This window comes from Jatropha curcas, chromosome 11 (genome assembly GCF_041381405.1).
Source record: "Jatropha curcas cultivar XTBG-Jc1 chromosome 11, XTBG_Jcur_1.0, whole genome shotgun sequence".
NCBI lineage: Eukaryota > Viridiplantae > Streptophyta > Magnoliopsida > Malpighiales > Euphorbiaceae > Jatropha > Jatropha curcas.
In genome coordinates, this window is record NC_143161.1 from 4,028,393 (window position 1) to 4,553,013 (window position 524,621).

The window sequence follows — 524,621 nt, forward strand, 5'->3', positions numbered from 1 at the left end:
ATTATATTGTTTGGGTAGACTATTTTTAAGTCTTATAATATAATTGTGATTATATGTGTAATCATCATTATTTAAATTGATATAATATTCATTACATCAAAAAATCTATATAAAATCTATTACATTCCTCAAAGTCCATATCCATTCTCAACCACTACCACACCACCACCGCACCACCACTACACCACCGCCACCATGCTACCAATGCAATCACCCCCACCACTCCATTACCACCACTACTGCAATCACCACCACCACCACATCATTATTAATTATTCTTTTGTATTGTTATAGGGATATGAATTCACTAAAAAGATTAGTATACCATAATTTTATGTTGTAATTTAATTTATTCAGGGAAAATATATAAAATTGTAATTGTGTAAAAAATAATAATTTTCAATGACTTTAACATTTATTTTTTTTATATTCCATTTTTCCGGCTTAATTTTTTTAATTTTCTACTCCAAATACTTTATATGTCTAAATAGTCTTTAATAGCTTTGATATAATGAATAACCTTTGATTTAAATATTTCTTTTTTTTTTTTGTTAATAATAATATGGTGGTAGTGATGGTGATGGTGATGGTGATAGAGTTGTAATTGTAGCAGTGGTGGAGGTGGAGTGATGTTGGTGGCAGTGGTGATAGCGGTGGTATTCTAATTATATTATATGTTTACAAACAAACATAAAAATTGAATGGTTATTATATTCCATAAATTTTTTCAGTTACATTACCAAACATGGTAATGGAATGTTTTACACTTTTCATTGCATTTGTTTGGTAATGAAATCTTAATTACATTCCATATCATGACACTTTTAATCGCATTACATCTTTAATTATATTACATTGCATTATATTAAACCAAACATAGCTTACCGCCTATATATTAAGTTTATGAATGGAAACAAAGTGGACTTCCATGGACATCCTACCCGTTTGAATTCATTTATTTATAATATTTATGAATTTAAAATTTATTTTAATTTTTTTACAATTTTGTAGTGACGAAATATCCTAAATGGTTAGCCAATATAGTTTCTATCCCGAAATCAGTAAGTTTCTATTTGATAATACAGTGAAATCGGTTGTATGTACATATAGAAAGAGTGAATTTTTAATGGTAACGTTCAAAAAAATTTCTAAGTTATTCATTAGGGACTTGTTTAACATCCTTCATAAACCGTTCAATTTGGCATTAAATTTTAGTTATTATTTCCAACTAATTTATTGACTTCTGAACTATCATTTTTTCAATGACTTTGAAAACTAACTCAACACCATTTTGACAAAAAAAAATAGTAACAAATCCTTTGATTTGATTGATTTTATACACTAAATAGAGTCAAAATTTTAATCATTAGCAATTGATATCAGGATCATTTTTGAAGCATTTTCATATTAATTGTTGATTTGTATTATATTTAAATTATATTAAACTTATAAAAATGAGAAAAATTTCTTTTTCAATTTAATAATTTTATGTGATTATTTTATTTATAATTATTTAAAATAATTTAATTGCTCAATATGAATAAATTAAATTTTAGACTTAATAGCCAAAACTTGCAAAAGAAGTTCGAAATGTGTTTAATTAGCCTAAAAAACATATACATATATATGATCATACATAATAATTTTTTTAATTTCTTTCTTTATTCAATTTCTTTTTTATACACTAGAAAACTTAATTTGCATCAATTTGATTCAGTAGTTGTGTTTGTCCAACTAAAACATTATCTTCCTTATATCAAGAGTTATTTTTAGTACCAACATATTGGTCCACCAATAATTTAGGAAATATAAAAAAAATATTATTGCATAATTTTCATACAATTATAATAAATAATTTTTAAGGATGAGACTATTAATAATTTTTATCTATTAATAAATTTTAGTTATGTTAAAAAAAAAAACAGTGATATAAATTTTACAGCCTCATGTAATCATTTTGCAAGTCCAGTTTTGGCATAGTTGTCAATCATGAAGAAACTGAATAAAAGATGCGCCTAACAAGACAATACAAATGAGTGAACAAAAGTCCTTTCACTTGATCGATTTATACACAATAGAGTCAAAATTTCAATCAATAGCAATCGATATCATTTTGAAGCATTTACCTATTTGAACGAGTATGAACAGCCTAAGAGTCAACACCAACAGCAAAGCAATAAGGAAGAATCGAGAAGCTGCCGCCCTAATCAAAAGCAAGAACCCTAAAACAAAACACAACACTTCCTATTTATATTAAACCCATACATCATACCCATTTCACTTAATCCAAATCCATGTTACAAACCCATTAACCCAAACCCATTAATCCATATTGTACAGCTGTAATTTTAATTCTGTTACAATAGACAGTATACAATACAGTAGGCCCTAGAGTAAGCAAATACAGCACCCTTGTAAATATAAATAGAACCCATTGTACCAGCTCTACGTAATTGAGAAGAGATATATAGTTTCTTCACTCTGTTTGTTTTCTGTTCATGGTATCAGAGCCTCCTCTGATATTTGAAGTTTTAGAGCTTTCTTCAAGCTTCCTTTCCTGAAATTAATGGCAGAAACTCATGATCAAAACAATGAAAACACAATTGTACAATCAGAGACTTACAAAGTTTCTGCATCTGAGAATTCAGCTTCAAATCTCATCAATATTTCCTTGAATGGCCGGAATTTCTTATCATGGAGCAGATCCATGACCATAGCCTTGAAGGCCAGGGACAAATATGAATTTGTCACTGGTGAAGAACAGGAACCTGCAGCTGGATCTCCATTGAGAAAGAGATGGCAGAGGATCGACAATCTGGTAACATCTTGGATCTTGAACTCTATTTCTAAAGATCTAGTTGAAGCATTTTTGTATTATACCAGTTCCAAGGAACTTTGGAATGAATTAACTACCAGGTATGGTGACTCTAATGGACCTATGATTTACCAAATAAGGAAAGATATTTCAATAACTGTGCAAGGTAACCAAACAGTAGCAAATTACTACACTAAATTGAAAAAACTCTGGGATGAGTTGGCTTGTTTAAGGCCCATCCCCAAATGCACATGTGGAATTGCAGAAAGGTGTACCTGTGGAGTTGTGAGAGCAGCCTCTGATCTAGATAGAGAGGAGAAACTTATGCAATTCCTCTTAGGACTGAATGATACATATGATAATGTTAAAAATCAAATTCTGCTTATGGATCCATTTCCAAACATGAGCAAGGCCTATTCAATGGTACTAAGTGTTGAAAAACAGAGGGAGGTGAATACTGCGATCTATGACTCAAGTGAGAATAGCAGTGCAATGTATGTGCAAAAATCAAACTACAATAGTAGAAATACAAGTAATAGCTCCAGATTTAAAGCTGACAAGCACTGTGATCACTGTAATGGAACTGGCCACACTAGAGAGACTTGTTTTAAACTGACTGGTTATCCAGACTGGTTTATTGAACTCAAAAAGAAAAAGAAAGCTCAAGCACATTTTGGACAAGCAGAAGATGAACAATCAATTATTAAATCAGGAGACAATGAGAATGATGTATCCAGAATGGTGAGAATGGAGGTCCAGCGTGCAATCAAGGGCAAGATGCAGTATGATGATAAGGCAGGGGATACACCTGTAGCTAATGCAGTCAGTTTTGCAGGTATTGTTTCTCATTTTCATTATAATGTGCATGATAAGTATGATTTAGTTCCATGGATTGTTGACACTGGTGCAACTGATCATATGACATACATGCACCATCTGTTTCATACATTAACCAAATTACCTAAACCAAGAACAGTGACTCTACCTGACAACTCCACTAGAACTATAACACATATTGGCAAAGTCATAATGCATGACAGATTGATATTAAAGGATGTGTTATATATACCAACATTCAAATGCAATCTATTATCTGCATCAGCCCTTGCAAAGAACAATGCACTATCGGTGAAAACACTACCTAACCACTGTTTGTTACAGGATTTGCAGACTGATGAAGTAGTAGCCATTGGCAAGTTGTTTGGAGGTTTATATTTCCTTGATAAGAAGTGTTTTGTACCCATTTCTACTACTAAAGCTTTACACACTTGTACCAAACATGATGATCATTTGAAACTATTATGGCACCTTAGATTGGGTCATATTTCTATGGCTAGACAAAATCATGTAATAAATTCAGATACAAACAGTGGTTCTTTTGAATGTAATGTTTGCCCCCTTGCAAAGCAACAAAGATTGCCATTTTCTCCAAGTTGCAGTATTGCTAAAGGCATGTTTGATTTAGTACATATTGACCTATGGGGACCCTATCCTATCATTTCTTTGACTGGTGCTAGATACATGATTACTATAGTGGATGACTATAGCAGATACACATGGGCCTACATGTTACCCAATAAACAACAAGTCCACTCAATTCTTGACCATTTTATTAACCTAATAGACACCCAGTTTCATACCAAAATCAAAAAAATAAGGACTGATAATGGCACTGAATTTGTAAATCATGTAGTAAAGTCATTGTTCCTTTCTAAAGGAATTATACATCAACTATCTTGCCCTTATTCTCCACAGCAAAATGGAAGAGTGGAGAGAAAACACAAAGAAATTTTGAACATTGGAAGAGCCCTCCTATTTCAGGCTAAGTTTCCTAAGAATTTTTGGTCTGAAGTTCTCCTATCTGCTGTTTACCTCACAAATAGAGTGCCATCTGCACTCTTAGAATGGTTAAGCCCTTTTGAAAAACTGCACCAAATACAACCAGACCTTAAACACTTAAGAGTTATTGGCTGCTTGTGTTTTGCAACCAATACCAACCCACACAAAGATAAGTTTGACCCTAGAGCTAAACCATGTGTATTATTGGGTTATGGGGCTCAACAGAAAGGTTACAAGTTATATGACATGCATTCTAAGCAGATTTTCTACTCCAGGGATGTTGTATTCAAGGAAATTGTTTATCCTTTCCATCACAACACACCTTTTGAGTCATGTACTTTTAAGATACTGGACTGTTTAGATGACACCAACCCGGAAATTCCAGACCACACAAACACTATACCTGACTCAATAATACAAGCAACACATGAAAACATGATTACTCTTGACCAAACAAGCCAACAGTTTCCCACAGCTGCTGAACCATACATACAGAATAACCAGACTGAACCTCCTCAAACTTCACTACCAGAACAACCAATTCAACCACTTAGAAGAAGCATAAGAACTTCAAGACCACCAACTTGGATGACAGATTATATAACTGATTGTGCTACTTCCAATTACACATGTGCTGATTCAATTTCCACAAATCCCTTACCCAACTCACCCTATTCACATGCATATGCATCTTTTACATCTAATGTCAACAAAATCCATGAACCTTTATCATATAATCATGCTATTTCTGATGAAAATTGGGTACAAGCAATGCAAACTGAACTCAAAGCTTTAGAAGACAATGGTACTTGGATCTTAACTGAGTTACCCAAAGGGAAGAGGGCCATCGGATGCAAGTGGGTCTACCGAGTCAAATACAAACAAGATGGGACCATAGACAGGTATAAGGCTCGCCTGGTTGCTAAAGGGTACAATCAAAAACTGGGCATTGATTACAATGACAGTTTTTCCCCTATTGCTAAAATGGTAACTGTGAGAATCCTGTTTGCTCTAGTAGCTAAATACCAATGGACTCTTCACCAACTTGACATTAACAATGCCTACTTACATGGCTATATTGATGAGGACATCTACATGCAACCTCCAGCTGGCTATTCTAAAGCTTCTACAGGCCAAGTGTGCAAATTGACTAAGTCACTTTATGGACTTAAGCAGGCTGGCAGAATGTGGAACTAGGAATTGACAAATACGTTGATCCAGTATGGTTTTCAACAGTCAGTGAATGACCACTGCCTATTCACGAAAGGGGCAGATACTGACTTTCTAGTGCTTATTGTCTATGTGGATGACATCTTAATTGCAGGGCCTAACATTCAACTTATCCGCAATATTAAGGAGTTTCTACACTCTAAGTTTACCATTAAGGACCTCGGTGATGCACGATTTTTCTTGGGAATTGAAATCCTACGGTCCACTGATGGCATCTACTTATCTCAGCAAAAATTTATTCAAGACATGCTGTTAGATGCAAACATACAGCACACAAAACATGCATCCACGCCAATGGTACAAGGTCAAAAACTTCAAGCAACTATGGGCCCATTACTCACAGAACCAGATTGTTACAGACGGTTAGTGGGGAGATTGCTTTACCTGAGCTTCACTCGACCAGACATTACTTACTCAGTCCAGCAGTTGTCTCAACACATGCAACATCCTTGTCAGGGTCACATGACTGCTGTCTTTCATCTTCTCCGCTACTTAGCTTCCTCAACAAATCTAAAACTGTTCTTCCCCACTTCATCTCCGCTTGATCTTCAGGCATACTGTGATGCTGATTGGGGGGCTTGCCCTGACACTCGACGGTCCCTCACAGGATATTGTATTTTCATGGGCTCCTCGATCGTGTCATGGAAAACAAAAAAACAACAGGAAGTCAGTCGTTCCTCTGCTGAAGCAGAATACAGGGCCATGGCTAATACAGTGTGCGAAATACTTTGGATTGACAAAATATTAATAGATCTGCAGGTAAAAATCAAAAAACCAGTACCTTTATTCTGCGACAACCAAGCGGCACTGCATATTGCCGCCAACCCTGTCTATCACGAGCGCACCAAACATATTGACATCGACTGCCATCTCACTCGACACTACATTCAAACGGGCCTTATCGACCCAAAGCATCTCCCTTCAGAGTCACAACTCGCTGATTTCTTCACCAAACTCTTACCCATCTCCAGATTTCGGTTGATGACTGTCAAGTTGGGCTTGGTTTTGTTTCCCCCGCTCCAACTTGAGGGGGGCGTGAACGAGTATGAACAGCCTAAGGGTCAACACCAATAGCAAAGCAATAAGGAAGAATCGAGAAGCTGCCACCCTAATCAAAAGCAAGAACCCTAAAACAAAACACAACACTTCCTATTTATATTAAACCCATACATCATACCCATTTCACTTAATCCAAATCCATGTTATAAACCCATTAACCCAAACCCATTAATCCATATTGTACAGCTATAATTTTAATTCTGTTACAATAGACAGTATACAATACAGTAGGCCCTAGAGTAAGCAAATACAGCACCCTTGTAAATATAAATAGAACCCATTGTACCAGCTCTACATAATTGAGAAGAGATATACAGTTTCTTCACTCTGTTTGTTTTCTGTTCACTATTGATTGTTAAATCTTATTTCTTTACAATTAATTTCCATAAATTTATAACTAACCGATTAGTTAAAGCTGAATGACTCATTTTAAAAACGATAGCAAAGCTTTAAGTTTCATAAACTATGTAAGTTAACCTTGCCGTTTCTGACCGCTGCATGTCTTGTCTGCAGTGGGTCCTTTTTATCCTTTTAATTGTTTTTTCTTTATTTTATTTAATTTTCAAATATGTGATTATTTGGAATAATATTTAAATTTAGTCTTTCATCTATATGTAATAATTTAATGCCCCTTTATGTTTTGATTTATTAAATTTCTCTCATTTCACGAAGTTATTCTTTGTTATTGTAGAATTTTATATAGGTCTTTTATTTCTTTGACAATTCAAAATATAAGATTAATTATTGGTTATTTATGATATGAGACTTCATATCTTCAAATTTTAATAAATTTTTTTTATTAATGAAACCTGGCTGTGAAGCATGTTGCTATATTAATTTGATTTATTAAACTCCGGTATCAATAGTAACAAGTTTTTTAGAAAATAAAATTTGGACAATATTACCGAAAAAATTTTTTAGTCCTATTTGAAAATCAACCAATTTTTATCCGAAAAATTAATCTGTTTTACTAAGATCATCTTCGATCAGAAGCTTTCAATTTTTTATATTTGCTACTTATTGGTATGAAAATATTATGATTTACCTAATTTATAATCATATTATAAAAAATTTCATCAATGATAAAATTTCATCAACGCACCACTCTCACCAAAAATGTTGATGCGGATCTTACCAAATCATAAATTCCATTATATTATTGAAATATACTTATCTAAACCATATGTTTATCTGTTATTTATATATTTAATTAATAATTTATCATTATTTAAAAACATTATCATCATTAGATTTGTTAAATATAACATAAAGATTTTAATTTTTATATTTATATTTTCCTTATTCTTATAAGAATATTATGATTTACTTGATTAATATTCATATGAATTGTCAAGTTTTATAAAAATAGTTTCATCCGCCATAAATTTCTTTTATATATATATATATATATATATATATATATATATATATATATATATATACACGCACTAAAGAATAAGGGCTACAAATAATGATATCTCACTAAAAAAAGTTTTTTAAAACTTATTAATTTTTTTAATTTAGCTTGCTAACTTCTGAAAAAAAAAACATCTTTTTAATTATGGAGCTAGCTAGAAAATATATATATATATTTTTTTTTTTTTTTTGTTTTTGAAATGGAAAATATTTTCAATGTTATTATAAAATGTTAATATTATATCCATTGTAAATTTCACATGCGCCATCTGCTACTAACATAGTTGTTTTTAATGAGCACTCAACATATAATAATTACATATATGTATAAAAAATAAAGGAAGGGCAGGAATTAGTTCACTTAATATATAATTTAACATTTGAATAAAAATATTAGTTAGATTAGTATTTTTAATTTAATATATTCAAATTATATTTATTTAAATATTTTAATATATAAAATTATATTTAATAAATATATTTAATTTGGTATTAAATTTTAATTATTATTTTCTGTTAAGCCGTGAATATATTGATTTCTTGAACTATCATTTTTTCAAAGACCTTGAAAACTTGATTTAACACCGTTTTGAAAAAAAAAAAAAAAAAGTAGTGAAGTCCTTTCACTTGATCGATTTATACACAAAAGAGTCAAAATTTCAATCAATAGCAATCGATATCATTTTGAAGCATTTTCCTATTGATTGTTAAATTTTATTTTTTTACAATTAATTTCCATAAGTTTAGTTAAAGCTGAATGACTCATTTTAAAAATAATAGCAAAGCTTTAAGTTTCATAAACGATGTATGGAACGTCTTGTCGGCAGTGGGTCCTTTTTATCCTTTTAATTGTTTTTTCTTTATTTTATTTAATTTACAAATATGTGATTATTTGGAATAATATTTAATTTTAGTCTTTCATATATATATGTAATAATTTAATGCCTTTATGTTTTGATTTATTAAATTTCTCTCATTTCACGAAGTTATTCTTTGTTATTGAGAAATTTTATAAAATTGATCATTGGTTGTTTATGATCTGAGACTTCATATCTTTAAGTTTGAATAAATTTCTTTTATTAATGAAACCTGGTTGTGAAGCATGTTGTTATATTAATTTGATTTATTAAACTCGGATATCAATTGTAACAAGTTTTCTAGAAAATAAAGTTCAGACAATATTACCGAAAAAATTTTTTTAGTCCTTCTATTTGAAAATCGACCAATTTTTATCCGAAAAATTAATCTGCTTTGCTAAGATCACCTTCTATCGGAAGCTTTCAATTTTTTATATTTACTTCTTATTGGTATGAAAATATTATGATTTACCTAATTTATAATCATATTAAAAAAAATTTCATCAACGCACCACTCTCACCAAAAATGTTGATGCGGATCTTACCAAATCATAAATTCCATTATATTATTGAAATATACTTATCTAAACCATATGTTTATCTGTTATTTATATATTTAATTAATAATTTATCATTATTTAAAAACATTATCATCATTAGATTTGTTAAATATAACATAAAGATTTTAATTTTTATATTTATATTTTCTTTATTTGTATAAGAATATTATGATTTACTTGATTGATTAATATTCATATGAATTGTCAAGTTTTATAAAAAATAGTTTCATCCGCCATAAATTTCTTTTATATATATATATATATACACGCGCGCGCACCAAAGAGTTAGTGACTCCGCAGTTGTAGGATTTACCTATATTTAGTCGTGTACTAACGTAGACAAAATAATTCTGTAAGCCATATTAGAATGTGATGTATCGTAAACTAGGCCCGAACTATAGAATGCTGTAGAAGATAAACTTGGGCCGAGAAATAATAGAATATTGAAATTTATACCGAGATAATAGATTCTAGTGTTTCAGGCTTACTACGGGCCTCGGGGGCCTTAAGCTTACCTGGGCTCTAGTGCCGGTCCGGCCCATGGAGTCGGGTCGTGATAAAAATAATTTTTAATTATTAAATAATTGTTATACTTTACGCGTTTAGCGTAAGGACAGATAATTATACAATCAACGTCAACATTTATTTAATTACATCAATCAATCAATCACACGACACTTCCTCTTAAAAAATAAATTATATGACATTTACATCAATAAATACTATATAGTATAAAAATTATTTAAAAATTTCCCTCTTTAATTATTTAAACTGTTCAACTACTCCTAATACAATATTCAAAGTTGATTGCATCTACAACATTATCTCAAATAAAAATAAAATAAAATATAGAATCAATTATTTGTTTTTAGAACCAACTTCCAACACATTCGCGTTTCTCTATAGGAAAAAAAGTTCAATTTGGTCTTTCAATTATACTTTCTATTATAATTTGTCAAGTGTGATCTCGTATTCTTTTTGTATTTTATTTATTTGAGACACTTATATGTTTATAATTAAAGTTGTTTTAGTTTTATTATTTATTTATTTATTTATATATCTATTCAGACCTACGTCATGCAGCCATGCTGCCCCTGACTCTTGCCCATTATAAAAGCACGTCAAGGCCAAAGCATTTCCTTCATCTTCCGATCCATCTCTCATTGATAAGTTGCTTGTTTTGCAAATTTGAAAAAAAAAATGGCTCTTACCGGTAAGCTCGAAGCAGATGTGGAAATCAAAGCTTCTGCGGACAAGTTTCATGATGTGTTTGGGTCTAGACCCCATCACGTAAAACATGCTACTCCTCACAACATACAAGGTTGTGAATTACATGATGGTGAATTTGGAAAAGAAGGGAGTGTTGTCTTCTGGAATTATGTTCATGGTAAGGTTCCACCCTTTTTTTATCTTAAATATATTATGGAGATTTGAACTCTTAACATTAAGGTTTTGAATTATTAAGTCAAGATAATTTTGAAGTTCTGTGACTTTTTTTTTTTAATTTTCCCTTAAAATTCAAACAGATGGAGTTTCTAAAGTTGCGAAAGAGATTGTTGAAAAGATAGACGATGTGAACTTGTCTACCACCTTCACAGTCATTGAAGGAGATTTACTGAAGGAGTATAAGAATTTCAAAATCACCGTTAAAGCTACACCGAAGGGTACTGGAAGTGTAGCGCACTGGACACTGGAGTATGAGAAGCTGAATAAAGATATTCCAGACCCACACTCTCTAGTTAAATTTTTGCTTGATGTCTCCAAAGATATTGATGCCCATCTTACCAAAGCATGAACTCCCAGCCTTATCCATCAATAAACTGTTTGCTTGCTATTTATACGTGTGATTAAGCCTACAGTGCAATATGAAATAAATAAAGGAAAAAAAGGTTCTGGATTTTATTAATCCTTAGATCCTTCGATATATATATATATATATGTAAACTTTTATTGTATGTGGTTTTTATTGATGTACTAATAGATGTGAGTTTTATTAAGGATGTCTTTGTGTTGTGCCTGAGCTTATTTAGAGATTTTTGGCTCATAGCATATATATGTATATATCATTGAAAAGCTTGACGCACCAGGCTATTTAGCAAGGAACTTGGAATCACTGAGACCACCTGGTCATTAATGGGATCATAATCTCACACATTTTTTTATCACTAACAGGTTCATGTTCAAATTGCCAATACTGACGTAGCTGGCCAACGTTAAATAAGCTCAAATTATTTCAGCTATTGGTTTATTTTAATAATAGCCATCTGATTATTAATCGTAGATTGCCTTTCAGTTATAAAGAAATATAGATAACATGTTCTGTAGATCACACTGAATGGAGCATAAGCATCGAACTATTGCATACCATTTAGGGGAAGAGAGGAATATGGATGGATGAAGCGCAGAGACAGGGAAAGTGATGGGAGGACAAGACTAGGTTTTGAATGAAACAATTTTTTTAAAAAAATGGCAAATGGAAAGGGCTATAAATCTAGCAAGTATTATTTTCATTTTTTTTCCGAACAGTCAGAAATCTCTCGCCACAACCAAAAACTTACTTTCAATTAGTTTGATTTATGGGTATGGTAATAAATTATAGGTAAGCCTTTCTCGAAGTAACACCATCCAATAAAAAAATATCATAAGTTGCTTTCAACCCCAACAAAGTGGTGTAACTAATCTTCTGGACGATTACGATTGCTTTTTTTTTTTTTTTTTTTTGTACAAATTTTTGAAGTAGAAGGTACAATTATTTATTAGGTAATTTCTTTTCTAATGAACCCCAAGTCTTTATTATTATTATTATTATTATTTCACAAAATATACACTAGTATGTTAATATAACTAGGAATTAGAGAGTACGAAAAAAAAATGTGTTGCACCAAATAACAATTAAACGATACAAAATTAGTAAAGCTTTATTTACTTTACCTTTCTCTCAAACATAAAAAAGGATATATTGACCTTATATTTTACCATACCTACTTTAATTCAATAATCCTTTTTTTATACATGGAAGGTTCAATGGAATCGGAATAATATCATGGGCTACACAGCAGAGATAATCTTCCCCCTTTGGATGATATTCATCAAATTCGTGATAACTTTTATGGTAGAGAGGACTTAAAATCGATCACTACATCTTTTATGAGAGGTAGGAAGATCAATTACAACACATCTAATTGGATAATTCAATAATCCTTTCCCTTAACTAAGTTTATCCATCTATCTAAAACGTTATCTCAAATGACAAATAATAATAAGTTGCTTTCAATCCCAACATAATGTATGTAACCGATCTTCAGGGCAATTAATTAAGATTACCTACTTTTCTACCTACCGTAGAACTAATTATTGGACAATCTTAGGGTCCATGCCCTTGAAATCTCCTAATCCTAATCCTCTTCTGATTCTATTCGAATAATAATATTTGATCCTACAATATAATTAGGTCTTATATGTAAATTACGGTTAAATTTCTGGTAAAATATTTATATTCTATCACTGGCTAAGTATGCTAATATAAGTAGGAGTTAGAAAATAGGAGAAAAAAATGCCTTATACCAATAACAAACAATACAAGATTAGTGAATCTTTTTTTTTTAACTTATCTTATTTTATTTTACTGTATCATATTTTAACTTATCTTACCTTAATTTAATAATCTTTCTCCCCTCATCCAAAGAAAGTAAAATGTCATCCAAAGAAAGTAAAATATTATCCTAAATGCAAAAATCTAAGAGCTTGTTTGATTGGATGTAAAATAAGGAAAGGTGTAAAATAATAAGTGAAAGTTTTTTGGGATTTGCAAAATACCTTGTTTGGGAAGGAGGTAAAAGAAGGAATGAATGTAAAATATCTTTATTTTAGGTCCTCCAATTTACTCTCTAAAATGAGAGAAAAATAAAAACAATAAAGGTATAACTAAGTAAAATAAATTTATTTTACTCCCACTTTTTATTTTCCCTTCAAACCAAATAAAGAGTGTAAAATGAGGAGGTAAAATGAATAATAATATTTTACTCTCTCATTTTACATGCTCCCTCATTTTACATTTTCCCTCTATCCAAACAAAGCATAAAGTATAATCTTTGTACCAAACAGTTGTTCACTTTTTATCTAAAGTACAATTAATAATTGAAAAATCTAAAGTACAACTAATTATTGAAAAATCTTGACTGAATCTATTATTATTATTATTATTATTATTATTATTTGCACAAAAATCTTCTATAATCTCTGCTTGTAAATTCTGTCCATTTAAATTTAATCTAATAAATCCTAACAATTATAATAATGGACCTTGGTACCACAATCCATCATAATGCCTCTTAAACAAATATTTTTTTTTCAAGAAATGAAATTAAAAATAAAAAATATAAGGAAAACAAAAGAAAAATAGAGATTTCATTTAAAGTCGAAAGGTAAAAACTTTTATACAAATAGACAAAATATATGGATAAATAAATACTAAATAAATAAACTAAAATAAGTTATCAAAATAGTAAATTTTCATAAAACTTTTTTGAGTGAATTTATATAATTCAGTTTTTATTATTTATTCTGATTTTATTACTATTATTTATAATTAATTGTTTTGCTTATTTTAATTATTATCAATTATTATATTTTTAATATTTAATTATTTTAATATTAGGTTCTATTTGGTGGATCAATCATTTCGTCAAGGAACATTTTGTAATATCTTTATTTTCTTTTCCAATTTCAAATTAGAATTCTATATTTCTAATATTCAAATTATATATATACTATTTAAATTATATTTTTATTTCTATATTATTACTATATCATGTTTATATTATATTATATTTATATGTTTATTTTTTTATATTTTTTTCTATATCACGTGTTTATTGCAATTTATGTGTACCATGTATGTTTTCGTATGCCAAGTCAAGGAGGATTGAGAACCACTAGACTAGTAGTTGTCTGATTTTCAAATTAATTTTGTTTCTTATAAGGTTAAATAACTATAATTAGTCCAGCAAATCAAGACATAGCTCGGTAGAAAATGTATTTACGACCTGACTATACCTCTAGGTTCAAATAAATTAATTTAGATGATACTTGTTTAATGCTGAATAATTTTTAACATAAACATTTTATTCACAATAGTTTGTATCAAAATTAAATTTGAATAATTGTTGAATTATTTTATTTAAATTATATTCTAAAAAATAATATAACAATATATTTTAATAAATATTTTAAAAAATTATAATATCCTCTTTAAAAATAAATTGGTTTATGTTAGTTCTAACACCTATTTTATTATAAAATTTTGAATTATTTCATTATTATTGGGTGCGGGATTTATCTCCCAAAATATAAAATTAATATAGTCTAGCTGGAGTGGTACCCATACTATGGATTACATTTCAATTTTAATTTTAATATGATGAAAAGCACGTCCAGCTAAGAAGTTTAAAAAAACAATTAAAAAATTAAAAGTATTAAAAAGACATTCCAGACCCAAACTCTATGCTTCAATTTGTGATTGGTGTCACCAAAGATGTTGATGCCCATCTTACCAAAGCTTAAACTCCATCATCCATCAATAGAACTGTCTTATATATGTGTGTGTGTGTGTATGTTGAAATAAAGAAGGATAGGGATTAATATTAATTCCTATTTCCTTTCGTGCCCAATAGACTTTTTTTGCATGTGGTTTTGCTTAATCTATTAATGGATGTGAGTTCTGTTAAGGATTTCTCCATTTTGTGCCTGAGTTGATTAAGGGCCTGCTTGGCATGAGATTTTTGGCTACTGGCATATTTTAGAATTAAAATTATATATATATATGTACACACACATTAGATGCGATCAAGCAAATAATGAACTAATCAAATATATCCTTCTCGCTCCATAATACATCATTTCTATGCTTCCATGTAGTCCATAGAGTCATGCGGAGATTCTGGATATCGTCCAACGAGTTGACATGAAAAACATTGAATAGTAAGTTAATTATCTATTATGAATTTAATTCGAATGTGAATTTAATGTTGTTGCGTACTATCCATCAAAATTTATTATATAATTCAAAATTATTTATATAATAAAATGTTTAAAGTAAAAATTTAAGGCTATGTTTGATATGATGTAATCAAACATGTAATGAAATATGAGTTGATTATATTGTTTGGGTAAGCTATTTTTAAGTCTTATAATATAATTGTGATTATACGTGTAATCTTCATTATTTAAATTGATGTAATATTCATTACTTCAAAAAATCTACATAAAATCTATTACATTCCTCAAAGTCCATATCCATTCTCAACCACCACCACACCACTCCACTACCACCACCACCACCATTACACCACTGCCACCACCACTACACTACCGCCACCATTCTACCACTGCAATCACCATCCCCACCACTCCATTACCACCACTATTGCAACTGCCACCACGATATCATTATTAATTATTCTTTTGTATTGTTATAGGGATAGGAACTCACTAAAAATATCAATATACCATAATTTTATATTGTAATTTAATTTATTAAGCGAAAATATATAAAATTGTAATTGTGTAAAAAAAATTAATTTTCAATGACTTTAACTTTTATTTTTTTATATTCCATTTTTCCGGCTTAATTTTTTTTAATTTTCTACTCCAAATAGTTTATATGTCTAAATAGTCTTTAATAGCTTTGATACAATGAATAACTTTTGATTTAAATATTTCTTTTTTTGTTAATAATAATATGGTGGTTGTCCATGCTCTACTTAATCATACTCTTAATAATTCTGAGCTAGGAGTTTTGCTTTCTAATTGTAGAAACATTTTAGATTTTCGTGTTGATATTTCTGTGCAATTGGTTCGTAGGCAAGCAACTTTGGCAGCTCATACTCTAGCTAGAGCTTCCATTGCTCATTTTTGCTTTCAGGTTAGGAATGATATTCCCGTATATTTGTTGGACTATTATTAAGTTAATGAAGCTTTTGGTTTCTTAAAAAAAAAATAATAATAATATGGTGGTAGTGATGGTAATGGTGATAATAGTGGTGATGGTGATGGTAATGGTGAAGTGATGGTGATGGTGGTAGAGTTGTAGTTGTAGCGGTGGTGGAGGTGGAGTGATGTTGGTGGCGGTGGTGATGGTGGTGATATTTTAATTACATTACATGTTTATGAACAAACATAAAAATTGAATGGTGATTACATTTCATAAATTTTTTTAGTTACATTACACTTTTCATTGCATTCGTTTGGTAATTAAATTTTAATTACATTCCATATCATGACACTTTTAATCACATTAGATCTTTGATTATATTACATTGTATTAAACCAAACATAGCTTACCGCTTATATATTAAGTTTATGAATGGAAACAAAGCGGACATCCTAGCAGTTTGAATTCATTTATTTATAATATTTATGAATTTAAAATTTATTTTAATTTTTTTATAATTTTGTAGTGACGAAATATCCCAAATGATTAGCCAATATAGTTTCTGTTCCGAAAATCAGTAAGTTTCTATTTGATAATATAGTGAAATCGGTTGTATGTACATATAGAAAGAGTGAATTTTTAAGGGTACCCTACTTGATTTAGATATTAGTTGAATGGGTATATAACTGAGTACGAACATTAAAAGATGGATATAGATATAGATTTGAGTATCGAAAGCAGATCTAAGTGGGATGGTGTAAATTCTGCAAAGTACGTGTCCCATCTTTATCCCTAACTTATAAAGAAGAAAAAGAATTCTGAACGGTGCCATAGAGTGTGTATATGTATATATATGAAATTTGTATAATTAAATAAACAAGTAATGATACTTTTTTGATAAAACAAACAAGTATGACTGATTACTGTTCAATTTCTAGTGTAAGAAATCTTACCGTTATTTATAATATCTATAAATAACGCATATAAAGCAAAATTATTTGCAGAGTTTTGAACATGCAGAAGCATGACGAGCATGCAAGGATGATTAGAAAATAGGTAAAGGAAGAAGATGGGATCAGGATTCAGGAGGGATCTAGAATATACACGTCACTTCTTTTTCTATATATATCACTTCTTTTTCTATATATATCACCAACACAACGTCAGATGGCCTTTGATAAAGAAAGGAGCGGATAGTGTAGCGTCACACTTTAATTAATTTCTTATTGGCAGTTGGATTCATTATTAAGAAACTGAATAGTAACAAATCCTTTGATTTGATTGATTTATACACTTAATAGAGTCAAAATTTTAATCATTAGCAATTGATATCAGGATCATTTTTGAAGCATTTTCATATTAATTGTTGATTTGTATTATATTTAAATTATATTAAACTTATAAAAATGAGAAAAATTTCTTTTTCAATTTAATAATTTTATGTGATTATTTTATTTATAATTATTTAAAATAATTTAATTGCTCAATATGAATAAATTAAATTTTAGACTTAATAGCCAAAACTTGCAAAAGAAGTTCGAAATGTGTTTAATTAGCCTAAAAAACATATACATATATATGATCATACATAATAATTTTTTTAATTTCTTTCTTTATTCAATTTCTTTTTTATACACGAGAAAACTTAATTTGCATCAATTTGATTCAGTAGTTGTGTTTGTCCAACTAAAACATTATCTTCCTTATATCAAGAGTTATTTTTAGTACCAACATATTGGTCCACCAATAATTTAGGAAATATAAAAAAAATATTATTGCATAATTTTCATACAATTATAATAAATAATTTTTAAGGATGAGACTATTAATAATTTTTATCTATTAATAAATTTTAGTTATGATAAAAAAAAAAAAAGAACAGTGATATAAATTTTACAGCCTCATGTAATCATTTTGCAAGTCCAGTTTTGGCATAGTTGTCAATTTGAGTGATATCTAGGAATTTGTCCACTCCACTTGCCAGAAGAAACCTGAAAAAAAGATTCAACAAACAATGGTAAAGCAAGGCAAAAGTGCAGAAAAATTAAATAGTTGTATTATGGTAGAAGAGCAAAACGAATACTTGTCTCTAAGAAGTTTTGCCATAAAATGGCATCCTCCAACCACCATTGATTGCATATTTACCGCAATGTTCGGATTATGAATGCTCTGCCTCAGGTGTACCCATCCGTATTCTCCATTTTCTTTGTTTGATACTTTAGCCCTGTTTTGGCAACAATATCGAATAATTTTTAATGACAAAACAATTTACAAACACAAATTCCCACTACTTGTCGTTTTTGTTTTGTTGGCGGGTTTTCTACAGCTTATTGGCAATGGATCCAAGTGCAAAAGCAAGTATTTGTTAATTTGGGCTTTGCTTTAACGTATTAGGTTGTTGGATCTATCTTAACATTAGTTACGTACTGGGCCTTTAAATCAAATTTATTTCCACCAACGAGAACGACAGGTCGGCCCAAAGTGGTAGTGTCGTCAACGTAGAAGTCGTACCTGTACATATAAGCATCAACAGCTGCTGGAGTGTCGTTTGAGTCAACAAGGCAGCCATCGCTTACCCAACAGTCTCCACAGGCGTCCAATTCCCATCCTTCCAGTTTTCCTTCCTATGTACCAAATTTATGTCTTAAATTACGGAACAAAAAGGAAAAGCTACCTATCCATATGTTTACATATGGATGTTTGTGTACCTCAATGTAGCTTCGAAATTTCTCAATTGCCTCAATTGCTCTTGCCTTGGCATGTCTTGGCTCAGAAATTACGTTCATTCTTAGCTGTACAGATTCTAAAGGTTCTTCCAGATCTTCTATGAGAATACCTATTCCTTCATCTGATCCTCCTAGTTTCATACGTACCATTTCAATAATGATCTTTACCACCATGTAAGCTCCTGAAAAAATAGAAGAAAAAGAATTTTCTTTAAGAGCAAATTAATTAGTAATAAGATGCAAATTAAAGACTTGTTACTTACTTACCATCATCCAAGAAATAATTCTCTTTAAGGGCACCATGTCCAGATGTTTCCATCATGAGATGGGTTTCAATACCTTCTTTATTAAGCTGAACTCCTTTATCAATCACATTTCTGTAACCAACACGGTATAAGCAATGTTGCCCTCCTCTATCAGTAATAAATCTTGAAAGTGCCATGCTGGTTCGAGCATCGGTAACTATTGTAGTACCAGGACGTTCTTTTAAGACAATAGCAGACATAAGTGCAATGAGCTTGTCGCCATTGATAGGGTTGCCTTTGTTATCAACAACGCCACTGCGGTCTACGTCTGTGTCGAAAACGATACCAAGATCGGCTGAATTTTCTAAAACGGCGGCTCTGGTAAGGGCCATGGCAGTTTTGTCCTCAGGATTGGGAATGTGATTGGGGAACATTCCATCTGGGTTTAAGTGTAGGGAACCAAAGGTGTCTGCTCCGAGTTTGTCTAGTACATCCCATGTAAAGAAACCTCCTGATCCATTTCCAGCATTTACAATTATCTGCAGATTAATTAGAACCATGCATGGTTGACATTTTAACGTGTATCATATATTAGAAATTTTTAAAAAATAACATATGTATAAATATATTAGTTTAATTAAGTGTAATATTAGTTAAAAAGATTTTTCCCATTATTTTTTTTTTTACAAATTAAGAAATTTAAATATCTTACAAGATATCTAAATAAAATATCTAGTTTTTTTTTTCGTAAATTAATTAAGCTTCATTGAGATTTAAACTTCCAATTTCATATCCCAAAAAAAAAATTAGTACTACTATGACACTCATCAATTAGCAAAAATACTAATTTCTGAACTACTAATTAATTTAATGATTTAAACAAAAAGAATAATATTTGAAATACGCATTACCCAATAATAAGGTGGATGTCAGAATTGTTTTTTTGTCATTTTTGTCATTTTTGGAATTAATGCAATTAAGTGCAAGTATACATATAGGACAACATGAGAACCAAATGGGTTAACAAGCACCACTTATTTGCAACTAGCTGCCAAAATTCCCATCTAGCTATAGATTGAATTTCTGAGGATAATGTAAATATGGAAATATATGCATGTAATAGTTAAAAATGAACCTGAAATCCTTCGAGAGGAGTATCGTAGTGCAAGGGATGGTTCACTCTCTCTTTGATGATTTCTCGTAGATGCTTGGCATAAGTGCTCATGAAATCAACTCTTGTTGGTGGAGTGCTAAGCATTGTCGATACTTTTGCAAGCCTATTTGCATATTTACGCGCTGCTTTGTCACATATCTCCTCCACCTCGGTCGAGGTCAGCCCTCCTCTTTTTGTGAAAAATTTTAGACCATTTCGAGTGTAGGGCAGGTGTGACGCCGTCATCTGAAAATTAAACGCCATTTTCATATATAACAAATCCATCTTATCTGAGTAACATAGAAATGAGTGAATCTTTGTGTTGTATCATACCATTATGGAAGCATCATAGGCAAATGGAGGAAGCAATGTACTCATGAAACAAGCTGGAGTAGTAGCTAGTCCCATATCAAACGCTATACAACCTGCACGAGAAAGGCCAGCAAAAACAGCAACACTCAAAGAAGTTCCTGATACTCTAGGATCTCTACCAAGTGAGACTCTAACATCTTCAACGACACGCTGTTTTTCCTTTTCCAAGCCATGAATAACCCACTCGCCAAAACTTTCTCCAATGGCTTCAACTGCTGGAGGAGTAAGATCCACTGTCCTACCCTTCTCGCCTTCCAACGCTACGCCACGAACATCAGACCCATTTTGAAGCCTTCTTATCCTATCCATTTCTTCATCAACAATAACTTCATTGTATTTTGTAGTACTAGAAGATTTTACACGTGTCATTTTAGTTGAAGGGTTTGAAAATGGAAATTTCAGATTTTTTTGGAATGGTTTTATTGTAGGTGTTGATGATGAAGATGAAAAGCTTTTTCTTGGGTTATTGCTGTGCAGAGATATTGATGATGTCGAAGTGGAAGCCATGGATTCTCAGCTTAATCACCTTGGTTCTCCTAGTTAAGTTGCTAGTTTGAAAGTTTTTGAAGAGAAGATATTTGTTTTCCAAAGAAATTGTCAATTTGAGAAGATAAGGTACTAGGATTAAGCAAATAAATGATAACCCTACAATTCACAGAGCTAGCAGAAAACAAAATATCTATTATACAAACTTCCAAATGACTGTAGATTTTCCTTTTTGTCCTTGTTTTTGCATTCATAAGATGCAGTTGATATTTCTGCTTCTGTATGTATGCGAGATGAACAAGGGATACTCTATGTTTCTTGTATGGTTCTAAAATTCAAAATTACAATTAAAGATCGCTCGAAAATGATAGCTAATTGTATTGTTGCTCTCCTAAAAAAATCCCCCAATAACTGGGCTAGCAACGCCACAAAGCAATGAAACTAAATTTGTAAGGTAAATTGAGGCCCATTCTGAGCCCCAACATTTTCGAAGCCCAAGTTTCTTCAAACTGCGTACTGCAGTGGTTGAATATGTAATGGTTTCCAAAATACAAACATACATTTTTAGATTCAGCCTGATATATAAACAGAAGTTTCAAAAAGAGAGAAATTGCCTCCAGTAATCTCATTGTTACACTACACTGGAGCATAAATAGCTACGAACCTCTCCCTGTTTATTAAGTACAATAGAGAATACTCGACTCATTTCACGCAGGATTATGAAGCCTGAATTTAAACATGTCAAATATGTTTAGCTGAGACGTTCAATTTCCAATCCCTTGCAACCTGGAACATGAATCCACTCAAGTTGCACTTCCACTTCACCTGACTCTACATTTCTCAATCTAAGAGGCATATTTTGGATGATTTTTCCGTTGTTCCAAACCATATGACTCTCATCGGCAAGGCAGTTGGTCCTATTTGGCTGAACTCTAGATACCACACAGCCATTTGGAAGGTTTTCCAAGCCCATCTTAAGAATTTTTATGTATGGTTTGATGTCAATCTCAGCATCACCTATTTTGTCATCTGCAGTGAATTTGTCTTTGTCAAAAACTGTCTGCAAAGGAATACCAAAATCAAATCAAATAAAGGGTTGTCATGTATAGGGAAATAATTAGAATTTCAAGCCTCTTGATTCAAGAAAACCACTTACTAATCTTATTGGAACATCGACATCTGTGACGGAAAGAGTTAGTTCTTCATTCCATTCAGGATTGCAGTTGTTTTTCACCACTCCAGTCTTCAATGTCTGCTCAGTTAAAATGGCAACAGGAGAGGGAGGGAAAAGAAATGGACAAATCAGACTACTGAATCAATATTTTGATTAGCTCAGAAATTGATAAAAAAAAAAAAATTGAATTACACTAACTAAAGTTTACCTTTAAACAGTTCTATTAAAATTAAATGCCTTTTCTTGAACTAATTCATCATTTATGATACAATCTTGAAATATGCACATCTTATAAGAAATATCCAGTTATTTTAATATTTAATTCTTTTGTCTTCTTTTAATTAAGCTACTTTTGACTTATTAAATAGATTTATCCCTCCCAACTACCATCAAAATAAGCAGTTCAATCATTAATAAAATTATGGCAACAACAAAACTAACAAAATATGTCAATATTGAATATTAATTTCACCGGCACAATAGATTCCCAATTTATATATCAATAGATTATCAGGAGAGCGTTACAGGAACTAACAAAAGACGCAAAATTTCGTATACATATAAAGCAAACGAACAGATTAAAATGATTGAATATTCTAGAGTGGATAGAATAATCTGACAGAATCAAAAGAAAGAAAATGAAAATTTGAAAAAAAAAAAAAAAAAAAAAAAGGATTGTGAAAGAAGGAAGATACGTGGGGTTCCATGGTGACGACGACATAAGGATCGCTGCCACCAACATCACGATCCACAAGGTTTCTGCCTCTTAGGATACGAATTCTGAGAAGACCAAGAATGTCCTCCATTCTCAAAAACAGATTGGGAAAATACGTTTCGATGTGCCAACGAGTGTTTCCAAAACTATTACTTATATATTTGTGTAATTTTTTTTATTTCATCAGATAAGCGAAAAAAGAAAAGGAAATGAAAGAAGAAACACGTGGGAAGCGAAAGATTGGCACGTGGAATCTATGAAATTTGGGTGCATTGCAACGCGTTCATTGTTTGATAACGAAAATGTGGTCGCCGTAGTGTGCGCTCCGCCCTCTGTTATAATTCGGATCCAAATATTAAACCAGACAGGTCCGACTTGAGATTGAAACATGGACAAAGCCTTTTGGGCCAACCACAATTCATCCAAGCAATAAGCCCATTTGGAAGTTCAGGCTAGTGTACTAAGAAATGGCTTTGTTTGTTTGCAATTTTAGTGTCTAATCCTACAATAATTAATCATTAATTACCCATGATTAACAATTAACTAGAAATTGCCAATTGGAATCGAACCCTATATTTTATTTTAGATGCAAAGGATTGCAAATTCAAGTAATTTCCATTAATGGAGAAAATTTTCCATGTCTTCCTAGCTCTGCGACGAAAAAAATATCATGAAGAAATATCTCTGCTGTAGTTTATGGATACCAAACAGTGATCCTTTGAAAAGATAAAATACAAAAACTAAAAAGATGACATTTCTTTAGAGAAGAAACAAAATTTGATAGAACAGAAAATTGTCTAACCTCCACAAGTGTCAACATCTTTACCTTGCGTTAGAAATATAGATAGAGAGATTTAAAATTAAGAAATTAAAAATTCTTTTTCCATGAAAAATTTTATCGAGCGATAAATCAAGCGTTCAACTTTTAATAATATGAAAATAAAAGATATTAAATTTAAATCATCTTTATTATAAAGTTTAAAGCTCTCCTTTCTTTTACCAAAAAAAAAAAAAATTAAAGACTTAATTTGTTTAATGAATGATTTTTTTTTCTAGTATTAATGAATAGATTCTTGAAATTACATATTATAAACTTAACATATTAAAAATTGGTTACTCTTCATTTAAATAAATTCAAATTTTCAACTTAAAAAAAAAATCAAAATTTTTGCCTCCTAACTGCTTCTGCAGGAATCTTTAATAAACGCAGTAGTCCAAAGGCAAAAAAATAAATAATAATAAAATAAAAAATGTAGATTAGGATCCATAGGTTTGGGCCAATGTGGACCAAATGACAGGTCAGGTTTTTTATCCTAATTGTACGGTTTTTTATAATTACATCTCATTTTTTAAAATAATAAATTACAAAATTAGAGAGAAATAAATGTTTTGAAAAAACTAACGGAAGAAAAGGTGGCCACATGTCGCATTTTGGATTCGGTAATTGCCAGATAATATGATAAATCCAAATTATTAAAAGAGAAAAACCGTACGTATCGTCCCTTTAAGCCAATGTAATGTGTACTTATCTATCACCACCTTTCATATTCAAAGATGATGGAAGAGAGACCACACAATTCATTGATTCTGTTTTAGATCCGCCATCATCAATCGCAGTCATGGTTGGCCCTCCCACAACATTTATAATTATTAATTATATCATTATATTAATGTATATAAAATATCTATGTAGTATATGTGTATTATTTTCCTTTTTTATTTAAAAAAAATTATTTTGATCATCAATTGAGTTAATATTTCTAATTAAGATGATATTTATCTCTTTTTTTTTTTAACATAAAATAAAGATTAATGATGGTACTCTTCTACATCTAAATATTCCCTCCTCATTTTATATATTATTATTGAATAATAAATATCAATAATTTAAATGATTGCCTGAATGTGAACACTGCACATATGCACATGCTTATTAAAATTCTTGTTACCGCAAAGTCAAACGAAGGACACAGATGTATTGACATTATTATAGAAGGTAGACCAGAGAGTAGGCAAGAGTTTGTCATTTAACCAAAGATTAAGAGAATATGCTCTTCCATCATCTTTCTGGGTTTTGACTGGACGAGCTTCGTGAGACTAGTAATTATTATTATTATTATAGTCTAATTATAGATTAGTCCAAAATATAAAACTTCCTATTAATATTTAGTTTTATCCCACCGCTTGCAGTACACTGATGACTTAAACCTAATCTCCCTCTCATCCGTGTAATATCACTTTAATGTCGCAAAGAAAAGTAAACGAGGAGTTAAAAACAGTTTTTGGTTGATTCATTTCAAGCAGGCTTATGAGACAAAGACTGAAATAGTTAAATTATTTTAATAACACAAAGGAGACCGAAAAAAAAAAAAATTCCAATTTTATACAGTTAGCTTGCATTTTCCTTTCACATTCGTCATTAATTATACAGTAACGTTAGGCATGAATTTAAAAAAGTATTTTTAAAATAAAATTAAATTCTTCAAATTTCATCATTAATTTAAAATGATTAGTTTTGAGAAAATCTCTCTTTTAAACTGGTAGAACTAAAGCCTTAATAAAAATTTTTAAAGTGAGTTACCAATTTGATTGTTGTTCAGCCCGCAGTATTATTTAGGCCATCAGATTTCCTAATGAATTGAAAAAATAATTATATATATATATATATATATATATATATATATATATATATATAATTAAGTATTACAAAATTTTAATTTTTATATTTACTAAATTTATTTTTAATGAATATATCTAATAATGAGACATTTAAAAAAATTTTATATTTCATTTATTAAATATTTAATTCTTTTAAGATATAGATAAAAAAATATTTTTTTATTAATATTATTTTTTCTTTATGTTTGTATGATATGATTCTGTATATTTTTAAAAAATAAATTTTCAAATATAATATATATAATTTAATATTTTATTTAGGAGAGAGATAAAAAAAAAGAAAAATATATATTATTTTTGTTAATATTTTTGTTCTTTATATTTGTCATATTTGATTAGATATGTTTTTTAAAAAGTAAATTTTCAAATAGAATTTACATAATTAAACATGAAATGGTAAACAATTGAAATTTTAATTTTAAAAAATATATATAATATTTTATTGATATATTTATATATCTACATAGATTGAAATTTTTTTTGTTAAGTGAGTTTTGAAAGAGGTTTATTCTTAATAATAATTTTTTATTTTTTTTCATTATTGAATAACTTGTAACTACTATAATTTTAATTTAGTAAGCGATTTATATCTCCCTTGAAATAAATAGATGGCCTATTAATGGTTAAGTATTTTTAATTTTCTTGATATTTTTTTCTCTTATGTCTTAATTCTATTTGACTTTAAAAAAAATAGTATTTAAGAAACAGGAAAAAAAAAACTATAACTATATATTTTTATTTTGGTCACTTTTGGGGTTTCAAGAATCTCTATGTATGTACATATATTCTTTTATCTGATATACTGGGTAAATAATGTTGTCATTATGGTCAAAGTGATTTTCATTATCAATTCAAATCATCTTTTCATTTATTTTCTTTGACCTGACAGTAAAAATAATTTATTATTATTATTCATTATAATTTTACTTAGATATTGACTTGAGGTTGAGAGCAAAGGGTTGGAGATTGAGTAAGAACTTGATTTTATTTTTGAGCGGGTTTAAAAATCTGCATTTATAAATTATGAACTAAAAGATTATGTCTAATGATTAGATTGAACTTTATTCTAATATCATTTCATTATATAAAAATAGTATTAAGTACAAAATAAATAACATTGCAAGTAATTTGTACGGCAAAATACAATTCAAATTAACCACTTGTAATTATTTTAATCTAAAAAAGACTTATATATATATAATGAGAATATAACGAGTATAATCAATGTGCAACGCACGTCATACAAAAGACAAGTAAATATTAAAAGGAAAAAAAATAATTTCATGCTTCTTTTTCTTTTAAAAAAAATACGAGAAAATTCATCAAAATATGTACTTTACATCTGGAATTTTCCATTTAAATCTTACTTGAGAGCTATTTTTTTTTTTTCCAATTTTGAAATACTCCAATTAAACAAATAAATTAAGTTATTCCTAACTTGACTAATTCAATTAATCTTTCAACTTGAACCTTAAAAAAAAAAAATGTCGGGTCTCTCAAACAGTGTTTATAATAAAATTATTAAAAGAAGTGCATACTTATGCACTTAACCAACCAACCATCAAATTCGTATATATCATATTACCAATTGATAATATATATATATATATATATATATATATATATATATAAATTGGTGGGTCTCTCAAGTGCATGTACTATATATATCATACTCCCAGTTGAATTTCAAAACATGTCTATATAAATGTATAAGATTGTATTGCACTCCAATCCAAGGGTGAATATGAACAATACAATGAAGACCATTGATTTGAACAAAATGTAAATTATTAATTCAAAAATGCTTATTCTTTACATTGTAGACCATTGAACATGCATAGGATATTTTCCATATAATAAAAAACATTACCCGTATGGGAATCTTACATTAGTCATAAATTGTTCTTGTTTAAGTAAAATCAAAAGGTCCTCTTTGTTCTACACCATAGATTTAGAACCAAATCCAATAATTGGAAGGACAAGAATTTAGAATTTGCCTATTTGGTCTCAAAAATATGCCTAATTAACTATAATTCATCATTGCATATAATAATTTTGTGATTAAAAGCATAATATATAATTTCATACACTCATGCTTATTAAAATTGCCCTTAATAGTTGTTATTTGTTTTAATAATTTGAGAGGTTATTCTGTTTTTGGTAATTAGTCTTAGTTTTAGTAAGAAAATATGAAATATGGTTTTGTTAGTTCTGTTCAAAAAAAAAAAATTACATAATTAGCAGAATTACAAAAAGAAACTAATAGTCATGAATTAAAATCCTGATTAAATAACAACTAAGGAAAATTTTAAGCCAATATAAAATTGAAAAGGATGATTTAAAAAATTAAAAATAGAAAAGAAAGGCTCTAAAATTTAATAAAAAGGTTCTAAAATTTTGTTATATATAATTATAAAAAAAACAAAGCTGTCAAAGCAATTTCCTAGAAAACAGTGGCGAAAAAGTAAAACGTGATAAAAAAAAAATGGCCGGTTCAAGTGTTAAACCGGGGCAGGTTCGAAGAAAAGGAAAATTACTGAAAAGGACTTAAAAACGCTCAAAAGCAACGTGTTTCCTTCCTAAATAGAGATAGAGAAGGAAACTGGAAGGCATATACCCGGTTAAGGTCGGCGCAAAATACCAGAACACGCTAACAATTTCTGTTTTCTTTTTTAATTATAAATAAGAAACCTTCAACAACCAATTTAACCACACAAACAACAAACCCTAACCCTAGCCCCACCTGCTTCAAACTCCTCTCCTCCATATAAATAATCCAGAACCCATCACACAATCATACAAATTTCCTCTCCGGCTCCCAACAATTTCGTTTCTCTCCTCTGTTTTGAAAATTTCTTGCCGGAGAGCTGATTTCTTGCTCCGGATTTTTGTTTAGAAATAGAAATAGATCAACAAAAGAAAACAGGATCTTTTAATTATCGTTGTGAATGGTGGAAATCTTAAGCAGTAGTAATTACATGCTCTCCCTTTGCAAATCAAGGGCGGGCGTTGTCTCTGCTGCCTCTGCTTTTGCTTTCGGATCTTGCAAGGAAGGCTGGTACTATCGCTGCCTCGGCGTCGACCCCTGAATCATCTAATTTCAATCTCGGAAATCTCAAATTTATTTTGTTTTTTCGAAAAAGAAAAGAAGCCAATTCTCTGTTTTTGCCTAATATTTCTTTTATTTGTTCAATTTGCAATTAAGAAACAAAAGAGTTCTCTTTAGATTTTGATAAACACGCAAAACAATGTTGCTTTACAAGCCCAAGAAGAATCAGCCTGCGAAGGGTAACAGGTTCTTGATTAGCGTGACTGTTTTGGGGAGTGCTGGGCCGATCCGATTTGTGGTAAATGAAAGGGAGATTGTTGCTGTTATTATTGATACCGCGTTGAAGTCTTATGCTCGTGAGGGTCGCCTTCCTGTTCTTGGCTCTGATCTAAACGATTTCTTCCTTTATTGCCCCAATGCTGGTTCTGGTGGTAAGCCTCTTTCCCTTTCTCTTTTTCATTTTTTATTTCTCATGATTTATTAATTTGTTGGAGAAGTCGAGAATTCTAATTTCTAAGAAAAAATGAGGCTTTTTAGGTTCATTTGATTTGGCTCGTTTTTGGATTATGAGAGCAAAATTTTTATTATTTTCCATGGCAGAAAAGAATTTTGGGAGTAAAGAAAGCCTGCTGGGTATATATGGATTTTGAATTTAATTGGAAATTTTCTTGTTTAATAATTATTTAATGTAGCAATTCTTTTAACGTGGATGCTTAATTTCGATTTCAGCTCTGAGCCCATGGGAGACAATTGGATCGTTAGGGTCTCGAAATTTTATGCTATGCAAGAAACCACAGCAGCAGGTGAAGGCAGCTGAAGATCCAAGACCAAATGCAGCAATTACTCGAAAAGGGAGTGGGAGTTGGAAGTCATGGATTAATAAGTCTCTCAATCTTAAAATATCGTCTCATTAGATTGAATGATTTCATTCAGTTTCAAGAAATGGAAACTTTCCTTTAATTTTTCATTATCAATTTCCAAGTAACAGATGTTTTGTTACTTTGTTCTCTGTTGCTTCTGTTTTTTTTTGTTTTTTCCTATTAATTCCCAGATTGAAATATTCAATCTTGGTTATTGTTTCTTTTATTATGTTCTGTTTGACTCATCATGAACTTAAATGTACTTTTTGAGTTTTTGCTTTGAGAATAAAATAGACATTTATTTTTTATGTCTAATTAATCTCTTCTGCTGCTTGTTTTATTCTGCCATTTGTGTTCTCCTATTTGTGTTGAGGAAATTATTAATTATTATTTTTGTTTTTATTTTGTTTGCTTGAAATAAGAAGGTTCACCCGTTTGCTTTCTGCCCATATCTTATAAGTTGGGCAGGTAAGCGGTAGTTAGTATTTTGAAGTGTTTTGTGGAGTCTGTAGCATTCAAATGATGTTTTGAAATTGAAAGCAAGCTGCGTGGTTTCTTGCTCTGATGAAATTGCATTATATGCAAAATGAAATGGTTTTAGACTTTTATTTTTGCTTTTTGACTATGATGCTCATGCTTGTATGCTTTTGCCCTTCACCAAACTTTTCCTGCAGAATCTAGACTTTTCCTTTTGGTGCTGTTTTTAAGTCCAAATTGAATTAAAATTACAACCCAGCTAGCTTGCTGTCTGCTATATGGAATTTGTTCTTACAAAGATGGAAGCTTCCAACTAATTCCAAACGGGCGATATAAATTCTTCCTTTTCATTTATGCTGTAATTGGTAGGCTTTTTCAGGTTCAGGATGCTTAATTGTTACCGTTCTTTTTGCTTGGTTGTCAAATTATAGCTGTATTTTGGACTTATGATGTTTGCATTAATACTTGTGATATCGATTAATTATAGAATTAGAAGGATAATAATACCTGTTTACAGCAATTATAATTAATTAATTACAGAACAAAACCTGCCTCGTTTGATTTGAGACATTGATAATATCTCCCCACCGCACCGATACTTATTTCCGACATAATAAATAAATAAAATAAATTGATCTATCAAAGTTGGACTCTGGGATGGTATTCTTGCAAATTATAGGTAATCTGTCTGTTTTATTTTGAAGGGAAAAGAAAATGTTTTGTCTATTATAGTACGACAGTATTGCACGGAACTTATCCGATAGGTCCTTTTCACTTTCTCCTTTCCGCAAATTCCATAGCAATTTTTGCTTTCACATTTGGCCTTCACTGTCGAGATTTTAAGATTCAAATATCGTAAAGTTTTTCGGATTCAAATATCATATCTTTGGATACGTTTAGGGTTGATCAAAGTCTAGTTTTAAAGAAAAATTGAATCATATTCAAAACAAAAGAAAATAATAATTCTTCTATCTCATCAAAATAGGTTCATTTTTCTTTTTCATTATAATATTGTATTTTACTTCTATAACAATTGACAAAGGAAATACGTTGTATAGAATTTCCACGAGTTATCATAAAAAAAAAAAAAGCTTACCCAAATGGTTGGTTAAGATTGATAGCTTATATAAAGATAAAAATTTCTTAATTAATTTATTTAAATAATTTAAGTCAAAAGGTTGAATTGGTAATTAAAATAAATTACTAAGAATTGGTAATTGCAAAAGAATATATGTGGAAAATGGTTATAAGTGACGTGTGGTAGTTAAGAGGAAGATATTATAAATCAAACAAAATGGATTTTGTATAATCAAAGATGCAACTTTCTTTGATGTCATTATTAAATTTCCTTTGTTTAAGCCAATCCCCCAATATTTTTATTTCGACTTGTGTTAATTTTAAGGTTTTATTTTAATTTGCTTTCACCACGATGGCTAGTGGTCCATGATGGGTATCGCTAAAGGCCATGTTCTATACTTTCTGCATTTAATAGAAAGGACAACAACTAAAATCGGTGGAGTATGATTGAAAATAATAAAATTACAATAAATTTTAAACCCTAGACCTAAATTAGTATTACTCTAAACCCTAAAACTTCAAAACCTGAAAATAATAAAATTACAATAAATCTTAAACCCTAGACCTAAATTAGTATTACTCTAAACCCTAAAACTTCAAAACCTAAATCCAAAACTATAAAGGAACTCTAAAATCTAAATATTTAAACTAAGTTTAGAATTTTTCTAAAGTAAATAAGAATAACCATACACTATGTACAATTGCATTATCACTTTTGTTATAAAAAATAATAATAATAAAAAAAAAAAGTTCCACTTTTTTCGAAAATGAATCCAAAGCTTTAATGGGCTAAAGGCTAAGATAAGCCTTATCCATTTGACGCGTTCATAAAGGGCCAGAGATTAGTATTGGGCTTCTTTATTATCAAAACGCAGTTCTTTCCCGCCGTTTGTCTCGACGCCGAAATAAAAAAAAAACTATGGGCTTCAGTCTATTCGACACTGACAATGTCTAAAGTACACCAACACAGTGTTTCTTGGTTCATTTTTCACGTTTGTTTTGAATAATTAAATTCTAATCAGCTCTATCCAATAGAAGAAACTTTCTAATTATTATATCTCTTAAAAGAAAATATCGAATAAAGTCAAGGGAGGCATACATGTATACATATATATATATATATATATATATATATATATATATATATATATAATCTCACAGCGGAGAAGCAAAACTGTGTCAAACTCACGAGTCTTATGACCCACTTCTTAAAATTCCACAAAGAATGTTTATGTTTGTGCTGTCAAAGCTCAGCCCACTATGCACAAATCAGTAACTTCTTAACAAATTTTACTTTGACTCTACTGTCTACCTCTCACTTATTAATTTTTGGATTCCATTCAGGTTAAACCTTTCCAATTTGTAATCAAGATTTCACTGGTTAATTTTGACTTGCTCAAACTTTATTTATCTCAATCCACATTTGATACAATGGTTTAACTAAAAAGAATCAAGAATTTAAATTTGACTTGGCTTTTCTTTACATTAATCTAATAAACAATATTATGGACCACTTTCCACTCATTTTTAATCTTATTCTTTTTTCCCACCCCTTTTTCAAACTTTTTCTTTCTTTTTAAGAGGTGGAACAAGGCAAAAAAATAAAAAATAAAAAATAAAAAATAAAAAGTAAAAGCAATAGGGCATGTGTGAGCTTCTGAAATGGGATGTCATCTCCAAAGATTAGTGAAGTTGGGGAAAGTCAGCAGTAAACAGTTTGTAAACCCACATGCAATTGTGCAAGTTGGAGTTAAAAAATCTCTCTCTATGTGTATATATATATATATATATATTTTTAGACCTCATTATTGTTGGTTGTGAACATCTAAATTATAATACAAAAATATATAAAAGGGTCCAATCCATTATCCATATAGACTAATATGGCCATGGTGCTTCCTTTCATTCACCGAGTCACCCACTGGTCTGTATACACTAAATGAATGCCTCCTCCTGTGCTGACAAATCCTCAGAAATCTCTTTTCTTGTGATTTTCATGTTTTTCCTAAATAATGGGACAATAGGACACGGCACCTCTTTATTTATTCATTTTTATATATTCAGTAGATAAGAAGAAAATGAAACACTATTCTTTTTACCATTCATTAATTTCAATTAATGCTTTTAGCTTTCCATTTTATCCTAATCTCCTTTCAATCTCATCTAAAGCAAAAGTTGTTGAAATTTACTGACACGAAGAGACAGTGTTGTTGATGTAGAGATCCACCAAATTAGTGGTCAGATTTGATTTAGATGTTGACAAAGCAACACTAAGGTAATTTTGTGTGGGATTAATTATTATCAACTCTTTAAAAACCAATGAAAAGTTCAAAAATTGCTTTATTATATACAAAAAATACTATTATTTTAAGAAATACATAATTGTAAAAGTTCATAAGACTCCTTTGACCTGATGAGCCTCCTTTTACCAATTACTCTTACAATTATTTATACCTAGTACACTTATGGAGAGTCATCAACTGAAGACCAGAGAGTTCTCTGCCAGATTTAAACCATGTGGAAAAGAGATTTTTTTTTTTTTTTTTTTTTTTTTTTTTTGGGGTTTTCTTCGAGTATGTATTGTGTTAATTATAAGAACCCTAACCTTGGATTCCCTATTTTAATTAAGGTCTTAAAGCAAAGTTAACTGAAATGATCTGTGAATAGAAGTGATGATAAGAAAAGTGAAGAAATTGAAAGAAAGGAAGGAGAAGACATTATAGATTCACAGGAAAGGAAGGGACTTTAGCAATGGATAGACGAGAGACTTTTTAGACTTTGATGATTGTGCCTTTCCTTTTCTGACATATAAAAAAGATGGAGGAATCTGTCTTTGTAGTTTTCTGGAATTTGTAGTAGAAGAACAGTAGTAGCAGTAGTAGTTATAGAGTTCTACCTTGAATAAATGCCCACTCATCATTACCTTTCTCATATGTCTTGTCCTAACTGTAATTCGAAACATGCATCTTTGTATCAAGCAAATTTATATATTTTGTTATTTGGAGTAAAGTTCTAATTTTATTTGTTTAGGTTAAGCTCTTAACTAATATTATTTATACATCAAAATAGGATAATGTTTCATTGATTTTTCTTACATATGGTGAACAAAAGCTCAAAAAGAAAAAAGAAAAAGTGACACAATTATGGCTAAAAGCTACTCCATGAACATCATGATCCAACCACTGCAATAACCCTAGAGAAGGAAGATGCAAATGATGAACATCCAATTTGACGAGAAAAAGCCCATTCCGAGGCACTTTTCACATATAAAATTACATGTCGTTTTAATTAAATTTACCACGCTCGGTGGTGAATTTATTCATACACCAAATTAATCCTGAACGGATTCAGACAATATAACTAGCGGAAGGTGATGTGTAAAAATAATAATTTAATGAAGAAAAAAAATTAAATATAACAAACCAAAAAGCAACCCTAAAATCAATCCACAGAGGATTTTTTTGAAAAGTTATTACTATTTATCTTTTTTTTTAATGGATAATAAAATTTAAATTAAAAAAAAAAGTAATTTTGACTGATTTTAGTGCATTAACGATCAAATATACTAAAAGCGTTGGTATGTTTCAATCATTTTGGGTAAATCTTAAATGTGAAGAGCAGATTATGCTTGCAAAATCAAAACCAATAGATTTTGTAGTTGATGAAAAGGAGTTTTATCTTTTTATTAGTTATTAGCACCAATATATTTTATATATAAATACACAGCCCTGAAAAATACAAAATAAAAAATGAAAAATAAAAATACCCAATTAAAAAAAAAAAAAAAAAAAAACGAAAGAGGTAATTTACCTAAACAAAAGGAAAGTGAAAATGTAAAACAGTTAAAAGAGGATGACAACAAGAGAGGTAGAGGGAACACAAAAGTGAAGAGACACACTTAAGAGACTGGTGGGTCTCAATTTTTTACCCACGTCAGTACAATCCCCACCCCTACGATTTGGTGAGGTTGAAATAGAGTTGACTTGACTCACTCGCCCGAGTTCACAACCCAGCGAGTTACTGCTTATTTGTTGACGACCCGCCATGCCGATGTTGCAATGAGTGGCCGAGTATGCCAACCCAGCGTCAAACACCCATTATTCTCTTCCACTCTATACCCATCTCCGCCGGCAAATAAGGCCAGTAACATGCTTGCTTGCTTAAACGCATTGGACCCGAGATGAACCGGCACAAACCCTGATGAGCCCAACCGAGTTCGCCACTGAGTTAATGTCTCGTGTCTCTCAACTCGGTCTGCCCCTTCACATGCCACAACATTGCAAATTTGTTTACCTAAGTACACCTCAGACATCACCTTATCTTGAGTACTCGCCGATCCTTCTAACGAGTCAAACAGAGTCGAGTAATAATGCAATGACTCAGTAAATCGGTCTAAGAAAACCGGACCATTATGGTTCGCTTCTTGTTCAACAATAGTAACAATCTCCGGTTTCATCTGTTTCACTACTGAAAGAACTTTCTCAATGGCGCCTGGTCTGGCTAACAATTTATGTAACTCGAAGACTGAGTTAACCGCGAGAGACTCAAACTCATTGGGCCTAAGTTCAAGCATAGACGCGTCGAGATCTGCTAAACTATTAGCTACGAATCCTCTATATTCAAACTCAACATGAATCGTCTCCGCTAACTGAGCCAATTTCCACCCTACTTCTTGAAGGTGATCGGAATCATCATGCGAAGGAGGTCCAATTCCGGTTAACCGGAAAGCTGGCGGGCCACCAGGTCTAAGAGCAAGAGCTTGTAATAAAGCAGGCCATTGCATACCTTCATTCATGGAGAAATCGATGACATGGACTCGCTTTTTCCCTTCAAAAGCTTCAAGGATTGCTTGATTTGCAGTGAAATGAGCGAATTTGAGATATGGGCAAGTTTCGTAGAAGTGCATCTGAAGAATATCGGATAAGGAATGGTCTACTGGACTTGGTGGGTAGAGTCTATAGATTCTTCGAGCCAAGGCCTCGGCGAAGTAGGTGGCCACCTTACGCATCGCTCCGGCTTGAGAAGCAGCCAAGAAACCGATTTGCTTTACTAAAGCTTCGGCTAGAGTTAGGTTATTATCTTGAACAGCTTCTGCACAAGCCATTAGAAGATGAACGAGTCGGATTCCGTTTTCTTGCGAGTCCACTAGGACCACTGGACGAGTTGACTCAGTTGACACACCAAAAGAAACAGAGCCAGAACCAGAAACGGAAACGCCACTAATAGTAGAAGAAGATGAAGATGTTGCAGCTGCTGCTGCCGGTGGTGGTGGTGGTAGTGGTGGGTAAGTGGGTTTCAAGCGTTTGGGATCTCGAGGAGAAGAAGAAGAGGAATCGATTTGATGAGATCGAGCAAAAACAGCCTTACCAGGAATAGCTTTAAGATCGTAATCAGAAGAAGATTCTTCAAAAGCCATTACTCCACTGGCATGCTTGTTTGATTTCTGTTGTTCGGCAAAATCGATAGAGGTGACAGTGGAAGATTCAGGAGCAGCAAAAAATGAATCATTTAAAGAAGGTTGTGGATCGAAATTAGGATTAGGATTAAGCTCAGATAACATACTTTCAAGCCATGTAGATATATCAGAAGGATTATAATGAACAGTTTCAGAAGAAAGATGAGAAAGTCCATCTTCCTGTACATTACACATAACTTCTTCAAGTTGTTCAAGCTTTTGAGCTACTTCTGCCATGTCGGATGACCTTACCTTATAACCCAAAACAGCTAAAAGCTCATCCATTCCACCATCACCTTGTGCTTCGTCTTCCCATATCTTGCTTTTACAACTAGTATCAGGCGCCGCCGATGTAGCCGCCATGGAAGAATAGGCAGTAGAAGAACTGCCGGCAGATGTTGGGTCTAACCGAAGATGCTGATTTGAGTGCTCCCGTTTCATGATTAGATCTTGTTTTCCCTTTGTTCTTGGTACTCTCTCTGTGTTTGTATGGTGGGTAGGTCGGTATGTGGTGGTGCTCAAAAAACAAAGGGAGCTGTGAATGGGTGAGGAGGGAGAGGGAAGAATCTGGACATTGGGGATTGGGGGTTTTGCTTGGTTTTTCACCAGTACTAGCACTTCATACCAGGCAAAAATAAATTAAAAAATTACTAACAAATACTACATTTTAAAAAATAAATAAATAAATAAAGGCTCGTGATGGGGCGCAAGCTCCAATGGACCATCAGGCTAACAACAACAGCAACAGCTCAAACAGATAAGATAGACGAAACTAAATAATTACTACATGCATTATTATTATTATGTTGCTACTAATCTAATATTTACAGGTTAACTTAGGATGTTAAGATAGAAAATGTTGATTTTTAAACGGTAGTTAAAGGATTATTTCATTGCCTAAATGGGTAATGTTGAGGTGTTCCAACTCAAAAAAAATCTCAATTTAAACAATTCAATCCAGTGTGGAAGCACGATAATATTACGATTAAGGATGTTTTACAGAAAATGAGAAATGAAAAAAATAATTCAGTTCGAATCGGTCCAGCTAACTAAACTGGATGAATCTAGTTGGAAGTCGAGGTTACAGAAGAAAATATTGTCCAATGTCTCAGTAATGTAAACATAAAATATAACCAAAGTGGAAGTGAGAAAGGTATTTAGCAAGTTGAAACTTCATATTTCGTTGTAGAAAATATTAGGTAAAAAGGACGCAAAGGGCGGCTCGTGCCTGTATAGAAAGATAGTTAGGTGGTAAAGACACTTCATTTAATAAATAATAATGTCACTATTTATGGAAAAAACTATTTGCAGGTTTTAAATTATGGTTCTTACCCTTGTTTCGTAGGTTTACTGCCATGTTCTAAGAATGCCAATATTACAGCTTCCATTAATACGGCCTTTTCAATTCATTGCATTGCTTATATTTATATATCTTCTCTTCATTTTCAGATGAAAAACTGTCCCCAACTGCCATTTTTGTGTTTTGCTTTGCCTTTTGCTATAGTACTATAAATTACACTCACTGCTTTCTAGGGTTTTGGTTTAGGTCTGCCCTCTAGACTTCCAACCCATTTAAATGAGGCCTCAACTCGTGTACTTCACTAAAACTTTTAGAGCTTTCCACTCAAATGACTCAACAATATTTAAATTTGCAGTTAATATTTAATTTTTAATAATGCAATTGAATAGTATATTCATTATTAAATATATTTATTTGATCACTTATAATTTGTTTCATAATATTGACAGTACGACAACTGTCCAATAATGAAAGTATCATAGGCAAATCACTTACCAAACATAATTAATACATTATTTATTTTCAAAAAAAAAATTGTATAAAACAAGCAGTAATATTTTCTTTTATGATTTACTTTCAAGACTTGGGCTTTCTTTTCCAAAATAATTTACCTAAAAAATATTCTATATATTTTTTAATTTATCAGTCAATCAACATAAATATTTTGCTAATAAAAAAATTTACAATTGTTGTTTGAAAAATATTCTACCTTCAATTATGTTATTAGGATGAAAATAAAAAAAAAAAAAAAGATTACTCGTTATCTAATTAGATTAACTACCTGTCTAGAGAAAGCATTTGACGACGGCTTTTATTACTACTCCGTTATACCAAACGGGTATTGGTAAACGATCAGGATAAGCGCGTGCCAATGGAGCGTGAGAAACACGCCCTTAATGATTAAACATCAAATGTCAGGATTGCCCCACACAAAGCAGACCATTTGATTCGAGCGGCCCCGCAGTCAACATCCAAATCCTCTTCTCCTCTCACGTAAAAATTATTTACTGGACGGACTACAATTATAAAAGCCGAAATTTGCCCGTACTAACTAGTAACTTAACGGAGTTAGTAACTATATTTTGAAAATTTCTCCTTTTTATTTTATATTTAGCCGGTCCACTTCTTTTTTAGCCATAGCCAACATCGCAACTTTGAGTAATTTAAAATACATAAAATAATTATTTTATCTGACTCTTATTTCTAAAAAATTATTATTATTTTATTTATTTTTTCTTATGATAAGCAATTAAATTAATAAAACTGAATTATATCATAAGTGAATTTTTATCGGTAAATTTGAGTTTAAAATTTGAGATTATCCCTAATGAAATGATTTTTTTTAAAAAAATTATTTTTATTTTTATCTTTCACCATTTCATTACTGTTAGAAACTTTAATTATAGTTCGTAATTTGAATTGATAAAACTAATAGATGATTATAGTGAGGAAAGGGAAATTTAGTTTGTAACTTTTCTGTCATCCTAAAATTTTTAAACACATGATATATGATAGTTAGCACGTGAACCCAAAGAATATTTACTTTAGAAAAATAAAAAAAAAAAACTGACACGCTCGCACCACGTGATACCTACATGCTTACGAGGGTCCCGTCCCCTTCGCACTTGCCCCTTCAAGGTGGCATCTGAATTCATACCAGTATCTCGGGCCCACAACCCATGTGATTGTTACACGTTTTTAGATTCCAGTTAATGTTGGGCCCCACAGTTAACTTCCTAGATTGGAGGCCGTTCGTTCGTTTCTTCCTTCCTTTTCCCCGTCTTCTCTCCGGTGGGTTAAAGCTTCGGTTTCTCTCCAGTGGGTTGACCCGGCGTCCACAATGGCTAATATTGAATTTCATAGACCGTTAAACGTATGGGGGTTAAAAAAAAAAAAAATTATATGTAGTTTTTTTGAAGCATATATGTATCGTTTATAATTAAGTTAAAAAAAAAAATAATCTAAAAAAAATTGTTTGACCTGCTCTTGGCCTTAGAAGAAAATTGAAGTTGCATGTTCCGAAAATAAATATTTTGGTGCTGAATTATTACAATAAATGACAAAGTACTTGCAGTCTAAAATAAATAAGTAGTAATAGAGAGTAGACATGGACATGGTGAATTGTGTTTGGATTTTCCTGTTGTTGGCTATGGCGATTTTGGTTATATGATTACAAGAAGATTACTTTGACTCAGGTTTATGTTTATGGTGCGTCCAATTAATCACTTGACAAATAATCTTTTCAATAAAATTAATTATTTTAATAACTATTAGTTGTTTTAATAGTGTTTATTGGAGTAGATTTTTATAAAACGCTAAAAGTTACGTGTGTTAACATTTTATAAAAATTATCTTAATTTCTAAAAACTAATTCAAATGTTATGTTACTGAACACTATAAATAATAGCGTTTCTGTTGCCGAACACCGTGAAAGTGTAACTATTTTTATAACAATAATTAAAGTGTTAATTGGTTTCTTGTCCTCAAATCTTAAAAATTTTCAATTGAGTGATTGATTATTCTTTTTATATCAAATTATTTTTAATGGGATTAAAATAAAATTGGTTTCAACTAATACAGCTAATTAGTAAAAACGAGAATGAGAATCCGTATAACAAAGGCTAATCATTTGTACTGTCAAGGTCTGCCGGTTGGCAACCATCGCCTCACAACCTACCCTTTCCCTCTGTGGCATATAATTTGCAGTTTGATCAATCCAGCTAGTTCGCTATAAATGTAATATATGTTTCCAGCACATTATTATCTATCATGCTGTGTTTATTTTATTTATTTTCACCACTATGCTGTTATCCAGTAATTAAACAAATCACTATATTAAGTAAATTTTTTTTGTTTACTTTTGTTACTTGTCCATGTTAAAAAATAATACTAACAGAAAAATTTTATAGGCCAATCCGGAGCGAATAACGTGGTCAAATTTATTTAACTGTTAAACAGTCGCAGACAATAATTTAATATATGTATATTTATATATATTTGTAGAAAATAATTTGATGAAAGCCACTTTGCATAAATAAAGATTTTAATTTGGAGTTGCAGGAAGACCTGCGCCGGCAAGAAAGGAATTGACAAGCTAATCTAAATAATTAATTCTTCAAACTAGTTAACAAGGAATCATTTAGTGAAAGATATTCTTAAAGCATAATCAAAATAATTAATTATCTAATATTTGCGTATCTATTTTATTATATGGTAGGTGTACAATTTATTATTTATTTTAAATTTTATATCATAGCTGACATGCATGGTTGAGTAACAGCTAGTTAGCATTTGTAATTGGTTCCACTGGAATATCTCAAAGTATCTTATCTTTTTCATTTCTTTTCTCAAATCATCATAATATAAAATTAAAAAAAAAATCCAAAATTGACATAAAAATGTCTGATTAGCTCTATAATTTAGGCATTGATGGCTACAATTAGGTGGTGATTAACCTATGTTACTAATAAAATTCAATAATGATTATAAACTTAATTAATAATAATAATACATTCTCAAAAAATAATTATTATTTTTCAAGAAAATTTAGGTTAAATAATTTACGAAGGAAAATGGACAAGTTAGTGACAGACATACCCTTCCTTCTAATTCCATGTTTTCTTCATTTCCATTGAGTGCTAAAGCTTTATTGTTGTATTCATGTCACTGTAAGTGAAAATGGTGTCAAATCAAACTTTCCCAAAACTGGCAAAAGAGAGAAGCCTGAAAGGACCATCAAATTCCATTTCATGCTTCTTCACTTCTTTCTTCCTTTTTTTTTTCCAAAAAAAGTTTAATTAATTAATATAAATATAAATAATGTATATAACATGATATAGTGTTAGACCACCCAACGTGGTGGGTCTATGCTTTTACTTATAATGGAAATCGGTGGTTTTACACTCTTCAATTCACGCTTTAAAGGCTTTTTTTTTTTTTTTTTATAAACACTAATGAAGAAAATTTTTATAACGTTGAATTCTTTTAATTAATTAAATTAAAAGTAAATTTAATTTGAATTTTCTAGAATCTATTTCAATTCAGTTTCAATTTAAACGAGACCAATGATCCCATCTAGGGATTAACCATACGTATGCTTATTTTTATTAAACTCAGATTTAAATTTAATTTAATTTAATTAGACAGATCTAAAACAGCGACTCTCCCTCCATCTGTTAAAACCGTAAACACGTTGCATACACGCGCGACTACGAGGGCGTGTTGTGATTTTCAGACTGACAGCCTGGCTGTAATTGGAAAGCGGCGTTTAAAAATCAAGGAAGTGGAAGGGACCCGCCCAACAAGTGCAATCACAGCAAATTGCTGGGGAGTACAATTCACGCGCTATCTCATATTACTATACCATTATTATCAAATTTCAATGCATGGTCCACTTTCTTTTCTTTTTTTTTTTATATACTCGATAAACGAAAGAAAGCCACGTGGTAAAATTATAGGAGGTAATAACACAGTAACGTGATGAGTCAACCAGATAGAGGCAGATGGAAAGGGACATGGTGTTGGTTGTAAGTTAGAGATATTTATCAACACAAACAAATGTAAGCCAGCCGTTTCTCCACTTAAGCTATGGAGCTCATTTTGTGACCAAGTGGTTGGTTTTCAGTTATCTACTAATCTGACGGGACCATGTTTACTCCTCAAGCTATAACCAACTGATCATTTTTACTCTTTTTCCTTTTTTTTTTTTTTTTATTCATTCATATTTCAAAATCATATTTTGCCAAATACTTCTCTATATATATATTCATTATCGTTGGCCAACACCAAGTATTTTATAAAAAAACAACAAAAATACACGCATAAGACGGTGATAAAATAATATTTTTTTTAAAATTACACAATTTTGATAAAATATACTAACTCAAGTCTCTCGATGTGAAATCTTAAATGATGGATCTTTACACTTAAAAAATTACAGCCCACATAAGGGCCCATTGGGACCAATGGTAAGTATCGGTAAGATAGGAAATTCAGTTTTAATGATGAAATGAAAGGAGATGGTCAGCTTCTATATAAATCATATTAATGAACTCTTCTCTTCCTTTTCTTATGCTTCAAGACTTTTGACCAAATGCCTCTTTCTATTTCTTAAATCCTAGTAGGTGAAAAAGTGAACTGAGGAATACCTCTTCAATATCTGATGTTTTAAATTTATTGGGTATTCTTATTATATTTTATAAAGTCATACCCTATCCATTAACCTCGAGAATTGCTACAGTTCATATAATTTCTCAAGTTAGTAGAATTATTCGTATATAAGAGTACGCAATTTTCCATTTCTAATTGACACGTTGAGATAGTTGTCTTAGAGATCTATTTACCGATTGATTGGATAAATAAAATTGTTTGACTTTCAGTTTGAATTGGTTATTATACTATTTAGTTTTGGATTTGGATGTCATAAATACATATTTAAATAAATCAAACCCAACTAAGTCAGTTGGGTTAACTAAATCCTCACCCGTATAGTTTCGAGTAGGCGAAACGAGCATCCTTAACGGATAAGCTAGAATTGAAGAACAATGGATAACCCGTCACGCAAAGTTCAAGGCAATGGATTCTGACCGGTACAAAGTAACGTTTTTTGATAATGAATATCCAATAAGGGGCCAAAATGGGTCAAAAAGACACTAAAATTCCTAAATTCGTCCCATGTGCAGTATGTCCCTAATCATTTTGTAGTTTCAGCAATCACTTCGACACCAAAAAATAAAGAAGAAAAAAAGTTTAAATAACCTTTGCTTGGCTGTGTAGGCAAAAAGAGATAAGGAAAATGGCCCCCCCACCCCATTTAGGGGCAGGGGTTTCTGTTATTGAAGTAGATTTTGCCCAGAGGAAGGGGCAAGAATAGTGCCCCCACAAGGATCTCTTTTAGTAACAAGATTTTGCTTGTCCAATTAAAATCATCACCCACATGCCTGTGCATGTGATTTTGGACCCTTTAACTTGTCCATGGTCAATGTAACAGTTATAAGTTGTTAATATATTATTTTTAATGCTTTTGCCTCACATGCTAAAAAGTTATTAAAGAAACGAGTATTTTATCTTCTCATGTGCATGAAATTTTTTTTTTTCTTTTCTTTTCTTTCCCGACCCAAGCTTTTCCGTACCATATTAAATATGTTCTTCAACCCGACTAATACAAATACTATCTGATGAAAAATAAATTCATTTATTAACTGAGCCGACACTTATAATTTAAATATAACCATTGAATAGGTATCTTCATTCAATCTTTTAACATAAGACCTCATCAAGGTCTAAGGAATTCTACATGTAATGAATGGATCTTAGCTCAGCTTTTGTTGAAGGGAATCTTTCTGAAAGAATTTCTAATTTGTGAAAAAATACAAGAATAAAAAATCTTTAAATGTCAAAATTTTATTTGAACCTTTCGATGCACTGATTGTTGGACTTCTTCGAGCTGAGATGCCAATGCCATATTCTTTTATTTCCATTGACAAAGAACAATTAAAGAAACCATGCGGCTAGTTGCTTAGGCACTAACTGACATTACCTATTTAAGTATAAATTCTCAGATCAGATCTTATCTCAGGAGGATTATCAAACGCTGATAAGGTTTTTCCACTATCAATCATTGAATTCTTGATATAAATGCCAGTATATCTGTGATGCGAAGGGAAAAGAGAGATGAAAAGGCTATATTGAAGACATGTTCGGCAAGCATTTAAGGTTGTGTTTAGTGTTTTTACTCTAGTTAAAACTTCCTCTGTTATTTATATTGTACCATGGCATAGCATTTGAGAGTAGATTATGAAACATTATCCTTTAATGTTTAGCTAACAGCTAGTAAACAACTAATAGTTAATAGAACTAATAAATACTAAAACAACTAATATTGCCAAACATGACCTAAATTGGAAACGAAAAATATTGAGTTACTATGTAATGAGTTAATTATTAATCTAAATGCAAAAAGAGTTCCTCCTCAAACTGATTAATTGCATCCAGCACAGGAAGAAATGAAAACTTTCGAACACCAGATAACCCATGAACATACAGTTGAAATCAACTTAGCTTAACTAGATGAAACAAGTATTTTGCAACTATTTTTGAAGGAAAAAAGAATGTAAGGTGTGTGGAATACAGAAAATTTGCAAAATGAAAAGTCAAGACGCCTACAATGGGACTTCAGGATTCATCAATCAAAGAATGTAACTTCTTTCGAAAATTAGGAACTTTGTCTGCCTCAACAGCCATGACCAAACCCCTTAATTGGTAATTTCTTAGCTGCAATAGCAATCAAACCAAAGAAACATTAACAACCGGCTACAGAAGCCAGCAGTGGCATGAATAAAGGTACAGGCGAGCCATAATGAAAAACGCGTGAATGCTTATTGCCAAACCAAACGGCACCAAACAAAAAAAAAAAAAATCATCTCAGCGGACAAAAGAATAAAGGGGGGAAAAAAGAAAGAAAGAGCAGAGCTGCAACAAGGAAATAATATAAGTCCATCATTAGCAATGTACGAAAGCTCTTAAACTCATTGATTTCAACAATAACTATATCAGCGATATTCAATTTGAAACTAGCTAGTTAACGACTTGACCAAAATAGCTCTATTAGGATAGAGCAATAGTACTTACCTCATGAGTTGTTACATTCTCCGAGTGCAAAGGAAAATAGAAAGACCACTTGCAGAGCTGAAAGTTATTTGGAAACAACCAGTGCATGAGAAAGAAGCAACAGCAGCATCTTGCATTATGCTGATGTTAAAAGAATCTGTACCTTGTGAAAAATTTCATCTTCAGGCTTAACATATATCAGTGGTTCCTCGTTGTGACTGTTTTGCCCCCTTTTGTGGTCTGCATTCTTGTGCTGTGGTTTCAAATCCACCCATGAAATATACTTATACTCATATATATATATATGTGTGTGTGTGTGTGCGTGTGTAGAGGGGGAAAGAGAGAGAGAGAGAGAGAGAGAACATTACTTCAACGATAGATCCTAAAAGAGCACAAAGTAAAAGTACAAACAACAGCAGGAGATTCTATAAAATGGTTTACCTTGTAAATTCTACTAACTATGAAATAGGACTTGAAGCAGAAAGCTTTCCTCAGCTCCTCAGTTGGCTTCAACAACAATGAAACAGTAAAATTTAGTAAGCAGACAAAGTGAAGTACAGCAAAGTGAAGAAAGATATTTAGCTCACCCATTCCATACAACATTCTCATCTAACCTCATCTTCTGTAGCCCATAAGATTTCGTCAAAGAGGGCATCATAAAGAGGTGGCAAAAGTTGGGGAGGAAGATTGAAAACACGTTGAGAGACCAACAGACCAACATCATGTGCTTGCTCTTCCAAAAACAATCTTAAATCATCCATTACATTCTTGTCCTGGCATACTTTGGTTAGGAACTCCTTGACCTCTTTAATACATTTGTGATCCTGGTAGGAACCAGCACATAATTCAGTAGCCAGCACAAACGAAATGTCATAGATCTGAAGAACTGTCAAGTACAATCAATGGTTAACAGCAAACTGAGAATAAACAGACAACTATCATTCAAAAAAAGACTTGTTTGAAAAGGTGATTATCTACATGCTCTTAAATGACAGGTTCAAAAAGCTAGGTAGATAAGTCATGAGCAGGGTTTGTTATCTTTCGCAGATATGTTGTCATACACATAGCATGTGTATGTAGAAGTTATTTTTTAACCATGCACATAAAGTTGATTCAGACTTCTTGAGAAAGTCCACCGCTAAATTATTTAGCCCAATTAAGTTCAAGGCAGAATCATGGCACTGAAAAATTTTTGTTACATAGAGACTGCGAGTCAGATACTTGGCTGTAAGAGCTTGTACTCAGATCACATTTAAGCAGGGAATCTAAAGTGTAAACCATTCCCATCCTACCAGACTGCCTAACAGGATGAGCCACAATGTAATTGCAGAAAATTAGCCATCGGAACCATACAAGACTCAAAAGAGAGAGAGAGAGAGAGAGAGACTTCATACTTCAAAAATCATCGCAAAAGGAAGGAAAACATATTGAAAGTATAAATCAGTTACCTTATATCTTCCCAAGTTAAGGGCAGTAACAACAGAAAACAGCCCATTATCTTCATCATCCTCCAATTTAACAACAGTCCCCACTGTAGTCTGTCCTAATATCAAGTCTGCAAAACCACTCAAATCCCATTGTTCATTATCAAGGTAATTTTGCAGCAAGATCTTCACACCATGAAAATCATCAGGTTTCGGATCAAAGAAAGCAAAATCTGCTTGGATAACTCCCTTCAAAAGGTACACATTGAAACACATAAAAATAGATATTAAAATGCACCAAAAAAAAAAAAGGCCAGTGGTAATTGAGATCTTGTTGCCATGACTTACTTCAAAATCTTCTTCCTCAGAAGATTCAGACTGTTCGTGCTTCTCTTCCAACTTGTGATTAACAAATTCATCATCTAGACACAACATCAAACCATATGAACCAGAAAGCACAAGTGGAGAGGATCTCATTTCATATTCATGTATACTTAGATAACAATACCAGGTATTCGGGGGGAAGATTTGTGTAGTTTCATGTTGAGCTTCCGACGCTTGATTATTGAAGCTGAGGTAAGATTAGCAACTGAACGTGCAAATGGGGAGAAGGTCACAGGCGGAACCATCGTTGATCGGCTGGACCTTGTTGCTTTCCGTGGCATTGTTACTCTCCAGAAATTAAAATTAAATGGGAAAATGCTAAGAATCAATCAGCCTGAGATTATACTTGATTCGCAAAACAAAATGTATCCATTTTTATGTCAATGAGATAACAGATTAACACCACATGCTAATTGTCACAACCCATTTCCGTGGCCAGACCGGCACTAGGGCCCAGGTAGGCATAAGGCCACCGAGTCCCGTAGTAAGTTGAAACATTGTTTATCAATCAATAAACCCAATAGATATATCTCAAGAAGACAAGCCCAATAAAAAAAAATTCAACTAGATGGTTCAATCTAATAACAACAATTCAAACCGTTTCAAAGGCCCTAATTCAAATACAAATTTACATATTCATATATAACAAGTGACTTAATAATCCTACAACTGCGGAGTTCAAATGACATCTAAGATAGAATTGATTCTCATACAACCAGCAACATAATCAAAACAATTACTGAAAATAAAGATTACATTGTTTTTTGCGCTGTGTTGAAAATCCAAGTTTATGTAACCCATATTCTACTCACTAAGCTTGTTCATTTTCTATCAAAAATCAAATATACAATACTATTTCTCTTGCACTAAGCAAAAGTTGAACGCAAATGGCTAAGCTAGCTGATGCCATCACTATAGAACCTTGGATTTTTTTTATTAAAATACATACTTAACGAGTTGCTTAATACATCTCCCCATTTAAGAACTTGATTACAACTCTATATACTCATATTAAAACCTAAAATTCAAGTGATTAACAAAGCTACCTGCTGTCATAACAAAATAATTTTCATTCTTATTCCATCTTGATCATTAAAACCTTTATATTAAAAATAAATTATGAAAAACATAGCTCTACCACCAACTATGGACTTAACTCAACAAATATATATATATATAAATTTCTCTAGTTAGAAGCTGTCACAATTAATTCATACCCATTTTAAATTTACCTAATCATACCAAAATGCTCACCAAAATGTGTTTTGATTATAGCTAGGAAGAAAATTAATTTAATCTTCTAAAATGTTTGTATAAACAGTAGTTTCTAGGGATTGTTTCTACACTAACATGGTGATGCATCAAATCCTTTAACTATACTCAAAGAATTCATGAGCAATATACTGAAAAGGGGTCAAAAATCTAATTTACCTAGCTATTGAATGTGTCGGAAACTGAATATTTCCGGTTAAAATGACCGGAAATAGCTCCAATATTCAAAACCAGTTCTGTCGGAGTTAGCTTGGCCGGAGGCGAAGGCAATAGAGGATCAAGAGGTGTCAGCGGTGAGACAAGGGCGGCGTGAAGGAGGTCTGGTCGGGCTTGGTCTCAGGCGATCGGAAAACGAAAAGGGAAGGGGAAGGGGGCTGTGGTGCTATCGGGGAGAGAGGAGAGAAAATTTTGTTAGGACAAAATAGTCATTTTTCAGATTTCTAGAGAATCCCTATAGGTCAACAGTTGGTTTGGTTCAAATCAGGCTTGATTTGGTCCAAATCATGGGTTTTACATGGTTGTTGTGTTTTTTCAATTGGTTTTCTAATGGGTTTAATTTAGTTTGTAGGTTTGGTTTAGCTATTTAAAATGAATTTAGATATTATTTATTAAATAAATTTCATAAGGTATTAATTTATTTATCTTAGATATAATAATGTTCTTTATTACCATTGGTTTAAAATTTGAGAAATTAATTATTTGGTCCCTGAGATTTGATGAAATTATTTAAATAGTCCTGACATTTGAAAAGAATATTCGTTCTGGAGGTTTAATTCTGTCATCTTAAAGTAGTCCCTCCGGTTGCTTTTGCGGGCTCTTGCTGTTAAAATAACTCAAAACGTAAGAGAGAGGTGAGATGAGTTTTTTGAAATGACAAAAGTTGCCCTTCGCAACTCTATTTCTCCTACTTTCCTTTCTTCTTTTTTTTCTTCTTCCATTGATTTTTTTCCCATTTTTCATATTTTAATGATTTTGTATTCTCACTGAGAGGAGCCTTTTTCTTGCCTACTCTTCTTCTTCTTCCTTTTTTTTTTTTCTTTTTCTTTTATTTTGTGTTTTTGATGATCGGGTACCCATCAGGCCGCCGCCCACAATATGTTTTACCAACATTATTCGCCTCCGTTTTATCTGCAAACCCTACTCCTCTAGGCTCTTAACTAATTTCCCCACCAGCATGTATTTTGAGATATTGAGATGAGTGTTCTCTCTGTTAAGAATCCCACGTCAATTAAATACCAAATCCACAAAGGGCATATAAGGGTGCTAAGTTAGCTAGCTAATCGGTTAGTACTAATCTTTTAACAATGGTTGGCCCAAGCCCAAGTAAGCTCATATCATATATTTTCATCTCATGGATTCTAACCTCTCACCCAGTCCACCTCTACCCTTTCAACTTCTAATATAGAGCAGGTCCGGCCCGATCCAATTATTCCTCAGTTTACCGGTGTTGCCGCTGCGTTTCAATTCAGGCTCTCGTCTAGATGTCCAGTCCCTAGTGAGGCCCATCCAATTTCATGGGCAAAAAGCCCAGTTCAATTTCAAAGGGAGAATTTCAAGTTTCAAGTGTCAACTGAAAGTCCAGTCTCACATCAACTAAATACCAAATCACAAAGGGCATATAAGGGTGCCCTTTCAACTTCTAATATAGAGCAGGTCCGGCCCGATCCAATTATTCCTCAGTTTACCGGTGTTGCCGCTGCGTTTCAATTCAGGCTCTCGTCTAGATGTCCAGTCCCTAGTGAGGCCCATCCAATTTCATGGGCAAAAAGCCCAGTTCAATTTCAAAGGGAGAATTTCAAGTTTCAAGTGTCAACTGAAAGTCCAGTCTCACATCAACTAAATACCAAATCACAAAGGGCATATAAGGGTGCCCTTTCAACTTCTAATATAGAGCAGGTCCGGCCCGATCCAATTATTCCTCAGTTTACCGGTGTTGCCGCTGCGTTTCAATTCAGGCTCTCGTCTAGATGTCCAGTCCCTAGTGAGGCCCATCCAATTTCATGGGCAAAAAGCCCAGTTCAATTTCAAAGGGAGAATTTCAAGTTTCAAGTGTCAACTGAAAGTCCAGTCTCACATCAACTAAATACCAAATCACAAAGGGCATATAAGGGTGCCCTTTCAACTTCTAATATAGAGCAGGTCCGGCCCGATCCAATTATTCCTCAGTTTACCGGTGTTGCCGCTACGTTTCAATTCAGGCTCTCGTCTAGATGTCCAGTCCCTAGTGAGGCCCATCCAATTTCATGGGCAAAAAGCCCAGTTCAATTTCAAAGGGAGAATTTCAAGTTTCAAGTGTCAACTGAAAGTCCAGTCTCACATCAACTAAATACCAAATCACAAAGGGCATATAAGGGTGCTGTGTTAAGAATCTCACATCAACTAAATATCAAATCCACAAAGAACATATAAGGGTGCTAAGTTAGTATTAATCTTTTAACAATGGTCGGGCCAAACTCAAGTAAGCCTATATCATATATTTTCATCTCATGGTTCTAACCTTTCACCAAGCCCACCTCTAACCTCTCACCCAGCCCACCTCTAACATTTCTACTTCTAATGCTCTCTTCTCTCTCTCTCTCTCTCTCTCTCTCTCTTCTTTTTGGTGTTTCAGGTGGGGGTGTGGGGATTGTTAAGGAAGGAAGAGTGCTTGCGGAGGTTATTGGGATAGATGCTCAAGCAAGATCCTTCAAAATGGAAATATACCCATGCTCTAGTTTCCTGTTTGGGTATCTTGATATGTATAGAGAGATTGCCCTGGTTATAGATTTTCCAACGAAACAAATTTTTTTATAATTTTTATCACCACAAGTTGTTTTATAATTTTTATTGAACTGTCTAGGCGTGTGATTGTGCAAGAAAAAAAAAAAAAAGATGAAAAAACTTTTGGAGCTTTGCTTACTGAAAAATTAGCTTTTTTGGAGGAGACAAGAGAGGGGCTATGGAGGAGAGGGAGAGCCGTGACTTTCATCTTGTCCAAAGGTATTTTTGTCATTTCATTAAGAGTTAACGGTAAAAAAAATTATAAAAACCACAAATCACAATAGACATAAGCTCACACAAAATGATCATAACAGAAAAAAGCACGCATCTTTGCTGTTGAAATCAAACAAACTCCATTTTAAAAGAATATTAAGGTACACACAAAAAATGAATGAAACTTACCGGTCGAATTCGAGAAGAAGAGTGTCGAATAGACAGTAAGAAATGTTGAATTATGATGAAGGTGAAGGTTTGTGGAATTCGGGCAGTAATTCAATTAGGGTTTAGTCAGAGGTTCTTCTGTAATGGACTATCATATCCACTGAAAAGAGGAGCCCATTGGTGTGGACTACACATTTTCAGTAGTCCAGCCCAATTAAGCCCAAATCTTGTTTTGTTTAAATTTGTAAAACAAATGGGTCGCTTTCGATCAAAAGCCACGTGGAACATGCAATGCAATGAGCGATCTAAAACCAACCACATTGCAGAGATTTTTATTGTGAAGTTTGACTGAAGATCAGATGCCCAAATCATAAAAATTGTGAATTATTAAAGATCCAAAATAAATTGTTTTTATCCAACTGCACGTGAATATCTACTACCAGTTTAATTATATGGAAAAATAATTAAAATATTATTAATTTGTTGAAAAAATCAACATATCTACCTTTTGTCTTTAAAAAAAAAAGAAAAAGAAAAAAATCAACATATCTCTCTCGCTCTGTGTATTATATATTATGAAGATATATCCCAATTTCACCCTTCTAGAATTTTTCCTATAATTCAATTTATTAAAAAAATTGCAAAAAATATGGGAATAAAAATCTATTTTATTTGTTTTTTATTTTCTTCATTTATTTTCTATATTAAAATTAAAAATAAAGAGAAAATTTTGGAATCAGCTGCAATAACCCACGGGTTTCCATGGTTGGATTTGTTATGACTCTGTGTGGCTGCTCGTACAAATCATTAGTATGTGGCGATGTTGCCATTAATATTTTGTCCTTGTTTTGTTGCTAAAGTTTTGATCCGTTCCCACCAATCTACTGCTTTTTTATTAACAGTCTTTTCTTTTTTGTTTGCTTGTTTAATTTTTCTTCTTTAATTTCATTTTAAAATAACAACAAAATAAATTTTAAATATCATAATTGAATTTTTCTTTGTTTGTGAAAGAAAAAATAATTTTATCAATGGAAAGAAGTTATATTTTCAGATTGGAAAATTTTATACTGATTTTTTTAAAAATTTGTACTATTTTCGTCTCATAATTAACATATACTCTCTCTGTCTCATTTTGTTTACTTGTTATTCTTTTTTTTGAATGTCCTAAAATTTTTGCAATTATTTTCCTCATAATAATTTTTATAATTGTTTATTAAATGATGGATTTTTATTGATATCTTAATAAGTTATTAAGGATAAAGAAAGGCAAAGTAACTTTTCTCAACTAAAATTTTAATATGCGTGTTTTGTCAAATAATGAAAACAAAATGGGATGGAGAGAATATTTTATTTTTTACTTATCTCAAATTATAATCTTATTTTATTTTTAAAAATAAAATAAATTTTTAAATATCATATCAAAATTAAAAAGAAAAATACAAAATATGTTATACTATAAGTCTAAGGCCCGTTTGGTTCAATGGTTCGTACCAGCTATTAGCTGATAGCGGTTGCTAGTAGTTAATCGTAGTTAGCTGATTATTATTCGTGTTTAGTAAAATATTGATAATGATTGCTGTTAAGATGTAAAATTGCTATTAAGGGCATCATTGTTTTTATGATACACATATATGTGTGTGTGCGCGCGTGAATATATTATTTTTATTTTAATCTATTATATTAATAAAATAATAATTAAGAATTTTAAAAATAATATTTTAAAGAAAATATTTTTAAATAACTATAAATACAATGATCATAAAAAATATTAAATTGAAAAAAAATATTAGCAACTATTTTTATGAAGTTAATGAAATCCATAACATTATAAATTCGAATTAGCTAATAAGTGATATGATAAAAATCTAAAACGTAGTGGAACCTCTGCGTTATGAGCTACTCATTAAAAAACTTACCAAAATAATAATAACATAGCTATTGAGTAAAAAAAACAGCTACCAACTACATAAATCAGTCGAATCAAGTCCCTAAATATCTAAATACAGTTAATCATAGCTTAAAAATAATAAATTACTATAAAATAAGAAAAACTTAATTCTATGCAAAATAATAGACCAAAAAGTAAAAGACAAATTATTATAGTATATATGAATTCTCCAACTAAACGATAAAAATGTTACTTGCGGTAGGATTTGGATCTTCCCTTAATATATATATATATATATATATATATGATTATATTTTAAATATAATTAAAAGATTCAAAATAAAAATTTGAAATATCCATTAGAATACAAAGCATAGGATTATATCATCTCCTCAACAAATCATTTGATGCGTATCAAAACATAGTGTAGCGGTAAATTTATATACAATTTGGCATTAATTTCGCTTTTTCATATTGGCAAAACTTGGGTGTTAGGAGATGAATCATGGGTCATTCTTGTTGGAATAAAATTGGCCATATTGTTCTAAGCAATAATTTGATTGTTGTGAATATGATTCATAGCTAGATAGACATTTCCGTCTCAATCATATCTCTAGATGAGTTAATTTTAATAATGATTGGCTTGCTACTTATGCTTTTTATTTGCCGTTAGATTTATATTTTGTATATTTCTTTTCAAATATATCCATATTTTTTTCTATTAAAATATAAAAAGGATGTAAACCATATTTATAAAATAAGAATATTATCAATAAAAACAACAATCAAAGAAAAATGAAGTTGTATTTGGCAAAGAAATAAAATAATAGATTAGCACGTTTCATAAAATCATCATAGATTTATTAAGATGTGTTTTTGTCTATATTATTTAACTCATAATAAAATAAAAAATAGTTATTTAATAAAACAGAAAATTTTGAAATTGAATGTTAATTGGCTAAATTTATTGACACCCACTACTAACTGAGAATTAAACATAATTGGATTGGATGATCTAATCTTACACGTTTTTCAAAAATCCTACCATTGTTAGAGAGAGCTTATCCAAGATCACAAATCCATTTTTGAAAATGTATTGTCAGCCCAACATCACACCCATGCCAACAAACTTCTGGCAATCCCGTAATTTCGCACTCTGTTTGAGGTCAAAATTGAACGAAGTCAACTCCTTATAAATCTCTTCTCAGGCCTCAAAGTTTACTTTCCTACTCCAGTTTCTCTCTCTCCTTGGAAATCGAGAGAAACAACAAAGGCTGAAATCAAATCAAAATCTAAAAATCCAAACTCCGAAAAAAAAAAAAATGGAGTCTTATGAATCGAATATTAACATTGAAGACACCCAAATCACCAATAGCAACACAGATCACGGCTGGCAAAAAGTCATCTACCCGAAACGGCAGCGTAAGCAGAAGCCTGTAGATTCTGCTGCTGCCGTTAACGGCGGTAAAATCAATGGAATCGTCGCCCCTAACGAAAAATCTAACGTGTTCCGGTCCTTGGAGCAGCAATCTGAAGAGCGACGCCGAAGACTGTTGGAGTCTCAGAAAGCTGCAAATGCCGTTGTGATCGAGGCTCCTGTTAGATCGAAGCACCGATCTGACGAGGACGACGAAGATGAGGATGATAGCGATGATGCAGCAGGTTCCAAAGGAAATGAGAAGGTGGAAGAGAAGAAGGTGAAGCAGAAGAAGCCGAAGAAACCGAAGGTGACTGTGGCAGAAGCTGCCGCAAAGATTGATGCGGCGGATCTCGCTGCTTTTCTCGCCGATATATCGGTCAGTAACATAATTTAATTCTTAATTTTCGTATGATGGACTTGGAAAGAATTGGAATTGAGAAATAACGTGTTTATGGATTGTGATCTGTTTAGGTATCGTACGAGGGCAAGCAGGACATACAGCTCAAGAGGTTTGCGGATTATTTCGGGAGAGCATTTTCCGCCGTAAGTTCGTCACAATTTCCATGGGTGAAGATGTTTAGGGAGAACACAGTGGCGAAAATGACAGATGTAAGTGACAGAGATTCATGTTTTGACTTTATGCAAATGTCCTTTTTAGATTCGAAAGCACTAGGTAAAAATTTTGGGAATTTGTGATATTTTACTACAAGAAATTTGAAAACTTTTGTTTGATTACATTAAAATTATGGAGTGTTTGGCAAATGGGATTCATTCTTTCTTTTCTTCAAGTCTGTTCTATGTTTCTTTGTCGAGTCTTTGCCTCTGGAAAGAGGAAAACAATGTTCTTTGCCTGTAGGCATCTACCTTTATTATGTGTGTGATTCTTGCATTATATAAGCTTCTGATGACATCCATATCGTGATATGATGTTATTCATGGGTTAAGAATTTCACAATTCCTACATAACATTTTGCATAGTTATGCTCCGATGATGAATTTGATTTCCTGCTAGTATCTATTTAATTGGTAAAATGATATTATTTTTGTAATTGAATATCAAGAATTTTATTCCCCTGTCTTTTGATAATCATTTTTGTTCATATGACAAAGCCGCTGTTCCAAGAATTGATTTCATGTTATTTTATGTTAAGCTTTCCTTGGATATCATGTTATCTATTGTTAATATTTTGCTATTGCTTGCTAGTTGAATTGTTTAACTTTTTCTTTTGCAATTTTAATGAACTAACTGGCTAATATATTTTCTGACAGATCCCCCTGTCTCACGTTTCTGATGCTGTTTATAAAACATCAGCAGACTGGCTTAACCAACGGTCCATTGACGCACTTGGTTCATTTGTATTATGGTCTTTAGATAGCATCCTTGCAGACTTGGCAAGTCAGCAAACTGGTTCGAAGGCTGCTAAAAAGGGCGTGCAACAAGCATCGTCAAAATCCCAGGTAATTTGTTGAGAGGATAGTTCCTTCCCTCCCTCCCTCCCTCCCTCTAAATTTCCTTTTTTCTTATGCCTATGTGACCATTATTTTGTTGGATTACAGTATTGAGTTTTGGTTGGTTTAAGTGAATCAATTTCCTTTCATGGTTTTATTTTGGTTGGTTTACACATTGGATAGTGATAATATAACACAATACAGGCACTAATACGAGTCTCCTTCTGAGAGAGGACATCAATCAATAGTTTAATGCTTTTGCATTTTCTGTATTTTACATTGAGTTTATTATTTTAGTTTAGTTGTGATTTGTATGTAGTAAACAGGAGCTTTTGTTATCTCCCACCAAGAAGTAAGTCTATGAGCAGACATCCAAAGATATTTTAATGGAAAGGAATTATGGCATATAGGGTTGATGGAATTATTAATTTATCAAATGATTTTAAAATTCCCCTTACAAAATTTTTTTTTACAGAAAATATTTCAATGTTTTTTATATACTTTGCTTTGCATTGATATTGATCTGACCAGAGCAGATATTTGAGACATAGGATTTATATATCCAACCCCAACTAGTTTGGGATCAAGGCTTGGTTGTTGTTGTTGGGGTTCTTTGAATTATTTCTATTGTGTTGGGTTTGTCAAATGTAGATTTGAATATCAATAAAGCAGATTATTGACATTTAAGCCATGATGTTGTCCTTGATAGAATTATATCAGTCTAGAATAGAATGATCGCTTGATGCTTGCACTCTCCTAGGCCAGAAAGACCACTTCACACTTGATCATGTTCCATTTTAAGATAAAGTTTCAACATTCAAAAATCCAGCTTGATCAATTTTGGGGGCATAATTTCTTAATGATATTCAAAGAAGGGAAACTAACAAACTGTGACATCACTGAGCATTTCTTGGAAAATGAAAAGCTCATGACTGGATTCAGGATTCACTGTCAAGACTTTCCCTTGTAATATCGGTACCCCTTTGTTTATCTCTTCCTTGTTCCCCCTGATTATTCGAATTTGCTTGCATGCTAGATATTTGATTTCTCGCTGAATTCTGCTTTTGCTTCTTACTTGTAATATCTTGGTCCAATAATCTCTCTCTCTTTTTTCTTTTTCCTGGAGTTATGTACTTTTATTTTGAGCATATATTTCTTTTATATCATATCATCATATGGATAGTAGATGCTTGAATCTGTGATCATTTATGTAGAGTCTTTACTCTTTTGTTGACGCATTAGTAAAATGACAGGTTGCCATATTTGTGGTCCTAGCCATGGTGTTGCGACGAAAGCCTGATGCTTTAGTTAATGTATTGCCAACATTGAGGGAAAGTTCAAAGTATCAAGGACAAGACAAGCTTCCTGTTGTTGCATGGATGATAGCCCAGGTAACTGAATGACAATAAAGAGTCAGCAACTTGGAGAATCAATTCTCATATCTACTTCTTTTTATTTTTTTATTTTTTTTTAAATTATATTTATGCTTAAATATGTAAACTTTGTTCATAGGTCTCTCAAGGAGACTTGGCTGTAGGGTTGTACTCATGGGCACATAACCTTTTGTCAATTGTGAGCGGCAAAAGTTCTAATCCACAGTCGAGGGACATAATTTTGCAGTTAGTAGAAAAGTATGCTAGCTTTGTTGTTTTTCTTACCTTCTTTCTCTTTTTTCCTTTGCTTTCAACGCTTCAACCTTTTTGAAATGTTTAATTTTTTGTTTGGTTTGCAGAATTTTGTCTTCCCCGAAGGCTCGGACAATCCTAATAAGTGGTGCTGTTAGAAAAGGGGAGCGCTTGGTCCCACCTTCTGCACTTGAGATATTACTGCAAGTAACCTTTCCTGCATCTTCAGCTAGAGTAAAGGTGGCCATTGTTTGGGCATTTGCTGTACTTGTACTAAGATATAATGTAGATTCATTGATCTTACTTTCCATTTCATTTTGTGTTTCATACAGGCCACTGAGAGGTTTGAGGCTGTATACCCCATCCTAAGAGAGGTGGCTCTGGCTGGCTCCACTGGAAGCAAAGCAATGAAACAAGTATCATTGCAGATACTAAGCTTTGCTGTTAAAGCAGCAGGAGAAAGTATGGGCTCTGATTGATTGTTTTTCCAGTTCTGTATTTTTTTTCCCAGCTCTGTCGGGAAAACAATAGTTCTTAAAACTGAGTGATCTATAAACTGTTTTTAACAGGCAATCCCAACTTATCTAAGGAAGCTGCTGGCATTTGTATCTGGTGTTTGACTCAGAATCCTGAATGCTACAAGCATTGGGTGAGCTGTTCTAGTTCTTTATTCTTGTCTTGTGCTTTTTGTTCATAGAATATAGGTTATATATATATATATATATATATATATATATATGTATATAATTTCATAGCTTCATTTTGTCAATGTACTTACTCTGGTATAAACTGGGTCAACAGGATAAGATTTACCAGGAGAATCCACAAGCTAGCATTGCTATTCTTAAAAAACTTTCGGATGAGTGGAAGGATCTCTCTGTGAAACTGGCTCCTTATGAGCCTCTGCGGGAAACTCTCAAAAATTTTAGGCAGAAGGTAGTCCCTAATTCTGTATCACGTTTTTCATATAATTTGGTGACTGTAAAAACAATAGACTCGGTACATAAGTATAAAAAGTTCATGAATAGCATTTACATAAATAGGAGAAATGAATTTCTAATCCTTGGTTCTGTATTTTGCATATAATAGAATGAGAAAGCAATGGAAAGCGGAGAAGATGCTTATCATGCACTCTTCAAGGATGCGGACAAGTACTGCAAGTTGATATTGGGAAAACTATCTCGTGGCCATCGTTGCACAAAAGGTATAGCCTTTGCTGTCATTGCATTGGCTGTTGGTGCTGCTTTCTTCTCCCCCAATTTGGAGTCATTGGATTTGAAGAAGCTGGCTGTAACAGTCAACTCCCAAATCTCTCAATTCTCCCAATTCTCTTTCTGAGTTGGGGGATGTGCGTTCCTATGGATACTGGCGACTCATGATGCAAAGCATCAACTTGTTTTTCGAACGCTAGGTTTCTTCAGTTTTGTACGTTTGATTCTGACTAAGAGAAAGGGAGAAATTTTCAGCATGACATTTAGTATCTTGTTTCATCAGTTTCACATACAGTATGAGAAACATAGGTTATGACATTTTCGATAGAAGCATGCAGTGTCCAGGGAAAAAAAAATAAGGGTGAGGAATACTATATTATATGTGAATTATTTATATTTTCCAAGGGTATCAAGAATAGTTTGATTTGATTTTTTTTTTTGTGGTGTGAGGGTCTTTTAATCAAATTCAGCAACTCATGTAAATGAATATATTTGAAAATATTTAAGATCAATCATCTAATCAAATAGACAAGCAGCTGTCGAAGATGGGGCATAAGGCTGAAACAAGCCGAGCTCGAGCCTTTTTTTTTTTTTTTTGTCGTCCCTCTTTTAAATAGCCAAGAGTTTTGTTCAACAACTGAAAATGTGCAATATCCTTATCAATGGATGGAAGGATTATAGACTGTACAAAATAAGATGACATTATAAATTATATAACATAAGATAATCTTCTTTTTTTCGCTGTAAAACCGAAAAAAGCTTCTATTATAGTAACAGAGAGACTTTAACCCAAGATCAAATAAAGAATAAACAATAACAGTTGATCACTTGACAGACAAGAATTTCAGTTGATCCTTATATTGTTTACAGTTTACCAAACAGTCCATTATAGCAAGCTTTTTTGTATCACAAATTAACAGAAATTACCTTAACAAAATGAAAGATTTATCAAAACAAAGTTCCAGTCCTATCATTGTTATTAGGTATATGAATATCATAGAAGGAATTGTCAATCATAATCTTCAGGTGTGGCATAAGGGTACTTGCTATAATCATTTTTAATTTCTGAAGGATTTTCTGGTGTAGACCATGGGTACTTCATTGATGGATCCCTTGGAAATTTCCTGAAGTTCAAAAATGGTGCCCACAGTAATATCCTGCACAGTGGAAAAAAAAAAAAAAAAGAAAGATCAACCATCTTTGAATCAAAGAATGAAGAATCTCATCTGATATCATCAGTTTTTCTTTTTAGTGGAATCAGATTTAGACAGCCAGAATACTGGAATAACATAAAAAAAAAAAAAAAAGAATCCAGAGCAGACTCACCCTGGAAAGAAAAGGAAGATACACATGAACTGCAAGTACATTTCAAGGAGCTTTCTTCTGTACCATCTTACCCGAAGCCAGTTCATGATGATAGGCTGCCATTTATTTACCATCATATAGTTTATATTAAAATTCAAGATCAAATAGTTTAAAAAAAAAAAAAAAGGAAGCTAAGAACTTCATGATCGAAACCACTCACTGGCATAACTATGAAATACCCAAATGCAACAATTGCTAATTGTATCAAAACCCATATCAAATCCTCCTCATTATTCACTCCAGTAACTGCCAATGCTGGCTGCTCAATCTGATGGAAATACTCACGATATTCAATCTCTACATATTGGGATCTATTATCAAAGAAAGAGAGAATGTAAAAATGAAGCAGAAAAATCCATTTCTTACTGTGGCAAAAAATGCACCAACTTGAACTGCCAAACTGAACTTCTTCACACCATTGTAGTCTTCATGGTTTTTGCTGATGCTTGTAATTTTCTGTTATAAACAAGAAAGATTGTGGAATTAAAATACTACAACAAATTGAAAAAAAGAAATTAAAATTAACCTTATCTGTGACTGGTTTGAATTTAGATGTAATAATATAGAGAGGGGATTTTCTGCAGTGAGGAGATAGAGAAGGCAAAGCCTTTGGGATTTGGAAGGTGAAAGAGCAGCTCATGGTAGACTCTATCATTTGGCTCCCAGAGGTAGGGGGAAGAAATTGGAAGTAAATAGGAACTCCAAATATCAGTACATTCAAGGCCACAAAAAAGTTTATTTTAGGATTATGATCTTGTAATAAGAGAGTGGTATGTCGTTTGCCTGTCATTGGACCATCCCTCTCAGAACAGGTATAATTTTCTTTCTTTTTTTTTTATTTTTTATTTATTAATAGGACAACGATATACTATCTTATATTAATTTAATGCATTTCATAAATCTTAATTTAAATATTTTTAGGGGTTGACTTAAATTAAGCCAATTAGTAGGATGTTAATTAGCATACACTAATTAAATGATTATTATTAATAAAGAAAATTTTATGAATAACTGGTGTAATTTAGTTTTAATTAATTATTATATGAAAACCTTTATGAATAAGAATTTATATAAAAAAATTTAAGAAAACTCTTACGCATAAGAGATATAAAAATTACATTAGTAATTATACTCATCATATTCATACATCATATATAAAAAAAATCTTACTTTTTATATAATAAAAATTTAAAATAATTTCTACCGTAAAAAATTAAAAGTATTCTTACTTAAAAAAAAGTTACAAATTATATGATAAAAGCAATGTCACACATTTTAAATTATAATTAGGAAACTCTAATCATTCTTATGAATTTTTCCTTTATTCATCTTAAAAAAGAGAGATTTCCTTTCCATTTTAATTTATTGATAGAATAGAGACTAAATTCCAAAAATCTTTCCAGAAAGGTCTTTTTGGTCCACCGACTCCCTTCATATTTTAAAGCAAACAATTTAAAAAAAAAAGAAAAAAAATGCAAGAACATAAGGAGAAAACGCTGTTTTCTATTTTCTGTTTTTCAAAGAAAATAGTTTTCTTAGAAAATGGAAACTAAAAAATAAAAATTGAAAATTGAAAAATACATTCACTTGATAATAATAAAAAATTATATTTTAATTTAACTTCATAAACATTATTCATAATTTCTATAATATAAAATAAATTTAAAAATTTTTTATGTAAAAATTTTTGAACTTTTATTATTGATTATTTATAAGAATAATATCATTTTCTATCATTTTATAATTTTTTTTAAAAAATAAAGGATATAATGTATTTGGAATAATAAAATTAATTATTTATTAAAGCATAATATAAAATTTTATTTTATTTAAATATTTTTATTTTTTCAAATGAAAATATTTTATAGAAAAAATTGTTTATAAATATAATAATTTTAATTATGAAAATATCATTTTTTAAAGGTGAAAAACACGTCTTTTATTATTATAAAGGAAAATTTTGAAAAACAATTTAAAAGCTATTTTGTAAATCTTAATTAAATTTTAAAAAACTGTTTTCTAATTTATAAAACTGACCGATTTGAAGATAAAATTTTATTTTTAAATTTTCAAAGAAAACTGTTCTAGAAAACCTGTAATTTTCTACGACTAAATATACCTTAAGATTTTGTTTTAGAGGAAAAAGAAAATTTTACATTTCTGTTGCGGGAAACTACCAGATTACCCTCCTCGGACGAGCCCGCTTCCCAAAAACCCCAATCCAGCAGCAAATCCTTTTCTGGCATCTCAAAATATATGTTTGAATGATCATATTTTCAGTGCCTTATTCAAGAAATGATGGCCACAACAATCCCAACTCACTTCAAACTCAAGCCTCCTTATCTCCAACAGACTCCTTTGAACACCTACACGGAAGTCACTCCAACAGTTAGAGCCACAAAACTCAAACGAAGAAAATCCTCAATCTCTTCTTATACTACTACCCGTTTTCATATTACTTCTAATAATGCCGCTTTTAAGCTCAAACCTTTCTCTTTCCGTTCAGTGCTTGCAAGGGTCTGCAGTGATGGTGGTAGTGGTGCCACTCCACAACAAGAGCAAAGTGTAATTCGCAAACTGCTTCCTTTTTGAGAGTTTTTGCTATTGGAAATTCATTTCTGATTAGTGGGTTCATTAAACTAATTCGCTGTCATAATATATTGACGGTATTTACTAATGGGTTAAATGGTGATTATACCTGACTTCTTTCCTGTGTCAAATGGCGATTTTGATTTTTTGTGGAATTTGTAGGCATGGATATTTTTATTGGAATATCATTTTCATGTTAAATTTAGGGGAAGAATCAATTTTAATTTTCTTATTTTCAGTGGAATGTTGCAAATAGCTAAAATAAACTCAGGGAGCTATTGTCAGAGCTGCCCTGGAAGTGATATAGTGATCCTAACACAAAAAGGAACCTTTGATCTGTATTTTATTCTAGGAATTGGAATTCTTTTTTGATCTTTGTTGAAATTTGTGTTCTTGATGCAATGCTAATACTTTACTTGTTGGTTAATTTTTGATCCTTTTTCATTGTGAAGACAATGAATTTTATTTAAGATACATAATGGTATACTTCTTTTCTGTAATGCCAGAAAATTGAGGAAAGAAACCATAGTTCATCTAGTTTTGGCGACAGCTATGTAGCCTTGTTTGTTCGGATGCTTGGGCTAGACAATGATCCACTTGATAGAGAGCAAGCAATAGTGGCACTATGGAAATATTCTCTAGGAGGAAGGAAATGCATCGATAACATCATGCAATTTCAGGGGTGTGTCAATCTTACAATAAATCTTCTTAATTCAGGATCCAGCTCTACATGTGAAGCAGCAGCTGGCCTTTTGCGATCAATATCTTCAGTTAATGTATACAGAGATGTGGTAGCGGAGAGCGGAGCAATAGAGGAGATAACTGGTTTGCTCAGTCAACCTTCCTTGGCATCTGAGGTATAAGAAGTTATCATTTCAAATTTTCTTCACATGATTTGTTTGAAACAATGAAATAAAGATGAACTTTTTTTCTGCAGGTAAAGGAGCAAAGTATATGCACTTTGTGGAACTTGTCTGCAGATGAGAAACTCAGAGTGAAAATTGCAAATAGTGATATCCTGCCTTTACTCATTAAGTCGCTGGAGGATGAGGACATAAGATTGAAGGAAGCAGCAGGAGGGGTTTTGGCAAATTTGGCTCTGACCCACTCTAACCATAATACTATGGTTGAAGCTGGTGTCATTCCCAAGTTGGTAAGAATTCCTGTATGATAGGTATAAAACTAGGTAAATGGATAATTTAGAGAATGACTGAAGGGAGTAGACAAGAGCAGATTTGATTATATTACTGTGTGTTTTCAAGAGTGTCAATGTACATATTTATAAAAGAAATGAGGTAGCCCTTGTTTGAGCCCGAGCAGAAGACGTGGCTTTTAATGACTGAGCGAGTATCTTGGATCATTAACATTTCTTTGACCGATGTTTTACGAAGGATATGTAATGCTTGGTATAAATATTATAGCGTATTTACAAATATGCCCTTAATACATTTATTAGTCTGTCACTGTATATTCTAATTTGGACAGGATTATGACCTATTTAACACTCCACCTCATGAAAGAAAAGTGTGGATATAAAATTCTCCAGTAATATGAAAGTCCAGACCTCCTATCGCTGAAGTAATCGAGCTCGAGAATTAAGCTATTTCTTTTACCAAGAGGTTTCTGATATATTTCTTGAAGAGTTAACGTGGGCTAGTAAGAGACTAGGACATATTAGCTTATGCTGTAGTTGTCGAAGGAGCTTCTCCTTTCTCATTCTTCAACATCCATTTCTAAGAAAGTAGTGTGCTCCTAGTTGGCAATATCCATATGCATGGAAGTTGTTTCGAGTCATGTAATTCGGGCATGTTTCTTATTGCCTGTGACTGGTCGAACACTAATCCCCAACCGCCAAAGAAAGATGTTCCAGCATTCCATCATGGTACTTTAGGATTTCCTCAAGAAAAGTTTTCATGATACCACATTTTGCATAATGAATTCCTTATTTTCTGCGAGTCCTGACTAATTATTTCCCAAATGCTACCTTTTGAGAATTGTATCGTAGAACAAGTATATTTTTGTTGTTAGCATTATAATAACATTAATAACATTCTATAGTGGATAATTACAGTTCACATTTGCCATTTCTAGTGGTTTCCCAGTTTGGAAGAAATCATGTCCATATGAAATTATGTGTAACATATCAATTTTAACAAGACATCCTGTTGCTTCGCTCTTTATTTGATGCTTGCTTGCCACATTCTTAAGGGCCTAATCTCCATAAACCATGCTGTAGGCAATATTCTTAAAAGCTGATATTGAAGATGAGCTCAAGGTCATTAGGAAAGAAGCAAGAAATGCCCTTGTGGAACTTGCTAAGAATGAATACTTTAGAATCCTTGTCATAGAAGAAGGTCTGGTTCCTGTCCCGCTGATTGGTGCTGCTGCCTATAGGTCATTTAGTCCAGCTTTGCATTCTTGGCCTAGTTTACCTGATGGTACAGAGATTGAACGGACTTCTACGGGCCGTTCAAGGTTTGGTGCTTCAGAATTGCTCCTTGGATTAAATATTGATGACAATAATGCAAACATAGAGGAAGCAAAGGTTAAAGCAATAATTGGACGGTCAAAGCAACAATTTCTTGCTCGTTCTGGGGCTATTGAAGTGGAAGATGCGAAACCATCTGAAACTGAAAAGCCTACTGATCGTCAATTTACGCTTCTCCCATGGATGGACGGTGTGGCCAGATTAGTTTTAATTCTTGAACTTGAAGATGAATCAGCCATATGTAGAGCTGCAAATGCAATTGCTGATGCATCTATTAATGAACATATGCGGAATTCATTCAAGGAAGCTGGGGCAATTAAGCATTTAGTTCGGCTCTTAAATCATAAGAATGACGCTATCAGATTTGCTGTCATTGGTGCTTTGGAGAGTTTGTCTGCCAGGTACTCTTGTTATTTCCCTTGCTCCAAATCTCTTTGTATCTAGTTCTGCTGCTAGATCATCGTTAATTGGTCCATGACATAATCTTCATGATGCATATAAACTATTAATTTTTTGGATAGGTTTGAATACAGTTGTAAATAAAATGTGACTGGCTGCTTTAGGAATACAAAATATGGCGAGATTTTTAACTGTCATATCAATATGCTTCTAACTGCTATTTAAATATGCATTAAGTCATGTCACTTGATGTGTGTGTGCATGTGTGTACAAATGTACATGAATGCAATTTGTCCATGTCCATTCATTCATACATATGTGCTAGTTGGAGAAGAATGTTCAATGGATTTGGAACCTTTAGTGTGTGTCATACATGCTGCTCATTTTTAAGTTGTAACGGAAGCATGATTGTGCTACACTGTAGTGTTTCAGTCTTAGGTATAGATGCTAAACCAAACTAGAACTAAAACTGGTCAGCAGTCTGAATTGCTGGAGCATCTGCTTTGGTATCAGAGTTGATGCTATTGCTTGTAATGGGAAAATTTCTGACTACAAATATCAGACTTCTGGGGAACAGGCCTAGAAATTTTATTTGGTTTTTCGCGGAGCTCATTCAACACTTACTTGAACTATTCAATTCTGTTATTTGGACCACATATCGAACGAGGATTAGATGATACTAGAGGCATTATATGGCACAAATCCTAAAACTCACGTTCAATTTTTAGCCTATAATGTTGACCATTTTAAGATTAAGTCTTTAACTTCTCTTATAATTTTTTGATGCAGCAATTGTGTTCGTCAGATAATTGAAGCTGAAGATGTTATGTCTCACTTGGTTTACATCTTTAAGAACTCAGAGACCTCTGAAATTATGATGGAAAAGGTTGTTATATTTATTGTATTTTTTTTTTTTTTTTTGTTTTTTTCTTTCCCTCAAATTTTATTTACGATGATCTGATTGGAATTTAATTATGAGAAAATGCTGTCGTGCAGACCTTGAATTTGCTAGAGCGAATATTAGAACCTAGCAAAGAAATGAAATCAAAGGTAAGTCAGTTGTTTGTTTCAGCATATTATTTCAGTTTATATTTTTCCTGAGTCTTACCAGGTACAGTGATGCATTCCAGTTTTATAATGTACCAATAAACGGATCTACAAGGGAGTTAGATGCAGTCAACGGCCTGGATGCTTCTTGTGGATTAACTACAAAAACAGATACCAGGTAGTCTTCTTTTATTTACGTTTTTTTTTTCCCTGTTAACATATTTATTGTTTCTTTGCAAAGATTGTTCTATTCAGATGGTTAACAGTGCTTCACACAATACTTCTTGTTTGATAGGATAATGGTGTCGTGGTCCTTGCATAACTATATTCTTGAAGCTTGCTTCTAAGAGTGATTACTATTCACATTCCTTGTAAATGGAGAATAACAGCCATTTGTTGGAGCTTGTATAAAAATAAAAACACACTTCAATTATCTATATCCATCTGTTCATAATAGTAATGATAAAAATTGCCAAAGTAGTATACATTATGGGCCATCCTTGGATAAATGCCAACTTATGGGAAGGTTTTGATTTCTAGGAGTAATTTACAGTTAATTCATAGGACAAGCCACAATTTGTGTTTAGTGATCCATTATATTTAGAACTCTTATGATAAATCAACATGGTAAACTTGCATTGACCTTCTGCACAACTTGTAACTACTGTAGAAAAGATGTTCTGGACTCCTCCGTCATTAGTCGCCTTGTTGAGATGCTGAAGCACTCATCCTCAAATTTACAAAGAAAAGCAGCTGCTATCCTCGAGTACGTGGCAATGATTGATGGAAGTATGGATGCAATCATCTCAGAAAATATTGAATCTGGTCTGGATGCTGTTTTCCAACAAAAAGTGTTGAGTGGTACAGCCCATGATTCTCTTATGACTTCAATTTTATAAATTTTGTATGTTATTTCGTGTAAGCCAAATCTTTTAATGTGTCTTCTACTGTGCATTTATTGTTTGACAGAAATAGATTCTGAGATTGAAAATGAGCAGCCAGAAGTATATGCCCTTCAGGTTGAAGAAGCTGGTCTTGCAATATCCGCAGCATCCCGGTTACTCACAAAGCTTCTCGATTCAGATCAGTTTTGTCGCACTATAAACTCCACCCATTTCACTAAATTGCTACGTAAAACGCTTAAGTCAAACATTCCTCTTCATTACAAGGATTGGGTTGCTGCTTGCCTGGTGAAACTAAGCTCTAAACATGGTCCTAGCAGCCTAGAATTTGAGAATCCGATCAACATGGAAGTAACACTTTATGAAACCATCCCGAGATTAATAGAGCAGATAAGTTCTACCTTCTCTGCAGAAGTACAGGAAGCTGCAGTTATAGAACTCAACAGAATAATTTCCAAGGGAGTGGTAGATGCTACTCAAGCTGTTGCTTCTGCCGGTGGGATATTTCCATTAGTGAAGCTAATAGAAACAGGAAATGAGAGGGCCGTTGAAGCGTCAATGTCTATCCTGTATAATCTGAGCATGGATGTTGAGAATCATTCAACAATTGTAGCTGCCGGGGCAGTGCCAGCTTTGAGAAAAATTATTCTATCACAAAGGCCACAATGGAACAGAGCCTTGCATTTGCTAAGGAATTTGCCTACATAATGAGACAATGCACAGACGATTTGCTGATTGTGTATATTTACTTGAACCATGATCAATTTTGGTCCCTTTTGTACAACTACATCGAAATTTAGTGGTAATACTTATAACAGAAACATTATACACGTTTAAGTCTGATTGGTTTTGTCGTATTATATTTGCAATTATAATGTCATTTTGAAAGGATAGATATTTTCCAGTAGGAGATATTTTTTTTCCGAAAATTAACAGTGCTTGATAAAATATTAAAGGCTGTATCTTTCCATCTCTGATAGAACCAAAATACACACTATGGCTTGCTTATCCTGCCATTGCACAACCAAAACACTGGTTTTTGCCTGTCTTCACAATCCCACCAATTGTAACGACTCTCCACCTCCAAAACCCAACACCACCAATCCTAATAAGCCTCCAATTCCCATAACTAAAAGGAAAACCAGACCCAGAATCAGACAGCGCCAAAGCAAACTCCAGCAGCAGCTCAATCTTATCCGGATTGAACGTGCCGTTGGCGCCGGCAGTTATCGCGACTCTGACCCTACGTTTGTTCCTCTTACTTTCTTAAACTCTTCTTTCTTTTTTAGAAAACGTTACGGACGACGTAGTCTTTAGCATTGGGTATTTGGGATTCAGCGCTTTGACCTTTTGTTGATAATAATTAGGGGATCGGAGGAGAGGGACAGAGACTCTATTTTTAAGGGTCTGTTGCCAAATTCTGCTGGTGCATTGGAAAGTCCAGTGGAGAAGAAGCTGCGTGAAACTGGAGAGTGGATTGTTGATAAGTCTGAGGGAGAATTTCGTTCTTCTGGTACTTCAATTTGCTTCTTTCATTTATCTTTGTGTGTGGGTAGGCAGTTAGATAGATTATGCTTTTTGTTTATTGCACTATTAGAAAATTGACAATATTATGAAATTAATTGTATTTGTTTTTAATAATAGTTTTAAATAGCATTCTTCACTGAAATTGAGTGCTGTTACTTTCTGTTGCTTCAAATTTGGAATATTAACCTTTGTGCTGTGACATTCCTTTTTGATGGAAAGAAAGAGCCAGTGAAATTTGATATTGAATATCCAATTTGGGTTCTTGATTCAAACTTTAAATAGCGGTTCACAATGAGATTCAGCTGTTAGGAAATTGCTATTTTACTTGTGTGACATTGGCTTGATGCTTTAGAACCACCCTCTTGAACATTTATCAGGTGATTGTTTTGAGCTTTAGGAGTTGTAGCAGTGGTAATATCAGGTGGGAGTTGTTGCATCATTGAACAAGTATAGCATTCCATGTGTTTAGGGTGATGCTGAAAGTAAATGGACATTGTCACCTGGTTTTGTTCTCATTCCTTTTGCTAGTTAGAGCACCTCTGAACATATGTATATTCTGAACTGCATCACTCTGACTTATCTAATCACCTTTTTGTGGTAAGGTCATCGAATTTTCTTTTTAATTTTTGGACCCTTGCATTCCTTTTGAATCATCATAGAGTTTTAGCAATATTGGTCCTCAGTTTTTACAGTCTGTTGATTTGATTGAAGTAAATTGTGTAGATATTACATGTGCGAATGTAAAATTGATACACATATAGTTTGTGTTTTAAGTAAAGCTTGAATCACAATGACAGTTTTCAAAGATATTTTGTTGCTCACTTCCTTGCTGACCTCTGTTCTGTATGCCAAGGGTAATGTGTATGAAACCCAAAATCAAGCTTCTCGAAAGTTGATCTAAATTGAGCTTTTACCAGCAAGTATTGCAATTTAATATTATGTAACTGTAATCAGGCTTTGCCATTTTATATTGCTGTTTTTAATTTGCAGCTCTACCTCTCGTGCTGGTCTAATGTTGGTTCTTGCTATCATTTTTTCAGGTAAAAAAATTTTGATGTTTTTCTTTCAGTGGGTTCTGCCAATTTACATTTTCATGTTCCTAGTGACTTCTGGAGTCATAAGGCTACCCTTCAGCACGCCTCTACTTGATGATTTGCTCATGTAAAAACATCTGCTAACATCTAAACTCAAATTGTAATTTCCACGGTCGAAGCTAGCAAACTGTAATAGGCCATCCAACAGCATCTCCATCCCTTAACGTGATTCGGCTGAGAAAAACAGCAGAGTGGTATCTCAGGTAAGCAGGTGTGTCAATTGCCAAATTCTGTTATCAAAAAGATGTTTAAGTTTGGATAGTTGACCTAATCATGTAAAATGCTTCAGGTCAATTCTATATGTACCTTTACATTTATATATTGCTGGAAACCACATTTCAAAATTTTGTTGTATCATCTACCTTCTTCCTTGCAGTCTGAATCTTGGAAAATAGACTTGTTTTTCAAGCAAAAAATTTCAATTTTCACACACATGGCTTGCCATATTTGACATTTGACTTATATAATACTATAATGTGGTCATTAGTTCTAACTCCTCAACCGTCCTTTCCTCCACATGTGGCTGAGGAGCAGCCTTGATTTATCAGCTGCCCACATAAAATCTATATATATATATTTATTATTATTTTCATTCAATATTTGGTGTGTTAGTGGTCTAATGGCAAGGGAATAGTGTAATTCTCTTTCTGTGTGGAGTCATTTTTGTTCAACCAGCCATTTGCTGTTGGATTTTGCAAGTTACTTATAAAAGTTAAAATTGAATAAAATGATGTCTATTTATTTGCTTTACTTCTTTCCTTTTCTTCTTTGAATTTCTCGACTTATGGTCAAAAGCTTGTTATTTATAGATAGCAAAATATTGAATTAAGGTTTTAAATTATCTATAATTAATGAAAAATAATTTTTATGTGAAAAAGGCAGAATTGGCATGGTAGCCAGCTAGATATTATCATATTAGATTTCTTTTTTTTCATTAATAAAACTTTCTTGGCTGGAATCACAGGCTCTGTTGCCAACAACTCTTCTTTTGATTTCTCTTCTTTTGATCAAATTATTTTTTTTAAACATACAGAATTTAATGGAATTATATATTTAATTGAATTAATTTTTGCATTAATCTCATCTAAATAAATGGAAATAGAAATCAAATTAACTCACCCCAATTTTGGTCGACATGTGGCATTTGCCTATTTTAACTATAAAATTTTAACTAAATTAACCTTAACATTTGTTTTCAAATTCTAAATACTGGAACAATGTTTTTATTTTTCAATTTGATTAATACGGCTGGATTCATTTTTAATTAAATTATAATTGATAATTGATTCATCAAACTAAATTGATTGATTTAACTTAACTAGTCGATTTAGTCAAATTGATCCATTTAACTAGATTGATGGAACCATTTACTCACTCTAATTATCAAATTATCAGCTAGACATTAAAATTTATAACTTTGATCATCCTAGAATATGAATCTTCGCATATTAGTTAAACAAAAAAAGAAAGAAAAGGAACTTCAAGAATTCCTATTCATCTATTATCTATATATTCAGACTTTGCATTACCAAAATTTATAAGAACCGTGAGATTTCATATTATACGTTTTCAAAAACTATAGTTATTTATTTATTTTTACTAAAATTTCTATAGAAATTTGATTAATTTATAAATTTCCAATGAAAAATATCATTTACATGTTTTTAACACCATAAAATACATTAATAATATCACCAAGTACGAATATCACAAACAAACAACAAAATTGAATTACTTTTTATTGTATAATCATAATTTTTTTTTTTTTGTTTAATGACAGAGAGTCAACGTGGCAGCATAGTAGGACAGAAACTATAGATGAGATACTGAGACCGCAGTACAACCCGAAAAAAAAAAATACAAAAAAAAAAAAATGATGACGCACCAAAATGTGGGGGCCACCAAACGCCAACCATGTCACGAAAACCTCAACTAAAAGAGAAGCATCTTAGTTGGACCAAAAATTATTAAACAAAACTAAAAATAATAAAAATAAAACCCAAAAAAAAAAAAAAAAGGATCTCTGCAGACTTCTCCTCCTTCGTTGATCAATTCAATACACAAAATCACTCTCTCCCTCTCTCTTCCCAATAAACGGACTTACAGAGAAAGAGGGTGGCGACGCCTAAGCAACACGTAGTACCATAGATACACAGAGAGAGAGAGACACGAAATCATTTTTTGTTCGTGGAGATAGAGAAGCCGATCTGATCGCTTTTATTGAAAAACAGAGAGAAAAAATCTATCTATAATATATAAAAGAATGGGAACGCTTCAGACTTGGAGAAAAGCCTATGGCGCTCTCAAAGACTCCACCAAAGTCGGCCTTGCTCATGTCAATAGCGACTATGCGGTACTTTACACTATTTTTAGATACAAATATCTCCTCCTCTTCTATATATTTATCGTTTTTTTCCCCCCTCTTATCTGTGGATTCGATTTTTTGGGGTTCTATTAATAGGAATTGGACGTGGCAATAGTCAAAGCAACCAACCATGTCGAGTGTCCACCCAAAGAAAGGCACCTTAGAAGTGAGTTGTTGTTTTCTTTGATTTGATGGGTAGATCCAATTTTGCTTAACTCCCGTTGGGTTTCTTTTGTTTTAGGGAAAGATTTGTTCTCAGAGAATTTTGATTGTTTTTACAGAAATCTTGGTTGCCACGTCAGCAATTAGGCCTCGTGCCGATGTTGCTTATTGCATTCATGCTCTTTCCCGCCGATTGGCGAAGACCCATAATTGGACGGTACTTATTTGATCCATTCTCAGTTTTTATTTCATTGTTTCTTTGTTCTCTTCCATGTTATTGGATTGATTTGTGGTGCTTTTGCTTTTCTCTACGTTTGTGTTTGTGGATGGATTGTGGATTGCTTATGCGAATGTGGGGTGGGGGTCGATTGCAGAATCGGTTTCTGATTGATTTTGTTGATTACTAGACAGCAGTTAATTTGTTTAAAAACTATATACCACTTTTTGTATAATATGAATATAAGGGTCATTTACACTTGTGAATTAAGCCTTGACTGTGCTGCTTAGGTACTCAATAAAATGTGCAGTAAGCCAGTAACCACTTTTTGCTTGTACCAGAAATATAGGAACACATAAAAGCTTCAACTCAAAACCTTGTTGTATAAAGCTAGAGAATTATTGCTCTTTGTTCAGCATTTATACTGTATCAAAGATGTGATGTTTGTAGGACCAACAATAAACAGGAATTGATTATTTAACATTTTCCATCATCAAGGTGCATTTTTTCTCTTAATTCACATCATCATGTTTATATCATGATTAGGCCGTGCTTTTATTTTAACAGGTTGCATTGAAAACACTGATTGTCATCCATAGATTATTAAGAGAGGGTGATCCTACTTTCAGAGAAGAACTACTGAATTTCTCACAGAGAGGACATATCCTTCAACTTTCCAATTTCAAGGACGATTCAAGTCCAATAGGTAGTTTATAATTGTTATCATTTCCTTTACCAACCCCCGTCAATAAGCCTCTTAGCTTCTATTTGAGCCTCATTGCTTTTCTGTTTTAAGTTAAATAATTGAAAGTATTTCATTATTTTCTTTTGTTATACCGCTGTTTTCTTGTTTTTGTAGCTTGGGATTGCTCAGCCTGGGTACGTACATATGCTTTATTTTTGGAGGAACGACTTGAATGCTTTAGAATTCTGAAGTATGACATTGAAGCTGAGCGCCTTCCAAGACCTGTCCAAGGGCAGGATAAGGTACTCCTCCTAATTCATGATTCTTAACTTCTTCATGGAATGGGAAAATTGCAAGGAAATAGTAGGCCAAGTGGATTAACATTGTGAAACTCAATATAGAACTTAAATCACTATGACATAAATTAACCCAAGAGGCGCACCATCTTTTTGTCAGAACAGTCATGTAATTGAATGACGACAACAACTTTGTACATTGGAAGTGCATATCTAATCTTTTTAACTCAAACCTTTCTCAATTTGTGGTTTATTATGATTGAATCCTGTGATTTTAGCAAATCAATTCATGAGAGACTAAGACTGCTCATATACAATATTTATTTTGTGATTCATATAGAAGAGAATAAGAGACACTATTTCACTAGTTCAATCTGGTAGATCATCGATTGTTTGCAAATATTTTGGCTGTAAATGTGCTGTTTTCTTTTGTTTGTGGCATAGCACCTCCAAATTTAGTTATGTAGTCATTCGGTGAGAAGCGAGGACAGAATCTAGTTTCTGCGGTATGTGTATAAGTTACAAGAAGGATGATAAATAGGGCCATTCCAAATAGTTTGTTTAAGTTTGCCTATACTGGCTTGCTTTCTAATATATTTTCCTATAAATGCCTCATAATATTTCTAGGAAGTTCATATATTAAAACTTGTTGTTTTTTTCTGTATTTGGTAGCTGTGATTTGTTTTGGGATATTGTTCATTTAATTATTATCTGAAAGGAAAAGCCTGGCAAGAGGTATTAAAGCTGTCAGTGAATTTGCTGTTCGGGCTATTATTTGGCTATTTTGGCATACTAGTTTGTAAATGAGTTTCATTTTGTGGAACCATTTTATGTTATATGTCATTTTTCTCTTTATGCAGGGCTACAGCAGAACGAGGGATTTGGAAAGTGAAGAACTGTTGGAACAGTTGCCTGCATTGCAGCAGCTGCTGTATCGTCTTGTTGGTTGCCGGGTATCTTTCTATGAAATTTGTTTACTCTACTTTATTGCTCATAATGCTTTGGTATATGGAAAATAATTTGTTGTAAATTTATCATTGCAGCCTGAAGGTGCAGCTGTTGGCAACTATGTTATACAGTATGCTCTAGCACTGGTATTTTGCTCTCCATGCTATAATTCTGACTTGTAGAGAACCTTCTTTTTTTATTGTTATTTTTATTTTTATTTTTTATTTTTTATTTTTGTAATAATTGAGCTTTCCCAGTATTTTGTTTGTTGATAAATTTGTCATGTTTGAGGTGTTTGATTTTCCACATGGTATCTTAAAATATCATGGTGATTGACTTAACAATAAGCCTTAATGTCAAGTTAGTTCTTTAGGGCCAGCTATATAGATTGTGTACCTACTGTCCACTTGAGCTACGTGTTTGGGGAGATTTAAAGAAAAATATCATGGTAATGATGGGGAAAACATTGCTCAAAATTCAATGTCGTTGCATTCAAATACAAGAAATTCATTGTAAAAATGTCCTGTATTTATCAGTCACATTTTCATTTTAATAGGAGAAAGGTTGAAAGTCAACTAAAGAGCAAAGGGTGGAGGAGTGACAACCTATTCATGGATTAAGGCAAATTATACATGAGAATGATTTGAGAGTTTAGAGAAGCAATTCCTCTCCCTTAAAACTTTTCAGATGAGAAAAGTTTGCAAAATTAGCTCCTCTTCATCACTTAGTTCCTGCTTTACTGCATCCAATTCATCTCATATTGTTCAACTGTGGCAATTATAATATGAAAAATCACAGTTTGGGCACTTGGTCCAGGTCCTATTCTTTGCTAAGTGATGGAATAAGAAGTAGACATAACCCCGAACTTGTTACTTCCTAGTCCAAATTTCAGTGGATACATGTGTATCAGGCAATTTAAGTAAATGGTTGGGGGAGAAGAGGGTGTTATTGCAATTGAAGAAGACATAGGTGGAGCTGGAATTTGTGCTTTCTGTTCATGCATTTGACAATTGATAAAATTGGTGGTTTATGCAATTTTCAGGTATTGAAAGAGAGCTTTAAAATCTACTGTGCTATTAATGATGGAATTATCAATCTTGTGGATAAGGTAATTTGGTTTTATGGTTTAATCATTATGCAAAGTTGCCCTGTTTTTTATTGGATTGCTACTTTTGCTGTCTTTTGTTTTAATCTTTTCTATATCTTCGCAGTTTTTTGAGATGCCAAGACATGAAGCTGTGACAGCCCTTGATGTCTACAAACGAGCTGGCCAGCAGGTCATGTTATGAATTGAATTTCACATGTCAGCTACTTGTTTTATGTTTTTGACCAACATCTGTTTTGTGCTTATGTCTTTTAGGATGTTTATATTGTAGTGGAGATCATGAACTGAGGGTTTGGTTTTTTTATATTGATGGTTTTTTTTTTCTTTTTGCAGGCTGTTAGCCTTTCTGACTTCTATGAAGTTTGCAAAGGATTGGAACTCGCAAGGAACTTCAATTTTCCTGTTTTAAGAGAAGTATTTGATGCTATGACATGGATCTGATTTATCCTTTGTTTTAAATTTTCTTATTCTGGCAGTCAGCTTAATTGTATAATTATTTCTCACTTGTAGCCACCACAATCCTTTCTGACAACCATGGAAGAATATATAAGAGAGGCACCCAGAGTTGTTTCCGTTCCTAACGAGCCATTGGTCAGTTCAATTTCTATTATGTCTGGATCAATATATATTTTTGCAGCAGCAAAAATTTCCTTAAGGTTTATTTTGCCTCGCGAAGAAATCACTTCTAAACAATAATGCTTTAGGACTCATATGTGATTCTTTCAAGCAGCTTCAATTAACATATAGACCAGAAGACGGCCCTTCTGAAGCCGAAGAGACCAATTTACCCAGTGATGAACCTGAACCAGCACCTAAAGATGATGTTGCCATCTCCAATGTTGAGATTGCTCCTCCCACTCCTCCTACACCTCCTCAAAACAAGATGGACACTGGAGACTTACTGGTAATCTCACAATTGTTAGCTGACTTGTGTTGGCTGGTGGTTCCTGTGAACTCATCCTTTTCTTTTTTTCCTCTCTACTGAATCTTGATGGTGTTAGGGACTCGATTATGCTGCCCCTGATGCATCAGCAATTGAAGAAAGTAATGCATTGGCTCTGGCTATAATTCCAACTGAACAGAGTAATCTCATGTTCCTTATTTCCTTTTCTGATGTCCATCATTTGAGCTACTACTTCTTTGCACTCTGTTTTCTTGCTATTCTAACCTGGTACATTTGACTCTTATTTTGCAGATGCTGCACCAACATTCAATTCTGGTGCTGGTCAAGCTAAGGATTTTGATCCTACTGGATGGGAACTTGCCTTGGTTACCACTCCAAGCACCAACATTTCTTCAGTTAATGAGAGGCAACTGGTAGGCCCTTCTCTTAGAATTTTTATATCCTGTTGTATTATTTTGCCTCAGGCTGTTGTGTGCAGTCAATATTACCAACAATTTAAAGTGTCAGCCTTTCCTCCTTTTTGGTTAGCCAGCATAGAATGTAAAACACAAATTTTTGACAAATAATTCTTTGTTGCTGATGAATGTCAGGCTGGTGGATTAGACTCACTCACGCTGAACAGTCTGTATGACGATGCTGCATATAGAGCTGCCCAGCAGCCTGTTTATGGGGCACCAGCTCCAAATCCATTCGAGGTACAAGATCCATTTGCAATGTCAAACGGCATTGCTCCTTCTGCTGGAGTTCAAATGGCTGCAATGGCTCAACAAGCCTCCAATCCCTTCGGTCCATACCAACCTGCCTATCCACAGCCGCAGCAGCAACATTTGCTGATGGGCCCTACAAATCCTTTTGGTGATACAGGGTTTGGGACATTTCCCGTGAATACTGTCGCTCATCCTCATGTTAATAATAATCCATTTGGAAGCACAGGCCTTTTGTAAACCGAAACAAACCATTCAAAATTTGTAATGTAGCTGATGCAGTTGCTTTTTGTGCATTGAAAATGAGCGAGGCATTGTGGGTTTAGGTCCAAGACTCACGAGAAGATTGATGGTTTGCGGCATGAATCATATGTTTGCCTGGGTTGTAGAAGTTAACAGGTGAATAGTGTATTATGGATAATTAGTTGATACGTACGGATTATAATAATTGTAATTGATTTTTGAAGAATCTCTCCATGTGCAGGTGTTTTACATGAGTACAGTTATGTTTATTTCGTTTGTTCTTTGATGTCCCAATTTCTTGGGACGAGATCATATATTTTTTATTAGCTATTGGGATTGGGAATGGCAGGGGTCGATTCTGTAATGTCTGAACATGTCTCTAAGAAATTTCTCTTCCCAGCCACCTCGAGTTGTGGGTTCGAGTGAAGTATTAATTCATCCAATTGTTAGTGTCAATATTTTAAATTGCATGAAAATTGGAAAAAAAATATATTAAAAGAAAAAAATTGTAATTAATTACATTGCAGTGGGACTAAGAAATATTTACACTGGGTAAAAATTAACAATTTCACCTGATGAGGGATCTAATCTGAAGTATTGTAATTCTCTTAGTCTCTCCAATGGCTAGGATTCCATAAGAAAATCACCTGGTTAAAGTGACTGATGGAATTTAAATTATTGAAAGGAATATTACAATAGGAATCTTGATAAACTGATATTGCCATGAAATTTCCCATGTCTTTTGTTGTTATTATCTTTTTTTCCTCTTCTGTTACACTTGTTTATGTTTCTTTAAGCACTCGGTGAATGTCTTATTCTGAAATATTATTCTACGGTCTTCTTGAGCTACACATAACTAAAGCATTTAGGGCAGAACAACCTTTCTAAAAAGCTAATTACTTTCATTTTTTGTTTTTATTTATTGGACTCTCTTTTTTCCTCGTTTGGATTGGATACCTAATATCCCTTTGAATTTATATGCATAATTTGGTAGGTTCACCATTAGGTATAGTTGTTGACTAACATAAAACAGGGAGTTCCAATGCATTAAATGGGGCATCTCCCTTGTTGTGAATTTTAATTTAGGTTTTTTACTCTTTCATCGTCTTTTTCCGAGTCTAAATTGATTGCCGATGCCATGTGTTAAACGGTTAAGAGGCGCAATATATGTGCGAACTTAACTATAAATAAAGTAAAATGAAAAAAAAATTATATAACCGATCCTAATTAGTTTGAAATTAAGGTGCTGTATAATCAAAAATCTAAAATTCACCTAATGGCAAAATAACAGAACGAAGAATTGCAAAAGCTGAAAAATTGACCGACTTAAAATCATTACTTTTACTAGACATGCAATCTAAATAGAAAGATTGCTTGCCTTTAAAGTTTACAACTAGTGGGGTGTTGTTAATCTCCATTTTTTTGGGCAGCTTTGCTCTGCACATGAATTGTCCTTTTAGTACAAATAGCCATGCCCTTATGATAATTTCACAAACACGTGCATCTTAGTTGCAAAATCTCCCAGAACCAAGACCCATGAGAGCATGTCTTATTATCATTATTATGTGGTTTAAAAGATTACAACCAAACACTATTTATTTATTTCTACTCAAACGGAGGGAGAAAGCTCAAACCTTTTACACCTTGGTGTGAAAAAGCTTAGGCCCAAGAGTAACAATGTAGACATATTTATGGAACTGGAACAATCTTGAAGCCAAGAGTCCAACATGCAATTTAAAAACAATTAGATATTTTATTTTCATAAAGAAACATAAATTCTTCCCAGAGTCATTGTTCCTGTACATGGATCCTATCAAGTATCAATGGAGATATGAAAAGAAAAGTAGAAAACAAACAATCCAACTTTCTGAATCAATAAGGGGGAAGAGAGAAGAAGAAAGATGGAATTTTTAAAGCTAAAGAGAGGGAAGAAAAAAAGCAAAAGAAGAGTGAGGGAAGAAGATTAAAAATAGGAGGCAATAAATAAAGCAAAAGAAATGTCCCACAACCCTTCAAACGCTCTCAAATCATCATCATTACAATTGCAACCCTCCACATTGGACTTCAATTCTCCTTTTCTCATTTCTTTAATCCCCTGTTTTTTTATCACATATTCACAGCTGTTTTTCATATATATATATATATATATATATATACCCTAAGCAATATGAATCCTAACGCATCTATATGTATACATATTCAGTACTGAGGATAACTGTATAAAAGTTTCGGATCTTGAAAAAACCTATGCTTGCATTTGCATAGCTTTCTTTTTCTTTAGTGGATATTATAAGCTTAAAGGAAAAAAAAAAAAAAAAACAATGTTATGTTTCAACAAGAAAAGAGAGAGAGAGAAAGAGAAATAAAGCCTTGTAGAACGGAAAGCGCCATAGCAGGCTTAGCCTTTCAATGGGTGAAATTATTAGCTAAATGCTGTCTTGGACCCTAAAAATTCCGACAGTACCATTAATTCCTTTGTGATACTCATAATTGATTTCTGTCCAATAATATTTATTTAATTGATTAATGAATTATATAATCTTATCATCAACATAAGATTACATTGTAATTAAACTCCATGTATACAATTATTTAGTATAGGCATCAATCTGATGTCTTGCCAATGAATTCTACTTGTGATAGTTTAGTTGGAGATTGGGTTTATTCTTTGTTTTATTCATAGAGTTCTTAATCACAGTCGTAAATGAAGAAAATATTTTCCTTTCTGGCGATTTTCTTTTTGTATATTTTTTTTTACTAGTAATTTTTGTTGACTAATCAATATTTTTTTTTTTTGTTTGATCAATAATGTTATGAAAATTTCAACCTTTAATTAAACAAAATAAGTTGTTCACCTTAAAATCCCTAATTTGAAGTAGAAGAAAGTGTTTTTTTTTAAACAAAAACCCAATATTGAGGAAAAAGAATACAAAAGGCATAAAGAAATACATATGGCCTAAGTTCTAAGGACAATGAGCCACCAATAATTAAGGTACCCCACAATAGGTTTTATTAGAAGGGATTGGCAATTGGTATAGCTTAGGCTTTTAGTTTTGGATCAAATGTCCTAACTTGTCTAACGTCCCACATGCTAGCGTACCCTACTTTTTTATTTTGCATATAAAATAATTTGAAGACCCTTAAATTAGGGGTAGTTTAGTGATTTGAGCATTAAACATTATTTGGTTTAGTTAGACTATTATTATTATGTAGATTAAATGAAAATTAAATTCCATTCACGTTGAGTATTTGTAATAAATTTAAATTGCAGGACTACTCGGACTATAAAATTATGTCTTGAAAATGTAAATCCAAAATAATCAAAAAAATCACTCGACAATAATTATTTATAGAACATATGAATATTCGTGTTTAAAATGCGAATCTATGATCACTAATATATTACATGTGAATCTATGTTAATTTTAAAAAATTTTCCTTTTTTAGAAAAAAACATAAAGTTGAATCATGAAAAATAAAAATAAATAAATAAAAATTGTGTATATATGTTACATAAAATCACCAATTTTTCATTAAAAAAATAAGAATTTCTATATACTGAAACTTAAGAATTTTTTCTTATTATTTTTTGCTGTTTTATTTGATTAGAAACGAGAAACCATTGTGTAAAATTCAAATTTTGCACGTAATTTAAATATCAAAATTAAGTGTTATTTTGCTTATCGTACATAGAATCTCAAAATAGGAAAATAATTATGGTTGTTGTACTAGCTATTTTATACATTCACATAAAAATAAAAATAAAAAAAAATCTCCACCTTCACATTTCTACTTTCATATCATATGTATTGATTTTAGAAAATTAGGTCAAACTAAATCATAGCAAATACAATCTTAATTGTTAAAATCCTCATTCTCAATTGATGTTATTAACAAATTCTTTGAAGCTATGTTATTATTATTATTTTTCTCATCAAGACCGAATTGCAACTTCTGGAGTCCAATTATTATTATTTTTTTATAAAAAAGGATCACCTGAAAAATATTTTTCCTTCACGGGTTTTACATCCCTTGACAATGGTTTTTTTAAAAAAAAAAAAAAAAATAATTATGGAAGCAATAGTAGATTGGAACACTTCAACAATCACCGATGCTTATCTCAACTTACATGCCTATAGCAAAAAATAGTAATACTATGTACTTTTTCTTGTGGCCTACTGGCCTTAAACCTAGTTAAAAACATTTAATTATTTTTTTTATACTTTACACCAGATATTTAGACTTATGTCTGTTTAATCATTCACAAATCTAACTAATTCATCGTCGCTCTCAGATGTAAAGAGACTGGTATAAGGAATTCAATCCATAACTTTAGTCATAATGACCAATCTCACGATTAGCTTTGTGCTTGTTGAGCTAAAGGAAAGTAAGGATAAATGGGTATCATTGGAAATGGAAAATAGGTCACTTACAGTATTATTATTGTAGTACAAAATTAAGCAACACACAAATTATGTACTCTCCTGTTTTGTGATTTGTTGGAAGATACCTTCAGAACCAAGCCATCCCTGTTAAATTGGACAGTATGGGTCCCTCCTTTTATCAATCAATAAAATAATGGTCGGCTGCCGTAATTTTTTCTTTTATTTTTTATTATTAATTATTATCATCATATTTGCTTAATGTGGTGTTGTTTTGTTGGGACATAGAATTTGAAGAATGAATGAGCCACGTAAGCTTAGACCTCGGAAAATATTGTGGGCCAATTATATGTCAATTCCAAGTTAATTATGCAATTTTTTTATAATTAACATGACGGACGATTATTTATTTATTTATTTTTAAAAAGAAGAAACCGAAATTCAATGTTTCAAATAATGCCCTTACACCCATTTAGATTTTAATGCGAGTCTTGTGGGAATTAGATCATTATTGTCTTTCTTTTTTTTTTTTTTTTTTTTTGGTCAAAAATTGAAAGTTAATTAAAGGTATAAAAGGGGGAAGAAGACAGCCTCGATCAAACCTTTAATCAAGATTTAACTTTAAAGTCTATCGAGGAAAGTTAATTTATCTTTTTTTTTATTAATTTTTTTTCATCCACAAAATATATCAAATTATAATGTTTTATATACTATGATAAAAATGTAAAGATATAAAAAATAAAAAATTATATACCTTTATTGTGTAGCATATAATATTCTATCGGCATATTAAGTCTCCTAATGTACAAGAAAAAAATTTAAAAAACAAAAAAAAACTTAATCACTGAAATGCAATACAAAAGTGAAGTTAAAAAAAAAAATCTTTAATTTTTTGAGCTGGCAACCATGAAATTTCAATTTTAAAATATCAATCAAATAAATAAGAGAGGGAAGGGAACATAATCATCTTTTAATTAGCGGTTAACTTAGGATTGAGATCTGCAGAGTTAATTTGATTAAAGCAAAAGTGATTTAGAGGGGCATAGCACAAAAAGTTAGATTCCGCCCTTAAAATTAGAATTTTTCTTTCTTTTTGTTTATGATTTTAATGCTATTGCTGGGTGGTTTTTATAAAATCATTTAGTATTTTATTTTTTTGGAACATTTGTTATTTAAAATCAAAACTGTGTAGTAATTATTAATTTTAAGTCATTGGATAATCTTATCTACATATCATTTTAAAATCTTAATTAAATTAAAATTCAAAATACAAGAAAAATCTCGATATCAAACTAATTTGATTAACTAAATGAATCATTTGTTTTCATTCTACGTATCTACGTCAGCTCCTCCCCTTAAGTAATTTCAAATGATTCTAGAGTTATTAAAAATATTATTCAAGAAATAATTTTCAACTAAGTCAAATTTTGGATAAAAAAAAAACTATCATTATGTTGGATTTATTAACATTAATAATATATCAAATATCTAAATTTTAATATATGTTAATAAGTACAAATTTGTAATTTTATAATTAATAGTAAAAGCAATTGCTTGGTATGATAGTTATGATGACTATTCAGTAAACTTAAAAGCAAAGGGTTGGCTAATGGCTATGGCCTACGGGGTCGGCGTGTGGCGGTGCCGTCGCGCAGCTTCTACCCACCATATTACCCAACTACACCAAACTATCGGAAACACAAGTTTTTCTTATTTTGTCAACAAAGATAGCCTAATATGAAATCATCCAATCCAAAACGGTCATTGCACAATTTATATTGCTTCTTCAAACTTTATATTTAACCAGAACTGGTTTAATTACTGTTTAGGGTTTTGTTTTTAAATAAAAATATTTTTACTTTTAGTATTTATCTAATCCTCACGGTTGAATCTATAACGGTACGAAGTAAATTTTATTTATAAGATTTTGAATTTGAAGTACTTAACATGATATTATTATATTATATAATAACAGCATAATGAGAGTTTGTGCATGTGGATGCAATCAATCACTCTATCTTTCATTTTTTTTTTTCTTTTGTATTTTTCTAATTATATATTTTATGCATTATATGATGAAATGCAATCTAATCTTTATTTCAATTATTGCTACCATAGTGAAATAAATTTTAACTAAAATGGAAGTTCTAAATTTATGTTGTATTTTTATTCATTGGAAGATTATCGAAAAAATGTTATGAATTACACAATTAATGAAAATTCTTATGGCCGAAAAATTTTAAATTCAAAACCTGTCGCTTTCGCTTTAATTAAAAATGCCATCAAACTTAACATTAAAGTACTAACAATTGCAGAAATTTTTGCAAATTTTACATTAGAAAGAAAGGATAGATAAGAAAAAAAAAAGGAAAAGGAGAAGAAGAAGAATGACCGAGAAAAGGAATAAAAAACAAAATAGAATTTCATAAAAGAACAAAAGGCCTCATGAGGAAAGAGGGAAACAGAGTTGCATAATGAAATAGAGCATCTGGCATACTTAATTGGGCCCCACACTTTACTTTGAGAGTGGTCCACCAACTTAATTGGTATGGTTTGTGGGTCACTCCATTTTGTTGCCCAAAGAGAAAACCAGACTTGAGAGGTCGCCATGCCCTTAAAGATGAAACTTGAGAAAGTGTTTAACTTGTTTTCCTTTTTAATATATATAATTCTTTTGTCAAAATAAAGATTTTTTTTTTTGACTGGAATTAAAGAATTACTCTCTATAACATAGAGAGATCGATCTATAAATATCACGTAGTGCAATATATTATGCATACGATTTTATGCAGTATAAAACATAAAATGGCAACAAACTAACATTTGCTAAGAAAATAAATCTGTCCGTCTCTACAGTATGATCAATGTTAATTGGTTACTTGATTCTGTCAAAAGCATGATATGATAATTAAGAGGAAAAAAAAATATATATATATATAATTTTTGGTCCCAAAAGACATTCTTTAATTTTCATTGACTCAATTATATTAAAAAAAAAAAAATCCCCATCTCCATTTAACATGTAAGTCTCGTTTGGCTGTCATTCCTATTCAAATAACCTTTTCAAGTCCAATAAACAAGTCACTTCTCCTTCTTCCATCTACTGCTTCTATTCTTCTTCACGCTCCCTCCCTCTCTCTCTCTCTCTCTCTCTCTCTCTCTCTCATTGAAAACATTTCTTCACCTTCTCATCTATTAACACTCTGTTCCTGACATTCTTCTATCTCTGCTTCCCTGTTCTCTCTCTCATATTGAGTAAAGTTAATACTTTCTTTTGATATTTTCTCGTAAACACACTCTGTCTTTCTTTCCCTGTAAATAGCAACCATCCATGGCTGCCAACAAGTTTGCCACCATGCTACATAGAAAAACCAACAAACTTACTCTTATTTTAGTATATGCAATGCTTGAATGGATTTTGATCGTTCTTCTTCTCCTAAATTCTCTGTTTTCTTATTTGATAATCAAGTTCGCTGATTATTTTGGACTTAAAAGGCCCTGTCTTTGGTGTTCTAGGCTTGATCACTTATTTGAGCCAGCTAAGTTTCAAAATTCTTATAGATCTCTTGTTTGTGAAGATCATGCCACAGAAATTTCGAAATTGGGTTATTGTTCAAATCATCGAAAACTAGCTGAATCGCAAGTTATGTGTGAGGATTGCTCTTCCTCTAATCATGGCGAATTATCCACCAAGTTTGCTTTTTTTCCATGGATGAAGAAACTTGGAGTGATCCAAGATTGTTCTAGTGGTGATAAGGTAAGTGAAAATCATGAGGCTATTTCCAAGTGTTCTTGTTGTGGTGTTAGCTTGGAAGAAAAACAAGGAGATAATTATGTGATTAAGTCTTTCTGGAGAGATTCAGATAATACCCAGAAAGGAATTTTTATTTTGGAAGAGGAATTTGATGATAAAATTGATGAAGAAGAAAAAAAATCAGGGTTTGTTTGTGATCGATGTGGGTTAGAACAGGGGATTGATGAAAACAGAGAAAAACAGGGGATTGATAAAAACAGTGGAGTAGAGGATGAAAACAGAGAGAAAAAGACAGAGGAGAATTTTTCATGTTTTGTTTCTAGTTTTGATTGTAAGGAAATGGTTTCTGATGAAAGCGAATCATTCGTAGAAAAAGAGCAAGAATCAGTCAACAAGGATGATTTAAATGTGTCAGTGGAATACCCCTCTATTAATCAGGCACCGATGGTTCAAGAAGGTTGCGATAAAGATATTTCTGGTGAAAATATGCAACCTCAGCATTTAGAGTTCTACATTGATCAAGAAGATTTCGATTTGATTCCAATTGGTTTGATGGGTTCTAGTCCGACGGAGAAGCAAAAAGAAGAGGAGGAAAATTGTGGCAATGAGGATTTTGTTTTGGAGTTTGATAAGCATGTGGGGACACAATATCATTTGGTTGTGGAAGAAAGGACCAGTTTTGATGAGAAAGTGCCATTGCTTCCCATTCAGGAGAGTGAGGAGGAAAATATGGTTGACTCATGGGAGTTTAACGAAAATGAGAGTTCCTTAGGAGTACAAGCTGACTTTGAACTGGTGAAAGAGGACTTAGAACTAGTTGGCAATGCTCAACCGCCACGAACCCCTAATGGCAATGGTTATGATGTTCAAGAACGTTTAGAGATAGCAGGAGAAGAAATGGAATCAGATAACAGTCAAGGTGATTGTTTGATTTAATTTGAGCTAACTTTTCGCAGTGCTTCTTTTTGAAATTTCGATATATAATCTTTAATTACTTTTGTTGGTATGTGTAGTGTCTGAAGAAGGACTTCAAATGCAAGGTGATGATATTGAAGCAGATGTATCAATAGGGACAGAGATTCCTGATCATGAACCTGTTGAGGATTTTCAAACACAAGAAAGTTTTCCTTCATGTTTGTGCGTACCAGAAAACACTTCAAATAGCAATGCTGATTATTGTGCCTATGATGATCACGGTGAGCCTTAATTTCTCATACACCATTCTTTTTACTGACTGTAAATGCATATGGAATTTTGAATTGATGAGTTAAAATGAATTAATTCATTGCATTAGGTTCTAAGCAAGATGAAGATGATGTAGTAGAACTTAGGACCATAAATGTTGAGACAAGCGAACCAGTGATAAACACTCATTTGTCATTGTGTTCAGAAAGCAATGATATCGAGGAAGATAAGATTCCTGATACGCCAACTTCTGTTGATAGTCTCCATCATTTGCACAAGAAACTGCTACTTCTTGAAAGAAGAGAATCTGGGACAGAAGAGTCTTTAGATGGAAGTGTTATCAGTGATATAGAAGCAAGCGACGGAGTTTTGACTGTTGAGAAGTTGAAGTCAGCCTTGAGAGCTGAAAGAAAGGCTTTAAATGCTTTGTATGCAGAATTAGAAGAAGAGAGAAGTGCTTCTGCAGTGGCTGCTAACCAGACAATGGCAATGATAAACAGGCTTCAAGAAGAAAAGGCTGCAATGCAGATGGAAGCTCTGCAATATCAGAGAATGATGGAAGAGCAATCAGAGTATGATCAGGAAGCTGTGCAGCTTTTGAATGAACTTATGGTAAAGAGGGAGAAAGAGAAGGCAGAGTTAGAAAAAGAGCTGGAAGTGTATCGAAAGAAGGTACAAGATTACGAGGCAAAAGAGAAATTGATGATGTTGAAAAGAAGGAAAGAAAGTAGCACAAGGAGCGGAACTTCTTCGGCTTCTTGTAGCAATGCTGAGGATAGTGATGGATTATCTGTTGATTTGAACCATGAAGTGAAAGAAGAAGATGGTTTTGATAACCATCAAGAAAGTAGTAACCAGAACACCCCTGTTGACGAAGTTCTTTATTTGGAATTGGCTAATTTTGAAGAGGAGAGGTTATCCATTCTGGAGCAACTCAAGGTTTTGGAGGAGAAGCTTTTTACACTTAGTGATGAAGAAGAAGAGCATTTCGAAGACATAAAACCAATTGAGTATTTTTATGAAGAGAATGGCAATGGCTACAATGAGAATTTGGATCATAGCAGTGAAGTAAATGGAGTTGCAAATGGTCATTACAAGGAAATGAATGGAAAACTTCATCAAGAAAGAAAAATAATTGGTACAAAGCCAAAGAAACTTCTTCCACTTTTTGATGCCATTGATGCAGAAACTGAAGATGGGATGTTAAATGGGCATGCAGAAGTAGTTGATTCTGTTGCTTTGCTGAAATCAATCAATAAATTCAACATAGAAAACAAGAAACTTTCAATTGAGGAGGAAGTGGATCATGTCTATGAAAGGCTACAAGCACTTGAGGCAGATAGAGAGTTTCTTAAGCATAGTATAACCTCTTTGAGGAAAGGAGATAAAGGGATAGAGCTTCTGCAAGAAATTTTACATCATCTTCGCGATCTGAGAAATGTGGAGCTTCGCGTAAGGAACATGGGGGATGGTGCTCTATAATGACAATGTGCTCAAACATGTCAAAGAACATAACAGGTAATTAATTTGTTGTGCCTTCAGTTTATAATCCTAGTCTATATTGTTAAACCAAAACTACATTTATTGATCCAATTTATGTTTGGTTAATGCAGATTTCATTATGGAAGATGATTCAAACAGCTGCAAAATTGTAGCTGGAACAGCACTGGCTTTGTTGTTTAAATGATACAAAGACCAAATGCAAATGCAATTGCCAAATATTTTCAGCCAAAATATTTCATATGGGGAAGTCTCTTGATGGAGAGGGAGGCTTCTGCTACGGTCTGTTGGGTGGTCTTGGTGGAATTCAAGATATGAAAGTCTGCCTATTTTTCAATTTTGTTTTTTCTTTAACTTTCTTCTCTTTGTCCAAGTAAGCCCAGATTTTTGGTGGGTTAAGTTGAGTCAGCTTGCCATCATCTTTTTGAGGGAAAGGAAGATGGTGAGTGTATGTGTGTGTAGGCTAGTGAAAAGAAGCCAAGCTGTCATTTGTATGTTGTGAGGAAGAGCCTGGCTTGCAAAGCTGGAGAGCCCCAATCAAGATTCCAGTGCCAGGTACATAGAAGCATTAGTTTATTTAGACAATTAGGATTATTAGAACACTCTTTTTGTTCTTTTTTTTTTTTCTCTTTCTTTTTCTTAAAACACTTATGAGAAGGCAAAAGAAAGGGTAAGTAACCCTTCTTTTTCTTTCTCATCTTTGCATCATTTCTTAATTTGGTGGATTGTTTATTATTTGAGGGGGGGCAAGGTTGAGTTACTTGTATACTACATGTATCCACTTGTAAAGTACATAAAAAAAAGTGAGTGTTTGTTAATTTTATTTTGTAGTTGCCTTTGTATATATATATAAAATTAAATTTTTTAAAAAGAAAACCGATAATGTAATAAGAAGGAACATTGCTTTCTCATTTAATGTTGCTTTAAGCATAAAATAACTGTTGGTAGGTAGGTACAAACCAACAAACTTAACAGCCTACTAATTACTAAAAACAAAAAGACTTGCAAATTATACTTTAGGGGGGAGCTGCAGCTGGTCTGAGCTGCCTCATAATTTGTTAATGTAAACTTTATAAATTCCTACCTCCTTTTTAAATGATTCATGTGCTAGGATTGGAATAACAAGAGTACAACACATCGCGTGTATATATAATTCTATTTCTTCTTTTTTATTTATAAAAAGTTCGCTGAAATTTAAACTTGCAATTTCATAATATCCGGTATATAATCAAAATTTCTTTATATAATGGCAATTAGATTACTCTAGAGTTAAAAATTTTAAATATAATCATCACCATTGAAAATATTTTATCTAAATATTATTCTTCTGAACGTGAAAATAAAATTGTATACGTCGAGAAAATTATGTGAGGTGCAATTACATTCGCAAATCACATGCATGTATCAATGCTTAACAACAAAGCAGCAAAGGATTTTCTTCTTCTTCTTCTTCTTTTTCTCAATATCCATCAATGGCTGTAAGAGTTGCATTTATAATTTATATCTCATTTCTAATATTGCATCCCAACTCTAGATTATGAAAATCATGTTCTTTTTTTATATATAAAAAGTTAAAAACAAATATTAAAGCTTTGCACCTAACTACCTATCTACATTATTGAAAGCTATTGGTTTCTCCATGTTTAAGTTTGATGCTATTAACATGTTTAGCTCTTAGAAGCATAAAGATTTACTCCTTACTAAAAGAGATAGTAAGTTGGAATGTCAATATATGATGTCAGAATTAAATTAAAATAAATTGTTATAAAACCTTATTAATATTAATTAATTTCGGTAATTAACCCACTAAACACCTAATGATAATATTCTCTCCACGTGGTGCATTACATTCTGAAATGCAGCCTTTCCTTCTTTTTTCTTTCAGAAAAAAAGATGGGGATATTGAAATTATCTGTGTGAGCAAATATTGGTTACCAACTTTCGGCGGAGCTCGAAAAGATTGATTAATTAAAATGAATGAAGGTTTGATGGGTTTCATTATGGTTTTGTAAGAATTTATGATCCTAACATGTCCCATGTTACCCAACTTTCAATTGCGTATTAAGACCAAATTAACTCAAACTAGTTGGAATGTCAAAAGATTAATGAGTAATTTAGATTCTTAATTCTAGTTACGTAGTTCATTTCCAATTCTTGGACTTGTTCTCTGAGTGAGACAGGCTTTACCTGCCACATATTTAACCATTCAACACCAGGATAAATTATGTCTGTAATATCATGAGTTAACCAAGGAAGAACACCATTGCGACAACTATCAAAAGCATGAAATTTCATTCCAATACAGAAGAAGTGAAACTCGCGACCCAATCTGCACTTACAGTTACAAGTACGCAGTTTTAGATAAATTTCAAAAATTGAAAAAGAATTTTGAAAATTGACGCAGAACAGAAATTTTGATTTTGATTTTGAACAGGAGGTTGTTCAAAGAAAGGGATACACAAACCTATAAAATGGTAGAAAGGTGCTAATATTTTGATTTTGAATACTAATCCATGTATGGAAAATGATGGATCTATCAGCATCATATAAGCCCGCCAGGCTGTTTCCTGTAAATTGCAATGCCGCGTTAAATGAGCTTTTTTCTATAATAAATTTAAATATTAAATACTATAATTATATTATTTATGTATAAATTAAATTTTCTGTAAAAAATAAAATTGGTACAAGTATATTTTGCATTAATATGTTAAATGTACTAGTCTTTTTAGTATGTAAATACATAATTCTATATTAAAATATTAAATATAATTTTTATATGTAGAACTATTTGTTTTAATTTTAACATACAATAAAAAATTGCATACTCTTGATATAAAAATTTGCAAACATAAATATAATTTTTATTTTAAAAAAAACAGCTATTAACATTGACATCCCTTTTAAATTTCTATGGTTCAAAACAAAAACTAGAAACTGTACTATACGCATTTACATTTTCTATTGACACATCGTTTTCCTCTTTTTGGTGTCTGGGCTCCATGATCAAGCTTCTTATTGTACAAATGCATAGCAATAGCATTGACAATTCCATGCCCTCTTGAACTTTGAGTCAAATGGACTTGTAATACATAATGGATAATATTAACTGCACCCGTGAATAATATTTGAAATTTATTATTTTACACTTATTTAATATATTTTTTTATTAACAAAATATAATAGTCAAACTACTTGTTATTAATTAAATATTAATATAAATAACATTAATATATTAATATTTAATCTTTCAATAAAACTTTATATTTTGAAAGACAACATAAACCGTATTTACAAATCACAAAGACGACCAATAAAACTCTATTTAATTAAGTGTTTGAATAGAAAGAATTTTCTATAAAATGTTTTTATAGGCAATTGGAATTCATAGTCTACTACAAGTTAATAATTCTCTTAATATGAACAGTAAACAAAATTTCAAAATCAATTCTTATGGAATTTTTTTTTTTTTTACTTTGAGAAGAAAATATATATTCAAAATTAATTGCAAAAAAAGAATGTCAAATAAGAATTTCCAACCAATAATAATTACTCAATAACAAGTTCCATCAAATTTCCGTAAAAAAAAAAAAAAAAAAAAAGGTTCCATCAACTATGAAGTTTCCTCTAACATTTTAGCTGGGACCATCTTGTAATTTCACAAATATGTACTATCAATTTTCAGAGGTCAAGCAAAATAATATATGGGGATATATATTTTCTAATAATATATTAGGCCCGGTTAAAAATTTCAAATCAATATAAATGATATATGGAGGACATGACCTCTCTTCTAAAAATTAAACATATAACAAAACAATTATAACTAAAAATAATAATTATTCATTGATTTAATAAGAAATCCTAAAAAATATTAAAAGCTAAACTTGAAAAAATTAATAGATCCGACTAGATAAATTTCCTGAATCTTTTATACATGATCTAATCATCCATGAATTAGTTATTTATGATGAATACAAAGGATGTGAAAATCACTAAGTCTAGTGAAGCAACAAATCGCACTACTAGACTCTAAAAGACAAAAATCATCGTATAGTTTAAAAAAAAAATCCACAAATGTCCAAATATACAAAATAAACGCAAACCAAATATTCCATAAAATAGAGAGATCATAAACTTCATACAAGATGGAGATAAACCATAAAAAAATAATAAAAATATAAATAACATAAGTCTATACTCAATAGACATAAATTTTTGTAATTTATTTAATAAAAAATATAAAATTGGCAACAAAATCAGAAATTAATGGGAGGGGTTGTCACAGGAATGAGTCTCTATATCTATATGTTAGATTTCTGTGTTCAAACGGAGAAAAAAAAGAAGAAAATTTTTATGAAGAAAGAGGATCTACGAGAATATATATATATATATATATAGTGCTGATATAAAAAATTAATACATATTTCCTACTACCAACTTTAGAATATTTCAAGTTTTCGAAAGAAGCTTTGACTATGCCATTGAATTGTTTAAGTTAAAATTAGACTCAGTTCACAATTGTGCTGGAGCTTTCAATTTATAAAAAAAGTTACAAATTAAACAAATTTAAGTTTGATTTATGAAAAATTTTAATTGGTATTTTTTTGAGTGAAAAATTTTAATTAATAAAATCATTAAAATAATTATTTAATGTTTAAATATTTATTTTTATTGTAAAGGATGAAAAATGTAATTCCTTGCTACTCCTTTTTTTCTTATCTTTTTAAATGTATTTTGTGGAAAAATGGCAAAAACGATTACTTATACTAATATTTTAACCGCACGCCACACCAAAACAAGCCTTTTTTTTTTATTTGATTTTCAATTTTGACATTTCTTTTTTAAAATCGATAACATAAAATCCCGGTTTGGCAGTCGGAGGTCAACACGTTCGTTTTCGTACAGAGTACAGATATGACATGCGTTTTTTCTCATTACGAACACAAACAAGAAAACCTCTAATCAAAAGCGTCTAAGAAGAACAAATCACAAGAATTTTTATTCAATTCCCACCAAATCCCTGGAACTCAAAGTTTCCCAGAAATCAAAATAAAAAATTTCACTCATATTTTCTGTTACTTTCCCATGGGCCTAGTTTTCATTGGAACTTGAAAACTATGACAAAGTCGAAGAAGTTCTTTCAGAATCTGATAAAGCCTTTCAAGTTTGGTTCAGGCAAAGGTAACTAGAGAAACACAGTTCCTTTTCTTTTTTATTTTTCTTTTGTTGTGATCTACTGCATAATTGACTAAATTTATGATTTTTATGCATGTTCTTTCTTGATGTATGTTTTTGATATAACCAGAAGGCCAAGCTGAAGAGGACTTGGACAAGATTGCTGCTCAGGAACAGAAGCAGTTTGCATATGATACCTTAGCTTTTGCCACCAAAGATTTTCACCCAACTCACAAGCTTGGTGAAGGGGGATTTGGACCTGTCTATAGGGTAAACATCTCTCTTTAATTGGGTGAATTGATGAAATTCTGTTTGCTTACTTTGAGATTTGGTGTATAGAATTGAACAAGATTTTATGAGTTTTTGGGGTTTTGTTTTCAAGAATTGATGGTTTTTTATTGGTATTGTTTATCAAATGTATGGAAATAATTGATGATTCTGTTTTCAACATCGTTGTTTATTTCTTTCCTTTTTTTTTTTTTTCCCAATCAATAGAATTTAACAATGTTTCATGGTTTTCGGATGTAGTGTCCTTGGCATTTTTATGAATATGTTTAAATATGTATAAAATAAAATAAAAAAGAAAAATGGCATAGATATTTTCTAACAAAAAAGTTGTAAAAAAAATTTCTCCTTTGCTTTATTCCTGAATCTCGAAGATGCCAATGTTGATATATAAAATTTCTTGGTAACCAAAAAAGGGAAGAAGAACTTCTTCTAACTTGTGGAATGTTTTAAATAGGGAAGGTTAGATGATGGGAGAGAGATTGCAGTTAAGAAGTTGTCCCATAGCTCAAATCAAGGGAAGAAAGAGTTCACGAATGAGGCTAAGCTCTTGGCACGTGTCCAACACAGGAATGTTGTAAATTTGTTAGGTTATTGCACTCATGGAACAGAGAAGCTACTGGTATATGAATATGTCGCTAATGAGAGCCTTGACAAGTTCCTCTTCAGTAAGTAGCAGAGCCTTATCTCTTTATTCATGTTCGTGATCCTTATATTACTAATGTGGATTAACTGAATGAAGTTCCATCAAATAGCATCAATATGTTTAAGTTCCAAGTTCATTCATATATTTATTTGTATTTTTGCTAATCTTTTAACTTAATTAAGGAGTTGGGTGTTTCTTGTTTGCCCCCAAAATCAGGACAATCCGCCAGTCCATTAGTCTTTGCACATAATTTTTATTTTCAAATGCTTTCGTTTAGGCTCATGATAATAACCATGTAACACTTGGATTTTTCCCAATGTGTAGTATCAAGGTTTTTAAATTTTTTTTTGTCTGGTATTCTAGAACTGTTGAATATCAGAGAGTGTTCATTTCTTGTTTTAACTTGTGACCAAGTTTGTTTTATTGTTTTAGAGGTTGTTTCAAGTGCCATATCATTCATTTCGCTAATCAATTTGATTGATTAACCTGTCTGGACTGAAATGATGGAAATTTTTTCTTTATTGTCTACCTTATTTTTAGCGAATTTCTGCAAATGCTACTTTGAGAATATATTGCTTGGCTTAGTTGAGTAAACAAATTATACCAACAAGCATGAATGATCAATTGAAATGAATTATTTGGAGACAATCACCTAACTTGGAGGTGGCTGCAGATAATTGATATTAATAGATTTAAAATTGATTTATAATTGTATACATATCCTCAAAACTCTTGACATTTAACCTAATACGAAAAATAAAGAAAATAAAGGAGGGGCAGCTGTGTAATGAACAGATGTTATCAGTTGTGCATTCTGTTTCTAAATAATTAAAAAAAAAAAAAAACTTAAAATGATGCTTGCTTTGCTTTGATGAAATAATAGAAAACTTATATATTGAGAGACACATGCCACCAAATTTTGGCACATTTCTGATCTAAATTGGTAACAAGATTGGCAATAGAGAGGCGAGCTGATAAGTATCTTGGAATATACAAAAATTCCACATTTAGTTGTAGCTTTTTTTAACTTACTTCTATATGATGTTTGCTTGAGATTTTCCTTTTATAATGTTTATTTGAGATTAACTTACTTCTAAAAGTAATGAAATATTTTCCCTACATTCCTTTACAATCCGCTTGAGAGAGTCAACTTATGAGGTCATGACTAATATTTCTCTTTGAATTTGTATGCCTCATGCTCCAAGCAACCCAGTAGTCAGAAGTTCACCTCTTTTTTTTTACAGATTCTAACACAGTTTTGGAGGCTGAGAATGGAAGAAAGTTCTCCCAACTGCTCTAGGTTTCAACCTATCTCTAACCACTATGTTGATATACTGAAGTTTAAAGGACTTATGAGATGTTCATGACACCTGTCTATTTGTTTATGTTTTAAGTTTGCATTCTAGTTGTCTCTACAAAATGGTTACAGTGATGATTCTGATGCAGAATCCAATAAAAGGGAGCAACTTGATTGGAAGCAGAGACATGATATAATAACAGGCATTGCACGGGGATTGCTTTACCTTCACGAGGATTCACACAATTGCATCATCCACCGGGACATCAAAGCTAGTAATATCTTGCTTGATGATAAGTGGATTCCTAAGATTGCTGATTTTGGCATGGCCCGCCTCTTCCCCGAAGATCAAACACATGTACACACCCGAGTGGCTGGTACAAAGTATGTTTTCAACCAGTACTCTACCATAAATTTTTTGTTTCTCTAGAACTACAGTATGATACGATCCAAGTACTTGGTAAAAAGTTGGAAAGTCAATATAACACATGTCCTTATAATTTGTAACAGTGGGTACATGGCCCCAGAGTATGTCATGCATGGGCATTTATCAAAGAAGGCAGATGTATTTAGCTTTGGGGTTGTGGTTCTGGAGCTCGTCAGTGGCCAGAGGAATTCAACATTTAATCAATCACTTGATGCTCAAAATCTACTTGATTGGGTAAGACTGATTAAATATGCTTTGATTAGAGATCATTTCTGATATTTTGTTTGCCTTATTTTTTTGGTTCTTGTATTTTGTTTACCTACTTTAATGACAAAGGAAAAGCTTTTGCTGTGGTCCAATCAAATTTCGGTTTGTAGACGTATTGACTTATATAGTTATCTTAGGCCCTTGTTTTGAGAGAGAGAGAGAGAGAGAGATTTGCCTATTCATATGAAACTGGTAAAAGGAAATTAATCATCAGAATCTGCATGCTTCAGCTAGTCAGAAGTAGTATTCAAAAAGAAAAAGTCAAAATCAAATCAAGAAAGTCAAAAATGGGAGATGATGGAAGTCATGAAACACTCTTTTCAAATAAAATATATATATATATAGATATATAGTAAATAATGGATAATTGAAAGAGAGATAATTTCTTGTATGCTAACTCCATGATGCCGTACAATGTGGTGGAAGGTATGTAGGAAAGTGTTGATTTAAATGGCACAAGATCGAAGTCCTTGTTCTTAGAAATGGGTATCAAAGACAATCTAATGTGTTATAGAGACATGGACAGCTTACAAATTTATGTATCTTTTGGATTCTACTAGTACTTTGTAGAGCTCCTTTATAAGTGTACATATTGCTGTTTTTGGTGCATTGGCCTGGCCCTACACTTGGGTTTTAAAAATGATTTTATTGCTGGTGCAGGCATATAAGCTCCATAAAAAAGATAGAAGTCTGGAGATTATGGATCCTACATTAGCATCATCAGCAGTTGCTGAACAAGTAAAACTGTGCATTCATATAGGGCTACTATGCACACAAAGTGATCCAAATTTACGGCCAGACATGCGACGCGTAGTCATCCTGTTGTCAAAGAAACCTGGCAGCCTAGAAGAACCGACTAGGCCTGGAGTGCCTGGTTCCAGATATAGAAGATCTCGGAGACCACCTGGAATGTCTTCGACTGCTGGAACATCTGGTGATTTTGATTCACGGACGTATGATTCAAGCTCAAATGCCAATACTGCTACAGCATCTACTACAACTCATACTAGCCCAAGATTAGATCCTCATGGGAAACGTCCCATGGAAAGCTGAGCTTAATTCAGTAGACATTTTTTACTGTTCTTTGTATGATATAGGTGTATTAAATTTATTATTGTAGTGTGTAAATGTTTAATTGGAAATTAGTGAATATGTACAAGATGCTCTTGAACCTCTCTTCTTCTTGGAAGTTATTGATAGGGGAAATGCAATCACAAATTTTGGCTTTAATGTCTAATTTCTCAGGTTTGCATAACTAATTTGTAGTTAAGATCGAACATTTCAATTGCACAGCAAACAATTAGAATAGCTAGAATACAAATTAAAAAAAAAAAGAAAGACAAAAATTGGATTTGAAATCTGTTATGGGCTCTGTTATGTTAAATTTGACAATTTCTGACATCTTTTTTTTTATTTAGATGATATTTTCAGAAAATTAAAATAGTATATTATTTTATTGCAAGAATTATTTTTTTAATTTTTGTGAAAAATTAAGAAATATTAAATCTAATGGAACGGACAGAGTAATTCTTTGAAAATTACAAACACTTCAACTTTAGAACTTTAGGATTTGAACAGATAAATTTTATTTTCAATTAGGTTCATTTAATGAAATTTATTGTTAAAATACTTTGAAATCATGGTAAGAAATCTGAAATTATTTCTACTCATTTCCCATTCTTTTTTAAGAAGCATGAATTCCCTGTAAGCAACCTGCACAGTAGGATGAGTAATTAAAATTCAAAAATTGATATCTTGTTCACAATTTTATGTTGGCTTTATTAATTGAATTTTATTTAAATTTACAATTTTTAATTACGAATTAATAATATCAGTAACCGAAAGTGCATGGATTCTTCACTATTAGTGCGATTATGGTTTCACATACAAAACGACAATCTGACCAACAACACCTTCGATTCCCTCAGGTTCTCTACCTAGGCAACACGTACAATGTAAAAGCAGAGAAACATTTCTCTCTCGAGCAACTCGGTCTTAAAGCGGACCCCACTTTCCGCACTTGGATGCTGATCACTGTCTTAAAATATAAAAAATTTTCGGATAACTCAATCTCACGTGATAGTCATGCCGTGTCAGTGCCCTATTGGCCGATTCTCAGTTATCAATCTTTTCCTCGACCCAATTAGAATTTGCAACGTATGAAAGCGCGCAGGCTATAACATCACACCCAATAAAAGCCAAAAAAAATGTTTTTGAAACGCTCGTGATAAGGCAAAGAATTCAAAAACCGGGACAACATCGTAAATTAGCATTTCAAATATTAAAATCCCGAAGCAAGTTCTTATCCACGTCATCAATCCGTGTGCTTTGGTTAGTAGAAAACATCAACCATTAGATCCTCACCCGAAATTACAATCCCCTAACCGTTGGATCCTTCTTCAACTTCTCAACCTCGTCTCCTTTTGCTTTTCGATCCGATCCTCGAGAAAAACCTGCCCTTTTAAATCCTCCCCTTTACTACCACTCTTCTCTCCATTCAAAACAGTTCGCTACCTTATACTGTCTTTCACTTTCCCTCATTTTGTTGAAAAAATTTTCAAACTTTCATGGCTACCACCGAAGAATTTTCTAATTCACAACCTCCGCCTTTTCATCCTCCTGCTTCAGTCCTTCAAGAACAACAGCAAACCCAACCACAACAGCCACAGCAACAGTCCTCCACTATTCCTCAGTATCCTGAGGTATTATTTTACTCACCATGACAATGTCTTTTTATTTTCTTGTTTAATTCCATTTAATTTTGTGTTTAGGGTTTAATAAAACTTAAATTTCTTTGTTTTTTAGCTAATTATGCAAGCGATCGAGGCTTTGAACGACAAGAACGGCTCCAACAAGTCAGCGATTTCGAAACAAATCGAGACTATTTACCCCGATCTACCGGCTGCGCACACTACGCTGCTTTCTCACCACCTGAACAAGATGAAGCAAAGCGGCCAGCTCGTTATGGTAAAAAACAACTACATGAAGCCTGACCCAAACGCTCCACCTAAGAGAGGTCGCGGCCGCCCACCTAAGCCTAAAGTGCCACTCCCTCCTGGAACCGTAATATCACCACCCAGACCACGTGGTCGCCCACCGAAGCCAAGAGACCCATTTGCTCCAGTAGCTTCACCTAAGAAGAAAAGCCCCACGGGTAGTGGAAGGCCACGTGGACGTCCACCTAAGAAGGCTAAGCCGGCAGGTGCTCCAGCTCCGGTTACGGTTTCTCCATCTCAGGCAAAAGGTGTCAAAAGAGGAAGAGGTAGACCGCCAAAGGTTAAGCCGGCAGTAGCTCCTCTCGCCGGCTGATGGGACGGAATTTAGACAGAGACAAGAAGAAAGAGTTTTTCTTTTTTTATTATTCTTTATAATTTTTTAGGTGTGTTAGTTCTCTCTACTAATTGATGTTTTAGCTTTTAGCTGTTTTTCTTTTTCTTTTATTTTTTCCCCTTAATCAATGTTGTTAGTTTAATATGTGGTGGTGAAGAGAAAGAGAGAGAGAGGGAAAGAAAGAAAGAAAGTGTTGTAACGTTGTGTTAGAGAGAGGGTTTAGTGTAACTGTAATTTGCATGTAAATTGAGCAGCTCCTGTGTAGGCTTTATCCCCTCCTTTAGTCATATCTCTCTTTGATAATCCAAAAGAAAAAGAATGATTCTAATCACTTTCATTTATTTGTTTTTTTTTTCTGTATTTGCTTTTTCTTTTCCTCCATGTTACTTGTCTCTCACACTCCAAAAATGAAAATGGGTATCTTTGTTTATAGATTTTGTCTTTATTTTTGATAATAAATAGAAGATGGGTTTGTTGAAAATAATATTGTCAAGGTGGCATTAGTCATTACTCATTAGATTAGGCTTTTTCTTTACAGAAATAATTGTGTAGCATATGCCCAACATGTTACCTTTTGGATAGCATGCTTAATTTCACATGGCTTGGCTTTTAAATAATTTTTGCTTAGACAGAATCTAAAATCTTCTTGATGAGGTTATTTTTGAAAATTTTGGGCGGGTTTTGACTAATTTTTAGAAGTGACAATGGTCCTCTTGTTGGTGGCAGAATCTCTTTTCCCATATTCATGCAAGTGGTGCAGAGTGCAGGCGGGCAGGGCTTTGACCATCCTCCTTGTTCATTTTGTTGCTTCCTTCAAATTTGGTTTTGGTTCTTCATGCTCAGGATTTCGACTATTGCTCCTTAACTGTTATTTTTCTGTACTTGATGTCACATAATGGTACAGATTGTAGTAAATTGAAAAAATAATAATAATAACATGGAGTAGTAATTTAAAACTAAGGCAGCATTGTTATTTTTATCTTGGAAAAAATACACTATAAAATTGTATAATGACGCCATAGAAATTATATTCTCAGGGATTTTGGTATATTCGATCGTAATGATTATAGTCATATACTATCACCCTGTAAGATGCAAAAAGTCGGATACTTACACTCCCGTGTCTTATAATTTTGGCAATTTTCCTTTAGGATATTTAACAATTCGCATTCAATCTATTTTATTCCTATATTTATTTTGTTTCTTTTCTCACTACAATCTTTGCATTTTTCTTATTTTTGGTCTCATTACTTGTTATATATTTTGTTTTATTAAACATATTATAGATTAATCTGAACTAAGACTTGATATATATAATATTTAATTTGATTATTTTTATACTTAAGAGAAGGCTAAGTTGTGGATTTTTTTCTTATAGATATCATTTAAAAAAAAAAAATCATTAATAATGAATATAAATTGAGTACATCATAATAATATTTCTATAGAAATAAGAAATAGAAATATAGAAAACGAGAAAATTTCAAACCAGAAGATGCCAATTCAATATTTATAAAAAAATTTATGCTTTAGAATTATATGTATATATAGATTAGTACTAGGAAAACTTCACAACGTTAAAAAAATTGATTAAATCAATAACCCCAATTCTAGAAAAAAAAAAAAAGATTAACCAACTAAATTATCCTTTAATTAACATTCAATTTATTAAGATAAAATTTAATAAAAATATTTAGACAGTAAAGTCAGAACAAAATAATTGATACTTACTAAGTTTTAAAATACTATTATTGTCCTCTTTTAATAAAATTGTCATTTAATTAATATATCATTTTTGGTACTTTCGAGAAATAAATTATTATTAAATATATATTAATCAAACACTTAAATTACCTATTTATTTGATCTATAAATTGAAAAATACATTTTAATTAAATGAAAAGTTAAAATTAAATACCTAAACCGATTACTTAATCTCTGTTGACTGCAGGTGGGTGCAAAGAGTAAAATAAACTAACCCCCGATTACTTAATCTCAGTGCATTCAAATAATGACCTCCATTATGCAGATGTTCATTTACTTGTCGTTCGCCGAACTCAACTGAGCAAGATTATTTGTCCTACAAATGGACTTGTCAAGTGATTCCAAACGACAGGTTTTTGTTAACTGAAAACGACTTATCACCGGCGACAAAAGCCAATGGGCTGGATTCAGGGAGCATGATCCAAAGTCACAACAAGCCGCACATAATTTTCTCTTTCTTTATTTTTTTTTCCTATTTTGAATTTTTCCAGAAAAGAAAAAACAAAAAACCGTGGGAACCGTTCTCCTCTCTCTGTCAATCCGCCAAGAAGCCATGTGGCTCCAAATCATACGTAAGGCTTTAAATCTACTCTATCGAATCGCACAATCCTCGATATATCCTCTCGCTCTCTCTCTGTTTCGTTGGAATCTGACTCACACACTCCGCTTTTAACCATTGAAGCACACGTATCCAAGTGAGCCAGCACTCTCTAAACCAACTTCTTTCCCCTTTTTATCCTCTATATAGTTCACATCACTAACCTCTCTCGCTCTGTATGTCACAAGCACTTTGTTTACTCCGATTTTGATTGTAGGCACTGAGAAATGGTAGTGTTCAAGGTTTCGCGAGTGGAGACTACGCCTTTCGATGGCCAGAAACCGGGAACTTCTGGTCTTCGTAAGAAGGTTTTGATCCTTTTATTAATCGAATCGATGATCTAATTACTGTTGGATTCCTCTCCATTTAGTTTCTTTTTTGTTTTTTTAGAATCAGATCTATTATGATCAATCATTTGCCTCTGGCTTGATGATGTTTGTGAAAATAATCTAGATGATAATAGATCTCTGCTTCTGTTACAATCCTTTTGGTTTGATTTCTTATCGGTTTATTAGTAGTTTAGATCAGTGATGCTCTGTGATAATTATTGATTACTATTATTATTTGGCTGAATTGTTGAATCTTATGATCTCATTTTTCTTGTAATTTTATGTTCAACCAGCCTTGTTCCTTTATGTGTAATTTTAGCTGGTACTACCTAAGCAAGATTATGATCCAGCTCAATCTTTCTTTTTCTTATTTCATTTTGTATCTAAATAAATTTACCTAGTGATACTCATTATACCATTTTTGATTAAACTCTTTCGATTGATGGATTTATGTTAAAAGTGATCTTCCACATAGATTCATTTCACTGCATGCTCTATAGAGAGTGTCATGGAGCTTAAGACTGACTCCATAATTTGTTTGAAGATTAATTTCTTATTTCTTTTGTTAGATCTGGTGAATGCATAATGCCTGCACTAGGCCAAATGGAATATTACGTATGGCATTCCGTCATTTTCGTATACACCATCAAGTTTTTTTGTCTATTGTTATTGCAATGTTATTAAACATTAACAAACATAAGGGTGGCAATATGTCAATTATAGCATCCGTAATAGTGTTATAACTAACTGGAAAAAATCAATCCACGCTATATCCATTTCTCACCTATTTGAACCAGAGTTTATGGGTTGGTTATATTTTGCCAACTCTAGATAAACATCATGAGGTCAGACAAGGATGCTAGGATATGTAGTATCTGTTTTATAAGAATGTATTCTTGTTGGCTAGTTTCATCTGCAACAGTTGCTATTCCTTCTTTAATATGCTGACTGGTTCTCTCAGGTGAAAGTGTTCGTGCAACCTAATTACTTGCACAATTTTGTTCAGGCAACATTTAATGCCTTGACTGCTGAAAAAGTCAGAGGTGGGTTCAATAATTTATCTTATTGCTTAATGCTTCCTTGTAGAAAATAATAATTAAGAGGTAGATTTAAATCATTTGTGATAAGTCTTATTTTCCATTCTTTATGCTTGTGCATTTGGATTTTCTACAGTTTGATATAGAATTTTCTTTCTTTGGTTCAAGCCATTTTTGACTTTCTGCTGTGAAATCAACCACAAAAGCAGCATTTGATTGCTGTGATATGTTTAAATTAAAACAGTTCCATTGTTACGTGGGTGATGTTGGAAAATTTATTTCTGTTTTTTTTTTTAAACCTTATGCAGCGAGTGCTTTGGTTAGCTTTTTATGTGCTTTGCGTTTTTATTTTTCTTTGATAAGCAGGTGCTACACTTGTTGTTTCTGGTGATGGCCGCTACTTCTCAAAGGATGCCATTCAGGTATCTCTCTCTCTGACTTTCTCTTGTTTTGTTAATTCCTAGCAGGACCTAGTAATTCTATATTTTAAATAGAATCCCACAGCCAAAGGATATGGCATGTGAAAAGTTTTCTTTCAGTGCTTATATGAATACCATTCAAAAATCAAAAGGCATATTCTATTGTAATTTAGCCTGCAAGTCAGAATTTGTGGTTCATGAATGCTCAAGGTCCAATCTTTTTGTGTAAATTGACGTAAAATAAAAGAACCACTTGTTATACATGGCACTATGTATCTTGTTTAACTTACATGTATGCCTCCACTATTGAGTGTGTGCTTATCCTTTCCTTTTTTTTTTTCTTTTTTTTTTTTTTAAATTTTAGGAATTTTAAGTGGCACTAAATAACTCATGGTCTCTTGACCTGTAACTTCTTTGGTTGAGTCCCATATCCAACTCCTATGTCTGTCTGCTCTATATTCTATCTCCTAATGTCTTGATAGTGAGTTTGTTTTGTTCCTGGCTGGATTGAGTTTGTTATGACCTCAAAACTTATGGAAGCTTGTTGCATTGCTTCCCGATAAGAAATTCTTGTGTCTTCTCTCTCCCTTCTCTTCTTGGATATTTATTTAGTTACTTTCGTTTATTGCTTGGATTATTGTGGATGAAAGGACTTCTTTAATGTTCTTAATGTTGTATTTATATAAATATTTCTTCTTCAAGATTCCCTAATTACATAATCGTATGCTCTAAAATTTTATTTTGTTGAAATGCCAGATTATTATCAAGATGTCAGCTGCAAATGGAGTAAGGCGTGTTTGGGTTGGTCAAAATGGATTACTTTCAACTCCTGCTGTGTCAGCTGTAATTCGTGAAAGAGTCGGAGTAGATGTAAGTTGTTTTGCATTGCAAGCTAGTTCTTAATTCTTCAATAATAGTTGTACTGACAAGTATTATGGTTTTTACCTCTGAACTTTAATGTCAGGGATCCAAAGCAACTGGAGCATTTATATTGACTGCAAGTCACAATCCAGGTGGTCCACATGAGGTATGGCATAACATTTGCTGCTTCTTGTTTGGGATTATGTTCATAAGTGCTGCCTCATTTTACATCTTGGTTTCCTCATGAAATGGAAAGGGACACAATTCCTTCCTAAAGTGGAACTGCAGGAATTCAATATCAATGGTTGTTTTTATTTCCCATCTTAGATAATAGCGAAGCCATAGGATTTGTCCTCTGAAATCATTATGAAATAAGCGGGGGAATCATCTAGGGAGATCATAAAATCTTTACCTTTTTCTTGTTCATTTTAATTGCAGGATTTTGGAATCAAATATAACATGGAAAATGGTGGACCTGCTCCCGAGGGAATCACGGATAAGATTTATGAGAATACAAAGACAATCAAAGAGTACCTAATTGCTGATCTACCTAATGTATATCCTGCATTATATGCCCCTTTTCTTTCATTTCCCCTTAGTACTTCAATTGGACCATTAAAATTATGATTTTTTAAAATATGTTTGTATTTCATTACTCTCTTTATTTTCCAGGTTGATATTTCTGCAATTGGCGTGAGTAATTTTAGTGGGCCTGAGGGACCATTTGATGTTGAGGTTTTTGACTCAGCAAGCGACTATGTGAAATTGATGAAGTAAGCTGCTCAGTGTGACCTCCATGCTATGACGTGTTTATGTGAAGCCTTGACTTTGTTCAATTTGGTCCAAAATTAACTTTTGGATTAATTTTTGGAGGACATAAACTTTGAGTATATGATTAAATTACCCCATTTTTTTGCAAAAATCAAATAAATAAAGCATTAAGTTTTCTACTTTTAAAAATACAATTTTTTTTTTTTTTTGTAAAATTAGAGGTTTGAGAAAAACTAAAAGATTTGAAGATTGAGAAGGGTTCGCTTTTAGTACTGTGTTTCTCTCCATCTTCGACGATGGGATTGAATTTATTTTCTATTTTTATTTAAATATTTTTATTATTTTAAAAATATTTTAAGATATAAAATTTTATTTTATTTTATTTTTACCAAAAATGGTTTGAATCGATCATAAACTCAAACTTTATGTTCTAAAGGGATCCAGAAATTAATTTTGGACTAAATTGGACATGTAGTGAAAGTTTAAGGGCCAAATTGAGCATTTTTTCATTAGATGGCAAATATTCTTATCCTGCTGTGTCTTAAATAATTTTCCCTTTTGCTTTAAGATGTATGCTGAAGGGTAATCATTGTTTACTTGTTCAACAAAATACCACCAGTTTGAGGATTCTCTGGTCTTATCTTTTAAAATTTTGTGATATAACTTGTCATTGTGCTTTTCAACTGTTTAATACTCCTTAAACAATTGCCAGGTCTATATTTGATTTCGAGTCCATAAGGAAGCTGCTTTCATCTCCGAAATTCACATTTTGGTATGTAGGTGACTTCTTCTGGTAGCTTATGTGAAAAACAATACTTTGTCTATGATAATATACTGATATTCATTTGATGATTTCTGTTGCGCCATTGTGGAAGTTATGATGCATTACATGGAGTTGCTGGGGCTTATGCAAAACGTATTTTCGTGGAGGAGCTTGGTGCACAAGGGAGTTCATTGTTGAACTGCGTACCCAAGGTTTTGCTAATTTTGTGATGATTTGCTAATACTGTCAACGAGCTCTCTTTTGCATTATAAGGATCTATTTTTTCTGGCTGGTTCTGCTTGATTAATGCAAACAGGAGGATTTTGGAGGAGGTCATCCAGATCCCAACCTTACTTATGCAAAAGAGTTGGTTGCTCGGATGGGATTGGGTAAATCAAACTCTGAGGTTGAACCGCCAGAATTTGGTGCTGCTGCTGATGGTGATGCAGATCGTAACATGATCCTTGGTAAAAGGTAGCCCCTCTTGTTTGTAAGTGACAAAATTTGTTGTCACGGGAATGCCTAAACCTCATATTCCTACTTGTGTTAATTTTTTAGGTTCTTTGTCACTCCTTCGGATTCTGTTGCAATTATTGCTGCCAATGCAGTTGAAGCGATTCCTTATTTCTCTGCTGGACTAAAGGGGGTTGCCAGGTACTGCATTATGCCACTTAGCTTCATTTATCATATTGGTTGTTCATTTGCTCCTTGTTGGATCCAATCGTATGCAGCCTAGTAGTTTTCTCTTTAGGTTTAATGGCAAAAACTTTTTATGTAAAGCACTAAGAGAAGAATATCTAGCATAACATTCTCAAGCAGGCTAGCTTTCAATTATCTGTGAGTCTTGCCAGCTGTGCATATAAACCTGCTTAAATTGCTTGCTTGAGTTCTTTTATTGCTTTGTTCCTGTAACTTATGTATAGGAATCCATAAAGTTATGATTTTATCTTAGTTTATTGTTGTGTTAGGTAATCAGGCTAAAAATATTTTCACTGTGTTTTGACATGATTCTGATAAATAACCTCTCCCATCTCACCCCCCCTGTCCACCCTCTTATCTTTTCTTCCAAAGTTTTAGAAGGAAATTCTCTTTTGTACATGTAGGAGCATGCCAACATCAGCTGCCCTCGACGTTGTGGCCAAACATCTGAATTTGAAATTTTTTGAGGTATTATTTTGCACATATCTTTTCTGATTTTTCTCTGCTGATGGTATTCCTAGACATGTAATTTGGTTATTTAATGTTCAACGCCAGGTTCCCACTGGCTGGAAGTTTTTTGGCAACTTGATGGATGCAGGACTGTGTTCAGTTTGTGGGGAAGAAAGTTTTGGAACTGGTTAGTGCTACTTCTGTTTGTACAGTAAAATTCCGTATTCTCGTAGCTTTTAGCAAATTCTAAAACATTATTTTTTGTTAATGACTTGTTAACAGGCTCAGACCATATACGTGAGAAAGATGGAATTTGGGCAGTTCTGGCTTGGCTATCTATACTTGCTCACAAAAATAAGGAAAACCTCAATGGCGGAAAGCTTGTGACCGTTGAAGATATTGTTCGCAACCATTGGGCTTTCTATGGCCGCCACTATTATACTCGATATGACTATGAGGTATTATTGTTTTTTACTTTTTCTTTTTTTCCTTTTGTTTTTACATTTTTGTTATTCAACTTCTAGCTGCTGTGGATCTTGGATTGTCATTTAACGGGCTAAAATTTCTTGAAGAATGTTGATGCAAGTGCAGCAAAGGAACTAATGGCGCACTTGGTTAATCTGCAATCTTCCCTTGGTGAAGTTAACAAGTACGTCTTACATGCTACTTCAGAACCTTTTTCTGCATCAAACAAAGTTTCTTCACCCTTCCTTTGAAGGAATAGCATATTTGTGACTCAATCCCCTTGAAATTATATTAGTTTGTTGTTCGGCTTTTAAATGCACAATGCATCCTTTATACTTTGGTTTTGTTCATTCAATAGTGTTGTTAGCTATGGTGGCTAAGCTGAAGGTTTTCAGTTTTCTGGAGTTTGGCTCGACCCCTAAAATGAGACACTGTCATCTGTTGTAAATCTGTGGTTTCTGGACTGCTTCAGCTGCATTTATTCTAATGATTGCATTTGCATCAAACAATCAATTTCTCAAAATACATAAAAAGAGTTTTGAGCATGATAAGTGATGATTCTGAACCAATCCGTATGCATTTCGATTTTATGACAGTTGTTAAGCTTTGGAATAGGTAGCTCATTTGCAATTATGATGCCGACTTATTTTTTTTGATTGGATTTTTGTGCTTGTGTAGAATTATTATCAATATAATATATTGTAATTATCTAATTGCGATATCATAAAAGCCCTTTCTTGCAGTTTATGCCTCTGATTAATATATTGTATTTTTACTTATAAACAGGATTGTGAAGGGGGTAAGGTCAGATGTGTCAAATGTTGTCCACGCTGATGAATTTGAATATAAAGACCCTGTTGATGGTTCAATCTCAAGTCACCAGGGTATTCGATATTTGTTTGAGGATGGTTCTCGATTGGTAAGCTGACTCTCGTTGTTGTGAATAATTTCAGGCATTTTTTTTTTTTTTGAAATTAGGTGTGAGATAAATGAAGCTTTGTTGATTGAATTTAACTTTTAGATTTATGACTGCCAAACATTAATGACTATATTGGATACTTTTTTAGTTGTGTAAGGAAGTAAATATTATACTTTAAAGGTCTGAATTTCAGTTGATTTCATGTTTTATTATTATTATTTTTAAAGCAAAATAGAACAGCATGAATTACGGATTTCCTCTCTAACATACATGCAGGTTTTCCGTCTCTCGGGAACTGGCTCAGAAGGTGCAACCATCCGTCTCTACATTGAGCAGTATGAGAAGGATCCATCAAAAACAGGAAGAGATTCTCAGGAAGCACTTGCTCCTCTTGTAAGCTGAAAAAAAGAAAAAAAAAAAAAAAAAGAATCTGATATAAATAATTTATAATTCCATCTCATAAAATTGGCTAATTTTTATGCCTGTCTTTGTAGGTGGACGTTGCCCTCAAACTTTCTAAGATGCAGGAATTCACAGGTCGATCTGCACCAACTGTTATTACATAGATAGATAATGCTACATGCAAGAGTGAAATTTTCTCTTAAATATTAAAATTTATCTCCTAGATGAGTTGATCTCTGCTGTGATATTTTGGAACTTCATAAGAAACTTTGACTGCTTATGTATCTTTGGCTTATTTATACTTGGAATATGCGGCCTTAAGGGCACAAGAGTATGTGCCAGAAAACAAGCCGATCTAAATTTTTGACGTGCAAAATAATATAAAATACCTCATTACTTGGCGTTTAGTGCCATTCATATGATCTTAGTGTTATTTCAATTGGATATATTTATTTTGAGTTCTCTGGTAAATATAATCTTGTCGGTTGACAGGCAGCTTCAGGACAATTAAATGTATATTTTTTCAGGGCAGTTGGCTATTATATGTTCCAGCAAACTGCAATCCTTGCGATACCTTCTAGAAGGGAAAAACGCAGTGTCAGCTATTTATCAAACTTTTTATTATTCTTTAAACTTGAATAATCTTATTCGTAAAAGAGTTACTGATTCAGATTTAATAGTCGATGCTTTCTTCTGCTGTTTCTTTGTTTTTTGTTAATATACTGGGTTTCATCTATGCAGTCAACCTCACATTGACTGGTCAATTTTGGATTGGGAAAAATTGTGTTTTTTTTTTTGGTCAATATTAAGGTGCTGCGCGTAATTTTGGAGTCAAACTCGTATGCTTGAAGCTTAATTGAAGGTCAACCGGTCGGAGAAAGCAACGTTTCCTCCGTTGCATGTCCATTTCAAAATTTTTCACATGCACTGTTTATGACTAGAGCTAGAGCCCTTATATCTAGACTACGTGATTTTGGAAAAGTCTTCCGTCTTTTAATTTATATTTTCATCATCATCCATATCCTAATGTATGAATCACTATCTGAAACACATTAAATAATTAATTAATCAACAATAAAGGCATACAAATATTATTTTATTTTTGAATGTTCAATAATACGAAAGATTTCTTTTTAGGGCATGCGCTTGCTTGCATTATCGAGACATTAAACATGTCTATGCTTGGCAGACCCAAGGTTCAAAGTCGGGGGAAAAAAATTAAATAAAAATTAGGGTGGATAAAATCATAAAAGAAAAATATTTCTGTCCCATTTATGATTTTATCATGCAGATGTCATGTTAGGAACTTAGGATAAGAATTAACTAGTGGTAGATGATTACGTTTATCAGTTTTTGGGTATCAAAGCAAGAGGCTCCTATCCATTTCCTAAACACTAAGTTCCAAAAATATTTCTGTTTTTTTAAAAAACACAAATATTTTATTGATAAAAAAAACTAAATTATTCTCAAGGTAACATTTTCCGGAATAAAAAAATTATTGTAATAAAAGAAAAAAATTTATAAACTCATATTAATTTACCAAAACAGTTGCCAGGCATTACCAATCACGGAAAAAATTACAGTTCAAAATTCTAAATTATTCTGTATCAATACATAAACTATTTCCTACCTGTAGATTTCAATTCTTTAATAAGGACCATTAGATTACAATAGAAACAATAACTTGTCACCGGCCAAACAGTTAATTACTGTGTATCTTTTTTACCTCTTCAGTAACTCTTCAGAATTCTATTCACTCAAGATTCTAGCATCAACTCTTCAGAACTCTACTCACACAAAAAAACTCTATCATGGGTTATCGTTTAGAATGCAGTAATACAAGTTTTAACCAAGTATGAATATAACCAAGAAATCCCAACGTAAAAACTAGAAATCCATATGAACAAACTGTAAAATATGCTTTCAATTAGCCATGAACCAGGAAAAAATTATTAGCAAAACCAATAACCATATTCCAAAACCAAAAACTTATATTATAAACCGTAAAAGATCATAATTTTCATAAAAATTGCAAAGTGGATTATCATTTTCATTCACCATTAAAACTAAATTAAAAATAAAAAAAAACAACAAAAACAACGTACCATGGCAGCAACTGAAATTGATAAATAGATCTTTATCAATCAAGAAGATGATTCAATTTACTTCATTTTTAGGTGCCTTGATGTTTACCTCTCTTCTTTTGGAATTGCAAAAGCTAGGTAAATTAAGAAGGAACAAGACGAAATAGAAAAATGACAAGATATATAGCTCTGTAGAAAAATAAAAATAAAAATGATAAACTAAATTAATAAGTTAACCGGTTAAAGAAATCTATTGTAATAAGTTTCTTTAACACGTGTAAACTGATCATAACTTCTCTAATCACAAATTCTGTATAACAGTAAAAGCCTCTCACAAACACTGGTTACAGGTTACCGCTAATCACAATTGCGAATTATTGGCAATTTATTATTTTTATATATTTTCTCAGATTTCATAATAAATATTTAAAGTAAGAAATTTTTATAATTCAAAATATTTTTAGATTTATAGGTAAAAATTTAATTTTTTTAACTAATTTTCAATATTGCATCTGGATAATAAAAAGCAAATTATTTAAAAATATATTTTTTAAAAATAAATTACTTGTCAAAAATAAATGCAGCCTAATTTTATTGATGCATAAGCCTTGAGTGCTTACTGGTAGGCCATAGTGTCAAAGACTCGAGTCTTCATTTGAAGATTTTAATTTAAATTAATACTGGAAGAGATAATTTTAAATATCATTTTTAATTGATGAAGTATTGTAAGTAACAATCAAATATACAGACATGTAAATTTGAAGAGATAGCTGAGTGACAAAGAACACCTGAAGTGATGGAGCGATTCATGAGTTTATGAGTTTGAACCATTTTTAACGCAAAATTTTTTATTGGAGTTTATGAATTCGAATCCTTTTTAACGCAAAATTTCCACATATGAATAGGAAATAATGGGTTTACATGGACGTGAAATGGATACCAACTGTATATATAGAATAGGAAATAATGGATTTATATGGACATGAAATGGACACCAACTGTATATCTCTAGGTTTTAAAAAAATAAAAATAAATACAACATGCAATTTGTAAAAACTTATATTCTTTCAATTTAAAAAACTTGTAAAAACATATACAAGGAGAAAATATGATCTGAAATGAAACAACACTAATTACTAGTATTATCATAAATCTATAAATTGTTACAACTTGCATGCAAAATATCTATAAACAACATAAAATACATGACTATTTCACAAACTTTTTGAAGTCACCATCTCATTATAGTTCAACAAATTAAGACAAATCCAAACCTCTACTTTTCTTTTCCTGCCTTCCTTTACGAGTAATCACATATTACAAACCAGAATCAAAAGGAACTCCAGTTGCCGGAATCCAAGAATCTCCAGCCAAAAAGTTCCCCACCGTAAACTTTCCGGCATCGGTCACTTTTGTAATAACATGATATCCAGGCCACTTAACTCTATCTCCTGTACTTGCTCCACTCCCACTATTCATATACTCAGCATAATAAAGGGTGCTCAAAGCAAAATTACCACTCCATGGTAACCAACCAGCAGGATCAATTAACCCATCTAAATTACTCTTCAAAATTACCGTTCTTGAATATTCCTGCCATGGCCGACCGAGATAACTCTTGAACGAACCCTGAACTGGTCTAAGATCAGAAGCAGCCGTTACACGTGAGTTATGGATAATTATGCCTGTGTTTTCATTTGGATCTGTTCTTGCTTGAGCTGTGACAGTGTTTTTTTGGCCACTCATTGGTTTTCTAACGTAAATGTTACAGTTTTGAAAAACGACAACAGCGTTGCCAAAAATGAAGTCTACTGTACCGTATATGTCACAGTCGCGATAGAATTGTCGTTGAGAGTATACATACAAGGTGTCTTGATATCCCTTGAAGCTGCAACTGTAGAAAACTGAGAAATCGGAACCTGACCGGAGAGCCACCGCTTGGTGTTTTTGTGGGCCAGCTGTGTTCTCGAATGTTATATCTTTTGCAATAAATCCCTCGCCGGAGACAGCTGCATAGATCATCGACACATATATAAACATGTCTGTGTGAGTAATTATTATATAACTTGGTAATTAATTAAGAAATCTTGGGGGGTGTGAAAGAAGAAAAAATAATTCAATATTGTTCATGGGAATAATTGACTTAGATTGAATTAAGTAATCCTTAATGATGTGGTAATTAATATGTGTAATAGTATTGTGATTGACTGAGATATCCATGTCCTCTTCTATTGTAGGGTTTTGAGTGAGACCCGTAAAAAAGAATATGTGCACTTCCTCTAAATTTAAGTCGGTGACTATATGTCTTAACAAATAAGGAGCTTTTTTAATCTATTCATTTTTTTTAAAATATTTACAAGCGTATGCAAATCTTATCCATGTCTTTATATATATTACATATGCATGTCTATGTCCGAAAGAAATTAGTTTTAAATTAATTATAAGATTGAAAAAAAAAAAATTAACTTACCAAAAGTGGCAGAACGAAAAGTAGTAGAGCCATCTTGATTATTCTTGTTACCAGTAACAATGGTAGCATCAATCCCATCTCCAATTAACATTAAGTTGTTCATTGAGTTCTTGATCTCCACATACTCTTTATAAACACCCTTCTTCACGTATATAACGAATCTCTTATTTCCACTCCTTCTCGTAGCCGATGCGGCCACAGCTTCTCCGATGGTTTTATAATTACCTGATCCATCTTGTGCTACCACAATATCAGCTTCAGGGGATGACTGGAGAAGTTTCCGGTCAGTCACCGAAACCCACCAAGGGAATTCATCATCATGCAATAATTTCCTGCCACCGCCACCGCTACTGCCAGGGTGAACTGTTTTACTGTTATATAAGGGAGATATATAATAGTTTTCCTTATTAATAGCAAGTGAATTGCTAAGTAACTTTGAGAAGTTACTTAACATATCTGGCAACAATAAAGACTCTAAATAATTAGAAGTTAAATTGAATTCAGTAAACCCATTTTGGCATGTTTGGAGATTGGTATTTGCTGCACTTAACCAAGTTTGAGAGTCTACTGGATTATTATTATTACTACTAGAAACGAATAATGATCTGTTGAGGTGATCTATTGTATCCTCATAAAGCTCTACACAGTCTGCCCTTGCCAATTTAGCTTTTTCATCAAATGAATCATTCATTTCCAAAGATAAGATCATTTGATGAGCTTTAATGGCATGGTTCATAGTCACTAGAAGGGATTGATCGCGAAATGTGAACGGTGTTTGATCTTTTTCAGTTTCTAGGATATTCGTGTTCATGAAATGGTTACATATTTCAGGATATGGGGTTTGGCTACATGAAGCTATCGTGGCACCGTCGATAAACCCTAATGAATAAAATAAAAAAGAAAGGTAGAAAATGGCTTGAACAATCTTATTCTTATCCATGGAGGAAAAGAAACTACAAAGGCTTGTTAGAGAATGGAATTTCAGTTTCTTTCTAGTTTGAAATCATAGAGAGAGGGTTGTGTATTTATAGGCCACAAATTGGAAGGTATAGATTTTGTGAGTTGGTAGAATTATAATACAGACGTATATTTATTTGAACGCCTTATAATTAGGGTTTTTGCTTTTCTTTTTCTTTTTCTTTTTTCCTTTCGTTTTTTCTCAAAAACGTGTTGGGGTTGGGGCCATGCCCGATGCTTACGTGAAAAAAGAATCTTCTAGATTTGATCCTTGTTGTACTCCTAAAAAGTATTTTGAATTAGTCACAAAAATTGTCTAAGTCAATAAATAGTTCTGCTTCCATTTTATAAAGTTAGAATTTAATTTTTGAGATTTTTTTTTAATTTATAAATTTCTTTACTCAGATTTATGAACAATAATCCCAACTAAACCTTAATATTAAATTAGTAGAACCCGTTATTCCATATTCAGAGATATCATCTCATAATTAAACATGTTGAAAGTTTTTATTTAAATATTATTCTTAATCTGAATATGAAAATATATTATGCATAAACCTTATAATTAAATTTCAAAATATTATTCAACAATTAGATTCTGCTTAAAATTTCAACATAAAATACTAAGATTCATATTAAATACTTTTTAAAAACTAATAATTATGATAATATGAAACAATCCTTGATATATTAATAACAATTAATTACTAATTATCTTTTAATAATCAAATAGAATGACGTTGTTGTTGGGTTTAACCGAAGAGTAAAGGAGAAGTAAATGGCTATTTTCTTTTTGTTTTATTAAAGGATGCTTGCGGGTTTATTACGTCATTTAATTAATTAATTAATGGCATTTTCACAGTTTTCTTTATTAAGGAAAATGGGAAAAAAAATACAAAAAATATCGTACAAATTGACTTATTTTAACTTTCCAAGTCGTCTGAATATTCTGTACAAAAGTCTTGACTTTTGAATAGTAGTCAGCTATAAAAGTAATCATTTCAAGTGGCTGAAAGTTAACTACCCGTACTTTGACTTAATCGAGCTAACAATCATTATTATCAATGATAATTATCATCACCCTGCTTTCTCTTATTACTGATCCAAAATTAAATCTTTTTAAATAAAAAGAATTTACAAGAAAAAAAATAAATAATAAAATTTATATCTTTTAGTGTGGAAGATTTTATGACCTAAAATCACATGTATCAGTGTTACTGATTGCATTAATTGGGAGTAGATGAAACTTGTTAAAATCTAAATTAGTTAAGCTATTATATATATATATATATATATGCAACTTTCCAAGTGGAAAGGAAATGAAAGGAAAGCAAAGGAAAGGAAATTACTCGTGAAAGATTTAGCCCATTGATTATGAAAGGATTTGCCCTTTTCGTAAGTTTAGGTGTAGAAAAGAAAAGCAATGGCCTTGATCATCTTTCTCCAACCCTTAATTCTGTATTACAAAGCCACGTTGCTTTATCTCAACAATTAAGGCAAACCCCACCCATTTCCTCACAAGTGTAAGGTACTAATTAAGGTAATCAGCTTATATTATATACACACATGTATGCACATTAATTCGATAATAAATTTTTTTATTTACTAAAGTTTTATTTTTTGAAATTTGATTAAAAAAAAATTGCTCATCTATAAAATTTAACTAATTTGATAATTTGATGTGATGGAATTGATTGCGATATAATATGTAGAGATTAAAATATATTACAAACTTTATCATTAAATCAAAAAATTTAAAATTTTATCATTAAATAAAAAAATTTGTTGCAATTAACTAATTGCCTTTTAATTTTTCCCTTTATGTTTTTACATCCTTCAAAAGTACCTTTGTGGCCTCATATATGTATACGGGTAATATGTAACCTACTTATCAGGTTTTCCCTGTATAATATACAACACAAAAGCTAAAAAGAGAGTGGCAGGGAGTACCAACAATGTTACTAAATAATGCATTATTTCCTACTTGAAAATGATCAAGCTTGCTGGAAACCTAATTGACATTTATTTTGAGGGGACGTTTTCCTAATAGACTTTAATTAATGGTAGATTTAACGGCGGCACACCAAGGCATAGCCTAGTGACAAGTGTATATATAGTCTGACAATAGATCCAGATTCGAATCCTCTCTTCTAATACTCAAAAAAAAAAAAAAATGGTAGATTGAATGGTCAGCAATATTAAACAATTCAGCAAGAAATTAAATCAGTTTAGTAGTAGATGTTGCAGTTATGTGTACACAATTGTTTATGATTGGGATGAAAGTAACATGACTAATTTTGTAAGAGATTCCATGGCTTGCTTGGACCTTACCACGTATTTTTGTTTCTTTCCATTTTGAATATTTTATTTAAGTTGCAAATCATGTGTTAGCATAAATATATATATATTTTTTTAATTTATTAAGAGGTTTAATGGACCGTAATAACATTATATGATATACAATATGAATAGTCCTCCCCTTAGCTCAATAATTAATACTAAAAGTTGATTAATAATTGTTTTTAGAAACTAATTACACTAATTGTTTTCGTACCTATCATAATCAAGTATATCAACTATCATCGTATATTCTTCAAATGGCAGGGGACCTTATTGTCAATATATTTTCTATATTATGTATTGTTATAGTCTATTTTTCATAAATGGAAATGATTTTTGGATCTTAAAAGAAGTTTCAAATTTGTTTAAGCTTCTAATATTAAATATTTACAAAGATTTTATTTTTTTTGTGGAGAAAGAAAAAATAAACATTGTCTACTTGCATTAAAAAGTATGTGGACCACTCATAGCTTGTGTTGTTGTTTTCCTTTCCTTAATGGCAGAAAGTTTAAGACAAAAATTTGTCTGAAACGAAGTTTAACTGTGTGACTGTTTTGTTTCGAAATATAAGATGTTTTGACTATATTTGAAAGAGTAATAAATAATATATTTTTTTAAAAATTTTATCTTATTTATATTAAATATAATAATTATTTTTATAAATTATATTAGTTTTGAAATAAAAAATAATTTAATTAAATTATTTTTAATTTTTATTATAATTTAAAAAAATTAATTATTTTCTTAATTTTTGTCAAAAATTTTAAATTGGTTACAGTTGGGATGACAGGAAAAGAAGATTATCATAAGATAGATAGCTGGACCTTATAATAATCTATATGATGTGATATTAATTTTAGACTTGTACCTAAAGCTTAATTAGCTTAGAAGCTAGAGTCTTGACTACAGTACGTGTGGATAAGAGGATATGACTTTCCACAATTTTTTCTTTAAAAAAAAAAAAAAAAAAAATCAAGATCACATCACCTCCATTTGTTTGATTGCTCAATAAACTCTTACGTTTATGTAAATTAAATAAATATTAAATCAGTCCACACAGAACGTATAGTAAAATTAATTATAATTATAGTCACACAATTAATCAAGTTGACGTTAATTTACATGAATTTAATATCAATTATAAGGGATTCACGTCCAAAATCAAAATTATTACTTCCAATCCATAATTAAGGTGATTGCACATAAAGTAGATTTTGTGCTTAAGCAATTAATTAATTAATTAATTAATTAATTAATTATATGTTGCAGCATCTAATTAATGTAATTATTCTATTTAAGAATAATGCTCAATTTACCCTCTTGAATTTAAAGTTAATACTGAAATATATAATTTGTCTAAAATCTATATAATTGTAACTTCAACTTTGCATCAAATAATCAAAAATTTCAATTTTATTTTTAAAAATAAAATGAAACGAAAAATTTAATATGTTTAACTAATAAAATTTATCAGTTAAAATATTAAATAGTTTTTGTTAATCCAAAACATTAAAATTATTTTATTTTATTTTATCATTTTGATCATTTGGTGCAAAATTAATATGATAATTATATAAAAAGTTGTCATTTTTGGATAAATTATATATTACCTTACGACACAAAATAAGCATTATTTCTTCTATGCACGGTATGGTTTGGTGGCTTGAAGCAATATGATTTGTTATTGTTATCAGAGGTTTTTTTTTTTTTTTTTTTCTTTTTTTCAAATTATTGTATTTTTGTCGCTTAATGTGTGTATGTTTTTGATTCCTTAGAAAGCTCCTTTGACAAGTCTATATATATAAGAAGAATATAATTAGAAAGCTCCTTTGACAAGTCTATATATATAAAAAGAATATAATTAAAATTCGTAAATTATAGTATTTAGTTTAAGTTATAGCATAGTCAAGATTCGACTCTCAAGCATCTCCAATTTCCTATCGATAGCCATGTAACTTATCTATCGTTTGCTTTCATCTTTTAAAAACCAAAAAGATTATGGCGTATGAGTAACTATTCAACCTGTTGGGGATTGAGTTCCGCATAATAAAATAACTAAAAAAAGCTTATTTTTTAAAAAATTCTTAAATTCCTTGTTTGATATTTAACATAAATAATTTATTTTTGAATGTTTAACTAAGAGAGAAAAAAAAAAAGTCATGACTAGATGAAGGTACCTCAAGTCTTCCATACCATTCCAATCTTATTTTGTCTATGGAATAATACAGATAATGTCAATATTAATAATGTATTTCTTTTTCCATTAAGGCTTTAATAGTGATGGGCCTGTATATATCCCCCCAATAGAAAATGATGGGCCATATGTATGTGTATGGATAGGTTCCTTAAGTGTCTATCTGCTCAGTGCTTTGCTATTTCACAAAATTGACAATTTGTTTCATATAATTATATTTATATGACATCCAAAAATCCTTACACATCTGTAGAATTTTTTATTTGAAATCACAAACTAATAGCCACGTGGACTTTATTTTAATTATATTTATATGACATCCAAAAATCCTTACACATCTGTAGAATTTTTATTTGAAATCACAAACTAATAGCCACGTGGACTTTATTTTATTTTTTCTACACATACATATTTTCACATTCAGACTTAATATTCTAATAAAATTATACTCAAAAAAGTTACATTTTCTGAACTTAATACACAAAAAAAGTTTTGTGTTAGGAAAAAACAAATTTGGCGTCGCCCGGATTCGAACCGGAGACCTTCAGTGTGTTAGACTGACGTGATAACCAACTACACCACGACACCATTGTTGCCCTTCTTTCACTTGCGATTCTAGTTATTGACTTTGTGAATCCCTTCCCGTAGCGAATGACCCCAGTTTGGTTTCGGAGAAAACTAAGGCGAAAGAAATTCACTTTGCTTCTAAACATTTCCAACGTTCAAAGATGAAGCTTGTTGATTCCAAGCTGCGGTTCAGTTGAGCTTCAAGTTTCCTTCTTCTGGAAATGAATATTTGAGAATTTAAGGTTTGGATTTTCTTAATTTTGATATTCTAACTTTTCTCAGCAACGAAGCACAGTTTTGGAGAAATTTTTTTGCATGCTCTGCTTTCCCGTTCCCATATGTAAAAAAAGGTTCTCTTCTTCTTCTTTTTTTTTTTTTTTTTTTTTTTTTTTTGAAGAATTTTCTCTTCTTATTTATAGATGTCATTTTCCATCGGATGACCACCGATAGTTGTAATTTCTACCTTGAAAAGCGTAGCCGTCCAATGCACATCTCTTGCAATTTTCTTCTTGTTTTAATTTCTATTTTAATTCTGGAAGTTCATTTTGGCATGTATTGCAGAGAGAGAGAGAGAGAGAGGAATTAAGGGAAAAAAAAGGAATAAATTGAATGTTTTTTTCCCTAATTAAAAGTCAAGGTATTTTTGTTCATTAGCCCAAGCTAAAATATTGTTTTAATCTTTGCTCTTTGCTTCCAATATCTGGTTGCTTGCCGGAATTTGAATCTGGACCATTGCTATTGATAAAGCTAGGATATTCTTGAAGTTGTTCGTAAGCAACAATGCAGTTAATTATTTGGGGCTTTGCCCGCGGCAGTGATGTGAGGTTGATATTTTCATGCCTAATCAAGGCAACTTATTTTACTAGGGATTGCTTGGATGTTTCTACTTTCTAGTATGACTATTTTCAGTTCAATACAAATAATAAAATTTTTCAATACAAATAATAAAATTTTTGTATGAATTTAACAACTTTCTTTAAATTTCTGTTATTATTTTGCTTTTAATTTCGGGAAGTGATTCCTTTTTTAGTGAAATGTAGCATTTTTGGCTTGTTTTGTGGCCATAAATTGCAGTTGGTAAAAAAAAAAAAAAAAAAAGAGCTTCTTTGAACTTGTAGCTAATAGTGAAGGTTTGTTTTGTCTCTGAATTGAAAATGAGCGCAAAACTTAGTTTCAGCCCTCAAATTTAATTTCTTTTTGCAATCCTCTACTTGCACTGTTCTGCTATGTATGGATTGAATGAATTAGCTTTTGGTATTGTTACAACTCAAATGTATTTTTGTAATTGTAGATTAATGTTCAATGCACTTCGGAAACTAGAAGAAAGACCAGTGCAATGAGAGTGTGATATGTTTTATATATAATTTGTGAAGTTGAACCCAATCCAATCCAAGGTATCTTTCACATTACCAAAAAAAATAAAAAAATAAAAATGACAAATAGCATGAAAACATCTCCAGGCAATCCACCCAACAACCACCAAATTCTCATCCTCAAGTATGCAATATCCTCTAGACTCCTTCTCTTAGCTCTTATCATCTTCTGGTGCATTCTTGTCCATCCTTACGACACTTCCTCTCCCCTGAACCCTACTTGCCTCTCCTCAAACTCCCTCAACCATCACCACCACCATCACAACGTTTTATGGCCACAAATAGGCTCTGCAATTGAAGACAGTATTGTGTGGGATAGTGTCTATTTTGTTCGAATTGCTGAATGTGGTTATGAGTATGAGCAGTCCTACGCCTTCTTGCCTCTGCTTCCCATTTGTATTCTCATTTTGTCCCATACAGGTTCCTTTTTCTCCCAAGATTTCTATGCCTCTTGTATCACAAGTTCAATTGCTTGTTATTGTTTTTTGATTGTGAAATTTATTATTTCAGTTTTCGCACCAATGGTTCCTCTCATTGGACTCAGGGCTGTATTGGCATTGGCTGGATATGTAGTTAATAATGTTGCATTTGTGCTTGCAGCAGTTTATCTTTACCGGTAAGATGTTGATTCATTCTTGTTGCAGCTTTTAGAACTTATATGTATGTACAGTGCAGTGGATGCTTAATCAATAACCTAAATTATAAGAAAGTTAACTATGAATTATTCATTTGGTGTGCAACAGTAAGAATCCTAAACAATTTTTGGTCTCAACATTGCAAAGGATTAACAAATTTTCTTGACAAATAGGATGAGAATTTTCATAATTTGTTTTCAGTGTTTCCTGCCATAAATATGGTTGGCCTTGCCATTTTCAATTTTCCATGGTTTTAGATTTTATTAGATTGATAAACAATACCGATACCTATATAGATTATAATAATTCCTCAAATAAAAGAATTCAATTACTTCAATTCTCTAGTCTGTGAAATCGCTATGCTCACGCTTCTCTTAGTGCAGAATTGCTTATTGTTGTTCTTGCCTTTGTTGATCATACAGGCTTTCAGTAATTATTTTGAAGGACCCAGAAGCAGCACTAAAGGCTTCAATTTTATTTTGCTTCAATCCAGCTTCCATATTTTATTCATCAATGTAATTTTCATTCGTCCATTAATTGCAAAAGCATTTCTAAAATTGAATTAGGCTGAGTGGGCTATCTGTTTCTGTGGTTGCAGATATTCAGAGAGTTTATATTCCCTATTTTCGCTGGGGGGGTTGTACCACTTACTATCTGGTGCAAAGAATATTGCTGTTCTTTGGTTTGCTCTCTCTGGTTGTGCAAGGTCTAATGGGGTGCTTAATGCTGGTTATTTCTGTTTTCAGACTATGAATCAAGTTTATCATGATATCTTCCTGAAAAAACGTCCTCTTGTAAATTTCTGTTTTCCTTCATTGAAGTGTTAATTTATGTTCAACTGGTTCTGTTTGTTTATATGGCAAAATATCGGTTGATTAAGTCTTTATCTTTAGCATATGATACGTATCATGTTCTATGTACAATGCAGTTATAAATCACTTAAACACTACTTTTTCACGTTTTGCATATATCACTTGTTTGTTAAATTTTCATTTTTCTTGTTGTTTGCAAATATAGTGCTTGCAAATATTATGTTGAATATGCATTGATACATATGCTAAGATGATATCCATAGTAATTTCTTGTTTTTATGGTAGTTGGCAGTGAAGGATATTGTCATTGGAGCATTGCGTTGTGCTTGTATTTTCCTTCCATTTATTACTTTTCAAGCATATGGCTACTACAATATTTGTCATGGACGTTTCCTGGACGAGACAAGGCCTTGGTGCAAATCCAAAATTCCTTTATTATACAATTATATTCAAAGTCACTATTGGTATGTTCATCTTGCAATATGTATGATCGTTTCCTATCCCTATATTTGCCTTGTCTTTTATAGCCATACTAACGTCTTTGTAACTTGCTAAAATCAAGTGCACTAGATTTATTTTGGTACCTTACCTTCAGCAACTTGAATGATTTTGAATTCCTAATGAATCTAGCCTTTTTTTTAATAATGTTATGATGATTTTGTTAATATTCAGAAGATTTATGCTTGAGTTGTTTTATCCATTTATTGTTGTTGATTTTCCATTTCTGGTTTTAGTGTTTTAGGATTTTATTTACTTAATTTTGCAATTTGTGCATGGTATGCCTGTGGTTCAGTGGCTCATTAATATTTTCGAATCCATTTGCTATTTTTACATTAATGGGCTCTTTTATCCCAGGGGGGTAGGTTTCTTGAGATATTTTCAGTTGAAACAGTTGCCAAACTTTCTGCTAGCTTCCCCTATATTGTCTCTGTCATTTTTCTCCATTCTCCATTATGTGAGGTCCCAACCTGAGATTTTTTTCTCACTGGGTTTTCGAGCTCCTACCGGGGAAAAGAGTTCTACAGCTCCATTTTCTTCTCAGGATACAACTCCAATAACAAACATTACCAAGTCAAAGGAGGAACTGTCTACTAAAGTACAAGGTACAAACTGAAACTTGTAAATGATTGTTTGATCAAGCTTAAACATATTTATTCATGTAACAATAAATGCAAAAGTTCCTGTTAAAAAACAAGGGTATTTGGATTACTACAATTTTTGGGGATAGTTATATTGACATAATAGTCATTGATCAATCAAAATTCATGATTTCCACTTACATGTTTAGGTGCATGTATGTATATATGCTTGCTTGGTCTTTGCATGCATATGTGCATAGATAGGTTATCAATATTGAATTCAATTTTGTGATTGTATCCATGTTATCCTGTGCATTGTCTTCCTGATGAAATTATCATGGTGTTTGTGGATTAATTTAAATGTTCATATATACATCAATTTCCAAAAAATTATTGTGCTTCTTACAGAAAATCAAAATCTTAGACAAAGGAGCCAATCAAGCAAAGGGGACGATAATCCTACCCTCCCTGAACATGATTTATTACAAAAGCCAGGATGCTTCCATATGTTTATCATCCCATGTATCTTGCACTTGGGATTCATGGCAGCCACAGCATTTCTTGTCATGCATGTTCAGGTTAGACTCATATTTATTTGTCATTGGAATAATATTTCTCAACATGTGGAACAATAACAAATTACCTAATTGAAAAGCATTAAAATTTTAGCATTATCGGAATTTTGTTACTAGTTTCAGTTTGAGGTCTTTTGTAGGTAAAGATAGTTAAGGACTATTGATTCAAGTTATCCATCAATCATGCTGTTATAAATCTACTGGCATTGGGAGCTTATGCTAGTTTATTTCAAAGCTACTAAAGCAAGGATTAAACTTCTGGAAATTAATTTAGTCTTTGCTTGCCATGCCTTTTATTGGCGAAACATGTACAAATTTTTCACTTCATTTAATTTTAATTATTCTTGATAATTTACAGGTTGCTACACGTTTCTTGTCTGCCAGTCCACCACTCTATTGGTTTGCATCATGTATCACAACGTCTCAAGGTTCTGGCAAGAAATGGGGGTACATGATATGGGCATATTCTACAGCTTACATCCTTGTCGGTAGTTTGCTATTTTCAAACTTCTACCCTTTCACTTGAGCAAGAAGAGAGTTAGTTTCTCCCGGTTCTTTGACACACCATCTATAGAGCGAATTGATTATGTGGGTAAAAGCAACGGAAGCACAGCTACAATGCTTTCTAGTTGGATAGAGATGACTGTAACCTTGCTAGTAGACTGGGGTGAAGTACATAATTTACTAAATAGAACATTTTTTTTTTACCAAATGCGCGAAGCATCCTGCTATTAGTGGGCTCTGGCTAGAACAGCTTACATTAGAAATTTAGTTGCATTATAAATTATTGTATTCTTGTCAACCATCTTTATGCCAATTTTTCAGATTACAGTACTTTTCTTCATTTCACTTTCACACTAGTTTATAACTCTAATATACCTTTTGGCTTTACGCTCTTCCAAAGTGCATTTTTTGGAATCAAACTTTGTTTTCATCCTTAAATGGATTGAAATTTTTATTAGTAGCAGTGAAAAGGTCAAATTTTGTTTGACGTGTAAGTATGATTTGAGGCAGAAGAGAACAACAATTTGAGGCAGAAGGGAACAACAAAATCCCAAACCATTGCAATATTTGTCGCAGATTAACTACCCTGGGACCCAGCCAGAAATATAAAATTTGGAATAAAATAAAATTAAAAAGGGTTGCATTGCAGCTCGTGAACCCTAAGGTTCTGGAATATTAGGCATCGAATAGAAGTCTCACATGTCTTCTTCCTCCAGTGGCTAGCCATATATTTGGAACTTCTTCCTCTTCTTCCAGACTTTTCATTTCACGGGCTTGCATAAATCCAAAACTACTTATAGCCAACAAAATTTCTTGCCCAACCAACGCATATGGCTCTCATTTCACATGAGCAAGCCACAGAAAAATACATTCTTTTTATTATATGTATTCGCCAGCTAAACGCATGAATAATATTTGCTTTGCATATTTTATATCTAACCGTACGTATAATGAGATTATATTCTACTGCCTAAAGGACAAAACTCGTATTCTCCTACCATGAATTTTGACCGGTATATATTGCTATCGCACTCACTGTTAACCAGGCCATTATTGATAATACCACTCAATTATTGATAATTGCACTGCAAAATCAAAATGGTTAGGCTCTTTTCTATTTTTAGTGAGTCTGTCTATCATAATTAACCACAATTCTTATGGTTATTGCATGCCTTCTCCAACCTTTTTCTATCCATAATTAACTCTAATCGCCATACATTTATACACATTTCTTTATTTTATATTATACTCTTTGTCCAAAATTATGTGTCGCTTTGATAAAAATTAAAGAATATTAATTAATTTTTTTCAATTTTATTCTTCTATCTATATATACTAAAAAAAATAATTATTGTCTACAATTTTTTAAAATACATCTTTTCTTATTGCCTCTCTCTTTCTATCTCTTAATTTTAGTGGTTGATCAATAGATAGAAGAATTATTGAGATTGGCCCTATTAATCTCACCTTCACATAATTGTGACTCCTACTTTGATGAACTCAAATAATTTGAAATTGATTGACAGACACTAAAAAAGTTTATTCCATTGCTCATAATATGGAGCCACAATTCATAATCAGAGACAATATATAACGGAATTAGGGATGGTTAGCAGTGGCCATTGCAGCCTAGATTTGAAATTTTATTAAAATTTACTTCTATAAAATTATAGAAAATTTTATACTTTACAGTAAATTTTTTTTTTTTTAATTTTCGTCCTCCTAAATTGGTTCCAGTGCGGGCTAGAGGGCTAAAGCAAAGTTTTTGAAATAGGAGGAAGTAGAACTTAATATAATACCATTTTTAAGTACTTAATGCAAACAATCCAATACAGGTCAATTTATTTAAATATTTTTGAATAAATTATTTAATAAATTCTAATTCAGTCTTATTAAACTTCACTTCAATATCATAACTTCAATCCTACTTGAAGCTAAATTAAATTAAAAATATAATGGGGGGCATGTTAGGGAATTTTAAAAAGTTAATCAGAAAGTCTACGGACGTTAACTCTGAGTTTAAAGTCATCAAATTCTGTTACAACTCCTTTCAACTGAAAACGCAAAAAAAAAAAAAAAAAAAAAAAAAAAAAAAACAACAACAACAATGCACTGAAAACCATCCAGCCTGAAACCTGCAAGAATTCCCTGAATACTGTACCTTGGCCTGAAACTTGTAAGGTCAAGGTTCTGAAGTTACTATTGTTAGAAAAATTTCATTTGGGCACAGAAACAGATGTGCCAAACAGAGAGAAAAAAAAAAAGAAAAGAAAACAACTCCCTCCTTTTTCTTATAACTTATAACAGAAAGGAAAGAAAGAAGAAACTGACGCACAGTAGAAAACAACTGCAAAATCGATTAGAGAAACAAAAAGCTCATATATAAACACAAACACTCACTTTAACAGTCAACACCAAATTAAACATCTCTATGATTACCTTTAATTCCTACTATATACATCAAGGCAATCCTTTAGCTGCATAACTGTTAACCAAAGCAAGCGCATTACTCGTAAACTTCTTCACATCCGCCGCACGATCACACACCTCCGATTTCAGCGGCCCGTCCGCCACATCGTCAAATCCGTCCGTGCACGTCTCCTCGTCCGTTAACGCCGCGCTCATCCACGTCTGCACGTTGCTCATTTGGAATCGGAATGCCTCATCAGAAGAGCCTGCAGCTCCTAGCTGCCGCATCTGTTTAAGCGAACCACGGATCTCTTCTACAGCGTCGCCGAAATTGGACAAGCAGTCGTGGAGTGCGGCGGCTGCGCGGTGGTCGGAGCCGTAGTCGGCTTGGCGGGAGAGGTTGGAAACGAAGGAGGACATGTGCCGGGCTCTCGATAGGCTAACGCCTATTGCGACGCGAGCTAGGCGGCCGGGGCTTTGCTGGACTGCGCTGGAGTAACGGGAGAGAGAAGAGTAGCAGACTTCAGGATACAATGTTGCGCCGCAGCTTGTACGGATGTAATCTGCGCTGTTGGATCGGTCGTCTAGAGAAGCGACGGTGAGGACTAATTGGAGGTGGAAGGTGGCGAAGAAGATTGAGAAGAGTAGAGGCCGTTGCGTTTTTGCATTCATTTTGCTGGTCTTTTGCTGTCGTTTTTGCCTCTCTGGGATTTGGTGTGGGAGACAGGCTGATGTCTATTTAAGCGCTTGATTAGGCTCGGTTTGCTGCCATGCAATTACTCATATACCCTTTCCTTTAATTAGATTTTAACTATAAAAATTGTTAGTGGAGGCTTGTAAACTCCGACATGGGGAATATGGATGGACCCTTCCAATCTCTTCTTGCCTTGTTATTATTATTTTTTTTTTTCAAAAAGAAGATTAAGATTTTTTTTTTATTTATTTATACATGGGATAAATGTGTTGTTGTTCAAGCGATTCTAATGAGGTACTCTCCACTTTTTTTTTATTGAAGTTCTTTCTAAAAAATATTTTTAAATAATTTAAATATTGATAAATTATTTTTAAAGAAAAAAAAATGAAAACACAACTAAAACTCCAGCGCACATTCATTTTCCCTAAATTTTTTTAAATCCGTTGCATTTTCCTTTTGAATCCCTTTTAGCTTTCTTTTTCTCTTTTCCCTTTTTGGTCAGTGTTGTATGCTTTATTAAACAAATAATTGTAGGTTTGGCTTTTATTGAAGAAATGGTAGTGATGATTGAGGGCGCTTAATTAATTAATTAATCAACATAATCTCTTTTGCGTGAAATATAAAATGTTAATTGTAGAAGGGCAACATCGTCATGCAAAAAAATGGGCTTTTTAATTTTTTAATTTTTTTTTTTTTTCAGATAGTTCAATTGCACAGGAGTATTTTGGTAATTAAATAATAGGCAATTTTCGAATATTTTAAAGGCAAGAAATCGCCAAAGCAGTGAGAATGAGAGAAAACAAAGGCCTTTAGCTTTTGAAAATGCGGCTGTTGTGTGTACTATAATATAATCGATTAATGCATGTAAGCAACAATGAATACATACCCACTACAATGTATGCGCATTATCTACAGCACATAGATTTTTTGGTATATGAACTTTTTTAAGGTTGTTTGGTTCATGTACGAAATAAATTATTTTTTCCATTTCATAATTTTTATCCTATTTCTTTCATCCATATCAAATTATTTTTTTCATTTCATCTATAGAAATAAATAATATTTAAAATTTATTAATTTTACTCTTATTGAATATACTCTTTTATTAATAAATATAATAGTGAAATTAATATATTAGAATTTAATTAAATCTTGATATAAGACCAAATTAAAATATCAACTTTTAATATTATAAGAAAACTCTATTTTAATCAAATAATTAATTATTATTTCATTAATTTAAATAATAATCAGTACATATAAGTAGTTTAAATTTACATTAAAGACTTTAGAATATTAATAATAACAATACAAATATTAAATCCATAAACTTTTTTTTGAAAGGTAATCTATAAAATGTTATTTAAATTTTTAAAAAATAATATAATAAAATTATACATTCTGCACGTTTAATAATGATTAAGAGAAGTTACGTACAATGACTTTGTTTAGATTAAAAATGACGAGCAAAAATAGGACGGCCAGAAAATAAAGATTTAATTGAAGGAACACCAATTAGAAATTAAATTGGTGTGGTTGGCCGGTTTACAAAGCTTATACATGTCATTAATGGGGCACTAAAATAGCGGGTGAAGCGTATGAACTTCAACTTTGAATATTATAGGCAGTTTGGGTGGTTAGAAAGTGGGGAACTGGGGACCCTTTGCCCTTTTTCCTCCACTACGTAGTGTGAAGTGAAGCGTGCTACTGTTTTTTCAGGTTGGGGTTTAAGCAGATGCAGGTTGGAGGGTCCCATTTCTCTCCATTTTTACTCTTTTTGCTTTGGATTTTCTTTCTTCTTGCTATTCATTTTCTATCTCTGAATTTCAATCCTTCGGGTGTGCTTGTGGGTTGTTGTATTGTATGAGCTTTTTTTTGTTTTTTTGGTGGATTTGCATGCTTTTAATATCAATATCAAGAGATGGTCAAAACTAGTCACTTTTTGGATGATCTTAGGCATATGTACAATTCAAACTTTAATATCTTACATTTTTTACTAATTAAGAATTTTTCATTTACTAAAAAAAAAGATTTTAATATTTAGATGATTTTTTTTTTATATGAATTTCATGTAATATTAAAATCTTAAAATATACATGACATAAGGAACAATATCATGATAATTTTAACAGAACATGTTAACTCATATATTTCATATACGCACACTCCATAAACGATGTAAGATTCTAAAGGACCAACCTCCACGTGCACTAATACTAAAAGATCACAACATATATATAAGTGTACATTTTTTTTAAGAAAACACTTAACACACACATGGAATAGGGAAAATTAAGACACCCCCTATGGCTCTACGTACTCAAAACTATAAGAAATGTAAGCAACGAAACTAAGTATATGCATTTTCTCTTAATTAGTCTTTTTTTCATTCTTCAATATAAATAATCAAACAATCGTTCGTTCAGGAGATTTATAAAGGTAATAGTACTATATATAAACTATTAATGCAGGATATATATAACAAAAAAAAAAAAAAATTCGAGGCAGGAATTGGAGACAACTTCATATTAGCCAACGTATAAAAGCAAAAGCTGAGTTTCAACATTCAGCGGAGAAAAAAGAAAAGCCAAAAGATTGAGAACACGTAAAAAGAGCAACATCAAAGCTGAATTTAGACTTTGAATGTACAGTGAAGAGATAAAAAAAACTACGTACTTGTGATGGTTATCTTTTGACTTCCTTTCGTTAGCACATGAACGAATAAGTGAAAGAAAATTACAGTGCAATTATATGCATGTTTTCGTTGGTAGCTAGCTCTGGAAAGAAAAAACAAACACAAGTAAAAAAGTAGATTCACGTACTCATCGGCGCAATTGACTCCAAAATCCAGGGGCCAGCCATAAACGACAATGATGCATGTAAAGAATTAGGAAACATATAATCTTTGTTCTTTCAAGTAAATCTTTTGGATATATAATTAACTTTCAAGTGGCTGTGATTAAGTTTCCAAAAGGGACAACAGTAAATATACTTACTTCAATCATTGCACCAACAGAAGAAATTTTTTTTGCAATTAAATTTAATTTATCAAGGGGTAATAAATATAAAGACTGCTCATCAATTAGATTTTCATGTCAGGTAGGTAAAGCTGTCTGTTCTTCTTTCTTTATGCAAAGGAAGATTAGATGCCCCCACCACAAAATTAACAAACGAACATCATTATCAAAAGAAAAGAAAGCGATTTCGACTCCGTGAATCAGGGCAAAAATTCATGGGTATGTGTCATTTGAAGATGGGTTGTACAGTGAGCAGGTTTTGAAAATTTAGGGTTTGTTTAGATTTGTTTTGGGGATTTGACTAAACTTTGAATTATGATACAGTTCAGAGAGTTGGATCTCTGGTCTTAAAACCAATTTTAATATCAAAAATTGGCGAACAAAAAAAACGACTCCATTTGGTCTAATGTTACATGTGAATGAAAGAAACGTTTCAAACAGTAATATACACTCCCTATTTGGAGGGATCATGTTCAAATGCTAGGAACATCTATTACACATGTTCCTTTAATTTGATTATCTTTTATGATATTGTAAGCTTTTGAACATACTAATTGTATCCCATATTTTAAAAGTGAATTTTGTATTTTTAGAGTTTTATAACTTTCACTCCACTCAACCAATTACGTAAAATGAGTGTGTAATGTGCATGCCCATGCTTTATGTTGTTCGTCATTGACTAGTCGATACGCTAATTTCTCATTTCAAGCTAACTAGAATGCTAAATTTCCTCGTTAATGAATGAGGAAAAACTTTCCCTGTTGAACACAACCAAGGAAGAAACTTTTCCACTTCAAAAAGAACAGTAAAGATAAGAAAATGAAACAAACAAGGTCAATTGGACTATCCCACTTCCTTCTATGTCCAGTGGGTTCAAGAATCTGGTACTAGGCCCTCCCTTTATCTTTGTGACTGCATTTTTGCGGGCTCCATTTCGCAGCCATAGTTCACACTTTTAAGTAAGCAGAGCCCCTTCTCACTGATTCTTCAAGTCTTGAATGTAAAATAAGCCCAAGAAGGGTCTCATCACTCTGATGAGTAGTTCTTAGCCCAGACTCAAGTTTCTTTTATTGAATTGTAAAGGAATCAAGTGGCTCGTGAATCGCTGGAGACTCAATTCAAAAAACTCATATGATAAGTATAATAGTGTAAGTTCAAGAACTTGTTGAATTAATTAGGAGGCCAAATTTAAATTCGAGTTTGAACCTATAAATGAATCATTTTTTTTCAACTATAGATATTACATTATAATAAGAGAAGCTCAAAGTTGAGTGTTATTTTTATCGAACTGAATTCATTCTTAATAAAACTCGACTCGGCTCACTTCATAGATATATTCTCACCCTCTCTATTGGCCTATATTTGCTATTCGTTATATTTAAAGAATAGCCAAACTATATACATATACACGTACACAATACTATATTGTATTATGATAAATAAAACGTCATCATCTCGTACAATATAGGATACAAAATTATACTGACAAGCGGCAAGTACAGTACAGGGTTGATTCCTCCCAGGAACACAAGGCTCAAGAAATTGCCATCCCCAATAATATTGGGTTTCAGCGCTAAAATGAATTTTAGTTTAGCAATAATATGTTAATTATCTACTCCAATATTGTGATGGTTTGAGTTTTTAAATATATGGATAAGTGCAAGAAATTCATTCATGTACTTAACTTTTAACTTTTAAATATAAAATTATATTTATTAAATACTTTAATTTATAAAGTTAAATCCATTAAATATTTATTTATAGTTAAAAGATATATATATATATATATATGTATAATTCACACTGAATATATTCTGTCTCATCTTGTAAAATGATGGGAGAAGAGAAGAGTACTTCATGTTCTATACCACATATGGTATGGGCTCCAACTAAATTTCAATTTTTAAGGAAGGGGTTAGACTCACGAGATACAGAGACAGAGAGCAACTACTTCAACTTGAACCGAGTACTAAGAAATGGCCAGAGAATGAGCAACTCAAACTAGTCCAACCACATTTTGTCTTTTAATGCTTAATCATATCTCCAGTTTCATACACATCTGTATAGCCTTTTTCTCATCTATATCCATTGTTATCCAAAAGTCGACTCACTGCGTCGGGTATAAATAATGCAAGATCCATGTAATAGAGGCCACTCTCACCGTGTAATAATTTTTATATTCAAAATTTAAATTTAAAACATTTAGTTAAAAGAGAAGGAATATCAATAATTTTGTTTCAATCAATATTAATAGTCAATTATTTATTAACACGTGAAATGTGTGCAATTTATAGTATAAAAAGTAGGTTTTTTTAATTTGTATACCTATTTCCACTTAAACGGAACAAGAATTAAGTTTGAATTCTTACATAAAAAAATTGAAATGTTAATTTTATTGGTAATTCTAACTTTAACATCCATACTGAAACATAAAATTTTGAGAATTTAATTTCATATAAATCCTAAAACTCCTAGAGTTCAAATATCAAATTCTCTTCAGTAAATAGTAGTGCAAAGGACATATTTACCTATTTATCCTTTTCTTAAAATGGCAATATTCATAGAACATAAATATGAAAAGAAAATATAAATATGGGCCATTGCAATTCACAAATATGTTGAAGCAATAGCAAGTGGGCCAATTATTTGAAATGCATTAAATATTATATTATTTTCCCAATAATGAAGAGAGATCCAATATTTTGACAAGGTACAACATTATTATATGTCTCTTAGCATATGTATTGAACAATTTTTTGTGCAACTAAAACCCAATCATAAACCAAATTGCTTCATGCCCATCCACAACAATATGCAACCTTGGGGGTTCGATTGTTGTCCACAACAATAGGGACCACGTACCCTAACTCCTGCACTTTCACTTATCTCCCTTCTTCTTTTGGCTTTGCCTTTTGCTTCTAACACTAACACAATCAGTTACTTTGGGGACAAGGAGAAAGTGTTAATAAGGAAACTATTAATCACATCTTCTTGGGAAAATATATATTACTAAGGTGTTGTAGAAATAGCCCAAAAATCTCTTAACCTCTGATTAACACTCAAACAAATGCATTTAGCGTTTATTCAATAAAATTAATTATTTTTGCGGTTGTTAGTTATTTTTTAACGTTTGAATAACTAATAGCTGTTTAAGTATTTTTTTATAAATTATTAAAAGTTAAACGTTACAAAAATTAATATTTTATAAAACATTACCTTAACCTTTAAAAGTTGGTTCAAACATTATATTACTGAACACTAACAAATAATGTTTAGCGTTTCAACCAGTTATTTGAAAAGCCGTTGTTGAACACAATATTACAGTAAGTTATTCATTAGACTTTAATATCACCGGAACTATAAAATGTAGATCTCGACTAGCTTAAATTGAAATAGTAGTAGAAGAATTTCAGTAAGTTATTTTTATCAATTTATTGGAAATTATATACTTGTTAGCTAGATTTATCAAATCACAATCTAGTGGAATTCGTTTCCCTTCACAGATTATTTTTTGTTCCCATAAAGAAAAAAAAAAAAGATTTTATTTCTAACTTTGTAATAACTTTCTAACTAACCAAAGAGGAGCTCACATGTCGTCCAGTTCCAAGTCCCAACACCTCCAAAATAGTCAACATATCTGACGCTTTAGAATCATTACCATTTCCACCATCATCGTTATCCCATCTAACAAGATGCAACGAGATGTATGTTACAAGGACCCACCTTCCCATGTATCCACGTGTCTATCATTAATAGATCGGTGGAACATATATCAAACCGTTGTTTTGTTATTCCATAACCCTGTGAATGTGATTCCACCGGCTCTCTTAAATGGGTTTTATTCGGATTGCCCAAACCGGTCAAAACCCGAATTGACCCGGTCAAGCATATTTTGCATAGGAATCCGCATTGCAACCAGTCATGTCCATCCACGTGTTTTAGTTTCATTGGTCCATCCTCTGGAATCCAATGACGCTTTTCTCTCGGGCCGATTATCCACGTTATAAAATCCACGACAGGTCGCTACCTTCTTTGCTCCATCCACAGCAGAAGGAAATGGCGCGAAAATCCCACATTTACTTGGGACTTTCTCCTGCATTTCGCGTCGCTTCTCTTCTCTTGCTCCTCTTTGTCAGTCCAATCTCTTGCGGCGCACACGATTACCACGACGCTCTCCGCAAGAGCATTCTCTTCTTCGAAGGCCAGCGGTCCGGCAAGCTTCCTCCAGATCAACGGGTTAAATGGCGCCGCGATTCAGCCTTGCACGACGGAGCCTCCGTTGGGGTAGTCTTCACTCAAAATTCTCAAACTCATTTTTAACATTATAAAAATTTGTTGTTTTCTTGATAATGACAATGGCATTGCAGTTTTCATGTCTTTATTATTATTATTATTGTTGTTGTTGCAGAGGGATTTAACGGGAGGATATTACGACGCCGGAGACAACATTAAGTTCGGGTTTCCAATGGCATTTACTACGACTCTACTTTCATGGAGCATTATTGACTTCGGGAGGAACATGGGGCCTGAGCTGAAGAACGCCATTAAGGCTGTGAAATGGGCTACTGATTATCTGTTAAAAGTAACGGCAGTACCCGGCGTTGTTTATGTTCAGGTAGGTGACCCCTACTCTGATCACAACTGCTGGGAAAGGCCGGAAGACATGGATACGCTCCGAACAGCGTATAAGATCGACGTGTCCCACCCAGGGTCCGACGTGGCTGGCGAAACAGCCGCTGCATTGGCCGCTGCTTCCATTGTGTTTCGATCACGTGACCCCGCGTACTCGAGATTACTTCTCGATCGAGCCGTTAAGGTACGTCGCTGTCACACTGAATGGTTGCCCTTTTTGGTTCCCTGTCCTTCCTGGTAGAGATGGATAAATAAGTTTTATAAATTTATGATATGATATAGTACATTTTCATCTGTGCAAATCACGGTTAAAAATGGAACGTTTGTGCATTTTACCACGGTTCTTTTGATTTAACTTTAAGGAATTGAATTTCTTTTCTGTCAACGTCATGTTCAATTTTCCCCCTTGAGGCCTCACGTCTGTTTGTTCTGAACTTAGAACATTAAAGTGAAGTTAGACGACAAAGAATTTAAGAAAATTAATGCGAAGAAGAATTTGTCTTAAATTGGGGTGTGGGGCTACGGGGGTAGTGTATACTAAATCATGATAATGATAATTAGTGAGCAAGAATTCCAAAACAGCATTACTTGTACTGGGTGTACCTGGTAGAGTTGGTGGCTGTGTCTCCCCTTACTTTTCTATATTATACAATAATTATTTATTGACTAGATATACCTATGGAAATTTTCTTGAATTTATTTAGAGTCAAAAAAAATTTTGGCTGAACCAAAATGGCAAAATTTGTACCTATGAAAACGGTCGTTTATAAATTATAATTATGTGGTGGTAGTGTAGTTCAGCTGTAGTAACGGTAATTATGTACTAGACATTAGATACAATCATGAAATAAAATATCGCGAGAAATTGACCGTTGGTGTGTAAAACGGTAACATTACAGGTGTTCGAGTTCGCTGATACACACCGGGGTGCGTACAGCGGTAGTCTACATCGAGCGGTTTGCCCTTTTTACTGCGACGTTAACGGTTACCAGGTAAGGACGCCGCTAAATCTCAGCCATTGGATGAGCATATTTTATATTATAATACCAAGAAGGAAGGAAAACTGAGTAGTTTTTAAATTTGTTTGGAAAAATAGGATGAATTGCTTTGGGGAGCAGCATGGCTACACAAGGCTTCACGCAGGCGCCAATACAGAGAGTATATAGTGAAAAACGAGGTGGTTCTGCATGCTGGAGATACCATTAATGAGTTTGGTTGGGATAACAAGCATGCTGGCATTAACATTCTCATTTCCAAGGTAAATAAAATATTTTATTTTATTTTAATTTAATTTACTACATGTCTCGTCTTAGTAGTATAGTTGTTGTTCCTCTTGTCATTTGGTTTTTGTAAGCTTATATGTTGTGGGGACTAGTGTTCTTTCTTTTGTTAATTATCGTGAAATTTGTAAAGTAGGAAAATGTATGTGTGTGTGTCACGTGGTGAGGAATAAGTAGAGAACATGATTAATTTTTAGATTTTAGTTAAAGCCTAGATTAATGGGAAATGGGTTTGCGAAAAACTTGAAATTTTTGCTTGATGATTGCACATGATTAGCTTAGAATTTGGCTTTATTTATAATCATGTGAATGAAACCTAGCTAGCTAATCTGGACATTCCTTATAATTGAAATTTAAAAAAAAATAATAAAATAAAATAAATTCGGGTCTCCGTAGAGTTGTATTGTCTCTTCAATTCAGAACCAAGTCGCCAACCCCAAAAAAAAAAAAAAAAAAAAAAAAAAAGTCTACACTTCCTTCATTTTCAGATCTGACATATTGATAAAACTGGCTGCATGTCATGTGCTTAAAGGCTGAGGCTTGTGTTCTTTCTTCCTATCCCATAACTTCTGCCACTCTCGTCCTTTCCATGTTTAACTTTTCCTCAAAGCGACTCTGACTTCTCGATATCTGCTTTTTCAGTTTTCACTTCTGGCTCAAAATCCTTATTTTACACAAATTTATTATTTAAGAGCAAATATTCATTGAAACTAACACATCAGACAAACCTAATAATGCTTTTTATATTGATCCTTTTAACTTACTTGTTATTTACAGGAAGTGTTGATGGGAAAAGCAAACTACTTCGAGTCTTTCAGGCAAAATGCAGATGGCTTCATTTGTTCTTTACTGCCTGGAATTTCTCATCCTCAAGTTCAATATTCTCCGGGTATTTATATTTATATCAACTAATTAATCATTTTTAATAAATAAAGAAATCAATTTGACAGCTAAATCACAAGACTGATAATCCGTTAGCTTTCCAGAGAAAAAGCATATCATTATTGTAGAGAAGCACGTGACGAGCTGGTTTTTGTCAACTATGTTACAGTCGTGGAATTATTGATTGTGCTTCTTTTAAAAACAAAAAAAAAGAAAAAGAAATGTGCTTTCAGCCATTTTTGATAGTTAGATTTGATAAAACAGGTGTGCTAGTGTTTTCCATTAATAATATAACCTTACTTATCGTTGAAGGTGGGCTGATCTTCAAGGCTGGAGGGAGTAACATGCAACATGTTACGTCATTATCTTTCCTGCTTTTGGCTTATTCTAATTATCTAAGCCATGCCAATAAGGTCGTGCCATGTGGAGAGATCACTGCCTCTCCTGCCCTTCTCAAGCAATTGGCTAAACGTCAGGTAACGATAATATTTCCCATTTCCTTTTTCTTCACGTGACTGGGGCTGGGAGGGGATTCGATTTGGAATGATTGGAATATTAAAAATGTTTTTTTTTTTTTTTTGCGGGTCCTACCAGGTGGACTACATTCTTGGAGATAATCCACTTAGAATGTCGTACATGGTAGGGTATGGTGAACGTTACCCACAGCGGATCCACCACAGAGCCAGCTCTTTACCATCGGTTCAGGCCCACCCGGCCCGTATAGGATGCAAAGCAGGGTCTCGATATTTCTTAAGCCCAAATCCCAACCCAAACGTGCTTGTTGGAGCGGTAGTGGGTGGGCCCAATGTGTCGGATGCATTTCCAGATTCAAGACCGTATTTTCAAGAGTCTGAGCCCACAACTTACATCAATGCTCCTTTGGTGGGCCTACTTGCTTTCTTTTCAGCCCACTCCTAATGTAGTTCTGTTTTCAAGAATGTAATATCAAAATATATAATCGTAATATATAATGTAAAGAGGGAATTTTAGTGGTGTGCAAAATGGTCACCCTGCTACTACTACTATTAGTGCTGCCTATTTCCTGTTATTGTCAAAAGATTCGAATTGTTGGTAATGAAGAAAAGAAAGTTCCTTTTTTATCCCAATATTTTCGGCTTTTTATTGTGAATTGCAATAATTGAATGGTCTACCTGTATGATACCTCAATTGAATGGCTGATTGCAAAGGAAAATATCAAAGTAATCGGGCCTCATTGGGCCTCATGTGACATTTATTTTTTTTACTTTTAGATAATGGGCCGCAGCCCTTGAATTAGCAAGGTAATGGTGGATTAGAGATGCTAAAATTTAGCTGTTTATGCCTTTTTCAATGCCTACACCTAATAATAATATATTAGTACATCCATATATCCATACGCCAACTCATATAAACAATATCTTTTTACTAAAAATAATAAATTGTATATAGTTTTTCTTTGATGACAATTAGTTATTGGTTTGGTATATAATTGAACCGTACGGTTAATGTATGCAATACTATCCTCGTAAAATAATTTATTACAATGTATTTTTGAAATCTCAAACTGTATAAACTTCTTATCAACAAATTTCTTGAGTTATTTTTAATTAGATAACATCGTTGTCTCTAAACAAAACGGGAGAATCTTCCCTTCTCCAAAAAAAATATAATAGAGAACAACAAATAACAAAGCTTTACAAGTACATGCAATATTCGTTGTTTCACATAAAGATGGAAAGTTCATGTTTTTGAATAAAAGGTAAATTAAAATCTTCCAATGGTTGATAATAACAGGGATAAATTTGATAGCTGGAAGTAATTTTAACGACTCATAGGTTTGAAAAAAAAAAAAAAAAAAAAAAGAAGCTGTCTTCTATTTTCAGAAAATAAAATACTAAAACCATCAAATTATAACAAACAGCCCGTAAGGTTTTTTCAGAGCGTACATGGTGGCTTCATGCATGCTTATGTATTAAGTTGTACTTCCTTACACTTCTTCTATATATATATAAAAAAAAATTGTACTATTTCATCAACCTATCTTAATTGCATTGATTTTTCTATCAATCCTATAATCTTATGTCCATGCACCCACCAAATGAAGGCTCTAAAGAAAACCAATCAAACTCATCGTCTCCGACCACCGGTGATCCGGTGAATCCTCAGTATCCCCTCCATCAAAGCCACCAAGGACGTGAAGGACCTTGGTCCTCAGGCCTCTTCGACTGCCGTTCCGATGTCAAAAATTGTACGCTAATTAATTAGCTTCTGGACATTCTTTTATCAGTTTATGCATTATATAGCAAGTTAACATATTTTGCTTGAATGAGCATTTCAGGTTGCATAACATGTTGGTGCCCCTGCATCACTTTTGGACAGATCGCTGAAATTGTAGACAAAGGAACAATAGGTAATTATTATATTAGTTAAGCATATATTAATTAGATAATTAGTTATACTACATGAGATAATTACATTTTGTGAACTGTTTCAGGTTGTAAAACGAGTGGAGCAATCTACTGCGTTGTTTCCTGCCTTATTGGGTCTGTTCATTCTTGTATCTATCGAACGAAACTAAGGCATCAGTTTATGTTAGAAGAGAAGCCTTGTAATGATTGTTTGGTACATTATTTTTGCGAGAGTTGTGCCCTTTGTCAAGAATACAGAGAGCTCCAAAGCCGTGGATTTGATATGTCTATTGGTCAGTATTTTTCATTTTTAACTTCAACTACTGTGGGAGAAACAGTAGATGATAGAACTTCATATATTAGCTTAATAATTAATTATTTCTTTATTTTAATTAGGAAGAAATTACTATTAAAAAGAAGAGAAATTCTAGAGTTAATTTACATTTTCCAAGATTAAATTATTTTTTCTTTTTGGTTATTCCTTTTTGAAAATGGATAGGATGGCATGAAAATGTGCAGAGACAAAATCGGAGAGAGGCAATGGCAGCACATATTCCACCGGCGTTTGAAGGAGGGATGAACCGATAAAATTAATCATGTGGTTAAGAAGCCATCAGGACCATGTTTGTTTGATGGAGTGGTGAATCCTTATCACGATTACTATCACATTCAAAGTTGTTATTGTTCTTTATTATTATTATTATTTTAATTTGTTTGCTCATAGTTAATTGGTCTTTCGTTAACTTTTGAATAAATGTGATATCTATACGTGTGTCACGTAATAAATAAAACCATATTGGAAAATTTTCCAAATATTCTTAAATAATTGACAAGTAACATTTTTAGTGTAAGTGGTATTATTGCCTGTAAAATCTCAAAATAATGGCTTAGACTTTATGTTGATTTTAAAACAAATTGAATTTCTCATCATTTATTTACTGAATTTAATTTCTTTAGATATATTATCTCTATATAATAATTGTCACATTTGAAATTTCACATCCCTTGAAAAAACTATTAAATTTATCTAAGTTACGATAAATTATTGAATAAATTGAATATATTACCCTTAATTTTAATACTAATTCTCTAAAAAAACCATTAAACTGGAGTAATAATTATTAGTCATATATAAAGTGTAAATATGAAAAAATAGGTTTATTACTCCTTAAAACTACAAATGTGATAAATATTTTGAAACAAACTATTTTCTCAAATGTGACAAGTATTATGGAACGGATGTAGTAATTTATTATTAATAATAAAAGAGAATTAATACTCTATTTTGTTAAGTTTTGCGGTTTTTAAATTTTTTTATAAGAATTAAAAAAATGATTGAATCACATTAAAAATTACCCTTTACTTACTTAATTCTCATTTAATTGAAATAAAAATTAGTATAGATTTTTATGTAGACAATTATTACTTTGATTTTCTAAAAATGTCAATTAAATTGAAACAAATAAAAAATTATCAAATTTTAATGGAGAGGGGAGTAACATGTTAAGTAACCATTCATATATTCTTTAATGATAATGAATAAATTAATTATTTTATAGATTTTAATGTTATAGGCAATTTTTTAAGTTAATGTAAAAATAAATTGAATTTATAATTGTTTATTTACTGAATTAAATTATATTAAATATAATTGATTTATTATAATATTAGATCATTAATAACATTTTAAATGATAATTTTTATAATTTGAATGATATAAATAAATTACTTATTAATTAATGAATTTTTAATGATATGAATAGTTATTTTTATATTAATTTTAAAGTAAATCAAATTGATAAAGTTTACTCATAAGTTTTCATTGTACTTTTTTTTTTCTTCTATCTCTATAAATGCCATCATTTGTAACCTAACACACTTCAACATCTACTTATTTATCTTATACTATATATGGGATTATTAGTTCTTATACACTAAAGTTAGATATTAGTTATTAAAATTAAATATGGAGAAGCAATTGTTGAAAGTACTTTAGTTGCATATGAATCTAGTCCTTAGTTGATTTTTTTTTTTTTTTTTTTTTTTTTTGAGAAAGAAAGTGAAAATCCTTAGCACACCCTAAATTAATCATAATTGTTAGTAGTAACAATAATAAATTTGTGGAATAATTATGTCAATGACATGAAGTTTTTGATTTTCACTATTTTAAGTATTTAAATGGAAAAGATTTATAATCCCGTCTCTAAAAAATTTAGAAATTACAATCAAGTGCACAATGCTAATGCCACTCACCCGTCAGTTGGTGCAAATAATAAATTCATATTACCAACACCGACAAACAGTAATGGGTTTTTCAATTTTGGGTTGGGCTTCCCCCGCCCAATTACTAATGGGTTGGACTTCAGTTATTACTTCAGCCCAATAAAAACTAAACCAAAGCCGTGGATTTAATTTTAATACTTAATAGTGAGGAGGAAAGATACATATATTTACAAATCAACTCCAATCACCTATTCCATCTCTTGAGATGAGACTCTAAACCTCAATTGCTATTAAAATTGTTGATCTAACAGTGACCGATTGATTTAAATAGAAATTACTCAAGTTTCTTAAACAAAAAGTCGAGTTTACGTGTGTGTGTGAGTATATATATATATATATAAGTTTTAATTTCCAATTCAATAGTAATTAAAACTCAAGATTGGATTTTTTTATTTATTTATGAATTCCCTTCAGATAATTGTTTATGTCACAACAGTTGTAATTGTTCAAGTTATAAAATAGGTAGTTGGCCTGATTTCAAATAATATAATTTCCTTCCTTGACTTACATTAACGGGTCGCTTTTAGATTTAGATGGCCTGACACGTGCATTTCCCATTTTTATATTTTCATAAACAGTCATAATAGGCAAGAATTTTCCTGTAACCTGCACTCAGGCCTTATTTTGCCCGGTATCATCCCGTGGTTGGTACGCCCGTTGTATTACTATAGGAGAATTATGTACTTAGTCATAAGTTCGAATTTCAATTTTTAAAAATTAATTAAATAATGTTCTTTTACTTATATTATTATTATTATTATTGTTATTCAGTTATACAGTCTTTCCATTAAGATTTTGTTATTTTCCGGTTATTCAACTAGGAAAGTCAATATAATACTAAATTTTTATTTTACTAACCTATTTATAAATACTAAATATTAATATAGAAAATATTAATTATTATACTGAATGTATATCCATTCATCACGTACGTGTGTTTATGTACACACACTTGGTCAATAGTTGATTTTATTTTAAAAATATCACTCTTTATTATTACTTTTTTTTTTTCTGATTCACTCTTTATTATTATTATTTTATCTATTGCCTTTTTTATGCCAACCACTTATTTCCATGTATTGGGACTTATTAAGTTAATGAAATAAAAATCTTTTTCCGTACAGATTAAGTCATGCCGGCTTTCTTCTCTAAAAAACAAAAAAAAAAAAAAAAATATCATGCCGGCTGCTTGGTTACGACTAAACTTCGCACATGTACTTGTATAGCCCTTTAGACCACAAAACAATTCATTGCTTATATTTCTGCTGCCTTTCTTCATTGCATAGAATTTTCGATCCATCACCAATATCAATTAGTAAGCAGCATGTCCATAAACCCACCAAATCAGGACTCCTACGACAAGGTACGGGCCACCGGTGTTCCGGTGAATCCTCAACCTCCCCTCCATCAACACCACCATGCACTTGAAGGAGGCTGGTCCTCAGGCCTTTGTGGTTGCTGCTCCGACGTCAAAAATTGTAAGTGACCTTTGAATCCTTTTTTAAAATCCATGGAACGTGTACGAGACGCGCTAGATTTTTATGCATGATGGACGATGATATTTTGGTTGTGGATATTCATATTGCAGGCTGTATAACATTCTGGTGCCCCTGCATCACTTTCGGACAGATTGCTGAAATTGTAGACAAGGGAGCAACATGTAATTAATTAATTGAGCATGATTAATTTGATAATTAATTATAACTGTATGTGATTATTAATTCTTGTTTAATTGTTCTTGATCAGCCTGTGCAACTAGTGGAGCTCTCTATGGGCTACTTGCATGTTTTACTGGTTGTGCCTGCATTTATTCTTGCTTCTACAGATCTAAACTAAGAAAGCAATATATGCTACAAGAGAGGCCTTGTAATGATTGTCTGGTTCATTGTTGCTGCGAGACTTGTGCCCTTTGTCAAGAATACAGAGAGCTCCAAAGCCGCGGATTCGACATGTCTATCGGTGAGTTTTACATTATATAACTGTTAATTCAATCATGGATATATATTCTTTTTTCCTTTTCATTCATATTTTCATAATTTTTTACCTGTAATCTTGGATAGGGTGGCATGAAAATGCACAGAGAATGGCTGCAACTCCGGCTACGGCACCGGTGTTCGACGGAGTCATGAATCGATAGAATTGATTATCTACTTCCATTCGTGGTTAATCATATGTTAATTATAGTGTGAATAGTATAACTTAAGGCTCAAAATCATGTTTGTCATGGGAATCCTTATCACGATTGTGAATTTGTGATCATTTTCAACGTCGTCACTGTTTTTTAATTTGTCTTTTTTTTTTTTTTTTGCTCATATAGTCAAGTCGTTGTTTATTAAGTTTTGTTTTCATGAGTTTTATCTTCTATATATCAATAATGAGTTTGATGAAATTCAAAAAATAACTACAAGGGAGAGTGAAATTTCAAATGTGAATAGAAAAAAATAGTATAAAAAAAATAAAATGACCTATTAATACATAAGTTAAATTATGGGAAAATTATTATTTAGTCCCTGAGGTTTTACATAATTATTTAGGTAGTCCTCGACATTTATATATATATATATATATATAACATCTCTGAGGTTTGCCATCGTCATATTAATTGGTCCTTCCGTAAAAAAAATATACTTTTTCCATTAATTTTGAGAAAAAAAGACGAAATTATCCTTTGAAAAAATAATTATTTCGTCCCCGAGGTTTGCCATAATTATTAAGTAGTCCCCGACATTTATACAAATATTTATAACGTCCATGAGATTTACTTCCGTCATATTAATTGGTCATTCCATAAAAAAAATATACTTTTTCCATTAATTTTGAGAAAAAAAGACGAAATTATCCTTTGAAAAAATAATTATTTCGTCCCCGAGGTTTGCCATAATTATTAAGTAGTCCCCGACATTTATACAAATATTTATAACGTCCATGAGATTTACTTCCGTCATATTAATTGGTCATTCCATAAAAAAAATACACTTGTTCCGTTAATTTTGAGCGAAAAAGACGAAATTATCCTTTATAAGTTTTTATTGACATTATTATTAATCTATTTGCTCTAAAATACCTCAAACTTACATTTTCACCATCTCCCTCAACCCAATGCGGTCTTCATTACCACCACCGTGTCTCTGTCAAGTATCATCTCCATAACCAGATCACTAACAAAAACTAAAAGGCAAAATAATTATTTCGTCGCTGAGGTTTGCCATAATTATTTAAGTAGTCCAAAAAACAATCTTTTTGCTGTTAATTTTTAATAGAATGATTAAACTAACCTAAATCCTCTAATCAAGGAGAGAGAGATAAATGGATGAAGGGTGATGATGGCTTGATTGAGTTTGGATGTTGAGTTTTAGTTTTGGTGGTGATCTGATTACGGAGATGATAGTTTTCATTGACACGGTGGTGGCAATGAAGACCGCGTTGAGTTGAGGAAGATGGTGAAAATGTGAGTTTGAGGTATTTTAGAGGAAATGGATTAATAATAATGTCAATGAAAACTTATAAAGGATAATTTCGTCTTTTTCACTCAAAATTAACGGAAAAAGTGTATTTTTTTTTATGAAAGGACTAATTAATATGACGGAAGTAAACGTCAGGGACGTTATAAAATTTGTATAAATGTCGGGGACTACTTAATAATTATGACAAATCTCAGGGACGAAATAATTATTTTTCCAAAAGATAATTTCGTCTTTTCTTCTCAAAATTAAAAGAAAAAGTGTATTTTTTTGACGGAATGACCAATTAATAGGACGGTGGCAAACCTTAGGGACGTTATATATATATAAATGTGAGGACTACCTAAATAATTATATAAAACCTCAGAGACTAAATAATAATTTTCCCTCAAATTATTGATATTATAAACCAAATAAAAAGATTTTACTACTTTCAGAAAATTACATCCTCCCCGCCTATTTATCCAAACCAGACAAGATCCTAAAGAAGGATGATTCCTATTAATTAGTCTATTAATGGTGATAGCAACATAATGATGAAGATGGGGTTCCAAAATTTTAATTACATAACCCCACCATCTTTTTTCTTTTTTGTCCTGAAGAATAATTGCATCATCTCCATTTAAAAGATCTATTTAGCCTACGATATTATTATACAACAAAAAGAAAATTCAATCCCACCATTAAAAAAATCTTAAAAAGTCTAGTCTCTCTTGTCCTGGAAACCTACTTACACGTTACAACCACAGTTACTTGTTATATCTCCGCCCAAACTTTATCAATGCCAACTACTTAGAAAGGATTGATATTTTAATTCAATCATTTTGTCAATTTTCATCTACTATGAATATAATTTAAATTAAAGTTTAATGAGTATCTTTTAATTAAACTTGTTTTCTTATCTTTTACATAATTAAAAAATGGATAATTACAAATTTAATGTCTCAATTTTTTGAAAATTTTTTATTTTAGCGTTTTACAGAAAATGTTTGTAATCAGGTGTTTAAATCCAAAAAAAAATTTTAATCAGGTGTTTTCGACTTACGTGACAAGTCGGATATATAAGTAAGACGGAGAGCGTGCTAAGTTGGATTTTTTAAACTCAAACCCATTAAAATCAAGAACAAATCAAGAATTATATGGTTTAGAGTTGAATCAAACTTGAAGTGAACCAAACCATGGTATATAATCATCATTTAGGGTTTCAAGAGAGGACCAAATCTCTCTTTTCCTCTCTGTTTCACGATTGCAGTGTCGTCACCTTCCCATTCCACTTTCTTCCCGGCGACATCAGTGTGGTGCTGTGATTTCTAGACGAACCACCTCTCATGAAAGAAGGGAAGAGATCGTTCTTTCTTATTGAGAGAGACCCGATCGAAACACCCATTGCCAATGAAAATTTTAAAAAATTGAGACACTAAATTTATAATTAATCATAAAATTGAAAAAAAATGTTAAACACGTAAATTTAGTTTCGTACTTTCCACAAAAAATTTAATGACATTTTCAACTTTCATTTTATCTATTAAAAATTTAAGTCTACAAAATTATAATTATTAAATATTTTAATTTATAGCTAATCAGGTGGTAATTTGATTGATATTCTTATTTATATGAAGAGTGAGAGATCTCGAATTCGAGTTATCTCGATTAGTATTTTCATTAATTTGATGAGTCAAGGAAAAAACTACTCATATTATATAGTTGACAGTATTATTTTCACTCATTAAAGCTTCCAATGAATTAAAAAAAATTAATTTATAAAATAATTTTATTCAACAATAAAATTATTCGATAATCAAAAGGATTGCTCATATTTTTTGACATTCAATAACAAATTAAAAGGAAAAACAAAAAGAAAAGGATATCTTTAAAGTATATGGTTTGGCGAATTTAAGTATATGTAAGCTGTCACTTCAAGGTAGTTTCTTGGCTACTTACACGCTCTGGCGCTAGCCGTATTGACTGGTGAAGTCTACTGACTCTTTCAACTTCAACCCTCTCAAGTCTCAACCTCATCACTTCTTTTATTATCGTCTAACTTCCAATTATTCTTAAATTAAATTTTGCAGTTTTCTCTCTCGCACAATTCCAACTGAACATTTCCTCTTTCGAATCTAATTTTAACCGATCTATCCATCATGTACCCAACAAATCCATCTTCTTACGACAAATATTCCGGTACAACTTCCGTGTTTAGTCAGGATGCGACTACGACTGGGATTCCGGTGAGCACGACGTCCAACTCGTACTATAGTAGTGATATTTCTCTTGAATCTAAGAACAAGGAACCGTGGTCCTCGGGGCTTTGTGACTGCTTCTCCGACTGGCGAAACTGTAAGTTAAAGAACTTTCAGAAAGTAGTTGGCTGCTTGCTTGTTTCTAAGGTGGCGCGTTTTTCGCACGCGCTAGTTATTAGAGCGTGGGAATGGATGATTTTTGGAAATTCATGTCATGTTCTAAATTATTTGTTGGTCGGTTTTACAGGCTGTATAACATTTTGGTGCCCATGTGTTACTTTCGGACAAATTGCTGAGATTGTCGACAAAGGATCATCAGGTAAGTAATTAATTACAACTAATGTTTGTATCTTTAATTAATTAAACTTATTAATTACTTAGCTTGAGTAATTGATTTTTTTTTTTTTTTTTTGAGATAATCTTTTAGTAGTTATGAGGTGTTGATGGTGCAGCTTGTGGTGTGAATGGAGCACTATACACCTTAATTGCATGTGTGACTGGTTTCGCCTGTTGCTACTCATGCTTCTATAGAGGAAAACTGAGGCAGCAACACGCATTGAAGGAGAGCCCTTGTGGGGATTGTTTGGTTCATTGCTGCTGCGAATATTGTGCCTTATGCCAAGAATATCGTGAGCTTAAAACCCGTGGATATGACTTGTCTATAGGTAAAAAGATTTGGACTTTCTTTATGGGTATTATTTCAACTATTATGGGTTCTTCTAAATTTGATAGGGTTCTTATAATTAATTATATATTTTGGGTCTTTGTTGTAGGATGGCATGGCAATGTGGAGAGGAAGAACCGGAGCCTGGAGATGGCTTCAGTGCCACCGAAGGTCGAAGAAGGCATGAGTAGATAGAGTGGGAGATCTCAGGTCTCTGGTCGTACTTGTCAAACCGTAGTAAATCTTAGTTTGGTTTATATTATAAATCCGAATCATAAATGCATGTAACTTTTTTTTTTTTACCGTTATTTAAGATTTGGCTAGAGTTCAAAGTCAAACTTACCAACACATAGCCTTGAGTGGAAATAACATTGATCAAGATATAAATATATAGATCTAAAGGCATTCTTAAATGTGTGGAACTAGATTCCAGGTGCTGTATTAGTGTTTTGTTTATTCAGTGGAAACTAATGCTATGTTTAAATATATTCATTGTTGTTAGTGCAACTAATAGTTTTTGGAGCAAATAGAACAATAATCCAACATTAGCAGGATAAAAACTTCTTGGTTTCCCAGGGTCACAACCATCTCTGTACAGAATTTGATTCCTCTATATACAGTTGCGCGTAGAAGGTAAAATGTGATTAACTTTAATCAAATAAAAGATATATAATATTACAACAAATCCAAATTTCATTCCGTTATGACCAACCAAACATGTTGGCATTACCAGAGGATTGCTTGGAATTCTGAATCTTGGTGAAAAATTAAAGTTTGCCATTGAATTAATCTCACTCTGGATAAAAATCAAGGTCCTTGGGAGGACCTTTTCGAAGTTTATCTTGTAGATCCAATTGCTTTGGCACGACAAGTTCAGTTCCCTCCCCTGACATGCAAAAATATCTCTCTAATACCATCTGCAACGAGAAAAATGCCAGTAAACAATATAAGAAAACAGAAAATTGAGATAGTTTCTAGCGAGGACAATATTTTGCATACAGCAGTATCCTTCTCATACGAAGACGTAAAATAATTTCATTCCATACCACAGCTGCATAGGCATCAACGCTCTTTTGCCGAGCACTCTTGCGAAGGCCCCTGAAATAGTTCACACAATTATCTATCCATCAACGTTATTTGCCTCCATGCAACTGCATATTATCTGACTGATAAGCAGAAAACTTTTATGCATTGTCTGTAATATGGCATCTTCAGATAATGCAACCACCTCTACTAACTAGTATTTTGCCAGGGGAAGGAAAACCATTGCTTAATTGCAAAAAATCATGAGCACTCAAATTCCTATTCCACTATTTTGCATTTCAATCCCCAAAATCAATTTATCAATTACATCAACTCTTCTATTCCAGCTGTTCTTTTATCGCAGTACCTCAAACTTAAAGAATCAGACATGACGAATAGGATATCAAAAGAATTTCTTCATCTTCTGTATATATGATGGAGATGCCAAACTGTTCATCAAAATATGTCACTCCAAATGCCATGAAGTATGTTTAGGAGGAAAAACTCGCGGCATGCAAATCAAAAGAATTCACATAATTCAAGTGGTTCAGGGATAGAGATGATTAGGCAAGATAACACCAAATTTAATTTATAAATTAGTTTGTGACCACCAATTACTCAAATCCAAAAGTATGAATAAAACAAAATGTTTCTGATCGATAATTACATGTCAATCATACGGTAAGTGGCTTCCATCGATGTCCCATGTTCATCCTGCAGATACACTCTCCAGCCCCTAAATTTCATAAACTGAAATCAATACCCATATGCAGAAACAAAAAGGTGGATACTCTAAAATCATCAAAAGCAATAAATCAAGAATAAAGGAAACCAATAGACTGAATAAATATGTTTTTCACAAACTAAATTCTTAAAAATACACAAATATAAGCAATGGGATTTTAATACTTACAAATGAAGGATAGAGCATATAAATAGACATCAAAATGCTACCCCAGTTTGAAAAGCTAAATTTCATAAGCATTCAATTCAAAAATTCTATTTTGTCAAATCTCATGTTTGGAAATGGGTTTGATATTGCAAGAATTAGATTTAATTGGACTAGGCTCATTGTCAAACCACACAAATATCATCATAGTATATATCCAAGTCTCCTAAAGTTAAATACTATTGGTTTTACGATAATAAAGAAAATAACCTAAATAGAATTCATTATATATTAACATGGTGTTTGAAACAATTCTTGCATGAGTTTTTCCCAACTGTGCGTTAAAGTTCACCTTTCAGCTGCTCGAACAGCAAGCCTTCCAGCAACACAACGAACTTTGTTGGATTGGGGGGTTTCTTTTCCATCTGAAGACTTAGGAAGCCCAATTATAAATTCATCTGCCTCCTACGAAGTCTCATTCATCATATAAAAAAAAAAAATTTAAAACAAACATATTAAAGTTAGTGTTTTTATTGTTTTTATTATGTATTATTAGCGAGAAATTTATACCTCATCCTCTGCAATTTCAAGAAGCCGGAGCTCAAGCTTTTGTCCTCGCAACTCCAAAACCTAAAACAGCTAAAGCAAAATTAAAATTTCAATTTTAATCCAATCAAAAATAAAATAAAGCAAATTGATTACCGTTAGAGGACGAAAGGAGAAGCCTTTGCTGAGGGCAAGGCCAGTGCGAGACAATCCCAAGTCTATACCTAGACTGAAACCGCCTCTCCACAGCGAATCGCTCTTCCGGCGAAGGGCATTTGGGGGAATTTCTTGTATGGACAACAGTGCCCTTAACCTAAAGCCGTGTTTGTAGGTTTGAGGTAATGGTAGTCGAAGAGAAGAAGGGACATTACTGACCCTTGGAAGAGAATTGATGCTTGAAGTGAACAACTCTGTTAATTGAAGGAAAGGGTTTTGTAGTGAACACATTTACGAGGAGTCGAGGACTGAGAGACTGTGCGAGTCTCAGCTTCACTGTTCCACGAAGAAGCCACGTCTTGTTGTCGATGATTATGGGCCTGAAATTGCGATCCGGAACGCGCCGTTTTTTTTATTGCGCTGAAAATGCCGAGCTTCAACGAAAATAACTCGCTAGACTTTTATAATGATGGAAAAATTATAAATTTCTCTTCATATTATATTAAAATTAATTACTCTAGACGTTTATAATTTGAAAATATATTATTTTATTTTTAAATTTTTTATTATTATACCATATTGTTCTTCCGTAAAAAATTTAACTTCTTTCATTAAAGAGCTTATAAAAAGATATAAATATCCTTAATCCCCATTAAATTTATATTTTCTGCCAAGTGAGAGTGATTTCCGATAAAGTTATGAAAGATTTTTGTTCCAACTGAGATGGGTTTAGTGAAATCATATTGTTGAAGAAGACAACAAAAAGGAATTCGATTCAACATTTTAATGTAATAAACTCTGTTATATTAGATTTATTCTAGTAGTGTGTCTTGGATGTATTTCCCTTTGCTAGCACCTACAATGAAAAGCACCTGGACTCCTGAGTCCTGATGAGTGATGAGTCCTAAGCTTCATTGGTCCAACTACCAAGTGGCCCTTGAAAACCAGTTGTCCTATAAGATTCCCTCTTTGTCAGGGCAGGAAGGGGACATTGAAGACCAGTCCAACCATATATAAATTCCACATTTTCCTCTTTTTTTCCCGCAATTGCCGTTTGTTTATCTTAACAATGGTAGGGCCCCTCACTAAGGATGGCTATTGAATAAGTGAGTGCTTAAAAATCTACATTTTGTTTTCTTCATCCTTCCAAAATTTAAAAGCCCCTAACACATAAAATTATCTCTAAACTTTAAAATGGCATGATGGGCTCAAAAATTATTATTAAAAATTACAGAATTAATAATTGAACCTAGGAAAGTTTCAGGACATCACCTTACCACTAGATCAGACCGCTAGAGCAGAGGATGATTTGCTTATTTAACTTGCAACTTAAGAATAGAGGACTCCAACATGTTCCTCAAAAAGCTTTTGTCTAAGTGACTAACAAATCAATCAAAGAAGAAATCCCGTAAAACTATAAAAAATGACATCACAGTCACAGTCGACGAGTGCGAAACAAACACTTTAATTTCTACAGTCAATAATAGAAATGGAAGCATGAAAGGCATCAACTCCTCCAGTCTTTCACTAATACACACATATTGGGTTCGGTTTTGGTCGGCTGCAGAGTTCCCGCTAATCAAAGTAAATATAGTTGATTGTCCCCTCCATGCTTAGCCCAACAACGTCCTCGTCGATGCCCAAAACATAAAAGCTCGAAAAAGAAAAGAAAAAGAGACGCATCTATAACCATAACCACAACCATAACCATTACCAACCTATACATTATTGCACGTCCAATAAACTTTCCTCTTTTTTCTCTTCTCTCTCTCTCTCTCTCTCCGCCCTTTTTCTTACATCCCTTTTGCTTTTGTCTTGTCTCTCTTTGTTTCTTTTTTCTCTTCTCGGTGGCTTTTCCTCAAACATTTGTTTTGCATTTCCACTAACCACTGCATCTAGCTGTTTTGTCCTCAAAATAAAGAATTTTTTTATGATTTTAGTTGTTTGAGTGATGAAACGATAAGGGAGAAGAATCTCGGGTACGATGGAGGGGGCAGAGTTGGAACTGGAGAGGAGAAGTCGGTTCTTAAGCAGTTTAATAGAGAAAAAGAAAGCCAAAGAGCAGCAAGAACAATATGATCGACTCAATGTTCGTGTTAGAGCTTCTGATATGCCCATTCCTTTGCAAACACGAGCTTTTAGATGTGCTCGTAACCAGCTCGACTCCATGCCTGGAAAACTTGATAGCAAACGCCTTGCGCTTGCACTTAAGAAGGTTTGAATTTTGGTTTTGTTAAATTTGTCAATCCTGTTTTTTCTGGGTGTTGATCTTTGTTTGATAGTGCAAGCTTAAACGGGTCTGCTTTATTATGGTAATTCTGTTTTTTTAACGCTTGAAATAAAAGTGTCCTCTTTTTTTTTTTTTTTTTTTTTTTTTTTTTTTTTTTCCTGAGACGAATTCTTCTTGAAAATGTTTGTTGGAAATTAACTTCCTGTCTTGGTGAATAGTCTGTGGTTTTGCAATTATATGAAATTTTTTTGAATGCATAAAGTGAAGGATTCTTGTGAATGTGTGCATAGAGGCGGTCCAATTGCGTGTCAGTATTGTGTTTTTTTCTGTTTCCATAATGGGATTGAATATCATTAGTAATGAATGATGACAGTACAAAGCACATGGTAAATTTTAAATACTTGTGGTCCTGTTAACTGTAATTGTTCTGAACTTTTTCTGTAAAACTTTAATTGCTTATTTTGAGTTTGAAAGTGGAATGAACCAAATTGTTCACAGGCGTGAAACTGAAAAGTGAACGAACAGCTTTCGTGTTGTATCCTTTGCCCCTTTTCTAGTCTGAGATTAATAACGCTAATGAATAATTGTTTTGCAAATCACAAGATTAAATAACTTATACTGAATTGCCTACTATTATTGAATTAGCATCACACTTTTTTTTCCCTTTGACAATTGTATTCCATTTTTATTTTCAGGCAAGTCTGAATTAACTTGATAGTATCACCTAGTAATTTGTGTTGAAATTGCATCTCTAATTCTGTATTAGGGTAAAATATAGTATGATCTAGGTTTCTGTAGAATGCCACAAATAATGGTGGTCAATTAATTAGAGAAAGCTTTCTAGTCAAAATAGTAAAACAATAACTGGGATGATTTCAAGTTAGTCATGTTCAGAATCATATGCTTGACAGGATATCCAATACCAGCCTGCTTGCCTAGTGAAATGGATTGCTGGTTTGCTTCATGTTTGGATGAGGTCTTAAATATGTTCATGTTACGATGGCAAAGGAAAAGGAAAACAAATAGGATCTATCATCTTTTTGAAAAATAGCATTGTTTCTAGCATGTGACTGTGAGACTCTGCGACTCTCTTGATAATCCATTAAACATAGCAATACTATCTTTTTAATTATCAGGTATCAATTTCACTTTATTTGTCGAGTAATTGACAGCTTGTTATTGTATGAAGATAGAACCAAACCAGGTGACTGTGGAATCAATGTCACCATGGGTTTTACAAAAGTATCTGTAGTTTACTTGATCAGATTGGTGTAATCTGGCCCTGGCCACGATAGTTCATTCCAGCAAAAACAGACTCAAAATTGAGTGTTTTGACTTATATATATATATATATATATATATATTTGCAAATGATTGCGGATGGAATTCGACTGTGTGTGGTAGTTTGAGCGAATGTTAACTTGGATGGTACTTTCTAAAGATAACGTGAAGGTGCAAAGTGACATTTTTTCAAATGGCAAGGTGAAACTATGGACTCAATGGGTTAAGATTTTTTTTTTTCCTTGTGTGTGTGTGTGTGTGTGTGTGTGTGTGTGTAATATAAACCGTATAGAATTTTATTGCATGCTCTTTTAAAAAAGCATTCCTTTTAATGTTGATATGTCAATACAAGAGAAAAATTTCTTCCAATTGTTGCCAAATAACTTTTTAGGATTTTTTTTTTCCCAGCTTGATTGTATGGATTTTGTTGACAGGACTTTTCATTTAATATGAATAATCCAATTTTCCTTTTTTTTGTTCTGTAATCCTCCAGGAATTTGACTCTGCATATGGTCCAGCTTGGCATTGCATAGTGGGAACTAGCTTTGGTTCATATGTTACTCATTCGATAGGAGGCTTCTTGTATTTTTCAATTGACAAGGTTTACATCCTGCTTTTTAAGACTGCTGTTGAGCCTTTAGAACAATGATGGTTTGCAAATTTGAGTTCCACACTCAGTCTATGTTGTTATTTATATCATAAAGTTTCCTCCTTTCCTTTTCTTGTATTTTAAATTACTGAGTGTAATATTAAAAATTTTCTTCCACCCACTAGACAACACTCTTTTTATCTTCCTAGAATGAAAAATGCTTTTTTTTTTTTCCTTGATTAATTCTAGCATCGCATTCCATCAGTTACACGTAGCTTATACGGCCAAATATGAATGTGTATTATATTTGCCAGTTCTCATATTTTGGATTTTCTAATTATTAGTAAATTAGACTTGCCTTTTTACTGAGCAAGAAGGAACATCTTTATTCGGGTGACTGCCAAACCGGATAGCCTCATCGACATTTTCATTCTCTGGCAAGCGACTCTACATTCACTTACATTTTCAATTATTTATGTATGCAACAACTTTAACCATTTGTTTAATCATGACTATGAATAGCTTCTAGTTAATATTTAAATGTCAATGATTTGATGTTTTTATTGTAATTTATGAGGAGTAATAACAATACATAATTTTCATGCCTTCATTTGCTTTGCAAGTAAGAAAAAGTGAAGGCTTTGACTCTTATCCTCTAGCCGACTTGCGATGTGGCTCTTGTTGGTCCATACACAGAAACTGTCTCCTTTCACAATCCTTTTGCCCCTCTCTCTCTTCCCCTTCTACTGAATCTTTATTTTTATTGTTTTTTCTGCAAGTCGTTTTTGGAAGCAATCCACTTGGCAAATCCAGTACCATTACTGCGTAGCTTGAGGATATGGAGATTGCCATTACTGAGTCTATGCAGACTCTGTCAATCCAACCTTCTCTTGAATCTGGTCCCAGTTCCAGAAAGGAGCATATAAACCCAGAAACTGAGCCAGAGCCACCACACGAGGCTCTGTTCCTCGTCTTGGCTTACCTTCCTGTGTTTGAGCTTCTTAATATGAGTGAAGTTTGCATGTCATTTAGGGATGCAGTGAACAGGGATGTATTGACATGGCTGGATATTATCATTGATAGGCCTTTGAGCTCATGGTTATCTAATGAGATTCTGATGAAAATTACTTCAAAGGCAAATTGTAGATTGAGAACTTTAGTTCTCAGGAATTGTGCAAAAATAACAGATGATGGACTTCAAAGGATCATAGAGAAAAATCCTTTTATCAGCAAGGTATGCTTATGGAAATCCTTAATTTTATATTCCTGCACTCCTTCATTATTGAGATTTTAATTTTAGCTGGATAGATTATATCAATTGAAGAAGCAAATTAATGAGGCTAAGGTGGAGTCTCAAGGATGAACATGAAGCTTACTTCCCTCTAGTCCACAGTATAGTAGAGTCTCAAGGGTCCGTATGCAAATGCAAACAAAATCCTCATTATCTTGTTTCGTTTTTATTTTGTATTGATTCAGCTCCACCTACCAGCATGTACTGGCTTAACCCCTGAGGGAATTATCAGAGCTGTGAAGACGCTGACCCAAAATCAAAACAACTTAAACAGTCTGCAGATACACAATATCCACAACTTAAAGAAAGAACATATTGAAGCCCTTCGCTCCTATCTTCAAATCAATCCATTACAGAGAAAACCGCAGCTTATTTTCTATCATCACTATAGAACTTCTTCACCATCAAGAATTAGGAAAATTGATCGCATACTTGATGTGGATATATGTCCAAAGTGCAATGAGATTACAATGGTTTTTGACTGCTCAAGGAAAATATGCTGGCAGAAGAGAGACAGGCTGCTTACAGATTGCAGGGGATGCAACTTCTGCATTCCTAGGTGTGAAGAGTGTGGAGGATGTGTAGATACTCGGGAACTAGAGGAGACTGCATGTGGAGACATATTGTGTTCAAACTGTTGGCTTCATCTTCCAAAATGTAATTATTGCAACAAACCATATTGTAAGAGAGATGCCAATAAGCAGTTCAATTCACCAGGTTGTACTACTGGGTTCATTTGTGAAGCATGCCATGTGAGTTATCAGACAGTCAAGCTTGACTTATGTTTCTGTTGAATATATACGAGCAATAATGTGTAGTACATTTTTGTTTCAGTTACAAATCAACGTGGTTACTTGTTTCAGATGTTTTAGCCTAGCGGTCTTGTATTTACTTCGTTTTGCAAAAAGGGTTCAAGTTTTAACAGCCCCTTCCCTTCACACATTTCCATTTTCCAATGTACAAAATGAACAGAGAAAAATCCAGTTTATAAATTTCAAACCTTCCAAAAAAGTGAACATTGAAAATGAAACATAAATTCGAACGCCTCAATGCGCTCTGCAGAATTCTATACTAAAGTCACTGCATACTGTTTGTGCAGGAAACAATAGTAGCCGGAAGAAACAATTTCATCAAAATTGTGCAGCCTAAAAAAATCGTCATACTAGCGAATAGAATGAAGGTGTTCCAAATACAGTTTAAAGAATACATCCATATCACCCTAATGAGATAGTTACAACAAAACTCCCAAGCAAATAATCCTTTTGGCTGGTTTGTACAAAATCAAATGACCATCTCATGTTAGAACATGGGAACTACTTCATGGCTCTATGCTCAATCAACCACATCACCCCTTAACTCCTACACTGGAGAACCAAAATTGGGCATGCTGTAAGTTGTCCAGGAGAATTGAAACCGAGTTTTTTTTACAAACTTTGGGCTTCCAAGAATTCAATACAACACAAATGAGAAGTTTTACAAGAAAACTGCACTCATTAGCAAAGCAGCCATAATCACAGGGATTGTAAAAGAACTTGCACTATAGAGATATAGTGGAGGGCTGTCAGAACTCGTTGAATTGGATGATGGGGCAAGCGATGTGGTATTTGTAAAAGTGCCATTTCTTCCAGCACTACACTCAAAATACAAGCAGAGTTTAAAATTGAGGAAAAAATAATATTGAGATAGAGAATGACAAGAAATTTTTGTGAAGTACTAATTACAGAAGAATATGTTAAATCAATTTAAAGCTTTGATTCCTACCTTCCAGGAAATATACAGGAACCATGACCTGCATCAGTAAAACAATATTAGTGATTCTACAAACAGCAAGTAAAGTCAACAAACAATAAGTAATATGTACTGGAAACTTTTTCTGCTTGCGGTTTTATGAAATGGAAAAATAAAAAATATCCGTCTAGCAGACAGGTTCTCCAGAATCTCTAAAAAAATCAAACTGTTAGGCAACAAGACCAAACTCTCTAGAACATTATTATTTTGTAGTTGCACAAAAGCTACCAACTCTATAGACCATTTTGAAAAGGAGTTCCCCCACATTCACGATGAGTCACTGATGGTCAGATTCTCTCCAGTGTCTTTCCTTAGGTTTCTAGATGCTTTTCTGCTAGAACACTTTTTAGCTGCCAACAACTCAGCCTATTGAAGCTCATAAATTAATTACCAAAGCTGCTATATAATTGCTAAATATTTTACTGTTATTGTGTTCTTTTTTTTTTTTAACCCAATTCTTTCTCGCTGGGAATACAGATTCTTACTTGGGTCAGTGGTAGTAATGGTTGCCACGCCTTTAAAGTCGCAGGTCCCTGGAGACTTGGCCATCCGCTGAAAATAAGCATTGAAAGCATATGTTGAATGTGCAACCACATTGTCTGGCTCATTACATGGTTGACCTTGCAATAAAATAGAGCAATCAACTCTTCCTGGTCCACAAGCCCAATCTAGTGCTGCCTGTAACATCTTTGGGTCAGCACCTTCCTTCGCAACACAAAAGGTCTGGTTTGTAGTGTCATTTGCCAACACAGTACCAGCACCTGTCAAGTGCAAGATGTAAACTGGCACGCCATTGGAATCAAAGAGTCCCCAGTTCTTCTCAGAAACTGGTCCAGGTCTTATATCCTCATTATAAAGCTCATAAATATAAGTACTAACTGCAATCCCAGGATGTTTGGGAGTGCCAGTATTATTAAGGACATGCCTTATTAAGTTACTGTTATAAGTGTTTGCATTTTCAACTGTTGCATCTGGCTCAGAGGAGTCGCCTTTAGAAGGCCAACCAGACTCAGTCACAACAATGGGAACATTGGTGAAATTTATGTAGGACATTGCAAAATATGCTGCATCAACTATAGCATCAAAGACGTTAGTATAATGGAGAAGTGTATTAGCATCCACGGCTTCCTTATTAGGAGGGAGGGGACGGAAAAGAGCATAGTCTAAAGGAATCACACCATTTGATTGCATGTAATCATAATATGGATATACATTCAGCATAAAGTATGACCCAGTCGATTGCAAAAATTTGATCAAGGGAACCATGACTGGGTCCCATGTACGGTTAAAGAAAGCTTGAGAAGGGGGAAACGAGTCAAGGATGATGGAAGAAGAGTGTGGAGTAGAGACTTTGATTTGGTCATCAAGATTAGATGCAACAAGGGCAGAGTGGATGAACTTTAGGGCAGAGAGAAGGACTGGGGCAGCATTTGGAAGAGTAGTTAGAACTTCAGATCCAACTGCTATGCCTGTGATGTTGGTAGCAGGAACATGGGCTATTACATTACGAGAAACCCAGTTGGCTGCAGTGGCATTTGATTGACCAATTCCAAGGAGCTGCTCATTAGGAACAGAAACTGTTACACGGATCCCTGTGTTGGCAAGTGCAAGGAGCATGGCCCGGTCTGCATCATAAAGCCTGACATGTCGGATATTCTGAGCCTTAAGAAGGGCCACCACCTGAGTTGGATTTGGCATGTCTGAGAGGGCAGTACCAATATTTACACCAATAAAAGCATCTGGAAAAAGTCATTTAAGTGTAAAGGTCATTGTCCTTGTTTGATAATACATTTCATCTTCATGGTAAACCAAAAGAGCCCATGATCTGATCATGAATACTTGCAAAACTATGTTTAAATGAGACAAACAAGCTTTGGCAGGAGAGAATTGAAACACACAAGAGGCAAGCATTTGACATATGAGAGAAAATACAATGGAAAAATATTTTCACATCTTTAGTTCACAGATGGTGATCCCTAAAGGGTAGCATTAAACTTTAGTTTGACCTAATGAACTCCTTTCGCTCCAGTCAGCATGATCCCATCGACTGATAAACATCCACACAATTTAACAAGTGCATCTAAAACACCTAGCAACAACACTAAGCATGGGTAATACCAATCCAGAGAGGAAAAGTTAAAAAACTGAGACCCTGAAACTAAAAGAGTTAAAAAGGAGAGGGCCGGGTAGGGATAGGAGGAACCGCACCAGTATAGGTACATATGTTAATTTTTCCTCTTTTTTTTCCTACCATCATTTCAAAACAAAGTTTGCATACTAAGATACCATGATTCCAGAGCTTAATACAGATTAATGCCTTAATTATCAACCCCAACCAACGAGCCAGATAGTGTTATAAGTTGGTCAATAGTCCAATGAGTCACCTACAACTTATACTTCAAGTTAGTTTCAGGTTGTTGTTTTTGTCTTTTTTGGTAATGAATTTACACAATTTATGGAGCATTGCCTTCCTAAGTTTTTGTTCCGGGTGAAAGCCTCAGCACTTAGTCCATGATTGTCAACAGGAATTTACAAGTCCTTAACCATAGATATTTCCCTGTGTTTAAAATACAATATCTAAGAAAATAAGCATGCTTGTACTCCATAATACCCGGACAATCAGATCTATATTGTATATGATACAACTCAGAAAGGTAATGAACCGAATAATATAATGTAGTGGAATATAAAATGCAACATGTTACAACCCAAAGCAGCAAGATGACAATTATGCCCTTCAAAACAGATTTCTAGGATTCCAATTCGTGTAACAAAATGTGTTTACATCCTCAAGTTTAGGGTATTTTGGTCCTACTATGTATGTATAAAAATACAGTAGAAGCTGGCAAAGGACCGCCACATGAGCTGGGACGCAATGTAGTTAAGATTCCCCAATAAAAGGGGGTAGAGAAGAGATCAGAAATTCTCAACAAAGGAAAGATTAGCTGCTTCACTTAAGTGGCAACAAAGTAAATCACCTAAGGGAAAGAAGAAATTTCTACCTACATTCTCTCTCCATCCCTATCTTGCAGCTTTCAACTGAAAGATTTGCATTAAAGTAAAACAAGATAGTGACTTTAAACTCAAAAACCTTCTTTCAGCTAAAGTATTAATTAGCAACCTCATCTAACATTAAGAACTTGAAACAAATTTTAGTTATTCAGAACTTCGCTCTGTGGTCTCTAACATTATGTTCCAACCAGTTAACAGCTAAAAAGCTAAGCTAGTATGAAATAATATTTCAAACAAAATACTGGGAAAGAAGTCATTAGCAGATATAGAATCACAAGATGAAAAACATTTGAGGCCCTCCATAGCCCATTGGTTATAAAGCTCAACCGCTCAGATTCAATAACAAACCTAATAAAGGATATAAAGAAGCTCAACCAGAGAAGCACATCAATGCAGACAGAGGAAGTAATTTAAAATGAAAGGAAATGAGATGGAAATACTTTGAAATTAAATAGTGGAATATAAATAACACCCAATAGCTAAAAATCATAGTTTCGGATTACGATAGAAAAAACATACATAATAATGAGTTTGAGTTCAAATTAATTAAACACAAAACGTGGAGTTACAAATGAGAAAGTACAGAACCAAGCAAAGTAAAAAAGAAAAGCACCTGAGTAAAAATTAAAATTTGAAAAAATAATATAAAAGCAGCTAGGAGCACATGTATAAACTTACCTTCATCAGCAGAAACTCCAGAAACTACCAATAAGAAAAGCAAGAACAGCACAGCCATAGGAAATCTGTAGACTTAACAGAGCAGCACAACTCCTTAATCTTCAAAGACCATAAAACCCAGATAGGAAATCTGTAGACTTAACTAGAAAGCACAAAAAGAACAAAGAAAAAAGAACAATAAAAAGGAATTTCTAGAGAGAGAAAGTAGAAAGAGAAAAGGCAGCTCCTTTTGAGGTCTCGGTGGGAACTGAAACAGAAACGAGTGTATTTGAAAGAGTGGAGTGGTTTTTTAAGGACTAAGAGTGGATTGTTATTTAGTTTAGTTGTAAAGAGATGGATTTTTCTGTTTTTTTTGTTTCTGTTCCGCCTACAAGAGACAGCAGCTGCAGCTAAATGCAATTACGCAGGGAGCGACCAACGGTTCGTTTTAGGAATTCTTTTTGAACCGAACCATTAAAATCAAATTAATCATTGATCCGTTAATTATTATTTTATCCATTTTTTCCTAATCATCCCTAATTTTTGTAAGCTGAAAATTGAAAATTAACTTTATTAAATTGGCTAATTCTTTGTTCTATGGGTTGATTTTATTTCATTCTTAAGTTATAGGCATAACCATATAATTTATTTTAAATTGAAATCAAATCGATCACAATTGAAATTAAATAATGTGACCGAGGATATTTTTGCTTTTGATAGTATTTTCATGGGCATTCGCTTGTGAACTCCACTCAAACCATGCCAATAATTGTTTTCATTTTCAAACTATAACTAAAACTGTGTGGCTATGATTCCATTTTGGGTCATATTATTTAGAATCAAAATCGCTGGTTTCAGTATGAAACCGGTAATTTTAAAATCAAACCACATTTTTTTTAGAGAACCGGGAGTTATAATCCTGGTCATGCCCATCCATTTTCTTGTTACATTTGTTCACTTTTGACTGATTTTTAATTGGGCGCTGACATTATTAGCACGGACGTTCTTGGTAAGCGCTGAGGCCTACCGCAGAGGAAAACTTCTTTCTTTTTTTTTTTTTTTTTGTTTTTTTGATAGAACAGAGAACTTATTGTAAGCGTGTCAGACCTTTTTCTAATGCAGGTCTCGGTCACAGTCTACGAGGAGAGTTCCTTTGCTGACGTGGCACAAGATGTAGATTCAATCAACGGTCATATTCTGGTTTCAAGACGGCATATAATATATATATTTGTTTCAAATTGCTGTTGTCTGTTAGTTTTGTTTTATTATTTTCAATGTTCTGGAATAGAGTAGTCCCCACGAGGGATAATGCTTCTGTGTATAGATTTTCTTTTTGCTGTCTGGATTGTTCGATAACCCCCTTCTGAAATATGCCAACCTATACCGCTGTTACTGTGCCCAAAATCCAAATAGAATTATGTTTGCCCCTGTTTTTGGTAAAATAGCATAATGTTCTATAAACATTTTTCGTCCATTGTTTATTTTAATCTACAAAAATTATGCTTTTAACTTAATTTTAATAAGACCTTTCAATTAAAAAATCAATTTGGCTGATTTAAGACATTGAATGTTTATGTTTCACAGCATCAATTTTTTGATAAATTATATATTTAATTTTTGATAAATTATTTATTATCATCAAGTTCAAAAGACAAATTAAATATTATTTATTTATAATATTTATCAAGCAATTAAAAACTTATTTGTTTCTTTTGTCATTGAGAAAAAATGATTTAAATAGAAAAAGAAAAGGAAAAAAGCTAATTAAAATTTTTGTTGAAATTTTGTGTTTTGTTTTTTTTTTTTTTTTTTTCTTGCTTGCTCATGTATTATTCCATTCAAACATTAGATAATAATTTGTTGGTAAATAAATACAGAGAGATTTAAGATTGAAATACTCCAAATTTTTATTTTCAAAACTTTTAAATTTTTATTAAATCAAAAATTTCGATTTTTGACTATATGGACTTTAAACACCAAACAATCTTAAATTTGGGTCCAAAGTGTTGTGAGTTGGGCCCAAGCCCAAATATATTGTCAGAATTTTCGATTTGAGGGCAGTTAAAAATTTTCAAGAAATAATATGAAACTCCAGCAATTTAATCTGTTATGAATATATATAAATTAATTACCCTAAAAAAAAATCAAATATCATAATTGTTCACATTTTATTTATATTGAGTGAATGGAGAAAATATTATGGAACCAAACTAAATAATTAAAATAAATCGAACCGGGCCTTAAAACTAAATTGATCTTTTGAAAACCACACAAATAGCTTGAAAACCAAGTGAAAAACCTGCAAACCGAGCAAAAATCGAGGCGAATCATTAAATTAGACCAAACCGGTTCGAATCGAACCGGAATGGTCTAGAAGCCCCAAGATTTTTTCTTTTCTTTTCTTTTCTTCTTTTTCTTTTTTTTTCTTTTCCTTCTTTTTCTCTTTTTCCCTTCTTCTTCCTGGAGCCAGCGCCATGTGCGCGACACCCCTCCCCCTCCCTTTTTTTTTCCGATCACCCGAGACCATCGCCAACCTCGTTGTCGCCTCCTCACTGCAGCAGCCTTCGCCTCCCTTCCTCTCTCTCTCCTTTCGTTTCTGGCGTAGACTCACAGCAGACTTGCGAGTTTGTGATCGGGAAATCGCGTCGCCTCTTTAGCTCAACTCTCCGGCGATCGATCGACTCCAGCTTCATCCCCGTCGACGGTGTAGCTCCGCTCTCCCCTTCTCCATCGTCGTTCACCTACTGGTGCAGCAAATCGCAAGGAGTTGCGATATCGTTCTTCGGCAGGGACAGTGGCATTTCCTTTCTGTCTTGCACTTTTCCGACATTTTCGCAACTGGGTAAGCAATTTCCAACCTTTCTCTTAGTAAGGTAAGTTGATTAGTGAATTTGCCAGCCTGTGTGCTATGAGATTAAACTGGAATTTAGGAATTTTATTTTTAATTATTCCTTCAAATTATTGTTTGATAGTGTACATATGAGGTAGTAGGTCTAATATTTGCAACAGATTGGTTAGTTGGTGTACAATTTAAGATTTTAGCGTAGAAAAACTACGAATCTGTGTAGTGGCAGCAAATATATTAAATTGTTGTAGAAGACAAATATGGATGAGGAAGTGTATTTTTTTAATTTCCAGGTCGATAGATATTCATAAATGCTTATTCATATTCAATAGATGATGGTTCATGGATCATTAAATGGAATTTCGAGATCTTAATTAATAACAAGGAAATGGAAGAGTTTATAAATTATAATTGCATATAATTATTAAAGGTATATATATATATATATATAGTTACACTAGAAGGATATAAACGTTAAGCCAATATAAATTTGCAATTGTTTAACTACTTAGTTATTTGCTTAACCTTATAAAGTAAAGTTAAAATTTTGTATTGGTGATTAATTATTGATGTTGTTAGTTGGATGATACGAGATACTTAGAACATAATGTGTAAATTTGAATAGAGTAAAACTTCTTGTTCTAATAAGTGGTAACTGAGGTTAAGCTTGAAGTCTTACATGCCTAGGTACCAATGAAAAGATATGGAATAAGAATTAATCGTGAAAGTTAATTATGCACATATGCTTGTATATACATACATATGTATCCAATGACTGATAAATGATGTTATTTAGAATATGAATTAAGCTCATGTAAGTTGTTATGGATGTTAAATGGCGATAATGTCATTTAAAGGCGGACGGGTATTTGATTTGATTGATTGCCCGACGGATGGGCTGTGTGTGTGTGTGTATATATATATATATATATATATATATATATATATATATATATATATATATATATATTATTGTGATATTTAGATAGTCCTGTTTTTAGGGGAGATGCTGCCGAAATTTCAATAGAATCTAGACTAGTTTTAATTAATGTCATAATTAAATAAGTTCATTTAGATTAATTCTATAACTTGGTACGTAATAAATAGAGTGCTCTAATTATTTATTATCTTTATTACTCATTTAATTATTTACATATTTATTTATTTATTTTCCTTATTATTGTTATTATTGTTATTTATTTTATTATTGTTGTTTATTGTTAATACTATTTATTTATTTATTTGCATTGATTTTGGATGTTTAATTGTGCATTGCATTACGATGTTTAATTGATTAATATGTCTGCATTTGATTGCAATGTTTGATTAATTGTGTTGTGATAATGCTATGCTTTGTTTGTGTAGAATTGGGATGAAGTGGACCACCGTGGGTTTGTGAGGACGGTCTGTGATATGGATCCGAATATTATATGATATTTGACCGTCGGCCGGGAAAATGGGAGATCGGCGCCCCCGTGTGCACCTGATGATATGGATTATGTGGAAAACCACAGGATGGCTTCTTGTTGTTGCGCACCTGATAATCTAGATTTGATTGTAGCCCGCAGGGTGGCCTCCTGTTGTGAGCACTTGATGATCTAGATTGGATGGAGACCACCGGGTTGCCTCCTGTTGGTATGGAAAAGAAAAGAGAGAATGGAAATACAATGAGAGGACTGGTCAGTGAGGATTAGACCAGTTGGCCGTATGGGGGATCGGCTCCCTGGTGCACATGTATGAGAGGGCGAGCCATGTGTGAGGACGGCTCGTTGGGGTTTCAGGTGGCGCCACTGACTAATTTCCACGTGATGTGATTATATGAAGATGTTTATGATTGTGAGTGCTGGTGATATGCCATTTGTGTGACTGGCTGCGTGAGCATATAACTAGTCGGATGACTAGATTAATATGTGTACACATTTGTGTGACTGCGTGTGTTGTGTAATAATTATTACTCCTTAGAAAACTCACATGTCTTGTTTGATTTTTCAGGAAGTAGGTTTTTCCTTTAATCGGATTTAGGCTATGTTTCTTCGGCGTAGGGTAATAAAGAATTTTTCCTAGTTCCATAATTATTTTGCTATGTATACTAACAGTTAGTGACTCCGCAGTTGTAGGATTTGTATACTTTTAATCGTTTATTATTATAAATGTGATGCATTGTTAATTAGGCCCGAACTGTGGAATGTTGTAGCCGATAAATTTGAGCCGAGATTTAATAAAATATTGAGGTTTATCTTTCATAATCATATGGGCTGAATGTTGAAATTTTATACCGAGAAATAATAGATGCTAGCGTTTCAGGCTTACTGCGGGCCTCGGGGGCCTTAAACTTACCTGGGCCCTAGTGCCGGTCCGGCCCACGGATACGGGTCGTGGCAAAGATAAACTATAAAAATTTATCCATATATTTACCATATAGTAAACTTAATAGAGAAATTTTTTTAAGGGATTGTTTAAGATTATATAGAATATAAATATTTTTTTTGCTTTATATTTTTAAATTTGAATATTTTTTTCTTTTGATTCTTTTTATTTATTTATTAGAGACTTAATAAGTCAAAATAATACTGCGGGCTACACAACAGAGCTAATCTTTCCTTTAACTCACCAAATTAGTGAAAACAATTATAGTCAATAGTACTCAAACTCGATAACTCGTATCCCTCAAATACACAAGTGATTGGATCCTTTTTAAATTTTTGTTATTAACTGAATAACTAATAGTATTAATATATGAAATTTCAAGAGATTTGCTTTTGTTTGATAAACATTAAATAATAATGTGATTGAAAGACATGAAGTTCTATTTATGCATGTGAAATTACATTTGTTAAATTTTATTGACATGACTTTCTTATTAATGAATTAAGATATTTTTTTCATCTGTCTTATTATGTTAGTGTTATTATAAATAAATGATTTGTCTTTAGCCCAAGAAAGGAGAGGAAAAACAACAAAATAATTGCTTTACCTTGGGAACCATTTTTCGGTTATGAGCTAGGCCCAGCTAAACTGCAATTCCTTGAGTTAGGCCCGATAGATAGATACCTTGATGAAAAATGAATTCAAGCTTAATGATGGCCCATCTAAATTTAAATCAAATTTAAGCTTAATGATGTTCAGGCCCAGCTAACTTTAAATCGAATGCAAGCATCGTGATTTTCGGTTCCAAAGCTGGTCCAGATTTATCAAGTTTTTATATATATAAATAAATAAATAAATAATATTTATTTTAAATTTATTCGAGACTTCAGTCTCTAGTTAAATTCGAGTTTAAAAATTTTTTAAATTGAATTTAGTTTTAAGTTGAGTTAAAATTAAATTTAAAATTTTTAAGTTAATTGAATTTCAAGTCAAATTAAATTTTATCAAATTGAACATCCAGTCTAGCAAATTAGAAGTGGGCTCGTTTGCGCCTATTTCCTCCCACCATCACTTCTGCTGTAAAGCCCTGTTGGCACTAATGTTAAAAATTAAAAATAAAAATACAGTTAATATTAATTACCAATTCTAATAAATTTTTAAATAAAAATAGCAAAATAATTTTTAACAAAAATATCATTTAGAGTCATATTGACTAAGAAAATATTTTCTTGAGATTTTTTCCCCAAACAAACCAGCTTAGCCCGTCAGCGAATCACAAAAACACGTATTGACTTGTAACTTGCACCTGCAATGTACTTGTTTCACTATTCTCTGTTTCCTCTTGTTCGTCACTTTCAGTCGCCAGAAATGGAATGAAGAGCATCACAAATGGATCAAAGCCAGCGATCAATAGCATCAGCAGCTGCAGCTTCCCGCGGTTACCAGTTTCACCCTGCTCGAGCTGCCATTATCGATCTCTTTAATGTCTATTTAGGAGTAAATTTTCCCCGCATTTCTCTCCTCCTCATCCTCCTCCTCCGTTTTCGTATCCCAATTTAATGGAGTTCCCATTTTCAATTTGTTTGCAGAGAAGTAGCCGCCAAAAGGCTGACGATTCAACTCGCGAACCACCGTGAGTTTTTGTTCATGTAGTTCGTATATAGGGCTTAGGTTTTGGCCATAACTTAATAAGAATTTTTTTCTAAGGATCAGTAGATGAACTTTGGACAAAATGAAAAGTTGCTGGTTCTAATTTTACTTTTAGTACCATTTTTTCTGTGTTCTTTTAGATTTTAATTTTTCAAGTATAGAAGATTATTCGTTCATTATTTGCTGCTTCTTGAAAGTTGTTAAGTTTAACCTGAACATATCCGTTATCCTCAGGAACAAGACGCAAAAGCGAGTACTTGCTCTTAACAGAGAGCTCCCTCCTCGAAATGAGCAATTCCTTTTAGATTTTGAGCAACTGCAGAGCCAGTTTCCTGTGAGTTTTAAAATTTTGAGCTTATTCATTAACATCACAAGTTCTAGTTCTGTTTAATTCAGTAATTGTTGTCAAAAGGGCACATGTATATTGATAATGTGGCATATACCGCAGGATCAAGATCAGCTGCGGTCTGTCACAGAATCTGTTCTTATATCTTTGGTTGTTCAGTGTTGTAATCATGCCCCACGGGCCGAATTTCTTCTCTTTGCTTTACGGAGCTTATGCAGCATAGGATACATTAATTGGGATACTTTTTTGCCATCTCTTCTTTCTTCTGTATCCTCTGCTGAAATGTCAGCTGGTCAGGCTGGTCAAACAATGTCAGCTATTTCATCTATGAATTTATCACAGACTGGGATGCCTCATTCTTCAAGTGCAATGCCCAACTCATCGAATTTTCAGTCTTCAAATCCTACATCTCCATTACCCTCAGTTCATGGTATTGGTTCTCCTGCCCAATCAGCAATTGAACCATCAACTGTTGCAAGCTTGTCTCCTGTTAAATCATCTGATATTTCTGGTAATGGGCAACAGTCTACAACAAGGATCAACTTATCTACGAGGGATAATGCCATAAGCAGCTTACGCCAGCTATGTTGCAAGATTATTTTAACTGGTCTTGAGTTCAATTTAAAGCCAGTGACTCATTCTGAGATTTTCCACCATATGTTAAATTGGATGGTCAATTGGGACCAAAGACAACATGGAGTCGATGAATCTGATGGTGTGAAATCATGGAGACCTGACAAAGCTCTGACTGAATGGCTGCACAGTTGTCTGGATGTTATTTGGCTGCTGGTTGATGAGAATAAGTGTAGAGTGCCCTTTTATGAATTATTACGCAGTGGTTTGCAGTTTATAGAGAACGTACCAGATGATGAAGCTTTATTTACACTTATCTTGGAGATCCATAGGAGGCGGGATATGATGGCCATGCACATGCAAATGTTAGATCAGCACCTTCATTGCCCGACATTTGGTACTCATCGAATTCTGTCTCAAACAACTCCTACAATTTCAGTTGAACCAGTAGCAAACTTGCGGTATTCCCCCATCACATATCCAAGTGTGCTTGGAGAACCATTGCATGGAGAGGTGATAATTACTCTAAGGCCCAATTTGGCACAAATGAACTTCACAAAATTTTATAGAATTCATTTTTAATTCTATGTTTTCATGTTTGGTATAAATGAAAATATCGTTTATACTCTTAAAGACTAAATTTCATGGAATTCAACATAGTTGAACCAAATTCTATCATTTGTAAATGAATTCTGCGGTTCAAATTCAGTTACACTACCAAACAAGGGTTTTTTACATTGATCTTAAAAACAGGCGCCTCATTCAAATGAAACTATATGATGCTTGGTGGCATTGTTTTTAAAAAAAGAAAGGGAAAAAAAAGCTGATAACTTTCTTCTAACAAGACCCTTTGCTTTTTTTTTTTTTTTTCCCTTTTTGTATTGCTATTGGTGTGTGATGAAAGAAATCGCCTTAGATATGTGATTCCATCTGGTTTAATGAAAAACCTTTGGTGCATGTGATCTGGGTTGGCATAATGATGTTTCCTTCAAGTTTTATTTCTTGTCACCCTTATGCATGTTGACAGGTAAAACATTGAAATTGAACTCCTTTGCGTTTTTAGCATGTCTCATTTATCAGAAGGGAAAAATTCTAACAATTGTTTCCTCCTGGTTGTTTGTATGATTAAGTATAGGATTCTTTTGCTTGTACATGTCCATGTGCATGTTACATGCATATGCATGTTATTTTCTGCCTCATATCTATTAAGAAAATTTATATTGGTTTTGATCCTTGGCATGGACTATAATTTTGCATTATTTAAAATTTACATAGAAATGAATCCATTTAGCCAATCCCCATTTGGTTTGGATTTAGGCTTAGCTAAATCATGCATGGAAAAACACACACACACAGACACATATTTTTTGAGAAAAGAAAAGAAGTATTATTGTGAAAGAAAGTAATTAATGTACACCATCAAGCAGAAGAAATCCTCCTAAACTCAAAAAACAACTAACAAAAAGAAACATAAAAGGCAAGCTAAAAAAGTAATGTTGCCCTCCAATCAAGTTGGATAACATTCAGAGAGACCCCTCACAAAGCTCTGGATTTTCAGGCTTTTTTGAAATGTTAGTGCCTATCTTTAATAAATAAATGGTTCCCCCTCCTCATTCAAGTTGGATCTTTTTGGAAGAAGAGAACTTTATAGCATTTAGATTCCTCCTGAAATAAAATTGAAAAAACAAAAAGGAAAAAACCAACTTAAATGTAAATATGAATTGTGGTATTTAAGTTCAGCAAGCATTTTATATGAAGATGTTTTGATGACTTTAGCATTTACATATTGGGGTGTGCTTTATATGATTTTGTCTTATATGCGGGAGAAACCTGAGCAAATGAGCTTCCGGTAATTCTGTGCCACCTTTATTTTTGTTATTTGTCCTTCTTTTATTATTTCTTTGATTTGTTAGAATTCTGCTTCTGAAGCTAAATATTTGCTGTTTCTTCTCATGATTTGATACGTGTTAGAATTCTTCTCATAATGTAATAATTGAATTATGCCTTTTACTTGTGTAGGATCTTGCAAATTCTATTCAGAGGGGAAGTTTAGATTGGGAAAGAGCTTTGCGTTGTATAAGACATGCTCTTCGCACTACTCCATCACCTGATTGGTGGAAGCGTGTGCTCCTTATGGCTCCTTGCTATAGGAATCCCGCTCATGGACCTACTCCTGGTGCAGTTTTCACTTCTAGCATGATTTGTGAGGCAACAATTGACAGAATTGTTGAACTATTGAAGTTAACAAATTCAGGCAAATATCTTTTCCTTTTCATTTTATTATGTCCTATATATATAATGTATTCAAAGTTCATAGATTTACTTTTCATTATGTTTTTTATATTGAATTTCTGGTACTATTGATCAGTTAAAGCCGTTGCATAGTTGTGATGCTACCAGACCTTAGGCTTCTATATATTTTGGAGTTTCAATATTTGAGATATTATTTTAATATATGAACTAAACATGCAATGTCATACTCTGCTGGATTAAGAAAAGTAGGAGACATGTTTGTCATAGTAGCTGGTATATGGAAGTGGATAAATCTGCTGATCTCCATTTTTAAACGGCTATTTTGGAAGTCCCACTACATCTGTTATTTCTTTGATGGGCTGGTTTAGCAGCTAATTTTGGCATATGTATTTTGAGCTGAATCATATATCTTCTTTGTGGTGAACTGCAGAAGTAAACTGTTGGCGGGAGTGGCTTGTCTTCTCCGACATATATTTTTTCCTTGTGAAGAGTGGATGCATTGATTTTGTTGATTTTGTGGATAAGCTAGTTTCACGTCTCACAGAGGGCGATCAGCATGTTCTTCGCACAAATCATGTGACTTGGCTGTTTGCACAAATTATTCGAGTTGAATTTGTGATGAATGCATTAACCAATGATGCTAGAAAGGTAGTTTTTTGAATGTATATTTGTGTTGCCTTTCTATTGCAGCTGTGTACTATTATAGCTTCTTTTGCTTTTTCCCTATTATATACTTGGTTGTCTGAGGCATTTATATCAGATTATCTCTTGGCAACATTTAATGGATATTTCCTTACAATATATAACAGGACTCTCATGTTTGGGATTTCACTTTTCACCTGCGAACTTTAACTTGGCAATTCTGCTGGCAGGTAGAAACGACCAGAAAGATTATATCATTTCACAGAGAAGATCGCAATTCAGATCCTAATAATCCTCAAAGCATCTTGCTTGATTTTATTAGCAGTTGCCAAAACTTACGCATTTGGTCATTGAACACATCGACGAGAGAATATTTAAATAATGAACAGCTTCAAAAAGGAAAGCAAATTGATGAATGGTGGAGAAATGTGACCAAAGGTAAATTTCTCTCCATTGTAATTGCAGATTGAATTTTTTTTTTTTTTTTTTTTAAATTTTTTTTATGGAGTGCTTGTTGGTTATTAAATTAGAAAACTGTTGGTAAATGTACATCACTTTCATTTTTCTGTTTCAATGATGATACTGTCATAATATATTGATTTTTAGTTCCCATCATAATTGTATATGTAGAATTTGTGTATAAGCTTATGCAATGTTAACTGAGCAGGGAAGGAAGGTTGATTGGCCATTAGTTGTCATCTAGTTGGAATATACTTATGAGCAAAAAGGTTATTGATGGCTGATGAACTTTTAGGGGAAAATTTACATGCCCCATTGTGGGGTAGGATTTTGAAGTTGGTTGGCTATTTAAATAATTTGACATTTGAATAAAGAGGGGTTGCTTGCTTAGTTGTACGGCACTATTTTTCTTGTTCACCATCTTCTGCTTCTCTGTTTTTGTCATTTGGGTGATTTTCCAAATATCTATGCATGCCTTAAAGTTCCTTGATCTTGTTGATCTAGGTGGTGTTCTTTTGGTTACTTGATGCACTTATTATTTACAGTAAATTTAACTTTAAAATGATTGGTTTACATGCTAATATCTATAAGTATGACATTATAAAAACAATCAAATAGAAAAGAACACATTAAACAAGCATGTCGTTTATAAATCCTTCTTACAAAAGCCAAACATTCTCAAAATTCTCCTATTTTCTTTGGCAGTTCTTTTGAGATTAGGATCCAATAGAATACTTGGATCTGTCCTCCAGGTAGTATTTCCGTGTATTACGGTATCACCATAAGTTCATTGAGACTGATTTCCTAGTTTATGTGATAAAGGACTCTTTTATGGGTAATTCCAATATATTTCTAATTCTTTTTATCACTTTTATTTTAGGCGATCGCATGATTGATTACATGAATATGGATGATAGATCAATTGGAATGTTTTGGGTTGTGTCCTACACTATGGCACAGCCAGCTTGTGAAACAGTGGTGAACTGGTTATCCTCTGGTGGAGTTTCTGAGTTGTTACCTGGAGCAAATATGCAGTCAAATGAGAGGCTAATGGTGATGCGGGAAGTAAGCCCATTACCAATGTCATTATTATCTGGCCTTTCATTGAATCTCTGTTCAAAATTGGTTCTGCAACTGGAAGATTCTTTATTTGCTGGACAGGTACTACTTTGTTGCTTGCTTTTCAGAGTTTATATTTGAGATACAATACTTTTCTCCATTCCCTGGACACTGATGAAATTTTTGGCTGTAACTAGTCGACTTCCTTGAATTCCTAGAATAATGTTATAAGAAACTGCAATGAGGAGATGTTGGATAAGTGCACGAGGTCAAGGGTACATCAACATGTCAATTGAGAGAGGGAGGTGAACTTTTAAGGCACAAAAGAGAATTTGATTGAATATTAATAGAAATATTTAGGAAGTGGGTTATGCAGAGCCTAGATGGGAGGCAACGATTACGAGGAAGAATTTTGTTTATGGCATGAATAAGAACATTCTATTTATATCCATCATCACAGTCATATTGCTTTGTTTCTTAATCCATATTCAAAGAAAATCATTTCCCTTAGATTGGTCTAATCAAATTGTCTTTAACCATTAGTTTTGTTTCAAAAATGAGAAACAAGAAGTCTGAAATGTTTTTTTATATTTTATAATTTGCCTCACACATTTTTCAATTAGGTCCACCAACACTGCCTCCACTACCAACCTTACTCACTCCACCTTGCAGCCATCATCATCACCATTATTGATGTTGCCATAGTCCACCATTACCAGAATCATAACCACCACTATAATGACCATCTTGCTACTACTTCTACCACCATGGTCAATTGACATCATCATGCTGCTATCTCCTATGACTTCTACTATCACTTAATACAACCAGCAATACCTCCATGGTTTTATTTGTAGTTTTTATATTTTAAAATGAGATGAACAGTTTTTAGAAGCTAAAAAAGAAAACTCTAAGCAGTATTGATTTCCTATTTAAAGAAAATTATTGAAAGATTTCATTAGCCATCAATGATTTTTGGCTTAGTGGTGTTAAAACTTAAAGTCATCTCTTCAGCTATGAAGTTGAGAGTTCAAGTCCCAGTTAAAGTCTACTTTGCCAAAAAAAAAAAAAAAAAAAAGAAAAGAATGGTTGGAGACCTATGAATATATGTTCAATTTTTTTTAACTTTTCCCTTTAATTGTTATGAATTCTGAAAGTTGAAGAAGCATGCAATAAATTTCAAAAATAGTACCAGAAAGAAGTCGCAGATTATGCTATAAACTAAATTGTTATCTCTGTGAGACAAGGGAGGCCCAAGGATGGCCCCTGCCCCCTAGCTCAAAAATTTTTTTGAAATTTACTTTATTGATTGGTGGCTTTTTTTTTTTTTTTTTTTTTTTTTTTTTTTTTTTTTGATGTAACCCCCTTAATTTTTGAAATTTTTTTTAGCACCCCTCCAAACAGTTGATCTTGGCTCCGAAATCACAATGTTTCAGGATCATGATGTGGATGTAACAGAAAAAATTAAAAAAGAAAAAGCATCGATATTTCTTCAAAATTTCAGCCAAGGGAGTTATTCATGACTTATGATAAACTTAAAACTTGGGATTAGTTGCTTGTAAAAACTATATGGAGTTGCCAGTTTAGAAGTAGAAGGATTAGTTTCTAGTTCTTTATACTTCTTGTACTTTTAGAACACAAGTTGATGATGGACGTATGGAAAAAAAAAAAGTCCTTATGAGAAAATAGGAGAATTTATTGTTTCTGCAACATCTATTAAGATATGTTCTAAAGCCTGATAATATCTCCTTGCCATTTGTTATCATTCTAAAATCTGTTACGAGTAAATATTTTGTGTAGGGTATCCTACAACACAGAATTGCTTATGCTTTTTGCTGCTGCTTAATTTTATTCTTTAGTTGTGCCCATTTATTGGTTTCAGTTTCACAACTTTGGATATGTGTTTTTATTTGTCTTCACAATAACAAGCAACTGAAATTAGAAAATGCATAGTGCTCTGTAGTGTCTAATGGGACTTGCTCTATTAAATAGATATCATATATCATTGAATACTAGGAGTTATTTTTCTTTTTTGATTTAGTATAATGGAAATGATTTGCAGTTTCTGGCAACTGTTGGTCCATCAGATGTATATCAATTTGAAAGTAGCTTCTGATATGATGCTAATATTTGTGCAGGTTATTCCTAGCATTGCAATGGTTGAAACATACTGCCGATTGCTCCTCATTGCACCTCACTCATTGTTTCGTTCACACTTCACAGTAATTCTCTTTACCTTCTAAATTGTTACTATTATATATATATATATATATATATATTTCTTTTATGCATGTATGTAGGTACAGAAAACTATTTGAGTATCTCAAGGGTAAAGCCATGATAATATGCAAGTTAATGATCTAACAATTTGTTGTTGGTTTTAAATTTTTTTATATATTACTCTTCCTAGTGGCATGGTTTTCAACCATATGTACATTTCTCTCATGGCCATGGTTCCACTGCCTTGTGTGCCTTGCACTTGCATGTAACAGTCATGGCCATTATGCGTTTGAGATTTCTTTCTTTCCCCTTTTCCTTTAAGAAATTTGTTGTATTTTGTGATGCATAGATTGGCAGGATATTGACTAAAACTTAGCTGTAATAATATTATTCTCAATGAACTTTAATTATTGTTTCTCAAAGCTGAAAGAAAATATTATCGTTAATTGTTAGTTTTAAGTTGTAGAAATAAGTAAGTAATCAACAGAAAGTGAATTGTGCTTTATCATTCACAAATCAGATATGTAGATCTATCTAAGGGACATGATTGAAATTATAATTGAAGTTTAAAATTGAAGTTTAAGTTTGAATGTAATTTGACAAAGGGAAAAGTTCAATTTTGGCTTTAAATATTATGCTAAAAACTGAAAACTAAAAGAATCATATATCTGAATACATGTAATCATGTAATGGTTCAGAATTGTAATTTCCATACATGCAATAAAAGTCAAGCCCTTAAAGGGTCTGTATTGCCGAGAAAAAAAAAAAATTATACCTAAAATGTTGATTTATGTTCATTACAATTTTTTTTTTTTTATGTAAATTTTGCGTGTTCTAGTCATAGAAAAATTTCAGAACTTTAAAATAACGCTCACAAACTGTTTTTACCAATAATTTCTAAAATTGAGCTTTTCTTGAAAAACAGTTTTAGTTCCAACCTCAATACCAAACATACTCTAACTATGATTCAGAAAAAGATACTAGAAAAGTTGATGGGTTTTTTTCAACAATTTCTAAGAGTCACACCTACACTGGAATCTAAATTATAAGCCTTAATTTCTTTTCACTGACTTGTGGAATTACATTAACAAACCCTGTTGGAAATGTATCAAAAAACAGGAATTTGACCTGTCTGTGAGAAAGAGAGAAAAAGTCGTCAACTATTACATGGTGGTCACGCTGATAATTAATGATTGTCCATGAGTCTTGAAACTATGTTACAATATGAGATTTGTAATGGCTCTTCAAACTTCCATTATGTAGTGGCTGTGAGAATGCATAAAGACCATTTTTTAATTCCACAAAAGGAAGACAAAATATTCCTCCTGCATGTGCAGCACATTCTATGATAGCGAGGCAAAATCATTCAACAACAAGTAGAAGATGCTGGCTGTTTTATACTCATTTTTCCATAGAAGTTGATAACCACATATGATCCTTTCCAAACTGGTTAAAGGAAACCTTGAAACCTTTCATGGAAAGCAATTTATTTGATGGAATTTTAATCAGCAATGATTAAATAATTAATAAGTTTTTGCTTTAAACTGGTGTATGTTTCAAGTTAAATGCCTACCCTTCCCTCCTGCGTGATCTTCATTCCACCTGTGTTTTGATTCATCCATTTACATTTCTTATGCTTGTATAATTTGAGAAGGTACGATATTAATATGCTAGTAAAATACCTTTAAGTTTTCTCTTTGCAGCATTTGGCACAGAGGTACCCATCCCTATTGAGCAAGCCTGGAGTCACGCTTTTGGTGTTTGAAATTTTGAACTATCGGTTACTTCCACTGTACAGGTAATAAACTTTTAACTTCATCTCGCAAAGCTTTTCTTCTGCTTTCATAGGATGATAAATTTGCATAATGTGCTGGAATTTGAAGAGGTTAGGGATCTGAGTGGATATGTCTGTATTATTTGTTCTAGACTCTTACCATCTGTGGACATTCTCATTCATGGGTGCCTCTTTTATTTGCTTCCTAAATAAATGTCCTGCATCCTGTTTGGTAGTTGTGAATTTGTTAAATTATTGCAAACAAATGCTTCAGAATCCATGGATCTTTTTAGAATATGGGCTCACAAATGCTAAATAAATGGATAGCCTTTGATCTTGAGATAGCTACAAATTTTATTTGTTAGTGACACATCCCTTGTTTGTAGGTACCAAGGGAAAAGCAAATCATTGATGTATGATGTTACTAAAATAGTTTCTACTTTAAAAGGGAAACGAGGGGACCATCGTGTATTTAGACTGGCAGAAAACTTGTGCATGAATCTAATTTTATCGTTGAGAGATTTTTTCTCTGTGAAAAGAGAAGGGAAGGTATATTTCTATCATTGCCAGGCAGAAAACTTTTTTCCTATTTTCTTTTCTCAGCTGTGTCAGACTAAGATTTTTGGTTTGAATCTTTTTTCAGGGTCCAACTGAATTCACTGAAACTTTGAACCGTGTGACCATAATTACTCTTGCCATTATCATCAAAACTCGTGGAATTGCTGATGCTGATCACTTGCTTTATCTTCAGACTATGCTAGAACAGATAATGGCAACTAGCCAGCACACATGGTCAGAAAAAACTTTGCGCTACTTTCCTCCTCTCCTTCGTGATGCCTTGATTGGGAGGATGGATAAAAGGGGGTTAGCTATTCAAGCATGGCAGCAGGTTAATCATCCAACTTCCTTTTCATTTCCTTATTTTTTTTCACAACGAAAATACAGAGGAATGATAAAACAGTTTAAATGTATCATTATAAAGGGCTTCGTTACAATATAAAGGAGCCTCAGTCTTCAGTGGGGTAAAGGAGGGACCAGAGGGCGTGAGTTCTAATAACTAAGTAACCAAAAGTGATCCCACTTAAAACTTTACAGTTCAAGAGTTTGGAAAGAAAAGAATCTTCACTTTGGTTTCAAATGAAAGGTAAAATTAAAATGGATGGAACTGAGAGAGCATGCTGCTAGAGCTTTTGTAGAGGATTAGTCCCCTCGTATTTGTGGCAAGGATGTGCCCGCTATACGAATTATTGGAATTGATTGTGCTGCCGCAGCATGTCATCTAGTCTTCTATCATTTTATTCATTATCTTGCACAATACTAAGAACTTATGAAACCATTCCCACAATGTTCTTATCCAAAAATAAGGTAAATTGACAAGTACTGGATCCTGTAAACATATCAAAACCTGAGATTGAGTTTTTTGTGATCAAGGGGGAATGATGCAGTACACAATTTTTCTTACTGGAAAAATTGACATGATTTTCAAGGCTAGATCCTTCCATACATTCTATATGCCAAGTGTATTGGTTTAGTTAATTAGGTTTTAACAGTATTGTTTATTCCAAAAACAAAGTAAGTCAATTCATTCTTAGACTTTATATAGTGTTTGGTTAAGATCGAAGGGAATACTATTGAGATTCTGTTTTATTTAGGTTTTCTTTGCATACTAAGAGGTCTTTTCTTGTTGAAGTTTGTACTAAGATTTCATTTTACTTCCACATAGTGAAGTGATGTATTAAGAAAATAATAGAAAGTTTTGAGATGAAGCTTGGTAGCAAGTACGCAATCTTTTTAGTGGAGAGGGACTGCAAAAAATTCTCCTTTATTTTAAGACTCAAACAACCTTTGTGAGTCTCTACGGTGAGTTATCCTTTTAACAAATCTTCTTTTAAGATATTGTTTTTGGTTTCTTTTTATACCCACTTTTGTTTTAAAATCTTTTTTTTGGTATAACCGGGAAAAATAATCCCCCTCGAGTAGTAGAGCGTAAAGGTTTTTGGCTCTCCTAGCAAAGTGCGCTTCCCGGCGATTGAACTTGTGTTCTCACCCTTACGGGGATTGAGGTCACTTACCACCCCAACCAATACTGTTGCTTTTGTTTTAAAATCTTTATAGTTCAGATTTCTGAGCTATAGCCCACCATTATTGATCAAAGACCAACCCAAAAGGCTGAACTTAAAAGTCTATCCAACATTATTTTCTCTGCAAATTGGGGAACATGCAAATTTGTGGAAGTTTAAAATGTGAAATAATTTTTCATTTGACTAGTTCAAGTGTCTTCCATAGATTGCTTAAAAGTTCTGTCAATATTAGAATGCTTACTTCTTTTGCAGGCGGAGGCAACTGTGATTCACCAATGTACCCAGCTTTTATTACCAACTGGTGATCCCACTTATTACTTGACTTACATCAACCACAGTTTCCCACAGCATCGACAATATCTGTGTGCTGGTGCATGGATACTGATGCACGGACATCCTGAAGGCATTAATAATGAAAAACTGGTATGACTCTGCAATCTTTTAATTGCTTTATGAGGAATAATTATATTATGATTTCCTGCCTAAATTGGATGCATAGCCTGACTTGTTATAATTTGGAAATTCTGGCATTAAAGACTGTACAGAAGTGGGTCTGTGAGAGAGATCTCGAAGATGAAAAGATTCTTTGAACAAATCATTTAGTTATTTGCATGAGATATGCTTTTATTCCATTCCTTTTATTGGAGTTTAGATGGGAAACTATTGCAAGACTGCTTAGTTTTCAAGTTTCTAAATTTAAAATGTTTAAAAGTATAGGGTTCAGTTTACTCAGTAGTCATGGATATCTTCCAAGTTTAGCTTTATTTCTAGGACCATTTGTTATTTATTCACAGATTTATCTTGTTGAGGTACGTTATTCATTATCAAGCAACATATATTTTCTGCATTTGAGTTCAGGCACGTGCTTTGAGAGAATTCTCCCCTGAAGATGTGACAGCAAATATATATACCATGGTGGATGTTCTACTTCACCATATTCATGTGGAACTTCAGCATGGGCATTCTTTACAGGTTTGTCTAGTAATCTTTGTTTACTCTTTCAGATTCCATTTACTAAATGCAGAAATGCCTGCATATTTGTTCTGCATGTGCAAATTATTGATTCATAATTTATTTTTTACCCTTTACTTTCCAGGACCTTCTACTGAAGACCTGTGCAAACCTTGCATTTTTTGTGTGGACCCATGAGCTGCTTCCTTTGGATATTTTGCTTCTGGCTCTTACTGACCGTGATGATGATCCCCATGCTTTGCGTATTGTGGTATGGTTCTCTTACAATTTGACCTTTTTTTTTGCATTTGCATATTTGTTAAATTAATGATTATATTTGTAAGGATCCTCTTCCTTTTTTTCCCTCTTTTGATAAGGAAAGATTTCTGTTTATCAATGAAGGAAAAAAGGAGATCACAAACATGGGGAAAACCGATCATAATTTTAGTCGCATTTATATTTATTATCTTACGTTTTATACTTATTATGTTTTAGTCAATTGAAGAAATTTGATGATATAGAAACTTGACAAAACTCTGCCTTGATTTCTATGTAGTTAAGGTTGGATATGTAAATTAATTTTGTCCACTGTCATAGTTTAAGGCTACATTTTAATTAAGACGTGGATGTTATTGATGATGTTGATAAAAACCCTTCTGATTTTGACTTGCATTTTGAAGACTTGTGGCAACTAGGATTTTTGGTATTTGGGGAAAGGATCCTAGGTCTAGGTGGGGCCCAGGAGTAAAATTGTGCTTGTTTGAAATGGGTGACAGGATGACCTTTACAGTTACTAAATCAGGTTTCTGAGATTCCGGGATGAGTCACGACTTGGGTTCTCACTCAACAGGTTAATGGAGATTAGGGATTCATTAGAATTATGGAATTAAATTGCTTTTCCAGCTACATGGATAATTTTGTTTTATTGGACTATTGCTTAATCAGAAATTTTATTTCGTTTATTTCTCTGTTTGCATCTTTCAGAGGTGGATATCTTTAGGGCTGAGCAAACTGTTGGTTCGGTTCAAACCGAACCGAAACCACGAAATATAAAACCGAAGTTTCTTTACAATAAACTGAACCAGACCAAAGTTTGTATATGAACCAAACCAGTCGGTTCGGTCTATTTTTGTCGGTTTTTACCATTTCGGTTCAGTTATAAGCCCAACCGCCCAATATTTGTGTAACCGAATTGAACCGAGCAACAAATTCGGTTCAAACCAAACGAACTGACCAACCGAACCTCTCTTGGGCATCAGCCCAAACCGAAATGAGTCAGTTCAGTTTTCGGTTGGTATTTTGCTCACCCCTAGATATGTTGTTCTTTCAAGAGTAGTTTTCCTTTTTGCTTAGTTTTTTTTTTTTTTTTCCCGCTTTTTCTTATAGAAAATCATGTGACTATATATTGGTCTAAAATTTTTATTCTGGTTTTATTTGAACGAGCAAGGAAGTGTAAAAGCTTCAGCACTTTAAGTGATAGAAGAATATTACTGAAACAGAAAACAACAAACAAGAAAATATGGTGAGTAGAAACGAGTTAGAAAGGGAGAAATCTTTACTACATTCTATATGAGAATACAACTCAGATCTGACATGGAAAAGACTAATTGATCATAACTTTGAAACTGTCATATTTTCATCACTGGAGTTGGAAGATTAGAATCCTTAATGAATAATCTTGCATAGAATTGTTCCCAGTTATTAATTTAATTCCCATTTAGAAGGAACACCTCTCAAAATGTCTCTGGCATCACAAATTTACAAGTGATGATGCAAAGGTTATGATGTCTTCTGAAATTATCTAGATATTAAATTTTCATAATGTAACTTCCAGCTTATGCCAAATCCAAATTAAAACTGGCACATTCACCAAAATTAATGCACATCTTAATTTATCCAATAGCAAAGGTTCTTCAGGTCACTGGTGTTGGCCGCAATTTCTATCCATTAGAAAACTAGAAACATTGTGGGCCATAATCAATAAAAGGAATCAGTAGGACCCTTACACAATAGGCGAATTCCAAATCTAGGCTTTTATTCAAAGAAAAAACTCCCAAATCAAACATCTACCATAAAATGGTGTCCAATTGAAAATTCGTTTAGTTACTAATTGGGGAAACTAAATTTTGGCTTTGATGCTAACTTTCAGAACAAACTAGCTAAATTTCACACATGATCCAAAGTAGAATTGTTTGTTTATTTGCATTTAAGTGCTATTACACCTAGTAACAGCTAAAAACGTGGAAAAATAAATGGGTTTGGGGTTAGTGGATAAATATAAAAAAAAAAATTGATTGTTCTGAATATTACTTGATGTTGGAAATTTAACCCAATAGAACTCTATAGTTATTCAACTAATGTTTGTACCTCAAGCAAAGTGATTAAAAAAATTAAAGACAAAATCCATCAGAGAACCTTTGAATTAATGTCTAAATGATAAAAGAAGTTTTCTAGATGCAGAAATTTGAATTTTAATGAATGATTTGTAAAAATAACTGAAATGTTTTGGACAATGGTGAAAGTCTGAAATGCCTTAATATCTACGGAAACAGGATTAATTTTGTCGGGATATACAAGAAAACAAATAGAAATGTATTCAGACAATTATAATTAATGGCTAAGTTTGAGAAGATAAGCAGTTGATCTTCTTAACATGTCCCTAGATTTAAGGAAACCTTTTTGTTTTCAGTTTACGTTATGAGAAAAGACCTGATTAAAGTCAGCCTTAGGGCCACTTTCACTAAAATGTGACACAAGAAGAGGCTTCTTGTATACTTTATAGACACTCTATTGTAGTCTTCGATTTGTTCTATCACTTATCCTAATACTTCCATTCAAAATTAATGTTTTGAGTTGGTGGTTGTGCTTGTTCTGAAAGAATGTTATCATTATGCATGTTGCAGATCAGTTTACTTGATAGGCAAGAGCTTCAACAAAGAGTTAAAATGTTTATCATGAATCGTGGGCCTCCAGAGCATTGGCTTTTCTCCGGAACGTTCAAGCGTCTTGATTTGCAAAAGGCACTAGGCAATCATCTCTCATGGAAGGACAGGTCATATACTTTATTATCATGCATCAGGAATTGTATGGCTTCGTTTGTATGCTAATTATAGAACTTCTGTAGTATTTCACAACATCGCTGGTCAAATTGATGTGTGGTGTTCCGTGGAACTTCAGATCTAAAGAAAACCTGATGTTTAATATTGTGCATGTGCTATTTATGAGCTGTGCTTCAAGTAAGAAGGTCAATATTTTATCAAAAAAAAGAGGAAAAATAATAAATTGGTCCCTGATTTATAGTCAAATTAACACTTGAGGACCTCTTAAATTATGACTTTATTAATACTTTGGTCCCGCTGCCCAAAACAAAGGGACTAAAGTGTTGACGAAAACCATATGGTAAGGACCAAAGCGTTAACAGAAATTATAAGTTATGGATCTTATTGTTTGCTTGACTATAAGTTAAGGACCAATTTTTTAGTCAATTGCTGGTTAAAAGAGGTTTTTTGGATGGAAGGACCAACATGTTAACAGAATCATAAGTTAGGAACCTCATAGTTAATTTGACTATAACTTAGGTATTAATTTATTATTTTCCCCAAAAAAATTTCCGTGTGCATATTCCTCAGTGGACTTTTATTTAGTGCATTTGCTTAACTGAAGTAATGTTACTTTTGTAAAGAAGTCTAGATAACTGATTTTATGATGCAGGAGCAATCCTAGTCCTAATTGGATTCCTAGCACAACTAGGATTTTATTTAATTTACTGTTGTATTTCAGATTTGCATTAGTTTTCCGTTTCCTTATTTGATTAGGATTTACTATTTTATCATTGAATAGGAATAGAGTTTTAATTCTTTCTTTAATTAGGATTCCTAGTCTAGTTAGGATTTATCACTATAAATAGACAGCACTAGTAGCATTGTAAATCATCTTATTTTCCTCATAATTTTAATTCAAAGGTTATAAACCTAATTATTTACTGTTCCACCTACAATCAACCCTATTCTAGCTTACTTGTTAAAAATTGACAGCCCTACATCTTCCCCCTGCATCAACTGGTATCAGAGCACAAAAACAGATCCTAGGATTCTTTTTTTTCTGAATTAAACCATGGTTGGAAGAGGCAGAGGCAGAGGCAGAGGCAGAGGCAATCAGCCCCAACAAGATGAAATAGCTGAGATGCGGCGAATGATTGAGGATTTGACCCGGGCTGTACAAGCGTTGCAGCGTCAGGAACCCGTGGAAGCCCGAATGGAGACTCCGGAAGGCAACCACCAAAACCTTGATTTTCAAGAAGCTCTTGAGAGTGAAGAGGAAGTCGAGGACGTAAACCCCTTTCATGAAGCTGGACCTGCAAACCCAGCAGCACGAGGCAGATTGGAAGAGCGTTTACTTCATGCTCTTGATTTAAATAGTGGAGGAGTTAAAATTGAAGTCGCTGATTTTTATGGAAAATCGCATGCCGAAGACTATTTAGATTGGGAAACTAGTTTAGAAAATTATTTTGAATGGAAACCAATGGTTGAAACCCGAAAAGTGCTTTTTGTAAAGCTTAAATTAAAGAGTACTGCACTTCAATGGTGGAAGAGAGTTGAGGAGCAGCGTGCACGACAAGGAAAGCTTAAAATCAGCACGTGGGAGCACATGAAAACTAAGCTAAGGAAGCAATTTTTAGCAGCTGATTACGCAATGGAACTATATGAAAGGTTCCACTGCTTGAAACAAAATAGCATGTCTGTTGAAGAGTACACTGCAGAATTTAATAATTTGTCCATTCGAGTTGGAATATCTGAAAGTAATGAACAAATTACCTCTCGCTACCTTGCTGGTTTGAATCAGTACCTTAGAGATGAAATGGGCATAGTCCGATTACACAATCTTGAAGATGCTCGCCAATATGCCTTAGCAGCTGAAAAGCGAGTTTCTCGTTACGGTGCTAGAAGGCCCATAAACAGAAGCAATTTGCAAAACAATTTCGGACCTGCAAGAGGGATTCAAACAACTCAACGAAGCGGGAAAGAGGCTGCCGCTACTAATAAATACAATGAAGAGACAGCCCGTGTTGATGGGAACGGTAAAGGGAAAGTTATAGTACCTTATGGTGGACAAAACAATTCTGGTTCGTCTACAAGGAGAGGAAACAATTCTCAAGTTCGTTGTTTTACTTGTGGAGAAAAGGGACATACTTCATTCATCTGTCCACAAAGGAGGGTGAATTTAGCCGAGTATGATGAAGACCAAGGCCCTATTTTTGATGAATATGATGAGGAAGTAGAAGAAATTGATGTTCACCCAGCTCAAGGTGAGTCTTTAGTTGTTCGAACAATCATGACAGTCATGAACAAAGAAGGAAAAGAAGATTGGAGGAGGCGTAGCATTTTCCGTACACGTGTTATTTGTGAAGGCAAAGTGTGTAATTTAGTCATTGATGGAGGAAGTATGGAAAATATAATATCAAAGGAGGCCGTAGAAAAATTAAAGCTTCCTACAACAAAACATCCTCATCCATACAAAGTAGGTTGGTTGAAGAAAGGACATGAGATACCAGTAACATCTCAATGCTTAGTGCAATTCACAATGGGAGATGACTTGGCAGATGAAGCACTATGTGATGTAGTACCAATGGATGTTGGGCATATTCTAGTGGGACGACCTTGGTTGTATGATCATGATATGGACCTCAAGACAAGGCCTAATACTTATTCGTTTTACAAGGACAACAAGAAGTACACTTTGCATCCTCTCAAGGAAGAAACAAGGCAAACAGCAAATAAAGGAGCTGCAACTAGTAAATTAAATGGGCTTGTAAGTGTTAAAGAATTTGCAGCTGCGCATAGTGAGGTGGGAGTCACATATGCCTTAGTGAGCAAACTAATAGGAGCTAACCAGGTTGAAAAATCAGTTGAATATTCCTTTGAAATTCAACGATTATTGTAGGAATTCAAGGAGCTGATTAATGAAGATGTACCGAAAAGCTTGCCACCATTAAGAAGCATCCAACATGATATTGATTTGGTACCAGGAGCAGCTTTACCAAATCTGCCTGCATACCGAATGCCTCCTTTACAGCGGGCTGAAATAGAAAGACAGGTTAAGGAATTATTGGAAAAAGGTCTGGTGCGTGAAAGTAAAAGTCCATGTGCCTGCCCAGCCTTATTAACACCAAAGAAAGACGGTTCTTGGAGAATGTGTGTAGATAGTCGTGCTATAAACAAGATTACAATCAAATATCGCTTTCCAATACCAAGATTGGAGGATATGCTTGATCAACTAGCGGGTTCTAAAGTGTTCTCCAAAATTGACTTGAAAAGTGGATATCACCAAATTAGAATGAGGCATGGTGAAGAATGGAAAACAGCTTTTAAGACACCAGATGGGTTATTTGAATGGTTAGTAATGCCATTTGGCCTTTCTAATGCACCAAGCACATTCATGAGAGTCATGACAGATGTACTCAAACCTTTCTTGAATTCTTTCGTTGTGGTGTATTTCGATGACATTTTGATTTATAGCCGCACCGAGGAAGATCATTTAAAACACTTGCGACAAGTGTTAGAAGTACTTCGTCAAGAGCAGCTGCACATAAACCTAAAAAAATGCAGTTTCCTGCAACCAGAAGTGGTATTCCTGGGATACATTGTGTCCGCTGAAGGATTAAAACCAGATCCAGAAAAGGTTCGTGCAATTACGGAATGGCCAGCACCACAATCTATCAAAGAAGTTAGAAGCTTTCATGGTTTGGCCTCTTTCTATAGGAGATTTATCCAAAATTTCAGCTCAATTATGAGTCCTATAATTGAATCTATGAAAGAAGAAAAGTTTGAGTGGACAAATTCTGCACAAAAGGCATTTGAAAGAATCAAGTTTTTGATGACTAGAGCACCTGTTCTTGCACTTCCAGATTTTGAGAAATTATTTATTGTCGAATGTGATGCTTCACATGAAGGGATTGGAGCTGTTCTTAGCCAAGAGGGCAGACCTCTTGAGTTTTTTAGCGAAAAGTTGTCTGAAGCTAAGAAGCGTTACTTAACTTATGATCTAGAGTTCTATGCCTTGGTAAGAGCTATTCGACATTGGCAATATTACTTAGCTTATCGTGAGTTTGTGGTTTTTTCTGATCATCAGGCCTTGAGGTATCTAAAATCTCAGAATAAACTCAACAATCGACATGCTAAGTGGAGTTCTTTCCTTGATGAATTTAATTTCTCACTAAAGTATAAATCCGGTCAATCTAATATTGTGGCTGATGCATTGAGTAGAAATCCCTAATTTTGTCAATTTTGAGCACTCAAATTACTGGTTTTGAAGAACTGAAAAACCAGTATGATTCAGATTCATGTTTTGGCAAGATAAAGGCTGATTTACTGCATTCTTCAGAAGCTGAAAGTCTGCCATACCGATTGCAAGATGGTTATTTATTCAAAGGGAATAAGCTATGCATTCCTGAAGGATCTTTAAGGGAACAAATCATTAGAGAACTTCATGGAAATGGTTTGGGAGGACACTTCGGTAGAGACAAGACTTTTGCGATTGTTTCTGACCGTTATTATTGGCCAAAGATGGAAAAAGATGTGAGAAAATTGGTGGAACGATGTCCAGCCTGTTTACTCGGAAAGGGAAGCACGCAAAATACAGGATTATATACTCCTTTACCCGAGCCAGATGCACCTTGGGTTCACTTGAGTATGGATTTTGTTTTGGGACTTCCAAAGACAGCAAAGGGATTTGATTCTATATTTGTTGTAGTGGATCGTTTCTCTAAAATGGCTCATTTTATCCCATGTTTCAAGACTTCTAATGCAGTTCATATTGCTGAGTTATTTTTTCGAGAGATCGTGAGACTACATGGTGTTCCAACTTCTATTGTTTCCGATAGAGATGTAAAGTTTATGGGGCACTTTTGGAGGACTGTATGGAGAAAATTTGGAACTGAATTGAAATATTCTAATACTTGCCATCCGCAAACAGACGGTCAGACGGAAGTTGTCAACCGTAGTTTGGGAAATCTATTAAGATGTCTCGTTGGGAGCAATACAAAGACATGGGATCTAGTTATTCCCCAAGCTGAATTCGCATATAACAACTCAGTCAATCGAAGTATTAAGAAGACTCCTTTTGAGGCTGCTTATGGACTTAAACCTCAGAATGTACTCGATTTGGTGCCCTTGCCCCAAGAGGCTAGAGTAAGTGCTGAAGGGGAATTGTTTGCTGATCACATCAGGAAAATTCATACAGAAGTGAAAGCTGCCTTAAAAGACAGCAATGCATCATATGCCTATACAGCCAACCAGCATCGGCGCGTACAAGAATTTGAAGAAGGCGATCAGGTTCTCGTCCACTTAAGACAAGAACGTTTCTCTAAAGGAACTTATCATAAGCTGAAATCTAGAAGGTTTGGACCTTGTAAGGTGTTGAAGAAGATCAGTTCCAATGCCTATGTAATTGATCTTCCATCTGATTTACAAATCAGCCCAATTTTTAATGTTTCAGACTTGTATCCTTTTCATGGATTTGATGGAGTGCCATCCTCCATTGAAGCACAAGTACAAGAGCTGCCAATTGCAAAGGCTGATGTTATTGAGGAAGTGTTGGATGTCGAGGAAGCTCGTTCTAGGTGTGGCAACCAATATAGACGATTTTTAGTTAAGTGGTTTGGAAAACCAGCAAGTGAAAGTGCATGGATTTCTGAAGAAGAGCTAAAGCAAGTTGATCCAGCCATATATGCGGAATATATCAAGGCTTACTCGTCGGAGCCAAGTCTTTTTCAAACCCGGGGAGAATGATGCAGGAGCAATCCTAGTCCTAATTGGATTCCTAGCACAACTAGGATTTTATTTAATTTACTGTTTTATTTCAAATTTGCATTAGTTTTCCGTTTCCTTATTTGATTAGGATTTACTATTTTATCATTGAATAGGAATAGAGTTTTAATTCTTTCTTTAATTAGGATTCCTAGTCTAGTTAGGATTTATCACTATAAATAGACAGCACTAGTAGCATTGTAAATCATCTTATTTTCCTCATAATTTTAATTCAAAGGTTATAAACCTAATTATTTACTGTTCCACCTACAATCAACCCTATTCTAGCTTACTTGTTAAAAACTGACAGCCCTACGTCTTCCCCCTGCGTCATTTTAGCTTCATTAACACTGTTTTTATAAGCTCCGCAGGTATCCCACATTTTTTGATGATATTGCAGCCCGTTTGCTTCCAGTCATCCCCTTAATTGTTTATAGACTTATTGAAAATGATGCCATGGACCATGCTGATAGAGTTCTGGCTGTGTATTCTCAATTTTTAGCATATCACCCCTTAAGATTCACATTTGTCCGTGATATACTTGCATACTTTTATGGCCATCTTCCTGGAAAACTCATTGTGCGGATACTAAATGTGCTTGATTTAAACAAGGTATTTATATCTTCTCATTCCTGTTCTGGATCTTTTTGTTTCTTTCTTTCTCTTCTTGAAATACTAATTTTCTCATTCCTGCTTATATTTTTGTTCATTATAAATTCTTTTCAGATCCCATTTTCAGAGTCATTCCCTCAGCACATTAGTTCATCAAACCCTGTTATGTGCCCACCTCCCGAGTATTTTGCTACTTTGTTGCTGGGACTTGTGAATAACGTGTTACCACCATTAAATACCAACTCAAAGTATGGTGCAGTTGGAGATGGTTTATGTAATTCAGTGCGCAATCCAAATACCAAGACTCCAGCAACATCTCAGTCAGGGGCAACAAATGCTTCTGAGGGGCAGAAAGCATTTTATCAAATTCAGGATCCCGGAACTTATACTCAACTGGTTCTTGAAACAGCAGTAATTGAACTGCTATCGCTTCCAGTGACACCATCCCAAATTGTGTCGTCTCTGGTCCAAATTGTAGTTAATATTCAACCAACTCTAGTGCAATCCAGCAATGGTCTGCATGGAGCTTCAAATAGTGTTGGGCAAGGATCAGTTTTACCAACATCCCCTTCTGGGGGGAGTACGGATTCCATAGGTGCAAGTAGATCAACTCCTTCAGCTTCAGGAATTAATACTGCTAATTTTGTTTCCCGGAGTGGTTATACATGCCAGCAACTATCTTGCTTATTCATCCAAGCTTGTGGTCTTCTACTGGCTCAGCTTCCTCCAGATTTCCACATGCAACTTTATATGGAGGCATCACGTATAATAAAAGAGAGTTGGTGGCTCACTGATGGCAAAAGATCACTCGGGGAACTGGACTCTGCTGTTGGCTATGCCTTATTGGACCCTACATGGGCTGCTCAGGACAATACCTCAACAGCCATTGGTATGCCATTGCATGCATAATTCCATTTATTTTTGTTGTTTTTGTACTGCTGCAGCTATTTACAGTTATGTTATTCTGGCACACATTGGGTAGTTTCACATGTGCTGCAGCTGATGTAGTAATAGCATTTAAAACATCTTGCACAACATTGTGAAGATTCCTTTATGACAATGTGTTATTTTATCCCTTCTTCTAGTACTTGTTCTTTTCCTGGGACTCCAGTCTCCTTGGATATGATTAATGGTTGTGCAAATAATGGATGTTAAAATTAGGAAATTCAATTTGTATTTTACTGTCATCTTAATCCAATGGCAAGTCAAGAGCATGCTCCTTTCTCCTCACATTGAGGGTGGGGTGCGCTTAGATGCTGCAGGAGGGGATTAATAATTTCACAGCCATACATCTTCATTGACTGTTTCCAATTTTATTCGTCTTCCACAGTTTTCTATTAGTTGCCCCAACATATCTCATCTTTATTTACACTCGCATTCTCCTTCTAGCTAAGTTCGTCTTCATTTTCGTTGTTTGATTCACTACTTGTATTTGTAAGATTATTTATTCCTGATGTGCGAATGTTGTTGCCAGGTAATATTGTTGCCCTGCTACATTCTTTCTTCAGTAACCTCCCACAGGAATGGCTAGAAGGGACACATGTAATTATTAAACATCTTAAACCAATAACGTCGGTTGCAATGTTGAGGATAGCATTCCGTATAATGGGTCCGCTTCTTCCACGACTTGCCAATGCTCACTCTCTCTTCAGTAAGGTACAAAGAAAATTCTCGCTGGTTTCTATGTAGACAATTCTCGCTGGTTTCTATGTAGAAAATTCTTGCTGGTTTCTATGTTCCCCTTCAAATGGTTACTGGGTTGTGGGTGATGTTTGGACTGCAACACCACAACTATTTATTTTTGTATTGTTGATGCATTAAGGAAAGACAAATACATGAGCGATGAGTCATTTTCTCTCGTTTATGATTCAAAATTTATTTCTGAAACCTTTCTGTCCATTATTTTCCCAAAATTATTTTGGAGCATTATGTGACTTTCTGTTTAGGTTTAACCCTTTTACGGAGTTAATTTATTTGAGTTCATTTATAATCTTCAAAATTGAATTTATAATAGTAAACTGAATATTTTTCTTGGTGCTTTGAAATATGATTTAGAAATGTGAGAATGCAAACTAAAATTCTTGGTTTTTCGTTTCACCTTGAAGACCTAGATATGTATGCATTGTTATTTTGCATGTGCATCTTGAATCCTTTCTGATTGTCAATTTCCTAATAACTGCAGTTTCTCAGACATGCTTTTGGAATTTCCTTCCTTTTTTTATTTTAAGATGGTTGTGCTTATTTATTTTCCCATCTTTCAGACCCTATCATTGCTTTTAAACACAATGGCTGAGGTATTTGGGAGGAATTCACAGCCATCTACTCCTGTTGAAGCTTCAGAAATAACAGATCTTATCGACTTCCTGTAAGTTTTATTTTGCTATCCTTTTAGCTGAATGTGGGTTAAAATTCTATGTATAATAGTTGCTTCAAAGTGCTGACATTCAAATAAACATTGCGTCTCAGCCATCACGTTATCCATTATGAAGGGCAGGGAGGTCCTGTTCAGGCTAATAGTAAGCCTAGACCAGAGGTCTTAGCTCTTTGTGGGAGAGCAGCAGAAAATCTCCGTCCAGATATACAACATCTTCTTTCTCACCTGAAACCCGACACGAACTCTTCCATTTATGCTGCTACGCATCCAAAGCTGGTCCAGAATCCCTCATGATCGGTTAACATTTCTTACAGTCTTGTATTGAGATAGAAATGCTCTTTGAGCTTTTAGCATAGACACTACATGATTGGAAAAGCTTCAAACCATAAATTATTTTGCATTGATGTGCCGAAAAGAGCCATTGAAAGGATTGAAGCTTGTTACACTGCTTGCGGCTTTAACAGCGAGGGAAATGAATTTTGCTATGGAGGTGTTAATATGCCTGCATCTCATCCCTGTTGCAGCTGGAAGGTTTACACTAGCACACTTAGTATGTATAATATTGTTCGAATTTAAAAGTATGATTATCACCTTTTTTTAATTTTTTTTTTATTTTATATTTATCTTTCTTAGTTTTCTCTTTCTAAGGAAGGCTTTTATGTTTGAGTATTTGTAAATATAATGTTTTACATATAATGAGATTATTGAATTATAAGAATACTGATCGTAGTTGCTGTGCCGCGTCATTTCTTTCTCAATTCCAACTGCTGTTATATTTTAGAAGATATGGTGAATGGAAACAAACACCTATTGATTGTTGTTGCATATAATTTATAGATTTGATATGTTACCATGTCAAACGACTCGAGTTCTCTTTGTTTCCTAAGGGAAATTGTTTTTTTATTTTTTATTTTTTTCTAAAAATCTATCAAGAAATTACATAAATGAATTCACTTTATTCATGTCTTTATATAAAATAAATTATAGTATCAACTGGATGTGGTTCAGTGGTTTTTTTCACTAATGAGAAGCAAATTTCGAGTTTGAGTTTTTTCGATCATAAAAGTAAAAAAAATCGTAGCCAAGGGATGATGGTTGAAATTAATCCAATAAGGTCTATTTTATGTATTTTAGTTATGCAAAACTTATTTAATATTCCAAGTAAATATCCTAATTATTCCTAAAAAAATTATTTTGAGGAATTTCCTAAAAAAAAAAAATGTAAACATCCTAATTAATAGTGGTTCTTCTATGTCCATGTATACATTTAGTCATTGCATTTTATTCCATCCACAGAACAGCCAAGCCAGAGTCTTGTCCATGAAAAAGCCTGACCACAAAAATACAGGAGAAGCAGGCAAGAAAAAACTCAAAAAGAAGTGGACCAATGACACTAATTTGTTGTACAGTGTACTCATGTACTGGCCATGTATAAAGCTTAGAAAATGACCCAATAGCAGCAGTAGATCATAGGATAGGCTTGGAGAAAATAAATCACCACCAATTACCAAACGACCCAATTTTTGTTTTAATAAAAAAAATAACAAAATATAAGAAAGAACAAAAACCCTAATTTTTAAAAAAAAAAAATTTCAGAATTATAACGGTATTGTTTCATAAGTACTCTTTTACCCTGATCTCTTAACATGAGCTCAAACATATTTTCCACTTAAAGAAAATTCCTAGATTTTGATGGGTTGTTATTTTGACAAAAATATATTGCAGAGATGGAAATGGAAGTGGTACCAAGTATTAGATGTAGCCTACCCAAAACGAACAGAGGAGTAATTAAAAACGCGTGTGATGTTGACCACCTGTCCACTTTGACATCGATCTTTCATAAAACGCTTTTTTTTTTTTAATAATAAAATAGTTTTTCTTTTTTCTTAATTACGAAAAATAAGAAATAAATGCAAAGATAGATAGATAGATAGTTCATAAGTGGATGATATGAAGAAAAATAAAATAAAAATCCAGATAAATTAATAGTAGCCACTGAGCTTTAGAGAGGACAGCCACTCATTTTTCATTTCTCATTTTATTTTGTTTTGTTTTATTCACTTTAATAAAATATTCACTGTGAGCACGTGATTTTTGTGGATTAAAATTGGAAACCAATAACTCTTTGAGATACTTCCTGTCTGCCATTCTCTCTCTAGTATTTTCTTTACTTTTGTATTTTTCTTTCTTACCTTCTTTTTCCTTTTCCTTTTTATTAACCGGTTTAATGGGTTCATTACAAAAATAATAAAATAATAATTTAAATCAACTATTAACCTTTTTTTATAATTGAAATAGATTAATTATTTTCTTAATTATTGCACAATTTTTTTTAACGAAAAGATCAATAAAATTTGATTTATAATTTTATTTGAATAATTAATTATTTGCGATTAAAACGCTGATTTCCTTTAAAAAAATATTATTTTCTCATGCACCTTTCTACACAGGCAATTAATTAATCAATATTATAAATGCTATGTCAATTCACTATCACAATATTGCATGAAAAATATAAGCTTTCGTCTTTAATATTTTATAGAGATAATTAAATATGTTATGAGTAGAATACTAAATAAATAAAAATAGATCAATAAAAAAAAATTAATGGAATCTTGAAAGCATAAAAATAACACTTATTTTAAAAATGAGGGAGTAATATGTAATTGAACTCAAGATTTATGTTTTAAAAATATCTACGCAACTCGTGTCAACTGTGTGAAAGGTTAAACTCACTAAAAATGCAATCATTTACTCTTGAAAATTGAAGAACAGAAGTCTTCACTTCAAATAATACATCATAATTTCTTTTTTTTTTTTCTCATAATTGATTTTTTATTTTGGTTTAATGTGATTATGTATTAAGGACTAATAATTTGAAAAGGAAGGAATTTAGAGTTGGAAAAATACAAACCAAAGAATTGAAGGCATAAAATGCTATAAAGAGTTAAGAGCTTGAAATAATAGCTCCTCCTATAACTTTTGGGAAAAAAAATTTAACAAATCAAATAATACGAAAAATGGTGTGACGGACAGCTCACCTTTTAGTCTTAATGTGGACGGTGAGCTTTTGCCTCAGCAAGCCAAAACATTAATGGGTTACATAATGCTGAAACAGTCCCCAAATAGCAAGCAGATAGGAAAACAACAATATACACAATGAGATGGAGATGCTATGCTTGGTATTAATCTGGTATTTATTTCCACAATGTAACAAATGTTACAAAGCTACAAAATGTACTTAGTATATATCTTCTCCGAATACATTAATCGAAAGGGAAATGGAAGGGAAAAAATAGGGAAAACCCTACACCAACCCTATATATATATGTTTGAGTTTTGAAATCAAACAAAAGGATTACAGTTATTCTAGTAAAAAACTAAAATAAATGGGCTTACATCTTTAATTTACTACATAAATTGCAATGATTCCCTTCTAAGTTGGCTTCATTTGTTGCGGTTGCTCTCCTTGCTTGCCGAGAGAACCAGTTCCTACTGCAGAGGTTGCAGAGGTATTCAGTCCACTGGATTCTGGGTGATTGATTCAGGAGACTTCTTGCATAGGCTGTATGGTGCTGCACTCATCACCCTGCAGGCACAAATCGTAAAATCAAATATTGTCCTCATTGAACTGATTATCATTCAGGTTTCAAACTAGTAGAATTATAATTTGTGAATAAGCATCCCTCCATCCAAGTCAGGCCTTGGATAATCACGACTTATAGGTGACATCTATATGCAGAAACATAAGTAATATTCTTTATGAGTATCTCCTGGTCTAATTTCTTTTGTCGCCATTTTCTTTCCTTTCATGGTACATTTTTTTCCAGAACTTACAGGCAGATTTCAACAACCACTCGTGCATAGCTCAACCAGAATTGCACCACAACAAAACCTGAAGCCACTGCTTAACAAGTTTTTCCAACTCCAGGTCACAAACATCTTTCAAACTATTTATCATATTGTCAATCCCGACTGATTCGAGATTAATGTTTAATTGAGCTGATCTATAGCTAAAGAAGTACAGAATTTATGAGTTGCAACACATTTCCCCTGAATAATTTTTAAACAGATTTTAAGGAACATTCATAATCAAATAACAACAAATATCATTTTTTCTTGGGTTCATTAGACTTACCTCTCCTTGCGCTTCTCCAAAAACCGAGCTAAGGACGCCTTTCGAGCTTGGGGCACTGCTGCACAAGAAATTAGATATCACTTATACATGGCAAATATAGTAATCTAATCCAAAATTGGATATCAATGAATGAGCAGCATTCATCAGGTGTCCTCCAAAATTGGAAACCTTTTCGTGGCAAATAAATAATGAAAAACCACGCTTCAAGCATACTAGTACATACCAGATGGTATCATGGTTGTTGCAGCAACAGATCCCATTGTGCTTGCAATTCTTGGAGACTCCAGTTTACTAACAGGAGTTGTAGTTCCGGTGCTTTTAGCTGTCAAGATCTCCTCAGTACTAGTAGAGCCACTCCCCGATTGAGCACCAGTATGTGAAGAAACAGATAAAGGGCTGGACAGACAGGAACAGGGTGGTGTAGTTACAGGTTGGCTCACAGGACTAATATCAGTTGCTATTGGCTTTGAGCTTGGTGCCTGGACTTGAATTTTTGGCTGTGCCATGTTGGAGGAGATGGAAGAGCCATTTCCAGCCAAGAACAAGATAGCCTGAGCCTGGATAAAATTTGCAGAAGTAATTTTAAGATTTCCACATCTCTAGTGGAGAATGAATGACCAGAACAACTATTACGAGTAAAGATAAAGAAAGACACCTTCTCAGGCGATATATCATCATACACATTCACTGTGCCAGCATAAAAGATGGTCAGCTGAGCAGGAGATCCAGAGGATTTGGCACTGTTTGTAAAACATATTTCAGTTAAATATTTTGTTCATGCTCAATCATACAAGTATTATGTTCATATTCAGCAAAAATTATAAATTACCACGAATCCATCATCCCAGTAACAGAACCAATAGTTGGAATAATTGTTTGTGGGGTTGTGACAGGAATTCCTCCAAGTAATTGTGGCTTTGTGGTATTACCAACCATATTCTGACTGGAAGTTGCATAATAATTTTTGAAGAAAGGGTTCGCCATAGAAATCAAACTTCCATGGTTGGACACTGGAAACATCTTCACATCGAGAGGATGATGAACAGAATGCACCTCATGTTGCGCAGGATAAGCAGTCAATGTAAAATGACTCCCACCTTGCCTGTCATGATTGAATGATTTCTACATGGTAAAAACCAATACAAGAAATAAAAATGTCAGATTACACCATTAAAAAGTGGGGTTTGATGCTATATCACACAATATTATGGCAAAGTAAAAACATCACGGGAACAATTATCCAGTTAATCTTGAATGGCAAATGGAAACAGAAAATTCAAACCTCTAGAATTTTCAACTTAGAATAATATGAAAATTTGTTCACAGAAAGTGAAATAAAGTTGTTATTTCTACAAAACTCATCAAAAAATGTTGAACGGAAATAAAGATAAAAAATAAGAAAATTATATAATACCTGGATTTCAGGCATAAACTGTCTTTGGCTAGGGTCAGATGCATCTGCAGTTGAGATGGACAAGAATCCGGGGGACGCTAAGGAGTCAGATACAATCCTTTTAGTCTTGTCTTCTAAAGCAACCTTGAAAGAATTCAAATGAGGAAGAGCAGACACCTTGTTGGAGAAGGGCCAGTGTATACCTGAACCTTTACTAAATCCTACATATTCCAACAAAAGAATGAACAATGCTCATAAGCTTCTAGTTTAAAACAAATCAAGAAAATAATGTAAACCCAATTTCTCTTGCACTTATTGACTATTAATCAACTATACTATACATCCACAAATACAAGCAATCATATCACTGAAAAATAAAGTTATTCACGTAGTTTATGAGAATAAATCCAAACAGACATTAAAGTTATGCAAAAATATTAACAGAAGAAAAAAAAAGAAAGGAATACTATTAGATAGACAGTGAGATTTAACTCAACCAAGCCACAATTGGCTTTATCCAGTCAGTGAAAACAGCCACTTCCAAATTAAACACAAAAATTCTTCATACCAAATCAAATAGGTAGTTGTTTAAAGTTAGCAAACAGTTCTTCATCTTCATCTTCTTCTTCTTTCTTTTTTCTTTTTCATCGTTCAATTCATATATCGCTATTTCACCAGTTTTGCGCATAAAATCGACAAGAAAAATTCAAACTTCAACTCAACCAATATTCCCAAAGCAAAGATATAAAATTTTCCATATTAAAACAACTGATAATTTTCTTTAATTGAATGAATTAAATAACTATATTAAGAAAAATTAATAGAAGATTAAAAAATCCGAAATAAAAATTACCTATCTCTTTGTACGCATCAGAGTTAACCTCTTCCTTAACAACAGCTAGTGGTTCTTTCGAATTCAAACCCAAAAAATCTCTCTCCATTTCACCTCCCCTATCTCTAAAACACAAAATTCAAAAGAATATCCTTCAAAAACGATAAATTCACAGATCAATTGCTTCGCTTCTCCACCAAACCTGAGTTTAAAGAGAGAAACTAGAAAGAGAGAGACCAAAACGAAAGCTTCTAACTACAGCAAAAGGCAGAGAGCGAGAGAAAGAGAGAGAGTAAGAGAGAGTTTTGGCACAAGAGGAGGGGGGGCTTATAAGATCTTGACCGTTAATATTTTGAAAAAGGAAAATTAGATTTTTATAAAAAAATGAAAAACCAGGTATGTGTTACCGGTTTATCCAGTTCGGCGACAGGTTTAGCCGGTAACCCACCACGTGCGCGAGCGTATTATTCACATTTTCACACTTCACTAGCAAGTTGCTGCTCGTCCGTCACACTTGTCGGTAGTAACATACCACGTGTACTATTCTTCCACAAAGCACGTAACACGTTTTTTTTTCTCACGTGCAGAGTTTCGCTCGTGAGTTCATATAAATTAATAGTCTCTCCCTTATTAATTACACAATTGACAGCCTGTCACGAGAAATTTGTGAGAAGCAAAAATTGACTTATATTTTTTTTTGCATTTTCCTTTATTTTATCTTAAATTATTACTACAACTAATTTTTTATTCAGAAAATTATCAGAATTAATTTAATATTATAAAATAATACAAAATTTATAATTTTTTATAATATCATATTTTATAATTTATACTATTAGAAATATTAATATTTATTATATAAAATTTAAATTAGAAATATAAATTTATGATTGTAACAGTACGATAATCGATCATGGATACAGTATTTAGATTTAAAAAATATAAATATACGCTTAAACTTTTTACAATATTTTGAAAGATTAAATATACTATCTGTATAAAAAATGTCGCATATTTTCTTTATATAAAACAAACTGTTGAATTCTTGACGGGATCGGTGGTCCCTATCACCCATGTTTGTGTGTGGTGGTCCTTATCAATATTTTTTTTTTTTTTTTTAATAATCAGGAATACACTAAGTTATACGGTTCAAACACCGACACTTCTTGAACATTTTCAAACACGAATCCTTCTGTTAGTTACTTTATTTTATTAATTTCAAACGCTTTAAATATATCTCTAAAAAAATTTGAAAAACACCTTGGAGAACATTTTTTTTATTATATAATTAAACGGTTTAATTCTTTTGAGCCGTGGAGAGTAAAAATTTTTTAGCTTCTCAGCAAAATGTGTTTTTCGAATATCGAACTTTTATTCTTACCCTTTGAAGTTGAGGTTGTTTCCTACTCCAATCAACACATTGTAGGATTAATTTTATCTTTTTTAAATATATTGGCATTTTAACAAATTATCCATTTGTTAAACATACTCTGATTTTCAAATTAATCTAAACATACTAAAGCATCAATTTTTTAAACATTCTAACAAGCTAAACATACTATAATTTCCAATAATGATATAACTTTGAGAATTTAACTAATTATGTTAAAATATAAAAATTAAGTATGTTTTATTTTATATTTATAAATTATTATAAATGATTATTTATTTATTTGATTATTAACAAATTATATTATAGTGCGTCATAAGCATATATATATATATATATATATCTTATTTTTAAAAAAACTATAGTGTCATGTATTTGCGTCGTATTATATCTCGTGTTACATGTCTTTACAATCTAAAAAATATATCTACAAAAGTTAAATTTGAGTAAAAATGACTCAATCCATTAAATAAAAGACGAAGTATTAATTCTAATGATCGGGGAAAAGAGTAAAACTATGGTACAAACTATTAAATTATGTATCGATAAAGAACTATTTGCAATCATTAAATTCCAATGTTTAAAACTTATCAATTATACTAGACAACAAATAAACAACTGGTTACCTAATCTATAAATAAATTATTATATCTAGTTTGATAAAAAAAAAAAATCTTTTTTATTCATTTTAAAAACGTTATTCTTTTTTAAAATTAGTACTTCTCATTTTCTCTCTTTTTTTATGGAAAAGAATAAATATTATTAAATTAAATCATCAAATACACATCTAATTCTCTTTAAATGTATAAACTTTTGATTCCAATCTTTTTTTTTCACTTGAATAAAATAAAATAAAACTATATTCATTAACTTGTATATAAATTCAGGTACTCATATTATTAATTATTTTTTATTTTTATTGATATTTTTAAATTAGGTTTTCACATGTCATTCTCTTATTTATTTAGCAACTCGTTTAATGTAATTTTAAAAAATTTTACAGTTCAAATACTTGTATCAGATTTTTCTCACTTATTAATTTTTTTAAAAATAATTTGGTCATCTTAAACCATTGTAATTAATTTTATAATTAAAGGCAGAAATTCATAAAATTATAAATATTATAATTTTAGTTTTTATAAATGTATATATCTAATGTGCAACTCCATTAATTTAATGTAATAATATTCAATTTATTATTTTTTTTACATTTATATCTCTACTAAATTAACCAAAAAATAAATATGGCCATAACGTAGTCCAAACCATATAACATATAAAATTTGTATTATCAATTTAATGGTTAAAAAATATAAAAAATTCAATTATTTAGAGTTAAAAATATTGACAAAGTAACCTATTATAATAGGTAATATACCTGCATATAAATTCAGGAGGAATTCTGTATTAATACATAATTTTATTTTTTCTTTACATCAGTAAGAGCCTAGAGAGAATATATGCTGAAAAGACTTCTCTTCCTTATGGGCCTAACATGATACAAACAGGATTAGGCTTAGTACAGTGAGAACGCTTTCCCTTCCAGGTTTAAAAATTTTAAAGGAAAACCTTTTTTTTTTTTTTTTTTTTTTGCGCTAAAAATTTAAGAATTTGAAAGAAAAGCAATAGTTTTACGGCGTAATATGAGAACGGCAGCAATCATTGTCGTATTGAAGATTCTTAATTGCCAAATGAGCAAGTTTGTCTGCATACAATGCGTGTGGGACACAGAATTTCTACAACCAAATATACATAATTGGACCAGCTGAGGTGGAAAAAAAAAAGAATCTTATAAGTATCTAAAAAAAAAAAACAGACATATGTTTTATTTTATTAAGTAAAAAATTCATCCCTAATATCACTTTCTAAATAAAAAATAAAAATTGATCAATGATGTGTTAATGCAAATTGAAAAAAAAAAAAAAGCCAATAAAGGAATCTTGAACCTTCATCAAATAATTAATTAGCAATCATTCATGCACATTGAATTCAAACTTGGTTGGATTAGTTGCTTTTTAATTTGTAGATTCATAATGCACCTAAATTCAAACTTTTATTTATTTTATTCCTTCTTATCTTATTTTTTTATTACTTCTTAAAATTAAATTAAGTACCTCCCCTTCACGCCAATGTGATATTCAAATAACGATTTTAAATTCACTTAAAAATATACACCATGTCGCAAAAAGATAATCTATATTTTTTTTTTGATTTATTCCAAAATATAATTCACTTTTTTTTTTATTATAGTTAAATCTTAAATTGTCTACTATATCCGTATTAAATTTTATCTTATTTTCAATAACCCTTATTAATTCTTACTCATTATTTCAATACTATCTCCATTCCATAATATTTATCGCATTTGAGCAAATAGTTGTCACATTTGTGGTTTTAAAGTGCAATAAATATTTTTTTTCATATTTACCCTTTCTATACAACCAATAATTATTACTTCAATTTAATTATTTTATTAGAGAATTACTCCCTCTGTTCCAAAATATAACTCGTTTTTGAGTGATTATTTTGTCCAAAAATATAAGTTCTTTGAGTATTTCAAAGAGTAATAAATGATGTTTTTTTAACGTCACCATTATCTACACTAGACATAATAAATACTTCTACAAGTAACTAATGATTTTAAGATAATTTAGTCAAATTATCCTTAGTTTTGTTATAATGTAGGAGAGTTAATTGCTTCTTTAATCCTTGTGTAAAAACCTTAAACGACTTATATTTTAGAACAGAGGGAGTAATATTAAATTAAATATAATATAGTCAATTTACTTAATAATTTATTATAACTAAAACAAATTTAATAATTTTTTTATGAAAACTGAAATTCTAAATGTGATAAGTATTATAGAATAGAAATAATATAATAATTGCTCGTGTTATTTAAGATGTGCATAATAAGAAAATTATATAAATAAAATTATTATTTTAATCATAATAAATGTTATTTTTTAATTTTTATGAAAATAGAAAATAGACTATCTTTTTTGGGACAGAAGGAATAATACATTTTAAGAGGACTCTAAAAGGGATAATAAGAGAAATATTCATTGATTGTGTTGAGAGAGAACATGTTCTAATAAAAAGAATGGTGATTTACGTTTCAATTTAGACGTTTTTAATATGATCCAATTCGATTCAAATGAAACCGGTGGCAGGTCTAGACTAAAAAGCTCTGCCTAGAGGAAAATTCAGCATAGGTTTTTTAATTGATGAAAAATGAAATGGAAAGAAGGAACGTGGTAGGGTAGCCAACGTGCCCTGTGCAAATGGTTTTCTTAATGTATAACTAATATTATATTTCTTTCTTTTTCTGCAGAATTAATTTATTTATTCTCACCAAAAAATTCCGTTGATGAATAAATCATTGATAAATATATTTTTTTTATAAAAAAATCCATTGTTTCGTCGCATTCAGAGTCTGTTGAACGGATAACAAAAGACTACTCTCAAGTTCCCAACTGCCTAAGCAACATATATATTATTCTACAATTAAAAAAAAAAATTGTATATGACAAAGAAGACTTAATTAAGCTATAAAATACCAACAACGATGGGCATGTGTATAAATGAATGTGATGGGAATTAATTATTCTGTGAATTGGTAAATATATTAATATTAATTAATTAATTAATTAAATTTACTTCAATTTAATATAATATATATATTGCCATGAAATATTTATGAATTCTCATTAAATAATAAAAAAAATTGCAAATTAAATGGTGAGGATATGGAGATTTAAAGTTTATACGGCATCACAATTCAAATTATTTCTAATTTAATAATGAATAACTAATTCAAATTCTAAATACTAATTTTCCACTTATTATAAAATAATATTTTTACTATAAATTTTGATTGAGTATATAATTTAACATTTTTTTTTTAAATTATACCCCTTAATTTTGAAATTCACTTTGTGGTCTCTTAACTTTTTTGACATTGTGCCTTTATGAATTTTATTTTTTATAATAATACGGTACCTTATTAAGGAAAATATTAATCAGTTAATTGTAATTAACTTTACCATCTGTCATTGTATATCCTTTCTATAAATACGAGATTGACATAGCTTAATTACAGGATGAGATAGCTTAATTATAGGATGAGATTGATACTTGTACTTGTATAAATTATGCAGTTTTCTAATGAACAACACAACACTGTAAACCATTATCTTTTTCTTTATTTTAGATGGTATCAGAGCAACTTTCCTGGTGCTCTTGAAGCTTCCGTTTTCTTTCCTTTTCCATAGTCAACAATGGGCGACGAATCACCAAAAGCCCGTAACATGGAATCATCAAAAGCTGGTAATATGGATCCTTCGCATCCATATTACGTTCATCATTCAGATCAACCTGGTCACATGCTCGTACCAGTTAAATTAAATGGAGAAAATTATCGATCATGGAGTAAGGCTATGATTCACGCTCTTACTGCGAAGAACAAGTTAGGGTTCATCGATGGGTCGCTAGAAGCCCCGTCCCAAGAAGACAAACCAACGGAACTCGCATTGTGGAATCAATGCAACAGCCTAATACTTTCTTGGCTTACTCATTCCGTTGAAGCAGACCTGGCAGAAGGTGTCATTCATGCCAAAACAGCATACCAAGTTTGGACAGACTTCAAAGATCAATTTTCCCAAAAGAATGCACCGGCAATATTCCAAATTCAGAAATCTATTGCAACAATCTCACAAGGCTCTATGTCCGTGGCCTCATATTATACCAAACTCAAAGCTTTATGGGATGAACTCGAAAATTATCGAGATCCCTACACTTGTAATCATGCCAAGGTACATCAGGAACAACTTCAGCAGGACAGGTTGATGCAGTTTCTTATGGGTTTGAATGAATCATATAAAGGGGTAAGGTCAAATATCCTCATGATGACACCATTACCCAACGTACGACAGGCGTATTCCCTGGTAATTCAAGAGGAGACACAGAGACAATTGTTATCAGAACCCGCTGAGAGCTTCACCATTGCCGCGAATATCCAGAGCAAGGCATTCAGGATCAAAAATAACAAAACGTGTGATCATTGCCATCGTTCTGGTCACACAATTGAAGAATGCAGAACTTTGAAATATTACTGCAAATTCTGTGACAAAGGCGGACACACGGAGGATCGCTGTAGGCTGAAAAACAACAAAGGCGGACCACCGCAACAGAATCGAGGTTCACGAAGCAAGCCACAATCTGCGGCAAATATGGCAAAAAATTCGAGCATGAATGATGACAATTCCCTCATGGGTTTTTCGCCTGAATATCTTCAACAATTGGCCAAAGCATTATCTACCATGAATCAGAATTCCTCTTCTGGTAATAGTGATATTTTTGCAAACGCAGCAGGTTTGTTTTCAACATTCATATCTCATGTCAATTCTATTTTTACCAATTCTTGGATTTTAGATAGTGGTGCCACCGATCACATGACGTCGCACCCTTCCCTCTTGTCAAAACGTCAACCATCCTTCTCTCACACAGTAAATTTACCAAACGGCACATCTGCGCCGATTACACACACTGGCAACATGGTTTTCAATCGGGATATAACACTCAAAAATGTCCTATGCGTACCCACTTTTCGTTTAAACTTAATATCAGCCAGCAAAATTACAAAAGATCTTAATTGTTCTGTCACCTTTTTTCCTGACTCATGTATTTTGCAGGACTTAACGACGGGGAAGATGATTGGTTGGGGTAAACAACATGGGGGACTCTATTACATGATGCAGGATTCCATTTCTCCAGCTTCCTTCCAAGTCTCAAATAGTCCCGATTTATGGCATTCACGCCTCGGACATGTTTCTTTTTCTCACTTCAAATTACTTTCCTCTTCATTACCAATTAATAAAGAAACAGTCTCATTTCACAATAATTGTAGTATTTGTCCTCTTGCAAAACAAACGAGATTGCCTTTTCCAATTAGTTCTATCACAACTAAAATTCCATTCGAATTATTACACTGTGATGTATGGGGACCTCATAAAGTTCCTTCGCATTCTGGGACACGTTTTTTTCTCACCATAGTTGACGATTTTACTCGTTGTACTTGGGAATTCTTATGAAACAAAAATTAGAAACATCCGACTTACTCATCAAATTTATTCAGTTTACAAAAACACAATTTAACACTTCCGTTAAAATCATTCGCACAGATAATGGGAGTGAATTTCAGCCTTTACAAAATTTCCTTCTCAATCAAGGCATCGAGTTCCAAAATACATGTGTTTATACTCCACAACAAAACGGAGTAGTCGAACGCAAGCATCGTCACATACTAAATGTGGCACGTTCTTTATTTTTTCAATCACATGTACCTCTTAAATTCTGGGGGGAATGTATTCTTACAGCTGTATATTTAATTAACCGGCTTCCAACTCCTCTTTTATCTAATCAATCACCATATGAAAAGCTCTACAAAAGGCCACCCTCACTTGATCACTTGCGAATTTTTGGTTGCCAGTGCTACGCAACCAACGTTCACCCAAAAGGAAAATTCGATCCCCGTGCCATTAGGTGTGTTTTTATGGGATATCCTCATGGCAAAAAAGGTTATAAATTATATGACCTCTCTACACAAAAATTCCTTATTAGCAGAGATGTCTACTTCCAAGAGGATATTTTTCCTTTTGCGTCCCCAATTAATATGCAGTCATCACAATCTTCTCCTAATCCTGTGGCACATAATTTTCCTTTATTGCCAATTTTCCCAGAAGCAGAATCCAAGATATCCGAACCACATATTACGTCAGATTCATCCCCACCCCCGCATAATTCAGCGCCATCTACATCTCCACAAGATTCTCCTTTATCTCCAGCGCCATCTACATCTCCACAAGATTCTTCTTTATCTCCAGCGCCATCTCCATCTCCACAATCTCCTCAAAACAACTGCCCTTTGCCCATTAATTCCACTTCGTCATCACTGCAATCTTTTCCTTTGTCAGAATCTTCCAGCTCTTCACCACCTCAACTGAATGACAATTTCCAAAATCTTCGTCGTTCAACTCGCGACCGCCAACCTCCAGCCTGGCATCAAGAGTACTTCATGTCTGCTGCAGTCAATCATTCATCCCCTCGCACAAGTCCTCGTCGAAATACAAGGTATGCAAGAAATCATGGCCCTTAAACAATTCTTATTCAAGAAATTTTTAATCAAGGATCTGGGAAAGCTTGGTTATTTTTTGGGTATAGAATTTTCTCATTCTAAAAAGGGTATTTTTATGTCCCAACGCAAATATGCGCTAGATATTTTGGAAGATTCTGGCCATACAGGTTCACGACCGGACAGCTTCCCAATGGAACAAAATGTTAAATTAACACTCACAGATGGAGAAAAATTACATGATCCAACAAAGTACAGACGATTGATCGGTCGGTTGATCTATTTAACGGTAACGAGACCGGATATTGTTTATTCTGTCCGCACATTATCTCAATACATGCATGAACCAAGAAAACCACATTGGGAAGCAGCCATTCGGGTTTTAAAGTATATTAAAAGTACTCCGGGACAAGGTTTGCTGTTGCCGCGCGAAAATAATTTGAAATTGTCAGCCTTTTGTGACTCAGATTGGGCAGGTTGTCGTACAACACGACGTTCCATTTCAGGTTATTGCATATTTCTGGGAAATTCATTAATCTCATGGAAGTCAAAGAAACAAACTAATGTTTCTAGGTCTTCGGCAGAAGCAGAATACAGATCTATGGCAAATACATGCCTTGAGTTGACTTGGATCCATTATTTGCTTCGTGATCTAAGAGTAAGTCAGATGGAGCCGACATCTTTGTTTTGTGATAATCAAGCAGCATTACATATAGCGGCGAATCCTGTTTTTCATGAACGAACAAAACACATCGAGATAGATTGTCACATTGTTAGAGAGAAGTTGCAGTCAGGATTGGTCAAACCACAATATGTTCCTACACGATTACAGTTAGCAGATATCTTCACAAAGGCTTTGGGACGTGAACAATTTCAGTTCTTGAGAAGCAAGTTGGGAATACAGAACATACACTCTCCAACTTGAGGGGGAGTATTAAGGAAAATATTAATCAGTTAATTGTAATTAACTTTACCATCTGTCATTGTATATCCTTTCTATAAATACGAGATTGACATAGCTTAATTACAGGATGAGATAGCTTAATTATAGGATGAGATTGATACTTGTACTTGTATAAATTATGCAGTTTTCTAATGAACAACGCAACACTGTAAACCATTATCTTTTTCTTTATTTTAGATACCTCACCAAGAGCCATCAGTAAAAAAAAAATGAAATTTAGGGGCCACAATGGATTTCATGAATAATCAGAGATTAAATTATGCATTTCATCATATATATATATATATATATATATATATATATATATATATATATATATATATATATATACATATTAGGCGGTCAGCTATATGTACTTGGCATAAAAATATTTAAATTTTTTATATTACCAATAATTAAATGAATTTAAAAGTCATAAAAATGAAAAGACAATTAATTATTGAAAAGTAAATGATAAGAGAGAAAAAGTGGATAAAAAAAAGAGAAATACTCAAAAAATTCACAAAAAAGATAAATTACAATACTCAAATATTAGAGATTTTACTTTCTTAAGAAAGTGCCACGTCAACGTATAGAAAAACACAATATTTTTCCGTTATATATATATATATAATGATAATGATTTTTTGGTTGAAACTGTAATTCAGAAATTTAAAACATTAGGATATTACTATTAATATAATTTGTAACATCCCTTCCCGGTCCACCCGTAAACCCGAATGAACCGAACCGAGACGCTACAAACTGGTTGACTGTATGGCCTGACATGCTGAAATCATAATATATATATTGAATATAATATCATGCTGATGTTGTTTAAAAAAAATAATGTAATTTATATTTACAAAACATGATACTAGTTTACAAAATGAAATGGGCCCAACTGTGTGCCCTGTACATGCCATGAAAAGGATAGACAAAAGTTACACATCCAAATGAGTAGCTACCCTGAAGACTGAGTCTTCTACAGATGAACTGCAGCAGTTGTAAGCCGACTCTCTACGATCCAATCTCAAAACCTGCGAGTTAAACAGGTAACTCGCTGAGCAAATAAAGCTCAGTGGATATCTCAACAGATAAAGAAACAATTAAGCATATACATATATAGAAAGAACCATGTAAACCCATATGGCACATATAAGCACACACATCATGATACTTTCATGATACCTTGGTTATCTTTTGTACTATTTATAATACTGTATAATTCATGAAATGTTATGTCAAGATATCTGTATGGCTCCATAAGGTTATAGTGAAACCGAAGTGATAAGAAAAACTGTATGAAACTGGATGAATACTGTATACTTGGCTGCTATGGCCCATAAATAATCATATCCACTCAACGGCCTGTAGCCGGAGTATCAAACTGTATGAAGTGCAGATCTGCTATCCTATGTCGCGACATAGCCTTATCTACATGGTTTCTACCTAACCTCAATGGAGCATAATGTTGGTATGTCAATAATATAACACAACATCATATTAATAGTTCATAACTTCATAATTCATAATGTTCATTTGATTTCACATCATTTGCATGCTTGAATGTTGTTTTGATACATGTTCTCATGTTGTATTTTGATGTTAAAATGATTGGAGGCATATAAGTGAAGCAAAGGAGTACAATTGCATTGAAAATGAAGTCCAAAAATGCATGAAAACACAAGTCGCGAGCGCGTAAAGCACCAAATGAGAGACAGAGAGTTATCGGGCACAAGTCGCGAGCGCGTACTTCAAAGTCGCGAGCGCGTAGAGTGCAAAATGAGAGACAGTGAGTTCCCAGGCCAAATGCGCGAGCGCGCGATGAAGGTCGCGAGCGCTTACAGGCCAAGGGCCAAGTACGCGAGCGCGCACTTGCAAATCGCGAGCGCGAGAAATGCCAAATGAGAGTTAGAGAGGTTGCGAGCACAAGTCGCGAGCGCGCACTTGAAAGTCGCGAGCGCGAGATGTGTCAAATAAGAGTCAGAGAGTTTCAGGTGAAAGTCGCGAGCGCGCATTTGAAAATCGCGAGCGCGAGGTGTGCAACGCGAACTCTTCATGCGATTCGCGCGCGCGCTTCGCGTTTTCCAGCCTGCACAGTCTGTACTCTTTTGGGCATATCTCTCAATATACAACTCCGATTTGGATGATTCAAAAACCCATGTAAAGCTAACACATAGAGGAACAAATAACTCTTCTATGACACTTCCTAATTCCATCAATAAATGGGGTCAAAATCAAGATGAAGTTACTGGTAAAATTTCCAGCAAGCCCTGTTTCAACATAAACTCAATATTACTTCATTTATTCACTTCCTCCCCTGTTTTCTCACCATTACCAGTCCTCCCACTCAACATGAAACAATATTGTCTCAATAGCAACACACCACACAAATCTCATACAAAGAAAATGGTAAAGGAAAAGAGATATCAAACCTTTACTCCCAAAAAGCTTGAGCTTTTCTTTAGCTTCTTTTTTCTACACTCTTAGAACTCCCTTCACCTATAAATAAGAATTCTTATGAATTCTAAAATAATAACACCAAATGATTCAATTATAAACTTCAAGAAGGTTTACTTACTTGGATAGAAGGAAAAATTGAAGTTAAGGCTTAACTACCATTAAAATTGAAATGAAGGTGGAAGAGGAAAGGAAGAAAATGAAGAAGATGAAGATAAACATGAAAATGGGAAAGAGAAATGAGTATTACGGGTACGCCATCAAAAATCAAGGGATTTTATGTAAAACTTCCTAAATGGTATCTCAATTAGAAAAATGCTACAACTTAATACCCAAGCTTGATATTTTAATGCAAATCAATCATCACCCATATGCTTTGATCTTTTTCTCTCACTCAAGTAACTCCACTTATAAACCCATTCTACCCCAACCGGGTTTGGTTCAACTCGACTCGACTCTATGCTAAGACTCGACTTGGTAGGATGTCACATAATTAATCATCTATAATTATTAAATATGTGTACAGCAAGCACATTTGGTTGTTTGGAGTAACATAGTATGGCCCGACACACATAATGCTAAAATTAAAAAAGAGACAAAAGCATATACAGTGAAAATAAATTTGACGGAATTCCATAATTTAATAATAATTATTTGCGAGCACTAATCATTACTTTATCGAACTAAACCATGTACTTTGAGTATTAAATTGTTGTCATAAATTAATTTTCAATAGTAAAAACAAAATTTACAAGTTGACCACTCACTCTAAGAAGCATTTTCGCCCCTAATTGTTTTTGTCTCTACCATATTCATAATATATACTACCATATGATAACTGTTTTATAATAATAATAATAATAATAATAATAATAATAGCTGTCTTAGTGTGCGTAAATACAGTAACTAATTAACAGAATGATAGAATATAATAACTTAGAGAATAAAATAAAATTAAAAAATTTAAAATTTTATATAGACTAAGGTATAGTATAATATAATTTAAAAATATTTATTACCCACTAATTTCCAATGGTGGTGGTGCTTTGGAGGGGGCCTGTGACGTGTGATTTTTATGGGAGGTTTTGGTGGCCATACTTCAGTTCTAAGGGCTGAGCTATGGGACTTTATTTGAAGGTATCTAAGTTATTCTTGGGAGTGTGGGTTGAGGATGGTTCTTCGGGAGTTTGATAATTTCTTAGCTAAAAAAAAAAAAAACCAAGTCCAATAATTGGTGTGTTAAGAAGAATTAATTGTTTTTAGCTTACTTAAGCAATTAATATTATTTATTGGTTTTTGGGTTTGATTAATTGATTAATGATTGAGCAAAATTTGCTGGTAGTTGTAACTTAGAAACATGTATCTCATTCGCAAATTTTAATTGGACCACAAGACAAAATTTTCCAAAGTAGCTCAAAAACTATAAACAAATGATAATTAATAAATTGTCAAGATTGGAACAATAAATAACGTTCGCCAACTTGTTGGTCAGATTATTTTGTTTTTGAGATTAGGGTTACTAATATTTGTTACCTATGTCAAAGCTATTATCTAATTCTATATATTTGCTTTATATATGAATAAATTTACTTTCTTTTTTTTTAATTTATTAAATTTACTTTCTTTCTTCTTCTTCCTAACATATATTTTGCAATTCACATCACTTTCAACAAAATTCAAATTGGGAACTTCCTAATCAATAGAGATTTGAAGTCTTTAATGCCCACACTTAATAATACTACTTCTGTTTTATAATATTTGTTACATTTGAAATTTCATGTTCCCTAAAAAAAATATTAAATTTGTCTCAGTTGGAATAAATTATTGAATAAATTGACTAGATTACTCTTAATTTAATACTAATTCTCTAAGAAAACCATTAAATTGAAGCAATAATTATTGGTCATATATAAAAGGTAAACACAGAAAAAAATATTTATTACTCCTTGAGACCACAAATGCGACAAGTATTTTGAAACAAGTTATTTTCTCAAACGTGACAAATATTATGAAATAGATGTAATAGTTTCATAGGGATAAATTAGCAAAAATAGGTCAAATTTCTGTCAAGAAAGCTATCACATGTCATTCACAAAAAGCAATTGTGCATTGCATGTGTTTGAAGGTAAAGCTTTCCTGCCCTTTCTCTATCAAACCCTTTGGAACCAAACAACAAAGCATGAGTATCCTCTTTTCATGTCTAGTTTTCCAAACTAGCAAATGCCACATTTCCTTTCTTCCTTTGGTTTCATTTTCATATCTAATAGAGCTTTTTAGAGCAAGCATCACATGTTCATGCTCAATCTTCTTTTGGGCTATTTTAGGAAAATTACATCTTGGATGCCTTTCAATTCTCTGTTATTGGGCCCATTATATGCTACCTTTGATTCTTCAATTATGATTTTTTTTTTTTTTTTTTGTCACATGTCCAATTGCCCATGTTCTGATGCTTTTATCAAGATTATTACAGATCCAATAAACGATTTTCCGCGTGATGTGCTTCTCAAGATTTTGCTTATTAGTCATTATTATAATTCATTTTCTTTGTAGAAATGAAAATTTTTGTCATCATAACCACAAGGAATAATGAATAATTCTTAACTTAAGCTCTCAACTTGTTTGCAATGTATAATATATACATAAATTATTTAATAAATTTATAAATGAGACTATTGGTCTTCTATTTAAAAGCTTCCATTAAAATTAATTTAAAAACTCAATTTTTTATATAAACTATATATTGCGATCAAGTCGAAGTAACAAATTTAATATTTACTTTCTAAATACAATACTTTATTCAGACAGTACTTTTTGTTCTTTATTTTTTTCAAATCAATAAGTAACTCAGCTCACATTATTAATATTTAAAGCTAAGGAAGAAGAGCAACTTGATTTGTTGCTTCCTAAATTAAAAAAAAAAAATGAAATGAAGAAGAGGAGCTTCACAATCTCTAATGAGCATAGTAAAATAAGAAGAAACGCTACTTTTTTTTTTTTTTTTTTTTTATAAATAATTGGGCTGGGTCAATCCATAATTCCAGTCTCTTTTTTAGTGAGTACTAACTTGAGTCGGCCCATGTCCACTCTAACCAGGCCGACCTGGGCCCAAATTCAAAAATCTCAGCAAGGTTCGAAACATTCTCTTCCTTGGAGTTGTATTTTTATTAGTAATTTGAAGTAATTAGTGGTAGGTAACTTTAGACGAGTGATCATTGCATTGGAATATTTTAATTACCTTTTAGATATTCCAAATATATTTAAGAATATTCTAACAAACCAAAACAACTTTCTGCCTGTAATTAAAGCTTAATTTAATAGTAACGACGCAGACAATAGGAAGTATTCGAATTCGATCACTTTACATGAAGCTACATGCAACTTCGTAATTAGTTGCTGTCTCACAATTTCTGAAATTTTCCCGATTAGTGATGATTAAGGTTGTTAAAAAAAATTACTAAAAAGCAAGTTGGGTTGGTACTGGCAATTATAGTAATTGCCATTTCTTGATTAAATGTCAAATTTTGAGCTGACAAGTTGGTGATGGATTGAGAGGAAATTGGAAGGTGACTTCTCATCCTAAGCTTGGAGTTGGATTATTATTCCTTTCAATCATTACTTTGTATTAAACCCTAGCTGCTAATTCCATGACACTTGGGTATGTTATTTCTTACAAATTATAAATATTTGAGAAAAAAAATTAAAATTATATATTTTTATAAATTGAAATTATTAAATAAAATTAATAATTTCTATTAGATTACATGAGACAAAAATGAGGAAATATGAAGTTGAATTAAACTGGAAAAATTGATCAATTTACATTGGTTCAGCACAATTTTCCATTCAAAATTCGGTTGTACGAAGACATGGATGAGATAAAACAAGAAGAAACAAGAAGAAAAAACAGAGAGAAAATGATGTAAAATAGACAAAACCAAGAACTGGCAAGAAGAAGATTGGCCAGCTATGAAGACCGGACATTGCACGATCTAGCAACCAACAAAAAACCAAGCTAACCATAGCTTAAAATTGCAAAGCATATGGAGCTATAAGAAACCTTATCTCAACTGAAAAATGACAACCATTTGGTCGGAGGTTAAGCCAAAACACAGAACCTAAAGTGGCCTTCCTTTTGGCATAGACAAATACTCGTTTCTTTTATTTTTATTTTTTATATATATTGTATAAAAAAATAGTTCCATTTTAATTATTGAATGTGACCTTCTCTTCTTATTCCCCTCATTCTACGTTTTCTTTCTTGATTGATCTCCTTTTCTTTTTCTATATTTATTCCCATTTCTTGCTCCTCCACCACATACAGTTTCCGTGGTCTTCAAGAACGGGAAAAGGGGATATCACCAGTTTCATTTTCAGTCTCATGGGGTATTCTTCCTTTCAAAGTCTCGAGTCAAATTTTAGCAAGTCTCCAACATGTATGATCATTGACTGACAAAAGAATTTTCTATGCCATTTGAAATTAGAATATTTGATATAAAATAGAAAAGATTATTCAGTCATAAAATAAATCTAATAATGACATGTATCTTTTCGTTAATAGCCTAATCATTCAATGACTATTTGATTGTATAAAAAATAAAAAATTATAATCATAATATCAATAAATTTTGATACAGTCATATTAAGATTCCCAGATTATAGATTTTCAGCATAATGTAGTAAATTAATAATTATATGAAAATTGAATCTTGAAAATCTTGAATTGGTTCTTAACTGACTCGTAATTTACAAGGCACCAATCCTGAAATTGGACCATGCATTCCCTTGTCATACAAGGGTTGTTTTCCTCGCACTTTCATATGTTGCATCAATGTACCATAAAGAGTGAGGCTCAAGGCCAATAGCTAAAATCTTGGTAATTTATGTTCCGATTGAGGTACAATTTTAAAGGTTAATCGCATCAGCATTATTTCAAAACAAGATCCAACAATTAATTAACAACTAAAATTAATTAATTAAAGTCATCTCTCACTAATCAGATTTGATGTCAACAATTAGGTGGGTAAACGTTAAAAGAAATGAAAAAAAAAGGCTCAGATATCGATAAGATCTTGTTGGGTTTGAGATTGAAAACATGTCAAACAAATAGAAAACGAAAAAAAAAAAAGGGGGCACTAAATCTTGCCTTCTGTGTATATGAATAAAAGGATGTCTTTTTTACAGTTGTAACCAACAAACCTTTTCTTTGCTTTGTAAAGACGACAATGGCTATCTATCTATAGAAGACATGCCTAAATTGAGGACGGCCGGCCACCTTGTCTAATTGTCTTAGTCCATTTCATTGAGGATGATAATCCTTTTTTTATATCCAATAATTAGATATTTAAAACCCTCTTAACTATTTTCAGGTGATTAGGATTTGATTTTGTAACTATTAAAATGGCATATTAGCAATGACAAACTTCTTTCACTTTCAAGTTTCAATTGATACTGAAGTAATTGAGCCCTCATCTAATACTTATTTTTGAAAAGGAAAATAAAAAAAAAAGCCTCAATCTATGCATCTAATTTAGGTAAGAAAATGTTTTTTTTTTAAAGGAAGAAAATGTTCTTTGCCCCAATATTTTATAATATATTCATTTATTCTTTTTTCGTGTACTAAGAGTATCCCTTGCCTAGCGAACTTAAAGGCGCATACCCTAGCTCGAGCTTCTATTCACTTTGAGCATCTACGTATCTGGAATTATATTCCTCATTGTTTGTTCGAGATTTATGATAATGAATGAAAGGCTGTGAGTTTTACTCTTTCAAAAAAAAAAAAAAAAAGAGTATCCCTTTGCCTTGAAGACTAATCTCATCGACCTACTCCTTAAACGTTGAAGTTGGGATCTCTTTCAAGTGAATTTTCTTTATATATAATGGATCGAATTGAATTCATGACTACTTGTTTTGTAAATGTATAGTTTTTTTGAATATATATTTAGATAATATGCATCAAAATAGTAGAGATGTAAAACATCTAGTCGTTGCAATTTGCAACGAGTTCTCGAATTGGCTAAAATGACCTCTGTAAATAGTTACTGTCGTTTTGCTTTGGCGGGTGCGATGACATGGTTGTTACAGAGAGAAAAGGAGAGGTTTTTTTACATATTTTTCTGTCTTTGTCATTGTCAATGGCTATAAATAGAAACTTCACCTTCTCCCTTCAATTTGTTTGTATAATTTATAAATGAAATTCCAAGTTGAAGTTTCAACATTTTCCCTCATCTGGATTAAACTTTGTATTTTAAAAAAATTACTTAAGCCCTAGTAAGTTTTAATTTAATCTGGAGCAAAACCAGATTTGAGCTCTAGTAATCCAATTACAAAGTGATAGGTGAGGTTGAAGAGAACTGAAGTGATACAAGATGGATCAAATTAGTGACTTTTATGCAAGTGATTTGATTTCCATAAAAAATTAGACGTATAGGACCATTTTTTATGTTCCTCAAGTCAACTATAACCGGTTCCCAAACACGGACGGTGTGTTCACAAAATTAGCTGATTTAGTAGACGTTTAGATGTTAGCTGTTTGGTGATGATGATTCTGCAACTCGATCGATGACTGAGATTTAATTAGTAGAAACCAAACTATCTTCGGGTGTTTATAAGTTAAAGTGGTTTAGCTGTGGCATTGTGAATTTTTGTTATATTTCTATAATAAAATAAAATAAATATTCTGAGTGGCAATTATACTTGACCTGAAAAGAGAGAAAAAAAAAAAAAAAAATTCTCAAGAAAACAGAAAGCAACAATAATATATGCGAAGGTCAAGTAACACCTCCCCTATTGTTACGTAAATTCTCCTCAAAGCAACAACCACGCACCTTCTCTGCGGGAACTCTCTCTCACTTAGATACTCACAAAAAGAGTACGGTGATCATTTGCAACATCAAAACTCTTCAATCTTTCTTTCAGGAAATTAACATGTCTGTAACAATAACAATTCTTATTTCCCTTCTATCAATCTCCCTTCTTACAACTTCATCGTCTTCCTCTACCGAGTCTTTCATTTTCGGTGGATGTTCACAGCCAAAGTACATCTCAGGCTCTCCTTACGAGTCAAACGTCAACTCGCTACTCACTTCCCTTGTTAACTCAGCCACTTTCACCAACTACAACAATTTCACCGTTCAAAGTCCTTCTTCTTCGCAAGACACTATCTACGGCCTTTTTCAATGCCGCGGAGACCTCTCCAATGGCGACTGTGCTCGCTGTGTTCAAACCGCCGTGAGTCAACTCGGAACTCTCTGTCTTGACTCGTGCGGTGGCGCTTTACAACTCGATGGGTGCTTCGTTAAGTATGATAATATGAGCTTTTTAGGCGTAGAGGACAAGACTCTGGTGTTGAAGAAATGTGGTCCGTCGATCGGGTATGCATCTGATGCGTTGACCAGACGTGATGCTGTATTGGGCTTCTTAGGAGCCAGTGATGGGTCCTACAAGCCTTACAGAGTTGGTGGGTCCGGTGACATTTACGGTGTGGCGCAGTGTGTACAGGATTTGAGTGCGAGCGAGTGCCAGGATTGCTTATCGGACGCCGTCGAACGGCTAAAAACTGAGTGCGACCCCGCCGCCGCTTCTGGGGACATGTTTTTGGCGAAATGCTACGTCCGTTTCTCGATGCGTGGAGCTCACTCTCACGGTGGAAACGGTAAGCGGTTTCGCCGCCTTGGGTGGTGGTTTCAGATTTCTGGTTTTTGGTTAAGTATGCTTTGGTTTCAATTAGTGGGAATTTAGTACTAGGGGCCATTCTTGAATAATTCTGAATTTTACCTTAAAATGTAAATAATCTGTGTGCCTGTTTTATAATTTACATGGAGATTTGGGTGAGTTCAAATTATTCAAGAAGCCCCTTCTCTTTTCTAAATTTCCTTTTTTCTCTTAATGCTGTGTGTATTAATATTAGAGAGTGGGATATTGAAAGTGAGTGTTTGTTTGTATTAAACACCCTCCTGCTGTGTTCTACTTCATTAATTAAGGCTTACATGTGGAAGGTGAATTTGATTTGCAAGTACTTGATCTGGCATGGTTTTGTTGAAGGTTATGTGGGTTATTAATTTTGATTAATTAAATGCTTTAACAATTTGGGTTTTTATCACATAATGTAGCTGTTAATTAAAAGTTAATTATGGGTTTGAATTTAAACACTTGATCTGTGAAATTCTATTGAGTTTAAGGGTCTCATGTTCAATTAAGTTGAATGTGATGAGATATATATGTTGACAAATTTTTTGCACCTTCTTATCCTTAAGCACGCAAAAAAAGTGCTAACTATAGAGAATTTGTGTGATAATATAAGTAATTAAGGGCCCACATTGTGGATTAATGTGGCTAATTAATTAGGAATCATAGTTAGAATCCAATGCAAATGTGAAGTAATAATGGCCATAAGTCATGATTTGATTGTTCCAAGTGTTTGAATCTAAACAATTAAAAATGATAACATCATTACTCAAATGATGTTAAAATTACTACAATGTCCCAATTAGTTGGAAATGCAATGTTCTTATAGCTAGCTTAACTTTGCTTGATTAGCTTATTGAAAACCTAATTACTAGATGTAATCATTTGCATTCTTTCTAATTCACATGTAAACCAAGTTCTATCTAGCAAGTAAAATGCACCCATGACCCTAAAAAGGATGCTCCATGTAGATAATTATTAACTTATGATTGTTAATTCTGCTATGATATTTTAATCTCATGCCATCTAATTGCTTTTTTTTTTTTTTTTAAATCTTGTTTTGGTGTAGATGACAATAATAATGATGAAGAGATAGAGAAGACACTTGCAATATTAATTGGACTTATTGCTGGGGTTGCATTGCTCATTGTATTCCTTTCTTTCTTAAGAAAAGTGTGTGAAAAAGAAAAAGGTAAGAGCCCATTCCTATGATCTCTTTTTGCTTCTTTTAATTCTCTCAATGTCAAAACCCCCTTTCCTCTTTTTCTTTTTTAAAAAATTTTTGTAAAATAGAGTTTAAACTTTTTTAATAAGAATTGCTCAATGACATTCTTTTCTCTTCTATTTAGAACTAAATATTATATTTTGTGCTTTGTTTCAATATGCAGGTGGTAAATGATAGAAAATTTGTGGACATATCAGGAATTGTACTGTACCTCTCTGGTAATTTGCTTTGCTTATGGTGCCATGTATGCTTCCACTTTTGTAATATGGTCTTCACTTTTAATTTTTCTCTCTCCTCCATAGCTCTTTTTTTGAAGTTCCTTTCTTATCTCCCTCTAAAAAAGAAAGTCTGTGAAAGGGTAGATATAAAGATGTGTCTGGAAATAGATTGTCTTGAAACAAGTGAAAAAGAAAGTTTGCAATAAGGTGACAAATCTAAAGATTACAAACTCTCTTTCTTTCTTTCTTTCTCATACATCAACTTAACAATTATTTGTTAGTTTTAATTTGTTTCTAATCAATTATTTGTATAAACAGTATTACACTTTTGTGAAAGTACTTTTTATGATGGTGCTCTAGTTAGTGCACTTGGCTGGGTGTTATTAGAACATTAAAGTTTGATTTTCATTAAAAAGTTAGTTATACCATACTACTTGTTACATTTCATTGTCAATTCATCTGTATTAAAACAAAACCCTAATGTTCTTGTCTCAAATCTCATTGTGCTATCATGTCTTCAATATTTTTTTTTTTTTTTTGTCCAAGTATGAAACTTTATGATCCATTATTGACCTAATAGCACAATTCAGATTCCTTATGAATTAATTTTGTTAACCTAATAGTAAAGTGAGATTCCTTATGAATTGATAATAAAATTTAACATTTTTTATGTAAATAGTTTAATTTTTTGATTTCTGGTATTATACTAATTTGTAATCTCATTTCGAAATTCATTGTAAACGAAATTAATATTATTTCGAAATTCGTAATTATTTTTTTCTGTAAGTATTTTTTTCATATATGAAATTCTTAATTCTGCGGAAATTGTAATTGAAATCAAGCCTGTATAATCATTTGAGCTACTCTTACCTATTATTTTTTTTTTTTTTCAAACGGTAAAGTTGATTTTAATTTCATTATCACAAGAATATATTTACTTTTTCAAATGCAAATCAAACTGCCAACTCACATTTGACTAAATTGTCTAGAGTCGAAGAACAACATAGGGTATTTAAAAAGTTCAGCTAATTATGATCAGAAATTATTAAGACAATACTCTCACTAAACTTACATATATATTATTACTTGTTAGGCTTAGATTAAGAATTAATCAGTAAGCTAAAGGGGACAATCAGAATAGATATTGATAGACTAATAAATAAATCAAAGATATTAAACATAGACAATTATACCAAATGTTACAAATCAATAAAGAATCTATCATGTTCCATCAAAGAAAAGATACTTATTCGGTATTTAATAATTTTGTCTCTCATTTGGAATGGGACAATAATTACTTTATCTATCTGATAAATACATGCTTTTATGCTATTAAAAGAGAGAGAAAAAAATTATATCAATACGTTCTATTTATCTTCTCATCCATTTTTTATTTCTATCAAATATAATTAGGACCATGATAATTAGTGGTTGATATATTCATGAACGGTGTAGAATTGCTTCTCTCTCATCAATTATCCAATATTGATTTAACCTAGTCTTTCTTTATTAGGTCTTGCTTTTAAATTTTTGGAAGTTTTTATGTATGTGGGGTTGTCCCAATCTATTCCTTGCCACCATTACTTTAATCCATCTTTCACAAGCATGATTTGAAAGATTCTCCCACTTTCTCCTATATATATATATATACAAACATAATAGGTATATACCATTTAAAAAATAATAATTCATAGTTCATAATGAAAAAAAAAAAGTGTAAAGAATATCCTAGTTAATTTACTCAAAAGCCAATTAGTTTTGTATTAATGAAACAAAAATCAAGGCCAAAGAAATTATAAAAGTTCAATTAAAGGGGTAATGGGGAGCAGGAGGAAAGAAAGTGACAATAAGCATAACAATTTGAGGAGGCAGATAACAAAACTACAAAGCTTTAAATAATAAATTAATAATTAACTATTGATATGAATCTTCTTAATAATAGTATTAAGAAGATTTGCTTAATTTTAATAATGAGTTTTGCTTTGTCCCTTTACTTGTGTCAAGATGTTCAAAAGCAGAATTTCATAGTGCAAGATTTAATTTATTACCACTTTTTTGAAGGTACTATTAGAATAAATTAGTTCCTCCAAAAGTTTCTTTATCAACAGAATGATGTGAATTTGATTCTACCCTCAAAAACCCTTTTGTTTTCTTTTTTTTTTTTTAATATAAATTGTGAAAAGAATAACAAAAATATCAACACTTTATTTTTAAGAAAGAAAAATATTTTTTAAATACGAGAAACTTATTATAATTTTATAAATACATATTCATTCATCCTTTGCTTACTAGTACCCATCGTTATCGTTCACTACTAACTAATATTGGTGATTAGCCATTGTCTAATGGGCAACTAATATAATTTAATAATTTTATATTTTTTTCTTATATTTTATAATAAAATTTTAAAATATGAAATTTCAATATTACAAACCAACAATGGAAAATATTATAAATGAAATATTTGAAAAATATTTTAAAAAAAAGCCTAAATTACTAATATAGATAGTATAAACAAACAATAAATTAAGCTGAAGATGTACATGCTAGCTTTTCGTTTTTCAACAAAAGAGTTGAAACATAGGCAGCTCATAGATGGGGGTAACTGTCTAGCTTATTATAATACACTAAATAATTGCTTTGCATGCAAAATATGAAAATGACAATGAAAAAGAAGCTACTGGAACCTATTTTCAAATGTGGACTTTTTGTGGTACAATTGACTTTTTAATTTTTTTGGATTATTAATATTATTCGATAATAGAAGTTGTAGGTGAACGAAAAATGACCTTGAATGTCAAAATTGCCACAAGTGCCTTTTTTTTTTTTTTTTTTTCTCTTTTATTATGAACTTTTATAATAAAGTGGTATATATGTATGTATATGCACGAAGGTTCCAGTGATATTCCTCTTGGTTCGAAGATAAATGAGAATGAGATGATTGCCACAAAGAAAAATCAATAAGGAAAAGGTTGGCGAGCATATTCTGAAAGACATCTTGTCTATTCTATAGTCTTCATCAGATTGGGTTACATAGGACAAGATTGGGCTTCATCGGCCCCAATTGCGATTGCTGGATTAGGTGGTCCAGTAAATTTTGACAACCTGGGCTAGAGTACAATTGTACAATAATATAAAAGCCTAAAGTTACTTGGGCCAGCTCAAATCTGGCCCAGCAATACTATACTTCTTGCGGAGTCAGCAATGTCCGTCGTTGATCCTTCTGACACGTATTATCTTTTGCAGCTAATCGATTTTTCACGCCCTTTAACGAACGATTTTCTATCAGCTAAGATTCTTCTCCTGAGTAAGGAAGGAAAAGAAAGTTCAAAACAAGGCTTCAAAGTTCAGACTTGGATCTAGGGTTTCCAATTTTCATATTCTATTGAAAATGGCACTTGAGTGGGTTGTCCTTGGCTACGCTGCCGGCGCAGAAGCGATCATGGTCCTTCTCCTTACGATCCCAGGCCTCGATGGACTCCGTAGGGGACTGATCGCTGTCACTCGTAATCTCCTCAAGCCGTTCCTGTCGGTGGTGCCGTTTTGTCTGTTCCTTCTTATGGATATTTACTGGAAATACGAGACGCGCCCGAGCTGCGAGGCAGATTCCTGCACGCCGTCTGAGCACCTCCGCCACCAGAAATCCATCATGAAGAGTCAGAGGAACGCGCTTCTAATTGCAACGGCACTTGTCTTTTACTGGTTGCTTTATTCAGTTACAAATCTAGTGGTCAAGATCGAGCAGTTGAATCAGCGTATCGAGAGGCTCAAGAACAAGGATTGATCATGTGACAATGAATTGTCAATTTGAGATAAGTGGATTTGTTGTTTGAATTTTGTGTTATTTATTATGATATTTCACGGTTATCTGAAATCTTGACGGTACTAGTGTAGGGCACTATGTTGTGTTTGGATGTTGATCTTAATATGAAAGCCCTTTTAATCACTTCGAAGCTTTTTGTATGTTTCTTGTGATTTCTCATTTTGATTAAAATTCAGAGCTGTGTTTATGAAAATGCTAATTTGATTGAGAATTGATCATTATTGGGAAGTTTTTGTAATACTGTTTCTATACATTCCTGCAATGAGCTGTGAATAGGGTAGTTAAATGAGCAATAAATTTTATGTGTGAATCAGTTTTGCTGCTTGGTTTATTTTTCAATAAGGGAGGGATCAATTGGAATATTAGCTCTTCCACTGAGTATTGTCAAGGAATCTCTAGCTTCTGAACAATCAGTTAATTTTAGCTTGGATGTAACTATATTTTTGCTTTAGTGAATAGAGTCTATGGAATTGGTTACAAATTGGGATCAGCTATTGAGCAAAATGAGTTATGAGCATTCATTTGCTATTTGAAGAAGCTTGAACCCGCAGAGATTTAATTGCTAATGGGCAGCTTTGTGTGTTCTTGAATAGACGTGAGAATATTGGAAATAATATCAAGGAGTTATATGATTTTTTTATTCTAGGGTTAAATGGAACAGCTCTAGCAGTTCCAGTATTGGTTGATCTAAACCAGGTACTCCGTCAGAAAAAATTGTGTAAAATTTTGATATTTAAGCAGAAGGGCTAAAGTGCAATGCAATTAAAAGTTATGTGACCTTCTCAATGATTTTAGGATAAATAATAAGGGATTCATGTGTATGTTTTACTAAATGCTTGCCAAATTTTGCAATTTGTTAAATAATTTCGAATGCTTATACTTAAAAAGGAGAAAGAGGGACAGAAGAACATTGGCAATAAAATTGAAATGATAAAAAACTAATCTTTAAACAGTTGTCTGTCTAGTCTCTACAAATCTTCTCCACTATGACAGCCATCATTCTGAAAAGCCTTCAACTTGGTGTTATTACAAAACTCTTTTCTTTGACCTCTTATTCCTCATATAGCAGTGAAGCCCTCTCTCCTTGTGTAAGGAGGGTACTGGGAGAATTGTAATTTGAGGGGTGGGAGGTTGGACTTCTTGATGGAGAGAGTAGTTTTTGGGGGGGAATTCAACTGTTTGGCCATGAAGGCTGTTCGAATCCTCTTTTCATGTAGACGGTCAGGGACTCAATAAATTGCATTTGTTTAAAAAAGAGTTGGGGACGAAAGTAGTCTGACTTGAATCTGTCTATCATGTGGATGAATTTAGTTAAACTGAATAACCGAAGACGTTCATATAAATGGACTCAAAGCTATTGCCAACGAGAAGGGGGAGGGAAAAAACAAAAGAAAGTAAATAAAATCGAATACCTATGCTTTGAGTTGTGTCAAACACAGCCAATTTATCCGTAGCATGAGCAGATTCGATGCTCTTCAAAGTTGGTTTTTATGTTTTAAAATAAAATTTTATGCTTTATAGAATATTAAATTTTTGGGAATATTTTCTTCAAGGAAAACAACACAGTTTTGATGACCGTTTTTTATGGGATTAACTGAGTTTAAACTAATCACAGGCGTGAGTCCCAAGTGAAATTATTTTTTAAATATTAACCCTAATCCTAGTTACATTTTCGGTTGAAAATAAGGTGCAATTGTATTTGTAATAGGATTCATGTGTTAAAGGGTGAATTACCATTTACTTTCTGAGTATATTCAAATTCCTATTTTAAAAAATTTGATTATATAGTCTCTCAGGTTTATTACATTAGGTAGTAAATGTACACACCAGCTATGCAGCATGTAAAATCCATTAAAAAATGAATTACTATTTAGTATCTGAACCTGATTAGGGTTTATTTTGGATACAAGGAGAAAGAGTTGGGTTTTTAATTAACAGGCCCAAATCTAAATTATTAATCCCAGCCCAAATATCAAATGAGAGTTAGTTACAGTTCTGACTTACACGTGAGTTATAGACTTGGTTATATAATCTATTGTGACGAGGGAACACCATACTGTATATAGTATAAGTAGTAGCGCTTAGATATGTTTTTCTTTTATACAGATTATACAGATAATACTCAATATGGAAGACAATGTTTTCCCCTCAAATTCTTTTTCTTCTTGATAACCATGATCTGATCAGCATAACACGCTAGTCAAAATTTTCTATTTTTATTATTTAATTATATAGTTCCTCAATTTTATCCCATCATACTATTTAATTTTCATCAGTAAACCAAATTTAATAGAAAAATTAAGTAATATAATGAATTATATAACTAATTCTGAAAATAAAATTTCAGTTAAGTATATTCGGAGGACTCATAAATAATTTACTCTTAATTAAAACGATAAGGATAACCTTGATTTAACCGCTATAGTGGAACTTTTTACTACCTGTAATTTTTTTAAAACCCGAAGTAGACGCTTTAGGAAAACATTTTGCCGTCCAGTAGAGACGGCATGTTTCTCTGTCAATTGCAAACGACCTGAAACATTCTCACTCAAGTCTCATAATGTATAATTACTCCCTTGCCCAAACCCCACGCGTTGGAACTGTTTCTCGTCGGATAGGAGCCCACTGATATACCGGGCCCGGACAATTGACGTGGCATAATCTTGATGGTCTGCTTGACAAAGCACCGCGTAAAATCAATGGGAACAGATACGAACAGCGGCACTCGCCAGAAAAGCTCTTGCCAAGTAATAATTCCGTTCCAGCTTACAATTCCAAAGTCAACCTCCCTGCCAGTTTTTCCTCCAAATTCTCCGCTTCTGCTTTGGGTCGTTATATATTTAATTATATTTTTTGCCCTTTCATTTTTGTTTTTTTTGAAAATTCAATTACTTAGCATATAAAGAAACCTTCTCCAACTCAAAAACCTCTAATTCCTTATCCACTCACTTGTTTAACTGAATTTCTTTCCATTAATTTGTGTAATTATTCCACACAGAACAAATTAGCCGAATTTTTATTTACGGGCTATTGATTTTGTAATTAGAAGCTCTCAAATACAAGAAAAAAATGGGTGATATGAAAGACAAGTTCAAGGGTTTCATGAAGAAAGTGAATACCCAATTACAATCTTCTTCTTCTGGTAAGTTCAAAGGCCAAGGTCGAGTCTTGGGTGGTGGTTCGGGTTCCTCTTCTTCTTCAGGACCCGTTAACCCGATTCATACTCGTTATTCTCAGCCTGTTAATCCAAAACCAACTCCAGACCCTCCTTCGCTCAATTCTACTTCAAATTGCAAACCTTTGCCTCAAAAAACAACCAACTTTGAACAAATCAAACCTGATTCGGTTAATAACCCGACTCCAAATCGAAATTCCGGAGGTGGGTTTGATCCATTTGACTCGTTGATTACCACAGGTAAAAGATCTCAAAATGGTTATTCACTTAATACGTTTGAATGCCCAATTTGTGGCCAGTCATTTAGATCTGAAGGAGATGTGTCTATTCATGTTGAAAGTTGTGTAAATAACAATAATAATAATGTTAACAATGGTGTAGTTGATGGAGAAAATGAGCTGGTAGAATCAAGTGGTAAAAGTGAATTACAGGCTTCTGTCGTTGATGCATATTTATCAGGGAAGACACCAGATGGGTCTGTTCAAGTTGTGCTTAGACTGTTTACAAATATTGTCAAGGAACCAGATAATGCAAAATTTAGGAAGATTAGAATGGGAAACCCAAAGATCAGGGAAGCTATTACTGAGGTTGCAGGAGGGATTGAACTGTTGGAATTTGTTGGGTTTGAGTTGAAGGAAGATGGTGGAGAAATGTGGGCAGTTTTGGAGGTGCCTGATGAGGAGAGGATTAGATTGATCAATAAGGTGATTGAGTTGTTAGAACCTAAGCCGGTAAAGGATGAGGCGTCAAAGATACAGGATAAGCCTTCTGTTGCTTCAGCTGGGACAAAGGAGCAGGTTGAGCCAAAGAAGATTGACAGGCAGGTACGTGAAATCATTGCCAGTGTTTGATTAATGAAAGTCAAAAAATTACCATTAGTTTGTGGTAATTATAATATTTTACCATGACTTGTGCTTTGCGGAAATTATATGAGGTATTTGTTAAGTTAGTGTTTGAGTAAACATTACAACAAATTTTAGTAATGAAAAAAGTATGACATATATTTGTAAGTTAAACATGACTCAAAAGTTGCCAATGGAGAATGCACATTGCTGTGGCACTTCATGTCTTCAATTTAATTTAGTCCGTTGATATGGCTGATTCTTATGTGAATGGTGTTAGAAGTTTATGCAATGCAGAAGCCTACAAGTTTGAATCACATGTAAGATTTGCCGAGTCAATTAACTTGACCTTATGAAGATATAAGGAAATTCTCTGTGTTTGTTTTGGGGAAGGGTGTGGAAAAGGACGAGGGTATGGATTAACTATTCTTTTCTTTCAAGGTCTTGTCCCTTGTTCTCAAAATTTTAATTTCTTGAGATGAATATGATTGTTTATTAATAAAATTTCTACTTAAGAAATGATATTTAACCATTTTAAGTAGAATTATGATAAACAGCTAAGCTGTTTCTTGTGGCCCTTTCTTTTTGATCATTGAAGCTGATCTTCCTCTGGCTATCCTGAATTATCTATTTGTGCTCCCTTGGCATGATTTTTTTTTTTTTTATTATGTTCTAACAGCCTATATGGCATTCTAATCCACTCATTTGGCCGCTAGATCCGAGTCTTCTTTTCCGTCCCTGAAAGCGTAGCAGCAAAAATTGAGTTACCGGATTCATTTTACTATCTGTCTATTGATGAGGTGAAAAGAGAAGCAGATGCAAGGAAGAAAAAGATTGCAGAATCGCAGCTTTTGATCCCTAAGTCTTACAGAGAAAAGCAGGCAAAAGCTGCCAGGAAGAGATACAAAAGGACCCTTATACGTATTCAATTTCCTGACGGAGTGGTTCTTCAGGGTGTCTTTGCTCCTTGGGAGCAAACTACTGCTCTCTACGAGGTGAGTTCTTTAGATAATTCTATAAATGGCTTAGTTGTTTAAATTCTACTCGTGCTTGGGAATAAAAAGTATAAGCACCATGGTGGTTGCTAAAAGTTGATGACCTCTTCATTATGCATGTAATATGCTGTCAACAACCCTATGATGAGATTTTGTTACATAATTCAGCTAGCTGTAAGAGGGGCACTAGGTCTGGTGATGGTGGGGGACCTTTTGGTTTCGCACTCTTGCAAGGTCTAGTTAGCTGAAGTTGAATGAAAGATAACTGAACTCGTCATATAAAATTCTTTTATCATTTCAAATTTGTTTGCTATTAATGAACTTGCAATTTCTTGTCCTGGGTTTCAGTGGGATATTTTCTATTCAGATTGGATGCCATATTGATGTTATTTTACTGTCTTTTGGACCCACGCCGAATTTTTCTTCCTAGGTTCTGGCAGGATATGTTTATTGGACTATGGCATTGTAGTTGTGATGGTATTGAATTCTTTTTCCCTTGTTTTACGATCAATCTTTTCTTTAGATTTGGATGGTGTTAGATCATAGTTGCAAGAAAACCATACCTTGTCTTGGATCCCACATTGGAAGTATGAAAACTCAATGTAGGATTTATATGAACTTGGTTCTCCAATTCAATTGCTAGCTTGTGGGATATGGTTTTCCCGAAGTCAAAACAATTGGTATCAAAGTGAACCATTGCTTCTTCCAATTGCAATCAAGTGGCGCTGGTAGTGATCCCTGAATTAACTTTATTCAATTTAATGCTGTTTTTTTTATTGTGTAGTTTCCTATTTACTTGGGATAAGAGATTATGAATGTGAGTCGTGTCTTCTTTCGTCTTGTGTTTTGGATGTTTGGTTGCCTATAACTAGAATATTTGTGTATATGTTTAAACTCATGTCAGTGTATGCAAATTCTTCTTTATGATTCAACTTTGTCTTTTATTTTCAGTTTGTGAGCTCATCATTGAAAGATCCAAGTTTGGAGTTTGAGCTGTTAGATCCAGTTCTGGTCAAAAGGCGAGTAATCCCTCATTTCCCTGAAGCAGGACAGAGAGCCTCTACGTTAGAGGATGAGGATTTGGTTCCTTCGGCTCTCATCAAGTTCAGACCTCTTGAAACCGATTCCTCTGTCTTCACAGGGCTCTGTAATGAACTTCTTCAGATTAGTGAACCGCTCAATTGATTCAGAAGAAGTGCATTTGGGGATATGTCAAATGTTGATAAATCTTCAGTTTTGCTCTTTTTCCTGTTATATTTTTCATTTAACTGTAATTTATCTCTGATTCTTCCCCAATATAGATTATACTTGCCAAGAAGACGTGTGTATTCTATTCTTGTACTCATAATATTTTTTAAAATATACAGATTCAGCCCCTAGAAGTTCTGTTTTTATTTTTCGGTCCCCTAAATTCTCATGTGCTGCTGTAAACAAGCACATAATAATAATAATAATAATAATAATAATAATAAATTTTGCAATTAATTTTAAAATATTTCTATAATACAATAAACACACAAATATCAATTAATTTTACAATCAGCACTCTAGAACATCCATCAACTGCAGCCAATCAGAAATTCCATTCTACCACTGCCGTTTTCAGATAACACTGCATATTAAAAATAAAAATAAATAAATAAATAAATAAATAAAACAAGACATTCCCTTTATTTCAATAGTTAAATTTCTCCATTTCTAAATATATAGAAAAAAAGGGAGAAAATACCAAAAAGGGCAAAGCTAATTAGAGCCATTATTTATAGTTAAATGAAATAAAACAAATTACGCTTTCTTTTTAGCCGATTGCTTTTGCTTCTCCAAGTGTTCAAATAGACTTCCATCATAAGCAGCTCTGATTGTCTCTTTACTAAGCAATCCATCACTATCCTTACATAGCATGTACAGTGTTTTCCACTCTGTCCAGCTCGCAATCCTGTAGTAATTAATTAATTAATTAATTTCCAGCATACAAAGAAAATAAGATTAATTTTAAAAAAAAAAATCAGAAACTGACCATCCCGCATAATCTTTAGGCTCTCTGTTTTCTCTTAGCATTCGCATCAACTCGCTTGATGTTAGGGCATCTTTGTGTGAACGGGCGTGCTTGCGGAAAATTTCTTCGAACTTCTCGTTAATAAAGCTACAAAAAGTTAAATAAACACTCGATTATTATTTTAGAATTTTTCATTTTAAAAAACTGAAATTGTAGAATCTCTTTTCTTTTCTTTTCTTTGAAACAATAGAAACCATGTCAGAAAGCATTCGTATTAAAATGATTTTCAGATATTTAATGAAAAGGAAAGATTCTTCATGGTGTTTAGCTGTCAAGAAGTTTGGGAGGAAATAAAGAATAAATGTGATAGTAGTTGAAGGAATAGATTATATACCTTCCTTCCCTGCTATAAACACCAGAATCGCTTCCATGCTTGCCTTTATGAATGTTCTTAATCTCAATAGGAAATAACAGAGAAGGAGTCTTCCCCTGTAATTTATCAAAATTCAATCGATCAATATATATTTCATAATTGTAAAGCCGATCTTAATATTAGTCAGCTAAAATAAATGCTTAAACGAAACGAATTATACTCTTCTTACGTATGATATTATTGATAATCATATAAGAAACTACATATTGAGAGAAAAAAAAAATTAAAGAATATATTTACTTATATAATTATAGTTGCAAGAATAATTAACAATATACTGGTTTTTATTATTTTTCACTTAAAATATAAATTTATTATCTGTCAAGCAGAGCAAAAGACAGAGTTGATAGTAACTGTTGCCAAACACTTGCCACTAATGAAGATAACATGACCACACGTGTCTCTGTAGAAGTTGTACATACCGAAAATTTTCTTCTTTCCAAACTAAGACATATTTAGTTCAAAATAATCTATTTTTTGAAAAATATATTTTTATGATGCATTTTAAATTATTTTTTAGAAAGTATAATTTAAATGTGATTAATAATTTTCTGAAAAATAATTTACAAAAGACAATAATATTTATAACATAAATTTAAATATATTTAAATAATATGACAAATTGATAAATATATATCCTCAACTAAAAAAATACAGCTAATTTTAAAAAACTCCCTTCCCTACTACAAGACAAGTTGAATGATTATTTCTCGAGAACTAAAACTGATAATGGAAACCAAATATAAATATTTTATGCACTTTTCTGAAAAAACACTTCCTCAATTTACTTATTCCAAACATTACTATGAATCATCTTCCTTTCCTCTAAAAAAAAAAAGGAATCATCCTCCTTATAACATTTAGCGGATGTTAATGGCCTTGCGTTGCATTCACAATTAGGAAAGCTTATCCTTTCCCTAACAACACCTTCATTATCTAATAATCAAATGATTTTAATGGAAACAACTCAAACTTTAAGACTTCAACTTTCCATGAAAGTTAAAGTTACCAGCTAAGCAACACACCATTAACTTATAAATTAGGATTTTAAAATTAAAATAAATTAATATTTTAATTAACAAAGTTACCTCCCAATACTACATACGTACAAAGCAACACGTGATTAACTTATTAATTAGGTTTTTAAAATTAAAGTGAACTAATATTTTAATTAACAAAGTTTCTAATACTAACTTATCCTAATATACACCCCCACCCCCCAAAAAAGAAAGACCTACTTGACTTCTGTCGTTTACTTAATTTATTTTATCATATTATAATGATTTGTATCAGAATTTTAATAATAAGTGATTAAAGGAGTAAAAACATAAAGAGAGAAATAGTACAGGGCGAGTTTTCTGGCTCAGGCCAATGTTAATGAAAACAGCACTGGCAAGGGAAAACAGTATTCCACACCCGATTGCACGAAAACCTGTTCGCCAAAACAATTTTCAGTTTAAACAGATCAAAACGAAAATTTGAAAAATGAAAATAATTATATATATTAAAAAAAAAAAAAAAAAACACATATACTGCGTACCTTGAAAAGTTTCCCATGGATAAACGACGCCGTCTTGATTCCTATCGAAGAAGAGGACATGCTTTTGCAGAACGTTGTGCTCACTTGGTACAAATTTTACTACAACAAATAAAACCAGCAAATTCTTATTTCCTTGTGAACTTTTTTTTAAAATTTTTTGTTGAAAGAGAAAAAAGGATTTTAAAAAGTTATATACATGTACTGATGTACATACCATTTTGTTGCTTGTCGTTTGTTATGGGAGGGGAAGCCATTTGGAAGGTTAGGCAAAGAGAGAGATGGAGAGGTGATTGTGTTTGGCTGGAGAGAAAATTAATTTGAAAGGAGAAAAACGGAAAATAATGGCCGAAAGAATCTTGAAAGAGGAGAGTGATGTGATTTGGATGATTTTTTCTTAACATACGGTTTGCTGATTGAAACATAACTGCTACTTATAAGATGAAGTAGACACGTGTATCAAAGGCGCCCTTTTTTTTTATTTTCTTTTTTTTTTGGATAATTCTAATTACTAAACCAGTTGGGTAATGGATAAAACTTTTTTTTTTCCTTTTTTTTTTAAATTCTTTAAATTGAAAAATAACTAATTAGTTTTTTTTTTTAAATAAACTTTTAGTTTCAAATGCTTTAGTGAAATTGCTTGCTTCAATTAGAGTTAGAGTTATTTTATTAGAAATTCTAAATGTGAACTTTATAAAATATGTAGATTTTTAAAATAGTTGGCTGAATAAGCGCTATAAATAATGCATACATAACATGACTATTCACAGATTGAAAAAGCTCTCATTTTCAATAATAACGAAGTTAAATATTTTAACAGATGGTAAAACGGTAATTTTTTTTTTCTCTTCGTGACAAACAAAAAAGTTTAACTTTTTTGGATGAAGGAAGTTTCTGTTCATCTTGTTTCCGGTAATGTATCGTCCGCTGTGCTGCTTTGGCCTTTGCGATCACAAAAACCAAATCTCTACGTTTAAAAAAAAGGGAACAGCTGTGATATGCAATTTCTGAAAATAAAAACTTGTTTGTTCTGTTTGTGGTGAGTTTAGGAAACTTGAAAAGATTGTACTATAAATGACTGCAATTTGCATTCTACTACCATAGGAACTTTCGGTTGCCCTATCAAATTTGTTTTTGTGTTTTTTTTTTTTCCCCTTTTTGGTACTTAATTTTGTTTTATCTTTTCATAATGACGGTGAACAAGGGGATTCTTTTCAGTTGCATGAAGGCATCCATGCCCTCGATATTATCACACTATTAAATCAAATAATATAACAAAATTAAAATACCTGAAATGAGTCTATTTTAATTTTGCAATGGAAATTGGTGTGGTGGTTTCAAAGTTTAATTTATGGATGGTTTTTAAAATAAAATTTGTAATGGTAATATTTATTGAAAAGAATATTTTATTTAAAATATTGTAAAAAATAATTAGCTGAAAAAGGAAAAGGCTTAAATAAAGTTATTATAGGGGAAATGTTAATTAATATAAGAAGAATTGATTATGAAAAGGATGAGAATTATTTTGTCTTTTAGAAAAGAAAGTTGGTAAGTTCTAATAGAAAAGAAAAGCTGTTAGGAATTAGAAAGAAAGAAACGGCATAAAGTAGAGAATTAGCGGAGAAAGGAAAGTCGGTTGCGACATGGAATGTGAATGCAAAGCAAAGAAAGAATTGCTTTTGCTTTGCATAAACAAACACCTACTTTTCATTTTATTAATAAGCCTTTTACGCCACTCCCCTAACCTTGTTAATATCACCTCCATTCTTCTCTAACGGCTTTAATTTTCCCCACGTGATTAACATTACGCATTTTTTAACAAAATTTTTTTTTTTTTATGAACAAATTGGATATTCTCAGATAAGAGTAATAAGTTTTTTAATAATGAAGAAAAAATTTTCAAAATTATCAATTTTATTAATTTAGCACAAATGAGTATTAATCCCATCTGAGTCATTTTCAATCTTTCATAAACAACAATTTTTCAACATAAATACAGTAATTATATGGATATTTCAATAGAAATATTAATTCAGTTTCAATTAACACAGGATGCGAAGAAAATAAGTACTACAATCTTTATGATTTTGAATTCTTCAACTAGAACTTAATTTGTTTGGACATAAGTCATTTTCAAAAACTCAGATAACTTCAATTGCATCATATATAGATATATATAATAATTGAAAAATGATATATGGTTTATCTCCAATACGTTATACAAAATAAGTATAACGAAAATTGACACATTGAATAAATACAAACAAAATTAAATGTTCAAATGACTTTGTGTACGATTCATGTGCCTAAATGCATTCGACCATTTCTTGTGTGAATCTTATACTAAAAATATCTTTCACTACATTAACATCCATTACGGTTTTGTCAAATAGAGCCTAAAAATTCAAGATACCGAAATGAGATCACGCACAATTTTGAAATGTTTTACCAAACATTTATTTATTTGTTATGAGAAAAACAAACACTACAAGTTATTGCATTTCCTTTCAGTGCAACACAAACACTAAAAAATTGCATGATATGATTAAACCACAACAAATAATGCAAAGGGTATAGAATCTGTGAACTGTATAGAATCAATTCCGAAAGCACTAGCAAATAAATGCATACAAGGATTTAAAAAATATAAAAATGAAGAGCATGCTCATTTACAGGTATTACCATTAGCACAAGCAAATATCAAACAGTGAAAGAGTTCACAGTTCATTGAGTTTTAATTTATTTAGCCACCATGTGCTGGAATTAAAGGTCATCTTTCTCATACACAAGATTATATATTTCAGGAGCTAAAGCCGGTGGGAGGAAGAGTGTACTTATCTATATACAATTTCTTGTTCATACAATTTTCAAATAACTTAGAGAATACAGCACTTTAGCACTAACCCTTTTTGATCCATCCTTGCCTCCTCATTTCCTGCAATTGCAACTTCATTTGATTACACATCCAGAAATACATTCATGAAACTGTCAGAGCAACATAATCATGTGTAGTAACAGAAAGATGTTTATGGCTCTATGTCCTACAATTTCACTCATGGGGTAATAGGAATCTGCCGCTTCTCCATGAAAAATCTTATTTGAAACAGAAAAGAGTTGTTTTGAAAGAAAATGAATCTGAGCAATTGATAAACGTGAAAAACCAATTACCTAACCAAATTGTTAATTGATATCCATAGTTCAAATGACAAAAAATTATCTAAACCGAACAGTGCTACCCCCTACTTTCCCTACTAGCTAATGTAATGACTCCAATCAAAGAAGAAATTTCTTCTGTACACTTTCTCATTACAATTTCACATTGAAGCATCTATCTAACAACCATTCCTATCAGTTAACTTCAACCAATTTGACCCTCAAGACTCCAGAGGATTAATCATCCTTGAAATGCCCACTGATAAAATGGTCCAACTTATATTCATCTGACTAGTAATTCCTTAAGTCTCCACTTTGCGTCTCTAAGTTAACCTATCATGCTTGTTTAGAAAATCAACAACAAATAGAAAGCATAAATAACAGTAGCAAGGCAGAAACATTGACAAACCTTCAGGAGGCTGCACAAGCTTCCGGTTTTGTGGTGACATCATTTCTTTCTTCAGTTGAGTCAATATGTCCTCCATCGTGCACTCTCTCTGCCAGTTAGCAAGCATCGGGAAAAGACTAGGTTCGACCTGTTAATTTAGTCAACCATAAGCCTAATTTCATGCCAATCACAATTACAGCATAAAAGAACAGTAAAATAACATTTCTTACCACTCCAGTTTCAGGATTGACACAGGTCATGTTTATCCGAGTTTGGAACCTTACACTTGGTGGATTATCTGGATAATCCTTTCCACAAAACAACTTCAACTGGTAGATACGACCCTCATGCACAGTCTGGTAAGCACCGCAAGTAAATACAGTATTATTCTTCCGGAAAAAAGATGAAAATCAAGCATAGCAATTATGAGAGGACACATCCAATGGATTCCAACAAGTCATTGACACAATCTATGGATGGAAATTTGCCATGTTTAGTCAAGAACGGCTGTTCCCCTATTGGGATGATTTCTTTGATAATGCTATAACTGAGAACAAGTGAGTCTACACAAGTAGATATGCATGTCTTGACCTGAAAAGGGTTCAGGAGTTCAGCAGTTTTATGAATGGATCAACGTGATACAATGAGAATGAAGGATAAGTAATTTTTAATTTATGCAGTAACCAGATACATATTTGAACATGAGAAGGATACTTCACTCATCCAGCAAGGCTTGACCCCTAATATTAGTTGCCAGGGTAATCAATCAATTTGTAAGAAAAAGAGTTGAAAGCATAAATCATAGTTTGCCATTGTAGTTATCAATTTGACTTCCGAAACAAGTTCATAAGCTGCTAGTGCACAAGCATGCACAACCAAACTGAGACTACAAAAACGAAGGTGACAAAAAAGACTTCATACATTTGGGGGCCCAATTATAGTTCCCGTCCATGATTGCATGTAGATATCATCAGCATCATCCATTCCATAGCTAACAGTTCCACCTCCGATTCCTTTCTCCCCTCTCTCAAGCTCTTCCAGTAATCTGAAATTCCTAGGCACTACAATTGATGAAAAAAGTCAGCCATATAATCATACCTCAAGCATACACATCCTAGGAATTCTCCAACAATAACAAGAAGTAATCCTATGTACGAGGAACAAGTTAAAAAATTGCTGACACAAGACAAATCTACTCTATTTTCCTCAGGCCGTATGAACCATACCAAGAATCAACTCTATGAAATTCATCCCAATTAAATGCACAAATAAAGTTCTAAACACTCAAATAAATACCAGATTGAGATAAAAAGAAGCTTACGAGAAAAGCATAGAAGATTGTAGATATTGCAGCTTTCATTTCTTGAAGATCTAGTATTGTGGGGATACTAAAGAACTAAATGTCATGGTGGTAAAAAGCACAAACCTTCTGTGTTCTTACAACACAAGAATATTGGTCACCCCCAGACGCAAAAGAAGTGATATATGCACTTACACAGAAAACAGCATGCCGTTCATTCTGATCCAGAAACAAAGGCAGCTCATTTGATAGTTTTACAACTTTCAGCAACTTGCCAGATCTCCAACATGTAATGGTAAACTTAGATTGTAGTTTTGGCATTTATTTATTTATTAGTTACATTATTTCACAAAGAATATGGCTCTAACAATGGTAAACTAGATAAAAGGAAATTGATCTTAATTCTTAATTTGGTATTCTTAAAGTTGAGCTGAGTATCAAAGTTTAATTAGTCTTTGAAAACATTATCGACGTCATGAACAAAAATATTGCATACCAAATAATAGCCCATACTTCAAAGACTTCATAGACAAAATAACTTAGGAAACACAGTGATAACCATGCTTACTACAACAACATCTAAGCCTTATTTCCAAACTAGTTGGGGTCGGCTATACAAATCTTTTGTTTCCAATATCCGCTCTGATTAAATTAATATCAATGCAAACAAAGTATAGGCCAGAAAAATTTTAAATACATTTTGTAAAAAAATTGTGAAGGGGATAACCATGATTACTAAACTTAAAAAAAATACTTAAAGAATTATTTGCATTAGGAATTCTCAATTTAGTGTTAACTAAACATTGTGGCTTGATAAAATATAATCTAAATGAGCTACCCAAGCTCATACCTTGATATAATTTATTTTGGAGAATATAAATGCACCAACCAACCGCATTAAATACACAAGATAAGAATATAATTCCATTGAAGAGAGGATAATACATAAGAAAAAGAAGGAAATACTTTAATCACGAGTTAAATGATTTCAAACTTTTTCCTCACCAAAATAGTGAGACGTTAATAAGTTACCATGAGAGAGGTCTTCAACCCATGGTTCCCATAACCCAGCCACTCTCTATGAGTTACCGGCTAATTCTTTGACTTGTGGTCCCAGCACAGCTTGGGAGATTAGTACTTCCAATGGCCAGAGCAACCAAGCACACTTGGCTGAAGCACTTCCAATCATTCTAACATTACAATCATATACTAAAAGATAAATAAGTCCTAAACATGAGCTGTCTATAAGTTTATTTAATATCTACACCTTCGATCATTTCACAGGTTGCACATTGCAAGAAAGGATGATACATGATCCACCGGCTCAATGAATCAATCCCACAAGACAATTAATTGGCAGGACAGATTTCAATCAAGTTTCAAACTTCAAACTACAAAAAATTGGAAAAAAAAATTCCCTTCCTTCATTTATATAATATTCCTATTTTCATTTCTTCGGAGACTAGTTCATCCATGTACACAATTCTCCAATGTTTTAACCCATAGCATAAAAAACAAAATTTCCATAACTAATTTCATTAACCACCGAGAGTTCACTACCGAAAGCTCCCTACAGTTCATATCAGTAACTATTTCCCAATTAAGAATAAAAAATCAACTAATTTTCTACAAAATCCAGCGAAAGAAACTCAACCATCACTACAGTGAACAAACGCAATCACTTACAGAATGCTGAAACACAAAAGTCAACTAAAATTACAAATCACAGAAATGAAAAATCTAGGGTGTTTCCTTCGAGATTCACTTACCAACAACTCTTGATCCTTCGGAGCCCATTGCTTACTGAATGCTAAATCGAAGTACAAAAGGCTAGGGTTTCCTTCGGCTAGAGCAGACGGAACGATGAAAAGGAGCAAAAAGAGAGAACTTTATCAGAGGTGAATGTGATAATAAAAGAGCGTATACTATATGGCCTATGGCGTCCGATTAACTGTTTCGTAATACTTCACACGAGTCCCCAGGTCCACTTCCACTGCTCTCAAGCCTCTACCGCGCATGTAAAACTTTTACGAAATTGCAGAAGTGCCCAGATTTTATATTATTTTTTCAAAATATTCCCTCTCATTCTAATTAGTAATTAATTTAATTGCCGCCAAATCAGAACGGTTTCTTCTATTTTTCTTTTATTTAGCACATAAGGAAAGTTAAAAGCAAAAAAAGAGACCAATCTTACTCAACAAGACCAAATGAACCAATGAACAAAGAAGCAGCGCAACTAAATAACCAATCGCGACGTTTCTGCCATTAAATGCAACTTTTTTTCCGGTTAAGACTATTGTGTAGAAATGAAAAACTAGTTAATATGGATCATTAGATATAAAAATATCTAATAACTTGCTTTCTATAAAATCGGTAATTTCTTATACATATATTATTTAATTCTATTTATTATTATAATAAAAAAACTTATTTTGCCAATTTAAAAGACATCGATTTGAGAAGAAAAATATCAAATATTCTTTTCATAGATAATTAAAATATTAAATTTAAAAATTTATTGAGCTAATATTTACCTTCTAAAATGAAAAAAATATATATATGTAAATAATATTTTAAATTTATTGTGTTGTTGATCATAATTTCATAATTTTATTTTTATGTACTCCTATATTATTAGTTATAATATATCCATAACTCAACTTTTTTTTACTGAAATTATTTTATAATTTATGTAATTATAATTGTTTAATTTTAATTATATTTGTGATCTATTAGATTACAAATCAAAACTTAATTGTTTTGAATTTATTTATTATCATCTATTAGATTTCAAAACAATAATAGTATTAATCGAACACATCAACATTAATTGCATATCTCCATACAAATTTAAAATATAATGCTTGATAATCTATATATATATATATATATATATATAATTCTGAAGTGAAAAAATATAATTGACATGTAAAATAAAGTAATTTTTACTTGATTTTATGGCATTTGATTGACATCATCATTAGAGACGCTTACAGTGCTCAATCCCTTTTGAAAGATTTGTTTCCCTCGGTTCAAATAATTTTATTAGATTGAATCAGTATTTTAAATATATAGATCGACTGATATTCTAAATATTGGCAACACTTGGAGTTCTTATATTAGGAAATTTTTCTGCAGATGGACTTAGAGATATGAGCTACACATGCCATTGGATAATCAAGACGAGATTCATATCCACTATGCTTACCGTGGGGACATCGACAGGGTAGAAGATGACAACCATATATATATATATTTTTTCATAATTAAGATTTGCTTTTAATTAATTACTATGTATCAAGATGTAAAAGGCTTACTTTTTTATTATTAAGTTGAATAGAATTCTATAGGAGTTAGGTTAGTCCTTTTAATTGTCATAAATTTGTTTTAAATAGAATTCTATAGGTTCATTCCTTTTGATTTACTTAGCACGAAATTATAATATTTAAAACTTATTTAACATTTAATAAGTAAATAATTTTTTTTCATATAATCTTCCTTTGTCTATGGGAAAAAAGATTAGAAGAAGGATTTAGAGTTTTTTTTTTTTTTTTTTTTGAAGTTCTATTCCTTCCTAATTTAAAGAGTTTGGACTCCATATGAATTATTTTAAAAATACTTTACTTTCAAACTAAAATGATGTTTTAATATATTTTAGAGGTTGCAAATAATTTACTGTATCATATATAATTTGTTAAGCAATGCGTGCAGACATTCATTTAGTTAAATTTATAGCGCTCATGTCACGACCCGATTCCATGGGCCGGACCGGCACTAGGGCCCAGGTAAGCTTAAGGCCCCCGAGACCCGTAGTAAGCCTGAAACACTAAAAATTTATTATCTCAATATAATTTTAAACATTCAGCCCATATTATTATGAAAGATAAACCTCAATATTTTATTATTTCTCGGCCCAAGTTTATCTTCTACAGCATTCTATAGTTCGAGCCGAATTTACAATACATCACATTCTAATATGGGCTTACAGAATTATTTTGTCTATGTTAATTTACAGCTAAATATATGTAAATTCTACAACTGCGGAGTCACTACTTCTTTGGTATACATAGCTTTTTATACGCATAATTACATAGTGAAATAATTATAGAACCAGGAAAATTTTCCTATTGCCCTGCGCCGAAGAAACATAGCCTAAACTGGATTAAAGAAAAACTTACTTCCTGGAAAAATAAACAAGACATGTGAGTTTTCTAAGAAGTAATACTTATTGCACAACACATGCATTCACACAAATGTATAAATATATCAATCTAGTCATCCGACTAGTTATGTGCTCACGCGACCAATCACACAAATGGCATATCACCAGCACTCACAAGTAATGTCACCTTCAATTAAACAAGCAAGTGGAAATTAGTCAGTGGCGCCACCTGAAACCCCAACGAGCCGTCCTCACACATGGCTCGCCCTCTCATACATGTGCACCAGGGAGCCGATCCCCCATACGGCCAACTGGTCTAATCCTCACTGACCAGTCCTCTCATTATTTTTCCATTCTCTCTTCTCTTTTCCATATTAACAGGAGGCAACTCGGTGGTCTCCATCCAATCTAGATCATCAAGTGCTCACAACAGGAGGCCACCCTGCGGGCTACAATCAAATCTAGATTATCAGGTGCGCAACTACAAGAAGCCATCCTGTGAATTTCCATATAATGTATATCATCAGGTGCACAAGGGGGCGCCGATCTCCCATTTTCCCGGCCGACGGTCAAGTATCATATCATAACCGGATCCATATCACAGACCGTCCTCACAAACCCATGGTGGTCCACTTCATCCCAATTCCACACAAACAAAGCACAACATATCACAACGCAATTAATCAAGTATTGCAATTAAATGCAAACATATTAATCAATTAAACATCGTAACGCAATGCACAATTAGGCATCCAAAATCAAATGCAAATAAATAAGTAATAGTGTTAACAACAAACAATAATAAATCAACAAATAATAATAATGATAAACAATAACAATGAAAATGAATAAATAAATATTCGAATACTTAAATGAATAACAATGATAATAAATAATTAATCAGAGTACTTTATTTATAGAATTTATTTAAATAAACTTATTAATTATATTGTTAATTAAAACTAATCTAAGTTCTATCGAAATTTCGGCAGCATCTCCCCTAAAAGTGGGATTATCTACCTGCTTAAATATCAGCAATATTATATCCATCAACCATTACACACACAGCCCATCCATCGGGCAATCAAATAATTTAATTTCCCTTCCTCCTTCAGAAACAACAATGTCAACATTCAACTAATAATTCAAACATGTTCCATTCATATTTCAATCATTCCTGCTTCACATCAATATAATTAGCCACTTTAGCTAAATACCGAATAAATGAAATCGTTTATACATACATATACAAGCAAATCTTATACTGTTAAGTTAGTTAATTTCATATAATTCTTATTCCAAATACATATACCTTTAATAATCTTATGCAATTATAATTCATAAACTCTTTTATTTTCTTGATTATTAACAAGGATCTCATAATTGAATTTAATGATCTACGAATCATCTTCCTCACCATACATGATCATAGCTAACAAACCCATTTTAATCGTCTATCAAATAAAAATAAGCATTTATATATCAACCAATACAGAAACTTGGAAAATATACTCACTTATATATTTTTGTTGTTCTAAAACAATGCAAGAACTAAGGTCATTGCTGCCAAAATACAAAAATTCATAGCTCTTCTATACTAAAATCATAGATTACACAACAACTAACCCACCTTGCAAAAATTGAACTTACAACCTCATTCTTAGCTTTGATTAGTCAAAATTTATAAGGATCAATTTCATAACAGCTGTCAATTCGCAAAGGAATTAAGTTTTTCTATCTTAAAATCATGGATCACACCAACTAACTAAGTCCACGCAAGAATTAGATTTACAACCTTAATTGTACCATGTCAAACCAAAAAAAAAAAAAAAAAATCAATAGAAATAATTGAAGATAGCTGCTGCCAACCTAAGCAAATCAAGGTTTCTCGATCAAAATCCATATTATAAACACTAGTTAACTCATTTACCAACAAAACTTAACTTATCATGTCAAATGCCTCATATCAAGCAGAAATTTTTAAGCAAATAGCTAGGTTGGCTGCTACCCTATCACAATCATTCTAAGTTCTTTCATAGGACCTACCATACACACCCTAACTTACACATTTCCTTGAAAAATGCAGTTATAGTGTCAATTAATAGTCAAAAATCAGATTTTTCCCAACTTCCAGTCGTGTGACTAGTGTTTCAGGAACCTAGCATTTCTCATTCATGATTCTAACAACCCTTTCTTCAAATGAGCTATTGAATAAGCTAAATAATTGAAGGAAAAGGGATCATATAGAGCTCACCAAGGTTTTGAATGCGACTTTACCCACTACGCTGTGATCGCAGTTTCTTGGTTCGCTGCGCCAGCCGGAACGGGAAGGAGAGAGTGAAGAAGAGAGATCGAATCTTCTTCCTCGACAATACTGAATCGACGCCGCTGGAAAATCAGGCAGGAGGAGGCTCGACGCGAACTTCCGATCGAAGGATGTCGCGGTTCTCCTGCACCTCCTACGTACACCAGAGACGAAAGAGAGAAGGGAAGGGAAGCCGGGACCCGCTGCGACGTGGAGGCGATGGCGAGGAGGCGCGGCGTTGGTCTTCGATTGTCGGAAGAAGAGGAGGAGGAAGAGGAGGTCGCGCGCTGGTGCTGGCGCAAGGAAGAAGAAGGAAAAAAAAAGAAAAAAAAAAAAGAAAAGAAAAGAAGAAAAAGAAAAAAAAAAAAAAAAAAAAAGGAAAAGAAAGAAAAAAATCTTTGAGCTTCTAGACCCTTCCGGTTCGATTCGAACCGGTTTGGTCTAATTTCAATGATTCGGCTCGACTTGCTTGGTTTTCGAGTTTTCAAATTGGTTTATGGGTCCAGTTTAGCAATAATAAAATACTAGCTGGTATGATTTCATTGGTTGAAATAAAAAAAATTAGTTTTTAAATGAAAATTCTACGAAATTAAATTTTCGGGTCGTTTCAATCTTCCCCCCTTATAAAAATTCGTCCTCGAATTTTCGAGATGAGCAAGAAATAGGAATGCAACTAGAAAAGAAAGCATGTAAGGATATTTAACAAACAAATTATCATTTGATTGACATCCACGAATAAATGAATGAAAGGTTTCATTATAACTCAAAATGTATTCGTTCAACCATCTATTACATTTATTGTCACTTGATTAAAACTCACAGGAAACTTAAGTCTATTACTATAACCTCGAATTTCTATTGCCAACAATCCTATTTAGTGCCACTTGGCTGAAATTTACGAGAAACTTAAGCCTATTGTCTAATTCTCCAATTACTATCTTCAGACAGCTACTGAAATCTCTTTAGAAAATCTTTCTTTGAATAAAACTTTTACAATAAAACGAGAATTATCAAGAAGATGCATAATATATGTCATATATATTTCTCAAAATTATATAATTTCCTTTGAAAATTTAAATTTTCACTAAGCATTCCTTCATGAAAACCCAACATATAGTTTACAAACACAAAACGACTGAAATTTAATTTACTTCTAATATCAAGATTTAACTCGTTCAATTTACATATATTATTATTAAAACTTTTCTTTAATCAAAAATTCAAAAACTTATTACTTTAATTCAAAACTTTAAGAAAAAAAAAAAAAAAAAAAAAAAAAAATTTGTCTGCGACTTCCGTTGTCTATTATATCATAGGGCACTTCGAAATAACTGTCTGTTAATCCTCGTTAATCGTGATTTATCTAATCACCAACATTTCAATCTAAAACTTACTACTTACCCTTTCATCTAATACACATCAATACTAATATCTTCTATGAAAATCTCTTAAGTCCTAACCTAAGGCCATCTTAACACCCAAATATCACACCAAACCAATCTCATTAGTTTCTTATCGCCTAATGCATATATACTAATAACTTCTCACTTTTCTGTCCATATCATAGACTAGAATTTTCTAATCTATAGTCTTAACATTTAATTAAATGTCTTAATTAGCCATACGTCTACCTATCACTAACTTGAGTCAACTGTATATTTAACTTACCTATCTCATTTGTCCTTAATCAATCAATATTCTCCTATTCAAGTCGAGTAAGGTATTTATAAATTCCTCAAATTTTTTTTTTTCTACCACTAACTCCTAATATATATATTACAATTTGTCAACTATTATGTCTTACCCTTAAACTATCCAAGTTCATTTCTATTGTTATCTTTCTTACTTACACATTAAACAATCCTATACTCCAAATTTAGTAGCAACTCAACTTCTGTACCCAAAATTGCCTACCTGACCATTCCAACATTCGTGTTTCTATCTTGACTGCGAACTACCTACTTACCTATAGCATTGTTATCATTATCATTACCACCCCTTTATCTTATCCCACCGGCCCTGTGATATAAATAGACAATTTTTCAAAAATAATTTTTCTATATAAATAATTAATTTTCAATTTATTTATCATAACACAATTTGAATTCAAAATAAAAATGGGGTTTTAAATTTAAATATCAATATCAAGTAAATAAAACAATAAAAAGAAATTCTAAAGAAATTCAGTAGCCGAACTGAATACTAAAATACCGATTTCTTCACCCCAAATTCATCAATCCACCATACAATTAGAAAACCTACTTATTCTCTACACTATCCTGTTCACTGATAGGAATAGAGTTCACATGAAAAGTAGTGTACTGGGTGATCAGGCCAATCCACTACCATCAGGTATTACTCTATTCCCTAGCTTAAGGGTTGATAATTGCTTTAGCCCCTACAGGTATTGTGATGGGTTCATCCTACTATCCATTACTTTCACTCTAATCCTCAATTAGTTCTTCTATAGTTTACGGATCTTCACAATAAGTGTGGGTTTTCCCACCTCATAGGGTCTGGTGCGTCCACCATCCCTAGAGAGGGAAATCACAAAGTTTCCTTCCTTATGTTGGTTACGGCCGATCCCAACATAAAGAAATTTCCTATACTCCGCAGTTGTGTCCTAAAACCCTAACCTAAGCTCTGATACCAACTTTGTCACGACCCGATTCCATGGGCCGGACCGGCACTAGGGCCCAGGTAAGCTTAAGGCCCCCGAGACCCGTAGTAAGCCTGAAACACTAAAAATTTATTATCTCAATATAATTTTAAACATTCAGCCCATATTATTATGAAAGATAAACCTCAATATTTTATTATTTCTCGGCCCAAGTTTATCTTCTACAGCATTCTATAGTTCGAGCCGAATTTACAATACATCACATTCTAATATGGGCTTACAGAATTATTTTGTCTATGTTAATTTACAGCTAAATATATGTAAATTCTACAACTGCGGAGTCACTACTTCTTTGGTATACATAGCTTTTTATACGCATAATTACATAGTGAAATAATTATAGAACCAGGAAAATTTTCCTATTGCCCTGCGCCGAAGAAACATAGCCTAAACTGGATTAAAGAAAAACTTACTTCCTGGAAAAATAAACAAGACATGTGAGTTTTCTAAGAAGTAATACTTATTGCACAACACATGCATTCACACAAATGTATAAATATATCAATCTAGTCATCCGACTAGTTATGTGCTCACGCGACCAATCACACAAATGGCATATCACCAGCACTCACAAGTAATGTCACCTTCAATTAAACAAGCAAGTGGAAATTAGTCAGTGGCGCCACCTGAAACCCCAACGAGCCGTCCTCACACATGGCTCGCCCTCTCATACATGTGCACCAGGGAGCCGATCCCCCATACGGCCAACTGGTCTAATCCTCACTGACCAGTCCTCTCATTATTTTTCCATTCTCTCTTCTCTTTTCCATATTAACAGGAGGCAACTCGGTGGTCTCCATCCAATCTAGATCATCAAGTGCTCACAACAGGAGGCCACCCTGCGGGCTACAATCAAATCTAGATTATCAGGTGCGCAACTACAAGAAGCCATCCTGTGAATTTCCATATAATGTATATCATCAGGTGCACAAGGGGGCGCCGATCTCCCATTTTCCCGGCCGACGGTCAAGTATCATATCATAACCGGATCCATATCACAGACCGTCCTCACAAACCCATGGTGGTCCACTTCATCCCAATTCCACACAAACAAAGCACAACATATCACAACGCAATTAATCAAGTATTGCAATTAAATGCAAACATATTAATCAATTAAACATCGTAACGCAATGCACAATTAGGCATCCAAAATCAAATGCAAATAAATAAGTAATAGTGTTAACAACAAACAATAATAAATCAACAAATAATAATAATGATAAACAATAACAATGAAAATGAATAAATAAATATTCGAATACTTAAATGAATAACAATGATAATAAATAATTAATCAGAGTACTTTATTTATAGAATTTATTTAAATAAACTTATTAATTATATTGTTAATTAAAACTAATCTAAGTTCTATCGAAATTTCGGCAGCATCTCCCCTAAAAGTGGGATTATCTACCTGCTTAAATATCAGCAATATTATATCCATCAACCATTACACACACAGCCCATCCATCGGGCAATCAAATAATTTAATTTCCCTTCCTCCTTCAGAAACAACAATGTCAACATTCAACTAATAATTCAAACATGTTCCATTCATATTTCAATCATTCCTGCTTCACATCAATATAATTAGCCACTTTAGCTAAATACCGAATAAATGAAATCGTTTATACATACATATACAAGCAAATCTTATACTGTTAAGTTAGTTAATTTCATATAATTCTTATTCCAAATACATATACCTTTAATAATCTTATGCAATTATAATTCATAAACTCTTTTATTTTCTTGATTATTAACAAGGATCTCATAATTGAATTTAATGATCTACGAATCATCTTCCTCACCATACATGATCATAGCTAACAAACCCATTTTAATCGTCTATCAAATAAAAATAAGCATTTATATATCAACCAATACAGAAACTTGGAAAATATACTCACTTATATATTTTTGTTGTTCTAAAACAATGCAAGAACTAAGGTCATTGCTGCCAAAATACAAAAATTCATAGCTCTTCTATACTAAAATCATAGATTACACAACAACTAACCCACCTTGCAAAAATTGAACTTACAACCTCATTCTTAGCTTTGATTAGTCAAAATTTATAAGGATCAATTTCATAACAGCTGTCAATTCGCAAAGGAATTAAGTTTTTCTATCTTAAAATCATGGATCACACCAACTAACTAAGTCCACGCAAGAATTAGATTTACAACCTTAATTGTACCATGTCAAACCAAAAAAAAAAAAAAAAAAAATCAATAGAAATAATTGAAGATAGCTGCTGCCAACCTAAGCAAATCAAGGTTTCTCGATCAAAATCCATATTATAAACACTAGTTAACTCATTTACCAACAAAACTTAACTTATCATGTCAAATGCCTCATATCAAGCAGAAATTTTTAAGCAAATAGCTAGGTTGGCTGCTACCCTATCACAATCATTCTAAGTTCTTTCATAGGACCTACCATACACACCCTAACTTACACATTTCCTTGAAAAATGCAGTTATAGTGTCAATTAATAGTCAAAAATCAGATTTTTCCCAACTTCCAGTCGTGTGACTAGTGTTTCAGGAACCTAGCATTTCTCATTCATGATTCTAACAACCCTTTCTTCAAATGAGCTATTGAATAAGCTAAATAATTGAAGGAAAAGGGATCATATAGAGCTCACCAAGGTTTTGAATGCGACTTTACCCACTACGCTGTGATCGCAGTTTCTTGGTTCGCTGCGCCAGCCGGAACGGGAAGGAGAGAGTGAAGAAGAGAGATCGAATCTTCTTCCTCGACAATACTGAATCGACGCCGCTGGAAAATCAGGCAGGAGGAGGCTCGACGCGAACTTCCGATCGAAGGATGTCGCGGTTCTCCTGCACCTCCTACGTACACCAGAGACGAAAGAGAGAAGGGAAGGGAAGCCGGGACCCGCTGCGACGTGGAGGCGATGGCGAGGAGGCGCGGCGTTGGTCTTCGATTGTCGGAAGAAGAGGAGGAGGAAGAGGAGGTCGCGCGCTGGTGCTGGCGCAAGGAAGAAGAAGGAAAAAAAAAGAAAAAAAAAAAAGAAAAGAAAAGAAGAAAAAGAAAAAAAAAAAAAAAAAAGGAAAAGAAAGAAAAAAATCTTTGAGCTTCTAGACCCTTCCGGTTCGATTCGAACCGGTTTGGTCTAATTTCAATGATTCGGCTCGACTTGCTTGGTTTTCGAGTTTTCAAATTGGTTTATGGGTCCAGTTTAGCAATAATAAAATACTAGCTGGTATGATTTCATTGGTTGAAATAAAAAAAAATTAGTTTTTAAATGAAAATTCTACGAAATTAAATTTTCGGGTCGTTTCAGCTCACCTTAATTTTTAATTTTAAAATTTAATTTAATTATTTTGGAAAAAAAAAAGACAACTATTAATTTAATTATATCAGTAATATATTCATTCAAAATAAAGTTTTTTTTTTTCAACTATGTAAAAATCAAAGTGCTCTCCCTACTCTGCACCTGCACAGAGAACCATGGCTTCAACGACGGTAAAATCAATTAGCAGTGATTATGATGATAATCAAGATTACGATCGTTTAGAAGAGGCGAAACGATTCGACGACTCTAAACTCGGAGTCAAAGGCCTGATCGACTCGGGCCTCACCTCAATTCCCCGTATCTTTATCCACCCGTCCGATGCATTAGCCAACCTCAAACCCGTTCTCCGTCCTCGATCCGAAGTCATACCTACCATTGACCTCTCCGGCTTTAATTCCGACAGGAGACCCGCGATTGTGGAAAAGCTTTCCCGTGCTTCTCGGGAGCTTGGATTTTTTCAGATTGTGAATCATGGAGTGCCGGTGGAGGTTATGGACCGCGCAATTAGTGGAATCAAGGCGTTTCACGAGCAGCCATCAGAGATCAAGAAGCAGTGGTATCGGCGAGATGGGGGAACCGGCGTATCCTTCATCTCTAACATCGACTTGTTTCGAGCTAAAGCTGCTAGTTGGAGGTCTGTCCGCCTTAATTTGAATCAAATTTATACTTTAGATGTATTATTTTCAGTTGGTAAATGCCTCAATAGCTCGATACATCTAAAGTAAATTTTTAGATTATGACGTCACGGTATTACAAATTATAAATATTAGGAGTTGCAAATGGATTCTATTTTAAACTTTATTGTTAAGAATTGATTTGCAGAATTTTTTTTTTTATCTAAATTTTTTAGATCAAATGAATTTCACCATTCATTTATTTGATGAAATTGATCTTCATGTGTGTTTGTAGGGATACACTTCAGGTGATGTTAGGTCCTAGCTTACCAGAACTAGAGAAAATCCCAGAGATATGCAGGAATGAGGTGATTGAGTGGAATAAACAGGCTACAAATGTAGCAGAAATGTTGATGGAATTGTTAAGCGAAGGGCTGGGATTGGATGCGGGAAGATTGAAGAAGATGTCATGTTTGGAAGGCAAGACAATGGTGGCACACTATTATCCACATTGCCCACAACCTGATCTTACTTTTGGGATTACATCACATACAGATCCTGGGGTTTTGACAGTGTTGCTCCAAGACCATATCGGAGGTTTACAGGTTAAGCATGGTGATGAATGGATTGATGTTAAACCTGTTCCAGGAGCTCTTGTTATTAACATTGGAGATATATTTCAGGTAAAGATGATTGGTGAATGCTTGTTTGTCTTTTACGATGGGAAAACTTAACAGCCATAAGATGTCCTCTGTTTTTGTTTTAGTACTATTTAATCATATCTTACACTGTTTTTTTTAAGCTTTGATGTTTCTCTGTCCTTCAGATCCTATCCAATGATGAATACAAAAGTGTAGATCATAGAGTATTGGCTAATCCCTCACCAGATCCACGGGTTTCTATCGCTGTTTTCTTCAACCCTAGTAAGAGAGACTGTTTGTATGGACCGATCCCAGAGCTAATATCACCGGAAAAACCAGCTTTATACAGGCAATTCACGCTCACAGACTATATGAGGAGGTTCTTCTCAAAAGATTTGGAAGACAAGACCTTGACAAATTTCTACAGGCTTTGACTCTAAGGTAAAACTTGAAAATTTACTGTGGAATAATGTATTCGTACTATATTACTTTGTAATATTTATATATCTATACACACACATATGAAATTGCTAAATGTTCAAGCAATTATTCAAGATAGTAACTAGCTGTTTAATATGATGTCTTTTTTATTATGTAGCAGTATGCCATAGATAGCAGTGGCAGTTTATATATATTTTTATATATATAATAAAAAAATAACATTGTTAATGCCATTATCTTGGCTGTATTTTATGCCAATATTTTTTTTCTTTTTATTTGTTTTCTACAAAACGTACATTCGTTGAACCATTACGAAAGCATCTTTAATTTTTTTTTTTTTTTTTAAATAATTAGCTTCAGAAATTGTTACTGCCATTGGCAGTTTGGTGCCTGGTCCTCACATTACTTTGATAAATAATTTTAAGATTACATCAAATTTGTAAGTAGTTTTGTTAGATGAGATCTGAAAATAGTTTTGAAAATAGCAAAATGCATAAATCCAAATATTAACCAATTATTTTATTCCCTGATAAACGTATGCATTCTTTATAAAAAGTTACATATTATAAATAGATATATGCATTTGGTACTAAAACGTTCCAAAACTAATTAATCTATTAAACATGTTTGAATTCTTGAATTAAATTTATATTGCATGAAAGTTTTTGAATAAAATCGCTAATGTGAGTCTCGTATAGGATGAAATCATTGACTAACATAATTATAAGCTTCTGCTAAGATATATAATAATCCAATATTTCTTTTTGGCTTATTGAGTATGTTTGCGGCATTCTTATTATAATATATTTATAAGATTGGTATTTTTCCCTTTGAAAGAAAAAATTGGGTATTTACAAGACTTTGTTAGATTAATTACTATAGGCTATGACTCAAAAAAGTACAATATTTCAACTACATTACTACGCAATAAAATTTTCTCAACGAGACGATAATTCGCAAGTACAAAAATGCTTGTTTGAATGCTTCTTCTGTAAACTTGTTGTAAAGGAACTTCAAAGAATTTCTGACTGAAGCTGTTACCTTTTCTTATGCAAAGAAACTGACTATCAAACGTGTTGTAGATTTTTCATTTTTGACATTTTTATATCCAATCTTATGCACAGAAAAGGATTTTTATGGAACCTGCAATACATGGGTAAGTGCCAATTCCTATCACAATTTCTCATCTTACAAAACAAAATTTTGTCCGATCACTAGTCCGGAATTTCTCAGCTGTCGTTGTAGAACTTTGTTATTCCATTTCTTTTCCGTTCCCAAACCATTCAGACATGTCTTCATCATCAGTTGCTTCAAGGTACTTGCATCTCTGGGTATCAGTGAACCTAAATTCTTCATCACTTTCATTTGTTCTTGTACTAGTTTTATTCTTCTCTAACATCTCTATCTTCCATCTCTCTCTCTTTTCTGCATTTTGCGACAAGCTGCTTTTACCTCCCACGATGGGGAAATTCACAAATCTAGAGTCCTCATTCTGATTATCTTCTCTTTCTTCCTCCACAAATCTCCACATCTCTACACGTCTTCTTTGATTTCTTCTTTCTGGTCCCATGGATTTATCACCATTGGCTTCATTTTCATCATGAACAAACCTTGATCTCCTTTGGTTGGGATAGCCTGCATTATCATGTTCAGGCTGAGTAGAAGTGATGTTTGTAGCATTTAATGCCTTTGGCCGTCTGTGATCACATTTCAAGCACACCATGTTTCTTCTGAAATTGATGTAATTGCACCTGTAAAATATAACACAGTTGCAGAATGAAACTATCTCAAGTGCTGATATCAAGATATTTCTAATGCATTAGGTATCTCACGATTCGCATTCCCACTCCCCAGGATTTAGCTGCCGCTTTGGAGGTTTCTCCTTGCACTGCAAACATCTTGTGTTCTTTGCAAAGTTCAAGAAATTGCATCTGCGAAAATTTAAGTCCTGATGAGATACCAAGCATCAAGTATTATATATCATCAAGAAATCAGAAAATCATTAATTACTTTTCACAAATCCAGTCTCCTTTTTTCAAGGGAAGATGATTTTGATCTTCGTGTAGTTGTTTCAATCTTTCTTGGAACAGACCATCACAGCGCAAACACCTAATATTTCTGGCAAAATTAAGGAAGTTGCACCTAACAGCAGAAAAATAGAAAAAAAAAATGATCAGCTCCCTGTAAACAAATAATATGACATAGATGGCCCCGTAGAATAGCAAGCAAATTACTTCGGGCAAAGCCAATCGCCTTGCTTCATTGGAACATTTGAGTGATTTTCCAGAGTTGCACCATATTTCAAGATCTTGCCGTCTTGAAGATCGGAGTCAAGTGGCTGGCTGCTGTAATCTACCATTTCTTTCATTAACATTCTAACCGAATCTTTAACAATTTTGTTTTGAACTGCCTTGTTTTCAACAAAAATAGAATCAAGTCCATATGTCAGTAGAATGCGCATGACATCTATAGTCCGCCCACCTTCATCTTCACGTGCCTTCACATATGCCCTTTCGCAATCTCCCCTCAATTTGCAGGAGCTGCAAACCTAAGAAGATGTTCACTCAAGTTAGATGTGATGGATGATCACTAATCTCTAAATTTGTGAATAAAACGAGTTCAGATGTAAGCTGTAACATTGTTGAAAAAAAAATGAAAAATCTTTCAAATTTAAGTCAACTGTTGAGTAAATGAGAAAAAAGGCTCAGCACGTACATTTCCTTCATCAATGCCTACATGTGCTCTTAGACGCTTCCCTGAGTTGACTACTTTCCTATCTATGCTTGGACAGCCGCATCCAACAATGACATGGATGTCTTTCCTTGACAAGAACCTGGAAGCAAAGGAAGCTGGTGTAAATATAAATCTAAAAGGAAAATCGCTAAAATTAGTAAAATTTAAGTAAACATATCTGATTCTGCAAACAAGAGATAGAACTATTTCTCTTGCAAACCTAAAATCAAACAGGTTGAGTGCATAATTAGAAAACACAATAGCTAGGAAACTGTGCGTACAGAAAATCAATATGAAAACAAAAATCAATGTAAATTAAAATAAAAACATGGAAACGCAAGACAAATTCAACCACAAAAAGAAAACAAAATCATATCGTCTAGACTATGTAAATTCAAATACAAAAACCGAACTCCAATTACCTTATAAGCCCAAATTGATCTCGTCCAAAATTCAGACACGCAGTTCTAATCCAGTTCTTTTCCTTGTTACCCAATTCTCCATTTAGAAATGGGTTTCCATTGATTTCGAAGTAGCTTCTCCTTATCAACAATTTCATTAAATTTACCCATTCAGGCCAAGGGTGTGAAATCTGAACCATCGATTCCTTTTCTTTAATGTATTCCCTTTGAACAGACAGTTCATTGGCTTTTGATGATGGTTGAGCTAAATGGTTTGTGGAGATTGAAGAATTGAGAGCCTCAACTTCATTGAAAACAAAATCTAGCTTTGAATTGGGACCTAGGGTTTCAGGGAAAGTGTGTAATTGTGAAATGGGTACAAAAAATTTGGGATTTTCATAGCAACTTTTGAGACTGGAACACAGATAAACAAGATGAGATCGAAATAATTTATGCATTCGATAATGGCTTTTGAAACTGGCGGGAAAATCAGGAGTTAACCGATATTTGGAAGTCTTCTTCGAGGTTTTAACGGTCAGATTTATAATTATATATCTAGGAATTTAGGAACTTGTTAGGAATAGGCCCACCATTTTCGATGTCTTATTTGGGCTTACATCCAAATCTACTTGTTATTCAAATTCACCATTTCTATCTAACATCATTTTTGCGGAAAGTGGATTTTCAAAAAGAGCAATTTTAAAAATATTGAATTATCATATTTTAGAAAGGAAGAAATTTTCTAAAGAAAAGTAAAATAATTATTTTTAATTATATTATGAAAATTAAAAAATATGTAACAAATTATATCTAATATTATAATTTGGCTCAATGTTATTTTCCTTTTAAACAAGATTAGTTTCATGCTAAAAAAGAGTATGAAGATTTTCCATAACTAAAATAAGAAAATTTTTTTTCCTTTCTGATTAAAAAAAAAGAAATATCAATAGAAAAGAAAAAAAAAGGAAGAATTGATTTTTTTTTTTTTTATTTTAAGGGATAATATGAGTCGTCGGTTATACAATGAGATATTTTATAAATTCGTCAAATTAGTCTATTATTATCCATATTCTTATAAAAAGTGAAAAATCAATTGCGTCGCAATTAATTGATTCTTTAAGAACGAAAATTTCTTTTTCTCCGACAGCCAAATAGGAAAATATTTTGCTGTCATCCAGAGGGATATTGATAAACTACAGGTGATTACTGATTATTAGTATTCAAAGCCGTTTTTTGATCTCAAATACCTAATATTTCATTTGATTTTTCACTATTTTGCTCATCATTTGACCCAGCAATTGTGAAAATTGTGATACTCCAAATCCCACTTCTTTTGTCGGAATTGATTTGTAAGCTTTAATGTTTAGCAACATGTACATTGAAGTCCACATCTATGGGTGGTCTCATGAGTTTCTAGTTTCTTCACGTCGCAGGTTTCTTTCTTATACCTGGTAAAACACAAGTAATATGCAGAGGCTGGCAGCTGCCATTTCTATATTTTTCTATCTGCACATTCATTTCTTGGCTTTCTATCTACGTTAATTAGTCCTAAATGAACAATTCTTCGTCACCAAACAAGCTAGTCAACTAAAGTCACCCTTTATGGTCAACCAAAGTCATCCACTCACAACAGACAAAATACATTAATCCATTTATTTCTTCTTTCTTCTGGTTCCAAACTTACTATTAAAAGGATAACCCCACGCACGCACAATAACTAGTCTTACGTACTAGGTCCATTTTGCATCTTTTGAAACTTTGATGAGCTTCATGAAAGTTGAAGCTATAACATAAGTTGGAGAAGGGGAAGCAGAGCAGGTATAGCAAACAAGGCGGGTCCAATTTGAATTGGTACCAAAAGAAACTAGAACAAGAATATATATGTTTACTACTAAGTTTATAATTATTATTTTTTTCCAAAAAGTAACTTACCAAAATTTTTAATAATAATTCACACAATAATATCAATTACAGTACTGCAAATTGCAACTTTTCTCTAAGTGGAGAATGACAAGACATCGAGTATATATATTGCATTGTGTAAAATTCAAGAAAGGCGAGTGATGCAGCTGCTTTCTGGGACACAATTACTTCCATTGGTGATCCTGAATTTAATTTTTCAATCCTTCATAATGATCAAGTTGTTGATTTTCTCTTTCGCCAACTTGTAAGTTATGCTTGTCACTTTCAAATTCTATACGAGTTTATCAACGACGTAACGCATATCTAATATATAAATTTTATATTTTATTATATAGGTAAGCGATTGCAGTTAACCTATATGATAACGTGGATCAATTTAGTTGATAAATACATGTGAATAGTATCATATTTTATTATATATGCGAATAATTGCAGTTAGATTCAATTGATGAATATACGTTAAAGTTAATTTTCAATGTCAAAATAAATTTTAGAAACAATAATTTTCAAATCAAAATGATTTCTCATTAATTAATTAACAGAATAAATTGATGTTACAACTACCTATAATAACATGTAGCGTTGGCAGCATGTGATTGTAAATGGATAAAACTGTCTGGTGAAAGTGCAGTACGCGGTTGTGGTTGCAAACAAAAGGATATGATTGACATATACCTACTGTGCTATATATGCTTCTACGCTGGAGACAATTTATATCAAAAAATTTGGTTGGAGGCACCAAAGAGTTCATAAAACCAAAGAAATGATTTTTTTTTTTTTATTGGATTTTTTTTCCTTATAGATAAGTTAAAAAAAAAAGTCAAATATTTTCAGGGTTTGGCTAAAAAGCACTAAAAAGTGGAAATTAGAAGAATCTATGCCTCAAGCAAATGGATTAATTGATGGGAATTCAATTTAGAATTTTATCCATTTTTCCAAATTTATCAGAAGAATATGTTCTTGCCTTTATTTTTAGTGTGTATATATATATACACATACATGTAGAAAACGACAGTCTTAGAACTGCATAATTAAGTTACTATCCTGATATATAAATAAACTAATACATACAGCAGCAAGAAGATAAAGCTTTGTTTTCTTGAATCATGCAGGGCATCGTAATTAACAAAACATTGTATTAGCAATGGCAAACAAAATATTTTCAAAGAACGGTAAGAAATTAATGTGAAGTCTATATATATATATATATATATATATATATGCTTATTTTAAGGTAAATGATCTTTAAATTTTAGAATTTCTTTTTAGCTTGCCTTTTTGTGGTTTGATCACCAATTACAAACAAAAAAGGCCAAAAAAATCATATCCATAATTTGTAACTCAAAGTAGTAAAGTGGTAAAACACACTTGAAGTTAGTAGATAATCTCTGTAAATTAGTCCCGTTTCATTCTATAGAAAAATACTTATAATAAGATGGGACAGAAAAAGACACCACGAGTCCTAAAATAAGATTAATCTTAATCTTATACTCGAAAAGGGTGTGGAGGTAGTTGTGGAAAATTCAAAAGGAAAAAAAAAAAGGCAAAAAAAAAAAATCATAATTTAGCAGCAAAAAGAACAATGATTAATTGATTCTCTATTTTTCTACAACTATCAGCCTTGGATCCATACAGCTTGCCCTAACTAGATCTTTAGAGAAGCAACATGTTATTATGTACAAAGAAATAATTTAAATCTCAATATTCTTTCCCTTAGCTAGCTTAGTGAGCATGATAATACATTGTCTTCCTCCTTTGGTTGTTGCATTTGAATAGATGTTAGCCTCTCAACTAATATGTCTAAAGCTTCTTTCATCCACCAATGCCTACAAACATCTCTTGCTTCCTCCACAGTCATCTGTACACAAAACATATAAAATTTAGGACGCATTTCAAAGAATAATTAGGTTTCTATATATAATTTCTCAAAAAAGAAAATTAAAGTTTAATTAAGAGTACACTTACCCAAATTCTTTGCCGGAGATCTTTCTCAGGCCAGAAATCAAGTTGCTCAGTGACTAACAAAGGGAACATATACCCTTCATAAAATGTGCCATGCCTTTTGCTTAAAAAGTTCCATTTGCCCAGTTCATCCTGCAATAATCATCATATATATTTTAATTAATTACTTAACAAATTAAACTTTGTAACTAGTAATTATTATAATAATAATAATTAAACATAAACAAGTATGACATTGAAACTAACCTCAACATGTCCAAGAACTCCAGCCTCTTCAAGAGACTCTCTAGAAGCTGCTTCTTCTACAGATTCATCAAGCTCCCAACCACCCTAAATATAGATTTAACTCATGATTAATTAAGATGCAATATGATAAAAGAAAGAAAATTACTGTTAATTAATTTAAAAAGGAAATCAGAATTACTCATATATACCTTGGGAAACATCATTCCTTGACCTTTCTGTGAAGTGATGACAAGAACTTCTACTTCATCCCCAATTAAGCCATCACTACAATTCTTGTATCTATAAGGAATGCATCTGCAAATTAATTAAATTTCATATGTTAAAAATAGTAATATTTTTTATTTATTTCAAATCGGAAATTAAAGAAAGAGACAAAGCACAAGATGTCTGCTGGGGGGCCACTCATAAAATTCCTAAATGTCAAAAAAAAAAACTCCATAGAAGAATCAAAGCTTATGGGGGCCACAATTAAACGACGCTTTCTTGATCTTGGAAATGAAAAACCAAAGAAAGAAAACCTAACAGATCAAGAAATGGAACAACCCAATCAATACTTACCCTACAACTTGGCGACGGCCCTGATTATCATATCTCTGCAACTCTCTTCCTGACCGAGAAACCAAACAAGCCGCCATTTCTTTCTTTCTTTCTTTTTTTGATCGTTAAGTTTATAAAAAGGATAATAAAAGCCAAGAGTACAGAAGCAATATTATTATGGTGAAACTTGAAAGAGATTGATTGAAGTAGAAGAAATATATAAAGAAGAAATAGTAGTATTATGAATGTTATTGATTAAGAGAAGTGGAGATGAAAAGAGTGGCTGGCTGGCCTTGCCAACAAAACTAAAAGCTATATATAGATATTGAGAGAGACTTTAACTAACACCGTGGATGCTTCAGCTTTCAAAAATATGATTAATTAATAATAAAATATAGATGTAAAGGCTAAGTGTTAATTAACTGTATGTCAAACGGACGCGTTTGATCTGTCGATATGCGAGTTTCGTATGTCGTTTCGTAGAGTTAATTCTGTTGGTTGGATGGGTCCAAAGTCCACACGGATTCGGGTGGGTCGACGGTCGACACTCTATTATCTATAATTATTGTAATTTTGAGAAGTGAAAATGGAAGAAAGTTGACTTTGGAGAACATGCTCACGTGTGAGAGTATGGTCTTTGCCGCCCTTTGTATTGGTTAGAATTAGAAAGAAAGATTGACAACAGTATTTATTTTTTTATTTGTTCATTTATTAATATTTACATTACGACATTATATAATATAACAATATTTATTTTTTTTAATATATGCACATGGGAATCATCCGCCATGCCACATGCCTCTCTAATTTAATTTAATATATTCTTTCAATTTCATCAAAAGTGTAAAGATTTATATATTATAAAATTAAGTTTATACAATAATCTTGTTAGCCATTAAATTTAAAATTTTATTAGATAAATGCTGTTATCATTAATGTATAATTTACATTGAGATAAGTGTAATTTTAAATATAATAACGGATTTAAAACCGGTTTTTTATACAGCTTTTGTTGTTTTTCTTAGTACTATTATTAATTTCCGTCAGTATTATATCATGTTTGATTTTTTGTTTTACACATGTTTAATGCAAGAGTAGAGCAGTTTAAACGCGTTGCTTATGGTGCAATGAATGGATACATTCACAGCGTGCGGGTGGACGCACTTATATATATTATTATTACTTAATTATTAGTCAATTTGAATTAAGAAATGAACCAATTACATTGAAAAATGAAACTATATTAAAAACCTGAAAGGCATAAAATTCAATTGGTCTATAAGTTAGATTTGAAAACAAGAGTATTATGGCATCATCATACGTTTATTTGTTAGTAATAATTATAGTATTAGCTTTACGTAGACTAACTTTTCTCTGTAAATTTTTTGCGTGCTGTGTTTTATTATGATGATAGACTTTTCCCCGTTGCAAATGATCCATTCCCTGTAGAGGTGATCTACACAAGTTTTCTTGCAATAGTAAATGAATGTTCAACTCAACCACATTTTTTATGGAATTAGTTTTAACCTGTTCATGGGTTTGAGTATCTGTTTAATCCATTTACCTGATAAAAATATCGAATTTGAGTAATTTATTTTAATTTTAAATTTGGTTCAAGTCGAGTCAACGATAAACTCAATTTAACTCGGACCAAATTTTCGTCTTCATATCTATTAAAGCCCGTATATATCTATAAATTTACTCGAGTGTAGAACTCACTAAATCTAATTCGAATTCGGTCCATACTTCAAGAGATATGAATATTTCTTAGAAAACCCTTTGACAGCAATTTCTCATCGTTTATACATCTTGTTTTGTTTGTTTTTGGAAACCTGAAAAACAACAAATGGTATAGATATATATGGAGTGGAGTTAGTCTAATAGATAAGGCTGAGACATTCTATCTCTTATCAATGAGAGTTTAACTTCTTTAAATAGTACTCTGGGAATATTTAAAAATAACCCAGAGTGCATGTACTTAGTTCATGAAATGAATGTTTCATTAAAATTATGGATGAATATATAAATTCACCCATGAATTTTCATATTTTAATTTTGTAGCACCCTAAAGTTTAAAAACGACTTATCATGCACTTGAATTTGCAAATTTTGGTAATATTATATATTTTTCTATTAATAATTTTTAGATTTTAGCTTTTATCCCTAAAATATCAACTTGATATATAGTTAGCATGACTTAATGATATGTAGTTAGCTTTTATCCACTTAAGCTTGAGGTTAAAGATAAATTAAGGTTAAATTATTATTCATTGTTTAGGAAGAAGATTTGAAGGACAGGGAAGTATTTTTGTTTGGTTTTTGGAGGAATGGTTAAAAATTTTTATTTCCATAGTCTATATTTATTTTTTTAAATCTCTAAATTGCTTTTATATTTCTTCTCAATTAATTAAGATATTTTTATTTTAATATTATTAAAATTTAATTTAAGAAGAATTATTTTAATATTCATAAAATTAATATTTCAAAAAAATAATTCTAATCAATTTTATACATTTAAAATAACTACTTTTGGGAGGGTATTATCATGATACCCTTACTTTCTATTTTCTCACACTTTTAAACCAAACAACACGACAATAACATTATTAAACTTTTATTTCTTTATCTATCTTCCAAATATAAAAAATTCCAGTACCTTACTTTGTCATATCTTACATTACTTTACCTTACTCTAATAAACTTTCCTTCACCTCATCTAAACAAACCCTTACATCCTATTAGGTAATATTAACTGTAGTAACATTTATTACTTAATCTAATTAGGGATATAAATGAGTCATACCGAGTTGAAATTTGACGAATTTAATAATTTTAGGCTCGAGTTCGGCTTAATGAAAGCTCGAGTTCAATTCAATCACGAATTCTATTTGAAAAATTTTAAATTCGAGTAAGCATAAATTAAATATTATGTATATTAATATATAAAAGCTCGATAAGACTCGATGAACTTTCAAACTGAATATTATTAGACTCAAGCTCGAGTCTCATTCGTGCTGAACTTTTTTGAACTTATAAGTATAGTTTGTGCTTATCATTCAATATTTTAATTAATTTATAAAAATGTTTTTGATAAGATTATAAGACTATATATATTATATGATAAACGATCACTCAATATAATGATGTAATGTTAGGTAAATTTGAAAAGCTTTTTGGAGAGATAGCTGATAGAAAAATATAGCGTTTGAGTGGAAATCCATAAAAATAAAATTAATTTAAGAAAAAAAGTATGAGAAAGCAAAAGCCAAATAGAATGGTATCAACTTCATTTTAAAAATGATTGTGTTCTTAATCTTATCTAACCTTTCTGAATCTTTGCCGAACAAAACAAATTAAATGATTTCATTAACTATCCCGCAATTATCTGATTACTGCTAAAATAAATTAAGCTGTTAATTATTATATTATAGTCTTCTACTTGGAATAATATATATATATATATATATATATATAATAGCGACAAACAATTTAATTAATTGTCCTTCTATATAATTAAAAAACGCAATCACTATAATAAGATTAAATTACATTTCTACAATTAGGTTGATAGTAAATATATAATTTTATTAGGAAAAAAAAGTCTCAAATAAAATCTCTTTTCCCCGATATTTAAAATGAGAGTAAAATAAATTAGGGTTTAGTGGCTCGAAATTAAAATCAGAATTTATCATTTTGATTTTGAATTAATTATAAACCCGCTGATCTCAATTTTTTAGAGACTTGATTTTGATGAATCATATTTATCTTTTTTTTATTATTATTAAAACAAATAGAAGCATCAATGAACTTAAAAATTGAAATTGGATCGATGAATTAACAATTTCAATTTTATTGGATTAAGTATTTATTTTTTGGCTTTTTTATTTTATTTTATTTATTGGATAACCTATGGCAATATTTATATAAATGATAAATGATTAAGCCTACTTTAAAAAAATAATGATAAATAATAAAGAAAAGAAAACAACCTTCGAAGGGCATCCAAGAAAAGTTAAAGATCAATTCGTCCACAGAATAACTTTTATAAGTCTTTTACATATAAATTATATATTAATGTTTGAATATAAAACAATTAGGAGACAAAAAAAGAGAGAATAAATTCTCATGTAGTGGGCGGGCCATGCACGTTTTTCCACTCCATGTGAGTCCCGAGTCCGACCGATTCAAACTACAAGACTTACTAGTCTTCCTTTGAAGGCGATACAGCATTTTTTTATTTAATAGTTTTATTAATTTCCTTTCTAAATTAGATTTAATTAATTAATCAATCTGATGAATAAAATAATTTTCCTCAAAGCGTGGTTAAGAAATATTAATTATTTTGGGATATTTAAAGAAATGTTATTTGTGTTGGAGATTAGGGTGCGTCAATTAGTTTGGCCAGAGTATCTAATTTCTTGATCCAGTTTTGTTGAATGCTTATTTTCTATTAGAAGGGTTCATTTGAAAAGTATTTTTTAAAATGAGAATAATTTAATTATAGGACTGAATTATTGGATTCATTAAGAAAAAAAAAAGAACTTTATAGATAAAAACATGTGACATGTTTTATTTGAACTAATTATTCTTCATTGACCTCTATTATATATAAAATAAATTAATTATACTTGTCCAATATAAAAGAAAATAATTTCATCATGATTATAAAATTCCCAAACTATAAATCATCAACTAAATGTTAATCTTAAAAATTGAAACATAAATAAGAGAAATTAGTATTTGAGATTCTGAAAATTAGTATTTGAGATTTAATTTTTTATGATACACGGACGCTTTTTTTTAATCGGATTCGGAATATTTTTTATGAGATTTAATTATTATTATAGAGCATACGAATAACACAAGTGTTAAGCGTAGACAAAAATAAGGCCTACATGTTTGGTGTCTTAAACAAAAAGATTGCAATGTCTTTCAATCAGCGAAGTTTCGCATGCATTTCCAAAAGACGCTTTCAATTTGCATATTTTATGTTTATTATTTTCAAAAAGTGTCGTATATACATGTGTGCAAGAATTTCTGCAGAGCCCAAGTTTTCCAGATTCGATCCTTTTAGAAAGATATATATTTCCAATTCCAAGATAATAAGATAACTATTGAAATCCAAATAGTCATAAATCCAGATTAGAGCTTTCCTTTATGGAGCTTTTGGCCTGTTGCTGGAATATTAATTGCTAGTTGCGTGCCTCAACTTCATTGGAAAAACACTGAAAGACATTTTGGTAGTCCATGTCCATCTTCTTCTATGATTAGCTATTTGAAAACTTTTACTATAGAATCACAAATTACTCCTCTGGGTTTACTTTTTTTTTTTTTTTTTTACCTTTTTTGACATATTTCAAAATTAATGTACCTAATACGATCCTTAAGATATGATATTTGTTTTGGATTCAACATAAACTAGATATGAATTCAATCTGTAAAATTTATTATTTAATTTTAATAGTTAGTTTTTTTAAATATGATAATTTTAATGTCACAATAATTGATATCCGCTTGCAATCAAACGGCATAAGTGTTAATTCTGAAGTTACAGTATATTTTCGAGTTGGAGAAAAAAAAAAAGCACGAAATCAATCCACTGTGAGTGACAGGACTGAATTCTCTAATTTCAACCGCTAATTTGAGAGACATGCTTCTCCCCATATCATAACACACACTTATAAATCAAAGCACAGATGTCCGTATAGAACGTGACCATCAATCTCGATGTCTTTTTATCATTTTATCCTCTGCATGCTACTTTAGAATTACCAGGAATAGTATATTATAGTACACAGTAATGTCAAGTAAAAAGAAGCTCGTAAAACGATTAAAATCCGAGTCAGTGAGTCACCAAATATGTCATAGGGAAGATAATGGACAGCTAATGACTCATTTTTGCATCATTTTACGGAATTGAATTTGTAGAAGATAACCACTCTTTGGATCAAATAACTACATATCGATGTCAATACATTTGAATGTTCCTTTGATTTTACAGTATTAATTGGCTTGGCGCTGCCATTTCCAATGGGCTATACAGCAACTCTTGCTCTCTGTATTCGCCCCCCTTTTCAGCTTCTCTTTCTCCTCCTTCAGCGTATGTGTATGGCAGAACATTCTAAATAAGGAAAGGAAAAAGAACCAAAGAAAGAAGCTTCAGTCAGTTGACAAATTATGATTCATGTGCGCCTCTAAATGACAAACCTAAACATCAATAATTTTCTCCTCTGTAGTTAAGTTTTCAAAGCATGTAGCTGCTTCTTTTGCCCACCTTGTTTTAATATATTAAAAGGTTTGCTAATTAATTCAAAGAAAGAACCTTCTTTTATCCACCATAAGGTTTGTTTTAATATATTAATTAACTCAAGATCTTCTAGAATCGATCCAAAACCACTACATGACAAATGAGGAAATATACCTCTCTCTATGCAACAATTCCAAGCATCATCAGCACAAGGAATAGTGATTTTACATCGTCTTATGAATTATTGTTTCTTGATTTTTTTTTTTTCTTTTTTTTTTTACTTTAACTATTCAGTATTCGAAATTTATTTATTCAATTAATCCGGATACATATCCAGCGGACCAGGCAAACTTAGTCTTAATCATATGATATAATCGCAAAAAGTAAATTTAATCATTAAGCCAAATTATAAAAGTTTGAAAATTAGCAATTTATTTATTTTAAAACATTTTCAAAATACAAAAATCAGAACAGACTGATAAGATTTGTGATATGGCCCAGTTGCTATTAAGATATGGGCTTATCTCATTACTCGGTACTGTACTCTGAAAAATCCATGAGAAGACACTTTGGCAAATGGTGGCCTCATTTTATTTTTATTTTTTCTAATAATTCTATGATTGATTCTTTCTTTTTTTCCACATTATCTAGATATTCATAGCACTAGAAAGGAACATTAAACTGTTTTGCAATTAATAGAATATGATATTCCATTTTCAAATTTATTTCTCAATAATATTTTTGAGAGAAATGAGATTTTGACCAAAAAAAAAAGAATATTTTATTATTAAACCATGTTTCAAATTATTCTTATAAAAAATGAAATCTATCTATTTAAAGGATGTAATATTTTTTATCTCATTCGTATTATATTGTTTTAAAAAAAATAGTTAATAAATAATGCAATTAATAGTTAAAATGTCTCATTCTGGTATAAGAAAAAAAGGATTAAGGAAAGGGTTACTAAAAAAGAAAAGAAAAGCTTCATTAGGACGCATTAGAAGTAAAATTGTAAAGAAATGGATTTTGAGGCTTCAATTACACGCATGAGAAGAAGTAAAATGCAAATCAAAGCTGAAGAAGAAATAGGTAAACTGGTTTTCAAATATTTGTGTGTGTCATTGCACCTTTATACGGGCTAAGAAACCTTCTATTCTTCTTTAAGGCCGGCCTTAACTATCCTATTTTAATCAAGAATTACTTTCTTGGCACGGTTGAATGATTTCTTGGACGTATAATCAAGAATCAACATGTCATCATATGTTTCTTTCTACATCATTCCTATAAAACACACACACTATATATAAGTTATTCCAATTTTTAATTTTTAATTTCAGTTGTAAAAAATAAACTGATTTTATTTAAAAATCAACTAAATGGATTGGACATATTTGATATTTGATTCAATTCAGTTTTATATAAAATTTGATTTCAGTTCAATTTTTAATTTTAATTTTCAATTTTGATCAGTTTGGTTTCTAATCGAAATAGACAATTATCGCGCATACATATGTATAGATAGTATTATTAATGTAAGAAAATGTAAATATACATTATAATGTCATTTGAATTCATATTTACTGCTTGTTGAATATGAATTCAACATTTTAAGGACATGGCCGAATGGTTGATTAAAATATAGAATTATTTAATTCAAATGTAATATGACTTTCGGAAATATTTGACTATCCCAAATTCTTAGAGGCTATTTTTGGAAATTTTGAAAAATTATTCAAATCTTTGGAGACAGAGATTGCATATTTTCCTTAAAAATCAATCAATAAGTATGGATGTTTAAAATTTTAAATGGGCCATAATGGGAGAAAAGAAAATAAGGCCGCCACTTTTCTAATTTTATGATTAAATTACTATTTAATCCTCAAAATTCAGTCAAAATAATTATCACTGTTTTACTATCGCATTTCTGCCGTTTAGAAAAATCATTTATTTATATATAAATAGTAAAAAAAAAAATTATTATTTATGAAATCATTTTATAGTTTTAGAACGGAAAAGCTTTAATTAAAATGAGTCAAATGGAATGGAGAAGCAAATGGAAGAGTGCCACGTGGCAAGACGTAACGCAGAAGAATAAGATTGCTGGCGAAACCGACCAGCACCAGAAAGCAGCCCTAACCGCATAACCTACTAAATACGTCATAACGAACACGTTGATAAGTTTAACTTTGCTTAGTCCAATTGAGTCCAGTCAAATGAAACCACGTGGCCAACATAAACGTAATAAAGTTAGCCTAAACGGCGCTAGTCTTCAAATTTTGTAGAGATAAGTACAATCTTTGACGGTTGCCGCTAGTGATTAGACAGAATTCAAAAGTAATCAAGTTCATCTTTTCGAAAATTTGAGCCTATTTTACTTAATTGCTTCTAATTACAAGGATATCTCTGTAATATAGACCAGAACGACAATTAGACGAGATCACTTGAGTCTTATATAAGTTAACAACATAATTTTATTTGTTAACATTTCAGAAAAATATTAATATCATATGTATTAAACTCGAAGCATATAATATAATTAATATTTTATATTTTTAAAAGCGGAAGCAAAATCAAGATAAAAATCTGCAATTATTACTTAATCAAAGTCGAGAATTGAATTTTTGGTTGTATTGTTGCTCATATATCGAATTTTATTCTCAAATCTAGTTTTGAGTTACTGGTGTAACCGTTATGGTGATATTGTATAGAGGTATTTTGTTATTTAAACAGTTATGCAGAAAAAATGCTGATATCCTCTCTAATAGAAGAAAGAAATTTAAAATTGCTCAAATCGGACTTATACTAAAACTATAAAATCAAACAGTAGCCATAAATAACCACCAAGTGAAGCAAGCAATCGCTTATAATATTATGCCTCATCAACTCGATCAACTCGATCAGATACTTCAAATTAAGATTGTGTTTTTTTTTTTTTCTTTGTATAAGTGGTTTATTATTGGATTTCATATATAAAAATATAGAAATATATTGATGTGTATCATATATTTATACACAGTTTACTCCTGATAAAATTTCTAATTTGATTTATTCTAAAAAAAAAGTCAGAGAATTGAATTTATTAATGAAATTTCTAATTCTTTTCCTTTTCCTATAGATTTAGTTGATATTTTAAAGCATTAAGTTTTTGGGTTTCTCTATTTTATTAGTTTCACACTCAATTAGATTAAGTAGAGATCTAGATGAGGTCAAGGAAATGTGAAGTTAAGCTTTAGGTCATGGAATGAACCATGTTTAACACATACACATACAAACCCTTAATTCCTTTTTTGTTATATATTGTCGTAGAAAGATTTAACACGTTTTCATTTTATTTCTAAATTTTACACTTCGGTTTTGCTTTTAACAAATGCATTACATTTAGGACACATCCCCAATAAATAAATAAATAAAATAATAACAATAGTAAATACTTCTAAAGTGGCAAAATTTTCCCATTAAATATATTTTATATATAAAAAATATATTATAAATTTGCACCGGTTAATAGACTTGATAATATTTTGATTCAAGCGGACTGTAAAATTAATTTTGATTGTCCAGTCCATTAAGGATAGAAAAACATGTTAATAGAAATTAAAAATTTAATGGAAACTGAGAGGGATTGAATCCGGAGCAATTAGTTATTGGTTTGGCAAGTGTAAATAAGTATTTTTCGTCTATTTAAAGGACATTATGATAATTATACTGTATTTTATATGTTAATTTTCTTTTTTTTTTTTTAAAAAAAAAAAAGAACAACACGTAAAAGGAAGGATATATATGCATATTCACACCATTTGATTCAATTCACAATGGATAATTAGAGGCTGGGTTAGCCATGTTTATTGTTTAAATAGATTGTATTATTGAAATAACGATTAAATGCAATGTATTTTCCTAACAAATGGACAATTTAACTATTATTCTGTTATGTTATTTCCATTGGAAATATATTTATCTATTAACATGCACATTTCCTACTATAAATGGAAAATTTTAATTTCATTTTCAAGAAATAATAATAATATTTCCTAATTACAAAATAAGTAAAGTCCAAAGAGCCTTATTTGCAAATTCCTAAGACTTTGATGGATCCAAGATTTATTTTCTTTACATAAATATAATTGAGAGAAGAGACCAGTCAAATTAAGGAATGTGTATTTTGTTTAATGTGTACAGAAAGAAAGCAGTTGGCCAGCCAACCAGCCACCCATTCTTTTCTTTGACTCCAAATGTAGAAAAAACGAAAGAATATTAAGCAAATCTGAAATTTAAAAAGAAAAAGACAATTCTGGTATAAAATCTCATTATATAATTTGTTTACTTGCACGGTATAAAAGACGGACACAAATGGTAGCAACTTCAATGCCCTTAACCTCCTTGTCAAGTGTCTCTACCGCTTACCTTCTTCACAACCAAAACGTGTCTTTTTCTTTCTTTTAATTTTTTCCCATATATATATATGTTTGATGTTTTAACATTTCTTTAAAGCCTCTCTTCATCAATCATTAACCATAAGCAGTTGCACAGAGCCTGAAGTGTGATATCTTTTTAGTTTTCAAGAAATGGAGAAAGAGCAAATCAAGAACGAGAAACAGAGCAGTGAATATGTGGGTGTTCCAATTCATAATCAAGTAATTAAAATCAAGCAAGAATTCGAAAAGATAAAGCATCCATCGTTGAAGCAAACAGAGATGAGACGTGTTATTTGCAAGATTAGCGGAGAAAGATCTCGTTCTCCTCTGGGCTTAGCAGAGAGACCCATCTCTGTAGGCAATTAATGGTAGTTTTATAGTTATTGATGGAATATCTAGTTGTATGGTGAATTTTCTACTCTTAATTTTCAGGTTTTAGATTTTTTTTTCTTTTGTCTTGGTTTTTCATAGTTGCTCTGTTTTTTGCCTTCTTGTCCCCTGCTTTTCTACTTTGCTCTGTTTTTGAGGTTTTGGTGCAGTTGTACATATCTTTAATGAAGGAAGGAGTAGAAAATTGAGGATATGATGAAAGATTTTACCTTTTTACGTTTCTCTTTTTTTTTTTTCTATCCTTTTTGGGTTAATTTCCAATCTCCATATTAAAGAACATAATCAGAAGAATAGACCAGGCAAAAGCTCTGTTTCTTTCTCATGGAAGGAATCATAAAATATTTATTTATTTATTTATTTACTATTTAGCACCAGAAAAATCACAAGTGTATTGAGAATATCTTTTAATCATAATTGCCAATTCTTGTTCATTAGAATTCTGTATTGATATGGATTAACAAAAAAAATGATTGTAGAAGTTTTTGCCCTTTAAGATAGAGAGAGAGAGCCAGAGAGGGAATCAAGATTTGAATCTCTAACACCTGCCAATCAAGAGGCAGGTTGCAATTTCAAATGTTCAAAAAGAGAATTTTTACTGAAAAAATAAAAGAAAATTCAAAAAGTATTAGAACAATACTTTTAGTTTGAATTTTGTATAAAGAAGCAATGTAGTTGTGGCAAAATATCAGTAGTCAGCAATATATGGGCATGCTTAAATAATGATTTGGCAACGGAAGCAATTTATTTCAATTTTTGAAGTGATTCGAGATTAGCAGGTTAAACACAAAGTATCTCAGCAACTTTCCCCTGACATGAAGAAAAACGTCAATCTTTTTTTTTTTTTTTTTTATCCCTTCTTCTTCACCATGTTTGTACTTTGAAGTAATTATCATATGGTCTCTAGATTTTTGTCAAATATATTAGTAAAGGACAAATTTTAAAATTACTATGTTTAAACCTTACATAATTATGTTACACTATAAGGTTCAATGGTCAAATTTTGTTTTTGTTAAGTGGTTGTGAAATATCAAAATCACTGTCAAAGATAATTGCAAATGGTGCAAATTATGAAAATTAAGATCCTTACTAGTATATTTCACCAAACTATACAGACTGTGCGTTAATTTTAGGGGGTACTTCTGATATTTTACAATTAGGTCTTACTAGTGGATTTAAGCAAAATCTAGGGATCATATAACAATTAGCCCTTTTCTCTCCAACCTGAATCCTACTGGAAGTTACAACAGATTTAACTAACACTAACAAATAAATAAATATAATGCTTAACAAAAGAAACAAAAATTGCTACACAATATATCAGCAGAACGGCATGCAGATTGATGCCTTCATTTGTGTTTCAACAAGATCACTATTATGAAATTCTCATATCAATTTGGCTAACACTAGAAGTATCTGACCATTCAAAATTTTCTAAGTGAAGGGTAGCAATGGCAACAGACATGACAATATTGGAACCATAAAACCAACAAGAGTGAAACAAATCATAGTGTAAAGGACATCCCCACCATCAAACTCAACCTTGAGTTTGAGCTGTGGTCGTGTTCTTCGAAAGCAGTGACTTTACCCTCCTGGTGAGATCTCTCATTGTATCTATAATTACAGATTTCTTCTGGATTCTGAATTGGATGGCCAATTCAGTTGAAGCTGAAACACCCTGTTTCAATAGAGACTCATCATCCATTATTTTGGTAGGGAAGTGTTCCAATGCAATCACACAAAGTGCAATAATGGTACGAAATGCAGCTATTTCATTTGCAATTCCTAGAGGAGCATTGGCTGATAAGGATTTTAGTGTGTCCAAATCATGCTTTTGCACTGCTTCCTTGTCAGTTGTGAGCAGTACTCTTAGAGCTGCCAATAGGCGTCCCTCTATCAGTTCTTCACCTCCTATTGTTACCTGTTACAACAAGATAAAAGAGACAAAATATGAACATTAAAGATATTTTGGATAGTATTATCAGTATCAGTATGAATGATGGATATTACCACTACCAGCTTACTGCTCAAAGGTGATCCTAGACATGAATTATAGTTCAAGCTACTGATCATTTCAATTTCCATTTTGAAAATCTAATGAGGCAAAGGCCAGGAAGGATTAATTGTCATCAAAATACTCAACTTTGAGACAACATAAAGAGAATTATCCACTCAATAGTATAAAGAATCCTGCCTCACAACCATATGGGAAGAAATCTAATCGCTTCCCAGCCCTAAAGAGATTAATCTTTCATCCAACCATTAAACACAGAGTTGGAGGATACTTTGGGATGACAGCTTAAAGATTGCTGATTATAGTATTAAGCTGCTCAGTATAGAAAATAAATAGAAAGAAGTATGTATATATAAATATATATATTATCTGAATTTGAGAAAGCTGAGGAATAATAATTAAACCTTACTTCAACTTATATATAAACATAAAGAAGGATTTGTCACCTTATATTTATAAAATGAATAGTGAAAAACTGAAAAAGAATAGATTATTAGCAGAGTAACATATACCTTAAGGGTAGAATTTTCTCTGTCTAAGTTTAGCTGCGATAGGATCTGTTGTTGCCATGGAGCTGCTGAAGAGAAGTTAGGTGAAGCTACTCCAGCGGCCATACTTGCAGCATCTAGAAGAGCACCGTCATATTTGAGCTCAATGCAGTCATAAGGATTTGAAGGTATCACAAATCCATAATCCAATAATAAAAGATCATTGTTTAAACATCCATAATTAAGTAGTAAATGATCTTCTTCTTTAATTGGTTCTTCCGTCACAACCTGTTTGACGGAAAGCAAATGAGATGTCTCTTCTCTTCAAAAGAGAATACAATCTATCAAAGAATAGAACAAAAAGAAAACCCTGCCTTTATAAGCATTTTAGCATTCCCTGGATCTTGTTCTTGCAAAATTTTTGCATTTGGATTGAAACTATGGTTGCACATGTCAATGAGAGGAAGCATCATGGGAACATCAATATGGGTTCCATCTGGAAGCTTTTTTCCAAACAAACGGAATGCCCTAGATGAGACTGCAGACATTGCCCATCCAAGTGAGGATGCATCCACATGCTGGCCACCATAAGGGTGATCATTTGGTTTCAGATTTTCAAGAGTAAGCCTGACTTCTTTCTCAAAATCAAGAAGAAACCGGCATCTTTTATTTACCTGGTACAAGAAGACACTGTGGTTACACCCAAAGCTAACTAGAAAATCAAGTGGCTTTGGCCAAATGAAGTTGTGTAAATACTCCAACTAGCTTGCACATGAGAATTAACAATGCGACACAACCTGCAGTATTTTCAGGTAAATTCCCAACAGAATACACGTATCTTTCTTTCTTGATTGGTAATGCTACATCACTGCTTTTCATAAGACTTCATTAATAGAACTGTGCTCGATGTGTACATAACTACATATGGCTTGCAGGGTTTTCTAGTTTCTCTCAGGAATCCTTGACCACTTGGAAATTTGGTTCAGAAACATATATTGGCTTTCAAGTTAGTTTACTGATATATTACAGATTGATGAATTGCAGATGAACTTCGGAATGTATCCAGAGGAGGAGTCAGAGTTTAGGAGACCACTTATTCAGGTAACAGGTGAAAGGGGAGGAATTAAATGAAAGTCACGAGAGGGCTTTGAAGGGCAGTTCTTCTCCTATGGTTATTTATAGTCCAGTAATGGAGCCCACAAATAAATATATTCAACATAAGGGGAGGTTTTTGATCAGAGGAATGCATTCCAATAAAGGGGTTTATTTCCCATCTCCAAGGTAGATGGTATTGCTTGTAATGTCCAGAGTAGTATCAGTTGGCTTATGGGATAGCAAATACCATAGGACCTAAGGGCTAAGGATACTGGAAGAGACATTCCAGACCCTGCCAAAGAACTTAGGACTTCTGCTTTTTGGTCCACCCAGACAAGAGGCTAAAATTACTCTTTCCTGTTAGCTACCCACTTAGGAGGGTTAGGGGAGAGTTGTCTATCAAGTACAGCCTGCCCCTTATATTTTTTGCGAATAGGTTGTTTCCATGACTTATAACAAGCAAAAAAAGAAAGTTAAGAGGGAGCAGCAGAAGTTAGCAACTTTGTGAACTATATAATTAAGAGGCTGCTTAGATAGAAGTAAAGCATAGTCTCATGAAAACCCTCATTATGTTTTAGGAGCCTTGATAATTGAGATTCTGGTGTTAAACAATCTGATCAAGAGGATGCTATTTTTTTATTAAAGTCTTTATGATTGCTTGTCTTTGTTTTCGGTTAGGATAAGAATATTTTTTATTCTTACCCACCAATATAAAATCCATTTCTCTGTGCTTATTAAAGAAAAAAAAAATGAAATACCTGGTGAAGAAGAGGAGCATACTGCAAGTTCTTTATATCCTCTCCAGGAAAAAAGATCGGTACGCTGTATGTTTCAGGGAGATTGCTGATGTATGGCCACCAAAACGAACCAATCTTTGCTCTTTCTTGCAGAAGCTTGAGACCCAATTTCATTGCCCAGAGTTCCTCTGCCAAATTCTCCCACATGTCCAATTTACTCATATTCAGAAGTGTAAACAGCCTAATTTTCAACACATGAAGTTACCAACCTATATTGAGCAAAGAAAACCTACATGATGTTGATATTATACAGGAGTAGGATTTCATTCCATCATAATTCATATGACGGATATAACACTTTCCATTAGAAAGACTGCTGTAAATATAAACCAATTTATTTGGTGTATCAAAACAAGTCCCAAGGAAAAAGAAAGATAACAAAGCAAAAAAAAAATGGTTCACAAGCCTATCACTTATGATTTAACCGCTATCCAAGTTGAACATGCCATCGCACGCACGCATGCACGAGAAAAAAGATTGAGATAGAAGTACACCAACTTTATGAAATAGATCAGAAACAAAATGGGTAGTATGGGTGTAAGCAAGATTTCTTGGCAAAAGATCTTTTTGTCTTAATTCTCCAAAAACTCCAAGGATATGAATTTCATTTATAGTATTCTTTATGACTAGTTTCAACTTTCAAATCAGCTGATGTATATGGCATATGAATAATCTTACGGAGGTGAACTCCAAAAAATAGTTAATGGCCATAGAGTGGCAAATGGTACTAAACAAACCATACGAGCATCTCAGTCACATGAATTAACCCAGCAGAGACACTAGAGTGTAAATATTATGGCTTCACATATTACATGAGATTCTAAAGAGCTGAGCCAATTAAAATTGCTGCAAGAAATCTCCTATCTGAGTAACTATTTACTTGCACTTTCTTTGTCATCAGTAAAGAATTTGAATTTTCATATAACACCATGAAAAAATAGCCAGTTCATCTCCTCAGCCATATCAAAAAACATTTGTTAATTATTGGCACCAAGATGGTATGGTAATTCTAATTCAGTGTACATCCTTACATCCCTAAATGCTAGTTTATAACCCTTAATCATTTTGTTAAGCTCAAGGAATTGACTCAGAACTCACAGAGACACGTCCTCAGTCAATCAACTGCTGCTCATTCTTTCACCAATGCACCAATGAAGCAGCTTATGATAAAATCAAGCTATTTAGCATCAGAAGAGCAGCTTGAGCATTTTAATACCACTGGACAATATAACAACTCAAACTAAGCTACAAAGCATAAGCCAAATGAATGACGTCATCCACATTTGCAAGTGGTAATAGCTAGGGACTATAATTTCTGAAACTGTATTTTACATTGATAAATATCTAAAACAAAATTCAGTATTCACCGAACTTGAGAAAAGTGAAAAATGAAATGAATTGATAAACACCTGTAAATATTACAATTAAGCAAGGTAGATTAGAAGACCTACTTAATGCAAATTCACGCGAATAATTAACATAAACTCCCCGAAGGACCAATTTGAATTCGCAATTACACAGAAGAAGAAGAAGAAGAAGAAGATATATGAATTAACCAAAACCCCATTAAAACAGAACCCACATTACACAACAAACTGAAATGCATACCAGGGACTTTTTGAGCCAAATTAACCAGCGCAGAAGTAGCCCCATCTGCAACCTCGAAATCAAGAGGCCCAAATTTCAATGGTATATGATCAGGCAATACAATAAGCTCAGACCCCTTTGGAATTGCTTGAGATGCAATCAAACCAAAACTGTTAGTTCCATCTTGCGATATCTTCACCGCCTGGTGCACGAATCCACCTTCACGACGGACCCATTTGATGAGCTCTGGTGGATGAGGGACTAAGCGCGCAGGATAAGAAGCAGTAGCCGTAGCGGCGCATGTTAGAGGACGGCAGTGGGTTAGAGAGGCTATTACCATTTTCGAGGCGGCCATTGTTGCGGCAGCCAACTGTTACAGCAAAGGCTCGCTTGTGCTCGGAAGTTTGCGGTACAGTCTCGTGCGTATAGGCAAAGGAAAGGACCAGAGACGACGTGCCGTTTATTGGGTAAAAAAAAAGCCAACTGCACAAATCTATCACTATAATTTCCGCAAAAGATTTTATAGCATCACAAATCTCAATTTTATAAATTTTAGTAATATTACATATTTTTTTTTTTACAATTATTTTACAGTGTTTGAATTTTATATGTGAAATAGTATTAATTTTTATGTGGGTAGTGTAACTTTAGAATAATAGTTTTCTTTAATTGGTCTAATTTTATAAGTTAACGTGTTCAATAAAATAATTTTTTATTTTTTTAAGTTAAAATGTTTCTGGGGCTCAAAATAACGCTCATTATTAACTTGAAGATAACTAATTGATATCTTTGGTTGGCTTGTTTGAAGGTGTGCCAAGCAAGAACCACACGATCCGATCTTTGGTGCGTGATATGAGACCGTGACATTTTTGAGGAACTCTTTTTAATAGATAAAGAATATAAAAAAAATATATAAAAGTTAAATTTATGAGTAGGAGGTAAAATATTTTTTAATATATTTTTGAGGAACTCTTTTTAATAGCTAAAAGAGAACTTTAATGTAAAAATATTAACACTTCCTTAAAAAGTAAAATTTTAAATTAATTCTTGATCTTTTTCAATAATTTTCTAAATAATTAAGATAATATTTTTTGAATCAATCAAACTTGATTTTGTTGAAAAATAAATATTTGATATATTTTTAATGATATAATATATATTTAAAATAAAAATTATCTACATGTCTCAAAATAATTAAAATAAAAATTTAATAAAAATTTGTATAGTGTAAAGGAATTTGTTATTATAAATTTATAATTTAAAAAAATTATTAAAAAGTTTTATAAAGGAAAACAAAATGGAAAAATTGAAAACAGGTTGGCATCTTGAACTTTTATAAATAAATGAATATATATAAAGAGACAGGATTACATTAAAATTTAAATGACTTAATAATCATTTATATACTTTGTAAAAAGATTTAATTTAAATATTACTTATCGATTTAATGAAATATCTTAATATAATTTGGTTTCAACATGAGAAACGAATTTTTTAATTATGTAAAAAAGATTACTTTGCAGTTTTTCATTTTTATTAATTAGTAAATAAACAATGCACAAGTTAAGAATACGACACCTTCGTACAAAATTGTAATACGTTTTGTAAAAACGTGTTGATTTTTATAATTCATACAATTTATATACATACTTTAAAATCGACAGAAGATTTCAAATAATTAGTCTACATTATGGTGATCATGAATGAAAGACCAGTACATTATTATTATTTTTTTGGCAAACAAATTAATTTAAGACGTGAAAGAAACAATTTGTCATTTACTCAAATACCTATCAAGGGTTAATATATTGTTTAGGATAAACAGAGAGAGAGAGAGAGAGAGAGAGAGAGAGAGAGACGTAGCCAGCCCAGCTGTCGTTTGTTCATTTCATTCAAAGACGAGTGGCTTATCATGCGGAGAAGTCCGTGTTCCTATATACAATTAAAGTTAAATTGAAGAATTTTCATTTTTATCCCCCAATAATATTTATTCGAGATGTGACACACATTTCTTTGAGAAGGCACTGCAGGGCGCAGGCAGCAATAAAATCCTCATGGGGCGTAGACTTGCTTAAATAAGCAGCAAGTCAACATTTTTGAATGCGTGTGTTTCCCGTGTGACTGGAAATTTGAAATCCATTCCCTCAAACTCCAATTTCATTGGAGTATCAATTAGACATGCTGGATTTTTTGAACAGCAAGACATTCTATTTCAGACTTCTGCTTTGATGGTTAAATTAATCGGTGTTCCTATTAACTCTCACTTGTTTTATAAAAAATTTTATAATCCAATCTGAACGCCTCGGTCAAATACTCTAAAGTCTAAATATTAATGCTACATTACTAGACTTATGTATGGTTCTGCTCAATATTAGTTATTTTAATAGTTATCAGGTGTAACGAGATTTAAATTAAAAATATATAAAGATAGTTGTTTAATTTAAATAACAACAAAAAAACACATTAACTCTTAGTTGAATTTGGAGGAAAAAAATAACCATATGATTATCAAAAGCTAAATGCCAAAACAATGTTTATAAAAAGTTTTTTGTAACGTTGCAATTAATAAAAATAAAGCTTATAAATAATAAATGCTACGCAAAAAGCTATTGCGATCCTTCATAAAACACATCATCAATTCTATTCTATGTTGTTCTTCTAATTGAAGAAAATTACAAAACACAAAATGCCTCACAGATCAAGAACAAAACACCACACCGAGTAGGGATTAGGGTTAAATTAATGGAATTTGATTTAATTACATTATATTTTATAAAATTAAATTTATAGGAGTGAAATAAATATTTATCTCAAATATGATAACAATAATATGAAATTCATTGAAAATTTTGGATTTGATAATGTTAGAAACCCAACAGCAATATTCAATTATATATATGCACAAGTTCTTAATCAAAACAAAGCAAAAAAAGGAAGACAGAAAAATAAGTGATAAAAGGGAACCTATCAGATCTTGGAAACCAGACACAACGCAGAAGCACCGCCGCAACCGCAACCGCCACCAAACAATTGATTCATCTGAGATCTTCGGTGGAGGTGTCCCATCTAGAACCGACTGTCATCATGACCTTAAACTCTTCAAAATCAATCATACCATCACCGTCACCATCAACACCACTTATCATCCTCCTGCACTCTGCAATAGAACACGACTCGCCCAAACTGCCCATCACTCTATGCAATTCTTCAGCAGAAATCGAACCATTTCCATCAATATCATAAACAGAAAACGCGTCTCTTAAATTCTCCATAGCCTCATTTGTATCCACTCCTTGCGTATTCAACTCAACGAACTCTTGAAAATCGATGAATCCATCGCCATCGGCGTCAAATTCCATTATCATCTTTCGTAGCTCTTCGTCTGTGGCTTTATGGCCAAGGCTAGCCATAATGGAGCCAAGCTCGGCGGAGGAGATCTTGCCATCACCATTTGCATCGAATTTGTTGAAAACGTGCTGTAACTCATCGGTCTGATGTTTTAACCGGAGAGATTGAGATCCCGATCTGGACAACGGATCCGGCGGAGAACCGGCGGGTGAAACGACCGAAGAATCGCTTGATTTCTTGGATTTCTTGCGGTTGAAAAGAGCTTTAAAGCCCATAATTCGAGGTGCGTTTCCAAGTAAGGAGGGAGAGATAGGGATTTATGAGAAATGGAATGATAAGTATGGAAATGGAATTACAGAAATAGCATGTTTATCTGTTGGAAGGAGGTTACAGAATGAGAGAATTTAGGCATAATTACACCACAAAAATGGAAAGGGGTTAATGGGTTGGGGCTGTACCCATCTGTTATGGTTGGTTTGGTTTTGTTTGTGGTTTGTATTTTGGGATTAAAGGTATAGTGCTGCCACGATCGGTTCGTAATCATAATAATAATTATTATAATAAATACGCATTATTGGCAAATGTCAATTTTCTTTTATTAAATTGTATTAAATGCTTTTCAAAAAAAAAATATTAAATTAAATTAGCACTGACCTTTTTAATTGCCTTTTTAGGGGAATTGGGCCTTTAGAGTTTTCATCTTTTTAGCACATGCTCCTCACTTTTTGCGTGTTCAATGCCTTCGATAGTACCTCCATGTACTATCTTACTTTACCCCTAACAGTAACATATTTATAACATGAAAATGAAACAGTACAATTTGCAAAATTAGGGATAACTACTCAATTGGTTCGGTTTCCAATTAAATTAGAGTAAATTGACAAAATTAAAGATTTTGAAAATAAAAATCAAATTAAATTGAATAATATACAGAAATTTAAATTTATTCAGATAATTTTAAATTTTTTTTTTCAATTTTAGGCTTATTTTTGCGTTCATCAAAACCAAATTGAATTGAGAAAATTTTTATTTTTTAATAAAAATCAAAATTGTATTGACGTGTCAAAAATTAGATTGAAGATAATTAAATATATTCATTTTAATCAGTTTCACCAAAAAATATTCAGCCATAAAAATATAACTCAAATGATATTTAGTGCAAAAGATGATATATATGAATAATATTACATATTTTCCAATAAAAATATTACTACTGCTGTATTATTATTATTATTGAGTGTTCCCCCGTGAATAAAGAAGTTGATGCTAAAATCCATATGTAATCCAACAATTAAAGATAATATTTTATAATAAATTCCCTCTCATTCTCTTATATCTTTATTTCTTAAATTAATAAATGGCGAAACGTCACATAGCAGTTAGCTATGTCTATAATAATGTGAATTTTTTATTTTTTTTTTTAATTTACTTGGTATATACGAATGGTCTTATACGTGTTGGAAAGTTTTATCCATAATTTATATATAAAACTATTACAATAATATGTAAAATGGTGGAAGTTAATTTACAATGAGTGCAATGAACAAAAAAAAATTTGAAGCATAAAAATTCACTGTGTAAATGGTTGAAATTTATTTATTTTTATACCGATTAAGAAAAATTAGTTAATATAATTTCAATAGTTAATTTTAACAACATTTTTCTTAACATACATTTATATTAATATTAAATGTCACCTTTAAAAATTATTAACAATAAGTATATTAAAATTAAATGGAGATATTTTACTTTTCGAAGAAATAAAAAATATATAAAAAAAAAATATAAGTAATTGGTATTTTTTTATTGATTGGAATATAGGCCGAAACCATTCAATTAGGGCACAATTGGGCGGGCCTAATGAAAAAAAAAACCCCAATTGGGCTAGCCTAAGTGAGTATGCTTGTGTGAAAGACATGTATTTTTATATTCACTATGGGCTTGCTATTACAGTTTGAAACACAAAATCTAAGCCTACTAAACTTTTGTGATTTTTAATTTTTTAAACTACTCTGATTCCAACACTTCAATTTAGAAGAGTACACATGTTGAATGCATTGGTTTATAAAATTATAATTATTAAATATTATTTAGTCATTTTTTAAATATAATACTTAAAATAATATTTTAAAGTTCAATGAATTTAATATTAAATATCAAAATTTAATCAACTTTGCTCTTATCTCCATTAACTAAAATAACTATTTTATATGATTTTCTAAAATCATGTTATTATCCTTTTTCTCTATCTTAATTTTAATAATAATATTGATGGAAAAAATTATTGAGATTGAAGTGATTGGATAAGATAAAAAATAATTTAATTAAATTATCAAATATTTTGTTAGTATAATTAAAGTGATTTAACTACTTTGTTAAACTTCATGCATAACTCTAAATAATAAATAAAAATAGATAAATGTTGGATTTGATTTTTAAAGAATTTACTCAATACTTGAAAAAATAATTAACTTAATACTTATAATATTACTTTAATAGCAGTCACATATTTAGTATGATTTAAAATTTTTAATTGGACCCTCCATTAATATTTAAAATTAGGATAACAATTTAAGTTCAACTTTTCATTAAATATTTAATAAAAAATAAAAAAACATTTAAATTAATCGATTTATGTAGCTGAAAATCAGAATATAAGTGTTTGGTAAATATTTTAGTTAAAATGATACAAGTTTTAACTAGTTACTAATTTACAATTTAAAGTTTTTTTCTACAAAATATTAGCTTATTTATTTTTAAACTATATTTGAGCTATATTAATTTTATAAAAATAATTCCTATGAAATCTTATTTTCAAATTGATATTTAAATGGTAATTATAATTAAAATGTTATTAGAGAATATATCACTAACGACTAAACTAAATAAACAATAACCGACTAAACGGGGAACCGACCCATATCCGATTAAAAAAAAAAGGGGAAACCACGCACATGTAATCAACCGCATCCACTTAATTTAATTATCAAAACGTGTTGTGCTGGACATTTATAAAAGAGCCAGTTGATTGCCGACAATGAGAGCTAGATGACAGGCAGGTTATTATAGTAAGTCTGTTGACCTTAAAAAATAGAAAAAAAAAAAAAGAAAAAACTTTTACAAAATTTACGTGACTCGCCAAATAGTAAACCCCCACATGATTGCTTCAGTACAGAGTCTCCAATGGGTAACTTCAATCATATGTCCAACACCTCTTATCAATCAAAGTCACTACCACACCACCATCACTCAACGACGTTATCCTTTTCTCCGCTTCTGGGTTTTGCTGTTTTCTTGCTCATGTGGTTCTCTCTTTCTCTCTGCTGCAGAAGAAAAAAGAGCAGGAAACAGAAAGTTAGAATCTTTAAGTAAGGAATGCTTAAAAGGAATCCCTTTCTAGTCTAGAGAATTAATTATAAAGTCTCTACTTTTTCACTTCTGGTCTTTGCTTAATTGAAGAAATACAGAGAAAAAGGTTATTCATTTTCTTTATATCACTGATGTCGAAATAGACACTAGAGAGACAGAGAGAGAGAGAAGGGAGATCTGACCTTATGATGGAGACAAAATCACTGCGCTTCAGAACCCACCAATCTTTCTTTTCGGTTGTCCGATCAGGCGACCTGGATTCTCTGAAAGAGATTGTGGAGAAGCTGACAAATGATGAGCTGTTTGATGGGTCTTCTCCGGTGTCTGATCTAATGGCTATGCAGACTGATGCAGGGGAGACTTCTCTGTTTATAGCTGCAGAGAATAACTTGGAAGAGGTTTTTAGATATTTGATCAAGTTTTGTGATGTGGAAATTGTTAAAATCAGGTCCAAGTCTGATATGGATGCCTTCCATGTTGCAGCTAAGATGGGTCACTTGGGTATGAGTCTGATTCTAATTTTGCCTTTTTTTTTGGCCTGATTCTGCTTTTTTCATTGGAATTGGCGTTTTCTTTTGTGGAATTAGTTTGATTCTTCATTTTTGTTGCGTGATTAACGATTCTACTGTTCCAACTGCTTAATCTTTCATGATAAGTTAGGTGTATGTCATCATTCTGTTTCTTAGTTTTGTTGTGCACACGTTAAGAAGAGGCTAGAAAATAGAAACTCTTCTGCTTGGTAATGGTAAACCTGCCTTATTCACTTAAAACTTAGTATGTTTATTGGAAGTTAGAGATCGGACCGACAGACATTAAGCATTTTCAAGTTTCTGAGCATTCAGTAGAAATTCAAGTCTCTACGTACGCAAATATTGCATTTGCCTAATAATCCTAGAGAGTTTATAGCCTTGTAGGATTTGCATCATAGTTGAGTTTCATTTATATGGATTGTGCTATTCAAACATTTGCATATGTTAGTGTAACTTGCTACTAGTATTTTGTAGTTCTGTTTTGTTCCTGAGAGGCTAGTTAATTTGGTATGCTGTTGGGCTGCTGGTTTTAGGTATCGTGAAGGAACTACTGAGCATTTGGCCTGAGCTTTCCAAGATATGTGATTCCTCCAACACTAGCCCACTTTATTCAGCAGCTGTCAAAGATCATTTGGAAGTGGTGAATGCAATCTTGGATGCTGATGTCAGCTCAGCAAGGATAGTGAGAAAAAATGGGAAAACTGCGTTGCACAATGCGGCTAGGTATGGCGTCGATCGGATTGTAAAAGCGCTTATTGACCGTGATCCTGGAATTGTCTGCATCAAAGATAAGAAAGGCCAAACTGCACTCCATATGGCTGCAAAGGGTCAGAGCACTTCTGCAATAGAGGATATATTATCAGCTGATTGCTCGATACTAAATGAACGTGACAAGAAGGGTAACACGGCAGTCCATATAGCCACAAGGAAATGTCGTCCACTGGTAATTTATTTTTCATTTAGAATTTAAAATGAGAATTTATTTTACAATTTTCGTCATTAATTTGTCTTCATTAGCATCATCTCACATGCAGAAGAATATAGGGGTGGTGGCTAATTTGATTTTCTTATTTTTATTAATGAGGTGGATTATTAATAATGTCATATCTCTCAGTTTCTCATTTATGGTATTAGTATTACTCTTTGTGGAGTTTCCTCCTTGATTGCTAATAATATCTCGGAGGATACCCTTATGTAGGGAAGCCAATGACTAAAGAAAAGAGAGAATCACAACTAATTTCCAATAGAAACATCATGCAAATATAGGATGTTGAGATCCTGTGAGTGGATTCTCATATTAAAATTCATAATTACAAGGAAAACTACACTGGTATAAGAGTTAAAATCATAGTAATTGCTATTCACATCTGCCTTTTTGAGCTGCTAATGTTTTTGACGGCTACTCATTGCAATAAACCTTCCAGTCTGCTACAAATCACATATTGCATGATCACCCCAATGTAACTATGGATGCTTTGCCACTACTATATGTTGATTTTTCATTCATAACTGTTGCCTGAATTAGGACAATTTTATTTCATAATGGGTTATATATGCTTCTATCTAGGCTCATGTTTATGCGTATACATATTGGATCAATAGAAGAACTCAATTAGCTAAAAAAATGTAACCGTAAAGAATATGTATAAGCAGTTGTATATATCAACTCAAATTCAATTCAACATAAACATAGTCTAACTCATTACTCAGAAATCCCTGCTGAAATGGATCTGTTACTAAGAGAATCTTCTACCACTTCAAACCTACAAGTCTAAACGTGACATTAAGGCACTACAGCAATAGAATATGCTCTTTATAACTTGACTTGCAGTGTGAAATGTAATTTTTTTTTCTCCAGTCATATCTTATATGTTGTTCAATGCTTTCCAGATTGTAAGCCTTTTGCTAAGCTATACATCTATTGATGTCAACGCCATCAATAATCAGCGTGAAACTGCAATGGATTTGGCTGATAAACTCCAATATGGAGAATCAGCATTGGAGATCAAGGAAGCTCTAACAGATGCTGGCGCCAAGCATGCTAGGTACATGGGTCAAATGGATGAAGCAATGGAACTTAAGAGGACTGTGAGTGATATAAAGCATGAGGTACACTCGCAACTCATACAAAATGAAAAAACCAATAGACGAGTTTCTGGTATTGCAAAAGAACTAAGAAAACTTCACAGAGAGGCTGTCCAAAATACGACAAACTCCGTCACTGTTGTTGCAACTCTTTTTGCCTCAATTGCTTTCTTGGCTATATTCAACTTGCCTGGGCAATATATAATGGATGGAAATGAAGTAGGAAAGGCTGAAATAGCTGACAAAGTTGGTTTCAGAGTCTTTTGCCTTCTAAATGCAACCTCTCTCTTCATATCCCTAGCTGTTGTCGTAGTTCAGATCACTTTGGTGGCCTGGGACACACGAGCTCAGAAACGGGTAGTATCTGTAGTTAACAAGCTGATGTGGGCTGCGTGTGCTTGCACTAGTGGTTCTTTTCTGTCTATAGCGTTTGTAGTAGTGGGAAAAGGCAGTTCATGGATGGCTATAACAATAACCTTAATGGGTACTCCAATTCTTGTTGGGACACTTGGAAGCATGTGTTACTTCGTTTTCCGGCAACATTTCGGAGCTTTCCGGGACTCCCAAAGGCGCATAAAAAGAGCTAGTGGAAGCAAGTCTTTCTCATGGTCTTACTCGGCAAACATATCAGACCTTGATGACTACAACTCTGATATGGAAAAGATCTATGCTTTGTAAACTAAACTATGTATTGAGCAATAAGGCAGCATGTATAGAAAAGAAAAGAAAAGAAAAATGAAAAAGAAAACGGACCTGTTGGTGGGGGGCTCTAGTTTTTGAATGGCTGGTTTTTTTCTGCTTTCAAATTGTCTTAACAGAAGGGTTGACGAATTGTGTAATTTTGTATATTTTGTAATTTTGGCTGGTATTCGAGTCTCCAGTAAAATGTGAACCGCATAGTGAAACATTACCAGTTGCACTCGCTGATACGCTGTACACTGTATTTTATAGTAGGAACCAAGTAGATAGGACTGCTGTAGCTTTCTTGATTTCTCTTCTCTTCACGTGTTCACATAAAGAGTCTACTTTCCATCTGGATACACGGACTCGATATTTGAATGGATAATAATATAATATCACTCTATATGCATGAAAAAGATAATTCGGTTAAACACAATTAAACGTTAACATCATGATATGTAGATATATTTTTATTTTGTTGAGAGTGAAATACAGTTCTAAGATTGAACAAATAAATATCACATCTAGATCCTTCTTATATTTTCATCTGAGTTTCGTCCTCCTGCCCAAAAGGTACAGACTCTTTACCATTAGTCAAAACATATTTTTTTGAAACATGTAATATAAATTAGATGTCAAAACAACAAATATGATATAAAGGGAGATGCAAAGAAATAAATGGACGATATGCTTAAATTTGGTGATAATTGATTTGTGTACATGAATTAGCTGATTCCTTATTTTATAAGGTCAACGTAACAGCTGAGGACTAGACAAAGACAAATTGCATATTCTCTAAAATATTTTGCTTTTGGCGGCCCATATGGTTTTCAATAAAAATAACAGAACCACATGGACATACTTCGTTTACAAAGAAAAAAGAATAGCTCAGGAAAAACCCAAGCTTATCTTAGTTCGAAACCCAATTTTTCGCCATTCCCAACCACCACAAATTTAACAGAACAAACTACCGATATACAATTTTACAAGTTATACCAGATCTCATCCATTTCCCAATATATGCTGAGATGTGTACAACTAGCTCCAAAACAAAAGAAAGGAGGCAGCAATGATCAAAGTTGTAACTGCCCTGGGCCTCTTCTAGATGTTCTTGAAGGAGGCCTATTCAAGTCTGATGCAGGAGGCTGCCGCCGTGGTTCTTCTGGCCTTTGTACTTCCTGCCACGTAACCGGTACTACGTCATTCAAAAATAACGCACAAACAAGCATCAAAAGTAGGGTGAATAAAAATTCAGTCAACATAGGAAATCTCACATGACAGTGCACTCTGCACTCTTCACTCAATATGGGCCAACAAAAATCATGACGCCAATTGTTAACAATCAATCACAAGAGTGCCAAAAAGAAATTCAGCGAACCTTTGACAATGAAGCAGAATTGGTGCGAGATTGCCCTTGTGTCTTTGCATGCATGCGATGCTGGCGTTGCATTTGCTCAAATTGCTGTAGCCGTGAAGCAAAATTAATTCCATTATGCAAACTAGAATTCACAACCTCCTGGTTTACATCACCATCCTCTGAGATTTGTGATCCACTTGGAACATGATTTAGAATTTGAGAGTAAGGGTTTCCTGAAGATGTCCGCTTTATTTGATCGCTGTTGAAGGAATAGGAAGGAACTGTTTTTAAACGAGTCCGTAGTATCTTAAAAGCGGCACTTTGCTGCATCCAACAATCAAATGATAATGAATATAATAAACCATAAACCAATAGATCGGACTACAATTTACTAATTCAGTTAACAATGGAATAAAAAAAAAAAAATGAAAACTCCAAACTCCTACATTTCTTTCAATTTCTCTTATTTTATATTTTAATTTTGGCACCCTGCACCCTTAGCATCTAGCTGAGATTCTCTGTTTTTCCTTTCATTTATTCTATTTCTTTCCGACTTCATACTGTTGGTGAATAAATGATGAGTGATAGAGCTTCTATCTAATGTTTAAACTGCATAATGAGAAACAGTATTCAAGAAAACTAGCATAATTAAGCCCCATCCTTCCCAGCCACAAAGATATGCATACTTAAATTTGCAACCACATTAGGCATTCAGCAGTAGCACATGCGATGCATTTGCAGAAAATCGTTGACAGAATAGAAGTTGAATGCAATTAAAATGTCATCCCAGGCATACCTGGGGAAGTAGCATCAAGAGACCATTCAAAGCTTTTAACAACCATGTATATCTTCCAGGTTCAAGAAGCTGCAAAAACCAAAAATGGCTAGGATACTCAAATATCTCCACTACACAAGGCAGGCCAATGCATCAATAAAGAATTGAATTATCGTAATCACCAAAAATACACAGGTCAGTTACGTAAAGTATGATAAGCAGCCAACTAGAATTTGGCCCAGGCAACATAAAAAACAGTCTGACAAGAATGATCATGCATCACTTAATCCTGGAGCCAACATTTTTTCCCACGTGTACAGGGATTACATTCCAAAACAAACAAGGGAAAGGCAGCAAATGCACATTTGTTGACAAAACCTTTAGCGGCCTTGCTTGGGTAACAACATCCTAACAAAAGAGAGCATCTGAAATCTCCATGGAAAGCAAGCAAGACTGTATGAATAGCTTTGTAACACAATCTCGCAAGGCATAGCCATAGAAAGATGTGCAAAAATATGATGACAAACAACAGAGAGTGCAGCCAGCAGACCAACTTTTCAATCCATGACACAGGTCATGAGATTGTGACTTGATAGCTAATTATCAAACAATAAATAAAGAAATGAAGCACTACCAAAATTTGAATATCCTTGTGTCAAATTTAATCACAATATCTCAACCAGGTAGATAGGTAAATTATAACTGAGTTTCAATTATGTACCTGCAATCTAAGGTAAGCAAAGATTGGAGTTTCTAGCAAGCGAATCAATTTATCCAGCTGGACCAAGAATTTGACATTGATATCTTCCTCTACCAGTGACTGAATTACCACACTTGCATGCTGATATGTCTGGATAACAAATGAAGACACAATTATGGACTAAAAGAATGCATGATAGAGGGAACAGCATGGTTTTGAACGTGAAAAAGTTTTAAACTCTTACCTGTGCTAACAGGCAAAGGCTTATAATTGCCATAGGCGAATGGCACCATGAAGCATACAAAGAAACAAATAAGTCTTTCCCAGCAGGATTCACAAGCGACTGCTTTAAAAGATCTCGAAGTCCAGCTAATTCAGAGGATGTAAGTAAGATCAAATTCAGAGCCTGAAAAATAAAAATTAAGCAACAAGTATGTAAAACAAACAACTAGAGTTAAAAAACGAAAATGGGAGAAGAATTATATAGAAAATCTGGCCTATATGATCTGATCAGTGCTGCTTTATGTAGGAGAACTCCTGAAGATTATTTACTTTCAGAATAATGACCAAACCTGAACCATAATAGTCGCAAAATCCAGGTCATGTTCACCCTCTAATATTGTGGAGAGTTCCCTATAGACCCTTTCAGCATCTAAGTGTTCACACAGTCTTCGGATTATCAAAGCACCACGCCTGAGAAGATATAGGAATAGTTTGCAGCAAAAGAGAATGAAATGATTGTTCAGTGTTATCCATGTAGCATACTAACAGAATCACAGAATTAAAGAAAGCAAAAGGGAGAGAATAAGAGAGATGGACTCACTTCTCCAGAAGAGAATTATCAATACGGAAAGTATGCACTAAGAAAACAACAAGTTGGCGGAAATGTTGTGGATCTCTTGCTATGCATGCATGAACCTCCAGAACAAGGAGCACCACCTGGGAAGAGATTCAGACGCGCACCAGAGACCAGTACAAGTTACTTTTCAGGTGCCACTAAAAATGTAAATTTGAATGAAACAAATTTGAACCCAAACTCGAAACTCAGACAGTTCAGAATCCAAGATTACATATTTAGTAAAAGAAGAACTAGTAGGACAAAAGCAATCACAAGCAACAGATTTTGCTATACAGAAAAAAATTAACCGAAAAATGTAAGACAATGACATATTCCAATGGTTTAGGACTAAGACACAAAAAGCACTAAAAATAGAAGGGCAACATTTCAGCATAACCTATTCTCAAAATTGAGAAAACAAAGAACCAATAATGATAATCTTGTAAGGGGGAGAATGTTACAGTCATTAATTAACATCATGACTAAACTAACAACACTTTTTACTCCAAATGAGGGAATGGATAATAATGCTGATCCAAAAAGTTACAATTGAATAAGTAAAAAAACACGACTAGAAAAGCTTATAAAGATGAAAACATGCAATCAATAATACATGATACCTGATCTGAAGGATCTGAAAGTGCCTTTAGAAGAGTATCGAATATGTCATTCAGAAAACTTAAGACCTGTTTCATATTGGAAATTACAAAATGAAACACTGTCCAAATGTCATTCAGAACTCAAAGGAAAAAAAAAAAGATCAAATATTGAATTAAAGTATAACACAAGCCCAAAGGACTCCTGCAATGAAAGTGGAGTAGGAATCTCCTATCCAGGTTAAACACAGCATCAAAAACCCTTCCCCTCGTGCTCCCTACTAAACTATCATGTTATCGTTTCATATTCCCATATCCCTGAATGCAAGTTTGCATTGATGCTTTCCTTTACCCATTGCATAGAGGATACCAGAAAATGCAGGAAAATGTGCTTTTGGAACCTTGGGACACTGGTTGAGATAGGGGGATCTTTAAGAAAACAAGAATATTAACTGGATATATAGGATTTATATATGATGCCTGATTACCTCAGCACGATGCCTGTTTAGAAGTGTTGATATCCAGTTCAATGCTTCAATTCGAGTAGCCTCCCATTCACTAGATAATTGGCTGAATGGTCAACAAGGTTAAAAAACCAACATAAGATCATTTTAAACATTAAACATTGTAGTTAGCCTAAACAAGGGACAGTTGTCACTGTTGTCACCTTCAACTGTAGCTATTCATAAGGCAAAAGTACAATGTCAAGAAACAAATTCCTAGCAACATTTTAAATCTATGGTTTTCCCTTTTTCCCCTTTTAATCACAATTTACAAAAACTACACCTTCTCGCAATGGAGAGTATTGCTCCGACATCAAATCCTTCAGCAGGATCAGCCTTGATGGCACGAAGCTCTTCGTTGGTTTCACGGGCAACCTAATCACCCAAGAGTAAAGAGGTTTAGGATGCTTAAGACAGAAATTTTTGTTCCAGAGGTTTAGAACCATAAAATCCAGCTTACCACTCTAATTTTCTCCTCTTTGTCAGATATACAGGGCAGAATGGCTCCCAAGATATCAGCATAGTAAGGAACAAGTTGGTCCCCACCAAGCTTCACAAACTCATTTATCTGCCAATTAAAAATGAAAAAAAAAAAAGTTGAAATAATTCAAATGAAGTAATAAATTGAAACCTCCATTGCATATAATAAATATTTGATTGTCCAAAGTAAATTGTAGGTTGATATTAACAATTGATTTGCAGGAAATACAATTCCTACATCCATGCAAGGAAATAACTATTTTGTGAATCGACTTACCCATGTGATAGCTGTTAACCGAGTGAATTCATCTGGAGATGCTGCCCTTTGCACCAGTATCTCAGCCATACGACCATAATCTACAGACTTCAACAGTAGTACTGCTCGAGTCAGAAAATTTCAAATGAACAAAAGATTTGTTTTTATGTCAAAATGCTAGATATCAAATTATATAATTTCTTAAGAAACAAATACACACAATATTTTCTGAGGCCAGTGAACAAGAAACACCAAACTACATTAGAGCAAACTTTGGGATTTAACACTAGCAGAAGTCTTACTGGGGAGTTCTTGATCTCTTGGAGAAACTCTGAAAGAGCCGAATCAGCTTGTTGTCTTATTTCATGGCTAGAATCACTCAACATATTAAACAAACCTGAGGATCAAATAAAAGTTCAAGAGTTCATATGCATTAAGCATCACAAAAGACACACTCTAAAGGAGCAAATCAGATTTCAGATAAGATATTTACCATCAAGAAAATCAGGAAGAAAACCCAGCATATCTATATCGGGAACGCTGTCCAACACAGTGATCCATCCAACCAAAAATTGGCGGACATAGGGATTTAGGACATTCATACGTTCTCTCAACAATGGTATAAATTCTTCAATGCTGACAGAAGAACACCATAAAAACATTAAAACACACATTGCAAAGACAGTTAACAAAAAAGTCTTGCCAATCTTGCCATAACAGTCCAATACCTGAATTGATCACTTTCAGTAACAATGTCCTGTTTCAATACAGTACAATGTGAGAACTGATTTCAAGCTTTATGAGGAATCCTATCAACAAATATAAATAACCAGCAAAATTTTTGTGAGTGGAAGCAACTAGTTACCTTTACAAGCCGATCCAAAAGATGAGCAGCACTCTGTACATTGGCATCTGAGTCTGCCGAAAGCTTACATAGCGCATCAAAAATTTTGTTAAAGAATACAATAAAATCTCCTCTTACCACCTGCACATTATTAAAATATGCCACAGTAAGAACCTAAAAATCTAGAGAACAAAAAGTTAAAAACAAAAAATACAAATGAGTTTGATTCTAACCTTTGCAATGTTGTACAGGGCTTCACAAGCATAATAACGAACTCTGCTATCTTGGTCAGAAAAAGAATGAAGCACAGGTGGCACAATTTGCTGGTGAGATACAATGAAAACAACAGATAAAAAGAGGAAAACATCTCAGCAATAATCATTACAAATTATAACAGCACGTACATCTCAAACAAAATCGCATTTGCTCAAGAGTACATTAACCCCCATCTAACAATATCTTCCAAATCTTTTTCATATTCTCTCTTAGGAGCACATGTTATGTATCCTTATTTGACTAATACACACACACACACACACACACACACACACACACACACACGTTATAAAATGGTAATGATAATGATAATTATACTTCTTTTACTTCTAGATAATATTTTCATTAGAAACTATTTAAAAGTTTACCTGGTTTAATGCAATATTAACTTTTGTGATCTGTTACAAAATAATCATACTAGCAAAAAAAAAAAAAAAAAAAATCAAATGCTATAATAATGTGTTTCCTATTATTCAACTAAATGATATGCTATTAGTTCATAACACAGTAATGAATTTACACAGAAGACTGATTACTGTCAGAATTACATCTTCCATTATTTAAAATGCTCAAAAACTTTCCCATTTTACAAATCACACTAACTGCACAGCACATTGCTTCCATGTGAATATCTAAAATCAAACAAAATGATATATAAAATGAAGACCTAGGTTTTGAGATGATTTCTACAAAATTTGTATTGTCCTGACGACGATTGCAATCTAAATGTAAAGTGCACATATTGATTAACTAAAACAATAGCTCCTCGAATAGACCACAAAATGCAGGGGGAAAGAAACGCTAAAGAAAAAAAAAAAAAAAAAAAAAAGGAGAATAATACAGACCGCAATAGATGAATTACCTCAAGATGTTGGGCTGCTTCCGTAGTCAACCCTACAGTTGCAGCTGCTAGTCCTATCAATCCACCCTACAACATAAATTCATACACAGTGCGAAAAAGAAATTTCAGAATTACGCAACAAAAGTTGTAAACATAGCATCAAATGTTCAAATTCATATCCAAATTTCAAATTAGCGATTAATCAGGGAACTCAAAATATCATTTCCGAGTCGTTTACAAACCTTACGGTGGTTAGCTTGAGGCGAGTAGGTAAAATCCGTCGTCAACAATTGGATCACCGCAGCTATCTTGTCATGATCTCCAGCAGCCGCCAGCTGCTTCACTATACCTTCAACCTACACAGAACACACAACAATATAACATAATTAAACCATTTCAAAACCCTAGAATTGAAATCCTACAAATTGGAAAAACGTATAAACCTCAAGAGCAGCATTCTTGCGCTTCTCGTAAAGCTTATCGGAGAGATTACGAAGAACGGATGCCGGAATCACGGTAAGCGCGTCGACGTTGGCCATGACAGGAGAAACACCAAAACTCCTCGCAATTCCCGTGACTCAGATTTCAATTCCTGAAAGGCAAGAAAAATCAAATTCGTTTCCTGATCTTCTCCTGTTCGAATCTAAACATTTTTCTCTTTCTTTTAGGGTTCGATAGTTTCAAAGGTCACAAGAAGAAGAAGAATTCAATGGAGGGAAATCAGATCTGGAAGAAGAGAGAAACGAACGATGGTATTGCTTTCTTTCTCTTTCTTTTTTAATCTTTTATTTGTTTAGTTTCGGAATGGAAAATGTGTTTATTTTGTTTTGTTATCCTTTCGTTTTTATTGTTTGCTTTGGTCCTTTTCGGCAAAATGAAATGAGTTTCAAAGGAGACAGTCCTCTTCTGCGTGCTTAATTACGGTCACGGAGGACGCCAACAGAGGCTAACATAACAGCTCATTTGGAGTGGGTCGGTAAATAGTTAAATCACTAATTCACCTTCAGCTTGTATGGGTAATTAATTAATTACGATTGAGTTGGTCTTCGTCCTATTATTTCCTTACAAAATATTAATAATTATGTAATTAATTTAACATGGTTAATATAAATTGGAAAAGAATGAAAATTATATATTTAATTCGAACCTTAATAACATTTTATTTTTTAAACTTTTTTATTAATTTATCCATACATTAAATAAAAATGGAAAATTTTTCTTGTAATAATACAAATTTGATTGCGAATTTGTATGAAAATGCTTTTTTCAAAGAAATATAATGTCAATGGAATTAATAATTAAAATAATTTAATATATTATTGTTTATATTATTATTATATTAATTATATTGATTAATTTTTAAATATTAATATTTATTTTTTATTATTTATATTAATTATACTAAATTTTATATTTATAATTTACATTAGTTAATAATTAAATTTCAAAATTTATTATATTAAAAGTTTCATATATTTCTTAATTTACAATAACCCCACTTCACATTTTATATAAGTGATTATGTTTTTTTTTTTTTTTTTTTTGCACGAAATGAATTAAGTTAAGAGTTGTGTTTTCTTTAAAGAAGAAAATATGTTCTAAAATAGAAATTCAGTTATGATAAAATAAAATTTATTAAAACCTGAGATAAAAGAAGGCTTAACGTTAAAATCAAATTGTTAATGTCATCTCCTTGAATCATAATTTAACAATGTTATTGTTATTGCTATTTCTATAACTCATCACCTTTCTTTATTAAAATTTCAGTTTATTTTATTTGCTATTATTATTATTATTATTATTATTATTATTATTATTATAACTCACCACCTTCTCTAACACTAAAATATCAGTTATTTTACTTGTAATTGTTCTCATAACTGTTAAGAACATTAAATTTTCAGTTTATTTGTATGAGTGCTTTGCTATTTTGATTATTGAAGTGCTGTTAAACTAGAGTAAAATTGAAGGTTTATGAAATTTATAGGCTTTTAAACTCCTAATACATACAGTTACTTTATATATGAAAATTAAGAAGGATGTTTTTGTCAATATATCTTTTTCACTCATAATAGCACTTAAAGTCAACCAACACAAAAAATAATAAATTTTTATATTGATGAAGAAATGAGCATTCCTGCAACAAAATTACATAATATATTTTTTTTTTTGAGTATTGAAGATTTGAATTTGAATTATTATCAGATTATATATATATTTATCACTAAACTATACTTTAACGTGCATAATTTCACCGTTTTGAATATCCCATAAAAGTCACTTTCTCCATAAAAGTGATTCTAATTTGATAGCAAATGACACTATCCACTAATTATTTTAATATATAGTAAATTTTTTCACATTGCTTTCAAAAATTTAATAAGATTAAGGATAAACAAGAAAGAACAAACCAGTCCCTAGAATTTATAATTAAGGTAGTCAAAGTCATTACAAAAACAAGAATACGAATAAATTATAAGAACAAAACAGTAACTCCATTATCCAAACACTATATCATTTTTGGACTCATATATATATATATATATATATATATATATATATATATATATATATATATATATATATTTTCTTTTTTAAAAAACAAGTACAAAGGATCAACAATGACTTAATTTTCCTAAATTATTATTAATAATTCATATAACAATAATAATAATTATAAAGTCTAAATCAATTACATTGGAATTGGATTACGTGAACATGCCAATAATATTTCTTTCACATTACCAACAAATCAATGAATAAATAATCTTATCCCAACAACAGTGGCTAAAGCAAATCAAAAGAAAGGGTTGCTAATGCCATGGTAGAAAAAAATTAGGAGGCCTTTTTCCTTTTGACCTGTAAAATGATCACTTCTTGCAATTGTTTGTGTTTAGACATGTGATTAGGTTGATTAAGACATAAATCTTCCTAGCTCATAACCCTTTGTTTGGTTTGTCAATATGATAATTTTTTTTTTTTGAAAAAATATTTAATTTCTTTCAAAAAAAAAAAAAAAAAAAAAAGAAAAAATATTTAATTAGTTTCAATTAGGCATGGGAATTATCTAAGATTAGTGTGTTTAGAATCTAATAACGTCATGCAGGGGACAAAGATAACAAGAAAATGGACCCATAAGAAGAAAGTGGCACAACATTACTTGTTATTATTCAGAATTTAAAGTATTGGACGGTGGTGACAATGAGCTAGGCAGCTAGCCTTTTCCATTTTATTTATTCTTTTAAAAAAATGAAAAAAAAAAAGTTACAATTTGAATTCCTAATTCAACTAGTAACTCAATGATTAAATATTTGATTCGTAGTGTAAAAAGTCAAAAAGCTTAATATCTTCAAATTATAATTAACTATTGAGCGCTTGGTTTGATTTAAGAATATTAGGTGAGAATTAGATAGTTATCTTATGTGAAAATATTAATTTTTAATTATAATTACATTTTAATTTATGCAATTTCAACTTTAGTTGAAAATTTAATTACCTAGAATAATTATATTCTGTAAATATAGATGTTCTTGAAAATAAATGATACTTTTTTTCAGAAGTTATGAGATAACAAATATTGGTTTCTCTATTCTATTGCATCTTCATCATTATTTAGTAGATTTTCCATTTTCAGAAACATAATTCAACCAACAATGCCGTCTTGCACTACCATTTTTATTTTTTCCATGTTGTTTTTGTCAATCAAAGCTAACCAAAATCGCCAGCAAAGGAGAAGTGACAAGTGACAACGACATTTTAAATTTGGATAAGGCTCCAAAGTTGACTCATTGGTAGAGCCGTGGAGGTGTACGAGGTTGTAATTAGTTCCAAGCTGGAGGAAACCTATTGGACAAATCGGATCTAGTTTTGTATCTCTAAAACTTGTATGTTCGTCAACAGTTACACCTACTAAGTTGTGGACTTCAAGGCAATAAAGGCATCCCTCATTTTCTTAATGTCAATTTCATATATCTGTGGTTCTCGATTTAAGTTACAAAACCCTCAATTGAAATTGGCAATCTTGATCTTCTTGATGTTTTTGACCTGTCTATATGTCAGAATTGCCGATGCCTAATACAAACATATCAGGTTGCATAACAATACTATTTCCTCATAAAAAGAAAGGAAAGTACCCTGAAATTTAACTGGTGCCTTAGCTTGGTGAATAAGGTGACGTTAATCCTGGGGGGAAAAGGTGCACCCGCAAAATCTCAACTGAACCTGTATTACAAATAAAAATGGGTCTGTAATTGAAAAGTTAACAATCAACACTTTTCTATGCAACCAGTTAATTTTACATTTGAGTCAGTCAGAATTCAAAGAACAATGTTACACCAACATATACTCAAACTATAAGCTTTTTATTTGCTAAAAGAAACATTTCTTACAATACAACACCAAATTAGGAACATGAAAGAATTAGAATCTATCAAAAGAAAAAGGACTCATTAAAGACTCTTCAAGTTCTCGAAATCCTCGGTAAACAGCCTCAGTCTTGCTGGTAGGGAGCGGCAACCTCCTCACCTCTGTCATGTACCTGTTATCCAAATTAATCAAGAATACAATACTTGGAGTGAGCAGCAGTTTTTTCAGCCTTGTAAAATAAGATCTTAAAGAGAACAAGAATTATAAATGGAGGATATGCATCAAATATAAGGGGCAAGAGAAATGACAAGTAGCTTAAAAGTCCACCTGTTTGCAGCACTCGTGATCTTATCGCGAATGCCTTGGTTAATGACTGTTGATTGCTCCTGTGAGAATGTTCCACCCAATATAAGGGAAGCTCCACTTGTACTTGTACCCATCCTCTGTGCAAATATGGACATTGCCCACTCTCGAAGCACCAGTAGCACTGATCGGAGAAGGCGTAACCTAAGGTTGGGAGAGGGCAGAATAGCTCCATTTGATAACAACTGATCATAAGCATTCAGTACAGGTTCAGTTGCACCCTTACAAGCAGCAAGAAGAGCTCTTGCTACATCTTCATCTCCAACAGATTCAACACCTGACTCCAGTCTCTCCTACAACAAATGATCAGTAAAACAGGGCCAAATAAATATAATAACTAAAATATATAGTTCAGTAAATAATTCTATGCAACCAGAACGAGCCAGAAACTCAAAAGTTTCAGTAAAGTAAAGAGATGGAAAAGCACATAAATATGTTGAGAATTAAAGTGTACCAGTGCAGCCTTCTCAAGGTGAAGGCATAAAGTGTCCAAAGGTAAAACAGCTCCATCTCCAGGATACATATGGGAACCAACCCTCTTCAGTAATGAACAAGCTTCAGCAATGCCACCCCTCGAAAGAGCTTGATCAATTAGTCTAGCCCAGGTTTCTCTTACAATGCTGCTATCAGTGTCACCGGAATAATTTGCAAAATAAAGCATCTCCAAACATATCTGAAAGGGTAAAACAAAAGGGAAAAATAGAAATCCCATTATAATATGAAAATATGATAACAGCATAATTAGTTAATTTAAGAATGATATTTTCATGTTAATCCAACAATATTATAGTTTCTCTACAAATCTCCATAAGGAGGAATGTTGTAATGGAAGCACTTAACTATGTGTAAAAGATAGAAGGCTTGGCCCATCTTTCCCTCTTCTATCAATTCAATTCATCCTCATTGTCATCTTATTATAAATTCTTAACATACACCAATAGAGGCAATCAAGGACATATTCTGCAGTAAATTTTTGGAAGCAAGACGAAATTGCAGACAGATGAAAAAATGAAGATCTACTATTCTGTCTTAGTTTTGTGCATTCAGAATGTTAAATCAACAGCAAGCAATTACAACATGAAACTAAGGTTCCAATTTGAACCTTCCAATTAGGTTTTCTCAGTAGATGGTTTCAGAGAGACCTAGTAAATTAATTGATGCAACAGCAGTAGCTAAGACAGAAAAAATCTACGCAATTATGAGGGCATTGCTTTCTCTACAAAACCAGTAAGAGAAATAGAGCCTTCGTCATCAGCATGATATGAGAAAGAAAAAGGCGTGATGGATGATGCTGCAGATATTAGAAGAATCCTTTGAAATCTATCATGCCCCTTGACTATTGAGCTTTATTCTCGGAACTATATTTGCAAGATCTATATCAATCTTGCTTAAGAAAATATACTCTTCCTGAAGAGAGTATAGAACTTTTTTTGATATGAAGTAGCCAGCAAAATAAGATTTCTTCATTGGCATGTTTCAACAAGTATATAATTAACCAAGCAATGAGAAGTCCCACATAATGGCTTGAAAGAGAAATAATCTGAACATTGCCAACAATTCAAGTATCAGTAAAACAGAAAAAGGAGTTAGAACTGTATCGAACAAATGATTGAAGAATCATGGAAATTATATGAGATTGGAGACAATCACAAACAGATTAAATTTTGTATTGACCGGCTGCAAAAATTCAAGTAAATCATGCAATAGTTTAGTTCCCATAATATATTCATGAAGAGGACTTTCTGATTAAGTTCAGAAAATAACAGAATCAGTAATAAAACAAAGCAGAAGACAGGCAGGCAGTAGCTTCATCTTTAGGGAGCAGGGACCTCTTAGTAACCTCAACTCAATCTAATTACGTTTGATCGTGGTGAGGTCATATCATAAAAAAATTTAAAAATTATTCTCAGCAGTCTGATTATAGCCATTAAATGATCTGACTAAAGTGAATGAGAAAATGCAAGGAACATACCTCCCAGAGTTCAAAAGGAACTGCATATTCATTATACAGTTGAGTTATGCTCTTCAAGTCCAATGATAGCTCTTTGGCTTTTTCTTGTGCAACTTTTGCATATTCTGCATTGGCATTGTTATCAGGGACTGACCCATTTTGGGCAGGCTCAGACATGCTAGATGAAGATTCTAACCTTGAAGCTATAGCCTCCAGTTCCTCTTTTATTTTTATTTGAAACCGAAGAACTGCAAGCTTCCCTTCAAGCAAATCTAGCAATCCTTCCAAGGTACCTATGCCCCTTGTGGATGCAACCAGACCACTATCACTTGCATTCTTAGCCTGTAGAACAGCATTGCTAAGATATTGGCGCCTGAAATTGACAAAATGAAATCAAATATTAGAAGTTAACTGTTCAATCAAAAAGAGGGGTTCTGAATTTGAAAAATGGAGAGTGGATGCAATCTAAGCAGGTCTGTTTGTTTCCTCTCCTAATTGGCTCCCACATTGAAAAAAAAAAAGTCAGGCTTAGTTATGCCAGGAAAAGTCCTACCCAACATCAGCCCCTAGTTTATATGCCCTCCTAAACTATTTTAAATTACCTTGAGTTTTTATGTGCAATTATTTATAAGAATATCCCATGGGATTTAGGTATAATTATAACTCAATCCATCAATCTAAGTTAATAGAGGCCACAACAGAACCAAGGGGCAACTAAGGGCACTGGCTCGACATCGAAAGAAAGGCCAACTTCTATTTCAACTGAAACTGGCCTTCCATAAGAGATTAAAAAAAAAGGTAAGGCTCTCCAACAGGCTCACAATGTATATTTTGGGTCCGTAACCCAGCAGCTGGCAGCAGCTACTATTTTCTCGTCGAGGCACAAAGTCTCATGGGGTGAATTGCATAACATAAATGTTATCAGGAAAACACGTGATTCTGAATAGTATTAGAATAATGAGAGCAACAGGGAGATAAGAAATACACAAACAGACAATTTGTGAGACTGCTGACCTCTGTTCAAGACTAGGAACATCTCTAGCATCAGTGGAGCGTCTTTCAGCCAGTCTTAATAATATGTGAGCTGCAAGCATATGCTGCCGCTTCAAGACGTAATACCGTGCCAAAAGATCAAAGTATTTTGCTTGATTAGAAGTGATGGGTGCTCCTGAATGACCAATGGAAGAAGTTGCAGATGTTACTGCAGAAACAGCTCGGATCTACAAGACAAATAACAAAAATAAAGACAATGTTAGACAAACTTTTTCCAGAAGAGCATGCAGTGTGTTCCAAATATCTACAATGTATTAAGGCCCAGAAGGGGGCCACTGCATAACATAAAACCTCCACTTTAATTAGACAGCATGTACCTCTTGTAATGGTTGACGGCCAGCATTTTGCAGAAAAGGCACTAAATCAGGACCACCATACTCCAACAGCTCATTCTCAAGGCCTAAATCAATCATACTCCGGTACAAATACTCGTGAAATAGTCTATCAGGTGATTGGACACCAAGCTGAACAATCTGGCAAATATATTTCTTTCTAGAAGCCTGATCAAGCATTGGTCGCATGGCAGCAGGCCTAACTGCAGACCCAAACTCCTTTTGTGAAGATTCACCCTTCAGAGAACATAAAGCACTAGTAATTATCTCATAGCACTGTTCACGTTGAGCAACTGCATGTTCCCTAATTGCGGAATCAATTTGGTCATTGAAAGCATCACCAGCAGGGTCAAGAGCCTGTGCCTTCTGCAGAGGCAAGTGTACCACAGCTTCATAAAATCTGCATAGAAGTTTCATCTTAAACATAAGATACAAGTTAGCGCACTGAATTTAGACCTTGACTTAATCAATACTCACCTTAAGTCCTCAAACCTTTTGCAGACAGTTCTTAGATCTGCAGACTCTGGAACTTTACTTAAAAAATTGAAGGCCTCTCTAGCAAGATTCTCCTTCTCCACAGGGTCTGAAGTTACAGCAGCTCTTTCAAGACATTCCACAGCTAAGAAAAATTTGTAATCTGATTCCTTGAAATAGCTTGGACAACCTTCTCGTAGTCTCGCACTAATATCATCTACTGTTCCTCTGCCATCAGGACCAGTATAATACTGGAGCAAGGATCGCATTTGTGATGAAGGATAGTAGTTTCAGATACAATAATACATCTAAAGATACAAAGGAAGAGCTATCTTTGCAAACTAAAAACTTTTTCAAGCACAGTAACTTCTAGCCATTTTAGTATGAACTTATTTTACCTCCATGAGTGCAGATATTAGCATTGTAGCAATGCGGTCACCTTCCTCAGAACAAACAATTTGATGAAATGTTAACTGAACCACTGCCTGCATTAAATTTGCATCAAACCCCTGAACCAAGCGCGCCAAGTGATGCTGAGAAAGAAGCTGTAGCAAAAACAAAGCTTCACCAGATCTAAGAAGCAACTGCCTGATACACTCCATTGCCCTCACCTGTTGTATAGTAGATCACTTAGCAGAAAAACAAATTATATATGCTGCTGTATGTGAATACATCAAGCGCCTACCTCCATAGCGGCCAATTCTGCAGGACTATAGGGTAATCGCTGCCTTTTATTTGATGTGCCACCAGCACTAGACTCCAAATTCCGCGAGTAAGCACCAAATAAGTTCCGCACCATACTCCTGTCACCAGTACCTAACTCTGAACCAGTGCCATACAATATAGAACCAGTCAAGTCTCCTAAACCAGCTACACAGCCATAGAGTCCCCTTCTTTGATTCCTTCTGGACCTTAAGAACTTCTCTAAGGAACGGATCTTGTTTTCAAGGACCTGCATAGCTCCAATAGAGAGTCTGCATGTGGTTACACCACTTTCAGATATGGCATCTACTGAACCTAATCCACCTTTGATGACAAAGACAGGGAGTTCCCAGAGGGGAAAAAGTAATCTTGATGCACACAAGCAAAGCCCTTCATGTGCACCTGAAAATACAGGCTCTGCCTCCTGAACAACCTGCCCCATGCTAAAACCCCCTGCTGCTGTTCTAGTGTTTGATAATGAATTGGTACCTTCAAGTTGTGGCATTCCAACAACTCTTGGGTCCTCAAATGTCTCTGCTGCCTTTTCAGCAACAACATTGCTAATAAGAGTTTCAGAATGAACTATCCTTGCAGCTAACATTAAACACATGGCAGCTGCCTCACCAGCTCCAAATCGATTGAAGAAGTCTTCCAAGATTGACCTAGGGGAGTTGGATTCAAACAGCCTTCTCAGAATGTCCACAGGCCTGTTAAAAACGACTTCCATCATACCCATAGTGCTGAAAATGACAATTCTACGTCTTGGAAGTATATGCTGGATGGAAAGGTCACCTCTAGCCCAAAGTTTTCCAGATGCCTTTTCACAGGATTCCCCTGAGCTTTCAAATCCGAAAAATTCAATTTCTGAATATAATGCCTGAACAGTGGCAGCTGTATCTGGTAAGGGTAGGACATCCGCCACAAAAAGCATTCGACCTTCAACAGGTAGGGAAGATACAATTTCTCGTAAAGCCCGAGAACTCCTTGTGCTTGTACCTAAACTACCTGAAGCAGATGACTGTGAGCTCGAGTCCCTATTCACAATGACAAGAGAAGACATGGTTGGTGGTGAGGAATCAGAAAGGACAAGAGTTCCAGCAGAAGAATATGCTGTTTCAACCTTTAATGTGAGATCCTCATTTGGAGTTCTACTGGCAAGAGATATGGCTCCAAAGGTAAGTCCACCACTGACCCCTAAGGGCGGAGAAGGCCTAGTTGTTACAACTTTTAAACAGTTTGGTCTCTGATGATTTGCATTGAATTGACCCAAACCTCCAACACCGCCATTATTGCCAGTAGATGGAGAAGTGGAAAGGTACAGCCTTCTGCCATCTGATAAAACAGCAACAAGGTGCAACCACTTGGATTCCAGTGTGGATAAAGGTGAGATGCAAACAATAGATGGCTTTGCCAATCTACTGGGGGCTCTTGCTCCTGTTGATTGTCTACCTCCATAATGTACATCCCTATGACTGAACAAATTTCTTTCTTCTGCCACTTTCTTCAGTGGACCATCTCCATTTGGTCCTAGAAGGAAAACCTGAAGTTTCGTCTCTTCAGTTCTTGCATACAAAATCTGTCTTTCATTGTCGAAAACCATTTCAACAATGGGATCAACAGCTCCAAACTTAAAAACATTTGGTACAACCCACCTGAAAATAGCAAGTATACGTAATGTTAATGTTCTGTAGATATAAGCAACATGTTTCAAAGTGAAATTTGAGATACCTGACACCCAGAATTGCGAAATTAGTAAATTTTTAAATTGAAGTACAAATGCAGTTCTTAAAATGTCTTCAACTTCCACATCGAGTTCAACTTCATCAACAAAATTGAAGTACCACCATGTAATCGCACAGAAATCAAAGTTGTCACCATAAAATAACTGACAAATGATGATACCATAAGAATCCGAAATAAAGAATGACATAAATTACCTTGATATGACACTGCCCAATCCAGCAGTGAGGCAAACCTTACGGCATCGCTTATGCCAGCCAGAACCAGTTGTGTACTGCAACTCATAAATATGGCCATCACGCCCAGCCAGGAAGATACGGCCTTTATCAGTACACGTAATACAAGTCATGGTAACTCCATCAGATGGGATTGTGTAATCAGGCAAAGGCTGTAGTGAGACCTCTGCATATGGATCAGTACCATCACCCCCTCCAGAACAGCATGCTCCCACAAGAATCAGCTGGTAACACATAAAGGTTGATCATTAGAGATAAAATCATAAATCCAAGGAATAGAATTAATTACATAAAAGGCCAGCAAGAGGAATGAAAAAGAAACACAGTAGGGAAATCCTTGATTGCTTCCTCTTTTTTTCATTTACAGATTAGCACCTTAAGCTCTATTTATAAGAACTTAAAAGCACCTGATACTATGTTGATTAAGAACCTCCCAGGAGTCACTGGGCAACCACCATCAGCTCAAAGCTGAGCCAGCCATTGCCTACCTTAGCATGGCCAGAATAGTCATCAAGCTCCAGTAGGGGATGACAATATGATTCCTTGGTAGGACACGTACAGAGTTGAAATTCCTTTCAGCTAAGAGCAAGTAGCATATTCAATAATTGATTCTCTCAGAAGAAAGAAACAAGGACAATGTTCGAAAGATGATTAATGTCAAGACAAAAACATAGAGTGATTTTAGAATTCAAAGTATCATTGAATTTCTAATTTTCAGGTGATCATTAAGCCATCATAAACTCAGTCACTTCCAAACAAGCTTATTAATTACTTTGTAAGTTATCAGACTAGTATTACAGTGATTACACAAAATACACCACAATCCCACACCATTAAATCTACAAAGCAATTTAAGTTATCCTTTAGACTTTAGGGATATCTATGAATCTAGTATCAAATCCAGATAATTCAAGTACTTCAAACTCATTTTATACTGGAATTATTAAGAAAATTGATTCCCAACAATATATCAAAGTATTAAGCTGGAGTTCAATCGACAGTTCAGTTTCTTCTCTAATTTCTCAATTCAATGTACAAATCATGCATGCATAATACGGAAATATGTTAACAGAAGAAAAACAACTCCCAACAATTGGCATGATTGGTATATTGATAAGTAATCATGGAAGTCAATAGCAAGCTAAGAATACACCGAGACCTCTAATCTGAAAGGCAAATAGAAAAACATAGAACCTGCAGAAAATGAAACCAAAGGCTTCAGTTACTACCTCAACAGGAGTGGCTAAAACTAAAAGATATTGAATAGCTTCAACAAAAACACCAGGTTTAGATTTGGCAAGGCCAACAGCACAAATGGCTTGTTCCTCTCCACTGTATTCAGGGCATTGTCCATCCCTAATCACGAATAAAAAGTAAAGACATAAAAATAAACATTTAATAACATTAATACTTCTATATGACAGTGAAAATGACAATAATAATGTGCTCAAAAAGTGAGAGGGACAGATAAAGGAAGAGAGATTAACATAAAGACGGCAAGATAAAACAGTTTGAATAAGTGAGAAGTCAAAGTAGAAACCACAGGAATAGTTGCTGAAAGGGAACGTGGAGAACAACATAAGCAAGATGAGTACCACTAGTCAGGAACTTTACATTAACTTCCATAAGTAAGAAGTGTTATATGTCATAATCAATCAAGAATTCCTATGAAAAGCAGTTCATATTTCAGAAAACTTGTAAATCATGAAGTGCATGTTTTAATATGGAAAATGGAAATCCACAACTATAGGTTCCCAGAAAAAGGACCGAAACCGTAGTTTTGTTTATATATGGTAACTATTTTGAAATACAACCAGCAAATTGAACTTTTTCACTATGAAAAAAACATAATTGTTACAGAGTTTTCATTCATAATTCATAACCAACTAAACAAAGAACAATAGCCAAATCATCTCAACTCTCAAGCAATGTGTAAAGATGGGATTTATATCTTCTCAGGTCATATCAACACCTCAATGTCTGCTCAGACTAAGCATAACTGCATACCAATTTTAATAATTGATGGACCTTTAAGTTAGAAAGATTTTATTCCAAAAATTAAGCAGGCCATGGTCCATCTCTCTTTCCATAGGTAGAAGGTATCAATTATTTTAAATTTTACCTTAAGGTGCAATCACTGGTTAGAATACTCCTAAATTAGGTTCAGTCTCAGCATTTATCAATTGTGAATTGACAAAAACACATAAAGAAAACATGTGTGAATATCCAATTTGGGAGCAACTCAAGCACTTACAGACAATTAGAATACAGCACAGTCAGAAAACAGAGTTCTCATTGCAAACAGAATGGCCTTTAACTATTATTATTGGCAAGAGTTTAATGTAATCTTAGGTAATTAAATTTTATGGCTGATGAGTTATTGAATAGCCTGCTAGAATTGAAAATGACAACTCACCACTTATCGAATCGCCACATAAACAAAGAATTATCCACTGATGCCCATGCCCTGCGTATCTCAGGAAATATTCCACACAAAGCTGTCCCTTCTCCACCGGCCGCATTATATCTTTCTATGAGTACAGGAGGCAACTCCCTGTTATCCACCACCTCAATCAAAGGAGGCCACTGCGATCACAAATTGTAAGTTATTTGTCATCAAAGGCATCTAGAAAGATCCAAGACATCCAAGAGATGCTCGTTAATACAGAATGGCAGATAGAGGATATAGATTTTAAGTTTTCCTGAGATTTGGGACACAAGCAAGCCTTTATATGCTTGTGTATATGTGCAGACAACAAAAAGCAATCCAGCAATACAGTGAATCGCTGAACGAATATAAACCAAATCATCATCCCTCCAAATATTTAATTTTTCAAATAATTTAAACTGGTGAAATAGAGTGAAATTGCGATAACAGTCCTTTTTTTCCCTTTAGGTCATTCTCCATGTATAATTGCCCTGTAAATGATTATCGTGGAAAAACCAAACAGCTGCTTACAAAGAAAAGAAAAGGAAAAATTTAAATAATACCTCTCTGGGATGAGTAGAATAAGGGTGACTGGCATATCTGGAAGCTTCAAGGGCTTCTTCGAGGTCAAGCTGAGCCGCAACCTCCCGCCCAATGCGGTCGCTAACGACGAGACCCGCGTTCGTCACATCACGAAGCACAATCTCCTCTGACATGTCGTGAAAAACCAAAAGGAAAACAAAACCCTAGGATGGAGCGAAGGGATTGAGATTGTACTCAAAAACCCTAGGGTTTTAGAACCGTTATATCAAACTTGAAGCCTAATGTAGAGCAAAAGCTTGAATTCCGAAAGAAAGATTTGAATGGGGATAGCAGAGAGCGCGGGAGAGAGTGACAAAGTGAGCTGTTTTTGAGGACCAGTAGAGATCACAAATTAATAGGGTTTTTAAGAGAGGTTTTTAAGTGGTGGCGGGCAAACTAAGCTATTTTTGAAAGCCGGCCGGGAACGAAATGTTTTTTCAGACTTTTGAAGAGGAGTCCGGTTCAAACCGGTAATCGGTTCCACCCAGGTGATAAACGGGTTGGACGTTGTTTAATAAGAATGGTAGTTTGAAGACGAGGACACGAGACCCTTATTCCTCAATAATTTTTATAGTATTATTTTTATTATTTATAGTATTTAACAGTGTATTTATATTAATGTTTAGTTTTTTACGGATGAATTCGAAAATATAAAATGCGTCTTTCAAACATATATGATAATTATTTACAAACTCCTATTCGGTTTTGAGTTCATTTTACTTTTAAAATTTATTTAAAACCAATTAAATTTATAGGTCTAATTCAATCAAATTGATTCAGTTAATTCTAATCAATTTTAAATAAAAATCACATATAATAGTACATAAGTGAACCAAAAATTAAAATCACAAATTATGTAAAACTTCAAACTAAAATTGCACCGATTATCTAAATAACTGAAATAGAACGGTTCGAATTGGTTTTCGATTTTAACCCAAGTTTGCTCACACCTACATTCTACATTCTACTGTCAAACGATTGATATCCAGTGACCATTGACCAAACCAACTTTAAACCTTCTACAATAGCCCGGAACTCGGCACAAAATCCTATATGTGTAATAAACCCTTTACCATCTCAAAGCTGAGTTAATATGAAACCCAACTGCAGATCCCGCCGAATTAATCTACTTTTTCGAAGAAACGTGAGCGTTTTGTCGTTCATTTCACCAAATGACTGCCTCCGGTGCTCTCAAAGCCGTCAAATCTTCCGGCATCATCTCTTGGAAATCAGTATACCCTCTTCTCTCTCCCTATTTTTATCACATATACACACTAAAGCATGTAATTAAGTTATCCTAAGAATAAATGTAAATTATATGTTTTCTTTACAATAGTGCGGTAGGCTTCAACAAACCTTAAAGAGATTCGTGGAGGTAAGCGGGAAGGGTCTCCACTCAGGCAAGGAATCTACGGTGAGGCTATGGCCAGAATATGCCCGGAAAGGGAGGTACTTTGATTTGAACTCCAACTATTCAATTCCTGCCTCAATTGATTACGCGCAACAAAATTCGCCTCTTTGTACTACGCTTTCTTCTGACCGGGTCAAAATTCGAACAGTCGAGCACTTACTCTCTGCTCTCGAGGCTACTGGCGTTGATAATTGCAGGATCGAGATATCTAAAAACCATATCGATTCTGGAGAAGAAGATGATGATTGCGATTTTGAGGTCAGAGGACGTGGTTTATACTCGTTTGGATTTTGTTTGAGGAGTTATTATTCTGGTTATGTGAAGATTGATAGTGGGTTTAATGAGACAGGTTCCTATATTGGACGGATCAGCAATGGGATGGGTTCAGGCTATAGAAGATGCTGGTTTAGTTGTGGCATTAGATCAGTTAGGCAATAGCTGTGAAACAATGGCGCCATATTTGAATGAGCCAGTCTACATTTCCAAGAATGATTCTTTTTTGGGCGCATTCCCGTCGTCCACACTTCGTATAACTTATGGGATTGAATTTCCTCAGGTGCTTATTGCATAACCCTTGAATATCTGTTAATTGGGGATTAGAAACATTTTTTTTCTTCTGTGATATTGTTATTGGTTAGCTTTTTAATTAGATAATGAAACTATCTTTGACTTTTCGGACAGTGATATATTGCATACATTAATTTACCCTCCTCACTAATTTCGTTATCACTGACATTTTTTAAGGTTGCACCAGTTTTCCATCGCTAGAATGGTTTTTTTTTTTTTTTTTTTTTTTTTTCTCTTTTGTGTCGGTTGAGAAATTATGAATTTTATTACCAAAATGGACAACTAAGATTGAGATTGTAGTGCTAATTACAGTAACCCCTCTCACATTTTTCTTTTTAACTCCCAGGTTCCTGCCATTGGCTGCCAGTGGTTTTCCTTAGCCCATTTGGATGATTCTTTATATGTTAAGGAAATAGCTTCATCAAGAACCTTTTGCATATATGAAGAGGTTTGTTCTAACTTCTTTCTATTAATAAATATTTTTCTATTCTTTAGCTATTATACCTTGATGCTGTCATCTTGAAGAACAGTTAACATTCATATTATGAAGTGATGCTGCTGGTTTTTCTTTTCATCTTCTAAAAGCTCTCCTCAGGGTATGCAATTTCTCGTAGACTTGTGCATACAATGACGGACACATCTTGGACTGTTTATAGATGGTGTTTAAATTCTTATCTCTAGTATCCTCACATTGACCTTTAAACTCCTCTAATAGCTAATATCTGTACCTGTCAGGATTTATTTAACTCGAATTGCTTGAAACTACTAGATTGAAGAAAAGAATCAATAAAAAGAGAAACTTGGATGCTTTTTATAAATTCAGTGAGAGGCCAATAACCTGAATTCTTTCTCATATAAGTGAGGCAGAGTTTTATTAAGCACGATGTGGTTTATATTATGATTCAGAAATGATATGATATTCTTGCTTATCAAATTTGTTACTCACATAGTTTATCGTTTCTAGCCATTTTTCTGTATCAGAAATTATTTTTTCACCTTTAGTAATATAGTAGTGGGTAAGTTTGTAATGCATGTGCAAGCGAGATTCTCTGAATCTGTTTGCAGTTTGAATTCAGGTGAAAAAAACTGTGCAGAAAAAGTAATATATTTGTGGGTATGTTTGTAATGCTGTAGAAGCAAGATTCTTCAATTGGCATGCAGTTTGCATTCTAGGGGAAAACTGTGCATAAAAAGTAATATATTTGTGGGTACGTTTGTAATGGATGTACAAGAAAGATTCTTCAATTGGCATTCAGTTTGCATTCCAGGGGAAAAACTTTGCATACAGCAACTATATATTGCACAACTATTTCATTGGTAAGTTAGTTGTTTAATTTCCTGAAGTGGTCTAATACTGTGATGCTGACTTTGAGAGGAGCAAAACAGCTAATGCTGGGGAAAAATATTATGTGTATATTTATGTTACAGCATCAACTTTCTATTTATTGTTTTCACCTCTAGGTGTTTCTCATTTCTTGGGTGTCTATACCTGGCAGTTGTTTACTGTAGTTGTTAGCCCCCTTTCTAATCAATCAAAAGAGGTGCACACTTGGCTGTATAGTCAGCTTTCTAATAGAGTGCACTTTGGAAATCTGTTGCAGGTGGAGCAAATGCGCAATAGGGGACTCATTAAAGGGGGATCACTAGACAATGCCCTTGTTTGCAGGTGAGTTGCTTCACTAACAATTAAAGAAGAAAGTTCCAGGACACTAGACACAGCCTAGGCTTATTGCGCTGGCGCAGCTCTTGGGACTCCCTGCAGGGGGAAAGTGATTGAGGGTGAAAAGTCACTAAAATGTTAGGAGTTACAATAGCTCTAACACTCTCATTAGGTATTAGTTGCAATGACTCCTCATCAAAGCCCAAAAGTGGTTCGCTGCATCTGTTGTTAAGTTACTGTGAACCTTTGCTTATATTGATAAATGGCGGGAGCGACAACTTTGACATGGAACTTAGTTCAATTAGCAAGTTCTCATCAATTAGCCAGTTCTTTGTTTTGCTTATTATGTGATATGGCATTTTTGTTCTGCAGCGCCAGTAAAGGCTGGTTGAATCCACCAGTGCATTCCAATGAACCTTGTCGCCATAAGATTTTGGATCTTGTTGGTGATCTTTCCCTGTTTGCACGGTTTGGTAATCAAGGGTTTCCAGTGGCTCACGTAATTGTTTACAAGGTTCCCTCTGCCCCCATCTTTGCTTTTATTTTCATGCATGTTTTGTTAGTTATAATCCATTAAATAGGTATGTAAATGTAATACAGGGTGGGCATGCACTGCATACTGAATTTGTGCGTCTCCTCGATGAATCATTTAAGAGCTAACTTCGGTTATGACTTGAAGGAAGTGAGGACATCAGATACACGGATTTGACCACATGCAGCCTCCTTGTGCTGGTATTCTCATGTTATGATTTACATAGAGAGCAAGATTTCTGACCAGAATAGCAGTTTGAGAGATGAAGCTTATGGTTGGTGAAGTAGTTAAAAGAACAAAAAAGTTGAAACTTTTTCTGTATTTTTATTTTTGCAAACCCCATCTACCTCCTCTATATGTATGATGATGGGCTGTGCTGTTCTGAAGATTGGGAAAAAAAAAACACGAGAAGACCATTAATTGAATACTAACCAGCTCTAAGGGTTTGTCTGGGCTAAATCTAAATCAACAACTTGTTGAACTCAATAATTAAGGAGTGTTATTAAGAATTTATTGTTGAATAATTAAAATTGTTTGGCAAATGAGATATTTGAATAATTTGTTGAGTTTATTTTTTTTTACATATTATGTATTTTTTATGTAATAATAAAATTGACATTATATTATATAGAATGAAGTCAAATAAACCAAGTTTATTTATTGTTCAGGTATTAGGATAATATGATTGTAAATAAATAATCGCTAGAGGAAGGGGTTGAACCTTCGACCTTGTGGTTAACAGCCACACGCTCTAACCAACTGAGCTACTCCAGCCAATTGGTAATCACTTACTTTAGTTAGCTACACTAATTATCAAGACAGAGAAAGAGAATGAAATGTTAGAGGTCCTCTTTCCCTCTCGTCACAATTCTCGATATAGAGTAAAAGCAGCGAGCTCCCAGGAACAGAACATACAGACTTTGAATTTTCAACATAAAGTGATAAATAATGAAAAGAAGCTTTTTATTAGGGAAGTAAAATAAAATGAATGCTCAGTAGGGTTGTCAACAATCCTAAGCATCCACATGATTATTCAATTCCAGGTTCTTCCTTTTCCTTTTACCTGAAGAAGTGAAAGAAACAATACAAATGCATAATGCATTGCCAGTCAGCTTAAAATATTGTTATTACAATTACATTATATACCAAAAAACAAGTGATGATGCACCATGTATTGTATACTTCGCAGGCGATATAAAAACAAATAAATCATACAAAACAATTCAGCAAGCACAAGCAGAAAGCTTGCAAACTATTGACTCCATTTTCTATTGCGAGTCTCAAACTAAAAAAAAAGGAAGAATCAACACAACCCCAAAGGCCGGAAAAGGACAAATTGCAGCTCTATGTACTAATGCCATAAACTGTATTTTTCACAAGAATTTGGAGAAGCTTCTTTTAAGTTGCCCTGATTTCTTCTGTACATAAAGATGAACAAAAAGCAGGCAGGTGAGCCAGCTTTTAGACTTTCGTATTCCCTTTCATCAGACTTGCTCATTTCCTTTCAGAATGTTGTATTTGCAGAGGGGGCATGTAGCATTCATCTTCAGCCATTTCACGATACATGTTGAGTGGAAATGATGGTTGCAAGGGAGTGTATGGAGCTCTGCTCCATCCTCATACGGGCAGAGACATATACAGCATTCCTAACAAATAGAAGGGGGAAAAAGGTCAAAGAAAATCCTAAACCAAACTCCAAACAACCTGTGAAATCTCATCCTGGAAAACAAACTAATCATGAACCTTTCGAAAAGTAGCCACCTGAAAAAACTATTCATTCCTTGCTCTCAGCAGGGTCATAATAATGAGTTAATGTCCAAAAAAATCTTGTACTTTGACCAGTTCTTCAATTGTGGGCAATTTATTAATTTTGCAGTTACATAGATAAAATTTAATTTGTTTCAATTCTATCATCCATTTGGGTTCTGCCTCAAATCACCATTAATTAATTGAGACAGAAGCTAGTTAAGTAGCTAGGGTAACCTGATTGCACAACAGCATAATTGCTAATATGATACCTTCCACTATAGGAAAAACTGTACCTTTCACTCTCCTCACAATCTCTTATTCTATAATAATGCTCCAATTAAAAGAATGTTCTAGAAATAAAACATTGACTTACAGCATCCTCAGGTAAGAGAATACGTTCATTTGCCAAGTATCCACTGCTAGTTTCAATGGGGACCATTTTCCCTGCCCCAACAGTGGGCTTTTCCTCATTGACCATCATCTGAAATCTGTATTTTGGGAGGATGCTAAGATCTGCTTCAGATGCACCTTCCTATTCATAAACATTAAATGACAGCAACAGAAGAATAAGCTAAATTAATCACACATGAAACAACAATAACAAGACTTCAATTCATTAGAAAGAAATAATGCCTTTTCATACCTGTCCTGCAACAGCATAAAGTATAGCTATGATGCATGGTAAGCAGCAACAGAGAGCGATCCCAATCAAACATGCCAAAACAACACAAAAGATCGCAAAGAACACATCAAATGCCAGAAAAACCACAGCCAGCCTGCATGAATTCAAAATTAGAAATTGCACATTGCTTCTGGAAAATAATAGTTAACTTATATTGCTTCTAGTGAAATTAGAGTAAAACAGATAACATTTATATACTTCTTGGGTCCCATCCTCTCTCTATCTCTAATTTTATTTTTATTAAAGAAGCAAACCTAAGACCCACCACTCATAACACCTCACTTCAGTCAAATCATTTTATAATAATAATAATAATAATAATAATAGAAGAAGAAGAAGAAGAAGAAGAAGAAGAAGAAAGAGTTTAGTTGGAAATAAAATAGCAAAACGTGCTTATATTCAAATTTGTATCAACCCAGACCAAACATTCAAGTAAAATTTGCAGTTTAACATAAAATCTAGAAGAAGACCCATTCTTTTTTGTCCTTTCTCCTAATGGTGAGAAGACATACACACGCAAACAGACACACACAAAAACAAAAGAAGAATAAGAAGATGATGAAGAAGAAGTAAAGAAAGAGTGAAAAAAATGTGCAGAAAGCTTACCAGTATAAGCGGGGAGCATTTTGCAAAAGTAAGTCCCCGCCAGAAACTACCCAATAAAAGCCAACTATCCACCATAGAAATGATGCCATCGTGTTCACTGATTCACATCGTTTAGTGACACTGAGCCACCCAAAACAAAATGTATGAATATGAATACCAGTTACATTTTTTGTAAACTACATTACCACTGAATAAACAGCTATGTTTATTAATATGACAAAAATGAAATTACTGAAGAACCATAAAGAGCGAATAGTTGTTAAGAAGCCCTTTTAGGGTAATTCTCATCAGTGGACATAAAATTATTTGCATGGAAGAAATAAAGAATTCTCTTTAGTGGATTAGTCATAACAATGAAACATACACGGATGCAACCTACGGGAGTACAAGCATCCAAAGGTTTTTACAAAAACAATTCCCTTTATTGAATTCCAATAAAGACTTGCACTATAAATACTCCAATTGACACTCCTTAGACAGTGAGTCACGTCAACCTTGATAGACATGTAGAGCTTATCAAAGATGAAGAAAGCACCACGAAAGCAGCTCGCCCCAAAATTAAAGGAAAATTAAAACTCAAAGAGAGAATTTCTTCGTCCCTGATTTTTTTTTTTCCGTCATTATCTCTGACACAAGTATAACCCACGAGTTAATTTCGTGTTGGGTTCTTGTTCGTATTGTCATGCCGTGTCCAATGTTGCCACCCCCTAACTTTGGGGGCAACAACCATATCCTTAAAATAAAGCTTATATTTTTCCTGTGTTACAGTTAATTTCAGCCACAGTACTAGAATACAATAATTTCAAATCGAAAAGCACAGAGTCAAAATATCCAAAATCAAGCCAGGGAAAAAAAAAAAAAAAAAAAAAAAAAGAGAGTAAAATTCAACATAAAAAAACTCACCTTGACCGGCTAGAAAAGGAACCCGAACCCCTATCACTACTATCCTCATCTTCACTATCAACATTTCCTTCTTCAGTTTCTTGCTGCCGCTGCCGCCTCATTTCATCTCTCCCTGTCCGACTATTCCTTCTCCTATACTCCAACCACACCAAAACCACATGCACCAGGCACTGCAGCGCATATCCACAGATCCAAATCCTTACCGGAGTATTCGGCTTCTCGTCCGCAGTCAGTATCAGCATAGTTATCGAAACCACTACAAACGCCGTGTTCCACAGCATGTCCAAGGCCACCACAGGCTTCGAGTACCCCCAATCGGCGCGTCGTTCTTCCAGCTCACGTGCAGCCGTCTCCCTTACTAACATGGAAGGGCCACGTCGACCAGTGGCGCGGCCGAGAAGAAAAGCGAGGGAGGTTGGGCGAACAGTAGGGGAGGAAGGGGGTTCTTGACGGGGAAGAAGCAAAGGCGCGCGAGAGCCACTCTCCGCCGATGCGGCTGACGTGACGGTGGGTTGCGTTGACATTGGAGGAGAGAAAGCAAAGATGGATAAAAAACAAAACAGAGAGAGAGAGGTATTGGGGTTAAAGAGAGAAGAACATAGTTCCGAGTGAGAATTTTGGGTGGAAATTAGGTTTTGGGAAAGGGAAAGAAAGAGCTTTTGGGGTTTTCAGTTTTCACAGTCTAGAAACTAGAAAGTGAGAAAATGGGTTTGAACGGTAGCTGACAAAACCAGAAATGGTTTTTGTGTTATTTAAATTTAACTAGTTAGGTGCGTATGTACGTTTCTGTGCTTCTGTTGTCTGACTCGTAGTTGGGGTTCTTCCGCGCCAATTTTCACCACGCCAGTGCGTGAAGAAGTGAAAACTGAAATTACCTTATTTGGCTGGTAGCTAAAATCTGTTGTACTCTTTATTTGTAAGGAGGTCAAATAGGTAAACATGCGTTGTTGTCTGTGAAATATCAAATCGATAAAAATAGTTATGATAAAAAAAAAAAAAATTAGAACACAGTACCCATAATTTTTGCATAAGTTTTTATCAATATAAAAGTTAATTTCTAATATTTATGTAACTATTACGACTTAAAAAATTGAATTCATATAAAAAAGTTAAAGGCATAAATATTCTTTTTATCACATGGCAATGAAAACATACAATAAATTTGAATTCACTAAAAAACATATGCTACTAAAAAGAAAAAAAAATCATGGCCAATAATATAATATTTATCGTTATCATCATCATCCATCATTATTACTAATATCATCATCCATCATTGTTATTATTTTATCATCACCATGTAAAAATATCCGTGGTACGCCAAATGATTTTAAATATACGTCTAATCACTTCTTCTGTAATTATTCACACTTAAACAGAAAATCTAGTTGATAAACTTTTAAAAGGGAAAAACAACATAACGGCCAATTGATACGTAAATATAGCAACAGCCAAACTCATAAAACGTTAAGGTAAAGGGGAACATACACGAAAGATCCTAGTTTGTCCAACTCTATATATACAGTCACCAAAATTGTCCCGACACAATGTCAAGTTACACCAAAGTTCAGACTATGTCGCTATAAGACCGTAGGCACCAACAATTTCTGTGCAATTTTTTTTTTTTCTTTGTTAAATTGAAATGGAAATTTGAACTTATAACTTCAGAAGTTCGAATTTAGCAAAAATAAAATCTAGTGATAACACTAATTCAAAGCTGATTCATACTATCTGCATAATCGCATATTGCACCTTCCTCTTCATTGTACTTTCTTGCTTCATTGGCTAAGAGACTTTAAAAAAATTGCAACATCCATACCTTTCGCTAGGAGCATAAATTGAAAAAAGTTTATACGTGGAAATGATTCAATCTGCATTTTCTGTTAAGCTTAGTGGATAGTTAATCATTAAATATGATGAAAGTTTTTTTTTTTTTTATTACTTCCATGAAAGATCGAATCCATGATCTAAGTCATATTGATTAAATCCATAATCTAAGTCATGTTGATCAATCCCGCAAGTGCTCTTTACTACTAAATTATCCAGTTCGGTTTATCCATAATTTGAAATTCCCAAAAAGGAAGAGGGGAAAACAACCTTTTATAGGTAATTGCAATAATACCCATCACAACGTTACAACCTATAGAAAGCAGCCCAAACGATAGGACTTCAAACTTATCAAAAAACCATATCAAATAAATAGAGATACCCGTCACAACGTTACAACCTATAGAAAGCAAGAGAGGAAACATCAATAATTAGTAGAAGAGAAAAAAAAAAAAAGATAATAATAGCAATAGAAAAAATATCCTACCTGATATTTAGATCTAAGAGCACAAGGGCTGTCTCATTCATGTGGTCTTTGAAGGGCCACAGCCTTTCTTTGTGAGCAAGTCTTTCACTTAACTAAAACATTCCGGCTGATGATGTTGTTTGAGTTTTAATTTAACCCAGATGAACTTATAGACCAGATGTTGCTGCATTGCTGTAGATGCTGTAACAAGCGCCGGATATCAATAGACAAAATTAACAATTCCAATGATAAAAAATATGAACCTCAAAACCCTCACCTTCTGTCTGTACAGATTGACATGGCTGTTCTCAATGATAATAATAATAACAATAATAACACATGACGAGCATGTTCTGTATTGTATTTTGTCAGGTGCCAAGTCAGAGAAGTGTCTAACGTGGATGTATCAGCATATGTCAAACTGAAGTGTCAGTCTTTCATAACTGCCTAACTTGACAAACAGGCTGTCAGAATGATTACCAAGGTTTAGTAGCTGGGTCCATGGTGCTAAACAAGGCACTAACTGGAGCAGGAAAGCTTGTTGTTGGTTCTTCACTGCATAAACTTCAAACAAGCTCTTGAGTAAATGGATGTGCTTCCCTGAAGCATAACTTTCAATCAATTTTTTGGTTGCATTTTTGAATGGTCAAATGGCACTTCTCCATGGTTGTAATGATCTCCCAAGCAAATTTTTCATCAGCCACAGACCAAGAGCAGCAAAAAAACATTGCAGTGGATTTTTCCCGAGGACTATCAATCATTACCCTGTACGGACATTCATCCTTCATACATATAGACACATGGAATGACTCCATTTCAAGATGCTCCCCAAGAATTTGAAAACACTTTCCAGGAAAATCAGTAGTTAATTCTGTGAATAATTGCTGAAGCCAACAGCATTTCTCAGAGAGGTCAAGTACTTCATGTGCTGTGGTAAGTTCTCTTCTGGCCACATCCAAGTTTTCAACATATACAGGACAACAATAAGCAAACCGAATGTCATGTTGTTTTTTTCCCAACATGAGCAGCAGCTCATCTTGATGCACAACTCTTGCCTTCTTGCATTTTTCCATAACCAAGATTCCATTGGTAACCCTTTCATCAGTTACCTGAAGCTGAGATGTGCTATTTGTGCTATGTAAAATTAAATCTGATGTATCTTCAGAACTTCTGTTTAAAAATTTGAAATTAGGGCTCAAGCAACTGCGGATAAACATTTCTGAGGCACCTGCTTTAACAAAGACACTGGAAGGAATGCACACAGTGTCAGAATTAGCAGGAACATAACATTGGATTCCCATTTCAGACTCAATTCTTTCTTTAAGAGAAGCCATCTTAGGCTTCTCACCATGTACTAGTATCACACTCTTAGGAGAGAGAAATTTAACAAGATCCATAATCCCCTTGGCATCCGTATGAGGGCTGAAAGACAATTGATGAATCTGGCAATATAAAGATATGAGCACCAATGTTATAGATTAAACAATAGAATAGAACAATTATCAGCAAAGAAGAATATTTTTGCTTTCCATTGCATGTGTACGTATTGACACATGGGCATGCACATAAGTAGAGGAAGTATAATCTTCTTCCATTTGATATGAGAATTGGCAGCCACAGAAAATTCAGATGAAAATATAGCAACCATGCTCACTAAAATTAGCAACAATATTGATAATTCAAGAGTTAAAAGAGGAATATGCACCTGGCATCGCACATCAACCTCAGTGTCCTTGTCCAAATTAATTTTAGTGGGTTTACCAGACATCAACTTGTGTCCTATGGTTCCAGCCACACAATATCTAGAAAAGAGAAGCTACAGTGAATTTGGAAAGACAGTTATAAAATGTACTATTTTATGATGGTCTCTGCGGAACCGATTAAAAAGCATTTTCAGGAAAGAAAAGGAATACCCTAGACGTAATAACAGAAATAATGGATTCTCAAAAGCAGCTGTCGCTGATAAAACAATGCCGCATTCAATAGATACACAGGTGATCTTCAACACATATACTCCTATGCTGTGCTTATAAAGAATTTGAACAATAAAAAGAAAAAGTAAAAAGGAACAAATAATTTGATACTATGCGTAGGAATTTGACCTAAATTCTTGGGTTGCTTTTCTCTTTCTTCTAAAAAAGGTGTCAATTACAAGTTAAATAGTAAAATTTGATGTTTATTAGGTCCTATGCATGTATTGAGGTTTAAAATCCCATGTATGGGATTTCGGTAGTGTTGTGTTCTTATTACTGTCAACTATGAGGTTCCAACTGATAGTAAGGTTGTTACCCGGGCAATGTCACCAGATTCCTCTCAGAAGGAGCCCAATGCTTAAAAACCTCCAGTGAAAAACCACCACTAATCATTCCAGGTGTGGCAAAGAGAACGCAAGGTCCAGGAGCATCTATCAGAGAGCGGTCAAAATTATAAACTGCAACATCCAACCCATGAGTGAGAGATAGAAATTATTAAATAATAATTTAAAAAAAAATTATGCAATAAGTCATTTTTATATTGGTCGCTTGACATTTAGCATGAGGCAGGATATTTCTTTCTGATACACTAAAGAAGGCTTAATATCTTCAATTTCTCTCATAGTTTTGTCGCCCTCATCTTAAGGGAATAAAATTCTAGTTCTCTAATTGAGATCTAAGTACGTTTTTGAATTCTTATTTTTTATTTTCAGAGCAACAGGAATTATTTAAAAATATGGAATCAAAAGTCCAATTTCCTTTGCTTAATTTGTTCCAAACAAATATAAGAAGTGACTTAATTTTTGCCCAGAAATTATGCAAAGTAACATATAACTACATGTCCTAAAAAACATTGCTAAATTTTGATATTAAAATAATAACTGTATGAAATACCATTTTTAAAATCAAACGGATTGTGTGTACTGTACGTCTCTTTGACCTTCTGACTGGTCCAGCCAATAAGCATTTTGTAGTACATATTGGCTTGAATTGTCAAACCTGGAAAAGAACATCCAAGTTACAAGCATGAGATACCATATCCCTATCAACAAAGGAAAATGGGATGAGAATAACTAGAAATGTACACATGTGAATACAGAACAACACTTTCGACAAGCTATTGAATAATCAATAGCAGTCCTCAATAAATTTTTCAACACATGTAAGATGTTTATTGAGATAAGGAGAGATTTGACATTCAAGGAACTTGCTTGGAAAAGGATTCACTTGGGCAGACACAAGAAAAGAACACAAATATAATTACGAAAATATTTCTAAATCATTACAAAGGCTGTGCTGTAACTCTTTCATCTCAAAGCCAAAAATGCAGTCATGCAAGCATGGTAGTCTCTGCAGGAACTGTATACTGCTCTCTAAGACTCAAAAATAAACCTCTTGGATCACAAAACCCAACATAAGATGATGTATGCACTCAAACATCCAGATCTTAACGATCTGTAAAATGAGATCCATTTGTACACACACACACACACACACACACACACTAGCTCCACCTCAAAGTGTTTATCCTCTTTCAAGAGGTCAAAATTTTAAGGATACAGTAATGTACTAAAGTCTACTAATTTAATGACGATTTTCAATATCAACCCCACAATTCTAACTTTATTAAGCAAGGGGAAACAAATTCTGTGTTGACGACAAGGAATATTGTAAAATAGAAATAAATAACCATGGAATGAATGATAAGAGAGGCATTTGAAAATTAGATGCAAAATATTTAACCAAGACGGATTATACCTGCAGAGAAGTATATAGGAACCTTTAGATTCAAGCGCTCCCAGTAATCATCCAACAATATACAAAGTTCCTGAATGAAAATTGATAAGAGAGTCAAATCAAGATAGAGTAAGATGCAATCCAGGCACATGAGCGTGCAATGTTCCGTATCAGTGAAGAGCTCATCATGATGAATACACAAGTTAAACAAATATTTATATGTAACAATGCAACAAAGAAAAATGCATGAAAGAGGACAAAAATAATGTATGCATGTGCTTATAACAATTAAAATGTAGCACAATTTATGTTCTTGCTGTCCAACATAAGGGTTGAAGCAGAAAGGAGAAGGATATTACCTCCCTTATCCAGTGGAGGACATTTTGAAATTCAAATACTCAAGTTTGGAGAATGAGTAAATAACCAAAACTCAGGTGCTTATTGAAAAAAAACACACACTATTTTTCTAAAATGACACTTGCCTCCATCAGAGTTTTACACCTTAAAATAGTTAGGTTTTCCCTTAAATACTGCAATCATACATAGATAATGATGTTTGTATAATTCTCAGCCACAATCAGAATGCTCCCCAAATAACTGCAAATTGCAAAATTCTCCAAGGAGATATGAGATATCTCTTGGATTCAGTTGTTTTGGCTAGGTTTGCAGTTACACAACCAATTACCAATGTGCCTTCAGCAGTGACCTCTAAGAGGTTTAAGATGACAGACAATTGCACTTCTAAGTGTGTGAAAATTGTAGCCAAAATTGGAGAAGAAGAAGAAAAAAAACTTGCTATCTTGATAAAATACCTGAGCTCTTCCAAGCGCAAAGGTAGGGATAAGCACCTTTCCACCACCAGCAACACATTTATGAACCTACATTAAATGGATTTCCAAAATATCATATAGTCCGCAATGCAAAACTATGTAACCTCAACTATAAAGCATATCTATATCTACATATGTTTTATAGATATATAGTTCTAATCACATCCTTATAGGTGTTAGAAGAAATGGTTAATTTCAGTTAATAATGAAATGACACACTAAAATAGATCACCCCCAGCTCTGGAGTGATAAACATATGTATTTCAACATAAAATCATCATTCAGTGGATTTGTTTTGTCTTGTATCAAATCTAGTTGTATTGAAGGGACTATACAATCCAATTGATGAAGCATGTAGTACCAACCAAACTGAGGAAAGTAGTTTAATTCATGAATACACCCATTCCCGAGAAATCCCTTTCCTGTTGATGGTATTCAAAGAATTAAATGAAAGAAAAACATATGCCATAGTTATTAATACATGATGGTATTTGCCTCTGTAAGTAAATAAACAAAAGCCACAATTAAGGGAGAGATAAAAAGTGTAATGATTTAGGAAATAACATAAAAGATCGAGAAACTTGTGCATGATGGAGAATTGGCAGGTTCATTTACATACAACTTTAAGAAATTCCCTCTTCCGAGCATATTTTGAATCACGTATAGTCGTTGCATATGTGGACCTGTGAGAAAATTTATAAGGATGAGACATTAAAAAACCCTTGAAAGAAACCAAGTTCTATAAGGGCTATAAAAATCTATAGAGGCAGGATAGGTTTTACGTAATATAACATAAAGCTGCAGAAGCTCAAGAAAGAAACAGATAAAGGTAAAAGATTATGATGTTTGATTGCATAAATTTACAATTCACAAAATATTGGAAATATTAAGATTCCAAAATAAAAGTATTAGGAAACAAATTCACCCCAAAAAAACTTGTAATAAGTAACTGAAGAGAGTCAAATCTATTGATTTAAGACATATATATAGTTAAGTTGGCTTGCTCAGACAAAATGAAATAGAGACAATTACTTTTCAAATATGAATGAGTTGGCAAACTTCATGAAGATCAAGACCAAAAAGAAAACTGTCCCCATGTTTGATAATGTTTCGCTTAATATTGCGAAAACTCTTCATCAATTTTTTGTAGTCCTAAGGGCTTTTTGTACAAAAGCTGTCACAACATGAATCTTTCACTATTTCATGAATTATGCACAGGTCCAGCAAGCCAAAGCATAATCTTGGAAGGGTTAGTCCAAAAACAATAGTAGCCATCAGATTTTGTATAAAGTGTTCTTCCTAACCCATTAGCTTGTGGACTTGCAATTGGCAGGCTAATATTTCCATCATTGCACAAAAAATGGCCCCAGGAGAGTGCAGTCTAAACATCCATATTTACTGAATGAAATCCCAAGTATGATAAGAGAGATTAAAAGAAGATTTAAAGATCAACCAAAATACTGAATTTTCCAGTAGGAAAATAGACTATCAATATGTTTTTATTTCTAAGAACTGCATCTAGAACTGCATATTACAGCATATTTATAGCCTAAAATTCTACTAGAATACTGTCTTGAAATCAAATCCATATGGAATTAGGACTTCTTCTAAATAATGTCTAATACTATTAAAAGATAAATAACCAAATCCAAATAGAATAAAGTCTTGACCCTTCTAAATCAAACTAAAGTTATTCCCTTACTTCACCTTAGTTCAACATCCAAATGTGGAAATGAGTGATAAAAAAAAAAAAAAATACCAGTAGCAAACTCTAAACAAACAGGTTCATAAAAATATTTATGCTGTACACATTTTCCACATACTCTGTTATGAGAAGGTCCAGTTCCAGACGGTCAATTTGAGCTGCTCCAAGATGTCTATCTGGGGTCATATTATAGTCTCCTGTGTACACCATAGCAGAGTCTCCCACCTTTGCATAAAACATTGCCGCTCCAAGAACCTTGGATATATAACAAAAGAAGAAAAAGGAACAAAAGTAAACACAAAAAAGACCATAAACAACATAGGCTTTGTGCCAAGAGTGCCAATAATTTTTGAACTAATTAAAATGTTCTGCTACAAATAATGCAGCACACGTAAAACCTATGTTTGCATCAAACACACACCCAACAAGAATATCCCGAGAAAACGGGTGACAACATCTCTTAATTGACTATCAATCCTTTGTTTTGTTTTTTTCAAGTACTATGAAGAAACTTGATATAATAGTTCCAATTATTCTTTTGATTGGATCATTGTCAAAATCAGACATCCCATTAGTAAACCGGCCCAGACTGATTCATTGGATTATGATATTATCGACTGATTTGCATGTATATGCAGAAATCTATACATGTAACAGATAAGGAGATAAATATATATGTAAAAGACGGATCCAATCATGCCTGTTCCTAATCCTAAATGGAATGTACTTTCAAATCCTCCTAGCCATTATCCTATGGCAATAATTCTTGCTTTCTAATTAGAATTCATTTATAGTATTTTTTTTAATTACATTAGACTTAATTTTTCTTTGTTTTATTTTGCACTTTTGGACTTAGAATTTTCACAACCAACTAATCGAGAAGTTCTTCCACAACATACGAAGCATTAACCCTGACAAGGAGCAAATCTTGAAATGTCAACCTTACTGTTCCATGAGAATATCATTCTATATAAGAAGTGAAGTTCTTTATTGAGATTCTTTATTTAATTTTATAGATATATTGTGGATCTCCTAGAAATTTTCACCAAATATTTCTTTGTTTTTACTCTGATGAAAAGATATAGACTACCAGCCTCAATGTACTGAATAAACATTAAGTAATCTGGACAATTTCAACTGCAAAAATGTCATGTTTTGTCGGGGATTGAGGCTGAAGGAAGATACACTTTAGCCTGTCAATGCAACAGGCACTAAATTAGCTCAGCAAATTTTAGTTTCCCCAAACTCATTTTTGTGAGAGAATGTGAAAAACTTCATAATTAGATTCTCTCCTTAGCTAGTATCGAGAAGAAAACCAGGAACACATGACATGCAACAAGTCCAATAAAAAGTTACTTCTACACAGAATCTCAGATGTTTTGCAGTAGTTTAGCTAAGAAATACGTGTGATCTTAATGCTAGGGTCAGCCAATTAGTAATATTTGTATCTTCTGAAAGACAAAAAAAACCCAGAGTAGAAGACAACCAGCAAATTCCTAAGGGTAGAAACCCCCTGCAAAAGAGTATTTATTTTGTAACTATGCAAAAAGGGTCTGCCAACTATGTACGGACATTGCCCTACTAGAAATTAAGTTAATGATATCTTACATGACCTGCATAGTAGGCACGGATCTGAAGATCTTTATCAACCTGCACACTCTGCTTCAGGTCCACAGCTATGACTGCATTCCAAGATCAAATGAAAGCAGCAAATCTTAAAACATAGAAGGTTTACCAACAAAGTGTAACATTAACACAAACATCATTATATCGCGTGATTTTCACATCAAATGCAGCATTCTGATTGCTGAAAACTTCAAATAATTTTACACCCCTTCACTAAAATTAAGACTATAAACATAGAAGGTTCTCAGTTTGTACTCTCAATTCTGTTGAAAGAAAGTATCAGACATTTGCTTATAAAGAATTAGATGATCAAAAATTTCAAAGCAACCATCTCCGCAATATTAGGTGGTACAAATAGGTCCTCAATAATTGCCTGACTTGATAAGTCCCAAAGGACAGAATGCTCTAATGCCCCTATAATAGAAACTTAAGAAGATTTGGTAGTCTGTTCAACTGTAATTAGCCTTTTTTTCCAAAAAATGCACTCACCCCATGGAGATAAGAGAAGTTGACATATCTGCACATTTAATAAGCACCATTACAAAATCTAAAACAAATTGTAAAGAATAATTCCATTAAAACTTCCAACGAAGTATTAAAGGACATTGCAAAATGCTGTAATGAAGGGATCTTTCAGCTGCAACATAACTTCCTGCGAAATGTGTCAATGAAATAGAGGAGAGATTTCAAAATGACCAACTAATTGCATTGTTTGAGGGGTTAATTTGCCAGAATAGCTAGTACTACATTGTTCACCAAAATATAGATCACTTTTTGGCAATAAGCATTATGACATGTATCAAGAAGTCAATATTTAAATATGCACCTCAATTTAGTGAATGATAAAAAATAAAACATTAACTTGGATTATTATAGCCGATTTAAATAATCAGATGGCTTTAGCAAAGTTCACATGTTACATCTGGCATGACCAGATTTATTTCCCACTCATTGATATTTTGCCAATTCTTTAATTATCATGTACTAAACTAAACCTGAACAATTAACTGAAAATAAAATGCATTCCACAGGAATAAATGGAAATTCAGGTACCTTTCTTCATGCATGCTGAAATATGATCAGAAGTAAATTGCTCTTCCTCCCCCCTTCTATCAACCATTACTTTTCGATAATCCTCCAACATCAAAGGAGCCAATGCCTTTGTTGGATACTGTAGTAGAATAATTCCACCAAGAAAATAAGTACAAGTTCCAGTGAGGCTATCATATGAGTCAAAATAACTTGGTAAAAGAAAGAAATAGATAAAATGCGAGAAAAATGAGCATATCTAATCATAAGTTAACAGAAAAAGTGCATTTATCGTTCAAGAACATCAAATATTTAATTTTTCTGAGCACCAGAATACTTTCAATCCAGCAAATTTGATAAGTGGGCAAGCAATGTTGCATTCTATCTTCAACAAATAATAAATGAGCATGATCAAAAGTTTAAACAAGAATATAACAAACTGCAGAAACAATTATCAAAAAACTCAAAAAAGGGGTAACAGCAAAACCAGTTTTAGATTATATTTCACTCCTGGCCATTAATTCAATAACAGTTGTTAGCAATGCAAATTATCTATCATTAAGGAGGAAAAAGCTAAAAAGCTCCAGTCAAATACCCAAAACACAAAAGTCGGGCCAATGAATAAGACTTAGAATCCCCCAAACTACAATTACAGATACATCCAATCTAGAGAACCAAGATAAACAAGCATTATTTGACATAGCGAACATAAATTATGAATCAAGCATTTCATCAAACATGTTGTAGCCGTTACCGTCATGTAAATTGGTCCATGATAACCACAAACTTCGGTGAAGTAAGGAAGAGCACCGATATGGTCCAAATGACTGCGGCATTTGCGGCTGCACAGTTAAAAGAGAGAGAGAGAGAGAGAGAGAGAGAGAGAGAGAGAGAGAGAGCCAACAACAACGAAGAACAATAAATGGATGGAATATGCTTACAAGTGTGTAATTATAACACAATCAAGCGCGCCATCAAAATCTCTGGACTTAGAGATAAGAGAAAAATCGGGATAACGACGGTGATCATCATAGCCCATGTGCATCCCACAATCGAACATTATCCTTTTGCCGTTGATTGACACTACCACGCAGCTTTTCCCTACCTCCTGCCCAGCACCTAAAATACAATACATACAAATAAAATAACAAATGCAATTAAAACTTTAGTGAATGAAAGTCAAAGAGGAGAAGAGGAAGATAGATACCAAGGATGAGGCATTCGATCGCCATGGCCTCTTCTCTGTATCGAGTCGAAGAGAAAAGAAAAAAAAAAGACTTAGTTCGTTACTTTTTCGCGCGCTTTTGTTTGCTTCGTCTGCTCGAAATTTTGGTGAAAGTAAGCATATGCGTAATTTAGATGACCTGTCGTTTATATAGGACGGTGAATCTTTAGGAAGCAATGGTTTTGACGTTTTGTATAAGAGTACTACAAATCACAGCGTCTCTTGTAAACTACAATAGTAAACGGCATTGCATAAGCCACAGAGGAAAATGACGGTAATAAACGACCCTGAAAATTACATGAGTCTAATATAAATTAGAGATAATAATATAACCCCTTTCCTTTACCTTTCCTTTTGTTTTTTTTCTCAATCATTTTTTAGTAATAAATTCCAACTTTAAATTTTTCTAACTAATTAATATTCATTTTTAATTATATTCTACATTAGTTTTGTGTGAATTCATTGGGATTTTTAGGTGACATTACTATATTGTAAAAGGATTAATTACTATTTAATCTTCTCACTTTGTGCTTTTTTTAAGTTATCAATTTTGAACAATGAATTAATGAGATTTTTTTTACTATTAAAAAGGGGATTCGAACCTAAATCTATTGTTAAGCTGTAATTCATTTACCATAAGATTATATTGATATGATGAGTTAATGAATTATAGTAATACAGTTCTACCAATATTAAATATTTCTTAGCTCATTATATTATTATAATCACGTCATAATTTGAATATCTACAAAGGATTCTTTGTTTTTTTTCTTGAGAATAACCGGTGTCGTTTTGGGAGGATTAACTCAAAGGTTAATATTTGTTGAATTGAAAGGCCAGCTATGTTTGGGATTTTGGATTACAATCTTAAGCCACGTCACTCGAGCTTGAACACTAACATAAAAAGGATGGATTGAGAAGGGCTTTCCTATATAGTCTGCAGGTTGCCCAATTAATTATGAAATATTATCTATCGATATGTCTGATTGTTCTTCTAACCTTGACAGATCTAATTAACTTGATTTTCAAAATAATAAAAATCATGACCATGAAATAGTAATTAATCAGAGTTAATAGAAAGAAGAGAAAATGAAGACCTATAGCATATTGGTCAAATTGAAAACTTATGTTGCTTCAAGCATAAACCCTTATGTCCTCATAAAGGTTTTGAGTGGATGTAACTTATACATGGAGTGAGCATATTTTGAAAAAAAAAAAAAAAAAAGAAAAAAGAAAAATCATTGAAATTTTTTTTCGGTTATTTAACTTTCAATTTTATATAATTTGGGTTTCAGCTTTGAATTGAATATAGTAAAATAATAATTTTATAAGCAAAACTGAACTGATGATCAAATCAATATCAATTGAATCAAATCTATCAATTTGATTTCCAAATTTACTTTGATTTTAGTAAAATTTTACATTTAGTTTTTTGATTTTTATAGTTCGGTTCAATTTAGAATTGAAATGCTGGTCTGGACACCCCTATAAACATGTCGTTTTCAATTCAAAAGTCCATGCTTACGGGAGTCCATAGAAGTTATAATTATTGTAACAACCTACAAAATCAATAGGTGTTCTCATTGGCTCTATTTAATGATTAAGGTAGGATAATCCTTTTATATTTTTTTATAGGGAATTGAAAAACAACGAGGAAAACTTTTTTTTGAAGTTACATATTAAAATATATATTTTAATTAAACACAAGTTACATATTAAAATATATATTTTATCAAGGCTATGATCTTAGTATTTGTAATTAGTTTGTAAGTAATCCCACAGTTAGATGACTTCCATCCTCAAACATTAATATAAGTATTATAAATTATAAAAAATAAAAAAAGTACAAGTCTTAAAAAGAAACTTTAGTTAATTAATATTATTAAAGTTGATTTTCCTTGTCAATATGGACCTAAGGGCCCATGACCATGACAAGAAGCCACAATTTTGCATTACTCAAGTCCAAATTAAGGCCCCACAATAAAAGTCTAAAACTCTCACTTCAGCGAAAAGACCTTATGGGATATGTCGTCATTTTTTTTCTTTTCTACAACCGAGAGTGTAGTCTTATCTTTTAATGATTACTCAAGAAACTAATTTTTTTTATGCACCGGATAACGATTATGTTAAAATTTTTCTTTAAAATAGAGATAGTAAAATTTAATCTTACCATCACCAAAATGAAATTTACTGTGATTTAACAATTAGACCAAGCTATCTTCGATTTCATTTTTTTTTTTTTTTAATTTTTGACAAATATAATTTAGTATTTTAATGTTTAATATGTTTCTGAATTTTTTGCAGTATAACTTTGTTAATGTTTTTCTTAAAAAGATAATAATTGAAACTCTCACTTTCATTAAGTGTATAAATTTTATATACGAAATCAATTTAATAAATATGCACAAAAAAAAAAATCATACGAAGATGTAATAAAAAAAAAAAATCATAATCATGAATTTAGAAAAACCTCTAATTGATTTAGAATTTGTATTGTTTCGTAGAAAGAAGTAGTGTTTTTTTTTTTTTTTTTTTCCATTTGTTTTATTTAAAAAGCTTTTGCTATTGAGTTAATAGTTCATAAATTTATGTATTATTTATTTTTTAAGGAATTTACTATTTATAAAAACATTTTAATAAAAAAAATATCTAAGAGAGAGCATGTTTAATGATGAAACGAAGCATTTTTTTTATTAATATACAAGTATACATTACACTACCTTATGTTGTATTATTGAAGATATTGAAGACACCTTCCAGGAAATCAAAATCGTGGATGGATGAGAGAAAAATAAAAGAAGGTTGAAAATAACCAAAAAAGAGTCCGTACAGGCAGTAGGTGGAGTATCGCATTCACGTTGTCCTTAGAATGCCAAGCAACGAAGTGTCTGTACCTGTTTGTTTGTGTATTATGGAAGGCTTTGTTTGTTCTCTGGATTTTAAAGAAGAAAAAGCAAAAAATAAGAGGTAAGAGTTGAAGTTATTGAGGGAACAAAAATCCCTACCACTCTCACTTTCAATCTGTTCTTATTAAATATCAATACCTATATAAATATCAATAATTTTCGCGTAAAAATTAAATAAAATTTTCAAATTCACTGTATTATTTTTTTCTTTTTGAAAATGAAAGTAGATTTAAACAGCTCATATTATTAGAATTAAATATTTATAAAGTATTGTAAGAGGGCGTGCTCTCCGATAGATTATATGAGCAACCTAGTTCATTGATTTTCTAAAAAAAAGAAAGAAAAAAGACATGTTTAATAGCTCACTCAATAGAGCTTTTTATAATCAAGAACAGTTAAACCAAAATAAGATAAATCCAAATTGTAAAATGTAGATAAATTCACGATACTAAGTTAGTAGATAAACATTTCTTATTAGATGTATAAATGTTTTATGTTTTATAAATAAATATATATATATAATCTCTATACATGTAAGTTAGAATATTTTTTTATTGTAAATTAAAAAGAAATACCAATTCAATTTAGATCTAATATATGTATAAAATATGATATTTATGCCTCCCTTGATGAGTTGATGTTGATTCTTAAAGGGATAGCAACGTTATCAAAAGGCCAAGTGCTGCAGCTTTTGCTTTCTCTTTTCTATTTCTTTAGTATATACTCTCACTTTCTATAGAGATTGAAATTGAAAGATGCACTTAGTTTGAGGGACTGAGATTCATTCATCTGCAAATTTAATGTTAATTGCTTGGCTAAACTGCATTAATATTTTTATGTTCGTATGTTTAATTAGTTAGAAGTAATCAATATTAAAAAGAGGAAGAAAACAAAAGAAAGAAGTATATTTGAAGGCTTTGCATAAATTTAGATGAGTTTTCTGGAAAATGAAATTAGAAAATTGGAACAATTTAATTCTTCTATTCTCTGTCAGTTTGTGTTGGCTTTTAGCAATTAATATTTTTGGTCCAACTATTTCAATGATTGATTCATGTATGCTTACTAACATTCAATCCACACGAAGCTAAAACTTTCTTATAGTCCAGTTGCGCTACCACTATATCATGCTCTCATCGGATCGATCCGTTAAGGGGTATCCGTTGTATTCATGAGAAGCGAACCATTAAACTCAATAAAGATAAAATAGTGGAAAACCTTTCATCTCAATATTCATAAAGATCAAATTTTAAACCTCATTTGAAGAAATAACAAAACATATATATTAAATAAAGATATATTAGAGAATTAAGAAATCAATTGTAGGCCTATAATTTGAGAGAAATGAAAGAACAAAATTAAATATATTCTTAGTGTAAATATTTTAGAAACGCATTTAATTATATTGTGTTATATTTGATTGTGGCTACCAAGCTAAGGGTTAAGAGTTTTTGAATTCTGAATTCTTGGAATATATTGTAAAAACAAAATAATGATCACTATATTACTGACATAACTGTGGATGTCCTTAGACCATAGCCTTCAAGGAGATGCAGATGGTTGAATTGAATTCAAATAAAATGGTGTATGATGGTGAGTTTTGCTACATCTGTTGTCAATCCATGAAGCACCTTCAAAGGACAAGATTCTCTAGTTATTTGCGGGTGAAATTAGCTGGGGAAAAAAAAAAAAAAAAGAAGGGAAATTCACATGTCATTAGGCTAGGATTATAGCCTCTGTAAGGAAAATAGTTTAAAGATCGAGCGTTTTATCTTCATTCATGGATTTATTCACATGAATTTAAATTAATCAAATAAGTAAAATTTGAATGTCTGATGATTTAAATCTAAAATAATAATAATAATAATAAAAAGTTAAGGACTTATCTCTTACTTTAAAAAATTATTACAACTTGGATTTCTTAAAAAATTTAGAACTTGGAAAGGAAAAAATAGTACTACCATTTAAAACCACAAGAAGTGCTACAAGGCATGAATGCATTGCTTTGCTTGTGATATGCCCGCAAAATAAATGTGATGTAACATGTTTTGTTTTTCTTGCAATCCTCAAAAAAAAAAAAAAAAAAAAAAAGACAGCATTGTTAGATGTATTTTGCTTTCTTTAGATTATGAAATTGGCCCCAATTATTGACTTCTCGTGATCTTTACTCTTTTTTTTTTCCCCCCCTTTTCTTCTCTTCGTACAATTCTACAAGTGCTTTCAATGGAAAAGAACAAGAAATTATTGTTGTAAGATCGACCAAATTTGTACTCTCTAACTAGGTTTAAGGCAAAATATTCTTTCACCATATCATCCAAATCGTTTGAGAAAATGGGTTGTATGTGTTTGGCCATATGTAAGAACGCCTAATGCATAAACTGAAGTGTGTGAATTGATTGATTTTGTGATTTGGTATTGATTGTCTATTCATTTGTGGGAAAGGAAAATGAGCATGAAAGTCAGATTTCTGATTCTGGAATTGCCTAATATTATTTGTTTCTACATATGCGTAATATTTAAAACACATTCATATGTATTTTTTTCATGCTTTGAATCTCACATGGCTAAATATAAATTTTTTCTATATACTTTTTGCAGAAGTTTATATTACTTTAAATTTTAGGATGATATATTTTATTTCTAAAATTATATGAAATTTAGTCGCATTATACGCTCTTTCAATATTTGTTTAATTTGGATATTTAAATTCTAAGATCGATGGATCGACGATTAGATCATGATTGAATAAAAAATCAAAATGCAAGCAAAATTAGATCGGCCATTAATACTTGAGTTTCAGCGTATCAATACTAAAAAGCTTTAATACTAATCAATTAACTAGTTTGCTATTATCATATACCTTTTGTGGATTTGATGTTTAATCGATGTGGGGTTCTCAACACACCTTCTTCCTTATAAAATTTTGTCCCTTCTAACACAGAAAAATAATTTTATTTTTTTTGGTCATTATATTCAAATTGATGAAAAGTAACTAATAACGAAAATTGACAACCATTATTTTTCTCCATTATTTTCTTTTCTTTATTCTCTAGACAAATTGTCAAGAGTTCAGCAAAAATATCGTAAAAAATTATGACTTGTTTTATTTTGTGATTAGAGATGACGGTTTCACCCAATCTGACGGGTACATAATGTGACCCAATTTTAATGGGTTCGGATAGTGAATAAATGCAATCAAGACAAGTTCAAATTCAATGAGAAAGGTCTTTGTTATCCGTTTAATTAATATTTTAAAGATATTTGAAATAATTATTTTTCTAAAAAGAAAAAAAATATATACACCTTTTTAATTATAATTAATACTATGATTCTATTTAATATTGATATTATTTTTTTATTAAGTTAAAATATAATGTTATAAAATTTACTTTTTTATTTTTAAAAATAAAAACATAAAAGAATCTTTTTAATGTTAAATGATTCGGGCATTTAAAGGATAATGAAAAGAATTCAAATAATAAAAATAAATTTCTAAATGAGTTCAAAATATGTTGAGGTACCTAATTTATAATCAAATTTAGATTTAAATAGTGAATTTTAAGTGCATATTTGACCAGCTGTCATCTTAATTGGATTTTTTTTTAAATGTCTAAAACTCAAGATTTATTTATTTATTTTTTTATCATTAGGCTTAGGCCTTTTGTGAAATAAATTTAATTGCTTTTATATTCGGAGGATTAATAATTAATTAACATTGATCAGTTATTACTCCCCGACTTAAAATTGGAACAATGGCTTTTGCTTCTTTCCCTACTACAATAAATTATTTGCATTACATAAAAGTTAATTCTTAAACTTTTCACTACTTGTACTTACCAAAATAACCACAAATAAATGAAAAATAATATTTTTCCATTTCTACAACTACAAGAAGCTACTGTATACCCCTTCGAACACGAAAGCTACCAAAATAACAAATGCACCTCAGTTGCCGCTAAAAGGTACCATCGTGCGCATTACGCACCTCCAAATTCCCTTTTCTGGCAAATCAGTTGATGTGCGCAATACGCATCCTGCTTATCCTAAACTCCAACCAATCAATCCAAGAAAAAATCATTAATTAAATTAACAAATACTAATCAAAATAATTATCCTCATTATAATACACTAGATAGTTAAGTAGTGCCACTGTGCTTAACAGCAGAGCGTCTCTTACTGTATTTTAATTTTTTTTTCCTCTCTCTCTTTAAATAATCCAAAATCAAATCCCTCTCTTTCTCTCTCCATCATCGCTGTAAGAGAAAGGGCCAGATTTAAATCACAATCTTTAGATAGAGAGAGAAAAAAACAGAGCAAAAACACTCTCTCTCTCCCTCTCTCTAACATTTTAGCTTCAAAGTCTACTCTCTCTCTATCTCTCTATCTCTCTATCTGTAGTCTATACATTTCACTCTCTGTGGTTAAGTAGCTGCTTACAATCACTGTTTCAATTACCAGATTTGGTTTATATATTTGTCGCCTTTCAATCTATACTCTCTCTTGAGAGAGAAAGCAAAAATCAAGAGAAAAAGAAGCGTTGTAGCGTGTGATTTGAAGGTGCTGGCATTTAGATCTTGGTGCATTTGGATGTGAGGCATAGACGGAGAGAGGGAGGATCAGATCGGACATGGCGGAGGTTTCCGGCGACGGAACGGTTGTAGCTGAGGTGAATGGTGGTGCTGTGACTGCTACGGCAACTCCTACTCAGCAGCTTACTGTTTCTGGATCGTTTAAGGAAGGGCCGAAGAGTTCTTCTCGTAGGAGGACGTCGGTGAGGCCTAGTTTCGATGCTGACAATGAGTTCATTACTTTGATGCACGGGTCGGATCCGGTAAAGCTTGAGCTTAATCGGCTTGAGAATGAAGTTAGAGGTCTGAATGTGGTTCGATCTACTGGTTTTCCGGTTGTCTCTGTCCGGTTTTGAGCCGGATATTTTTTGTTTAAGGGGATATTTTGAGTTTAATTTTTTTTTCTTTCCTTTTTCTTTTCTGCTGCAGATAAGGATAGAGAGTTAGGAGAAGCACAAGCTGAGATCAAAGCGCTGAGATTGTCCGAGAGACTGAAGGAGAAGGCCGTCGAAGAGGTCATCTATCTTTTTTTCTCTTACCTTTTTTTTTTTTTTTTAATTTATTTGTTTTTATTTTTTTTATGGTTTGTGGATTTTCAATTTCAACAGCAGCCGTCTATTCTTCTTTTTTCCCATTGGAAGTGCACTTATTCATAATCTTTTAGATATGGACATACGATTAATTATTATTAATATTTCTTGGTTAAATGTAAGCGTGGAGGTTGGCATTTTTGACTTATAGGATATTGTATATGATTTCCTTTGGGTTAGTCGGTAATGTAGATCCTAATGCCTCTCTACCATGTAATATTATTTAAACACCCATGGAAAATTAACTTTTTCTCTAAGTTGGTGAAAACTAATAGGGATTACTTTTGTCATTGTTGGGATGTCATTTCTCTACAAATACACTGCCCGTGTCAACTTTATCCGAATCATTTTGGTGATTTCTTCATCATCATTGCTTGGTAATCTTACAATGTTATTGACGAGCCATCGCAACTAACAGGATAATTATTTCCCAGAATACTATCTGGTGGTTTATTCTTCTTCCTTCATTTTTTTATTAGCAAATATATATTTTTTTATGCCCTGTAGATTAGCTGGTATGCCAGTGTGTTATTTGTCTACGGTCTGAAAGTGTTGCTGCACCCTAATTTATTGTTTTTATTTCTGCAAAAAATTTATGAATTTCATGTGGTTGTTGCGCTTAAATCAAGAATCAGAAGACTAATAAGAGTGTTTATTTAGTTTATTTATTTATCATTATTTTGCATCAGCTGTAATGTTGTTGGTTTCTTGTTACTAATTTATTCATTTTGTAATTTTTTTTCTATGTACTTTACTAGGACATAGACTTGAATAGCAGTCTTCTTGTTTATAATGGGCTTATCATGATTAAAGGTTACAAGTTTCACAAAGGGTTTTATTGCTTTGTGTATTTTTATCATGCAGGATTTATAATTTTTAGCATGCACTATTTAATTTAATACCTCATTCTTTTGTTTCATTCAGTTTGACAATTGTGTAGTTTAAATTGATCCTTATTTTGCCTTTTCTATTCTGATTATGCTGTAGCGAACTGAGGAACTCTCAAAGGTGGAGGAAAAGCTCAAATTAACAGAATCCCTTCTAGAAAGCAAGGTATTGTTTGGATCCTTTTCAAAACTCTATCAGTTTTGCTGATTACTGCCTCGGTGGTAAATTTATTTAATTGAACTCGTTTGCAGAATCTTGAAATCAAGAAAATCAATGATGAGAAGAAGGCTTCCATGGCAGCTCAGTTTGCAGCTGAAGCAACTCTCCGAAGAGTACATGCTGCTCAGAAGGATGATGATATGCCTCCAATTGAAGCCATTCTTGCACCCTTGGAGGCTGAGCTCAAGCTTGCTCGTCTGGAGGTATGTTATGTGTATCCAGCTAATTATAGTGATTTTATATCAAAGGATGTACTTTTTAGGTGATTGATAGTTCTGTTTCATTAATAAATTCTTTTGCTTGCTTTCAGATCACAAAGCTTCAAGATGATAACAAAGCATTAGATCGGCTGACCAAGTCAAAAGAAGCGGCTTTACTTGAAGCTGAGAGGACTGTTCAAGTTGCTTTGGCTAAGGCCTCTATGGTGGATGATCTCCAAAATAAGAACCAAGAACTAATGAAACAGATAGAAATTTGTCAGGTATTCTAAGACCTTGGATACCAAGAACTCTGGCCTGCTTTCAAATGTGTTAGAACTAGGATGTTTCATCTTCAGAGTGTATTCTAAGGATGAACAATATATTTACTGATTGTATGTATGTACCAGGAAGAAAATAAAATTTTAGACAAAATGCATAGACAAAAGGTTGCGGAGGTTGAAAAGCTTACACAGACTGTGAGGGAACTGGAAGAGGCAGTTCTTGCTGGTGGTGCAGCTGCAAATGCTGTGAGGGATTACCAGCGGAAAGTTCAGGAGATGAATGTAATGCGCAATAAAAATTTAAATACTCAGTCTGGCTGGATTTCTTTCACTTGACCTGCACTTTATGCAAGCCTAAAACCATGTGGTTTCTAATTGTGTTTCCAGGAGGAAAGAAAAACACTTGACCGGGAGCTGGCCCGTGCAAAGGTAACAGCAAATAGAGTGGCCACAGTGGTAGCAAATGAATGGAAAGATGCAAATGACAAGGTCATGCCTGTAAAACAATGGCTCGAAGAACGGAGGTTTTTGCAGGTTAATTTTGCGCTTTAACTTGATCTCTTTTTCAGCAGTTCCTTTTGTCGACTAAAATTGCCAGTTTTGGCTTTTGTCCCTTCAAACATTTCCATGCTCAACTGCTAGTGTTTATACAGGGAGAAATGCAGCAACTTCGCGACAAGCTTGCTATCACTGAGCGCACTGCAAAGTCTGAAGCACAGTTGAAAGTAATTATTTGATTTGGTAACCTGACCATTTGCAAATTACGGTATAGTTCTCCTTGTCATGAAATTAAGCTATAATCTTGCATTTTTCAGGAGAAATATCAGCTGCGGCTCAAAGTTCTAGAGGAAAGCTTGAGAGGGTCTTCAAGTAGTAATCGCAGTGCAGCAGAGGGAAGAAGTATAAGCAATGGGCCTTCTCGCCGTCAGTCCCTTGGTGGAGCTGATAACATCTCAAAATTGACCTCCAATGGCTTTTTGTCTAAGAGAACACCAACGTCTCAGTTGAGATCCTTGTCCTCTAGTACCAATTCAGTGCTTAAGCATGCTAAAGGAACATCAAAATCATTTGATGGTGGCACAAGATCATTGGATAGGGGCAGTAGGGTGCTCTTAAATGGGGCTAGTCCCAACTGTTCATTCAACCAACCTTGTGACAGAACCAAGGATGCTGAGGCAACTGATACTTGGAAAGGAAATCCTGATGAGAAGCCCAGTGAGTTCCCGGCAGCGGAAACAGAGGATAGCGTTCCAGGGATATTGTATGATTTGCTGCAAAAAGAGGTTGTAGCTTTGAGGAAAGCTGGTCATGAAAAAGATCAAAGCCTCAAAGATAAGGATGATGCAATTGAGGTCAATATTGTTGTCCTATTTGTGTTATCATTATATTATATTACAAGTCTGGTTGAGCTTTTTGTTCTGATAATTGATTTCTCAGATGTTGGCAAAGAAGGTAGAAACATTAACCAAAGCAATGGAAGTTGAGGCAAAGAAGATGAGAAGAGAAGTAGCGGCCATGGAGAAGGAAGTTGCTGCCATGCGTGTAGAGAAAGACCATGAAAATAGGGCAAAGCGGTTTGGTAATTCAAAAGGGCCTGTTAGTGCAGCTCAGCTTCTACCTGGAAGGTACTAAAATCAGAAACTTTTCAGATACTAGTTTGTATTGAACTAGTTGTTAAATCATGTAAATGCCATCTGTTCTTAAATCATGTGAATGTGTTCTAATATCAGCCACATTGTAACTTAAAACGATCAGCAAAGGCATATTACAGTACCATAGGAGGGACGCATCTTCTGTGCTGAATTAGTACAAAATATCAAAGATCCTAAAATTTACTAACAATCATTATGTTAATAAATTGCAAAGAACCATAACATATATCTGGAGAATGCTAAAACTTGTATGATATCCCTCAATTTGCTCAAGTGTTAACATAATTTCTCTTTTCTCTCCGAATATTCATGAAGCCGCTTTATTGCACCATCTCCTGAGGCTCTATCTTCACCTTTGAAATAGCTTTGCTCCTATATTTGGAGAAACTGAAAGAACCCAATTGATTTCAACACAAAGAAAACCCAAGTCCATGACGTTCCATTGGCTTCAAAGTGATTAAATAGATGATGAATGCAATTTCTAAAATGTTCCCCTAATCGATTGTAACCTTCAAATTTCTGATTTGTCTCTTTTCTTGGTTAACTGACTTATTTACATTTAGTTATACTCTGAGCGAGTGATATTTGGTTCATCACTCTGCTAACACACTAATCAACATGCTGGTTGTTACTGGACATGATATGGACTTGAGTAGCTTTGCCCGTTTTCTCTGCATTTTTGCCTTTTTTTTTTTCAAATGTAAAATATGTTTAGTGATTGCTTTATTTTTTGCTAATATGAAAACCTTTCTTAGTTTGAGCTACCAGCCCTAAAATGTCATTAGACTCATTACCACTAACAGGTAAAGGCTTAGATATGGCTCTATAAAATTCATAAAGATATGCTTTGGGCTCTAGCAGCATGAAACATTAGAGGCTTTTCCTTCTTAACTCCTTTTTTTTTTTAATTCTTATGCATTGCACAGAATCAATATTTGTTATCATTATTCAGTAAGTTACTTTGTGAATTACAGTTTAGCTAACAGATCCTCCAATTTGCGCAGAAGTGTCACACGAGGTGGATTAACACGCAGCACCCAATGACACGATAAATTCTACAATCAGAATCAGTGAGGCATAAATCTGCATAGGCCTTGTTCTTTAGTTCTTTCTTAATATTTTTTTTTTTCTTTTATTTTCCCCTTCTACTGTGATTGATTATAAGATGGTAACTCGCATGCCAATGACCCAGTGTGACTATTGTAATTGGCAAAGAGAAGTAAAAACTCAGGGAAGAGAACAGTATCAGAGGATGAAGGAAATTGGCATGCTTCTGACATAGAATGTTTTTCCTCTGCTTAGAGATCAGCAGAAAAAAAATACTACTAAAAAAGAAAAGGGAAGAAATTGACTTTGGGCTAACCTTTTGTCAGGTTTTTCTTTTGAGTGGGCAGTGGTTGTGTGGTTGTATAGGTAGCAGAGGTTATGGGTTTTCTGTTGTCTACCATTTTGCAGTTTATATTGTATTCTGCAGCTAGTGTGATTGTTGTCGGTTCAGGTTTGTTAATATTTTTGTAATCAGATCAAATACAGATCTTTGTGGTTGTGTTATTCATCTATAGTTTATTGTTGGTTATAAATCTCTCCAGATGATTGACTTGGTTTTTCTATTTTTATATAATGAGGAGAATTTCCTGCTAGTAACCTAAAAAAGGTTTCTTTGCAATCCATCCATTGTAGTCTTCTAGAGGTTAAAGAGTGAATATGATGTAAATGTCAACATCATAACTAATTTGAATCATTTATGGAAAATCGTCAGTTTAAGATTTTTTTTTTTTTTAATTTGGGGTTTAATTGGCTAGAATAATGTTGCAATTACGTATTGTATTTAAAATGTAACTGTTTCAAGATTAAAAAGAAAAATGTAAAAGAATGTCGTTAAATTAATAATCATTGGCTACATAAATTTAATCCTTAATATCTATTCCCTTTAAAAATTCTCAATCTACTAAAAGATAAATAAGAAATCACAGTCAATTAGTCACTACTAGTGACTCGCTTCAGACCGTCATTAGAAGTTTGGAAAAACTTTCCAATGACAGAATCTAATTCTATTATTTGTCCTAAATTAGGCAAAAAATATAAATAAATAAATTCCATTATTTGTCCTCAAGTTTTTCCTTTTCGGTTTTGGGCCCATTACAAATTTTTACCCTCTGATGTCAGATTCACACGTTAGTTCCAAAACTTAACAAATATTCAAATCAAAACATCTCCTTCCATGTTGGTGCTGTGTTGCATTGCACCAAACACAATAATACCATTACTTCTCTAAAACCGTTTTTCTCGTTTACTCTCTTCGTTTCAGATTCGACGTCCCAATCTGAACAAATCTCAATTTCTTTTCTGATCCAGGCACTCGTTCATTACTTGATCCAAATCGTCTAAATCTCATTTCACATTTGCTTTTTTGTACTCAAAGTGCAGGTTTATTGATTTGAATTGTGTTTATACATATTCTTCCTTCGCATTAGATCTCATTTGAAAAATGGCCACAATGGAGAGCTTGATTGGGTTAGTTAACAGAATCCAAAGAGCTTGTACCGTATTAGGCGATCATGGCGGTGAAGGCATGTCTCTTTGGGAAGCTCTCCCTTCCGTTGCTGTTGTTGGTGGCCAGGTATGTACTTAATTATTTTTTTGTTTAAAAAATTCTAGCGATTTGGTTTCTATATCAATGTTATTGTTTTTTAGATCGTTTTTACTATTGAATTTGGATTTGGATTTGCTGTTATTTCTTTATCAATGTTAAGATATATATTTTTTAAAAATTTCGTGAAAATCTAGAGTTCTGGGAAATCTTCAGTGTTGGAAAGCGTCGTCGGTAGAGATTTCTTGCCTCGTGGATCTGGTAATTCTTGGTCTCTTTGTGTGAATGTTTTTATTGTGCATTTCAATCTCGTTTTGATTTTCATTTGCTTAGTTTTATCAGAATAAACGAGAAGGAAAGAGAATCAAATTTTGGATATTTCCCTTTATGATACAGGGAAATGAAAAGCTATCTGAACTAAGTTAATATGAATGCAGCTCAATGGAGTGATGCTCTTCATTTTATTGGTTCTAAATAACATTTGAAGAACACTAAATTTATTTATTTCTTCACTTGTTTAACATTTTTGAAGCAGTCAAATTGAGTTGAGGCAACTCACGCATGGTAAATTTATCAGTCTAATGTTTTCCTTTGGCAGGAATTGTTACACGGAGGCCATTGGTATTGCAACTTCATAAGATAGAAGATGGAAAGACTGAATATGCGGAATTTCTTCATGCGCCAAAGAGGAAGTATACTGATTTTGGTAGGTTTAAAGAAGACTGATTTTTTCCTTAGATCATGACATGGCACCAAGTGTCTTACGTTGATAAGAAATATGCTTATTGTAAGGCACACGAAAATGGATTCCTATTATTTTGACTTATTAAAATGTGAAATTTTCATTGTTCTTGCTGCAAATACTTTATATTCAACTTTAGCATTGAGTATTTTCAAATCAATAGTTCAAGTTTATCTACTTATTACTTGATCATGTTAGGTTTATCGGAAAACCTATGAACTCATTAAAAATTTATCATAAAACCAAATGTTTTGACTGAAGAGACATCTTTGGTCTGTGATTCAGTTCAGCCATTGACCAAAATTCCCCGACAGTGACTGCATTGGAGGGCTAGTGTGAAGAATATCGATAAAATGTTGTTAGATGTTGAATATCTTCATATGGATCCTCCATCAGCAATTTAATTCTTGAGGATTTGGAGTACTAAATTCTTCCATATGCTATTGCTATCAGGCAGTGCAAACTCTCAGTTCATGCCAAATATTTTGATATCCATCACTACAATGGAAACATGGAAATAATTCCAGAAGATTTTTCCATTTTTATGCCAGTATTGCTAATTCAATATGTTATACAAATTGAGCTATAAGACTAAGAGTGGGATTTGCTGCTAGTTGGTCACCTTGCTATATCAATTGGCAGTTTGTTGGTCGGTTTGATGGAATTGGTGTTTTTTCAAGGCAATTTTTGAATTGTTTGAAATTTTTCCTTGACTTGTCTTCTTCTTCTTTTTTTTTTTCTTGTTTGTTAATCTCAGAAGAAAGATTAATTATTGATTAGGTTGATTGTTATGTTTTCTATGTTAAAATCATAGTTAATAAGTTTACAATATGAAATGACCATTCTTTTCCTTTTACATAGCTGCTGTGCGTAAGGAGATTGCAGATGAAACTGACCGTATTACTGGGAAGTCAAAGCAAATCTCCAATATTCCAATTCATCTCAGTATATATTCTCCAAATGGTTTGTATTCATACATCCTTTGTAACTGCATGCAAAATGAAGTTATTTAGTTGATTAATGACAAATATATTAAAGAGGACTTTTTTTTTAAGTTTCAAATTTCTTTTCCTGCATGCACTTAATGACATTCACAGAAAAAAGCAAAACTGAGTTTTATTGATTTTTCTGCATACGTATGCATAGATAGTTGTTATAATGGAAGGTTAAAAACCTACAAATTATTTCACTACATTGCTATGTTTTCATTTGTTATAAGAACCTCATTGCTCCTGTATGCAATTGTGTTGCTACACATCTTTGGAAGATTATCCTATAGAATGGACAAAAATGCATGTCTAGTAATTTGTCTAGTCAATATAAGTTATTGCATGATCACTACAAATTTTTGTCACGTTGAGTGCAAACTGAACATGTGGCAACCGATGTACACATCTGTGGCAGCTATTATTTTACTCTCTATTTTCCTTTTTCTGCATGTTTGCTTTCTCTTTCTTCCAGTGGTTTGTTATTAGAGTGTATAGTTGTACAGACTCCACATCTTTAATGATTGACATGGCTTCCCTTTGTTTTTCCCTTCTTCAGGGCTCTAGCCTTATGCATGTCTCTGAAGGCTTGTTTGTTTTATATATATTGGCATATGTATGTCAATGAAGCATGGAGGATTTTGTGCTATGATATAATTGAACTAGTTCCAATATGATATACTTGAACTAGTTCCAAACTTCTGTTTGAAAAAATGGCAATTGTTAGTTTCTGGAGTTAAGAATTTACTTCAAAATTTTCACCATTCTAAAAGCTCTGTTTCTCTCCTTCGGTGGTAGGTGGATTGGGTAGAGTGACAGCAAGCACTTGCTTGGCACTTCCATTTGTTGTTATCTTCTCAGTTTATTTTCCATTAACTTCTATTCCATATGTTTGCTTACCATAAAATTAATTGTTTATTGCTTTTTTATGCTTCTGAGTTATTCTGATTCTGTGATTTCATGGTGGTTGTTTATCAGTCGTCAACTTGACCCTCATAGATCTTCCTGGGTTGACAAAGGTTGCTGTAGGTAACTATTAAGACAATCCCTATCTTCTAGTATAAATTGCATGTAACTTTTTGTTTTTGTTTTCCTTTTAATTTTAATTTTATTGTTGTGTATCTAAATCACATTTTTTGCTTGTGAAATGATGTAACTTTGGATTTTGCGCAGAGGGACAACCAGAGAGCATAGTTGAAGATATTGAAAACATGGTCCGTACATATGTTGAGAAGGTAAGAATATGAGCTTAGCAACAACAGATACTTATCTTTTACAAGAAAGAAGATACCTGTTAATATACATGGGGTGTTTGTAGAATAATAAGTACTCAATTAAGCTGAAACAAATTAGTTACTGTATGAAGAGATTCTATCATAAATTTCTACAAGTAACAGAAAAAACGAGAATAAACTCAGCTGGGGGATTTCGGTAGTTATGAAGAATAGGCCACTTGTTAAGACTGGCATTCTCGTCTTGTTAAGACTGAGGCATGTTCGTCCATTTAGTATTTAGTTGTATACTTTATCCTCTCCATACTTGAAGAATTCTATGACCATTTAATCTAGAATTATTGACTTTTAATCTATGTGGTTTTCTTGGTTGAATTTTTTTTTTTTTTTTTCTTGGTTAGAAACAGATGCTGGTTCTTATGAATAGACTTGTAATGGTAGTTTTTCAATGATATTGGAGAGCATATCCACTGTCCTCAATTTAGTGTGAAATGAAGCAACATATTTCCATCATATGTGCGCCTTTTACTTCCTCTGTCAATTACTACTCAATTCTTTCTGATAAATAAAATTGCCCAAAACCAAATATATCCTTGGTTCTGTTCCAAAAAGCTTCAAGCATAATTAACTCTTCAAAATATGTGTTTATGTTCTTTTATGTTTTAACTCTTAGTGAAGCAACATATTTCCATCATATATATGCCTTTTACTTCCTCTGTCAAGTACTACTCAATTCTTTCTGATAAATAAAATTACCCAAGACCAAATATATCCTCGGTTCTGTTCCAAAAAGCTCCTAGAGTAATTAACTCTTCAAAATATGTTTTTATGTTCTTTTATGTTTTAACTCTTAGTTGTTTGTGTCATTTAGTTAGTGATTTTGGTTCGTAGAAAATCACTTGTTATGTGATAAATAATTTTGTTACTGTTTACTTTTCACATACTCTATCCATCTTATGTATTCCTCTCATTTGGCAGCCCAACTGCATTATATTGGCTATTTCTCCTGCTAATCAAGATATTGCCACTTCAGATGCTATAAAACTTGCCAGAGAAGTTGATCCTTCAGGTAAGAAAAATAGACTCTGAATATTTAAGCTAAAGTGTTTCCTTTCATAAGCATCTTATTTGGTTGGTTGGTCGCTTGACAGATAGAGATACATAATCTGTATTTTACTTGGTGTGGTTAGGTGAAAGGACATTCGGTGTATTGACCAAGCTTGACCTGATGGACAAAGGAACCAATGCTCTTGATGTATGCACTTACTCTTATTAGATGAATTAATTACTAGAACTATGCAGTTCACTAGCATGATCTGAAAAATATAATAGTATCCTTTTTGAATGATTAAGGTTCTAGAAGGAAGGTCATACAGACTGCAACATCCCTGGGTTGGAATTGTTAATCGTTCGCAAGCAGATATCAATAAGAATGTTGACATGATTGCTGCTCGTCGGAAGGAGCGTGAATACTTTGAAACAAGTCCTGAGTATGGACATTTGGCAAGTAAAATGGGGGCAGAATATCTCGCAAAACTTTTGTCCAAGGTCTAACCATTTCTTTTTTTTTTTTTTTTTTTTTCAATAATAGTGGTCCTGCATTATAGACTAGATGTTATTTTTACTGGGGATCTTCATTCTTCATAAATTTTCCTCCAACCAGCATTTAGAGACAGTCATCAGGCAACGCATACCAAGTATCATTGCTTTGATAAACAAGACCATTGATGAGCTTAATGCAGAGTTGGACCGTATTGGCAGGCCAATTGCAGTAGACTCAGGGGTAATCAGATAAGAATTTTGAAGATACTAGATTTCATGGTTGTGAATTAAATTATTTAATTTGACTAACTGGAAACATGCCACCTCTTTTACAGGCACAACTTTACACAATCCTAGAATTGTGTAGAGCTTTTGACCGTGTATTCAAGGAACACCTGGATGGAGGGTAATTGGGAATACATTTTCTTCCTCAGGATTAATTGAAATTTTTCTATATAGAAAAATTCTAAAATGGTCCTTTTTTTTCATTTAAAAGATGATTAAAAAGAAGGAGAAACTTATTCATATAGTAAATGTTCACTTTTTTTTTCTGGTTTTTGAGATTTTCAGATCAATGTCCTCATTTTAGTGTCCATATCATATTGGAAAAATCCAAAAAGTTTTTGGAACAACTTGCATATTAGATCAAGGTGGACTCAGATGTAACTTTATGATCTGGATGTTAGAATGGTTGTTCTTTGGTATATTTGACAATTTGGTCAACCATTTGAACTCATGCAAGTCCTGAAATGTGTGAAAGCTGCTATAGACTTTTTCCAACTGATAAAAATTCTTCCACTGATGAGCAAAAAAAAAATTATGAAAGGAAATTTTGACTGGTGGGACACGTTTGAATTATTCACAAACAGTTATTCTGAACATTTCACAGTTAAGTGATAATTTCTATTTTGCGGGTTGAAGGTGGGTTTCTTTGAGTGTTGTCCAGCTTCGTTGGAGTTTGTTACTTGTTTAGCTTGTTTTAGCATTCTTGTTTGTAGTTGTTTGTTCAGTTTTTGAGGAGGATCCCTTTTCTTTCATGGTGTATTCGCCTTTGCTTTTACAAAATAAAATAATTTTCTTAAAAAATAAAATAAATGCATAAAAAATTTCAGGCGTCCTGGTGGCGATCGAATATATGGGGTTTTTGATCATCAACTACCAGCTGCTTTGAAAAAGCTGCCCTTTGATCGTCATCTCTCTTTGAAGAATGTGCAAAAAGTTGTTTCAGAAGCTGATGGTTATCAGCCACATTTAATTGCTCCAGAACAAGGATATAGGAGGCTAATTGATGGATCTATCAGCTACTTCAAAGGCCCAGCAGAAGCCTCTGTGGATGCTGTAATTTTCTTACTTGAACTATACCTAAATGATTTTGAAATTTGGGGCGAATGCAATCTTTACTCATCTTTGTTCATTGTTTGTGCTGCTTCTTCTTCTCCAAACTTGTTATATATGTGCTCAATATTACTTTTCATTGTCTAGATGTTCTTCTATACCTACTTTCTCTAGGGCATGTATGCCAAATGTAAGGTGCATGCACGTTACAACACTGCTTTTCTCTGTCAATGATGCATCATTATGTCTCTTTGCTTTGTCGTAATGATTATAACTTATATTCGACCTCTCATTGTTAAAGTAAATCTGGATTCAATTTACCCAGTCCTGATTTAGTATTATCCATTCTTCTAAGTTGGACATAAAATGATATAAGTGATAACTGTTTGCATTTGGAGATTCATTGACTATAATAAATTTTCAAGCTTGAAATAGTTCCTCCACTGGACCTTGTTTGTTGGTTGCTTTTTTGTTGATGGTATTTGTAAGTAAAAGAATTCCCTTTTTGTAGAAAGAAGTGAAAAGGCAAAAGAAGTTGAAGTTGGTATGGAAGGAAATCATCTGATTAACAAAGTTGAGTCTATTTAGAGTTGAGGGTTAAGTGGCTTCAGTGGAAGCCGATATTTTTCTACATTTTTTGGCATTTCATTTCAAATGAATTGCAAATTTTCATATCATGCATTCAAGCAATTTGAGATATGTTGCTTGTTTGGGATGCATTTATTGAATGTTCAAGCAGGTGATATTCAATCGCTCTTACAACATTGGTGAAGGATAATGCTCCTTTTAAAGGGTCCACATTTCGGATGCTTGTTAATCATGAATATTCATTTAAGATTTGTTCGGTACTTGTTTTCACTTGGAACGAGGAAGATGATGGTGTGAACTGAAACTTGATTTTGCAATATTATTATCATTGTTGTTTTCATTTTGGATGAAATGGGTTCACAAGCAAGTTGTTTGAGGAAAAAGAGATTTCTTACAGTTATGTACTCCTTGCATTCAATTTGTGCTTACTAAAATCTGTTTCTCACAAATGGTTATTTTATGTTATGTTGTCTTCTTTAGGTGCACTTCATTTTAAAGGAACTTGTACGGAAGTCCATCGCTGAAACAGAGGTATCACTCTTTCTTTGGAGATGGATAAATTTTGGGATGCCAAACCTAAAAGAGAAATAACTATAATTTGTGCCAATTTTACTTTCTGGTGATTTCAGGAGCTAAAGCGGTTTCCAACACTTCAAGCTGATATTGCTGCTGCTGCAAATGAGGCTTTGGAAAGATTCCGTGATGACAGCAGGAAAACAGTTCTGAGGCTCGTGGACATGGAATCTAGCTACCTAACAGTGGAATTTTTCCGGAAGATTCACCTTGAAGGGGATAAGAACACAAACACAAACTCAAACTCAAATGCATCAGGCCCAAATGTTGACCGTTATGCTGATTATCATTTCAGAAAGATTGGTATGTGGTGCGCCTTTGTGATCGCATTCTTTATTTGGTGAACTATTATCTGCAATGTTTAAATATCTTGATCACTTTAGTTGTTTGGATAGAACTATCTGCATGGTCATCTAATTTAATTCATTAGTGTTTGTTCTCACAAGAAAACATGTGTTGTATGTGTTGTTTGGGTTCACGTATTAATAGCACCGAGTATAATTCCATACTCCTTTGATTTTCTTTCACAAAATGCTATATGTATGACATTCAATTTTTTTTTTTTTTATTTTGGGTATATATGACATTCAAAATTTTCTACCATTGTAATGATATCAAAAATAGTACTGACATATATAGGATAATTCTTTCAGGGTCAAATGTCAACTCTTATATCAGTATGGTTTGTGATACGCTAAAGAATTCTATCCCCAAGGCCGTGGTTTATTGCCAGGTTCGAGAGGCTAAGAGATCTCTTCTCAATCACTTCTACACACAAGTCGGGAGAAGAGAGGTAAAATCATCATAATTACATTGTTCTTGGATGTTTGCAGACGGCACACACTCTTCCAAATAGAGAATCTAAACTTTTTTTAATATTCCAGCTTCTAATTCTTAAATTAAAAATGTAAAATCAGAGATGTTAGGCTTAGATGTAAGAATCTCTAGTAATTTAAAATGCCTAACAAGATAAAAATGCATTTCTTCTAGTGAGAGTAAACAATTTGACTACCTTAAAAATTTGCCTAAAGCTCAAAACTCTTTATGGAACAAGCAAATTGTAAAAGTGTTGATTTTTTATATTTTCCGAAGCTTACGTTGATAAAATCTTTTGACTTCTTTATTTGGATGGACAAAGAGGAAGATTACTTTTCCCTAAAAATGATTTTGAATCCTATATTGGCTTTTGCACAGAAGGAACGGCTTGGTGCAATGTTGGATGAGGATCCACAACTCATGGAAAAGAGAGCTACCATAGCAAAAAGGCTTGAATTATACAAGTCAGCCAGGGATGAGATTGATTCAGTGGCATGGAAATGATATAGATATTTTTGCACAAGTTTCATGCCACAAATTTTTTCCCCTTTTTACATTTACAGGCTAGATTCTTATTTGAGAACCAAATTGCATATTCTTCTGTGCTTGATAATGATCGAGTTCTCTACGAAAAATTCGGTATGATAGTAGATTTTTCTCAAAGATTTTGCTCCATAATAGTTGGATATTACAGTGTCCCTTCGAATTAATCTCAATCAATCATGATGTACCACTGCAAGTTTCTTAGGATGGAAAGAAATTACATTGTGTTGTAAAAACTCTACTGTTGTTGTACGATTTACAGACACCAAATTGGAAACTGGACTTCGAATAAGCAAATTTTGTTTCATTTTATTTAACGTTCCAAATAGTAAAATTAGATCAATCATATATATTACACGAGTATAAAAAAATAGAGACAATGGTTGACTTGACGCATAATAATGTTGGAAGATTTGGGTTAACGGCATTGGATGAATTGGTCAGAGGAAAAAGAAGAAAGATTTAGCATACGATCTTAGATACTAAAATTTGTTTTGTCCGAAATAAATAGGAACAGATGAATTCACTGATTAATATATATAGGCATCTTTTATCTAGAAAGTGCCAAGTAGAATTAGAAAAGTCAAGTTATAGCACGTAAGATTTTAAAATGCTTTAATTTGTAAATAAATGCAAAGTATAAATGGTAAGACATAATAATCAATAATATAATAAGAAACAATAATCATTTAATTTAATAAAGATTAAATAAATAATTAGCATAAAATAATCATTTCAAAATCATAAATTTTTGTTTGACTATATAAATAAATAAAATTAAATAGAATATTTTATTTTGTAACATTATTATTATTATTATTATTATTATTATATTTTTTCAAAAATGATTTATTATCATAATTACAATTCATAAAATTTTTAACTATATTTATTAAATTAAATTTAAACATTACAAATTCTAAAGTTATTTATTTACAAATCAATTTAATAAAAATTGAGATATAAAAATTTAAATTACATATTAAAAATCAATATTTATTAAATTATCTATGCATAGCACAAATATATAACCATAGAACCGAATAGGATTGCATCTTTTAATTTATCATCATTTGAAATTATTAATAATAAAAATTAATAATAAAAATTTGATTAAACAAATGACCGAATGTTTTGATTTCAATTCAAGTCATTTAAAGTTAATTTAAATAAACATTTTACACAATAAATCGCTTAGTAAATGTGATGATAATATGATATATATAACAATATTTTAAATATAGTTTTTAAATAACTATAGCTAGAATATGTTTTTCACAAGGAGAGTTTTATAATACATTTTATTTTATTTTAAAATTTTTAAATTGCAATTCACACAATAGTTTCAAAGTTTGAACTTTTGTGATATAGTTTAGATTAGTTGACTTTAGTTACATTTTCAAAAAAGATTAGTTAAATAAAGCAACAAATTCAAATAAAATTTCACAATATATTACAATGATAAAATTAATAATATTATAATTGAGAAAATTTAAAATTAATAAAAAATTATATATTAAACCATGCATAGCATGGTATAACGCAAGTTTTATAGTAAAGATGATGGATAAAGAAGAAGAACGGTGAGAAGAGCGGATAGCAAAATTAGCTAATGAGGCATTAAATATGTACAAATTACCTACATCAAATTTCTCATCTTCTAGTCTTTATATTTAACAATATATAAATATGAGCAACGGCAAACCAAACATACAAATTCACATTCTATGTTCATGTGCAAAATTAAAATTAACAAAGAAACCTAAGGTCTTCATAGGCGTGGTACTACTATCAACAACACAACGAACACACGTAGCCTGGAGCAACATAAAAAGAAGTGATCAATTAGAGAAAGAACCTCAAGTGGCACAAGCCATAAAGAAAAGTTTTTGGCAGCGTCAGAAGCTAAAGCTGCATATGCTCATTGTGTGAGCAGGGCCCATTGTCAAGCAATGGTTCTCAATCTTGCCTGCTAGCTAAGCACAACTCGTGCAATTCGTTTAGTATCCATTCCTCTCCAGTGTGCCCACCCAAAACCAGAACCCTTGTCCCTCCAACCACACATGTGCTATGGCCCCAAGCAAATTTAGGTGGCTGACCAGGAACGTTGAGAATCCTCCATGATGGTTTCTCCTCAGAAGGATCCAGCAGGAAAAGCTGAGAAGGAGAATGCAGCCCGGCAATTGAACCACCAAAGATTATAATCCTCCCGCAAGGCATGGTGAGAGCAACATGATCAAGTCTTGGGGGAGGAACTACTGGACTCTGGCTGCCTACGCCAGTGAATGCATTACAATCTAGTTGCCTCCACTGTGGCTTTTCATCCTCTAAGTCAATGGTGTAGGCCTCACCTGATCTCAGTCGCAAGTGGCCACTCTTAGCCAAGCCACCAAACATAAGAATTTTTGTTCGACCATAAACTGAGAGTGAATGTCCTAATCGTGATGGAGGAGCCCAAGAAGTCGGAATCTCTCTCCACATTGGCTTGTCTGTAGTGAGATCCAATAGGTAAGTGTCACTCAGAAGTACCCCAGCATCTGTGCATCCACCTGAGACAACCAATTTAGAACCTTCTATTGTGCAAGAGCTGTGCCAAGATCGAGGTAGAGGAGGAGTTCCACCAGAAACTTCCCTCCACGTGGGCTGTTTGGCATCCAAGTCCAGGACAAAAACATCATTGAGCAACCCCTGCCTTCCACACCCTCCAAATACCACCAACCAAGAACCATTGATGCAGGAGAGAGTGTGGCCCCAGCGACCCGGTGGAGATGATTTTACACTTATCCGCTGCCACTCTGGATTTGCAGCATCAAGATTAAGAACAAATGTATCATCCATTGGCTGCATATCAACTCCTTCCCCTCCAAACAAAACAAGCCTATTCCCTGCCGCACATGCACTGAAATTGCAACGAGAAGGCTCAACTGCACCTCTAACTGTCAGTTTCCTCCAGCATACAGCCTCAAGAGTGGTCAGTTCTCTAGCCAGACGCCCCCAGCCTAACTTCTTAGTCATCAACTCCAATGCACCAGTGACTTCTCTTCCCCATGCATTTTGGCACACCATCTTCCTCAGGTGCTCATTTTTTGTCAACTGCCGGATTCTTCTACAGACAGACCCAATGGATGCAACATCCCTAGGGGTCAAGCGTGATAAAATGTTGTGAGCCAATACTTCATCAGATAATTGAAGTATCCCACATATTTCTTGATGCTGATTAAATGGTGGCTGTCCACTCAAATGAGAATATTTAGCGGATTGATCACATGGCTGATTGCAAGTCTCTTTGAAAACTGGATAAGACACACGGTTCAGATCAATTTTTGCTTCTGAAAACATCTGAATACCTATAATATGTGTGACAATCCCATCATCATCATGTATGGGTGCAAGTCCTAGCCTGTTTACCAATGGAGTGCCATCCTTTCGAAAATTGAGAAGCTCGCCTTGAAATTCAACACCTTCCTTGAGACATCTTCTAACTTCAGAAACAACAACAGGATCTACTAATGGATGTCGTCTTTGAGCCCGAGGATCCCTGTATTGCAAGAACCGACTGAAAAGAGAATTCCAAAATGATCAATATATCCTCCACAACATAGAATTCTCAAGATAAATAATTCAATGACAGAAATGCTAAGCATAACGGTTCCAATCATATAAAATAAAAGAATAGAACATAGCAGCAATCAAATATTTGTATGGAGAAAGCTGCTGTTGTTGTCTACGATTCAAGAATGGCATCAATGCCCTTTTCTATTTATCAATAGGAAAGTGACGGGATAAAGCAGTTGCAGATTTTATTCACTGCTACCATTAAATTATCAAAGCTAAACGCACCATCACTGCTCTAACCACCCTTCTACTATAGCTAACAAAAAAAGAAAAACCATTTATAGAACTGCAAACAATGAAACAAAATGACGCCAGTTGCATAAATTCCCCAAGCAATTCAGAAATCGATAATCAAAAACCAGAAAATTCAATACCATTCGACCTGCCATCAACCTCATCATTCAGCACATTCCAAATCCCAGTACAATTTTCATACATTTTCTCAGAAACCAAACATAACAAAAATAAACCATAAAAAGCTGCCTCCTGATTTTTTTTTTTCCTTCTTTGACTCCATCAAATAATTATTAGTTTCCGCCAGCCCAAATCTTATTATCCATCATATAATTCCAACCAAATCACCACCAATCAGTTTCTTCCTCCATTCTCTCGGAAAACAAAATAAAGACGAAAAAAAAAAGAAAAAAAAAGTAATTGAAAAGAAGAAATTGAATGTTACCAGTTACGACCGAGGACCTCGTCAGCACGATAGCCAGTTAAGATCTCAAAGACCTTGTTGACATAAATGATAGGAAAATCGGGCTCGAGTGCATCGCAGACGACAATAGATTTAGGCATAGTTGGGTAAAAGAAAAATCCTGACTCAAATATAAGCTTGCTTTGTCCTTCTTCATCTTCGGGTTTTGTGCATTTTAGCCTTTTACCAGAGCTCTGAACCTTCTCTTCCTCGTCTTCGTCATGGTTCGACATGTGTATATTTGTGTCTCTCTCTGTTTGACGAAAAGTTTCTCTCTCGTCTGTGTATAAGAAATAGAGAAAAAGAAAAATCAAAAAATGGAGTGTGTGGGGGCTGTAGTGTTCTGCTTCTGAAGATATTTTGGGTTGAAAATGTCTCTGGAGAAATGGTCCTTTTATCCACTTAAATTGCAAAAATGCCCGTCTATGTTTTCGTCCCATAATTTTTTGTTTTAGAATAATCTCATAATTATTTTTAATTGAAGCAATAATTGTGAAAGAAAAATAGTATATCATTTATCAATGATATTTTCTCAAAATCTCTATATTAAGGTTAGATATTTAGTGAGCAATTTCTCATTGAAATAAAAATAATAAAATTTAAATATTAAAAATAAATTATAAAATTTTAATAAATTTAAATTCAAAATTTAATGAACATTAACGTAATTTAGTAATTTACCATCAATAAACTTGGTCTGCTACAAACAGTATAGTTAAACTCCGCGCTATTCCTCGGTCGAAGCAAAATACCAAGGCGTAGGCAGAATATAGGCACAGCTAAACTAAAGAATGGCAAAATGGTAGTTAAAAGGGTAATGGAGGGCTTAGTTATAAGAACATGCCTCCACGTAAGATAAGTGACAGAGCACGTGTCAAAAAATATCTAGTATGAAAATATCTAGACCTAAACATGCCACCATAGAAAGCATCCACGTTATCAATCTTGTTGGGGAGATATTTATCTGTGTCGCGATGCGGCGGGAACGGGACCCATCATTTGAGTCATTTACCAAACTGGGCTAAAATGGTAAATATCTTTATTAAATTATAGTATGGTTTAAAAATAATTATTTAATAATTAAAAATTGAAGGAAAATAACAAAATAAAAATTATTATGTTACTATATTAAACTAAAATTAATTACTTTGTCTTCTTTTTTTCTTATAAATGCGTTATTTCAAGTTTTAATTTACTTACATAAACCAGTTAGTTATTCTGCTTTTTTTTTTTTTTTTTGAACTTTTGATTGTTAATTATATAATACTAACTAAAATTATTAGAGAAATAAAAAGGAAAAAACATTAAAAAAAGAAAAAATAATATTTAAAAGAGATTGTTTCACATATAACAAGAAAGTTTTTCCTTAACATGGCTATATATAAAATTTAATTACCATTGATTTTATTTAACCTTCAATTATATTTAAAAAAATGGCACAATAGTGTTTTAGATACTAGAGATAATTGTGATAATTGTGAAGTACAATATTTAGATTTTCATACTACCTTTCGAGAATAATAATTTCTATATAAAAATGCAAATTTAATTAAATTTTTGTCATCCTATATGTAACCACATTTATAAGTTTGGCAATAATATATTTATAGTTTAGAATTTATGTAAACATATATATCTATATATATTTAAAAAAATTATTTAGAAGTGAGAAATGATAATAATATTACCTTTGTATAAACTATAAAATATTGATTAATTTTAATATCCAATAAATGATAGTAATATTAATAACCCAAAAAGAACACTCCCTTCAAAGCAGAAATTGGAAAAAAAAAAAAAAAAAAAGCAATGACCCAAAGCAAAACAGAAGGGGGGAAAAAAAATGAAAACTTAAATCATGAGAAAAGAATAGTTCACAAAAATCATGATAAAAGAAGATCAAAGATTAAAAGGGAACCTATAAATAAATTTTAGTTTTTTTATTTAGAATTCAAAGAAAGGAAAGAAATAAGGTAAAAGAAAACCTAATCTGAAAATGATTTAAGATTCAGATTGATAGAGAGCTCTTTATGTTCAACTCTTCTCTGTCCTGTAAAAAAAAAAAAGCAAATAAAAACTATAAATGAGAACAATAGTAGAAGAAAGTCAGGAGGTGTAGAGATACAAATAAAAATTAAGATTTAATAGAAGGAAAATATATAGCTAGATAAGATTAAATTTCAAAAATGTTGGTTATTATCACAAAATATTAATTTTTAAATTAAAAAAAATTTAATGGCCTGTATAAAAATTTCGAAAAATGTTGATTATTATCATAAAAAGTTAATTTATAAATTTAAAAATATTTTAATGACCAATCAAATTTTTAGAAACAAAGAAAAATCATAATAAAAAAAAGGAAAAAAGTCCAAAAATTTGTAAAAAAGGGAAAATAGAAAGCTGAAAGAAGAGAGTGACACATTAATATTTTTGAAATATTTTTTTGCTTCAGTATTGTATATAGATATATAGATATAACATATGCTTTCAATTAATTTGTATTTATGTGTTTTCTGCTAAGTTAAATGCTTGGAGCATTTGGAAAAAAAAAAAATATAAATAATTTTGATTTGTAATTTATTCTGTTAATTTTACACACACATTATCTCATTTATTTAAAAAGATTTGAAATTTAATTTTTAATAGATTAAGTCTAATATTATTAATCAGTTAAAATAAATAAACTGTCACATAAGGTTTCCTAATCAAAGGGAATGATGCAATTTATGCGTGAGTCCATTACGAAATAACCATTAAAGTAGATTGCATTTTAGTCCATAAATTATCATATTTTCAATGAATATACAATTTATTTTTCAAATTAAGATTCTTCACCATTAGATAGATATCAGTAAATCATACTAAAAAGTTCATTTTAACTAATAACATATTAGTTAAGATAATAAGCCTTCCAATTCTTATAAAGATAATAGAATATAAGCTCGATTTTTAAAAAACATTTACTTAAACGGCAAAACACGCTTACGCTCTACAACCTGAAACGCTGTACAACCCTGAAAGAAGAAGAAAATTTGAAAATTTTACAGAACATCAGGGCCACTCGTTTGTAGCAATGGCCCCAAATTGTTACAAGTGATGTACTCATGTTGGGACAAGACGGGTTTTGAAGGCCTCCCATGTTAGGCCTTTCTCTAAATACTCTATATTGGAGGGGTCAAAAGGCCCCTTAATTCTGTCTATGGATTTTATTACTGCCCTGGCTGGCAGAACACTTCTTGATGGATCAGGTGAAGTCTTGTAGCTTAAGCACGAAGAGAAGCCCTGCATTTCATTACCAATAAATACATAAGCTTGCATTTTCAATAGCAATAGAAATCAAATCAAATCCATGTCTGATGGGCGAACCGAATTCTAGTGGATGCTTTTGGAACTGAAATCAAGAGGACCGGTTTGGTTTTGATTTCTTAAATTGGAGTATTGAAATTCTAGTTGTAAATGGAATATAATCTGTTCGAACTTATTGCCAAGCTCAAACTTTTGAGCCTATAAAAAAATTACAATTTTTGAGCCTATAATAAATAAAGCAAAGATAAAAGAGGAAATTGGAACCGAAAATTTGAATAAGCGAACCTTGAAGATGAGCACTTCTACTTCCTGGTCATCCACGAATGCATGCACAAGAAGTGCTTCTTCTCTTGAGGACTGACTGTACAATTCCAACATTGCAATCTCCTCATTATGCCCATACTCTTCTTCTCCATCTTCTTCATCTTCTTCCTCGTATCTCACTGATCTTCTCCTTGCACTACGGCGAATGCTTGAAAATCTTTCTTGCGTGCTCAATTTTAGAACTTTGATTGTGGGGATTATAGATAGAGTACTGCAAGGAGTGGCAGAGTCTAGCTTTGAAACAATTGGTAACAAGGAGACCCATTTCCCCGTTTGCTTCAGCATGGACGATAAAATACACCAGACACCCCAAATATGTTGGTTTTGATTGGATAAGGGGTATTATAAGATAAGGTCAATTGGGTGATTGGTGAACGTTATTATAGGTGGTATTCACTGTTTTTTTCTTGAGACGTTTCAAAAACTTTTATAACAAGATATATCAATAAAGATATTGCACGAACCATTAAACGATATCAATCCTGTATAAATGAGATTACAAATTCAATCTCCAGTTAGAAAGTTAAAATCGATTTGAAATTTAGAATCCTCTAATTTTGGTCAGTTTTGATTTAATATTTAATTTGACTGAATTGAAATATCGTTAAAATATAAATTTAAAATTTGAATTCTCACGACGTCAATGTTAATTACTAGAATAGTAGTTCAGATTGTATACAAATAAAGTATAACTACTATGTAACATGCCTGTGGCTAAGTAAGATCAACTAAGATATTTTTAAATCATAAAAAATTATGGTCTACAAGTAATCATTGTTTGATTAGCATTTAACAAGATTAATATGTCCATAGAAAAAGATGTAAAATACGTAATTGATGCCCTTTCCTTTGGATGATGGAAGCTAGTGGTGATACCCCAGAGCCCAGAGTTCCAATGATTTTTAGCTTTGATATTGTAATTTTCTTTATAAGGATATATTTATTACTGGACCATAGTCCATAGGTGGTTTCCCTCTTGAATTAGCTGTCTTCTATCAATTTGTCGGCGGACGAGAACCAATCAACCTATCATTTTCTACTTCTTGTTGTGTTCATGGTCGTTTCGTTATATAAATCAATAGAAGACCGAGTTATGCTTGTCGTCGGATGAACCACCACTCGTCGTTTGAAGAAACGTGACTAACGGTCTAGGGACTTTGTCATTGTCGTCGAAGTCCAATTGCAGATTGTAAATATTTGTCGACAAACGGATATGGAGACAAGTACAAAGTACAACTGGAGTAACTCCATTGTAATAATTTGTGCAATTATATCATTTCGAAAAATATAAACAACAGGAAAATTTATAATATATTTACTATGGAAAAAAAATTGACGTGTTCTGAATTAAAAAAAAATGATTATCTATATTCATAAAATTATCAATATTCATAAAATTATTGAACACAGTATTTTTAGATGAGATATATTAATTATCGCAATGGGTCTTAAAAGAAAAAAAAAAGTACTAAGCTTATTTTTATTTTTTTTAAATAAAACTTGATAATTTTTTTTAATTGAAAACTTCACCCATTTTATAATTCAATCTCGAAGGATATATATTTAATTTTACTAGACAGATACTGAATATTAAAAAACTCGAGTATAACTATAAGCATATTTGAGTACGATCCGATTATAGATACATGGTTTTGATTATAATTAGAAGCGGAAAACAATTGATTATGGTTTAATTTTGATAAAGAAGACGCGGTGGCGCGAATGCGAGGCTCGGAGGAGCCAACGAAGAAGGCAATAACGAGTGCACGGAGGAAAGAAAAGGCACGCGAACCAAACAACCATTTCCTTTTTTTTGCTGGTAGGGGACCACTTCGAACCTTTTCTCTTCCTTCTTCATTATAAGCTCCAATTATTTAATCTTTCCCTTAAATTCCCCTCAAAATTATCTCTTCTAATAATAACAATAATGATAATAAATAAAAATTAATAAATCCTGTAACTACAAAAAATAAGCAACCATTGTCGTATATTTTCTTCTCTCTCGCGTTATCTGACACTCTTTTCTCTCCAATTCAACGCTTCTCCATCAACAGATTCCCGCAATTTATCCAAATCTCTCTCTCACTCTCTAACGGATCACTACTCAAATATCTCGCTCTAATACCTCTCCCTAATTCACCCCTTTCTTCCTTTTCCAAAAGCTAGGGTTTCTCTTTACAGATCTAGCTTTTTAATTCGTCTCATTTCATGTGCTTGAGTACTCAAAATGCTCTATTCGAGCTTTTTATCGCTGAAAATTTACTGTTAGATAGTGTGATTAGGGTTTGATTAACTTGGCAGGGAGTGTCAGTGGATATTGTTCTGTGATTTGTGTTTCTGTGTTGTTTTCTATTTATGGCTGCTTTGCAGCGAGTGGCGTCCAGTGTGAGTGCGACTGCCAGCAGCTATGGCTCTTGTAAAGGTGCTGCTACTGCTGCTGCAGATGTAGTTGCGTCTGATCAGTTTCCGGCCGGATTGCGTGTTTTGGTTGTGGATGACGATACTACTTGCTTGAAGATTGTCGAGCAGATGCTTCGGCGTTGTCTTTATAACGGTCAGTGTGTTCTCCGTCTTAATATTTTGGTCTTCTGATTTTCTAATTTGTTAGTTAAAGTTTCTCAATTCGTTATTTTTGTAACTTGTTACACCTATTTTGATCTCAATCTTGTATTGTTTGAAGAAAATTGGAGCAGAATGGCGAAATGTAATAGTTTGTCTATATTGAATGATACTGCACTTTTATGTCCCTCTGTTTTTCTTTGACAAATAGTCTAAAAGAGATGATGAATTTATTTACTGAATAGTGTGAATTTGGGAACCTCATCTATTGGATATTGTGAGACTCGTTATTTTCCCCTCTTAAATTACATGTGTTCGGGCTACATTGCCTTTGTAGTCAGAGGTCAATTTTTGCAAGAAATGAAGGTTAATGGACGTCTAGGTTGAAACGAAACTGTGATTAACCACAATTTTGCATGTTACAATCAGTTAAGCCTGTTGATATTTACTTTCAGTGATCCCATTTGAAGCAAAGTGACGCTTTGAGAACAACAAGGCTGTCATTGCTATCTGCTGCCATACTTGTGATAATGTTGCCTATTCTTAACGTTAACTTACAGTTACAGCATTAAGCAATACATCTTTAAAAAATGCGACAGATATCCATTTATGATAGGAAATTGTGAAGATCTACTGTCAGTGTGAATAGAACCATTAGTAAAAAATTTATTATTCTTATGGGAGTGAATTTAAGCTAACCTTGTGTACTTTTTGTGTAAGTGTGATTCACCCTTTTTTGCAAAAGACAGTGACCCTATTTATAGTCTCCTGTAGGACTTGGAGAGGTTTACCTTTTTCTTTTAATGGTTGCAGTTACAACTTGCTCCCAGGCCAAAGTAGCTTTGAATCTTCTAAGGGAAAGGAAAGGCTGCTACGATGTCGTACTAAGTGATGTTCATATGCCTGATATGGATGGATATAAACTTCTTGAGCAAGTTGGCCTTGAAATGGATCTGCCAGTGATTAGTGAGTGGTTTATCTTCCTTTGCCATAAAGATTCTCAAAATTTTGCACCTATTAATTAATTTTTGCTGCAGTGATGTCTGCTGATGGAAGAACAAGTGCTGTAATGAGGGGGATTAGACATGGAGCTTGTGATTATTTGATTAAACCTATACGTGAGGAAGAGCTCAAGAACATATGGCAACATGTTGTTAGGAAAAAGTGGCATGAAAATAAAGAACATGAACATTCCGGAAGCTTGGAGGATAATGATCGACATAAACGAGGAAATGATGATGCTGATCATGCTTCTTCTGTTAATGAAGGAACAGAAGGATTTTTGAAATGTCAGAAAAAGAGGAGCAGTCCTAAAGACGAGGATGATGCTGAACAGGAAAATGATGATCCTTCCACATCAAAGAAACCACGTGTTGTATGGTCAGTGGAGCTCCATCAACAATTTGTCAGTGCCGTAAACCAGCTTGGAATTGATAGTATGATCATTACAACTTTGTTGTTTATTTCTTTATTCAAGTTACCTTATAATTTTATTAGAGAAGGAAATTGTATCCTTCTGTAATTGATAGTGTTATCTCAGAAGCAGTTGTGAATGGCAATTGTATCCTTTTGCTGATTACATTTTTTGACAATCATTTCAGAGGCTGTACCTAAGAGAATTCTAGAATTGATGAATGTACCTGGTTTAACTAGAGAAAATGTTGCAAGTCATTTGCAGGTTTGGCTCTAACTCACATCACCATTTTTTGTTTTGATTTTTCCTTCTTTTATTTATTTGTTTGTTTGTTATTATGTTATGTTAGCTATCGGAGGCTGCTTAGGGTTATCACATGGAAATATAGAAAGAATAACCCTTTTACTCATCAGTAAAAAAAACATAGAAAAAGGTAAATAAATACAAAGTTAAACAACAATGGATTAGCAGAGCAGCCTGGTAATAGTTTTTTTGCACGTGCCTTGTGATGCTACAACGCATATGGCTTATGTGATCTCCTGCTTAAGTGCCATCCACTGGTAAAGTTATTTATTATGTGAAATAGCTGGGAAAGTCCAACTGCTAATGGATGTATTGGCTCTCACATGCTTCTTTTTTTGGGTGTTTATGATGGATGTTTAGGTTGAGCAAGAAAAGCAATTAGTCCCCCTTATGAGATCGTCTCTACCTTCAGATACCCTAATACTTTTGGGCAAAGATTTTGATAGTGGATCTTCTCGCCCCCTTCTGGTCTTGTTGTTCCTTTGTGATTTTTGTCTTCAATACTTTGCTGCAATAGCAGGAGGAGGATGTATAACTGAGGTTCTAACTCTGTTAATGATTGTGGATCCAGCATCCAAGAAGAGTCCCTGTTTGAGGCATCCAGTATTATTTCTTTTACTTTAATAACGTGCTACTTCATTGATTTCTGTTCCTCCATGTTTCTTTCACTCATCAAGTGGTAATATTCAGAAGTGTAGTTATCTGGAAGCAAAGGAACTCATTCTATGACCAATATATCACACTTTGTTTCTTTCACTCATCATGTGGTAATATTCAGAAATATAGTTCCCTGGAAACAAAGGAACTCATACTTTGTTCTCCTCAGCATCCAGTATGGATCCCCCTCTCTCTTTTTTTTTTTTTTTTTTTTATTCTTCCCTCTTAGGATACTCCCTTTGGGTTGTATCACATTGCATACATTTCTGGTTGTTACTTTTCTTAATCTTCAGACTGTAGCTTTGTAGCTTCATTGTCTTTTCACCGTCTTTCTTTTGGTATTCCAGTTCTGTACCCAAAGGTAGTGGTGTGTGACTAATGGCCAATTACTATCTGCCCTTCACCTCTATCTTAAATAAAGAAGGGCATATATTGTTACTTACTAAATGTTGATGCTATTTATATAGTGAAATATGGTCTTATAATAGTACTTGTGGACACTTATATTTTTATGCAAATTTGTTGAGTTTTATGCATCATATCCTTTAGATGTAAAATTATTTCAGATGCAATTAGTTGGAAGTTCAATTTTAAGTGCGACTCACAATGGATTTTTTGATTCCTGTAAATTTCCTAAATGCATTTGGTCTATGATACTCCGATAACTGTAGAATTTTTTATATCACTATGTTGAATTGGTATTCATAGAAAGGATGATGTTATGTTTCAGTAGCTCAATGCAAGATTGTCTTTCATTGTATTTACATTCTGTAATTTGAATATTCTGATATAAATTTGCAGAAATTTAGATTATATCTGAAGAGGCTAAGTGGGGTTGCTCAACAAGGTGGAATATCTAATACATTTTGTGGTCCCTTGGACTCAAATGGGAAACTTAATTCACTTGGAAGATTTGACATACAAGCTTTGGCTGCCTCGGGCCAGATTCCACCACAAACATTAGCAGCACTGCATGCCGAGCTTTTTGGTCGACCAACAAGTAGCTTAGTTACAACAATGGACCAACCAGCTCTTTTACAGGCATCCATACAGGGTCCCAAGTGTATTCCTGTTGAACATGGTGTGGCATTTGGGCAGCCATTAGTAAAATGCCAACCGAGTATTTCCAAACATTTTCCGAAAAATATTGTATCCGTTGAAGATGTTGCTTCAGGATTTGGAGCCTGGCCTTCTAATAACCTTGGCACTGTAGGGCCCAATACCAACCTTGGATGTATCACCACTCAAAATGGGAACATGTTAATGGATATATTACATCAGCAGCAGCAACCACAGCAGCAGTCAATACCAGAGACTGGCCGTTCAATCAATGTGCAACCATCCTGCCTTGTTGTCCCTTCTCAGTCATCAGCCAGTTTCCAGGCGGGAAATTGTCCTGCTTCCATCAATCAGAATTGCAACTTCAACCGGGGTGCTGTTATTGATTACAGTCTTCTGTCCTCTCAATCAAATAATACAAATATTGGACACATACGGGACGGGGATCTAAAAAATACAGGTGTAGTCAGTGGGTATTCAGCCCCTGGTTCTATATCTCCCACATCATCATGCTCTGTCAATGCAGACAGTGGCATCACGCGGCAAGTTCAAAATTCAACCACAACCTTTGGTGCTTCCAGACATATGCCAGGGCTTGCTCCTAATATTTGTGACTTCCAGGGTTCTTATGGCACGAAGTTGGGTGAAGTTCTTGATCAAGGACCGCTTAGGAATCTTGGATTTGTTGGTAAAGGGACTAGTATTCCAACCCGGTTTGCGGTGGATGAGTTTGAAGTACCAATAAGCAACTTGAGCCATGGAAAAGTCTATTTGGAGAACAATGGGAATAAAGTGAAGCAGGAGCCAAATCTGGATTTCACAGATAATGCAAGAATAGGGATGCCCGTGTTGCAGCAATTTCATCCTAATGATCTCATGAGTGTTTTCACGGAATAGGTAAGTTGGCTACCTGGTTTTGAATTAATTTTCTACTTGCTTTGCATGTTTAAGTGGGATTAGATCTTTGTTTCAGCTACTTAATTCCAGGTTCTGAAAATTAAACAGTATACTGGATTTGGCTACCTGGTTTTGAATTAATTTTCTACTTGCTTTGCATGTTTAAGTGGGATTAGATCTTTGTTTCAGCTACTTAATTCCAGGTTCTGAAAATTAAACAGTATACTGGATTTGCTGGAACATAACCATGTTTGTCAATTTCATTTGAGGCACTTTTTTTTTTCTTAATGGTGTGTGATTTTAGTTGGATTGTCTAATCTAGTTTTTGGTTGACAACAGACTTGTATTTATGAGGGTGGAGGCAAATTGCTTGATTGCCATAGGAAGGAAAGTACAGATTTTTCGCATCAGAAGGGATTCAAAGTTGAAGTCCATTATTTATTGTGGACATATCCAGTTCCTGCACCATTCTCGGGTGCATTATGGAGCCTCCTCAGTATCTATTACTTTGAAAAGAAAAAAAAAAAACATATCCATTCTGTGTTATTTCCATTGAAGTGCTGGGGCAAAGCTCTACATGCAGTAAGTGGTATTTTCTTATCTAATTAGTCTGTAGGAAAATAATCTGTGTTATTTCCAACAGTTTGAAATGAAATCCACTTGATGGCATCTTGCTATGTAGCTGTGTAGTTATTCAGGTAGAATGATGATGAAATTGCTAATATGTGTATATTCTGCAATTTATTCAAGAAGTACTGCAGTTCTTTTTCCTTCTTGATAAATTACAAGATCCTGTTCTCTGCGAAGTCTATGTAAAACTGGTTAACTTGGAGCTGAGATCTCCGAATGGTGTTAGGTTTTAGAAGAATAAGAGATTACCGTTTGGAGAATTGCTTCCATGTCTCTAAAATTTCAAGAATACAAACCCAACTTATGTTCACAGTTGATACTTATTCTATTTGATGTAAATAAATTTAAGGTATAAAATTAATTTTTAAATTATAGAAATTAATTTAAACATTAAAGTTCTTAAAATTTAATCTATGGCTCTTGTTTCTCAAACATGAAAAATAAAATATAAAATATTATAATTTTATTAAAATTTGCTTGTTATAAAATAGTAAATAGATATTCTCTAATGCCAAAAGTAACAATGATTATGTTAAGGTCAATATATTTCTTAGATACAAAATAATAAAAGTGCATGTATTACATGTTTATGATTCAGAATTTTGACCAAACTCTTTAATTCACTATTCATGAAAAATTTTACGATTCTTAATATATAAAATTAAATTGATTAAATATTATAAAAATAATTATTAACGAGAAGAAAATGCCATGCCGTGGAGTCTTATTACAACAGTTTTGACTTCATAGACTTATTAGCTACTAGAAGTTTTAAAAGTCTTCCCAATACTTAATTTTCTTTATACGAGAACTTTCCAACAGCTACACAGTTAAAAATAAACTACCAAGTCTGCCCCCAAAAGTTGACCAGCTACAATTGTATGGCAGTATTGTTAATGTATTAATTCCTTTTTCTTATTATGGAGTACATGGTTTCTGACTTCCTTTCTCCTTAAATTTTCCTTTTTCATCGTCAATCACTAGAACAGTAAAAAAAAAAAAAAAGTGTCAGTAGATAGTTTGTTTCGTGTTATTCAGCTAATCAGAATAAAAAAGCTTTCTTTAGAGTTGATTTAATAAACCTTACGATTTACTAGATAAAAGATAAAAATTACTTATATAATTATAAAATGATACTAAACTATTTCTTAATTATTCAGTAATCAGCTCTTAATATCAAATTTCGATTATTCAACTTAATAAACTTACAATGACTTAATAGTTATATGTGGCATTAGACAAGTTAAACTACATTTCAAATCATAAAATAATAAGATAAAATCATGTTTGTATCTGGTGCATGTGGATTTATTGGTGGCAGCACGTGGCAACCGGAGAAAACTATGCATCTAAATCCGGAACAAGACGCTTGCAACTTTATGCTAAAACAAATGTTGTGGATTTAGTATGCTAAAACACTTACGTCTAAATCCGGTTTGATCCATTATTATTTAGGGCATTTGGTTCATTTCTATTTAAGAGAGTTCTCAGAATTTAAATCTTTAATTAATGTTTTTATAAAACAAATGTTGGGTGGTTGAATTATTAATTTGATTAGTTTAATGAAGTTTGTTGTTTATATGGTACAATATTTATAATACATTAAATTAAAATTAACACATGGCAATAATTATTAATTTAACAGCTTAGTGTTTCAAAAAAAAATATTTATTTGATTGTTTTTGTTGGGATTGATTTAGCTAGACTGATTCATAACTTTATATATTAAACCAATAAAAAATAAATTTTTATTGAAATGAGAATAAATTACTATAAAAGTGTTCTTTTATCCCTTTGCAATGCCTTTCTTTTTTATTTTTTTCTTTTAGAAGTGTTCTTTTAACTTACATATTTGGATAATTTAAAGGAGGTATAAAAATAAATTACTATAAAATTCTTGAGAATTGGTTGAAATTAGTACTTCATCCTTACTGTTTAGCAAAATTACTCCAAATTTTCTAATATTTGCAATGTGATAGTATTTTGAGTACCAATCTGTTCTATAATATTTATCACATTTGAAAAAAATAATTTATTCTAAAATACTTGTCACATTTGTGGTTTTAAAAAGTAATAAATATTTTTTTCATATTTACCCTTTATATATGATACATAATTATTACTTCAATATAATGGTTTTCTTAGAAAATTAAGATTAAATTAAAGATAATATAGTTAATTTATTTAATAATTTATTATAATTTAGATAAATTTAATAGTTTTTATAAAGTACGTGAATTCTAAATATAAAAAATATTATGAAAAAAAAAATATAATATTATTATTTAATATCTTCACATTTAGCTTTTGTTATTACTTATGTCACGAAATAGTAAAAGTCAAACATTTTGGTTGGAATCGCGGTTATTTTGTCATAACGCAAAGACCAAGTACTGAGTTGAACTATTTATAATCAAATCTCAGGGACAAAATAGTAATTATCGAGGGATAAACAAATTTAATTTGATTAATAAATTGAAATTTGTGCAACATATGTCAGCATGCGGCAATTCTAGTCCTGCTTTGGCAGCATATCTTGGACCAATCTTGGCGCCACCACCATCAACTGTCCTTCCTTCCCATTTACAAATTCTTATATATAGTTCTACCTAAACAGGAACTGCTAGATAGGAATTGTTTACGTTAACTCCATGAATTAAAAGTTTAAAATTATCAGCCAGCCGGCAAGCCTTGCATTTCATTTTTCTATTTCGTCAAAGGCAGACTTTCTCGCTCAATCTCTTCTCTCTCTCTCTGTGAGTGTCAAATTCCAAGCTTTTGAACTTATACAGAATAAGTGACACTTTTGACTGAGAGAAAATCCCAACTCTTCTTCTTTCACAAATGGAGAAAACCCAAGAAATTGCACTGAGCCAGATGAGGAAATCAGTTGAAACGCTCGGTTCTTGCACTGAGGTATAACCTTAAGTTACACACAAAGCTGCAATTATGTATGTATGTATGGTTCGGCTTGGTTTAGTTATTGATTTTACGGGTTTACCTTGCAGATATTTGGGGACCCGGCATTGATGAGATTCTTGATTGCGAGATCAATGGACCCAGAAAAGGCGGCGAAGATGTTTGTTCAGTGGCAAAAATGGAGGGCTGAATTTGTTCCAAATGGGTCTATTTCAGAATCTGAAGTTCGTGATGAATTAGAAACAAGGAAAGTATTTTTGCAAGGTTTATCGAAAGAGGGGTATGCAGTTGTTGCTGCCAAAATACACAAGCATTTTCCGTCAAAAGATCATCTTCAATTCAAGAGTAATTATCTGAACTCTATAATTGCACTCTTCTGGTTACAACTGATTAGGCTATGAATCATGCATATTATTTTCATTAGTCAGTTTAATATATATGTATTTATTAGATTCTGAAATTTCATTGATGCAATGATGCCTTTTTAATCTAACTTGTTGCATCTAAATATGTGGATCATATAAAGTTTTCACATACAAGTAGGTGGATGAGTTGGACTGCCTGGACTGTATCACTTGTTTGTTGTCCTACTACAACTGAGCCTTGCAATTATTTCCTTATTATATATATATATATATATATATATATATAAACTCTTCCTCGCCTTCAATTATTGAATATTTCCATCTGGTGTCGATTGGATTCTAAGTGCTTTGTAGCATATTGCGAAATGAAAATAATCTGTGTGGTTAAATCATGATAGTCAATTTATGCCTTTTCTTGAAGATCTTGTCACTCTCAGTTATTGGAAAGCTTGGGGGAAATGGAACCCATCAATATGAAAATGGAACTCACAATATGAAAATGAAACAGAATGGGTCAGTGTCAATGACAAAGAAAACCTGCTATCCAATGGTTATCGGTGATAAAGAAAAGTTCCTGTCCAATGTTATGTATAGCATATGGAAAATTTACAAAGGCCATTTACTTAATGACATGATGGGCCTAATTGTACTACCGATAGCATCAAAAGCTTTAGGCATGAACAATTATTTTTTAAGAGGCATTGGTAACTTTTCCCCTTTAATATCACTTAATATTTCCCTTTGGACTCAAAAGTTATTTTAAAACTAGCAAATTTCTTGCTTATTATTTTCAACAAAAAAGAACTGTATCAGTTAAACTCCAAGAATCAGTGACTTGTTAGAACTTCAACTTTTATAATTCCAAAGATTTTCTTTGAAGTGTGTTCCCACCGCGTCAAATGGGTGCTGTGAGTCTCTTCAACAAATATTCTCAATGATAGTTTACAATCACGTATAGTGATTTACTTGCATCGGTAAGCCTAGGCTCCCCAGTAATAGGAAAACAATAGCTGAAATAACTTCTGCTTCTCTCTTTTATCATTATTATGATACCTTGCAAGTGAACAATTTACTCATTGTGTTTTGTATGTTGGTGCAGAGTTCGTGGTTCACCTGCTTGACAAAACGATTTCAAGGTAATAGAACATCTAATACTACTGAATGTGGTTGGAAATTTTCAAAGAGGATAATTTCTCAGTTTTTGTTCACTTTGAGGGCGTTTTAATCATGTGAGTGTGATTATTTACAAGGCATTGCTTTATGTTACTGCTTATAATGAGTCTTGCTCCCTTATAGAGAAGCATTCTCAAAGTTACTGAAGAAGCATAATGACTTTAATGCTTGCTTAGGGAGATAACTTTGGCAATGGTGTTATACACTGATATTTACTGAAAATTAACCAAATAACAGCTGTTGCTGTATGTCAATGATGTTACATATCCACAAACTACCGCAAAAAGATCTCCTTTCCAAATCCTATTTTGTGTTTCATATCTGCATATATACTTCCTGTTATCTGCTTATTCTTTGTAAAGTGATGTGTTTATTTAATAAAGTCATTGTTTCATAATGGATTTTGTTGACCCTGTTTCAGCTCATTCCAAGGAAGAGAAATAGGAAATGAGAAGTTGATTGCCATTATTGATCTGCAGCAAATAACATATAGGAACGTTGATGTACGAGGCTTTATTGCTGGATTTCAATTTTTGCAGGTAATTCTTCATATGTCATTTTCAATTCAACTCTTTAATATTCAATCTGGTAATGGATTTCTTGCAGAGAAATATTTGGTTATAAAAGGGAGGTGGAAACTTTATTCGTATGATAACAGGAAAACAGGAAAAATCCAATTTGGAAATTTTCTATGGAATGTTTGAGATTATACAATTGTGCTTCTCATTCATAAATTTGCTAATAGAATGTGCATTGGTGCTGTTTTTAGAAAAAGTGGAGAGGCAGAATATCTATCTCTTAGCTACGAAATGTTAGATTTTGCATTATATGCAAGGGTATTTATGACTACATGTTAGCTTTGGTACTTGCGAAGGGGAAAGGGAGGATGCACTGTGTATGTGCAGCTTAAAAGGGGCTAGAGGTGTAAGTGAGTCAAACTATCATGAACTACTCCACTCAGATTCAGCTTGATAAATATTCAAATCTGACTTGTTTTTAATTGAGTAGAGCTCAAGCTCAAGTAGCTCAAGCAATGAGTCGAGCAATTTTAAGTATCATAATACTTGATTCAAGTGGCTAGCGAGCCTAATTTAGTATTTAAAGTTTATATAATTTTAGATTATATTATTAAATAATGAGTTTGAACTCGAGCTTATTTGAGCTCACTTGAGCTTTATATCAACTTAAATAAATAAATAAATATTTATTTTTAATGATGTCGAATAAAGTTTGAGTATTTCGATCATTTGTTCAAGCTGAGTTTGATTTTGAAAATTAAACTTAATTGAGTTCGAGCCTTTGAGCCTCAAGAAGTCTAATGAATATTTGAGGTTCGCTCAAGCTTAGCACTATATTGACTCAATGTGACTCAATTACAACCCTAGAAGGGGGTGACATCTGGCTGTGGAGTAGAATACCAATACGTTGAGGCCATCAGTTTTAAAATCTCTGTTCTGTCTAAAGCAACATCCATTGGTGAATATTATATGCTCATGCACCTTGTAAGGTCTATTCCTGTTATTCATTTGCAGGCTTACTACCCAGAGCGTCTGGCTAAGCTCTTCATTTTACACATGCCGCGATTCTTTATTACTGTTTGGAAGATGATTGCCCGCTTCATTGATAAGGCAACACAGGAAAAGGTTTGTTCTATGAATATTCTGCCAAAGTGATACAGATTAAAGAATGTTCTTTTGCTAATATCTTATCATCTTTTCAATTGTTTTCTTGACGGTTGATTTAATAAGCTACTATTTCAATTAAATAATATTGATATATTACTAATATTAGTTAATTAGTCATTTTGGGTCCTAAATTTTGCTTTCTTGACGGTGATGAATGCAGATTGTAATAATCTGTAAAGAAGAAGAAAGAAGAAATTTTATAAAGGAAATTGGTGAAGAAGCCTTACCAGAAGAATATGGTGGGCGAGCAAAGCTTGTAGCTTTCCAAGATTACACTGTTCCTGTTTGATTGATATCAGAATTGGTTAAAAAGGCTTAGCTTCTAAAACAGTCTCTGTAAAATAGTTGATCAATCTCAGGTCGAGCTATGTTTTTTTCCTCAGATTATCAATCTCAAATCTGTAATACTCTTTAAGGTAAAACAATAAAAAAGTATATTCTCATTTCTCCACCTCTAATTCGCAAGCTCAAAGATTGCTCAATTGTTTATGTGAAACTGTTCCTTATGGTTTACAAACAATGGAAAACTTTCCTTCTTTTTCTCATCCTCTCAGTCTTTGGAATTAAACTTATATTCTCACCTTTAGAGGATTGAAGTCGTTTACTACATCAACTAATACTTTGTTAGTAAAATTTATTAATAATAATTTAAGAATATTTAAAAATTTATACTATAGCCTCTGGCTGATATTTTGTTTTTCTCATTTTTTTAGTGATTGACAGGGCATTGATTGGTCACAAACTAAGCTTGGTAATAGAATGACGGGCTACTTTTCTCAGTTAAATTTTATGCTTTGAAGACAATGCAACTCTTACTTGGGCAGCACGAGATAAAAATATAGGGAAATGCCCAACGGACTTGTTTGTAATAAAAGGCTAAAAGCTGAGGTCCAAAACATAGCCCATATAGACATGCTAACTTGCACTCAGAAACATCGAGGAAGACGCTAAGGGACTCTCTCCCAAATTTTATCCTCTACCAAGGGACTAATGGTATCAAATTTGAAGTCCACAATCCCCGCATGACCTGCTCTCTCTGTGTTTTTTTTCTACCCACGATAATAGAAATTAAGATTGGCGAGTTACTATTTTCGAAAAATGTTATTTTAGACACTATCAAAAAATAATTTAAATGTTTTTCCTACCATATAAAAAAGTTTCAAGATTAAAAGTAGAAAAGAAAGAAGAGTTTTCAAACTGTCACTTGGGAACGGTCAAGGCTCAAGCTACGGAGCAGAAAGCCGCCAAAGAAGAAGAGATAGAAATAGCGGACTTGCATTCGACAATTGAAGAAAGGAAAGAAAAATAAATGCTTCATGATGTCAACTGTTTCTAACTTTTATTTTTTTTGTCTAGCAGAATTAATATCACTCGTTTTTATGTGGCTCTTGCTTGTTCTGTGGACAGATTTTCTTTAGACCAGTCCACAGTAAAAAATCGAAAAAGATGCGTTCTTTTAAGTTTTAATCATTTTAAAACTTTTTTTTCCATTCTTTATTGGAACCAAATTAATAACCAAAATAACAGCCAGTCGCTCTCCTAGGTTAATTTCCTGTGCCCCACTCTACCACTTCTTCCTATGCTTTCTTCCTTTTTGTCAACGTAAGCTCTCTCTCTTCCTCACATGCTGTTCTTCTCTCTCAGTGTAGAAATTTCAAGTCTTGAATTCATTATCTTGACCCTTTTAACAGAAGGTCTATGCCCTTTTCTCATTTCCTCTAAATTTGAACCTCAAAGCAATCCCACTGCCCCTAATGGAGAAAACACAGGAAATTACAGTGACCCAGATGAGAAAATCAGTTGAAAAGCTTGGTTCTGCAACTGAGGTACTTTTCGTATGGTCATTTATACAGTTGTGAATGGTTGTTTGTATGTATCTTTGAAGTGTATGTGACTTTTTGGTCTTCAGGTTTACTTTTTCATTTCAGCTCTTAATTGGTTCTACATGTTGGATGTTTGATTAAGGTAATTTTAGCTATTGAATCTGTGGGTTTGGATTTGCAGAGCTGTAGTGATACAACATTGATGAGATTCTTGATTGCAAGGTCAATGGACCCAGAAAAGGCAGCAAAGATGTTTGTGCAGTGGCAGAAATGGAGGTCTGCTTTTGTTCCCAATGGGTTTATACCAGACTCTGACGTCCTAGATGAACTGCAAACAAGGAAGGTATTTTTGCAGAATTTAACAAAAGAGGGATATCCAGTTTTGATTGTCAAAGGAAGCAAGCATTTTCCTGCAAAGGATCATCTCCAATTCAAGAGTAATTAGCTCAAACCTATGTTACATGCTTGTCGTTTCAATTGATTAACTCACAATGCGTGCTTACTATTCAACTTTTTGCTGTAGCCAGTCATACTATGGATTTTTAAAACAATGCCTTTTAAGTTAGATTGTTGAATATATGGGCCATATCATGAACAGATAAAGTTTTTTGACACAAAATGGGGTGTGTGATTAGGACTTCTTGGACTGTATGGCTTGTTTGTTGTTACAATCATGGGGCTCACACATACTTTCTGATGTATGTTACCTTCTATTATTTGAATAATTCAGTCTGGAATTGTTTAGTTATTATGTGCTTTAGGACTATACTGCCAGAAGGAAATAATATTGTGGGGTCACAATCATGATAGTCAGGAACGCTTTTTCTGAAAGGTGACCCTCTTTTTATAATCTTGCTATTTGCAATCTGCAGAAAATGGAACTAATCAATATCAAATTGAGGAGATCAGGCCCACGAACAAAAGCCTACTACCAATGGTTAGGAATTGGGAAATTTATAAGGGATATGGACAATTATTTAAAGGTTTGATGGGCCTATTGATTGCTTCCTAGTGGCCTATTGATTGGCTTTATCATTTATTTACGACAAATGATAAAACCATGCAAATCCCTACGAGTTATGTACTGTTAAATCGTGACTTGTGTAACCAACTGGGCATTTTTATTTGCTCACTTTCATGGGTGGGAAGTCAATATTAATGTTTAGCATTTATAGAGTTTGCTTGGCCTGCAATCAGCTGATAGTCATATATAGTTCTTCAACAGATCCATTTGCAAATTCCCTTTAATAAATTCTCCATACCCTAATATTTGCGTGCTCAATAGTGTGACCTCATAATCTATCATTTGGTCCTGAAAATTATCAAATGTAATAATTATTTGTGTATGCAAAGGAAACAAGGGAAGTTCTGTTTCTGATTTTGGGAACACCTGCAAAGCTATAGTTATTGAGTCTTGAACTTCCTCCCCCTCCCAAAATAAATAAATAAACAATGAAGATGATTATATGCACCTAAGAGGCAGCTGCTCTGCATTGTAGTATATCAACAATATGATGGTGGGGAAGAATGAACTAGGAATGCTGCCTCAAATGGGAAAATTTGATGTTTACATTTCATCTTCATACATTGTGTGCAGTGTTAATATAATAAGCTTAAGAAAAAATAATAATTTAAATAAGCACAATTTCCCATTTTGTTTTCCATGAGATACCTCGCAAGTGCATCTTTGATTCTTTTTGTTTCACCTCTTGATGCAGAGTTCGTGGTTCATTTCCTAGACAAAACAATTGCAAGGTACTGCATACTTTTGAAAGGCTTAATTTGATTAGAAATGCGCGTAAATGGTAATTTGGATGAATGTTAAAATGAATTGATTTTATGGTTATTTAGAAGGCATCACTCATATAGACAAAATAATTGTGATTTTCATATCTGAATTTGTTCATAACTTTCAAAAAAAAAAAAAAAAAAAAAAAAAGGTTTTAATTGCAGTGACTGTTTGGAGTGTGGTTTACTGCTGGATGATTTAATTGTTACTTCAAAACTTTGGTTGTTTATAGCTTTCACTCTATTTTTAATTGTCAATGGTGTTACATAGTAACATCATTCAAAAAGATATCGAGAACAATCTTAACCGAATAACAACAACTGTTGTCTCTGATCTTCTTAAAACCATAGGTAGTGAGATTCATGTTTAGTAAGTTGCAAGCTCAACTAAAGGGATCTGCGGCAAGTTGCATTCTTTGGCACATCTGCATCGGAGGCGGGAAAATTAAATTTTTTGGATGTTGGAACTGATAGAGATTTAGTCTAGAAGGCCTCATATTTTTCAAGTAGTTCACAATAAAAGATCTATAAAACTCTTGACTTCTGCCCAACTGATGGCTTCTTGATAAGAAATTTTGTGTTATCTCTATACAAAAGTAGAGTCTAGTCATTGTATCCAGTCAAATATAGTACGATATTTCTGATAATGAAATATCCTATTGGCATAAGCCAATGGGAGATCTTTTTTTTCTTTTCAATTTATCTCGAAATTTTAAAATGTGAGTGCATATGTATTAGAACAACTATAAGCTGAGACCTAACAAACATTGAGAACCAGCATTTTCTTTTTAACCTAAACTAAACAGGTAGATAGCACTTAATAGTGGGGAGAGAAGACCCATAACAGCTTTCCTGGGTTCCAATTTTGGGGTGCTCTTTCAAATCTGATTTTTCTCAAGTTTGTTTAATGTATTGATGACTGCTAAGGAACTCTCTTTTTTTCAAAATAATAATAATAATAAAATTTTTTTAGTGGCTCATATCTTCATATCAGATGCTTCCTCTGATCTACATTATTGTTGTATAGCAATACATTCTTGAACAAAGAAATTGGTTTCTTAGGGAATTTAAATGATGTTTCAGCTCATTCAGAGGAAGAGAAATAGGAAATGAGAAATTGATTGGCATTCTTGATCTGCAGCAAATTACATATAGAAATACTGATGCGCGTGGTTTAATCACTGGATTTCAGTTTTTGCAGGTAACTCCTCTATTTGCAATTTATGCTATGACAAAATATTCCATCTTCCAATAATAAAAAACAGAAACAAGGAGTGCATAATGAAGAAGGATAGGAAAACTTCATATTTAACATGTAATGTTTGTTAAGACTATCTTTCAAATCTTTTATGTTGACCTAGGACATTGTGCATATTCGTGTACATTTCTGCATCTTGACTTAATAATTGCCAAAAAGGACATGCATATGTTTGCACATGTGCATGTCTGATCCTGTAAGTTGCATTTTTGACTTAAGAGAGAATGAGAAATGGAGGGCTTCTTCTGGGGTTTGAAAAGGGCAGAGAATGATAGTCTGTCCTGTCTGGTCTCCATCCAATAATTTGGTGATTTTGATTTTGCCATATAGAAGGAAAGCTTCTTTGTTCTTCTTTTTTCATAAAAGGGAACATGCTTTATTAAGAATCTCATGGACTGAATTATTAAAGCTGTTGTTATTACCAAAAGGATAAGCTGCTCAGAAGTACAACTTTTTTTCTACTTTCCATTTCTTCAGGATGCTGCATGCTGATATCATAGAATTTTATGCTTTATTGACTCCTTGTAATGTTCATCCCATAGTATGGTTTTTGTCACCAGAACTTTCTAATGCACCATATTTGTAGGACTCTCCTTATACGTTTGTTTGCATTCTTTTCTATAAACTTCCTCTTCTAAACAAGGAAAAAGGGCAATAGATACATGCATGCTCTTGAAGTGAAAGACAATGTATTTTGCCAACATCGTAATCTTCCCTTTTAATTCAATCGAGTCTGCAGATAAAATTTGAATGCTGGTTCTAGTTAGTCATCTGATATTGTATTTGGTCAATTTTGTAAAATTTAGATTATGAACTAAATATGCTAAAAGAACTTGATCCCATTTTGAGTGCGTCAAATTAAAATGAGAAAAAGGATGCTTTAAATAAGGCGATGAGTGATGACTAGATGTCATATGCTGAGGCACTTAAATGATTGTATATTGATATTTATATTATCTTGAATTATCGTTCATGCAGGCTTATTACCCCGAGCGTTTAGCGAAGTGCTTCATTTTACATATGCCCCGATTCTTTGTTAGTGTTTGGAGGGTGGTTTCTCGCTTCCTTGAGAAAGCAACACAGGAAAAGGTATGTTCTGTTGTTGACAAACTCGCTTTTCCCATGGCTTTAGAACTCATTATCATTACTTTATATATATGCAACTTGATGGTGGGTATCAGGAATATGCCAATATACCATTTTGATATTTTCAGCATCTTGAATGTGTTAAAATTTTGGAAATATTTTTCTATTTCTGAAGAAACATAGGTTTCTTTTATTATTATTTTAATTATTAGCATTTAAACTTCTGTCATTTCTTCAGTTTCCTCCTAAACTCAATTTATTTATCTATCTTGTATCCTAGTTGATATGGACACTCCATGTTTCAAATTGGTCTAGCGATATTAATCTACCTTATCACATTTAAATTCGGTCTTGCTTTTTGATGTTGGATGCAGATTGTTATAGTCAGCAATGAAGAAGAGAGAGAGAATTTTATGAAGGAAATTGGTGAAGAAATCTTGCCAGAAGAGTATGGAGGTCAAGCAAAGCTTGTACCTATACAAGATGTTGTGCTGCCCCAGTTGGAGGGTTGAAGCTAAAATTAGATTTAACATGGCGGCTCTTAGTATAGATGGAATTATTAAAGTTCTATATATATATACATAGATGATACCATCAATAAGAGTCTGTAGCTAATTCCAATTTAAACATAAAGTACACTATTAATCAGTGTTGATTAGTTGTTAAGCTCTCCTCCTTTACAGCTCCCTCTTGTTATTGACATCAATTGGATAAGCTTCTTCTTTGTTGCTCCAGCGCACATGGTTAACGAAGCTGATGTTGCTTTTGGCAATCTTTACATGCCTCAACTATGCATATAGCATGATGCATTTTTCAGAAAGCAGCAATATTGTTGGAATGGAAATCAAACTTGACCAGTCCATTTTTATGAAAATTTCTCAATAACTCTGTGTAGTTTTATTTTCGATTAATTCGACTAATTTGGTTAGATTATTCTAACCAAACCTTTAACAGACGATTGAATACTTTCATTTTATCAACCGAGCAGAAACTCAATTTTTAATTAGCCAAATCAGATTCGCCGATTTAATCAAACCAGTCTTAAATGTTTGACAACCTAGCTTAAACTAGTAACTTAAATTGAACTATTTGGGTTTATGCAACAACTAGCTATTGATATTGGATTGCGAAATACTTGCAAATCTAGCAAACCAGCAAATTAGTCATTGGATTGGAAATGTAGCAGTCAGATTTTCTTGACGAGGAAAATGCGGGTTTCTCCTATATTTTTATTAAACTAATAAATAGCTTACCAATTACTGAAGTGGAAGCATGTGTACTATATATAAGCACATGGAAAACATTTACCGACTTTTTCCGTTTCAAATCTGTGGCCGTCGTCAAGTTTCTGTTAATAGAACTGTTGATTGTTTAATTAGGTTTGATTTAAAAAATTTCTCGAAATTAAATCTATAACGGCAATTTCTATTTTAAATCTATAACGGCAATTTCTAAAATTCATACAAATAAATTTTGAAAAATATATTTATTTAATTATTCAATTTTATGTTAATTTTCATATTTTTAATTATTCATTATATTGTTAAATTAAATGATTTCTTAATCTATAATTCAAATATTAATATTATTAATAATGCTTTTTTCTATATTCAATTACTCAATATATTTAATACTCAAAAACTTATAACATATATTATTTGTATATAATGTGCATTAACGTATTTTTCATAAATAACTTTAATTATATAAATTACTCGATTAATATGATATTATGATTTAATTACCACATAATATAACGGTTGATTTGGATTTGGCTTCAAAGTTATATATCAAACTAATAATTTGATTTTGAATCAAACCATAAAATTTTCAAAACCGCAATTTTTTTTTTTATTTGGATTGATTTGAACGGTTTGACGGTTTTTAATGGTTTATGAAAACCTCTATCTGCCAACAAGCGCACAAAGGTAACAGGACCCAACAACAAGTACACAGATGACAGATCTCACTCTTCAGCCCTTAAAGGCTTAAACCTCCCTCTCCGCCTCCAAACTTAAAATTAAAACCCCTTCGTCTCAGTAGCCGCCATTTTCGTAGTCTCTGTCTCTGTCTCTGTATCGGTAATGGCTACTCTCTCACACCCACACCACCAAACCCATCTCTTCTCCAAATTTTCCCTTAAGCCCAAACCCATATTCACGACTTATCCTTCAAGAATCCGAATGTCCATTCAAGAAAACGCCCCTTCTCTCGCAGTCGTCGGTGTCACTGGCGCCGTGGGACAAGAGTTCCTCTCCGTCCTCGCCGACCGTGACTTTCCTTACCGATCAATCAAAATGCTTGCTTCGAGACGCTCTGCCGGGAAACAACTCACTTTCCAGGACAAGAACTATACTATCGAAGAACTGACCGCTGATAGCTTTGATGGAGTTGACATTGCTTTGTTCAGTGCTGGAGGGTCTATTAGCAAGCAGTTTGGGCCGGTGGCGGTGGAGAAGGGTGCTATTGTGGTGGATAATAGTTCGGCTTTTAGGATGAGTGAAGGGATTCCATTGGTGATTCCTGAGGTGAATCCAGAGGCTATGGAAGGTATTAAAGTTGGAATAGGAAAGGGGGCTTTGATTGCTAACCCAAATTGCTCTACTATCATTTGTTTGATGGCTGCCACACCCTTGCATAGACATGCGAAGGTAGAGGATCCACTTTTGGTGTCTTTGTTGATGTTGATAAATTTTAATATATGCCCTCTTGCTTAAGCAGATTAAGAAAAAAAAAACCTTGAGCAGATAAAATGATGCGCTGGTTTTTTGAGTCCTATAAGGTTTTCTATGACATTATAGTTGTAAATTCCAAGTCATATTTGATGTTGTAGGTACAACGAATGGTTGTTAGTACATATCAAGCAGCCAGTGGTGCTGGCGCTGCTGCAATGGAAGAGTTGGAGCTTCAGACTCGTGAGGTTTCTTCTTCCCATCCAATCTCATTGTCTAAGATTTTTTGTTTTTTTCGTCTTAGCGTTTGGTGATAAGGTTTCTTCACGAAGTTTTATTCCTTTTGTCTTGTTTTCTTGTCTGTAAGGTGTTGGAAGGAAAACCACCCACATGTAATATCTTTAAGCAGCAGGTTTGTTCTTTTTTCTTCCCGTACTAGTTGACATATTAGTTAGAAATTAGTTTATATCCAGTGAAGTTTCTGAATTGATCTCTTAATATATTTGATTTGCAGTATGCTTTTAATTTATTTTCACACAATGCACCCGTCCTTGAAAATGGGTACAATGAAGAGGAAATGAAATTAGTAAAGGAAACCCGAAAAATTTGGGTAAGTTTTAAAAGGTGGTTTTTTCTCATTTCTTATCTCATTAGATACAGTGCAGTTGTTTTTGAAATTTCTGCGGAAAATATTTCTTTTTAGTCTTATAAAATTTTTCCATTTATTTCCAGAATGACATGAATGTTAAAGTCACTGCCACATGTATACGAGTTCCTGTCATGCGTGCACATGCTGAAAGTGTTAATCTTCAATTTGAGAAGCCCCTTGATGAGGTAATTTGTTGTTGTTGTTGTAATCAGTAAATTATTTCTTAGCAGTTAGCTTCAACTTTTTGCTCTGTATTCATTTGCTTTAGGAAAATTTGCTCTCATAGTTGTATCTTATACGGGCCAAATATCAGTGTTCTTTTCTCACGTTTCAATTCATATTATTTGCTGACATGAAATCCTGGATGGAATTATTTGATTCTTTTTATATTTTTGATTTTCTAAGTTTTTCTTTTTATTATAAGACTGTTAAATTCATGACAGTTTGCATGCCTTGCATGCTGTGGTCATCAGTCATTTTAATTCTGAGAAGCACCTTAAAATGGTTTCTGGTTAGAACATGCAAACTCTTCTCAAATTGGAATGCTTCTTTCACCTGTATGATGTTTTTTGCCCCTATGCATCGGATGCTTATATGTTGAGCAGGACAAATTGGAATTGCTGGCGTATCACACTTTTGCTTCTTTTTCTTCTTTTTTTTTTTTTTCCATTAAGTCTGTGCAATCAAAGCATTAGAGCTTGTTATTTGTCAAAGAGTGGCTGACATCAGGTTTGTTTTATCATCTCAGAGTGTAGTTAGATATCTATCTTTTTGCTTCAAATGTCTATTGCTTTAGCCATTGTGAAGCGTGCAACATTTATTATTCTATCTGCAGTCTTAGAAAAAAGGCATTTCATCTTTTTCAGATAAAATAACTAGGACTCAATGTACCATGTCTTTCTTGTTCAGCAATTGCTACAGTAAAAGTACAAAATCTACTAGTGATATTCTTGTCTAAGTAGGACTTAATGGAAAATGTCATAGCTCCTAGTTTGTATGAAATTCTCCATACAGTTCATGCCAATGCCTACTTTATAAAGTGGGATATGATTTATCACTGATGAAAGCATGGACTCTCAGACTGAAGAAACGAATATAAAACAGTCAACAACTTCAAGTTTTATAAAAGATGTATGGATTGATTTGATATGTTTAATTGAAAAGTTTATCTTGATTCCTATATCTTTTTCTTCTTGTCCTCGTTTATTTTTGTGTGTGTGTGTGTGTGTTTGTCAGGACTTGGTATTTATGGTGGATAATATGTGAATGAGATAACCATATTCTGATATTTGCCTTGATAAAAACTTGTTTGATGTGTCTTCTTTATTTTTCTTCAATTTGATGTTTTCATGACCTTAAGTTTAATTCTTAATTATAAAAACTTGGTTTATTGCTATGCATGTGGTTCTACCCATAGCTGTTTATATATAAATATATCTATTTTTTCCCGAAGTCATTTTGCCCACAATTGGATATAACTATAACATATTTCCATAAAGGGCTTTATATATCTCCATTTTTTTTTTTTGGGGCAGTTACATTTTGCTCCATCTCTCAAAGTCAAGCAATTTCTTAATTTTAATAAATTTGTTGTTTGTCCAGGACACAGCAAGGGCCATTCTGAAGAATGCTGCTGGCGTGGTGGTTATTGATGATCGGGCATCCAATCACTTCCCAACGCCATTGGAGGTATCAAACAAAGATGATGTTGCAGTCGGTAGAATCCGCCGTGATGTTTCTCAAGAGGGGAATCATGGGTAAAACTCACTTGCAAGCTATTTTTTTTTTTTTCCCACTAAATAATTAAATAGCCTTTATAGACCATCTTACTAATGCTGGAATTCCAAGCAGGTTGGATATATTTGTTTGTGGGGATCAGATACGCAAGGGCGCTGCACTTAATGCCATTCAGATTGCTGAGTTGCTGCTATAGTCCCCTTTAGTTTTAGTTTTAGGTTCCATATAATGCTCTTATTTAGTGTGATGAGGCCAGGTGGTTTTGGATTATAAGCTATGTTGCGGATATTCATTGATATAATGAGGTTGAGCAACTTCGAAAAGTTCTTGTACTATAAGTTTGTTACGTTGCCCCTTTGAAGTTTCACTTGATCGTATTCACATGCTCTGTCTTTACAATGAAGTAAAATTTTGTTATATTGTATTCATATGCCATAGCTGGACACTGTATGAGGATGTATTGCAGTAGACTCATTGAATCTCAATCTACTGCAATGGGATATTTCTCGCTCGCATATTTTATGTACAAAGATTCTCTTACCATTGAGTAAGTCATAGCCTCCAATCGGACCAATCCACTTAACAAGAAAAGTTCACTAGTTGTTCTTTCTCTCTTTCGTTTTTGGATTTGCACGTTTGCTTTCATGCTCGGGTCAGGACTGGTATTCAGATGCTCCGGTGAAGACTGGTATTATAGCGATTCTTGGTATACTGCCACACCACTAGGCCTTAATTTTTCACAGAACTTGTGATGAGGATATCGGAGAAGCAACTCAAGAAGCAGCGTCCTGTTAAACATTTCGACATTTTTCCAGAAGGATTATTCTGTGACTGAGGACACAAGCTCACTCCAACAGTTTATTCTCTTGTTACATTTTTTAGGGTCAAGTTTTAACTATACATGAAAGCCGATCCCACCTCTCATTCACTAGCAAGTTGAGGAATAGGTTTTATTTTTCATTTCATGCATTAGAAATTCTTTTATGGCACCGTTTGAAAAAGTTTATATGCAATAATTTTTCAACTTATAATTGTAGTAGAAGAATTGAATTTCAGTCTTATAATCTTATGTAAAAATTGTTTCAATTACCATGTAAAGCAGTAATGAATTCAATTTATTATTTTATTCATTATCTATTTTTATTTAAATAAATTCAATAATAATCCGAATGAAGTAGTTCAGTAATAAAGAATACTTGCAGAGTAAATCACTGTGACTTGAGTCATAGGTTTGATCCTTCGCCAAAGCAAATTTTTCTGAGCCAATCCTTTTGCCTCCAAAAGTAAGAGATAATTAGTCAGATTTGTGGGTCGTCAAAACGGACATGGGCTGAATACTTCGTGTAATGCTTCAATTTGATAATTAAATTACGAAAGGATTTTGGATTGATTGACATATGTTATTTAAATTTGTAACTATATTCTACATTTTTTTTGCTAGTTATGTTTAAACAGGAATATAAGCACAGACAATTGAGAGAGTAAACTAATATTTTTATTTTCCTTATTTATAAAAAACTAAATAAATCTAAGTAATATTAGTTACAAATAATTTCTTTTAACAAATTTCGCTTGCTTAATAAAAAATCTCATAAATAAAATTTCTTTGTATTATTTAAATTAAAGACATAAAATGAGTAAACTAGCCATCCTATTCCTTCCCTTGTAGGAATCGGAGATTGGCCACTTAAGCACTCAAAGCAAAAGCGCTTGAGTTGAGTTGAGTTGAGTTGAGAAGGATGGATGATTAAAAACGGCGTTAAGGTTTTAGCTAAGGTCGTCCACATTTGATAACTTCATCTTCTACTTCGCGAGGAAGTTTCAACTTTCAAAGGATAATTATTTAAGGTAACGACAAAGGTTCTCCCTTGTGGGGAGCAAGATGAGGTGGCCCCTTCCTTCCTTGCAATTAGCAATGATAGAAAACCTTATTTTCCTTTGTCCTTTCCTAAGTTTCCTCTATTTCCATAAAAATCACTCCTTTAACACTCTTTACATTAATTAATGAGTTATTTGTTTTAATAGGATACAAGTTACCTTAAATGATAATTAATCTATTTCAACTAAGATATGAAGGGAAATGTTAGAAAATCATGAGTTATCTATTTGAAAAAAAAAAGTTATCATAGTGCTATTTGATATCTTTATCTAATTATATTTAGATATTTTACTTCTCTTAATTAAGAAAATCAATCAATTTATAATAAATTATTCAGTGAGTTTATTATATTATTTTTAATTTTTTATTTGAGTGAAAATCATTCAACTGATATTGACCATACATAAAGAGTAAAAAAAAAAAAAAATTATTATTTATTAAATCCGTGATAAGTATTTAGTATATTTTTTTTAAATTTTACAAGTATTTAGGGTAATGGTTTTTAGGGTAAAAATTCAAGATTTGGAAACGGAGACATTTTTTGAAACTTGCATGTAAGATTGCAAATGATTGGATAAATTGGTATCAGAGGCCGTGATCCATTCACGCGAAGGAGTGGTCCCAACAAACGGGACAATAATATGGGCTTTCACTATAGTGTATCGGGTCTATAAACATTATATAAACACTATCCAATAGTTTTTATCCACGTCAGCAAATTCAAGCATTGGCGTCTGTTACTTACCGCGTTAACTTATGTCAACGTCATAATAAACGTCAACCCAAAAAGAGTGCTGCGATGGAGGGAATCATGGCCTTTTTTTTTTTCTTCTTGTGTACGAGGACAACACAGTGTCACAGAGAGACTTAAATTGACTGATTGGAGAAAAAGGAGCGACATGACATGAAAATTTGCTTGCTCAAAGACAGAGAAAGAGCGACTTGAATATGAAACTGTTTCTATCGCTGGTTTCTGGTTTCTTGGATGAGAACTGAAGTGGTTTAATTTGAGCGAGCGAGTGATAATTTGGTTTCTTTATTTTACTTTTCTGGTAAGGTCTCAAATCTTTATTTGATTCTTTGATTGCTTTCTTTCCAAGTATAATTTCCAGAATGTGGATACATCCATTAAAAAAAGTTTTCATCCTTATGCTAAATTTTACTTTTTTTGGGAGTCTGTTTTCTTTTAATTTTTAGATAAATGAGATTGCTTTATTAGCCTCTTTAGTGTAGGTGGCTTTGATTCTGGAATACATATATTATTGACGAACTCTATGAGTGTTTTGTGTTATCAGATTCGTAGTTGATTTTTTTTTTTTTTTTTTTTTTTTGGCAATTCTGTGTTTTCTTTTACCAATATATCCATCTCTCTCTTCTTGTGAAATTTACTTAGAAAAGGTGGTTCGGTTATTTTATTTATGTCGGCTTGCAATAGCTGGCATATAATTGGGGCGTTGTGGCTATATCTGACAAGGATCGATGTGGTATGGTTTTTGATAAAGATTAATGATGGAAGAGTAGATAACATGTATTTGGTGCTAGATTCTGGACATGCGTGTAAACCCTTTGATTCTCCACATTTGTTAAGAGTTCATATTTAGATGATGCTGATATAATTATTCATTAAGGAAGCCATTGATTGAATTCATAACCAGCATATGGTGGATCCTGCATTATTTTGCCATATTAGTTACAGAGTCATATTTGGAAGCTTGTGGGGGTCTGTTCATAATCATGAAAATTTATTTATAAGTTATTACCTTTCATATTTTCTACATTGAATTAGCTTTATGATTGACTGCATTGTTTTTGTGTTACCTTCCATTGTTTTTGTGTTAAATGAAATGCTATTTTTTCTTGCCTCTGTTGCTTTCCACATGGAGTTTGTGTTTTCAATGATTCTATTTAATCTCGAATATTGATTTCATTTCAAAGTCATTATACTTCAGGTTGTGGTTAACATGTATTTGGTGCTAGATTCTAGAGATGCTGGTAAACCCTTTGATTCTCCACATTTGTTCGGAGTTCATATTTAGATGATGCTGATATCATTATTCATTAAGGAAGCCATTGATTGAATTCATAACCAGCACATGGTGGATCCTGCATTATTTTGCCACAGTAGTTACAGAGTCATATTTGGAAGCTTGTGGGGGTCTGTTCATAATCATGAAATTTTTATTTATAAGTTATTACCTTTCATATTTTCTACATTGGATTAGCTTTATGATTGACCGCATGACAATGCCTACAAGAAAGTCACACTTAGAATCTTTGATCATTTACGTTGTGGAAGTGCATATCTCCCTAAAAATTTTGGAGTGTTAATATCTGTAGTGGGTGATTCAGTTTGTTCTGTTTTGACTACAGAATTGCTTTGATGGGTAAGACGATTCATGTGTATGGATTCCCTTCCCATGTGACTGTAGATGAAGTCAAGAATTTTCTGGAATCACATTCAGGGGAAGGAACTGTTTTTGCAATGAAGATCAGGGAAACCAAAAATGGGGGTCCAAGAAAATATGCTATTGTTCAATTCCAGACTGCCAGAGATGCTGAATTAATTATATCTTTGACTAATAAACGTCTTTGGTACGGCACTTCATATCTCAAGGCTCGGACTTTGGATAATGATATTGTACCAAAGCCCAGAACGTTTTTACACAGCATGGACCATATAACACTGCATTTTGGATGTCACATATCAAAAGAAAAGTTTTCTGTTCTATGGACAGGGACAAATGTTTTGGTGAATTTTGGATTTGGAATGAGAAAATTGCACTTTTTTCTATCTCATGGACAAATGGACTACAAGCTTGACCTTTCTTATGAGAATGTTTGGCAGATCGAGCTACATTGTCCACGAGGCCGATCTGTGAAATATCTTCTAATTCAGGTTCTTCAATATATTTTATTTAATTTTTGAATTATTAAATACTGTTTCTTGATACTCTTATAGCTATTTGAAATTCTTTATAGGGCTTTTTCGAACCTTGGAAATGCCTTTTTTGCCTTGTTATTTATTGCACGGATGAACTATGTTTTCCTTTTACATAAACAAATTGTTGAGCTGCATAGTGGGAATAGTAATTAAAGGCGCAAGGGGCACCTATGCGCAAAGGGCTATTGGAGCCTAGGTGCTAGCCTGAGTGAAGTGAGGCGCGAAAATTAGAAATAAATAAAACACATAAATCTGAAAACTATATTTTATAAAAAAAAGGAAAAAAAAAAAAAAAGAAAAGCTTGGAAAGAGACACATAAATAAAAAAAATGGCAACAAGACAAGTTATATTGTAAGATATTGGAGTTAAGATAGAAAAGTAAAATCAAGAAATGAAAAAAAAGAAAAAAAAGAAAGAAAGAATAGAGAAAGCAAATTGGAAGAGAAATTGAGAGAGGCATGTCTGAATGGCTGTTAGCCAAAGGCTAGACTGGAGTAGGTGAGTGCTAGATGGAGTGGAGGCTGGATCTAAAGCATATCATTGGTTTTTGTGATATAATGACAAAGGATTCATATGCCCAACCTCAACTAGTTTGGGGTTAAGGCCTTTATTGTTGTTATGTTGTTGTAGTAGATACTGGGCTAGACAGTTTTATATTCAAAGGCTACTTGTTAAAACAAAAATTAAAAAGACGTGCCTTTCTTGGTCCTAAGGCCAAAAAAGGCACAAAAAGGCTAGTCGCCGGCCTGCGGACTGTTGAGGCATAATCCCTTGAATTTGAAGTTGAACCTTAAGTAAGGCATGAGGCACGCCTTTGTATGATGGTGGGAAAATGAATTCTTTTATTAGTAGTAAATTGAACAATTTACTTATATCTTGGTTACGACTAAAGCATGATACATGCATGTATTTTTTTTTTCCTTGCCATATGTGGTGTTATCAAGAAAATTTGGATATTCCTATTGGTTTGCTTGAACTTTCTGCTGGCTTTTCTAACAGACCGAATACCTTTTTGAACTAATAAGTTAATTATTTGTTTCTTTTGGTGTCCAAACATGGGATTAGAGTTTTCGCTCATTCGTGGTTTTGATTTCTTACATATGAGTGTCTGCAGTCTCAGTCTAATTGTTTTAATTGACAATTTTTCTACTGGTCAGCAGTGCATTATATATTTCAGGCAAAATAATTAGCATTGGGAATATAGAAATTGTGCTGATTAACACAGAAAGCGTTAAAGCAGTGCCATTGTGTGACATGTATTGATGTGGAATATATGGTCAGAGACTGGTTTTTATGCACGTGAGGGTATAAAGCACTAGGCACTTGTTAAAAATTTAAAATCTTGTCCAAACTCTTGACTGATGTTTGCTGGTTCTTTAATCATTCTGCAGATATTTTAACTCTTTTAGATTTAAGTGATATGCTTTATCTTTAGTTCTCAATCTTTCATGCTTCACTGGTCTTCTGCACATGGTCTGTGCACATGTCGTTACCCACCTCTGTTTAAATAACTTACCATTTATCCAAAAACTAACAAAATAAGTTACTCTTGATGGATAGGGGCACAGAGATTTTAATATGGTTTTGTCAGTAAAATTGGCAAACTTTCTATCTCAGGGAATTTGAAAGAGTTGTCCCTTGGTTAAGTTTACTAATATGAGGATCTTATCAGGCAAGATAGCTGAATTCCTTTTTCCTGCTGGTAGAAATGTGGCATTTGTGATTCACTGACTTGCCAAAATAAATGGGAAGTGGAATCTAAGGCCAAGGGTGTACTTATTTGGGAATTGAAAGGTGCATACTGTTTTGCTGAATAAAAAAAAGCTGTATGTCATGTAAGAAGGTTCCCTTTTCCTTATTCTTCTTTCTGTTGGTAATTTGTGCTTTTATTGGGTTCATTTATGTCATTAGTCTGAATGTGATGCATACAATAATCAAACAACTTGTGCTATCTCTTGTTTCATGTAAGATTTCAAGTAAAAATGCAAACTGCTAATTTGGTTTCTTTTTTTAGTTATATGGTGCACCCCGAATTTTTGAGAAAGAGATTGCATCATTTAATGTGTTTGAGAGTCCGCTTTTCAACTACTTTAAGGATACCCCTGATGAGCAATGGGTCAGGACAATTGATTTCACACCATTCTGCCTTATTGGGCATTCATCTGGATTATGTTTGGAGTTTCCTTCCAGCATTAATGTTCCGAAATTTCAGGAGAACTTTTCTTACTATAAAGAAAGTGAAGGAATTTTTGTTTTGGAGAATGGTAATGCTTTTTCTCGCAATCTGGATCTAGTTCCGATTGTTGGTCCTCCCTCAGGTGTTGATTTGCCATTTGAGATATTATTTCGCGTTAATTTGTTGGTTCAGAATGGGTGCCTTCCAGGGTCAGCACTTGATTCTAGTTTTTACAAGTTGGTTGATCCAAGTAGGATGAATATTGACTGCATAGAGCATGCACTTGAGAAGCTTTTTCACTTGAAAGAATGTTGTTATGAACCTTCTAGGTGGCTTGATGAGCAGTACAGAAAGTATCTTAAGTCTAAGTACCTTCCAAGATCACCTTCGATATCCCTAGACTCTGGTTTGGTATACGTGCGTAGGGTCCAAATTACACCATGCAAAGTCTATTTTTGTGGTCCAGAGGTTAATGTCTCAAACCGCGTGATACGCCACTATTCAAAAGATATTAATAATTTTCTCCGTGTGTCTTTTGTTGATGAGGAGTTAGAGAAAATTCATTCAACAGATTTATCTCCCCGTGCTTCTTCTGGAAATGGGGATAGGAGGACTGCTATTTACAAAAGGATTCTCTCTACTCTCCAAAATGGAATAGTTATTGGAAATAAAAGGTTTGAGTTCCTTGCCTTTTCATCTAGCCAGCTGAGGGAAAATTCTTGCTGGATGTTTGCTTCAAGATATGGGCTCACTGCTGCAGATATAAGAGAATGGATGGGAAACTTTCGTCAGATACGAAACGTGGCTAAATATGCAGCCAGATTAGGTCAGTCTTTTGGTTCATCCACTGAAACACTGAGTGTTAGTAGAAATGAAATTGAAATTCTTCCAGATGTAGAGGTTGAAAGGGGCAGAACCAAATATTTGTTCTCTGATGGAATAGGCAAAATATCTGCTGAGTTCGCTCGGAGAGTGGCGTTGAAATGTGGGCACCAAGGTTTCTATCCATCTGCATTTCAAATTCGTTATGGTGGGTATAAAGGTGTTGTGGCTGTTGATCCAACTTCTTCTAAAAAATTATCATTGAGAAAAAGCATGTGCAAGTATGAGTCTGAAAATACAAAACTGGATGTTTTGGGTTATAGCAAGTATCAGCCTTGTTTTCTGAATCGCCAAATGATTACTCTTCTTTCGACCCTTGGTGTTGCGGACCATATCTTTGAGAAGAAACAGAGAGAAGCTGTTGATCAACTAGATGCCATTTTAACAAACTCGTTAAGGGCCCAAGAAGCACTAGATTTGATGTCTCCAGGAGAGACCACTAACATTCTCAACGAAATGCTTTTGTGTGGTTATCAGCCTGATGCTGAACCATTCCTTTCAATGATGCTCCAAATGTTCCGAGCATCAAAGTTGCTTGATCTGCGGACAAAATCTAGAATCTTTGTTCCAAATGGAAGATCTATGATGGGATGTTTGGATGAGACAAGAAACTTGGAATATGGCCAGGTATTTGTGCAATTTTCTGGTAGTAAACATAAGCAGGTGTATGATAATTCCACCATGTTTGGAGGCATTGGATCAGGCAACCGTTTTGTGATTGAGGGAAAGGTCATTGTAGCTAAAAACCCATGTTTGCACCCAGGTGATATTCGTGTTTTAAGGGCTGTGAATGTACCAGATTTGCACCATATGGTGGACTGTGTTGTTTTTCCACAGAAAGGACCAAGGTATATCTCTGTCTCTTCCAACCTTATAGCTTAGGTCATTCTTTAGTTAAGTCAATTTGGTTTCTGGTTTGAGTTGTCTTTGCCGAAGTTCTATATGTATAACTGAGAGTTCTTAGATTTACTTTTCCAGTTGCATTTGCAAAGGTACAGATTTGAAAAATAGAAAAATCCCTGCTTTTTTCATGCAAGACACAGGAATTTACCTTTTATCAAAAGAGAACTTGGAAATATGCTCTCTTCTTGTCTACTCTCCAATATCATTTCTCTATTTCTCCAATGGGTTCTGAACCACAAAGTCCCAACTTCAAAGATAGCTGGACTCAGTTATATAAGAATGAGAGAGGGATAGAAAGTTGTGTATGTGCAGCTATGTTCCTATAGATGTTTAAGTTCTTATCTTCTGGGTGTCTTTCACAGCGGATTGAACCTTATAATATCATTGTTGTTATTGTAGTTAATCATTATTGCTGTTATTATGATGTTCGCTGTCCATGTTATCATCATCTATATGATAGTTCTACTTCTGTTGTGTCTGCCTATGTTTGGGCTGTTTTGGCCTACTTCTGTGGTATTACTGTAGGAAACTAGTTGAGTTGTGAGATAACTAGGTCTGTCACATCAGCTATCTGAAATCTTTTCTGTAAGATAACCACTCCCTTCAATGAATGTAACTGGTATCTGTGTTCCCTTTTATTATTTGACATGTGCAGTAGGCTTCTTGTGGATAACAGTAGAACGTACCAATGGAAACTCCTGCTTCCTTAGAAATACCTAGGCTGTATTCTGTGGACATTGCTTCATCATCTCTGATTTATTTGTCTGATGAAGCTGACTGACAGAGGCAGGTTGTTATTATTGTTTCTATTTTTTTTTTTTTGTGGGGGGGCGGGGGTGGGAAAGAGAGTTTGGTGGTTGGAGGTTGCAGGGGGAAGACTCCTGTGCTTTGGAATTTCAATTGACACTAACATGGACACCTTACCTCTCTTTGTTTTTCAAGTGCTAACAGAGTAAAAGACTAGTATTATAGTGTCCCTTTTCAGATTTTTTTTTTTTTGTTTTTTTTAAGTGTGAAAACAGTATTAACATTAGTATCTGAATTGCAATCTTAGACCTCATCCAAATGAATGCTCGGGTAGTGATTTAGATGGAGATATCTACTTTGTCTGCTGGGACCCTGATTTAATCCCACGTCTGCAAATCCCACCAATGGACTATACACCAGAGCCAAGTTTGCAACTCGATCATGATGTCACAATTCAGGTACTACATGTGTACATATGAAATGTCGGAGCAATTATATATCATCAACAATAATACTATTGTTTCGCTATCTTTTAAGATTATTCAGTCACTTCATCAATTTTTTTTCTCTTCTATGGTACATTCTGGTATTGTCAAACTTAAAGCTGCAATGCTTCAAAAATACATACGTTCCTTAATTTTTTTTTTTTCTTTATGACAGAGGATTTAGTTTTGTACATAGTTTCAATACTAATAGGTGTTTACTTTTAATTTTTGTTTTTACTTGTGGTGCCTTTATTTCTGTATTATGATGACTTTACTCCACCTGCATCTTTTATGTGTCAAAGTCATTTTTTGTTTTCTGGATTAGTTTGCTCTTATGTATCTATAGCATATGCTAATAGACATGCATATGGATTTTTCTTATTATATAAAGCAATAATTTACACAATTTACAAGAAAAATAAGAAGCAGATGGAAAGGGAATTGCTGATTATCTGGTTTTCTGAATCTCAGGGAAGCTGCAAAAGCAAACTTTGGCCCGGGCCTTTTTAATTTATGTGACAATGATATCTTGTACTTTTTAATTCTTTTAGCTATCTCATTTGTGCAATTTTAAGCAATAATCTAACTGTTTTTTTCGGTCCCCTCTGGGCACAATGCTTCGTTTTTGTGTAAAAGTGGATGCTTCGAACTACAACGTAAGGTAGTTCAGTCCAAGAGAGTCATTATTCTATCAACCTCATAACTGGTCCTTTTTTTGAATGCTTAAAAAAAAAAAATAGAAAAAGGAAATGTGATACTGAAAAATCCTTTAGAACAGTGAAATCTTAGGTTTTGTATCTGTATGCATCAAGTTCTAACTGCAAACTCTGTTTTTTGCTTTAGCTTGATTTTTTTTTTTTTAATCGTGCAGCTAGAAAACCACATTTCCCTTTTATTCACAGATTTTCATTTTGCTTTCTACAGGAAGTTGAGGAGTATTTCACCAATTACATCTTAAATGACAGCTTGGGAATCATTTCTAATGCTCACACCGTCTTTGCTGATAGGGAACCTGCAAAAGCAATGAGTAAACCATGTCTGGAACTTGCAAGTAAATTTTCAATTGCAGTTGATTTTCCAAAAACTGGAGTACCAGCTGAAATTCCTTCTCATCTACGTGTCAAAGAATATCCTGATTTCATGGAAAAGCCTGACAAACCCACCTATGAATCTCAGAATGTGATTGGAAAGCTTTTCCGAGCAGTGAGGGACATCGCACCACATACAAGCTCTATTAAGTCCTTTACTTTGGAAGTGGCAAGGCAGTGTTATGACCCTGATATGGAAGTTGATGGTTTTGAGGATTATATAGATGATGCCTTCTATTACAAAACGAATTATGATTACAAATTGGGTAATCATATGGACTATTATGGCATCAGAACTGAGGCTGAAATTCTCGGTGGAAGTATTATGAAAATGTCAAAAGCTTTCACCAAGAAAAGGGACGCAGAAGCAATTGGTTTGGCGGTGAGGTCCTTAAGAAAAGAAGCAAGATCCTGGTTTAATGAAAAGGGAAGTGGATTAGATTCTGAAGAAGATGATGTTTATGCAAAAGCCTCCGCTTGGTACTATGTTACTTATCATCCTAGTTATTGGGGTTGCTACAACGAGGGAATGAATCGAGATCATTTTCTTAGCTTTCCTTGGTGTGTTTATGACAAGCTGATCCAGATCAAGAGGAAGAGAAGGTGTCAAAATTTATCATTGCTTGAACGCCAGTTTGGGCTTGGACTGCATTTTCATTAACAAATGTGAAATTTTGAACATGTCTATATGTTCATAGTCTTGGTTTGAGTTTGCCAGCTAATCCAGATCAGCGGAACAAATCAAGGATCAACCAGGTTCCTACTTTTTTCTCTTTACAGATTTTCCATGTAGATGTGGACTGCTTTTGAGTTTAGAAGGTAATCAAAATATATGGCTATACATATGGTTATGAATATGTAATATTTCAAAGACAATATATGATGTAAATGTTTATGTTCATATAATGGCAGAAACAGAAATACCTACTTAGAGTTGACAACATTTTTTGATAGGATATTGAAGACTATTTTTTATTTGCCTGATTGTTGATGCATTATCCATATTTAGGTGTTATATAGCCGTTTTGAGATACATGCTATTCTAGTCGTGCATGATCGGTGTTTGTTTTTTTGCTGCAAATAATGGGTACTGATAATTTGAATGTTTAACAACATTTATTAGTCAGTTTTTCTGGTATGTATAACAAAAGCTGCACTGCTAATTGCTGATATGATAGCTTTTGATTATGGCGATTTTGGTTTCAGAATAACAGTTAATTGAGATCCTTTTCCATTGCTTGAAAATGACAAGGGCATAGCTTCATGCATTCTCTTGAGGAACCGTTCAAACAATTCATTAACAATCTCAGCTCCAAAGTGTTTGGTAATGACTGGTTCTAACCCAGATTTGAAATGCATCATGATTGTATATTCAGTTGGTTGATTATCAGGGCTGCATTCGCAATCTGTAGGCTCCATTCTTTCAATGCTAAAACACCCACTTTGTTCTATAAACTGTGTAAGCTCCTTGGGCGTTACACAGTACAATGGAATGTTGAAAGAGTCCACAAGTGCTTCACATATTAATCCCTGCAATCAGGATTTTGATTTGGTTATTTACATGTTTTAAATTTTCATGGGGTTTCACTGTTATCGTTAATATTTAACTTTTCAAACTGTTATCGTTAATATTTAACTATTGACCAACTATCATTAAAAGCTGATTTTCCATTGCTGAATCAAGCAGACCCCTAAATCTATAATTTCATATAATCCACTAGTCTAGTATGTTTCTATATTGTTACCTCTTTTGCCTTGTCCATGAGGCACGACCCTAAATGATTCAGCAATATCCCGATTGGTACATTCGACGGAGAGACCCCATCAGGAATAGAAGGAATGATTAGCACCATCATGCTTCCCTCTGCAAGTTCTTTTGCTCTGGCATTCAAGAACATTCCCATATCCTTGCTAAATTGGGCAGCAAAGGCTTTCACTACTGCTTCTGATGCACCTGTATAGTGAACTCTCCCTCCGTTCCATGCAGGAGAGTCCATGTCGAACACCTCTTCAGGAACACCAGAAAGCCAATGTAATGTGTAGGAGGAATGCACAAAATGGAGAGACGAGTCAGGAAACAACTGGGTATGATATGACCTTGGTACCCCTGCTGTAAAATATTTCCTGAGGTGGGAGAGACTTGAAAAGGGTATTAAAGTCGTTAAATGGAAGATCATTAAAGAAAACTTGAAACTGAGGTATTTGATCGTAAGTGAAGCCTTCATTTATGAACTTTGGCTCCACAGCTTCAAGTATACTATGAACATAGTAAAAGGTGTTTGGTCCTGTTGAACATCCCATATCAGCTATACAAAATGCCTTGCTACATGAAGTTGATAAAAATGACTTCGTTTCAAGCTTCTCATGGATTGTCTCATCAATTATTCCCTTCATGAATTCCAGAATCCATTTCTGCAAAAACGAATTTAAACTTAATCTTAAAATACAGAAGTTTCTGCTATCTTCTTTAAATATTTTTCAACAAAAAGAGAACACTACAACTACTTAGTGATTTAGAAAGTAAAATACCTGATGGTGACTGAGGGAGCCCTTGGCAGCAGGCATCTCGACGCCTATCTTCAACTCTTCTTCTCTCTCACCTCCATTTTTGCATATTTCAAAGATTTATATTTATATGTATATGGAATTAGCCGTCCTCGTAACATAGATTCTTTATGTCCAAAAGAATGACATTTTCAAGTAACTCTTGCTCTATGTCTTGTAGTCATCATCAGGCATAAAGAATAAGTTTCAGACAACATCGAAAATAAAATTCATTTTTTAATTTGCAACAATATATATATATACTGATACCAACAAAATACAACAAAATAAGCGTGTTTTATGACTAAAGTCTATGACTATAGACTATAGACTTTAATTAATGAACAAAAGACTTTAGACTTATAAAAGACTTTTAAAATAAAAGACTAAAGACTTTGAAAATAAAATGATAAAGACTTGAAAACTTTAAAAACAAAGACTTACTTATGCTTTTTATTGTTTATCGTATATAGACTTATGTTTTCCAACAAAAACTTAAAGTTGATAAAGACTTATGCTTTTTAATTTTTATTGTATAAAGACTTTAAAACTTGATTTTAAACAAAGTCATATATATGTAGAGCGCTAAGATTATTACTAGGATTTAAATAAATACAGATACAAACATTTAAAGATAAATCATAACTGTGAACTAAAATACTATGATTAATTGGGTTTATATGAATACTTATATAATTCATTAAGTATAATTTTACTTCAGAATCAACATACAGTTTACACAATATTTCTGGTGTGGAAGATCAGACTAAGCTGCATCCACAGAGCATACTTATAACAAATTTTAATCAACAATTTTAGCACAAAGGTTTAGGGTTCCTGCAACCTTAACCTAGGATCCCCAGAATTAAGTCAGAGTGTGGAGGGAGAAGAGAAAGGTGCCGTAAACACGGACTTCTATATATATATATATATATATATATATATATATATATATATATATATATATATATATATATATATATATATATATATATATTGTGATGCATTTATGGTGAAAAATAATAACTGGGAAGAGGTAAACTTAGAACCAACTGAAGGGAAGTTATCTCAAAAGATCTACTATTCTTCGATGTCAGTACAGATTTAGCTATGAACAGGTCAGAATGAAAACAAAAGATTCGTATAGTTTGAGATTAAAGTTTAGTCGTAGCTATAATAAAAATATTTATATATACAATTGAATTTATATTTATTTTTCTTCTCTAACAGCATAATTAAGTGTGTAGAAGATTTTCACAGGTACAGGTATTATTTTACTTGGAACGTATAGTTTTAACTGGCAGCACTAGTTCGACTGGTTAATTATGCTAGTTTGTACTTATTGGGAACTTGTTTACTAATTGCTATGCCATTGACAATTTCTGATGCCACTCAATATGTTCTTTTATGTTCATATAGGGGACGACCAAACTCTTGCTTTTTCGGGATCTACAATTACAATGCCGTTTTGATTTGTAAAAAGTCTTGCATGTCTGTATTTTCCTAGTCAGGGAATTAAAATTTCGACTTGGAGGCTTCACTTTGATTACTAGCAATAATTTGATATGACGGCGGCGAAGTCTAGTTATAGCTTTCCCAAATAGTAGAGACTGAGGTGGAGTAAATGGGTCCTTGTTGATTGGCATTGTGAAGGAAAATGAGAAGGAACAATCTACACAAACCAAGTTTTTTGTTAGATCTTTGTCTTTTGATAAATATTTTTTCTTGGAATGATTTCAAGCTTCCAACCTTCACAGTTCCCAAGAAGGCAGGACCGTCTTCTCGCACTGGATCGAGTAAAATTGGGCTAATTTGTGTGGTGGGAGGAGGAAGACCATGAAGAAAGGGTTAGAGAAAGACTTTTTAGTATAATCACGAGGGCATCATTTGTTATTTTAAAATAATTTTCTCTCTTATTTTTTCTTTTCATCTTTTAACGGAAAACACATATTTTTGAAGGGAAGGATCGAGACGGAATCAAATCATGACGACTAAATATTTAATATACAACGATAGGAGATAGGAGAACAGGATAATTAATTTTGTAAAACCTCAAATTATAATAATTATTTTCAAAAAAAAAAAAAAAACAGCACCTGAAAAGACGAGATTGCATAGCTGTAATCGCCATCTCCTCCATTCATTACACATGCATGATTCCGCCATTAACATTTCCGAAAAAGCTTTAAATAACTCAATTCTCTCAATAATGAAGCAACTGTTTCTTTTTACAAGTTCTTGCACCTCCTTAGCAGATGGAATATAAAAGGGGAGATTGAACGAGTCCACTTGCACTTCTCTCACCAATCCCTGTGCATGTTTAAACAAAAATGGATTAATTACAATGGAGAATTTCTTTATGGGCGAGCTATAACTTGGAAGGTGATGAATTTGAATTGAAACATTCAAAAATAAGGGTAAGAGGCAAACAATGGAGAACCTCCCAAAACCATATAATAAGATGCACAAAGATATCAAATTTTACAATAAGATTACAGTATGATGAAGTATAATTGTAATAACTGATATAATTAAATGTATTTTTAGTATAATCACGAGTTCTGAAACTGACCTCTCTAGCCATGTCCATGAGGCTAGATCCCAGAATATCAAACGACACGTTAAATATTCACAAGAATGAGAAATCCCATCATGGATAGTTGGCACCACGATTAATATAATCCCACCAACCACAAGCTCTTTGGCTCTTGCATCCAAAAATATCTCCATATCCTTTTCGAACTGGGTGGCGTATGCTTTGCATACTTCATCTGAGGCACTAGTGTAGAAAATTCTGCCCTTGTTCCAAACAGGAGAGTGGTTATTTAGAATCTCTTCTGGCATCTGAGATAGCCAATGCAATGAAGCGGAAGTATGCATTAGATGAAGAGAGGACCTGGGGAATAAACGCCCATGGAATGAACCTGGCACGCCAGCAGCAAAGTATCCCCTGTTTGGATGTAGAGATCTAAATAGAGTATTGAAATCATTCAAGACATGATCATTGAGGAACACTTGAAATTCAGGAATTGGGGAAGCCAGACCTTGAGAATGACACTTATATTTCACTGCTTCAATAATATTTTCCATACAAATAAAGGTATTTGGCCCAACTGAACATCCTAAATCCGCAATGAACTTGAAGGACCAAAAATGAGATCGTTTATGTTCAGATTACGAGCAATTGCCTCATCAATCAAACTTCTAGCATTATCAATGACTTCCCTCTGCAAATAAAGATCAAATAATGCGAAAAAAAAATTACATATATTTCCTTTTACCATTTTCTCTAACATACAAAATGAGTACCTGAAATGAGGAATTGTTAGAGTAGCTGTTGTCGTCATCTCCTCCTTTCATTGGATATAATTCCACCATTGACATTGTGGCTGTGCTTTGGCTCGTTGTCTCTGTATAAGCTATGGGATGGTTGTGGTGAGAATTTTCGCATCTTTTTTTACATATATTATTATCAAAAAACTGTGTTAAAAAATTATTGTCAAAAGGGTTGTAGCCATAAAGAGTAGGGTTCTGATTCAAACTGAATCAAATCAAGGCAAAGAATACTAACCGAAGTTTTTGGACAATAGATCAAATCAAACTGAAATTGGTATCTGTACCAAATCAAATCAGTTGGTTCGGCCGGATTTAGTTTGTTGCCATATCGATTCAATTTTAAGTTAATTGATGAATTTCTATAAAACTGACTTGAACTAAGTAATAAATTCGGTTTCAACAAAATAAATCGACAAATTCGATTCAAACCAATCACTGATCGAACAAAATCAGAATGTGTAGATTTAGTTTAAGATTCGATTCGGTCGGTAATAAAGAGTGGAATTTTAAAACTTTTAAAAGATAAACTATTTTATTTGTCATATAAATCAAAGTGATTTTGCGTTAAAAGTAATGGCTTTCACTTTTAACGCAAAATCACTTTGATTTATATGAAAAATAAAATAATTTATCTTTTCAAAGTTTTAAAATGTCTATTTATAAAATAATTAAAACTAATCAATTTAATATTTCTAAAAAAAAATCAATTTATTTGATATCGAGCCGATATTAGAACCTTGATAAGTTTAAAGTTTCCAAACCTATAATAAGCCTAAGATGCTGAAAGACATAACCAACCCAACATAATAATAGCTAGCCTTTTAGCTAATAATTTCATCATAAATATCGGACCATTCATGTCCATATAATAACCAAACATTAACATTAATCAATATTGCGTTTATGTCCTTTTATAAATTCTTTTGCCTAACTATTATTAATATTTTTATAAATTAATATTAGCTTGGCTAACAGACAATGATAGCAACAGCAAGAAAACTCAGCTATCCTGTAAGTGCATAATTTCATAGAAAAAAAAAAAATACAAACCATGTGCCGAATTAGGTAAGCGTAGTGATTTTCTCCATTCACATAATAGAACACTCAGACATTTTGCTTAAAGGATTTGAGCTCTTTCCACTCAGACCAATTGTTAGTTAATTTTATTGGACTTTCAATGTTATAATAGGATTTTAATATTTATTCAAATATATAATCTCTCCTATCTACTCAATTTTATTATCAATATCAACTCTTACAATGTGTTGCTGCTTATTTAACATTGAGAAGCAGGTCTTGCCCATATCAACAAGAAAACTTTAAAAAGAAAATATGCTTGTAAATTAGAAATCACAGAGAATTGATCACGCACGTTTTAGAGCAAGAAATACTTGAGAAGTTTCTGCTAAGCTGGCCTGCAACTGGGAAGACAATTCTTGCGTCTTCTTAAGAAACCGATCAAACAATTCATCTATAATCCCACTTCAAAATTTTGGCTAATAATTCATCTTTTTCAGATAAAATAACTAGGACTCAAAGTACCGTGTCTTTCTTGTTCAGCAATTGCTACAGTAAAAGTACAAAATCTACTAGTGACATTCTTGTGTAAGTAGGACTTAATGGAAAATGTCATAGCTCCTAGTTTGTATGAAATTCTCCATACAGTTCATGCCAATGCCTACTTTATAAAGTGGGACATGATTTATCACTGATGAGAGCATGGACTCTTAGACTGGAGAAACGAATATAAAACAGTCAACAACTTCAAGTTTTATAAAAGATGTATGGATTGATTTGATATGTTTATTTGAAAAGTTTATCTTGATTCCTATATCTTTTTCTTCTTGTCCTCGTTTGTTTTTTTGTGTGTGTGTGTGTGTGTGTGTTTGTCAGGACTTGGTATTTATGGTGGATAATATGTGAATGAGACAACCATATTCTGATATTTGCCTTGATAAAAACTTGTTTGATGTGTCTTCTTTATTTTTCTTCAATTTGATGTTTTCGTGACCTTAAGTTTAACTCTTAATTAGAAAAACTTTGTTTATTGCTATGCATGTGGTTCTACCCATAGCTGTTTATATATAAATATATCTATTTTTTTCCCAAGTCATTTTGCCCACAATTGGATATGACTATAACATATTTCCATAAAGGGCTTTATATATCTCCATTTTTTTTTTTTGGCAGTTACATTTTGCTCCATCTCTCAAAGTCAAGCAATTTCTTAATTTTAATAAATTTGTTGTTTGTCCAGGACACAGCAAGGGCCATTCTGAAGAATGCTGCTGGCGTGGTGGTTATTGATGATCGGGCATCCAATCACTTCCCAACGCCATTGGAGATATCAAACAAAGATGATGTTGCAGTCGGTAGAATCCGCCGTGATGTTTCTCAAGAGGGGAATCATGGGTAAAACTCACTTGCAAGCTTTTTTTTTTTTTTTTTTCCCACTAAATAATTAAATAGCCTTTATAGACCATCTTACTAATGCTGGAATTCCAAGCAGGTTGGATATATTTGTTTGTGGGGATCAGATACGCAAGGGCGCTGCACTTAATGCCATTCAGATTGCTGAGTTGCTGCTATAGCCCCTTCAGTTTTAGTTTTAGGTTCCATATAATGCTCTTATTTAGTGTGATGAGGCCAGGTGGTTTTGGATCATAAGCTATTTTCTAGTCTTCACTTGCAGATATTCATTGATATAATGAGGTTGAGCAAATTCGAAAAGTTCCTGTACTATAAGTTTGTTACGTTGCCCCTTTGAAGTTTCACTTGATTGTATTCATATGCTCTGTCTTTACAATGAAGTAAAATTTTGTTATATTGTATTCATATGCCATAGCTGGACACTGTATGAGGATGTATTGCAGTAGACTCATTGAATCTCAATCTACTGCAATGGGATATTTCTCGCTCGCATATTTTATGTACAAAGATTCTCTTACCATTGAGTAAGTCATAGCCTCCAATCGGACCAATCCACTTAACAAGAAAAGATCACTAGTTGTTCTTTCTCTCTTTCTTTTTTGGATTTGCATGTGTGATTTCATATTCGGGTCAGGACTGGTGTTCAGATGCTCCGTGAAGACTGGTATTATAGCGACTCTTGGTATGCTACCACATTACTAAGCCTTAATTTTTCACAGAAATTGTGATGAGGATATCGGAGAAGCAACTCAAGAAGCAGCGTCCTGTTAAACATTTCGACATTTTTCCTGAAGGATTATTCTGTGACCGAGGACACAAGCTCACTCCAAAAGTTTATTCTCTTGTTACATTTTTTAGGGTCAAGTTTGAACTATACATGAAAGCCGATCCCACCTCTCATTCACTAGCAAGTTGAGGAATTGACTCTCCATGGGAAGCATAATTAGTGAGAATAGTTTTTATTTTTCATTTCATGCATTAGAAATTCTTTTATGGCACCGTTTGGAAAAGTTTATATGCAATAATTTTTCAACTTATAATTGTATTAGAAGAATTGAATTTCATTCTTATAATCTTATGTAAAAATTGTTTCACGTACCATGTAAAGCGGTAATGAATTCAATTTATTATTTTATTTTCTTCATTATCTATGTTTATTCAAATAAATTCAATAATAATCCGAATGAAGTAGTTCGGTGATAAAGAATACTTACGGAGTAAATCACTATGATTTGAGTCATAGGTTTGATCCTCCGTCAACGCAAATTTTTCTGGGCCAATCCTTTTGCCTCCAAAAGCGAGTAAAAATTAATTAGATTTGTGGGTTGTCAAAATGGACACGGGCCGAATACTTCGAGCAATGCCTCAATTTGACAATTAACTTCTGAAAGGGTTTTGGATTGATTGACATATGTTGTTTAAATTTGTAACTATATTCTACATTTTTTTTTTTTTGCTTGTCATGTTTAAACAGGAATCTAAACACAGACACCTGAGAGAGTAAACTAATATTTTTATTTTTCTTATTGATAAAAAACTAAATAAATCTAATTAATATTAGTTACAAATAATTTCTTTTAATAAATTTCGCTTGCTTAATAAAAAATCTCATAAATAAAATTTCCTTGTGTTATTTAAATTAAAGACATAAAACGAGTAAACTAGCCATCCTATTCCTTCCCTCGTAGGAATCGGAGATTGGCCACTTACGCAGTCAAAGCAAAAGCGGTTGAGTTGAGTTGAGAAGGATGGATGATTAAAAACGGCGTTAAGGTTTTAGCTAAGGTCGTCCACATTTGATAACTTCATCTTCTACTTCACGAGGAAGTTTCAACTTTCAAAGGATAATTATTTAAGGTAACGACAAAGGTTCTCTCTTGTGGAGAGCAGGATGAGGTGGCCCCTTCCTTCCTTGCAATTAGCAATGATAGAAAACCTTATTTTCCTTTGTCCTTTCCAAGTTTCTTCTATTTCCATAAAATACATAAGGAACGTTTACTCTCTTATCCATGTAAATACTGTAACATTTACAGTGGTGTTTAGATTTTAAGAGGAGGAATAATGAAATGTTATTTTTTTAAATATTTAATAAAACGCCAATAAAACAATTCATGGTTAAATATTATTAAAATAACGAAATTTACACCGTCTTTTTTAGATAACTTTCTAATAAATTTTTATTTATTTATTGAAATACCTTGATATTTTAAAAATTGTTACTTATTAAAAAATGTTATTCAAAATCTTCTAAAAGAACATTTTATTCAAACTAAAAAAATCACTCATTTAACACTGTTTACATTAATTAACTAGTTATTTGTTCTAATAGGATACAAGTTACCTTGAATGATAATTAACTTATTTCAACTAAGACATGAAGCGGAATGTTAGAAAATCGTGAGTTATCTATTTTGATAAAAGAAAATAGTTATCCTAGTTCTATTTGATACCTTTTTTTTTTCCTCAAATACTTATTATATTTAGATATTTCACTTCTCTTAATTAAGAAAATCATTTAATTTATAATAAATTATTCAGTGAGTTTATTATATTATTTTTAATTTTTTATTTGAGTTAAAATCATTCAACTGATATTGATCATAATAAAATAAAAAATTTATTATTTATTAAATCCATGAATGTAATAAGTATTTAATATATATATATTTTTAAATTTGACAAGTACTTGCGGTAATGGTTTTTAGGGTAAAAATTCAAGATTTGGAAATGGAGACATTTTTTGAAACTTGCATGTAAGATTGCAAGTGATTGGATAAATTGGTATCAGAGACCGCGATGTATTCACGCGGAGGAGTGGTCCCAATAAACGGGACAATAATATGGGCTTTCACTATAGTGTATCCGGACTACAAGCATTATATAAACACTATCCAATAGTTTTTATCCACGTCAGCAAATTCAAGCAGTAGCGTCCGTTACTTACCGCGTTAACGTATGTCGACGTCATAATAAACGTCAACCTAGAAAGAGTGCTGCGATGGAGGGAATCATGGCTTTTTTTTTTCTTCTTGTGTACGAGGGCAACACAGTGTCACAGAGAGACTTACATTGACTGATTGGAGAAAAAGCAGATGAAAATTTGCTTGCTCAAAGACAGAGAAAGAGCGACTTGAATGTGAAACTGTTTCTATCGCTGGTTTCGTTTCTGGTTTCTTGGATGAGAACTGAAGTGGTTTAATTTGAGTGAGCGAGTGATAATTTGGTTTCTTTATTTTACTTTTCTGGTAAGGTCTCAAACCTTTATTTGATTCTTTGATTGCTTTCTTTCCAAGTATAATTTCCAGAATGTGGATACATCCATTAAAAAAAGTTTTCATCCTTATGCTAAATTTTACTTTTTTTGGGAGTCTGTTTTCTTTTAATTTTTAGATAAATGAGATTGCTTTATTAGCCTCTTTAGTGTAGGTGGCTTTGATTCTGGAATACATATATTATTGATGTACTCTATGAGTGTTTTGTGTTATCAGATTCGTAGTTGATTTTTTTTTTTTTTGGCAATTCTGTGTTTTCTTTTACCAATATATCCATCTCTCTCTTCTTGTGAAATTTACTTAGAAAAGGTGATTCGGTTATTTTATTTATATCGGCTTGCAATAGCTGGCATATAATTGGGGCATTGTGGCTATATCTGACAAGGATCGATGTGGTATGGTTTTTGATAAAGATTAATGATGGAAGAGTAATAAAAGGATAAACTTGTTAATGATTCAAAAACCATGCTTGGATGCTGAACGCAATTTTAGGTTTTTAGATTGAGTGATTTTCAGCTTTTAGCAGTTCTTGATGATAGTGTAGTTATAAGCATTGTTTTGTTTTTCTTATTTATTTCATTGCAGTGTCTTATATTTTTTTGACATAAGCTATAAATTTCATCACATCAATCTGAGTAAAATGCTTGGCTTCTTTGTGCATTCCATTGTTTTTGTGTTAAATGCAATGCTATTTTTTCTTGCCTCTGTTGCTTTCCACATAGAGTTTGTGTTTTCAATGATTCTATTTAATCTCGAATATTGATTTCATTTCAAAATCGTTATACTTCAGGTTGTGGTTAACATGTATTTGGTGCTGATTCTGGACATGCGTGTAAACCCTTTGATTCTCCACATTTGTTCGGAGTTCATATTTAGATTATGCTGATATAATTATTCATTAAGGAAGCCATTGATTAAATTCATAACCAGCACATGGTGGATCCTGCATTATTTTGCCATAGTAGTTACAGAGTCATATTTGGAAGCTTGTGGGGGTCTGTTCATAATCACGAAATTTTTATTTATAAGTTATTACCTTTCATATTTTCTACATTGGATTAGCTTTATGATTGACTGCATGACAATGCCTACAAGAAAGTTATACTCAGAATCTTTGATCATTTACATTGTGGAAGTGCATATCTCCCTAAAAATTTCGGAGCGTTAGTATCTGTAGTGGGTGATTCAGTTTGTTCTATTTTGACTACAGAATTTCTTTGATGGGTAAGACGATTCAGGTGTATGGATTCCCTTCCCATGTGACTGTAGATGAAGTCAAGAAGTTTCTGGAATCACATTCAGGGGAAGGAACTGTTTTTGCAATGAAGATCAGGGAAACCAAAAATAGGGGTCGAAGAAAATATGCTATTGTTCAATTCCAGACTGCCAGAGATGCTGAATTAATTATATCTTTGACTAATAAACGTCTTCGGTACGGCACTTCATATCTCAAGGCTCGGCCTTTGGATAATGATATTGTACCAAAGCCCAGAACGTTTTTACACAGCATGGACCATATAACACTGCATTTTGGATGTCAGATATCAAAAGAAAAGTTTTCTGTTCTATGGACAGGGACAAATGTTTCGGTGAATTTTGGATTTGGAATGAGAAAATTGCAATTTTTTCTATCTCATGGACAAATGGGCTACAAGCTTGAACTTTCTTATGAGAATGTTTGGCAGATGGAGCTACATTGTCCACGAGGTCGATCTGTGAAATATCTTCTAATTCAGGTTTCTTCAATATATTTTATTTAATTTTTGGATTATTAAATACCGTTTCTTGATACTCTTACAGCATTTTTCTCTGTTATTTGAAATTCTTTATAGGGCTTTTTCGAACCTTGGAAATGCCTTTTTTGCCCTGTTATTTATTGCACGGATGAACTATGTTTTCCTTTTACATAAACAAATTGTTGAGCTGCATAGTGGGCATAGTAATTAAAGGCGCAAGGGGCACCTATGCGCAAAGAGCTATTGGAGCCTAGGTGCTAGCCTGAGTGAAGTGAGGCGCGAAAATTAGAAATAAATAAAACACATAAACAAAAAAAAAGGCAACAAGACAAGTTATATTGTAAGATATTGGAGTTAAGATAGAAAAGTAAAATCACGAAATGAAAAAAAGAAAAAAAAGAAAGAAAGAATATAGAAAGCAAATTGGAAGAGAAATTGAGAGAGGCATGTCTGAATGGCTGTTAGCCAAAGGCTAGACTGGAGGGGGTGAGTGCTAGATGGAGTGGAGGCTGGATCTAAAGCATATCATTGGTTTTTGTGATATAATGACAAAGGATTCATATGCCCAACCTCAACTAGTTTGGGGTTAAGGCCTTTATTGTTGTTATGTTGTTGTAGTAGATACTGGGCTAGACAGTTTTATATTCAAAGGCGACTTGTTAAAACAAAAATTAGAAAGACGGGCCTTTCTTGGGCCTAAGGCCGAAAAAGGCCCAAAAAGGCTAGTCGCCGGCCTGCGGACTGTTGAGTCATAATCCCTTGAATTTGAAGTTGAACCTTAAGTAAGGCATGAGGCACGCCTTTAATGAGTATGATGGTGTGAAAATGAATTCTCTTATTAGTAGTAAATTGAACAATTTACTTATATCTCGGTTACGACTAAAGCATGATACATGCATGTATTTTTTTTTTTTCCTTGCCATATGTGGTGTTATCAAGAAAATTTGGATATTCCTATTGGTTTGCTTGAACTTTCTGCTGGCTTTTCTAACAGACTGAATACCTTTTTGAACTAATAAGTTAATTATTTGTTTCTTTTGGTGTCCAAACATGGGCTTAGAGTTTTCGCTCATTCGTGGTTTTGATTTCTTACATATGTGTGTCTGCAGTCTGAGTCTAATTGTTTTAATTGACAATTTTTCTACTGGTCAGCCGTGCATTATATATTTCAGGCAAAATAATTAGCATTCGGAATATAGAAATTGTGCTGATTAACTCAGAAAGCGTTAAAGCAGTGCTATTGTTTGACATGTATTGATGTCAAATATATGATCAGAGACTGGTTTTTATGCATGTGAGGGTATAAAGCACTAGGCACTTGTTAAAAATTTAAAATCTTGTCCAAACTCTTGACTGATGTTTGCTGGTTCTTTAATCATTCTGCAGATATTTTAACTCTTTTAGATTTAAGTGATATGCTTTATCTTTAGTTCTCAATCTTTCATGCTTCACTGGTCTTCTGCACATGGTCTGTGCACGTGTCGTTACCCACCTCTGTTTAAATAACTTACCGTTTATCCAAAAACTAGCAAAATAAGGTACTCTTGATGGATAGGGGCACAGAGATTTTAATATGGTTTTATCAATAAAATTGGCAAACTTTCTATCTCAGGGAATTTGAAAGAGTTGTCCCTTGGTTAAGTTTACTAATATGAGGGTCTTATCAGGCAAGATAGCTGAATTCCTTTTTCCTGCTGGTAGAAATGTGGCATTTGTGATTCACTGACTTGCCAAAATAAATGGGAAGTGGAATCTAAGGCCAAGGGTTTACTTACTTGGGAATTGAAAGGTGCTTACTGTTTTGCTGAATAAAAAAAAGCTGTATGTCATGTAAAAAGTTTCCCTTTTCCTTATTTTTCTTTCTGTTGGTAATTTGTGCTTTTATTGGGTTCATTTATGTCATTAGTCTGAATGTGATGCATACAATAATCAAACAATTTGTGCTATCTCTTTTTTCATGTAAGATTTCAAGTAAAAATGCAAACTGCTAATTTGGTTTCTGTTTTTTTAGTTATATGGTGCACCCCGAATTTTTGAGAAAGAGATTGCAACATTTAATGTGTTTGAGATTCCGCTTTTCAACGACTTGAAGGATACCCCTGATGAGCAATGGGTCAGGACAATCGATTTCACACCATTCTGCCTTATTGGGCATTCATCTGGATTATGTTTGGAGTTTCCTTCCAGCATTAATGTTCCAAAATTTCAGGAGAACTTTTCTTACTATAAAGAAAGTGAAGGAATTTTTGTTTTGGAGAATGGCAATGCTTTTTCTCGCAATCTGGATCTAGTTCCGATTGTTGGTCCTCCCTCAGGCGTTGATTTGCCATTTGAGATATTATTTCGAGTTAATTTGTTGGTTCAGAATGGGTGCCTTCCAGGGTCAGCACTTGATTCTAGTTTTTACGAGTTGGTTGATCCAAGTACAATGAATATTGACTGCATAGAGCATGCTCTTAAGAAGCTTTTTCACTTGAAAGAATGTTGTTATGAACCTTCTAGGTGGCTTGATGAGCAGTACAGAAAGTATCTTAAGTCTAAGTGCCATCCAAGATCACCTTCGATATCCCTAGGCTCTGGTTTGGTATACATGCGTAGGGTCCAAATTACACCATGCAAAGTCTATTTTTGTGGTCCAGAGGTTAATGTCTCAAACCGTGTGATACGCCACTATTCAAAAGATATTAATAATTTTCTCCGTGTGTCTTTTGTTGATGAGGAGTTAGAGAAAATTTATTCAACAGATTTATGTCCCCGTGCTTCTTCTGGGAATGGGGATAGGAGGACTGCTATTTACAAAAGGATTCTCTCTACTCTCCAAAATGGAATAGTTATTGGAAATAAAAGGTTTGAGTTCCTTGCCTTTTCATCTAGCCAGCTGAGGGAAAATTCTTGCTGGATGTTTGCTTCAAGAGACGGGCTCACTGCTGCAGATATAAGAGAATGGATGGGAAACTTTCGTCAGATACGAAACGTGGCTAAATATGCAGCCAGATTAGGTCAGTCTTTTGGTTCATCCACTGAAACACTGAGTGTTAGTAGAAATGAAATTGAAATTCTTCCAGATGTAGAGGTTGAAAGGGGCAGAACCAAATATTTGTTCTCTGATGGAATAGGCAAAATATCTGCTGAGTTCGCTCGGAGAGTGGCGTTGAAATGTGGGCACCAAGGTTTCTATCCATCTGCATTTCAAATTCGTTATGGTGGGTATAAAGGTGTTGTGGCTGTTGATCCAACTTCTTCTAAAAAATTATCATTGAGAGAAAGCATGTGCAAGTATGAGTCTGAAAATACAAAACTGGATGTTTTGGGTTATAGCAAGTATCAGCCTTGTTTTCTGAATCGCCAAATGATTACTCTTCTTTCGACCCTTGGTGTTGCGGACCATATCTTTGAGAAGAAACAGAGAGAAGCTGTTGATCAACTAGATGCCATTTTAACAAACTCGTTAAGGGCCCAAGAAGCACTAGATTTGATGTCTCCAGGAGAGACCACTAACATTCTCAACGAAATGCTTTTGTGTGGTTATCAGCCTGATGCTGAACCATTCCTTTCAATGATGCTCCAAATGTTCCGAGCATCAAAGTTGCTTGATCTGCGGACAAAATCTAGAATCTTTGTTCCAAATGGAAGATCTATGATGGGATGTTTGGATGAGACAAGAAACTTGGAATATGGCCAGGTATTTGTGCAATATTCTGGTAGTAAACATAAGCAGGTGTATGATAGTTCCACCATGGTTGGAGGCATTGGATCAGGCAACGGTTTTGTGATTGAGGGAATGGTCATTGTAGCTAAAAACCCATGTCTGCACCCAGGTGATATTCGTGTTTTAAGGGCTGTGAATGTACCGGATTTGCACCATATGGTGGACTGTGTTGTTTTTCCACAGAAAGGACCAAGGTATATCTCTGTCTCTTCCAGCCTTATAGCTTAGGTCATTCTTTAGTTACGTCAATTTGGTTTCTGGTTTGAGTTGTCTGTGCCGAAGTTCTATATTTATAACTTAGAGTTCTTAGATTTACTTTTCCAGTTGCATTTGCAAAGGGTTCAGATTTGAAAAATATAAAAATCCCTGCTTTTTTCATGCAAGACAGAGGAATTTACCTTTTATCAAAAGAGAACTTGGAAATATGCTCTCTTCTTGTCTACTTTCCAATATCATTTCTCTATTCTCCAATGGGCTCTGAACCACAAAGTCCCAACTTTAAAGATAGCTGGACTCAGTTATATAAGAATGAGAGAGGGATAGAAGTTGTGTTTGTGCAGCTATGTTCCTATAGATGTTTAAGTTCTTATCTTCTGGGTGTCTTTCACAGCGGATTGAACCTTATAATATCATTGTTGTTATTGTAGTTAATCATTATTGCTGTTATTATGATGTTCGCTGTCCATGTTATCATCATCTATATGATAGTTCTACTTCTGTTGTGTCTGCCTATGTTTGGGCTATTTTGGCCTACTTCTGTGGTATTACTGTAGGAAACTAGTTGGGTTGTGAGATAACTAGGTCTGTCACATCAGCTATAATGAATTCTTTTCTGTAAGATAACCACTCCCTTCAATGAATGTAACTGGTATCTGTGTTCCCTTTTATTATTTGACATGTGCAGTAGGCTTCTTGTGGATAACAGTCGAACGTACCAATGGAAACTCCTGCTTCCTTAGAAATACCTAGTCTATATTCTGTGGACATTGCTTCATCATCTCTGATTTATTTGTCTGATGAAGCTGACTGACAGAGGCAGGTTGTTATTATTGTTTGTATTTTTTTTAAAAGGGGGGGGGGGGGGGGAGTTTGGTGGTTGGAGGATGCAGGGGGAAGACTCCTGTGCTTTAGAATTTCAATTGACACTAACATGGACACCTCACCTCTCTTTGTTTTTCAAGTGCTAACAGAGTAACAGACTAGTATTATAGTGCCCCTTTTCAGATTTTTATTTTTATTTTTATTTTTTATGTGTGAAAACAGTATTAACATTAGTATCTGAATTGCAATTTTAGACCTCATCCAAATGAATGCTCGGGTAGTGATTTAGATGGAGATATCTACTTTGTCTGCTGGGATCCTGATTTAATCCCACGTCAGCAACTCCCACCAATGGACTATACACCACAGCCAAGTTTGCAACTCGATCATGATGTCACAATTCAGGTACTACATGTGTACATATGAAATGTCGGAGCAATTATCTATCATCAACAATAATACTATTGTTTCGCTATCTTTTAAGATTATTCAGTCACTTCATCAATTTTTTTCTCTTCTATGGTACATTCTGGTATTGTCAAACATAAAGCTGCAATGCTTCAAAAATACATACGTTCCTTAATTTTTTTTTCTTTATGACAGAGGATTTAGTTTTGTACATAGGTTCAATACTAATAGGTGTTTACTTTTAATTTTTGTTTTTCCTTGTGGTGCCTTTATTTCTGTATTATGATGACTTTACTCCACCTGCATCTTTTATGTGTCAAAAGTCTTTTTTTTTTTCTGGATTAGTTTGCTCTTATGTGTCTATAGCATATGCTAATAGACATGCATATGGATTTTTCTTATTATATAAAGCAAGAATTTACACAATTTACAAGAAAAATAAGAAGCAGATGGAAAGGGAATTGCTGATTATCTTGTTTTCTGAATCTCAGGGAAGCTGCAAAAGCAAACTTTGGCCCGGGCCTTTTTAATTTATGTGACAATGATATCTTGTACTTTTTAATTCTTTTAGCTATCTCATTTGTGCAATTTTAAGCAAAAATCTAACTGTTTTTTTTGGTCCCTCTGGGCACAATGCTTCATTTTTGTGTAAAAGTGGATGCTTCAAACTACAACGCAATGTAGTTCAGTCCAAGAGGGTCATTATTCTATCAACCTCATAACTAGTCCTTTTTTTGAATGCTTAAAAAAAAAATAAAAAATAAAAGGAAATGTGATTCTGAAAAATCCTTTAGAACAGTGAAATCTTAGGTTGTGTACCTGTATGCATCAAGTTCTAACTGCAAACTCTGTTTTTTGCTTTAGCTTGATTTTTTTTTTTTTAATCATGCAGCTAGAAAACCGCATTTCCCTTTTATTCAGAGATTTTCATTTTGCTTTCTACAGGAAGTTGCGGAGTATTTCACCAATTACATCTTAAATGACAGCTTGGGAATCATTTCTAATGCTCACACCGTCTTTGCTGATAGGGAACCTGAAAAAGCAATGAGTAAACCATGTCTGGAACTTGCAAGTAAATTTTCAATTGCAGTTGATTTTCCAAAAACTGGAGTACCAGCTGAAATTCATTCTCATCTACGTGTCAAAGAATATCCTGATTTCATGGAAAAGCCTGACAAACCCACCTATGAATCTCAGAATGTGATTGGAAAGCTTTTCCGAGCAGTGAGAGACATCGCACCACATACAAGCTCTATTAAGTCCTTTACTTTGGAAGTGGCAAGGCAGTGTTATGACCCTGATATGGAAGTTGATGGTTTTGAGGATTATGTAGATGATGCCTTCTATTACAAAAGCAATTATGATTACAAATTGGGTAATCATATGGACTATTATGGCATCAGAACTGAGGCTGAAATTCTCGGTGGAAGTATTATGAAAATGTCAAAAGCTTTCACCAAGAAAAGGGACGCAGAAGCAATTGGTTTGGCGGTGAGGTCCTTAAGAAAAGAAGCAAGATCTTGGTTTAAAGAAAGGGGAAGTGGATTAGATTCTGAAGAAGATGATGTTTATGCAAAAGCCTCCGCTTGGTACTATGTTACTTATCATCCTAGTTATTGGGGTCGCTACAACGAGGGAATGAATCGAGATCATTTTCTTAGCTTTCCTTGGTGTGTTTATGACAAGCTGATCCAGATCAAGAGGAAGAGAAGGTGTCAACATTTATCATCGCTTGAACGCCAGTTTGGGCTTCGACTGCGTTTTCATTAACAAATCTGAAATTTCGAACATGTCTTTATGTTCGTAGTCTTGGTTTGAGTTTGCCAGCTAATCCAGATCAGCGGAACAAATCAAGGATCAACCAGGTTCCTACTTTTTTCTCTTTACACATTTTCCATGTAGATGTGGACTGCTTTTGAGTTTAGAAGGTAATCAAAATTTATGGCTATACATATGGTTATGAATATGTAATATTTCAAAGACAATATATGATGTAAATGTTTATGTTCTTATAATGGCACAAACAGAAATACCTACTTAGAGTTGACAACATTTTTTGATAGGATATTGAAGACTATTGATATTTGCCTGATTGTTGATGCATTATCCATATTTAGGTGTTATATAGCCTTTTCGAGATACATGCTATTCTAGTCGAGCATGATCGGTGTTTGTTTTTCGCTGCAAATAATGGGTACTGATAATTTGAATGTTTAACAACATTTATTAGTCAGTTTTTCTGGTATGTATAATAAAAGCTGCACTGCTAATTGTTGATATGATAGCTTTTGATTATAGCGATTTTCGTTTCAGAATAACAGTTAATTGAGATCCTTTTCCATTGCTTGAAAATAACGAGGGCGTAGCTTCATGCATTCTCTCGAGGAACCGTTCAAACAATTCATTAACAATCTCAGCTCCAAAGTGTTTGGTAATGACTGGTTCTAACCCAGATTTGAAATGCATCATGATTGTATATTCAGTAGGTTGATTATCAGGGTCGCATTCGCAATCTGTAGGATCCATTCTTCCAATGCTAAAACACCCACTTTGTTCTATAAGCTGTGTAAGCTCCTTGGGCGTTACACAGTACAATGGAATGTTGAAAGAGTCCAGAAGTGCATCACATATTAATCCCTGCAATCAGGATTTTGATTTGGTTATTTACATGTTTTAAATTTTTAATATTTAGCTTTTCAAATTGTTATTGTTAATATTTAACTATTGATCAACCATCATTAAAAGCTGATTTTCCATTGCCGAATCAAGCAGACCCCTAAATCTATGATTTCATATAATCCACCAGTCTAGTAGGTTTCTATATTATTACCTCTTTTGCCATGTCCAGAAGGCACGACCCAAAATGATTCAGCAATACCCCGGTTGGTACATTTGACGGAGAGACCCCATCAGGAATAGAAGGAATGATTAGCACCATCATGCTTCCCTCTGCAAATTCTTTTGCTCTGGCATTCAAGAACATCCCCATATCCTTGCTAAATTGGGCAGCAAAGGCTTTTACTACTGCTTCTGATGCACCTGTATAGTGAACTCTCCCTCCGTTCCGTGCAGGAGAGTCCATGTCCAACACCACTGCAGGAACGCCAGAAAGCCAATGTAATGTGTAAGAGGAATGCACAAAATGGAGAGAAGAGTCAGGAAACAACTGGGTATGATATGACCCTGGTACCCCTGCTGTAAAATATTTCCTTTGAGGTGGGAGAGACTTGAAAAGGGTATTAAAGTCGTTAAATGGAAGATCATTAAAGAAAACTTGAAACTGAGGTATTTGATCGTAAGTGAAGCCTTCATTTATGAACTTTCGCTCCACAGCTTCAAGTATACTATGAACATAGTAAAAGGTGTTTGGTCCTGTTGAACATCCCATATCAGCTATACAAAATGCCTTGCTACATGAAGTTGATAAAAATGACTTCGTTTCAAGCTTCTCATGGATTGTCTCATCAATTATTCCCTTCAAGAATTCCAGAATCCATTTCTGCAAAAACGACTTTGAGCCAAACTTAATTTTTGATAAAAAAATTGATAAAATTAGTAATTTCTATATGATGTATTTCAACATTTTTTCAATATCTTACAAGTAATCATGGACACGGGTTAATATTTAAAATTTTGCAAATAAAAAATTATGAAACCTCAATAAATCAAAGTTTCTAAAAAATAAATTTTACTTTTTCAGTTTTAAAATATTTTTATTTTTATTTCAAAATTAATATCAGTAAAAATATAATAAACTGTGGTTTTATCCATAACAACTAATTTTTATTTTTAAACAATTTTTTCATAAAAATTTATGATTTATTCTAAAATAATTTTTTTAATTGAAAATAATTGTATACTTTTCTAAACACATAAAAGTTAATTCCTTATTAGTTTCTGAAAAAAAAAATTCCTTATTACTTTTCTTGGAATAATTTCAAGCCTCCAACCTTGACAGTTCCCAAGGAGGCAGGACAATCGGAGGAAGACGATGAAGAAAGGGTCAGAGAAAGAAAGCTTAAGGGCATCATTTGTTATTTTAAAATAATTCTCTCCTCCCTCTTTTTTTTTTTTTTCATCTTTTAACGGAAAACTCATATATGTTTTTGACGGAAGCACAGAGACGGAATCAAATCTTGGAGACTAAATGTTTAATATACAATGATTGGAGAACAAGATAATTAATTTTGTAAAACCTCAAATTATAATAATTATTTTCCAAAAAAAAAAATCGTTGCATCTTCTTAAGAAACCGGTCAAACAATTCATTTGCAATCCCACTTCCAAAATGTTTGCTAATACTTCCTTCCAGTGCAGCTCTCCAGTGCTTTGTCAATGTTTTTCCGTTGGTCATAACATCAATAGCCGAAAAAGCTTTAAATAACTCAATTCTCTCAATAATGAAGCAACTGTTTCTTTTTACAAGTTCTGTCATCTCCTTAGCAGATGGAATATAAATGGGGAGATTGAACGAGTCCACTTGCACTTCTCTCACCAATCCCTGTGCATGTTTAAACAAAAATGGATTAATTACAATGGAGAATTTCTTTATGGGCGAGCTATAACTTGTAAGGTCATGAATTTGAATTGAAACATTCAAAAATAAGGGTAAGATGCAAACAATGGAGTACCTCCCAAAACCATATAATAAGATGCACAAAGATATCAAATTTTACAATAAGATTACAGTATGATGAAGTATAATTGTAATAACTGATATAATTAAATGTATTTTTAGTATAATCACGAGTTCTGAAACTGACCTCTCTAGCCATGTCCATGAGGCTAGATCCCAGAATATCAAACGACACATTAAATATTCACAAGAATGAGAAATCCCATCAGGGATAGTTGGCACCACGATTAATATAATCCCACCAACCACAAGCTCTTTGGCTCTAGCATCCAAAAATATCTCCATATCCTTTTCGAACTGGGTGGCATTGCTTTGCATACTTCATCTGAGGCATTAGTGTAGAAAATTCTGCCCTTGTTCCAAACAGGAGAGTGGTTATTTAGAATCTCTTCTGGCATCTGAGATTGCCAATGCAATGAAGCGGAAGTATGCATTAGATGAAGAGAGGACCTGGGGAATAAACGCCCATGGAAGGAACCTGGCACGCCAGCAGCAAAGTATCCCCTGTTTGGATGTAGAGATCTAAATAGAGTATTGAAATCATTCAAGACATGATCATTGAAGAACACTTGAAATTCAGGAATTCGTGAAGCAAGACCTTGAGATTGACACTTATATTTCACTGCCTCAATAATATTTCCCATGCAAATAAAGGTATTTGCCCAACTGAACATCCCAAATCCGCAATATTAAATGAGCTTGAAGAACCAAAAAGGAGATCTTTTATGTTAAGATTATGAGCAATTGTCTCATCAATCAATCTTTTGGCAGTATTAATGGCTTCTCTCTGCAAATGAAGATCAAATAATGAGAAAAAACAGTCTTTTAAACATTTTCTCTAATATATAAAATCAATACCTGAAAGAAGGAATTTTTGTGGTAGCTGTAGTCAGCATCTCCTCCTTTCATTGGATATGATTCAGCCATTGTCTCTGTATGAGCTATGCAATGACGATGGTGGGAATTCAAAAACCCAACCTGCTCTTATATGCTCATTAATAGAATTTTCGCAATCTTGTCTTCGTTATTACCAAAATTTGGTGCTGAAACAGATTGCAGATGGCAATGACGGTAACAACTTCATCATCACTGACATCATGAACCATCCAGAACTTGTTGAATAATTATACTCTCCAGAAGTTGTTGAATAATCTTAGTAGGAAAATGCAGAAGACATAACTTTATTACTAGACTTTTATCACTGTCGATTAATCCAACCGTGACTGGTCTAGTGTAGTCGGTAAGTATTCTTAGACAAAGTTAGAAATTAAACTGAACGCACTAACGGTTGAGCGAATCAGAAGAAAATAAAAATCAAAATGAAAAGCAAAATAATTTGAATAAAATAAATAAATCAACAAAAATAGCCATGGCTATATGAGAGGATTTGAGAGATTCGGTGGGGTTGTTGAGATGGTTTAATTCAAAAATTAAAAATGTTGCTGATAGATAAGGTTGTTCGATAACTTTTACTTATGCACTATTTCAAAATAAAATTTTGATCATATGAAAAACAAAAATTTCAAGATCTATATGTTAGCCTCCTTTGTTGAAAACAAAAGAAAAAAAAAAAAAAGTTTAGCTCAATCCCGCACCAGGGAGATGAGCTTTTGAGGGTGGTGAATTGGCTATAAATGGAAGCCAAGGTTTAGGTTTCTAAACACTCTAAAAACACTTGAATGAATGTGTTTTATATTAGGGATTTAGAGCTAAGTCTTTTGAAATCCCTTGTAATATAAAATATTTGGGGTGTTTTGAGGGTGTCGGGTAGAAAAATATTTTGTAATTGTGATTGTAATAATTTGCCGCATAGTGAATATTTTTCTTGGTTATCGTTTGGCAACAGTCGTGGTTTTTCTCCACTTGGGGAGTTTTCCACGTTAAATTATTGTGTTATTTATTCTCTTTAATTTCTCAGTCATTATTTTATTTTCTCATTTGTTCCTGCTTGAAGCCGGTCTGAAGGGCGAAAAATAGCGATTTTCCCAACAAGTGGTATCAGAGCCTAGTTGTTAGGCGAAGCTTTTAGTGTTAAAATAATTTCTTGTAATTTAAATTATAAGTATGCACTGTGGTTGCAACTTAGTCTGATCTTCCACATCAGAAATACTGTTGTTAGAAATTATTTTATTTTAAAAGCAGGTGGAGTTTTGGAAGTCTTGAAGTGAGTGGAGCTTTGTTTTGGTGTGCTCGAGTACCGGTGGTGAAGGTCCTGACGATAGTTATTGAAGTTATTCTGGTACGAAAATTCTGATAATATACCGTGCACGTAACTTCTGTCTAGAAGGCCGGATTTTAAGTGGAACCACTTGTGACCCCTCCGCCCAATTGGGATTTTACGTGGAATGGTAATACTGTCTAGGAGATCATTGTGGTCTTTCCTGTGTATTGCTGAATCGGTTTACTTCACTAATTATTGGATTCACTGTGGTTGCAACTTAGTCTGATCTTCCACATCAGAAATACTGTTGTTAGAAATTATTTTATTTTAAAAGCAGGTGGAGTTTTGGAAGTCTTGAAGTGAGTGGAGCTTTGCTTTGGTGTGCTCGAGTACCGGTGGTGAAGGTCCTGACGATAGTTATTGAAGTTATTCTGGTACGAAAATTCTGATAATATACCGTGCACGTAACTTCTGTCTAGAAGGCCGGATTTTAAGTGGGACCACTTGTGACCCCTCCGCCCAATTGGGATTTTACGTGGAATGGTAATACTGTCTAGGAGATCATTGTGGTCTTTCCTGTGTATTGCTGAATCGGTTTACTTCACTAATTATTGGGTTCACTATTATAAGCACAAATAAGCATGTTGGCTATGAGAGGTAAGATTGAGAAATTTGACGAGAGCTCTTTAAAAAAAAAGAAATTTGACGAGAGAATGAATTTTGCACTGTGGCAAGTGCAAGTCAAAGACGTGTTGATTCAGTCTGGACTGCATAAGGTTTTGCAAGATAAACCAGTCAGCGGAAAGAATTCAGGAAAAGATAGTGGTAGTAGAGACTTAGAAAAATCCAAGATTAGCGATGAAGAATGTGAGGAGCTGGATATCAAAGCGGCAAGTCAAATTCGCATGTGTCTAGCAAAAAATGTTCTTGGATTGTCCACGACAAAGGAGTTGTGGGGAAAACTGGAAGAATTATACTAGGGAAAAAATATATCCAACAGGTTATATTTGAATGAGCAATTTCATATGTTGAAAATGACAGAAGGTACAAAGCTATCAAATCACCTGAGTGTTCTTAACGGTATCATCTCTGAATTGAAAACTCCTGGAGTGCAAACCGAAGATGAAGATAAAGCTCTTCGACTCATCTTGTCACTTCTTTCGACATGTGAGCATATGAAACACGTGACTAAAATTTGGTTAAGCCCTTCAACTCAATGAGTTTTATTCATTAAACCTTTAAATTTTAATTTATTGACTGTAAAAAAAGATCCGTTAGTAATATGACACACGTGACTAAAATCAAAGCATAAAAGACAAGGATGCTTGATTATCATTCCTTCAGAAAAAAGTCAAGTCTCTCGTTCACAATTTTCTTATCAACATTGACATTCTTACGAGTGTCGCAGACTTATTTAACATTGAAAAGCTAGTCTTGCACGTGTGAACAAGAAAACTTTAGACAGAAAATGACTTTTAAATCAGACTACATCACAGAAGATCGAACATTACACACGTTTCAGAGCCAAAAATACTTGAAAAGCTTAAGTTAAGCTGGCCTGCACCTGGGAGGAAAATTCTTGCATCTTCTTAAGAAACCGATCAAACAATTCATCTACAATCCCACTTCCAAAATGTTTGCTAATAATTCCTTCCAATGCAGCTCTCCAGTGCTTTGTCAATGTTTTTCCGTTGGTCATAACATCAATAGCCGAAAAAGCTTTAAATAACTCAATTCTCTCAATAAGGAAGCAACTGTTTCTTTTTACAAGTTCTGTCATCTCCTTAGCAGATGGAATATAAATGGGAAGATTGAACGAGTCCACTTGCACTTCTCTCACCAATCCCTGTTCATGTTTAAACAAAAATGGATTAATTACAATGGAGAATTTCTGTATGGGCGAGCTATAACTTGGAAGGTCATGAATTTGAATTGAAACATCAAAAAATAAGGGTAATATGCAAACAATGGAGAACCTCCCAAAGCCATATAATAAGATGCACAAAGATATCAAATTTTACAATAAGATTGCAGTATGATGAAGTATAATTGTAATAACTGATATAATTAAATGTAATTTTAGTATAATCAGGAGTTCTGAAACTGACCTCTCTAGCCATGTCCATGAGGCTAGATCCCAGAATATCAAACGACGCATTAAATATTCACAAGAATGAGAAATCCCATCATGGATAGTTGGCACCACGATTAATATAATCCCACCAACCACAAGCTCTTTGGCTCTAGCATCCAAAAATATCTCCATATCCTTTTCGAACTGGGTGGCATATGCTTTGCATACTTCATCTGAGGCATTAGTGTAGAAAATTCTGCCCTTGTTCCAAACAGGAGAGTGGTTATTTAGAATCTCTTCTGGCATCTGAGATAGCCAATGCAATGAAGCGGAAGTATGCATTAGATGAAGAGAGGACCTGGGGAATAAACGCTCATGGAATGAACCTGGCACGCCAGCAGCAAAGTATCCCCTGTTTGGAGGGAGAGATCTAAATAGAGTATTGAAATCATTCAAGACATGATCATTGAAGAACACTTGAAATTCAGGAATTGGGGAAGCAAGACCTTGAGATTGACACTTATATTTCACTGCTTCAATAATATTTTCCATACAAATAAAGGTATTTGGCCCAACTGAACATCCTAAATCCGCAATATTAAATGAACTTGAAGGACAAAAAATGAGATCGTTTATGTTCAGATTACGAGCAATTGCCTCATCAATCAAACTTCTAGCATTATCAATGACTTCCCTCTGCAAATAAAGATCAAATAATGCAAAAAAAAAAAAAAACTTTATATATATTCCTTTGAGCATTTTCTCTAACGTACAAAATGAGTACCTGAAATGAGGAATTGTTTGATTAGCTGTTGTGGTCATCTCCTCCTTTCATTGGATATGATTCCACCATTGACATTGTGGCTGTGCTTTGGCTCGTTGTCTCTGTATAAGCTATGGGATGGTGGTGGTGAGAATTTTCGCATCTTATCTTTTTTTACATGTATTATTATAAAAAAACTGTGTTAAAAAATTATTGTCAAAAGGGTTGTAGCCATAAAGAGTAGGGTTTTGATTCAAACTGAATCAAATCAAGGCAAAGAATACTAACCGCAGGTTTTTGGACAATAGATCAAATCAAACTGAAATTGGTATCTGTATCAAATCAAACCAGTTGGTTTAACCGGATTTAGTCTGTTGCCATATCGATTCAATTTTAAGTTAATTGATAAATTTCTATGAAACTGACTTGAACCAAGTAATAAATTCGGTTTCAACCAAATAAGCTGACAAATTCGATTCAAGTCAATCACTGATCAAACAAAATCAGAATGTGTAGGTTTAGTTTAAGATTCGATTAAGTCGGTAATTTTCCACATCACTAGTAAAGAGTGGAATTTTAAAACTTTGAAAAAATAAACTATTTTATTTTTCATATAAATCAAAGTGATTTAATCACTTTGATTTATATGAAAAATAAAATAGTTAATCTTTTCAAAGTTTTAAAATTTATATTTATAAAATAATTAAAAGTAATCAATTTAATATTAAAAAAAAAAAACTAATCAATTTATTTGATATCAAGCCGATATTAGAACCTTGATAAGTTTAAAGTTTCCGAAACCTATAATAAGCATAACATGCTGAAAGACAACCAACCCAACGTAATAACAGCTAGCCTACTAGATAATAATTTCATCATAAATGTCGGACCATTCATGTCCATATAATAACCAAACATTAACATTAACCAATGTTGCGTTTATGTCCTTTTATAAATTCTTTTGCCTAACTATTATTAATATTTTTATAAATTAATATTAGCTTGGCTAACAGATATGGTAGCAACAGCAATAAAAACCAGCTATTCTCTAAGTGCATAATTTCATAAAAAAAAATTACAAACCATGTGCGGAATTAGGTAAGCATAGAGATCTTCTCCGTTCACATGATAGAATAATCAAACATTTTGCTTGAGGGACCTGAGCTCTTTCCACTCAAATCAATCCGTTGGTTTTATTGGACTTTCAATGTTATAATAGGATTTTAATATTTATTCAAATATATAATCTCTCCTATCTACACAATTTTATTATCAATATCAACTATTACAGTGTGTTGCTGACAATTTTAACATTGAGAAGCAGGTCTTGCCCATATCAACAAGAAAACTTTAGAAACAAAATATGCTTGTAAATTAGAATACATCACAGAGAATTGATAACGAACGTTTTAGAGCAAGAAATACTTGAGAAGTTTCTGCTAAGCTGGCCTGCAACTTGGAAGACAATTCTTGCGTCTTCTTAAGAAACCGATCAAACAATTCATCTATAATCCCACTTCCAAAATATTGGCTAATAATTCCGTCCAAGCCAGCTCTAAAGTGCTTTGTCAGTATCAAAACCAGATAAAAACTTGTATGATTCAATTCTCTCAATATTGAAACATCTGTTTCTTTCTACAAGTTCTATCATCTCCTTAGCATGCGGAATATACATGGGCAGATTAAAAGAGTCCACTTGTGCTTCACTCACCAATCCCTGGTTAAAACAAAAATCAATTAATAAGGTTACTTTGCAATAAGGTTATTTTGGTTCTTGATAGCGAATTGAAACTGGTGAAATCGAATGTATTTTTAGTATAAACATGAGTTCTTAGGCTGACCTCTTTAGCCATATCCATGAGGATAGATCCTAGAAGATCAAACAACACATTACAAGATTCACAAGAATGAGAAATCCCATCGGGGATGGTTGGCACCATGATCACAACAATCCCACCAACCACAAGCTCTTTAGCTCTAGCATCTAAAAATATCTCCATATCCTTTGCGAACTGGGTGGCATATGCTTTGCATACTTCAGCTGAGGCATTAGTGTAGAAAATTCTGCCCTTGTTCCAAGCAGGAGAGTTCTTTTCTAGAATCTCTTCTGGCACCTGAGATAGCCAATGTAATGCAGTGGAAGTATGAATGAAATGAAGAGAGGACCTGGGGAATAAACGGCCGTGGAATGAACCGGGCACACCAGCAGCAAAATATCCACTTTCTGGAGGCAGAGATCTAAATAGGGTATTGAAATCATTCAAGACATGATCATTGAAGAACACTTGAAATTCAGGAATTCGGGAAGCAAGACCTTGAGATTGACACTTATATTTCACTGCAAATAAAGGTATTTGGCCCAACTGAACATCCCAAATCCGCAATATTAAATGAGCTTGAAGAACCAAAAAGGAGATCTTTTATGTTAAGATTATGAGCAATTGTCTCATCAATCAATCTTTTGGCAGTATTAATGGCTTCTCTCTGCAAATGAAGATCAAATAATGAGAAAAAACAGTCTTTTAAACATTTTCTCTAATATACAAAATCAATACCTGAAAGAAGGAATTTTTGTAGTAGCTGTAGTCAGCATCGCCTCCTTTCATTGGATATGATTCAGCCATTGTCTCTGTATAAGCTATGCAATGACGATGGTGGGAATTCAAAAACCCAACCTGCTCTTATATGCTCATTAATAGAATTTTCGCAATCTTGTCTTCGTTATTACCAAAATTTGGTGCTGAAACAGATTGCAGATGGCAATGACGGTAACAACTTCATCATCACTGACATCATGAACTATCCAGAACTTGTTGAATAATTATACTCTCCAGAAGTTGTTGAATAATCTTAGTAGCAAAATGCAGAAGACATAACTTTATTATTAGACTTTTTATCACTGTCGATTAATCCAACCGTGACTGGTCTAGTGTAGTCGGTAAGTATTCTTAGACAAAGTTAGAAATTAAAGGGAACGCAACAAGTCCCTTCAACTGGTTTATTTTTCAACACTAACGGTTGAGCGAATCAGAAGAAAATAAAAATCAAAATGAAAAGCAAAATAATTTGAATAAAATAAATAAATCAACAAAAATAGCCACGGCTATATGAGAGGATTTGAGAGATTCGGTGGGGTTGTTGAGATTATTTAATTAAAAAATTAAAAATGTTGCTGATAGATAACATTAACCGTTCGATAACTTTTACTTATGTACTATTTCAAAATAAAATTTTGATAAAATGAAAAAGAAAAATTTCAAGATCTATACTGCCACACCACTAAGCCTTAATTTTTCACAGAAATTGTGATGAGGATATCGGAGAAGCAACTCAAGAAGCAGCGTCTTGTTAAACATTTCGACATTTTTCCAAAAAGGATTATTCTGTGACTGAGGACACAAGCTCACTCCAAAAGTTTATTCTCTTGTTCTTTTTTTTAGGGTCAAGTTTGAACTATACATGAAAGCCGATTCCACCTCTCATTCACTAGCAAGTTAAGGAATTGATTCTCCATGGGAAGCATAATTAGTGAGAAATAGTTATTCTGGGCCAATCCTGTTGCCTCCAAGAGCGAGCGGGAATTAATTAGATCTGTGGATCGTCAAAACGGATACGGGAAGTGGATCGTCAAAACGGACACGGACTGAATACTTCGTGTAGTACCTCAATTTGACAATTAACTTACGAAAGGGTTTTGGATTGATTGACATATGTTATTTAAATTTGTAACTATATTTTACATTTTTTTTTTTTTGCCTGCTATGTTTAAATAGGAATCTAAGTACAGACAATTGAGAGAGTAAACTAATATTTTTATTTTTCTTATTTATAAAAAACTAAATAAATCTAAGTAATATCAGTTACAAATAATTTCTTTTAATAAATTTCGCTTGCTTAATAAAAAATCTCATAAATAAAATTTCTTTGTGTTATTTAAATTAAAGACATAAAATGAGTAAACTAGCCATCCTATTCCTTCCCTTGTAGGAATCGGAGATTGGCCACTTGAGCACTCAAAGCAAAAGCGCTTGAGTTGAGTTGAGTTGAGAAGGATGGATGATTAAAAACGGCGTTAAGGTTTTAGCTAAGGTCGTCCACATTTGATAACTTCATCTTCTACTTCACGAGGAAGTTTCAACTTTCAAAGGATAATTATTTAAGGTAAAGACAAAGGTTCTCTCTTAGTGGGAAGCAAGATGAGGTTCCTTCCTAGCAATTAGCAATGACAGAAAACCTTATATTCCTTTGTCCTTTCCAAGTTTCTTCTATTTCCATAAAATACGTTAGCTTACTCTCTTATCCATGTAAATCTCTATAATCCTGTAACATTTATAGTAAAAATATTTAATAAAATGCAAGTAAAACAATTCATAGTTAAATGTTATTAAAATAACAAAATTTACACCGTCTTTTTTAGATGACTTTTTAATAAATTTTTATTTATTTATTGAAATACCTTAATATTTTAAAAATTGTTACCTATTAAAAAATGTTATTCAAAATCTTCTAAAAGAAAATTTTATTCAAACTAAAAAAATCACTCCTTTAACACTCTTTACATTAGTTAATGAGTTATTTGTTTTAATAGGATACAAGTTACCTTAAATGATAATTAATCTATTTCAACTAAGACATGAAGGGGAATGTTAGAAAATCGTGAGTTATCTATTTTGATAAAAAAAACTAGTTATAATCCTAGTGCTATTTGATACATTTTTCTTTCTCAAATATTTATTATATTTAGATATTTCACTTCTCATAGTTAAGAAAAATCATTCAATTTATAATAAATTATTCAGTGAATTTATTATATTACTTTTAATTTTTTATTTGAGTGAAAATTATTTAACTGCTATTGATCATATATAAAGGTTAAAAATGAAATAAATAATTTATTATTTATTAAATTTTCAAATGTGATAAGTATTTAGTGTAATTTTTTTTAAAATTGACAAAGTATTTAGGGCAATGGTTTTTAGGGTAAAAATTCAAGATTTGGAAATGGCGACATTTTTTGAAACTTGCATGTAAGATTGCAAGTGATTGGATAAATTGGTATCAGAGGCCGTGATCTATTTACGCAGGAGTGGTCCCAACAAACGGGACAATAATATGGGCTTTCACTATAGTGTATCGGGACTATAAATATTATATAAACACTATCCAATAGTTTTTATCCACATCAGCAAATTCAAGCAATGGGCGTCCGTTACTTACCGCGTTAACGTATGTAGACGTCATAATAAACGTCAACCTACAAAGAGTGCTGCATGGAGGGAATCACGGCTTTTTTTTTCTTCTTGTGTACGAGGGCAACCCAGTGTCACAGAGAGACTTAAATTGACTGATTCGAGAAACAGGAGCGACATGACATGAAAATTTGCTTGCTCAAAGACAGAGAGAGAGAGCGACTTGAATGTGAAACTGTTTCTATCGTTGGTTTCTGGTTTCTGGTTTCTTGGATGAGAACTGAAGTGGTTTAATTTGAGTGAGCAAGTGATAATTTGGTTTCTTTATTTTACTTTTCTGGTAAGGTCTCAAACCTTTATTTGATTCTTTGATTGCTTTCTTTCCAAGTATAATTTCCAGAATGTGGGTACATCCATTAAAAAAAGTTTTCATCCTTATGCTAAATTTTACTTTTTTTGGTAATCTGTTTTCTCTTAATTTTTAGATAAATGAGATTGCTTTATTAGCCTCTTTAGTGTAGTTGGCTTTGATTCTGGAATACATATATTATTGATGAACTCTATGAGTGTTTTGTGTTATCAGATTCGTAGTTGATTTTTTTTTTTTTTTTGGCAATTCTGTATTTTCTTTTACCAATCTTCTTGTGAAATTTACTTAGAAATGGTGGTTCGGTTATTTTATTTATGTCGGCTTGCAATAGATGGCATATAATTGGAGCATTGTGGCTATATCTGACAAGGATCGATGTGGTATGGTTTTGGGTAAAGATTAATGATGGAAGAGTAGATAAAAGGATAAACTTGTTAATGATACAAAAACCATGCTTGGGTGCTGAACGCAATTTTAGGTTTTTAGATTGAGTGATTTTCAGCTTTTAGCAGTTCTTGATGATAGAGTAGTTATAAGCATTGTTTTGTTTTTCTTATTTATTTCATTGCAGTGTCATCTATTTTTTTTGACATAAGCTATAAATTTCATCACATCAATCTGAGTAAAATGCTTGGCTTCTTTGTGCATTCCATTGTTTTTGTGTTAAATGAAATGCTATTTTTTCTTGCCTCTGTTGCTTTCCACATAGACTTTGTGTTTTCAATGATTCTATTTAATCTCGAATATTGATTTCATTTCAAAATCATTATACTTCAGGTTGTGCTTAACATGTATTTGGTGCTAGATTCTGGACATGCGTGTAAACCCTTTGATTCTCCACATTTGTTCTGAGTTCATATTTAGATGATGCTGATATAATTATTCATTAAGGAAGCCATTGATTGAATTCATAACCAGCACATGGTGGATCCTGCATTATTTTGCCATAGTAGTTACAGAGTCATATTTGGAAGCTTGTGGGGGTCTGTTCATAATCATGAAATTTTTATTTATAAGTTATTACCTTTCATATTTTCTACATTGGATTAGCTTTATGATTGACTGCATGACAATGCCTACAAGAAAGTCACACTCAGAATCTTTGATCATTTACATTGTGGAAGTGCTATCTCCCTAAAAATTTTGGAGTGTTGATATCTGTAGTGGGTGATTCAGTTTGTTCTGTTTTGACTACAGAATTGCTTTGATGGGTAAGACAATTCACGTGTATGGATTCCCTCCCGATGTGACTGTAGATGAAGTCAAGAAGTGTCTGGAATCACATTCAGGGGATGGAACTGTTTTTGCAATGAAGATCAGGGAAACCAAAAATGGGGGTCAAAGAAAATATGCTATTGTTCAATTCCAGACTGCCAGAGATGCTGAATTAATTATATCTTTGAATAAACGTCTTCGGTACGGCACTTCATATCTCAAGGCTCGGACTTTGGCTAAGGATATTGTACCAAATCCCAGAACGTTTTTACACAGCATGGACCATATAACACTGCATTTTGGATGTCGGATATCAAAAGAAAAGTTTTCTGTTCTATGGACAGGGACAAATGTTTCGGTGAATTTTGGATTTGGATTGAGAAAATTGCAATTTTTTCTATCTCATGAACAAATGGACTACAAGCTTGACCTTTCTTATGAGAATGTTTGGCAGATCGAGCTACATTGTCCACGAGGTCGATCTGTGAAATATCTTCTAATTCAGGTTTCTTCAATATATTTTATTTAATTTTTGAATTATTAAATACTGTTTCTTGATACTCTTATAGCTATTTGAAATTCTTTATAGGGCTTTTTCGAACCTTGGAAATGCCTTTTTTGCCTTGTTATTTATTGCACAGATGAACTATGTTTTCCTTTTACATAAACCAACTGTGGAGCTGCATGGTGGGCATAGTGATTAAAGGCGCAAGGGGCACCTATGCGCAACGAGCTATTGGAGCCTAGGTGCTAGCCTGAGTGAAGTGAGGCGCGAAAATTAGAAATAAATAAAACACATAAATCTGAAAACTATATTTTATAAAAAAAAGGAAAAAAAAAAAAAAAAAAGAAAAGCTTGGAAAGAAACACATAAATAGAAAAAATGGCAACAAGACAAGTTATATTGTAAGATATTGGAGTTAAGATAGAAAAGTAAAATCAAGAAATGAAAAAAAGAAAAAAAAAGAAAGAAAGAATATAGAAAGCAAATTGGAAGAGAAATTGAGAGAGGCATGTCTGAATGGCTGTTAGCCAAAGGCTAGACTGAAGGAGGTGAGTGCTAGATGGAGTGGAGGCTGGATCTAAAGCATATCATTGGTTTTTGTGATATAATGACAAAGGATTCATATGCCCAACCTCAACTAGTTTGGGGTTAAGGCCTTTGTTGTTGTTATGTTGTTGTAGTAGATACTACATTTTGTTCTTTTGTTGGAATAATAAGTTATTCCATCGAAATTTTATATTGTTTACTGTTAATTTTTAATAAAAATACAAAACTGCCATTTGTCGTATTTCTAATGTACCTTTTTATGCTAAAAGAAAAGCTATTGTTTTTTAACACTCGATACATAAAGTCACTTTTGAATTTTATTATTTTAATCTTATGACACCCTTAATTTTTACTTTAATCTATTAAACACTTCAATTTATAAAATTACACATATTAAATACGGTAATTTTTAAATTTATTTTATTAAATAATTCAACTTGTAAAGTAAGATTAATTAAACACTCATTAAAAAATTAAAATTTAAGAAAATTATTGTTCCAAAAGTCAAGTTAACTACATGTCAAGTCTAAATTTAAAAGATAGAAGCCAAAACTCCTAAAAATTATTGATATTAGTGTCGAAAAGTGTGTAATATTATTAAAATTTATAATAGATCATCCGTAAAATTCAGGGTGTCACAATGTTAAAGTTGTAAGTTCTTGAGTGAATTTATATATTATAGAACTAGAAAATTATTTTATTATAATTTAATATTTGATTTGAAAAATATTTATTATATTTTATTTAATTTTTTACTATATTTGAAAATCTTACTATGTTTATAGTAGTCGTCTCATCGGTTTTTACTCGTCATTGGCGGATGAGTTCCCTTCAAGATTAAAAAAAATTACCATATCTAAATCCTAATTTTCAAATAGAAAGGGCTCCAATGTTATAATATAAATGACCTCAATCATTATTAAGAATCACGGTAAGCATTTTGAAAAAAAATTACGTTTCTAGCGTATTGTATTTATCTTTTTTTTTAAAAAAAAAATTTTAGAATTTTTTGTCATTTGTGAGTGCTAGGCCTTTGTTGTGTTAGTTTGGGGCTAGACAGTTTCATATTCAAAGGCGACTTGTTAAAAGAAAAATTAGAAAGACGCGCCTTTCTTGGGCCTAAGGCCGAAAAAGGCACAAAAAGGCTAGTCGCCCGCCTGCGGACTGTTGAGGCATAAGCCCTTGAATTTGAAGTTGAACCTTAAGTAAGGCATGGGGCACGTCTTCAATGAGTATGATGGTGGGAAAATGAATTCTCTTATTAGTAGTAAATTGAACAATTTACTTATATCTCGGTTACGACTAAAGCATGATACATGCATGAATTTTTTTTTCCTTGCCATATGCGGAGTTATCAAGAAAATTTGGATATTCCTATTGGTTTGCCTGAACTTTCTGCTGGCTTTTCTAACAGACTTAATACCTTTTTGAACTAATAAGTTAATTATCCAAAAACTAACAAAATAAGGTACTCTTGATGGATAGGGGCACAGAGATTTTAATATGGTTTTATCAATAAAATTGGCAAACTTTCTATCTCCGGGAATTTGAAAGAGTTGTCCCTTGGTTAAGTTTACTAATATGAGGATCTTATCAGGCAAGATAGCTGAATTCCTTTTTCCTGCTGGTAGAAATGTGGCATTTGTGATTCACTGACTTGCCAAAATAAATGGGAAGTGGAATCTAAGGCCAAGGGTGTACTTACTTGGGAATTGAAAGGTGCATACTGTTTTGCTGAATAAAAAAAAGCTGTATGTCATGTAAAAAGTTTCCCTTTTTCCTTTTTCTTCTTTCTGTTGGTAATTTGTGCTTTTATTGGTTTCATTTATGTCATTAGTCTGATGTGATGCATACAATAATCGAACAATTTGTGCTATCTCTTGTTTCATGTAAGATTTCAAGTAAAAATGCAAACTGCTAATTTGGTTTCTTTTTTTAGTTATATGGTGCACCCCGAATTTTTGAGAAAGAGATTGCATCATCTAATGTGTTTGAGAGTCCGCTTTTCAACTACTTTAAGGATACCCCTGATGAACAATGGGTCAGGACAATTGATTTCACACCATTCTGCCTTATTGGGCATTCATCCGGATTATGTTTGGAGTTTCCTTCCAGCATTAATGTTCCAAAATTTCAGGAGAACTTTTCTTACTATAAAGAAAGTGAAGCAATTTTTGTTTTGGAGAATGGTAATGCTTTTTCTTGCAATCTGGATCTAGTTCCTATTGTTGGTCCTCCCTCAGGTGTTGATTTGCCATTTGAGATATTATTTCGAGTTAATTTGTTGGTTCAGCATGGGTGCCTTCCAGGGTCAGCACTTGATTCTAGTTTTTACAAGTTGGTTGATCCAAGTAGAATGAATATTGACTGCATAGAGCATGCTCTTGAGAAGCTTTTTCACTTGAAAGAATGTTGTTATGAACCTTCTATGTGGCTTAATGAGCAGTACAGAAAGTATCTTACGTCTAAGTACCTTCCAAGATCACCTTCGATATCCCTAGACACTGGTTTGGTATACGTGCGTAGGGTCCAAATTACACCATGCAAAGTCTATTTTTGTGGTCCAGAGGTTAATGTCTCAAACCGCGTGATACGCCGCTATTCAAAAGATATTAATAATTTTCTCCGTGTGTCTTTTGTTGATGAGGAGTTAGGGAAAATTCATTCAACAGATTTATCTCCCCGTGCTTCTTCTGGAAATGGGGATAGGAGGACTGCTATTTACAACAGGATTCTCTCTACTCTCCAAAATGGAATAGTTATTGGAAATAAAAGGTTTGAGTTCCTTGCCTTTTCATCTAGCCAGCTGAGGGAAAATTCTTGCTGGATGTTTGCTTCAAGAGATGGGCTCACTGCTGCAGATATAAGAGAATGGATGGGAAACTTTCGTCAGATACGAAACGTGGCTAAATATGCAGCCAGATTAGGTCAGTCTTTTGGTTCATCCACTGAAACACTGAGTGTTCGTAGAAATCAAATTGAAATTCTTCCAGATATAGAGGCTGAAAGGGGCAGAACCAAATATTTGTTCTCTGATGGAATAGGCAAAATATCTGCTGAGTTTGCTCGGAGGGTGGCGTTGAAATGTGGGCACCAAGGTTTCTATCCATCCGCATTTCAAATTCGTTATGGTGGGTATAAAGGTGTTGTGGCTGTTGATCCAACTTCTTCTAAAAAATTATCATTGAGAAAAAGCATGTGCAAGTATGAGTCTAAAAATACAAAACTGGATGTTTTGGGTTATAGCAAGTATCAGCCTTGTTTTCTGAATCGCCAAATGATTACTCTTCTTTCGACCCTTGGTGTTCCGGACCATATCTTTGAGAAGAAACAGAGAGAAGCTGTTGATCAACTGGATGCCATTTTAACAAACTCGTTAAGGGCCCAAGAAGCACTAGATTTGATGTCTCCAGGAGAGACCACTAACATTCTCAACGAAATGCTTTTGTGTGGTTATCAGCCTGATGCTGAACCATTCCTTGCAATGATGCTCCAAATGTTCCGAGCATCAAAGTTGCTTGATGTGCGGACAAAATCTAGAATCTTTGTTCCAAATGGAAGATCTATGATGGGATGTTTGGATGAGACAAGAAACTTGGAATATGGCCAGGTATTTGTGCAATTTTCTGGTAGTAAACATAAGCAGGTGTATGATAGTTCCACCATGTTTGGAGGCATTGGATCAGGCAACCGTTTTGTGATTGAGGGACAGGTCATTGTAGCTAAAAACCCATGTCTGCACCCAGGTGATATTCGTGTTTTAAGGGCTGTGAATGTACCAGATTTGCACCATATGGTGGACTGTGTTGTTTTTCCACAGAAAGGACCAAGGTATATCTCTCAGTCTCTTCCAGCCTTATAGCTTAGGTCATTCTTTAGTTAAGTCAATTTGGTTTCTGGTTTGAGTTGTCTGTGCCGAAGTTCTATATGTATAACTGAGAGTTCTTAGATTTACTTTTCCAGTTGCATTTGCAAAGGGTTCAGATTTGAAAAATATAAAAATCCCTGCTTTTTTCATGCAAGACAGAGGAATTTACCTTTTATCAAAAGAGAACTTGGAAATATGCTCTCTTCTTGTCTACTCTCCAATATCATTTCTCTATTTCTCCAATGGGTTCTGAACCACAAAGTCCCAACTTCAAAGATAGCTGGACTCAGTTATATAAGAATGAGAGACGGATAGAAAGTTGTGTATGTGCAGCTATGTTCCTATAGATGTTTAAGTTCTTATCTTCTTGGTGTCTTTCACAGCGGATTGAACCTTATAATATTATTGTTGTTATTGTAGTTAATCATTGTTGCTGTTATTATGATGTTCACTGTCCATGTTATCATCATCTATATGATAGTTCTACTTCTGTTGTGTCTGCCTATGTTCAGGCTATTTTGGCCTACTTCTGTGGTATTATTGTAGGAAACTAGTTGAGTTGTGAGATAACTATGTCTGTCACATCAGCTATCTGAATTCTTTTCTGTAAGATAACCACTCCCTTCAATGAACGTAACTGGTATCTGTGTTCCCTTTTATTATTTGACATGTGCAGTAGGCTTCTTGTGGATAACAGTAGAACATACCAATGGAAACTCCTCCTTCCTTAGAAATACCTAGGCTATATTCTGTGGACATTGCTTCATCATCTCTGATTTATTTGTCTGATGAAGCTGATTGACACAGGCAGGTTTGTTATTTGTTGTTTCTATTATTTTTAGGGGGGTTGGGGGGGCGAGTTTGGTGGTTGGAGGATGCAGGGGGAAGACTCCTGTGCTTTGGAATTTCAATTGACACTAACATGGACACCTCACCTTTCTTTGTTTTTCAAGTGCTAACAGAGTAACAGACTAGTATTATAGTGCCCCTTTTCAGATTTTCTTTTTTTATATATATATTTTTTAGTGTGAAAACAGTACTAACATTAGTATCTGAATTGCAATCTTAGACCTCATCCAAATGAATGCTCGGGTAGTGATTTAGATGGAGATATCTACTTTGTCTGCTGGGATCCTGATTTAATCCCACGTCTGCAAATCCCACCAATGGACTATACACCAGAGCCAAGTTTGCAACTCGATCATGATGTCACAATTCAGGTACTACATGTGTACGTATGAAATGTCCGAGCAATTATCTATCATCAACAATAATACTATTGTTTCGCTATCTTTTAAGATTATTCAGTCACTTCATCAAATTTTTTCTCTTCTATGGTACATTCTGGTATTGTCAAACATAAAGCTGCAATTCTTCAAAATTACATACGTTCCTTAATTTTTTTTTTTTTCTTTATGACAGAGGATTTAGTTTTGTACGTAGGTTCAATACTAATAGGTGTTTACTTTTAATGTTTGTTTTTCCTTGTGGTGCCTTTATTTCTGTATTATGATGACTTTACTCCACCTGCATCTTTTATGTGTCAAAGTCATTTTTTTTTTCTGGATTAGTTTGCTCTTATGTGTCTATAGCATATGCTAATAGACATGCCTATGGATTTTTCTTATTATATGAAGCAACAATTTACACAATTTACAAGAAAAATAAGAAGCAGATGGAAAGGGAGTTGCTGATTATCTGGTTTTCCGAATCTCAGGGAAGCTGCAAAAGCAAATTTTGGCCCGGGCCTTTTTAATTTATGTGACAATGATATCTTGTACTTTTTAATTCTTTTAGCTATCTCATTTGTGCAATTTTAAGCAATAATCTAGCCTTTTTTTTTTTGGTCCCCTCTGGGCACAGTGCTTCGTTTTTGTGTAAAAGTGGATGCTTCAAACTACAACGTAAGGTAGTTCAGTCCAAGAGAGTCATTATTCCATCAACCTCATAACTGGTCCTTTTTTTTTGAATGCTTTAAAAAAAAAAAAAAAAAAAAAAGAAAAAGGAAATGTGATAATGAAAAATCCTTTAGAACAGTGAAATCTTAGGTTGTGTATCTGTATGCATCAAGTTCTAACTGCAAACTCTGTTTTTTGCTTTAGCTTGATTTTTTTTTTTTTTTTTTTTTTTTTAATCATGCAGCTAGAAAACCACATTTCCCTTTTATTCAGAGATTTTCATTTTGCTTTCTACAGGAAGTTGAGGAGTATTTCACCAATTACATGTTAAATGACAGCTTGGGAATCATTTCTAATGCTCACACCGTCTTTGCTGATAGGGAACCTGCAAAAGCAATGAGTAAACCATGTCTGAAACTTGCACGTAAATTTTCAATTGCAGTTGATTTTCCAAAAACTGGAGTACCAGCTGAAATTCCTTCTCATCTACGTGTCAAAGAATATCCTGATTTCATGGAAAAGCCTGACAAACCCACCTATGAATCTCAGAATGTGATTGGAAAGCTTTTCCGAGCAGTGAGAGACATTGCACCACATACAAGCTCTATTAAGTCCTTTACTTTAGAAGTGGCAAGGCAGTGTTATGACCCTGATATGGAAGTTGATGGTTTTAAGGATTATATAGATGATGCCTTCGATTACAAAAGCAATTATGATTACAAATTGGGTAATCATATGGACTATTATGGCATCAGAACTGAGGCTGAAATTCTCGGTGGAAGTATTATGAAAATGTCAAAAGCTTTCACCAAGAAAAGGGACGCAGAAGCAATTGGTTTGGCAGTGAGCTCCTTAATAAAAGAAGCAAGATCCTGGTTTAATGAAAACGGAAGTGGATTAGATTCTGAAGAAGATGATGTTTATGCAAAAGCCTCTGCTTGGTACTATGTTACTTATCATCCTACTTATTGGGGTCGCTACAACGAGGGAATGAATCGAGATCATTTTCTTAGCTTTCCTTGGTGTGTTTATGACAAGCTGATCCAGATCAAGAGGAAGAGAAGGTGTCAACCTTTATCATCGCTTGAACGCCAGTTTGGGCTTGGACTGCATTTTCATTAACAAATGTGAAATTTTGAACATGTCTATATGTTCATAGTCTTGGTTTGAGTTTGCCAGCTAATCCAGATCAGCGGAACAAATCAAGGATCAACCAGGTTCCCACTTTTTTCTCTTTACACATTTTCCATGTAGATGTGGACTGCTTTTGAGTTTAGAAGGTAATCAAAATATATGGCTATACATATGGTTATGAATATGTAATATTTCAAAGACAATATATGATGTAAATGTTTATGTTCATATAATGGCAGAAGCAGAAATACCTACTTAGAGTTGACAACATTTTTTGATAGGATATTGAAGACTATTGATATTTGCCTGAATGTTGATGCATTATCCATATTTAGGTGGTATATAGCCTTTTCGAGATACATGCTATTCTAGTCGAGCATGATCGGTGTTTGTTTTTTGCTGCAAATAATGGGTACTGATAATTTGAATGTTTAACAACATTTATTAGTCAGTTTTCTGGTATGTATAACAAAAGCTGCACTGCTAATTGCTGATATGATAGCTTTTGATTATAGCGATTTTCGTTTCAGAATAACAGTTAATTGAGATCCTTTTCCATTGCTTGAAAATAACAAGGGCATAGCTTCATGCATTCTCTCGAGGAACCGTTCAAACAATTCATTAACAATCTCAGCTCCAAAGTGTTTGGTAATGACTGGTTCTAACCCAGATTTGAAATGCATCATGATTGTGTATTCAGTAGGTTGATTATCAGGGTCGAATTCGCAATCTGTAGGATCCATTCTTTCAATGCTAAAACACCCACTTTGTTCTATAAGCTGTGTAAGCTCCTTGGGCGTTACACAGTACAATGGAATGTTGAAAGAGTCCACAAGTGCTTCACATATTAATCCCTGCAATCGGGATTTTGATTTGGTTATTTACATGTTTTAAATTTTTATGGGGTTTCACTGATAGAAGCATAAAGAAACATCAAAGCTACGTACATAAGAAAAACAGAAACAAAACATTAAAAAACAAATGATGCAAAAGAACCCTCAATTGTTAATATTTAGCTTTTCAAATTGTTATTGTTAATATTTAACTATTGATCAACCATCATTAAAAGCTGATTTTCCATTGCCGAATCAAGCAGATCCCTAAATCTATGATTTCATATAATCCACTAGTCTAGTCTGTTTCTATATTGTTACCTCTTTTGCCATGTCCATGAGGCACGACCCTAAATGATTCAGCAATATCCCGATTGGTACATTTGACGGAGAGACCCCATCAGGAATAGAAGGAATGATTAGCACCATCATGCTTCCCTCTGCAAGTTCTTTTGCTCTGGCATTCAAGAACATCCCCATATCCTTGCTAAATTGGGCAGCAAAGGCTTTTACTACTGCTTCTGATGCACCTGTATAGTGAACTCTCCCTCCGTTCCATGCAGGAGAGTCCATGTCCAACACCTCTTCAGGAACACCAGAAAGCCAATGTAATGTGTCAGAGGAATGCACAAAATGGAGAGAAGAGTCAGGAAACAACTGGGTATGATATGACCCTGGTACCCCTGCTGTAAAATATTTCCTTTGAGGTGGGAGAGACTTGAAAAGGGTATTAAAGTCGTTAAATGGAAGATCATTAAAGAAAACTTGAAACTGAGGTATTTGATCGTAAGTGAAGCCTTCATTTATGAACTTTCGCTCCACAGCTTCAAGTATACTATGAACATAGTAAAAGGTGTTTGGTCCTGTTGAACATCCCATATCAGCTATACAAAATGCCTTGCTACATGAAGTTGATAAAAATGACTTCGTTTCAAGCTTCTCATGGATTGTCTCATCAATTATTCCCTTCAAGAATTCCAGAATCCATTTCTGCAAAAACGACTTTAAACTTAATCTTAAAATACAGAAGTTTCTGCTATCTTCTCTAAATATTTTTCAACAAAAAGAGAACACTACAACCACTTGGTGATTTAGAAAGTAAAATACCTGATGGTGATTGAGGGAGCCCTTGGCAGCAGGCATCTCGACGCCTATTTTCAACTCTTCTTCTCTCTCACCTCCATTTTTGCATATTTCGAAGATTTATATTTATATGTATATGGAATTAGCCGTCGTCATAACATAGATTCTTTATGTCCAAAAGAATGACATTTTCAAGTAACTCTTGCTGTATGTCTTGTAGTCATCATCAGGCATAAAGAATAAGTTTTAGACAACATCGAAAGTAAAATTCAATTTTTAATTTGCAACAAAAAAAATATATATATATTGTGATGCATTAATGGTGAAAAATAATAACTGAGAAGAGGTAAACTTAAAACTACCTGAAGAGAAATTGTTTCAAAATATCTACTATTCTTGGATATCAGTACAGATTTAGCTATAAACAGGTCAGAATGAAAACAAAAGATTCGTATAGTTTATTAATGTTTGATTGTAGCTATAACAAAAATATGTATATATACAATTGAATTTATATTTATTTTTCTTGTCTAACAGCATAATTAAGTGTGTAGAAAATTTTCACAGTTACTATTTTACTTGGAAGGTATAGTTTTAACTGGTAGCACTAGTTCGACTGGTTAATTATGCTATTTTGTACTTATTGGGAACTTGTTTACTAATTGCTATGCCATTGACAATTTCTGATGCCACTCAATATGTTCTTTTATGTTCATATAGGGGACGACCAAACTCTTGCTTTTTCAGGATCTACAATTGCAATGCCGTTTTGATTTGTTAAAAGTCTTTGCATGTCTGTATTTTCCTAGTCAGGGAATTAAAATTTCGACTTGGAGGCTTCACTTTGATTACTAGCAATAATTTGATACTTTCGGTTATTATTATTAGTATTACTTATTTATGTTTCACAGCTTCAATCTTTTAGCATTATCAATGGCTTCTCTCTGCAAATATAGACGACATTGTTACATTTTTGTGCTAGAAAATGAGAAAAAGCAAATTCTTCTAAACATTTTCGGCAACACTTAGTAGAAACATATACATACACTAAAAAAAAAAAAAAAGGAAAAAAATGAAAAAAATGAGAAATGTAAAATTAAAAACTGTAAACATAATTTAGCAAACCTTTGACAAAGTGGCTAAGCATCCACACTGTGGTTTCTATTCAAAAGGTATGTGGGTTACATTTATTTTTAACTTTTTCCTCCTAAGCAGCAGCATAGAATGAGATGTTTGAAGTCTATTTGAGAGTGGTTTTGTGGTTTTATAAAGCCTGAGTTGTGGCGTTCTATGGGCGGACTATATGACGGCGGCGAAGTCTAGTTATAGCTTTCCCAAATAGTAGAGACGGAGTAAATGGGTCCTTGTTGATTGGCATTGTGAAGGAAAATGAGAAGGAACAATCTACACAAACCAAGTTTTTTGTTAGATCTTTGTCTTTTGATAAATATTTTTTCTTGGAATAATTTCAAGCTTCCAACCTTCACAGTTCCCAAGAAGGCAGGACCGTCTTCTCGCACTGGGATCGAGTAAAATTGGGCTAATTTGTGTGGTGGGAGGAGGAAGACCATAAAGAAAGGGTTAGAGAAAGAAAGCTCGAGGGCATCATTTGTTATTTTAAAATAATTTTCTCTCTTGTTTTTTTTTTTTTTTTTTTCATCTTTTAACGGAAAACACATATTTTTGAAGGGAAGGATCGAGACGGAATCAAATCATGACGACTAAATATTTAATATACAATGATAGGAGATAGGAGAACAGATAATTAATTTTGTAAAACCTCAAATTATAATAATTATTTTCCAAAAAAAAAAAAAAAAACCAGCACCTGAAAAGACGAGTTTGCATAGCTGTAATCGCCATCTCCTCCATTCATTACACATGCATGATTCCGCCATTAACATTTCCGAAAAAGCTTTAAATAACTCAGTTCTCTCAATAATGAAGCAACTGTTTCTTTTTACAAGTTCTGTCACCTCCTTAGCAGATGGAATATAAAAGGGGAGATTGAACGATTCCACTTGCACTTCTCTCACCAATCCCTGTGCATGTTTAAACAAAAATGGATTAATTACAATGGAGAATTTCTTTATGGGCGAGCTATAACTTGGAAGGTCATGAATTTGAATTGAAACATTCAAAAATAAGGGTAAGATGCAAACAATGGAGAACCTCCCAAAACCATATAATAAGATGCACAAAGATATCAAATTTTACAATAAGATTACAGTATGATGAAGTATAATTGTAATAGCTGATATAATTAAATGTATTTTTAGTACAATCACGAGTTCTGAAACTGACCTCTCTAGCCATGTCCATGAGGCTAGATCCCAGAATATCAAACGACACATTAAAATATTCACAAGAATGAGAAATCCCATCATGGATAGTTGGCACCATGATTAATATAATCCCACCAACCACAAGCTCTTTGGCTCTAGCATCCAAAAATATCTCCATATCCTTTTCGAACTGGGTGGCATATGCTTTGCATACTTCATCTGAGGCATTAGTGTAGAAAATTCTGCCCTTGTTCCAAACAGGAGAGTGGTTATTTAGAATCTCTTCTGGCATCTGAGATAGCCAATGCAATGAAGTGGAAGTATGCATTAGATGAAGAGAGGACCTGGAGAATAAACGCCCAAGGAATGAACCTGGCACGCCAGCAGCAAAGTATCCCCTTTTTGGAGGGAGAGATCTAAATAGAGTATTGAAATCATTCAAGACATGATCATTGAAGAACACTTGAAATTCAGGAATTGGGGAAGCCAGACCTTGAGATTGACACTTATATTTCACTGCTTCAATAATATTTTCCATACAAATAAAGGTATTTGGCCCAACTGAACATCCTAAATCCGCAATATTAAATGAACTTGAAGGACCAAAAATAAGATCGTTTATGTTCAGATTACGAGCAATTGCCTCATCAATCAAACTTCTAGCATTATCAATGACTTCCCTCTGCAAATAAAGATCAAATAATGCGAAAAAAAAAAATATATATATTTTCCTTTGAGCATTTTCTCTAACATACAAAATGAGTACCTGAAATGAGGAATTGTTAGATTAGCTATTGTGGTCATCTCTGTTGAAGTGCTGGCATTCTGTTTCATCAAATATTTTTCTGTTTTATCAGTTTTCAATAACACGGCTGGAGTTCCTAATTTCCAGCCTTAGAATCTCAGTTTATTGTTTTGTGTTATTTGGATTCTATTATTTGAGGAGAATCTGTTATTTCAACTTGTATAAATTCTCAATTACATTGAAGTGAAAGATCATCTTCTTCCTCTCATATTTTTTTAATCTTTTAAATTTGTTTCTGCTGAAACTCTCATTAATTTAGCGGATACATTGTTTCAACAGTGGTATCAGAGCCACATGGTCTTTTCGGGACCTGCCTTTTAAACATTTAAACCTTTTAAACCTTTTAAACCAATTTTTTTAAACCGTCTCTCAATCCCTTTTCTCTCAACCTTTTAAAACCAAAACCAGCCACACAAAAATATGGCCTCCAGTAACCTTTCTATCAACCCTCCTGAAATTTTCACAGGTGAAAACTACCAAATTTGGTCAGTAAAGATGCAATGCTATTTGGAAGCCTTTGATCTTTGGGAAATCGTTACTGAAGACAAACCAATTCCTCCTTTACCCAGAGATCCAACTCTAACTCAAATCAAGCACAATTCAGATGAAAAAGCCAAGCGATCGAAGGCGAAAACACTTATCCAAAATTCTGTCGGTGAAGCTGTTTTTTACAGAATTATGGCTTGTAAAACTGCAAAAGAAGCTTGGGATAGACTGAAACAAGAATATCAAGGCAGCGATAGAACAAAACAAATGCAAGTGTTGAATTTAAAGAGGAGTTTCGAGGGCTTAACCATGCAAGAAGATGAAACTCTTGCCAAGTATACTGATAGAATTTCTTTGATTGTTAACAATATTAGGCTACTTGGTGAAGATTTCCCCGACAATCGAATTGTCGAAAAGGTACTTGTGATCCTTCCTGAGAGGTTTGAGTCAAAAATCTCTTCTCTAGAAGAGTCCAAGGATCTTAATAACATTTCATTGGCTGAATTGATGAGTGCTCTTCAAGCACAGGAGCAGCGAAGACTTTTAAGGCAAGACAACACCATAGAAGGGGCATTTTCTATGCATAAACAGCATGCTGAAAAAGGCAAGAAGAGTTCTAACCAAAAGAACAAAGGCAATAAAGAAGGGTCCAAACAGGAAAAATATCAACCTTGTTCTCATTGTAAAAAAACTACTCATCTTGAAAAATTTTGTTGGTGGAGACCAGATGCAGTATGTGGCAAATGCAAACAACATGGACATGTTGCCAAGGTCTGCAAATTAAAGAAAGATGTTCAAACCCAATAAGCACAAGTGGCGGATGATGTAGATGTGCAGGAGGAGCAAGCTTTTATGGCTTTCTGTCTTTCCAACGATGAACCGGAGGTACATGAAGAGCGAGCTGTTGTTGCTTTTTGTTTTTCTATTGATGGTGCAGGTGATTTGTGGCTCATTGATAGTGGGTGCACTCATCAAATGTGCAAAGATGATTCTGTATTCAGCACTCTTGATGAAACTTATAAATCTAAAGTGAAGGTGGGTAACAGCCAATATATTAAAGTTGAAGGTAGTGGTTCAGTTACTAACCAAACTCAATCAGGTATAAAAACAATTTCTGATGTTTTATATATACCTAAAATCAGCCAAAATCTCTTGAGTATTGGACAGATGATGGAAAAAGATCATGCTTTTGAATTTAGAAAGCGGAAGTGCACAGTTTTTAATCCTGCAGGAGAAAAAATGTTCTCTGTAACAATGAAAAACAGGAGTTTCTTTATCAATTGGGAGGAAACTGATGAGCATGCATTTACTGGCACCACCTTGAGTAAATCAGACTTGTGGCACAAAAGGTTTGGGCATTTCAATCAGGAAGTTTGTTGGAGATGAAACAAAAAGATTTAATTCTGAAGCAACCAGAATTATGTGTGATAATATCTCTGCTATTTCGATGGCAAAGAATCCTGTTTTTCATGGGCGAACCAAGCACATCAAGATTAAGTTTCATTTTATTAGAGAAGTTCAACAATCTAATGAAGTGTTACTTGTTACCTGCTCATCTGAAGAACAATTATCTGACATTTTCACAAAATCCTTACCAAAAGAAAGATTTGAAGCTCTGAGGAAAAATATTGGTATTTGTCATCAAAATGCCATGGAGGAGTGTTGAAGTGCTGGCATTCTGTTTCATCAAATATTTTTCTGTTTTATCAGTTTTCAATAACACTGCTGGAATTCCTAATTTCCAGCCTTAGAATCTCAGTTTATTGTTTTGTGTTATTTGGATTCCATTATTTGAGGAGAATCTGTTATTTCAACTTGTATAAATTCTCAATTACATTGAAGTAAAAGATCATCTTCTTCCTCTCATATTTTTTTAATCTTTTAAATTTGTTTCTGCTGAAACTCTCATTAATTTAGCAGATACATTGTTTCAAGAATCTCCTCCTTTCATCGGATATGATTCCACATTGACATTGTGGCTGTGCTTTGGCTCGTTGTCTCTGTATAAGCTATGGGATGGTGGTGGTGAGAATTTTCGCGATCTTATCTTTTTTACATGTATTATTATCAAAAAACTGTGTTAAAAAATTATTGTCAAAAGGGTTGTAGCCATAAAGAGTAGGGTTTTGATTCAAACTGAATCAAATCAAGGCAAAGAATACTAACCGAAGTTTTTGGACAATAAATCAAATCAAACTGAAAATGGTATCTGTAACATATCAAACCAGTTGGTTCAGCCGGATCTAATCTGTTGCCATATCGATTCGATTTTAAGTTAATTGATGAATTTCTGTGTAACTGACTTGAACAAAGTAATAAATTCGATTTCAACTAAATAAACCGATAAATTCGATTCAAGCCAATCACTGATCGAACAAAATCAGAATGTGTAGGTTTAGTTTAAGATTCGATTCGATCTATTGTTTTGCACATCCCTAGTAAAGAGTGGAATTTTAAAACTTTGAAAAGATAAACTATTTTATTTTTCATATAAATCAAAGCGATTTTGCGTTAAAAGATATATATATAAACATGAGCATGGCTTTCACTCTTAACGCAAAATCACTTTAATATTTCTAAAAAAAAAAATCAATTTATTTGATATCGAGCCAATACTATAACCTTGATAAGCTTAAAGTTTCCGAAAGATGCTGAAAGACATAACCAACCCAACATAATAACAGCTCTTCTAGCTAATAATTTCATCATAAGTATCGGACCATTCATGTCCATATAATAACCAAACATTAACATTAATCCATGTTGCGTTTATGTCCTTTTATAAATTCTTTTGCCTAACTATTATTAATATTTTTATAAATTAATATTAGCTTGGCTAACAGACAATGATACCAACAGCAAGAAAACTCAGCTATCCTCTAAGTGCATAATTTCATAAAAAATAAAAAATAAAATAAAAATAAAATAAAAATAAAAAAAAAAATTACAAACCATGTACCGAATTAGGTAAGCGTAGAGATTTTCTCCGTTCACATGATAGAACACTCATGCATTTTGCTTAAAGGACTTGAGCTCTTTCCACTTAGACCAATCCATTGGTTTTATTGGACTTTCAATGTTATAATAGGATTTAATATTTATTCAAATATATAATCTCTCCTGTCTACACAATTTTATTATCAATATCAACTCTTACAATGTGTTGCTGACTTATTTAACATTGAGAAGCAGGTCTTGCCCATATCAACAAGAAAACTTTAGAAAGAAAATATGCTTGTAAATTAGAATACAGCACAGAGAATTGATCACGCACGTTTTAGAGCAAGAAATACTTGAGAAGTTTCTGCTAAGCTGGCCTGCAACTGGGAAGACAATTCTTGCGTCTTCTTAAGAAACCGATCAAACAATTCATCTAGAATCCCACTTCCAAAATTTTGGCTAATAATTCCCTCCAAGCCAGCTCTAAAGTGCTTTGTCAGTGCTTGCCCGTCGTTCAAAACATCAAAACCAGATAAAAACTTGTATGATTCAATTCTCTCAATATTGAAACATCTGTTTCTTTCTACAAGTTCTATCATCTCCTTAGCATGCGGAATATACATGGGCAGATTGAAAGAGTCCACTTGTGCTTCACTCACCAATCCCTGGTTAAAACAAAAATCAATTAATAAGGTTACTTTGCAATAAGGTTATTTTTGGTGCTTGATAGCGAATTGAAACTAGTGAAATCGAATGTATTTTTAGTATAAACATGAGTTCTTAGGCTGACCTCTTTAGCCATATCCATGAGGATAGATCCTAGAAGATCAAACAACAAATTAAAAGATTCACAAGAATGAGAAATCCCATTGGGGATGGTTGGCACCATGATCACAATAATCCCACCAACCACAAGCTCTTTAGCTCTAGCATCTAAAAATATCTCCATATCCTTTGCAAACTGGGTGGCATATGCTTTGCATACTTCAGCTGAGGCATTAGTGTAGAAAATTCTGCCCTTGTTCCAAGCAGGAGAATTCTTCTCTAGAATCTCTTCTGGCACCTGAGATAGCCAATGTAATGCAGTGGAAGTATGAATGAAATGAACAGAGGACCTGGGGAATAAACGGCCGTGGAATGAACCGGGCACACCAGCAGCAAAATATCCACTTTCTGGAGGCAGAGATCTAAATAGAGTATTGAAATCATTCAAGACATGATCATTGAAGAACACTTGAAATTCAGGAATTCGGGAAGCAAGACCTTGAGATTGACACTTATATTTCACTGCCTCAATAATATTTCCTATGCAAATAAAGGTATTTGGCCCAACTGAACATCCCAAATCCGCAATATTAAATGAGCTTGAAGAACCAAAAAGGAGATCTTTTATGTTAAGATTATGAGCAATTGTCTCATCAATCAATCTTTTGGCAGTATTAATGGCTTCTCTCTGCAAATGAAGATCAAATAATGAGAAAAAACTGTCTTTTAAACATTTTCTCTAATATACAAAATCAATACCTGAAAGAAGGAATTTTTGTAGTAGCTGTAGTCAGCATCTCCTCCTTTCATTGGATATGATTCAGCCATTGTCTCTGTATAAGCTATGCAATGACGATGGTGGGAATTCAAAAACCCAACCTGCTCTTATATGCTCATTAATTGAATTTTCGCAATCTTGTCTTCGTTATTACCAAAATTTGGTCCTGAAACAGATTGCAGATGGCAATGACGGTAACAACTTCATCATCACTGACATCATGAACTATCCAGAACTTGTTGAATAATTATACTCTCCAGAAGTTGTTGAATAATCTTAGTAGGAAAATGCAGAAGACATAACTTTATTATTAGACTTTTTATCACTGTCGATTAATCCAACCGTGACTGGTCTAGTGTAGTCGGTAAGTATTCTTAGACAGAGTTAGAAATTAAACTGAACGCAACAAGTCGCTTCAACTGGTTTATTTTTCAACACTAACGGTTGAGCGAATCAGAAGAAAATAAAAATCAAAATGAAAAGCAAAATAATTTGAATAAAATAAATAAATCAACAAAAAATAGCCACGGCTATATGAGAGGATTTGAGAGATTCGGTGGGGTTATTGAGATGATTTAATTAAAAAATTAAAAATGTTGCTGATAGATAAGGTTGTTCGATAACGTTTACTTATGTACTATTTCAAAATAAAATTTTGATAAAATGAAAAACAAAAATTTCAAGGTCTATACTGCTCATATCATCAATAGCAAACTGTGACAGAGAAGGGAGCATATTGAAGCCAATTATTAACCATTTCAAGATCCACATTGCTTATATATATTCAAGTTAATTCAAGGAAAGCCAAAAGGGTAATCTTTCCACTGATGAGATTTCCAAATGAAAGCAACTTGGGGATTGCTTTGTTCTAAGATCCCGGTAATTTAAATGACTGGTGTCAAACGGGGAAGGATTCAGATTTCCAGACTGGAAAAAATTTCCTGTTTGATTATGCCAGCTGCAAGAGAATAATTATAAGGATTTCAGAGGTCAAGTTTGGTGACCTGTTGCATTATAACATTCTCCTCCTTCCCATTTACATCAGTCTCGCCCACTAACCCATGTTGAGAGCCGATTTTGAGGACCCATGAGAGCTTGCTTGAATGTATAAAACAGGCATTTATCTCTTTCTCATGGCAACAGATGCTTGAATTAGCATTGCAAAAGCTATAACTGATTAATAAGAAAGTTAGAAACTAAATCAAGAAAATTGAAAACCAGTTGGCCCTCCACTTTGATAAAACCAAAAAGAAAACAACTACTGCCCATTTAATCACACGATAATTGTATTCTGCGCTGGCGTGTTGTCGTAATTCAGAAAACTGATTTTTTAAACAAAAAAAGAATGTTTTTCCATTTTATCCTTAAATAGTCGCTGCAGCACTGCCTCCGATCGGAATTCCGATGAGTGTTTATCGACTGTCGAGTTCTGCAAGCCTCCGACAATTAAACGACTTTCCTACCGCATACTATTTTCAAATTTCAAACACGACGGTTCGTTCGAAAGTTGTCTCTTATTCATTGAGCGACGTCTGCACTCTAAGATCCACGTCATCATTATACAACCACGTTCACAAAATATGCCATCCATTATGAATCTTCCGACGATAACGTCCATGCTAGCAGTCTCATTTGTCCACTTCATTGTCGAATAGCGTCACGGCAATGCCAGGTGGCAGAGAGTGCCACCAACCGCAGCCACATCATCTGATTCGATCAAGCTGTCGTCCACGTGAGAGGATAGAACCACGTAAGCGGGCCATATCAGCACTGCATGACACATTGAAGTTAAAGTCACGTTATAAGCCGACACGTCAATAGGTTGTGCCACGTTGTTGAAAACTGACAGGTGGCAGCCGTAATGCCATTTAAACGCATCCACATCATCCGAAAAGATCCAGTTTCTCATTAGAGCCATCTAGGTGATGACATGTTCGCATACAATGTCACGTGGAATTGGCGGCCACGTCACATTGCTGAGCCACGTCACACTGCTGAGCCACGTCGACATTGGTGGCCAGGCGGGACTCTAGCACGTCCACGTTGTAACAACTCAGACACGAAGGCACTATCATGTCAGTATACCTACCATGTGGCATCTGCAGCCACGTCAAATCTGTCATTTCACTTTGTTCTTCACATCTTCGGTAACTGCTAGTTGTCAGACCAGCTGTTCTCCACGTAGAACTTGGAGCCATGTCGGCACTGCCATGTTGGCATATCGGAACACATAGATGTTAAGGCACGTCCTTAGCTGAAAAGTTGCCATATTCTGACACGCGTAATGAAGCTGCCAGCTGTCATCCACGTGGACACAATAGCCACGTCATTCTGAAATTGCCAGATTTGATAACACGTGGAGAGAGGAGCCACATATGGTCCGCCATGTCAACAAATCGAGACACATGGCTACTGACTCCTCATCTAAAGCTAACACATCAACATTTTTGCCACATCGTTGGTAACTGCCAAGTGGCCTACCAGCTGTACTCAACATGGAAATATCGAGCCACGTGGTAACGAATTTGCTAGATGTAAAGCCACGTCGACTGCAGCCACATAGCCGATGCCATGTCAAAAAGTGCTGAAAGGTTAAATCCACATTATTGATGGAGAATCACGTGTCAATCCATTGAAAACTGTCACGTCGTTAGAAACTCTCATTTCATCTTTGTCCATGTCACCAATATTACGCCACGTCATTGATTAGAGTCGCATGTCGTCCACCTACAAAGATATTGCCCCGTCATTAAAATATCCAATGCTCTGGCCATGTCGTCATCACAAATTCCACGTGCCCGTGCATGTGTAGGTGAGCTGCCACATGGAATGACGCCACGACATAGGATTAGCGCCAATTGGATTGCACATGGATATTGCTTGCCACGTCATCCTAACAAAATCCAGTTATTGAATGGCACGTCATCAACAGGACCTAGGTGTCTTACACGTGTAGACATACGCAAGATGGACACGCCATGTCATCGATAATCATTTGACAGATGTTCCCACGTAACAGGTAACGCCGGCGCATCTTCAACCTCTGTTGCCTCTGGAGCGAACTTTTTGGCTGCAGACGCAATTTTTAGCAAAATCTGATTCGAATTTCTGCAAATCAATGAATTCCTGTCAAATCGGCGTTCAGGAGATCTCGCTGGTAGTTTGCTTTGCTTAACAGTCAAGAACCAGAAAACAACAAAAAAATGGATGAATTTGGTAGTTCAAGAAACTCGAGAGACTTGCAGTTCCCGGTTTCATCTGGAATTGAGACTTGTATTTGAATAAAGCCGACGAAGACTTCAGGGAAGGGAAATGGAATAAATATTGAAGCGCATGTTTCTTTATACAAGTGGCAGTTTTCTACAAGTTCTATCTTCTTATGCATAGAATTGTTGTTTTTTATGGGTGAGCTGCAACTTGGAAGGCCATGAGTTTGAATCAGTGATAAGGGCAAGATGCATACAAAAGAGAACCTCCAAAATAAACTAAGATGTTTAGTGAACTGTAATGAAATATATAATTGATATAATCAAATACATTTTGAAAATAAGCATGAGTAGACTAACCTCTTTAGCCATATATATCAAAGAGGCTGGATCCCAGAAGATCAAAAATCAATTCACAAGAGTGAGAAACCCCATTACTGATGCCTGGCACCATGACCACTATACTCCCACTGACCACAAGCTCTTTAGCTCTAGCATTCAAAAATATCTCCATATCCTTTGCAAAATGGGTGCCATATGCTTTGGATTAAAACACGTGTAATTGATTAAATTACCATTTCATCAGTTCTCTAAATAATTATTAATGCTTGCTTAGTGAAGAATGGAGCTATACAGAAATAAGGATAATGTTAAATAAAAATAATTACTATTTGCTTAATTTTCTAAAGTGACACGTAAAATGGACAACCCATATCCCATACTCAATTTAATTATCAACACAAATACTCTACATTGCTTTTTGACTTATTTAACATTAACAAAAAGTCTTGCACACATATGAACACTAAAACTATAGTAAGAAAAGAAGCTTATAAAGTAGACTACATCAAAGAAGATCATACATGCTTTAGAACAAGAAATATTTTCAATTGAACTGGCCTGCATTCGGGAAGAAAATTCTTGTCTCTTTTTCAAAAATCGATGAAACAATTCATTTATAATCTCACTTCCAAAATGTTCGCTAAGAATTCCTTCCAAGCCAGCTCTGAGTTGCATTGTCCATGCTTTCCAATTGGTCGGATCATCAATTACAGATATAGGTTTAAATAACTCAATTTTCTCAACACTGAAGCTCATGTTTCTTTCTACTAGTTCTATCATCTCCTCAGCAGATGGAATATAAACGGGCAGATTGAATAAGTCCACATGTGCTTCACTCAACAATCCCTGTGCAGGTTAAACAAAAATTGTTTAATACAATTGACAATTATTTGATAAAATTACAGTTCTTCATGGCGAGCTATATATTACTTGGAAGGGCATGAAATAGAATCAATGTCAAAAATAGGGCAAGATGCATACAATAAAGAACCCCCCAAACCCTCATGAAGTAGGGAGTTTCAAACACTAAGATGCAATAAGATGTCCCATTTTAAAATAAGATTATGTTTCATATACTGTAATGAAGTATAGCTGATTTAATTAAATGCATTATGAGTATAAACACGAGTTCTTAGACTAACCTCTTTAGCCATATCCACTAGGCAGGATCCCAGAAGATCGAACATCAAATTAGAGAACTCACAAGAATGAGAAACCCCATTATGGATGCCTGGCATCACAATCACTAAAATTCCACCAATCACAAGCTCTTTAGCTCTAGCATCCAAAAATATCTACATATCCTTGCATACTTCATTTGGTGCATTAGTGTAGAAAATTCTGCCCTTGTTCCAAGCAGGAGAGTTCTTATCTAGAATCTCTTCTGGCACCTGAGATAGCCAATTCAATGCAGAGGAAGTATGAACAAAGTGAAGAGAGGACCTGGGGAATAAACGCCCATGGAATGAACCTGGCACGCTAGCAGCAAAGTATTCCCTTTTTGGAGGGAGAGATCTAAATAGAGTATTAAAATCATTCAAAACATGATCATTGAAGAACACTTGAAATTTTCAGGAATCTCGGAAGCAAGACCTTGAGATTGACACTTCTTTTTAACTGCTTCAATAATATTTTCCATACAAATAAAGGTATTTGGCCCAACTGAACAACCCAAATCCGCAATATTAAATGAGCTTGAAGAAGCAAGAAGGAGATGTTTTACGTTAAGATTATGAGCAATTGTGTCATCAATCAAACTTTTAGCATCATCAATGGCTTCTCTCTGCAAATAAAAATCAAATATGTTATATTCTTTTTAGCATTATAAATGCTAGAAAATGAGTAAATATATTCTTTTAAGCATTTTCTCAAACATATATTAGACATATATTTATGTGTATAGAATACACAAACACAAAATCAGTACCTGCAAAGTGGAATTTTTGGAGTAGCTGTAGTCGCCGTCTCCTCCATTCATTGGATATGATTCCGCCATTGACGTTGTGGCTGTGCTTTCGCTCGTTATCTCTGTACAAGCAAAGTGATGCCACGAGGAGAATTCAAAACCCAACCTTTATTTATAAATGTTAATTTCTCTACCTGTTTCCCATGGGAACCATTTTGTAATTGAATTATCGCAGTATGAGCTTTGTTTATTTGTGTTGTGATCAATATTTGGAGGCTAAAAAAGATTAGAGACAAGTATTGTGATTAATAACTTCGTCATCACCGACATCATGCACTCTCCAGAAAATCTTGAATAACAATGTAATTAATTCAGTATAGTATGCAATTATTAATTTTATTTTCAACATATATTTCAAAACGTGTAATTAAAAAAATTAGCAATAATCATTAAGGTTATAATTAATGAAATTAATTTCACCATTACTTTAATCATTAAATAAATTGATATTTATAATTACTCAAAAAAAAAAAAAAAAAACACATTATGTAACATTAATTTTTTATTGTACATGTAAGTGACACCTAACATTTAAATAGTAAAGTCGAAATTATACACTGATTATTTTGAGTTAAGATTGATATACAAGTTGTTCTGATGAGTCCTCTGGGTTGGAGTTCTCTTATGGATATCAAACAGATCAATCAATGGACCTCTTTGGATTGGAGTCCTAGGAAGCTTTGAGCTAGTACTTTCCCTAATGAAATTCACAATTAACTTAAATTTCTGTGCAGACAGAGAAAGAAAATACTTGAATGCATATTATATTATTACAATATCCACAGCAAAGCATTCGGAAGACGAGCAAAGCACTCTGCTTGACTACTGAAACGATGACTATAAGTGTACATATAAACATAAATGAGATGCATTTCTTCAATTCTAGGGATTAATTAAACCTTGAATGGATCAAAACGTATAATAGGATAACAGACAAGAGGGACTGCCATAGCTCCTGAATACCCTGAGGTTAATTTGACATCAAACTTCTCTCCATCTTTCAATTTCCAATCAAAGCATTGAATCAGAGACGCAATTGTGGTATATGTGACTGTCAAAGCATGTGACTGTCCAATGCAAGCTCTTCTTCCACTACCAAATGGAAGGAAATGAAAACCCTGACCGTAAAAATCCATTTCTTGATGGTCAACCAAAAATCTCTCTGGTATGAATTTTTCGGGTTCTTTAAATATGTTAGGGTCCTGCATGATTGCATAAGCATTGATGAGGATCTTAGTACCTGCTTTTAAGTCATAACCGTTTAAATTTGTGTCTATGTTGCTTTCTCTTCGAAGTAATGGTCCTGCAGGATACTTTCTTAGGGTTTCCTTGACAATGGCTTGCAAGTAAGGAAGATTTGGAATATCTGATTCTTTTACTACCCTGTTAGATCCCACCTTTGAATGAATCTCTTCTCTTAGTTTCTTTAATATCTCAGGATTGTTGATCACCTCTGCAATTGCCCATTGTATACTTGCTGCAGTTGAATCCACTCCTGCCGTGAATATTTCCTACCAAGCAAGATCATAATTCAATAAACCTTTCATAATATTCATTTATTAAGTTATTTCGTACAGAATATTAGAAATACCGTACCCTAAGTAGCTAAACAAATATATAATGGTATAGCTCAAATCTCAATAAACATTTCAATAACGATAAAGAAACAGAGAGGGAGACAGAACAAGTAACCATCAAAGCAAAGAAATAAAGCAGTCCAAATCACATATGATAAAGAAAGCAACAATTATATCTTAATTAATTGTATATTCACCAAATAAATCGAGCTAACTAGATTAGGAAATAAAATGAATTTTGAGATTAAGGCTTAGAAAGAGCTATTTGAACGGACAGAAAAGGGGTACAAATGGAATAATTATATCTATCAAATACCAACCATGCATATATCCGAAGTAATTAATATAAGAAAAGAACTCACTAGGAAGAAGGTTTTGATCTGATTTCTGGTTATTCTGAGCTCGGCACTTGTATCTCTGTAGGTCCCCAACAATATATCAATCACATCTTTCTCTTCTTGTCCCGAATCATTCATCTGGTTATCTTCATATTCCTTGAACAGCCTCTCCAATAGTTGGTCGTATTCTAAAGTTACAGATATAAGCCTTTTACCATGTCCGGAGAGATCAAATTTCTTCAGAGGGCCAAACACTTGAGTGAAGCTTAGCTTCGCTGTAGATTCCATGATGGCCATAATTGATTTCCTTATCTCCATTGGCAAATTAGGATTTTCTGCACATCTTTTGCCCACTGCCATCTCACAAAGAACATTATTTGCCAAGTTTGACAACTCCATACCCAAATCACAAGGTTCTCCTTCTCCAGATCTTGCCACTAGTGATTTTAAGAGCTTTAGTGTCTCTTGCTCTCGAATATGGATGAATCGGTCAAGCTGTGGACCTGCAAATAGCTGTGTCTTGCATAGCTTCTTCATGAATTTCCAATACGGTCCATATTGAGAGTTAATGAAACTACACCCATCATACATGTTGAATTTTGACAAACCAAAACCAAGAATGTACTTGGAAGCAAAGTCAACATCATGGGTTTTCAAGATTTCTTTGGCTATGATTGGGTCAGATATGACAACTACAGGTTTTCCTCCCATGAATATCTGCATGATAGGACCATAACGGCTAGCTAAGTTCTGAAGGGATTTTGGTAAGCTAGAGCTTAGCAAGTGAAGGTGACCGATGATGGGCAGAGAAGGAGGACCTGGAAGCTGGTGACTCTTGGTGCGAGAGCTGGTAATTGCTCTAATCAAGGCTCGCACCAGAAAAGCAACAATAGTGATCCAAGCGATGAGAATACTACTAGTTGCCATGACAAGTAAGCTTTTGCTATGGCTAGCAAATGGTAAAGACTTTTCTTTCAATATATAATGTGTGTGCATGGAGAAATCAATAAAAATGTGTATATGTAGATTGATGTTAAAAAAATACATATATATATAAAAAGAATTGCATAATTTAACAATAGCATGATATATGCATACATATGAACAGTGACATGAAAGGAAATCATTTTATTCAACTGTAGTATCAAACCAACCATATGCAGACTAACAACACAAAACAAAAATAACGATAATAATTCGACAAAAAATTGTATGAAAGAAAATTTTTTAGTTGGGAAATTTGTGGAATTTTGAAAGAAATTTCTATCGTTTTCCACCTTCATTTTCCCCAATTATGTTAAGATGCTCAGACATGTCCATTAAAGGACCACATGACATATGCATGTCAATTACAGGACAAATTAGGCAATAAAAGTTCTTCGCTTAACTTCAACTCATTAAATTAATTATATATCTCGAACTGTTTTCAATTTCAGTTCTCCTTTTAAACATGAAATTTATTAATCAAGTTCAACTTTGATCACAAAGGTATACAGCTTGATTAATTCGAACATATGCTTCTTAGCAATTGAACAATCAATTTATTATCAACGTCAACACTCTGCAGAGTGCTGCAGATTTATTTAACATTGAAAAGCAAGTCTTGAACACATATGAACAGGAAAACTATAGCAAGAAAAGAAGCTTATAAATTAGAGTACGTCAAAGACATTATACGTGTTTTAGAGCAGGAAATGCTGGAGGAAATTCAGTTGAGCCGGCTTGCACTTGGGAGGAAAAATTCTTTTACCTTCTTATAAAACCAATCAAACAATGCACCTATAATCTCAATTCTAAAACGTTTGATAAGAATTCCCCCCAAGCCAGCCCTGATGTGCATTATTGATGCTTACCCGCTGGTCAGAACATCAATAACAGATACATATTTAAATAACTCAATTCTCTCAATACTGAAGCACCTAATTTTTTCTACAAGTTCTATCATCTCCTAAGGAGATGGAATATACATGGGCAGATTGAATGAGTCCACTTTCGATTTGCTCACCGATCCCTATGATGAATACAATTGATAATTATTTCATAATTCATAGGCAAGTTATGACTTGAAACTTGAAAGGTCATGAATTCAAATCATGGCATTCAAGTAAGGCAAGATCCATACAATAGAGAACCTCCCAAACCCTCATGAAGTGGGAAGTTTCAAACACTAAGATGCGCTATTTTACGATAAGATTATATTTGATACTCTATAATGAAGTATAACTTATGTTGTCAAATGCATTTTTAGCATAAACACGAGTTCTTAGACTAACCTATTTTGGATCCTAGAAGATTGAACATCACATTAAAAAATTCACAAGAACAAGAAATCCCAGCACGGATGCACCACAATCACTATAATCCCACCCACCACAAGTCTCCAGCATCCAAAAGTATCTTCATATCCTTTGCAAACTGGGTGGCATATCCTTTGCACACTTCATCCGGTGCATTAGTGTAGATAATTTTTGTGCCATTGTTCCAAGCAGGAGAGTGCCTATCTAGAATTTCTTCTGGCACCTGAGATAGCCAATATGATGCAGTACAAGTATGAATAAAATGCATAGAGGATCTGGGGAATAAAATGAAGAGAGATCTAAATAGAGTATTGAAATCATTCAAGACATGATCATTGAAGAATACATGAAATTCTGGACTTTGGAAGGAAGAGCTTGGGACTGACACTTATATTTCACTGCTTCAATAATATTTCTTACTCAAATAAAAGTATTTGGCCCAACTGAACAACCAAAATCCGCAATATTAAATAAGCTTGAAGAAGCAAAAAGGGGATCTTTTACGTTAAGATTACGAGCAATATGTCATCGATCAAACTTTTAGCATTATCAGTGGCTTTTCTCTGCAAATATAGATCAATTAGCTTATATGTACTAGAAAATGAGAAAAGAAATAAATTCTTTTAACATTTTGTCAAACAGTTAGTAGACACCTATATAAAAATACACATATAAATAAAATCAGTACCTGAAAAGAGAAGATTTTGGCATAGCTGTAGTCGCCATCTCCTCCATTTATTGGGTATGATTCCGCAATTGACATTGCGACTGTGCTTCCGCTCGTTTTCTCTGTATACATGTGATGCAATGATGAGGATTCAGATACCCAGCCTTTAGGCGATGGGTACTAGCCTTAGCAAGAACTGATTAGAGTTCGAGCCACTTGTCCCTATCATCGCCGGGGCTTGCTGGTCAATGGAGGCGGTGGCGGCAGGTACGTTTCGACGGACGGCACCTGGTGCTGTGAAGCCGGTGGAAACATGGATGAATTTAAGGAACCGAAAACGATGCATTGTCTGAAGCGTTTTACTGGAGGAGGATAATGAGCTCCAGTGTGGAAACAATATGGCTGAGAAGGATAAAAAGGAGAAGGCAGTGGAAATCAGCGAAGAAAGGAATGGAATTTGTGAAGGCGAGTGATGAGCTTTGGCAATAGAAATTGCGTCTCCTCCATATTCTCTTTTGGCAAATGTAATTTACTTGATAACTATACAAATCATATCATATAAACTCCAATTATGTTTCGTCATGTCCATCTTTTCAATGCAACTTTGATAATTTTCTAACTTCACCTGCAATTTCTTTACCTATCTTCCACACAAGAATGTCTAGTAAGGTCACCATCACTTTTTCCGATCAGCTGTGGACTCACATAAATTTATTTTTTATTCAAAATCGGTATCCTAAATTTGCCTTTCTATTCAATTACGCTCAAACTTGCAAATTAAGGAATCCATATCAAAAAGGTCAAATAACGGTGTAATTGCAACACGTTAACGTATTTTACACACACACACATATATATTTTTGTTAGAATAAAGAGAGCAGAGCTCTGAGATAACATGCACAATCTTGAAGTTGGCTTCTTTAACCAGCTCTTGAATCGCATAAGCTGATTTAGTCTACATCAGAGAGATTCATATACGTTTTAAAGCAAGAAATACATGATGAAATTCAGCTGAGCCAGCTTGTACTCTGCAAGAAAATTCTTGTGACTTCTTAAAAAACTGATCAAATAATTCATCTATGGTCTCATTTCCAAAATACTTCTTAAGCATTCCTGTCAAGCCAGCTCTGAGGTGCATTGCCCATGCTTGCATGCTAGTTCGAACATCGACTATATCATATACAGGTTTAAATAACTCAATTTTTTCAACACTGAAGCACTTGTTTCTTTCTACAACTTCTAGTATCTCCTCAGGATATGGAATATACATGGGCAGATTGAACGAGTCTAATTGCACTTCGCTCACTAATCTCTGTGCATGGTTTAAATAAAAATTAAATAACACAATTGATAATTAATTTTTAAGATTAAAGTTGTTCATGGGTGAGCTATAACTGATGTAATTAAATGCATTTTTTTTCTTATACTTACCTCTTTAGCCATGTCCACGAGGCTCGATTCCAAAAGATCGAACAATATATTACAAAATTCATAAGAATGAGAAATCCGATTACAGATGGATGACAGCTTGATCACTATAACTCCACCAACCGGGTGGCATATGGTTTGTATTCTTCATATGGAGCATTAGTATAGAAAATTCTGCCTTTGTTCCAAGCAGGAGAATTCCTATCTAGAATCTCTCCTGGCACCTGAGATATCCAGTGTAATGCACTGGAAGTATGAATAAAATGAAGAGAGGATCTGGGGAATAAACGAACATGAAATGAACCTGGCAGACCAGCAGCAAAATATCCCCTTTCTGGAGGGAGAGATTTAAACAGGGTATTGAAATCCTTAAAGACATGATCATTGAAGAACACTTGAAATTCAGGAATTTGGGAAGCAAGACCTTGAGATTGACAATTATATTTTACTGCTCCAATAATATTTTCTGCACAAATAAAGGTATTTGGCCCAACTAAACAACCCAAATCCGCAATATTAAATGAGCTTGAAGAACCAAAAAGGAGATCTTTTAGGTTAAAACTAGGAGCAATGGTCTCATCAATCAAACTTTTAGCATTATCAATGGCTTTCTCTGCAAAAACAGAGCAAATATGTTATAAATGCTAGAAAATGGGAAAAATATATTCTTTTAAGCATTTCCTCAAACTATGTACATTATAAAATCTATTTATATGTATACACAAACACAAAATTGATACCTGAAAAGAGGAATTTTTGAAGTAGCTGTTATCGTCGTCATCTCCTTTCATTGGATATGGTTCTGCCATTGACATTAAGGCTATGCTTTCACTTGTAGTCTCTGTTTAAGCTGTGTGTTATTCATAATACCTGTTCTACACCAGGATAATTTTTTAAATATATTTTGGCAGTGTTAGCTTTGTTTGTGTTCTGATCAAAATTTGGAGCCAAAAAAATATTACAGATAGGGGTTCAGATTAACAACTTCATCATCACTGACATCATGCATTCTCCACAAAATGTTGAATAATCTTAGCTAAATATATTTGTATCATCATATATATTTGATAAAAGAAAATTGTGGTACAAATAGATGATTATTGTTGATTTTCATTAAACAAAGATCACTATCACACTTACATCAAGACTCAATACAATATTGTAAATCAACTTATTTAATTCTGATAAATTTGGAATTATCACTTGCGTTTGAGAGCAAGAAACATTTGGGTTGGTTCTCTTGACTGCAAAACAGAGGAAAATTGTTTAACTTTCTTCGATAACCGAACAAATACTTCATCCATACATTCACTTCCAAACTGTTTGCTCAGCATTCCTTCCATGCCAGCTCTATAGTGCATTACCATAGACTGCTCATCCATTAAGGCTTTCTTAGCAGATCCTGGACTAAATTGCTCAATCCTCTCGATTTTGAAACACCCATTTCTTTCTACAAGTTCTGCCATTTCTTCAGGGGAAGCATAGTATATAGGCACATTGTATGAGTCCACCAGATCTTCCCTTATTATTCCCTGTTATCAAGAATTATGTATTAGACAATATTTTTTTGGCAGAAAAGAATTATAAATAGTATAATTTTCTTATACATGCCTCTTTTGCCATGTCAACCAGAACAGACTCCAAAAGCTCAAACATTAGATGACCAAGTGGAGGAGAATCACCAATGCGGACAGATAATATGACAAGGACCAGTAATCCTCCAGAAACAAGCTCTTTGGCTCTAGCATTCAAGAATATGGCCATGTCCTTCTCGAATTGTGCAGTGTAAGCGTTGTAAACTTCTTTTGGTGCACTTGAATAGAAAATCCTGCCTTTGTTCCAAGCAGCAGAGCTTTGATCTAATACATCTTTTGGCACCTCAGATAGCCAATGCACTGCATGCGAAGCATTTATGAAATGAAGAGAAGAATTAGGGAATAATTGGTTATAAAAAGAACCAGGCACGCCAGCAGCGAAGTATTGTCGTTTTGGTGGGAGAGTTCTAAACAGAGTGTTGAAATCATTCAATTCTTGGTCGTTAAATAATACTTGAAATTGGGGAATTTCAGAATTGGAACCAAACTGGGTTTGGTATTTGGTTGTTACTGCTTCAATTACATTCTGCATCGACATAAAAGTATTTGGTCCAACTGAACAACCCAAATCTGCTATGTTGAATGAACATGTAGAAGTTGAAAGCAGTTCTTTCAGATCAAGCTTATGAGCAATTTCCTCACTAATCATTTCCTTTGCACCAGTAATGGATTCTTTCTGTCACACAGACAAAACATTAGTACTAAAAATTATAAACCTGGCAAAACGAAATTATTATCAAACATCAATATCAATTGGCCATGAAACTTTACCTGAAATGAGGAGTGTTTGGAGTAGCTAAACTCGCCATCTCCACCATTCATTACATGTGATTTCACCACTGTGGTTGCCATTGCTAATAGGGTTTTTTTTCTTTTTGGGTGAAGATAAGAATATGAGTATTGTTGAGGTCAAAGGTGGAGAAAACCATCGGCTGTCCTCTCTATTTATACAAATGTCTGTTCTGGTCGAACACCCATCGAATGGGACTACTTTTTCAAAGTCAGAAACAATTATTGCGGTCTCCAGACGATAACGTAATTAATATTTTTTTGTTTGTTCAATTTTGTGCACTTGTATAGTTAATGTAGAAATCAGGAGCACCTGTTCAGTTCTCAACAATTCTGGTGGGCGATGGCGAAGACTATAAGATAGTCGTTTTATGTGTTGACGCAAAAGCCATCTCCTATCCAATTATGTCACTTCTTTTTTCTTTTCAATTTTAAAAAATAATTAATTTAATTAACTTTAAATGAAAAGGTTTTTTTAAAAGAAAATATTACAACTAGCTAACGTTATTATAATCGTGACTTTAAAATAATTTTTTTACTTATTGATACATATTTTAATTCGATCTAATCTAAATTACAGAATAAAATTCGATCCACTTATAAATGGAATAAATACATTTTTTTTCTTTTTTTAATATAAAAAATGGATTCTTTTTAATGATTTTAGGTATATTAACTTGATATGACTCGCCCCGCAAATTGATCCAATCTAAAACTAAAGGATCTCCAGTCTTCTTAGCTTTAGGTGAGACAGGGAACTAAAGTGTGAATCTACCCAGGAAAAAAAAAAAAAAAAAAAAAAATTCTTTGAATATTGAACGTTGAATTGAACCTCTAAGCTCCCTTTGAATCTTATATATATTCCATCAATATTTATTAATTGCAATCTTATAAAACACTATCCTGCATTCAAAATTTCCAAGATCGACAGTTAAGTGGAGAATTGTCAACGATGCCTCCTCCATAATTGAGTTAATAATTTAGTTTTGGCTATTTCAAAAATTTTTTTTATGAGATAATACATATCTGTGTACAAAAGTAGCTGCAATTAAGCAGATTTAAGAATTACAAATTCTTCAGATTATATCATCATAAATTACATTATAAATAAATTCATTTTAAATAAAAAATACTTTATAGTAGCAAATTTTTTTAAAAATATAAATTTGAACTCAAAATCTCTTCCCATCATTTAACGACGATCGCCAGAATTACACCTAGATAATTATTCTTCCTATTATTTTACTCTATTGCATCGGTTGCATCATAATTCATCAGCTATAGCATCATAAACAAATATAAATTTTAGCCTTATGTCCTTGATATTAATTCCAGTAAATTATTTTATTTTGTTATATGTTCTTAAACTATATTTGTTATCTCTTTCAAAAAAAAAAAAAAACTATATTTGTTATCCTGATCGGTTGGTTTGGACAATCACATCTTTATTATTTTTATCCACAACAAATGAATTTAAAATATTTTTCATAAATCTGTATTTAATTATTATTTTAGACTTTTTTTAGAATAAACTATAACTAAATTTATAAAATTATATTTAAAAGTCATATATTTAGTTTAATGTGATATTTATATTAAAAATAAATTTTCATAATATCCACAAAAAATAATTAAATATAAAGTCATCGGTCAATTTAAGTGGATTAACTTTTGACTTATTAATTACTACTAGTATTGGAGGGGGAGTTCTAAAAGAGAGTTGCAATCATTCAATTCTTGGTGGTTAAGGAATAGGTTTTAAATCATTCAACTCAATAGGTTTATATACTAGTTCAATTATCTCTTTTATATATACATAAACTCAAAAAATTTAAACTTTATGAATTTTTTTATTTTGAAAAAAAAAACTAAATGAATTGAACTAGTACAATAAATGGATAATTATTTAAATAATTTTAACTAAATTACTAGAAAATCTCATAAATAAAAAGCTTTAAATCTGAAACTAAAATTTTTCTTTATCTTTAAAAATATAGAAAATAAGTAAAGTAAGCCATCCTTCTGTTGTAGCAAATTGACAACTTTAATTAATGAAATTATTGAAAGGAGGTCATTGCAAATGGATGGGTCCTTTTACCTTTTTTTTTTCCCTTTTTTGCCGGTCATTTGACGAGACTTTATTCTAACTTATAATCTATGCAATTATGTTACTTTTGTAATTTAAAAATAATTAGTTTAATTAGTAAAAATGAGAGTTTTTATTAATTTATATTTTATTTTATTAAAAATAGTTAATGAATAGTATTTATAAATAGCATATAATATAAAAATGCATTTACAAATTTTTAAAAATAAAAGCATCTCAATGGAACTTCCAAATTAAGTTTAACGCCTCGTTAATTTAGAAACAGAGATTTGAGCCTTCTTTAACTATTAAAATTAAAGAAAACACAAAATTATTACAGGAAAAGACATTTTTCCATTTCTTGACGTCCATTTCTTGACGTCCATTTCTTGACGTCATCAAGTGGTACAAATATGACTTTGAATATATTTTATATATATATATATATTGCAATTTAAAGTATGATCATTTACGTCGAAGCACGTAGTGAGATTGAATTTTGTCCTTGTATGCTTTTTCCATCTTGTGGAAAACCTCAGGAAGTTTTACCAGCAATTGACTGAACATTTCATTGACAATGTCAATTGAAAAATGTTCGAGGAACATTCCTTCCATTGCAGCCCTAATGTGCTTCACATATTCCACCATGTCAACGTGCATTCCTTCTGTTAGCCACGGTGCCGGATTTGTTAATCCCATTTCTTCAATCTTGAAATTTCCATTCTTTTTCACCGCCCCAACGAACTCTCCTGGAGGGGCTGCATATATTGGCAAGTTGAAGGCATCTACTTGTTCTTCACTTATTAATCCCTGCAACAAAATTAATTACCAATTACACGATTGTGACTTATTATATTGTAAAGTAGCATTCACTACAAAAAAAACGCCATTTTGCGACCGACAAATCGGTCGCAAAATGGCAAAAATCGGTCGCTAATTTACTGTAGCGACCGATTTGCGACCGATAAGTGTCGGTCGCAAAATCACTGGTCGCAAACCAAGTTTGCGACCGATTGTGTCGTCGGTCGCAAATTAGAGACCAATAAAATCGGTCGCAAACGTGAATAAGCGGTCGCAATTTTTGGTCGCGGTTTAATTGGAAAATCAGTCGCAAATTTGGTCGCAGAAAGTCGGTCGCAATGTTTTGAAATCGGTCGCAAATTGTAAATTCAAAATGTTTACTTTTGGTAGCAAATCGGTCGCAAAAATGAAAAAAAAAAAAAAATTAAATATTGTTTTGAAACCAAAATTTTTCTGCACCTGTGAAAATTGACATAAATGCATATATATCACACACGCAATTCAAGAACAGTATAAAAAATGTAATTTTTATTGTTCTGAACAAATTAAAATATGAAAATACAAATGAAAAACTAAAAAGGTCCAAAATCAAATCTATATATGCTGCTGCTCATCTGCAGGATCCGATGTCGGATCGCCAGGAGGAGTACCTGCTGGATGTGATGTAGCGCCAGGAGGGGTGACCAAGGTATCGTCTGCAGCACCGTGATCAGGATAGCCGTAATGGCCTCGTCCCATATGAAATGTTTCTGCAAAAAAAATGAAATATAGCGTTTAAACATTGTCGATTTGTATCTTGAATTGTAAACATTGAATGATGATATAACTTAAACCAAAGAATACCTGGAACTCCTCCCAATAAAAGTCTCTCTCCTCTTGTGGTACGGCATCCCATGTGTATCCTTCTTTATGCAGCTGTAGCTTGATTATCTTCAAAATTTGCCTCGCTGCTCGAGAAGATAGATATATGCTAAAAAAAAAAAAAACAGAAGTAAAATATAATTACACGAAAGCATCACAGTTATGAATAAGTACAAAATATATATACAAAATATGCCTGCAGAAAATTTGAATAAGTACTTACTGTCCCGCTACCAAACTGAGGGTGATACGTGGATCTGATGAAACTGCAAAAGAAATACAAAGATTATAAATTTCTAGATAATTAATATATAATTAAAATGACAGTTATGACATTTATGATTACCTTGCACAGTAGGTGACTGTGCAGCTGGTGGAGTCTGTACTGGTCCAGAAACGGGAGTAGAAGAGGAAGGAGCAGAAGAGGATGGAGCAGAAGAGGAAGGAGCAGAAGGCTGTGATGGCGGCAGTACTGGACGCTGAGCAGAGGATGAAGCCCCAGACGTACCTGAAGAAGGATGTGATGGCGGCAGTACTGGACGCTGAGCAGAGGATGAAGCCCCAGACGTACCTGAAGAAGGATGTGATGGTGGCAGTACTGGTCGCTGAGCAGATGACGAAGCCCCAGACGTACCTGACGAAGGACGAGGGATCGACCCTCCTCGTCCACGGGCACTGCGTCCAGGGCCACGACCCCCACGCGAACCACTACCAGATGCGTCAGAATCAAACGCTCTGCCTCTAGCCATCTGTACTGCAGATATCAGAACCTAGATAAAATGAATTTATACAATTATATGAATTGTAGAACATGTGGTAAATACGAGTAAACAAAGTGAATACCATTAAAATTCTTCATTAATAATATTAATTACATATACATTTATCAATTTGTAACAGTAAAATTGCTCTAAGTTTTAAGTGTCTTCAATTTCATCTGCTTCCTCCTCCTCTTCATCAGCTTCCTCTTCTTCATATTCGTAATAATTTTCAGATGGAGTGGCCTGACCCACTGGCAACTCGCGCTTCACCATGATGTATCCATTCGTAATAATTTTCCACGAACCCATTTTTGCACAAATGAAGTTTCACTGTATCAATGTCTAAGAAGGCTCGATTTCGACACTTCTTGTGATTACATGGACACCTCAACTTATTCCCATCCATAAAACTGGGATTACCGACTGCAAACTGTATAAACGCCTCCAATCCGTTCAGGAACTCTTGTCTTAATATCCCATTGACCTCGAACCTCTAGTACATCCAATCGCGATTATTTCGCATTTTCTTTACCTAATTAACAATGTGTTTATCAAGGGTAAATTATATGTAATTGCATTAGTCTGATCTAGCCTTAAAACATGCTACTAATGTAATGTTCAATTTACACTTATAACTAACTAAGGTTATTTCTATAATAAGGGGAACTATATATAAATGTAAAAAAACTAAGTTCATTTATTCAATACAAAGGTTATATGTCACGGGCATAGAGTCTCGCGCAGCACTGCGCCCGTGCGGCGCCCCGGGAGCCCTCCCGCTTGGCTCCGAGGCAAGCCTCGCCATACCGTACCGAACTGGTTTCGCCCTGCCATGGGCTCATCAGGAGAGCGGCCCAGCTCTCAACCAGTTGTGCCCGAGCAGCACACTACCCCGCCTGATGCAGACTTTGCATAGGGTAATGGTGCCACTGGGGCAGAACGCCCTAATCCGCTAAGCCGCCCCTACCCACACAGGTAGAAACGCAGCTTGGTACGCATCTTCGATGTTGGCCTCACACGGTTACGGAATTTGTCCGTAACATCCTCCCCCACTCAAAACCAGGCACGTCCTCGTGCCGATGGAGAGGTCGACTCGCCCTTGGACCGTCCTTGCTTTACGCCCCACTTCGACCCACTTCTCTAGCTTTATGTAGCCATGCCTGCCCCCGAAACACATGCTCCGAAATACGCGCTCGGTGCCTGAGGTCTGCGCCATTGCTTTGACACCGGATAGAGGTGCGATGCCTAGCCCCGCCATTTGATTCAGCATCGCCCGAAGATGTGTGATGCCTAGGACTCCGCCATTGCTTCGACATCACGTGGAGCTGTGGTGCCTAGGACTCCGCCATTGCTTCGACACCACGAGGAGACAAGACACAGGGCGGTACTTTTGACGCTGGCCCTGGAGTTGTGCATCATCGAGTGAACTGCTGGGCATTGATGTAAAGCAAGTCTGCTCTGATACCACTCTATCACGGGCATAGAGTCTCGCGCAGCACTGCGCCCGTGCGGCGCCCCGGGAGCCTCCCCGCTTGGCTCCGAGGCAAGCCTCGCCATACCGTACCGAACTGGTTTCGCCCTGCCATGGGCTCATCAGGAGAGCGGCCCAGCTCTCAACCAGTTGTGCCCGAGCAGCACACTACCCCGCCTGATGCAGACTTTGCATAGGGTAATGGTGCCACTGGGGCAGAACGCCCTAATTCGCTAAGCCGCCCCTACCCACACAGGTAGAAACGCAGCTTGGTACGCATCTTCGATGTTGGCCTCACACGGTTACGGAATTTGTCCGTAACATATATACCTACTATAATAAAGGTAAGTGTACTATTCTACATATTAAATTTATTGAAAAAAATTCGGCAGCATTTCGGCACAATACAATCAAATCTCAAATACAAAGACACTTCAATAAACACTTCTATAACATATCAACATTCTCCAAAGGCAAAATGGCCACTACTAGGCCTCCAATCCAAACTCAACATTCATTTAATAAAAACATATTTAAGAATAATAACGACAATAATATCTATAATAAAGAAAAAAATATTAATTTGGTTTGGATAAATTTTAAACTGTATCAAACCTAACCTAACTTCACCAAGAATAACCCTACATCTAGTAACTTAGGTATGACAAAATAAAATGTATACCATAGTAGTGAAAGTTTAGTTATAGCTTAAATGCGAAATTCGGTCATCGAAACAATGAAAATAGAAAATTTTATTAAAATAAAGGTATCTTTTACTACATGAGAAAAAATTCAAATTGTTATTAGTTTGGTTTATACTACTTTTAGTTGGTTAATTACAATGGAAAACCTGAATTAATGGCATAGAGCCAATCATAGTAAGTGGGGTTGACAAAGAAACCAAGTTGTTGGGAAACAATAGTTATTTTCCAATTGGGCTTCCATTTCTAAAAGGGTTGCAGAATTTATCATCAAACTTTGTGCATTGTTAGTGGCTTTTAAAAAATATTGGAATCCTTTTTTATAATAATAAAAGAAGGGTGAAGAAGCTCTGAAAATGGTTGGTTGACACAACCATATCTATATATATATAATATAAAAAGACTTTGGAATGTGCATATTTTGTTAATAAAATTTACTAGTTCAAGTTTGAGGCATCTGATGCATTTTTTTTCCCTTTTTATTCTCTTAATTCACATTGGGTATAAGGAGAATGTTTGTGTGCATACATATATATATATATATATATATATCAAAAATTATTAGCTATCAAAAAAAAAAAAAAAAGTTTTCAATGCTTATAATCAAACATTCTTTAGATGATCTTGTAATTTATGGAGCCTCAATTAATATCCCAGTAGAAAGATGGTGGCTTTGCGATAATAAACTAAATAAAATATTGGTGGTGGTGGTAGTTATAAACTTTAAACACGTTTTTCCCTTATTTATTTATTGTATGGAGGTTGATTTGGAACTGATCAGGGAAGAAAAATCAGAAAACAAGTTGATGAATTTTTGGATTAATCTGGCTGCCTGCTTATAATTTAGGACCTTCAAAAATAGCAAATAAGTCAAGATTCTAAATTTCCAACTAAAATTTGAAAAATTCAAGATTTCCCAACAAATCTTTCCTAATTTTCCTTCTTCTCAATTTCCATATTGTTTAGGTTTTAGCTTCCAAACTGTGCACATCTGATAATTGAGGAACTGTAAAATATTAATCATATTGGTTTTACATGATGAAACCTCTACATGTTCTATATATTTATCTATTTTTAAAGATAGTGGCTGAAGATTCATACAGAAAGATATTTTGCAGCAGAAAAATTGGCACTGACCTGATAATTTGCAGAATTCAATTTAGATGGAGCATAAGAATTCTTGCAATCTAATTACTATAGCTAAAAGTCTGAATTTTTTGCTAGATTATTAAAATAGTTTTATCAGTTAAGTTTCTTCTTTCCTAAATTGATCTATTGAACTCATTTAATTAATTGAATATTATCAAGTTTGAAAATCAAACCCATAAAATAATCAGCTCTTAATAATTCATAAATAAATAAAAGGAAACCAAAAGCTCACATTATCAATTTCATTTACAGTAAAACAAAAAAAACTAAACTAGTATAACTATATTAATAATAATAATAACAACAACACTAACAACAACATTAACAATATTAATAATAATAACAATAATAATAAATTGAAAAATACACAAAAATCGCAAAAAAAAAAAAAAAAAAAAAAAATTTCGAAAAAAATAAAATGCAAACCGGCTTACCTCAAATGGTGTCCAGACGATGGCGAACGGCGTAGAGGAGTGACCGGAGCGTCGGTGGCGGCGTCACAGGGGCTGGAGCGTTCTCAGGAGGGGCTGGAGCGGCGCTGCGGACGGAGGAGAGGAGAGGAGAAGGAGAAGAGAGAAAGAAGAAGAAAAGAAAAGAAGAGGGCGCGTTTAAAGCCCTAAAATTTGCGACCGACATATCGGTCGCAAACGTAATTTAAATCGGTCGCAATTTTTTAATTGTCCGACGTCGTTTTACTACGCGAGCATTTTGCGACCGATTGGCGACTGAAATAGTCGGTCGCGAACAATCGGTCGCACTTTTATCTCATTTCGGTCCCAGAATTTATCCATTTTTTTACGCGCGCATTTTTTGCGACAGAAACACAGTTAGTCGCAAAGCGGTCGCCAAATCGGTCGCCAAATCGGTCGCAAAGGAGTAGTAATTCAGTCGCAAACGGAGAGGCAAACTCGCGCGAATTTTCCGCGCTAAATTTTGCGACTGATTGGCAAACAGTCGCAAATCGGTCGCAATATTGCGACCGATTTTGGTCGGTCGCAAAAAGCGGTCGCAATTTGGCGTTTTTTTTGTAGTGATTAACCAAAGAATTATGAGTTCAAGTTACCCTTTTCGCCATATCGAGGAGGACGGATGAGAAACAATTGTACAAAATGCCATTTGCAAGCTCAGAATAAGGCATTCCATCAGGAATACTTGGCATGACAACGATAAGCAATCCGCCAGGCACAATCTCTTTAGCCCTAGCATTCAAGAAGTCATTAAAATCTTTAGCCCATTGTCTTGCATATACTTTGAGTACTTCGTCAGGAGCATTTGCGTAGTGAATTTTCCCTTTGCTCCAAGCTGGAGAGTTGTTATCTTCCAATTCCTCTGGCAAATTAGAAAGCCAGTGGAGTGCATAATTACATTGCACAACGTGGAGGTAATTGCTAGGGAAAATTCTTCCATGAAAAGAACCAGGCACACCACCTGCATAGTATTCTTTCTGTACTGGAAGAGAAGTGAAAAGGGTATTGAAGTCATTTGAAGGTTGATCATTGAAGTATACTTGGAATTCAGGCATGGAAGAAAAATCAGGACATTGGCACTTGTTTTTAATTGTATCTATTAAAGATTGCAAAGAGGTAAATGTATTTGGACCAACCGCACATCCTAAATCTGCTAGACGAATTGTATTATTTGAAGTAGATAAGAGGAATTTTACATCTAGTTTCTTGGTGATTGCTTCTTCTACTGCATCTTTCGCAACATTTGCAGCTAGTTTCTGCCAGTGAATCAAAATTTTCTAGTTATTTAGTAATAAAAGCAATTAAGAAATAATGTTATAAATAAGACATATAGAAAAACCTGATAGATGGAGTGTTTGAAATAGCTGGTGGTACTTTCTACGTCGTTTTTAACGACTGGTTCTTTCGCCAATGCTGCCATGTCGATCTGGGTATAAGGTGGGGAGCTTTTCTCAATATCATTGTACTATAATGTGCCTACTTATGCTTTCGATTGAACTCATCCTTCCTGGACAGGTATAATTTTTGTCTTGTTTGGATTTGAATATGTTAATGATGTTTAATGATGTTTTTCTTATTATGATATTGATTGAAAATGATATTTGTATTTACTACCTAGTAATTATATTGCCAAATTCACGTAATCATTAACATTATTGTTGTTATGATTAGCGTTATTATAATTAATTAGCAAACAATTATTGATCGTCATTATCAAATTTAAGGACCACAGTATTTAATTTATTTGGAAGAAAATAAAATAAAATAAGATTATATTATATTTCATTAATTTTTAGTATATGAAATTCATATTTTGGCTAGTGTACAAATGTTGTTTCTTTATTAATAAAGTTGATATTCATATTGAAATGGTTATTTTGCTTTTGTCTCCAAATGGCTTTTGGGCATATATGCAAAGGGACCACTAAATGTATATCATTTACAAGTAATTTTTTTTTTTTTTGGAAAAACAAAAGTAATTATATAGCTTAATACTCCAGAATTGACGTAATTAAATCACTATATGAAAGGGTCACAAATAATTAAAAATTAAAATTTGAAATAAAATAGTTATAGAACACATCTTTCTAAGAATATGCCCAAAGAATCATCTCATCATTCTTATAAAATTGGCTTTAAACTTGTCAATTAAATTAACTCTAATGATGAAGATAACATTAAAAAAAAAAAAAAAAAAATACTCTAATGAGGAAGATGGACTTATAGTTATAGATGGTCAGCTGAGATTGGGTTTTGTTATGGGCTCAACAAACTGAGTTCATAAGATAAGCCCAACCCAGCAGAGAAATGTAACAACAAAAAGAGAACAAGGCTATATTATTATGATAAAAAATAATATTCACTCCGATCCATTTGTTTGTATAGTTCGACAAAACACGCATATTAAGAATTGAGTCAATAAAAAATATTTTACTCCTTTTTTACTCTTAACTCATTAAAATATCAACAAAAGTTTTTCATTTAATGAATAATCATAAAGATTATTATAAGAAAAATAATTATTTACATATCTAAATTTAGAAACCTTTCAAACATTTTGAGACATTCAAAAATGAATAACAAACAAACAAAATAAGACAGAAGGAGTACTTAAGATTATATATCACATTATAATAAAAAATAAACTACAAAACATTTTTTGTATATTATATTATTTTTTTCAATTCAATAAAAAAAATAGCCAAATTGTCCATTATCATTATGGGTTAATTAGTTCCAATTATTAGAGTTTACATATTAACAGCAATTCTATAACTAATTTTAGCACAATTGCAACAAATTTAATTATAATATAATGCACTAATTTAACATTTGATCGCCACACTACTAAATAGGATAGCTTCCAGGCTGTGCGACAAAGGAGGTAATGCTAATGCATGTGCATGTGCAGCATAATACGAGTATAGTACAATTAGACTCCTTGATTCCAACCAATTAGATTGATTATGATTATATTATATGCACAATAGAGAATCATTTGCCTTAAAAATTCTCTACAGTGTGGCATTTAAGGTTTCTATAATTAAGTTAGTTAGTAGGTAGGATGGTCCTCACTATTGACTCTAGACCTACCACCCATATAGAAGCAAGAAAATTACAATTTTTTTTTTTTTTTTACCCTTAAAAAAAATAACTTGAAGGACTATGTTCTTCATCTCTGTATAAGATTCAATTTAGTCCCACCCTAACCCTATGGTAAGCGTAGTCCCACACCTAGTCTACATATAGGCACCCTCTCCCCATTTCCAATTCAATTGAAGTGTGTGTATTCTACTGTTTTGCATGTGCTTCAATGTGTAGAGTATCACAAAATAAAATTACGGTAAAAAATTATTTTTATTTAAAAAAAAAAAATTGTTTACTTATTGCATTATGTAACTGTTGCTATAACTTAGCTGTCTACTTAAATTTAAAAATTTTGATTGAAATTGTTTTCAATAACAGTTGTCTTCATCAAGTTGGTATATAATATAAAAATCTTATGATTATATATAGGGAGAGATAGTTATGAATCTCGAATGAGATAATCTCATTTTCAAATAGAGTAAGATACTTATGGATAATTAATTAAACAGAAACATTACTACATATTGACTTCATATATTTATAAATAAAAAAATATTATTCTTTAAGTACTTCATAATGATGTTAAATCCAAATTGAACAAAAAAAAATTACATTTCAGCCCCGTGTGTTTTTGAAAAATAATTTGGTTGAAAAATTTTTCCTTATTTTTTGATTTTTGGATGTTTAAGAAAATCAGTCAATATAGAAAATATTTTCTTAGTCAAATGGAAACTAAATTACTTTTTAAAAAAAATTTCCATTATCACACAAAGAAAATATTTTTCAAACATTGACAAATTTATTATACCTTTATAAATATATATTTTTTAATGTACTAATCACTAATAGCTACTAATATTAATAATTACCTACGACTATTACAATATAATTTTTATACACTTCTTTTTCATATTTAATAATAAAATTTTAAAGTAAGAAATTGATAAAATTATAAATATTTTGTGGTCTTGCAAATTAAAAATTTTAATATTTTTTAACTAATTTTCTATATTGCAATCAAAAAATAAAAATAATATTTTTCATTAAACAACTGAACTGATTCCGCTATTTAAGTTCATTAAACATGAAATTAATAAATACTATTAATCAAGTTGATATTAAGTATTAGAATTTGATCACGTTGAGTTTGAGTTGAGAAAATCAAATTTGATGAATTTAATTAAACCCTAGATCCAATCCAATGAGACTAACTCAATGAACCAAAATGAATGCTATAATCTCATCTCTTGTATAGCAGAGAAAATAAAAATCAATTGTCTAGCAAATTCGGATATAAAAATCACAACTCCTTATTGCTGAAATGTTTCATTTGAGCATTACACATTAATTAATAATTAATTAATATACATATAGATACGATCTCTTCCATAATTATTACTGCATAAATATGGATCTCATCACATGCAAACTTAGCCTCTCCAGGGCTAATTAAATTATCTTAATTAAGATTAACTAATTTTTGGGTGATTGGGTTGTTTTAATACTCAAACTTGGCCTCAATTTGGCTCATAATGAACGTATTTAGGGTAAATCCAAACTGGAAAACTTCCTAATAGAGGTACGTAATCACATGATAATATATATTATTGAACTTTGCTCTCTGCATGCATGTGCTTTAACGTGAAAGGAATAATAAATATTTGAAATTTCTTATCTCAACTGGTTGTTTTAAAAAAAAATTATTTGTTATTGACCATCTCTACAAAATATATGTCGCAAATCACAATAAAATAATTAAGCAACTTTTTTTTATGACTGACGATGAGTCGTTTACTTCCAACATTCTTTAATTGTTAATTGGTGCATTAAGATTGCATTAATTACTGCATGATCAAATTGTATTATTTGCGAGAAATCGTCACAGCTTACGTATATTTATTAATAATAATACTTGCACCGAAAATATATTTATATATATGTATTAATTTTCATGAATGTCAAAGACGATTACAAGTATTTAGTGTTCTGGATCAAATGTATTGTGGAAATTACAAATTTACAATAATTTATAGTTGGACTTTTTTTTTTATTTAGTTCTTCCTGACTCTAGTTCACGGGACTTTGACTTTGCTACAAATTGAGCATATGCAATTAAAATAACATCAATTAATTTCAAGAAATTACTTCTCCAACAATTAGTTTTACTCTTGACCTTAATTCGGTTCTTGAAGCCAACGAACTTAAAATAACAGTTTTTTAAGGGAATACATACAGTACTAACAATACAAGAAATGCATATTATTATATATTCTAGAACAAGTGAAATTAAATTCACTTGCGTTGTAACACATAGTGAGATTGAATTTTGTCCTTGTATGCTGTTTCCATCTGTTCAAAAACCTCAGGGAGTTTAACGGTTAACTGCTGGAATATTTCATTGACAATTTCTGTTGGAAACTGTTTAATGAACATTCCTTCCCATGCTGCCCTTATGTGCCTTAAGAATTCTATCATGTCAACATGAACTCCATCTGTTAGCCATGGCGCTGGATTTGCTAGTCCCATTTCTTCAATCTTGAAACTTCCATTCTTTTCCACTGCAGCAGCAAACTCTCCAGGAGGAGCTGCATATATTGGCATGTTGAATTCATCAACTTCTTCTTCCTCTATTACTCCCTGCATTTACATATATATTTTTTTATTTATAACTTTCATAGGAAAACGATAACTAAAATATTGACATACCCTTCTAGCCATGTCAACGAGGATGGATTCTAAACAATTGAACAATATCCCATTAGCTAGCTGAGAGTAAGGCATTCCGTCAGGAATACTTGGCATGACGACGATAAGCAATCCGCCAGGCACAATCTCTTTAGCCCTAGCATTCAAGAAGTCATTAAAATCTTCAGCCCATTGTCTTGCATATGCTTTAAGCACTTCACCATTTGTGGCATTTGCATAATGAATCCTCCCTTTATTCCAAGCAGTAGAGTTTTTGTCTTCTAGCTCTTCTGGCACTTTAGATAGCCAATACACTGCATAATGGGATTGCACGACATGGAGAGAAGATTCAGCGAATAATCGGTGGTAAAAAGAACCGGGCACGCCGGCGGCAAAATATTCCCGGTCCGGCGGGAGAGAAGTGAAAAGAGTATTGAAATCGTTTGAGGTTTTGTCATTAAAGAAAACTTGAAATTCAGGCATTGTTGTCCAATTAGGGTTTTGAGATTGGTACTTATTTTTAATAACGTCTATAATATTTTGCATAGAAGTAAATGTATTTGGACCAACTGCACATCCCAAATCTGCAAGAGCAATGGTATTTGATGTAGTTAACAAGGACTTCACGTCTAGCTTGTTGAAAATTGCATCATCTATTATGTCCTTTACCGCATTCGTAGCCAATCTCTGCCAACGAGACAAAAAAAAATGTTATTATTAATTTAACAAAAATAAATAAATTTATTTTAATAAATAGTAATATATATATTATCATGATAGAGAAGAAGAATCAATTCCTCCAATTATATATATATTAGCACTTAATTAGCATAGCATAAATTCCATGTGGGCATTCACCTATTCCTGCTTCAAGCTTTTGATTAATTTTGGGAAATGAAATGAAAAGTTATTGCCTTTTGTTTTGCATCAGGTTCCTTTTCTTGGGGCTTCACTCAATGTGTTAATTAATTATTTTAAACTATAAATTTTGAATCTAAACTACTTGCATTTTTTTATACTCTTTTTTACCAAAATAATAATAATAATAATAATAATAATAAAAGAGAGCGGGAGAAATAGCTATAACAACAATAAAAAATTACATATAGGCAATTAATTAAGCTTAATTATTCCCAAAACCTTCTAGAAATTTCTTGATGTAATTTTCTTGCATCAAGAAATTTCTTTTAAGTAAGTGCCTGTTCAAATAATAACTAACATCCATATGTAATTACAGAAATTTCAGTTGCATAATGTGAACCTGATAAACGGAGTTCTTGAAGTAGCTGTTGTTGCCTAATCCACCTTTAACCCTGATGGAACCATCAGCATCGTTGTTGAAGACTGTTTCTTTCACCAATGCAGCCATCTCTGAGTCTAAGCGTTTTGTTTCTTTATATTTTTTTCCTTTCGATATCTCTACATATATAGAGAGAGAGCTCGATGAGGAGAACGAATATACATCAACGGGTACCATAATTGAAACTTGGCCTATGTTTAAATTATTATTTGTTTAAATCATAGGTCCAAGTGAAAAGAAAGGGACGTGTGTGTGATATATTGTTTGGAAAAAATAAAATTTAACTAATAGGTAAGTGTAGGGTTATATATATATATATGTAGCTAGATTGTTGGATGTTACTTTTTAGGTAAGTATAGGATTCACATTTTTATGATCATGCGTCTGTGACCAATAGCCAATTAGCTTTGGTTCAACCACTTCAATGGTTTGAATCATATTCAAATCTTCCAAGATTGTTAATATTTTTTATCAGTAAAAAAATATTTATTTTATTAATTTTCAGAAAAAAAAAACTTAACATATTTCAGCAACTAAAACCTAAGTCAGAAGATTTCCCCGATACACATTTTAACTAATAGGATAAATTTAAGTGACGAAAATGGTTTTTCAGTAAAAAACAAGAATCCTAAAATAGGATAAAAATTAACGGTTAGGCGGGCAGATTAATCAGCCTTCTAAATTAGGGAAAATGGATAAAAAAATATCAAATCCTTTTATTTATTTAAATTTGATTATGTATGTATTGATAGTTAAATACGTAATTATATACGTAACTTTTGAAGTTACGTGTCAGAAAGCAGGAAAAAAGTGTCAGTATTGTGGCAAACCTGAGAGGGAATTGTGCAATAACTCTCAATAATTGATTATTCATTGATGTGTACATACATAGTTTATTAAAGAAAAATCACACTATCATATGTATTTAAGAAGAGAATATGAAGGTAGAAAATCAAACAATAATTAGTAATTTTAAAATAATTTAATTAACATGGGACCTTACACAATTTATTTTATAAAATATAAAACTGACAAAAACATTAAAAAAATTTTATAATATAAATTGTTCATAACATTAAATTCGGTTTTCGTATTTCCTTTTTAACTTAGTATTAATGTGCAAGAAAATTAGCTGGTTAAATAAAGATTGTGAAACAGATTCATTTGTCGTTTGTATGTATCTTTTATGTAATGTATGAAAAATTAATTATGTAATGAATTTTTTTTTCCAAGTTGTAGTATTATTTCATTGTGATTTTTTATTATTATAAAAATTAATTAAATAAAAAATATATATATTCATAAGGATCCTCTTCTCTTGTTAAATGATGACAAATTTTCTATACGTAAGATGATTTTGATGCAGTCCATAAATAATACGTAGCTAGAAAATAATTTCGAAGAACATTCATATATCAGAAAAGGAGTGAGCTATAAATTTCAAAAGTGTCAACATTTTCATTTTCCAACTAATAAAATTCAGAAGAACACACTAAATTCTTGTACTATGTATTGGTTTATTCTTATGAACATGTACTCTATATAATTAAGGACCACAGTCTTGATTGGAAAAGACAATCCTACTTTAGCTAATTAATTAGCCAATTAATTAAATTAACATCATTATCAAACACATTAATTATTAATTATATAGTTTTTTCAATGGTATTATTTTTAATTTCTAAACACGACTCTTGTTATTCGTATGAGCTCTAAAACAAATATTAATTTCAATGTCAAGGACCACACTATTGAATAGTAAAAATAAATATTAATTTCAACGTCAAGGACCACACGCTACATGTTAATTATAGATTGAAAGACCAAATTTTTTTTTTTAATTAATTAGAATTATATAAATGATATCCAAAAGAAAGTTCGGTCATCAGATTCAGATAGATAGTTAATTAGATATTAAGCATATGTATATATATACAGGATAGAACAAAATTAGTATATTTGCAAGTTGCATTTATCAAAGATGGGCGTGATTAACGTTGAAATGGTAGCTTCCTTGTTATAAGATTTTATATTTTATTTGCTTTGTCATCACATGGCCATTGGGCATTGTACATATATATATAATAAAGGGACCACCAGGTGTAGCTAACAAAAATGTAAATATATATGTGAAATTAAAATAAATAGAAAAATATTTAAATTTATATCACTACAAAAAAAACTTCAAATTGCGACCGATTTTTGCGACCGACAAAAGTCGGTCGCAATATGGATACCAATTTGCGACTGATTGGTAAACAGTCGCAGATTTTAGCGCGGAAAACTCGCGCGGGATTACCTTTCAGTTTGCGACTGAATTACTGCGCATTTGCGACCGATTTTGCGACCGATTTGCGACCAACTTTGTTTCTGTCGCAAAAATGGGCGCGTCAAAAAAAGGACACAATCTGAGACCGAAATGAGATAAAATTGCGACCGATTTTTTGCGACCGCATATTTCAGTCGCAGATCGGTCGCAATTTTGGCGCATATTAAAACGACGTCGGACAATTAAAATTTGCGACCGATTTAAATGACATTTGCGACCGATGAGTCGGTCGCAAATATTAGGGCTTTAAACGCGCCCTCTTCTTTTCCTTTTTTCTTCTTTCTCTCTTCTCCTTCTCCTCTCCTCTCTTCTCCTCCGTCCGCAGCGCGCCTCCAGCCCTCCTGAGAACGCTCCAGCCACTGTGACGCCGCCACCGACGCTCCAGTCACTCCTCTACGGCGTTCGCCACCGTTTGGACAGCATTTGAGGTAAGCCGGTGACCATTTTATTTTTTTCCAATTTTTTTTTTTTTTTGCGATTTTTGTGTTTTTTTCAATTTATTATTATCGTTACTGTTATTACTGTTAATATTATTAATATTGTTAATATTGTTAATGTTGTTACTGTTATTATTTTTTTCGAAATTTTTTTTTTTGCGATTTTTGTGTTTTTTTTCAATTTATTATTATTGTTACTGTTATTATTGTTAATATTATTAATATTGTTAATATTGTTAATGTTGTTACTGTTATTATTTTTCAATTTATTATTATTGTTAATATTATTATTTCGATTTATTATTATTGTTTCGATTTATTATTATTGTTACTGTGACTGTTTATTATAATTAATAACATTAATCAAATAATGGATTTATAATAATAAGATTAACTAATAAAATATAATATAATTTCATTTCATTAAGATTAATTGCATTATCATTAAATCTTTATATATGTCCTGTAATTATAAAAAAAATTAATAAGGATTTGAATTGAATATATGAGAATTTCAAAATGAAAAAAAATAAATAATTATGTCAGTTGAATTAAAATAATTTAATTACAATAATAAATATTTCAATTTATTTGGCAGAAAAATGATCATATTTAAGTAATGATCATATAATATCATCTTTTGTTATTTAATGAAAACATATAAGTAAATTATTTAAATTAAAAAATACAAATTTAAATCGGCATTCATTTAAATTTATTAAAAATATATATATAATTATATCAATAATTATACATGAATAATTTATCTATGAAATTAGAATAAACCATCAATAATAGAGGGATGGAGTTGGTAAAAAATCATACGTACAAAGATTCCAAATAACATTAAAAAAGAATTCTTTAAAATATTTAAATAAAATTAATTAATTATAGAAATATAAAATTATAGTAATAAACAAACAACAAAAGATTCCCAAACGTAATTGGTTACCTGGATGAGGAAAGTATTGATTTTTGGGGGATTCTATTAGCATATTTACATCAATATGATAAATATTTTTTATTATTAATTTTTAATAATTCTTAAATTATGAAATAATGTGGCACCAACTCTTATTTAATAATTATGTCACTTTCAGAAATTATTTCGCAAGTCTAACCATCTTACGTCAAATATAAGATAAAAATACGTTGAACACAACAAATATATATATAATTTATTTGTCATTCTCAATAATAAACTTACTTGTCATTGTTGTTACAGTTGCATTGACAAAAGTGGTGTTTTGTTAATTTATTTTTTAATAATTTCCACCGTTTCTAATGGATAACGACAACTTGTTTGAAAATGCTTTCATTATATTTCAATTAAAATATTTTATAAAATAATTTTAACATTATAAGTTAAATAAAAAAAGAAAAAGTTAAACGGCTAGTTAACAAGAAAAGATAGAGGTGGGCTCATTGGGGCCCAATTTAATAAGGCGATGGTTTAAAGGGCCCAAAGAATTATGGGCTTTTATAAATACGCGTTGTTTAGTTATAGTAATTATCAACATGTACTTGCTCCACTACTGCCTAAGTTAAAATTAAAAAGAAACCCTCACTAGAATTGAATTTTGCGTTTTAGGTTAATTGAAATTGAATTTGAATCAGGGTTGTGATAATTGTAATGAGTGCTGCAGTTTTTTATCCTAACGTGCAACTTTGTTGTGATAATTGTTGTTTGAGCAAGTCCTGTTAATGATGAGTTTGGATTGGAGGCCTAGTAGTGGCCATTTTGCCTTTGGAGAATGTTGATATGTTATAGAAGTGTTTATTGAAGTGTCTTTCTATTTGAGATTTCATAGTGTTGTGCCGAAATGCTGCCGAATTTTTTTCAATAAATTCAATATGTAGAATAGTACACTTACCTTTATATATATATATATATATATATATATATATATATATATATATATATATATATATATATATATATATATATAACCTTTGTATTGAATAAATGAACTTAGTTATTTTACATTTATCTATAGTTCCCCCTTATTATAGAAATAACCTTAGTTAGTTATAAGTGTAACTTGAACATTACATTAGTGGCATGTTTTAAGGCTAGATCAGACTAATGCAATTACATATAATTTACCCTTGATAAACACATTGTTAATTAGGTAACAAAAATGCAAAATAATCGAGATTGGATGTACTGGAGGTTCGAGGTCAATGGGATATTAAGACAAGAGTTCCTGCACGGATTGGAGGCGTTTATACAGTTTGCAGTTGGTAATCCCAGTTTTATGGATGGGAATAAGTTGAGGTGTCCATGTAATCACAAGAAGTGTCGAAATCGAGCCTTCTTAGACATCGATACAGTGAAACTTCATTTGTGCAAAAATGGGTTCGTGGAAAATTATTACGAATGGATACATCATGGTGAAGCTCGAGTTGCCAGTGGGTCAGGCCACTCCATTCCGGTAAGTTTAGAAGTTCAGCCTTATCAATTTCTGTATGGTAATCAATGCAATGATATGGTAATCGATGCGAGTAGAGTACAATTTGATTGGGATAATATGGAGGAATCGCCAAATGTAGCAGCACAACAATTGTTTGACATGCTAAGTGCAGCTAACATTGAACTGTGGCCTGGATGCAAGAATCATTCAGTTCTGTCTGTTGTTGCACGATTACTACACATGAAAGCAGAGCACCATTTTTCAGAAAGGTGTTACGATGATTTTGTTCAGTTAGCAAAAGAAATGTTGCCTGAAGGCCATTCAATGGTTGATAATTTTTATCAGACAAAAAAATTAGTTCGGGGATTGGGACTACCGGTAGAAAAGATTGATTGCTGCCGTAATAATTGTATGATATTCTGGGGTGTTGACTCGGAATTCAGAGAATGCAAGTTTTGTAATCTTCCAAGATATCAACGGCGCGGTCAAGGGACTGGTAGAGTACAAAGGGAGAAGGCTTTCAAGAAGATGTATTATTTCCCTCTTGTTCCTCGCCTTCAAAGGTTATATGCATCAAAGGCGACAGCTGAACACATGACATGGCATGCTTTGCATGAATATGAGGATGGTATAATGACTCATCCGTCAGACTCTGAAGCGTGGAAACATTTTGATAACATTCATCCTCTGTTTGCTGCTGAAATAAGAAACGTGAGATTGGGGCTTTGTACTGATGGGTTTCAGCCATTTGGCCAATCAGGACAACAATATTCATCATGGCCTATCATTGTCACACCATATAATCTACCACCGACAATGTGTATGAAAGATGAATATATGTTTTTGTGTGTTATTGTTCCTGGGCCTACTAATCCAAAACATAAAATTGATGTGTTTCTGCAGCCTTTGATGGCCGAACTTAATTATTTATGGGAATATTGGGTTCAAACATTCGATATTTCGACCAATCAGAATTTCATAATGCGAGCTGCTTTGCTTTGGACCATCAGTGATTTTCCAGCATTTGGAATGTTATCTGGGTGGAGTACCGCTGGCAAATTGGCTTGTCCTCATTGCATGGAAAACACTAATGCATTTACACTAAAGAATGGAGGTAAACAATGTTGGTTTGATTGTCATCGCAAATTCTTACCAGAATCTCACCTTTGGAGGAGAAATCGACAATGCTTTAGAAAGACGATTGCGTTCAATCTGAGTTTGAAGGAAATCTAAAAATTTTCACCTACCCTGGGCGTACGATTGGTAAATCAAAAAAAGACGATTGACTGATGCAGAGATACAAGCGGCTCAAACCTATATTTTATTGAATTGCGACGAGATCACACCATATGTACAGTAAGTATAAATAATGTAAACATTCTAGACTTGATGTTGGCCGTTGTTAAAGTATACTTATGCTAATATGGTTCGTTCATAAATAGGGAATATATCAATCTTCTGCGGCTTCAAAATCTCAATTTGACTGATACTGCAGTTGATGCAAAGCTGGACACGGAATTTGCAGAATGGTTCAAATATTATGTAAGTTACTTTCAATGTACACAACACGGAATGTACATTTATTAAATTTGACTCATGTCATTACTATTTCCCATAGGCTCGAAGCTCGGGAAGCGATATTCGTAACAGATTTATTACGGATCTGGCAAAGGGGCCATTACCGGTTGCTAATGCCTACTCTGGCTACTTTGTAAACGGTTACAAGTTTCACACTGAGGGTTATGGGAGAAGCAGAAAGACAATGAACAGCGGTGTGTGCATAAAGGGATCAAACTACAGTGACGTGTCAAACGATTTTTATGGGAAATTGGTTGAGGTTTTGGAGTTAGAATATCCAAGCCTACCAATGAAGTGCACAATCTTATTCAAATGTGAATGGTTTGATCCTACGCCAAACATTGGCACGAAGGTTCATCCTAAGTATAATCTGGTTGATATTAATCAAAGAAGAAGATATACAAAGTATGAACCGTTTGTTTTGGCAATGCAAGCTGCACAAGTGTACTATGTCCCATATCCATCGTTTAAACGAGATAGATGCGATTGGATGGCAGTGTGTAAAATCAAGGCTAGATCAGTTGTTCATGCACTTGAAACGAAACAGTCTTCTTCACTCGCAGTATCGGAGGCATTTCAAGAAGTTAGGGTTGAAACGCAACCGATGCAAGTTGTTGAAGATTTAACAGATAGGTTGGATGATGAAAGCCGATCTTATGTTGAAATAGGAGCATCAGATGATGAAGAGGAAGAAGATCAAATCATCATGGGTACCTCAGAAGACGAATATGAAGAAGAGGAAGCTGATGAAGAGGAGGAGGAAGCAGATGATATTGAAGACACTTAAAACTTAGAGCAATTTTACTGTTAGAAATTGATAAATGTATATGCAATTAATATTATTAATGAAGAATTTCAATGGTATTCACTTTGTTTACTCGTATTTACCACATGTTCTACAATTCATATAATTGTATAAATTCATTTTATCTAGGTTCTGATATCTGCAGTACAGATGGCTAGAGGCAGAGCGTTTGATTCTGACGCGTCCGGCAGTGGTTCGCGTGGAGGTCGTGTACCTGGACGCAGTGCCCGTGGACGAGTAGGGTCGATCCCTCGTCCTTCGTCAGGTACGTCTGGGGCTTCGTCATCTGCTCAGCGACCGGTACTGCCGCCATCACATCCTTCTTCAGGTACGTCTGGGGCTTCATCCTCTGCTCAGCGACCGGTACTGCCGCCATCACATCCTTCTTCAGGTACGTCTGGGGCTTCATCCTCTGCTCAGCGTCCAGTACTGCCGCCATCACAGCCTTCTGCTCCTTCCTCTTCTGCTCCTTCCTCTTCTACCCCCATTTCTGGACCATTACAGACTCCAGCAGCTGCACAGTCACCCACTGTGCAAGGTAATCATAAATGTCATAACTGTCATATTAATTACATATTAATTATCTAGAAATGTATAACATTTGTCATTTATTTTGCAGCTTCATCAGATCCACGTATCACCCTCAGTTTGGTAGCGGGACAGTAAGTACTTATTCAGATTTTCTGTAGGCATATTTTGTAATTATATTTTGTACTTGTTCATCTCTGTGATGCTTTCGTGTAATTATATTTCACTTCTGTTTTTTTTTTCAGCATATATCCATCTTCTCGAGCAGCGAGGCAAATTTTGAAGATAATCAAGCTACAGCTGCATAAAGAAGGATACACATGGGATGCCGTACCACAAGAGGCAAGAGACTTTTATTGGGAGGAGTTCCAGGTACTCTTTGGTTTAAGTTATATCATCATTCAATGTTTACAATTCAAGATAAATCCTTAGTGTTTAAACGCTATATTTCATTTTTTTGCAGAAACATTTCATATGGGACGAGGCCATTACAGCTATGTTGAAAGTAGCCTGGGAGAAGATATGCGCCGATCGATACGCTGACTTCACGTATAGGATGAGAAAAAGCGGTAAGAAGCAGCAGTGCGTGTCTCAGGAGATATGGGAGAGCTGGCAAAAGGCTTGGGAGGATCCTGCATTCAAGAGAAAGCGGGAGATATTTGCACAAAACAGGCGCAGTGAGACTGGCGGTGATGGAGCAGGACCTTCGCGACACACAGGCGGATCTATATCTGCTATAGAGACAGCTCGATTATTAGTAAGTGACCTAGTCCATTTACAATACACTGATGTTTAATGAAAGTACATCATATATATTAATATATCATGAATAAAAATTTATTACAGGCTAAAGAATTAGGTCGTGAGCCCACACCGATGGAGGTGTTTACATACACTCACACGAAGGACCACGATCGTAATACCTTTGTCGACAGACGTGCGCTGAGCGTCAATGTAAGTAACAATGAATAATATTTACATTTACCCTCTAATCATTGCGAAGATGTACAAAGTTCAATATAATAAAGCTTGCAATTGCATTGATTAATTAATTTTTTATTTTCAGGAGAACTATACTACAGCTCGGGAGCGTATTGTTACTTCTCAGACCGATGAATCCGAAGCTGAGTCAAGAATTGACGAGGTAGCGCTTTATCTCGAGGCTGTAGGGGGCGAGAAGAAGAGGAAGGTATACGGCATCGGGTCTCAGGCATCACAGTTTTACACTGGCTCAGCAGCTCACGCTTCTACAGCCAGCGCAGCACCGCAGCCGGAGCACACTGGCTCGCACTATGATGATGATATACGGGCTCAGCTTGCTGATCAGCAGAGACAGATTGCAGAGCTTAGAGCGCATGTGCTGCGGCTGTCCGGTGAGGACCGTGCTGGTACTTCTTCCTCTGATCCTGCGCCTGCTACAGACCGACATGTTTCGACGTCTCAGCAGCAGCCACTATCGGCTCCTGATCCCGATGCTGCAGGCGATACCTTGCTCACCCCTCCTGGCGCTACATCACATCCAGCAGGTACTCCTCCCGGCGGTCCGACATCGGATCCTGCAGATGAGCAGCAGCATATATAGATTTGATTTCCGACCTTTTATTTTTTCATTTGTATTTTCATTTTTTAATTTGTTCAGAACAATAAAAATTACATTTTTATACTGTTCTTGAATTGCGTGTGTGTATATATGCATTTATGTCAACTTTCACAGGTGTAGAAAAATTTTGGTTTCAAAATAATATTTAATTTTTTTTATTTCCTTTTTCATTTTTGCGACCGATTTGCGACCGATTTGATACCAAAAAAAAATTTTTTGAATTTATAATTTGAGACCGATTTGCGACCGATTTTAAAAAATTGCGACCGATATTCTGCGACCAAAGTTGCGACTGAATTTCCAATTAAACCACGACCAAAATTTGCGACCGCTTTTTCAATTTTGCGACCGACTTATCAGTCTCTAATTTGCGACCGATTTTCTCATCGGTCGCAATTAACATTTGCGACCAGTGATTTTGCGACCGACGTTTGTCGGTCGCAAATCGGTCTCAAAGTATACATAGCGACCGATTTTTGCCATTTTGCGACCGATTTGTCGGTCGCAAAATGGCGTTTTTTTTGTGGTGTATTAAATAAAAAGTAATTGATTTACTCTAAATTTTGCCATTAAAGCTTCTTAGAAACCAAGGGAAAAATAAATAAATAAATGAAAACTATACATGAAAATCATTAAACACCTGATAATTATTAAAATAATTAATTTTGTTTAACTGTGGCTAATATTTATAATCTTGAAACTATAAATTAGTTTCGATTTTGAAACGACCAAAACCTTTTGGAACGACAACAAAATATTACTTTCTCTTTTGTGAATAGAAGGAATAATATTTCTCAAACCACATGAAAACTTTGTCTTGTTATGAGGATGGTGGGCAAGTGATCCCCAGTCTAGGACCTACCCTACATTGTAGGTGCCATGCCCCTATACAATGAGTTGCATGTGCCGCAACGTGAACAGTATAAGCATCAAAACATTCTCTTGGGACTTGGCTTTTGAAAGCATTAGCTAGCTCCTCCATCGGAACTCACATTTACATTACACCTTATAATATAAACCAAAAGACAGGCTTTTGATTTTGTTTATGTTCCTCTGTTTTCAATTTTATTTATTTTTATTTTATAGCATAGTTCATTTTCAATTTCTTTTTATTATTACTATTAATCTATTATGTTTCTCACAACTCTAGAGATGAATTTAGTTTTTGACATTTGGATCAAGGCTCAGTTTCACCTTTAATTACCATGGATAAAAACAAAATCTTACCGATAAAATAGGAATTTTTTTTTTTTTTTTGAAAAGAGAAAATTCAAACATTAATTTATTGTTAGGTTGTATATACATTTACTACTAAACTCTGTAATAAAGAAGTTCGTTTTAAATAAAAATTGATAGGTTTATATGGTTCGACAATTATAGTTAATAATAATGCAATTAGAAAAGAGAATAAGCCATTTATTTTTTAGCCCAAGGCTTAATGGGCCTCCAACAGTAGAAAGAAACAAAGAAATTCACAATTAGGTGTCCTAATAACAGAGATCTTATCTTCCATCGTGTCTCCGTGAAAAATTCTTTTTGGGCCGAAAAGAAAAACAACATTTTTTGGGCTTAAATTTTGTAAAACAAAGCCCAAATAATTTGAAAACTATATATGAGAGCCCAAGATATGGAATTAAAGGTAATTTTGTGTGTCTAACCAAAATGATTTTCATCGCTATTATATATATTTTATCATTATTTTGCATATTGTTAACAAATTTAAAGTAGCTTTCACAGCAAAATTGAAAAGATTCTGACTTCTCTGTTCCTAATAATATTATATACCTAAAAAGTTGTTTCTTAAGGAAAGGAAGTGTAACTATAATTAATGAACTTGTTATCGTAAAACTTGATAGACGACAACGAAAATTTTCCCTGTCGTTCGGAAAACTCTCCTCAACAACAGGTAAAGATTTTTGTGTTTCCAAACAAGATCATCAATTTGTAGATCGAACCATCTAACAAAGTCTCATACAAACATAGGGAATTTTAATAAATAATTAATTATTAATAAACCAAAATTAAAACTGCTGAATTTTCCCATATATACACTATAAGAATTAATTAAGAACAAAACAATTTCCATTTCTCCTCTCAAAGACACCAGGCTATATATATGTGCACAATTCTGGTGTAGCATTGAGAACTATAGCCTATATATTTAAAATATATAAAACTCTTAGCCTATATATTTAAAATATATAAAACTCTCAAGCAAAATTAATTTCTGTTTCAAGAACAGATATTTAATAAAGAAAACTTAACCTGCAGACATATTTTCCCTTTCTCCAAATCCAATTTTGCTCCGGTAGCTAACCAATGCCCAGGACTATCCTGAGGCCCTCTACAAAGCTGTGAAATATCCACAAACTTCAATAGCTTCTGCGTCTGTGCCGCTACTGGCGGTCCTGACGGAAAAACACTAGAATCCACTACCACTGCCTGCAGCGTCTCCTTCGCTGGATTTCCTGATATAGTAGTACTCAGGGCAGATAGTAAGCCGGATTTCTGTGAAAATCCTGACGAGGCTTCAATCCAGCGGGATTGGGAGATGAAAAACCCTGAAACTTTAGAATATTGTAGACGAAGATGAAGAACATATTTCGAGTCATGTTTTTTCACGTGAAGTTGACCTCCTGTTACAATGTAGGATACGTCTTTTGTTTTTGTCCACGCAGGATTGTATTTTACTGGAGCTGTGCAAATATGAGAGAATTTTTTCCGAGAAACCAATTCAAAAAACCCACTATCGTTACTTTCTTCTGATCCTCGCCATAGTTGCGTGTCGTCCATCTTGTTTTCGAACATTGTTGGTGTGTCTGATAGATGTTGAAGGTGTATTCCTAATCTGTTGCCTTTCATTCCTTCTAGATATAATCTCATTCCTGTTACTGGTTTCTTTCCAACAACAACCTGATGGGTCATAAAAATAATTGATTACATTTCATTATGGCTGAAAATATAGTTCTGGTGACTCGAAAACGAAGCATTTTAGGGGGAAAATCAGGAAATTTTAGATAATCTGTACATACCTGAGAAGTGTTTACATATAGTTTAGGACCCATCAGGTTGAAATGGAGAGCTGGTGAAGGATTTGCCATATTTGTTGTAGGACCTAACGGAAGGTCATTGTGAATGGGAGCCCAAATCTTGTGAGATTGGTATTCAAGAAAGTATTCTAAATCTGATATAGGAGGCTTGTCTGCAATAGAAAATAAAATTTTAAAGATTAAAGATTGAAATTAACACAAAAAATTAAATTTTAATTGCTACATTTCCATTTAATTAGCTTTGACAATTAAAATGAAGAACTTACATCGAAGATAAAGATTTATAGCATGTGATAAGAAACCTTTGCCAGGAACACCTTTAAGGAGAGAAGTTATGGGTATGAAGTTATAATGAATAGCATCTGGCATTGATGGCACTGTTAGGAGCCATTCACAGTGACTATTAGCTGATGGATCTCCACCTTTCTTCGTACATATAACTGTAATTCCCTGGATAAACACCACTACTCCAATTTCAGCTTTATAAATAATAATAATATAAAACAAATCTTTACATTAATTCTAGAGATTGTGTAAATTTCTATTACTGTTAGTCATAGATGAGAATATTAACTAATAAAATTTTTTTAAAACAATATTTTAATTACTTTTGCAATAAGGGTTAGAACGTACATTTTTTGCACTGATGGATGAGTAGCTATTGAGGGTAACAGGTTGTGGATCAAACACATTAAATGCTTGTGGTGCCTGCAAATAATTAATTATTAACACAGTTAATAAATTATTAATATACTGATAATTAGTGAAAATTAGGGTAAATTAAAAAATAGTAACCTTGTTCTTTTGGTCTCTAGATTTGGGGATAAAATTGCAAGTCCCTGTAAATAACTGGTCTCCAAGGTCATCCAAGTGTTTCTTGAGTTCAGATGGACCTAAATTGGAAGATTTATCTTGTCTGACTAACACTACGTCTTGGCCTCCTATGCTTAACCCCACAATGATATGAGTTCCATATTTTTCGATGAACCTGTCAAAACATTCAATTTTGATGACATCAACCCCATTTAATTTCGATGACATGAACAAGTTTGATTTGGTAAGTTCAATATTGTCCACCAAACCAACCTAACATTCCATAATTTGAAAAATGGAAAAAAAAATTCTACCAAGGACCTTGAAATATATGATATCAAAAATAATCAAGACTATAATTTAACCTATTTATAATTTGTATATTATTATATAATTTTTATGAACAACCTTCAACATTGGTATTTTGTATAAAACAATTATTTAATTAGTGTAAAAACTATGGTTTGATTGCCACCCAAAATTTCCATGCAAAATTGCATTAATTAATATCATTTCAAAGTTGAAACAAATTAAATATATATGTGAAACTTTGAAATCAAGGTGGGATATGTAAAAGTATGCAAATTCACATTCTAATCCTAAGAACAATTGAAATTTAATTCTATTTTTTTTATATTATTATAACTAATTATAAAAAATGAACTGGATTATCACTAGACTAAGTAGCTATGTATATATTTTCCTTTTAGAGGAGCTGATTTTGTTGACCTTGACTTCAAGTTAAACTCACACATGATTTCTGTATATTCATGAATAATTGGTCAAAAAAGAAATGCAGAATTGTGTTTGAAATAATTATATTATATTAAAAAATAATAATTATTAATTTATAGGAGTATATGCAGCCACGTCTCATTTTATAGACTTGACACAGAGAAAGTTGGTTTTGCTAAATTTTTTTTTTTTTTTCAATTTTTTTTTCTAGGTCAAACATCAGAATCTAGAAGATGTCTTTTCTATTCCAAAATATTTAAAGTTCATCAGGAAAAGAAAGAAGAAAAATGAAAGGTAAACAATCCAAGTTTTGGTTACTTGCTAGATGATACAAACAATTAGGAGAATTTTTTTTTTCTTTTATAATTTTTTTTTATAAATTGATGAAAGGTCTAAGTCAACTGGCTATAATAATTAGGTGAGAGATGTAAATCCCGAGCTTCAAACTCTAAAAAATAAGATATTGCGTCATAAAATTAGTCTTATATTCAAATTGAATATTTTCAAATTAAGATACTTCTAGCTACTCCCCTTTGACAAATTCAAATTCCTGAATTTGGTACTACTGCTACCATACAAATTGATGATATCCCGGAAATAAACCACGTCAACAATTTTCTCAAGAATGACCAATTCAAGCTTTGCTACGTAATTAATTTAATTTCAATTTTCAAATGAAAAATATGAAAATATAGACTAAAAAACTCAAACTAACCACCAACCAAACAAAATAAATAAATCCATATTAATAAAACTTCACATCTACACAAGTTTAATAACCTGTATCAATCATAAATAAATAAATCAAGAACTAAACATTCAAAGCTCATTAATGAAAAAAAAAATCTCCTTTTCTAATTCTAAAAAAAAATATATTATTTATTTTAAGATAATTAGCAAAAATATATAATATTTATTTTATTTAAAGAAAACGTAAAATACCTGGCCAGTGCGGGCGGATCCCATGAAGATGGAACAGCATTAATAACCTCATCGGAGAGAAGTAACGGGTAACGGTCAATATGGACATCAAAAAGAACAATGAAATAACCGTCCATTCCTAAATATTTAGTGTCAGCTGCATCAGCTGCCCAGCTTCCTCCTTCCAATCCAAACATGGCATTAAACAATCCCGATGGAATTTTTCCGGGCACCGATGATTTCTGGTTAAAAAGCTCCGACATCTGCACTAGTTTATAAGTAAAGCTTGTTGGTATGACGCAATCATCTCTAAAATTGTACGATTACGAAATTAAAGAATTTAAAGAAGGAATTGTACCTGTTGGAATTCAAGAATGTCGGATTTATATCGAACTCGATCGCCTTTATCACATTTGATATCAATGGAGACATTAGTAATAGCTCCAAAACCAGGAACTGCAAGTTCTCTTGTTTCCGTTTCGTTTAAGAGAACTAATCTTTGTTTGCCTTTACAGTACTTGAGACGAAAATCGGATGTTAAATCCATTCCTTTGCCCAGGCTGCTTAGAGCCATGTCTGCTATTCCATTGTCCATCTTTTCTTTCTTTATTTGTTTCTTGGTTGATGGAAAATGTTAGAGAGGGCGGAGAGAGATAAGAGATTTATAGTTACGAGAGAAAACTGAAAACAGAAGAGAAAAGATAGTGGATTGTAGAGAAGGTCAAGAGAGAGTATATTTCTGTGTTCCCATTTGAAGTTTTGATTAAGTAGTAAAGTAAAATAAAGGAAGTTTCGTCAATTTCTTGGTTTTGACCATTAATTGTCTGATATGGGAAAATTGTTTTTTATTCTTTTCAATTAATTAGTTAGCTGTTTCTTGATTGTAATAGTACAAGACTCATGATAAATTTATAAAACATTTATTTTGATCGGTTTGATTCATAAATCCGGTTTATACAAACATAACCTTAGTAAAATATGAAATATAAAATTTTTTTTGTTTGGAAAATTTTATTTAAATATTATCTTCGATCTGGGAATAGATACACGAATGTTAAAAAAATGTAAAAAGATATTTTTTTCTTTCAAAGTTTTATTTTAATCTTTGTTTTTTTTGTGTAATAATAAGAAAACCGAAATTACGGATGGCAAGAATTTCCAATAGGTGAAAAATTGAAGGGGTGGCAATGGCTAGCTTGTCCATGTTATAATAAAATCGGATGCCCACAGCCTGCGGTTAAGGTTTTCTGTATCCTTTCTCTATCACCTTAAGAAGTTTAAATGGGGATGAACCCGTGACGTTAACACGTATCTTTTTCTTAGCAATATATAATAAAATAAATTTATTTACCGATAAGAAAATTAAGTCTCTTTTTCTTTTTATGTATTATCTTTTTTAATTTTGTCATTATATATATACAATATTTTTTTTCTCAACAAATTCAATTTCACATTGCATATATCATTTCACAATTCATTGGAAGTTTTTACTTTTTCTTTTTTCACCATATGATTAAACACCTAATCAAGGTGGAGTTAAGAACCATAGATTTTATTTTCATATATACTTTACCTTAAAAGGTTAGGGTTCAAAACTTATATTAAGAGGGTTTTATTTGAATGCTATTCATAACGTAAAAAATAATGTGAAGATCAAGTGATGCGGTAAAAAAAAAAAATACATATGATATACTCAAAATTTTTTAAAAAAATAAAAGAAATGACACCTAATTGTTTAATCAACTAATAAACATTAGAAGCAAAAGATTTCATCACTCAAACAAAAGCAATTAATATTAATCACAAGCTTTTGTTTAATTATATAATAACCAAACACAACTATCATATTATCTATTTGTAATATATCAATTAGAAAGTTGAGATTTAGAAGGCATGTAACAATATTATATAGCTTGATTGATTTTTTTTTTTAACATAAATAATAATAATAATAATAATAAACTTGCAACTCACAAGACAAAAGGTACTTCTGTTATATGTTGACGAAGTACTACATTGGTCCCATAGAATTTGTAAGCATATCATCATACATATAATAAGTTTCCAGCAAATTATAAAATTATTAAAATATAATAATTTGTCTAACAAGTTTAATAATTCCTTAATAATCAGCAAAACGTGTTGAATATAACATATAATATAACATAATATAATATGTATTTCCGTGTGTTTTAGTATTCAATAATTGATAAAGAAAATTTACCAAATGGACGACTGAGATCAAATGAAAATAGAATTAGTTCATCTAATCATTACTCGGGCAATCCATTTTGTTGGTTTTAGAATAATTAGTGTAATGGGTAATAATATTTGTTGATTGCTGTTCTTTTCTTTGTTGTACAAAATAAGAATCAACGTCGAAGACCTTGGTCTTGCTGTAATTACGTTGAAGTTTTGTTTTCTTGGACAGTTAATTACAGGGCTATTATATGGTTGTTGTATGCATGAAACCACAATCTGTAAAGGGCTCTTTTTTTAATTTTTTGTCTCCAAATGAAAAGTTACACATACTTCTATTTATGCTAATTATTATTATTATTTCAGCAAAATAATACAACATATCGATCGTACTGTAGATAAGAGTGTGAAACCTTGGAAATTAAGAAATAATTGTACGCTTTGAGTACTTAAAAAATTAATCAAATGAAATAATTTTTGACTTGTCTTTTGACCAAATGACGAAAATGTAAAGACAAAGATGGACGTGTCCTAGAAAGTCACGAAAAGAGTACAAAATCACAAGAATAAAACAAATCCTAAACCCATAATGCATAGCAAGAAGCACTGCTTAAACACGCCTTAATTTCACTAATCATCTGTTGACTCGTTATTAGCGAATATCTAAATTTTAATTTCTAGCGTGAAATGCACTCGACCATTAATCTGTATAACCTTAATATTAGAATCAGTGAATATTAGATGAATAGATTGACACTTTTTTCTTTTAAATGTTATCAAGAGTTTCACTTTAGAATGAGCTAAACTTTAAAAATACCGAAAGCCGATTCAAACTGAATTATTTTCAATTTTAGTTTGCTTTTCGGTTTTGCGATCCGTTACACCCTTATTCCATCTTCACAGGTGAAACATTTTAACCTTTAGTGAGTTCATCCAATGGGGGCAAGATTTAATCTCAATACATGTGGATAATAATAATTTTTTTAAAAAAAAAACTCTAATATCCAAGTTTACTAATTTTGATGATGAAAAGGATAAGGAGGACACTAGAAAAGAATCAATAGCTTTGACAAGCTAGTGCTTTTATACCATATACGAATTTTATGAGCAAAAATCAAATAAATACTATATAGGAATTAAATTTTAACAAGTTTGTTTTCGTGTGAAACTAAATTATATATGAATTAAACTAAACATTAAACTATGATAACTTAATTTCATGCTTTGAATTATGTAAATTATTCAAATTTCATCATATTTTCACAATTCCATTATTATTTTTCATTAATTTAAAAAAAAAAAAAGAAAAGAAATCTCAAATTCCACTGTATTGTTTTCCAATACACAATGATATATTTCGTGATGGACAATGATGTTTTTGTGCTTTGATAATATAAAAAGTCCCCACACGTATTTATTTCTTCTTCCTGTAAGTATGAAATATAGATGAAGAGGACTTATTCTTCTAAACCCGTTTACACCTTTGAGGAGAAGAGGACTAGCAGTAGCTAGCTAGTGTGAAATCTTAGAAGAAGAGAACCCACCAATCATTTATATATGGGCTAGTTCGAGCTTTGCGTGTGGATGCGGTGAATCTGACGTTTATGTCATTTCTATGCCGATGGATTTGATTCTCTTGGCGTGTTCTTGATGGCCTCGTTTTGATTGATTTTGTTTGTGGAATTAAATTCTACTTATAAATTATTTGAACTCCACTCACCTTGAATTTAAATTTTGATGCCATTAATATTAGATTTTGTTTAATTCAAATAATGGATCAAAGCAAATCTGAAAATCAAGTCTAATTGAATATTTATTTATTACTATATAATAGTATTTTATTTTCGTCTATTTTTATTTTTCGCTTTAGAGAAGTTATTTTATCTAAAATTATATATCTTTTTTTAGAGACGTATTAATTAATTATTTTTCAATTCTACCATTTTATGTAATAAATCTATCTAACACCTTTCTTTTATTCTCACTTAATTTTAATGACGGATTCATGAAAAAAAAAAAAATAGGTTTGAATAATTATGGGAGATAAAGAGTATTTAACTAAATTAATAAGCATTTTAGTATAATTTAGGTAATTTTATTACTTCCTTAATTTGATTTGCAAAAAACTTAAACAATAGAAAAAAAGTGCAAGTGGAAAATAATTTTAAATTTACATTAATTTGTATAAGTATTAATTTGAAATTAATAAGGAGATTGAAACAAACGTAGCATGAAACTGTCCATTTACATTGAGGCCAAATGGTTGATTTTGATGATGGAGATTTAGAATTGAAGAAATAGCAAGTCTGGTCTCCCTTGACTACCAAGTCGGTCTTCCATGTACAACTTTTTTCTTATTAAAACTTATTCATATAGATGTGTTTGATAAAGAATTTCGACTTTATCATTTGAAAATTTTGAGCTTCAATCTCGATTTAAATTGACTTTAATTCTTCTTATTTGGGCTTAATTTGAAAACATACTCAGTTCAGTTTAAATCGACTCGATTTTCGTTAAATATTTTAAATATAATTATTTTATAATTATTAAAATAAAGCTCGGAAAACTTAAATTCTTTTAAATATTATTTAATTATAGTATGAAATGTATATTTAAATCAGTAATTATAATATATTTATTTATTTATAGAGCGTGATAATTTGTTGCCTCTTAAAAAGAATAATTCGGATACTCCAAAAATTGCTTATTTTAATTAATTCTTTAATGTACTCAATGGATCTGGGCTTGGGCTTTGTAGTTTGGAACACTGAGACCAATCTAATCAACTTGTTCAGGCTTTTATTAAGTTGCAAATACAAACACTAAACAGCCTTTTTTACCATTGGCCCAAAGAGAGAGAATATTCTTTAAAAAGAAAGGTAATTAATTATTTATTCTATGCAACTTTAGTCGAAATTACTATTACATTGCTGCTGTTTGATAAAAATTACTGATTTATTTTTGGAATTTAATCTTGTTAAATTATTTAGTTACTTCATCCAAAAATTATCACTGAGAAATCAAATAGTAATTCGACAATAAATGTGAAGGACTAAATAGTCATACTGTATTAAACATAAAGAAAAGATAAAATGTTTTAAATGGAATAATTAAACAGTTCAGACGTTTATTACAGGAACGGAAACCGTGATTTTGCCAAAAAAGTAGAGGGGTAATAGTAATTTTGACCAAAATTAATGTCTAAAAAAAATATAAACTGAAATGCACGTTTGCTAGTCCTACGACCGCGTTTAAATGCAACCAAAGGAACAGCTTGTCGTTTGAATCACTGGAAAGACGGGTCACTTTTCAGTTTACCCTATTTCTGTGATTGGCGTCCGTCGAGAACGTCTGCGTCCGATTGCTGCCAAATTGTACAAAAACAGCTAGTAATAACTAATAATAACAATTCAGGAATTCCTTAAAAATTTACAAGTAGACAATGGCCTTTTAACATTTTGAAGAGGAACATCTTGTCGATCAAAGAAGAGGAAGAAGAAGATGGCACCCTGAGCAAAGCCAACCAGAGAGACATTTCTACTGCTTTCTCTGCAAATTCTGGAGAAGACTGTGCTGTTGGGATTTGTAGTGTTCAATGATTAATAAGTTTTTAACACTTTGAGCTCATTTTATATATCAGGCTTAGTACTTGAAGAGCTCATTTTATACAAATTGGTCAAAGCCAGCCAATGTACTAAAATGACAAAACCAGACAGAAACAAAAGAACCATTTAAGATGCGAATGTGAATGTGTCGTGTAGGCCATGTATAAAGACATTTTACTTTATTAGCACCAGAATCTCTACAGCTGCCTAAATTCCCCCCAAGAAAATCACAAATAAATAGGACCAAGAAAACCAACAGATGGCCGATTTGGCAGTCAAGAACATAGCTAGAAGAGCTCAATTGGGCAGATTTCCCTGGATAAAAAATGTGACAAGACCATTCCATTTTAGCAGAGACATATTTCTCTGCATCAAAATCAAGAAACCAAGAGAATTCTTAATCAGGAGAATCATATAAAAAAATTCTGAGCTGAGAAATTTTTCAAGAAGAAGAATGTAGAGACAAATGCCGTTCAGCAAACTCAAATTCATGGCACAAACATATACTTATTTACAACTTCACTACAAAGAGATCAAGCACAAAAAAGAGTTTCCCATAACTCAGTTTTTCTCAAGTAAACACTATGATAATTTACACATGGAACGAAAGCCGGGAAAGAAAGAGAGAAAACTATACCATTTGACCTACATGCTTACAGTTACAGCGAAAAAGAAGAGAGTACGACGTTCATTCAAGCTCACAGTATTGTAACTGTTTGTTCTGAAACCGAAGCCAAACCTTGCATCAATCTAACTATCTCTGCTGTATCATCCAGATAATATTTAGCTTTGCTTGGTTTTTTACCAACAGTACAAGCAAACACTTCTGCCCTAGGAGCAATAGATGGGGCTGCCATGGAACTTGCAATTACCTCGAACATATCTTCATCGGACCGGTCATCTCCAATGCACAAAACAAAATCTGGTGACATTCCCCTTTCTTGCATTGTCGAAAGTAGGCATTTGGCTACGAGCCCCTTGCTTACACCCTGTATGCATACAAGCTCATTACAAACCATTTACAAAATTATAATTAAAATCAGAACCTTTATAACTTGGTTGACTAGGAAGCTGTTCTGAAAGTAACGCATGTTCATCGGGGAGTCATACAATTCTACCAAAAGTAAGAAGGGCAACCTGGTCAGATGAGTCTAAACTAAAGAATTGAATGCATGCTTTTTGTCCATTTGGCCCTGGCTAAAATCAGAGTACAAAACCCATTTATATCACACTTTACACACTCGTCTGTGAGCATTATGATTCATTTAACACCACAATTACTACAAGGGACTCAACAGTCGACACTCATTATTTTCAACCTTTTCTGGATTAATGTCAGTGCAATAATATACATTACAGAATTTGGTAATTATATTTGTTTCTTTTCCTTGATTAAAGTTGATTTCTGCCTAACAAGCTGGATCTTGTAAAGGAGATGAGCACATGTATTTTTACTGCTCAGAAGGTAATGCTTCTACCCTTAACTCCAAAATAATTGGCAACATAAATCAATCTAAACTTAATTAAAGGTGGATTGGATTTGCATGCGGAATTCTTCTCATGGGCTAATCTTTTCTACTATTACTACGAATCTATTATCATTATGTTTATTATGATCATTATGTAAAAACTTCATCAAGTGATTGTGAACTTCATTGACATCCAACCAGCCCAATAGCACCTCTATAAATATTTCTAGATTTTTAATTGAAATTATCTTAATTCAAATACAGGTCAACATGATATATGGCAGAAATAAGGAACTTGAAACCAACATTACAACATAAGAAAGGAATATTTTGATGCAAACCTGAGGTTTAACCTCCACAGTATTTTGTCCACTCTTGACTGTTACAGGTTCATTGGCTAAGACACTTTCAAGATGATCAAGAAGTTCTTTAGCTTGGCATGAACCAAAGTCCGGATCTGCATCCTCATAGCACCACACTAGTGCAGTTTCCTTGTCCTCAATAGTGGAACCATCAGTTGTTTCAGTATAAAGCTGCATCACAGGTTCTGCAATCTGCTTCCAAGAAGTGTCTGCTACAGGGGCACATGTTTCCCACTCTGCATCTCGTGTTAGCCTGTATCCATATGAACAATAACTTCAAGTTAAACCATGTATAATCCAGCAATAATAGCAATTTTCAAATTAAAACCAATTTACCTTAGGAAGTATCCATGTTCTGCAGCTAATCCCAATTTTTCACACTGCGAAAACCAATCAGTAAGTGTTTTGCGGCTTCTTGCACTAACAAGGAAAACCATGTTGTTCTTATCTCTGCACAAGCTATTTAGGATGTCAATTGACTTAGGAGACGGGCTCTTATCAATTGAAGCCTGGGGCATTAGAGTACCATCATAATCCAAAAGAATTGCCCTAATTGTGGTCCTCTTGTAAGCTGAGACAATGTGCTCCATTGAGAGCTTCCTGAAGTTTGGATCAAGTGCTACAACTCTGAAGCTTAATCCAAAACCAATACCCCAGCATCTCCTCCTTGCGTGATCACGACATGTCCTCTCCAAATCCTGAAGAAAACTACGTGCCCAATAACCAACATCATGAGTACTAACATATTTGTAATGCTTGTCATGTCGAAGTTGTTTTTCTGGCTCAGCCATTTCCAGTGCGCAGTCCATTGCATCAGCCACTGCATCAATATTCCATGGGTTGACTCGAATTGCTCCACTCAAAGATGGAGAACATCCTATAAATTCAGAAATAACCAACATACTCTTCTTCAAGGCAGACGATTCTAGTCCTAACACTTTATCTAATCGCTCATTTCCTTGGCGACTGATTATGTATTCATAAGGAATAAGATTCATTCCATCCCTTACAGCAGTGACCAAGCAACATTCAGCAACAACATAATACGCCACTTTCTCATAAAACTTAAGCGGTGCATCAATTAAGACTACAGGATCATATCCTGGCCTTCCAAATGCTTCATTAATCCTCTTCACCGTGGAATAAGTCTCAGCTTGAACTTCTTTCACATCTTTTCCTTTACCCCTTGCAGGGTTTGCTATTTGCACCAACACTACCTTGCCTCGCCACTCTGGGTGCTGCATAAGTAACTGTTCCATTGCCAGCAGCTTCAAACTTATACCCTTAAAAATATCCATATCATCCACCCCCAGCAACATTATCCGACCCTGATCATAGAACTGCTTAATAAGCTCCCTAACTTTCGCTTCAGTCTCTGGAAGTCTCAAAACTGACTGAAGCTGACCCATATGAATACCAACAGGCAGAATTTTTATGCTTACAGTCCTACCACAATACTCAAGGCCTATATATCCCCTTTTGGATTCATAGGTAAGACCAAGCATTCTACTACAGCAAGACAAGAAATGCCTTGCATAGTCAAAAGTATGGAAACCAATCAAATCAGAATTTAACAGAGCTCGAAGAATCTCTTCTCTAATAGGCAATGTCTTATAAATCTCTGATGAAGGGAAAGGACTGTGGAGAAAAAAGCCAAGCTTTACCCTATTAAACCTCTTCCTAAGAAAAGTTGGCAGCACCATAAGATGATAGTCATGCACCCACACGAAATCATCTTCCGGGTTAATTACCTCCATAATCCTATCAGCAAAAATTTTATTTGCAGAGACATATGCTTGCCATAATGATCTATTAAACCTACCACCAAGGTCCGGTGACAAAGGCAACATGTAATGAAACAAAGGCCATAACTGTTGCTTACAAAACCCGTGATAGTACCTGCTAAAAAGATCAGGAGGGAGAAATGTAGGCACACATTTGAAGGTCTCCAAAAGTATTTGTGAGACCTCATCTTGTTCGCTAGGGTGAATTTCTTCTCTCAAACAACCAACATAAATAACTTCAATCTCATCATCTCCTAATCCATCTTTCAACTGGAGGAGAAGTGAATTCTCATCCCAAGTGAAAATCCAAGACTTGCTGCCATCCGATTTTCTTTGTGCCCTGATTGGCAGCTGATTGGCTACAATAATTATTCTGTCTTTCTGGACTGAAGAAGATGATGGGTCAGAGCATACACTTTCAGATGGGTCATCATCTAGGTCAGAAATTATTCCGGCTACCGTCATAATCCGCGGGATTCGGCGGCTCATGCGGCCAAATGATGGAGACTCACCAGAAGCAAGCTCTAAAAGATTTGAGTATGATCTTGACACCATTTCTGTATTTTTTTGGTCGGTATTTGCAAGAAAACAAGCTAATTAAGTTCTTTGGCTCAAAGTGGCCAAGAAATCTGTCATCAAACAAAAAAAAGAATGCCCTTTTCTCAAAATTTAAGCTACTAATAAGATCCTGAAAATCAAGGAACTACTATCAACTTCCGTGAAGTGCAAATTAAAATATACACCCTCTTCCAGATTTGCTCAAACAAGGTCACTACGTCGTTCTAAAACAAGAAAGAGAGCCTAATTTTCAAGTTCATAGAAAATACTAGCAGAGCAAGAGGAAGAAAATCATGTAAAGAGGTAGTGAAAGGGAAGGGAAATTTCAGAGAAGCATAGATAGAAATGAATCGAAGAGAAAAAACAACAAAAAAACAAAAGATGAGACAGAACCAAGAAGTTTCTTGCTATCAAGATTAAAAGGAAAGAGAAAAATAGAAAAGAATGGAATAGATGCAAGATTATAGAGCTAAAGGAAAACATATACTGCCGCAGCAACCAGATATCCACTAAAGATTGCTACAACACTTGCACTATTTGCAATTTCCTAAAAAGAAAGAAGGATTCAGTGAAAGAAATAATAGTGACCAACCAAATATCAATTTAAACAGAGACCACCCAAAATTAATTGTGATAATAAAATTAAGAATAGTTCAAGAAATTACCAAATCTTTGATAATGGAATTCCATTTTTTGATTTGTGGTGTGGCAAACTTGATATTTACCCAACCAAAAATACAAAAAGAAAAATTCTAAGCTGCTAAAGCTAAGATCTTTTTCTCTTTTTCAAGGGTTAAAATTTAATGCCTTTTTTTTGTACCTCTATCAGTGAATCTATCTCAACTTCACCCTTATAAACACAATCTGCCAAAGACAGAGAGAACATATGATATTGATATAAAAAATTAAAAATTTTGCTTTCATTTCTTTTTTTATGAGTTTTGAGCAATTTCTTTTTTTATTAACAATATACAAATAATTTGGAGAAGATCAGAAAAAAAAAGACCGTTGGATGTGATTAAAATTGCTAAGTTGATCCGACGGTAGTTAATAGAGGAAAGCATACACTAGAGATACAGTGAAGCGGTGTTTCTGGTTCTTATCCTTTTGGTTTGGCCTTCGGTGTGTCCGCCATAAGGCATCATGCGGGCAATGGGGCCCACAAATTTAGAGGAGAGCTTTTGTCTGAACGAAAATTAGCTGTCCGGATGGTAAAACCACGTGGCCTATTACTATTCGCTTTAGCAGGCCTCATATAGGCTTACCTGTCAAATAGTCGATCTCCCATTGACAGCAATAGAGTGAGAACTGTGCAGGATAACATAGAGATCCGTGTCTCGGTTGACCCGACTTATCGGATGTTTCCAATCTTGAGGCCTAATGGCAATTTGCCTCTCGATTTCGAAATTTTGTCTAAGAATTTTAAATTCCAATCAACAATCATAACGTGTTTGAATTCCTTAACCCAAATTAAGCAAAATTCATCACACATAAATACATTGGCTATGAATCACTGAAATTTCAATAAAATTGAGACTTAAATTATGGGTGAAAAACACATATTTTTGCCCTTAAATTTATTTAATTTTTACTCGTTAAGCTTATAAATTTTTATTTACTAATATAAAGTCATTTAACTATTACTTTTATTAAAATTAAATTTTTATTTAACCGAGATTTAAAACTATAAATCAATTATTTAACTGAACAAGTCTTCTTCAATTCGAAAAGGAAGACAATAGTAAAGAATATTTTCTCTTTTGGAATTTTAGAAAAATTAAACAAAGTTTTCTTTTGTATTTTAATTTTATTTTTATTTTTATTTCAGTCTCTATATGAAAATTAATAAAATTTAATGTGTCGCAATAATATTTAGTATATTAATTTGTTATTACTGATAATTTAAAATTTTTTATTTACTCCTAATTAAATAATGATTTAATTTTAATAAAAAAAATTAAATAATTCAATAATGAATTCAAATTATTAAAAAAACGTCGGAACTGAATAAATTTGAAGGTGTATGTCTTTGTCTAAATATTAATTTCTCTCTCCAACTTGAAGTTTAATTGAAAAAGAATTTGATAACCCCACAAGCTTAATGATGCCAACCATCAACTTGATTCCATCGTAAATATCAATTAAAATCACTAATTAAAGGTTTTATTCAATTTAGTTGGAAAAAAACTAAAATTAAGTGATCAAATTATAAAAATCAATATGTTTACAAATTATAATCATATAATAAAAATTAATTCCAAGTTAATTTATCAATGGCGTAAAAATATTAATTTGCCAAGTAGGATGAAGAATATTATGTCGTTAAAAAATCTAAAAGAATTATTATTTTGTCGTCCAAATTATTTAACAGACTAAGTGCTACTATGAAAATTTATATTTTTTATCAAGAATAAATCTAAGCAGGAGATTGAATATTATGTTTTTTTAATTTTAATTTTATTGTTCAAAACAATATGAATTCTTTTGGTCTGTTAAAAAGATCGTCCACCTGTGTTAGTTATTAATAGTAGAGTTCTATGTCTGATCTATATAAATATTTGTAATTTTTAATATTATTATTAATAAATTATATTTTTTGAAAAAAAAACTAATTCCTCTCTAATGAATTACTATACTAGACTTTAATTTATTTGCGTGAAATTTAATATTCTTAGTTAAAAGTTATTTTGAAGTTCATCTCTTGCTAAAAAAACACTGGTCCTGGCCCCGATTGAGTTAGAGGCCAGCTAGCAAACAGCTGGAAGTCACATATGGAACTGCCACGTCAACTACTGCGGACCCACAAATGCACATGTGGGATAATAAACAGTAATTATAAATTTATAATAATTTTAACTTTTTCCAATTTAATGTATGAATGAAAAAATGATTCACAATTAAATATCTAAATTAAATCTATGCAATTAAATCCATTTAGATAAAGTTCCTGAAAATTTAAAAATAATCTATTTAAGTATGTTGCTTTATTTTATTTATTTTCTAATTTCTTTTCATTTATTTTCCTTTCTCAGTTTTTCATTTATTTTAGAATTGAAAGAAAAAAATATATATATAACAATAAAAAATAAAAAATTAATTTTGTATTTAATGTTATTCACAACGACGATGGTCTGAAGTATAGCATTCGATTGATCATTAATTTTTAAATAAAAATAATATAACGAAGTACAATTAATTATAACTTTTTTTGCAAAATCCAAATACTTAAATGTAAGTTTTTTATGTTAAGTACTTAAACAAGTTTAAATACTACATTTCAAAAAAAAAAAAAAAAGTTTAAATGCTATAAACATACCTAACCTCATGAAATTATGTCGAGTGGATAAACACGGCACAAATAAGTGCGTGCATAAGTCTATATACGTGGATGCTCGTATAAACCGACACGTGGGCAGGCATTATTATTTTGTTTGAATTTGCGGTAGACGACAAAGAAAACGTGAAAATGACACTATCAAGCCGGCAACAACGGCTTTCTCACAGTTCACTGTTTACCCTTATAGAAAACTGTAAGGTTTTTACCTTCAAACTTTGAGATATCAGTGCTTACGGCAATCCATTGCATATACTAGTGAGGCCTTCGTGGATAGATAATAACCGTTAGATTAAAATACTCCTCGATTCGCATTGAATCTAATGGATGGGGAAGCACAGTAACGTACTCTTTGGCGTTTATTACGATAGACTTAGACGTTAAGTAGATCTTAGCTTTAGAAAGGACAGAAAGCATCACTACATAACATGGTACACTTGGTTTCTATCCACTCACTCGAGCATAGATTAAGTATCCTAAAATCACCGTTTGACAGCAAAGGTGTACCGTACATCTGAATGAACTTCATTATACGAGGTTAATACATATATATTCACTCTGCACTTTCTTTTCCGGGATTTATATTCGCTCTGCACTTTCTTTTCCGGGATTTTAATAATAAAAGAAATTTTTGCTCATAAAAAAAAAATTATACTTTGATAATCATTATACAATAATCATACAATAAAATTAAGCATATATTTATTTGTTTTTCAATAAAAATTTTTACCAGATCATTAATTAAGCAATTTAATCCTTAAAAAAATTAAGCAATTTATTACTATAAGAAATGTTAATTACTTTCTATATATATAATTAAAAAATTATGAAAAACTATAGGTTAACTCAAGTATAATCGGTATATGATAGCACTAATACAACTTTTCACGAATAAACTTAAACATTTGAACTTTCTGATAAAAGAATTTATGTAATTAATGTGATATTATGGAATAATTAGTTAGATATATTTCAATTGGACAATGCAATTAATATAAATGATTGGATTGAAATATGGGTGTCAGCCGTAACGTAATTTTCAGTCTTCAATCTATCCTTATCCACTTATCCTTATCCTACTATTAAGGAAATAAAATAATAAATCCCTCTTTATTATTATTATCCACATACTGTTGCATGTCGTGTGAGCTGTGTCATTAAATTAATGTTTTTTTTTTATTTTTATATATTTCTCGTACAATGTTTTTTTTAATTAAACAATTACTTGTCAACACATTACTAGACTAGTTGGGCAACAAAGGCTTAGTCCCTTGTGAAGATCTTTTAAATGAAATGCTTCCAACTTTATAATTAGTGAATGAACTTTGGAAATTGTGTGATGATAACTCTTATCATTATTTCGCTTACAATGTTAGAATCAATCGGTACAAACAATATGCAATTCTGTTAGACAAAATACAACATAGCTAGGATAATGACATTTGGATAAAATTTATCGGTTCAAATTGGGTATAAATTAATTAAAAAATATTTTTTGAAAATTTTTTATGTATTAAAAAAATGAAAAAAGTTATCAATCAAGCCGTGTCTTCTCACTTATATAGAGATTGAAAATTTAAAATTGAAACAATTTAATTATAAAAAATAAGTCAAATATTTGAAAAAATATCAGAGTAGACATTGAAGTATATATTTAATAAAATAAAGTAGATAGCTTTAAATATCACAAATACCGTATCTGCTAGGAGGAGGTCGATGAACACGATATTAATGTGCATAATCACATCAAGATCTTTAGGCTTATGGATGGTTAAATTTCTTCATTTGATTGACCTTAATAATGCAATAAAAATTTTATTTTTTTTACATATGTTGTAATTAAAATTCAAACTACAACGTTATATTTAATTTATGAGCCAATGATATTATTTTTAAAGATTTTATAAATGTCGTTATGCCATTTGATTAGAGAACAGTAGAAAGAATTTCTATTACCATGATATTTTTATTTTTCTTTTTTCTTTTCTTTTAAAGAAATTTTTTTTTTTATTATTTAATCAAGTTGTAAGACAAAAGTTTATAATCCTATGTACTTGTATTCTTATATATGGAAATATCCAGATACTTATTATATACAAAAAATATACTAAAAAACATAACCAAAAATTTAATAAACTAGCTCTAAAATGTGTATAAATAAAATGTGTGTATTCTTTACCTTTGGATATTTTTCTCCTCGTCGGCTGTGATGTTTTTAATGGACTTTATAATAGATTGTACTGCTCTGATCGTGGACTTTAAAAACTATTGTAACTGCTCCCAGTAATGAAACAAAGAATCATTGTATATAGTAACGAATGATAAAAAAACATAAAAAAAGAAATGACCCAAAAAAAGTTGTCATATTCACAAGGTGTATTTCCTAAGTTTCAAATTAGATAAAATATTGAATTAATAACACAATGACATCATATAATATTAATGCGGTTTGATTCGGTTTTAAATGGTTTAATTAAATGAAAGTCAAACCAAATTATTTTAAAAATGTTTTATTAAATTATAGACCAAACCAAACCGTGTAAAATGATAAACCATTTAAAAATTGACGGTTTGGTTTTGCGGTTTAAACCGTTTAATGCTCTCCTCTAGCTAATACATTATTTGAGTGTGTTATTTAGGTTATTTCGATATTCTTATTGCATTTAAACTCGAAATTTAATATCTTAAAAATGATTAATTTATAACTAAAGTTCATTAATTAATATTATAAATTATATTTATGATATGACTAATCTAAATACACGAGTTATAAAATAAATATGAATCAAAATTTATATTAAATCATTAATATAATTTTACCTTGTAAATTTTTGTTTAAAATTGCATCTATTTGAATTAACTATAAAAAATTTGAAGTTAAAATGCTTGTTTCAATTCTAGTTTGTTTATATTTTTATAATCTCATATTGGTTTGGGATAAAATATTTATTCAAAATATAAGACTTTCATAATTATATTCTTCTCATATTAGTTTTTGGGGAGTGAATAATCTAATGCTTTCAGCTTTTGCGGAGTGAGCTAGGCTCAATTCATTTTACAAATAATTATTAATAATTCTATAAATTGTATTTGTCAAATTTGAGAATAAGTATAAAAGTAAACATTATATGTATAAATGTCTTATACAAATGGACACCTCCCAAAGAAAATCCCAAATTGGATCTCAATTTGACGAGTTAGTATGTACTGGTAATAATCCTGCAAGTACTGAAATCATTAAAAGAACACCCAATAACTTATTGGGTACTGTACAAAGTATTTAAAATATAGAAAAAGATATCATTCAGGCAATATCTCTAAAGAAGTTACAAATGGATCCGCAGGTTCACCAATCATCAAGTTGACTTTCAATTTCAGACGACGGTGGAAATAATATTCGTGCAGCACAGCGCTATTGTGCGCTATGATTTATGCATAAAATATGAAAAAGGAGAACATGAATTGTACGACAAAATAATTATATAATACCAATTATATATGCTTGCATGTAATTCTATGATAATTCATCAATATTCAAAGTTGCTTTTGTAATATTGGCGTCTTGTTAGAATCCTTGACTTCCTCGTATTGGTTCTTTTTTGTTTATGCAAAAGGTTGAAACCCTTCCTATCTGTCCACCAATCGAACCATGTAGAGGAGCCTCAAGTGCCCAGCTACCTAATTAAAGGTAGTTGATTATGCCTTATGTTTGCTTACTTGATTATAAATATTTGTTTAACAAGATATAAAGGAATATTCCACACTTAATTTTAACATTGTTTGAGGTAAGAAATTAAACTTTTTTTTCCCCAATTATAGAATTTGAATTTCTTTTTATGGTTATTCAAATATTCTTGGATCCTTATGTTCATTTCTTACAACCTAATCCATATCAACATTGACTCATCATTTTTAAGCAATCTACACCATCTAATTAATATTATTAACTAATAAAAACTTATATAGTAATATTAGGAATTGTGACTCTTGAAACTACCAAGGGCTATCAACTTTTTTTCTCATTACATACTAAAACAATAATGATTTCATAAAACTATTGTGTTAGTGATAGAATACTAAAAATATAAGTGGCCTAATTATAATTTACAGAAAGATTAAAATATAATTGTTCCACCCACGAGATACAAGTGAAATCAGTAGCAGGATAAGTCTTAGTTCAATACTTATAAACTTTACTCCGTTTATGTCTTATTATAATTTACACATACAAATTAAGAATGACAACGAAATAGGTCTAAGAACGAGCAATTCTCAGTTTTTAACTGAAAATTGTATTAAACTGATTTATTTTGATTGACAGATAATAATTTTAGATTAACCCAGAAGACAAAGGCATTGTTGAGTCATATCCTTCTCTTGTCCCACACTCTTAGTGGAGACTTTCCATGTCTATCAAATCAAAATTAGGACGCTTCCTATTATCCTATCACTGCAATTTAGCAACGGTCATTAAAGAGAGGATTTGCAGCTTCGATTTGCTGCGTGCAATTTAATTATGATAATTGTAGTAACTTTAAGTCTCCATCAATTTTAATCAAGTATGTTTTTTATGCTTTTATTAAAATGGACATAATTAAGCTAAGCAACGTGTTGGATTCGGAGAAGAGATCAATCCTTTCATTGTATATTTTGCATATCATACAATAATAATAATTTCAACAATGCAGCGTAAGCTAATAGATTTTAATTCAAATTTTCTCCGTAATATTTAAAAAAATAATTTCAACAATGGCTGATTATTCATTGGAAGCTGATATTCATACGTGATAGGAAATGTAACATACAATTAATGTGCAATAGATTTAATTTATTTTCTTCTCAAATAAATTAACTTCATGAAACGCAAGTCAAATTGGAATTTGGAACCCTAACATTTAGTATAACGAAATGGACATTCCAACTATTAGACCACTAGTCTAATTACTTGCAAGTCAATACATAATAAGCAGCCATCTCCAAATCCAATAACATCTTTAGGAAAATTTTCGAAATATATCTTTCAATTATTTATTTATTTTTTCTAAGTTTATTAAAAATCACAAAATGCATATAATTTTTAAAATTTTATCTTAATTAAGCACCGACAAAGTTGACAACTCAAATGCCATTGGTCAAAACCCAATTGTAAATACATGAATTATAATTAGGTGCAAGGATTCTTTTTATTTCCTTATAATTAAAGAAATGAAGCAGAAACGTAGAAAGTGAAAAATGGCCAATGATTCATCACCACTGAAACAAGAATAAAGCATCAAGTGAAATTTGACTTTGAAAAGCAAGAGCTTCCCTCTTTAATCTGTCATCTTTTATCTAATTAAAAGTCTAAACAGTCTTTTGCTCAATATTTAACCATTTAGTTACTTTTAAATGATAGATAATAGATAATGAGAGGGGTGTGTGTGTTTTTTATTTGTCCTTGCTATTTGTCAACTTGGCTACTCTTCTCACATTAGTAATTTTTAATTTTTATACTTTTTACCTAGCTTTTAATCAAATGCACTCAAAATTGAGAGAAAAGATAAAAAAAAAAAAAAAAAAGCTGATCATCTTTCTATCTTTTCCCATTTCTTTTGGTTAAAAAAATAAAACACTATTCTTCAGAAAGCACAGCTATCAAGTATTTTTGACTTTAAACTTTAGCCGATCTCTTTGTATTTACCTAAACGTTACAAGAATTTAATCATGACTCTGTATATTTATATTTTATTTTATAAGAGATATAGTTATTATTGAAATGTGAAGTATAAAATCGTGATGGGTCTTTCACGAATTTTAGGGGACCATAAAAATAATCGTACAAGATCAAAGTTATGGATTAGACATTTTATTTATTTATTTATTTAGTATTTTTTTACACTAACTAAAGAGAAATCAACTTTAATTACTGATGTGATCCTTTAGGGTAATAAAGGATTCTCATATCCCTTTGTTAGATTTGCCTAACCTTCTTCATGTCTCAACCCTTGAAAGCTCTATTAGATTGTTTTAATTAAGTCTATGTTGCAATGCAAGGACATACACTTTTGAATAGGCTTAGGAGCTTAGGAATTTAGGAATTTCATTCTCTAGCTTGCTTAATTGCAAATAACACTAACAAACACATGCAAAATTAATAATGTCACCATCACAACTAATTCTACTTTTAAATTATATCTTAACTTTCAATTAATGAATTTCTTTATCTTGCCTAGCTAATTAACAATAACAATAAGGGATTTATATATATAAATAGATAAGTTCACCCACTAATCCAAATAATAATAATCAATATTATCACTATAAAAAGTATACTCTTTTGAAACATTTCTCTGAATTATTTAATGTGAAGGTGAAGCACCCAATTTATTGAAAATTCTAATTGGTGGAGAGCCAGCATGCTCAGCCATTAGGGATGGATTGCTTAATTAATTAAATTAATAATTTGGGATTAGATGGATGTGTGATTAGGTCATGGAAATGCAATAATGGCAAAAGCAAAGTTATCAATTAGGAAATTTTATTTTTCTCCCTTAAATATATATATATATATATATATATATATATGCAAGTCAGAAGCCAATTCAAGTTGGACTTTGCTATAGGCTGAAACAATGAAATTTGTATTACAATGGGAAACCAGTCATTTTCCACTCATTAGACTTTCTTTTCATGGCACTAAAAGTGTCACATACGCACACTTTATTTACAATATCTAACAGCATTTTTGAATTTTGAAAGACCCTCGTTATATATTTTTCTTTGAATTTTCTTTAAATTATGTTTTTTCTTTGTTACTCCGTGATCAACATTTTTTTAAAAATTAATTAAAAATTTAATATGGTTACAAATGCCAAAAAATTAATAAAAGAATGTCATTTTTATCAAAAAATATATTAAACACATATTATTACTTCATTCACAAGAGGTTCATTTGATTTGAAAAAATAACAATTGTATGTTGAATTGACAAAAAGAAAAAAAAAAAAAGGAAAAAAAACTTTAATAGTGAGTTGTGAATTTGCGGGTTGGGCTTCTGCACTAAACAGAACAATCGAAGTTGCTTTGGCCCAATATAAACAGAAAAGGAATTGGGCCACAGACCAGATAAGCTTTCAATTCAGGGAGGGAGAGAGAGAGAGAGAATTTATTTATTTTTTTTGAGGACCAGTAAAGTGGAATTAATGGCTCTTTGACCTCAGTAATTGTTGACATAATAAAATTTTCCCGTACGGTTAGACGACAACGTAAATTTTAAACGACACTATATTCCATACCGGCCACCTAAATCAAGCCGGCAAACTTTTTTAAATGAAAATCAAATTGAATCAAATAGTGTAAAAAACTAAGTTGAATTAAATCATATAATTTTGTTTAATTTTAGTTATCTTTGGGTAAATTTAAACTTATTTTTTGAATTTAGAAATCATATCAAAGTGAAAAAAATTTTCATTCTCTACATATTAGAATCGATGTAATACTTTTGACATTAGTTTGTTAAAAATGACCGTGGATCAGATTTAGGTTAGATTTTATAAATATATGTATCTGCTAACAATTAATATTTGTTTGTATGAGATTCGAATTTAAATTTGTGCCAATTTAATATATAAGGAAAAAAAAAAAACTAATCAGATCATGCAGTTATTTTACATTTTAACAGTAATTTTTATGAATAACTAAATTGTCCTAAGTTCTCTTTCTTGATTCATACGAAGACTAGATAATTTACAAATGAACAATAATTCATATTTATGATCTAGATTTAGCTCTAAATTTTGAACGCATGAATCAATAAAATAGAAAGTGAATTCGTTCATCAATTAAAATGATTTAAACCCTAAATCTTAAATCTCAAAATCAACTCGATCCATGCTGAGCACTTGGTAGCTCCTAATAATAACGTGCAATTTATTGCTTAGTACTATTGAAGATCGATCCTCATCAAGCAGTAGCACAACTAACACGGACAAAAAAAGAAACAGAAAATGCAAATTTGTCGAGTAGTTCATGATGATAAGAAAACATATCATAGAACTGTAGCTAAGACATTTCACTTTCACAAGTACTACACGAGAAAAAAACATTAACCAAGAAAAAAGATCATTAATGGCAACTACTGTTGCCTTCTTCATCATTGTTATTCCGATTCTTGAAGGAAAAAACAATAACAACAAGAAGAAAAAAAAAAAAACTAGCTCATCTCCATTAATCGAGGAGAAAAATGAAAAATTAAAGAAGGCCATGATTAGTTTCTTTCGAAGAAAAAGTTTTGATTCTTGGAGTGTTCGTTTCTGATGATATCACTGACTCATACCAAATGGGTCAGGCATGCAAAAACTGAACATTACTTCTAAAAAAGGTAATAATCCGTGCTCAAAATTTTTACTTATTGTGGCAACCATTTGCTAGTTTTAGCAAAACATAAGAGCGTGAGAGAGATGGAGAGTAACAGTGGCGAGATTAGTTGTGATAATAGTACTGAGAGGCACAAGAGTATAGAAGAGGAGGAAGAACAAGAAGAAGAAGAAGGTGAAGAGATCCTCAAGAGAAGAATATTAGGGCATCCTTTATATTCTCTTTTGGTTGAGACACATATCAATTGTCTCAAGGTAATAATTAACTTCATGAAACCTCATTAAGTCTTATTAGCTTACGAGTGATTGGTATAGATTTATTTGAAAATTTCAGTTAAACGCAAAAACATTCATGCTTAATTGGTTTAGGGAGAATAAAAACAAGAAATTAGGGTTTTTCGTTTTTTCTTTTTCTATAAAATTTACATACCTTATCTTTTACATGTACTTAATGTTTCTATATAATAGAGAGATATTGGTGTATTATTATTATTATTATTATTTATGTGCGAATAATTAGATCAGTTTGTAAATTGTATGTTTTTCTGCACATATTTTTTTGTTGGAGATTAATATTTTTTTCAGAATTTATGATTTTCTCTCTATATAAGTACATTTTATCAATTCTTTAACCCTACCGAAGTCATCTGGCTTAATTCAAATATTACCTTAAGCAACTTATTATGGGTAATTAACCGTCATTTACAATGAAAAAATCAACATATATACAACTACAGTTTTTATTTTATTAGAAATGTGAGATAATATGCGCATGAGTTATATATATATATATATATATATATATATATGATATACCTCTAATCGATTAATATTGATGATGATACATATATAGGTGGGTATAGGTGCAAATGTAGATGATGATAAAGGGAATGCGACAAAAAAAGCAAAATTAATGCTTGAAACTCACAAACCCAGCACCTCAGACCTCGATCTCTTCATGGTAAGCTATATTATGTATATGTATATATATATATCCACTACAGTAAAGCAAGTATATTAGGAAAGAACAAGTAAGGATACACCTTCATCACATGATACTGACATCATGACATGACTGCTCATGTATTAATTTCTGCAGGAAGCATACTACCTAATATTGAAAAAGCTGAAAGAAGCAATGGAAGAACCATTGGAAGGGGCAACGTCTTTCATCAATGACATGTACAAGCAACTGAGAGAGATGAATGAGAACCACACCGAAAATTCAAAACCCGACTCCTCTGCTTAATTAAAAGCTATATATATGCCCCATATAGTTAGTTATATCTACAGCAACACATCGACTATTGATGATGAAAGTCTATATATAATGGTGGCTTAACAACCCCTTGTAACTAATAATCCTAGTACTTACTAATATGAATCTTTACATCTATCTATATTTAAATTTAAATTCAATACAAATAATATTAAAAAAATAAGTCTAGGACTTTTATACTTTTCATTTCACGAAAATAATTATATTATTCTACTAAAGTTGAACAAGAATATTATATTTTATATTTTTTGTATTTCGGCCATATTTGAACAATAAATTATCTTGGGTGAACCCAGGCAGAGATAAAAACCCTAGTCTTGATTATAAGCGGTAACCCAAGTTGATTTTGGGTTCGAGGCAACGAGGCCCGCCTTGTGAATGAATGTTAATCAAACTTCATAAGCTTCTCAGTCAACGCATGTTGCTTTTGTCTGTGAACGAAGAGCTCATGGCCCTAACCGCTACCAACTATACTATTACAGAAGGATTGCGCTTTATCTTGTAGGCAAAGGAAAGAATTGCCAGTAAGAAAAATGCAAGTATTATAATTTTATTTTAGGGATGATAGTAATAAAACACCATCTATCATCTAATCTGCAACAAACAAAATCTAAATAGCTATGCAAAATGATAATAAATTTCAGTGGAGACGCCTACATAGAGTAACACCATCGCCAATAGAAACTTGCGAGAACTCTACACGTTGATCCCGAGACAGGTAGTCATTGAGTTCCTGTATAGCCTTTGTTGAGTCCCTGAAAAGCTCTGGAACTTCATTTTCTTCTTGAGCAACAAATCCAAACCATAGGGTGTTATCATAAGCAATTATTCCTCCAATCTTAACTAATTTCAACAATTGCTCATGGTAATTTTTGTAATTGGGAGCATCTACAAATGCCATGTCAAATTCTTCTTTCTCCTTTTCCTGTTGTTTATATATACAATGAAAAAAACAAAATAAATAAAATCCAAATATATAGATATATATTAGGCTAAAACTTTATGAAAGTTGCATACATTGTTTAACATTTCACTTAATACTGAAATAGCATTAGAGTGAATGAAATTGATTTTGTGCTCGACGCCAGCCTTACGAATGAATGGTAATCCAAATTCATAAGCTTCTTGATCAATGTCTATTGCTTTTATCTGTTCACAAAATTTCTCAGCAGGCACAAGGTTACTTCTTCGTTAAAAAGAGAAACAAAAAGGCACTATATACGTATAATGCAGAAGAGTAGATACAATCTTCAAAATGAAATTAGTCCCATACTAAAAAAGGGCGGAAACAGGATAAGAAAAGAACATAAATTACCCGGCCATCATGAGGCAACGCAAGGGCAATTGAAAGAAGAGAATAGCCAGTAAAAACACCAATCTCTAATGTCCTTTTCGCGTTCATCATCTTCACAATCATTGATAGGAACTGCGCTTCATCAACTGGCACTGCCATTATGCTCCTGCAACAAGTAAATTTTTTGAAACATTTATAAACTTTTCTAATATTTATGGATCTATATAGTAATTACTTACAAGTTTCCATATTTCTTCTCCGTAGCTTTTCGTAAATTCTTGAGTTCCTGTTGCTCTCTAGGACATGCACTTGTTTCATAGATATACTGTAGCAAAATTAATTGCTTCGTTATAATTAATTGAACAGAGATAAAAAGAAAGAAAACAAATTAAACAGAGTTCCGACCTGTTTCTTTTATATATACAAACCTTCAATAGAGCTTCGCTCTGAAGGATTCCTTTACGAGGTAAACTGTGCGCCATGCCTGACTTCGTCCTTTTCTTCTTCTTTTATCTTTAATTATAAAACTAGTTTTTTTACATCTTTTTGCAATAGCACCGCGTGTCGTCTGCATGCACAAATAAAGACAAATGAAACCCGCCACATGTGAATGAATGGAGATACCCATGTGGGTATGGAATTCTCATTGAAAAGACCTCTTCTTGAAAGGGAAATAATCATCTCATATGAGTTGCTCAGATGCTTATTAGGTACTAAGGTTAGGAAATTATCTAGAACCCTTCTAGGAACGGACTTATTCAGTCAGATCGTGCCGGGGTTTTTTTTTTATAGGTAATTTAATTATTTTATTAATTTTTATATATTCAGAAAAAATTTAACATTTTCAGATATCTGATCCCGAGTTAATAGACTTACTCCGAACAAATTCAACATAACCTGAAAATGTTACGTAAAAAATAATCTGAAAACTAAAAGAGTACAAAATTCATAATAGATAACTATTTCTTCTCTTAAAATAAGAGAATAAATAGTTGAAATAAACCAAATCCAAAAACTTCATATCCAAGTCAAAAAATCACTCTGCGCATAAACTCCCTTTTTAGCCAACACATCAGCAAAATTATTCTTGCTTCTTTTGATAAGATAAAAAATAATGTGTACTAAAGATGAGATCAAACAATCCAACCTGGTAAATTTTTTTCACCAATGCCACGATGTATTATTTGTGTTCAACATCCAATCAATCACATTCTTGAATCAGACTCACTAGTAAGGGGAAAGAATTTATATGCGAGGAAGAGAAGACTTCGATTGCAAAGGATTGTCAGAAATTCTGCTTCATCTGAATCTGCAACACCCACTGATTTGTAGAATATACATAACACTTGACCATGGGAGTTTCTAAGAACACCATCAAGTCCTGTAGGGCCTGACTTTCCAATGGATGATCCATCAACATTGAATTTTAAAGATCCATCGGGTGGATTATCCCAATCTGTACAGGGGAGGGGTCTAATATTGTTGGAAATAGTATTTCCTATATTAGTACACACTAAAAACTGAAAAGAAACTCCAATTTGAGAATGAAGCTATAAGATAGATCGAAATTTAGCTCTTAATAACTTAAAACTTTTCCTTTTTACAGTTTCTAAAACCTGAGCTGAATCCATTCTTTCATTCGAAAAAATAAACTTGTTCCTTCTCATCCATATAGTAACAAAAAATAGCGCATTCCAAATCAAGTTTGCTCTTGTCAATAATAAAAAGCTTTCCCAATGCCAACCAAGATTAAGTAAACTGCAAGAAAACACACTTGATACACCCCACGAGTTAAGAATCATGATCCAAACCTCTCTAGCAAAGAAACATGTTAGTAAGCAATGATCCGTGATCTCGATCTACTTCATTGTTGCACAAGGGGCCAAAGCAATCTCTAATATATTGAATAACATTCGGAATGAACAAGTTTTGTTTATAAGGAATCTTATTTAAAAAACATTTCCAAATAGAAATAGAAATTTTTGATGGGATGAATGAAGACCAAATAAGTTTTTGATTATAATTGACTTCCACCTCACCAACCTCTTTTTCTTCCAAAATAAGATTGAAATTTTTCGCATAGAATTGCTTGCTTTTATTAAAGGACCAAAACATTTTGTGTGATGCATTCATATTCAAAGAAATACCTGCCAATTCAGAAGAAAATTGAGACCAAGTTTCCTCCTCGAAACTTCTAAGCTCTTTAATCCAGTTCACTTACCAAACCCAATTACTTTCCATGAAGTAACCATTTTCACACACAAGGGACTTTTTATTTGCAGCTAAACAAAAAAGTCTAGGGTAAATGGCTCTAATTGGGATATCAAATAACCAAAGTCTAACCAGAAATGTATTTGACACCCGTTTCCAATTAGCCATCTAAAACCACATTTTAAAATATCTAAAACAGGAGAAAAAAATATTACCAATTGAAACTATATCTCACTAGATAGGTGAAAGTTTCCTCCAAAGTATAACATCTGGATTTGCAAACGGAGATGCTTCATTGCCATATTTCGCAATAAGAATGTTTTTCCAAAGAAAACCTCTCTCTGGTTTAAACCTCTACCACCGTTTACCTAGCAAAGTTACGTTTTTTTCTTTTGATTGAAGTAATCCCCAAACCTCCATATTTTGTATTTCTAGCAATAGAATGCCAAGCCACCCAATTTAGTGGTTATTCAGTGGTGTCGAATCCTCGCTTTCTCTTTACCCTAACCTGTGGATGGGCATAGCCCCACCAAAAGTTGAACTTTTGTTCTGGCTCATTCTTCGGAATGGTATTAACACTAAAGACAATCTGGTTAGGAAGGTTATTCTTTCGAAAGATGCTTGTTTTTGCTCTTTTTGTAATCACGTTCTTGAGTCACCCAGTCACCTTTTCGGCTTGAAAATTGTGGTGCAAGTGTTTATCGTGGTGGGGAATCTCTTTTTGTACCTCTAGCAGTCTTAAAGATCATTTTGGTCATTGGTCGTTTTCGCTCGGGGTCGGGGTTGGTTCCAATCTAGATTCTGGTGGGCAACCTTCTATTCTGTGATTTGGACTCTTTGGAAGGAAAGGAATGAATCCACTTTTAGGAATTCCTGTTTGATGAAGAAAGACTTTTTGATCTGTTGTTGTACAGAGCTTGTGCATGGATCAAAGCACCGTTCCCGATTTTCCTTGCACTTTAAATCAAGTAATCTCTACTACTTCCTCTATTTACCATTGGAGAATCTCTAAACCAACCAGATCTTTAGTTAATTGGCTTCCTCCTACTAAATATTATCTGAAATGGAATGTTGCTGTACTGGGCACCAACAGCTCAGGTTCTAATCATTACCAATTAATATTACAGACGGATTGTGCTTTATCTTGTAGGCGAAAGAAAGAATTGGCAGTAAAAACAATGCAAGTATTATAATTTTATTTTAGGGATGAAAATAATAAAACACCATCTATCATCTCATCTCCAACAAACAAAATCTAAATAGCAATGCAACATGGTAGTAAATTTTCAATATAGACGCCTACATAAAGTAACACCATCACCAATTGAAACTTGTGAGATCTCTACACGTTGATCCTGAGATAGGTAGTCGTTCATCTCCAGTATACACTTTCTTGTATCCCTGAAAGGCTCTGGAACTGCATTTTCTTCTTGAGCAACAAATCCATACCATAAGGTGTTATCGTAAGCAATTATTCCTCCAATCTTAACTAATTTCAGCAATTGCTCATGGTAATTTTTGTAATTGTGCTTATCAGCATCTACAAATGCCATGTCAAATTCTTCTTTCTCCTGTTCCTGTTGTAAATATACAGAAAAAAAACACTAAAACAAATAAAATCCTAATGTAGATATATTTAGGCAAAACATTTTATGAAAGTATGCATACATTGTTTAACATTTCACTTAATACTGAAATAGCATTAGAGTGAATGAAATTGATTTTGTGCTCAACGCCTGCCTTGCGAATGAATGGTAATCCAAATTCATAAGCTTCTTGATCAATGTCTATTGCTGTTATCTGTTCACAAAATTTTTCAGCAGACCAAGGTTAATTCTTCATTTAAAAGGGAGGGAGAAAAAAAAAAGCCAGGTTTATGCAGAACTGTAGATAGGAACTCCAAAATGAATTAGTCCCATACCAAAAAAAGGCGAAAAAAAGTAAGAAGAGTATATAAATTACTCGGCCGTCATGAGGCAAGGCAAGAGCAGTTGAAAGAAGAGAATAGCCAGTAAAAACACCAATCTCTATTGTCCTTTTCGCGTTCATCATCTTCACAAGCATTGATAGGAACTGCCCTTCATCAGCTGGTACTGACATTAAGCTCCTACAATTCAAATTTTTTCAAACATTTGTAAACTTTTCTAATATTTATTGATCATATATATAGTAATTACTTACAGGTTTCCATATTTGTTCTCTGTAGCTTTTCGTAAATTCTTGAGTTCCTCGTGCTCTCTTGGATATACACTTTTTTCATAGATATACTGTAACAAAATTTCATAACTTTCAAAAAACATTCAATGGACATAATTCGAGTGCTTAATGTCTTTTTCTCTAGATATACAAGTAACTAATGCAATTTAAAATGCTTAATTGCTGCGGTGAAGATAAATAATTAATTGCTTCGCAATTATTAATTGAGCAGAGATAAAAAGGAAGAAAATAAATCAGAGATCAACCGACGAAACAAACTTTCTTATATATATATATATATATAAACCTTCAAGAGAGCTTCGCTCTGGAGGATTCCTTTACGAGGTAAACTATACGCCATGCCTGACGACTTCTTCTTCTTCCTCTTCTTCTTCTTCTTCTTCTTTTAACTTTGATTTTAAATCTAGTTTTGTATCTCTTTTGCATTAACACCGCGTGTCGTCTGCATGCGCAAATAAAGGAAAATGAAATCCGCCACATGTGAAAGAATGCAGCTCACGCCAAACGCCAAAATTGGTAAAGTGTACAACACAGAAAACCTGAATTCGGTTGGAGTGGGGCCTCCAAATTTCAATTCGCGTCAAGGCGGAAATACCCATCACCTCCTCTTCTCTATTCATGGAGAGTGTTAAGCCGGATTATGTTTTTTTAAAATTTGTAACGGATAATTTTATACAGTAAATTATATCAAATATAGACATAAATATGAATAATATAAAAAAATTCAATTTTTTTATTATCTGATATATCTTCTTTAAAATGAGTTTTTAAAAATTTCATATAATTTTTTTATTCCAAAACAAACTAAAAGAATGAAAAAAATGAAATAAGTTATATGATAATATAAAGTAACAAGAATAGTTTAGATAGCTCACTATAATAAATTATTAAAAAATCATTGATTCAAAAATTTGACTGGTAAAAAATATAATTTGAAAGGCTGAAATAGTAAAATAGATAAAATTTAGACAGTAAATTCATAATTATCCATTTGTGTCCAATTGATCTTGGACTGCCACAAATTTTGTATGGTTAAAATAAATTATAATTTTCATTTTAATCGGACCTAGCAATTGGCAATATTATTCTTTTATTTACAAATAAATCAAATCAAGTTGGTATAATTATACTCCGCTTGATCCTCAATTTGATGGATCTACCGTATTCAGATTATAGTTATTAAAATCCGAATTTAGATCATATAATTTTGTAGTTTTACTATGAAATTTAATTAATTAATTTAATGTTAGAAAGAATTTTTTCTCTATTAGAATTATAAAATCTTCACAAACCAGAGAATAATAACAACTTGAGCTCAAGATCATTAGGATCGTATAAAATCTTATAAGATTGCCGTTGAATTAGGATTGTACGTAATTAAAGTTGACCACTTTTCCAAAATGGTATTTAAAAATTATTTGCATCAATGG

At 33.0% G+C, this 524,621-nt stretch overlaps 71 protein-coding genes, 1 long non-coding RNA gene, 2 other non-coding genes and 8 pseudogenes across 102 annotated transcripts; 38 read left to right on the forward strand and 44 right to left on the reverse strand.

The window, feature by feature from the left end:
* The first annotated feature begins 10,909 nt into the window (after window positions 1–10,909).
* Window positions 10,910–11,776, forward strand: LOC105634079 (MLP-like protein 31). The gene is made up of 2 exons (XM_089715825.1): window positions 10,910–11,163; window positions 11,303–11,776. The coding sequence occupies exons 1-2, from the start codon at window positions 10,977–10,979 to the stop codon at window positions 11,569–11,571; spliced, it is 456 nt and encodes a 151-aa protein (XP_089571951.1). The 5' UTR covers window positions 10,910–10,976; the 3' UTR covers window positions 11,572–11,776.
* Window positions 11,777–18,530: 6,754 nt separating this feature from the next.
* On the reverse strand, window positions 18,531–22,044 carry LOC105634080 (phosphoglucomutase, putative / glucose phosphomutase). 2 transcript variants are annotated; one of them, XM_012216857.4, is made up of 7 exons: window positions 21,165–22,044; window positions 20,814–21,077; window positions 19,701–20,217; window positions 19,416–19,615; window positions 19,219–19,331; window positions 18,853–18,931; window positions 18,531–18,698 (listed from the first exon to the last, which is right to left on the reverse strand). In XM_012216857.4, exons 1-7 carry the CDS (start codon window positions 21,708–21,710, stop codon window positions 18,648–18,650), a joined length of 1,770 nt encoding a protein of 589 aa, XP_012072247.1. In that variant the 5' UTR covers window positions 21,711–22,044; the 3' UTR covers window positions 18,531–18,647. The 2 variants fall into 2 exon arrangements, with proteins under 2 accessions (XP_012072247.1, XP_012072246.1); XM_012216856.4 differs by having other exon boundaries at window positions 18,791–18,931.
* A 298-nt stretch (window positions 22,045–22,342) lies between these two features.
* Window positions 22,343–23,755, reverse strand: LOC105634081 (protein C2-DOMAIN ABA-RELATED 7). The gene is made up of 3 exons (XM_012216858.3): window positions 23,559–23,755; window positions 22,846–22,941; window positions 22,343–22,749 (listed from the first exon to the last, which is right to left on the reverse strand). The coding sequence occupies exons 1-3, from the start codon at window positions 23,667–23,669 to the stop codon at window positions 22,441–22,443; spliced, it is 516 nt and encodes a 171-aa protein (XP_012072248.1). The 5' UTR covers window positions 23,670–23,755; the 3' UTR covers window positions 22,343–22,440.
* A 5,238-nt stretch (window positions 23,756–28,993) lies between these two features.
* LOC105634082 (hypothetical protein) lies at window positions 28,994–30,481 on the forward strand. The gene is made up of 2 exons (XM_012216859.4): window positions 28,994–29,737; window positions 30,036–30,481. Exons 1-2 carry the CDS (start codon window positions 29,506–29,508, stop codon window positions 30,218–30,220), a joined length of 417 nt encoding a protein of 138 aa, XP_012072249.1. The 5' UTR covers window positions 28,994–29,505; the 3' UTR covers window positions 30,221–30,481.
* A 5,044-nt stretch (window positions 30,482–35,525) lies between these two features.
* LOC105634083 (DELLA protein GAIP-B) lies at window positions 35,526–37,827 on the reverse strand. Its single transcript, XM_012216861.4, has one exon. It carries the CDS (start codon window positions 37,614–37,616, stop codon window positions 35,745–35,747), a length of 1,872 nt encoding a protein of 623 aa, XP_012072251.1. The 5' UTR covers window positions 37,617–37,827; the 3' UTR covers window positions 35,526–35,744.
* A 7,687-nt stretch (window positions 37,828–45,514) lies between these two features.
* LOC105634084 (protein BCCIP homolog) lies at window positions 45,515–49,596 on the reverse strand. Of its 3 annotated transcripts, none has more exons than XM_012216864.4 (9): window positions 49,323–49,596; window positions 48,016–48,209; window positions 47,856–47,929; window positions 47,532–47,756; window positions 46,698–46,907; window positions 46,525–46,590; window positions 46,247–46,336; window positions 46,105–46,161; window positions 45,515–45,747 (listed from the first exon to the last, which is right to left on the reverse strand). In XM_012216864.4, the coding sequence occupies exons 2-9, from the start codon at window positions 48,170–48,172 to the stop codon at window positions 45,649–45,651; spliced, it is 978 nt and encodes a 325-aa protein (XP_012072254.1). In that variant the 5' UTR covers window positions 48,173–48,209; window positions 49,323–49,596; the 3' UTR covers window positions 45,515–45,648. The 3 variants fall into 3 exon arrangements, with proteins under 3 accessions (XP_012072254.1, XP_012072252.1, XP_012072253.1); XM_012216862.4 differs by having other exon boundaries at window positions 48,016–48,179; window positions 49,323–49,595; XM_012216863.4 differs by having other exon boundaries at window positions 48,016–49,596.
* A 5,810-nt stretch (window positions 49,597–55,406) lies between these two features.
* LOC105634085 (transmembrane protein (Protein of unknown function DUF2359, transmembrane)) lies at window positions 55,407–60,157 on the forward strand. The gene is made up of 10 exons (XM_037639194.2): window positions 55,407–55,988; window positions 56,084–56,221; window positions 56,882–57,070; window positions 58,315–58,452; window positions 58,574–58,692; window positions 58,794–58,926; window positions 59,019–59,148; window positions 59,256–59,335; window positions 59,488–59,622; window positions 59,776–60,157. Exons 1-10 carry the CDS (start codon window positions 55,515–55,517, stop codon window positions 60,022–60,024), a joined length of 1,785 nt encoding a protein of 594 aa, XP_037495122.1. The 5' UTR covers window positions 55,407–55,514; the 3' UTR covers window positions 60,025–60,157.
* A 540-nt stretch (window positions 60,158–60,697) lies between these two features.
* NDHL (inorganic carbon transport protein-like protein) lies at window positions 60,698–62,007 on the reverse strand. The gene is made up of 5 exons (XM_012216868.4): window positions 61,789–62,007; window positions 61,629–61,718; window positions 61,423–61,530; window positions 61,224–61,318; window positions 60,698–61,054 (listed from the first exon to the last, which is right to left on the reverse strand). Exons 1-5 carry the CDS (start codon window positions 61,915–61,917, stop codon window positions 60,907–60,909), a joined length of 570 nt encoding a protein of 189 aa, XP_012072258.1. The 5' UTR covers window positions 61,918–62,007; the 3' UTR covers window positions 60,698–60,906.
* A 1,420-nt stretch (window positions 62,008–63,427) lies between these two features.
* Window positions 63,428–69,517, forward strand: LOC105634087 (ARM repeat superfamily protein). The gene is made up of 9 exons (XM_012216869.4): window positions 63,428–63,827; window positions 64,358–64,708; window positions 64,789–65,004; window positions 66,088–66,740; window positions 67,528–67,624; window positions 67,735–67,788; window positions 67,869–67,963; window positions 68,456–68,646; window positions 68,755–69,517. Exons 1-9 carry the CDS (start codon window positions 63,558–63,560, stop codon window positions 69,393–69,395), a joined length of 2,568 nt encoding a protein of 855 aa, XP_012072259.1. The 5' UTR covers window positions 63,428–63,557; the 3' UTR covers window positions 69,396–69,517.
* Window positions 69,518–69,530: 13 nt separating this feature from the next.
* On the forward strand, window positions 69,531–71,665 carry CRR3 (chlororespiratory reduction 3). Of its 2 annotated transcripts, none has more exons than XM_037639165.2 (3): window positions 69,531–69,934; window positions 70,055–70,200; window positions 71,205–71,344. In XM_037639165.2, exons 1-3 carry the CDS (start codon window positions 69,684–69,686, stop codon window positions 71,225–71,227), a joined length of 420 nt encoding a protein of 139 aa, XP_037495093.1. In that variant the 5' UTR covers window positions 69,531–69,683; the 3' UTR covers window positions 71,228–71,344. The 2 variants fall into 2 exon arrangements, with proteins under 2 accessions (XP_037495093.1, XP_012072260.1); XM_012216870.4 differs by having other exon boundaries at window positions 69,609–69,934; window positions 71,255–71,665.
* Window positions 71,666–73,281: 1,616 nt separating this feature from the next.
* LOC105634089 (ENTH/ANTH/VHS superfamily protein) lies at window positions 73,282–79,206 on the forward strand. The gene is made up of 15 exons (XM_012216871.4): window positions 73,282–73,661; window positions 73,770–73,839; window positions 73,955–74,052; window positions 74,620–74,758; window positions 74,912–75,039; window positions 75,894–75,986; window positions 76,077–76,127; window positions 77,024–77,089; window positions 77,193–77,258; window positions 77,420–77,500; window positions 77,597–77,677; window positions 77,817–77,990; window positions 78,088–78,169; window positions 78,282–78,403; window positions 78,581–79,206. The coding sequence occupies exons 1-15, from the start codon at window positions 73,572–73,574 to the stop codon at window positions 78,932–78,934; spliced, it is 1,695 nt and encodes a 564-aa protein (XP_012072261.1). The 5' UTR covers window positions 73,282–73,571; the 3' UTR covers window positions 78,935–79,206.
* Window positions 79,207–86,366: 7,160 nt separating this feature from the next.
* LOC105634090 (myosin-binding protein (Protein of unknown function, DUF593)) lies at window positions 86,367–90,581 on the forward strand. Of its 2 annotated transcripts, none has more exons than XM_012216872.3 (4): window positions 86,367–87,992; window positions 88,087–88,269; window positions 88,368–89,776; window positions 89,872–90,581. In XM_012216872.3, exons 1-3 carry the CDS (start codon window positions 86,651–86,653, stop codon window positions 89,738–89,740), a joined length of 2,898 nt encoding a protein of 965 aa, XP_012072262.1. In that variant the 5' UTR covers window positions 86,367–86,650; the 3' UTR covers window positions 89,741–89,776; window positions 89,872–90,581. The 2 variants fall into 2 exon arrangements, with proteins under 2 accessions (XP_012072262.1, XP_020534944.1); XM_020679285.2 differs by having other exon boundaries at window positions 88,464–89,776.
* Window positions 90,582–94,638: 4,057 nt separating this feature from the next.
* Window positions 94,639–99,092, forward strand: LOC105634091 (Protein kinase superfamily protein). The gene is made up of 6 exons (XM_012216874.4): window positions 94,639–94,939; window positions 95,064–95,203; window positions 95,676–95,886; window positions 97,311–97,545; window positions 97,672–97,822; window positions 98,516–99,092. Exons 1-6 carry the CDS (start codon window positions 94,876–94,878, stop codon window positions 98,906–98,908), a joined length of 1,194 nt encoding a protein of 397 aa, XP_012072264.1. The 5' UTR covers window positions 94,639–94,875; the 3' UTR covers window positions 98,909–99,092.
* A 1,214-nt stretch (window positions 99,093–100,306) lies between these two features.
* LOC105634092 (HMG-Y-related protein B) lies at window positions 100,307–101,516 on the forward strand. Its single transcript, XM_012216876.4, has 2 exons — window positions 100,307–100,557; window positions 100,661–101,516. The coding sequence occupies exons 1-2, from the start codon at window positions 100,423–100,425 to the stop codon at window positions 101,162–101,164; spliced, it is 639 nt and encodes a 212-aa protein (XP_012072266.1). The 5' UTR covers window positions 100,307–100,422; the 3' UTR covers window positions 101,165–101,516.
* A 1,971-nt stretch (window positions 101,517–103,487) lies between these two features.
* Window positions 103,488–111,081, forward strand: LOC105634093 (phosphoglucomutase, cytoplasmic). Of its 2 annotated transcripts, none has more exons than XM_012216877.4 (19): window positions 103,488–103,644; window positions 103,736–103,855; window positions 104,838–104,919; window positions 105,280–105,335; window positions 106,089–106,202; window positions 106,297–106,359; window positions 106,632–106,748; window positions 106,866–106,966; window positions 107,677–107,736; window positions 107,840–107,939; window positions 108,044–108,201; window positions 108,286–108,381; window positions 108,831–108,894; window positions 108,982–109,063; window positions 109,159–109,334; window positions 109,449–109,525; window positions 110,128–110,260; window positions 110,537–110,653; window positions 110,755–111,081. In XM_012216877.4, exons 2-19 carry the CDS (start codon window positions 103,775–103,777, stop codon window positions 110,824–110,826), a joined length of 1,749 nt encoding a protein of 582 aa, XP_012072267.1. In that variant the 5' UTR covers window positions 103,488–103,644; window positions 103,736–103,774; the 3' UTR covers window positions 110,827–111,081. The 2 variants fall into 2 exon arrangements, with proteins under 2 accessions (XP_012072267.1, XP_012072268.1); XM_012216878.4 differs by having other exon boundaries at window positions 103,489–103,644; window positions 103,765–103,855.
* A 2,774-nt stretch (window positions 111,082–113,855) lies between these two features.
* Window positions 113,856–116,258, reverse strand: LOC105634094 (Plant invertase/pectin methylesterase inhibitor superfamily). Its single transcript, XM_012216879.4, has 2 exons — window positions 115,217–116,258; window positions 113,856–114,755 (listed from the first exon to the last, which is right to left on the reverse strand). The coding sequence occupies exons 1-2, from the start codon at window positions 116,154–116,156 to the stop codon at window positions 114,064–114,066; spliced, it is 1,632 nt and encodes a 543-aa protein (XP_012072269.1). The 5' UTR covers window positions 116,157–116,258; the 3' UTR covers window positions 113,856–114,063.
* A 4,963-nt stretch (window positions 116,259–121,221) lies between these two features.
* On the reverse strand, window positions 121,222–121,295 carry TRNAV-AAC (transfer RNA valine (anticodon AAC)). The gene has a single exon. It is a non-coding gene; the product is annotated as a tRNA-Val (tRNA).
* A 29-nt stretch (window positions 121,296–121,324) lies between these two features.
* LOC105634095 (transferases, transferring hexosyl groups) lies at window positions 121,325–126,597 on the forward strand. 2 transcript variants are annotated; one of them, XM_020679263.3, is made up of 9 exons: window positions 121,325–121,624; window positions 122,566–123,067; window positions 123,158–123,263; window positions 123,705–123,797; window positions 123,881–124,076; window positions 124,380–124,558; window positions 124,950–125,197; window positions 125,582–125,751; window positions 126,107–126,597. In XM_020679263.3, exons 2-9 carry the CDS (start codon window positions 122,707–122,709, stop codon window positions 126,272–126,274), a joined length of 1,521 nt encoding a protein of 506 aa, XP_020534922.1. In that variant the 5' UTR covers window positions 121,325–121,624; window positions 122,566–122,706; the 3' UTR covers window positions 126,275–126,597. The 2 variants fall into 2 exon arrangements, with proteins under 2 accessions (XP_020534922.1, XP_012072270.1); XM_012216880.4 differs by having other exon boundaries at window positions 121,325–121,516.
* A 1,919-nt stretch (window positions 126,598–128,516) lies between these two features.
* Window positions 128,517–129,385, reverse strand: LOC105634096 (21 kDa protein). Its single transcript, XM_012216883.4, has one exon. The coding sequence runs from the start codon at window positions 129,331–129,333 to the stop codon at window positions 128,713–128,715; it is 621 nt and encodes a 206-aa protein (XP_012072273.1). The 5' UTR covers window positions 129,334–129,385; the 3' UTR covers window positions 128,517–128,712.
* A 7,009-nt stretch (window positions 129,386–136,394) lies between these two features.
* LOC105634097 (endoglucanase 8) lies at window positions 136,395–140,272 on the forward strand. The gene is made up of 7 exons (XM_012216884.3): window positions 136,395–136,656; window positions 136,781–137,188; window positions 137,904–137,996; window positions 138,101–138,262; window positions 139,062–139,173; window positions 139,479–139,642; window positions 139,761–140,272. Exons 1-7 carry the CDS (start codon window positions 136,429–136,431, stop codon window positions 140,082–140,084), a joined length of 1,491 nt encoding a protein of 496 aa, XP_012072274.1. The 5' UTR covers window positions 136,395–136,428; the 3' UTR covers window positions 140,085–140,272.
* Window positions 140,273–141,210: 938 nt separating this feature from the next.
* Window positions 141,211–142,159, forward strand: LOC105634273 (protein PLANT CADMIUM RESISTANCE 7). The gene is made up of 4 exons (XM_012217110.2): window positions 141,211–141,393; window positions 141,484–141,555; window positions 141,640–141,846; window positions 142,053–142,159. Exons 1-4 carry the CDS (start codon window positions 141,225–141,227, stop codon window positions 142,139–142,141), a joined length of 537 nt encoding a protein of 178 aa, XP_012072500.2. The 5' UTR covers window positions 141,211–141,224; the 3' UTR covers window positions 142,142–142,159.
* Window positions 142,160–144,961: 2,802 nt separating this feature from the next.
* On the forward strand, window positions 144,962–146,121 carry LOC105634098 (protein PLANT CADMIUM RESISTANCE 2). The gene is made up of 4 exons (XM_012216885.4): window positions 144,962–145,314; window positions 145,425–145,496; window positions 145,583–145,795; window positions 145,897–146,121. The coding sequence occupies exons 1-4, from the start codon at window positions 145,161–145,163 to the stop codon at window positions 145,971–145,973; spliced, it is 516 nt and encodes a 171-aa protein (XP_012072275.1). The 5' UTR covers window positions 144,962–145,160; the 3' UTR covers window positions 145,974–146,121.
* Window positions 146,122–149,151: 3,030 nt separating this feature from the next.
* On the forward strand, window positions 149,152–150,687 carry LOC105634099 (protein PLANT CADMIUM RESISTANCE 2). Of its 2 annotated transcripts, XM_012216887.4 has the most exons (5): window positions 149,152–149,265; window positions 149,370–149,634; window positions 149,785–149,856; window positions 149,990–150,202; window positions 150,311–150,687. In XM_012216887.4, the coding sequence occupies exons 2-5, from the start codon at window positions 149,439–149,441 to the stop codon at window positions 150,394–150,396; spliced, it is 567 nt and encodes a 188-aa protein (XP_012072277.1). In that variant the 5' UTR covers window positions 149,152–149,265; window positions 149,370–149,438; the 3' UTR covers window positions 150,397–150,687. The 2 variants fall into 2 exon arrangements, with proteins under 2 accessions (XP_012072277.1, XP_012072276.1); XM_012216886.4 differs by lacking the exon at window positions 149,152–149,265 and having other exon boundaries at window positions 149,272–149,634.
* A 28-nt stretch (window positions 150,688–150,715) lies between these two features.
* LOC105634101 (Polynucleotidyl transferase, ribonuclease H-like superfamily protein) lies at window positions 150,716–153,273 on the reverse strand. Of its 2 annotated transcripts, XM_012216888.4 has the most exons (6): window positions 152,816–153,270; window positions 152,684–152,743; window positions 152,466–152,578; window positions 151,892–151,960; window positions 151,248–151,299; window positions 150,716–151,118 (listed from the first exon to the last, which is right to left on the reverse strand). In XM_012216888.4, exons 1-6 carry the CDS (start codon window positions 153,104–153,106, stop codon window positions 150,993–150,995), a joined length of 711 nt encoding a protein of 236 aa, XP_012072278.1. In that variant the 5' UTR covers window positions 153,107–153,270; the 3' UTR covers window positions 150,716–150,992. The 2 variants fall into 2 exon arrangements, with proteins under 2 accessions (XP_012072278.1, XP_037495129.1); XM_037639201.2 differs by lacking the exon at window positions 150,716–151,118 and having other exon boundaries at window positions 151,157–151,673; window positions 152,816–153,273.
* A 903-nt stretch (window positions 153,274–154,176) lies between these two features.
* Window positions 154,177–157,096, forward strand: LOC105634102 (Dynein light chain type 1 family protein). The gene is made up of 2 exons (XM_012216890.4): window positions 154,177–155,030; window positions 156,820–157,096. The coding sequence occupies exons 1-2, from the start codon at window positions 154,800–154,802 to the stop codon at window positions 156,973–156,975; spliced, it is 387 nt and encodes a 128-aa protein (XP_012072280.1). The 5' UTR covers window positions 154,177–154,799; the 3' UTR covers window positions 156,976–157,096.
* Window positions 157,097–157,332: 236 nt separating this feature from the next.
* Window positions 157,333–159,068, forward strand: MEE11 (RNI-like superfamily protein). The gene is made up of 2 exons (XM_012216891.4): window positions 157,333–158,149; window positions 158,392–159,068. The coding sequence occupies exons 1-2, from the start codon at window positions 157,754–157,756 to the stop codon at window positions 158,998–159,000; spliced, it is 1,005 nt and encodes a 334-aa protein (XP_012072281.1). The 5' UTR covers window positions 157,333–157,753; the 3' UTR covers window positions 159,001–159,068.
* A 274-nt stretch (window positions 159,069–159,342) lies between these two features.
* Window positions 159,343–164,037, reverse strand: LOC105634104 (O-Glycosyl hydrolases family 17 protein). Its single transcript, XM_012216892.4, has 4 exons — window positions 163,685–164,037; window positions 160,480–161,733; window positions 159,968–159,995; window positions 159,343–159,836 (listed from the first exon to the last, which is right to left on the reverse strand). Exons 1-4 carry the CDS (start codon window positions 163,740–163,742, stop codon window positions 159,680–159,682), a joined length of 1,497 nt encoding a protein of 498 aa, XP_012072282.1. The 5' UTR covers window positions 163,743–164,037; the 3' UTR covers window positions 159,343–159,679.
* A 6,085-nt stretch (window positions 164,038–170,122) lies between these two features.
* On the forward strand, window positions 170,123–195,419 carry LOC105634105 (mediator of RNA polymerase II transcription subunit). 2 transcript variants are annotated; one of them, XM_037639096.2, is made up of 21 exons: window positions 170,123–170,372; window positions 170,465–170,508; window positions 170,760–170,859; window positions 170,974–171,957; window positions 173,464–173,698; window positions 174,128–174,345; window positions 174,507–174,777; window positions 175,679–175,959; window positions 177,996–178,079; window positions 179,781–179,875; window positions 180,238–180,400; window positions 180,495–180,740; window positions 182,185–182,355; window positions 182,791–182,904; window positions 183,029–183,154; window positions 185,787–185,935; window positions 192,059–192,299; window positions 192,414–193,188; window positions 193,774–193,955; window positions 194,561–194,664; window positions 194,766–195,419. In XM_037639096.2, the coding sequence occupies exons 1-21, from the start codon at window positions 170,265–170,267 to the stop codon at window positions 194,965–194,967; spliced, it is 4,893 nt and encodes a 1,630-aa protein (XP_037495024.1). In that variant the 5' UTR covers window positions 170,123–170,264; the 3' UTR covers window positions 194,968–195,419. The 2 variants fall into 2 exon arrangements, with proteins under 2 accessions (XP_037495024.1, XP_012072284.1); XM_012216894.4 differs by having other exon boundaries at window positions 170,124–170,372; window positions 174,570–174,777.
* A 2,433-nt stretch (window positions 195,420–197,852) lies between these two features.
* LOC105634106 (protein TIFY 6B) lies at window positions 197,853–201,382 on the reverse strand. Of its 2 annotated transcripts, none has more exons than XM_012216896.4 (7): window positions 201,058–201,382; window positions 200,226–200,425; window positions 199,641–199,933; window positions 199,467–199,551; window positions 199,035–199,368; window positions 198,812–198,866; window positions 197,853–198,262 (listed from the first exon to the last, which is right to left on the reverse strand). In XM_012216896.4, the coding sequence occupies exons 1-7, from the start codon at window positions 201,143–201,145 to the stop codon at window positions 198,190–198,192; spliced, it is 1,128 nt and encodes a 375-aa protein (XP_012072286.1). In that variant the 5' UTR covers window positions 201,146–201,382; the 3' UTR covers window positions 197,853–198,189. The 2 variants fall into 2 exon arrangements, with proteins under 2 accessions (XP_012072286.1, XP_012072285.1); XM_012216895.4 differs by having other exon boundaries at window positions 198,812–198,869.
* A 5,324-nt stretch (window positions 201,383–206,706) lies between these two features.
* LOC149492394 (uncharacterized) lies at window positions 206,707–210,483 on the forward strand. The gene is made up of 5 exons (XM_089716415.1): window positions 206,707–207,799; window positions 207,860–208,023; window positions 208,120–208,254; window positions 208,917–209,513; window positions 209,614–210,483. Exons 1-5 carry the CDS (start codon window positions 206,707–206,709, stop codon window positions 210,481–210,483), a joined length of 2,859 nt encoding a protein of 952 aa, XP_089572541.1.
* Window positions 210,484–219,728: 9,245 nt separating this feature from the next.
* Window positions 219,729–222,320, forward strand: PDLP6 (plasmodesmata-located protein 6). 2 transcript variants are annotated; one of them, XM_012216898.4, is made up of 3 exons: window positions 219,729–220,615; window positions 221,717–221,839; window positions 222,036–222,320. In XM_012216898.4, the coding sequence occupies exons 1-3, from the start codon at window positions 219,889–219,891 to the stop codon at window positions 222,044–222,046; spliced, it is 861 nt and encodes a 286-aa protein (XP_012072288.1). In that variant the 5' UTR covers window positions 219,729–219,888; the 3' UTR covers window positions 222,047–222,320. The 2 variants fall into 2 exon arrangements, with proteins under 2 accessions (XP_012072288.1, XP_089572606.1); XM_089716480.1 differs by lacking the exon at window positions 222,036–222,320 and having other exon boundaries at window positions 219,735–220,615; window positions 221,717–221,874.
* A 2,723-nt stretch (window positions 222,321–225,043) lies between these two features.
* Window positions 225,044–226,927, forward strand: LOC105634108 (uncharacterized). Its single transcript, NM_001308713.2, has one exon. The coding sequence runs from the start codon at window positions 225,482–225,484 to the stop codon at window positions 225,872–225,874; it is 393 nt and encodes a 130-aa protein (NP_001295642.1). The 5' UTR covers window positions 225,044–225,481; the 3' UTR covers window positions 225,875–226,927.
* A 1,700-nt stretch (window positions 226,928–228,627) lies between these two features.
* Window positions 228,628–232,307, forward strand: PUX2 (plant UBX domain-containing protein 2). Its single transcript, XM_012216900.4, has 3 exons — window positions 228,628–229,912; window positions 230,647–230,925; window positions 231,877–232,307. Exons 1-3 carry the CDS (start codon window positions 228,983–228,985, stop codon window positions 232,108–232,110), a joined length of 1,443 nt encoding a protein of 480 aa, XP_012072290.1. The 5' UTR covers window positions 228,628–228,982; the 3' UTR covers window positions 232,111–232,307.
* Window positions 232,308–232,379: 72 nt separating this feature from the next.
* Window positions 232,380–235,304, reverse strand: LOC105634110 (putative peroxygenase 4). 2 transcript variants are annotated; one of them, XM_012216901.4, is made up of 7 exons: window positions 235,109–235,304; window positions 234,895–234,993; window positions 234,701–234,786; window positions 233,316–233,410; window positions 232,943–233,068; window positions 232,715–232,861; window positions 232,380–232,537 (listed from the first exon to the last, which is right to left on the reverse strand). In XM_012216901.4, the coding sequence occupies exons 1-7, from the start codon at window positions 235,293–235,295 to the stop codon at window positions 232,528–232,530; spliced, it is 750 nt and encodes a 249-aa protein (XP_012072291.2). In that variant the 5' UTR covers window positions 235,296–235,304; the 3' UTR covers window positions 232,380–232,527. The 2 variants fall into 2 exon arrangements, with proteins under 2 accessions (XP_012072291.2, XP_089572483.1); XM_089716357.1 differs by lacking the exon at window positions 232,380–232,537 and having other exon boundaries at window positions 232,711–232,861.
* Window positions 235,305–237,589: 2,285 nt separating this feature from the next.
* On the reverse strand, window positions 237,590–241,665 carry MMZ1 (MMS ZWEI homolog 1). Its single transcript, XM_012216902.4, has 5 exons — window positions 241,502–241,665; window positions 239,354–239,493; window positions 238,663–238,788; window positions 238,454–238,580; window positions 237,590–237,826 (listed from the first exon to the last, which is right to left on the reverse strand). The coding sequence occupies exons 1-5, from the start codon at window positions 241,527–241,529 to the stop codon at window positions 237,768–237,770; spliced, it is 480 nt and encodes a 159-aa protein (XP_012072292.1). The 5' UTR covers window positions 241,530–241,665; the 3' UTR covers window positions 237,590–237,767.
* Window positions 241,666–252,288: 10,623 nt separating this feature from the next.
* Window positions 252,289–254,133, forward strand: LOC105634112 (1-aminocyclopropane-1-carboxylate oxidase homolog 4). The gene is made up of 3 exons (XM_012216903.4): window positions 252,289–252,838; window positions 253,114–253,501; window positions 253,645–254,133. Exons 1-3 carry the CDS (start codon window positions 252,360–252,362, stop codon window positions 253,891–253,893), a joined length of 1,116 nt encoding a protein of 371 aa, XP_012072293.1. The 5' UTR covers window positions 252,289–252,359; the 3' UTR covers window positions 253,894–254,133.
* A 728-nt stretch (window positions 254,134–254,861) lies between these two features.
* Window positions 254,862–257,613, reverse strand: LOC105634113 (uncharacterized). Of its 2 annotated transcripts, none has more exons than XM_089716159.1 (6): window positions 257,056–257,613; window positions 256,616–256,853; window positions 256,135–256,448; window positions 255,911–256,042; window positions 255,733–255,831; window positions 254,862–255,651 (listed from the first exon to the last, which is right to left on the reverse strand). In XM_089716159.1, the coding sequence occupies exons 1-6, from the start codon at window positions 257,490–257,492 to the stop codon at window positions 255,153–255,155; spliced, it is 1,719 nt and encodes a 572-aa protein (XP_089572285.1). In that variant the 5' UTR covers window positions 257,493–257,613; the 3' UTR covers window positions 254,862–255,152. The 2 variants fall into 2 exon arrangements, with proteins under 2 accessions (XP_089572285.1, XP_012072294.1); XM_012216904.4 differs by having other exon boundaries at window positions 256,616–256,733; window positions 257,056–257,606.
* Window positions 257,614–260,520: 2,907 nt separating this feature from the next.
* LOC105634114 (nudix hydrolase 18, mitochondrial) lies at window positions 260,521–261,947 on the reverse strand. The gene is made up of 5 exons (XM_012216906.4): window positions 261,724–261,947; window positions 261,354–261,459; window positions 261,166–261,249; window positions 260,923–261,051; window positions 260,521–260,815 (listed from the first exon to the last, which is right to left on the reverse strand). The coding sequence occupies exons 1-5, from the start codon at window positions 261,798–261,800 to the stop codon at window positions 260,675–260,677; spliced, it is 537 nt and encodes a 178-aa protein (XP_012072296.1). The 5' UTR covers window positions 261,801–261,947; the 3' UTR covers window positions 260,521–260,674.
* Window positions 261,948–272,284: 10,337 nt separating this feature from the next.
* Window positions 272,285–272,970, forward strand: LOC105634115 (uncharacterized). Its single transcript, XM_012216907.4, has one exon. It carries the CDS (start codon window positions 272,515–272,517, stop codon window positions 272,728–272,730), a length of 216 nt encoding a protein of 71 aa, XP_012072297.1. The 5' UTR covers window positions 272,285–272,514; the 3' UTR covers window positions 272,731–272,970.
* A 1,051-nt stretch (window positions 272,971–274,021) lies between these two features.
* Window positions 274,022–279,221, reverse strand: LOC105634116 (Rubisco methyltransferase family protein). The gene is made up of 5 exons (XM_012216908.4): window positions 278,754–279,221; window positions 277,107–277,273; window positions 275,628–275,927; window positions 275,278–275,541; window positions 274,022–274,672 (listed from the first exon to the last, which is right to left on the reverse strand). Exons 1-5 carry the CDS (start codon window positions 279,085–279,087, stop codon window positions 274,289–274,291), a joined length of 1,449 nt encoding a protein of 482 aa, XP_012072298.1. The 5' UTR covers window positions 279,088–279,221; the 3' UTR covers window positions 274,022–274,288.
* Window positions 279,222–281,549: 2,328 nt separating this feature from the next.
* On the reverse strand, window positions 281,550–282,593 carry LOC105634117 (EF hand calcium-binding protein family). The gene has a single exon (XM_012216910.4). It carries the CDS (start codon window positions 282,353–282,355, stop codon window positions 281,768–281,770), a length of 588 nt encoding a protein of 195 aa, XP_012072300.1. The 5' UTR covers window positions 282,356–282,593; the 3' UTR covers window positions 281,550–281,767.
* A 2,663-nt stretch (window positions 282,594–285,256) lies between these two features.
* On the forward strand, window positions 285,257–289,053 carry LOC105634118 (Ankyrin repeat family protein). The gene is made up of 3 exons (XM_012216911.4): window positions 285,257–285,950; window positions 286,513–286,922; window positions 287,870–289,053. The coding sequence occupies exons 1-3, from the start codon at window positions 285,635–285,637 to the stop codon at window positions 288,740–288,742; spliced, it is 1,599 nt and encodes a 532-aa protein (XP_012072301.1). The 5' UTR covers window positions 285,257–285,634; the 3' UTR covers window positions 288,743–289,053.
* Window positions 289,054–289,515: 462 nt separating this feature from the next.
* LOC105634119 (ARM repeat superfamily protein) lies at window positions 289,516–297,103 on the reverse strand. Of its 2 annotated transcripts, none has more exons than XR_016318768.1 (20): window positions 296,655–297,103; window positions 296,454–296,567; window positions 296,233–296,298; window positions 295,328–295,417; window positions 295,116–295,235; window positions 294,979–295,007; window positions 294,744–294,886; window positions 294,553–294,647; window positions 294,272–294,358; window positions 293,975–294,082; window positions 293,798–293,889; window positions 293,500–293,581; window positions 293,036–293,101; window positions 292,401–292,516; window positions 292,150–292,270; window positions 291,822–291,983; window positions 291,599–291,727; window positions 290,899–290,967; window positions 290,020–290,426; window positions 289,516–289,923 (listed from the first exon to the last, which is right to left on the reverse strand). XR_016318768.1 is itself a non-coding variant. In XM_012216912.3 (20 exons), exons 1-20 carry the CDS (start codon window positions 296,748–296,750, stop codon window positions 289,819–289,821), a joined length of 2,193 nt encoding a protein of 730 aa, XP_012072302.1. In that variant the 5' UTR covers window positions 296,751–297,101; the 3' UTR covers window positions 289,516–289,818. The 2 variants fall into 2 exon arrangements, 1 of the variants encoding a protein (XP_012072302.1); XM_012216912.3 differs by having other exon boundaries at window positions 290,124–290,426; window positions 296,655–297,101.
* A 3,334-nt stretch (window positions 297,104–300,437) lies between these two features.
* Window positions 300,438–310,865, reverse strand: NUP155 (nucleoporin 155). 2 transcript variants are annotated; one of them, XM_089716177.1, is made up of 13 exons: window positions 310,419–310,864; window positions 309,844–310,013; window positions 308,657–308,783; window positions 307,389–307,651; window positions 305,435–307,103; window positions 305,148–305,360; window positions 304,753–305,000; window positions 304,261–304,675; window positions 303,905–304,110; window positions 302,912–303,263; window positions 301,394–301,612; window positions 300,904–301,232; window positions 300,438–300,748 (listed from the first exon to the last, which is right to left on the reverse strand). In XM_089716177.1, exons 1-13 carry the CDS (start codon window positions 310,569–310,571, stop codon window positions 300,631–300,633), a joined length of 4,482 nt encoding a protein of 1,493 aa, XP_089572303.1. In that variant the 5' UTR covers window positions 310,572–310,864; the 3' UTR covers window positions 300,438–300,630. The 2 variants fall into 2 exon arrangements, with proteins under 2 accessions (XP_089572303.1, XP_089572304.1); XM_089716178.1 differs by lacking the exons at window positions 300,438–300,748; window positions 300,904–301,232 and having other exon boundaries at window positions 301,473–301,612; window positions 302,912–303,015; window positions 303,087–303,263; window positions 310,419–310,865.
* A 524-nt stretch (window positions 310,866–311,389) lies between these two features.
* LPXC1 (UDP-3-O-acyl N-acetylglycosamine deacetylase family protein) lies at window positions 311,390–315,165 on the forward strand. Its single transcript, XM_089716179.1, has 7 exons — window positions 311,390–311,669; window positions 311,774–312,106; window positions 312,198–312,404; window positions 312,762–312,863; window positions 314,017–314,081; window positions 314,448–314,589; window positions 314,676–315,165. Exons 1-7 carry the CDS (start codon window positions 311,610–311,612, stop codon window positions 314,733–314,735), a joined length of 969 nt encoding a protein of 322 aa, XP_089572305.1. The 5' UTR covers window positions 311,390–311,609; the 3' UTR covers window positions 314,736–315,165.
* A 142-nt stretch (window positions 315,166–315,307) lies between these two features.
* On the reverse strand, window positions 315,308–315,381 carry TRNAN-GUU (transfer RNA asparagine (anticodon GUU)). The gene has a single exon. It is a non-coding gene; the product is annotated as a tRNA-Asn (tRNA).
* Window positions 315,382–315,679: 298 nt separating this feature from the next.
* RIE1 (RING-finger protein for embryogenesi) lies at window positions 315,680–319,249 on the reverse strand. Its single transcript, XM_089716183.1, has 5 exons — window positions 318,548–319,249; window positions 317,645–317,764; window positions 317,000–317,132; window positions 316,730–316,888; window positions 315,680–316,253 (listed from the first exon to the last, which is right to left on the reverse strand). The coding sequence occupies exons 1-5, from the start codon at window positions 319,069–319,071 to the stop codon at window positions 316,092–316,094; spliced, it is 1,098 nt and encodes a 365-aa protein (XP_089572309.1). The 5' UTR covers window positions 319,072–319,249; the 3' UTR covers window positions 315,680–316,091.
* Window positions 319,250–319,367: 118 nt separating this feature from the next.
* Window positions 319,368–331,098, reverse strand: CPSF73-II (cleavage and polyadenylation specificity factor 73 kDa subunit-II). Of its 3 annotated transcripts, none has more exons than XM_089716181.1 (15): window positions 330,948–331,098; window positions 330,682–330,859; window positions 330,495–330,567; window positions 329,765–329,882; window positions 328,694–328,767; window positions 327,204–327,340; window positions 326,000–326,063; window positions 325,363–325,428; window positions 324,572–324,641; window positions 323,708–323,812; window positions 323,130–323,271; window positions 322,546–322,642; window positions 321,118–322,282; window positions 320,862–321,041; window positions 319,368–319,498 (listed from the first exon to the last, which is right to left on the reverse strand). In XM_089716181.1, the coding sequence occupies exons 1-13, from the start codon at window positions 330,970–330,972 to the stop codon at window positions 321,455–321,457; spliced, it is 1,977 nt and encodes a 658-aa protein (XP_089572307.1). In that variant the 5' UTR covers window positions 330,973–331,098; the 3' UTR covers window positions 319,368–319,498; window positions 320,862–321,041; window positions 321,118–321,454. The 3 variants fall into 3 exon arrangements, with proteins under 3 accessions (XP_089572307.1, XP_089572306.1, XP_089572308.1); XM_089716180.1 differs by lacking the exon at window positions 319,368–319,498 and adding an exon at window positions 320,550–320,774; XM_089716182.1 differs by lacking the exons at window positions 319,368–319,498; window positions 320,862–321,041; window positions 322,546–322,642 and having other exon boundaries at window positions 322,052–322,282.
* Window positions 331,099–338,008: 6,910 nt separating this feature from the next.
* Window positions 338,009–343,509, forward strand: LOC105634124 (microtubule-associated protein 70-2). Its single transcript, XM_012216918.4, has 11 exons — window positions 338,009–338,739; window positions 338,866–338,951; window positions 340,014–340,079; window positions 340,166–340,336; window positions 340,444–340,614; window positions 340,741–340,896; window positions 341,002–341,148; window positions 341,268–341,339; window positions 341,430–341,966; window positions 342,052–342,239; window positions 343,271–343,509. The coding sequence occupies exons 1-11, from the start codon at window positions 338,496–338,498 to the stop codon at window positions 343,308–343,310; spliced, it is 1,878 nt and encodes a 625-aa protein (XP_012072308.1). The 5' UTR covers window positions 338,009–338,495; the 3' UTR covers window positions 343,311–343,509.
* Window positions 343,510–344,444: 935 nt separating this feature from the next.
* DL1C (DYNAMIN-like 1C) lies at window positions 344,445–353,525 on the forward strand. Its single transcript, XM_012216921.4, has 16 exons — window positions 344,445–344,886; window positions 345,054–345,117; window positions 345,455–345,562; window positions 346,460–346,561; window positions 347,563–347,613; window positions 347,758–347,819; window positions 348,795–348,885; window positions 349,007–349,071; window positions 349,170–349,364; window positions 349,480–349,599; window positions 349,694–349,764; window positions 350,471–350,696; window positions 351,762–351,812; window positions 351,911–352,157; window positions 352,508–352,647; window positions 353,049–353,525. Exons 1-16 carry the CDS (start codon window positions 344,755–344,757, stop codon window positions 353,172–353,174), a joined length of 1,851 nt encoding a protein of 616 aa, XP_012072311.1. The 5' UTR covers window positions 344,445–344,754; the 3' UTR covers window positions 353,175–353,525.
* Window positions 353,526–354,840: 1,315 nt separating this feature from the next.
* Window positions 354,841–357,886, reverse strand: FKF1 (flavin-binding, kelch repeat, f box 1). The gene is made up of 2 exons (XM_012216922.4): window positions 357,508–357,886; window positions 354,841–356,769 (listed from the first exon to the last, which is right to left on the reverse strand). The coding sequence occupies exons 1-2, from the start codon at window positions 357,756–357,758 to the stop codon at window positions 355,173–355,175; spliced, it is 1,848 nt and encodes a 615-aa protein (XP_012072312.1). The 5' UTR covers window positions 357,759–357,886; the 3' UTR covers window positions 354,841–355,172.
* Window positions 357,887–360,546: 2,660 nt separating this feature from the next.
* On the reverse strand, window positions 360,547–361,498 carry LOC105634127 (uncharacterized). Its single transcript, XM_012216923.4, has 2 exons — window positions 361,117–361,498; window positions 360,547–360,807 (listed from the first exon to the last, which is right to left on the reverse strand). The coding sequence occupies exons 1-2, from the start codon at window positions 361,438–361,440 to the stop codon at window positions 360,628–360,630; spliced, it is 504 nt and encodes a 167-aa protein (XP_012072313.1). The 5' UTR covers window positions 361,441–361,498; the 3' UTR covers window positions 360,547–360,627.
* Window positions 361,499–363,068: 1,570 nt separating this feature from the next.
* RR14 (response regulator 14) lies at window positions 363,069–368,826 on the forward strand. Of its 2 annotated transcripts, XM_089716397.1 has the most exons (7): window positions 363,069–363,709; window positions 364,528–364,680; window positions 364,752–365,150; window positions 365,316–365,392; window positions 365,792–366,034; window positions 366,890–368,044; window positions 368,384–368,826. In XM_089716397.1, exons 1-6 carry the CDS (start codon window positions 363,511–363,513, stop codon window positions 368,042–368,044), a joined length of 2,226 nt encoding a protein of 741 aa, XP_089572523.1. In that variant the 5' UTR covers window positions 363,069–363,510; the 3' UTR covers window positions 368,384–368,826. The 2 variants fall into 2 exon arrangements, with proteins under 2 accessions (XP_089572523.1, XP_089572524.1); XM_089716398.1 differs by lacking the exon at window positions 365,792–366,034 and having other exon boundaries at window positions 363,074–363,709.
* Window positions 368,827–371,200: 2,374 nt separating this feature from the next.
* On the forward strand, window positions 371,201–375,267 carry LOC105634129 (Sec14p-like phosphatidylinositol transfer family protein). The gene is made up of 6 exons (XM_012216926.4): window positions 371,201–371,590; window positions 371,683–371,938; window positions 373,058–373,094; window positions 373,553–373,670; window positions 374,664–374,774; window positions 374,977–375,267. The coding sequence occupies exons 1-6, from the start codon at window positions 371,519–371,521 to the stop codon at window positions 375,103–375,105; spliced, it is 723 nt and encodes a 240-aa protein (XP_012072316.1). The 5' UTR covers window positions 371,201–371,518; the 3' UTR covers window positions 375,106–375,267.
* Window positions 375,268–376,215: 948 nt separating this feature from the next.
* On the forward strand, window positions 376,216–381,543 carry LOC105634130 (CRAL-TRIO domain-containing protein YKL091C). 2 transcript variants are annotated; one of them, XM_012216927.4, is made up of 7 exons: window positions 376,216–376,642; window positions 376,821–377,076; window positions 377,512–377,622; window positions 378,358–378,394; window positions 379,511–379,628; window positions 380,664–380,774; window positions 381,146–381,543. In XM_012216927.4, the coding sequence occupies exons 1-7, from the start codon at window positions 376,571–376,573 to the stop codon at window positions 381,281–381,283; spliced, it is 843 nt and encodes a 280-aa protein (XP_012072317.1). In that variant the 5' UTR covers window positions 376,216–376,570; the 3' UTR covers window positions 381,284–381,543. The 2 variants fall into 2 exon arrangements, with proteins under 2 accessions (XP_012072317.1, XP_012072318.1); XM_012216928.4 differs by lacking the exon at window positions 377,512–377,622 and having other exon boundaries at window positions 376,236–376,642.
* A 1,146-nt stretch (window positions 381,544–382,689) lies between these two features.
* Window positions 382,690–386,257, forward strand: LOC105634132 (semialdehyde dehydrogenase family protein). Its single transcript, XM_089716723.1, has 7 exons — window positions 382,690–383,422; window positions 383,605–383,691; window positions 383,811–383,855; window positions 383,958–384,053; window positions 384,176–384,277; window positions 385,695–385,849; window positions 385,944–386,257. Exons 1-7 carry the CDS (start codon window positions 382,856–382,858, stop codon window positions 386,023–386,025), a joined length of 1,134 nt encoding a protein of 377 aa, XP_089572849.1. The 5' UTR covers window positions 382,690–382,855; the 3' UTR covers window positions 386,026–386,257.
* A 2,302-nt stretch (window positions 386,258–388,559) lies between these two features.
* Window positions 388,560–397,872, forward strand: LOC105634133 (RNA-dependent RNA polymerase 1). Its single transcript, XM_089716129.1, has 5 exons — window positions 388,560–388,760; window positions 390,079–390,604; window positions 392,665–394,556; window positions 395,666–395,816; window positions 396,768–397,872. The coding sequence occupies exons 2-5, from the start codon at window positions 390,089–390,091 to the stop codon at window positions 397,590–397,592; spliced, it is 3,384 nt and encodes a 1,127-aa protein (XP_089572255.1). The 5' UTR covers window positions 388,560–388,760; window positions 390,079–390,088; the 3' UTR covers window positions 397,593–397,872.
* Window positions 397,873–398,010: 138 nt separating this feature from the next.
* On the reverse strand, window positions 398,011–399,682 carry LOC119371351 (loganic acid O-methyltransferase-like; annotated as a pseudogene). Its single transcript, XR_016318769.1, has 3 exons — window positions 399,461–399,682; window positions 398,677–399,343; window positions 398,011–398,461 (listed from the first exon to the last, which is right to left on the reverse strand). The product of XR_016318769.1 is annotated as a loganic acid O-methyltransferase-like (transcript).
* An 828-nt stretch (window positions 399,683–400,510) lies between these two features.
* On the reverse strand, window positions 400,511–402,783 carry LOC105634276 (loganic acid O-methyltransferase-like; annotated as a pseudogene). The gene is made up of 2 exons (XR_016318901.1): window positions 402,048–402,783; window positions 400,511–401,785 (listed from the first exon to the last, which is right to left on the reverse strand). The product of XR_016318901.1 is annotated as a loganic acid O-methyltransferase-like (transcript).
* A 2,154-nt stretch (window positions 402,784–404,937) lies between these two features.
* Window positions 404,938–405,758, forward strand: LOC149492396 (uncharacterized). The gene is made up of 2 exons (XR_016318953.1): window positions 404,938–405,223; window positions 405,321–405,758. It is a non-coding gene; the product is annotated as an uncharacterized LOC149492396 (long non-coding RNA).
* Window positions 405,759–408,241: 2,483 nt separating this feature from the next.
* On the forward strand, window positions 408,242–417,457 carry LOC105634134 (RNA-dependent RNA polymerase 1). The gene is made up of 5 exons (XM_089716194.1): window positions 408,242–408,486; window positions 409,724–410,249; window positions 412,261–414,152; window positions 415,254–415,404; window positions 416,353–417,457. Exons 2-5 carry the CDS (start codon window positions 409,734–409,736, stop codon window positions 417,175–417,177), a joined length of 3,384 nt encoding a protein of 1,127 aa, XP_089572320.1. The 5' UTR covers window positions 408,242–408,486; window positions 409,724–409,733; the 3' UTR covers window positions 417,178–417,457.
* A 768-nt stretch (window positions 417,458–418,225) lies between these two features.
* LOC149492397 (loganic acid O-methyltransferase pseudogene) lies at window positions 418,226–419,435 on the reverse strand (annotated as a pseudogene).
* A 90-nt stretch (window positions 419,436–419,525) lies between these two features.
* LOC149492398 (loganic acid O-methyltransferase pseudogene) lies at window positions 419,526–420,970 on the reverse strand (annotated as a pseudogene). Its single transcript, XR_016318850.1, has 3 exons — window positions 420,902–420,970; window positions 420,171–420,830; window positions 419,526–419,908 (listed from the first exon to the last, which is right to left on the reverse strand). The product of XR_016318850.1 is annotated as a loganic acid O-methyltransferase pseudogene (transcript).
* A 2,573-nt stretch (window positions 420,971–423,543) lies between these two features.
* On the reverse strand, window positions 423,544–425,210 carry LOC149492399 (loganic acid O-methyltransferase-like; annotated as a pseudogene). Its single transcript, XR_016318908.1, has 3 exons — window positions 425,063–425,210; window positions 424,313–424,974; window positions 423,544–424,050 (listed from the first exon to the last, which is right to left on the reverse strand). The product of XR_016318908.1 is annotated as a loganic acid O-methyltransferase-like (transcript).
* Window positions 425,211–426,228: 1,018 nt separating this feature from the next.
* LOC105634278 (loganic acid O-methyltransferase) lies at window positions 426,229–428,341 on the reverse strand. Its single transcript, XM_089716018.1, is given in 5 exon segments — window positions 426,229–426,613; window positions 426,615–426,758; window positions 426,883–427,384; window positions 427,386–427,525; window positions 427,597–428,341. Coding segments are annotated over 5 exon segments (1,053 nt in total). The 5' UTR covers window positions 427,666–428,341; the 3' UTR covers window positions 426,229–426,415.
* Window positions 428,342–430,319: 1,978 nt separating this feature from the next.
* On the forward strand, window positions 430,320–440,036 carry LOC149492400 (RNA-dependent RNA polymerase 1-like). Of its 2 annotated transcripts, none has more exons than XM_089716380.1 (5): window positions 430,320–430,570; window positions 431,798–432,320; window positions 434,806–436,697; window positions 437,804–437,954; window positions 438,930–440,036. In XM_089716380.1, exons 2-5 carry the CDS (start codon window positions 431,808–431,810, stop codon window positions 439,752–439,754), a joined length of 3,381 nt encoding a protein of 1,126 aa, XP_089572506.1. In that variant the 5' UTR covers window positions 430,320–430,570; window positions 431,798–431,807; the 3' UTR covers window positions 439,755–440,036. The 2 variants fall into 2 exon arrangements, with proteins under 2 accessions (XP_089572506.1, XP_089572507.1); XM_089716381.1 differs by lacking the exon at window positions 430,320–430,570 and adding an exon at window positions 430,600–430,980.
* Window positions 440,037–440,275: 239 nt separating this feature from the next.
* LOC105634279 (loganic acid O-methyltransferase pseudogene) lies at window positions 440,276–441,742 on the reverse strand (annotated as a pseudogene).
* Window positions 441,743–442,970: 1,228 nt separating this feature from the next.
* Window positions 442,971–445,097, reverse strand: LOC105634280 (loganic acid O-methyltransferase). Its single transcript, XM_089716421.1, has 4 exons — window positions 445,083–445,097; window positions 443,987–444,733; window positions 443,511–443,724; window positions 442,971–443,086 (listed from the first exon to the last, which is right to left on the reverse strand). The coding sequence occupies exons 1-4, from the start codon at window positions 445,095–445,097 to the stop codon at window positions 442,971–442,973; spliced, it is 1,092 nt and encodes a 363-aa protein (XP_089572547.1).
* A 95-nt stretch (window positions 445,098–445,192) lies between these two features.
* LOC149492401 (uncharacterized) lies at window positions 445,193–446,644 on the forward strand. Its single transcript, XM_089716422.1, has 2 exons — window positions 445,193–445,892; window positions 446,196–446,644. Exons 1-2 carry the CDS (start codon window positions 445,193–445,195, stop codon window positions 446,642–446,644), a joined length of 1,149 nt encoding a protein of 382 aa, XP_089572548.1.
* A 1,691-nt stretch (window positions 446,645–448,335) lies between these two features.
* LOC105634282 (loganic acid O-methyltransferase-like) lies at window positions 448,336–450,099 on the reverse strand. Its single transcript, XM_089716019.1, has 3 exons — window positions 449,723–450,099; window positions 448,989–449,651; window positions 448,336–448,863 (listed from the first exon to the last, which is right to left on the reverse strand). The coding sequence occupies exons 1-3, from the start codon at window positions 449,789–449,791 to the stop codon at window positions 448,525–448,527; spliced, it is 1,071 nt and encodes a 356-aa protein (XP_089572145.1). The 5' UTR covers window positions 449,792–450,099; the 3' UTR covers window positions 448,336–448,524.
* Window positions 450,100–453,632: 3,533 nt separating this feature from the next.
* On the reverse strand, window positions 453,633–455,640 carry LOC105634283 (loganic acid O-methyltransferase-like; annotated as a pseudogene). Its single transcript, XR_016318743.1, has 3 exons — window positions 455,217–455,640; window positions 454,432–455,072; window positions 453,633–454,135 (listed from the first exon to the last, which is right to left on the reverse strand). The product of XR_016318743.1 is annotated as a loganic acid O-methyltransferase-like (transcript).
* A 194-nt stretch (window positions 455,641–455,834) lies between these two features.
* On the reverse strand, window positions 455,835–459,046 carry LOC105634284 (3,9-dihydroxypterocarpan 6A-monooxygenase). The gene is made up of 2 exons (XM_012217118.4): window positions 457,195–459,046; window positions 455,835–456,766 (listed from the first exon to the last, which is right to left on the reverse strand). Exons 1-2 carry the CDS (start codon window positions 458,215–458,217, stop codon window positions 456,149–456,151), a joined length of 1,641 nt encoding a protein of 546 aa, XP_012072508.3. The 5' UTR covers window positions 458,218–459,046; the 3' UTR covers window positions 455,835–456,148.
* A 297-nt stretch (window positions 459,047–459,343) lies between these two features.
* On the reverse strand, window positions 459,344–460,266 carry LOC119371350 (loganic acid O-methyltransferase-like; annotated as a pseudogene). Its single transcript, XR_016318947.1, has 2 exons — window positions 460,156–460,266; window positions 459,344–460,030 (listed from the first exon to the last, which is right to left on the reverse strand). The product of XR_016318947.1 is annotated as a loganic acid O-methyltransferase-like (transcript).
* A 771-nt stretch (window positions 460,267–461,037) lies between these two features.
* Window positions 461,038–462,430, reverse strand: LOC105634285 (loganic acid O-methyltransferase). Its single transcript, XM_089716621.1, is given in 4 exon segments — window positions 461,038–461,446; window positions 461,566–461,684; window positions 461,687–462,169; window positions 462,290–462,430. Coding segments are annotated over 4 exon segments (1,032 nt in total). The 5' UTR covers window positions 462,378–462,430; the 3' UTR covers window positions 461,038–461,104.
* Window positions 462,431–462,640: 210 nt separating this feature from the next.
* Window positions 462,641–464,127, reverse strand: LOC105634137 (loganic acid O-methyltransferase). The gene is made up of 3 exons (XM_012216940.4): window positions 463,929–464,127; window positions 463,174–463,833; window positions 462,641–463,094 (listed from the first exon to the last, which is right to left on the reverse strand). Exons 1-3 carry the CDS (start codon window positions 464,007–464,009, stop codon window positions 462,762–462,764), a joined length of 1,074 nt encoding a protein of 357 aa, XP_012072330.1. The 5' UTR covers window positions 464,010–464,127; the 3' UTR covers window positions 462,641–462,761.
* Window positions 464,128–466,497: 2,370 nt separating this feature from the next.
* LOC105634286 (loganic acid O-methyltransferase) lies at window positions 466,498–473,663 on the reverse strand. Its single transcript, XM_089716526.1, has 3 exons — window positions 473,583–473,663; window positions 472,840–473,520; window positions 466,498–466,842 (listed from the first exon to the last, which is right to left on the reverse strand). Exons 1-3 carry the CDS (start codon window positions 473,661–473,663, stop codon window positions 466,498–466,500), a joined length of 1,107 nt encoding a protein of 368 aa, XP_089572652.1.
* A 3,733-nt stretch (window positions 473,664–477,396) lies between these two features.
* On the reverse strand, window positions 477,397–479,444 carry LOC105634138 (loganic acid O-methyltransferase). Its single transcript, XM_012216942.4, has 3 exons — window positions 479,277–479,444; window positions 478,037–478,702; window positions 477,397–477,967 (listed from the first exon to the last, which is right to left on the reverse strand). Exons 1-3 carry the CDS (start codon window positions 479,382–479,384, stop codon window positions 477,623–477,625), a joined length of 1,119 nt encoding a protein of 372 aa, XP_012072332.1. The 5' UTR covers window positions 479,385–479,444; the 3' UTR covers window positions 477,397–477,622.
* An 11,534-nt stretch (window positions 479,445–490,978) lies between these two features.
* LOC105634139 (MAC/Perforin domain-containing protein) lies at window positions 490,979–495,294 on the reverse strand. Its single transcript, XM_012216943.4, has 7 exons — window positions 494,884–495,294; window positions 494,547–494,788; window positions 492,852–493,044; window positions 492,690–492,764; window positions 492,323–492,506; window positions 492,039–492,208; window positions 490,979–491,919 (listed from the first exon to the last, which is right to left on the reverse strand). Exons 1-7 carry the CDS (start codon window positions 495,118–495,120, stop codon window positions 491,239–491,241), a joined length of 1,782 nt encoding a protein of 593 aa, XP_012072333.2. The 5' UTR covers window positions 495,121–495,294; the 3' UTR covers window positions 490,979–491,238.
* A 5,450-nt stretch (window positions 495,295–500,744) lies between these two features.
* On the reverse strand, window positions 500,745–505,392 carry LOC105634140 (alpha,alpha-trehalose-phosphate synthase [UDP-forming] 6). The gene is made up of 3 exons (XM_089716150.1): window positions 502,497–505,392; window positions 502,140–502,413; window positions 500,745–501,318 (listed from the first exon to the last, which is right to left on the reverse strand). The coding sequence occupies exons 1-3, from the start codon at window positions 504,497–504,499 to the stop codon at window positions 501,028–501,030; spliced, it is 2,568 nt and encodes an 855-aa protein (XP_089572276.1). The 5' UTR covers window positions 504,500–505,392; the 3' UTR covers window positions 500,745–501,027.
* Window positions 505,393–515,990: 10,598 nt separating this feature from the next.
* On the forward strand, window positions 515,991–517,566 carry LOC105634287 (homeobox protein rough sheath 1). Its single transcript, XM_012217122.4, has 3 exons — window positions 515,991–516,445; window positions 517,044–517,151; window positions 517,290–517,566. Exons 1-3 carry the CDS (start codon window positions 516,275–516,277, stop codon window positions 517,437–517,439), a joined length of 429 nt encoding a protein of 142 aa, XP_012072512.1. The 5' UTR covers window positions 515,991–516,274; the 3' UTR covers window positions 517,440–517,566.
* A 428-nt stretch (window positions 517,567–517,994) lies between these two features.
* On the reverse strand, window positions 517,995–519,346 carry LOC105634141 (caffeoyl-CoA O-methyltransferase). 2 transcript variants are annotated; one of them, XM_012216945.4, is made up of 5 exons: window positions 519,192–519,346; window positions 519,003–519,088; window positions 518,785–518,929; window positions 518,487–518,618; window positions 517,995–518,394 (listed from the first exon to the last, which is right to left on the reverse strand). In XM_012216945.4, exons 1-5 carry the CDS (start codon window positions 519,243–519,245, stop codon window positions 518,110–518,112), a joined length of 702 nt encoding a protein of 233 aa, XP_012072335.1. In that variant the 5' UTR covers window positions 519,246–519,346; the 3' UTR covers window positions 517,995–518,109. The 2 variants fall into 2 exon arrangements, with proteins under 2 accessions (XP_012072335.1, XP_020534970.1); XM_020679311.2 differs by having other exon boundaries at window positions 518,785–518,915; window positions 519,169–519,260.
* A 2,791-nt stretch (window positions 519,347–522,137) lies between these two features.
* Window positions 522,138–523,626, reverse strand: LOC105634142 (caffeoyl-CoA O-methyltransferase). Its single transcript, XM_012216948.4, has 5 exons — window positions 523,478–523,626; window positions 523,156–523,241; window positions 522,937–523,081; window positions 522,643–522,774; window positions 522,138–522,551 (listed from the first exon to the last, which is right to left on the reverse strand). Exons 1-5 carry the CDS (start codon window positions 523,529–523,531, stop codon window positions 522,261–522,263), a joined length of 708 nt encoding a protein of 235 aa, XP_012072338.2. The 5' UTR covers window positions 523,532–523,626; the 3' UTR covers window positions 522,138–522,260.
* Window positions 523,627–524,621: the final 995 nt, after the last annotated feature.

What these genes read in the sequence shown, in the direction of transcription:
- LOC105634079 (XM_089715825.1), top strand. Translation starts at nt 10,977, where the DNA reads ATGGCTCTTACCGGTAAGCTCGAAGCAGATGTGGAAATCAAAGCTTCT. An exon ending in CTTCTGGAATTATGTTCATG is followed by an intron (nt 11,164 to 11,302) that starts GTAAGGTTCCAC and finishes AAATTCAAACAG; the next exon opens with ATGGAGTTTCTAAAGTTGCG.
- LOC105634080 (XM_012216856.4), bottom strand. Translation starts at nt 21,710, where the DNA reads ATGGCTTCCACTTCGACATCATCAATATCTCTGCACAGCAATAACCCA. An exon ending in CCTATGATGCTTCCATAATG is followed by an intron (nt 21,078 to 21,164) that starts GTATGATACAAC and finishes TTTAATTTTCAG; the next exon opens with ATGACGGCGTCACACCTGCC. An exon ending in CTCCTCTCGAAGGATTTCAG is followed by an intron (nt 20,218 to 20,813) that starts GTTCATTTTTAA and finishes ATTAATCTGCAG; the next exon opens with ATAATTGTAAATGCTGGAAA.
- LOC105634081 (XM_012216858.3), bottom strand. Translation starts at nt 23,669, where the DNA reads ATGGAGGACATTCTTGGTCTTCTCAGAATTCGTATCCTAAGAGGCAGA. An exon ending in TCGTCACCATGGAACCCCAC is followed by an intron (nt 22,942 to 23,558) that starts GTATCTTCCTTC and finishes TTAACTGAGCAG; the next exon opens with ACATTGAAGACTGGAGTGGT. An exon ending in TCGATGTTCCAATAAGATTA is followed by an intron (nt 22,750 to 22,845) that starts GTAAGTGGTTTT and finishes ATTCCTTTGCAG; the next exon opens with ACAGTTTTTGACAAAGACAA.
- LOC105634082 (XM_012216859.4), top strand. Translation starts at nt 29,506, where the DNA reads ATGTTGCTTTACAAGCCCAAGAAGAATCAGCCTGCGAAGGGTAACAGG. An exon ending in CCCCAATGCTGGTTCTGGTG is followed by an intron (nt 29,738 to 30,035) that starts GTAAGCCTCTTT and finishes TTTCGATTTCAG; the next exon opens with CTCTGAGCCCATGGGAGACA.
- LOC105634083 (XM_012216861.4), bottom strand. Translation starts at nt 37,616, where the DNA reads ATGAAACGGGAGCACTCAAATCAGCATCTTCGGTTAGACCCAACATCT.
- LOC105634084 (XM_012216864.4), bottom strand. Translation starts at nt 48,172, where the DNA reads ATGCCACGGAAAGCAACAAGGTCCAGCCGATCAACGATGGTTCCGCCT. An exon ending in CTGAGGAAGAAGATTTTGAA is followed by an intron (nt 47,757 to 47,855) that starts GTAAGTCATGGC and finishes TACCTTTTGAAG; the next exon opens with GGAGTTATCCAAGCAGATTT. An exon ending in TTAACTTGGGAAGATATAAG is followed by an intron (nt 46,908 to 47,531) that starts GTAACTGATTTA and finishes GGTTCCTACCAG; the next exon opens with GATCACAAATGTATTAAAGA.
- LOC105634085 (XM_037639194.2), top strand. Translation starts at nt 55,515, where the DNA reads ATGGAGTCTTATGAATCGAATATTAACATTGAAGACACCCAAATCACC. An exon ending in CAGTGGCGAAAATGACAGAT is followed by an intron (nt 56,222 to 56,881) that starts GTAAGTGACAGA and finishes ATTTTCTGACAG; the next exon opens with ATCCCCCTGTCTCACGTTTC. An exon ending in TGTTAAAGCAGCAGGAGAAA is followed by an intron (nt 59,149 to 59,255) that starts GTATGGGCTCTG and finishes TGTTTTTAACAG; the next exon opens with GCAATCCCAACTTATCTAAG.
- NDHL (XM_012216868.4), bottom strand. Translation starts at nt 61,917, where the DNA reads ATGATAGAGTCTACCATGAGCTGCTCTTTCACCTTCCAAATCCCAAAG. An exon ending in TTGGTGCATTTTTTGCCACA is followed by an intron (nt 61,531 to 61,628) that starts GTAAGAAATGGA and finishes TATTTCCATCAG; the next exon opens with ATTGAGCAGCCAGCATTGGC. An exon ending in GGTATTTCATAGTTATGCCA is followed by an intron (nt 61,319 to 61,422) that starts GTGAGTGGTTTC and finishes AATAAATGGCAG; the next exon opens with CCTATCATCATGAACTGGCT.
- LOC105634087 (XM_012216869.4), top strand. Translation starts at nt 63,558, where the DNA reads ATGATGGCCACAACAATCCCAACTCACTTCAAACTCAAGCCTCCTTAT. An exon ending in TTGGAGAGTTTGTCTGCCAG is followed by an intron (nt 66,741 to 67,527) that starts GTACTCTTGTTA and finishes TTTTTGATGCAG; the next exon opens with CAATTGTGTTCGTCAGATAA. An exon ending in CCAACAAAAAGTGTTGAGTG is followed by an intron (nt 68,647 to 68,754) that starts GTACAGCCCATG and finishes ATTGTTTGACAG; the next exon opens with AAATAGATTCTGAGATTGAA.
- CRR3 (XM_012216870.4), top strand. Translation starts at nt 69,684, where the DNA reads ATGGCTTGCTTATCCTGCCATTGCACAACCAAAACACTGGTTTTTGCC. An exon ending in TATCGCGACTCTGACCCTAC is followed by an intron (nt 69,935 to 70,054) that starts GTTTGTTCCTCT and finishes GATAATAATTAG; the next exon opens with GGGATCGGAGGAGAGGGACA. An exon ending in GGGAGAATTTCGTTCTTCTG is followed by an intron (nt 70,201 to 71,254) that starts GTACTTCAATTT and finishes TCATTTTTTCAG; the next exon opens with GTAAAAAAATTTTGATGTTT.
- LOC105634089 (XM_012216871.4), top strand. Translation starts at nt 73,572, where the DNA reads ATGGGAACGCTTCAGACTTGGAGAAAAGCCTATGGCGCTCTCAAAGAC. An exon ending in CTGTCCAAGGGCAGGATAAG is followed by an intron (nt 75,040 to 75,893) that starts GTACTCCTCCTA and finishes CTCTTTATGCAG; the next exon opens with GGCTACAGCAGAACGAGGGA. An exon ending in TGGACACTGGAGACTTACTG is followed by an intron (nt 77,991 to 78,087) that starts GTAATCTCACAA and finishes TGATGGTGTTAG; the next exon opens with GGACTCGATTATGCTGCCCC.
- LOC105634090 (XM_012216872.3), top strand. Translation starts at nt 86,651, where the DNA reads ATGGCTGCCAACAAGTTTGCCACCATGCTACATAGAAAAACCAACAAA. An exon ending in GGAATCAGATAACAGTCAAG is followed by an intron (nt 87,993 to 88,086) that starts GTGATTGTTTGA and finishes TGGTATGTGTAG; the next exon opens with TGTCTGAAGAAGGACTTCAA. An exon ending in TTGTGCCTATGATGATCACG is followed by an intron (nt 88,270 to 88,367) that starts GTGAGCCTTAAT and finishes TCATTGCATTAG; the next exon opens with GTTCTAAGCAAGATGAAGAT.
- LOC105634091 (XM_012216874.4), top strand. Translation starts at nt 94,876, where the DNA reads ATGACAAAGTCGAAGAAGTTCTTTCAGAATCTGATAAAGCCTTTCAAG. An exon ending in CCTTGACAAGTTCCTCTTCA is followed by an intron (nt 95,887 to 97,310) that starts GTAAGTAGCAGA and finishes ATTCTGATGCAG; the next exon opens with AATCCAATAAAAGGGAGCAA. An exon ending in CTCAAAATCTACTTGATTGG is followed by an intron (nt 97,823 to 98,515) that starts GTAAGACTGATT and finishes TTGCTGGTGCAG; the next exon opens with GCATATAAGCTCCATAAAAA.
- LOC105634092 (XM_012216876.4), top strand. Translation starts at nt 100,423, where the DNA reads ATGGCTACCACCGAAGAATTTTCTAATTCACAACCTCCGCCTTTTCAT. An exon ending in CTATTCCTCAGTATCCTGAG is followed by an intron (nt 100,558 to 100,660) that starts GTATTATTTTAC and finishes TTTGTTTTTTAG; the next exon opens with CTAATTATGCAAGCGATCGA.
- LOC105634093 (XM_012216877.4), top strand. Translation starts at nt 103,775, where the DNA reads ATGGTAGTGTTCAAGGTTTCGCGAGTGGAGACTACGCCTTTCGATGGC. An exon ending in CTTCTGGTCTTCGTAAGAAG is followed by an intron (nt 103,856 to 104,837) that starts GTTTTGATCCTT and finishes TGGTTCTCTCAG; the next exon opens with GTGAAAGTGTTCGTGCAACC. An exon ending in GTGAAAGAGTCGGAGTAGAT is followed by an intron (nt 106,203 to 106,296) that starts GTAAGTTGTTTT and finishes CTTTAATGTCAG; the next exon opens with GGATCCAAAGCAACTGGAGC.
- LOC105634094 (XM_012216879.4), bottom strand. Translation starts at nt 116,156, where the DNA reads ATGGATAAGAATAAGATTGTTCAAGCCATTTTCTACCTTTCTTTTTTA. An exon ending in TTTTCGTTCTGCCACTTTTG is followed by an intron (nt 114,756 to 115,216) that starts GTAAGTTAATTT and finishes TGATCTATGCAG; the next exon opens with CTGTCTCCGGCGAGGGATTT.
- LOC105634095 (XM_020679263.3), top strand. Translation starts at nt 122,707, where the DNA reads ATGACAAATAGCATGAAAACATCTCCAGGCAATCCACCCAACAACCAC. An exon ending in TATATTCAAAGTCACTATTG is followed by an intron (nt 124,559 to 124,949) that starts GTATGTTCATCT and finishes CTTTTATCCCAG; the next exon opens with GGGGGTAGGTTTCTTGAGAT. An exon ending in ACTGTCTACTAAAGTACAAG is followed by an intron (nt 125,198 to 125,581) that starts GTACAAACTGAA and finishes TGCTTCTTACAG; the next exon opens with AAAATCAAAATCTTAGACAA.
- LOC105634096 (XM_012216883.4), bottom strand. Translation starts at nt 129,333, where the DNA reads ATGAATGCAAAAACGCAACGGCCTCTACTCTTCTCAATCTTCTTCGCC.
- LOC105634097 (XM_012216884.3), top strand. Translation starts at nt 136,429, where the DNA reads ATGGCGCGAAAATCCCACATTTACTTGGGACTTTCTCCTGCATTTCGC. An exon ending in ACGACGGAGCCTCCGTTGGG is followed by an intron (nt 136,657 to 136,780) that starts GTAGTCTTCACT and finishes TTGTTGTTGCAG; the next exon opens with AGGGATTTAACGGGAGGATA. An exon ending in AGCAATTGGCTAAACGTCAG is followed by an intron (nt 139,643 to 139,760) that starts GTAACGATAATA and finishes GGGTCCTACCAG; the next exon opens with GTGGACTACATTCTTGGAGA.
- LOC105634273 (XM_012217110.2), top strand. Translation starts at nt 141,225, where the DNA reads ATGTCCATGCACCCACCAAATGAAGGCTCTAAAGAAAACCAATCAAAC. An exon ending in CCGTTCCGATGTCAAAAATT is followed by an intron (nt 141,394 to 141,483) that starts GTACGCTAATTA and finishes TGAGCATTTCAG; the next exon opens with GTTGCATAACATGTTGGTGC. An exon ending in TGTAGACAAAGGAACAATAG is followed by an intron (nt 141,556 to 141,639) that starts GTAATTATTATA and finishes GAACTGTTTCAG; the next exon opens with GTTGTAAAACGAGTGGAGCA.
- LOC105634098 (XM_012216885.4), top strand. Translation starts at nt 145,161, where the DNA reads ATGTCCATAAACCCACCAAATCAGGACTCCTACGACAAGGTACGGGCC. An exon ending in TGTAGACAAGGGAGCAACAT is followed by an intron (nt 145,497 to 145,582) that starts GTAATTAATTAA and finishes GTTCTTGATCAG; the next exon opens with CCTGTGCAACTAGTGGAGCT. An exon ending in CGGATTCGACATGTCTATCG is followed by an intron (nt 145,796 to 145,896) that starts GTGAGTTTTACA and finishes AATCTTGGATAG; the next exon opens with GGTGGCATGAAAATGCACAG.
- LOC105634099 (XM_012216887.4), top strand. Translation starts at nt 149,439, where the DNA reads ATGTACCCAACAAATCCATCTTCTTACGACAAATATTCCGGTACAACT. An exon ending in CTTCTCCGACTGGCGAAACT is followed by an intron (nt 149,635 to 149,784) that starts GTAAGTTAAAGA and finishes TCGGTTTTACAG; the next exon opens with GCTGTATAACATTTTGGTGC. An exon ending in TGTCGACAAAGGATCATCAG is followed by an intron (nt 149,857 to 149,989) that starts GTAAGTAATTAA and finishes TTGATGGTGCAG; the next exon opens with CTTGTGGTGTGAATGGAGCA.
- LOC105634101 (XM_012216888.4), bottom strand. Translation starts at nt 153,106, where the DNA reads ATGTGTTCACTACAAAACCCTTTCCTTCAATTAACAGAGTTGTTCACT. An exon ending in TCTCCTTTCGTCCTCTAACG is followed by an intron (nt 152,744 to 152,815) that starts GTAATCAATTTG and finishes TAGCTGTTTTAG; the next exon opens with GTTTTGGAGTTGCGAGGACA. An exon ending in ACTTACCGTATGATTGACAT is followed by an intron (nt 151,300 to 151,891) that starts GTAATTATCGAT and finishes GAACTATTTCAG; the next exon opens with GGGCCTTCGCAAGAGTGCTC.
- LOC105634102 (XM_012216890.4), top strand. Translation starts at nt 154,800, where the DNA reads ATGGAGGGGGCAGAGTTGGAACTGGAGAGGAGAAGTCGGTTCTTAAGC. An exon ending in TTGCGCTTGCACTTAAGAAG is followed by an intron (nt 155,031 to 156,819) that starts GTTTGAATTTTG and finishes GTAATCCTCCAG; the next exon opens with GAATTTGACTCTGCATATGG.
- MEE11 (XM_012216891.4), top strand. Translation starts at nt 157,754, where the DNA reads ATGGAGATTGCCATTACTGAGTCTATGCAGACTCTGTCAATCCAACCT. An exon ending in AAAATCCTTTTATCAGCAAG is followed by an intron (nt 158,150 to 158,391) that starts GTATGCTTATGG and finishes GTATTGATTCAG; the next exon opens with CTCCACCTACCAGCATGTAC.
- LOC105634104 (XM_012216892.4), bottom strand. Translation starts at nt 163,742, where the DNA reads ATGGCTGTGCTGTTCTTGCTTTTCTTATTGGTAGTTTCTGGAGTTTCT. An exon ending in TGGAGTTTCTGCTGATGAAG is followed by an intron (nt 161,734 to 163,684) that starts GTAAGTTTATAC and finishes GACTTTTTCCAG; the next exon opens with ATGCTTTTATTGGTGTAAAT. An exon ending in TCCTGTATATTTCCTGGAAG is followed by an intron (nt 159,837 to 159,967) that starts GTAGGAATCAAA and finishes TTTTGAGTGTAG; the next exon opens with TGCTGGAAGAAATGGCACTT.
- LOC105634105 (XM_037639096.2), top strand. Translation starts at nt 170,265, where the DNA reads ATGGATCAAAGCCAGCGATCAATAGCATCAGCAGCTGCAGCTTCCCGC. An exon ending in TGTTTCGTTCACACTTCACA is followed by an intron (nt 178,080 to 179,780) that starts GTAATTCTCTTT and finishes TTCTCTTTGCAG; the next exon opens with CATTTGGCACAGAGGTACCC. An exon ending in CATCTCTCATGGAAGGACAG is followed by an intron (nt 185,936 to 192,058) that starts GTCATATACTTT and finishes TAAGCTCCGCAG; the next exon opens with GTATCCCACATTTTTTGATG.
- LOC105634106 (XM_012216895.4), bottom strand. Translation starts at nt 201,145, where the DNA reads ATGGAGAGAGATTTTTTGGGTTTGAATTCGAAAGAACCACTAGCTGTT. An exon ending in AACAACCATGATACCATCTG is followed by an intron (nt 198,870 to 199,034) that starts GTATGTACTAGT and finishes TTTCTTGTGCAG; the next exon opens with CAGTGCCCCAAGCTCGAAAG. An exon ending in TTGGAGAAGCGCAAGGAGAG is followed by an intron (nt 198,263 to 198,811) that starts GTAAGTCTAATG and finishes TTGTGCCTGCAG; the next exon opens with GGTGATGAGTGCAGCACCAT.
- LOC149492394 (XM_089716415.1), top strand. Translation starts at nt 206,707, where the DNA reads ATGGGCGACGAATCACCAAAAGCCCGTAACATGGAATCATCAAAAGCT. An exon ending in CACTCAAAAATGTCCTATGC is followed by an intron (nt 208,024 to 208,119) that starts GTACCCACTTTT and finishes TGTATTTTGCAG; the next exon opens with GACTTAACGACGGGGAAGAT. An exon ending in GGCATTCACGCCTCGGACAT is followed by an intron (nt 208,255 to 208,916) that starts GTTTCTTTTTCT and finishes TTTGGTTGCCAG; the next exon opens with TGCTACGCAACCAACGTTCA.
- PDLP6 (XM_089716480.1), top strand. Translation starts at nt 219,889, where the DNA reads ATGTCTGTAACAATAACAATTCTTATTTCCCTTCTATCAATCTCCCTT. An exon ending in TCACTCTCACGGTGGAAACG is followed by an intron (nt 220,616 to 221,716) that starts GTAAGCGGTTTC and finishes GTTTTGGTGTAG; the next exon opens with ATGACAATAATAATGATGAA.
- LOC105634108 (NM_001308713.2), top strand. Translation starts at nt 225,482, where the DNA reads ATGGCACTTGAGTGGGTTGTCCTTGGCTACGCTGCCGGCGCAGAAGCG.
- PUX2 (XM_012216900.4), top strand. Translation starts at nt 228,983, where the DNA reads ATGGGTGATATGAAAGACAAGTTCAAGGGTTTCATGAAGAAAGTGAAT. An exon ending in CAAAGAAGATTGACAGGCAG is followed by an intron (nt 229,913 to 230,646) that starts GTACGTGAAATC and finishes TTTGGCCGCTAG; the next exon opens with ATCCGAGTCTTCTTTTCCGT. An exon ending in AAACTACTGCTCTCTACGAG is followed by an intron (nt 230,926 to 231,876) that starts GTGAGTTCTTTA and finishes TTTTATTTTCAG; the next exon opens with TTTGTGAGCTCATCATTGAA.
- LOC105634110 (XM_012216901.4), bottom strand. Translation starts at nt 235,295, where the DNA reads ATGTTAAGAAAAAATCATCCAAATCACATCACTCTCCTCTTTCAAGAT. An exon ending in AAACGACAAGCAACAAAATG is followed by an intron (nt 234,994 to 235,108) that starts GTATGTACATCA and finishes TATTTGTTGTAG; the next exon opens with TAAAATTTGTACCAAGTGAG. An exon ending in CCTAAAGATTATGCGGGATG is followed by an intron (nt 232,862 to 232,942) that starts GTCAGTTTCTGA and finishes TAATTACTACAG; the next exon opens with GATTGCGAGCTGGACAGAGT.
- MMZ1 (XM_012216902.4), bottom strand. Translation starts at nt 241,529, where the DNA reads ATGGGCTCCGAAGGATCAAGAGTTGTTG. An exon ending in TCAATCCTGAAACTGGAGTG is followed by an intron (nt 238,581 to 238,662) that starts GTAAGAAATGTT and finishes CTAAATTAACAG; the next exon opens with GTCGAACCTAGTCTTTTCCC. An exon ending in GCTTGTGCAGCCTCCTGAAG is followed by an intron (nt 237,827 to 238,453) that starts GTTTGTCAATGT and finishes TTGCAATTGCAG; the next exon opens with GAAATGAGGAGGCAAGGATG.
- LOC105634112 (XM_012216903.4), top strand. Translation starts at nt 252,360, where the DNA reads ATGGCTTCAACGACGGTAAAATCAATTAGCAGTGATTATGATGATAAT. An exon ending in GCTAAAGCTGCTAGTTGGAG is followed by an intron (nt 252,839 to 253,113) that starts GTCTGTCCGCCT and finishes GTGTGTTTGTAG; the next exon opens with GGATACACTTCAGGTGATGT. An exon ending in ACATTGGAGATATATTTCAG is followed by an intron (nt 253,502 to 253,644) that starts GTAAAGATGATT and finishes TCTGTCCTTCAG; the next exon opens with ATCCTATCCAATGATGAATA.
- LOC105634113 (XM_089716159.1), bottom strand. Translation starts at nt 257,492, where the DNA reads ATGCATAAATTATTTCGATCTCATCTTGTTTATCTGTGTTCCAGTCTC. An exon ending in TAGGCATTGATGAAGGAAAT is followed by an intron (nt 256,449 to 256,615) that starts GTACGTGCTGAG and finishes ACATCTTCTTAG; the next exon opens with GTTTGCAGCTCCTGCAAATT. An exon ending in GGGGAGTGGGAATGCGAATC is followed by an intron (nt 255,652 to 255,732) that starts GTGAGATACCTA and finishes TATATTTTACAG; the next exon opens with GTGCAATTACATCAATTTCA.
- LOC105634114 (XM_012216906.4), bottom strand. Translation starts at nt 261,800, where the DNA reads ATGGCGGCTTGTTTGGTTTCTCGGTCAGGAAGAGAGTTGCAGAGATAT. An exon ending in AAGGAATGATGTTTCCCAAG is followed by an intron (nt 261,250 to 261,353) that starts GTATATATGAGT and finishes ATCTATATTTAG; the next exon opens with GGTGGTTGGGAGCTTGATGA. An exon ending in GAGTTCTTGGACATGTTGAG is followed by an intron (nt 261,052 to 261,165) that starts GTTAGTTTCAAT and finishes TGATTATTGCAG; the next exon opens with GATGAACTGGGCAAATGGAA.
- LOC105634115 (XM_012216907.4), top strand. Translation starts at nt 272,515, where the DNA reads ATGGAGAAAGAGCAAATCAAGAACGAGAAACAGAGCAGTGAATATGTG.
- LOC105634116 (XM_012216908.4), bottom strand. Translation starts at nt 279,087, where the DNA reads ATGGCCGCCTCGAAAATGGTAATAGCCTCTCTAACCCACTGCCGTCCT. An exon ending in ATGCTAAAATGCTTATAAAG is followed by an intron (nt 275,542 to 275,627) that starts GCAGGGTTTTCT and finishes TCCGTCAAACAG; the next exon opens with GTTGTGACGGAAGAACCAAT. An exon ending in GAGAAAATTCTACCCTTAAG is followed by an intron (nt 274,673 to 275,277) that starts GTATATGTTACT and finishes TTGTTGTAACAG; the next exon opens with GTAACAATAGGAGGTGAAGA.
- LOC105634117 (XM_012216910.4), bottom strand. Translation starts at nt 282,355, where the DNA reads ATGGGCTTTAAAGCTCTTTTCAACCGCAAGAAATCCAAGAAATCAAGC.
- LOC105634118 (XM_012216911.4), top strand. Translation starts at nt 285,635, where the DNA reads ATGATGGAGACAAAATCACTGCGCTTCAGAACCCACCAATCTTTCTTT. An exon ending in AGCTAAGATGGGTCACTTGG is followed by an intron (nt 285,951 to 286,512) that starts GTATGAGTCTGA and finishes TGCTGGTTTTAG; the next exon opens with GTATCGTGAAGGAACTACTG. An exon ending in CAAGGAAATGTCGTCCACTG is followed by an intron (nt 286,923 to 287,869) that starts GTAATTTATTTT and finishes AATGCTTTCCAG; the next exon opens with ATTGTAAGCCTTTTGCTAAG.
- LOC105634119 (XM_012216912.3), bottom strand. Translation starts at nt 296,750, where the DNA reads ATGGCCAACGTCGACGCGCTTACCGTGATTCCGGCATCCGTTCTTCGT. An exon ending in CTCAAGCTAACCACCGTAAG is followed by an intron (nt 296,299 to 296,453) that starts GTTTGTAAACGA and finishes TTTATGTTGTAG; the next exon opens with GGTGGATTGATAGGACTAGC. An exon ending in TCTTCCTGATTTTCTTGATG is followed by an intron (nt 294,648 to 294,743) that starts GTAAATATCTTA and finishes TTTGATCCTCAG; the next exon opens with GTTTGTTTAATATGTTGAGT.
- NUP155 (XM_089716177.1), bottom strand. Translation starts at nt 310,571, where the DNA reads ATGTCAGAGGAGATTGTGCTTCGTGATGTGACGAACGCGGGTCTCGTC. An exon ending in ATTCTACTCATCCCAGAGAG is followed by an intron (nt 310,014 to 310,418) that starts GTATTATTTAAA and finishes TTGTGATCGCAG; the next exon opens with TGGCCTCCTTTGATTGAGGT. An exon ending in ACCTTGAGAAGGCTGCACTG is followed by an intron (nt 301,233 to 301,393) that starts GTACACTTTAAT and finishes CATTTGTTGTAG; the next exon opens with GAGAGACTGGAGTCAGGTGT.
- LPXC1 (XM_089716179.1), top strand. Translation starts at nt 311,610, where the DNA reads ATGACTGCCTCCGGTGCTCTCAAAGCCGTCAAATCTTCCGGCATCATC. An exon ending in ATGATGATTGCGATTTTGAG is followed by an intron (nt 312,107 to 312,197) that starts GTCAGAGGACGT and finishes TTAATGAGACAG; the next exon opens with GTTCCTATATTGGACGGATC. An exon ending in CCTTTTGCATATATGAAGAG is followed by an intron (nt 312,864 to 314,016) that starts GTTTGTTCTAAC and finishes AATCTGTTGCAG; the next exon opens with GTGGAGCAAATGCGCAATAG.
- RIE1 (XM_089716183.1), bottom strand. Translation starts at nt 319,071, where the DNA reads ATGTCAACGCAACCCACCGTCACGTCAGCCGCATCGGCGGAGAGTGGC. An exon ending in TTTATGCTGTTGCAGGACAG is followed by an intron (nt 316,889 to 316,999) that starts GTATGAAAAGGC and finishes GTTTATGAATAG; the next exon opens with GAAGGTGCATCTGAAGCAGA. An exon ending in TTCTCTTACCTGAGGATGCT is followed by an intron (nt 316,254 to 316,729) that starts GTAAGTCAATGT and finishes TCTATTTGTTAG; the next exon opens with GAATGCTGTATATGTCTCTG.
- CPSF73-II (XM_089716181.1), bottom strand. Translation starts at nt 330,972, where the DNA reads ATGGCGATCGAATGCCTCATCCTTG. An exon ending in ATGGACCAATTTACATGACG is followed by an intron (nt 329,883 to 330,494) that starts GTAACGGCTACA and finishes ATTCTACTACAG; the next exon opens with TATCCAACAAAGGCATTGGC. An exon ending in TTGCGCTTGGAAGAGCTCAG is followed by an intron (nt 324,642 to 325,362) that starts GTATTTTATCAA and finishes ATTTTCATTCAG; the next exon opens with GAACTTTGTATATTGTTGGA.
- LOC105634124 (XM_012216918.4), top strand. Translation starts at nt 338,496, where the DNA reads ATGGCGGAGGTTTCCGGCGACGGAACGGTTGTAGCTGAGGTGAATGGT. An exon ending in AGGAGAAGGCCGTCGAAGAG is followed by an intron (nt 338,952 to 340,013) that starts GTCATCTATCTT and finishes ATTATGCTGTAG; the next exon opens with CGAACTGAGGAACTCTCAAA. An exon ending in AGTCTGAAGCACAGTTGAAA is followed by an intron (nt 341,340 to 341,429) that starts GTAATTATTTGA and finishes TGCATTTTTCAG; the next exon opens with GAGAAATATCAGCTGCGGCT.
- DL1C (XM_012216921.4), top strand. Translation starts at nt 344,755, where the DNA reads ATGGCCACAATGGAGAGCTTGATTGGGTTAGTTAACAGAATCCAAAGA. An exon ending in TCCGTACATATGTTGAGAAG is followed by an intron (nt 347,820 to 348,794) that starts GTAAGAATATGA and finishes CTCATTTGGCAG; the next exon opens with CCCAACTGCATTATATTGGC. An exon ending in CAATTGCAGTAGACTCAGGG is followed by an intron (nt 349,600 to 349,693) that starts GTAATCAGATAA and finishes CCTCTTTTACAG; the next exon opens with GCACAACTTTACACAATCCT.
- FKF1 (XM_012216922.4), bottom strand. Translation starts at nt 357,758, where the DNA reads ATGTCGAACCATGACGAAGACGAGGAAGAGAAGGTTCAGAGCTCTGGT. An exon ending in GAGGTCCTCGGTCGTAACTG is followed by an intron (nt 356,770 to 357,507) that starts GTAACATTCAAT and finishes TTCTCTTTTCAG; the next exon opens with TCGGTTCTTGCAATACAGGG.
- LOC105634127 (XM_012216923.4), bottom strand. Translation starts at nt 361,440, where the DNA reads ATGCTGAAGCAAACGGGGAAATGGGTCTCCTTGTTACCAATTGTTTCA. An exon ending in TAGAAGTGCTCATCTTCAAG is followed by an intron (nt 360,808 to 361,116) that starts GTTCGCTTATTC and finishes AATGAAATGCAG; the next exon opens with GGCTTCTCTTCGTGCTTAAG.
- RR14 (XM_089716397.1), top strand. Translation starts at nt 363,511, where the DNA reads ATGGCTGCTTTGCAGCGAGTGGCGTCCAGTGTGAGTGCGACTGCCAGC. An exon ending in TCGGCGTTGTCTTTATAACG is followed by an intron (nt 363,710 to 364,527) that starts GTCAGTGTGTTC and finishes TAATGGTTGCAG; the next exon opens with TTACAACTTGCTCCCAGGCC. An exon ending in ATGTTGCAAGTCATTTGCAG is followed by an intron (nt 365,393 to 365,791) that starts GTTTGGCTCTAA and finishes ATGGATGTTTAG; the next exon opens with GTTGAGCAAGAAAAGCAATT.
- LOC105634129 (XM_012216926.4), top strand. Translation starts at nt 371,519, where the DNA reads ATGGAGAAAACCCAAGAAATTGCACTGAGCCAGATGAGGAAATCAGTT. An exon ending in AGATCATCTTCAATTCAAGA is followed by an intron (nt 371,939 to 373,057) that starts GTAATTATCTGA and finishes ATGTTGGTGCAG; the next exon opens with AGTTCGTGGTTCACCTGCTT. An exon ending in CTTGACAAAACGATTTCAAG is followed by an intron (nt 373,095 to 373,552) that starts GTAATAGAACAT and finishes ACCCTGTTTCAG; the next exon opens with CTCATTCCAAGGAAGAGAAA.
- LOC105634130 (XM_012216927.4), top strand. Translation starts at nt 376,571, where the DNA reads ATGGAGAAAACACAGGAAATTACAGTGACCCAGATGAGAAAATCAGTT. An exon ending in GGATCATCTCCAATTCAAGA is followed by an intron (nt 377,077 to 377,511) that starts GTAATTAGCTCA and finishes TGCAATCTGCAG; the next exon opens with AAAATGGAACTAATCAATAT. An exon ending in CTGGATTTCAGTTTTTGCAG is followed by an intron (nt 379,629 to 380,663) that starts GTAACTCCTCTA and finishes TCGTTCATGCAG; the next exon opens with GCTTATTACCCCGAGCGTTT.
- LOC105634132 (XM_089716723.1), top strand. Translation starts at nt 382,856, where the DNA reads ATGGCTACTCTCTCACACCCACACCACCAAACCCATCTCTTCTCCAAA. An exon ending in TGGAGCTTCAGACTCGTGAG is followed by an intron (nt 383,692 to 383,810) that starts GTTTCTTCTTCC and finishes CTTGTCTGTAAG; the next exon opens with GTGTTGGAAGGAAAACCACC. An exon ending in AGGAAACCCGAAAAATTTGG is followed by an intron (nt 384,054 to 384,175) that starts GTAAGTTTTAAA and finishes ATTTATTTCCAG; the next exon opens with AATGACATGAATGTTAAAGT.
- LOC105634133 (XM_089716129.1), top strand. Translation starts at nt 390,089, where the DNA reads ATGGGTAAGACGATTCATGTGTATGGATTCCCTTCCCATGTGACTGTA. An exon ending in TTTCCACAGAAAGGACCAAG is followed by an intron (nt 394,557 to 395,665) that starts GTATATCTCTGT and finishes TTGCAATCTTAG; the next exon opens with ACCTCATCCAAATGAATGCT. An exon ending in ATCATGATGTCACAATTCAG is followed by an intron (nt 395,817 to 396,767) that starts GTACTACATGTG and finishes TGCTTTCTACAG; the next exon opens with GAAGTTGAGGAGTATTTCAC.
- LOC105634134 (XM_089716194.1), top strand. Translation starts at nt 409,734, where the DNA reads ATGGGTAAGACGATTCAGGTGTATGGATTCCCTTCCCATGTGACTGTA. An exon ending in TGAAATATCTTCTAATTCAG is followed by an intron (nt 410,250 to 412,260) that starts GTTTCTTCAATA and finishes CTGTTTTTTTAG; the next exon opens with TTATATGGTGCACCCCGAAT. An exon ending in TTTCCACAGAAAGGACCAAG is followed by an intron (nt 414,153 to 415,253) that starts GTATATCTCTGT and finishes TTGCAATTTTAG; the next exon opens with ACCTCATCCAAATGAATGCT.
- LOC149492400 (XM_089716380.1), top strand. Translation starts at nt 431,808, where the DNA reads ATGGGTAAGACAATTCACGTGTATGGATTCCCTCCCGATGTGACTGTA. An exon ending in TTTCCACAGAAAGGACCAAG is followed by an intron (nt 436,698 to 437,803) that starts GTATATCTCTCA and finishes TTGCAATCTTAG; the next exon opens with ACCTCATCCAAATGAATGCT. An exon ending in ATCATGATGTCACAATTCAG is followed by an intron (nt 437,955 to 438,929) that starts GTACTACATGTG and finishes TGCTTTCTACAG; the next exon opens with GAAGTTGAGGAGTATTTCAC.
- LOC105634280 (XM_089716421.1), bottom strand. An exon ending in TCATGGACATGGCTAGAGAG is followed by an intron (nt 443,725 to 443,986) that starts GTCAGTTTCAGA and finishes AAACATGCACAG; the next exon opens with GGATTGGTGAGAGAAGTGCA. An exon ending in ATGCAAACTCGTCTTTTCAG is followed by an intron (nt 443,087 to 443,510) that starts GTGCTGGTTTTT and finishes TGGTTTGTGTAG; the next exon opens with ATTGTTCCTTCTCATTTTCC.
- LOC149492401 (XM_089716422.1), top strand. Translation starts at nt 445,193, where the DNA reads ATGGCCTCCAGTAACCTTTCTATCAACCCTCCTGAAATTTTCACAGGT. An exon ending in TTCTAACCAAAAGAACAAAG is followed by an intron (nt 445,893 to 446,195) that starts GCAATAAAGAAG and finishes TTGATGGTGCAG; the next exon opens with GTGATTTGTGGCTCATTGAT.
- LOC105634282 (XM_089716019.1), bottom strand. Translation starts at nt 449,791, where the DNA reads ATGGCTGAATCATATCCAATGAAAGGAGGAGATGCTGACTACAGCTAC. An exon ending in ACAAAAATTCCTTCTTTCAG is followed by an intron (nt 449,652 to 449,722) that starts GTATTGATTTTG and finishes CTTCATTTGCAG; the next exon opens with AGAGAAGCCATTAATACTGC. An exon ending in TCATGGATATGGCTAAAGAG is followed by an intron (nt 448,864 to 448,988) that starts GTCAGCCTAAGA and finishes TGTTTTAACCAG; the next exon opens with GGATTGGTGAGTGAAGCACA.
- LOC105634284 (XM_012217118.4), bottom strand. Translation starts at nt 458,217, where the DNA reads ATGTATTTTTTTAACATCAATCTACATATACACATTTTTATTGATTTC. An exon ending in AGATCAAAACCTTCTTCCTA is followed by an intron (nt 456,767 to 457,194) that starts GTGAGTTCTTTT and finishes CTTGCTTGGTAG; the next exon opens with GAAATATTCACGGCAGGAGT.
- LOC105634137 (XM_012216940.4), bottom strand. Translation starts at nt 464,009, where the DNA reads ATGGCAACCACAGTGGTGAAATCACATGTAATGAATGGTGGAGATGGC. An exon ending in CCAAACACTCCTCATTTCAG is followed by an intron (nt 463,834 to 463,928) that starts GTAAAGTTTCAT and finishes TCTGTGTGACAG; the next exon opens with AAAGAATCCATTACTGGTGC. An exon ending in TGGTTGACATGGCAAAAGAG is followed by an intron (nt 463,095 to 463,173) that starts GCATGTATAAGA and finishes TCTTGATAACAG; the next exon opens with GGAATAATAAGGGAAGATCT.
- LOC105634286 (XM_089716526.1), bottom strand. Translation starts at nt 473,663, where the DNA reads ATGGCAGCATTGGCGAAAGAACCAGTCGTTAAAAACGACGTAGAAAGT. An exon ending in TCAAACACTCCATCTATCAG is followed by an intron (nt 473,521 to 473,582) that starts GTTTTTCTATAT and finishes CTAAATAACTAG; the next exon opens with AAAATTTTGATTCACTGGCA. An exon ending in TCCTCGATATGGCGAAAAGG is followed by an intron (nt 466,843 to 472,839) that starts GTAACTTGAACT and finishes ATTTTGTTGCAG; the next exon opens with GGATTAATAAGTGAAGAACA.
- LOC105634138 (XM_012216942.4), bottom strand. Translation starts at nt 479,384, where the DNA reads ATGGCTGCATTGGTGAAAGAAACAGTCTTCAACAACGATGCTGATGGT. An exon ending in TCAAGAACTCCGTTTATCAG is followed by an intron (nt 478,703 to 479,276) that starts GTTCACATTATG and finishes TCTCGTTGGCAG; the next exon opens with AGATTGGCTACGAATGCGGT. An exon ending in TCGTTGACATGGCTAGAAGG is followed by an intron (nt 477,968 to 478,036) that starts GTATGTCAATAT and finishes ATGTAAATGCAG; the next exon opens with GGAGTAATAGAGGAAGAAGA.
- LOC105634139 (XM_012216943.4), bottom strand. Translation starts at nt 495,120, where the DNA reads ATGGACAATGGAATAGCAGACATGGCTCTAAGCAGCCTGGGCAAAGGA. An exon ending in CTAGAGACCAAAAGAACAAG is followed by an intron (nt 492,765 to 492,851) that starts GTTACTATTTTT and finishes AATTATTTGCAG; the next exon opens with GCACCACAAGCATTTAATGT. An exon ending in TATAAATCTTTATCTTCGAT is followed by an intron (nt 492,209 to 492,322) that starts GTAAGTTCTTCA and finishes TTTCTATTGCAG; the next exon opens with ACAAGCCTCCTATATCAGAT.
- LOC105634140 (XM_089716150.1), bottom strand. Translation starts at nt 504,499, where the DNA reads ATGGTGTCAAGATCATACTCAAATCTTTTAGAGCTTGCTTCTGGTGAG. An exon ending in GAACATGGATACTTCCTAAG is followed by an intron (nt 502,414 to 502,496) that starts GTAAATTGGTTT and finishes ATATGGATACAG; the next exon opens with GCTAACACGAGATGCAGAGT. An exon ending in CTGTGGAGGTTAAACCTCAG is followed by an intron (nt 501,319 to 502,139) that starts GTTTGCATCAAA and finishes GTATGCATACAG; the next exon opens with GGTGTAAGCAAGGGGCTCGT.
- LOC105634287 (XM_012217122.4), top strand. Translation starts at nt 516,275, where the DNA reads ATGGAGAGTAACAGTGGCGAGATTAGTTGTGATAATAGTACTGAGAGG. An exon ending in CACATATCAATTGTCTCAAG is followed by an intron (nt 516,446 to 517,043) that starts GTAATAATTAAC and finishes ATACATATATAG; the next exon opens with GTGGGTATAGGTGCAAATGT. An exon ending in CAGACCTCGATCTCTTCATG is followed by an intron (nt 517,152 to 517,289) that starts GTAAGCTATATT and finishes TAATTTCTGCAG; the next exon opens with GAAGCATACTACCTAATATT.
- LOC105634141 (XM_020679311.2), bottom strand. Translation starts at nt 519,245, where the DNA reads ATGGCGCACAGTTTACCTCGTAAAGGAATCCTTCAGAGCGAAGCTCTA. An exon ending in TGTATATATAAAAGAAACAG is followed by an intron (nt 519,089 to 519,168) that starts GTCGGAACTCTG and finishes ATTTTGCTACAG; the next exon opens with TATATCTATGAAACAAGTGC. An exon ending in TAAGTGAAATGTTAAACAAT is followed by an intron (nt 518,395 to 518,486) that starts GTATGCAACTTT and finishes TATAAACAACAG; the next exon opens with GAAAAGGAGAAAGAAGAATT.
- LOC105634142 (XM_012216948.4), bottom strand. Translation starts at nt 523,531, where the DNA reads ATGGCGTATAGTTTACCTCGTAAAGGAATCCTCCAGAGCGAAGCTCTC. An exon ending in GAGAACAAATATGGAAACCT is followed by an intron (nt 523,082 to 523,155) that starts GTAAGTAATTAC and finishes TTTGAATTGTAG; the next exon opens with GAGCTTAATGTCAGTACCAG. An exon ending in TAAGTGAAATGTTAAACAAT is followed by an intron (nt 522,552 to 522,642) that starts GTATGCATACTT and finishes TATTTACAACAG; the next exon opens with GAACAGGAGAAAGAAGAATT.